General features: G+C 36.4%; 4 protein-coding genes, 1 non-coding gene and 1 pseudogene across 22 annotated transcripts in view; 2 read left to right on the top strand and 4 right to left on the bottom strand.

Annotated features, from left to right (window-relative positions):
* Sh3rf1 (SH3 domain containing ring finger 1) overlaps positions 1-32,407 on the bottom strand; it is a 165,768-nt gene extending 133,361 nt beyond the window's left edge. The window contains exons 1-2 of the mRNA XM_046447866.2: positions 32,259-32,407; positions 30,218-30,705 (exon numbers count right to left, since the gene is read on the bottom strand). Of these exons, the coding sequence (XP_046303822.1) occupies positions 30,218-30,610 (393 nt within the window). The 5' untranslated portion in view covers positions 30,611-30,705; positions 32,259-32,407. The remainder of the gene's footprint in view (positions 1-30,217; positions 30,706-32,258) is intronic.
* An 81,582-nt stretch (positions 32,408-113,989) lies between these two features.
* On the bottom strand, positions 113,990-289,581 carry Nek1 (NIMA related kinase 1). Of its 12 annotated transcripts, none has more exons than XM_046447807.1 (36): positions 289,531-289,581; positions 288,999-289,119; positions 281,339-281,487; positions 280,626-280,722; positions 274,984-275,081; positions 270,566-270,649; positions 267,558-267,625; positions 267,337-267,423; positions 266,336-266,390; positions 263,741-263,941; positions 260,032-260,092; positions 256,593-256,744; positions 245,434-245,493; positions 245,131-245,190; positions 244,993-245,040; positions 244,671-244,745; positions 238,538-238,689; positions 238,326-238,457; positions 225,420-225,522; positions 205,426-205,509; positions 204,913-204,996; positions 204,159-204,236; positions 203,512-203,607; positions 186,213-186,344; positions 183,734-183,799; positions 183,243-183,474; positions 167,481-167,633; positions 152,076-152,252; positions 148,775-148,892; positions 147,571-147,659; positions 146,417-146,664; positions 132,061-132,212; positions 121,407-121,612; positions 120,308-120,438; positions 119,704-119,836; positions 113,990-115,187 (listed from the first exon to the last, which is right to left on the bottom strand). In XM_046447807.1, exons 3-36 carry the CDS (start codon positions 281,453-281,455, stop codon positions 115,174-115,176), a joined length of 3,843 nt encoding a protein of 1,280 aa, XP_046303763.1. In that variant the 5' UTR covers positions 281,456-281,487; positions 288,999-289,119; positions 289,531-289,581; the 3' UTR covers positions 113,990-115,173. The 12 variants fall into 12 exon arrangements, 11 of the variants coding, with proteins under 11 accessions (XP_046303763.1, XP_046303764.1, XP_046303762.1 ...); XM_046447808.1 differs by lacking the exon at positions 289,531-289,581 and adding an exon at positions 289,302-289,524; XM_046447806.1 differs by lacking the exon at positions 289,531-289,581 and adding an exon at positions 289,313-289,524.
* Positions 289,582-296,265: 6,684 nt separating this feature from the next.
* On the top strand, positions 296,266-297,340 carry LOC124094775 (glycoprotein endo-alpha-1,2-mannosidase-like protein; annotated as a pseudogene).
* Positions 297,341-301,178: 3,838 nt separating this feature from the next.
* Positions 301,179-382,430, top strand: Clcn3 (chloride voltage-gated channel 3). 6 transcript variants are annotated; one of them, XM_046447735.2, is made up of 14 exons: positions 301,179-301,722; positions 314,169-314,344; positions 345,517-345,674; positions 351,867-351,966; positions 353,268-353,455; positions 354,624-354,746; positions 356,518-356,724; positions 361,199-361,279; positions 362,554-363,099; positions 366,100-366,286; positions 370,174-370,572; positions 372,950-373,166; positions 377,671-377,746; positions 379,446-382,430. In XM_046447735.2, the coding sequence occupies exons 2-14, from the start codon at positions 314,185-314,187 to the stop codon at positions 379,602-379,604; spliced, it is 2,601 nt and encodes an 866-aa protein (XP_046303691.1). In that variant the 5' UTR covers positions 301,179-301,722; positions 314,169-314,184; the 3' UTR covers positions 379,605-382,430. The 6 variants fall into 6 exon arrangements, with proteins under 6 accessions (XP_046303691.1, XP_046303693.1, XP_046303692.1 ...); XM_046447737.2 differs by lacking the exon at positions 377,671-377,746 and having other exon boundaries at positions 301,180-301,722; XM_046447736.2 differs by lacking the exons at positions 301,179-301,722; positions 314,169-314,344 and adding an exon at positions 330,705-331,060.
* Positions 367,872-368,001, bottom strand: LOC124094893 (small nucleolar RNA SNORA18). The gene has a single exon (XR_006852370.1). It is a non-coding gene; the product is annotated as a small nucleolar RNA SNORA18 (small nucleolar RNA).
* A 3,852-nt stretch (positions 382,431-386,282) lies between the features above and the next one.
* Positions 386,283-407,375, bottom strand: LOC124094842 (histone PARylation factor 1). Of its 2 annotated transcripts, none has more exons than XM_046447845.2 (8): positions 407,259-407,375; positions 402,683-402,842; positions 401,561-401,750; positions 400,264-400,362; positions 398,540-398,690; positions 392,896-392,983; positions 388,591-388,763; positions 386,283-386,506 (listed from the first exon to the last, which is right to left on the bottom strand). In XM_046447845.2, exons 1-8 carry the CDS (start codon positions 407,352-407,354, stop codon positions 386,375-386,377), a joined length of 1,089 nt encoding a protein of 362 aa, XP_046303801.1. In that variant the 5' UTR covers positions 407,355-407,375; the 3' UTR covers positions 386,283-386,374. The 2 variants fall into 2 exon arrangements, with proteins under 2 accessions (XP_046303801.1, XP_046303802.1); XM_046447846.2 differs by lacking the exon at positions 407,259-407,375 and adding an exon at positions 406,621-406,833.
* Positions 407,376-576,716: the final 169,341 nt, after the last annotated feature.

The following is a 576,716-nucleotide window of genomic DNA, read 5'->3' as shown; positions in this document are numbered from 1 at the left end:
TCTAAGTAAAATACAAAAGATGGCTGGGGATGTGGCTCAGTGGTTAAGTGCCCCTGAGTTCAATTCTTGGTAACCAAATAAATAAATAAACTCTTCAGGGAGCTGGTATAGAAAAATATGTATGTGAGGGGGGTTTTTTTTGTTTGTTTGTTTGTTTTGTTTTGTTTTTTGTTTTTTTTTGTGGTACTAGGGATTGAACCCAGGGGTGCTCTACCACTGAGCTGCACCCCTAGTCCTTTATATATTTTATTTTGAGATGGCCTCTCACTGTTGCTTAGGGCCTCACTAAGCTGTTGAGTCTGGCCTCAAAAAAAGCAATTCTTTTTTTAAAAAATTTTAAAAATTAAAAAAAAAAAAGCCATCCTTCTGCCTCAGCCTCCTTACAGGCGTGCACCACCATGCCCAGCTATGTGTGAGATTTTGTGTAGTTTTAAATATACATTTATTTAGAAGACTCTGAATGTGGCTACTGTAAAGGAATGACATCTCCAGCTGGGTCACATGTAGAGTAATGAAACTGAAAAGAGTTAAAGAGAATTTTAAAAACATTTTAAGGAGGTGCCCTGAGACCCAAAGAGTCAGCAAGAAGCTACAAGATATTAAAGACGTCCACATATTACTAATAAGGAATTAATAATAAAACTGCAGAAAGTACACCCTATACTACTGCGTTAAACTGGAAACAAAAAAATGAGCTTTCTCAAGACCTACAGGCCTGGTTTTAGCAAGATTTGGGCTTAGTCAGTTTGGAGAGAGTCCCCCAGCCTTGGTATCTCTTCTGACCCCCTTTCTCTGGTCTTTGGCTATTAATATCCTGTGGTCTTTGGTATCTTCAGAGTTGAGACCAATCTTTCTTCCGTACTGCAAAAGTCTTCAATTAAATCTTCCTTACCATTTTAACAAGGATCAGATAATTTTTCCTTTAATATCTTCAAGCATGATCTGAATTAGGATGATAGCCAAACCCAGCCTGCACTGGTAAAGCTCAGCTCAGCAAGGAGGAAGAGAGCGACCAGGTGCCATGGGCTTGGAAGGGTGAGTGGAACCCTTACAGTGGCCAAGTGAGGAGGCTGGGGTTGTTGCTCAGAGGTAGAGCGCTCACCTAGCATGCGTGAGGCACTGGGTTCGATCCTCAGGACCACATAAAAATAAAATAAAGATATTTTGTCCACCTAAATAATAAATATTAAAAAAAAAGAAGCCACTACAGACTTGAGTGCTCGTAATGTTCATGTCCACCATGAAAACACTTTTCCTATGAAACACTTCTCATCATTAGCATCTTCCTCTATTTCCTCCACCTATTGGCCCTGCCTCCCATCACTTTAAAAGCAGCATCAGCAGCATCTTTATCCTTTGTCTTTCTCATTGATTTTAAGTGGATCTATTTTAACGATTTCAGGCATAAAATCTGACAGGTAAATAACTTCAAAGCCAATTTTGTTCCTACTTTGCCCTTTCCCAGTCTCAAGGTACCATGTCACTCCTCCGTGCACTCAAAAAAAAAGATGGCTTAATTGCTTGGCACACTGTCCTTGGTGGATTCTTAAATACACTGGAATATACTAGATACGTATGGCTCCTTGAAGTAGTACTTCGTCCATCTTTTTTTCTTATTTACCTCCCTCTTCAACTTGGAATTTTTGCCATTTCGCAACCATATGTGGGTGGATGTTTCTGCCAAAACTGTGCCAACAAGACTGGTTATAAATCTACCTCCTTTGTATAAGGGAATATTATTGTTACCAGTGCATATCTCTGTTAAAACATGAAGGATATGCTGAAGGCCGAATGTCCAAGTGACATGCAGAAAAAAGATGATAATGAGAAGCTAATGAAGTGAATTCTGAATCCTAACTGCTGTTCAGAAAACAAAAAGACAGCTGTGATCTAGTTACCACAATTCAGCCCACGTGTATATGTGTTGCTATTAAAATAACTGTTCAAAGTTAACTTTTATCCAAGATTTCTCGGAAAAAAAAAATTAAAAATAGTCTACGGTTTCAAATGCTTAACCATTTCCCCTTCAACAATATCTGGCTCATTTTCAAACATCTCTAACTTAATGAAAATGAGTACACTCGTAATAACTGCAATTAAGTGTGAAGTATAACCAAGATATTTCAAATAGAAACTGTTCTAAAGGCTACTTCTTAGGACAATCAACTTTCTAAAAGTCAGTTAAAACTGCCCAAAGCATTTTACAAAACTCAGTTTTACTGAAATTTACAATAAATTTCAGTTTAATCACTGAAGAAAATGGCTTCACTTTTTTTGCGCATGCAAGGCAAGCACTCTACCAACTGAGCTATATCACCAGCCCCTATGAAAGTGGCTTGAAAAACTGTGTTCAACTCAGAATACTAATGATTCTATGTGGTTTCTTGGTTTTTGTGATTGGCATATTTATTTATGGTGTATAATCTGTTTTTATGTATGGATACATCATAGAATGATCAAGTGAGTTGCTATCTCTATCACCTCACAGTCACGTGCCACATAATGCCATTTCAATCGATGACAAACCGTATATACAATGGTGGTTCCATAAATTATGTTATCTACTAATGCCGAATTCATCCTAGTTTTTACAAGTACACTTTCATGATATTCACACAACAAAACTGCCCATGAACACACCTGTCCTAACATATCCCTGTCATTAGGTAACCCATGACTACACGTTTTGTGGGGAGGGGGGGGACGAGAACATTAAATTCCAAGCATACATCTTTATTAACCAACCATGCTGTGTTAATCAGTTTCATTCATCATGGAGTTAACACTACTTGTACAGAAGACCCTCTCAGCACAGTACTCCCAAGTATCACCAGGTCTAACTGAACACCACCCAGTACCCCCCTTACGGCTAGGATGTCTTTCTAAATAGCATGACTATTTAACATTAACTTCCTTTTTAGTTAAGGCTGAAATTTTTTAAACCTACTCTGTGTCCAAATCCGTGTGAAATGGACACAAGTTTAAATATTCAACTTAATAGCTTTTCTTCAATAAATTGACCCTTCACAGAAAGGCAGTAAACTTCACCCCTAATTCTGTATAGGATGGTTTGGTTTGATTTTGTGGGGGCAGTGTTTGGTTCTAAATTATTATGTACTGAAGTAAAGACTCTAGGGATTGAGAAAGGTCAGAAGCATCAGAGCAAATGGGATGTGCCTGGGCACAGGCTCACGACTAACATCTAGGCTCCTGAATGCCACCCAAGGATACACTGAGAAAACCCATTCGTCCTAGGTTAGGGCCTGAGATGCATCACCCCAGAAATCCTCCTACACCAAAAAGAGAATGGGACCATGGGGCTGACCTGAGAAATCAAAAGCACAGGCTGAGATCTTCCTGGATTGCCATTTGGAAACCCTGGCCTCTAGGTGTGGCTACTGAGGTATATACTAGGCTTTTTGGGAAATGGAAGTTGGTTTCCTCCTGTGGAGCCCTCTAATGCTTGGCAAAGTCAACCTGGGTTTACCCACCTCTCTGGCCCTATGGCAGAGACCTAAGTCTGTTGCCAGGTAGTTAAAAACCAGAAAGCACAGCATCAAGTCATTTGAGTTTCATTTATATTTTAAATAAAATCTTAAGATTATACAAACAGAGGTTGGGGTTGTAGCTCAATGGTAGAGCACTTGCCTAACATACACAGGAAATGGGTTCGATCCTCAGCACCACATAATAAAAATAAATAAAATAAAGGTATTGTGTCCAACTATACTTTTGAAAAATATATATTAAAAAAAAAAGATTATATGGGGGTTGGGATTGTGGCTCAGTGGTAGAGCGCTTGCCTAGCATGTGTGAGGCGCTGGGTTCGATTCCCAGCACCACATATAAATAAATAAAAAATAAGGGTCTATTGACACAACCAAAATAAATAAATAAATAAAATTTTACAAAAAAGATTATATAAACAATGATTATATGTCAATGGATATTATAAATAGAATCCTTTGGTGGGAAAGAAAGAATCCACAAATTCTTAATCAAATCTTTTTCTATTTCAACTTAAAATACAAAAGTCAGGCTGGGCTGGTAGCTCAGTGGTAGAATGCTGGCACTACCTTGCACACAAGAGGCACTGGGTTCGATCCTCAGCACCACATAAAAATAAATTAATTAATTAAAGTTTTTTTTTTTAAAAATGTTAAAAAAAAACAAAATGAAATACAAAAGTCAAAATTATAATGCTAAATGATTATCTTTCACTCTTCCTCAAAGGAGAAATAATCTGTTTAAACTCATTGCAATCATTAATCTGATGTATAATTGAATCACAAATTTAAAACTACTTTCACATGAAAAATGTTTCCCCCACACAAATTATCAAGCTACATTTTTAGGATGAAATATCTCCAAAATTATAGCCAAAGGAAAAAGATTTTAAACATTAAGTTTATAAGGTCCTAATAGCCAAGATTTGCCCTTATATTTTGGAAGTGTTTTTCTTTAAGCATTAGTGTACACAACAGTCTCCAGGGAAACTAGCTCAAAATGAAGATTCCTGGATCCTAGCCCCGGGAAACAGGATAGAGCAGGTGGGACATGACCAGCTGTGTGCATTGTGTCACACCTAGGGTTTCTGATGCAGATGGTCCTAAGAACAGACTGAGAAACAGCACTGCTTGGAAGAGAACTCATTTCCAAGATAGCCACCCCTCTCCCATTCCGGGCTGCTTTTTTTTATTGTCTAATTTGACAGCTTGTAAACAATCCTTACTGTATTTCAAAGAAAACCTGTGAAATGTTATTCTCACAATACTACCAAAAGGCAAGGCATTCGTAGCTGAATAAGAGAAAACTGAAAAGCTCGGTAGCTCTAAGGAATCGTTTAAAATTAGACCTGGATGGGATCTTGATCATTCTAGGCTAATTCTCTCATTACAATCTTTAAATAATATTTTGAGCACTCCCCTGACTATTAATTTTGTTATCTACATTCTCCAGTTACCTCATTCACGCTAGGAAGTGAGATGATGCCTGAAATTTAAATCTGTTCTCAACAGCCTCTTGCACTGGGTTTTCAAATAGCCTTGCTTTCAGTTTCTGTGTTTCCTATTTAAACTTTTTCAGAATCAGAATTCTTTATCAGCTCTATTTATTTCATTATTTTTCTAAAAGATGACTTAAAACCTTTTGGAAATTCCCACCTAACCACAAATGTAATTTGTTGCACTGACTACAGTAAACTTGTATTTTTAAGTCACAAATTCAGCTTTCCTAAATAACTGCAGACATGGCAGGCTACCCTGGAGTTGCCAAAGTCAATATGTTAAGTCTGTCTCTAGGGCAACAGACTAAAGAGTAGTAAATGAGGTTTGGAGCTGCATTCCTGTTCATTTCTGATTTAGCAACAGGCTTCTACATGCTCCCATTATGCTCTGGCCATCCCTTTGTCTGATCTCAAAATTACACAGAGTGATTTTTGTTGTTGTTGTTCTGCTGTTTTTCTAAGACACTCTATTTCAATTTTTCTTACTGTTCTCATACATACCTTCTAATTTTCATGACCCCAGTCACTGTATTTGCCTGTCCTCCACAAACATACAAATGTGCATGCACCCTACACCATTTAAAATCTTTTCCATGTGAATTGAGGACTGTAAGTATTCAGCAGCTTAATTAAAAATCTGCAAACCCCTCCACACAATGGACCAGTGCTGATTCAGTAAGTACTTCCTGCTGCTTTTGTAAAAGCTCTTCCCAGTTTTTTATTTTTCTAAAGCCACTACACAGATGATCTCTTTCTACCCAACCTTAGAGTTCCACAATACATCTTTTCTGTGGACTCAAGAACACATTACAGCTCCAATGCCAGAATGTCAATCAATCTAAATTCTCCTACACCATAAATTAATAATTTAAATTCATCTAACTATAACTAGCATTACTTGAAAGGAAAGGACACAAACCCAGTGTCTGATTAACCAAATGTGGATGGAGACATTTAAGATATGCTGATATCTAATAAAATAATACTCTTTTTTTTTCTTTATAAGTCCCTTTGTAATCTTCATTCCATTGTAAGTTCCTCTGACATTTTTATTTTATTTTATTTTTTTTATTAATTTTTTATTGTTGGCTGTTCAAAACATTACATAGTTCTTGATATATCATATTTCACACTTTGATTCAAGTGGGTTATGAACTCCCATTTTTACCCCATATACAGATTGCAGAATCACATCAGTTACACATCCATTGATTTACATATTGTCATACTAGTGTCTGTTGTATTCTGCTGCCTTTCCTATCCTCTACTGTCCCCCCTCCCCTCCCCTCCCCTCCCCTCTTCTCTCTCTGCCCCCTCTACTGACATTCATTTGTCCCCCTTGTATTATTTTTCCCTTTCCCCTCACTTCCTCTTGTATGTAATTTTGTATAACTCTGAGGGTCTCCTTCCATTTCCATGCAATTTCCCTTCTCTCTCCCTTTCCCTCCCACCTCTCATCCCTGTTTAATGTTAATCTTCTTCTCATGCTCTTCAACCCTACTCTGTTCTTAGTTACTCTCCTTATATCAAAGAAGACATTTGGCATTTGTTTTTTAGGGCTTGGCTAGCTTCACTTAGCATAATCTGCTCTAATGCCATCCATTTCCCTGTAAATTCTATGATTTTGTCATTTTTTAATGCAGAGTAATACTCCATTGTGTATAAATGCCACATTACACTCTTATAGAACAAAATAATGATTTTTTTAAGTTGCACATGTATAACCAAGATACAAGGACAACATCAAAGTGCTGAATTTTTCTAAACTTTATCAGTGTGTTTTTGAGGTGTTGTAATCCAATAAATACCTTTTATACTTCAAATTGTACTATCACCATTTTATTAATGAGAAACAAAAAGAGTGGTATCTAAGGTTCTGTGTGAAAGTGAAAAGAAGTAAAAAGTTTTTCTCATTTTTATTAGTACATTGTAATCATATATAATGGTAGGATTCATTATTACATATTTGTACATGTACACAAAATAGGTAAAATATAACAAACCAAAAATATAAGACACCCAGTTTTCAAAGCTACGTATTTATACCAACCCCTTGATGTAAACACACTACACTAAACCAACTCACATTATGTAAGCAGATATGTCATCATAACAATAGCGTGATTAGCATTAAACATCTGCTAAAATAATACATCTTGGTACCTTACAAACCCAAATCCTAAAGCGGTCTAGATTTTAAAAGCATTTGCTTATGTTTACCATAAGACTAATTCATTTCAGACAATAAATAATCAACTTTAACTATCAACTGCAAGACAACCTCAAAGAAGGAAATAAAATGAACTACTTCCTCTGAACAAATTTACTTAGATTGATGCCTGTGTCTATGGATGAAATGTGAACACAAGATCCCAATGACTGTGCATACTAGTCACACCATAAGCCAATGATTGTCTCAAGCCTCCATTCAAGTTTGTCTGTACTCCACCTAAATCCACTGTATTTTGATAGGACACAGATGAAGTAAGCTTATGTTCTTATACCAGATTAGCAAAAATAGTACGTTAACTAAAACTATCTTCTCTCTACCTGTCTATCCATCTCTACCTGTCTATCCTCAAGACCCCACTCTTGCCTACCAGGAGTAAACCACAAAAATCCAACTACAAATGTATCAATGAGAGTAAACCTCAGTTTCTGCTACGAGTAACGTGGCCAGAAATATAGCGAATGCAGCTGAAAGAAAAGCAACATCGATGTGGTAGGTCAGTAATAAAGACTAGTCTTATAACGGCAGGATATCCTATAAAATGAAAATGTAATTTGTAAATCATTTTTAATGCTACAGGAAACCAAAGGAAGGGCAATAGGGGCATATTTGCACAAGACCACCTTCAAAAGCTTCTTTCAATAACACCCAATCTACTGAAGAGAAAAAGAGGTCACATTCGTTTTTAATGAAAGGCAAGCAGAACAATCATAAACACCTGTCCCCATTCACTTGTGCAAATATGAGTTGCTTAAGTCTAAAAGAAAAACAGTTTGTCAAGAGTGCCACATCCATTTTAAGTTGCAGCAACTGAAGGCTCCATGGTTATGAAACTACTACAGAAACCCCAGGACGCTTCACCTGGCCGCTCTGCATGGGGTACCTGAAGCAGCCTCGACTTCCTGAGAATGAGATGATATCACTAAGACTCCCTTTGAAATTTATAACATTCAAAATAGGATTCAGCTATAAGTCATTTCAAATTGAAGCATGAGATATTTTGGAAAGAGCTTAGATTTTTTTTAAAAAAAGAAAAATCCTCCAAAATAAAACATAGGTTGGCTAGAGAGTATCAGTTTGCCCCAGCATTTCTTAAAGTTTTCATCTAGGTGTGTTGCACTGACACTATCACTGACATATCAAACTCCAGCTAGGAGCACAGGCAGCCCTCCTTGCCTGCATTCTGTCACTTTCTTCTACTCCACAGACACTGAAGAGGTCATGCTTAATGGCCAAAAAAAATTCACTGCATGCCTAAAGGAGAAAGTAGAAAAGGATAGGCAGGCCTGAGGGTGTGATTATCTATTTAAGCATGCAACTGTATTTTTAACATAATTAGACTAATTGCCTCCCCATCGTAGCAGATGCATCTGCACATGCAATTAATTAGAACTGATTTTTAAAGCCCTGTTTGGAATCCTTTGTTTCTCACTTCCTACAAATCAAATTACCAAGGAACAAATTTAATTTTTCAACTTTTATTTTAAGAGAGACACAAACTTACATTAACTGGGTCTGATCCACTAATGTAAGTCATGTAACTGGCAATTATTTTATTCTGAAACTAAAAGCTCGTTGAAATTTTTTCATCTATAAAATAATTTCCTGGTAAATATGACAACCTTACAAGACTGCTGTAGGGAATAACTTTAGTCATCTCATAGCTGCTCGTCTACAAAAAGGAAGCAGGAAAGAAAGCTCCCTTTTCCAGGAAAATTAGGGAAGTTCATTATTTTGGAAAGCAGTATGGAGATTTCTTGGAAAGCTGGGAATGGAACCACCATTTGACCCAGCTATTCCCCTTCTCGGTCTATTCCCTAAAGACCTAAAAAGAGCATGCTACAGGGACACTGCGACATCGATGTTCATAGCAGCACAATTCACAATAGCAAGACTGTGGAACCAACCTAGATGCCCTTCAATAGACGAATGGATAAAAAAAATGTGGCATTTATACACAATGGAGTATTACTCTGCATTAAAAAATGACAAAATCATAGAATTTGCAGGGAAATGGATGGCATTAGAGCACATTATGCTAAGTGAAGCTAGCCAATCCTTAAAAAACAAATGCCAAATGTCTTCTTTGATATAAGGAGAGTAACTAAGAACAGAGTAGGGACGAAGAGCATGAGAAGAAGATTAACATTAAACAGGGATGAGAGGTGGGAGGGAAAGGGAGAGAGAAGGGAAATTGCATGGAAATGGAAGGAGACCCTCAGGGTTATACAAAATTACATACAAGAGGAAGTGAAGGGAAAGGGAAAAATAATACAAGGGGGACAAATGAATGACAGTAGAGGAGGCAGAGAGAGAAGAGGGGAGGGGAGGGGAGGGGAGGGGGGACAGTAGAGGATAGGAAAGGCAGCAGAACACAACAGACACTAGTATGGCAATATGTAAATCAATGGATGTGTAACTGATGTGATTCTGCAATCTGTATACGGGGTAAAAATGGGAGCTCATAACCCACTTGAATCAAAGTGTGAAATATGATATACCAAGAACTATGTAATGTTTTGAACAGCCAACAATAAAAATTAAAAAAAAAAAAAGCTGCCTCTCCCCTGTTGCTTTATTATCCATCCACTGGCTGTTCTACCCTAAACAAAAGGTAGCTAGAGAATTATAAAAGGTGTTATTTTATCATACTTTAGCAGAGTAAGAAGAATTGCTGATTGGGAAAAGGGTGACGACTGAAAAGGAAGGTTCAGACAATGAGACTGGAGAAGCAGGTGGGACAGGAGGGAAGGACGCAGGCGGCAAACCAAGAGGGACCGGGGAACAAGTGTGATGGGCTTAGAGACTGTGGTGGCAAAGAGCAGGGTGGACTCGCCAGCTGAGGGATCTTCTCCCAAATAAATATTTACAGAGTGAAAGAACTGTGCACAGCATCCTCAGCAACACCTGAGGGGTGGACCAGGTCCCAAGGGAGATGACTAACAGGTGATCAGTAAGGGACACCCCAGAGCTGCATGCAGGCCTGGAAATGCCAGGCAAAGTCTGAGGGTATGAGGGGGAGCGTGGAGAGAAGGAAGACAGATGTGCAGGCTGGAGACGGCCATATCCTGTGCCTGAGTGCAGGAGGAAAGCTGGAATCTGGAGAGGTAAACAAGGTGGGGTTGCTTGACTAATAATGGTGACACATCTGGGGAGGAGCACAACCTTGTGCTAGGGACTAAAGGGAAGAGTATTCCTGTTCTGAAGACAATAAAGGAATTTGGGGCCTTGTGATCCCAGCCTGAGGAGGTTATCGCGACATTCCTGAAGATGCTGGAAACTCTGAGCTGACCACAGGAACAGAAATAGGAAAGGGGAACCGCCCACATGGACAGACCACTCTGTTTCCCCATGCAGGACTTGCGGCGCTACCTGGAAGGTGTCTGCAGTCACCTGTGGCAGGCAGCAGACCTCCTCCAGCTGCAGCTGCCATGCTCATTTCCAGTGCCCTCAGAACTGCTCAACATGATTGGCAACTTCCAATGGTTTGAATGGTCTGAATGGGTACCTTCCAAATTTCAGGTGTTGCCAATGCGATAATGGTATGAGGAGGCGGGGCCTTTGAGAGGTTATTACATGGCAGGGGAATCTTCCCTCATGGAGGGGTTAAGGTCCTTATGAGAGACTTCCTGTGGCAGCAGGTCAGCTTGCCCTTTGGCCTTCTATATTCCTTTCTGAGCAACCACCTTAGAAGCACAGGGCAACCCTCACCCAGGGACCAAAACTGCCAGAACTGCTGGCGTCTTGGTCTTGGACTTCCCAGCCTCCCGAACTGTAAGAAATAAATTTCTGTTCCTTATTAATTACCCCATCTCAGGTATTGTGTTGGGATAGCAGAAATGGACTAAGACATCCTGTTGGAGGATAAGAGGGCACCCTCGATTTCTACATGGGAAGTAGCCCATGTACCAGTGCACATCTAAGCCTCGGTTCCTTATGTGCGTTTAGCAAGCTGTAGCTCCCTAAGGCAATAAGTTGAAGGAAGCATGTGCAGACTTAAGTGTATGCTAATCGGTCAAACATGCAGTCATGTTCATGAGTGCCTCCACAGGCATATTCAAGGTTATATTATTATATATACATAAATTCTCTCTCCTCTCTCTCTCTCTCTCTCTCTGCTCATATTAGAAAAAGGAAATTCATTTCTGACAGTCATCAGGCTCCACTCAACAGAACCAACCCACAATGCAGTTGTGATATGTTGCCAAAGGGGGAGAAGCATGGATATGGGAAGGCTAATTTGAATCCACACTACATCATATGAGGAAAGATGCTCAAGTCACGACACAGCCGAGATTAATAGGTGTTACCACCCACTCCTCCAACAGTTTTAGGTACAAAAAACAATGTCACTTCTCTTCCCAAGAATACGTTAAGCACAGAAGTTTGCAGAAATACATGAAAAAGTGTTCCTCCCTGTGTTCTCATTATCAAGTGTTCTGGGTTGCTTTAAAAGTAAGTACTGAAGTACACCAACGCTATCAGTTATAAAGGAATTGTATTCACTTCCAAGAGCTAAAAACAGAGATGTTGCTGTAGTTTGCAATTGTGTTGCTCATCTCCTGGGTTTAAAATTTAAAATAATAATAATAAAAAAAAAAGGCTCATAGCAAGATTATTTGTTTAAATCATTCCACAATTACCTTCATAAAAACAACACAAAGTGAAATGCCAAATAAGCATACATGACACTTTAATTCACTCCTCTATGAAAACGTTCAATCTAACTTAAACATCTGAATGACTAACAATCATTTTCCTACTTGCTACATTTTTTCAACATGAGGTTTGCAGAATAATTAACACCAACACACAGCAAGTAAAACTCATTCACTGATTTTATTTGTTATCTTAGCAAATTCTTACTGAGAGCAGACTATGTACCAGGCAGTGTGCCTGCTGCTAGGGATACAGACAAGAACAAATTTAGTCCAAGCTCTGGCCCTCAAAGAGCCTACTCTCTGTTGGGGTAGGGCTGTAAACAAATAAACGTATAACATAATTTATTACATAAGTACCACAAAGAAAAATAAACCAGAGTAAGGCTAGAAGATGGTTGAGAGTTGTCAGGGGCTTGTTTGGAATTGGTGGTCAAAAATGACCTTTGTAAGGAAATGACAGAAGAGAAGTGAAAAAAACTGAAGGAGCAAGCCATCCTCCCAGGCAGGGCAGGGAGCAGGTACAAAGGCTCCACCTTCAAGCTTTTGTGAACAGCAAGAAAACTCTGAGGCTGAAGCAGAGTGTATAAGCTGAGGAGATAAGGTAGAGGAAAAGATAGGACTTGGTTGTACTGCTGAAGTCTAATGACCCATTTTATAACATAGCTTTGTGTAAGAGAGACGCGTGTCACACTAATGGAGGTACAAGGAGCTACTCTAAAAGACACAGGTGAAGCTGGGCTTGTGGTGAGCACCTGCAGTCCCAGCTATTAAGAAGGCAGGGGCCCGAGGATCACTGGAGACCAGGATTCTGAGGCCAACCTGGGCAACAATCTTGGCAACACCTCAAAACATAAAACAAAAGACTCAAGGGGAACAATAAGTCTAGTTAGGAGACCCGTTTCAACACATAGACCCTAATCTGGTATTCCTTAAATGTTTTCACTGTTTAGATTTTTATGAGGGGATAGAAAGAGGGGAGTTACTTCTTAAATTGCATTCTATCCAAAGAAATAAATATAGAAATATTTATACACTCCATAACCCACATTCCTGTGGGTGACTTTATTATTCTGAATAATTGAAAACTATTGTTTCAAATAATCTCAGTCAAGCAGCCTTAAAAGTCATGCACAAAACAAGATGACCATCCTCCTGCCTTTTATTATAACTACATGAAAGTCATGTAGGAGTGAATAGTTCTTTTGTCCTTAAACAGGCTATTTGAAAAACAGAAGCATACTGTCTTTTATTGTCAATTCATGGTTCACAAAGCCTGTGAGGTTGGCTTTTGTCCTTCAAAAGCTTTTAATGGACAGGTACATTTAAGCCTTATTTTACAGACTGTGAGAAATGGAATGCACTGGGAGCGGTCCACATCTCCCTTTTATGAAAGGAGAGAGATATCAGCAATGCAGGGTGACCTCACCTATAAGGAATGCATCAGTGATATGGAACAAAGGTGGCTTCCTTCTTAAGGAAACACAATCTGTTTCAGAAAACTGCTTCATTACTTTTGAATGATTTAGGGCTGCCCAGCCTACCAGAAACCATCCCATTCTTTAACCTCTATTTATTTTATTAACAAAAACTGTTTTGTGGTATCATTCTTTGTCCAAACGTTAAAGGGAAAAAAAAGCCTTGTGCAATCATTAATCAAAACAATGTATTGTTCAGATCACCTTTGATCATATGTGTTTGTGCCAAATAAGTGTATTTATCAGTTAGAGACTGTAAAGGGCAGATTGGATGCCTACAAGGGTAAGGCCCTGGTATGCTGTCCACATGAGATGTGATAGGGAAAAGCAATTAAATCCACATTGCAGGCCACAGTGCAGAGGGACTACATTTTCATATTTTAGAACATGTTACATTTTCCAGTTTATGAAATTTATCACCACTTCCTTTTTCAAACAGTGATATCAATGCAAAAAAAGTTCTTTGAGAACAAGTGAATTCATTCATGACTAATGTAGATGCCATGAAACCAATAGAACACAGAGTTGCTAAAATATTACTATATTCTTTCAAGATTACAAACATTTAGTTACATTTTTCTCCCCAAGATACTGTGTTAAGATACTGTGTTAAGAACTTTCTGGGGGCTGGGATTGTGGCTCAGCGGTAGAGCGCTTGCCTAGCACGGGCGGGACCTGGGTTCGATCCTCAGCACCACATAAAAAATAAAGGCATTGTGTTGTGTCCATCTACATCTAAAAAATAAATATTAAAAAAAATTAAAAAAAAAAAAAAAAAGAATTCACTTTTCTACAGTGATACACACCTATAATCCCAACCACTCAGGAGCCTGAGGCCAGAGGATCACCAGTTCAAGGACAAGTTCAGAAAATTAGCGAAGCCCTAAACAACTTAGTGAGACCCTGTCTCAAAAGAAAAAAATAAAAGGAGCTGGGAAGGTAGCTCAGTGGTAAAGTGCCCCTGGGTTCAATCCCAAATACCAAAAAGAAATGACTCTCTGGACTCAGATATACAGAGTTCTATAAAATCAGCTTTTAAATGTTTTTATGATCATTAAAGTGATTCTGCTATCAAACTATACAATAGCTACATCTTCAACCAAAAGCTACTGATAGATAGTTGCAGTCTAATTACTCCCAAATGAGCAGATTGTATTATCTGGTACATGGTTGCTAATAATTAGCAACTCAGTACAACTGTCAAGTAACACTTAAATGACTAGGAAAATTGATTTTAAGTACCTAATTACAAATCAATTTTTGCCTCAATTTATCTTTGACCGACCTATTCTGTTCTTTGGCTTACTATCCCAGTACGCCTGGTAATACTGCCAAGGAATGGTGACCTTTCAGTCCAAGCACAGAAAATAAATGTGTTGAGGGACTGATGCATTTATGAGCAAAACATAAACTCTTTTTCCATATACTCTCAATTTCAATATATATCACTGAACATAGGCAGGTTAAATTCTAAGCTGGCAACCACCCACAGTTATAGACAGTTACAGATGGGTAGATTATATCATGATAGAATTCCCACTCCTTCCACACAAAGCTCTTCATTCGCAGCGTACCTAGAAACCACAGCACGACATGTTTCTTAAATTCTCCTAGAAATCTGCCATTCTCTTTAATCTATAATGCAAATGATACGTAGATCTAGTGCTCCTGATTTGTAGGTATCAGATAGCTTCTTCTCCCAGGAGAAGTAATAACTCAAGGTATTTCTATGCATATAGTTAAACAGTTGATACATTAACAATCACAGAGAATCAGCCTTGCAGGTATCTGCACCAGAGAGCCATGGGCCCCTGTCATGTTTCATATCACAGCTGGCTGGCTTATGATGTGAGAATTGGAAAGGATCCCCAGGGACTAATTTATTCTTCTAACTGCCCTTTTCTTCCCTCTTTCCGCTTCATTCTCAAGAATTTTAATTTAATTTTGAATGTGCATGTTGCTTCTCGTGGGATTTAAAATGAGGAGGTGCTATTGCTAACCACAGCATTGCTTGTGCTTCTGACCATCCACAGGATTACTTAGCACAGGAATTAGTGTATAGATTATCTGCATCAAAACAGAGGCCTTTATTAAATTTAACATTCTCATTCCAAAAATAGATTTGCAAGCAAAGAAATCACAAGGTGTTTGGTAAAAATCAACATGACTGTTGGACAGTTAATTCCCTTTAGTCTATTTCATCTTCCTAAATGTCAGGATGATGTGCCTGGGAACAGGAGATAACAGATCACATATTTTACCTTTTATAAGGCTTTTGAATCAACTCAACAGAACATTTTTTTCTAATAAACTAGGAAAACATGATTTCTAGACCACCAAGGTGGGTGCAACACAAATGTTTCAAGAGCCATTCTCAGGAGAATTGTTATTCAGGATCCAATTATAGTCAAGTTTCATGATGGTTTATGAAGTCTTTGGGTAATACTTTCATTGCTGACTTAAATAACAGAAAAATGATTGGGATTAAGCTCACTAAAAATGTACGTGTGGTTAGGCACTCTCACTTATGACGATATGAATGTGTCCTAATGAATCATGATATTCTGGAAGATGAGCAATCATTCACCAATTCCATCAAGGAACAGTTAATGAAGCCAGGTATGATGGTACATGCCTATAATCCCAGCAGCTCAGGAGGCTGAGGCAGAAAGATCACAAGTTCAAAGCTAGCCTCAGCAATTTGGTGAGACCCTGTCCCAAAATACAAAATTAAAAAGGGCTAGGGATGTGGTTCAGTGGTTAAGTGCCCTATGAGTTAAATCCCTGGTATATACATACATACATACATACATACATACATAACAGTTACCTAACCCAATACTTAATACTTTTACCACAGTAAAGAACAGAAAGAGCTGGGTGGTATAGCTCAGTGGTAGAGCACATGCTTAGCATGGGTGAAACTCTGGGTTCAATCCCCAGCACAAACGTATGTACAAACACACACGCGTGCCAAAAAGAAGGTATAAAAAGATTTGCTCCTATTCTTAAGTTCCTTATACTTTGGTACGGAAGACAAAACTAAAACACAATTAGAGAACAATTAAATACCACGTGTGGGCAGAGAACACTCAAAATCAATGTAATAGACAAGCTGTAGGGCTGGGGTTGTGGCTCAGTGGTAGAGCGCTTGCCCAGCATGTGTGAGGCGCTGGGTTTGATCCTCAGCACCACATTAAAAAATAAAAATAAAAATAAAGGCATTGTGTCCATCTACAACTAAAATATATATATATAGATAGATAGATAGATATAGATATAGATATATACAGATATATATATACATATTTAAGTCTAAATATGTATATTTATATTTTAAAAAAATAGACAAGCTATATATGTGTTTAAGATCAAACATCCATATCATTACAAACATTTGTTAAAGAAATAACATTTGGATTGACATTTTCTGATTTCCTGTTAATAGTTGCAAATTACTGCCACTACCTTAAGGATTACAGAAACAGCAGGAGGCAGTTTAATTGGGAAGGAGGTAAAAACTATAAGCACTCAAATAAAAGACACAAGAAAATTAAAGAGAAAATCCGAAGTTGAACTAAAGTATGAATCAGCAGTGTAGTGGGTTACTTTTAAAGGAAGGCAAAACCAGAGGTAAAAACAAGCAGCATGCTCGGGAGGGTCACGTGTTGGCCCTTGCACAACACGAAGCCCTATTCAGAACTTTATTACCACGCTAAGAGCTCTTCAGGACCTGAACCCCAGCAAGATGAGCAAGAGCTGGAGAGCGTCCAAAGGAGAGTGACTGAAATGATTAAAATGTTCGGAAATGAGTCCTAAGAGGACATGGAAAGCAAACACAGTTATTTAGCTCAGATAAAAGATGGCTAGGGAGGAGGTCAGGGCTGCACAATAGCCTGCAAGGTCAGGAAGAAGAGCGGACTAGGGAGCACTTCTTTTTCCATTAACATGGGACGAGACGTGGAAGGAGATTAAATTGCAAGGACAGGGATTTATACTTGATACAAAATGAAAACTTCCTGGCTAAAAAGACCAAAAGGCATTCAATAAGTTGCCAAAAGCTTTGAAATATCCTTCTTAAGACACTTTTTTAAAATACAGTAAATGACGGTTTTCATAAAGTGTTCACCCAGTGTCCTTTCTTACCCTATAAAATCAGTATGTGATTTAACATAAATTAGAAGCTCATTTAAAAAAATAAATAAAACTATTGAAAGCTGAAGCATAGCAAGGTTCCTTCCTGACTGTTGCTGCATTTCTGAAATTCATCAAAGAGTTGTCAGTTAAATAAATGCATCTGTTTATACACACGACTAAAATCAGAAATGGTTTTAGTCAATTAAAAAACACAACCAGTTGTTTCAGATCAAAAGAGACATAAAAAGAGTCACAACATGAACAAACTGACCAATAACATTTACACAACATAACCTTAATACTACGAAAGTAGCAGGAAAGATGGGGAAGGATGGAAAAGGTAAACAAATGACTAAAACACAACATACACAGAGGCATACATCCTTTCTCTCCCTCCCTCATTCGTATACATGTGTATGTATATGCATAAACATATGCATTCTTATGAGTGGCATTCCAACACCATATGAAGGCATGAGAATCCTTCCTAATATTAATTTTTAAAAATTAGAACTGCACTGCAACACACATCTAATTTCCCTTACAGAAAGTCTTAGGTACTGCTGTAGATTGGATCCTTAATGTTCTCCAAAGGCCCTGTGTTAAAGGCTTGGCCTCCAGACTGGGGAGCCTACTGGAAGTCAGGTCCCTGAGGACATGTCCTTGCCTCCCTTCTCCCCTCCTCTCCCCTCCCTTCTCCTCTTCTCTCTTCTCTTCTCTTCTCTTCTCTTCTCTTCTTTTCTCTCTCTCTCTCTCTCTCTCTCTCTCTCTCTCTCTCTCTCTCTCTCTCTCTCTCTCTCTCTCTCTCTCTCTCTCTCTCTCTCTCTCTCTCTCTCTCTCTCTCTCTCACCATGACATGAACAGACTCCTCAACCACACCATGTGGTGGCAGGAGCATGAGGTACTGTGCCACAACAGAGCCAAAGCAACAAGGCCAAGCAACTATGGACTGAAACCTCTGAAACCATGAAATAAACTTTTCCTCTTTTAAACTAGTTATCTCAGGCATTTTGTCACAGTAAGTGGGAGATGACTAACAGAGAACCAAGTCTTTTCAATACTAAAGAAAGAACTAAGTAAAAAAAAATATTATATTAAACTCTTTGAACTGTTATTTTCCTACATAGGGAGGGAGGAAGAGAGGATAAAAACAGTCACAGATGGTACACGATGAATTCCACTGGCCAGATATCACAGAATAAGAGAGGAAGATGAGGTACTAGAGATAGTATTGCTTACCATTGTCCGTTACAGATTAAGTGCACAAAAGCTGATTTAACCAGTATCACACTATAATCAGTGGTAGAACCAATACTAAACTACATATCTAATATAATTTGTAGTTTCCAACTTATAAACTGCCTAGTTACCTAACACTTAAGTTGGCTGTTTAAATAGTATGAAATGTCCTATAGCATTAACACTGTAGGTGTTGGTTAATTAAATTACCAGGACCCACCCACCTCCAACACACACATGCCATTTATTTAACATAGCTGTGATGTGATACTAAAAGTTATAATTTCTAGAAAGTGAAAACTGAAAGTACCAATGTTCATTAAGCAACTAATAGGTACTGAACACTGAGGGTTCCTTATGGACTTGGAAAACAATCACCATCATTTTATAAGTGAAGAAATTAAGGAAGGAAGTACCTTGCCCAAAGCCACATATAAAACAAGAAATAGAGAAACTCTTCCTGATGCTAAGCCCCCACCTTTTCTCTGTATCACATTTTCTGTGCAGTAGGAACCACCAAGTACACAAAAAGAAGTATTCAGGAAGAAGTCGAATGCTCTGCATTTCCCCTGAAATTTTTTTGAAAAGACTTTGTATTCTTTGGCATCTTCCCTATGCTTGATGAAACCTTTCTCTGTATTCTGGGCTTACCCATGCTATCCGTAGTGAGGGTGACCATATGGCCCTGTCTGCCTGACAGTCCTGGCTTACTTCTGTTGACTCTGCAAGATTACCAACAGCATCCCTGTCCACTCTCCACCATGTCCCAGTGTGGAGGAAAAATTTCAGGGTTACTCCCACTAGAATTGCCTCCTCCAGAGTTGCTGGCCCCAGAGAAACTTAGTTGCCTGCTGCTAGGGTTGAATGTGTCCCCCAGTCTCATATGTTGGGAGATTAGGCTCCAGTGCAACAGCTTATTAAGACAGGATCTGACTGCTGGGATTTCAGAGTGTGACAATTTTACATGAGGATAATATTCAAGCAGAACGGAGGTAGATCACGGTGGGCAGATGAAGCCTATTGAGCAAACCAACCCTACTTGTGCCTGAGCTTAAATCAGGCCTCTAAACTGTCCTCACTCCTCTGCCTTGCTCACTTCAAAACTCCACGGAGCTGGGCACAGTGGCACACGCCTGTCATTTCAGCAGCTCAGGAGGCTGAGGCAGGAGGATCGCGATTTCAAAGCCAGTCTCGGCAATTTAGTGAGGCACTAAGCAACTCAGCAAAACCCTTTTGCTAAATAAAATATATATTTTTAAAAAAACACAGATTTTCTCCCAATTCATCTGAAGGTTCCATGGCAGACATGGTGTGGGTTTAAGGGCCAGCAGAGACAGACTACTGCTGCCCAAGGGTGACTGGCGAGACTCATGTCTCATCCTACCAAGATGATATCGAGATACCAAACTCAGTTTATTCTAAGTGTCTGTTAGTTGACCTTTGCTAGGGTAACTATGCATAAAATTTCTGGGCTGCAAAGAACTCGGACATCAGGTAAGCCTCATTTGATAAATGAAGAAACCAACTCAGGCCTACGGAAGAGAAAGCACTGGCCTAAAAGCACAAAGCCAGGTCTGGAAACAAGGTCTCCTCACTCTTTCCACCGTCTAGGAGATCTTCGATTCTGCACATGATACATTCTCATGCCTCACACATTAAGACCCAATGTTTTTCTGATGACAGATTTGGACTTTCTTCAAATAGGTGATATATAAACATTTCAAGCTGTCACATGACGGTGCCTTTCAACCGACACTTCAGTGCCAGCAACATCACAGCCTTGGTGAAACAGTGTTAAACAGCCTCAATATCTTCTAATATTCTACACTTCATAAAACTGAGAAAAGGAAAAAAAAAAAAGTGTCACTACTAGTACAATCAAGACAGGAATGAAAATAATTAGGCCTCTCAAAAACGGCAAAAATATTTAGCCTCATAGATGTAAGCTCTTCGATTGTGTTCAACTGTGGGAAGAGATGGAGATCAAAAGCTGTGCTTAAAACCTAAGTTTTATGGGGCTGGGGCTCAGCAGTAGAGTAAGTACTTGCCTCCCACGTGTGAGGCACTGGGTTCGAGCCTATGCACCACATAAAAATAAATCAATAAAATAAATATATTATTTATTACTTAAAAATTCTTAAAAAAAACACGTTTTATAATGGAGCGAAAAAAATGAAAGATTTGCTAACTAAATGTTACCTTGAGTAGTCTGAGCAGATAATGAAAATTTAACGTTTGAAATTTAATTTTATTACATTTATTAATGTTTAATCTAGGTGTTCAATTGGTTTTGGTTTTGGTTTTGGTTTTTTTGCCTGTTTGTTGTGTGTTTTTTGCAGTGATGGCGTTCAAACCCAAGGCCTCGCGTATGCTGGGCTAATATGTGTTCACTGTTTTGCTCCTTATAGATTTAAACACCAGGCAGATATATACTTTAAAAATGGAGGAATACCTTTAGCAGTACAGGAAATAAAATCTCCTTGTTACATACCTAACATTCAACTTTAAAATACTAGGGCTCATACCAACTTCCAGGGATCTTACACAAATGCCAGGGCTGTTTGGATCCTACATTGATATTCTTACTCTATTGCTATGGTATTACTTTGGGGGAACCTTACCTAAATTATAACTGGACACGGAATATCCTACAGCAAACCCTATTTTCATTTCTGTATAATTCTTCATTGCTTAGGACCACTCACTACATTTTAAAATAATGAAAATTCACTTCTGTTCATCGTTTCAAAAGAAATTTTTCCTTACCCAAAAAAAAAACCCGTTAAAGAATTTACTTCCTGAGGCTAACAGAAAAATGCTCAAACTTGACAGCCATGTCTTTCTGCACTATATTTAATGCAACTTAAAAATTCATTTGCACATCCTCCTACTGCTCACTTTTTCCATGTTTCACAACACAAATAATCTACTACTTCCCTGCTACTGTCAGCCATCTGAAATGGCACCTCCATTCCCTTCCCAGCTACCCTGAAAGAGCCCACTCACACATCTATCTTTAAAATGGCTGTGTTTACAGCTACCCATATGTCGCCATTCATGAAACAACTGCTACCAACCACCCTCTTGACTAGGCATTGGCAGGCACATAGGCTGGAAAGGAACCCACGTGAAGGGTAGCCAGGGCTCAGCATATTTTTTTAAGGTTGCTACTCTCAGAAGTCCCTGAAACAAAAAAAAGCAAGTGGGGGCGTGGGGAGGAGATATGCATATCCTTCCTGCTAAATCTTGGGGAAGGAGAGGGCTTCTAAGTTCCCAAGTGAGGGAGTCTTAGTGGCAAACCTCTGATCACTCAATTTCTACCCTAAGTACACCTCACTACACTCTGCTTCCATGCAAACGAGGCTTGCCTGCTGTCTGTGTTCCTCCCTCTGTCGCCATGTGTAGTATTTCTACCTTGAGGACACATCACTACGTGGACTAGATTGCCACACTCATGGATCCTTGTTAACAACCCTGCTACAGAGAGAACTGCAAAAATCATTTGAGTTCTGGCCTCAAGATCAAAAAGATCTTCACATATTATTGTCTTGGGTTTTCTTGAACCATGTTAAGCCCAAGACTGGAGAGGGTAAGGATTAATAAATGGAGCAAGCGTCTGTGGGGCAAAGCAGGCATTCTCCCTGTGAGAGCTGAGAGAGTTAAAGGATGGCATTGTGCCAAGGGGAGCCAGGGGACCTTGGGAGGCTGAGGAAGAGATAATGGACAAGAGAAGAAGAGAGGCAGGCATTGAGGACTGCCCCTATTCCATGCACCTATTGGACCTCTGCTTTGATTCCTCCCCTCCACTGAGACAATTAACTAATTAGGAGGCAAAAAGAGCAATTTGAGAAAGCAACTGAGGGAAGGAAAAGGACCCTTCTCCTCCGCGCTCCCCTTTCAACCACTTGGCATACAGACCACAGCTGCAAGGAAGTACAGACGGCTGGGAGACAGGAAAGAGAACAAACTGTGAAGTTCAGCACCTGATGATGCAGAAGCCAGGTGAGGAGCTGCAGCTAAAGGCAGGGGGCAGAGGTGGAAACTTGTCCCCTAATTTTCCCTTTCCCTGCCCAGCTGGCAACAACTGAATAATCTTTTCTCTTCTTTCTCTCCTTCAGTCACCCAAAGGAGATTTTTTTTTTTTTTAAAGAGGGCTGGAGCAACAGTGATACTCAGTGACGTGCAATTGTTTCAGTCAAGGTCGGACTGCATATACAACTGGAGTCCCATAAGATGATAATGGAGCTGAAAACTTCCCATCATGTAGTGACATCCAAACTGTCATAATGTCACACTGCAAGCATCATTCACATGTAGTTGGTAATGGTGTAAACAAACCTACCACACTGCCAGTCATATAAAAGAGGAACACAAGCCAGGTGCGGTGGTGCACACCTGTAATCCCGGCGCCTCTGGAGTCTGAGGTAGGAGGATTGCAAGATCAAACCCAGCCTCAGCAATTTAGCAAGACCCCTAGCAACTTAGTGAGACCATGTCTCTAAATAAAACATAAAAAGGGCTGGGGGACTGTGGCTTAGTGGTTAAGGATCCCTGGAATCAATCCCCGGTACCAAAAAAAAAAAAAGAACTAATCTCACATTCCCATTCTGGGTAGCTCTACATCAAAACACTGTATCCAATTTATTATCATTTCTTATCAATTACTTGTGTTCTCACCACCCAAAAATTATACTCTTTTGTGAGGAAGACAATAACTACTTTTTTAAAAATTTTTTTTAGTTGTTGAGGAACATTTATTTTATTTATTTATTCATATGTGGTGCTGAGAATCAAACCCAGTGCCTCACTCATGCTAGGCAAGAGCTCTACCACTGAGCCACAACCTCACCCCAATAACTACTTTTATAATAATTATTCTTATACATCGATTTACATAGTCTTTACAATCTTCCAAGTATGTGTACATCAATTCTCGCATTTATCCATAAGAATCTATTAATAGGCTAAGTGTTATCCCTATTTTACAGATTGTGAGGAAACAGCACAAAAAAGAGGTTAAAATATTGAGAGAATGTGTGGCTTAGGGTCCCTAGAAGTGAGCAGTGGTTCACTCATTCACTTAGCAAGCCTCTTGTGAGTGTATACTACGCATCAGACACTACAAAGGGTTCTGAAAAGTCAAAGATGAACCTAACTCAGCCCACCATCCCCCACTTGTCTACCTCCAAGCTCTCTGCAATCAAGCTCAGGTTACAGATAAATAAATGAACTGGCAAGTCACCAACTAAGCCTCGATGAAGTTCTATTTATATAAAAGAAATCCAAAATACTATATGCATACCCGTATAACTATATATGAAAAGATACAGAAGTTATATACATTCTTAATAACATACACATCTATAATGTTGAATGTTTACAACCAAAATGCTTTTATGTACTCCTTTTGAAATTTACATTCTTTCCCTTTTTTTAAATACTACTCTCCTCCAAGAGGAGTTGGGAGATATATATCATTGTGGTTACATAAAAAGTGTGATATCAAAAAAAAAAAGTTATAAAACATTTCTCTTTTTAAATTACCATGGAGTGTGAACCTCAGTCTCCCTTTCCCATTCCTGCCTTCTACCCCACTCAAGATGACAAAGCCTAGGGCTGGAGCAGGAGCACGGACCTGGATTCAACCCAGTATCACAAAAAGGGGCGGCAGGGGGCAAAAGGAAAAATAGATAGATAGATAGATAGATAGATAGATAGATAGATAGATAGATTGATCGATCGATCAGAGCCTGACATCAGAGATGTCACCACTAAGTCTGACTTAAGAATACTATAAAGCTCAGGGGTAAAACAGACATGAGCCCTGGAGCAGGGGTCCAGGATAAAAGGAATAAAGTACAAGGTCAAGAATATCTGCAACAAATGTTATTTGTCCAAAAAGACTCAACTTTCCTATTTCAATTCAGTCATTCTGAAACATCAAAACAGCTCCCTCAACCAAACTACCACATTAAATGTCATGCCTAGGTCCAGTATGAGTTAGTATACACCCTCATTCCCATCTACACAGACATCCTTTCTTTGACAGTGTTGGTACCAACCCTTCCACAGATGAGGGAGGCTTGTTCTGACCACTCTACTCCACCCTGAACTGTACATTTCATCCCAGGAGCACTCAGCACAAACTTCATTATGTGGACTCATTCTCTACCTTACTCCACCAGTTGGAGCTACACAATATGCTGCCTTATTTGCATTTCTTATGCATTCTGCCTCCCCAGAATGCAAACTTTCTGAACAAAAACACACACTGATGCCACCTGTCCTGGCATTGTATAGATCATGGCATAGAACTGAGCCTGAGAGATCTTCACCAGTAACAGTACGTCCCGCAAAGCACTTCGTCAGACTCCAATTAAGGATGAATCCAGTTGGTTCAAGACGGGAGATTAGCAAGAGTTCTCTACTCTTTTGTCCCTTTCCTCCAAAACTTTTGTCATATAAGCCTCATTTTCTTCCAGCATTCCTTTCTACTTTATGAAATTGTTAACAGGCAATTGGGCAGTGGCGGTGGGTAGGAGGGTCTGAACTGCTTCCCAAGGGTATTCCACCTCAGAAGAAAAGATGCAGATGGGTTAGGCCACCACAGTCCTCTGGGGAAAACAAGGACTGAAGGGACTGGCAGTGGACCAAGAGGCCACTCAAGGGGGTGATCTTTAGAAGCATGCACAGTCAGCCGTGGCTGCCGTCACAAAGAACCACAGACTGTGTGGCTTCTACAACACAGAAATCTGTTTTCTCACAATTCTAGAGCCTGGAAGTCTGAAATCAAAATGTTGGCAGGGCTCTTTTCTTCTGATGTCTCTCTCCTCGGCTTACAGATGGCCATCTTCTCCACCTGTCTTTCCATGGTCTTCCCTCTCTTGTCTGATCTTCTATTCATATAAGGACTAGTCATCTTGGATTAGGGTCCATGCCTATGACCTCATTTTACCTTAACCACCTTTTTAAAGACCACTTCTCCAACAGAGCCACATTCTGAGGTATCAAGGATTAGTATTTCAATAAGAAGGATTTTGAAGGATACATTTCAGCCCATAAGAGTAAGAAATTGGAAAAAGGAAAGGAGGTGAGGTTGTGGCTATGAAGAAATGAAAGCACACGTGGTGCTTGCAGGGAAAAGGGAATTTCACCCATGTTCCTTCATATTTAGATTTCTCTACCCTTCCTCTGTCCCAATCCTTTGACTCCAAGCTCCAAGCCCAGGTCAGTTCTAAATCTCTGCTCATCATCCCAATCCCAATGATCCACCTTTCCAATCCCAAGTGAAGAGTCCTTACTTCTCTGGCACCCATTTAGCCCTTAACCACCCCTTGTGGTGGTTCTTAATGCCTTGTAGGTTAACAGACTTGAGGCTTGTCTTTAATTATTCCTGCAGCTTACAGCTTGCTCAGTTCACGGCTCACCTTCTGTCAGTTCTTCCTAGGAGTCAAGCCCCTCCTGCTATAGGTCAAGGTCTTTGAATGCTCTTCCCTTCTGCCCCTTCTCCAGTCCAGCCCCACTCATAAAATTAACATTATTTCACTGTTAAGCTCTTACTTAATACCTCTTCCTCACTGAAAATTTTGAGACCCCCACACATACACTTTTCTGGGGGAAGGGTGGGGGTCAGCAGGCATTAAATCCAGGGGTGCTTAACCACTGAGTTACATACCCAGCCCTTTTATATATTTTTTAATTAGAGATAGGGTCTTGCGAAGTTGCTGAAGCTGGCTTTGAACTGGTGATCCTCCTGCCTCAGCCTCCCAAACTGCTGGGATTACAGGCATGCACCACCACAAAGGGCTACACATTTATTTTCACATGAAACACAGATCCTTCTCCTATGGGCTCCTCTTGCTCTCTGTCATAGGACTTAACACCTTTAGTTACATATCTGAATTGCTATGTTATTAATATCTCTCCTGAGAGACTGACCACGCACTCAAAAGTTCATGTGCAGGGCTGGGGTTGTGGGTCAGTGGTAGAGTACTCGCTTAGCATGTGTGGGGCACTGGGTTTGATCCTCAGCACCACATACATACATACATACATAAAAGTTCATGTGCAATAGGATGGGGATATATGTAGCTCAGCTGTAGAACACCTGCCTAACATGAGTAAAACCCTGGGTTTGATCCCCAGCATTGCAAAAAAGAAAAGAAAGTTCATCAGCAGAATCTACCTCTGGTCTGTCCATCATTACCTATCCAGCTGGTGTAGAATTTGGCACCTAATAAGTGCTTAATAAAACTTGTTAAATAAAATAAAGAACAAATGAAAAGTAAATTAGTGTGAATTAGTGGTCATGTGATCTATTTTTGTTGAATAAATTCACATTGAGGTGGAGACAGTATAAAATCATTAGGTAATGATATCTAGGTGGACAAACACATGTACTGTGTTATTAGTAGATCTCAAGTCAATGGAATTACACATTGAAAGCAGAAATTTATTCTATTAGGTCACAATTCTATAGGAATTACTTAAAAACTACTTAAATATGTTCTTCATCATTCACACATACACACACAATATATATAAAGAGGATTAGATAGACAACAATGTTCTACAGGCACCCGGTTTAGTGCATTAAAACAGTATGTATCTGCCATCTCCTTCTCCCTATGGCTCATTCTGCTGCTTGACTCTAGCCAACAACCAACCAATAGGAACTCTTTATTCCAGGTAAAGAACTGTCAGATCCCATGGTGACTCCAATCTAACACTTACTCTTTCTTTTCTCCTTCATATTAGACAGGAAACACTAAAATTCTGGGAACAAGATGTGTGTCACACATTGGAAATGTTCAGATCTGCTGATAACATTCAATCTACCCTGGCTAAATGCATGAGGAAGCCACATGGTCACAATCTAATGTAACACAGAACATAACTAGTAAACTCAAGCAACATTCCACATGTTATCACTTTCAGCTTTGCACAACATGTGGAAACAGGCACACGGCACCATTTGGTTGTGTCAGAACATCTGAGGGAGGAGGATGCACGTTTGGGATTTATTACCCTGGCTCACCTCAGGGAAGTGTCCCAAAGAGTGTATTACACTGCCACGTGGCTGTATGTTACAGAATTCTTTCTTTTAAAAGGAGTATGTTCTAGAGATATTATTTACTTTCAGGTGCTTGGAGCATATGGGTAGCCTTGGTTATTCTGAATACTTGCAAAAGCAAAAGATACCAGTAAATGCTAAAGAGTAACTAGAGGGGAAAAAAAAAAAGTTGTTCTTTTGATAAGTATTCTATCATTTGCTTCAACCCAACCACCAGTAGTAGTAGTAACAGACACATCTGTTTGAGTCACTTCAACTGTTTCACATGAATTATAAGGCTCAGGTTCAGTTCAGCTTCTTGGCAAGTAATTTGTCTCATGCCAAAGAAAAAAATGGAAGCAAATTAGGAAAATCACACATGCCAGAAAAATAACAACAACATGATCAAAATCTCCAAACAACTTACCTAAGAAAAGTGAAGTTCAATCTTAGGAATACAGCAGTTCAGCTCTTTCACTTAAATAGCATTAAATGGTCAATTTTTATGTTAGAAAGAAAACTTAAAATTTAATGGACATTAAGTGGAATGTTTGAGCCTCTCCTTTTTAGCAGTGAAATTCCTTTTTATCAGTGATCAAACACTCAACACATTCCGCACAACAGGTATGGTGTGTCAACAACCAAGACACTCCTCCTCACAGCCGGAAGCCATGTTTTCTCTCCTCTAATTAAGAGGGAAACAAAACCTCTCCTAAGATGCAAATCTACCCCTTCATTAACGAAGGTAAGCAGACCAGGATCCGGAGTCTTAGAAATTATCACTTGATCACTAGTTCTGAGGTGAAAATATTCATGAATCCATATACACTAATCAAGATAGTCAAAAAATAAAGGTAAAAAGGAAAGCAGGTCAATTTCACAATATGTGGGCTCCAGATAAGGAAAGCTTCCCTAACCTAGAGTTTTCTCTGTGTGTGTGTGTGTTGTTGTTGTTGTTGTTGTTTTGTTTTGTTTTTGTTTTTTAAACTGGTGACTGAATCCAGGGTCTCCTTCATTCAAGAGAAGCACTCTACCATTAAGCTATATCCTCAGCCCTTTTTTTTCTTATTTTTTGTTTTGAGACAAGGTTTCACCAACTTGCCTGGACTGGCTTCTAACAATCCTCCTGCCTCAGCCTCCCCAGTCCCTGGAATTATGGGCGTGCCTGGCCATATCACCTCGTCTGGTTCTTTAAAAAAGGAAATTAAATATGAATCAAAAGAAACCTGATAGTCAAACGAGGAAACTGTACTCTAAGGAACCAAACAATGGTTTACATACTTCACATCCAGTGATGTAAATGCATTATATCATTTGCTAAAGATGAGCCTGAGAAAGCGGTAAGGGGACTACCACTCAGTTGCAGTTGTCTGATAGTCACATCCGTAAATTCATATTATAATGCTATCCTAACAGGAAGTTCTATATTAAATGAAAAAAGTCAATTTTGAATTTTGACTATCAGCATTTCAAAAAAAAAATTCTCATCCAGCTTAATTACTTTCTAAAAGTAGATTTTTACGAGTTTGGCCAATTACCAAAATTGCTTCTTCCAACAAAAATGGAACCATTTTCATTATCTGATGTCCATGACTATTTTTCATTTTTGCAAAAACTGACAAAAGCCCATCTTATCAGGAAGCCAGCGTATGCAACACAATTTATATTTATGTGGAATACTCCACCTTCTAGAAATTTAAATTGTAACAACTGTGCAAATATTTAACTTCACCTAAAATTACTTCAGCCCAACCCCAAGAAAAATCATTTTGATGGAAATATTTCATTTCACTACCTGTAAAGCCCAATATAAAGCTAGATGGTTCAGCATAGTCCTAAGTGATATTCTGTTGCTATGGCAACGAAACTCTACTACCTGTGGCCATGATTTGTTAAGAATTCCTCCAACCAGTAAATTCTGTGCTGTGCATTCATAAAATCAGGAGAATGACTCTAAGCAACACAAAAAAATAAGGATTGATTTCCTACTTATGCTCTATCCACATGCATATTTACAACATAAATATGCATATGTACACACTCCCACAATTATGACTCCCAACTCCACAAAAAGGGGAAAACCATATCAAATTTCATTTTAAAATAGGGACGAAAAACTGCTGTTTTAGATTTCATTGAATAAATGCCGTTTCCCAAAATATACCTTAAAAAACAATAGAGACTAGCTGGAAAAAATTTTAAAAACAAGAAAATTATATTATTTACATCCTACCTCATTCCAAGATGGAAAAAGAAAAAAATAAAGATCGTGAGGTATAGAGGTATAATGTCCAATCTGTTCCAGTAAGTGTTGCTTCTTAAGCAGTGAGCTGATTTAGAAAACATAAAGCTAAAGAATACAGAAAAATATGGTCACCACAACATTTATTTACCAAATTGCCTCTGCAGGCTACTCACCCTCACTGGGGGGCTCCAGGCTTGCACCCGAGGCTGCTGTCCACACTGGGAGCTCTGCAGATCTTTTGCGCTACAATTAGCCACAGTGCTGCCCTGAGCCCTTAATGCGTTTGTGCAGTTGGTCCCACTGCCCCCACTAGGGCTAGGTTTCCAAGGCCTCTGCTTGATGCCATCCAGAAGTCTGACCAGCAGGATGTTACTGGGAAGCTCCTCAACACCAGAGCCAACAAGAGTCCTGCACTCGGGACATCTGAGTTCATTCCGGGAACCTACTATCCCCAGCAAACACCGTTTGCAAAACGTGTGCTGGCAAGGCAAGACTTTTGCAGAAGCATCCAGGCGTTCTAGACACACAGGACACTCCAAAAGATCCAACAAGGCAGATTCATCCATCTTGATCTACTTTACTGAGAAAAGGGTTTCAGAAATGTTCATAGTTGTATGCAGCTCTTAAAATGATTCATGTAACATCCATTTCAGACTTTGCTCTAGAGTCATGAGGAAAGGAGGAGGAAAGAGAAAATTAGTGTTATCTGGAGAAAAGTTCAGAGGAGCCAAGAACCAAAAAGTATACAAAAGTGCTTCCTCTGCATGGCGCAGCTTTGCTTTGGAATGTGGTTCTAAACTCCAAAGTCAACAATTAAAAAACAAACAGGGTTTTTAAACAACTCAGAATTAATTGCTAATACTATCTAGGAGTCTGCTGTGCAGAAATGGCTATCAATTATTTTACAGGACTCCTGAAATAAACAGGGTATATGAAATGCAGTAAAGAACATTTTTTCAGCTCTGAAAGTTGCCTCAGTACAGTCTTCAACTCAGAGGAGAAGCTGAACAGAAGCAATTGAGTTTCCTCTACCTGAAATTACTTTTAAACCTAACGAAGTTCCCGATTTTTAAGCCACTTCAGCGTTTAAGAAACCAAATCTCACGTGACCCTGGTGGCAAGATTCCAATAATAAATACATATGTTGCTTCTCTGTCTTAAAAACAACTGTTTAATCTTGTCCAACCCAAGACCTTAAGGTTGAAAATTCTTAAGGATATAAGATGGGCTTGAAAATAGCTAAGACATCACAGCACCCTTGGTGGTAGTGGTTGACAAACTCCGAATAACAGATTTCTGAACGGCGGGTCCTAATCCCATTCAGAAAATCTAGCAAAATTACCACCAAAAGAATTCGACAATGGAATGCTGAGCTGAAAACTGTGAGCGTAATATGAAAATGGGGCCCATTCAGGAAGACGCATTTATAAACCAGTTACTGTTCCACGCAACCCCCCCACCACCACCGCCACCACTAAAATAAATGTAAATGTGAATGCCTAGGAGCAAAGGGGTGAAAAGTGAAAAGACTGGGATGGCAGCACCGACAGCTGTTCTGGACCGCTCCAGGGCTGCGCCCCCTTACGCGCGGCCGAGCACAGGTAGTCCCCGACCCCGCAGGAGGCGCGGCGCCGCCCGCCGCAGACACACCCCGGAGCCAGGTGTCCGCGGCGCAGGCAGAGGACGGTCCAGGGCTGGGGCTGCGGCTCGGGCTGGGGCTGGGGCTCGGCCGCGGCCGGATGGGTCCGGGAACGGGGATCTCACCCAACAGCCTCATCTCCGTCTCCCATCAGGTCAGGCTGAGGACAGAAAATTCCCCCCACGACTGCTGGAAGTTTTCAAGGACTTAAAAATAAACGTGCAGCCTTAAGTTGCGAAACTCAGCCCCACAAAGTGCCCCGGGAAGCAGATCTGTCGCCCCGCAGAGATGAGGCGACTCCCGGGAGAGCCAGCAAGCCATCCGGGAAGCTGAGGCGCTGGGCTGCGCCCGGGGAAACCGCGGCACGGAGCCTGGGCAGCTTCCTGCCCGGAGAAGGCAGAGAGGCCGCGGGCTCGGTTCCCGCAGGTCCCGGGGGCCGGCCCAAGGAGACGCGCGGGTGAGGGGGCAGAGACTGACCAGTGCGGGGGTGGGGGGACACAGCGACCTCCGCCGCCTCCGCGGCGAGGGTCTGCCGACACCGGGTCCCCCGGCCCCGCGCCCGCCGCGCGCCCTACCTCGCGCCTCGGCTCCTCCTCTTTGTTCGCGGCCCCGCAGAGGCCGCCGCGGCCGGTGCAGATGCGGCCCCGCCGCGCCCGCCGCTCGCTGAGTCTCTGACGCCGCGGTGGCACCGGGAGACTCCTCTCTGCTGCCCCCCTCACGCGCGCACACACAGCACGCCGCCGCCGCCGCCGCGGCCGCCTCCCACTTTCCCAGCCAAGGAGGGCGGAGGAAGAGGAGGAGAAGGAGGCTGAGCCGCAGCCGTCGCCCGGGGCGCGAGGGGGCGGCCCCGCGCTACAGCGCCTCCCCCCGGAGCGGCAGCCGCACCTCTGGGAGGCGCCCGGCGCCGCGGCTCTCTCGGCGCTGAGCTACCTGCGCGCCCGACCCCTTCGGACCCAGGGGCAGGATGGGGGCGGCGGCCGGAGGAGACGCTGCAGGAGCCCGGGGCCCGGGAAACCAGATCCCTGGGGAGCAGCGAGGAGGGAGGTTTGGGGACTGACGCCTTCTCTCGGAGGAAAACACGCCTGGAAAATGGAGCTCCCAGGGAGATGGCGCTGGAAGTGGAGGCTGAGTGCAGAAGGAAGGAGCCCGGGGCAAGGGCTGACCGGAGGAGGCTGTCCTCCTCCTGCCCCGCGGTGCCCGGCGGCCCGAGACCGTCGGCTCGGAACACGAGGGGCTGGGTCGTAGGAAGGGCGGGAGCAGCCCTGGCGGGAACCGATCCGCTCTGCTTTGCGCCTGTTCGCCCAGTCCTGGACACTGTCCGTAGGGCCTGAGCGAAGTGTTTGTGCCCCTGAGGTCCGGAGTGGCGTGCTGAATCGGTGGGGGACAGTCCTGGGGCCGCGGTCCAGCTGCGGGATTCCGCCTGGCGTTTCTTCCCTAAGCATCACCCTCCCACACAACCCCGAGCTAGTCTGGACCATTGCAGACCCCAAAACTCACAATCGGGATGGAGGAAGACTAGGACAACAGTGGGCTGAGCTTAAAACCCAAACTCAACACCTGCCCTAAACGGGGAGAATTCAAAGTCTGACCTCAGGTGGGCTGGCGCCGAGAAGCTCGCTGGGAGGCACCTCTTTTATCTGAGCCTGGGAGGCAGCCATCTTCACCACTGTAATCTTTGTTTTGGTTGCCCCAGGCACACACACCTGTAAACTCTGAAGCTTAGTTTTGAAAAACGCCCTTGTCCACAGGCTTGGAGGTTTGGGAAACCGAGTTAAAATTTTGTCATTGATCTCAAAGTTGTTATTATTTGCACTTAATTTACATATATAAATTTTTTTTCTTCAAACGTTGGCAGAAACTAGGCATAAATAAGGAGAAAGGGTTACAGAGATTTGGCAAGAAATCCCTGCCAGGCCTCCAATCAGACTGACAATTTGAAGAAGAGTCAGATTATCCTCTGGTCTCCAGCCAGGGCCATAGCTAAACCATTCAAGACAAATGAGGATCACTTAAGTAAGCAAAAATTATAACAAGTAACAATTATCATTCACTGCAAGCCAGACACTGTGCTAAACACTTTACATGCATTAATTCAACCTTTTATGTCATCCTTCCTCAGCTTTGTTCTAAATAGATTAATGTGCTGAGAGTGATATTGTCTGAGCTCCACTTCCTTCTCCATTAGAAGGGAGAAAGTGCACATGCATTTGAGTTGAGAAAGACAAGAGAAGGAATAGATGGGTTGGAGAATGTTTTAATCTATCTGCAAACAAACCATTCTGAAAATGAGTGTTTACTCCATTGTAGTTCTGCATCTGGAACTGTGCAGATGAAGATGAGGCTGACTGGAAAGTTAGTCAACAAACAGGAAAGGATTGTTACATTGACTTTATAGTTACTAAAACTGAAGCTCAAGTGGGTATCTTCCTTCCCCTGTCATGCAATAAGTAATGTTGAACCAAGACTCAACCCAGCTTTTCTAATTCCAAGTCCAGTTTTCTTTCCATCATTCCAAGCCTCTCTCTCTTTTACATATTATTGTCATACCCTTTACCCGAAGCAACACTAAGGACAGCTCATCTATTCCCAAGGGAAAGAAGAAACAGTTGGTCATGTATTTACAGTGGGGAGCAAAAGACAAGTTTTTGTTTTATTCTTATTTCCACTTGCTGCTCTTCTTGTTGTTGTTAGAGCAACATACAAGGTCAACTCTAGGAAATTAACACCCATTTTCAAAGAACTGAAGATACTATGTCCCAAGACTGCAATGATAGAAGAAACCAGCACATACATCCCCATGAATATTATCTGAGACTTGGGTGAAGTTCTCTGAATGTCTCTGGTGCATGTCCTATTTTTAGGACACAACTTTTTTTCTGGGGCAGAGGCAGGCATGCTGGGGATTAACCCAAGGTCATTGCTACCACTGAGACACATCCCCAGTTCTATTTATTTATTTACTTATTTACTTATTTTGGTACCAGGGATTGAACTCAGGGGCACTCAGCCACTGAGCCACATCCCCAGTCCCGTTTTTGTATTTTACTTAGAGACAGGGTCTCATGGAGTTGCTTAGTGCCTCGCCATTGCTAAGGCTGGCTTTAAACTCGAGATCCTCCTGCCTCGGCCTCCCAAGCCCAGCCCCTCCCCCAGTTCTTTTTAAATTTTTTATTCAGACATGGGTCTCACTATGTTGCTGAGGCTGGCCTCAATTTGCAATCCTCCTGCCTCAGCCTCCAGAGTCACTGAGATCACAAATGTGCCACCATGCCTAGATTGAGACACAACTCTTTTACTAGTTCTATTCACTCTGGCTGTTAAATGAAGCCTTAGGCAAGTTCTTTAATCTCTTGAGCCATTTTCTGTCAAACAGTTAAAAAAAAATTCTTAGAATGGTATTAGACATGTAGATGAGATAATGTCCTGCTTCTTTTCAATCTGCACATCTATATTAAAGTAAGATATCATCATCATTATCAGCCAAGAATCACCCATCCAGAGTTATACTAGTTATTCTCTCTTTCCAGAGCCTTAAAATACTTGCAATTGAAAATCCTGTCAAGAGACTACCATAAGGAAGGGACAGTGGGGAAGGAGAAGCATATTAATTTTCTCATTTCTGAGAACTGAACATGAAGGGAAAGAATGTGTGTTATGCTTATGACCCCTGTGACTTTGAGCAGATACATGAAAAATATAAACACATTCTGTGACATAATAATGATAGCTTGGGTGTATACAGTTTTTATCTTCCCAAGACTTCAAAGTCCTTTCATATATATTATCTCATTTATCTTCTCAGCTTCCCTGTGGAGCAGTAAAGACAGATATAATTATCCCCAAGTTGCAGATGGGGTGGGGGATGGGGGACAAGAAATAACAGAAGTTATTGCTCGTAGTGGTAACACAAATCAGACTGTAAAAGTCCCAGCCCGATGTACTCTTCAATAGCTCTGGTACCATGCTTATACATGCGCACAGGTATGTGTCTGATTATGATTTTCCTTCAGAATTTTTTCCTCCTACAGTAGCTATGATATTGGTAAATGACACATTATTTATCCAATTGCTCAAACTAGAAACCTAGGTGTCATCTTTGACTTCTCCCTTTTTCTCTTCATCCTGTTCCATCAACAGGTCCACTTGCTTCTCTCAAAATATTTTTCAGTCTCTACCCACTCCCTTTACCTCCTGCTATGGTTTGAACCCTCCAAAATTCTCCCTGAATTTAACAGTGGTGGGAGATGGTGGAGCCTTGAAGAGATGTTAGGGTCATGAGAATGCCACCTTAATGAAGGGATTAATGCCTCTCTGGTGAGACTGAGTTAATTCTAGAAGTGAGTTCGTTCTCCTGCGTGACTGTATTACTGAGAAAAGATTGTTATGAAATGAGATCATTCCTCAAGCTGTCTCTTCTTCATGTGCCCACTTGCCTTCCACTTTTCCACCATGTTATGATGTAGCACAAGACCTTAACCAGGAGCCAGAAAATACCAGTGCCATGCTCTTGAACTTCCCACCCTCCAGAGCTGTGAACCCTTCTTCTTTATAAATCAAATGCACCCTTCTTCTTTATAAATCATCTAGTCTCCAGTATTCTGTTAGAGAAACGGCAAATAACTAAGCCACCATCCATTGCCTCTGGTCCTCCTAAGTAGCCTCTTTGCTTCTACTCTTATTCCCATAGTCTTGTCTGGAAAGTAGTGGCATTCAGCATAAGTTGCAAAAAAAAAAAGTTGGGGGAGCCGGGTGTTTTAACATGTGATGTTACTTCCTTGCTTAAAATTCATTACTTATACCTGAAATGAAAATTGAACATCTTCCATATCTTACAAGATCCTCTGTCACCTGGACCCTGCACCATCATGTTCTGCCAAAGCATTTATTTACCTCTTTTATAGTACTTTTTGCTAATTTTTCCATTATTTATTGCCTTCGTCCTTTACCTGATTATAAGCCAGGGACTGGGTCCATTGAGAGTTCTGTTAAGAGTTTTTGTTATAATCTATCTATCCGTCAATAAGTTTTATGTTGAAGATGAGAACACACGATTCTTCCTCATGCATTTCACTGTGAAGCTGGAGAAACAGCTAAATAAATGCCAGCTCTTAAACACAGAATGTAAATGCAGTGCCAGTTTATCTGCATTCTAGGTCTTAGTTACGGTGTCACCATCTACTTAGTTCCCCAAGCATGCAAGAAAATTCACAATTATCTTCACCTCTCCCTTGTCTCCCCATCTCTCCCATTCTCACCTTCTCCATATAGATAACACAGAAATCATCAGAAGTGTCTGGTGAATCTCTCCCCATACTTTCAGGCCTGGTTATCACCCACCTGGACAATAACTATTTGCCCTGCCCCCAATCTCTCCAGTACTTGATTCTTAGAGGTCAGAGGCTGTGCCATCTCTTAACTTGACCTTGGGAAAGTTCATCTTCTCTGCCTGTAATTTCCCTTGTACAATGGGCATAATAATAATAATAATAATAATAATAATAATAATAATAATACCTCAGGGTTTTGAAGTAATTCTTACCTAATAAAAACAAAATGGCTAGACTATGTCCAACACATTGTAAATGTTTAATGTATGATTTATTGTTTTTATTAGAAACAGATTCAATCCTGGATCTACTACCTGTTAGCTGAATGACTTTGCAAATTTCTTTAATTTCCCGAATTTCAACGTCCTTATCTATACAAATGAATATAATATTATCTACTTTGAAAGCTTGTTGAAAAACCTAGCACAGCACTTCTGGAGAATGTACTCAGAACTCAATAAAATGGTTTGCTTCCTGCCTTTTTTCCCCATGTATCTGACTGCACCCATTTTCTTTCTTTCTTTCTTTTAATTTTTTATACCTTTATTTTATTTATTTATTTTTATGTGGTGCTGAGGACGGAACCCAGGGCCTTGCACGTGCTAGGCGAGCGCTCTACTGCTGAGCCACAACCCCAGCCCCACCCATTTTCATATAATTAGAGAGTGGCTTGGGTTATGTCTAAGGTTCTTTCCAGCATTTATTTCCAACCTAATTGCATTGAGGACATCCAAGGGCAGTGGAAATCCCCTTGTACAAAGCCAAATGGTCATGAGGCACCAGAGCTGTCATGAAGCAGAGCTCCTAGAGTCAGGCAAGCCCAGAACGACTATTTTGGTCTACAGTAGTGGGAAGGTGGTGTCTGGCAAAAACTCTGAGCAGATGGAGTATTTATAGGCACTTCCCGAGGATTTCAGTTCAGTCAGAGAGGATGCTAGGGAGAAAGTTAGATGGTGAGTGGGAAGCAACTGAGCCGCATCTTCTGCCAGCCCTCTTGAATCGTGTCTGAACATTTGAGAAGCTGTGTTTGACAGCGGAATACCTGGGAGAACTGCAGCTCTCTAAAACTGACTAATTCTAGCCCCATCTTCAGGGAGTGTTCACCTGCTAAGCTCCTTACAGGTGTGGCTGCTCTCCATCAGTCCAAGGACCAGCCTAGGTTCAAGAATGAGGAGAGCCTAACGTAGGTCATACTAGCACCATTATTCAAGAATGGCGAACCTAGACTCACCCAGAGGCATATTAAAAATGAAGTAACCAGATGCTGATCAGAAAGCTGATCCAGAAGGGGCACCCTAGGGCTTGGCTTTGTTGAGAAGAATAAAGAATCTTGGACCCAGAGCTCCTTTGCTAAGGATAATATGAGAGCAATGACATTGATATTTGTGTTCATTCCACTCCACCCCCCACTTCCCTGTCCACCCCACCATACACTGCTCAGCCTTTCCATTTAATAAATGTTGGACAGGTAAAAGAAAATCTGTTTTGAAAAGGAGCCAGAATATTAGCCTGCCCAGAGAAACATACATGACTGACCCAAAACTCAGCCCAAGTCCCCACAAGTGGACAAGAGTCAGCCACATCACCCACATTGCCAAGGACTATTCAATTTCAATGAAAACATAACTGAAGATTATTTGTCCCTAATATATTTCCTACCCAAGTTCACTCAAAGATAAATTTAGGCTATTTGGGGGAGTTGGAGGGACAGGATTATTTCCTTTCTACTTAAAATATTTTATCTTGTCAAGTTCCATTATCATTTTAAAAGCTTAAACCTGGAAGTAGTCTTTTTGGCTTCTAAGCAAACTTTACCTAATCCAAACTTTCAAAGAGGAAGTAGATAAATGTCCATCACTTTATCTAATCATCTTTAGGAAATGAAATTTCATAATCTTTCTTAGAAACCCATCTTTGTATATTAAAGATTACTTATCAATTTTCAGACTTCTTTCTTTCTGATCGAGTTTAAAGATACAGGGAGACTTTTCTAATGCAGTTACATAAAACAGGTTAAAAATACACACAGGAGGAAGAGATATATAAATTCCTTAGAGACTTAAGAATTACCCTTATTTACAAGTACACACAAGTCAAAGCCTATGTTTGGTGAGCCTATAAGTAGAAATGATCCCATCATAAGATTTTCTTTTGTCTCTAGCTAACTCTTCACCTTTTTCTTGCTCCTTAATAAAATGTATGTTTATTCATGTTCATAAATGCATAATAATCATCACACCAGGCCCTGATAAGGCCCTACTCATACCTTGTTTTCCTAAAACTTGCGTAATTCACTGTTATTTTCCTTCCTTCACTGAAATCAGTTTTCTTATTATTTTTCTGTCTCAGAAACAAACATCACTGGGCTGGGGCTGGGGCTCAGTGGTGGAGCGCTTGCCTAGCATGTGTGAAGCACTGGGTATGATTCTCAGCACTGCATGTAAATACATTTAAAAATAAAGTTCTTTGACAACGAAAACATATTTTAAAAAAAAAACCTGCATCACAAAATTTTCACCTGATATCCACATGATTCCTTAGGATTTCTGTCCTTATACCTTTTTTTTTTTTCGTTTTCTGAACTCTCACACAAATTGGTCTCAGGCAGGCATATCAATGTTAGAAGGGTAATTTGAAAAATAATTTTTTAAGTAATAAACATAATTTTAAATTAAGTCTTCCTCATCTTTTTATGCCATATAAATTGATCTTATGGAGGATCTAATACATTTATTATAAGCCATTTCCTATGTAAATTATATAGTATGTAATAAAAGTACTCATTCATCAAAAAATATAGTAATGGTTGATATTACTGAATTAAACCTACATATAACACAGAAAATAATACTTTTAATGACTCAATGAAAATAATCTCTTTCCTCTGTAATCCAATGAGTGGCTATGGAGTGTTTTTTTATTTTTTGTAAATTGGAACCCAAGATTGTATCAGTCCAGTTGATATTCTTTCTCTTTGACAAGATTGTACAAGACTAAAGATTAAGATAATTTCATTGTTTTCCATGATGCTTTTATGCAAAAATGATGATTTGCATAATTCCTTTTCAGTCTCAATTGAATTTCTGAAGCTATTTTTCAAGCAAACTTCCACATGTCTCCAGTGTACACCATCTGTCTCATCTCTCTTTCTCTCTTTTTTCAAGTATCACAATTATCTTGTAACAGGAGCTGTCAAATCTTTATTCCCAAAGGATTCTTTTCTTTTGATAAATGAAAAGGAACTGTATATATTGTTACGTGTGGTTGTACAAACGTGACGGGGGGTTAAGGAAAGGTTATATGTTCAAGGCAGTTATGGCAGAGTTGACAGATTGGGGGAAATGTGATCAGGTAAGATGGTTAGTCTTAAAATCAGATTCATTACTTTTGGAAAATAAAAGAATGTTTAGTGCAAAGTTTAGGAAGAGGATGGGCTCTTATAGCAGAGAATTTGCAAACAGCTTTAGTAAGGGTTCTGTGGTTCATACTATGAAATATTAGAGGAAATATGAAAGTAAAGAGAGATGGTCTTCACTGGCTGAAAATTACTTATAAAGCCTATTGGCATTTGCAAGCCGTTGTTGCTTTAACTAGGGGAATCAAGTTTTATGTTTACATAGTAAGTGTATACTCAGCAGGAACTTCCAGGAAATCACATGGATTGCCAAGAAAAAGTCCATATTGAAGTATTATTTAGAAAAAAATTCCTGCCAAAAACACTAAAGAGTCTTTTCTAAATTGAAGTTCACGAGGAAGTGCAATAGATAGAATTTACGCAGTTCTCAGAATTTACAACCAATATATTTTATAGCATTGCATAAACATTTTAGTTGCCATTCAAATTAATTTGTAGCACTCCAATTACTGAAACAGATTAAGAAGCTTCAAGATACAATTAAAGCTTCATTTATCCAAAGTCATTCAAGAATGGGTTACTCTGAAAAAAAGTTTTGTTTTGTTTTGTTTTCCCACAGTCCTGGGGATTGAGCCCAGAGGTGCTGTATCACTGAGCTGCATCCCAGCCCTTTTGTCTTGTTTGGAGACAAAGGATCTTGCTACATTGTAGAGGATGTCCTAGAAATTGCAGTCCTCCTGACTCAGCCTCCAGAGTTGCTGAGATTACAGGCATGCACCATGGAGCTCTGCCAAAACCAACTTTTATTTAGATAAAAACATTTGAAATAGAGTATATTTCTCTGACTTGTGAAATAGAAGACACTGAATTAATTAACATTTATCTTCCAGGCCATCATTATAAATAAGTTATTGTGCAACCATTGAGCTATATTCCCTGTGCTTTTTATCTTTTATTTTGAGGCAGCAACTTGCTAAATTGGCCCGGTTGGCCCAGAACTTATGATCCTCCTGCCTCAGCCTCCCAAGTCATGAAGTGCATATTTTTAATGAGTGCTGCCTGATTTTACACTACAAAAATGGAACACTTTAAATATTTATCATCAAAGTATGAAAATACTTATTCCACATACCCAAACTATCATTGCTGGCCATCACTCTGTCAAGATTGTATCATTTTGGTTGATGCCTATGACACCTAATCAATATTTTTAATTGCATCTTCCTGTCTGCTATTGAAGTAATATCTTTTTTTATTAAGGTAATGTCTTTAATATCTTGTTTATCATTGGGATTTTTTTCTATTTTAGCTTGTTAGTATTTATCTTTAGTTTAATGCAAGCACCAGATTGTATTAACCCTCATGTGATACTGACAATGTTAATATTTTTTCCAATTTGTATTTAGTCTTTTCAATTTCTCTATAACATTTTTTAAAAAAAACTGAAACAGTATCAAACTTACAGAAAAGTCATGATTACACTACAAAGAACTTTCATTTCTCTGAAGCATCTGGGAGTAATTTGCCAACACAATACCCCATCAACTCAAAAATCGTCCTATATAAGCAAAATATCAGCCTTAAAATTGGGACATCAGCATTCATATCACCACCAGTAAATTCTGTCAATGATATTAATAGTGAAGTCCACTAATATCCTGTAGAGAGAAACACCATCCCGTTCAGAAATCTGCAGGGCATTTGGGTATCAGAAGTGTCTTCAATCTCTAATCAACTTGGAAATCATTTCTCTTTCTTGAATCTTTGTTGTATTCATAAGTCAGATATTTTTCAGAATTTGGGTTTGAACATATTTCACATAAGATTCAACTTATCTACCTTTGGGAAATGAAATCACAGCTGACCTACATTCCTCTCCTGGCTTCCTACCAGGAGGCACATGACTTAGATCTGGTGTTCTCCAGTTTGATAACTTGTTTAAGATGATGTCTTCCAGTCTTCTCTCCTGTGAAGTTGTTTTCTCTCTGTTGTTTTTTCTTGGGAAGGACTTTGAGACTAAGGATACTCCCTTATCGTACTTTGCATTTCTCTCTATCTGTAGATACTAGAGGTTTGCAATTTCATTCAAAGGATTAAGAGTGTTCCTCTCATTAGTTAGTCTGGTGCTTGATTTCTCCCCATCCAATGAAGGAAGATCCCAATGAACACAGCATGCAGCAGCCTTCTTGAACTGGCCAGGCTCAATCCGGGGGCCTGCTGGTCTCAGCTTTGTTTCTCGAAACTTGCCTCACACATTTTCTTTCTTTTTTTTTTTAATTTTTTATTGTTTTTTTTTTTTTAATTTATTTTCTAGTTCTCGGCAGACACAACATCTTTGTTTGTATGTGGTGCTGAGGATCGAACCCGGGTCACACGCATGCCAGGCGAGCGCCCTACCGCTTGAGCCACATCCCCAGCCCTCACACATTTTCTATCAGAAACTTCCCCTTGCTCTTGGTCACGTTTCCAGTAGGTTCCACGGCTTTCAGCCACTTTTCTGATTATAAGAACAGTCCCATATTTAGATATTATGTAGTTTGATCCAATCTAAATTAAAACTTCAGTATCTCATCCAGTTCAAACCTTCTCCTCTCTGCTCCCTAAACCAGCGTTGAGGACCCACCTCATCTACTCCCCCAGAATCCCCCCAGAGCTGGGGTGGGGAGCATGTAGAAAGGACTGCTGCAGCCCACATTGTTCATATTCTGGTTCTTTCTTTGTGTTCAGCAGTTGAGCCTTTGGAGATTTCCCTGGGATTTTATCTGTGCAGGTGAGTCTTTCAAAAGATTAGCTTTTAAATATATTTATCCTTTTGACTTCACTTATTTTCTGTGTATTACCTTCCATCTTTATTCTCTCTTCCAATTTTTTGTTGGTGCATTTTATGTTTATATTCTAATTTTTCTCTTTTTTGTTTGTTTTGGTGGTATTGGTGATTGAATCCAAGGGTGCTCTGCCACTGAGTGAGTTACAACCCCAGCCCTTATTTTATTCTATTCTATTTTATTTTATTCTGAAATAAGTCTCACTAAGTTTCCCAGGCTGGCCTCAAACTTGCAGTCCTCCTGCCTCAGACTCCCAAGTTCAGGATTGCAGTTATATACCACGAGGCCCAGTGTCCTTCTACTATCTCAAGTTGAACTTAATTTTATGCTTCTCTATGTCTTTAATAGTAACATATTTAAGGCTATGAATTTCCAAAAGGAATAATTTGAAGTGTGTGTGTCATGTATGTTTCTTTTTGTTTTTGTTCTTTTTTAGATATCCATGATGTCATGTATGTTTTAGTATAATCCTTTCTACATCGTTGCTTTTTATCTGGTTGATGATTTCAGGTTTATTTACATTTTATGAAGGATTATTTAAAATATTGTTTTAATTTTCCAGGTAATTGAAAAATGGAGGTGTACCTTCCCTTTTCATTATTTATTCCTTTTTTTCCCCTTGATTATATCGGATAATATTGCCTATACAATTTCTACTTTTGTAAATCGGCTTAGGTATCCTTTAGGACCAAAGATAGGATTAACTTGTATAAATATTCCATTAAAATACAAAAGAAAGATAGTGATGACATGTCACATTGCATACATCTTTCAGGTCAAATTTGATGGGTTTTTTTGTTCATTTGGTTTTCTTTTTATTGTATTTTATTGTTGTTTTTGTTGTTTTCCTTCTGTACAAGAGATCAAACCTTGGCCCTTCAGCATTTGAAGCAAGGGTTCGACCACCAACTTACACCCAGCCCAAAATCTCCTGTTATATTTTTTACTACATTCTCTGACTAGATTTTGCTTTAGATATTTAGTTTCTTGACTGGTAAACATGGTTTGTGGTTGTTATACCTATAAATTACCTTTATCATTACATAATATTGATATTTGCCCTATTTGGTCTGCTATCAATACTGCCAGACTTGTCTTCTATAAGATTGTATTTGGTTCTATCTCTTCACACAGCCTCTAAATTTTAACCTTTCTTTATCACTTTGTTTAGCGTGGGTTTCTTTTTTCCTTCTTTTCTTTTTGGCACTGGGGATTGAATCCAGGGGATCTCCACCACTGAGCTACATTCCTCAGCCCCACCCCAACCTTTTTGTTTTCATTTTGAAACAGGGTCTCACCACATTCTGAGGCTGGCTTCAAACCTGTGCTTCTCCTGCCTCAGCCTCTCAAGTAGTTGGCATTACAGGCTGTGCCACAGTGCTCAGCTAAAATGGGTTTCTTGAGTAACATGTTTGGGTTTTTTTAAATTTTTAAACCATACTGACAGTTGTCAGTAGATTATCCTGTTTTCTGAATTCAGAGTTGCAGATAGCATCTAAAGCAATCTGACTCTTTTTCTGCCCAAATAACTGGTTCTTCCTGTCTAGAAGAGTGTGGAGCTTGGTCAGTATCTTAGGAATTAGAACATTGTACTGCAATCTCTACTGTGTTCCTTTTTGGGTCCCTATTTCCTTGGAACTCAAAGAATGCTTTCTATTGGAAAATAAAATCTTTCTTGGCTCTGTAACATTTTTCTTCACCTATTTGTTTAAGTATTGTCTCTCCTCTTATTGCTTTTTTTCATGAAATTCCTATTTATTTATATATTACAACTTATGGATCTATCTTTCTGGTCCTCTTATATTTACTCTTATCATTTCTGTCTGTAAATTTTTGCTGTTTTGTGAGTTTTTTTTTTCACTTGTTCTTCCTGACCTCTGTTCACTTCTCAATATTGTCATATTTCCCCCCTTAATCTGCTGTATTTTTTAACTTAAAAAACACGTTCTTGAGTTCCAGCTGTAGCAGTTTGATGCTCTAACTGGAGCCCCCTGATTGCACTAATTACTTTTCTGTTCAGGTTGCCACGTACACCTCTAGCAGTTCTATTTTGCCAGCAGCTTCCTGTTCTGGGTACTGTGTTCTTTCTTCTACTTTCTGGCTGTTATTTTGCCTACCTGCAGTATTATTCTCCCTGAAGCCAGGTCTTGACCACAGCCATCCTATAAAACTAGGAGGCTCCGTGGTCTCCCACCCTGTGGACCAACAAGTTATCAGGTGGAAACTTCCTGGCTCCCCAGTTCCCTTAGTTTTGAAGGTTAACTTTTTCCCATTCTTAAAGATATGGAAACTTGCTGGGCTCAGTGGCACACACCTGTAATCCCAGCTGCTCGGAAGGATGAGGCAGGAGGATCTCAAGTTTGAGACCCACCTGGGGAACTTGGTGATATCCTGTCACAAAATAAAATAGTAAAGGGCCGGAGGTGTATGCAGTTCAAGGTTAGGGTGCTTTCCTGGCATGATGAGGTCCTGTGTTCAATCCCTGATACTGGGAGGTGGGGGAATATAAATAGTTTATATGTATGTAAACTTTAGGTCACCTGTAAACTCACCCATCACTCCTAGAGGGCCAGAGAGACTAGATGGTCCTTCCTTGGAGAGTTGAGATATCTATAGGATTATCAAATAAAATAAATTCCAAAGGATATACTTATGTGAAAAGAATTTTTCATCACTGTTTTGAAATTCAAGTTTAACTGGATGTCCTGTATTCCTTGTGGTTAAATCCAGCTTTCTTAGCTACACTATTCTTTCTCATCTTTCTTCTTACCTCTGGATCTCATGGGTCAAACTTTCACAGTAAATAGAGATCTCTGATCCTTGCCTCAAGGCACCCCTCTTACGCCCCAGCCTAAGTAAAGATTAAATAAAAATGTTTACCAGTATAACTCTACATCATGTATAACCACAAAAATAGAAAGTTATACTCCATGTGCATATGATATGTGCAAGTATATTCTACTGTCATGTGTAACTAAAAAGAACAAATACATAGAATTTTAAAGAGACTGAAAAATAAATAAATAAAAATGTTTATTTTTCTTGATATATGAGATGATAATTTGTTCAAAATAATAATAGCATTTTTATTGTATTTATGTTTACTTATGGATACATGAAGTGAATGACAATAATTATATGAGGGACAAAAAAGAGAAATTAGAATTATTTTGTTATAATGTACTTGCACTATCCATGAATCAATTTAGTGTTATTTGAAAGTGCACTGGGATTAGTTTTAGCTTTAAATGTATATTGTAAACCCCAGGATCACCAAGCAAATAAGTAGGATTTTTAAAAAACTATAAAATATGCTAAGGAAGAAAATAAAATGAAGTAATGTAAAAGGCTCAATTAAAATCACAAAAGGCAGAAAAAGAATGGAAGACAAGAATAGGAAGAATGAAAAAGAGCATAAAGAGAAAACAGTAATAAATATGGTAGATCAATAAGACTTTGAACATCAGTGTTCTAAATAAACTAGTTAAGAGACAGAGTTTGTCAGAATGGATCAAAAAACAAGGTCCAAATATCTGTTGTTTATGAGAAACCCAGTTTATATACAAAGACATATATGCTTAAAAGTAAATGGGTAGAGAAAGATACACCATGTTAACACTAATTGAAAGAAAGAAGGAATAGCTACATTAATTTCAGATAGGACAAACTTCAGAGCAAGGAAGTTATCAGGGATAGAGGGGATTACGTATGATAAAAGAGTCCATACTTCAAGAAGACATAACTCTCCTTAATGTGTGGGCCCCTAACAAGAGTATCTAAATGTGTGAAGTAAAAACTGATAGAACCACAAGGAGAAATAGAAAAATGTAATATTATAATCAGAGATTTCAACACTTCTCTATCAGAAATGGATAGAACCAACAGGCAGAAATTCAGGACATAGTGGAGCTTAACAACCACATCCATCAACTGGAAATAATTGACATCTACAGATAACTTCTTCCAACAACAACAAAATGCACATTCTTTTCAGTCTCATGTGGGACATTAACCAAGAGAGACCTCATTCTGGGCCATAAAACACATCCCTGCAAGTTTTAAGACTGGAGATCCTACAAGGCTGCTCTCAGAACACATGAAATTAAACTGGAAAGTAGTAACAGAAAGATAAATATCACAGCACTTAGGGAACGAACAATAAATATACTTCTAAATAACACAGGGGTCAAAAAAAAAAAAAGAAATCTCAAGAGAAATGTAAAAAAAATTTTTTCCCCCAGTACTGAACCCAATTACCATTGAACTATATCCCCCAGTCCTTTTTTTCTTTTTTGAGACAGGACCTAATTTGTATTATCCTGCCTCAGTTCTTGAGTAGCTGGGATTATAGGTGTGCACCACCATGCCCTGCTTAAAATTATGTGTGTGTGTGTGTATGTGTGTGTGTATTTCTTTTTTTGTGCTGGAGATTTAACCCAGGAGCGCTTTATCACTGGGCTACATACCCAACCCCTTTTGTTGTATTTATTTTTTGTTTTGTTTTGTTTTGTGAAAGGGTCTCACTAAGTTGCTTAGGGCTTCCCTAAATTACTGAGGCTGGCCTTAAACTTGCAATCTTCCTGTTTTAGCCTCCCAAGCTGTTGGGAATACAGGTATGCGCCACTGCACCCAACTTAAAAAATATTTTCATAAATGAAAATACACAACAAAAATTGTAAGAAGCAGCGAAAGTCGTGCTTAGAGAGAAGTTTACAGAACTGAATACTGATATTAGAACAGAAGATCTAAAATCAATCATTGACACTTCCACCTTAGACACTAAAAAATGAACAGTAAATAAAATCCAAAGGAAATAGAAGAAAAGAAATAATAAAAATTGGAGCAGAAATCAATGATAGGGAAAATAGAGCTGGGGATGTTGCTCAATGATGGAACATTTGTTCAACATGCAAGAGCCCCAGTGTTGGAGGGATTAAAAAAACAGGAACTGAGACAGAAATGGAGAAAAGAATACAAGAAAATAATAGAGAAAACCAATGGCATAAAAAACAAAAAATGGTTCTATAAATGAAATCAATAAGCCTCTAGCCAGGCTAAGTAAGAAAAAAGAGAGAGAATACAAATTACTAATAACTGAAATGAAACAAGGGACATTATTACAGATGGCAGGACATTAAAAGCACATAATCAAGGACTATCATGAATAACACTGTCTCATCTAACCTAGATGAAATGGAACAATTTCTTGAAAAAACCACAAGCAGAAATGGCCAATCTTAATATGTCTATATTGTTAAGGAAATTAAATTGATTAGTTAATAACCATCCCAAACAGAAATCACCTTGCCAAGATTGGTTTACTGGTGAATTCCATCAAATACTAAGGAAGAAATGATGCCAATTGTCTATGGTCTCTTTCAAAGATAGAAGCAGAGATTACTTCTAAACTCATTCTGTGGGGCTTGCATTATCTTGATACCAAAACCGAAGGCATTGTAAGAAAAGGAAATTATGGAACAATATTTCTCAAGAACACAAATGCAAAAATCATTACTAAAATGTTAGCAAATCAAATCCAACAGTATGTAAAAAGAGGTATTGATCATAACCAGTGGGATTTATCCCAGCTATGCAGGCCTGGTTCAACATTTGAAAATCAATTAATGTAATCCATTGTATCAACAGCCTGAAGAAGAAAAATCTCAGTACATGCAGAAAGAGCATTTGAAAAAATCCAACCCATTCATGACTTAAAACAAACAAACTAAAAATCTCCCATTAAACTAGGAATAAAAGGGAACTTTCTTGCCAGGCATGGTGGTACACAGGCCTGTAATCCCAGCGGCTTAGGAGGCTGAGGTAGAAGGATCATGAGTTCAAAGCCAGCATCAGCAAAAAGTGAGGTACTAAGCAACTCAGTGAGACCCTGTCTCTAAATAAAATACAAAATAGGGCTGGGGATGTGGCTCAGTGGTCGAATGCCCCTGAGTTCAATCCCTGGTACCCACCCCCACAAAAAAAAGGGGAAATTTCTCAGCATGATAACAAATATCTACAAAAGATTTACACCTGGTATGATACTTCATGGTGAGAAATGTGAATTTTTTTCCACTAAGGTCAAAAAACACAGCAAAAGTGTCCCCTCTCACTATTGCTTCTCACTACTGCTTGTCACCATCATAATAGAAGTTCTAGCAAATCCAATAAAAAAATAATTTAAACATGTACAGATTGGGAAGACAGAATTAGAATTGTCTTTGTTCACAAATGACATGATTGTCTATGTAGAACATTCAAGATCATTGAGTTTTTAAATTTCTGGAACTAATAAGCAATTATAACAAGGTTTCAGGATTCAAGATTAAAATATAAACACCAATCATCCTCCTGTAAGCCAGCTATGAAAAAGTAATATTTGAAATTTTAAAAACACACAATACCATTAGCATTCTCTAAAATGAAATAACTAGGTATGAAACTAACAATACATTCAAGATCTATTTAAAATACAACAAAACTCGGATGAAAAATAATCCATGGCATACTTAATAAATATTGAGAGACTCCAAGTTCATGTTCAGAGTAGACCACAGGCTGTTCTTTCTAATTTGATCTGTAGATTCAACACAATCAAAATCAAAATTGAAGCAAGTTGTTCCATGAATATAGATAACGTGATTTTAAAGTTTATTGGTAAAGGCAAAAGCCCCAGAGTAACCAACACAAAATTGAAGATCAAGAACAAAGTTGGAGGACTGACACTATCTGGGTTCAAGACATACTGTTAAAATACAGGAATCAAGACAGGATGGTATTGGTGAAAGAACAGGTTGGTAAAATAGAATAGAGTCCAAAAATAGATCCACATAACTATAGTCAAATTATCTTTAGCAAAGGTAATAGAGTGGTGACTATTTGTCTCTTTAAAAAACCCAACTCACAGTAGATCAAGGACCTAGGAATTACACCAGAGACCCTGCTTCTAATAGAGGAAAAGTAGGCCCAAATTTTCATCACGTCAGATTAGGGCCCAACTTCCTTAACAAGACTCCTAAAGCACAAGAAATAAAGTCAAGAATTAATAAATGAGATGGATTCAAACTAAAAAGCTTCTTCTCAGCAAAAGAAACAATCAATGAGGTGAAGAGAGAGCCTGAATTTTGGGAGAAAATTTTTGCCACACGCATGTCAGATAGAACACTAATCTCCAGAATATATAAAGAACTCAATAAACTTAACACCAACAAAACAAAACAAAACAAAACAAAAAACAAATAACCCAGTCAATAAATGGGCTAAGGAGCTGAACAGACACTTCTCAGAAGATATATAATCGATCAACAAATATAGGAAAAATGTTCAACATCTCTAGCAATTAGAGAAATGTAAATCACAACTATTCCAAGATTTCATCACACGCCAGTCAGAATGACAGCTATTAAGAATATAAACAACAATAAGTGTTGGGGAGGATGTGAGGGAAAAGGCATACTCATATATTGCTCGTGGGACTGAAAATTGGTGCAACCACTCTGGAAAGCAGTATGGAGATTCCTTAGAAAACTTGGAATGGAGGCATCATTTGACCCAGCTATCCCACTCCTCGGTCTACATCCGAAGGACTTAAAATCAGCATACTATAGTAATAACAGCCACATCAATATTTATAGCATCTCAATTCACAATAGGCAAATTATGGAACCAACCAAGATGCCCTTCAATAGATGAATGGATAAAGAAAATGTGGTATATATACACAATGGAATATTACTCAGCATTAAAAGAGAATAAAATTATAACATTTGCAGGTAAATGGATGGAGTTGGAGAATAGTATGCTAAGTGAAGTAAGTCAATCCCAAAAAAACGAAGGCCGAATATTCTCTCTGATAAGTGGATGCTGATCCATAATGGGGTGGGGCAGAGGGGGGAATGGAGAAACTTTAATTGGGCAAGAAGAAGGAAGGGGAGGGAGTATGGGGGCAGGAAATATGGTAGAATGTGATGGACATTATTACCCTAGGTACATGTATGACTGCATATATGGTATGACGCTATATCGTGTACAATCAGAGAAATGAAAAGTTGTGCTGCAGTTGTGTACAATGAATCAAAATGCATTTTGCTGTCATATATACCTAATTAAAATAAATAAATTTTTTAAAAGAGTAAAAAAAATGGAACAACTGGACATTCATGTGCGAGAGAGAGAGAGAGAGAGAGAGAGAGAAAGAGAGAGAGAGAATTTAGACACAAGTCTTATGGCCTTCACAAAAACTAATTTGAAATGTATCACAGGCCTAAATGTAATATACAAAACTGTAAAATACCTAGAAGGTAACACAGCAATAACAATAGAAGATCCTGGGTTTGTCAATGACTTTTAGACACAGAACCAATGGCAAATTCATGAAAGAAAGATTTGATTAGCTGAATTTTTTATTCTTTTCTTCTTCTTCTTCTTCTTCCTCCTCCTCCTCCTCCTCTTTCTTCTTGTGTGTGGTTTTGTTTTTACTGGGGACTGAACCCATGGTGCTCTACCATTGAGGTACATTTCTAGCCCTTTTGTCTTTTACTTTGAGACAGGGTCTTCCTCAGTTGCTTAGGGTCTTGCTAAGTTGCTGACACTGGCCTTGAACTTGCCATCCTCCTGCCTCCGCCTCCCAAGTTGCTGGTATTCACCACCATGCCCGGCTCACAAAGAACTCTTAAAACTCAACTTTAAGGAAAAAAAATATTCTAAAAATAGGCCATAGACCTTAAAAGACAGTTCACTAAAGAAGATAAACAGATGGGAAAAACATCTGAAAATATGTTCTATATCATACATCATTAGGGAATGCAAATTGAAGTGAGATATACACCTATTTAGTGGGCAAAAGAGAGAACTCTTAATGCTGAGATACATTAGTAAGTGTTTTGCAAAGAAACAGAACCTGAAAAGATTAAAAGAGATACATCTAGGCACAATGTCATGCACCTATAATTCCATTGATTCAGGAGGCTGAGACTGGAGAATCACAAGGTTGAGGTCAGTCTTCTAAAACTTAGTAAGATCCTCTCTTAAAATTAAAAAAATAATTAAAATGATTGGGTATATAGTGCAGTGATAAAATGCTCCTGAGTTCAATCCCCATTTCTACTACAAAAGAGGGAGGGTAGAGGGAAGATTATGAGATTTATTAAAGAAAATGGGCTCACATGATTATGGAGGCTGAGGAGTTCTACATCTCTGTGGTCTGCCAGCTGAAGACCCAGGAAAGCTGGTGGTATAATTTACTTCACATCTGAAGGCCTGAGAACAAGGAGGACCAATGATGTAAACCCCAGTCTGAGGCAGGAGATGATTTGAGATGTCCTGGCTCTAGCAGTGAGCCCTCAACTGATTTGATGATACCCAACACTTCGTGGAGGGGAATCTGCTTTACTGAGTCCACTGATAACCTGCTAATGTAACCTAGCAGCACCCCTTATAGAAATACACAGAAACAATGTTTAATCTTGGTCCCTTTAAATTGACACATAAAATTAACCATCAAGTATCCCTCTGTCAACTTGGCACCCATATACATCTCCTTAATCCATACTTAATCTCCAAATAAAGACAAAAATAAGGCCATATTTCTGCCTAACAAAATGCAACTATTCCACATACAAATAAAAACATACTTCTGGGGCTGGGGTAATAGCTCAGTTGGTAGAGTGCTTGCCCTGCATGTGTAAGGCTGTGGGTTCAATACCCAGCATCATACACACACATACACACACACACACACACACCAAAACAAAACAAAACAAAACATGCTTCTGGTGAAGGTGGTGGGTTAGAGGAAGGGTGCCATTCTCAGAAGTTTCTCAGTTCAAGATTTAAATAGTGGGAAGACTTCTCGGTGGGGTGGGTGACTAAGGGAATTCATTGACATTCAACATTGGCCAGCAAAATAATCAGAGAGACCCAGAAAGCTGGAAACTTCGTACATAATATAAGAAAAAATACATTAGAGACACACCAGCCTGGCTGGCGCTGCTGTCCCCAGCTCACTGCAGAGGGGAGGGACAGCACAGGCAGAGGGAGAGGAAAACCAGGTGAAACAAAATTGACTTGGAGGAACCTGTGGGCCAGAGAGGGAGGCTGATTTGAACTAACCCAGAGACAGTGGGGAAGAGGGTGAGTGAAAAGCAATTCAAAGCATTTGACCACTCAGCAGAGTCCAACCAGAATCAGTCTTTGCAGTGGCAGGAACCATTTTTTGAATGTCTGTGCAGCAGCAATCAAGGCTGGCGATTGGGAATGCATAAAGGAAGTTGCCAGTCTGACACAGCAGTTACCTCTTAGGGGATCCAGAGTGTGCCTGGACCAGTATGTTTGAAATAGGGACAGAGAGAACTGTGCCTATACAGGCCGAGGACACTGAAGAGAAGAAGTCCTGTTTGTGCTGGCGTCCCATAGGAGCATCTAGGAAGATGCCAGAGACTGATCAGACAGGTGTGTGTGTGTCTGTACTCCAGGTCTGAGTCTGACCCTGGTAATTCATAACCACGGAGATGGAATATGTGAAGCCTACAAGGTTTAGACTCCTCACCCTAATAGTGGAGGCTTTTTTTTTTTTTTTTTTTGGAGATCCCTGAGATCCAGATATCTAGCAGAGATTGGCATGTCCCCAGGAACAAGAGGGTGAGGAACAAATCTTAAATATCTACCGACGGAGTTCCAAAAGCCAGACAAGACTACACCCCCCCCCCAGCTACTGGAACTTCCAATTTAGAACTCCATGTGAGCTCCACTACAGGATCACACTACAAAGACTCCCCAATTATCCCATCCTATACTGGGAGATGGAAAGCTGAGAGCTACTAAATTGGCTTTGGCTCCTGGTCACGATGGTGGGCAGCCTGGTAAGAAACAGAGATGTGGGACTTAGCAACCCTCAACCCTTGACCCAAGCATTACAGAACCACACAAAAAAATACAAAGCATAAGCAATGAACATCTACCCTTGCCAACAGTTTCGATCACCTCGGTGGAAACAAGCTGGGGATCAGAAAAAAGGGGGTTCGGAAACAAGGGGGGATCAGAAAAAAGCTTCATGATAACAAATAAAGATTTTTCCTATTTTTAAAAATTTTTAATTTTATTTTTACTTTTTATTATACTTTTTTTATTAGTTATAGCTGGGCACAATATCTTTATTTTATTTATTTTTTTATGTGGTGCTGAGGATCGAACCCAGCGTCTCGCATGTGCTAGGCAAGGACTCTACCACTGATCCACAACCCCAGCTCCTTATTTTACTTTTTTAAAACCCCTTTTTCATTCTATATGATTGCATAAGTGTGTGTGTTCTCATGGTGAGGACAGGTTCAAAAATATACATGCATTCACCAAATTTTTCTTTCATTTTAATTTTTCTCTTTTTACCCATTTATCTAGACGTCATTTGACTTTGTTGGAAAAAATTTGACAGGGTTCTGATTTGTTTTGATGTTTTATTTGTTTGCTTGTTCTTATGTTGGTTTCTGTTCCTCTTATTAACCATTCTTCACTCTACTCCTACACTAAAAGTCAATTTTTTCTGTTCCCTTTTCCCCTTCCTTATTTTATTACTTTTACTTTTTAACTCCTCCATCTTTATAGTTATTGTGTTTTACCTATCTCCTCCCTCTCCTCTGTTCACTTCTTAAATATTTCAAACTTACTCTTGCCTTTCTACCATATTTTCTCTTCACTTAAGGGAACTGTAATTCCACTATCTGATGGAATTATGTAGTAAATGTAATTCTTACCCCATTAATTTTGTTGTATTAATATAGTGGATGACATAATAAAACCCTGCTGTTTAATATCTGATCTATTTCATGGTTATTTATTGTTGGTGCTGATGTTAGACGCTGACCCACCATTCCTATATAGGTGATGATTAGTGTTATGGATGTAAAAGTAGACACTGGACATTTATTTTAAGTTTATGCATCATTTACTAACATTATTACTATTCCTTGTTCCTCCTTTCTATAAGAGGGGCTGGGAAGTAATTGGGACACAGAGTTCACAGAGTAGAGAGACTCCTACCAAGAAACATTCACAACTCAGTCAAGTGACAACAAATCTCACTCCACACACAAAGTAGCCCTACTCGAACCTCAACAATACTTTATCACATAGAATAGGAGAGAGGAAACCCCCAAACCAACAACCAGGCCCCAAGTAGAAGCAACTAGAGGGGGAAAGTCAGAGCTCACTGGACATCTACTCATATATCAAAAACACAGAGAAGTCCCTAGAGCAAAAAAAGATAAGTACACACCAAAGGACACACATATAAAAGTAGAAGAGGAACCCATCTCAACAGATGCATATGCCAGACCTCTGAAAACATAAGTAAGCAAGCAAACAAAATCCTCCCCCCAAATTCACAATCCCTCAACAAAAGAACCCACAGATATGGAAGAGGGTGAAATTCCAGAGAAAGACTATGAAAACATATTATTAAGATGAATGATGAACTAAAAGATCATCTAAAATCAAGAAGGGCTTGGAATGAGATATTCCAAGCTTAAAAAAATTTAAAAAAAATTAAAATTGCCAGCCAGTGGGCTGGGGTTGTGGCTCAGTGGCAGAGCGTGTGCCTAGCATGTGTGAGGCACAGGGTTCAATCCCCCAAACCACAATAAAATAAATAAACAAATAAATAAAGGTATTGTATCCATCTAAAACTAAAAAAAATTTTGAAAAAAATTGTCAGCCAAGATTATTATAGCCAGCAAATCTCTCTTTCAGAACCAACAAAGAAATAAAACTTGCCATGAAAAGAATGAACTAAAAGAATTCATGTCCACTAAGCCAGTTCTACAGAAAAATGCTTAAAGATATGCTGCACACAAACTCAAAAACAAACCCCAAAGTCCTCAAATATATGAAACTCATTAAAAGAAAAACTAAATGAAAATCAAGACAGAGTTAACCAGCAACCAAACCCAAAGGGCAAGAAATAACAAATATCTATCCATAATAATACTAAATGTAAAGTATCTCAACCTGTAATTAAAATATATGGGCTGGAAGAATGGATTTAAAAAGAAAATCCAACTATATGCTGTTTGCAAGAGACTTATCTAAAAGGCCAAGACATTTACAGACTAAAAGCAAAAGGATGGAAAAAGTATTCCATGCAAATAGAGTCTGAAACCAAGCATGAGTAGCTATTCTTATAAAACTGAAGAGCATATTTCAAGCAAAAAATTAATCAGAAAAGACAAATAAAACCACTACATACTGGTAAAGGGAACAATTCAACAAGAAGATATAATAATAGTAAATACTTATGCCCCAAACATCAATACACCTAATTATATAAAAAAATGTTTCTTGACATTAAATCCCAGTTAGACTCCAATATAATAATGCTGGACTATTTTAATACATCTCTATCACCAATAGAAGTTGGGCATAGTGGAACACTGTGCCTATAATCCCAGTGGCTTGGAGGCTGAGGCAGGTAGATTGCAAGTTCAAAGTTCAGCAACTTAGCATAGCCCTAAGAAACTTAGCAAGACCCTGTCTCAAAAATTTAAAAAAAAAAAAAAAAAAAAAAAAAAAAAAAATATATATATATATATATATATATATATATATATATATAAAGGGGATGTTTTTCAGTGGTTGAGCACCCCTGGGTTCAATCTTGGCTACAAACAATAAAAATTAAAAAATGGATAAGTCATCTAAACAAAACCAATATGGTTATTTCAAACCTAAATAATATTATAAGTCAAATGGACCCAACAGACATCTACAGAACATTTAAAAATAAAAGTTAAAAAAAACAACCCAGAAATAGATTAATTCACTTTCTTGTCAGCAGTTCTTAGAAACTTTTCTGAAATAGACCACATTCTAGGTCACAATGTAAATTTTAGAAAACACCAAACAATTGATAAAATTATATGCATCCTTTCATAATGGAATGAAATTAATAATTGACAGCAAGAAAAATTATAGAAGCCACATAAACACATGGAAATTGAACAATACTCTTTCAAATGAGAAATGGATCATAGAAGAAATGAGAAATGAAATGAAGAAATTCTTAGAAACAAATGAGAACAGAAATAGAACAAAGCAAAATCTCTGAGGCAGTATGAAGGCAGTTCTAAGAGGAAAGCTTATACCATTAAGTGCCTATGTTAAAAAAAATAGAAAGATCCCAAGTAAATAATTTAATGCCACATCTCAAAGCCTTAGAAAAGGAAGAAAAAACGAATGCCAAAATTAGTAAAAGACAGGAAATAATTAAAATTAGATTTTAATTTTATTAAAAATAATGAAATTGAGAATTAGAAAAATACACAAGATCAATGCAACAAAGAATTGATTCTTTGAAATGACTGATAAACTCTTAGTCAAACTAACCAAAAGAGAGAGAAGATCCAAGTCAACAAAATAAGAAGTGAAAAAGGAAATACCACCACAGAGACTTCTGAAATCCAGAGGATTATATAAATTTTGAAAATTTGTACTTCAATAAACTGGCACATCTAGAAGACATCAACAAATTTCTAGATATATACAATCTGTCCAAATTGAACTACAATGATATAGAAAACCTAAAAAGACCAATATCATGCAATGAAATTAAAACAGCAATTAAAAACCTTCCAACAAAGGAAAGTCCTAGACCAAATGAATTCTCAGCCTAGTCTACCAGATCTTTCAAGAACTAACACCTGTATATTCCTCAAATTATTCCATGAAATTGAAACAGAGGGACTCCCAAATATATGCTAAGAAGTCAGTGTAACCCTGATATCAAAACCAGACAAAGACACATCAAAGAAAGAAAACTACAGACTAATATTCCTGATGAACAAAGTTGCAAAATCTTTGATAAAATATTATCCAACTGCATTCAATAATACATCAAGAATATAGTACACCACTGAGATGAAACTAGATTCTTCACTTCTTTGGGCAAGTGGTGTCTGTGGAAGCTACATGTATCTGCAACTGAGAAGGCCCATTTTAGTGTTAGCAGCTAATCAAGGCAGCTCCAAAGGTCAAAGTCAGCAAGGCCAGATTCTTCACTACCATTGAGGGACATGTTGCATCTATTAATGGTGAGCTATGCCCTCCAGTGTGGACACCAGCAGCTCACTGCCCATTTCTTCTGCTGGGTTCTTGTCTCATGAATTCTAAGAATGAAATCCACAAATGAGAAAGAGTGAGTGTAAAGGAGTAGGATTTATTGAAGTGAGAAGGAAAGAGACAGAACTCTCACAGTGGGGACCTGATAGGGGTTGCTGCTTGGGCATACTAGTCTAGGAGTTTATATAGTTCTTGGGTCAATGCTAGAGGTCCAAATTTATGCTAATAAGATTTGGGGTTGAATGCAGTGGCACAGGCTGTAATCCCAGAAGCTTGGGAGGCTGAGATAGGAGGGTTGCAAGTTCAAAGCCAGCCTCAGCCACTTACTTAGTAATACCCTAAGCAACTTAGCAAGCCCTATCTTTAAATTAAGAAAAGAAAAGAAGAAGAAAAAAAAAAGAAGAGCTGGGGATGTGGCTCAGTGGTTAAGCACCCTGGGTTCAATCCATGGTACCAAAAAAAAGATTTTGGAGAGTATCAACATTATTAGTTAGCTCTTGAGTATCTTTCCTGCAATCTCCATTCCAGTTTTCCCCCACTTCCATTCTTCTTCCACTCACTGGGAAGTGGGAGATTGAGGTCAGTAGATGGTGGATGCTTGGAGGTGCAGGGCTGTGGTGCTCCGTGGAGTGGGCATCCATAGTGGGCATTGGCTGATCTGCTGTATTGCGACAGGTTGGCACACTCCAGCTTGCCTTGGCCTAAGCTCGCTCTGCCTCCGGCCTGCACCAGCATGACGGGCTCCATACAGCCTCAGCCTGTGCTCACTGCCCATGTTCCAGTCTGCCTGAGCTACTGCTCCACTGCTACTTCTACTTGGACAAGGACTTGAATTCATTATGATTAAGTGGTTTTCATTCCATGGATTCATTTGGTTCAAAATACACAAATCAAAATAAATAAATAAATAAATCACTACACAAATGGAATTAAGAGTAAGAATGATATGATCATCTCAATGGATGCGGAAAAGGTCTTTAATAAAATCCAGCACCCATTTATGTTAAAAACACTGGAGAAACCAGGAATAGAAGGAACTTACTTTGAAGTACCAGAGACTGAAGGCTCAAGCACTGACACATATCCTCAGCCCTTTTTAAAATATTTTATTTATAGACAGGGCCTCACTAAGTTGCTTAGGGCCTTGCTAAGTTGCTGAGCCTGGCTTTGGACTCATGATCCTCCTGCCTCAGCCTCCCAAGCCACCATGATTACAAGGCGTGTGCCACTGCACCAGGCTAGTTCTTGAAACTCTAGCCAGAACAATCAAGAAAGAGAAGGAAATTAAAGGAATATAAATAGAAAAAGAAGAAGTCCTATTTATCTGTTTGCTGAAGACATGATCCTATATCTAGAAGACCCCAAAATTCTACCAGAAACCTTCTAGAGCTGATAAATAAATTCAGCAAAGTAGCAGGATACAAGATCAACATCCATAAATCCATAGCTTAGGTGCTTCTCAACAGATGATTGGATAATGAAATGTGGTATATAAACACAAATGAGTTTTACTTGGCCAAAAAGAAAAAGAAAATCATAGCATTTGCCAGCAAGTAGATGGATGTGGAAAACATCACGTGAAATGAGATAAGCCAGACTCAGAGATTCAAGTGCTGAATGTTTGCTTTCGTATGTAGAAGTTAGAACAAGTAAGAGAATAAAAACGGGGGGTGGGGGGGTGGGAGGGGGAGAACATATCATAAAGATCATAAAGGTAGAGGGGATAGCAGTGGAGTAGAAGAAGGAGATTTAGGGAAACGGAGGAGGGGCAGGAAAAGGGAAGAAATACAGGATAAATTTGACAAAATTACACTATGTGTATGTATAAATATACCACAGTGAAATATATATGTATGTATGTATATATGTATGTGTGTATGTGTGTATATATATATGTGTGTGTGTGTGTGTGTCTGTGTGTATGTGTAAGGTAGACCAGTAGAGGAAAGGGAATAGGGGGAAGAGAAGGGGAGGGAAAGTGGATAATCTGGGACTAAAATGGAGTAAATTAAATTCCATGCATGTATGATTATATCAAAATGAACCCATCTATTATGTACAACTATAATATAGTAATAAAGTCAACAAAAAAAACAACCAAAAATTTACTTCTTCCCCAGAACAGAAGGTAAAGTCCTTCAATGATATTCTTCTTGATATCTCAAAACTCAACCACTATGACATAAAGTACTTAAATTCTACAATATAAAACCAATACATAGGCGTAGCTAGGATTTGTAACCACCTTCTTCTACTACTTGTTCCGTATTCCCTCTGCCTTCAGTAAGTACCTCAGCTAGGCATGTTTCTTTCCTCGTGTGCTGACCCAAATCTTCTTTCCTGAAGGGTCTGGGTTATTAGTAATTCTGCCTGGATTGAGCTGCTACAGTTTTCCATTGACCTTAATCACAGAGCATAGTAATACTGAGAGATGCCCTGAGGGATTTCCTGTATTCCAGACTTACATTTCCTTGCCTCCACTGCAGAAGAGTAATACAATTTCCCTTTGGTAGTCAGGAGCAATTACACCAGCCAATGTCATTACTCACTTCCAAGAGGAGACACACAATGATTCCACTGAGCTGTTAGGATCCCTGCAACAGAAACTCTTTTTTTTTTTTTTTTGCTGCTGGAAATGCAGAATGGTATAGCCACTTTGGCGGGTAGTCTGGCAGTTTCTTACAAAGCTAAACATGCTCTTAATATACAACCCGGCAATTGTGCTCCTTGATATTTACTCAAAGGACTCGTATTTTATTTCCACATAAAAACCTGTACACACATGTTCATTGCAGATGTACTCATAATTGTCCAAACTTGGAAGCAGCCAAGATATCCTCCAGCAGTTGAATGGATAAAGGAACTGTGGCGAATCCAGACAATGGAATATTGTTTAGCAGTGAGAAGAAATGAGCTGTCATGCCATGAAAAGACCTGAAGAAGTCTTAAGTGTATAACATTAATGCATATTATTAAGCCAATAGAAAAAGGGCTATACATATGTTTGATATGGAAATATAGGACATTTTGGAAAAGGCTAAAATGTGGAGATGGGTAAAAGATCAGTGGTTATCGAGGCTTGTGGGGAGGGAAGAATGATTAGGTGGAGTGCAGAGAATTATTAGGGCAATAAAAACACTACATACAATACTTTGATCATAGATATATGTTGTCATAAATTGTCTAAAACCCATAGAATGTACAACAGAGAGTGAACCCTAATGTAAACTGTGGACATTGGATAATGACGTGTCAATGTAGGTTGGTCATTTGTAACTAATAAATCACTCTGATGGGGTGTGCTGGTAATAGTGAGGTGGTGTATGAGTAGAGACACAAGGTCCATGAGAAATCTCTGTATACTTCACTCAATTTTGGTACAAACCTAAAACTGGCCTAAAAAAATAAAGTCTATTAAAAACGACTTTGGGCTAGTGATGAAAAACCCCATGTGTACATTGTAGGATGCATCCACATCTCTTGGTATAAAAGCCAAAATTTTCAAAATCTTCACTCGCCTTAGTTTCTTCATCTGTTAAGTGGGGTCAATAATGGTGAGTGCCTTAACGGACCATGGGGAGGAGTAAATGAATTAAGGATAGAAAATAGTGCCTGGGACATGGTAAGAGCAATTTCAGTGCTAGCAATTGTAATTAGTGAAGGTCAGCAATGCTTTGTCTATTGGAAAAGTAAGCTCAAGTACAGACCGGTAATAGGAACATTATAAACTTCTAATTGTCATAAAAAGTTATACTACTATACAGATAGAATGCAAAAAAAAAAAAAAAAATTTAAAAACTCCCTTAGCTATTGTAACTTGGTAGTAGTTGCAACACCAGTATGTGCTCTATTGACATCTACTTGAAAATTGTGTACATCTAAAGAGTAAAATGATAGATTTGGGGCCATTTTGTTCAAAATAGGGCAGTACTTTCCAATAAAGCACTATATTATACTGTGAAAAGAAAAACTAATATCAAGCCAAATATAGACTCATACAAAACACAAACTAAGAGAAATTTTGTGCTGATACAACATGCTACCACCTGCTTCTGGGGCAACACTCACAAGGCCCTGAAATCCTATGCGCACAAGGTTTGCTTGGGTAGTGAAACTGTCCCTGTGACCTCATCTTGATTCAGAGCCTCTTGTTTATTTCTGGTTTTAGTCATGCCCTCAGCATAATTCAAATGCTCAAGAATATTTATCATACTTGTTCACGTTTCCAAAGAGAAAGGATTTGCTGTTCCCTGTTGTGGGAGGGGAACACAGAGTGAGGACACCTGCTGTCTTTCCTGTGCCAGAGGGAGCACCTGGCATTTCCCAGGCTATGCTTTTCTAAAACACAAGATGACGGGTCTCAGGTCCCAGGTGGCGCAGCCCACAGCTCTGTTGGGCCTGCTGGCCATCAGGCAGCCTGGGACTTCCCTTGCATATCCAGTGTCCTTTATGTCGTCTTCCTCTTCTCCTTCTTCTCCCTTCTGGCAACCAGGAGGATGAGGCCAGCTTGAAGTTCTGTGTAGCTGCTGCGTAAGTGCATCTAATGGCCACCCTCCAGGTCTAGATTTCATGAGGAAGTGGACACCCCCACAGGCTTCTGTTCTAAGCCTCATTCTCCAAGAGTTTCTTAGAAATCCTGCTCATTCATTAAGAAAAATGGTGCTCTGCTCCACATTGAACCAGTGAGTCTTAGATTTAGCTTTTTTTTGGGGGGGGTATCAGGGATTGAACCCAGGGGCACCTTACCACTGAGCCACATCCTCAGCCCTTTTTTATTTTTATTTTTTTATTTTAAGGCAGGGTCTCACTAAATTGCTTAAGCCCTCCCTGAGTTGCTAAGGCTAGACTTGAACATGTGATCCTCCTGCCTCAGCCTCCTGAGTGTCGGGGATTACAGGTATGCACCACCAAGCCCTGCTTAGTCTTCCCATTTCTGAAAGCTCTAGAGAAAAACTCCTAGTAGAATGCAGGTAGTCACTAGTAGTTATATGCCTACTATCTCATGAACATAAAATTTTTACATAAAACATTTGGAAGGGGAGGGAAGGATAAGTAGTTAATGTTTACCAGGCATGGAATTTTGGTTTAAGAAGATGAAAAACATCCTAGAGAATGGACGGTGGTATTAGTTGCCAACAATGTGAATGCACTTATGTTAACTAGATTGTATATTTTAAAATGGTTAAAATGGTGAATTTTATGTTATATATACTTTGCCACAACAATAACCAAAAAACTCAGAACAACAACAACATTGTAAAGCATGCATCTATACATATAAATTTAAAAATGTATTTTTTCATCTGTTAGGTTCTTATTAGAATGATCAGGACGACAATAAATTTTCTCATAACATTCCCAGCAGGTTGGTGTGATGCTGTTGAGTTGGACAGTCCAGATCTGAATTCTAACTGTGCTACCCATCAGGTATATAACCTCAGGCAGGTTACCAATCTTCTTGAATTATAGTTTCCTGATATTTCAAAGGTATAGACTTTTATATATGTCCTCAATTTTCAATGAACTAACATGTAAAGGACTTTGAGGCAAATCTGGAAAAGAAAGGGCATTCAAGTGTTCCATCCATGGGCATGTAGGGTGCCCTGCATGTGGCTTCTACAACCAATCCCCCTGCCTCTGTAGATTTTTGTGCCATATTCAGCTAGCTCCAGAAGTTCTGTCCGGTCTGTGGTAAACCCAATCCAATTTGCTGTCTCTAAGCTTACCAAAGGCCAATCTAAAGACATTGTGGGCTATTTTGTAGGAAGATTGGAGCTACACCTTATTCACAAAGTGTTTGAGATAATAGATGACCTCTTAGAAAAATGTTTCTAGCTTTAGAACCACCAGACACCATCCCAACAAGAACTACTCCTATTGGGAGGGTCTGGCTTCATGCCCAGACAGACTCTACCTTAACTAGTCAGGAGCCTTATCGTCAAGATGGCAGTATGACTGCAAAGCAGGTACCAGAAAAATCTAAACCCTTGGGTTGGTGCAGCAGGTTGACTTCAGAGGCAGCCAATCTCTATGTACATCCCCAGCTTGGTAGGAGCATGAAAACCAACTAAACCAGAATCTCCTCAAATTAAATAATAAAGTAAACCTCTTCTATGAGTCAGGTTATGATTAACAACTACTCTTTATTGTCAGGATAAGATAAAATGTGAAAATTTGTATTTATAAGAATGCACGAAAGTTACAGAATTGTTCTATGATGGTTTGAAGAATCTTCAAGCCTTACATTCTGTCCACCTAGGCCGCTCTGCTGTCTTGGAATTCCATTCATAGGTGATTAGGTTTAAGGGAACTAGCCCATCTCCTCTGTTGTCAAGTGAGGTCACTCTAATTTGTCAACACTGAAGAGGGAGGACCTTAACACAAGGGCTGCTGAGGTTCAGGTGTCAGGGAGTGTGTGGATGTGAGGACAAAACCCAGCGTGCAATGAAAGTCAGCTGGAGACAGATTAGAGTCAGACATCTAACGCATGTTGGAACCAACTCGTTCTCCTGGCCGCATCAGATATGTCACACTACTCACCACCACCATGGTAGGTGATCAGTTGCATCAGTTTTGAAAATCTTTTCCACATCAAAACTATTTCTGCCCTTGCTTTGTGGTTTTAGGGACTCAACCTCAGAGTAACATTTATTTACGCAGGTGGTCCAGAGCTGTTCCTGAAAAAAAAAATCTATATTTGTGTGACCACTTTATGCCAATGTAGGATATCTTCCCACTCTGTCAAAAATAAAGGCTAAGATCCACCACTTTCATATTTGAATAGTATCTGTGTATGAGTTCCTGCTTTGTTTTCCTAAAAAAGAAAAAATATATATATCCCCACATAGAACAATATTTAGGGAATGTCACAGGGACCAAGTATCTAGAATTCAGCAATTCTAGGCTCTTTAAATTTGACCTTAATTCAAGTTAGTTCAGTAAACACTGAATTTTAGACCCCATTAACTCAGTGCTTAGTGCTAGGATCATCTTGACAAGTTTATACGTCAATGTTCAGCATTCAGATTTTATTGAAGAGAGCTGTAAGTACCACTCCTCTGAAATCTGTTTTTGTATTTGTTGCAAAAAAAAAAAAGAAAAAAGTAAAAATCCTACAGAGGACACCATTTATTCCAATGGCATCTCATTACACAAGCATTTTACTTCTAGAAGCAGCCATTCGTACTTGGACAGTGGGTAGGGAGTGGGAAGTAATTTCAATGATGTAACTTAAAATAATATAAAAGTTATATTTCACATATGTTCTATTTATTACATACTGCATAGTTCCATATATGTTATATTTATGTATGCTTCACTTTATGGACACCATAAGGAGTTTTGCAAGAGTCATTTTGATTAAATGCAATTTTTCCTTATACCCATTTAATCTGGAACTTATGTGGAGATCCAGTCATCATTATCTGGACCTGTTGCCAGATGTCACTAGTTAAGGCGCAGTCTCTGGCCTGGTGAGGCCCCTAATTCCATGAGCAAGGACCCACATGAGAAGCTGCCCCTACTGAGAGCGGTGGTTTCCTGCCTCCGCACAAGTGTTCTGGCATCTTCCACTCCCTTTAAGGCAACTCCCGAGTTCAGCCCACTTCCTAGACCCAAACTCCACCCACCTGTTAATGCTGCTGCTTGCTCAGCTCTTTCTCTTGGGCCAGCTCCTGCATCACTTGACCATTAACTGCTTTGGAACAGGACCGATCTAACTCTATGTCTCAACAATCTTTAGCACAGTATCTGGCACCTAGGAAATGGCAAATAAATATGTGGAACAGAACCTGCAAGGGCTTTATCGTTGCTCCTGTTGCTGCATCCCTGAGAAAGGAGCTACCAGCAACAACCTCCCATCCAGCAAGCATGTCTTTCTGTACCAGCCTTGAAAGCAGCCCTAAGAGTAACCTAGGCATCTTGTCGGTAAAATCCCTGTGCAAGAAATACTTAGCATCTAGGGCTAGGAAACTCCCACCCCAGGGACTAGTATATTTACCCTCTTCTAATAATGAGAGTCATGAAAATTATTCATATATTCTTTCTCTCTCTCTCTCTTTCTCCCCCCTCCCTCTCCTTCTCCCTCTCTCTCCCAGGTAAGAGTTGCTAAGACCCTCAAAATAACCTGAAACTCAGTCAGAACCACTGTATCAATCCTATTGGTTACTATTTGGGGGTACTTTCTTCTCTTTGATCCTGATTTTCAGTTTTGGGGGATTCTATTGCAGTTTTTCTCCAAATTCCCCCTGGAACCACCTGCAACAGAATCCCTATCATGTTCATTTGAAATGCTTATTCCTCAGCCCCTCAACAGACTTTTTCATCAGAATCGCTAGAGGTGGGACTCAGGAATTTGCATACTACAAAAACATCCCAGGTATTTTCATGCTCAGTGAAGTTTGAAAATCCCTGACTCATTTTTATGTATTATTTGTTATAAACACCCATATTCTTAGAAGAAAAGGGAATGTAGACAAGTGGTGTCATCTAAGAAAAAATATCCTATACAATATGATGATGATGGTGGCCTTCAGGTAAGTTAATAGCATTACTTAATATAGTTACAGATATATCATCTTCATTTTCACTTTGTACAATGAGTGTGAAATGGTTCTCCACCAAGATTTATGTTCACAATGTTCTACAAATGCATTACAATGGTATTGAGTGGGCATATTAAGTAAAACAAGAAATTGGTTCCTAAGTGCTAGAAATAAATGATGATCTATACAATCAATAAAATATGTATTGAGGGATGCTATACGTCAGGAACTGCCCTCAGTCAGGAAGCCACTACAATGAACAGCACACAGTCCTACCCTCAGGCTGATTATGGTCTAGTGGGAAATGTAGACATGTAAGCAGAAGAAACCACTCCCTTGTGCAGGAACAGGCCAGGGACAGAAAGAAAATCATTTTACTCTCAGCCACACTGTGTCCAAAAAAAGGATACAAAATCAATTCCTTACTCTCCCAGAAGAAGGAATGTTGCAGTCCATATAGGAGCAACTGGAACACCCCCACCCCCCACCCCCACCCAAGATCATGGTTACCCTGAGCCTCCTCTCTTGTGCCCACTCTATCCTTAGTTCTGGCTTCTTGTAAAAGACTGGTCCTAGTCAGGTCTGGTGGTCCACACCTGTAATCCCAGTGACTCTCCAGATTGAAGCAGAAGGATTGCAAATTCAAGGACAGCTTCCACAACTTAGTGAGACCCACCCTCAAAATAAAAACTAAAAAGGGCTGGGGGTGTAGCTTAGTGGTAAGCCACCTCTGGGTTCAATCCCCACTACAAAAGAGAGAGAGACACAGGTCTAACAGACTGCTCCTTAAAGCTGTTTGTGGAGAGGATGCCTGTCTCTTTGATTCTTCCCACTGGAACATCTAAAAGATATTTTTAGATGGAAACTGTTTTTTTTTCCCCCCAGGATCTGCTGGCTCACACAAAGTCTGTTTTCTTCAGCAAGGTCCCACTCCATACTAGTCCTGGGATGTGTGGGAAGACTGGAGATGGAGGAAAGTTCATCCCATCCTAAGTGCCACTCAGGCAATTTCAGCACCTTGGGCAAGCACTGGGGCACTGGGAGTAGCAGATCTAGCAAGAGCACAGGAAGGACAGGCCCGAGTCCTGTGACCCATCACAGAAGCCAGAGGTGGCTCAGGGAACAAAGGCAAGGAGATTCGTGGCAGAAGGACTGCATGTGTAACAGCCTGGAGATCAAAGAGGACACAGGAATTCAGGGAATTTCTAGTCATTCTAAATCCCCAGAAAAGGTTTTTCCTTCAGTGGGGAGCTTGTAATAGAGATTTAACCCAGGGCACTTTACCACTGAGCTACATCCCCAGGCCCTTTTAGTTTTAATTTTGAGATATGGTCTTGCTAAGTTGCTTAGAGTCTTGTTTGGTTGCTGAGGCTAGCCTTAAACTTGAGAACCTCCTGTCTCACCCTCCTAAGTCACTGGGATTACCTTTGTGCACATCACATCCAGTCAGGATAATAAATTTAACTCCTACTCATATTTCAAGATTCCACTTCAATAACACCTTATCTTTGAATTTCTCTATACTTAACTGCTCTCGTCCATTTCCTTCCTAAGCATCTACAATATCTATCATTGTATTGATGACTTGACATTACATTGTATATTCACTATTGTTGAATTATCTGACACTTGTTCATTTATATGACATGAACATTCCAGTTCTTTCAACTAGACTATAAAACCACATGAAGGCAGGGACCATACTTTATGGTTTTGTTCTTTAGTAATAATATTATTGAGCTGTAATTCATATGTCACACAATTCCACCATTTAAAGTGTACAGTTCAATGGTTTTAACATATTTAGAAAGTTGGGCAACAATTCTCACAATTTTAGAAGATTTTTATCATCCCCCAAAGAAACTTGTACCCATTAGCAATTGCTCCCCATTTGTTCAAACTGTGGGCTTCTGAATTGTGACCCCAAAAACAGTATGTATCCTAATCCCTAGAATTTGGAAACGTGACCCAGTTTTGAAATAGGTTCTTTGCAGATGTAATCAAGTTAAGATGCAGTCATCCTGGATGAGGATGAGTACTAAGACTGATGTGACCAGTGTCCATATCAAAAGAGGGAAATTTGTATTAAGGAACACAGACATATGGGGGAGCTGTCCATATGAAGATGGAGACAGAGATTGGAATGACACACCGTTAAACCAAAGAATGCTGAGAATTGTGGGCAATTACCAGAAGTTCAACAGAAAAGGTTTTCAAGGTTCATCCATATTGTATGTAGCATGTATCAGTACTTTAATCATTTTACTGCTAAATAATATTCCCTTATATTGGTATACCACATTTTGTTAATCCACTCATCAGTTGATAGATATCTGGATTATTTTCACTTGTTGAATTGTGTGAATAATGCTGCTATGAAGACTCATGTAGAAGTTTTTGTGTGGATTTCTCATTTCCCTTAGGCATCTACTTAGGAGTGCAATTGCTGGGTCATATGGTAACTTTATATTTAAGAGTTAAGTTTGAGGAAATCTCACTCTTTTTCTGAAGTAGCTATATCATGTTACATGCTCACACTTCTTGTGTATAGGAAGATATGAACTTATTGCAAACACTTGTTATGATCTGTTTTTTTACTTTTTATTTTTTTGCTATGCTGGGGATTGAACCCAAGACCTTGTGCATGCTAGGTAAGCAATTTCCTACTGAACTACACCCCCAGCCCCTATTTTTAAAATTTTAGCTCTCCTAGTGGATATGAAATGATACTTCATTGTGATTTTGATTTGCATTTCCCTGATGACCAGGGCTGTTAAGCATATTTTCACATGCTTCTGGGCATCTTCCTTGGAGAAATGTCTATTCAGACCTTTTGCGTGTCTTTTAATTGGGTTATTGTTTTCTTCTTGTTGATCTGTAGGAGTTCCTTGAATATTCTGAATAATTTGCTTATCTTTATTATTGTGTTATTTTTATGTCTTAGAGTTTTAAAACATTTACCCATGTCCCTATATAGTACTGAACAAATGATGGGGGTTGTTCATGCTATTGGACATTTTTGGTGTCTAAAAGATAATTTGGTTTTTATTTCATGTTCAGTGAATGGGCTGGAATAACATCATCCAGAATTGTTGGGTCAAAGTTGTATAGAGAGAGGAACCTAGTATTTATGGACAGCCCACTAGGTAGTATGTTACCATGGGATCTTCACCATAACCAAGGAGATACTATGTTATTATCCCCAGTGAGCAGACACCCACAAAGACATTCAATAACTTACCAGACACCATACAGGTGAAGGCAACAGTGCTGCTTTTGTCTCTATTTTTTAAACATCCTGCACTTTTTAAACATCCTGTCCCTCTAACCCCCTTCATGATATAGCAAAACAGACAAATTAAAGCCAGACTCCCCTGGCAGGTTTCTGATACATGTAAAGTATCCCAAGTTCATGTCTCATCCAAGGACTAGGAAGTAGTTTATTTGGTTTTCAGTTCATAAATTAATAAAATCCATTCAAATACTTCCCAGAAGTGAAGTATAAGAATAGAGGGAAAAAAAATGTGAGAATAAGATTAATTGGCCATGTCAATAGTTTGACTTATTTTCAGTGGGTTGTCCAAACAGTGATTTTAAAAAAGGAATTATTTTGTCATGAGACACCCTAAATCATCCCTGGGAAAGAGAACTCACGGGAACATTTTAGTTTCTTCTTTCATTCTCCCCAATTCTTTCTTTAAAAAACTGAAGTACAGGGGACTGGGACTGTAGCTCAGTGGCAGAGCGCTTACCTAGCAAGTGTGAGGTACTGGGTTCGATCCTCAGCACCACATAAAAAAATAAATAAAGATATTGTGTCCATTTACAACTAAAATTTATTTAAAAAAAAAAAAAAACCTGAAGCACTGAAATGGGAATATGTCTACAGTTAACAAAAAGGGAAAGAAAGAACGTGTGATTCTGGAGTTTAGGTGGGGAGTGTATGAACTCTACAGAAGGATGGACTTACTTCAGAACCTTCCAGCACTTTCTAGGCTATACAGAGTGCAAATGGTTTCTGCAGCTCATAGACCTGGCTCCACGCCAGCAACTTGCTCACTTGAATTGCAGCCAAGTACCCTGGACTCATCGCCTGAACATGTGAGTGGCAGGCACGTGTTCCTGCAGCATCCTGTCCTCTCCTGGAGAGACGCTGACATCTAATTCTCAAGAATCTCATTTCATTTTTTATAGACAAGTGTCTTCACCCTTCTAACTCTAAAAATAGAGGTGAGAGGAAGACATAGTTTGGAGGGCCTTCGAAGTTCTGTATAAAGTCCTCCAAACATTAAGATTCTTCTCTGGGAAATACCACATCAGACTATTTGAATATACAGCTTATACTGGAATATACAGCTACTTGGAAACCATTCCTGTTTGTAAATATGGTATTTTCCTAAAAGTCCAAGGAAGACAGCTGAAAGTGTAAAAAGAAATAGAAAGTGAACAAATTTCTTGAAATTAGCCAAATGGATTATGAGTAAGACAACCTTTAGTGCTCAGAAAAAAATACACAAGATTGTGATTAATTGGCCCTCTCAAAACTTTTGACTTGTTTTCACAAGGCTGTTCAATCAGAGACAAAGCAAGGAATTATTGCCACAAGATAAGGCTTAATCACCCCTGGGAAAAGGAATTCGCAGGAACATATTTGCTTTTACAAGAAGGGCTGTGTCCACACTGGAGGCCTCTTTGAGGTTTTCCTCACATTGTTTGTGCCTCTGTAGTTCTGGACCTACTTCTGGGTTGGGTGCTCCCCCAAAGTAGGCTACACCTCCATCTGCAGCAAACTATTTCTTCAAGAATTCCTAGGCAAATTGGACAATGGGATTTTACTCCTTGATCTTGGAAAAGTGCAAAAAATTTTTTTTCTCTTTTCCCCAAGGGCCGCTTGAGAAATGTTCTGTTGCCCCAGAAGTCCAGCCTTTGACCTTCCTCACTGCTGAGAGTCCATCAGCACCTGCAGGTCCTTGCCCTTTCTTGATGACAGATGGGTGTAGTTTTGAGATGTCCCTGGGCCTTATCTCACTCAGCTCTTTGAAGCCCCTGACAGCTGCTGCTACTGCCACTTTCTTATCCTGAGAGAGGAAGTCGCTTCTGAAGGCTCTGGGGTCCAGTTCACAGTTGGGGTGTTGGCAGGGTGAAAGGTAATTTTAATGTGACTTTTCAATTTATGCAATGCTCAGCTTTTTAATTCGATATTTCCAGGAGGAACATAGTAATTGAAATTGTTGTCATCTAAGGCAAGAAGGGATGAAGACTGATGGGAGATTTTCCTCTGATTGTTAGCTTTCTACCTTTTCTTTCCCCCACTGAAGTGTCACGAAGTTCTGTCTGTCACATCTGAAAACCTAGTCTGAACTTTAAAATGGATCGAGAGGAGCAATTGAAGAAAGGATGCCGTTTTCTCTAAGAAAATGTATTCAGTGAGTGCTAAAAATTTGAAGGTCTTATTTTGATTGAATTGTTTGTTGGTGGTCAGTGAGGTTAAATAGATTAGTTCTTGTAAGAATATACAGACTGCACACAGAAAATCATGTATAACATAACAATATATAAAGTAATTATTTTAAATATAAATATGTATTCCTGCTTCATAATAAAAGATCATGTTGATGAAATAATGCATTTTTGTTTGTTTGTTTTAGGAAAGTACAAACTCACCACATACAATCACAATAGCACCTCTGGGATAATGATACTGATTTATTGTGCACTTACTATGATGTTTTCAGATGTGACAGACAGAACTTCGTGACACTTCAGTGGGGGAAAGAAAAGGTAGAAAGCTCACAATCAGAGGAAAATCTCCCATCAGTCTTCATCCCTTCTTGCCTTAGATGACAACAATTTCTAGTCATTTACTGATTATTCTTTTTAAGCATCATATGGTAAATATTATGCCCATTTTTGCTAAAGTTTAGAGTGAGATAATTTGCCTAAGAACTGAGCCCCATAGGATTGAAAATAAAGTCCACTGGACTTCATCAGAACAAGTAAATTGGAAGTTCCTAACATGAACACAGTAGAGGACACAGTTATTTAGAATGAATACAAAGTGCATGATTTGTGAGGACACAGGAAAACCAGTCATCTGACCACTTAAATTATGAGGTATCATCCTGAAAATATGAGCACCACTGCAGTACCCCTGTCTTTGCAAATAGTCAAAGGTATGAGGGGTTGAGAAAGTGAGATACAGTTACAGAGAGTATGTAACTGAACATTGAAGTACAAGAAGATGGATTTGGAAAATTCATTTTGGGTAAGATTTGAAGGTGGTGAATTCTAGGAAAGGACTTTACCCTATGGGTGATGCCACACAGCTGCTAACATCTGAGTAGTGGTAGATAAATGCCTCCATTTATGTGATTGCACTTGACCCTGAGAGTGTGAGAGTTAGTGTTTACAGAGAGGTTAGGTGACCCTCCCAACACTGCTAAAATGGAATTACCTGTTTCTAGAAAGCTACCAGTGGAGGTACCTGTTTCTAGAAAGCTTGTATTTTTTTCTATTTTTTCATATTATTTACTAGCTTCTAAAATATGTAATCCTTTGGGATTATAAATTGCCATCAAAAACCATCAATAAAAAGCAAAGTATTTTGCTGGTCATGGAGGTGCACACCTGAAATTCCACCAGCTCAGGAGGCTCAGGCAGGAAGATCTCAAGTTCAAAGCCAGCCTTAGGAATTTAGCGAGCCCTAAGCAACTGAGTGAGACTTTTAAAATGGGCTGGGATATAGCTCAGTGGTTAAGCATCCCTAGGTTCAATTCCTGGTGCTCCCTACCCCCACTAAAAAAAAAAAAAAAGAGAGAAGAAAGAAAGAAAGAAGTATTGAGGGGATAGCACATGGCCAAATCATTATTCTGTTAGCATGGATTATAACAGTTTTCCTAAAAGAGAGCTAAGTCCAAAGGAATAGAAGCTAGGAACAAGAAAATAGTTACTTATGAACTTTTTCTTATTAATTAAAGTACTAAATATTTTATTAAAAATTTTAAAAATAAAAAAGAAGAAATCAAAACTCATATAATTGTACAACCAGTAGATAATTTTAACATTTTTTGGTGCATTTCCTTCCCATCTTTGGTATACTCTACAATCTGAATTGCATCCAACCCATCCTAGTCCTGTGACCTATCTTCTGAATATATCCCTGACTCACCAGAGTCCCCGGGGCCTCTACCCTTATGTAGGCAGCCACCATCTCTGCCTGGATTACACCCCTCTCCTCCTAACCCTCTCCTTACCTCCATCTGCTCCACTTTCATTCCTTAGCCTGAAGCCCGAGCAGTTTTTCTAAAATGCAAACTGCTTCACTGTCTTGGATGCTCAGACTACACTGGCTCTCAAGGCGCTTGGCCTCGTGGGGCCCACCTGGTCTCTGTCCACTCAGGCCTTCATGCTCCCACCACCAGGTTTACAGAAAGCTTCTAAACCAGGCTCTGCCTCTCACACCCCTGGCACTCACTAAGCCTTAGCGCTCTGCCCCAGACTCCTCGCCTACCTGCTTTTCAGCTTTCAGACTCCACTTTTTATTTCAATTCCTTAGGGAAGATTTATTTGACCCCCTGCCTCTCTGTGTACAGGATTAGAGACCCCTGCTTGTCACCAGCTGGCGGGGCTGGCGAGGTGAGCTGGGTTCAAAGGAGCCGGCTGCAGAAATAAACTGAGAAAACAGCGAAGAAACCACAAACACAAACATGAGTTTCGAGGGTAGGACTGCCCAGTGACCTCAGGTGTCAGCTCCACGCTGGATAGCACTGGAAGGAGCAAGAGAGAGAGAGCACACCCAGAACCCCCCTATTTATTGGGGAAAAGACATTCAATAGAATATTCCACCCAAATAAGGCAGGGATAGGGTTTTGATGGTGGAGTCTTGCCTTATGATGTCTTGTGGTCAGCAGACTGATTGGTATCTTGGCAAGTCACACCCATCTCAGGTGCTGTGTTGATTGGTATCTTGGCAAGTCACACCCATCTCAGGTGCTGTGTGGGATCACAGGCAGAGGGAGAGGAAAGGCACATTTGCATGGCACGGCCCAATCAGCGTGCGACACCATACCAGTCCCCTCGTATGCTCAAATGTGCGTAGCTCACACACACAGCCCACGGATGGCTCATCATACCTGCTACCCTCTCAAGTCCCCCCTCCCCATAACAACACTTATCTCAGTGTATTCTCACTTTGGTATTCAGCTGCTTACCTCCTCCACTAGGTAGTAAACTTTTTTTTTTCTATTTTCTAAAACAGTGTGTACATAATGGAGATGACCTGTTCCAAAATGTTGGGCAGAACTCATTTTTTAAACACTATCTGGACCTCATGCATCTATATCTGTATCTATATCTTTCCGTTAACTATGTCTGTCCATTAACCAAAGCTTGTCAATTATTTTACTCAAATCATCTGTATCCTGATGACTTTGTCTTTTTAGGACTCTTAAATTTGTCTTTTAAATTTCAAATTCCATTTTCTACAGTTAATTTTCCTCTGTAGTGCCTTCATAAGTATTTTGGTTGTTGTGTCTTACTATTGTTTCATCCATTTCATACAATTTTATTTTTATCTCAACCCGCATTGTTTTGTCTTTAAATGTATCTTCCATGTCATGGGCTCAAAAGCTTTGTTTTGGGCTCATGGGTTCATAGTTGGCCAGCTTTACTGCTCTGGGCCTGAAGTAAAGCAGAACATGGCAGAAGAGGAGCTGCTCAACTCATGGCAACTGGCATGTGGGGAGTGGGAACAGGAAAGGCAGGAAGGGAGGAGGGTGGAATAAGATGAAGAAGCAGCAGCTGAAAGTTAATATTGTCTTGTAACTGAGACCACAAAGAAGTTATTTTCCAAGTCAGCTTCCATTTCTTATACTGTAAAATCTTTCAAGGTATACATTTGTTTTGCATCTTTAAGGATGTGCTTATTTATTTATTATTTATTTATTTTTTGAGCTTTTAGGTTCCTGTAATGTTGTTCAGTTTATTCATTTTTAAATAAGAAAATATGGTTGGTTGTAAGGGTCTGTAAACAAGTCAAGATGGCGCCTGGCATTTTGCCAGAAGGAGTGGTTTGTGAAGTAACGCCAGTGAGCCATTAAGTGTGGAGATTCCTTATTGGTTGACTGCTGTATCTAGTTTATGTTAATTAGATAAGCTGTGTGGAATGTATAAATACCCCTCCTGTCCTACAATAAATGGCTCCCACTCCTGCTGTATCAATCTACACAAGTTGCTCGTCACTCCCCAGTTATTTTGCTGCAGCCGGACTGTGGCAGTTGTTCGTGGTGATACATGCCTGTAATCCTAACTACTGGGAAGGCTGAGGCAGGAGAATTTCAAGTTTGAGGCCAGCCTTGGTAACTTAGTGAGACCCTGTCTCAAAATAAAATTTAAAAAGGGCTGGGACTTGAGCTCAATGCTTGCCTATCATGTGCAAGGTCTGAGTTCAATCCCTAGTACTGAAGAAAAAAAAAAAAAGAAAGAAAGAAAAGAAAAAGAATAAAGCTGTTGGCAAACAACTGGATATCTACTATATATCTGTTACTGTCAAGGTTATAGAGGTTATAAAAAAATACCAGAAAGGTTACTTGTTTGTGTTAGTCAGCTTTCTGTACTGTAACAAAATACCTGAAATAATCAACTTATAAGTAGGAAAGGTTTATTCTGGCTTATGATTTCAGTCCATGGTTGCTAGGCCCTGTTGATTTGGGTTTGTGGTAAAGCAGAAGATCATAGCAAGGAGCATATGGTGGAGCAAAGCTACTCACCTCATGTTGGCTGGGAAGCAAGAGAGACAGAGAGAGAAACAGAGTCTGGCCTTTCACCATCTCCTTCAAGGGCATGCCCCCATTGACCTAAGACTTCCCATTAGACTCCATTTCTTAAAGGTTTCTCTCACTTTCTGATAGTGTCAAGCTAAGGACCAAGCCTTTAACAGTTGGCTGAGAGTGGCTGCCTGAAGCTTGTTGAAAGGATCCTGATGCCCTTTCTAGCTCGGAGGGAAGGAGTGCTTTGATTAGTTACCTGGGCTAAGGGCCTGGGAGCGGGGCATGGCTGAATGAAGACCACAGATTTGCTGCCCCTATCCTAATGACAGTTAATGGCGGTGACATAAAATAGCAATGTTTAAAGGACCCGGGCCTCCTTAAAGCTTATAAGGGACTCATATCCACTTGACCCAGTGGATTTGGCTTGTGAACCATCAGTGATCTGAAATTGGCCCCAAATCCAGAGACTGGCTGACTAAATCCAGGCCAGCGAACTGCGTGAGCATCGATGTGTCTAGATGTGAACTCATCTAACTTCACAGCCATATCTGGGCTGTGTCTACAGAAATGGCCTCTGTTGTCAGAATTGCTAGAATCTCCACCCCCCATGCTTCTATCCATTTATCATCCTTAGGGGAACTTGTCTTCCCCATGCCACGTAGAAGTGGGAGGCCATCAGTGCAGAGGATTAGGCACACGACCCCGTCCTGCCCAGTTATTGTTTCAGAAAGTGGTCCCCAAATGGGCATGCAGCCTAAGCTTGCACCAAAAGTTCTTCTCTTAGATTTTACGTCTGAACACTTGAAGGAAACCACTTTGTCTCAACTAGAGTAGCAAGCTAGGATGATAGAAGCCTGGAGCTCTCTGATGCCCACCATAGGAAACACACCCCTGTGCAGTGAGGGAGAAGGAAACTAAGCAGAAAAGCAGAGGCAGAGACACAGAAAGGAGAGGGGACACCTGCTGACATCATCAGAGTTTCTTGAGCCCTTGATTTGTATTATACCCCTGACTTTGATTTTTTTTTTTTTTTTTTTAGTACCAGGGATTGAACCCAGGGGCACTTAACCACCAAGCCATATCCTCAGCTTTTTAAATATTTTATTAGAGACAGGGTCCTGCTTAGTTGCTTAGGGTCTCACTAAGTTGCTGAGGCTAGGTTTGAACTCGCGATCCTCCTGCCTCAGCCTCCCGAGTTGCTGGCATTACAGGCATGCACCACTGTGCCCAGCTTGGACTTTGGTTATGGAGTCAGTAAATTTACTTTTAATTGAACTATTTTGATTTGCGTTTATGCCCCTTATCACTTAGTCTCAATAAATACAGTACTTACTCCTTTCATTAACTGTCCATGTAGGTTGGGGCTGGTTAGTTTGTCTCTTTACTTTAGGAGGGATTAATGAGCAAAGGCTCTGTCACTTGTATTGCCACCACTGTCCTTAAGGCTTTCCAGATGCCCCAGGCATCCACCCTCTCCACCCTCAGCCATATGGCCTGCGGGGAATGGGTAAATGTGTTAGGAGGAGTTCTGCAGGCAGGTGGCACAATTTTTGTGCCTGAGAGTTCCCTATAGTATTGAGTGGCCATCTGGCCTCTGGTTACACCCTCTCTATGCCAGGTGGGGGAACATTGTGGTAAGACCTTTAGCCTTTTCCTGCTTCTAAATTGCCCTATCTCTTTCATCCAATGCAAAACCCAGAGTGTACATGACATAGACATTTCTCAATACAGTCCATCAAAGATATAGCTTCCCAGAATTTAGCATATGGCTGTCCATCTAAAAGGTTGCTAGTAGATCTTCTGGCCCTCTCCAGGAGCTATTTCATTAGAAAGCAAGAATGGAGGTGAATGGAGGATTGTGGGTTTGTGGCAGTGACAATTTGGAAATTCCCAGACAGGTATGTTTCAATAGTATTATGGGGATTCAGAAAGGACCAGAATTGGACACAGGAGGTGAACACCTTGGGCAGCTAGGAAGTAGCCTGGAGATCCTGGTGGAAGGTGTTAACACAAGAAACAGAGCTAGCGGTGCTGGAGACATACAGCTTTATGACATGGGCTCTAGCCTCCCCTGACTGGCTGAGGCTTGTTCACTAAAACACGCTTCCTATCTCTTCTCCTGCCTCGTTTGGAATGATGACAGCATTGTTAATGCGATGCATTCACCACATTGAACCACAAATGGCACCAACCAGTTATTTCATGAAGTTCAACTTGCACCAGTACAATGTCTTCTCTTCGTTATCTGGGGTTGGTAGGGGCCAACTAGAGGGACGGGAGTGGAATTTGTGTCTCTAGCCTAAAGTAAAGTTGTCAACGAGTCAGCGCTTCATCCAGTTTGAGGTGACAGGTAGGAATGATATATTCTGACAAAAGAACTCTTGACTCCATATAACTTTGTAGAGATAATAAAAGATGTTCCTGTTCGTATGCTCATCAATGTCTCTACTCCTGGACTTGTCTGTTTTTCAGATGCAAAATTTTTCTTCTTTATTTTCCCTTCCCTCCCCCTGAAACATGAGATATCTGTGGGAAAATTTCTCCCAACAATATACAACATAAAGTTAATCTTGCGTGGTTCTGGAGGTGAGGGGTCTGTTGGCTTAGCCATGCTCCCTCCAAAATCTCTAAGGGAGCACCCTTCCTTGCCTCTTGCAGCTCCTGGTGCTCCAGGGTGGTGGCTGCATTTCTCCAATCTCACCTCCATCTTCTCTTGCCTTCTCCTCTTCTCCCCTGTGCCTCCCCTCTGTATACCTCTGATCAGGACACTTTTCATTGGATTTAGGGCCTACCCAAATAGTTCAGAAGGATCTCATCTTGAGATCCTTAATTTAATTAACCTACAAGGATACTTTTCCTGAAAAGCACATTCACAGGTTCTGGAGGTTAAGATATTTATTCGAGGGTACATTTCTCCAAAGGCCACCATTCAACCAAACTCTCTCAGCTTCTGTTAAATTTTCCCATGAACACACCACTCCATAATCCATGGTGATTCATCTGAGAGACTAAGACCAAATTCACTCAATTTGCTTCAAGCAGATCTTAATTAAAGCAACCATGAAGAGCACTCTAAGGATGAGTTCAGGTTACAGTGTTGACCTCTCCCATACCTCTCCAGAGTCCCGGGATTGTGTGGAAACCAATTTTAGAAACCCTCAGGGTCCACCTTGGAAATCCAAGTGTCTTGCTCTCTTTGTTTTGACCTTTGGCTGGAGGTATTACATTCTATCATCAGTAATAATCCTGGCCAGTGAACTAAAGTTATCTGATTGCCTTCCAAGGCTGAGGTTTTCCTTTCTTAAACTCCAGGAACTCTTTTATGACTATGCCTAATTTGCATACCACTATGTTTCCAGAAGGAAAATTGGCTTCCACATAAGAATTATAGTTTTTGAGATGCAAAGATACCTCAGCAGGGAGAGGGGATTTTTTTTCCAATTGTCGGTACCCCATAAGTGGGACCTACATGGGGACGACAGACCTAAGGTGCTTCAAACAGGTTTTCCTGAGTGGCTAGTATGAGTAGGGTTCCCAGTGCAGGACAGTAATTGAATCTAATGCTTGGTTTTGAGACATTGCCTAATACCACTCTGTACAAAATGTCCTTTTTGTCTGTATCACCAGCTGAGTACCACTTACTTGCTCCATGGGGTCTGACTGATGCCTACAATATTGGGAAGGAGAAAGACATCCAGAGGTATTGGCAACCATGTTGCATGGGTTAACAAGAACTAGGGATATTCCTGTAGCTTCCATTAGATTTTTTTTGATAATGTTAAGGGGAATAGAGATCAAATCATGGTTAGAGTTATCTGGTGGGAAATGGCAGGCCCAGCAACCAGAGGCAAGGTATTCAGTGAAAAAGTCCATTTTCTTTTGTGGGGAAAATTTCAGGGGTGATTCTGAAAGACAACAATTTTCAATGCCCTTCATGCTTTCCGGGGTCTCAGTTATGCCAGGTCTCACTACCACAAACTAAGTATGTCCATTTCAGTAGTTAAAATTTGTTTCTAATTATCTCTTCCTTGTACCCTGACCTTTTGTCTAGATAGGTTAGGTGCAAGAGGGACAAAGGCAATTTTATAAAACTTACAGAGACCCATTATATCCTTCATTTTGACCCATGTGAGCCAGTATAGGGAGACTCAGTGGTTATTATCATGGTCATCTAAGGCACATCAATGCAAGAAAAGAATCCACAATTCCCAAAGCCCCATTTTAAAAGGTTGTCACACCTACACATTCAGCAATAGAATTCACAACATAGTATATTAAATTGTTCCAAAGGGCCCTGGCACAAGACTACTTTAGCTTCCCCTTGCCTCTGCAAACCTTGCCTAAACTCTATCATTTGAATTTGGGAGCCCCTTACTGTCATAGGATCAGTTAGGATAGTGAGTTTGGTACCCACATTCAATGGAATCATACAAAGTTAACTCCTCCTTACTCCCTCTACCCAAACTCCAGCATATTTGGGAAGGTGAGCATCACCCATAACTCCCCTTGTAGACAGGGAAACTTCAGCTTCATGTTTGTTTTTCTCCTTGAAGTGCTTAGAATCAAGGTGGAGGAAGAGGGCATGAAGAATTAGAGCATAAAGAGAGAGAGCAGAATGTCCTCATGGCTGGTACCGTTGATTACAAAAGGAGGAAGAGCCTTCTATATATCCAGGACAAATCTTGGTACTACTTGTTGCAATGAGGTGGACATGAGGCTACCACCAGATTGGCAAAGAAGTCCTCCATCTGGAGAATGGCCAGCAACAATGAGGGCCCTGTTTGGGTAGCTGTCTTTGAACCCACCTCTAATATTCAACTGCAACTACCTTTCCAATTTCCCCTGATCGACCAATAATCGTGTGGAAGACCACTTGTTGATCTAGTGACCATAAAATTTAGTCAACATGCTTCCTGCTCTCTCCTGTGGACTTCCCCCTCAAATCACATTAGCTGGCTTAAAAGGCCCTCATCCATTTTATTCCAGAAAGGCACATCTCTGTCAGCATCCCAACCTTTTCACCAAGATTGTCAAGAACTTGGAAAGGTGAGTGAATACATTAGCCTGGTACAGTTTCATACATGGTGTTAGAAGACATGAGATTCCTGGAATAGAGGCAAAAGACAACTTATTACTCACAGCAATAGAAGAAGCCTGAATATTGCTATTTTGCCTGAATATTGCTGGTTCCCTGAGTCACAGTTCCTATAGAGATATAAAGTCCAGAAGATACCTGCATATGCTGTGGGTTGTGTTATGTGAGAGAAAACCTGAGCTTAGGGAACCTACATATTTTCAAATGGACAAGCATGCCTATGCTTTGCTGTGAAGGGAGATACTCTAGGCTCCCTAAAGAGTAAGTCCTGAACAAAGGGCAGTTAGTGCCTTGCTTTCAAGATGTACAGCCATGTAAGAAGTCCATGAGGAATTACCTAACCAAAATGCCTGTTCTCATTTGAATACTGTGCCAAATGTTCATAATTATTTTGAAATGTATTTCTGTGGCATAAAATATCACAGACAATGCAACGAAAATTTTTGCCATCAACACCATTAGGAGAGAATGTTAAATATTTGCCTCCAGAATGATTCTGACATGGATAATGATAAAGCCTCCCTCTCTGCCAGTAATGCATCCAAGAAATGGCAGGGTTTTAAAAAAAAAAAATCGAACATTTTAGGGCTGGGGATGTATCTCAGTGATAGATTGCCTGCCTGGCATCTGTGAGGCCCTGAATTCAATCCCCAGCACTGAAAAAAAAAATTAATTTTGAGATAAATGTAGATTCACTTGTAGCCATAAGGAACAATACGGAGAGATCCTACTTACCCTTTACTCAAACTTCCCCAGTGGTAACATCTTGCAAAATCATAGAACAACACCATAATTAGGATATTGACATTGGCATAGTCACGATGCAGAAAATTTTCATTACTGCCAGGATGCTGCATGTGTCTTCGTAGAGTCAGCGAGAGTGTTTAAACCTTCCCATTTCTCTCTAAATATTATTTTCTTGGATAATCCAAACCTTCATTTAATCTGCGAAGATATGGAGTCTTACGCAACCCATCTGTCTGGTTTTAAGGTAAATCAGTACTTTAGCTAATTAGACTGATGGCCACAGACCAAAAGGATAGAATGTTTTAGACTATGATGGAAAATAATTTCATGCATTCTTTTTGAAAATATAAAGAAAGTAGTTCATCACAGAACATTTAGAATGCATGGAAACAAAAAGAAGTAGGAAAAAAAATAGCTACCACCTCTATTTACCAATTATCTTTTTTCTGTGCTGAGAGAGAACTACATTTATGTATCTGTATATCTATCTAGGCACAAATATATTTTGCTACTGCTATGCTTTGACTGTCCCCACCAAAACTCACACTGAAATTTAATCCCAATTGTGAGACATCAAGAAGGTACAAATTTAGCCAGGCGCAGTGATCCATGCCTGTAATCCCAGCGACTCAGGAGGCTAAGGCAGGAGGACTGCAAGTTTGAGGTCAGTCTCAGTAATTTAACAAGGCCTTAAGTAACTTAGCAAGATCTTGTCTCAAAATTTAAAAAAAAATAAATAAAGTGGACTGGGGATGTGGTTCAGTGGTTAAGCACCCTTGGTTTCAATCCCTAATATTAAAAAAAAAAAAAAAGTGGATGCTTAATGACTATGATATTTGGAGATGGGACTTTTGGGAGATGATTAAGGTAAAATTAGAAGCCATAAGGGTGGAACCCTAATCCAAAGGGACAGTGACTTTCTAAAAAGAGGAGGAGAGACCTGAGCTAGGACATTCTTTTATTTATTTATTTATTTTTGGTACAAGGGATTGAATCCAGGAGCACTCTACCACTGAGCTACATCCCCCACTTTTAAAAATTTGAAGTAGAGTCTTGTTAAGCTACTCAGACTGGCCTCAAACTTGTAATCCTCCTGCCTCCACTTCCTGAGTAGTTGGAATTTCAGGCGTGTACCACTATGTCTTGCCATGTGATGGTCCACACAGTTTTGGATTCTGTGAAGTCTTCACTAGCAAGAAAGATCTCTCCAGGTACAGCCGTCAGACCTTGAACTTCTCAGCCTTCAGACCCAGGAGCCAAATAAACCTCTATTCTTTATAAATGACATAGTCTCTGGTATTTCTTTTTAGCAACAGAAAACGTACAGAAACAGTTTTGTTCTTGAAATCAGTAACATCAATGAAGGGGACAGAAGATTCTTATACCCTTTTCCTCTCATATTTACTGTAGAGAAAGTGGATGGGGCAGCAGGTTCTGTGGCAGTACTTCAGACCGCCCTGACTGCAAGGAATTCCACTTACTCTACAGAGACTACCTGTCAGCAGGCAGATGGCCAGCAGCTTCTGATAAGCTGAACAAAGAGCAAGCCCACTGGCTTCTGGGTTTGGCCAGTGATAAAAGGGAAACTGGACAGATGAGGAAGTGGTTGCCCTCCAGAGAGGCACATTTTTTTCAATCATCATTAAGTTTATGATAAAAAAAAAAAAAAAGATGGTAGAAACAATAGTGTGAAAGGCGTAACTCTCCTTGAAGGTCAAAGCATGAGTCACCGTGAATTAGGCAGTCAAGGCTCTTTTTAAAAGCACTCAACCCAGTCTCTGACTACCCCTCCCCCTTCAATGCCAGCCCCTAACCACAGATCTGGTGGTGCTGGGGGAATTCTGCCAACAGTGTTCCAAATGCCAGGGGGCTGATTGGTCAGTGCTTACTCAAATGAGCCTTCCCAGTGAAACCATAATTACCTCCCACTCCCAGAATAGGATTTACAAATGCAGTTATTTATGTATGATCCTTTTACACATGATCTCATGCATTTTACTCCTGCTAATGAATATTTCCCATGAGATTTTATGTTTCTTAGGAGACTTTACTCTCAGAAAAATCCTCTTATATGAATGCCATTATAAATAACTTATTGGCATAAAAAAGAACCTTGTTAACCACAGATTGCCACGAGGGTAAAAGTGTTTATCCCTTCGTGCAATCATACATTTCTCTTATTTTAAGAATGCTTTCTTTCATTTGAGTCATGAATGAGGCTGGGAATCAATTAAGTTTCAAGTGCTGAGATACCGGATATAATTTCTAAAAATAAAACAAAATAAATTTGGATGTACTTTAGAAGTAAATCTAATAGGACTTTATTCAAAAGCTTCCAAATATAACTATGTGAACTTCTAAAAATCTATCTGAACATCCATTTCATCATCTATAAAATGGAGGTAATTTATGCCAATGTCACAGGATGCTTAGATTCATTAGCGAGGCTTGTCTTGTGTGGTGGTTCCAGAAGTCCCGGCGACAGATGCTTTGCAGTGTTCTGATTTAGCCTATAGAAGCCCTGCTTGTGAAAGTCTCAAGTTCACATACTGGCCTTGGTCCTTATCAGGAAAAAGGAGCTAAATTGATGCTTTGAACTTAATGTCATTAACCAGCTGGTGCTTGTGAGCAAGGCACAAACTCTCTGGGTCTCACTCCATCCACAAAATGAATGTGGTAGGGGCTGGAGGGCAGCTAAAGTGGATCAGAGGTATTTAATCTTGACAGCACATTAGAGTCATCTGGGGATATTTTAAAAACGCTAACGCTCAGACCACACCTGAGAGCAATTAAATTAGAATCTGTGAGGTTAAATCACATCAATGATTTTTAAAACTCCCCAGGTAATTGCACAATACTGCCAAGACTGAGAACTACTAGACACCATTCAACTAAAAAATTCAATGATTCTAAACATTTAGCACTCGGAAAAGTAAAACATTATTAATGTTATTATTGCTCCATAAAATTCCAATTCAAGAATCCCCGTATTTTCCTGGGTTAAGGATGTTAGAGGTAGACATAGTGGTTATAAGAGATCATGATTTTTCAGAGGGGGATTGGGCCTCACACATCCTCAAACCTGCTTCAACCATTATGGTCTTAGTTAGCCTTTTGTTGCTGTGACCAAAATACCTGACAAGAACAACTTAGAGGAAGAAAAGCTTATTTGGGCTCACAGTTTCAGATGGTCGGTCCATGGCTGGCTGACTTCATTGCTCTGGGCCCAAGAGGAAGCAGAACATAGGCAGAAGGGTGTGGCCAAGGAGCATTGCTCCACTCATGGCAGCCAGGGAGCAGGTACAAAAGAAGGGGCCACAGGGAGATGAACCTTTGCAGGGCTCACCCCCAGGGATCCACCTCCCTCAGCCGAGTCCCACCTGCCTACAGTTACCACTTAGTCCATATAAACAAGGACGGACTGATTAGGTTACAGCTCTCATATCCAATTATTTCACCTCTGACTATTCCTGCATTAACACAGGAGCTTTGGGGATAATGCTTCATATCCAGACTGTAACAGATCATGATTTTGAGAGGAGTCTATCATAAGATTTTTAAGTACTGTGGTTGCTGATGCCACAGCCTGGCCTTGGGCAATCAGTGGCATCTTATTGACACTTGCCCTCCTCTGTAATTGGGAGCAGTGTTGGACTAGATTTTATATATATGTATGTGTGTGTGTGTGTGTGTGTGTATATATATATATATATATTTTTTTTTTCCCCTCCAGCTTTAACTTTTTAGGGGTTTTAATGCAGTATTTTTTCTTACTTCTTTTCATTTTTTATTTAGATACAGGGTCTTCCTAAGTTGTTTAGGGCCTTGCTAAAGGCTGGCTTTGAACTTTCAATCCTCCTGCCTCAGCCTCCCAAGACGCTGGGATTACAGGTGTGAGCCACCATGCCCAGATGTTTTTTCTTATAGTAGAACATTTAATGTTGGTGCCAAAATACTTTTCCAGGGGGAAGGTATGGAAATGTGGCTGGTAATTCCACTACTATATAAGGAAACAAAAGCCTATTGCATTAAATTATGGAGAGAATTTTCAAGAGGCAATTTTACTTTTCAACCTTAAAGAGGGATGTTTGCTGTTTTCAAAGTAGTCAAATAACTTAGAGATAGATATCATACATGTGGCTTTTATATTTCAAAAAATTATTATGTATGCAAATTAACCGTAGTTTTATGCTGCATTTTGAACACATATGATGCTGGAAACTCTGCTTATTATAATTTTATATGCAAAACATAGGCAATACTGTATAATTAAATCACCTATAAGAATAATGAGGTCATAAATTCCAATAAAACATAACATTCTATCAAGAGCAAGCTACAGCTCAGACTCATAAAATGATAGCCATATTTGCATTATTACGAGAATGTAACCCAGGAGACAACGTTTTGAAGTCTATTTTTATATATGCACAAACTAATGGAACACAAAGTTTCTATATTGATTAAAATTTCTCTATCTTGATGGATTTTTTTTCTGTAGAATATGTAGGATTGATAGTACTCACTTCTATATATGTGTGTGTGTATATATGTATATATACATAGATATTATGTATATATATACACATATATATAAGTTAAATTTTATCACAGATACATAACATAAAATATATATTTATTTATAAAAATAAATAAAATACAGGTATTATGTTCATATATACACACATATATAATCTCTATATATGTATATTTAGAGAGGTATTGTCTCCAACTAATATAATATATATATAATTTATTTATTTTTATGTGGTTCTGAGGATCAAACCCAGCGTCTCGCATGTACTAGGCAAGTGCTCTGCCACTGAGCCACAACCCCAGCCCAGTACTTACTTCTTTTTAATTGCATGTTATACATTTCATCTAAGTTCAGAGCTTCTCTGTTGTCTACATCACTGCATATAAGGTGTGGTTTTGTTGGGGAAACATGAATAGGTCACAGATCATCCGTCAAGTTTGATCTAAACTGGAGGGGGAGAAAAGCTGTCTGTAGTGATTCATTAAACTCTTGAGTTGTATCCCAGTAGGGAGAGGTGAAATGTATTTCTTTCCTGTGTGTTTTGGTTATATTTTCACCCTTTTAAAAAAATACAGGTACGTAAAAAAAAAAAAAAAAAAAGGTGTATGGATTTTGTCTATTCAGGATTTGACTGAAACTTCTTCCTATATTTGGGAAATTCTCCCCTGGATGAGTGTGGAAAGGAGCAAAACCTTTTTTCACTATAAAAAGTTGAAAATATTAGATGAAGAAAAAGATTAGACAACATCAGTATGGCACCCATTTTCCAACAAGGAGGGATCATATGACCTGAGTAGAGCCACTGAGAGGATTCTATCCACAATTTTGAATTATATGCTGTGAAACAAGGAAAGGAGGCCACAGGGAATCTACCTGTTGGCAGCAGGGGCAGCCGTCCTGTGCTGCTGGGGACAGGATGCTCACAGAGGTGTCCACAGTTCAGAGTGGCAGCAGCCTCCCTTCTAGCTCCGGCTTTTCACAGTGATAATACTGTCACTTCAGCCGCTGGGCTATGTCTGAAGTTCTCCAAGTAGTCCTGGTGATTTTGTAACCTACTGGGTATCCTTTAAGTAAATTCCTTCTCTACTTGTAATCAAAAGCCCAGAATAGCAAGGCTATATAAACAACTTTGATGAGTATACTTGGGGTGGAAAAATAACACAGAGAACAAGGAAATCCTTCATCCTTAGGTTTTTGTCAAAGGAAATGGACAAGATGCTTTGGTCTTTTGTTTTTGTTTTAACTTTCTTGTCCAACTGATACATAAAAAAATAAATGAACTTTCTTTACCAAATGGTGCATGTGTGTGTATATTTTATATACATATATATCCTTTTCCATAAGGCTTAAGGAACCTTGTAGAAATTTTGTAAAAATATATCAAGATCACATTAAATGTAGATGAAAATGTTCCAAAGGGGAAAAATTGATGAGACATAAAGTAGAACCCAGAATGAAATTCATGCCCAAAGATATATAATGAAGTCCTATGTACTTGCTAAACATTAAGCAACAAATTTGATTCTAAGTTTTCTACCAGCCAAAAGGACGAAAGAAAAGCAATCAATCACAATTTGTAGTTGCTTGTGAGAAATGTCTCTATTTTTAGTACAGCAGTCCCCTCTCACCATGGCTTTGCTTTCCTCCGTTTGAGTTGCCCGTAATCAGCTGCAGTCTAAACATATTAAATGAGAAATTCCAGAAATAAACAGTTTTAAATTGCATGCTGTTCAGAGTTGTCTGATGAAATCTCACACTGTCCTGCTCTGCCCTGTCTGGGACACTCTTGTCCCTTTGTCCATGCTCTACAGGCTACCCACCTGTCAGCCACTTGGTAGCCACTTAGTTATCACATCCACATAGAGGTGCAGTGCTTGTCAACTACCTCGGCTTTCTAGCCTAATGCCATGTCACAAGGCCTGCGTCATTCACCTCACTTTGTCTCACTGCACACACACTTTATAATCTCATATTATCACAAAAAGCTGGGTGGGGACAGCACAGTAAGATATTGTAAGTAAGAGAGACATAGTCTCATAGCTTTTATTACAGTATAATTGTCCTATTTTATTCTTAGTTGTTAATGTCTTACAGTGCCTACTTTATAAATTAAATTTTACCACAGATACATAAGTATAGGAAAAGACCGAGGATATATAGGGTTCAGTACTGTTTAGTTTGAGCATCCACTGGGGGGGGGCGGGTCTTATGCCCATTGGGTGAGGGTGAGTACAGTACTCTATTAAGATTGGGTCATGGGAGGGCTGGGATTGTGGCTCAGTGGTCGAGTGCTTGCCTAGCGTGTGTGAAGCCCTGGGTTTGATCCTCAACACCACATAAAAATAAATAAAATACAGGTATTGTGTTCATTTACAACTAAAAAAAAAATTAAATAAAAAAAAGACTGGATCATAATTTCTCCCAAGGGTCTTAACTAGCAGGATAGAGTGTAATAAAATGAGCACAAATCTCAACAAAGAAGAATTGTAGGAAATTTTGAGTGCAGTAAGTAGCTATGTTTTGAGTGACCAAGTTAGGGAATCTCTTTCATTCTTTTTAATTTTGCTAATGTATTTGCAACCATGTCATTTGTGCACCAGGACTATTTGAGATGAAATTTGGGGGGAAGAAAAAGGAAAAACATCTATTGATTTCTCACTGTGGGCCAGAAACTGTGTATGTTACCTTAAAACCCCTCATCTATACTCAAAGGCAGTCCCATTTTATAGATATGCAGACTGACAAGTAACTTGGGTTAGGACACCAGGTTAGAATTCACTTTTCTCTGAAGCAAATTTCATCAGTCTAAAGGATTTCCTTAGGATGCATTTTTGGTTTTATGTAAAAGTTGGTGACCCAAGAGTCCTCTTATTTGTATCAACTACCTCAAGAATATTAATAAAACTTCAACAAGTTTATGAAGCTTCATGCTGAAAACTTGAGGAAAACAAAAGGGAACTATCGATGGTCTTTCTGATATTTTGAATAGGTAGGTATGTATTTCAAATAAACATGAGAAGTCTGTTACAAATTTCTGTGCCCACAATTCTTTATTCTGTGTTACCTTACTTCTTTTAAAAACTATTTTGTCTTGTCATGGTTATTGGCTAAAATGATGAATTAGTTGACTCTTTAACTTTTAAATCTCCAAAGGAGCAAAAAGGCTCTGAATTGGAAATTGATTCCCACAAAAAGGACTAGGGAAGGACATAAGACCTAAATCACTTATGCTGTGATTCAGGGGCCCTTCTAGACTAACCCTCCCCCACTATAGTGTCTGCTATAGTACAGGAAATCTAGAGTTCCTTCCTTAAGCAGCTTTAAGACAACTTCAGAAAGATGGACCACTAACCCAATTTGCATAGATATGAGATTCCAAACTTCCTGGACATCATTTTGAGAAAGAGAAGCATGATTTTCATAAGTAGAAAAACAAGATGAAAGGCTGGGAGAGTACTCAGTGAGACCCTGGGTAATGTCCCTAGCACAAAAAAAAAAAAATTTAAAAATTAAAGAAAGTCCCCCGCCACCAAAAAAAAAAAAAAAAAAAAAAAAAGCACATGCAGGACTACTTGAAGGCGGGAGTAGGGCCTGAGCAGGTGAGGGCCAGTCTGAGTGGAAGAGATGTGAGTAGCAGAGCCTAGAAGACAGACTCTACTTTTGTGAGAAAAGGAAGAGTAGGTAAAATGTGGGGAACAACAGATGGCATTGCTGGGACATCAGAGTTGGACAAGGAGAAGCTAAAACCTAAGCAGAAACATTTTCCATGTCTAATCTGACGAAAAGCCAAAAGTATGTATCCCATCTAAGCAAGTTCTTCCCTGCTTTCCTCAATATCTGTAAGTCACCTTTAATCAGGTACATTCCATGATAACAATCCTAAGTCTCAGTGTTCTAAGAAGCATTTTTGTGCCATCAAGAAAGAGGAAACAATTGGTTTTTAAGTCATTGTGATTCCTTCAGACAAGACTGGGCGCTTGGAAGTAATCATGGCGACTGGCTTATGCAGCTAATTAGCTGATGACCTCTTTGGAGTGACGTCAAGGAAGGGCATAACCGGAGCCAGGGATCCTGCATTTGGCAAGGCAGAGAGGCATGACTGCCAAAAGGTGTTGTTTGTTGAAGCGTGAAACGAAACCAGGGCAAGATAAAAGGAGCTTAGTCCTTATAAAAATAGTATTGTTTTCCTTTAATGAGCTCTTTTTAATCAAGCAGTCTTAATCAAGAAAGCTTTTTCTCAACTGAAGTTTTAAATTTTCATTTTCAGGTGAGATCCCTTCAGCGACAAATGTAAAAGTTATCTGATGAGGCACAATAACTTTTAATGGCATGCGAGAGGGAGTTTATCATTTAATTGCTTTTGTCTAATTAATAAAAGATACAAACTTCATACTGTAGTCAAATTATTCTTTCCCAGAATTTCCACAGGCTATAAAAAAGTCTTCATTCATCTAGTCAATAAACATTTATTGAATACTTATCGTCAACCACACATTTTTAGAAAATACTATTTTAGTTGTAGATGGACACAATAACTTTATTGTATCTATTTATTTTTATGTGGTGCTGAGGGTCGAACCCAGTGCCTCACACATGCCAGGCAAACACTCCACCACTGAGCCACAACCCAGTCCCTTAACCACACAATTTGCCATACTCTAGAAACCCAGAGGTGAGTGACAGTCCTCAGGCAAAGAAGTTCACGAATCAAAAAAATTGAGGTGGTGTAAGAAGTGCAAAAAAAAAAAAAAATTTGCAGTGTGGATAAATTGTGGAGGGATTCACTGAGAAATGGAGAATGAGCATCATTTTAGGTTACTAGGAGGGCACAGAAAATGTCAAAGAAGACCAAAGTGACAGCACCAAACGACATGTTAAAATGAAAACAAAAGTGCAACCAGTGTGAACCAAACCTCACTCATCTTTGTATGAATTAAATAGTTTGTATCTTATCTACATATCACTTATACCACTATTCATTTGACACTGTTCTTTAAAATGGCTCACTAATTACATTTTTCTAACAATATTTGCACCAGGCAAAATTCTCCTTTCTGACTTTTTTAAAGTATCACTTTTCCACATTTTTTTTGCCACTCTTGCTAGGCTTCGGTGCTGCTTTTTCTTCTAGCAGTCAATATGTGAAACTTTGCTTTCACCAAATGCCCTCTTGCTACTGGAGCTACTTTGCCTCACATGCAGTTAGCACATAAAAATGCTTAAATATTTGTTGAGTAAATTGTGAGGAGTTATACTAGTCAGAATGGCAATTATTAAGGATATAAGTAATCTTAAGTGTTGGCAAGGATGTGGGGGAAAAGGTACACTCATATATTGCTGGTGGGACAGAAAATAGGTGCGAACACTCTGGAAAGCAGTATGGAGATTCCTTAGAAAGCCTGGAATGGAACCATCATTTGACTCAGTTATCCCCCTTCTCAGTATACACCAACAGAACTTAAAATTGGCATATTACAGTGATTCAGCAACATCAATATTTATAGCAGCTCAATTCACAAAAGATAGGTACCTTTCAACAGATGAATGAATAAAGAAAATGTGGTATAACACACAATGGAATATCACTCAGCCATAATGAAGAATAAAATTACAGCATTTGCTGGTAAATGGATGGATCTGGAGACTGTCATGCTAAGTGAAATAAGCCAATCCCTCAAACCAAAGCCTGAGTGTTCTCTCTGATATATGGATGCTAACACACAATAAAATTGCATACAACTTTCCTGTATTCATATATTAATACATGACCAGTGAAACTCTATGTCATGTACAACCACAAGAATGGGATCATAATTAGAATAAGCTATACTCCATGTAGGTATAATATGCCAAAATACATTTTACTGTCATGTATATCTAAAAAGAACAAATAGAAAAAATTTTTTTTAAATTGTGTGGAGTTTTAAAAAACATAATTCCAAATTTAATTTTCTATTAGAATTCTTCCTCTGATTACTGAATATATTACTATATATGTCTATAAATCTAGTATAGGTAGACTTATGAGTATTTCTTTTTTAATTTTTTATTATAATTTGTTATATATGACAGCAGAATGCATTACAATTCATATTACACATATAAAGCACAATTTTTCATATCTCTGGTTGTATACAAAGTATATTCACACCAATTCATGTCTTCACACATGTACTTGGGATAATAATGACCACTACATTACACCATCATTTCTACACCCATGCCCCTTCCCTTCCTCTCCCACCCTTCTGCCCTATCTAGAGTTCATCTTTCCTCCCATGCTCCCCCTCCCAACCCCACTATGAATCAGCCTCCTTATATCAGAGAAAACATTCAACATTTTGTTTATGACTATTTCATTAGATAAAAAAATAGGATTGGTATACGATGGAGCATTCCCTATCTATCTTGGTCATTTTTGAGGATCTAAAATCTTTGAAAATCAACTTTTATACCTGTTGAAGGCATTCCACCTCCCACTGTCTTGACAAGGTCACAGTGACGAGGGCAAGTGTTTGGCAAGGCCACACTTGTGGGAAACCAAAACCATGAGAACCTTTTTTATGTAATTGGGACTTTTTATTTTATACTCAGCCTGACAGAAGGCATGAGTAGACCTTAAATTCTAGATGGCCAAGAATATAATAGGTGGGTTCACGACTGTTTTACTATCTCTCAGGACATTGAGGACAAAACAGAAAAATATCAACAATCATTCTAAGAACTGCTGCAGGAACTCTAGGTTCCACAATTGATTACATCAACTAAGAATCCAAATTCAGATCTTCACTCTCTCAAAAAGCCTAAGCAGATAGTTATCATGCCTATTGCACAAAGCCCACCATATGTAGCCTACTTGATTAAGGATAGGTTATGGTATTCATCCAGGGGAGAAAAGGTTAGTAAAAATATATTTTCCTCCTAGTAGAGCCTCCTTTACTTTACACAGGGATTTATGATAAGCATAGTTAATGTTAGCGGCAGGGGTATTGACATGCAGAGCCTGCCCTTTAGTTAAAGATTAGTAAAGAACTGGTGTACTTTGACTAAGGAAAAAGGAAACTCTGAGAAAGCAGCTCAACCAGTTTTATGAGAATAAATGTAGGCATTTTTGGATGCTTTAAAAATATATTATAAGATTGTTATAAGAGGACTTTTAGATGGGATCTTAAGTACAGGTGTGCTTTACACTTAAAGGTTAATGGCAGGGTAGGAGACATAGAGTCTGGTTACACAGTTTGGCATCTGTTAAATAAAGAAATGTCAAATCCTGGGAAAATTTGGAAAATGTAAATTGATGACGCATTTTATTAATGATTCTGTACCCATTTTGATGAGAAAAAAGTAGAATAAAAAGAGACAGAGAGAAAGCAGTTTTAGAGCTCTTTCTCTGGAGATTGCTCAAAAGGAACTCCTTGTCTCATCCCTTGCACAGATGCCACTCATCCTTCAAGACCCCTGGGCCCTGCTGGGGCAGGACCCCGGCATATACCCCAAATATAACAGGCTCAAGGTTGTCGCACTACTAGCACAACTGATTGTCCTTTAGCCGCATATGAATAATAGAAGAGGAAATGGAAAGTCCATAGGACACCCTCTGAGAAGATTTATGTTTGAGCCTAAATTTCCCTCAGTCTTGTGCATATCACAGATACTCTTGAGTATTAATTTCTCATTTTATAAAATAAAAATAGTAATATGCTCCCTCTCTCTCATAGGATTGTTACAAAGATTAAACTTGCTAATTTACATAAAAGCTGGCACAAATTGTTAGTATGATACAACTACTAATAATTATACTTTTTTATTATAATTTTTTCTTGGAGTCTTATACACAAACTGTCTTTAGTTCATATATATCTTTCAAGTTACATATATTTGAAACAGAAGTAAAAACTGTATTAGTAAAGAGAATGATACTTGAAATTAAAAACGAATTTCAAGCAAGTAGTGACAGGAATGTAGAGCTACTGAAACACTTATTCAACATTGTAGGGAGAGTGAATTTGGTACAGCCACTTCTGAAAACTGTTCACAAAATGAACATATGCCCATCTTTTTTTTTCTTAGCTGTTGATGGACCTTTATTCTTATTTATTTTTATGTGGTGCTGAGGATTGAACCTAGTGCCTCACACATGCTAGGCAAGTGCTCTACCACTGTACTACAACCCCAGCCCATGTATGCATATCTTAAGACAAAAATTTCATCTCTAGTTTGTGTGTGGTGGTACACATCTGTAATTGCAGAAACTTGGGAAGCTGAGACAAAAGGATTGCAAGTTTGAGGCCAGCCTCAGAAACTTAGAGAGACCCTGTCTCAAAATTAAACAAACTAACAACAACAACAACAAAAGGATGTGGTGAAAGGTTAATAATCTTGAGAACTGTTTGCTAATCTTGTTCCCAGAATGTGCTGTCCCCAACTGCCAAACTGCAGAATGTACTCCCTCACCCGGCTGCACGCAAACCGCCCACTCGCCCTGACCCATCAATAAACTTCCCTCCCTGCCCTCTCCAAGGAAAGTATATAAGCTCTGCTTAAGCTGTTCTCAGGGCTCTTTGCTCTATTCAAGTGAGCTCTGAGCCCCAGCATGCTGGACCCTCAAAAAACCCTTTGCTGTTGCATGAGACAGTCTCTTGGTGGTCTCTTCCTCCGACGCTCGCCTGACCTTTACATATGGAGGTTCCACCGAGATCCGGCAGCGGTGGACGAAAGACCCCCAACGGTGCCTCTTTCTGGTTTCTGGTTTCAGGTTTCGGGTTTCAGGTTAGGGCTTGGCAAAATGGCTGTCGGTGAAGAGCGTGAGCTCTCTCCGACGGTGGCTGACAGACATGTCACAGAGCCACAGGCCACGTCCCTGGGGGATGCCCCAGAGGACTCGGGAAATCGAGGAACAATAGTCTCCTCGACTCAGTGATATTTTGTTTCTGATTCAGTATTGCCAGCCCATCGGGTTTTGCCGGCTACTCAGTCCTGGTCTCAGTGTTGGACGTCCATTGCCTGTCTTTATTGTCTTGTCTTGTCTGTGTCGTGTGTCATTGCTTTCACTGTTTGTGTATCTTTCATTATGGGACAGAGCACTTCAACGCCTCTGTCTCTGACCCTTGATCACTGGACCAAAGTTCGCTTAAGGGCTCAGAATCTTTCTTTTTCAGTAAAACGCCGGACCTGACAGACTCTCTGTGCCTCAGAATGGCCCACCTTTGGAGTTGGATGGCCCCCAGAAGGATCTTTCTACTTCCCACTAATTCAAAAAGTCAGAGATATTGTCTTTGTCTTTCAGCCGGGGCCACATAGCCATCCAGATCAACAGCCGTATATCTTAACTTGGCAGGACCTCTGCAAATCTCCTCCTCCATGGGTGAAGCCTTTCCTTGTCCCTGTCCCCGCTCCTACTCCTTCCCCCACGATTCTGTCTCTCAAACCCTCTGCTCCTCCTCCTCCTCCACCCTCTGTTCTCCCTGAGTCTCAAGATTTGACTCTACTGGACTCTCCTCCCCCTCCTTATCCCCTGCCCTCGTCCCCCAACCCCCAACACCCTCTAAGTGATTCCCCTGCTGCTGACTCAGCCTCTCCACCACTGGAGGAAACTAAGTTGGCCCAGCGCCCTCCAGATGACTCCCCCGCAGCACACACAGCCCCTCCTCCCCTGGAGAAAGCTGGTCCGGCTAAAAGAACTCAAAGAACTCGCCGGCGTTTTCACACCAGCCTACTTGGGATGACTGCCAACAACTCCTAGGGACTCTCTTCATGACAGAGGAACAAAAGAGAGTCCTCCTGGAAGCTAAAAAAAAAAAAATATCCTTGGACCAGATGGGCAACCGACACAACTTCCCAACATAATTAAAGCCGGCTTCCCCTTGAACCGACCCAACTGGGACCCCAACACCTTTGAAGGTAGGGAGCATCTGTCCACTTATCGCCGGGCTCTAATAGTAGGTCTCCGAGCGGCCGCTAGGTGACCAACTAATTTGGCCAAGGTAAGAGAGATTATTCAAGGGCCTGATGAACCTCCCTCTATGTTTCTAGAGAGAATTATGGAGGCATATAGGAGATATACTCCTTTCGATCCTCAGGCAGAGGATCAAAAGGCGTCTGTCATAATGGCCTTTATTGGGCAAGCTGCCCTGGATATTAAAAGAAAGTTACAACACTTAGATGGATTACAAGATATGACTTTGAGAGATTTAGTCAGAGAAGCCGAGAAGGTATACTATAAGAGAGAAACTGAGGAAGAGAAGGGAGCAAAGGGAGGATGAGAGAAGCAAAAGACAGACTAAGGCATTGACTAAGGTCCTGGTCACGACAGCAAATAGGCCAGAAATTAAGAAACAGGGAGACAGGAAGGAATACCTGGGCCCACGCCAGAGGCCACCCCTGGCCTCAGATCAATATGCCTACTGTAAAAAAAAAAAAAAAAAATGAAGCCAAAGAGTGTCCTAAAAAGAGACAGCCATGCCAGCCAGCCATTCTGACTCTGGAGGATGACTAAAAAAGTCGGGGCTCAGATCCCCTCCCCGAGCTCAGGGTAACTTTTGAAGTAAAAAAAAAACCCCAGTAAACTTTGAAGTAAATACAGGGGCAGTATACTCAGCCCTTAAGGCCCCATTGGGCCCTCTATCAAATAAAAGGTCTCTAATTCAAGGGGCTAACAGCAGTAAATATAGGGCTTGGACAACTAAGAAGACCATGGACCTGGGGAAAAGAAAAAATCCATCACTCCTTACTAGTAATCCCAGAATGCCCAGCCCCATTGATGGGCAGAGATCTGCTCACCAAGCTCCGGGCCAAAATAACTTTTAACCCTGAAGGCCCCCAAATGAAATTTCTAAATCCTTCAGTAAAAACTCCTATAGTCATGGCTTTAACTATGTCAGTAGAAGATGAACATCAACTCTTCACACCCCCCAAGACGATTCAAACAGGCAAGCTACCCCAGAAATGGATAACAGATTACCCAGATGCCTGGGCAGAAACTGCTGGGTTAGGCCTAGCCATGAAACAACCTCCAATAACAGTGGAGTTAAAAACCTCAGCCTCCCCAATCAATTTCAAACAATATCCTCTGAACAAAAAAAAAAAACTAAAGATGGGATAAGGCCCCATATTCAGAAATATCTGGCCTTAGGGGTCCTAAGGCCCTGTCAATCGGCCTGGAATACTCCCCTGCTGCCAGTAAAAAAAGCCAGGAACCGGGGACTATCGCCCCATTCAAGACCTAAAAGAGATCAACAACAGAGTGCAGGACATTCACCCCACGGTACCTAATCCGTACAATCTGCTTAACACTCTAAACACTGAGCGAAAATGGTATACTGTTCTGGACTTAAAAGATGCTTTCTTTTGCTTGCCTCTGCATATAGATAGTCAGTTGCTGTTTGCTTTCGAGTGGGTAAACCCAGAAACCAGAACGTCTGATCAACTAACTTGGACCAGACTCCCACAGGGGTTAAAAAACTCCCCCACTCTCTTTGATGAAGCCCTCCACAGAGATCTCAACAACTTCAGAACTACGCACCCCGAAGTCACCCTGCTTCAATATGTGGATGACCTGCTACTGGCAGCAGACACCAAGGAAAACTGAGTCTGGGACCCAAGCACTATTATCCGAGCTTGCTCAACTCGGGTATAGAGCTTCTGCCAAAAAGGCCCAAATTTGCCAGCAAGAAGTAATCTTCCTGGGCTATTCCCTTAGGGGCAGTAAACGATGGCTCACTGAGCCCAGAAAACAAACCGTTGTGCATATACCACCCCCATCTAACAGGAGGGCGGATGAAGAGGCTAAATTGGCAGCCCTAAACGGAGTAACCATGTTAACACTTTCCACACCGGGGGGAACATAAGTCAGGAGATTTAAGTACGTCGGAGCACCCCGACAACTTAACATCTAAGGACACTGACACTGAACTCCTCGACTTCACTGAGCCCAGCCTGCAATTTCAGAAAGCACCTACGAGGAACCAGACCAGGACAATTCTGGGAAATGGACTTTACTGAAATTAAGCCAGCAAGGTATGGACTTAAATATCTCCTAGTCTTTGTAGATACATTTTCAGGATGGATTAAAGCCTTCCCCACAAAAAAAGAAACGACGCAAATGGTGGTCTCTTCCTCCGACGCTCGCCCGACCTTTACAGTGGCTCAGTGGTAAAGTGTCCCTGGGTTCAATCTTGAGTACAAAAAAAAAAAAAAGTTCATTTCTAAGCATACACTCAACAGAAATTCATGTATATGTTTACTAAAAAATATTTTGAACACCTATCACAGCTGTATTAAAAATATCCAAAAACTGGAAATAGCCTGTCAACAGTATAGTGAATACATAACTAATGTTCATTCTAATGTGAATGAACCAAGTAAACAACCTACACTAAGTACAACATGGATAAATCTCAGAAAACACAATTTCAGGCAAAATGGAATCAAACAAAAAAGTTCATACCATATAATTCTGTGTATACATATTTCAAAACAAAACCATGGCATTGAAGAAAAGAGTAGTTTTACTTGAAGGGTGGGGTAGAATGGGATTTCTTCACCCTTGTGTGGGCTACATGAGTATTTTAGTCAGCTTTTTTTCACCACTATGACCAGAAGACCTGAAAAAAACAATTTTAGTGGAGGGAAAATTTATTTTGGGGATCACAGTTGCAAAGGTCTTAATTCATAGACATCCAGCTCCATTGCTCTGGGACTGAAGTGGGGCAGAACATCATAGTGGAGGAAAGCAGCTCAGTACAGGACAGCCAGGAGGCAGAGAAGGACAAGATGTATACCACAAAGGCATGTGCCCAACGGTCCACCTTCTCCATACCCTACCTGCCTACAGTTACCCCTCAGTTAGTTAGAGGATTAGGTTAAACCTCTCATAACCCAATCCTTTCAGCTCTAAACTTTCTTGCATTGGCTCACACATGAGCTTTTGGGGGACATCTCATACCTAGACCTTAACAATGAGTATAATCTTTTTGAAAAGCAACTGAACCGAATAATTATGATTGGTCACTTTTCTGTATTTTTTTATATTTCAATAACAAATTTACTTAAAGGATAAATAATTAAATGGAAAGTTCAAGAGTAAATCAGACTGAGTAAATTGGTTTTCAGAAAGGAAAAAAAAAAGCCCTGATTTGTAACATTGGCCAAAATTTTTAATGTAATTTCTCTTACAATGTTTAGCTTTATCTCATTAAAGTCCTGAATACTTAACAATCAGATCTCACTGGAATAAACCAATCCTAACACACCAAGTAGACAAACTGATGAGAGAATTAACTCTAGGAATGCCTTGTCCCTTATAGTTAATTAATGGTCTTTGATTCTAAATACGCTCAATAGTCCTCAAAAGAAAATTATTATATTATCACAAAAGGTTCAGTTTATAAGAATGTTATACACCTAACATACCTAACAGTGCATTAAAATATATAAAGTAAAATGGACAAAACTACGAGAAAAATGCATACAAATCCATGATCATAATGAGACACTTTAATATTTTAGTATTTTATAGAAAATCAATAAAATTAATAGATAATAACAATTGAATAACACTAAATTTAAATGTTATTAATGACTGTGTAGACCCTGAATCCCACTTTTGCATAATGTACATCATTTTAGGAAAGAACACACCTCAACAAATTTCACTGGTATCATGTAGAGCAGGGGGAAAAAAGGTCAGCACACTATGTTTTCTTGGGCCAAAGTCAGCCCACTATTTGCTTTTGTAAGTAAAATTTTATTGAAACATGTTGAGAGCCACAGCCGAAGGGGCCCCAGCAAACTTCCAGCTGCCGGCTGATGATTGGCTCACAGCGGCCCCAGCAACATCTAGCTGATTGGCTCCTCTGAGGTGATGCTCATTGGGCTGTTTCCCTGCCCTTTCAGACCACGGAGCTGCTCACTGGGGGACTTTTTTGGCTCCGCCCACATGACCCAGCCAATCGGCCTCAAGAGCAGGAGGATTGTGGGAGGTGGAGAGAAGCTTGTGTGGGAGAGAGAGGCTTGTGGAAAGCCGGTGGTGGCAGTTGAGGCTCTGAGGGTTTTTCCTGAGAGGCTGTTTTGTTTGGCTTGTGTGGTTCTAAAAATAAAGTTAGTTTCTTTTGACAAGTGGCTCCTGATTGTGCCCAGCCAGACTGCGGCAGAAACAGGTCATGCTCATTTGTTCACTTACTGTGTATGTTTTTTTTGTACTAAGATTAAAAGGATGGAAAATAATACATAGTAACACTAACTGAAGGCAAATAGGAGTGGCTCTATTAATATGAGACAAAGTAGACATCAGAACAAAAAATATTAGGGATAATAAGGATCATTTTGTAATGGAAAATGGATTGATCAATTTATCAAAAGGATATAACAATCCTCTGGGCTGGGGATGTGGCTCAAGCGGTAGCGCACTCACCTTGCATGCGTGCGGCCCGGGTTCGATTCTCAGCACCACATACAAACAAAAGATGTTGTGTCCACCAATAACTAAGAAATAAATATTAAAAATTCTAAAAAAAAAGGATATAACAATCCTCAAATGTTTACGTACCTAATAATAGAACCTTAAAAACATAAAAGGAAAAATGAATATAACTGCAAGGAGAAATAAATATAATAGTGTATTCTTTTTCTATTGTTACATAACAAATCACTACAAACGTAGCACCTTAAAAGATGATCTATTTATTATCTCATAGTTCTATAGATGAGAAGTCTGGCATTGTATGGCTGAGTTCTCTGCTTAGGTTTTTTGGGGGGTGGGGGGCGGTAGGGAGATTGAACTCAGGGGCACTCAGCCACATCCTCAGCCTTATTTTGTATTTTACTTAGAGACAAGGTCTCCCTGAGACCCTATTGCTTAGCACCTCGCTTCTGCTGAGGCTGGCTTTGAACTTGTCCTGTCTCAGCCTCCTGAGCCACTGGGATTACAGGCGTGTGCCATCGTGCCTGGCTCTGCTTAGGATTTTTCCAGGCTGAAATCAGTTTTGGCCTACGTGGACTGCTATCTGGAGGCTCTGGAATGAATGAATTCCCAAGTTCATCCAGGTTGTTGGCACAGATGAGCAATTTGTAGTCATAGGACTGATGTTCCCGTCCCATTGGCTGTCAGCCAGGGGCCCCTCTCAGTTCCCCAAAGGCCACTCAAATTCTTCATCACCCAGCTCTCACCAGATTCAAGCATGCTGAATTCCTCTCACATCTTGAATCTGATTTCCTCTTCTGTCACCAGAGAAAATTCTCTCTTTTTAAAAGGCTTGTGTGGTTAGATTCCTCTTGGATAATCTCCATTTTTTTATGGAATGTAAAATAATTGTAGAATGCCATTTCTTCATATCTATAGGTTCCACCCACACTCAAGGGATGAAGGGATTATACAAAGATGAGGGTAATGGGAATCATTCTTGGAAGTCTGCCTATGATAGTCTTTTCTCTGATTTCCAGTGACTCACAACCATCCCACATTAAAACACACTTACCTCAAGGTCCTCAAAAGTCTCATCCCATTATAACATCTATCCCTAAATCCAGATTCTCACTGTTAAAATCATCTAAGTCAGATGTGGATGAGGTTGTGAGTATAAGCTATTAAGTACAATTCTTATGACACAATTTATCTTTATCTGCTGTAGGTTCAAGAATTAAAGAGGAAAATGGTCCACTCCAGTACTTTCAATATACAATGGCATGACAACCAACTAGTCGCAGCGGTGCCCACCTGTTATCCTAGCTACTCAGGAGACTGAGACAGAAGTTGAAGGTCAAGGCAATACAGCAAGATACTGTCTTAAAAATGAATTATATATATATTCCATAATTGTCAGATAATTCATAATTTTGTAAACAAAATGAATTATATATATTCTATAATTGTCAGATAATTCATATTTGTAAACATAGATTGATATAAACACTTGTGTTTTCTTTTCTATGAATTTATCTAGTATTTGTGGCTTAGACCAGAACACAGAGACAATTTCAAACGGATTAAACATGCAGAACTACACATTCCACCATTGTGACCTGTGAATATAGAACCATCCGTTGTTCTTAGCTCATGTCAAACAAGAGACAACCTGTTTCCTAAAGATACATGTGTACCCTTTTGAAGATGTTTATTCTCTTGAACTTTGACAGTCTGAATTATCCACAATAATTTTACAGAGTATTTTACCAAGAAAGAAGAAGGAAAAAAATGGAAAGAGTAAAAATAAGAAGGCAATCACAGGAAAAGTAATGATAGATAGTTTTAGATAGATCAAAACAGAAAATTAAGTGAAGAGTTGATCAGAAGAAATGTATATCCCCAGGAATCCCAGAAAACATATGCTGAGTTTTCCATAGCACTTGGAATAAGGATCCAAACTATTTTATTTAAGTATTGAGAGAAGGTATTTATTGAGTACCTATTATATATATAGGCCCAATACCCAGTGTCAATAACGAGTCTTATTTCTCAATGCCATTCTTTTAATACCTTTTGTATTTTCAACATTCTTTTGCTAATCCTTATAAATTTAAACATCCCTATTAATTTGGTTGATTTTGCTTTAGCAAGAATAGGAGACAAGAATAGGAGAAAATTAACCTTTTGGAATTCTATCCCATCTCAATAGCTAAACATACCATGTGCACACAAAGGAATGAACACGTTCTAAATGTATAGTTTAATAAATTTTAGCAAATGTAAACACTTGTGTAACTAAATAAGTTCCATTTTTTCCCTTCTCAGTTATTCAACACCTCTCCCACTTATTCCTAGGCAACCACTAGTCTATTTTCTGTTACTATAGATTAATTTTTTTCTAGTGTCAAATGAAAGATTTGGTTCAATTCTACAGTTGTTTCTACTTTCACACAGAACATTTTTGTACTAAAACATACAGTATCAATTGATGATTCTTATTTGTTGTTGAGTAGTATTCCATTTTATGGATATACCACAATTTATTGATTTGCCAGTTGAGAATATCTGGGCTACTTCCAGTTATTGGATTATTATGAATAAATTTGATATGAACATTTATGTGTAAGTCTTCATGTAAACATGTTTTCATTCTTATCAAGTAAATGCCTAGGAAAGAAATGAGAGGGATGTATGTATGCCTAGTGTACATTTAATAAATGAAACTGCCAAACTGTTTTTCCAGAGTGGTTATATCAGTTTTCATTCTCACCAGCAGAGTATGAGAGCTTCTGCTATATCACATTCTCAGTAGCCTTTCATTTTAGTCACTTTACAGGTATATAGTATCTAATGTAGGTTGCATTTCCTAATAAGTATGATAGTTTCCACTTGTTCATGATTTCGTAGTCCACAGCTTCAGTTACCCATGATGATGTCTGAAAATATTAAATGGAAAATTCCCAAAATAAAACAATTCACAAGTTTTCAAAATGCAAAAGGCACTTTATGGCTTCTCTTTACCATATCCAAGTTGTCAGCATAACTACTCCGGTGACTTGGAATCATTATAAGTAAAATAAAACTTACTTGAACACACACATACACTGGTTACAGCAAGAGTCAATTAAGTGACTATTAAGTGACTAATGATTCTATCTGTGAAATTGTGAAGAAGAAAAAGAAATTCATGATACTTTTGCTATTGCACCTTCAATATTATAAACAATGCATAGTTAAGAAGGAAAAGGCATTAAATATTGTGGGCGGAAGAGAACAGAATATGCATCTTGATTGAAAGCAATAGTTTGTGCCAGAAAGCATTGAGATTACATGAAGACTTCAGCAAAGAATCCCATGACATGAGTGACAGCAAGCCATTTGCTAATGCAAGTAAAGATGGTTTCACAGATTCAGTCATAGGTCTGGTCTCAAAAATATAAAAATTATTGGAGAACTTATCAGAGGGTGGGAATGGGAATGGGAAGAAGTAGATGGAGTGAGAATGGTTAACAGGCACAAAATTTCAGTTAGATAGGAGAAATAAGTTCTAGTGTTCTATAACACAGTAAGATAACTATAATACTAATTTACTGAGTGTTTCAAAATAGCTATAAGAGAGGATTTTGAATGTTCTCACTACAGTACCTCATAAATATGTGCAATTATGTTGATTAAAAGTAAGAATTTTAAAAAATGTCCTCTATCCTTGGATGAAGAATAGAAAATCATTTTTTTTTTTTTTTTTTTTTTTTTTTTTTTACCCTGCAAAACCTGGAGAGGCTGCATCTGCTGATGAAGAAGCTGCTGCCATATTTCTGGCCTAGTGGAAGAAGTTGATTAAGCGGGAAGGATATCATCCCAAAGAAGTCTTCAGCTGTGATTAAACTAGGCTGTTCTGGAAGAAGATGCCCAATAGAACCTACTTCATAAAGTGAAAAGAGGGAACCAGGGCAGAAATCATGGAAAGGCAGATTAACTCTTGTGCCATGTGGCAATGATGTAGGGTCCAAGATAAAGGCAGGCATAGTTTATAAAGCGAAGAATGCATGTGCTCCAAAACAAAACCAGAAATTACCTCCTTGTGTTCTGGCAGCATAACCAGAAAGCATGGTGACAACCATCTTGTTTATGGAATGGTTTCACCAATGCTTCATTCCAGAATGAAATAATACTTATACAAGGAGGAGTTGGAGTTTAAAGTCCTATTAGTAACAGAGAATATGCCTGGCCATCCTGAATTTGTTTGACATGAAAATTCAAATGTTGAGGTTGTAATGTTACCTCCAAATACAATCTCAATGCTTCAGCCCCTTGACCATGGCACTATTGTTTGTCAAGGCCACATACATTCACTTGGTACTTGATCGCATAATGTTAGCAATTGGTACAGAACCTACACTGGACATAATGCAGTGCTGGAAATGATTCACTATTGCTGATGCAACAACATTCATCAAAGCTGCAATGAATGGACTAAAACCAGAAATTGTAAATGTCTGCTGGAAGGACACATGAAGCAAATCAAAGGCTTATGGGGAATGATGGGAAAAAAATCATTCGTGCCACAAGATGAGTTGGTGAAGGATTTGCACACATGGTTGATGAAGAAGTGGAAAAACGTGTTGAAGGCCATCAAGAAGTTATTAACAGGGTCTGGGTCTGGGGCTCAGGGGTAGAGTGCTTGCCTAGCATGTGTGAAGTACTGGGTTCGATCTTCAGCACCACATAAAAATAAATAAATAAAATAAAGGTATTGTGCCCATCTACACTAAAAAATAATTTTAAAAGAAGTTATTAACACATGAAGAATTAGAAGAGCTTTATGAGTCACTGACAAAGGAAGAAGATGATGAGAAAGGATCTGAAGCAGAATTGGTGATGTGGATATTATTGTATTTTGCCCGAGTATTTTTAAAATTTGTTCTTTTTAGATATACACGAGAGTAAAGTGCATTTTGACGTATTATACATAAATGGAGTATAATTTATTCTAATTAGAATCCTATTCTTGTGGTTGTACATGATGTGGAACTTCACTGCTGGTATATTTATATATGAACATAGGAGAGTTATGTCTGATTCATTCCAATGTCTCTCCTATCTCCCCTCCCCTCCCATCATTCCCCTTTGTCTAATCCACTGAACATCTGTTCTTCCCCTCCCTACCCTTTTGTTGTGTGTTAGCATCCACATATCAGAGAGAACATATGACCTTTCATTTTGGGGATTGGCTTATCAGTTAGCATGATAGATCCAGATCTTTCATTTACCAGCAAAAGTCACAAAGTCATTCTTTTTTATGATTGAGTGATATTCCATTGTGTCTATATATCACATTTTCATTATCCATTCATATATTGAACGGCAGCTAGGTTGGTTCCATAGTTTAGCTATTGTGAGTTGAGCTGCTATGAACATTGATTATGGCTGATCACTGTGGTATGCTGAGTTTAACTACTTTGGATATATGCAGGGAAGTGGGTTAAGTGGGTCAAATGGTGGTTCCATTCCAAGTTTTTTGAGGAATCTCTATATTGCTTTCTAGAGTGTTTGGACCAAATTGCAGTCCCACCAGTATGAGTGAACCCTTTTCTCACATTCTATTTATTGTTGCTTGTGTTCTTATAAGTACCACGCGCTAACCGATTGTGCCACTGGAGCTCCATTGCTTGTATTCTTTAAAAAATTTTTTTTAGTTGTTTTTTCTGGTAAAAAAGCTTCAAATACAGAGGATCCTCAGCCATCATTTGCTACTGATATCCAATGATATTATGCTACTAATATCAATGAGCCAGGATCACCAGAACCAGATGATCCTTCTGATATATTGTCAAAAAGTCAACAGTAGGGTTTGGGGCTATAGCTCAGTGGTAGAGCGCTTGCCTTGCAAGTATGAGGCACTGGGATTGAACCTGAGTACCACATAAAATAAAAATATATAAATATATTGTGTCTATCTACAACAAATATATATATATATTTAAAAAGCCAATAGTAGCCTAATGCTATGTCACAATGAATATTTTGGTTTACCTCATTACATAACCACATAACCATTGTATTATTTCATATCATCACAAGAATAGGTATGAGAGACCAAGTGTGTAGTGGCCGCCAATCTACCAACACATGGCTGTCCTGGCTGCTTCCATTTAGAGACAATAGCCACATTTAGAGACAATAGCCAGGACCAGAGAGACCATCACCAAGGTCTCTGTAGGCCTCAGAGGTGAGGTATTGGTAACCTGAAGGGACACTACAAGATTATAGGATAGAAGCCACTTCAATGTTTATAGCTGTACAATTCACAACAGCTAAACTGTGGAACCAACCTAGATGCCCTTCAGTAGATGAACGGATAAACAAAACATGATATATATACACAATGAAATATTACTCAGCAATAAAAGAGAATAAAATCATGGCATTTGCAAGTAAATGGATGGAGTTGGAGAATATAATGCCAATCCCAAAAAATCAAAGGCCAAATGTTCACTTTGATAAGTGGATGCTGATCCATAATGGGGTGTGTATGTGTGGGGAGAATGGAGGAAGTGTGACTGGGCCAAGGGAAGGGAGGGAAGTGGAGGGGGTATGGGTGTAGGAAAGATGGTGGAATGACATGCACATCATTAGCCTAGGTACACATATGACTGCACATGTGGTGTGACTCTACATCATGTCCAACCAGAGAAATGAAAAGTTGTGCTGCAATTGTGTACAATGAATCAAAATGCATTCTGCTGTCATATATACCTAATTAGAATAAATAAATTAATTAATTAAAAAAAGAATCCATTGATAGTATAGTAGATGAAACATCAGAGGAGTTCAGAATGTACATAATCAAAATGATCTGTGAAGCACAGAATAATATAAGAGAGCAACTACAGGCAACAATTGATCACTCCAACAAAGAGAAAAGAGAGCAAATATAGGTAGCAAAAATTTACTTCAAGAAAGAGATGGAGGGCTGGAGCAGTAGCTCAGTGGCAGAGTGCCTGCTTAGCATGTGTGAAGCACTGGGTTCAATCCTCAGCACTGCATACAAATAAAATAAAGGCATTCTGTCCATACACAATTACAAAAAAAAATAAAAATAAAAAAAGAGAGATAGAGACTCTGAAATTCTTAAAATGAATGAAACAATAATCCAAATAAAATTCTATAGAAAGCATCACCAACAGACTAGATCACTTGGAAAACAGAACCTCAGGCAATGAAGACAAAAATATATAATCTTGAAAATAAAGTTGACCACACAATGAAGATGGTAAGAAACCATGAACAGAACATTCAAGAATTGTGGGATAACATGAAAAGACCAAATCTAAGAATTATTGGGAGAGAGGAAGCCACAGAGATACAAACCAAAGGAATGCACATTCTCCTCAATGAAATAATATCAAAAAATTTCCCAAATATGAAGAATGAATTGGAAATTTAAATACAAGAGGCTCACAGGACACCAAATGTACAAAACTACAACAGTTATTATATGTGTCTATACTGTTGAGTTATACGTGTTGTTTATGTATTATATGTGAGATCTTTGTCATATTTTACAAATATCACCTAGTCTGATTTATTTTTTGAATAGAATCGTTTGTAATTTTGATGAAGTCATTTTTTTCTTTTGTAGTTTGTAATTTTTACCTGTTTCAGAAACTTTTGCCAAACCTAAGATAACCAAGATTTTTCCTATTTTCTTGCAAACAACATTGAATCTTTTGATTCACAAACAGGATATATATGGCCATGTAGGTTTTCTTTAAATTTTTCTCACCAATGTCTTATAATCTTGGTACTCAAGTCTTACACAAATTTTATTAAGTGTATACCTGTTTTATATTTTTGATGCTATTATAAATAATATCTTCGAATTTTCAGTTTCTGATTCTCGTATACAGAAATAAATGCTTAGCCTTGACCTTGTATCCTGTCATCATTTTTAACTTTTTTATTCTTACAGCATTTGTGTAGATTTCTTAGCATTTTCTACATGTTATGACTACCAAATCCTTTAAGTTTTATTTCTTTCTTTTCAATCTGTTTGCCCTAATGTGTTTTTTTATTTTCTTTCATTACTGCAAAAGCTAAAATCTCTGGTTCAAAGTGGAAAGCAAGTGGTGCAAGCAGAAATCCTTGTTCTTTTTCAGTTTCGGGAGAAAACTTTGTTTTCATCATTAAGCATGCCAGATGTAGGTTTGTTTGCTTTTTAGATGACCTTTATCAGACTGACGAATTTCCTTTCTATTCCCAGTCTGTGGAGTTTTTATGGGAAATAGACTTGGATTAAAGATTTTTGTTTTCCTGCACCAATTGAGATGATCAGGGGCTTTTCCTTTTTTAATCTAACATAATGAATTCCATTGATTTTTTTTAAAATGTTAAACTAATCTTGCATTCCTGGCATATATTTCACTTGGTTATCATGCATTGTTCTTTTTATGTACTTTTGGGTTCAACTTGCTAAAATTTTGTTAGGATTTTTTTCATCAATGATCATGAGGTGGATGAGTCTATAGTTCTCTTTAATTAGAATACTCCCTTTTTTTCTGGCTTTAGGAACAGGTAATATTAGGCTCGTAGAGTGGAGGGAAAATTTTACCTATAGTCCTGTATTTTGGAACAGTTTGTATAAAATTGGTACTATTTTTTTTCCAAAATACTTTGTGTAATTCATCATTGAAGCCATCTGGGCCCAAAGATTTCTTTGTGGTAAGGCTTTAAAATAGAATTCTATTTTATGATTTTATAGGGCTATTCAGATTTTCTGTCTTTTGGGTGTGCTCCCTCCAAATTCATGTTGAAGCTTTCATCCCCCAGTTTGGCACTATGAGGAGATGTGGCTTCTAAGGAAGTAATTAAAGTTAAATGACAGCCTAAGAGTGGGGTCCTGATCCTATAGGCTTATTGTCCATATAAGAGACACCAGAGAGTGTATGTCTTCCTCCCATGCACCACAGTGAGAAGGTGGCCATCTAGAAGCCAGGAAGAGAACCCTTGTTAGAAATCAAATCAGCTAGAAATTTAATTTTAGATTCCTAGCCCCTAGAATAATGAGAAAATATATTCTTGTGGTTTAAGCCACTCACTTTATGATATTTTATGGTAATCTATTATAGGTAGTTTTTGGTGTGGGAATAATACAGTTTAACTAAACTTTCAAATATATTGGCATAAATTGTTCACATTTCCTTGTTATCTATTTACTGTCTCTTAGTACTACTCTTTCTCATTCCACGTTTCCAATTATGTCTTATGTCCATCCTCCCTATTCTCCCTGTGGTACTGGGGATTGTAAACTTGCACATGCTAGGCAAGCACTCTACTACTAAGCTACATCCTAGTCCTATTAAAATCTTATTTTGAGGTAGGGTCTTGCTAACTTGCTACATTTTTCTTGAACTTGTGATCCTCCTGCCTCAGTCTCCCATGTAGCTGGGATTATAGGTGTGTACCACAGCACCCAGTCTGTCTTGAATATTTTTTAGTCATGTTGGAAATTTATGTTTTATTGATGATCTTAAAGAACTAGGTCTTGGCTTGTCTAATTTACGTTTTATTGGTTCTTGTGACTTGAAAACATCATTTCCCTTTTTTAAAAAAAATCTATTTTGAATGAGTTTTCTTCCACATTTTAAGATAGAAGCTTAAGTTTTTGGAATTTTTTTATAGTATTGTTTTTTTTAAATATTTATTTTTTAGTTTTAGGTGGACACAGTATCTTTATTTTACATTTACGTGGTTCTGAGGATCGAACCCAGTGCCTTGTGCAAGCTAGGCGAGTACTCTTACCACTGAGCCACCACCTCAGCCCCGTATTAAGTGTTTAATGTGAGAAATTTCACTAATCCCTGCTTTAGGTGCATCCCACAAATTTAAGTGTCATATTTTAATTTTTATTCAATTCAAAATATTTTCTAATTTTGGTATATTCATCTGAGCCACAAATCCTTTAGAAATACATTTGATTTTCAAATATTTGGGATTTTTAAACTTCATTGTGGTCAGAAAACATACTTTGCATGACTTATTTAAAACTTCTTGGCATATTTTTTAGGTTCAAAATATGGCCTATTTTGGGAAATGTACTCTACCTCTGAATTCTGGCTGATTTAAACTCTAACTTTTGTATCCCTATTTTGGGAAATCCCTGGCTTTTTATGCTCCATCTCCATTGACACTACCCCATGCTATTTCTGTGCAGAAAACCTGAGAAATCATGGTGCCCATTTCATTTCCCCTTCTTCTGTGGCACTGACCTTTGTTGACTGTTGCTTGCTATTTGTATTTAGCCTGGTGTTGTTGCCAAATGTTCCAGGTAAACATGCTTGCTTTTGCTTCATCATGGTTAGTGGTTAGTCAAAATTCAATTTTTTTTTTCACTCTTAAAACATTTTTGTTAAATTTTGGATATGGTTTCAGAATCTCCAAAGGTTCCTATGTTGGAAGTTTGTTTCCATGGTAGTGGTGTCAAGTGATGGTCTGGATGGGGCCTGGTTTTAGTCTTAGTTCTTCTGTATTGTAAGGATATAACCCTTTGGGGTCCCTCCTTAATAGAAGAATTTCCTAACAGAATTCTCCAATATGAAGGCCCTAGGCTTGCCTTCTACTTGCTTTGCCTCTTGAGTCTGACAGACCAAAGTATAAGGTGATATACTCTCTTTCCAGTGGATTTATTTTCTCCATTATTCCACTTTCTCTCTGGCTTGAGGTTTTCTTCAAAGCTGTGGCCTAGCAATATATTATCTTTTTACCTTCTGTTTTCCAGGTTTATAACAAACACACAATCTTGAAAGATCCATCATCAATAAGGTGATGAGGATTAGAATATGTGTTAATTTATGGGGGGGGGGAACCTAACTTTATCACTTAAAAATATTCTCAGCAGGGAAGTGTAATATTTTAAAATTCTTAAGGCATTAATGCCAAGTGTACTTTTCCTTATCATTCTTTAGAGGAGCTTGTTTCCTTATTTATTTGTCTATAGTGTTACAGACTTAACCCAGGGCACTCTACCACTTAGCTACAATACCAGCCCTTTATTTTTATTTTTATTATTTTTTTTTTTGGGGGGGGTCTTGCTAAGTTGCTGAGGCTGGCCTTGAACTTGTGATCCTCCTGCATCAGCCTCCAGAGTCCCTGAGATTATAGGCATATGCTACCCCACTTAATTAGAGAAGATAAATTTTAAGCGAATGTACAACTCAATAGCAAAGCTATAGAACCAACCTAGGTGCCCTTCAACAGATGAATGGATAAAGAAAATGTGTCATACATACACAATGGAATATTACTCAGCCATAAAGAAAAATAAGCCAATCCCCCCAAATCAAAGCCAAATGTTCTCTCTGAAATGTGTATGCTAACCCACAATAAGTGGGAGAGGGGAAGAACAGAAGTTCATTGGATTAGACAAAAGGGAATGAAGGGAAAGGAGTGGGGATGGGAAAAGGAGAGCAAGTAGAATGAATTGGACATAACTTTCCTGTGTTTATATATGAATATACAACCAGTATAATTCTACATCATGTACAACAAGAAGAAAGGGAATTTATAATCCATATATGTATAATATGTCAAAATACATTCTAATGTCATGTATAATTAAAAAAGAACAAACAAAAAATTTAAAAAGGAGAGAATGTGCAACTAATAGCATATCAGGGAAATTGGCCTATCCCTGGCGCTTAATGTGAGTGTCTTAATTTCATGTTATTATTTTATTTTATTTTTTAAAGAGAGAGAGAGAGAGAGAGAGAGAGAGAGAGAGAGAGAGAGAGAGAGAATTTTTTTAATATTTATTTTTTTTAGTTTTCGGTGGACACAACATCGTTGTTTGTATATGGTGCTGAGGATCGAACCCGGGCCGCACACATGCCAGGCAAGCGCACTACCGCTTGAGCCACATCCCCAGCCCCTCATGTTATTACTCAACGTCCTTACCTGTTAATGGAGATAATACTAAATGATCCTAATAACCCCTTAGCTCTAATATTCTATGAATCTAGATGCTTCCATAGTTTACCAACAATACCTATAATAGACTTTTCTCAACAATAATAGTCTAGCCTGCTGACACAAACTTTCCATAATAACACTCCAGTCATTCACTACCAGCTGACTACAGATGAAACAAATCCTATTTATCATCCCTATTCATGTAAATATGACATATTTTGAAATATGGTTACAATAGCCTTTTCTATTGTTATACCATTATTTGCTTTTCTAGTAGTTGGAATAGTTTATGAATTAACAAATAATACCAACCCCAATCATTTCTACCTTTCAGGATTATAGAGAATTAAAGTGAAGAATTAAAATATTATTTTTTAAAAAAAATTTTCGTAGTTGTACAGAATGCCTTTATTTTATTTGTTTATTTTTATGTGGTGCTACGGTTTGAACTCAGGGCCTTGCATGTGCAAGGCAAGTGCTCTGCCACTGAGCTATAGACCCAGCCCTAAAATATTCTTGCATTTAAAAAAATTGTGTGTGGTGGGGAACTAATTGGGTACAAAACCAAGCAATTATTCTCAGCCTTGTGTAAAAGCATCTTATTGAGAATAGTACTGATAAAAGACAATCAACAGTATACTTCAGGTAGATAATAAAAATTTAATAGTAATATAAAATAAACATATAAAATCAACTGTTTATTTTTGGATGTTAGAAATAATATACATAATAAATCTGACATAATATGATAGTGCTGCAAGATAAGATTTTATGTTTTGAATTATAGATTATGCCAATCAGGCTGATTTGTACTCAGTGGTTCAAAAATTCTGCTTTTATTACTAAAAACATCTGGACTGTATCCATCACTAATACAATGATGTAATACTTGGCATATTATTCTTGAAGCTATGTGACCTTAATCTTAATGACCTAACTCCTCTTGTGATGGAAATAATGGCAAAAAGTTCCCCATACTAGTTACCAAAACTGTCACAATGTCAAAAAAAGAAAAGAAAGATTCCTTTCTCCTTTTTCATCTCATATTGCTATTGAAGCATATGCATGGAAGAAGTTAAAAACCAAAGGGCAACTTATGATATATGCTAGGTCAATTTTAAAAATTCACAACCTTGTTTTTAGATAAAATATTCTTCGTTCTAGTCCTTAAAGAGAAACAAAAGTAATTAATCAGCTTTTTAAATATCAGGAAATATAATTTTACTTTTTTCATAATCAAGTCTTTCAATGATTTCTAGGACTATTTCCACTAAGCTAGTTCAGGAGACACAATGGTTGATAAATGGCTTAAGAATATCAACTTCAAGGTTAAAAATACCACTTCAAAATTTAAATAGAGCCCTTGACAAGGTTACTTAATGAAGAATTGCTGGTCAGGATGAACAAGCATTAGACCAAAAGAAAGGTCATGCTTAAATACTTAAACAAAAAACCTCAGGTAAGTCTTTAGTGACATAGGTAATTTTTCAACTCAAAGAAATTTTCTGAAAATCAAAATTCCTTATTGCATGGTAATTTTCAAAACCACCAACTCCAGTTCTAGGTCAGTCCTTTGGTTGGATGATTTAATCAAGTATATATTCTATAGACTTCAACTACAGAATTCAAAAAACAAAAGATATAGTGTTAAAATCTTAACTGAAAAATTGCATGTTTCTCCATCTTTTTCATGCAAAAACCATGCCCATCTTAAATATGGTATTTCTTATAAATAATCTTTGTATTTCCCACTGAAGCTTGTTATTCTGATGAGTCAAATTCAAATGCTTTCATACACATGAAGATTAGAGAATGTCCTGAGGATTATTCATCATTATCTGTAGAAAAAAGAAAAACAATTAATCCACTTCATTTAAAATCAAGCTGTGTCTGCTCAGTAAAACAATAACGACAAATCCCCACATCCATTCTTTTTCACACTAAAGGAAGAAATTTAATGAAGGTTGTTATTTTTTATTTTTGCAGTACTGGGGATTGAACTCAGGGCCTTGTACACACTAGGCAAGTTCTGTGTCACATCTCCAGCCCTTAATGCATTTTAAATGTAGTTTTTATTGTAATTGCACATACTAATTGTAAAATATTGAAACACTGTATTGGAGAACAAAGTAGGAAGCAAAAATCATCAGAGAAAAGATAATCCATGTTAAGAATTATACATAAATCTTCCAAGACTGCTTTCCTAGGTATTGCTTTACACAAATATCTCTTTAAAAATCACACCAAAATGCAGTTTTGAGACATGAGTTTTTCCACTTAAAATAATAATGAGTGGAAAGATAGGTAAATGAGTGCTAGCAAGATGCTAAAGATTATAAAGTGTTAATGGCAGAATCTACACAGTGAGCATACAGATGATCATTATAAAGTTCTTTTAAATTTTCTACATGATAAAAATTTGAATAAAATGTTGTGAAAAAATAAGCCATGAGCCATGCACAGTGGCACATGACTATAATCCTAGCTACTCAGGAGGCTGAGGCAGGAGGATAGAAAGTTTAAGGCCAGCCTTGGTGACTTAGTGAGACCCTGTCTTGAAAAATAAAAATAAAAAAAGGGCTGGGGATATAGCTCAGGGGTAAAGTGCTGGATCTAGTACCAGGGGAAAAAAAAAGAATAAATTATGGATATATTCCACATCAATTTTGATGTCTGCATAGTATGGCATAATGACCATTCATATTCATATGTTTTGGTTATCCCCAATTTTTCTTTATTCTATAAAATATAAGGTTGAATGAATTAAACAGGTTTCTTAATGTAATCTTTCAAAACAAACATTATCTTCCACATTCTGGAAAAATGATTATTCATTAAAGTCCAAGTGTCATGTTAAATCACTGTGCAGCTTAAAACCCTTCACTAGCTCCCTATTGCCTCAGGATAGAATGAATACATACTTCTTAAGGAGGGCTGAGAAGCTTTTTATCATTCTAGCCTTATCAACTTTCAGTTTCTACCTTCCCCAACTGCCCTCATAATTTATGCTTTAGTAACACTGAATTGTTTATAGATCCCCTACTATAACATTTTACATCCCTGTATGTATTAGTACTCATACTGATTCAGGTAAAATTTACATTCTTCTTTGAAAATCCAATTCTGATATCTTCTCCCTGAGGAAGACCTATCCTGTTATCATTATATTTCTTTCAATGGCTGGATCATTGCTTTATACAACTTAGATACATTTAAAATTTTTAGAATGTTATTCTTATCACTCTGTACTATAATTTACTATTTTTATAAGTATAAATGTTTAGAATAATCAGAAAATTAATGAACACACATGTACCTGATACCCAGAATTAATAAAAGTTAACTTTGACTCTCCTAGTTTAGGCTATTACGAAGAAACAGAGAGGTCCATTTTTAACCTTATTGCCTTCACCTCTTCTCCTGATATTACTGTATATTCTTCCTTCCCATGGCTTTTCACTCTCATGCACGAGTAAATAAAATTGTTTTTAAAACATTACATAAATGGTATCACATGTTACTTATTCAACTCATTGTGTTAATGGGTATATTCATATTGATAGTTGGAAATTTGACTTATTCATTTTAACTGTTGTATAGAATTTCATTACTTAAACACAGCATAGTGGTTCTATCCAAAATGGATGTGGAGGAAAGGTATGTGTATCCTTTTAAGAATCTATAAGCTTGCACCAGAATTGGTGGTGCATGTCTAATCCCAGCAGCTGGATATGGGGTCTTAACATTTCCAATAAGAAAAGCTCCAAAATAGATATCTAAAATAGATATGTAGTCAATATAACATTTAACTTTCTAATAATTAACCATGGAAAAGAACAAGGTAACTTATTCAGATAATGCATTATAGATTTTATACTAATTTACTTAGTGGCTGGCTACATTAGTAAGTTATAACATTTTATGGGTTATTATTTTAAAAGGTTGCTAGGGTGTGTTTGTGTTTAAAGGTAGCCATTTGGTTTTTGTAATTTTACTTCCCCCATCCCCAGGCTAGAGAAATTGCCACCAGGTTCTAAGATACAATACACTGGGGTCCTGGTTTCCTTTGCATTTGTGTGCTACAAAAGATATGATATTGCTGCTGCTTCTTTTATCTTTACTTTAAACCATTGGTTTTTAAAATTTGTTCTTTTTAGTTATACATGACAGTAGAGTATATTTTTGACATATTTATACAAGCATGGAGTACACCTTATTCTAGTTAGGATCGCTGTCTTGTGGTCTGATATTGCTTATTTATTTATTTATTTATTTATATATATATTTTAGTTGTCAATGAATATTTATTTATTTATTTATTTATTTATTTATTTATTTATTTATTTATATGTGGCGTTGGGGACTGAACAGTGCTTCACACATGCTAGGCAAGCACTCTACCACTGAGTCACAAGCCCAGTCCCTGATATTGCTTCTTGAGGAATATATTAGCTTAGTCTGATTCTTGGCCTCTGCAGGGCAGATGGCCTATGTAGGCAAGCATCCTTTTGCAGACACTCAGCTGTCAAAAGAGAATGTCAATTTTACCTCATGGCTCAGTTAATTGTTATAGCTGTCCACTTGAGGGGGGAAAGCAAAATAAAAGCTCTTGCAGGCTGAAATATTTGCAGGCTGAAATGAAGCCAAGCACATGGTTGTTGATTACTGTGAAAAGCTCTATTAAAATAATACTTATGATGAACCGTCTGAAGGATGGACAGACTATATATGAATAGAACTGGTTTGATACTCAATGCAGATTTACTTCAATGACATCATTCTCTGGCCTCATGGCATTAAATTATACCATGAACATACTATGAGAAATCTCATGAAATCCAAATATTATACAAATTACTGAGAATATTTTTCATTTAAATATGAGTCCAAGACCTCAGTAAAATCAGGAATCTGTAAGTTCCCAATAATCTTTAAATTTTAGATTATTATTTTGATGATAAAATAATTTTTTTAATTTTGGAAAAATAAAACACCTGTTTTACAGTTCTACTGACAGACATTTTCAAAGACTAACAGTTGAGTACACACTGTGGACTATGGACCTTTGGATTCCTGTGCCTGGAAAATCCTTTTCTCCTTAAAGGCAGCCATGTGTTACTCTACTTTGAAGAACATCATATGACAGTTCTCCCTTTTTAAGAATCATGGGATTTTTTTTCCTCTGGTCAATACCAAAAATAGCTGCCCTCTGAGCAATGAATATACATATCCCAATGAATATGCCTGGACTCATTCAATTAAGTTTCCTGCTTTGCCAGAAAGATCTACACCAAACTTGTGTCCTATTTTCAGAAAATGTAGAGATCTTTTGAAAATAAATGTTGTATTATTTTTCATTTCTGGTTTCATATGCTATATTCATTTCCTCAATATGCTGACTTACTCAAATACTTTTAAAATTTAATTTTATCTTGTACCTGCATGTTTTTAAGTGTAATCTGAAACTTTTTTTTGTAATAAGGTGGAAAATAAATTTTATGAAAATTTGATTGCTAAAACTAAGCATCAACATTTAAAATCCTCTAATTTGGTCTATAAATTAAACCTTTAAAGAAATAGAATTAATTTTTTGTGACATTCTAGAAATGAATTCTTGTTCAAATTTTTACCTATTTCTTTATGTGTGTAAAAGTTAAACATTATCTCTTTGGTAAGAATTTTTCTAATTTCTTGAAATGCCCAATTAAGAAGCATTAAAAAAAATCTCATACAAATGTTACTTATACATTAAATAAAAAGATACTGACTTAAAGAATCTAAGACAATAAAAGTATATGACAGGGGCTGGGGTTGTGGCTCAGTAGTATTGTGCTCTCCTAACACACACGAGGCATGGAGTTCAATCCTCAGCACCACATAAAAATAAATAAATAAAATAAAGGTATTGTGTGTCTAACTATAACTAAGAATAAAAATTAAAAAAGAAAAGTATATGACAGTGTTAATTTTATAACTACTTAAAAGTAATAGATATAGTTCTAATACAGATTTCATCAAATGCTTGTGATATAATTTTATCAATTTACATTTTTCATCTCATTTAAACATCTGCATTTTTTTCTTTTTTTAAAATATTTTTTAGTTGCTGATGGATCTTTATTTTATTTATTTATATGTGGTGCTGGAATAGAACCCAGAGCCTCACACATGTTAGGTAAGCACTCTTCCACTGAGATATAACTACAGCCCCATAACACCTGCATTCTTTTTTTTTTTTTTGGTGCTGGGGATCAAACCCAGTGTCCTGATGCATGCTGAGCATATGCTTTACCACTGAGCTATATTCCCAGCCCTCACATTTTTTAAAAATATAAAGATGTGAGAAAATCTTACCTTCTTGATAGGCTCCATCTGCCATGACTAAATGAAGAATCTTGGCATAAAGATGCTGATGTTCATTTCCCAAAATATTCTGAACTATTGTTGAACAAATTTCAATATTTTCATCTTCATCTTCATGAATAACCTATACCAAATTTCCAAATATTAATTAAAGTTTGAATAACTTTTTATAATCGGAGGCTCCATTTATTATATGTTTATGATAAATCTAACGACCAATAAAGATAATCAGGGCTGGGGCTGTGGCTCAGCAGTAGTGCACTTGCTTGGCATGTTGTGAGGCACTGGGTTCGATTCTCAGCACCACATGTAAATTAAAAAAATAAATAAATAAAGGTCTATCGACAACTAAAAAAATATTAAACAAAAAAGATAATCAATATTTCTCTAGTAATCCAACAGAGCACATGTCAAAAGTAAATTTTTTAAAATTATTTTTTAGTTGTAGACAGATACAATACTTTTATTTTATTTATTTGTTTTTATGTGGTGCTGAGGATTCAACCCAGTGCCTCACACATGCAAGGTAAATGCTCTACCAACTGAGCTACAACCCCAGCCCCAAAGTAAATATTTTAAATGACATTGTGCTTACCTTTATTTTCTCATAAACCTCAAAGAACTTCTCAAAACCCATTTCTTGCTCCAGGTGAAGTCTCAGTTCCTCTAAATGGTTAAAGACACTATCATATTCACATTCACTAGTAGTCTCACCATCACTGTTATCTAAAAAGCATAAATAAAAAGATACATTATGATTAAAAAATACTTAATAATTCTTATCTCAATCAAATAAAATTCTATGACAAGTGAATAATGTCACTGAGTTACACTACTTCTATTTTCAACACAAACAACTGCCACTATACTATTTGTCAATTACATAGATAATCAAAGTATATATAAATCTGTCTCAATGAGAATGTTACTTTGTGAAATTTTTTTATAGAATTAATCTTTTTTTTTAAATAGAACTTTCTTTTGTAATACTTTTTCTTTTAGAGTGAATTTGGGCTAGAAAAAAATTCCTAGAAATGTAATTTAATTTAGTGAAAAATGGAAAAAGCACACCTCTATATTTTTCACTGAAACAACCAATCCTGATTTCTATGTTTTAAAAGTTGATGTAAACTTGGGCCACATATGCAAAAGACAGATGACCTATGACACACATCATAACATTTTAGGAAAGTTTCTAGAAAGTTATAAGTACCTGATATTTTTGTCACATACATGCTAGAGATATTTGAGAAAAAATTATTTAAAAACATTTTTTTTCACATTAATTCTTCCCAAATAAATATAGCAGGTAAAATATACAAACTTTCCATGCATCTTAGGTGTAATGCTATGAAAAAAGAATAATTTCAAAAAGAAAAGAAAGAAAAAGAGGGCTAAGAAAACTAAGTTATTATCTTTACTATTGAAAAATAAGAAATACCAAACAAATAATTGAATAAAACGTGTCAAAAAAAATCACTGCCATAAATTAATGGGAAAGAAATGGAATAACTGTGGATGCACAGTTGGGTTTAAAGAAAAATAATGAAATAAGGGCAAACACACAACATGATCAATTTTATTTAAAGATGAAAATGGTTCATAAAGAAAAATACACACTATTTGAAGTGTTTATATACACTGAAAAAGAAAAAGGCCCATCTTGATAAGTTTGGTCTGCCATGGTCATGCACCTGAGTGCCATTCCTCGTTCAGTGCACTTTCACTGCTGGGATTTTCGTCATCAGCCAGATCTGTCCCATTTGCAGTTTGCTCCACGTCACTGTTTTTTAAGATGGACTCTTCCTCCTCACTGTATTCTTCACCAGGTTGTTCCCTCAGTAACTGCTCCATGGAGGCCTGAAGTTCTTGTAAATCTGTGTCAGTTTCTTCAAACACACTGAAATTAAAAAAAAAAAAATCAAATTAAACATCATTGAAACTTTATTTTTACGTGTTACGTCAACTCAATATGTATGTGCCCCCTTCTACTTAAAAGTATTAATCATAGATAAAAAGAAATTTTAAATTCCTGTATAGTTTTTAACCAAAGAATGAATACAATTGGTAAATTTAGCACATTCCACATATTCTGGAAAATATAAGCCAGAAGACAATTTGTTTAAAATGATATTGATTTGCCAAAAAAATCACATAACTCAATATTATTAATTGCTTAAATTTGGAGCAATGTTTTGATATTTTAAGAGGACAGACTAATGATGTTATTCATCTGCTTTCAAAAATAAATATTTAATACTCAAAAATTTAAAATGTAATTTTGAAAGTTCATCAAAATCTTTATGTGGCTGTATAATAGTTGTAAAACTATATGAAAAGCTTCCCAAGTAAATGCCTACTGGGCATTTGAACTTTTAGAAATGGAAATACATAAGGAATTATATATTTAGGTTAACAGAATAATCACTGAATAAAATTTTTACCAGAAACATTATTACGTATGTTTTCTTGAAAGCATTTCTAAAATACATAATAAGTAGACTTTCCTGTGTAATTAGAACATATAAACTTATCACAATCTTCACTGGAGAGTCCTGTTTTCAAGGCATTAGGGTATTAATTCTATTTTCATGGAATTATAAATGCTGGGATAGACTAATTTATACATATAGTACCTTATATTTATGTAGTATTTTAGCCTCTTAAGCAGTTTTGTCCTATCATTTAAATTTTATCTACACCAAAACTCATGTTAGAGACATGGAAACTGCAATCTAAGAATTTAAATGACTTGCTCAAGGCCACGTGATAAGTGACAAATAGGATTGAAATCTAAGTCTCTAAGCACTTCTACAATACTCAAGAAGCATAGTTAAAAGCTTTTTGTGTCTTATGACTTCTTTTTCCTAAAGTGACATACATGGAAACACTGTATGTTAAGAGAGTTAAATGAGTTTTTTAGATGTATGAAGATATTTCAGAGAGATTATGAACACAAGTTGAGGATTTTATCTACTAGAAAAATAATGCTAAACAAGACATAAGGGTTGTCAATAACCTTCTAAAAGTTTAGACTCAAACCAATGTTTATGGAAGAATTAAAATATAAACAGTATTTTACACAAGATTTTGAATACAACTTACATTAATAAAAAAGAAAATAGTCTTTTCTTATGTATAAATATCTTTATTTTGTACTTACACATTCAGGCAATTGACTTTATAGAAGCTATAGAAAAGCAAAATTCTAATCAGAAGGAGAAGGAGTGTCTAATCTTTTAGATCATGCCACTAGTATCATTTAATTTGACAGTTAATTATAAGAGCTGCTTACCATGTACACCTGCTATATCCTATTGCTACGATGACGAAATACTGACCTATCCATAACATCTTTTACTGGCTAGCCTAGAGGAGTTGGTGCCCAATGCAGTTGGGAGTCAAGTAAGTGAGGCTGCCAAGGCTGCCACTACAAGAAAAGTATGAGGTGATTACAATTTTATAAAACGAGTGCTCAAAATTCTGTTCAAGGTACTTTAAAATTTGGTCCTGAATTTGGCTTAGTTTACTTCCTTATTATAAAAAAATTTAAGTGGGAACCAAAAAAATTTCCGAAGACAAATATCAAGTGAAATTTTCCTATAGGGATACATTTTAAATCACATTAAAAATTACAGTTTTTGGATTTTTCAATTAATACTGAAGGCACCTCTCTACCTACTTACATATCTGTGGTAATGGTGATTAAACCCAGGGCATTTTTCAAGGGCTATACCACCAGTCCTTTTTATTTTTTTATTTCAGACACAGGGTTTTGCTAAATTGCTCTGACTGGCCTTGGACTCGAGATCCTCCTGTCTCAGCCTCCTGAGTCTCTGTGATTACAGGTATGCACCATCACAATACAGAAGGCTTCTAACTTATATTTTAAAATCAATTCTGTCATCATCTGGTAAAGAAACACAAACCATAAATATGCTATAGTTCACTCAGATAAAAACTGATGATTTTATTAAAATTTTTGGGAGGAAAAAACCCTGTTATTCAGCACTTTGTTAATCATAAAGGTGCTGGATGTTGTGTTCACCAACAGTTACTAAAAACACAAAATCAAAGTGCTTAATGACCATGATCAAATAGAACAATCAAAGATAAAAAGGTAACTTTCCTTACAAATTGGGGGTCTAGTAAAAATATGTAGTACTCTATGAAAATTGAAAAAATAACTACAAAAACTTTACTCTTTTAAAATTCAAGTTTTATTAGAAGTTTAAAAAGCAAAGGACAGGCCTGACACTGTGGTGCACAACTGCAATCCCATCAGCTTGAGAGGCTTAGGTAGGAGGATTGTAAGTTCAAAGCCAGCCTCAGCAATTTAGTGAGAACCTGTCTCAAAATAAAATATAGAAAGAGTGTCTCAGTGGTTAAGCACCCCAGGGTTCAATCCCTGGTATCAAAAAAGAAAAAGCAAAGAACAGGCTTAAGAAAAACAAAACAAAACAAAAAAAAAAACAAAATAAAATGTGTCATATGCAATGATCCTGGCTCATATATAATACTAGGAAAAATTAGGAGATCCAGCATGGCGGCGGGCGCGGAGAGATCAAGTCTCTGACCTCTTCAGCTGCGCGGCCATAGGGAGTCTTAAACCGTCTAAATGCTGTTTGCTCAGGATCACTAGGCAATGCTGAGCTGACGTGGATCTGGGGCGAACTGTCTGGGCCTCTCATAACACACACCGAGCCCGGATCAGCTGAATTCAAGCTCCCATTCGCCTGTGTCTCGCACACAAACAGCTGTGACTCAGCACTAAACGATCCCGATGAAACAACTGGTCGGCCTTTCTGAACCTGCGGAGGTTAATACCAACCGAGCCTTCATAGGCAGTGGCCACAGGATTGAGATGGGGCTTGGGAGAGCCGGTCAGGACCCACCCGTTGCATCGGTCACCCGGCAAAGGGAACAAACTGTCGCCATTTGCATGGGATACCACCATGGCAGAGAACTGACGTCACCAGAATGCGGTGGATGAGATAACTTCATTAAAACCGGCGGCGACAAGTGTGTGACCCCCTAGCCTTCCCTCTCCACACAGCAGGAAACCTCAAGGGCCCCTCCCAGCTCTCCCATGAGCGCGATAGTCAGACCGAGGGAATCAGGAGTGGTGCGGGACCCGCGGTGCGGAACCCCCGGCTACCTCTCCCACCAGTGCTGACAACTGAGGTCTCTTGCACCAGCTACTTGGGGCGTGGCTACTAGAGGGCAAGCAAAATACTCTGAGGGTTCTCAGCCCCAAGCTCCACAAACTTAGGGTCTGAGGGAATGGCAAACAGTGAGAGTGTGCCCAGTCGTTCAAGAAAATAGGGCTCCCAGGAGCAGCAGACCTGGCGTGTAGCCAGTATTGTGGTGAGCCTCACCGGTGAGTGGGGCCTGGCTTGAGGAAAAGTGGAGAAGTGACTAGACACAAGAAAAGGCCCTAGGCACTCAGGATTGGAAACCCGCCCAGTCTGGGAGGAGGAGCTGCTGCATAGTGATTGGTTCCCGCGTATTGAGAGAAGCTTGGCCCGGTGGGCACAGCTCCACCTACTGGAATAGAAGTTAATCAAACTCTAAGACTGCATTTATTAATTTTTTTTAATTTGGGTTTTTTTTTCATTTTCATTTTTTAAATTTTTTTTTTAATTTTTAAATATTTTTTATTTATTATTTTTTTTTCTGATTTTTTTTTAAATTTTTTTTCTTTTCTATTTTTTTCTTTTGTCTTTTCAATTTCCTTATTCCCCCTTCCTTGAATTCTACCTGCTTACTCTCATTCTCTTTAGTGACTTCTTCCCTTCCCTTCTAATACCTTTCCTCCCAAGCATCAAATAAATTTATAGGAGTAAATAGTAACTCAGCAGTCAAACAGAACAAGAAGTAACATGAGCAGCATGAAAAAGCAAGGAAGAAAAGGAGTACAAACAATGCAGGACAGCCTAAATTCTAAGGAGGACCTAGAGGCGTCAGAAAAATGGTCAAATAAAGAACTCAAGGAATACCTTAGACAGATGGAATGGAATCTTAAAGAGGATATGAGACAGCAAATTCAAACAATGAAAGAACACATTGAAAATGAATTACATAAATAGATAAAAGAAGCAAATAAGCATCTTTATCAGGAGATAGAGATTATAAAAAAAATCAAACAATAATTCCAGAAATGAAGGAAACCATAAACTAAATTAAAAACTCAAATGAGAGTATCACTAACAGAGTGGAGCAAGTAGAAGCCAGAACATCAGATAATGAAGACAAAATATATCATCTTGAAAAGAGTCTAGCCAACTCAGAAAGGCTGGTAAAAAAATCACGAGAAAAACATCCAAGAGATATGGGATAACATAAAAAAACCAAACTTAAGAGTCATCGGGATAGAGGAAGGTATAGAGCTTCAAACCAAGGGAATGAGTAACCTGCTGAATGAAATAATTACAGAAAACTTTCCAGAAATAAAAAAGGAAACGGATATACAAATTGTAGATGCATACAGGACACCGAGCATACAAAATCACAGTAGACCAACGCCAAGACACATTGTTATGAAGATATCCAATATACAGAACAAAGAGAAAATATTAAAAGCTACAAGAGAAAGGAGGAAGATTACATTCAGGGGTAAACCAATAAGGTTAACAACAGATTTTTCATCACAGACGCTGAAAGCGAGAAGATCCTGGAACAACGTATTTCAAACACTGAAAGACAATGGATGCCAACCAAGAATTCTGTATCCAGCCAAATTAAGCTTCAGGTACAACAACGAAATAAAAATCTTTCATGATAAACAAAAGCTAAAAGAATTTGCAGCCAGAAAACCAGCATTGCAAAGTGTCTTGAGCAAAACAATACATGAGGAAGAAATGAAAAACAATAACCAAAACCATCAGTGGGAAGTGCCTCTATAAAGACAGAGGGCGGGGGGAAAGCTAATCATGGAGAAACAAACTAAATTAAAAAAAAAAAAAGATAAATAATCAAACATGGCTGGAAGTACAAACCATATATCAATAGTAACTCTAAACGTTAATGGCTTAAACACTCCAATAAAGCGACATAGACTGGTAACATGGATTAAAAAAACAAATCCAACAATATGCTGCCTCCAGGAGACACATCTGATTGGAAAAGACATACACAGGCTGAAGGTGAAAGGTTGGGAAAAAATATACCACGCACACGGTCCTCGTAAGCAAGCAGGGGTGGCCATCCTCATATCGAATAAAATCGACTTCAAGACTAAGTTAATCAAAAGGGATAAGGAAGGACATTATATACTGTTAAAAGGAACCATCCACAAACAAGACATAACAATTATCAATATTTATGCACCAAATAATGGTGCTGCGACGTTCATAAAACAAATTCTCCTCAAGTTCAAGAATCAAATAGACCACAACACAATAATTATGGGTGACTTCAATACACCTCTCTCACCATTGGACAGATCTTCCAAACAGAAGTTGAATAAAGAAACTATAGAACTCAATATCACAATCAATAACCTAGACTTAACTGACATATATAGAATATATCAACCATCATCAAGTGGATATACTTTTTTCTCAGCAGCACATGGATCCTTCTCAAAAATAGACCATATATTATGCCATAGGGCAACCCTCAGTAAATATAAAGGGGTGGAGATAATACCATGCATTTTATCTGATCATAATGGAATGAAACTGGAAATCAATGATAAAAGAAGGAAGGAAAAATCCTACATCACATGGAAAATGAACAATATGTTACTGAATGATCAATGGGTTACAGAAGACATAAAGGAGGAAATCAAAAAATTCTTAGAGATAAATGAAAATACAGACACAACATATTGGAATCTATGGGACACAATGAAAGCAGTTTTAAGAGGAAATTCATCGCCTGGAGGTCATTCCTCAAAAAAAGGAAAAACCAACAAATAAATGAGCTCACACTTCACCTCAAAGCCCTAGAAAAGGAAGAGCGAAACAACAGCAAATGTAGCAGAAGGCAAGAAATAATTAAAATCAGAGCGGAAATCAACGAAATTGAAACAAAAGAAACTATTGAAAAAATTGACAAAACTAAAAGTTGGTTCTTCGAAAAAATAAATAAGATCGACAGACCCTTAGCCATGCTAAGGAAGAGGAGAGAGAACTCAAATTACTATCATATGGGATGAAAAAGGCAATATCACAACAGATGCTACAGAAATACAGAAGACAATTAGAAATTATTTTGAAAACCTATATTCCAATAAAATAGAAGATAGTGAAGACACCAATAAATTTCTTAAGTCATATGATTTGCCCAGACTGAGTCAGGAGGATTCACACAATTTGAACAGACCAATATCAATGGATGAAATAGAAGAAGCAATCAAAAGACTACCAACCAAGAAAAGCCCATGACCGGATGGGTATACAGCGGAGTTTTACAAAACCTTTAAAGAAGAATTAATACCAATACTTTTCAAGTTATTTCAGGAAATAGAAAAAGAGGGAGCTCTTCCAAATTCATTCTATGAGGCCAACATCACCCTGATTGTGAAACCAGACAAAGACACCTCAAAGAAAGAAAACTACAGACCAATATCTCTAATGAACCTAGATGCAAAAATCCTCAATAAAATTCTGGCGAATCGGATACAAAAACACATCAAAAAAATTGTGCACCATGATCAAGTAGGATTCATCCCTGGGATGCAAGGCTGGTTCAATATACGGAAATCAATAAATGTTATTCACCACATCAATAGACTTAAAGATAAGAACAATATGATCATCTCGATAGACGCAGAAAAAGCATTCGACAAAGTACAGCATCCCTTTATGTTCAAAAAAACTAGGGATAACAGGATCTTACCTCAACATGGTAAAAGCTATCTATGCTAAGCCTCAGGCTAGCATCATTCTGAATGGACAAAAATTGAAGGCATTCTCTCTAAAATCTGGAACAAGACAGGGATGCCCTCTATCACCACTTCTATTCAATATAGTTCTCGAAACACTGGCCAGAGCAATTAGACAGACGAAAGAAATTAAAGGCATAAAAATAGGAAAAGAAGAACTTAAATTATCACTATTTGTGGACGACATGGTTCTATACCTAGAAGACCCAAAAGGGTCTACAAAAAAACTACTAGAACTAATAAATGAATTCAGCAAAGTGGCAGGATATAAAATCAACACGCATAAATCAAAGGCATTTCTGTATATCAGTGACAAAACTTCTGAAACGGAAATGAGGAAAAACACCCCATTCACAATATCCTCAAAAAAAATAAAATACTTGGGAATCAACCTAACAAAAGAGGTGAAAGATTTATACAATGAAAACTACAGAACCCTAAAGAGAGAAATAGAAGAAGATCTTAGAAGATGGAAAAATATACCCTGTTCATGGATAGGCAGAACTAACATCATCAAAATGGCGATATTACCAAAAGTTCTCTATAGTTTTAATGCAATGCCAATCAAAATCCCAATGGCATTTCTTGTAGAAATAGATAAAGCAATCATGAAATTCATATGGAAACATAAAAGATCCAGAATAGCAAAAGCAACTCTAAGCAGGAAGTGTGAATCAGGCGGCATAGCGATACCAGATTTCAAACTATACTACAGAGCAATAGTAACAAAAACAGCATGGTACTGGTACCAAAACAGGCGGGTGGACCAATGGTACAGAATAGAGGACACAGAGACTAATCCACAAAGTTACAACTATCTTATATTTGATAAAGGGGCTAAAAGCATGCAATGGAGGAAGGATAGCATCTTCAACAAATGGTGCTGGGAAAACTGGAAATCCATATGCAACAAAATGAAACTGAATCCCCTTCTCTCGCCATGCACAAACGTTAACTCAAAATGGATCAAGGAGCTTGATATCAAATCAGAGACACGCTGTCTGATAGAAGAAAAAGTTGGCTCTGATCTACATATTGTGGGGTCGGGTTCCAAATTCCTTAATAGGACACCCATAGCACAAGAGTTAATAACAAGAATCAACAAATGGGACTTAAACTAAAAAGGTTTTTCTCAGTAAGAGAAACAATAAGAGAGGTAAATAGGGAGCATACATCCTGGGAACAAATTTTTACTCCTCACACTTCAGATAGAGCCCTAATATCCAGAATATACAAAGAACTCAAAAAATTAAACAATAAGAAAACAAATAACCCAATCAACAAATGGGCCAAGGACCTGAACAGACACTTCTCAGAGGAGGACATACAATCAATCAACAAGTACATGAAAAAATGCTCACCATCTCTAGCAGTCAGAGAAATGCAAATCAAAACCACCCTAAGATACAATCTTACTCCAGTAAGATTGGCAGCCATTATGAAGTCAAACAACAATAAGTGCTGGCAAGAATGTGGGGAAAAGGGTACACTTGTACACTGCTGGTGGGACTGCAAATTGGTGAGGCCAATTTGGAAAGCAGTATGGAGATTCCTGGGAAAGCTGGGAATGGATCCACCATTTGATCCAGCTATCGCCCTTCTCGGACTATTCCCTGAGGATCTTAGAAGAGCGTACTATAGGGATACTGCCACATCAATGATCATAGCAGCACAATTCACAATAGCTAGACTGTGGAACCAACTTAGATGCCCTTCAATAGATGAATGGATAAAAAAAATGTGGCTTTTATACACAATGGAGTATTACGCAGCACTAAAAAATGACAAAATCATGGAATTTGCAGGGAAATAGATGGCATTAGAGCAGATTATGCTAAGCGAAGCTAGCCAATCCTTAAAAAACAAATGCCAAATGTCTTCCTTGATATAAAGAGAGCAACTAAGAACAGAACAGGGAGGAAGAGCATGAGGAAAAGATTAACATTAAACAGAGACGAGTGGGGGGAGAGAAAGGGAGAGAGAAGGGAAATTGCATGGTACTGGAAGGAGACCCTCATTGTTATACAAAATTACATATAAGAGGAAGTGAGGGCAAAGGGGAAAAAAACAAGAGAGAGAAATGAATTACAGTAGATGGGGTAGAGAGAGAAGATGGGAGGAGAGGGGAGGGGAGGGGAGGGGGGATAGTAGAGGATAGGAAGGGTAGCAGAATACAACAGACACTAGTATGGCAGTATGTAAAAAAGTGGATGTGGAACCGATGTGAATCTGCAATATGCATACGGGGTAAAAATGGGAGTTCATAATCTGCTTGAATCAAATGTATGAAATATGATATGTCAAGAGCTTTGTAATGTTTTGAACAACTAATAATAAAAAAAAGAATCAAAAAAAAAGAAAAATTATAACACTGATAAAATGCTTTTAATCAGATAAATATTCTAGGGTCTTTCCATTTAAAGGCAGAGGTGAGAAGCTAAAATTTAAGTTTAAAAACATCAAAATAAATCATATAATTCTAATATTTAATAATTTATTCTTGGAGTAATTTGAATATACTATATGTTTTCAAACACTTTATTCCAGAATATTCTGGTTTTATTTCCCCCCAAAGTTTACAACATTTGTCTGAGGGATTGATATTGAAGAAAGTATAAGAGGATTTTTATCGAAGGAGTCACCACTCTCTATAGCTCTCAGAAGTGTTATCCATTAAATTCCTTCTTGAAATCTAAATTCCCCTTCGATCACAAAGAAAATAATTTTGTGAAGGCAATCGAATCACATGAAGACTACATCCCACCCCAAATCACCTCCACATATCTGTGCAGGTACATTCCTCCCCTGCCAATTCCCCATTGACATGGCCCTAAAATCAAACATGGTAAGATACATGTGCAGCTTTCTGGTAGTTTTCCTGGGAGGAGAAGTGCAGTGTATTAATTACTTCAAAATTTCCCATTGCAATCCTTGTATCACTATTAAACAGTCATTATCCTGTTTACATTTATTCATTTAACCAAATATTAAGCTTATATCCAAGGTAGTATGCTGGATACTCAATGATGAAGAAAACAATGAACAAAATTGAAACCACTTTCTTATAAAGTTACTATATTATTTAGAGGCAGATATACATTCTCAAAATTTCATGATTATATTTTAAATAAGTTATAAAAAGTTACAAGTAATAAAACATCAGCTATAGATCATTTAAAAAACTGTCTAGGGGCTGAGGTTGTAGCTTAGTGGTTGAGTGCTTGCCTCACATGCATGAGGCACTGGGTTGGATCCGCAGCACCACACAAAATAAATAAATAAAACAAAGATACTGTGTTTACCTACAACTAAAAAAAATAAAAATGAAAAAATGAAAAAGAAATGTTAAAAGGACTTTAAAACATTAAAAATAAACTATCTAGTTAACCTCTCTGAACTTTTAAAAAATCATCAATTCAGAAATTAGTGCTAGTATTTATTAGTGGCATTATGCTTACATGTCTTCGGAATCAGAAGGCCCTTCTTTAACGTGCTCATCTTCAATTTCATCTATCTCAAGATTGTCTTGATGAACATCTCCTACAGTGGGAACATCCATTAGGGTGCTGAACAGCTTTGAGAGATCTGGCAGTGAACATGTCCTCAGCATCTAAAAGAAGATGACAGATTACTTATTTAGAGTAAAAGAATTAAAGTTGAGAAAGAAAATTAAAACTAATAGTAATTTTATATATAATCATATATTTAGAACTAAAGGATTCAATGGTAACTTTCCCAAGGTTAGAACCTAGTTCACTGAAATTCAGCTCAGTATTTTTTCACAGAGAAAACAAGTTATGATTGAATTCTAATACAGAGAAATTCATTTAAATCACCTTTAAAAGGTAGGAAGAGGTGTTTAGTTATATAAGTGAACTGGAAGTGGAAATCTATCAGGAGTCAGGGAGTTCTAGAAATTGCCCATTCTCTCTTTATCACTCATGGCTTATGCTGTCCCTCTTTCATGGTATTTCTAGGTGGTCTTCTCACCTTCCTATGGTCATCTCTCCTCATACTGTCTTGCTCAAATTCTGGAGCAAATTCTCTCAGGAGTGGATACGCACAATTACACATAACTGTATCACTTAATCATAGGAGTTGCTGGCTAGCTAACGTAGGTTAAACCTGGGGCCTCAAATCAGTGTCAAGAGAATCCTAGTAACACTTGCCTGGACATGGGCTCTGAATAGAGCCTGCCCACTCAAATGGAAGGCTGGAAGAACAAGCACTTTGATGTCAGTGCTGAGAGTCACTTATAACAGCAGAGAGAAGGCACTCAGCCAACTATGTTGAGAAAAACACAGTTCACAGTTGAGGTGTTGAAAATTTAAATTTGTGATGGATAAGACGAGGGATAACAGGCATAGCCTCTGTTCACCAACCTTTCAACAATGAGAATGTGACAAATAGACAGGGATATGAAACAAATAACCACATACTTAAGTCTCTGGACTGGGTTAACACTAAAGGAATTCATGAGGTTTGAAACTTGACTACTAAGGCCCTGATAAGAACTCTACACCAGATGGAAGACTTTGAAGAAAACACAATGTTTAGCATATTAATGAAAATTTATATACTTGGCTAATTTTATTAGTACAATCTGTTTTTGAGAATGATGAAGGATAGATTTCCATTATTTGAACATAATTTACATATTATAGCACTCAAGGGAAAAATGGTTTTGAACTACAAATTGGCAAAGTTGGTAAAGATGATATACTGCTTTTTAAAGCATTTAATAATAGTACTGAAGGTATTTCTTTTGCTGATTTTCTACTGCCAGCAGAATTTACACTTGACTTGTTTATTACTTTATGGTTTTAACCATGTATATTATGAGCCAGAGACATGCAAAATAGGCACCCAGTAACAATTTCCTTAGCTAATTACTAATCAACAGAAACAAATAGAATATATGCATCGTATACCTAAATTTGAGGGAATTATATGAAAGGATATGATAAACTGAGAAAAATTTGAGCTAGCCCTGGTAAAGTAATCTCCTTTTACTAATTAAAATAATCTTCATAACCTATCATAAAATAATACAGTCAGAACAAAATTTAAGTGGTCATGTAATTTGACAACCTATCTCTTGATCAGGCTTATATTAAGCCACTAATCCAAGAACTATCAGCAGGAAAAACCCTTTATGTCTACATAAAAGTATGATACACTTTATTTTCTTATTTTTATTTATTTTTTTTAGAATTTAACCTTTATTTTATTTAATCGAACCCAGGGCCTCACCCGTGTTAGTCAAGTACTTTACCACTGAGCTACAACCCTAGCTTGATACACTTTAAGTATGATCTTCATCTTTATCACAAAAATTTTATGTAAGGACCCCTTCTTGCCTCTTTCCCTCCGGCCCTGCAAAGTACAACTTCACTACTGAGGTATACCCAGCCTCCTTTCAGTTCTATAATTTGGATTTTCCTAATTTTTTTCATGTTTAAACAATAATATTTCATAGTTTTAACATCCACAGAAAGAAATCCTCTTGAAAATGTTAGCTCATTCCTAACATGTTGCCTGAGATCTCCATTTATAATTTTTTCCTGTAGATTCTCTGTACCACGATAATTTGTAAAGCTAGCATTTAGTACCACTGTAAAATCCAACAGGAAAGCAATGCTTTAGCAAATCTTTAAACTCTTTTTTTTAAATGTATGTTTTCTTTAGTTTTAGTTGGTTAGTTTTATTTTTCTTAAAAATAGAAAACCACAAACAAGATAGTAAATGAATTAAATACCAGCTTATTCACAGAATTTCACATCAAATTCCACTTAAAAGAATTCTGTTAACTCACTTTTTCAACTATACAGGTTTTCATATAATATTATGACTTAATACTGTTGTAGTTATATCATGAATCAAACAATGGGCAAATTTGTTTAATACTTTGTTCAGTGCAATTAAACTGTAACACTGTTCTCTCAAAATAACTTCTACAAATATTTCCTTACTTCAACCCATAAACCCCAACCTACAAATAAATGTAAAACAATTAAAAAGTATTAACCTTTACCAAAGGCAAAAATTAAAGATATTGTCTAAGGATAGATATTTGAGCAAACCCAAAGAATCAACATTTGGGCTGGGGCTGTAGCTCAGTGGCAGAGCACTTGCCTAGCACATGTAAGGCCATGGGTTTGATCCTTAGCATCACATAAAAATATACAAATAAAATAAAGGCATGCTGTGCATCTACAACTACAACTACTACAACAACCAAAAAGAATCAACATTTAAGGCACGTGTACTACTTATGAATTATATATTAATCGTTTTTCCCCATTTTGCATTTACTATAATAAAAATTCTCACGTTTTTATAGTGATGTTTCCCACTTCACTTTCCAGAAGGTAAAAGTTTTCGGCATAACACATCTGTTTTCTTTCTATTCCTTATTCACTATCCTCCACTAAAGTGAGAATGAACTGACTCAAGGCAAATGAGAGAAGGCACTGCTAAAAAAAGTGCACACCCTTCCTACTCATTCTTAGATCTGCCTGCCTTGAAGGGTATGTTTCTTGCTTCCCTTATGATGCTTTATGGTAAGTACACCAGGTTAGGACCACCTGCCTTCTGCAGGTAAAATGGGTCCAACCTTCAGTTTCCCTGAAGCTGGAGCTTACTGGGTTTAAAAGCTCACTAGGGGTTAAGGAAGTCTGTTTTGTAGACTCCTAGGTTGTTTCAAGGACTTTCAATCACTACTTGACTACCACATGAGAGGCCCTGGGTTCCATTCTCAGCACCACATAAAAATAAACAAATAAATAAATAAAATAAAGATATTGTGTCCAACTATAATTAAAAAATAAAATATTAAAAAATACTGAGGAGCACATTTTGGATAAAATCTAAGCCAAATTTTCTGTCTAGCGTTATCAAAAATAAAATCTATCTGTGATCTTCATCTGACTCCTATGTGGGTCTTTCTTGGCAGCAAATTTGAAAGGTAGCTAACAGGTCATTATCTACCTCAACCTCCCTCAGTTTTCATGGGATTACAACTTAATAGAATCCTGAGACTGTTTCTATTTTTAAAAAACTGATGGGATGAAATATGTTGATAATTTCCTTTTATAAAGTCATAACAAATTCAAAGTTCTGGTTTAAATATTTACGAAAGTAAACTGACCTTGGCTACATTATGAAAGCATGCATCCCAGCCAGGAGCAACCTCAGAGGAAGAATCTCAAACCTAACCTGACATGCTGAAGGAGAAAGGGTGCTGTTCATACAAACAAATGCCTTTCATTAGCCTTGCTTCAGTTTTTTCAAAATTATTTACCAACATCTAATATGCAATATATTTTATCATCTACATTCCTCAATTATAATATAAACTTCTCGAGCATCAGATTTTTGTCTGTTTTATTCACTACTATAACCGCAGCATTTAGAACGGTGCTTGGCATAGAGTAGATCTTTATTAAATATTTGTTGACTAAACAAATATGCTTAGAATATTCTGTCACAGAATTAGAAAGGGAGGGTAGGGGGACTCCACAAATTTATTCTTTATCTACTTGTAAGAACAATCTAACATCCTTAAACAGTTTATATTTTCATTAAAAAAAATACTTTTGGTGCCAGGGATTAAACCAGGAGCACTTAACCACTTAGCCACACCCCAAGCCCTTTTAAAAAAAAACAAACATTTTATTTAGAGACAGGGTCTCAACATTTCCTTAGGGCCTCACTAAATTGCTTGAAGCTGGCTTTGAACTCTCAATTCTTCTGCCTCAGCCTCCTGAGCCATTGGGGATTATAGGTATGCGCCACTAAGCCTGACTTATATTTTTAAATAAACAACTATTCTTTAGAGAAGAATAAAACTCACTGGCTTTAAACTGTGAATCAACTTTTTACTAATTTTATTTCTTCTGAAGGTGTGATGGAGTTTCCCCAAACTGATTTTAAATTTAAAAGACTCCCCATAGTGGAACTGGGGATGTAGCTTAGTGGTAGAGCACTTGCCTAGCATGTTCAAGGCCCTGGGTTCAATCCCTGGCACAAGTTTAATCAAAACTCACCACTAATGAATTTCCTCTAATGAAACAGAAAAAAAGAAAGCTGTCTGGTAGACAATAAACGTTTAACAATGCTTTGCCATTAACTTTTATGGCTGAACTCCTTTGCTTAAAAGAAAAGTTGTATTTGGTAAGGCATAAAGCAATAATGTGTAAAAAAAACAGTCTCTAACTGATGAATATATTCTATCCACAGATTATTCAGCAAAAATTTATTCAGCATTACCATGTGTTAGACACTGAACATATATTGGTGGTGGAAAATAGATCTAGATATTGCCTTATGATATTTTCAGTGTAGAAAAATATCGTGACTGAGAATTGTGAACCTAGAGAAGCTGTCCCCATGAGATCAGAGAACAGCTGTGTCTGCATAAAGGATTAAAAGCATTATCTAAATATCACAAGCCATAGTTCTCTCCTAGAATAACACTGATAGGTGAGAGGAGTGGAGGAGGAGGAGAAGAGCAAGCAAGCCAGAGAAATGGAGCTCACTGAATGAACAAACAGAAACACCTAAACTTTTCCAAGACTGTTCTGGTTTATGGGCTAAAAACTTTGCCAGTCTGTTCTGTTAACCTTAATTAATTAATTAATTAATTAATACCACAGGTATATTAGTTTACTCCATATTAAAAAAAAAGACAAACCCCTCTAATCCTTCAAATTATATCTATTAATTTTTTTAATATTACACCCCAATTTTATAGCACTTTCCTCTGAAATAAATTTCAAGCTTTCCCAGGCAAGTTTTTCACATAAAGCAGTAATGGCAAGAACTATTTCACCATTGACCAATGTTATTTTTATGGCAAAATATGTGATAAGCAGTTAAAAAATACATTTTTTTAGTGATGTTTAACCATCTTTGTCTCTGTGTAAAGAGATTGGATCAATTTAACACTGACTTTGTGTTATTAATACGTCCCTCAAAATCTATACTGACCTATGTATGATGTGATCTTTCATCATCCTTATTTTCTCATGTTTAAAGTGGAATAACAGCACTTATCTCACAGGGTAGTTGTAAGAATTAAATTGTTATATTTAAAGTAAGGTAGAACAGTAGCCAGAATACCACAGATGCTTGATAAAGTTGGTTATTATTACATTAATAATGAGTGTTACATATTTATTAGGTACTTTTGTAAAGTCCAAGTAGGTGACAATCATTTCCCAAGAGATAAAATAATTATAAATAGTGAAAAGCTGTTTTCTGATCTCAAGTCTATGTATTTTGCTGGAATTTTAGTGAATTAGAATTATATACCCCTTTTAGGAACAACAGAAAGTTAAGTAAACTCTGTATTACTGTGATAATATGGTCTTCACAAACTAGTAATGGACATGATTACAATTTGGTAGTTGTGTTGCTGTCAGACAGTGAAGTAAAAATCACATTAGCGCCCCTTTCCACAATTTAAGTGGCTGCTATCCAATAACTTAACACAGAAAATTAACTTGTTTAATGATGTATTTGATAAGATGTTCATCATGGCAATCCATCAAAAAGGCACTCAAAACTGGTCATTACTTGGGAGCATTATTGGTATTTTTAATAGCTAAGCAGGGAGACACCACGCTTTAAACACTTCAGGCCCTAATTAGGTCCACTTCGCTCTATGGCAATGTTTCCACAGTGCAGAGGTGGACCACTAGATCCAGAATCACCATCAGTGCGTGGCAACAATATATATTCCTAACTCTGCTCCAGATACATTAAAAGAGACACCCTTGAGTTTATAGGGCAGAACATCTGAAACAAACATGCCAGACAATGCCCATGTTAGAGTTTAAGATTAATACTCACTCTATGGTTCAAAACAAATTGGTCATTAATCACTGCTGAATGGACCAGAAAGAAAGCTTTGTTTCTTGAAGAAGCTGTAGTTCTGATTGGTAAATCTTGAATAAAAGTGGCTTGCCACCTATGCAGACTAGCATCTAGGTTAAATTATAGTCATTTTCTACTATAGCTACCAACCTTATCATTTCCTTATTTGATTCTAAGTTACAAAGACCTTTTATCAACCAGAAATATACATGCCTTTGCAGCGCCATACACTGAGTAATCATTGTTAAAAGTAAGCTTACTGCAAAATGTGATTATTTAAAAACAAAAAAGCAGCTTATTCATTTGGCAACACAGATTCTGTCTTTATGTGAGCAAGATCACAAGGAAAACCATGACTTTAAATTTATTTTTATTTTGACCTTTTGCTAACTTCCTTTCAGGGATTTTCATTTAATCAAGTCACTACTACAACTACCTTAAGAAATATGCTATTGTATTTACAGTAGAAATGGTACTGAAATTATCATGGATCAAGTAATTATATAAAAGCCCCAAAGAGAAATCTTTTATACAGGGAAGATCCAATCAAAGCTTTCCTCATGAATGACTTTTATTTTCTCTTCTTTGAGAAATATGGCAGAGTTTATAACACTTTTTACTTTGATTACTACATAAATCTTATACTGAACATTAACAACTATGTATAATAGTTGCTAGTGGCTTGCTGATTTGTAATGTATGTTCATTCTTACAATTTATATATTTGGATATAATCTTTAATTGTTTTTGTTTGAGGCAGAGCATAAATAATGTAAAAGGAAGAGCAGTCTTTGTTCCAGGCCATCATTTATATATAGACCCTCTGATGGATGGTGGCAATCAAAGTATTATTCTTATTGCCAGTCTTACAGTGATTAACTAAACCACTAATTACTATCTTTATCAGTGCTTAGACATATAATTTGGTTTACTATCATTACATTTTGGTTTCTGCAAAAAGAACCATTTAAAGTACATTAAAAGAATGCCTTAGTATCATGATCCAAAGCACATTTCCATAACCCTAGAATTCTATAGATTTGTTTAAGGAGCCACTTATGAGGTATAGAATGGGGTAGAGGCTAGAGTGCAGGGAGGACCTGAGCAACAAGAATAGTTCCTCCTTTCTCTTCCAAACATTGAGTTGCTGTATTCTGGGACAAAAAGACTTCTGAAGAGCAGGAAAGGATCCCACAAATTTGAAAACTACCCCTTAAGAACAAGAATGACTGGAATCTCACTCCTTTCACACTTTAGTAACAAAGAACTTGTTGTAATACCTCAAATACACTATGCTGTTCCATGTTTCATGCCAGTTTCTTTTGCTTTAATGTTCTCTATGCCTACATCATGCACGCTTCTACTTGAGAAACCTACCTTTCTTTGTTCTAAGGTAGAAATAATAATTACCTCTTTAGTGTTCTCCCCATTCCATGATTCATCTCTCCATTACAGTAATTACTAAAAGTGTTTTTACTTCTTTGTTTTCTCTTATAGCAATGAACACCTTATCACAAATGCAAACTCAGCACCTATCATAAAGCAGCACTTGATAAATATTGGTTGAATTAATGATAATGATTTACTTATACCCTGAAACACTTGAAAGAGATAAAGTGTGGTAGATTTAAAAAAAAATTTCCTAAAGAACTTCTTATATTACCTATAAAAGCAAACTGAGGGCAGAAAGGCATAACAACATATATCTTATTTAAGACAAATCTTTTGTGTACTAAGTAACAATCCTCACTTTAAATGTCATAGATAAATACATTTCTAGAGGTAAAACCTTTTAGCCCAAATATTATTTTTCAAAATAATGCCTTTTAGAAATTTTTCATCTATATCAAATAAACAAAGATATTTAAGAATATACTCTTACTTTTGGTTTTTTGTAACCACAGTTTTATTTTTAACATATTTATTAATTTTTGTTCTTTTTAGTTATACATGACAATACAGCATAACTTGACATCTTCATACAAACATGGAGAACATCTTATTCCAATTAGGATCCCAGTCTTCTAGTTGTACATGATGTAGAGATTCACTGTGGGATATTCATATATGTACATAGGAAAGTTATGTCTGAATCATTCCACTGTCTTTCCTATTCCTATCCCCCCAAAATTTATTTTTAAATTGATACATAAAAACACAAAATTTTACATATTAATGAGGTACCATGTAATGTTTTAATACAAGTATACACGGTGTAGTATTTAAATCAGGCTAAACATCTCTCTTCAAACATTTATCATTTTTTGTAAGAGAGAGTTACTGGGTATAGGGGCACTTTACCTCTGAGCTATATCCCAAGCCTTTTTTCTTTTTTGAGATATGGTTTCACTAAGTTGCTATGGCTAGCCTCAACTTGTGATCCTGCTGCCGCAGCCTCCCTAGTTGCTGGGATTACAGGAGTGCACCACCATAACCAGCTGTGTTTATCATTTCTTTAAAGTTAAAACATTCAATATCCTTTCTTCTAGCTTTTTTTTTTTTGGTGTGGGGAGGGACTGGGGATGGAATCCAGGTTTTTTTTTTTTTTTTTTAACCCCTGAGCTACATACCCAGTCCTTTTTATTTTTATTTTGAGAAGAGTCTCACTATGTGCCTTAGGGCTTCACTAAGTTGGTTGAGGCTGGCCTCAAACTTGCAATCCTCCTGCGTTAGCCTCCGAGTTGTAGGGATTACAGGCATGTACCACCACGCCTGGCTTTCTTCTAGCTTTTTGAAATGCATAGTATATTATTATTATTTATAAGAATATAGTTTAAAGTCAATATAATAAGTGAAGCTGAAAAGCTAATAAATACTATATCAGAGTTTCTTGCATCTATTAAAATAGCATGTCCTATAACTAGGACATGATAACCTGATGACCATGATGATGACACCTAACTTTACTGAGCCCTTATATGATATAGGTGCTTTACTTATTTTATTCTTTCAATGATTCTATGAGCAAGGGATTGTTATTATGCCTACCTTACATATGCGAAACTAAGGCACTTAAATCACACAACTATAAGTCTTCAGCTAGAATATGAACTAAGCGATTTGACTTCTTACTTTTTTAACTATGTACATATTTGATGTTTATTTACTTTTTTATTTATTAAAACTATCTAGGCCATGGGGGGTAGTAAATATATGTGTAAAAATCTATATAGTTATGTATAATAAATAAGGTTCTTAACCTGAAGAGCATCACATTCTATTGAAGGACAGACAATAAACAAATAAGTAAACGAAATTACACTTTGAAATGCTGCTATAGGGGTTGTGGCTCAGTGGTGGAGCACTCGCCTAGCACATGCGAGGCCCTGGGTTCGATCCTCAGCACCACATATAAATAAATAAAATAAAGGTATTGTGTCCAACTACAGCTAAAAAATAAATATTAAAAAAAAGTTAAAAAAAAGAAATAGCTGCTATAAAATAAGTAATGGATGGAAATTACTAGGAATGGAAATGGAGTCAAGGTCCCATTGATAGACATATATTTGAGAAATGAGACTCAAAAGGCAATAATGAGCCAAAATTAAGAGAACAAAAAGAAGCTCCTTCCAGACCAAGATAATGGCAGCACAAAGTCCCTAATACGGGAAAGGATTTGATGTATCAGAGGAAAAAAAGGAAAAGAGAGTGAGAGGTTCTGAGTTGAGGAAGAGATAGTAAATGCCATATCAAACCTGTAGATGATGTAATTATAAGAGCAGTGGAAAACCTCTGAAGTCTAAACATGTCAGTGAATTAATGATTCATAATATTAAAAATCAATTCTGGTTTGTAATTTGGACAATGGATTTCAGACAGGCATGAATTGAGGGAGATTAGTTAAGAGACAACTGCTTGATTGATGGAACAGATAAATGATCTGTAAGAGAGAGGGGAAGAAATAACGTTATTAGCATTGAAACGATATTTAATGTCAGGGATTACCTAGGGAAAATAAATTACTTTGAGACTTCACGCTCTAGACACAATGAAACAAGGACCAGACCCAACCACCCACCAAACAACTAGAAAGCTGGACAAAATACCTGAAGCATAGTTCAGAGACTGAACAACAGACAGGCAAGAATGACCCCTTACTTTTCCCCTAAACTGGCCTTCTGTTTGGAGAAAAATATCTGGACTCTGTGTGTAGCCTTGCTGGATCAATGAAATAAAGTTCAGAAAGGAGAGAGTTTCATTGAAAAAAAAAAAAAAAAAGCTGGACATGGTGGCGCACACCTGTAATCCCAGATGCTTGAGAAGCTGAGGCAAGAAGAGGTCAAGGCTGGCCAATGTGGTGAGACCTTGTCTCAAAAATGAATGAATGAATGAAAAAAGAAAAGGCTGGAACACATTCCTAGCAAGTGTGAGGCCCTGAGTACTCAGGAAAATCCAAAAACCCTGCAGAAAATTCATAACAAGGTAACTGGTAGTTTTTCTGAGTTGCTGAAGAAGAATAGGTTGTATATGTATAGAGTTGCCTGAAACTTTACAGGGCCAGGCAAAAATAACTGGGGCCCTGTAGGTTGAAAGATGTTCAGAACTCATGCAGATAGAGAAAATGATTAGCTCTAACCAAGAGAAGGGAGTTTTCCTCAGTGATCACCTGGGTATATAGTGGAGGTCTCAAAGGGTCACAGGTCACAGGGTAATAGCTTTAAAGACAAGATGACTATATATCTGTCCCAGCAAAGTTGAAAAACAAAGTCTGAAAGTATAAAATAAATTCAAACGTAACTAGATGTTAAAAAAAGCCCAACATATTTTAAAGAAAGAAAATAAAACCCAGCAATATAATATTTACAAGGTTGAGCTTCAAATAAAGAATTACAAAACATGTCACAATGCAGGCAAAAAAGGCCCATAGCCAGTAGAAGATTAAATCATCTACTGATCTACAGTCAGTAGAAATGGAGATAGATCTTTTACCTTTTTCGTTGTTTCCCAAGTATTTTATTTTATTTTTTTGAGGCTATTGTAAATGGGGTAGTTTTCCTTTCTGAGGATTTGTCACTGACATACAGAAATGAATTTGATTTATGGGTGTTGATTTTATATCCTGCTACATTGCTGAATTGATTTATTAATTCTAGAAGTTTTCTGGTGGAACTTTTTGGGTCTTCTAGGTATAGAATCATATCATCAGCAAATAGTGCTAATTTGAGTTCTTCTTTTCCTATGTGTATCCCTTTCTTTCATCTAATTGTGCTGGCCAGTGTTTCAAGAATTATGTTAAATAAAAGTGGTAAAAGAGGGCATCCCTGTCTTATTCCAGTTTTTAGAGGGAGTGTCTTCAATTTTTCTCCATTTAGAATGATGTTGGCCTGGGCCTTAAGAAAGAAATCAAAGAAGACCTTAGAAGATGGAAAGATCTACCTTGCTCTTGGATAGGTAGAATTAATATTATCAAAATAACCATACTACCAAAAGCATTATACAGATTTAATGCAATTCTGATCAAAATCCCAGTGGCATTCCTCATAGAAATAGAAAAAGCAATCATGAAATTCAATCTGGAGGGGCTGGGGATGTGGCTCAAGCGGTAGCGCGCTCGCCTGGCATGCGTGCGGCCCGGGTTCGATCCTCAGCACCACATACAAACAAAGATGTTGTGTCCACCGAGAATTAAAAAATAAATATTTTTAAAAAAAGAAGAAATTCAATCTGGAAAAATAAGAGACCCAAAATAGCTAAAGCAATCCTTAGCAGGAAGAGTGAAACAGGTGGCATCACTATACCAGTCCTTAAACTATATTACAGAGTATAGTAACAAAAACAGCATGGTATTGGCACCAATTGGACTCAGACCAATGGTACAGAATAGAGGACACAGAGACTAACCACAAAATTACAATTATCTTATATTAGACAAAGGTGCCAAAAACATGTATTGGAGAAAAGATAGCATCTTCAACAAATGGTGCTGGGAAAACTGGAAATCCATATACAACAAAATAAAATTAAACCCCTATCTCTCACCATACACAAAACTCAACTCAAAATGGATCAAAGACTTAGGAATAAAATCAGAGACCCTGCGTCTAATAGAAGAAAAAGTAGGCCCTAATCTCCAACATGTGGGATTAGGACCCAACTTCCTTAATAAGACTCCTATATCGCAAGAATTAAAACCAAGAATCAATAAATGGGATAGATTCAAACTAAAAAGTTTCTTCTAGGCAAAAGAAATTATCTGTGAGGTGAATAGAGAGCCTACATCTTGGGAGCAAATTTTTACTCCTCACACATTAGTTAGAGCACTAATCTCTAGGGTATATAAAGAACTCAAAAAGAGGTTGGGGTTGTGGCTCAGGGGTAGAGTGCTCACCTAGCACGTCCAAGACACCCTGGGTTCTATCCTCAGCACCACATTAAAAAAATAAATAAATAAAATAAAGATATTGTGTCCATCTTACAACTAAAAAATAAATAATAATAAAAGAAAGGAACTCAAAAAGCTAAACACCAAAAAAACCCCCAAATAACCCAATCAATAAATGGGCCAAGGACCTGAACAGATTCTTCTCAGAAGATGATATACAATCAATCAACAAATACATAAAAAAATGTTCATCACAGCTAGCAATTAGAGAAATGCAAATCAAAACTACTCTAAGATTTCATCTCACTCCAGTCAGAATGGCAGCTATTATGAATACAAACAACAATAAGTGTTAGCGAGGATGTGGGGAAAAAGATCCACTGTTGGTGGGATTGCAAACTGGTGCAGCCAATACGGAAAGCAGTATGGAGAAAAAATGATGAGTAAACTTGAACACATATAAATGGAATCAACCCACAATGAAACACAAAGTGAAAAAAGACTTAACAACAAAATGACCACAATCTCAGAAAACTATTAAAGTACTATGCAATACTTCCTGTATGTGGATGTAACTCAGTGGTAGACTGCTTAAAAAAAAAAAAAAGGCAGCCTGACTAGCCAACAAATTTTTTATTTGATTAAAACTATGACCCATAGGGCCATGAGACCCCAAGCAGGATAAAAACACCCCTCCCCCCAAAACCCCCAAAAAACCTTACCAAAGTGTTTCAGAGTCAAATTGCTAGAAACTAATGAGAAAAAAATTTTTTAAAAGAAGCCGGAGGGAAGAAGAAACATTACATATAAAAAAGGAAGATAAAAAGACGGGCTGGGGTTGTATAGGCTCAGCAGTAGAGTGCTCGTCTAGCATGTGTGGTGCCCTGGGTTCAGTCCTCAGCACCATATAAAACAAATAAATAAAATAAAGGTATTGTGTCTATCTACAACTAAAAAATAAAATAAAATAAAAAAAGAATCACAAGCCAGGCATGGTGGCTCATGCCTGTCTGTAATCCCAGCGGTTTGGAAGGCTAAGGGAGGACTGTAGCCAATTGGTACAGCCAATATGGAAAGCAGTAAGGAGATTCCTTGGAAAATAGGGAATGGAACCACCATTTGACCTAATTATCCCTCTCCTTGATTTATACCCAAAGGACTTAAAAACAGCATACTATAGGGACAGAGCTACATCAATGTTTATAGCAGCACAATTCATAATAACTAAACTGTGGAACCAATAGATGCCCTTCAGTAAATGAATGGATTAAAAAAAAAAAAAAACATGTAGCATATAAACACAGAGTTCAGAGTTCAGAGTCAGTCTTAGCAACTTAGGGAGGCCCTAAGCAACTGAGTGAGACCCTGTCTCTAAATACAATATAAAAAAGGGCTGGTGATGTGGCTCAGTAGTTAAGTACCCCTGGGTTCAATCCCGGCACCTAAATAAATAAATAAATACAAATACAAATTTCCTGTCAGAAATAATAAAACTTAGAAGACAATTTAATTAACATATGTGTTTTTAAGAGATTAAAACTCAACATTAAGAAAAGCAGCCAATAAGAAATATTACCAAACAGATAAAAATTCCTTTTGAAAACTATACTTGCCTTTGGATTGTTTGCATCAAAAAGACCAGTTGAAAGTCCAATCAGCAAAGAATTCTTGTTTTTATTCCTTGGTGGTGAATCAGAGTGAGAACGAAGTGGAATGGATTCCTCTGGTAAACACTGAATTGACTGACCTTGAGAGACTAAATTCAATTGTTCAGAATGAACCACTTTTTGGAAAAATGGTTCTGGTTGTATAGATTTATCTATATCACAATTAGAGTGCTGAGAATCATCTATTCCAGGTTCTAGGGTACAAAGGAGAGATTATGTGATCAGTCTGAACAGTACTTAAATAAAGCTTTAAATGATTTTGACAAGGCATAGTATTTAACAAGAATTATATAAAATAAACTCACATCTATTGGGAAAACAAAAAATTTGTGAGTATGCTATCTTCTAAATAATCTTTATTATTATTATTATTATATTGGAAGTCCTAAAATATAGACATAGATCCAAGCAAACGTGAAAAACACACTTAACAGTGGATTAGGTATTCATATTTTTTTCAGTTTATCTTTGTTCTAAGAAGAAAATTACATTTCTCATATTTAAAGTAATACTATTTTTAAAAGACAAAAAATTATTTAATGTCCTTAGTATATTGGTTTAGTTTTCACAAAGAATTCTTTCCATAAATACTCAATACAATAATTTAATAATTTTTCCTGCCTATTTTGTTATAAAATCCAGGTTTATGAATGCAGATTCCAATGCTTTACACATACTACATTTTAATGCTAAGTGAAGTTAGCCAATCCCAAAAAACCAAATGCTGAATGTTTTCTTTGATACAAGGAGGCTGATTCATAGTGAGATAGGGAGGGGGAGCATGGGAGGAATAGACGGACTCTAGGGCAGAGGGGTTGGAGGGGAAGGGAATTAATGATGGTGGAATGTGAAGATCATTATTATCCAATGTACAGCTATGAAGAAACAAATTGGTGTGAATATACTGTGTATACAACCAGAGATATGAAAAATTGTGCTCTATATGTGTAATAAGAATTGTAATGCATTCCGCTGTCATATATAAATAAAAAATGACTATGATGACTGATAAGGAATGTTCTGTATGTATATATTGCCCAAATGAAACAAGTTGGTGTTAACCTTCCAGAAAGAAATCAGACTAATGCAATGATACTTACCTGTATGACTCTCACTAAAGTGGTCCACATTTCTCAGGATTCCATCCTCAGAAACTTCATTTTGCTGAATGGCTTCCCTATCTTCCAATCTGCCATAAATGAGTACATCAGTTCAAAAACATAGTTTACCAGAAATAAAAGTGCTCTAATATAAAGAAAACAGAACTCAAATTCATTAGCATCCTGTGATCTCTCTTTCAAATATTTTTCTCACTTTTATATATATTTTTTCTTATAAGCATACCATATGTTTCACTTTGTTCAAACTCTATCATTAATCATTCATATACTCTGAGAATTCAAACTGATACAACCCCTGGGGGAAAAAAAAATAACTGAATTACAAATGCAATTTGTAAAAGTGGAATTGACCCAGCAATAATATTTCTGTATTTTTATCTTACAGATACACAAAAATTTCCTTACGTAAAATATTCTTCATTGCAACATTATTTGCAATATTGCTAAATATCTATCAAGCAGAAGATCTGATGAGTTAGAGTATCCATACAGTGAAATACAAAAGAGGAGGAAGTCGTTTTTATGTACTAATATGAAAATATTTCTCATATGTATTAGTGACTAAAAATAAACAAGGTAAAAAATATTACCTTATACTCATAATTATATTTAAAAAGGAAGGGTGTATATTTATTTATTTATTTTTAAAGAGAGAGAGAGAGAGAATTTTTTAATATATATTTTTTTAGTTCTCAGCAGACACAACATCTTTGTATGTGGTGCTGAGGATCGAACCCGGGCCGCACGCATGCCAGGCAAGCGCGCTACCGCTTGAGGCACATCTTCAGCCCATATTTTTGTTTACACATACCTAAAATTATCTGAAGGAAAAAAAGAGTGGAAATTGGATAAAAATAGAGGCAGGCAAGAAATTTTATTATATTTCTTCAAATACTTTATGCACTTGTTAATTTCTGAACCATGTGAATATCTATTAAGAAATTAAATTAGGGCTGGGGTTGTGGCTCAGTGGTAAAGGGCTTGTCTAGAATGTGTGAGGCACTGAGTTTGATTTTCAGCACCACATATAAATAAATAAAGTTCACTGACAATTAAAAGAAATTAAATTATTTTATGGGGTATTGTAATATTAGGATATTAAATTACAATATTAGGTCATTACAGTATTTTTTTAAAGTATTATAAAAGGGTCTTGAAATGTAAGAAAAAAGATACAACATACTTAGTTTCCTTTGTCTCTTTTTCCTCACTAATCCACACATCAGTAACAATACAAGGCAAGCTCCCATCTTTGTTTTTCCTACTTGGTTCTTGTAGAACTTCTGTTTCCAAATCAGGTTCTGCAAAGGAAAAACAGAATAAGAAATGGATCAAAGCACAGTTTGTTGAAAGAATATGAATAAACATTTAGAAAATATTACTATTTTTAGACTAATATATTAATTATAATAGAAAAATCAAATATTTTATCTGTCAGTCTTTATCTTTGTTATTGTATTAACTCTATTTATTTCTGAAAAGACACATTAATTTTTCAGCCTTTTCACTATAATCAAAATATTCCAAATAAGTATTTTTCATTACAGAAAAATTTTCTCTTTATTAAAATTTTAGTAATATGTAAATTGGTTTAAAGAAAGTATAAAAACTAAGTGAAAGAATATGGACATTTGTGGTAATAAGTATGTAAGAATACATTATGATATCACAGAAGAAATTTAAATCTTAAAATCTTTCAACAATTGGGGCCAAGGCTGTAGCTTAGTGGTAGAGCATTTGCCTTGCATGTGTGAGGCACTGGGTTCGATCCTCAGCACCATATAAAAATAAATAAATAAAATAAAGATAGTATCCATCTACAACTAAAAAAAACATTAAAAAAAAATCTTTCAACAACCAAAACAGGGGAAAAAAAAAAGGAGTAGAACTATTACCTGGATTTTTCTAAGGATACAGAGAACGTAACTGGAGTGCACTAAATCCTCCTACACTTTCAAACAACTAATAACTAGGATGCTGCTTCTGTTGTAGGCCTCCTCTTCTGACACTAAGACCATTTTGACACTCCACCCTCATGGCCTTACTACTTCCCAAAGGCTGCACCTCCAAATACTATCACATTGGGGATTAGATATCAACATGGAATTTTTGAAGAACACACACACACACACACACATACACCATAACAAGTATTAGTAACTATGACTCTAATGAATAAAATTATTTAAGTTACTGTGGTGAATGGTCACAGAATGCAAAGGTCTTTAACATTCTTCTTATCTAGAGTGAGCTGTGTTTCTCTTACTCTTTGATTTTGGTTGGCTCTGTGATTGCCTTGACTAATTGAATACAGTGGGAGTAAAGCTGTGCGAATTTCAGGCTAAATCTTTAAGAGAACTGGCAGCTTCTGCTTGGCATCTGGAAGCCTAAGCCATCATGAAAGAAATTCAACAACTTTGGAAAAACCATATGGCAATGCTCTAAGATTAAAATGAAGAAAGGGGACCCAACTGAGCCCCACCAAGAAGATAGGCACAAGAACAATGTCTTCTTGCACCTTTCAGATAAGCCCAGCTGATGGTTGAACACCAGTGAATGATATCAGTTGATGCCACATGGAGCAGAAGAACCTTCCCAATTCCTGACTCATAAATGTATGAGATAAAATAAAATAGCTGTTTTAAGCTAAGTTTTAGGAATAATTTGTGTTATAGCAATTGAAACAATTACATATCTGAAAGTTGGTGCAGATATAAAAGCTTATAAAGTGCACTGGCTTTGGGGCTCAGCAACAGGCATAAGTTGGAAGGGCTTCATAAAGACTGCTGATGGGAGACTGACCAGTAGAAAAATGCTAGTGGAGGCTGGAGAAAAAGGGATTCTTGCTACACAGAAATAGGAAACTTGGTACCTACAATAATAAGGAGGATAGAAAAGAAACTTTATGGATTTGGTGACCTAATTAAGGAGCTAGCTATCAATGTTGAACATTGAAGGTACTAGCTAACTTCTGCTACCAGCCTTATCAGAGTAGAAGATAACAGCTTAATTGAAGAAAAAAAACTCTTTAAATTATGAACAGATTTTAGAAGAGATACAGAGGGCCCAGAATAATTCCTTTCAGGTAGCAAAAGCATTTCAAAGGAAGACATAACCTCATGACGAAGAGTTAATATAGGGCAGTAAAATGTGGCCTCATGGCAAAGAAGAAGTCAAGGGTAAGACCATAAGCTCTTCTGTTTTGGCACAGGAATATTAAGACATACCTTACAGACCCTTTTTGCTGCACAAAAGGATTTATAAAGACTAAAGAGTACTGTCTCAGAGCAACTTCATAGACAAAAAAAAGTTCTACTTGTGTATGCACACCAGCTCAGACTGAAAGGAACAACTGTTCAGAAAAGAACCCTTGAGGGGGCTGGGGATATAGCCCAGTTGGTAGAGTGCCTGCCTCCTATGAACAAGGGCCTGGGTTGTATCCCCAGCACTACCAAAAAAAAGGTCCTTGAGGGCATCAGTGTTTGGTGCCATGAAAGCGGGCTAACAGTACTTCTGGCCGGATGTCAGAATTTCCATCAACCAATGGCAACTATGTGCTTCCCATCTTCCCTGGTTTTGAAAACAAGTCTTTAGGCCTGTCTCACCATTTAATGTTGATATGTAGAAGGCAATTAAATTGACTTTTTAACTTACAGGTCTCCAGATTGAGAATACTTGAGGAATGGTACCCAAGAAAACTCAACATAGGGGCCTGACTCTTCTAGCATCACCCTTTGGCTCTGAGCTGTCATAATGAGACGAGGTGTTGAGAGGGCAGAGCATATTTTAAACATGGGAAGAATGTAAAAATTTGAAGGCAGAGGGCAGACTATGGCAGATTAAATATGGCTACAAATTCTTTAAAATTCTTTGAGAAGTGATTCCTGTTTCCCCTGTGCTGGTTTTGACCAAGGGAGCATGACAGAAGTGATATTGTGCCAATTCTCTGACTAGCTTTTCAGAGAACAAGCAGCTTTCACCTCAGCATCTGTGAGATGGCTGCAAATTCTTTAACACTCTTCCCTTGGGAAGTGGGTCCTGCTTCTCTCTCTTTGAATCTAGCTCTGGGCCCTTGAAAACAAGTCAGACTATCTTACTAAAAAGAGTCACAGAATGGCTCTGAGATTCCATGGAAAGGGAGGGAGGCCCATCTTAATTCAGCCTTCTAGCTGCACCTTACAAGACAGCAGTAAAGCCATCTTGGATCCTTTAGATGGCCTCACTGCCAGCTGAATACCATACCAAGCGATCTTTCAAATAAGGGAACATGAATTGGAAAAAATCATCTGAGCCAAGCTTTAATTCAATCTCTGACACATAAGATAATAAACCATGGCCAGTATAAAATAAAAGTATAAAAACAGCAAACTTAATTTGAGGTGAATTATCCAAACATATACACGAATCTCGATGATCTGTTTATAAAAAAGAGATTTAAGTATGAGTAAATCAAATCTAGCTTATTTTGAGGTATTAAAACATACCTTCTATATTTCCTTCTGGTTTCATTGATATCTGTGGAGATGTCTCACTAAACTTAGGACTTTTTGTATCGATGGAAGAGTCAACAGAAGCTGATGGATTTATTTCATGTGAAACACATTGTATTGTTTCTTCTCCAATAATTAAGGGTGTGTATTTTTCTCCTTCAGAAGAAATCTCTGTAGAAACAAAAAATGAATGCTCTCAAAATGATTTGAATTTTATTTGTTATAACTTTTAGAGCCAGGTTAAAAAATGCATTCTTCCAATAGGTACGTATTAGTTAAGTTCTGCTATTGACTAGAAATTAATAAATGATAAGATATATGACGGTCAAATTTTATTTCAATTGTATATGATTTCTAGGGTGGTTAACAAGGTTGACATTCTTTTTTTGTTGTTTTTTGGGTGAAGTAAATACATGTATATCAGAATAGCATTTTAAAAATTAACTAATTGTTTTTGTTCATATGTAAAACTACTAGTTACTTTTAATTGCTCGGAAGCTCTTTATACTGTCAACTCATGGCAGGAGAGAATGGATTTATCACATATTAACTTATTGCAGTTATCTACCCTCAAGGTATTCTTCTTCATTGAATGAACATTTTACTTTCTGACTCACCATCTTTCCAATACTAATGCTGTCATAACTAATTAGACAATGTCTATATTTGCAACAACAATCCTTCCAATATCTACACATAGTTCGCTGAATTTCACTGTACCTCTATCTTCACTCTAGCTTGGTCACTCCATCGGTCAAATCAAGGAGATTTTATCATAAATTACAGTTCCTGAGAATTTCCAGTTTTAAGTTCTACACTCTCCAGTCTCTAATATTCTATTTTTGTAGTTATCTCCCTCAACTACTCCAACTCTGAAAATATTTTTACCCTGCAATTGCCTACAATGCACTGATCCTGCCACATCTTCCTTCTCCATCATCCCCATTAAGATCCATTTAAAGGTCATCATTACAATTATTTTTTTTTGCATACACCCTCAACTCATTGTACTCACTTTATTGTACTCAAGTGGCAAAAAACCCATTTCCACATATATGTATTTGTGGGCCTACCATATCTGCAACACCTGGCTGAAATGCTTGGAGAACATGAGAAATCCATGCTCATTGGCCTCAGTTTCAATTTATCATTCTACATGTGGTTTAGATATTGTTTTGAAGACTCAAGTATTGAAAACCTTCAGAGGTGAGTGTTAAGGTGGTTAAAGGTTAAATGGTGGTGGGACCTATAGACGTAAAGGCTAAGGGGAGGTCACTGAGGGAAGGAATTGGTGTGGTATGCCTGATATCCATGTCAACATAGTTCTTTCTTAATTTTTTTTTAATTTGTTATTTTTAGTTATTTTAGTTATTTTTAGTTATGCATGACAGTAGAACGTATTTTGACATATTAAACATACGTGGAGTATAACTTCCCATTTTGTGGTTGTACATGATATAGAGATACACTGGTCATGTATTCATATATGAACATATTCATAATGTTAATTTTTTGTTAATTCATAATTTTCACTTCATTCTATGGTCTTTCATATTCCCATCACCCTCTCTTCCCTTCATTCCCCTATCAAAGGGGAATGAATAAAATAATCAATAAAATCTAATGAACTTCTATTCTTCCCTCACCACCACCCTTATTGTGTATTAGCATCCGCATATCAGAGAGACCATTAGACTGTTGGTTTTTTGGGATTGGTTTATTTCATTTAGCATAATATTCTCCAGCTCCATCCATTTACCAGCAAATGCCATAATTTCATTCTTCTTTATGGCTGAGTAATATTCCATATATATATATATGTGTGTGTGTGTGTGTGTGTGTGTGTGTGTGTATATATATATATATATATATATAATCTCACATTTCTTTATCCATTCATCTGTTAAAGGGCACCTATACTTTTGTGAACTGACCTGCTATAAATACTGATGTGGCTACCTCACAATAGTATCTTGATTTTTAAATTACTTGGGTACACGTTGAGGAGTGGGTTAACTGGGTCAAATGGTGGTTCCATTCCAAGTTTTATGAGGAATCTCTTTTTTTTTTATGAGAAATCTCTGCTTTCCAGAGTGGTTGTACCAATTGTCCAACCAGCAACGGATGAGTGTACTCGTTTCTGCACATCCAATTTACTGTTGACGGTATTCTTGATTACTGCCAATCTGCTAGGAATGAGAGGGAATCTCAGTGTAGTTTCAATTTGCATTTTTCTAATTGATAGATGTTGCACTTTTTTTTTCATATATTTGTATTTCTTCTGTGAAGTGTCTTTTCAGTGCCTTTTCCCATTTATTGACTAGGCTACTTGTTCTTTTGGTGTTAAGGTTTTTGAGTCCTTTATATATCCTAGAGATTAATGCTCTATCTGAGGTCCAGGTGGCAAAGATTTTCTCAGATTCTGGAGGCTCTCTTGTCTTGTTCTTGATTGTTTCATTTGCTGTGAAGCTTTTTAGTTTGATAACATCCCATTTATTGATTCTTGATTTTACTTCTTGTGCACTTCGAGACTTGTTGAGAAGTTGGTGCCTAAGCTGATATGATGGAAAGTTGGGCCTATATAATCTAGTAGGAGCAGGTTCTCTGGTCTAATGGCCAGGGCCTCAATCCACTTTTGAGTTTTGTGCAGAGTGAGAAATAGGGGTCTAATTTCATTTTGCTACATTCAGACTTCCAGTTTTCCCAGAATCATATGTTGAAGAGGCTATCTTTTCTCTAAAATATGTTTATGGCATCTTTTTTCTAGTATGAGATAACTGTATTGTGGGTATGAGTCTGTGTCTTCTATTCTGTTTCATTGGTTTTCATATCTATTTTGGTTCAAAAACCACACTGTTTGTAGCTCTGTAGTATAATTTAAGGTCTGGTATAGGGCATGGTTGCCTGCTTCCTGGTCTTGAGGCCGCACATGTGGCTGGGATGGCTTCTGGTGATCAGCCAGGAGGCGCTGCTGTGGGGGGTGATGGAGGAGGCGGACCACATCCAGGATAGGTCCAGGACTCTTCCGCCTTCTTCGACAGCTCATTCCTTCCCTTACAGACTATGGGATGGGTGTACATGTGAACTTGCTCCACCCCTCTGACCTTTATTCTGATTGGCTCCTGTGCAGTATATAAGCTGTGTGTACTTCCTCATTAAACGAAATCCTGCTTTGACTGTTCTCCCTGGCACTTCTGATTGTCCTCTGGCGAGGGAGGGCTGGGTGTGGGTGGCCAGTCGACCTTTACCTTTCTTGGCTCGTCCTGGTCGGGGCGTGCTTTCCCTGCTTCTCCTGCAGGTCAGGAGGAGATGGGGGGCTAAAAACCCCGACAGTTTGGTATTATGATGCCTCCTGTTTCACTTTTCTTGCTAAGGATTGCTTTGGCTATTCTGAGTCTCTTATTTTTCCAAATGAATTTCAAGACTGTTATTTCTATTTCTGTGAAGATTGTCATTGGGATTTTAATAGGAATTGCAATAGATCCTTATAAGGCTTTTTCTAGTATGGCCACTTTGACAATATTAATTTGGCTTATCCAAGAACTTAGATCTGTCCATCTTCTAAGATCTTAATCAATGTCTTTCTTTAGTAGACTATGATTTTCATTGTAGAGATCTTTCACCTCTTTTGATTGATTCCTATATATTTTATTTTTTTGAGACTATTATGAATGGGATAGTTTTATTAATTTCTCTTTCAGTTGATTCATCACTCATATATAGAACACAATTGATTTATGGGTGTTAATTTTATATCCTGTACTATGCTGAATGAATTTAGGAGTTCTAGAAACTTTCTGGTTATTTTTTTTGGGGGGGTCTTCTAAATATAGAATCATGTCATCAGCAAATAGGGATAGTTTGAGTTCTTCTTTTCCAATTCATAGCCCTTTAATTTCTTTCTACTTTCTAATTGCTCTGGCTAGGGTTTCAAAAACTATGTTGAAAAGAAGTGGTGAAACATGGCATCCCTGCCTTGTACCAGTTTTTAAAGGGAATGTTTTCAATTATTTTTTTCATTTAGATTGATGTTGGCCTTGGGTTTAACACATATATCTTTCACAATGTTTAGGTATATTATTACTATTCCTAGTTCTTCTAGTGTTTGGAGCAAGAATGGATGCTGAATTTTGTCAAATGATTTTTCTGCATCTATTGAGATAACCATGTGATTCTTACCTTCAAAGTCTATTGATGTGATGAATTATGTTTATTGATTTCCAGATGTTGAATCAACCTTGCTTTCCTGGAATGAACCCCACCTGATTATGGTGCACTATCTTTTTAAATGCAATTTGCCAATATTTTCTTAAAATTTTTAAAATCTATGTTCATCAGGGATATTGGTCTGAAGTTTTCTTTCCTTGATGTGTCTTTGTCTGCTTTTGGAATCAGAGTGATACCAGCATTGTAGAACAAGTTTGGAAGGGTCCCTTTTTTCCATTTCATGGAATAATTTGAGGAAGATTGGTGTTAGTTCTTTGAAGGTCTGGTAGAACATGGCTGAGAATCTGTCTGGTCCTGAGGTTTTCTTTGTTGGTAAGCTTCTGATAGTGTTTTCAATTTCACCGTTTGAAATTGATCTGTTTAAATTTTCTATATCCCCCTGATTCAATTTGGGTAGGATATAGGTCTCTCAAAATTTGTTGATTATCTTCATGATTTTCTATTTCATTTGAGTATAGATTTTCAGAGTAGTTTTTGATGAATGTCGGCATTTCAATGGTGTCTGTTGTGGTATTTACGTTTTCATCACACATTTTAGAAATTTGAGATTACACTCTCTTTCTCCTTGTTAACCTGGCTAAGGATTTGTCAATTTTATTTATTTTTTCAACCAACCAACTCTTTCTTTGGTCAGTTTTTTTAAATTGCTCTGTTTGTTTTGTTTCAAGTTCTTTTGATTTCAGCTCTGATTTTAATTATTTCCCATCTTCTACTGCTTTGGGTGTTGATTTGTTCCTCTTTTTCTAGAGCTTTGAGATGTAATGTTAGGTTACTTATGTGGTGATTTTCTACTCGTTTAATGAGTGAACTCAATGCAAGGAACTTTCCTCTTATAACTGCATTCACAGTGTCCCAGAGATTTTGATGTTTTTTGCTATTCTCATCTGCCTCTAAGTATTTTAATTTTTTGATTTCATTTCTGATTTCTTCTGGTATACATTGGTCACTCAATAGCATATTATTTAGTCTCCAGGTGTTAGAGTAGCTTCTATTTTTTATTTTATTGTTGATTTCTAGTTTCATTCCATTATGATCATATAAAATGCAAGGTATTATCTCCATTTTTTTTTATTACCTAAGAGTTGCTTTGTGGCCTAAGATATGATCTATTTTAGAGAAGAATCTGTGTGCGGCTGAGAAGAAAATGTATTCAGTCATTGATGGATGAAATATTCTATATATGTCTGTTGAGTCTAAATTATTAGTTGTGGTTTTTAGTTCTATAGCTTCTTTAGTCAGTTTTTGTTTGAAGGATCTATCCAACGATGAGAAGTATGTTAAAGTCACCCAGTATTATTGTGTTGTGGTCTATTTGGTTTTGAAATTGAGAAGAGTTTGTTTGACGTACGTAGATTCTCCATTGTTTGGGGCATAAATATTCACTATTGTTACATCTTGTTGGTGTATAGTTCCCTTCAGCAATATGAAATGGCCTTCTTTGTCCCTTCTGATTAATTTAATTTTGATTTGAAACCCACTTTATCTGATATGAAGACAGAAACCTCTGTTTGTTTACAACATCCGTGTCAGTCTGTGTATGTCTTTGTCTGTGAGGTGAGTAGTCTCTAGGAAACAGCACATTGTTGGGTCTTGTTTTTTAATTCAGTCTGCCAGTCTATGTCTTTTGATTGATGAGTTCAGGCCATTTACATTCAATGTTATTATTGAAAAATGGTTTTTATTCCCTGTCATTTTATTTCTGGTTTTTATTTGAATTAGTTTCTCCTTTGATTGGCTATTCTTCTAGTGTAGTTCCTCCCTTTGCCGGTTTTCTCTTTTATTTTTCATTTCTTCATCATGAAATATTTTGCTAAGAGTGTTCTGTAGTGAAGCCTTTCTATTTGTGAATTATTTTAACTTTTGTTTACCATGGAAGGTTTTAATTTCATTGTCAGTTCTGAGTCTTGATATTTTGGGTTATAATATTCTTGGTTGACGTTCATTTTCTTGCAGAGATAGGTATATGTTAATCCATGACCTCCTAACTGGGTTAGAAGACAGCTGAGATCAGATTGGTTTTGCCTCTAAAAGTAACCTGTCATTTTTTTTTCTGGCAACCTTTAAAGTTCTGCCCTTATTCTGTGTGCTGTGCATTTTCATAATAATGTGTCTTGGTGTGGGTCTGTTGTGATTTTGTACATTTGGTGTCCTGTAAGCCTCCTGTATTTGATTTTCCATTTCATCCTTAAGGTTTTAGAAATTTTCAGATATTACTTCATTGAAAAGATTATGCATTCCTTTGGTCTATATCTTCAGGCCTTCCATCTATCCCAATAAATCTTAAATTTGGTCTTTTCACATTATTTTGTATTTCTTAGAATTTCTGTTCATGATCTATTAACACATTTCCTTCATGGTCAACTTTATTTTCTAGAGTATATATTGTGTCTTCATTGCCTGAAACTCTGGCTCACAATTCATTTGGTGTGCTGATGATGCCTTCCAATAAATTTTCCATATGGTTTATTGATTCCTTCATTTTGAGGATTTCTGCTTGGTGTATTTTTTTTCCCCCCAGAATCTCTCTCTCTTTATTCAAGTAATCTTTTGCTTCCTATATTTTCTCCCTTACATCATCTTTTCCCTCACAGATCAGTTTAACTCTGAACATTCTAAACTGCTTCTCTTACATTTCTTCAACTCTAGGGCCCAGCAATTTTTAGTCCACGCTGGAAGTAGAAAATCTAGATAACTTTGGGTTTGCAAATGACTTATTTTAGATACAACACCTAACATATGACCTGAAAGAGGAGGAATTGTTAAGGTAGAGTTCACTAAATTGAACAATGTGTGCTACATTAGACAATGAGGAGATAAAGCCACAAGCATGGGAAAAAATATATATTTGCACTGTTGTCTTTTGCAAAGTATTCAAGGAACTACTAAAGGTCAACAACAAAACTAACAATTAAAACATGGTAAAAAATTGTAACAGATAACTTACCAAAGAAGATAAACAAATAACAAATAAGCATATGTCAAGAAGCATACAAAAAAGGTGTTCAGCATCATATATCATTACGGAATTGGATTTAAACACCAAGAAGATACCAGTACACACAAATTTAAATGCCTCAAATCCAAAATACTGACAACAGCAAATATTGGAGAGAATGTCAAATAGAGGACTTCTTATTGCTGGTAGGAAAAGTTGCATGTAATTTTGTATAACAATGAGGGTCTCCCTCCATTACCATGCAATTTCCCTTTTCTCTCCCTTTCCATCCCACCTCATGTATCTGTTTAATGTTAATCTTTTCTTCCTGCTCTTCCTCCCTGCTCTGTTCTTAGTTGCTCTCATTATATCAAAGAAGACATTTGGTATTTGTTTTTTAGGGATTGGCTAGCTTCACTAAGCATAATCTGCTCTAGTGCCATCCATTTCCCTGCAAATTCTATGATTTTGTCATTTTTTAGTGCTGCGTAATACTCCATGGTGTATAAATGCCACATTTTTTTTATCCATTCATCTATTGAAGGGCATCTGGGTTGGTTCCACAGTCTAGCAATTGTGAATTGTGCTGCTATGAACATCGATGTAGCAGTATCCCTGTAGTACGCTCTTTTAAGGTCTTCAGGGAAAAGTCCAAGAAGGGCAATAGCTGGGTCAAATGGTGGTTCCATTCCCAGCTTTCCCAGGAATCTCCATACTGCTTTCCAAATTGGCCGCACCAGTTTGCAGTCCCACCAGCAATGTACAAGAGTACCCTTTTCCCCACATCCTCTCCAGCACTTGTTGTTGTTTGACTTCATAATGGCTGCCAATCTTACTGGAGTGAGATGGTATCTTAGGGTGGTTTTGATTTGCATTTCTCTGACTGCTAAAGATGGTGAGCATTTTTTCATGTACTTGTTGATTGATTGTATGTCCTCCTCTGAGAAGTGTCTGTTCAGGTCTTTGGCCCATTTGTTGATTGGGTTATTTGTTTTCTTATTGTTTAATTTTTTGAGTTCTTTGTATACTCTGGATATTAGGGCTCTATCTGAAGTGTGAGGAGTAAAAATTTGTTCCCATGGTGTAGGCTCCCTATTTACCTCTTTTATTGTTTCTCTTGCTGAGAGAAAACTTTTCAGTTTAAGTAAGTCCCATTTGTTGATTTTTGTTATCAACTTTTGTGCTATGGGTGTCCTAATAAGGAATTTGGAGCCCGACCCTACAGTATGTAGATCGTAGCCAACTTTTTCTTCTATCAGACGCAGAGTCTCTGATTTGATATCTAGCTCCTTGATCCACTTTGAGTTAACTTTTGTGCATGGCGAGAGGAGGGGATTCAGTTTCATTTTGTTGCATATGGATTTCCAGTTTTCCCAGCACCATTTGTTGAAGATGCTATCCTCTCTCCATTGCATGCTTTTAGCTCCTTTATCAAATATAAGATAGTTGTAGCTTTGTGGATTAGTCTCTGTGTCCTCTATTTTGTACCATTTGTCCACCCTCCTGTTTTGGTACCAGTACCATGCTGTTTTTGTTACTATTGCTCTGTAATATAGTTTTAAGTCTGGTATAACTTGAAAAGTATTGGTATTAATTCTTCCCTAAAGGTTTTGTAAAACTCCGCTGTATACCCATCCGGACCTGGGCTTTTCTTGGTTGGAAGTCTTTTGATTGCTTCTTCTATTTCATCTATTGTTATTGGTCTGTTTAAGTTGTGAGTATCCTCCTGACTCAGTCTGGGCAAATCATATGACTTAAGGAATTTATCGATGTCTTCACTATCTTCTATTTTATTGGAATATAGGTTTTCAAAATAATTTCTAATTGTCTTCTGTATTTCTGTAGTGTCTGTTGTGATATTGCCTTTTTCATCCCGTATGTTAGTGATTTGAGTTCTCTCTCTTCTTCTCTTCATTAGCATGGCTAAGGGTCTGTCGATCTTATTTATTTTTTCAAAGAACCAACTTTTAATTTTGTTAATTTTTTCAATAGTTTCTTTTGTTTCAATTTCGTTGATTTCCACTCTGATTTTAATTATTTCTTGCCTTCTGCTACATTTGCTGTTGTTTTGCTCTTCCTTTTCTAGGGCTTTGACATGAAGTGTGAGCTCATTTATTTGTTGGTTTTTCCTTTTTTTGAGGAATGACCTCCAAGCGATGAATTTCCCTCTTAAAACTGCTTTCATTGTGTCCCATAGATTCCAATATGCTGTGTCTGTATTTTCATTTATCTCTAAGAATTTTTTGATTTCCTCCTTTATGTCTTCTGTAACCCATTGATCATTCAGTAACATATTGTTCATTTTCCATGTGATGTAGGATTTTTCCTTCCTTCTTTTATCATTGATTTCCAGTTTCATTCCATTATGATCAGATAAAATGCATGGTATTATCTCCACCCCTGTATATTTACTGAGGGTTGCCCTATGGCATAATATATGGTCTATTTTTGAGGAGGATCCATGTGCTGCTGAGAAAAAAGTATATCCACTTGATGATGGTTGATATATTCTATATATGTCAGTTAAGTCTAGGTTGTTGATTGTGATATTGAGTTCTATAGTTTCTGTATTCAGCTTTTGTTTGGAGGATCTGTCCAATTGTGAGAGAGGTGTGTTGAAGTCACCCATAATTATTGTGTTGTGGTCTATTTGATTCTTGAACTTGAGGAGAATTTGTTTTATGAACGTCGCAGCACCATTATTTGGTGCATAAATATTGATAATTGTTATGTCTTGTTGGTGAATGGTTCCTTTTAACAGTATATAATGTCCTTCCTTATCCCTTTTGATTAATTTAGTCTTGAAGTCAATTTTATTCGATATGAGGATGGCCACCCCTGCTTGCTTACGAGGACCGTGTGCGTGGTATATTTTTTCCCAACCTTTCACCTTCAGCCTGTGTATGTCTTTTCCAATCAGATGTGTCTCCTGGAGGCAGCATATTGTTGGATTTGTTTTTTTAATCCATGTTACCAGCCTATGTCGCTTTATTGGAGAGTTTAAGCCATTAATGGAGGGAGATCCTCATTGTTATACAAAATTACATATAAGAGGTTGTGAGGGGAATGGGAAAATAAACAAGGAGAGATATGAATTACAGTGGATGGGGTAGTGAGAGAAGATGGGAGGGGAGGGAGGGGGGATGGTAGAGGATAGGAAAGGTAGCAGAATACAACAGTTACTAATAGGGCATTATGTAAAAATGTGGATGTGTAACCGATGTGATTCTGCAATCTGTATTTGGGGTAAAATTGGGAGTTCATAACCAACTTGAATCTAATGTATGAAATATGATATGTCAAGAGCTTTATAATGTTTTGAACAACCAATAAAAAAAAAATAAATAAAATAAAAGTGGTAATACCAGAAAAAAAAAAAGAGTAAATTTGCTAAGAAAACTGGTTGTCCAGATGGAGAAGTATGACATTAGACTCTTATCTCACCCTGCACAAAAATCAACTCAAAATGTATCAAAGACCTAGAAATTAAACCAGAAACTCATTCCAGCATATAGGCACAGACAAAAACTTTGTCAATAGGACCCTAAAGCTTAGGAAATAATGCCAAGAGTTAATAAATGCAGCGGCATCAAATTAAAAACTTCTGCACAGCAAAAGAAACAATTAGGTATGTGAAGAGCAAATCTACAGAATGGGAGAAAATCCTTGTGAGCTACTTTTCTGACAGAGGATTAATATCTAGACTATATAAAGAACTCAAAAAATTTGTCACCAAAAAATCAAATAACCCAGTTAATAAATAGACAAATGAATTAAACAGACACTTCTCAAAGGAGAAACACAAATAACCCACAAATATATGAAAAAATGTTCAACATCAATAGCAGTTATGCAAATCAAAACTACACTGAGTTTTCATCTTGCACCACTCAGAATGGCAGTCATCAAGAATAAAAATAATAAGCCAGGCACAGTAATGCACACTTGTAATTCCAGCAACTCAGGAGGCCAAGGCAAGAGGATTGCAAGTTCAAGACCAGCCTCAGCAACTTAGTTAGCGAGACCCTAGGTAACTTAGAGAAAAATGAAATTATGTAACTTGCAGGAAAATGGATAAAACTTGAGAGCACTATGTTAAGTGAAATAAGACAAACTCAGAAAATTAAGTGTCATCTGTTTTCTCTCATATGCAGAAGCTAGAGAGGAAAAAGAAAAAGAAAGGTGACTGCGGATCTCATGAAAATCAAAGGAGGATTAGTAGAGAAAAGGGACCAAGGAGTGGGAGGCAGACAGGGAGGGGGCATTCTGGGGAGTGATATTGGCCAATTAAATTATCTTGTTATATTATGTGCATGTATGACTATGTAAAAACAAATCCCATTACTATGTACAAGTGTAATTCAACAACAATCAAAAAAATGTGGGGAAAAAAAAAACAAAAAAAAATGCACCAATAAAAAAAACATGGGGAAAAAAAAGAATTGCAAAGGACAGTCTTCTCTGGAAGACTCTTAGATCATCTCAAAAATGGTATAAGGTGGGAACTTAGAACATCAAGAATGAAGGAAGGGCAACACAAATGGTAAATGACAGGAAACAGTTTCATTGAAAATGTAAAGGTGTTCCCGTTTCAGCTGTTTCTTATATCAGCCCTAAGGTTCTCCAAGGGCGTGAGTTAAAACTGCAGTTCTTTGAAATGAACATCACATCATTAACCTCGGTACATATATGACTGCACATATGGTGCGATTCTACTTCGTGTACAACCAGAGAAATGAAAAGTTGTGCTCCATTTGTGTACAATGACAGCATTCTGCTGTCATGTATGACTAATAATTATAATAAATTAAAAAATTTTAAAAACTAAAAAAAAAAAAAAAGTTGCATGATTTGTTAAAAAACTGAACATGTTCTAACCATATGATCCAACAATCAAGTTCCTTCATATATTTACCCATACGAGTTGAAAACTATGTATATACAGAGACCTGCACATGAATGTTTATATCATCTTTATTTATAATATAAACATTCATGATTATTTATAACAATCTTCTTTATTTATCATTGTCCAAACTTGGAATCAACCAAGATGTCCTTCTCTAGGTAAATGGATAAGTAAACTGTAGCACATCCATACAATGTCATAAAGAAATGAACTATAAGACAAAAAGTTATGGAAGAACCTTCAGGGCATATTACTGAGAGAATCCATTCTGAAAAATGCTACATATTGCTTGATTCCAACTACATGACATTCTGGAAGAGACAAAACTATGCAGCCAGTAAAATGATCAAACAGAGGACAGAGATGGGGTATAAACAGGTAGAGCACTGAAGACTTTTAGAGCAGTATATTTTGTATGATTCTATAATGGTGGATCCATGGCACTCTTCATTTGTCAAAAAAACCATAGAAATTACAACAGGAACAGCAAATCCTAATGTAAGCTATGCATTCTGACAATAAATATGTCAATATTGGCTCATCAAATGTAATAAATGTACAGCTGTGGTGTGGGATGTTTATGGTGGGAAGGCTGAGCATATGTGGGAGAAAGGGGTATTCATCAGAAATCTCTGTACTTTCTATTCAATTTTGCTGCAAACATAAAACTGTTCTAAAAAAACGTATATTAAAATTTAAAAAGACAGCTGATATAAAAATATTGGACTTTTGAAAACTACTGGACTTTAAGAAAACAGTTGGACTTTTTCTAGGAAGAAAATAAAGATACTCTTTGAATATTTGAGAAAAAAGACTAAGTCACTTATCCAGGAAAGAAAATAATACTGTCTATGGACTTTCTGACTGAAATGCTTTATGCCAGAATATAGTGATGTCATATATTAAAGATAATAAATTTTAAAAAGTCAAGGATTTTATATTTATTCAAACTGATCTTCAAGAACAAAGCTGTAAGACAAACTTAGGGACAAAACACCAAGATCTCTGGGGTATAGTGTTCACAGTAGTCCTTCCTACATAATCAATTACAAAGAGAGCTTCAGAGACTCAAAATGACAAAAGACACTGACAAAACAATTAGAAGACTACAGAACATCACAGTCTCTCTTTTAATTCAAAAAACAATCTTTGATAATAGTGCTTCTAATCTACATAGGGAGAAACTGAATGTCTATGTTAAAGGAACTTACCCATGATTGCTTAGCAACTGACAGAGCCAGAATCAGAACCACAGCCCATACTTTTTCCACACAAAGCTGAGAAAGCTGGGGCTCTCACAAATGCATTAACCACACCTCTGTGTCTTTGCATATACTGGCACTAAATATTGTTCTTTTAAAAAAATTTCTTTGATTTAGCTCAAAATAACTTGCTTTCTCTGTGGATTTTCCTAATCCAAAAGGGCCAATATATTATTGTTAGTCCAACTGTATTAAAGTTTCCTCCTCTGTGGCCCCAGAACATGTCATATATAACATTTTAACACAGACTCTGACACATGTTATATTCACGATGCCAAGAATTCTCACTTTTTTGTCTTAAAATCCCAGTACAGAGCATATTCTTCTGAGTAAATGTAGTTGGGGAAAAAATAAAAAAAGAGAGCAGCTAACAAGCCTGACTTTTCAAGAAAAGTTACTTACTTAAACATCTGTGAAGTACCTTTGAACACTGTGCATCCTTTTTATTCTTGCCCTTTTCATGTAGTGTTATAATTTATTTGTTTTCATTTTTTCTATCCTCTTGAGCTCAAATATGAATTTTTATTTCTTTGTGAATTCACCATATCACACATAATAGTGTGGACAGCTAATAAGTGTTCAATAAATAGTTGAAGAGCTAAATTTTAAAAAGTCAGACAAATAGTAAGCTATTCCTGTAGATAGATAATGGTGAACATGGAGAATGAAAGCCCTATTTTAGGCTGCTTAAGTTTTATTGTATATCAAATTATATACATTTAAGTAATAAAAATTTATATGAGAAATCAGAATCTGATATTTTTAAAGAAATATTTCTAAAGGGCATGAACATATATAGGACTTTTAGACTATAAAAAGATTTGACATTTTTATCATTATTTAAGAAAGTCTTTATATCCTGGAGACACTTGTATGCTGGAATAAAGCCTGAGGCATTATGAAAATCGGGCTAGAATAAGGTGTATTAAATTATTAGAATTTTTGTTTTTGATAGTGTTAGCATACAACTACACATTTTCCTGAGGAGTTTAAACAAATTAATTACAAATTAATTATAGGTCTATACACTTTGTGTTTTTGCTCTTTATCCAAACAAATAATTATACTAACTCTTCTTTATTCAAAGTGTTTTCCCCTTAATATAAAAAAATTAAAATGATTAATTGCTAAGAGATGCATCCTTAATAAGAAAATAGCAACCTACTTTTGCCCCTTCAGTAACATGTGCATAGGCTCATTTCACTAATTCTCAGCATCTAACTAATGCCATTACAGAACATGTCAATAGACTTATCTCCTTGAGCTTCAGAATGAGTTTCACTATAAATTTTAGGGAGAGACAAAGATCAACAGAGAAAAACAGCACAAAAATTCACACACACACACACACACACACACACTCACACCTGGACATACTTTTCCAAAAAGGAAAACTACGTTCAACATACTTATCATGTGGACAAGCTGTTTAATTTGAAAACACTTGTTATATATATGGAAACTATTCCTTATGTAAAATTGTAATACCAAATCCCATAAGACTCATAGATCATGAAAGTTTTCCTTCTGCCTCATAACTCTCCCTCCCCACTCCTAGAATAATGTCTATCATTACTACTACTGATCTTTTCATCAAATGAATTCCTGAATCTACATCAAAACATAAACCATTCATCTTTAAAATTGCTCCTATATTTTTCTTCATGGAAAACATTGTTCTGATATTTCCAGCTTCCCCATGAAATTTTCTATTCCTTTTTTTTTTTTTTTTTTAAAGATAGGGTCTTACTATGTTACCCAGGCTTGTCTCAAATGCACAATCCTCTTGAGTAGCTGAACCAACAGGCATGCACTACTGTGTGCCCAGTTTCCTATTTCTTTTATCTTTAGATCCTGTTCAGGCCACAGGAGTCAAAACTCATGACACTACCATGTAGTATATCAACTCCCCAGAAAATTAAATCATTCTCTGTATTAGTGAAATATTATTACAACCAAAAAATGATCCATTTCAAATAATTCACTTTAAATGGAAACATCTTAAAGCATACAATTCAATTTTTAATATTACTTCTAGTATAGAAAAACAACTACTTTCTGCTTACCACTTTTAATAGTTGTATTTTCTAATAATTCTGTCTGGAGTTGTAGTTCTGCCTCTCCAAGTATCTTCAGAACTGAATCTGCAGGGCTTTTACCCCAGACTTTTCTTGGAGATCCACTAGGTTCTATTTTAACAACTTCTCCCACTGTATGCTCTATAAAAAAAAAATACAAAGAAGTAATTTTCAATGATAGAAATAATAAATCTGCACTGGCAGATTTGGTGTCTTTTATCTAAGTGATTGTTTAAGGAGAAAAAAATTATATCCAAAAGATATCAGAGAATAAATATTAAGATACATATGCTTGTGGATTAAAAGTAGAAAAAGTATTTCTAGTAAAATTTGTTATATTTTATATACCATTGGACACTTTTTGATAATAACAATTTGGCGTAAACTATTTTAATAAAATTTAGTGAAGCGGGCCAGGGTTGTGGCTCAGTGGTAGAGCACTTGCCTAGCATACTGGGTTTGATCCCTGCATCACATAAAAATAATAAAATAAAATAAAGGTATTGTGTCCATCTACAGCTAAGAAAAAATATTTTTAAAATTTAAAAAATTAGTGAAGCATTAACTAGAAAATTATCTACTAAAGTCTGAGTCATTGGAACATTTAGTAGTAAAACATAAAGCTTATAGGTACCAAGGAGTAATACACAAGATACAATATATTATGGGGCATAAGTTATACAACCTTTTAACTGTAAACTATATGGTTCATACAGTTTCTTTGGTACCAGTTCCATGAAAGTAAGTATATGAAAAATAGCAGGTAATATTCAGTTTTGTACAACCAACAAACATGACTCCAATTAGGAGTTAATTTTTTAAAGGATGATTAAACAGATAACGCAGAAACAGATCCATACCTTTAAAGTCATCTGATTTTTTTTTTCTAAAAGTATTTTTTTTTTTTAGTTGTAGTTGGACACAATACCTTTATTTTATTTATTTACTTTTATGTGGTGCTGAGGATTGAACCCAGGGCCTCGCACATGCTAGGCAAGTGCTTTACCGCTGAACCACAACCCCAGCCCCAGTCATCTGATGTTTGACAAAGATGCCAAAACAATGCAATTGAGTGGAAAGAATCTTTAAGAAACATTACAATTGAATGTATATAAGAAAAAAAAAAAAAGAATATAAAGTTCAACCCTGTAAATGCATGGAGAGAAAACTCAGGTGGACTCAGTGGTCTCTCTAAGATGAGAATACAGAGCCTAGGGAGGCCAAAGTGGCTAATGTTTGCAAGATAGTAGTGATGAAGAATAGAAAGTTACACAGAAAGAGAACTCAGGAAAATTGTAAAAAGCCATTTCAAGTTTTTAGCTGAGCACTAATAAGCACATCAGTATATCATTTGTAAGAAAATTACTGGTGTCCAGAGAAAAGACCACCCAAAAGGAGTAGAGGGAATAATACTTTGGAGTTTACACAGGGCCAGAAATAGTTCTTATTTCTAAGCAGGAAAAGAAATACTTACGATTCACAAGGCATCAGGCAAATTATTAAGAAAGGTTGTTGACTTAGCTAAGGCAAGATTAGCAATAGACTAAATACTGCTCTGTTTCACTTAACAAAGCTTAAAAGCAAGACCTAAATGGGTCAAGTTATTCACAAGTAACTAAATTGCGTCCCAAAACAAAGGTCAAGAATATTTATAGGAACCCAAAAACATATGTACCATAGATTGAAGTTTATAAGGTTTGGCCCCCCAAAATCACCCTAGCAGAATACAACCTGTGATAAAAGAAAAAAAATAAAGCTGAACAATTGAAACGAACCGTATTAATGGACAAGAACATTTATAATTGTCATTATAGCTGAATTCCGTATGTTCAACAATATAAAGAAAAGACTGGCCATGGTAATTCAAAATAAGGAAAATATTAACAAAGATAAAGGAAAAAAGAAAAAGAAAAACAAGGACAACAACAACAAAAACCCAAACCTGGAACAGCTAAATGCTCCCAAATTTTCCAAATTTGATGAAAACTATAAACTCATAAATCCAAGAAGAACAACAAAACTCAAGCAAAACAAACATGATGAAAATGACATCAAGGGCATCATATTCAAATTCACTACAAACAAGGTTACAGGGAAAATCAGAAAAGCAGGGGAAAGAAAAGACAATATATAAGAATAAGAGATAATTTCCCATCACAAGTAATACAGACAGTGGGGAACAAATATAAAGTATTTAAAAATTAGAATATTTGCAAAATAAAGGAAAAATATAAGTTTTTACAAACACATAAAAACCAGAACAATTCATCACTAGCAGGACTGCACAGTAAGAGGTCTTAAAGGGAGTATTACAGGACCATATTAATGGACAAGAACATTTATAATTGTCATTATAGCTGAATTCCATATGTTCAACAACCTAGAGAAAAGACTGGCCATGGACAGAACTTTGTCCTACACAAAAGAATAAAGAATAATGGAAATGGTGAGATTATGATAGATGAAAACAACCTTTTCTCACAAATTATTATTTAAATTGCTTCAAAGGATAGATGACTTTGAGATATTATGGGATATGTAGCATAAGTAAAAAAACCAAACAAACAAAAAACAAAAATCCAAAACAATAGCACAAAAGTTGGGAGGGAATAAATTTAAGAATATTGTTGTGATGTTCTTACATTACACTTGAAGTATACTAAATCACTTGAAATTAGATTGTGATTTCAAGGTACTACTACCTCTAAAATAAACATTGCTGGGAGCCATTAGCCAAGTAGGTATGACAATTTCCTTGCCAGCGTACCCCATGTTGCTGACATGTTGCAGTGACATTGAATGTACTTAACCTTGCTCAAGGACCAAGGCAGATTAGGGTGTTCCCGGTTTTAAGATAATCTTGTTTAGGGCGTTCCCAGTTTAGGTTCCAGGTTTAAGGTTTAAGATTATTCCTGCTGGGAATAGGGCGTATCCTGCTGCCTGAGTTCCCCTTGAGTTCTCACGGGATTCAGACAGTATATTTTGGAGATAGAAGCCCAGTGGAGGTGGATTTGGGCAGAGAACGTGGATTTCCCCAGAACATGATTGTAGACGGCTGGTGTGAGTTCGGGAATAAAGAGTTGCTGTTTGAATCTACAAGCTGTGTGGTGGCTCGTGATTGTGTGCCCAGCCAGACTGCGGCATTTGTGCCCAGCCAGACTGCGGCATTTGGTGGCCCGTATGGGGAACTTCTGAATCTTAGAGGTAAGTGAAATTTCTCACCCTTGAGGAAGAGAGAAAGAATGGGTGAACATTTCAAAAAACAACGTGTTATTGTTTTGATTTATTTTGTTTTTATTTCAAGTTGCCTGTTCCTAGAACTTTCTCAGGCAAACTGGGGAAAATGGTTGACTCAAGGTTTGAAGTTGTTCGCCTCCGAGCAAGAGAAATTGTTAGAGGAAGGAGGCACCCCAGTAAGACCAAGAACAGTTAAGGCATATGTTGATACAATACAAAAATGTAGCCCATGGCTTTTTAAAGACGAGTTATTAAGTATATCAATGGGACCACCATGGTATCCTGTAGAAGGATTTTTCTTCAAGAAAGAGATGGCTAGTTCTGTTTGCTACACTTGTCTAAGATCTTGGTTTCTACAAAGTTCTGATTAATTTACAAAGCTAAAATGTTGAAACATCAACCACTCTTTACTTATTAAGTTACATAAGGTAATATATTTAAGCATGTGTGTTTTCATAAATTGGTGAATGGAAAAAAGGTTTAATATTGCTTTGGTCTGTGTCTTTGCTAAAACAAGGTTACTAAGAGTTAAGATTCTATCATGTGTAATTTATATACAAAGAGTATAAGAAGTTTCAGTTGGGTTTCAATTATAGTATTATAGTATCATAAAAAACATGAAAGTCTTTCATCTTATTAAAGTGGAGTAATTTGTCTAAATCAGAAATTTTATAAGAGTTGTTTCAAAATGTGAATTTATAAAAAGGGTTAACGGTTAAAAAAGAGATAGAAAAAGATTCAAGATGTGGAAATATATTTTAATATAAAAGGTTAAAGGAAAAAGAAATGTTTCTAGATGAGATAATCTCTGTGTGGTAAAGTAAAAAGTTGTAAAATGCCATTTAAAAAGATTTTGAGGAAACTAGACTTACTTTAAAAGCTTGAGAAAGGAAGAAAAAAGAAAAAGGTATTTGTACATGGCAGATTGAGACAAAGCTTCTCAATGGGGTTAAAAAAAAAGCCTTTGGTTGAAGGGCAGCCATGTAAACTAACATTGAAGCGATTTAAACAAAATCTAAGCCTCATTTAAAAGAGTGAAGTTGTAGGTGTTGAAAAAGTACATTTAAAAGTACAGTATAGATGATAATTAAAAGGCTTTAAAAGGTTAAATTGAAGGTGGTTAAAATGCCTTCATGATGGAGGAAAGAAGCTTAGTTAATCTTAAAGGCATTGCTTAAAAAAATAAGAAGATAATAGGATTCAAGTAAGGTATTTCAGGTAGAAAATGCAAAAAGCTAAGATAACTATTAGATACAGACATATACTTATTAAAGCAAAAAGAGGGAATTGGAAAGGGGTATATATCCCCCAAAGATAAATTTAAAATAACCCTTTTTACTCTAAACTTTTTAAATTTGGATTCATCAGGACTTAGTGCTGCGGAAAGGCATATGTATCCAAAAAATGTACATAAGCCTAAAGTACTTTGGAAAGATATTCTAACAGGACAATGGAAAGGTCCTGACCCAGTGATTGTCTGGAGTCGGGGGTCTGTTTGTGTTTTTCCACAGGGAGAACAGCAGCCCATTTGGATTCCAGAGAGATTAACTAAAACAGTTTCTACAGATCGAAAAGAAGATGATTTGACTCAAATCCATAACAGCTGATATCCAGAGCTCCAGCTTGGCCATTCTTACATCTGCGACAGTGATTAACCAGGATGCTTTTTTCAATAGCTATTTTATTATTGCATTTTTCTACATCATAAGGTTCTATTTTTATTTTTTGAGCTCATACAAACCTAGGTTAATGTTTTTCTGATCAGTTTTATTTTTTGACTGTGGAGTTTTTAAACATTGCAATGGAGATTTCACCCAGGTAAAGCTACAAGGCCTTTACTATTTTCTTATGTGTTGTATGTTTGTGTACACTCTTGTGTTTTGTGTTGTATGTCTGTATGTGCGTATGTCCATATTTCTTATATGAGGAGCGCTCATGAAAAAATGGATCCGAATTATTATTATTTTTTTATTCACGTGATTTAAATGGTTTAATTTAAATTATGTAAACAGCTGTTAAGGATTGTTTTTAAAGGTGGTTAACAGATCTGTTTGTTTACTAGTTTAAATTAGGTAAAAGGCTGTTAAGCATTGTTTTTAAAGTAGGTTAACAGATCTGTTTGTTTACTTTCACCTTTCCTTTTCATTATATTTAATAATTCTTTTCAGGATAATGTCTCTTTAGCATCATTGCCAGAATTCCTATCTCCATCCCAGTGCCGGTGAAGAACTCAACAAGTAATGCTCAATCAAAGAGTCAACTTACTTTGGGAGCAAACGGATTTTGGGAGGAAATGGACATATTGATAGATTCCTCTGCTTTGAACTGCTTGCAGAACTTGCCTGGACTATGTAACTATCGTTTGGTGCAGCGAATTGTGGTAATGCTGGCATATCTTTGCTGATGGTGTCACTGGTTATGCAATTTTTCCTTGCCAGCGCACCCCATGTTAATTGTGGTAGTGCTGACATATCTTTGCTGATGGTGTCACCAGTGATGCAATTTTTCCCAAGGAGCCGTCAATTGGCTTGGTGTCGTGGCATTTCTGTATCCTCCTCCCTTCTGCTAGTGATGGTCTAAAATTTGGGGGCCAATGGCTTATGCTGGACCGGTAGTCAGTGACGGGTATGATCCAATTGCAGTGGTATCAACCTAAGACAGGAGGCTGACGCCTAAAGGTCAGTTTTCCGATGACGGGTAAGAACCATATGTTGAATTGGACAACCTACCAGGCACGGTCCATAAGCCACATTAACCTCACTCCCCCACTGGCACCAAGGCCAAATTTGGGGGCCAACAGAGGTGAGGCAAAGAACCTCACCCCCCCCACTGGTGCATAGACCTATCCACAAGTATGGCTGTATGCTGGACCGGTAGTCAGTGACGGGTATGATTCAATTGCAGTGGTATCAACCTAAGACAGGAGGCTGACGCCTAAAGGTCAGTTTTTCCCATGACGGGTAAGAACCATATGTTGAATTGGACAACCTACCAGGCACGGTCCTTAAGCCACATTGCTTGTTGTTTAATTAATCAGAAGGGGGGAGATGCTGGGAGCCATTAGCCAAGTAGGTATGACAATTTCCTTGCCAGCGTACCCCATGTTGCTGACATGTTGCAGTGACATTGAATGTACTTAACCTTGCTCAAGGACCAAGGCAGATTAGGGTGTTCCCGGTTTTAAGATAATCTTGTTTAGGGCGTTCCCAGTTTAGGTTCCAGGTTTAAGGTTTAAGATTATTCCTGCTGGGAATAGGGCGTATCCTGCTGCCTGAGTTCCCCTTGAGTTCTCACGGGATTCAGACAGTATATTTTGGAGATAGAAGCCCAGTGGAGGTGGATTTGGGCAGAGAACGTGGATTTCCCCAGAACATGATTGTAGACGGCTGGTGTGAGTTCGGGAATAAAGAGTTGCTGTTTGAATCTACAAGCTGTGTGGTGGCTCGTGATTGTGTGCCCAGCCAGACTGCGGCATTTGTGCCCAGCCAGACTGCGGCAAAACATTAAAATAGAACAAAGAGCTAGAGGTAATAAATCAATGATAAAATGGAATGACAAAAATATATTCAACTTGTAAAAAATTCACGAGCAAAGAAGAGGAAAAAGGAATAGGGAAGAAAAATAGAAGGTCCAAACAGAAAACAAATAGCAAAATGGTACACTTAACGTTCTATTGCTTGTAAGTAGTGTAAAAACACCATTAAAGGTTATAAGAGTATTTTTAAAAAGGCAAACCCAAAAATATTCTGAATATAAGAAATATTAAATATAAACACACAAATTAAATATAAACATTAAATATAAACACACAAATAGATTTAAAGGGAAAGGAAAGGATAAAGGTACTCCTGGGCTGCCGGGAACTGGGTGCAGCACTGTAATCCCAGCAACTCTGGAGGCGAGACAGGGGAATTGCTGAATTCCAGGCCAAGCGAGGCAACTTAGAGACCCTGTGTCAAAATTTAAAAATTAAAAGAAAGGGCTGGGATGTAGTTCAGTGATTTCGGAAAAAAGTTACCTCTGGGCAACTTCTGAATCACTACTGACTCAAAACCATATTGTCAAATGGGCAGACACACAAACAACATGAAAAAGCAACTTCACTGAAAAAAATCACTTAAAGCTGGGCGCAGTGGCACATGCTTCTAATGCCAGTGGCTTGAGAGGCTGAGGCAGGAGGATCCTGAGTTAAAAGCAACCTCTTCAAAAGCAAGGTGCTAAGCAACTCAGTAAGACCCTGTTTCTAAATAAAATACAAAATAAGGCTGTGGATGTGGCTCACTGGTTGAGTGCTCCTGAATTTAATCCCTGGTACCAGAACAAACAAATGAACAAACAAACAAGAAAAACACCTCAAACAAACTAACAGAATTCAATAAAAGAATCCATCAAAAAAATAGTGGAAGAGATGAGAGAAGGAGTTTAGAATGTTCAGAGTCAAAATGATCTGTGAGGGAAAAGATGATGTAAGGGAGAAAATATAGGAAGCAAAAGATTACTTGAATAGAGAGAGAGAGATTGGGGGTGGGGGGGGGCAACCAAGCAGAAATCCTCAAAATGAAGGAATCAATAAACTATATTAAAAATTTATGGAAAGGCATCATCAGCACACCAAATGAATTGTGAGCAAGAGTTTCAGGCAACGAAAACACAAAGTTGACCATGAAGGAAAGGTGTTAATAGACCATGAACAGAAATTCTAATAAATATGATATTTAAGATTTATTGGGATATATGAAGGCCTGAAGATATAGACCAAAGGAATGCATAATCTTTTCAATGAAATAATATCTGAAAATTTCTAAAACCTTAAGGATGAAATGGAAAATCAAACACAGGAAGCTTACAGGACACCAAATGTACAAAATCACAACAGACCCACACCAAGACACATTATTATGAAAATGCACAGCACACAGAATAAGGGCAGAACTTTAAAGGTTGCCAGAAAAAAAAATGACAGGTTACTTTTAGAGGCAAAACCAATCTGATCTCAGCTGTCTTCTAACCCAGTTAGGAGGTCATGGATTAACATATACCTATCTCTGCAAGAAAATGAACGTCAACCAAGAATATTATAACCCAAAATATCAAGACTCAGAACTGACAATGAAATTAAAACCTTCCATGGTAAACAAAAGTTAAAATAATTCACAAATAGAAAGGCTTCACTACAGAACACTCTTAGCAAAATATTTCATGATGAAGAAATGAAAAATAAAAGAGAAAACCGGCAAAGGGAGGAACTACACTAGAAGAATAGCCAATCAAAGGAGAAACTAATTCAAATAAAAACCAGAAATAAAATGACAGGGAATAAAAACCATTTTTCAATAATAACATTGAATGTAAATGGCCTGAACTCATCAATCAAAAGACATAGACTGGCAGACTGAATTAAAAAACAAGACCCAACAATGTGCTGTTTCCTAGAGACTACTCACCTCACAGACAAAGACATACACAGACTGACACGGATGTTGTAAACAAACAGAGGTTTCTGTCTTCATATCAGATAAAGTGGGTTTCAAATCAAAATTAAATTAATCAGAAGGGACAAAGAAGGCCATTTCATATTGCTGAAGGGAACTATACACCAACAAGATGTAACAATAGTGAATATTTATGCCCCAAACAATGGAGAATCTACGTACGTCAAACAAACTCTTCTCAATTTCAAAACCAAATAGACCACAACACAATAATACTGGGTGACTTTAACATACTTCTCATCGTTGGATAGATCCTTCAAACAAAAACTGACTAAAGAAGCTATAGAACTAAAAACCACAACTAATAATTTAGACTCAACAGACATATATAGAATATTTCATCCATCAATGACTGAATACATTTTCTTCTCAGCCGCACACAGATTCTTCTCTAAAATAGATCATATCTTAGGCCACAAAGCAACTCTTAGGTAATAAAAAAAAATGGAGATAATACCTTGCATTTTATATGATCATAATGGAATGAAACTAGAAATCAACAATAAAATAAAAAATAGAAGCTACTCTAACACCTGGAGACTAAATAATATGCTATTGAGTGACCAATGTATACCAGAAGAAATCAGAAATGAAATCAAAAAATTAAAATACTTAGAGGCAGATGAGAATAGCAAAAAACATCAAAATCTCTGGGACACTGTGAATGCAGTTATAAGAGGAAAGTTCCTTGCATTGAGTTCACTCATTAAACGAGTAGAAAATCACCACATAAGTAACCTAACATTACATCTCAAAGCTCTAGAAAAAGAGGAACAAATCAACACCCAAAGCAGTAGAAGATGGGAAATAATTATAATCAGAGCTGAAATCAAAAGAACTTGAAACAAAACAAACAGAGCAATTTAAAAAAACTGACCAAAGAAAGAGTTGGTTGGTTGAAAAAATAAATAAAATTGACAAATCCTTAGCCAGGTTAACAAGGAGAAAGAGAGTGTAATCTCAAATTTCTAAAATGTGTGATGAAAACGTAAATACCACAACAGACACCATTGAAATGCCGACATTCATCAAAAACTACTCTGAAAATCTATACTCAAATGAAATAGAAAATCATGAAGATAATCAACAAATTTTGAGAGACCTATATCCTACCCAAATTGAATCAGGGGGATATAGAAAATTTAAACAGATCAATTTCAAACGGTGAAATTGAAAACACTATCAGAAGCTTACCAACAAAGAAAACCTCAGGACCAGACAGATTCTCAGCCATGTTCTACCAGACCTTCAAAGAACTAACACCAATCTTCCTCAAATTATTCCATGAAATGGAAAAAGAGGCATCCTTCCAAACTTGTTCTACAATGCTGGTATCACTCTGATACCAAAACCAGACAAAGACACATCAAAGAAAGAAAAGTTAAATCACATATAAAAACATATTAAAAAGTCAGGTCACTATGGTCAAGTGGGGTTCATTCCAGGGATTCAAGGCTGGAAATTAATGAATATAATTTATCACATCAATAGACTTAATTTCCATCAACAAATGGAAATTAATGAATATAATTTATCACATCAATAGACTTAAAGAAAAGAATCATATAAGTATCTCAAAAGATGCAGAAAACTCATTTGACAAAATTCAGCACCATTCATGCTCAAAATACTAAAAAAATAAGGATAGTATAAACATACCTCAACATCATAAAAGCTATATATGTTAAACCCATGGCCACCATCATTCCAAGTTAAAAAAAATAAAAATAAAAAGCATTCCCTCTAAAAACTGGAACATGACAGGGATGCCCTGTAGCATTTCTACTCAATATAGTCCTTGAATCCCTAGCCAGAGCAATTAGACAAAGAAAGTAACTAAAGGGATACAAACAGGAAAGAAGAAGAACTCAAACTATCCCTATTTGCCCATGACATGATTCTATATTTAGAAGACTCAAAAAAATCCACCAGAAATCGACTAGAATTCATAAATGAATTCAGTGAAGTAGGAGGATATAAAATTAACAACCATAAATGAATTGCATTCCTATACACCAATGATGAATCAGCTCTAAGAGAAACCAGGCAAATGGTACCATTCATAATAGCTTCAAAAACAACAACAACAACAAAAACCTGGGTAATCAGTCTATCAAAAGAGATGAAAGATCTCTTTGATGAAGATTATAGAACAGTAAGAAAGAGACTGAAAAAGACCTTAGAAGATAGAAAGATCTCCCATGTTCTTGGATAGGCAGAAGTAATATTGTCAAGGTGGCCATACTACCAAAAGTGCAATCCAGATTTAATGCAATTCCTATTAAAATTCTAATGACATTCTTCATAGAAACAGAAAAAACAGTCATGAAATTCATCTGGAAAAATTAGAGGTCCAGAATAGACAAAGCAATTCTTATCGAGAAAAGTGAAGCAGGAGGCATCACAATACCAGACTTTTAATTATACTACAAAGCTACAGTAACAAAAACAGTGTGGTATTGACACTCAGACAGACATGAAGACCAATGGAAAAAAAAAAAGAAGACACAGAATCATACCCAGATAAATAAAGTAATCTCATACTAGTCAAAGATGCCATAAACTTATTTTGGAGAAAAGATAGCCTCTTCGACAAATGGAGCTGGGAAAACTGGAAATCCTTATATAGTAGAATAAAATTGAACCTCTATCTCACCTTACACAAAACTCAACTCAAAGTGGACTAAGGACCTAAGACCAAAGACTGTGCCTACTTGAATAAAAGGTGGGCCCAACTCTCTACCATGTCCTCTTAGGAACTGACATCCTCAATAAGACTCCTAAAGCACAAGAAGTAAAATCTATAATCAATAAATGGAACAGTATTAAACTAAAAAGCTTCTTTACTACTAAGGAAAAATCAAGAATGTAAAGAAAGAACCTACAGAATGGGAGAAAATCTTTTCCACAAGTACTTCAGATAGAGCATTAATCTCCAGGATATAAAAAGAACTCAAAAAACTTAACACCAAAACCAACCAAACAAACAAACCAATCACTAAATGGGCAAAGGAACTGAACAGGCACTTCACAGAAGAAACAATAAGAACTGTCAAAAATATATAAAAATAATGTGCAACATCTCTAGCAATTAAGAGAAATAAAAATCAAAATTATACTGAATTTCACTTCAACCCAGTTAGAATGGCAATTATCAAGAATACAAGTAATGATAAATGTTGGTAAGAATGTGGGAAAAAAGGTTCACTTATACATTGCTAGTAGGACTGCAAATTGGTACAACCATTCTGGAAAGAAGTATGGAGATTCCTCAAAAATCTTGGAATGGAACCACTATTTGACCCAGTTATCCTACTCCTTTTTTTATACCCAAAGGACTTAAAATCAGCACACTATAGTGACATGGCCACTTCAAGTTTATAGTAGCTCAATTCACAAGAGTCAAGCTAAGAAGACAACCTAGTTGCCTACAGCAGATAAACTGGATTAAGCAAATGTGGTATATATATATACACAATGGAATATTACTCATCCATAAAGAAGAATTAAATTATGGCATTTGCTGGTAAATGGATGGAATTGGAGAATATCATGCTAAGTAAAATAAGCCAATCTCCAAACACCAAAGGCAGAACATTGTCTCTGATATGTGGATGCTAACCCACAACAAGGGAGGGGAAATTAGAAGTTCACTGGATTAGCCAAAGGGGAATCAAGGGAAGGGAGGGGTGGAATAGAAAAGACAACAGAATGAATTGGACATATCTTTTTTATCCTTAAATATGAATATGCAATCAATGTAACTTCACATCATACACAACCACAATAACAGGATCCTAACTGGAACAAGTTATACTTATTCTATGTATGTATAATATGTTAAAATATACTCTACTCTCATGTATATCTATAAAGAACACATTTTAAAAACTGGACAAAAAATACAAACAATAACAATGCTGAAGAAGATGTGGATAAAAAGGACCATTTTTACGCTTTGGTGGGATTATAAATGAGAACATCCACTATGAAAATCGGTATGGAGGTTCCTCAAAAGACTAGGCATGGAACCACCATATGACCCAGACATATCACTCTTCTGTATTTATCCTAAAAAATTAAAGTCATCATACTATAGGGATCCATGTATGAACACCCATGTTTACAGCAGCACAATTCACAATAGCCTAACTATAGATAAGAAAAAAGTGGTTTACCCACACACGAGAGTTTTATTTAGCTATAAAGAAAAATGAAATCGTGTCATTTGTAGGAAAATGGATGGTACTAGAGACCACTATGTTAAGCAAAATAAGCCAAAGGTTATATGTTTTCTTTCAAATGTGAAAGCTAGAGAGGAAAAGAAAGATGGGGGGGAAGGCTGAAATTTCACGAAAATCAAAGGGAGATTAGTAGGAAAGGCAAATAGGAGGAAGGGGAGAAGAAAGTGTGCTGGGGGAAATATATTAGTCAAATTATATTTTTATATTGTGTGTATGTACAAATACTAAACAACAAATTCCATCATTATGTACAATTATAATGCACCAATAAAGAATGTAGAAAAAATTAAGGTGAAATACTTTCTCAATATACAAAAGTTTTAAAAATCTCTTTGTTTTATAAGATTTGTAAAAAAAAAAAAAAAGTCTTTCAGGCAGAAGGAAATAATATAGAAATACAAACTGAAACAAAAAAATCATGAGCACCAGAAATGATAATTAAATGGGCAAACACAAAAAGATTTTGAAAATTTAAATCTCTTAAAAGATAGAGTTCTGATTTCTACTAAGATGGAAAAGGCACACATCAACCCATAGCTCGCATTAAATATAGCTATAAAAACTAGGACAAAATGCATAAAGCAACTGAGAACTCTGAAAGGCAAAAGCAGCTGCAGTGGGGAAGACAAAAATTCAAAGTACCCTAAACCAGTGGTGAAATACTCAGTGTTTCCCAGTTAAGATTCAACACACCACAACCCCAGAAGTAGGCACCAGACTGCAAACACAGGAAGTACAGGAGCAGCTCTCTTGTTCTAGCTTGAACAAAGGGAAAGGGATATCCTAAAGCTCAGATAGAATACAAAAGTCCCCAACATTTTTCAAAATTTCTTTATTTCTTTTCCTAAATCCTATACAATCCTGTGGTAGTGGGAGAAGAGCAGCTGATAATGGGAACCCACAGGAGTCAAAACTGGGAGAGAAGAAGCTTCCTTTTTGTCCAGAGGAGATATGGTATCAAGAAGACAGGGCCAAATCCCATTTTTCTCTCTAATTTCTGGCCACTTGGCTCCAAGTATTCAAACAGCGCCAAGTAATTAAAGTCCCAGCTTTCTGACCAGATGAGGAAAGAAAGGAGTTCCAGGAAACTAGAAAATACTAGGAGATAGTGAAGACAACAAAATTCAAGAAAGTGACCCCATAAAGCAATTCTTTATTACTTCAACTCACAGTCCAATATGCACACACATGAATCTGATCCTTTCTGGCATCTCAGAAGACTTTGGAAACTAAATTAATAGATTATACTCTAGGTCCCAGAATAGTCAAGGGGTGGTGTGCATGGTCAAAGTTAAGAAGTTTAACAGATACCATAATGCCTGTAAACCCTAAAATATTTATTATCCGGTAATTTAGAGAAGATATTTGCTGATTCTTGTTTTAATAAGTCTCCCCTCTGCAGTAGGAGTTTGAGTCAACAAGAGAAACTGGAGTCTACAAAGGAAAGAAAGGGAAGAGGTGTAGGAAAAATATTTGAGGAAATAATGGCTGAAAACTTATAAATTTTACAAATATTATGGAGTCAACATGTAGGACCCCCCTCATTATCTAGCTCTGGTTATCTCTTCCAAGTCTTCTTGCTTCATTCTTTGTCGTGAATTTTGAACATTAGAAATCCATGTTGAATTACATCTATTTCCCTGAGCTTCTCCTATATTTTTACTCCTGTCCTAACTATTCCCTGCCCAAAACCCTCTGTATGGGTTTTGTTTAACTAATTACTTCTTTCCTCAACATATAACATTTTCTGGTAATCACTTTCTTAGTCTCCCAAGACTGACATATGTCCTTGCAGTTATTCTTACAGTAACCTATGATTATTCCTGATGTATTACTTATTTATCAGCTCCAGTTGCCTCTCACTTTCCATCCTTCCCACTAAACACCAGCCACCTTAAGAACAGGAACTATGTCTTAACCATTATCGTATCCCTACTGCTTAAGAGTGTGTGGCATGTATAGGTATTCAATAAAGAACTGCTGAATAGGGCTGGGGTTGTAGCTCAGTAGTAGAGCACTTGCCTAGCATGTGTGAGGCACTGGGTAAGATTCCCAGTACCATATAAAAAATAAACAAAATAAAGGTATTGTGTCCATCTTCTATTAAAAAAAAGAGGAACTGTTGAATAAAGAAACAAAAAAAATGCTATCAAGTCTTTGGGGTTTTCTCCAATGTGAGAAAGACTTTGGCAAAAATTGCCCATTAATTTTTTTCCCTTAAAATTAGGCTTGTCCATGCCCTTTTAGAATATAAGAACCACAAGTGCACCTATGTTTCTGTTTTGTGCATTGGTGTATCTCTGGTGCCCAGGACAATGTAAAAAAAGAGTGGGTACTCAGGAATTATTGCTGGATAAATGAATCATTAAATCAGACCTTTTCAATATCTCTGATAAGTTCTCAAGGGACCTTCCTGAGATTTTACCAAAGTTCACTACTCTAGAGTACTATTAATTTTTCCCAGTAATAGATTAATCTAACATGGTGTAAAGGGCTAAAGTAACATCATTAGTTCTCTTTCACACTATATACTTTTGTATAAAAATCCTTATTATTCTTTTTTTAAAATCCTTATTATTCTTAACACTGGATTGTTTTTTACATTCTTCACATTGCACTAAGAGAGGGAGATACTTCTCTAAGAGGAGAACAAACCAGAATGCTTCCAGCCTCTCTCAATCCCTCTAAGTGCTGGTTCCTTCAGATAGCCATTCTACAAAAATTTATATTTATGTGAATGATAAACCAAAATAGGTCATTAATTTGTTCATACATACTTTCAGTTGCAGAGAAAGATGTATCCAGTGTTAATTCATCCAGGGGAATCACAAGTTGACCTCCCACCTCCCACTTCTTGCGATCAGATGAAACTGGTTTTTCTTTTTCACACTCTTTGGTATCTTCATGAACAATGATCTCACAAATATCAGACTGATGCTGCTTTCCTTTTTCATCTTCTTCTTGAGCTTTAAGATTTTCATTCAACCTACGTAGTATTTCTCGTTTACTCTGAAACAATTATGTTTTTATGCAAATATTATTAAGTAAAATCTTTTAAAATTCATTTTTAAGCATTTTTTTAAGATGGACACAATACCTTTATTTTTATTTATTTATTTTTATGTAGTGCTGAGGATCAAACCCAGTGCCTCAAATACACTAGGCAGGTGCTCTAACACTGACACAGCCTCGGCCCCTTAAGTAAAATTTTAACGTGTATATTATTAAGTAAAATGATTGACAGAGAAACTCCGAAAACAGCACTTACTGAAATAGCATTGTTGTTCTCTTGCATTTCTTCTGAAGTTTCCTGGGTATCAGTTAAATTTATGTCCTTTAAACACAGACAGATATAGAATAAAAAATAATGTTATCCTAAAAGTCTGCCTTAAAAATATTATTTTTGGTTTTCATCAAATTGCTCCTTTTAACTTCTTTTTTCCTGAAAAATGTTAATACAGCATCCTTCATTATCAGCAAAGGTAAATATTTAAATATTATCAACTAATAGGCTAACTATAGAATAGAAAGGCCAATTCTCAATTATTTGTAATATCTTCAGTTTACTTCTCACATATTTATATTTTCTTCATCTTTGGCAAGTCATTTTTGGTCATTAAAGTCAATGGTAGAAATAAAAAAAATTAATTCACATATTTTAGAAATTAAAGGTAGAGAAAAATCTGATAGACAAAATAATTGAAGATAGACTTATTTTAAAATCATCTTTTTGTTACACACACACGCACACACACTTTGGTTAAAATACAGCATTAAACACAAGTGAGAACTGGCTTTCTTCCCTAAGAGGGTAATAAGAATGAGTTCTGAGTCCTTTGTATTATTAATAATATAAATATTGACTTATGATTAACATAATGAAATCATTCTAGATCACCTAGAATTTTTTTTAAAAATGTTATTTTTTATAGCTTTATTTTACTTGTTTATATTTACGTGGTGCTGAGGATCAAACTCAGTGCCTCAAGCATCCTAGGCAAGTGCTCTAAAACTGCATTAGAGCCCCAGCCCCTAGAATTTAAAAATATAAGAAAAGGAGAACTCATAGTAATTAAGTTATGAAAGCAAAGATATCTGGAAGATATCTTTCACTAAGAACAATTTTCAAAGTTTTAAACAAGCAATGTTAATCAATTTATTATCTTAAGAATAATCATTTTAGTTACATGGATCACCTCACACTTTGTAATATTCGAAAAAAATATAAAACAATGCAGTGGTCAGTTTTAAAGTAACATGTAAATGAGATAAGGAACATTTTACCCAGTAAAGTAGTCAGGAATTAGCAGTCATTACAATCAGAGAGAGCTAAACAGCTACTTGAGATATGAGACTGGGTACCAGGAAGGAAACCACACAGTGATAGCTAAAGTTGAAGTGAACAATGTAGCACATGCAAATTGTTAACAGAAAGAAGAAGAGACAAAACCTACTTGAAGAACAATAGTTTCTTATATGAAGGTCTGGAGAGTGGTCAAGAAACAGATTTTTCTACTCAGTCTTATTTTCAATACAAGCACAAAGGCTGTAAAAAAATTAGTGTACTAATCAAAAACCTTGGAAGTCTGCAAAAACTTTTGAAACTCAAAAAATAAGACATTGACATTAATTACTAGGAAAGAAGCAAATGAGGTTAACGTGTTATATGATTCAGTAATTTTTTTCCTTCCATCAAAATGTTGAAATCTAGACAGAAACTCTACATTATAAGCCTGTTTCTCTTAAGCCCAGAACAGAACCTTCTTATGTTAGATCAATACATATGCCTAAGTTCAAATTTTTACTTGTCCATATATCTTTGCTTCACTATCTGTATAGCATGTAGATTCAGAAGTAGAAGGCAACAGGAATAATTGATGAATTAAGTATAATTACACTGAATTCTCTATCATTTGTTATATAACAACATTTTAAATAAATATAAACATGTGTTGGACTTGTGAACATTTGTTAATCACGAGGGGCTGGGATATAAAAATATTTGTTGCACTGTTTTCAGTACATTCCTATATACATTTTATTTGTTCAATATTCAAAGTAGGTAAAAAGAGAATTATCCTCAGTATATGTGAGGGATGGGTTCTAAGACCTTCCTATCCATACAGATACCAAAACCCATAGATGTCAAGCACCTTATACAAAATGGTTGAGTATTTGCACATAACCTACACACATCTTCCATATACTTTAAATCATCTCTAGATTACTTATAATTCCTAATACAGAGTGAATGCTATGATTTACTTTAAATCACCTCTAGATTACTTATTATACCCAATAGAATGTAAATGCTTAATAGTTGCCATATATATATATATATATATATATGTGTGTGTGTGTGTCTATATATATATATAGACAAGAGTAAGTTTGAACATGTTCAATGTAAATATAATCATCACAGACCTAACCACACAGTACATGTCAGCAACAACATAACACTCATTTTTTAAAAAGTATTTTTGATTGGTGGTTGGATGAGTCTGTAGATGTGAAACCCTTGGAAACAGAGGGCTGACTGTATTGCTTAATTACCATGTAGTCTTAGATATAAAAGTCTATGAGCAGAAAGGTTCTAATATTCATAGTAAACCAAAAAAATCCTAAGTAATCTTTTCTCTAGAAAAAAAGGGGGAACATTGTGAAATTACTGTGATTTTGTTAGATTTAATTTCCTTTTAAATAATCTTTGGACTCTAAGGAGTATCAAATTTTAGGAAACTTACCATACCCACTTCTTTCAAAGCTGAAGTCACAGAAATAACTGATTTCATCTGATGCTTTGAGGGAGAGCCACCTGTTTCATGCTGTCCCAAAGGTGGAGAAACATCAGAACTCTTTATTCCTTTAGCCACCAACTATAAAAAAAGAATTTAATAAAATACATGAGGAATTTTATATTTGCACAAAAAATTTAAAAACTACAAGATCAATGTTTATTCACTCTCTATATACAAGTAGCTTTCTCTTTACTACATTGTTTATTTATTTATTTTTTTTTAAATTTTAATATTTATTTTTTAGTTATCGGCGGACACAACATCTTTGTATGTGGTGCTGAGGATCGAACCCGGGCCGCACGCATGCCAGGTAAGCGCGCTACCGCTTGAGCCACATCCCAGCCCCTACATTGTTTATTAAGCAAGGCAAATGACAGGTACTAGGGATAAACAGTGAGAAGAGAGAGAAACTTCTAGCCTCATACGTGAACATAGTCATGCATCCTAACTTGCTTCCACTGAATTATCAATGTTTCACAAAATGTTCTTAAAAAGTAGGCTGCTATAATACTTACTTTTAGTCCTTCACTTTAATTTTAATTCATTACAACATTTGGTGGGAAGAAAACTATTTTATTTATTAATTGTATACCTCAAAAAGAAATGCTTCTGCAACTTCTGCAAGTTTTGGTAAAAGCTCCTTAAAGATTAAACACGAATGACCCAACATAAGACCGCTTATTACAAAAAATGTCAACATAAATAAGAATGGAAGGAGTGACAGTTGCATATGGTAAGCTCTGCTTCACTGAAAATATTGTTATATTCATATATATGTTTGTTTTTCTCTTACCATTGAAACTTTGAACAATATGAAGTAAGATTCTGAACATTACTAAAGTAAGACGAAATGACATTTGCAGGTATGCTAATAGTAACATGGCAGGAAGTCTGTTCTCTATTTCTATTCTTCCTCAAATTAGTAAATAAGACTTTCTGAAAAGTATACATTTCAAACACAATATTTATTGAACATCTTCTAAGAATAAAGTAGTAATATCATTCCATTATTTAGGCTTCTAGATTTTCTTTTTTTTTTTATCTAGATTTTCTTTTTATATTCAAAATATTTTGTTTAAAAACAGAAATAGAAATGTTGCTTTAATCTCACAGCTCAACATTATTGAAAAGGTATACTGCTTTTTAAGATGTGAAAATAAAAACTTTTAAATATCTAGAGCTTACACAACCAAGTATGCTCATCTTAAAAATTATATTAAAATATTTTGAAACTTTATTTATGAAGTTTTATAGGTGGATATACACGGAAAGGTTTCAAAAGTTCTGAAGGGGAAAAAACCTCCAAAGTTGTTCTCAATGCTAGCAGCATTTTTAGAATACACTAAAAGTTATTTCTAAAATTAAAACTCATTTCTAAGAAAAACTGGGCAGATACTTACAATAGAATCATTAATTAAGAAGGCTTTAATAATATATTTGTTATAGTTTGGATATGAGGTGCCCCTCAAAAGTTCCTGTGTTAATGCAGAAATGTTCAGAGGTGACATGACTGGATTGTAAGAGCTGAAATCTGATTAATTCATACGAGTTTGAATGGACTTACAGGGTGCAACTTTATAGGCAGGTGTAATGTAGCTGGAGGATATGGCTCATTGGGGGCATGCCCTTGGAGGGGTACATGTTTACTGCAATCTGACCCATTCCCCTGCTTCTTCCTCTCTCTGCTTCCTGGTTGCCATGCCTGGAGAAGTTTCTCTATACCACACTCTTCCTCCATGAAGTCTCACCTAGGCTTAGAGCAATAAACTTGGCTAACCATGAACTAACCCTCAAGAAATGTGAGTTTTCCTTGCTCCAAGTTTTTCTGGTATGGTATTTTGATCACAGTGATGCAAAACTAACACAATACTGTTGTTCTGAACATTAGCATCATTTTAGAACCTAAATTGCATTATATCAATTCTCTTAAGGATTTGGATTTTTGGGGAGTGCGCTGGGGCACCGGGGCGGGGGGTGAACTCAGGGGCCCTCGAACATTGAGCCACATCCCCAGCCCTGTTTTGTATTTTTTATTTAGAGACATGGTCTCCTGAGTTGCTTAGTGCCTTGCTTTTGCTGAGGCTGGCTTTGAACTCTAGATCTTCCTGCCTCAGCTTCCTGAGCCTCTGGGATTACAGGCATGTACTATCTGCTTTGCTGCATTATATCAATTCTCTTAAAGAAATTATTTCTGCTATATCAATACATGAATTTGATGTGGATTTTTAGGAGAAAAATTCACAATATTTCATAAAATTAATTTACCAGTACATTAAAAGATGTGTTAAGTACTTGTAGTGCCAAAGATAATTCTAGAGAACCAATATACAAAATGAGTAAGATGCAGTGTTTTCTCTCACAGGATTATAAATCAGAAGAGAAAGAGGAATATATACATTAACCAGAGAAATAAAAGTAAGGAGATGTGTATCAAATATATGAGGTAAAAAAAAACAAAGAACTAAGCATGTTAAAGCCAAGAGCAGGGTTAATAAGAGTAGCCTTCACAGAGTTGCCAATGTTTGAACAGACATTCTTTCAAGAAGGCTATCAAGTTCTCAGAAAATGATATACAATCAATCAACAAATATATGAAAAAATGTTCATCACAGCTAGCAATTAGAGAAATGCAAATCAAAACCATTCTAAGATTTCATCTCACTCCAGTCAGAATGGCAGCTATTAGTGTTGGCGAGGATGTGGGGAAAAAGGTACACTCATATACTGCTGATGGGACTGCAAATTGGTGCAGCCAATATGGACAGCAGTATGGAGATTTCTTGGAAAATTGGGAGTGGAACCACCATTTGACCCAGCATACTACAGGGACACAGCCACATCAATGTTTATAGCAGCACAATTCACAATAGCTGAACTATGGAACCAACATAGATCCCCTTCAATAGATGAATGGATAAAAAAATGTGGCAATATACACAATGGAATATTACTCAGCATTAAGAGAATAAAGTCATGGCATTTGCAGGTAAATGGATGGAGTTAGAGAAGATAATGTTAAGTGAAGTTGGCCAATCCCAAATAACCAAATGCCGAACATTTTCTTTGATACTGAGGCTGATTCATAGTGGGATAGGGAGGGAGCATGGAAAGAATAGACGAACTCTAGATAGGGCAGAGGGGTGGAAGGGGAAGGTAAGGGGCATGAATTATAAATGATGGTAAAATGTGATGATCATTATTATCCAAAGTACATGTATGAAGACAGGAATTGGTGTGAATATACTTTGTATACAACTAGAGACATGAAAAATTGTGCTCTATATGTGTAATAAAGGATTATAATACATTCCACTGTCATATATAAATTAAAAAAAGAAGACCAACAAGCAGTTGAAGTAGTATACTTCTATACTCAAGTTCCCCAATTCTCATTTAACAGTCATGCAATTTTTCATTATTTCGTGTCTTCTTTAAGCCTCAAATTTTTTGCTCTCTAAAATGAGAATGCTATACCCACTGTCTCCTGGTTGTAAGGATTAAATAAAACAATTTTTGTAAAGCACACAGTGGTGGATCTGATAAATGGTAGTAATTACTTATTTAGTTTGTATTAAATTAGGTATTTGACTTAAACAGCAAAAGTCTGGTTTTAGTCTCTGATGAAATGAATTAACTTGCAGAAAGCAAATTTCTGATCTTTAGAACGCAGAATAAAACAAAAACTCTCCCATCTGTGAATGATCAGAATTTAAAGTGTAGGCATTGCATAAAGACATTTTAGGACACAGAAACCCAAAAGCCAAATACTTCACATTATAAACTGAAAGAAAAATAACATTTAAAATTATCAAAAAAGTAATTTAATTAAATGAATGTTTAAACAGGAAAAATAATACAGATGTAGACAAATTCACTAAAGTAGGAATAGCACCAACTTCTCTAATCAACCTACAATTTTCATTCACATTCATATAGGTTATTGTATTTTATTATTTTTTTTATTTTTTTATTGATTTTATTTTTTTAAAAATATGACAGTGGAATGTATTACAATTCTTATTACACATATAGAGCACAATTTTTCATATCTCTGTATATAAAGTATGTTCACACCAATTCATGTCTTCATACATGTACTTTGGATAATGATGTTCATCACATTCCACCATCATTGCTAACCCCCTGCCCCCTCCCTTCCCCTCCCACCCCTCTGCCCTATCTAGAGTTCATCTATTCCTCCCACGCTCCCCCTCCCTACCCCATCATGGGTCAGTCACCTTATATCAGAGAAAACATTCGGCATTTGTTTTTTTGGGATCAGCTAACTTCACTTAGCACTATTTTCTCCAACGCCATCCATTTACCTCCAAATGCCATGATTTTATTCTCTTTTATTTCTGAGTAATATTCCATTGTGTATTTATGCCACATTTTTTTAATCCATTCATCAACTGAGGGGCATCTAGGTTAGTTCCACAGTTTAGCTATTATGTACTGTGCTGCTATAAACATTGATGTGGCTATGTCCCTAATATAGGTTATTTTAAACATCATTCTAAAATTACTGGGCAAACCATCTATAAAAGAAACATTAAGAAATGCTTAAGAAAAAGAAATCACCCATACATCTACTACTCCAACTAATTATACTTCAGTTATACATATTCCTTAAATTTTTTCTTTTAGGCTAGAGATGTGGCTCAGTGGTAGAATGTTTGTTTAGCATGATAAAGACCGTGGATTTGATCTACAAAACTGCAAAAAAAAATTTTTGTTCTTATAGACACACATAATTCTTATACAACTTAAATAAGGCATTAGCACAACTCTCTGAAATTGTCGGCTTATAGCCTAAAAAGAATTTTAAAAACCTCTAGGGAATACTTAGCAGATTTTATTCTAATTTAAAGAATAGCATAAATCACATAAGGGGATTAAAAATCCTTTATCTAGACCTTATATTCTTAAGTGAGCTATAAAATATACTGAGTAGAGGTAGTTCCGCATTAATCTCAATCTTAAGAGAAACCCAACATGGCAAAGACAAAAATCTACTTCTTCTTTTTCTTTTTATTATTACTATTATTAAAAATGGTATAAATACAAACCAAAGATAATCAGATTTGGTACAAGTTGTGGTTTCTATTTAATTTTCTTCACACTATCATTGTACCCACAGAAACACACCTTGAGGCAGGGAGATCTCATATTCAAAGCCAGCCTCAGCTAAAGTGAGGTGCTAAGCATCTCAGTGAGACCCTGTCTCTAAATAAAATAAAAATAGAGCTGAGGATGTGGCTCAATTGTAGAGAACCCCTGAGTTCAATACCCGCCCCCATTTTTTTTTAAATGAAGAAAATGATCACATATTACCATTAAAATTTTACATTTTTTTTTATTAAAAGCTATCTGGTTTCCATATATATGCTAACAACTAGTATACAGTCTGTGATCCAAGGTATCTGGTCCAATGTGTAAGACCAATTTATTGGTACTTTATAATTTTGGTTGACTTCCAGCAGCTTTCAACAAATGCTTATCCTCTATTCATCAAATTTATCTGGGTCAACTCAGCTGAACAGATGAGAAGAACCTGAACTAAGGGGCACAGAAATTCAGACATGAACTCTAAACCAGAAAGCAGCAATAAACAGGTCATTCTACTACTAAAATTACTTAGTAACAAAACTTGGTCAGCTCTTGAAAATTTAAAGGTAGTTCAAGACATGGTGACCTCATCCTAAGCCAAGGTCATCCACATCACCAACTTATTAGAACTTGGGCCTTCTGTGTAAATAGCATGGATATTTCATTTATAACCACAACCTGAAGGCTGTTCAGTATCAACCAAATCTTGAGACAGAAGACACACTGTTAATTGTCAAAGAAAAAAATATTAAACATTCATTTAGAAGGTTGATCAAGCATGAAAAAATTTGAACATTATATTAACTAAACTAGCAAAACAAAACAGTTTCACACAAGATAAAAACATAACTGAAAAAAGAACTATTTTTTTTTATAAAACCAACCACACAGCTAAATCTATATGCATTTCCCTGGAAGCAGTGTTTCAAAACTCATTTTTAAATATAACAACTTGTAAAAGGAATAAAATATTGACCTGAATGTTTCACAAATCAGGTTTTACTGGGGATTCAACCAGGTGCACTTAAACACTGACTCACTTCTGAACCCTTTTAATTTTGAGACAGGGTCTCATTAAGTTCCTGAGGCTGTTCTTGAACTCATGATCCTCCTGCCTCAGCCTCCTAGGACTTACATCAGTTTTTTTCTTTTTTAATATTTATTTTTTAGTTGTAGTTGGACATAATATCTTTATTTATTTATTTTTATGTGGTGTTGAGGATCGAACCCAGGGCCTTGCATGTGCTAGGTGAGCGCTCTATGGCTGAGCCACAACCCCAGGCCTTTATCAAGTTTTTAAAAATGTTTTAGATGCTTTTTCATTTCCTACCAGTTTTACCACAGGTTCATAAATTTAAGACATTTCCACATTATTTATATCTACAAAAGGATTTTAATTATCACTGTAAAACTGTTTCTATTTCATGTGTCAGTTTTACGATGTGCTGAAAATTAACCACCAGTGCCACCAAATGGCAAAACGTAAAATTTCACCAAAATGTGGGGCCAGGTTACATGATACTACAAGTTTACTTACTCTTGAAGCACAGAACAATAAATACTATTTCATCTTTATATGCTGACTTATTTAAGTATTTAATAATGTATGTTAAAAATATTAATATGGCCTGATTTCATATTTTGAATTTATAATAATTTCACACATAGTTTTATATAGCCTAAAACTGTCATAGCCAAATTTTATCAAATTGAAATTTTATGTCTCAAACCCTCTGTGAAGATCCAATTCAGGTTGAATATTCCAAATCTGAAAATTCAAAATCCAGTTAAAAAAAAAATTCACACCTGACTTCATGGGATGGGTTGTAGTCAAATATACAACATTATTAAAAAATATTGTACTAAATTACATCAGGTATAAGGTGTATGTGAAATATAAATGAATTTTGTGTTTATACTTGAATCCCACCCTAAGATGTCTCATTATACATATGCAAATATTCTAAAATCCCCTAAAATTTGAAATCTGAAATCCTTCTTGTCTCAAGTATTTTGGATAAAGGATACTTAACCTATAGTATAAAAGTATTTTTAAGTGAACAATTTTTCTGAATTAATATTGCTATAATACTTATATAAGAATATTTAAGAACAATTCAAAGTAGACCTAAGTGGGAAAGTATGTCCACCACAAAGGAATCCTTAGAGAGAATGCAAAGCCTTAAAAATAGGACAAAAAGAACTAGAAATGAAATACTCAAGAAAGAGGTATATGCAATTAGAAACGAACTTATCATATTCAAAATAGTCTCCGACCTAAAACCAAAATAGGATTTCCCTGATTCTACTTTTCACTGAATTTTAATTTCAAAATACATTGCTGCTTGTTTGTTTTGTTTGTTTATTTTGCCAGGGATTGAACTCAGGAGCCTTGCACATGCTAGTCTACTGTTCTACCACTGCACTGCTACCCTTCAAAAAACCTGAATCTATCTTCCTTAATTGTACTACTAATAATATGAGCATACATGAAAGGCAACACTAAGCCAGGCATAGTGGCACACACCTGTAATCCCAGCAGCTCTGGAGGCTGAGGCAGGAGGATGGCAAGTTTCTTCAACTTAGCAAGGCCCTAAGCAACTCAGCAAGATCTTGTTTCAAAATTTAAAAAAAAAGTAAAGAGCTAGTGATGTGGCTCAGTGGTTTATGTGACCATGGGTTCATTCCCTGGTACTAAATAAATAAATAAATAAAATTTAAAGGCAGAGAAAAGTGTCAAATGGCATATGAGGGAATCTCTATTAGATTATTAGAAGACTTCTCAGAAGAAACTTTTTAGACTGAAGAACAAAACTGACAGTCAAAAATACTATCGGCAAAGTTAACCTACAGAAATGAAGTAAAAGTCTTTCCTAGACAAGCAAAACTTGAATGAATTCATCATTACTAGGCTTTCCTTACAAGAGTTTTAAGGAAGTTCTTCAACCAGAAACCACAAGTCAATAATTACTAACATAAAAACATATGTATAAAACTCACTGGTAGAGGTAAATTCACAGTCAAATTAAAAATACTCCATTACCAGGCTGGGGTTGTGGCTCAGAGGTAGAGTGCTTGCCTAGCATGTGTGAGGCACTGGGTTTGATCCTCAGCACCACATAAAAATAAAATAATGGTATTGAGTTCACCAATAACTAAAAAATAAATGTTTTTTAAAAAACTCCATTACAATAATGATAGTGTGTAAAATAGTTATTAAATCTATAAGATGCTTTATGTAAGCCTCTTGATAATCACAATGTAAAAAACTATAGCAGATATACAAATAAGAAAGAGAAAGGAGCCAATGCATAGTATTATAGAAAATCACCAAATTTCAAAGGTAGATAAGAATAAAGAAAGGATTTCCAAAAAAAAACACCTTAAAAATACTAGGACTAAGTTCTTATTTAGCAATAATAACCGTGAACATAAATGGATTAAACTCTATAATTCAAGGACAAGGAGTGGAAGAATGAATTAAAAAAAAAAAAAAAAAAGATCCAACTATATGCTGCCAAAAAGTAACTTACCTGAGCTTTAAGAACAATGACTGAAAGTAAAAAAATAGAAGATAGTCCATGCAAACAGTAACTAAAAGACAGGAGGGGTGGTTATACTTAGATAAATTAGACTTCAAGTCAAGATGGACATTAGACAAGGCTATTGTTTAACAATAAAAGGATCAATTCATCAAAAGGACATAACAATTGTAAAAATATATAAATGTGTATGTGTGTGTGTGTGTATCCCCAACACTAGAGCAACTATACATACAAAGCAAATATTAATGGACATAAGGGGAGATATAGATAGTAATACAATACTAGGGCACATCAATACCCCACTTTCATTCAGACAAGAAAAGATTTTACACCATTTTTCAGTGCCTAGATAACAAAAAATTTCAAGGGTTTTTCTCTTGTACTGTATAATAAGTATATAAATGTTCTTGAATGTTGGATGGGTGTAATGGGGCCAGTGCAGTCTTTAACTAGTACAGAACCTTGGCTCCAAATGGTCATTTGAGAACACTGAATTAATGCCACTGCACAGTTGCCCAATAAAAATATATATAATAAAGAATGTAAAGTGCTTTTTCAAAGCTGAATCAGTGGTTGACATAATTTGAAAAAAAGGTATATGCATTTGTTGAAATATAACTCTAAGAGTGCTTCCAGAGGTGACCCTACTCCCTCATAATCACTACTATCACCATGTGTGCAACTTACGTTCCTGTTGCTTAGGGAAAGTTCATTTTTGTGAGGAAAATCATCAGAGTACAGACTTTGAAACAGAGGCTCTAAGTTTAAGTGAAATAGTGATTCTTTCTGATGTATTTGAATCCTTTGATATTAAATAGACATATCTCTGGTAGTACATTATCACCCAGAAACAGCTGATATAGGGAGCATGGTTGCAAACTGAACTCAGGATGTTTCTCTTTAAGTGAATTAGAATGATGGCAAGACAAAGGATAAGAGTATTCTGAGGTAGCCAGGAAGGAGGAGGCTGCCCATCCTGGAAGAAGCCTTATAGGCAATAAATGGGAAGTCTGAAGAATGGTACAAAGATATAAATAGAAATAAAATAAGCAAAAAAGTTAAATAAAGAAGAAACTCACCATATTCAAAATATAGTTTCTGACCTAAAGAAGGAACAGAGTTCCACAGATATGTTGCCTGAATTGATGCTATGAAATATGCAAATTTGGCCCTATGCTATAATAACTTAGATGAAAAAGAAGGTATAGAGATATATTTATATACTTATTATACAGTATAAGATGCAGAACTACAATTTAGGGATACTGATGGAAGTGTTGAGCACAAATTAGAACAAGAAGGTAAAGAAATGAAGCAGTAAACCCAACAGATTATGAACATGGCTAAATGAACACATGTATGTTTACCCTTACACAGTGGTTATAATATTGTTGAATGAGCAGGAAAATGAGAAGTTTAACAAGGAAGCCTGTTTGGTGAGTTGCTCTTTAGAAAACTATTATACAAGACACACTTAAAACCACATTTAAATGTGTGTGGGCAATGTTTCTTCCTACCAAGAGCAGATTTTAGGAAAGAAATATAAGTTCATGCAGCATAACTTTTGAGTCATTCCAGTGAGTGCATGACTGGAGAAAAGGAAACAACTCCCTTTGACAAACTGGCCAAACCAATATGCCACAAGCCAATCACAGAATGAACTAAGACCCAGTGATTCATTCTACTTTGAGGGAGTACAGGTAACACAGTAAATCGAGTAGAGTATACAGGCCTGCTGCCAAAACAGGGCCTGGGCATGCACAATGATGAAGTAGATATGAAGTGGATGATTCAGTCTCCAAGACTACGGGGTATCACATAAGCAAAGCCATGTGGGCTATTATCTAATACTTTGATTCACACCACAATCATTATGCTAAAGAGTTCACATTTTTAAAATAAAATTGAACTGCACTGAGTATAAGCGCATCATATTTAAATGGATAAAGTGATATCTCAATCCCTTTCATGGGTTATATAGAATGCAAAAGTGCCTTATTAAAGACTAAACTAAAATCTATAAAGGGGAGTTGGGTACCATGGTGCACAATTTATAACACCAGCTATCTGTAAGCTTGAGGCAGGAGGATCGCAAGTTTGAGGCCAGCTTGGTCAACTTAGCAAGACCCTGACTCAAAAAAAAAAATTAAAAATTAAAAAAAGGACTGGGGGCGTGGCTCACTGAAAAAACACTCCTACTATCACAAAAACAACAAACGAACAAAAACTACAAGGGGCACTGGCCCTCAAAGTTTGCAATTGTGATATTGTAGCCGAATAAAAGGATGATAGCAGTAGGCTTATCATGAGGAAAAAGCTAACACACACACACACGCACACACAGAGTTTTACACTGATTGGTCTTAGTTATAGTCCTTGTCCACTTATTAACAAGGGCTGGGATGTTTCTGTTTCTTGTGCTTAACACATAATTCCAAGAGAATTAAAGCAGATTGTTTTCAACTGCTATATGTCACCAGAAGTGGATTCACAATTACCTTCTACATCAGGTTAAGTTCAAAAGGGATTTGGATATCAGGAGTAATTGCTGCTGACTGTGAAGAGAAATTATTTCTACTTTTGACAAATTTGGTTGCTATAACTTTCTCTTTGGAAAAAAGAGACAAATCATCACATTTATTATTTCATACTAATGCCCTATTCATATTATATCTGAAATAGGGGGAAGGAAAAATGAGGAGCACGACTAAAAACACTTTTCTAACAGCATGAGAATCTTTAAGTCAGGTAAAATTATGGTAAATGGGCAAGGAATAATCACTAGTAACTCTTAAGGAAAATGGGACCCTTGTTGCATTATTCAAGTATCATTCATGCCAAGTCTAAAGCTAAGGAAAGAAAAGTGGGAATAAGTTGAAAGGGAGTTCTCCACTGTTGGTTTATTAAAATCAAAGAGAAAATACAACTAGTAGAGGGTGGAGAACTCAGAACGGTCATCACCTAAAATTACTTTGAATAGGAATAAAAGAATGGATTGAAAAATTATTTGTCAACTTCTGAAACGGAAATGAGGAAAAACACTCCATTCACAATATCCTCAAAAAAAAATAAAATACTTGGGAATCAACCTAACAAAAGAGGTGAAGGACTTATACAATGAAAACTACAGAACCCTCAAGAGAGAAATAGAAGAAGATCTTAGAAGATGGAAAAACATACCCTGTTCATGGATAGGCAGAACTAACATCATCAAAATGGCGATATTACCAAAAGTTCTCTATAGGTTTAATGCAATGCCAATCAAAATCCCAACGGCATTTCTTGTAGAAATAGAGAAAGCAATCATGAAATTCATATGGAAAAATAAAAGACCCAGAATAGCAAAAACAATGCTAAGCAGGAAGTGTGAATCAGGCAGTATAGCGATTCCAGACTTCAAACTATACTACAGAGCAATAGTAACAAAAACAGCATGGTACTGGTACCAAAACAGGAGGGTGGACCAATGGTACAGAATAGAGGACACAGAGACTAATCCACAAAGCTACAGCTATCTTATATTTGATAAAGGAGCTAAAAGCATGCAATGGAGGAAGGATAGCATCTTCAACAAATGGTGTTGGGAAAACTGGAAATCTATATGCAACAAAATGAAACTGAATCCCCTCCTCTCGCCATGCACAAAAGTTAACTCAAAGTGGATCAAGGAGCTAGATATCAAATCAGAGACTCTACGTCTGATAGAAGAAAAAGTTGGCTCTGATCTACATATTGTGGGGTTGGGCTCCAAATTCCTTAATAGGACACCCATAGCACAAAAGTTAATAACAAGAATCAACAAATGGGACCTACTTAAACTGAAAAGTTTTTTCTCAGCAAGAGAAACAATAAGAGAGGTAAATAGGGAGCCTACATCATGGGAACAAATTTTTACTCCTCACACTTCAGATAGAGCCCTAATATCCAGAGTATACAAAGAACTCAAAAAATTAAACAATAAGAAAACAAATAACCCAATCAACAAATGGGCCAAGGACCTGAACAGACACTTCTCAGAGGAGGACATACAATCAATCAACAAGTACATGAAAAAATGCTCACCATCTCTAGCAGTCAGAGAAATGCAAATCAAAACCACCCTAAGATACCATCTCACTCCAGTAAGATTGGCAGCCATTATGAAGTCAAACAACAACAAGTGCTGGAGAGGATGTGGGGAAAAGGGTACTCTTGTACATTGCTGGTGGGACTGCAAACTGGTGCGGCCAATTTGGAAAGCAGTATGGAGATTCCTGGGAAAGCTGGGAATGGAACCACCATTTGACCCAGCTATTGCCCTTCTCGGACTATTCCCTGAAGACCTTAAAAGAGCGTACTACAGGGATACTGCTACATCGATGTTCATAGCAGCACAATTCACAATCGCTAGACTGTGGAACCAACCCAGATGCCCTTCAATAGATGAATGGATAAAAAAAATGTGGCATTTATACACAATGGAGTATTATACAGCACTAAAAAATGACAAAATCATGGAATTTGCAGGGAAATGGATGGCACTAGAGCAGATTATGCTTAGTGAAGCTAGCCAATCCCTAAAAAACAAATACCAAATGTCTTCTTTGATATAATGAGAGCAACTAAGAACAAAGCAGGGAGGAAGAGCAGGAAGAAAAGATTAACATTAAACAGATAAATGAGGTGGGAGGGAAAGGGAGAGAAAAGGGAAATTGCATGGTAATGGAGGGAGATCCTCATTGTTATACAAAATTACATATAAGAGGTTGTGAGGGGAATGGGAAAATAAACAAGGAGAGAAATGAATTACAGTAGATGGGGTAGAGAGAGAAGATGGGAGGGGAGGGGAGGGGAGATAGTAGAGGATAGGAAAGGTAGCAGAATACAACAGTTACTAATAGGGCATTATGTAAAAATGTAGATGTGTAACCGACGTGATTCTGCAATCTGTATTTGGGGTAAAATTGGGAGTTCAAAACCCACCTGAATCAAATGTATGAAATATGATATGTTAAGAGCTTTGTAATGTTTTGAACAACCAATAAAAAAAAATTATTTGTCTTATTTCTCACTTTTGGAGTTCTGACTCTTTCACATATATCATTTTTTATAACAGATTCTTTTTCTTTGGCAATTTTGTAAGAAAAGAATCTCCCTGTATATTACATCAATGAGTAGATTAAGAAGAAACATATTAATTTAACAGGTATTAAAAAAATCACTTGGTAGGATTACAAAACATACTCTGATTAAAAACTGTCACGATGTGACATAAACATGCTTACTATCTTACTTCACATAATGCTATTATGAACAATTCCCAATAAAGAAAGGAATAAAATATTATACCTATTACTACATAATATTATCCTGGAAATTCTGGCAAATTCAGTAAGAAGCAAAATGGTAATAAAAGACACACCTTATAAAGACCAGGGAAAATTCCATAAGAATACAGACTTTGACATTAAGCAGACCCAGGTTCAAGTCCTTCATCTGCCCTTACTGGAAATGTGACTTCATATCATCATCTTTTCTATATCTGCTTTGTAAAGTTGTAAAGATTAAACAAAGCAACATGATGATTATAATGAACCTAACATACTATAAATAATAAGTTGGAAGAACTGTTATCTGATGTCTAACATGACCATTTGCCAATGAGATAGCTGCATGCTAAATAAAGACTCAGAAAATCAACTGAAAATTGGTAGAAAAGGAAGAATCACAGCATAAAAGATAAGCAAAACCCTAAACTGTCTCCAAATATTAGTACTATTCTCTTAGGGGAGGAAAAAAAAAAACTTTAAAAACGAGGCATGGAGGGACTAGGGTTGTGGCTCAGTGCTAGAGCACTTGCCTAGCACATGTGAGACACTGGGTTTCATCTTCAGCACCTTATGAAAATAAATAAATAAAACAAAGGTATTGTGTCCATCTATAACTTAAAAAAAAGATTTTATGACATGTAATTATAAAATATTTAGAAATAATCTTTGTAAGACATACAACAGATATGTATAAAATGACCAAAATTGTGTTGATATAAAAGAAACAATGAATAAGGGTACAAATTTAATGTGTTTCTGGATAAACTATTGTAAACATACCAGTACTTATCATGTTAAAAGTAATACCAACAAAAATTCCAAAAAGGAATAAAATTTATCTTAAAATATATAAAAATTAAAACATATTCTGAGAAGACTCAGAGACAAACCCACACATCTACAGTTATCTGATCCTTGACAAAAGTACCAAAAACACAAGAGAAAACACAGCCTTTTAACAAATGGTACTGGGGCAACTGATTATCCACATGTAGAAGAATGAAACTAAACCCTATCTCTCACCCCACAAAAAGTTCAACTCAAAATGGATCAAAGATGTAGGATTTAGAACAGAAACTATGCTACTCCTAGAAGAAAACATAAAGTCAACACTGTAGCATATAGTCACCGGCAATAACTTTCTAAAAAGGACAACTAAAGCTTAGGAAATAATGTCAAGAGTTAATAAATGAGATGGGACCAAGTTAAAAAAGATTCTACACTGAAAATAAAACAATTAGGAACTTAAAGACAAAATCTACAGAATGGGAGAAAATCTTTGCTAGCTATTCTTCGGACACAAAATTAATATCTAGAATATATAGAGAACTCAAAAAACTTAACATCAAATACCCAAATAACCCAATTAATAAGTGGGCAAATGAATTAAACAGTCACTTCTCAAAAGAAGAAATAAAAATGGCCAACAAATATATGAAAAAATGCTCAATATCATTAGCAAATAGGGAAATGCAAATCAAAACTATCCTGAGATTCCATCTCATACCAGTCAGAATGGCAATCATCAAGAATAAAAATAATAATAAATACTGGAGAGGATATGGAGGACAAGGAACACTTTAACACTTCTAGTGGGATTGCAAATGAGCACAACCACTATGGAAATCAGTATGGAGGTTCTTCAAACAACTAGATATGGAACCACCACATGACCCAGCCATATCACTCCTCTGTATTTATCCTAAAAATTTAAAGTCATCATACTATAGGGATACACATATGTATATTCATGTTTCGAGTGGCATAATTCACAATGGCTAAACTGTAGATAAAGAAAAGTGGTATATACACACAAGACAATTTTATTTAGCCATAAAGAAAAATGAAATCATGTCATTTGTAGAAAAATGGATGGTACTAGAGACTGTTACAAAATAAGCCAAACTCAAAAGGTCAAGGGTTATATGTTTTCTCTCAACTATGAAAGCGAGAGAGGAAAGAGGAAAAGAAAGGGACCAGAGGGAAGAGAAAAGTGCTAGGGAGTGATACTGACCAAATTATATTGATGTATTATTGCATGAGTGTATGAATAAGTAACAATAAATCTCAACATGTACAACTATAATGTACCAATAAATATGTGGAAGAAAAAAAAGCCCACCAAAAAAGACAAGGCCAAAACACATATTCTGAGTCTCTAATACAATAAGATTCTGATAGAACAAGCAAATAGAGTAAAAAAAGTAGAAGAGAAAGCCCCCCCAAAATACCTTGCTGCACATATACTATGGGTTAATTTTCTAGTGTATATGAGAATCTAACAAATTTTAAAGTAGCATTCTAAATAAGTGGCAGAAAGAAGGTGTCATCATTACATGATGATGGGACTTTACTATTTGGAAATATGTAAATAAAAAATTAAATAAAGTTGTCACCTCAAATCAAATCCTAAAAAAACTTCCTAAAAGATTATCCTTAAATATGAAAGAGAGAAAAAAAACAGATAAGAATTAGAATTAAAAAAAATAGAAAAAAGGAATTAAAAAATTTTATAATACTGATTTCCAACACAGTAGCAAACAAAAGAACAATAAAATAAGCAGGATTAAGAATATGAGTTAAATCTTACATGCTCAGACTGTGGAACCAACCTAGATGCCCTTCAATAGACGAATGGATAAAAAAAATGTGGCAGTTATACACAATGGAGTATTACTCTGCATTAAAAAATGACAAAATCACAGAATTTGCAGGGAAACGGATGGCATTAGAACAGATTATGCTAAGTGAAGCTAGCCAATCCCTAAAAAACAAATGCCAAATGTCTTCTTTGATATAAGGAGAGTAACTAAGAACAGAGTTGGGAGGAAGAGCATGAGAAGAAGATTAACATTAAACAGGGGTGAGAGGTGGGAGGGAAAAGGAAAGGGAAGGGAAATTGCATGGAAATGGAAGGAGACCCTCATGGTTATACAAAATTACATACAAGAGGAAGTGAGGGGAAAGGGGGAAAAAAAAAACAAGGGGGAGAAATGAATTACAGTAGATGGGGTAGAGAGAGAAGATTGGAGGGGAGGGGATGGGGGATAGTAGAGGATAGGAAAGGCAGCAGAATACAACAGACACTAGTATAGCAATATGTAAAACAGTGGATGTGTAACCGATGTGATGCTGCAATCTGTATATGGGGTAAAAATGGGAGTCCATAACCCACTTGAATCAAAGTGTGAAATATGATTTGTCAAGAACTATGTAATGTTTTGAACAACCAACAATAAAAATTAAAGAAAAAAAAATCATAAATAAATATATAAATCTTACATGCTCTTCCCACACTTTCTTTTCTCTTTCATATGCTTCCTTTCTCTTTCTCTCTAGTTGTTCTTTTAGTACAGCAGCACGTGCATTTGCTTGGGCCTGAAAATAAAGACAAAATTAGTTATCAGAAAGAGGACATGTGGTTTCCTTTCCATGCAAGTCTAAAAAGATACTGACTTATTAGCCACAAAGAAATGTGCATGTAAGCTCACTCTATATCCCCAATACCTTGAATCAGGCTTGACATACAGCAGGCCTGTCATACAAGCTCACTAAATATTTACGGAATTAAAATAAATGCAAGTACATTTGAATGGAAATTAAAATGTAAAAATATTTATTATATAAAATTTCATTTATCTTCAGAGAAATGGATAACTGTGTATTTCATTTTTAAGGTTACTGTTTTTTTCTTTTTAGGATTACTTGTGTCATACTTTTACATATTTATGCCATGACTGTGATCAACTGTTATTCATAAATATGTTATACACAGAAAAACACTGTATTTCAAAAACCAATTAGTAAAAGATGAAGTGGAAAGAAAAATTAAAGCAAATGGATAATGTGTTCTAACTATGAAAAACATAGGAACATAACTTTCTATTTCAATTTTCTATAGAAAGTGCAACATTATTTCTAGTCTATACCTTAAGTGATTCAATTTTTTTGCGCCTCAAATCAGCTTCCTCACTTCCTTCTTGTCCTTTGGAATTATCTGTTTCTTTCTACAAAATAAGTAGATAAGCATACCACTTAGGACAAAACCATCAAGTTCAGTGCAGAGCTCCATGACAGATAACATGAATACTGACATTTAAAAATGGGAAATCATTCAACGCTGTTAATTTTCTCCCAAAGCTGAAAACGAATTCTCACAACTATCAACCCTGTAGACAACTGAACAAAATGTTAAAAACAGAATGATATAAAATGTACTTTAATCCTTGGAAGGATAGTGGATAATTCTGTTCTCTCAGAATTCCTCTGCAAAAAAAAAAAAAAAATGTTCTTATCAATTTAAAATCATATAAATAAGACTTTATTCCCTGAACAACTGTGTGTGTGTGTGTGTGTGTGTGTGTGTTGCTGGGGATTGAACCAAGGGCCTTGTATGTGCAAGGCAAGCATTCTACCAACAGAGCTATATCCCCAGCCCGGAACAACTTTTATGTTCACTGTATTCATCTTTTTTTTGTTGTTGTTGTTATTGGCATAGCATTTCTAATATTAAACTAATTTTAATCTAATCTAATGATTAATAATATCATTCAGTTACTTTTTATTTATTTCCTTTATGGCAGTGCTAGGATTTGAACTCAAGGCCTCAAGCATGGTAGGTAAGTGTGCTACCACTGAGTTATGTTCCCATCCTCGATTACTTTGTATAAAGTCTCAAACTACCTTTTCACCACGAAGTCTGGCTTTAATCTGCTGGCGCTCATTGAAATTCTGTAGTCTTATTTGCCTCAGTCTTGCCAGATAAACCTACAAAGAAGAAAAACACACAACATATTCATGTAAAAGAAAAACTATTAACATTTTTACTGCTAAAAAATTTATAATTCAAGGGAAAGTGTTAATCTGAATATAAGAAATAAAAGTTCTGAAATCTGGTTAACAGAAATGTAATATTAGCTTTCAAGAGTTTAATTTAGAGCAATTTATTTCTGAAAAGAAAGAAATATAATTACAAATTTTTAATTTGATCAAAAGAAAAAAATTAAGCTTACAAGACTGAATAACAGTTATGAGGCAAAATTATGACACAGCATGAAGTTAAATTATAGTAACAGGTCCCTATAAACTTACAAAATCTTTAAACAATTGTTAAGAATTTAAACCATGCAAGAAAAGGAGGCAATAAACTCAAAAAATGGCTGTGTGATGGAGGCAGCGAACATGCGGGAAGCATACCTCTTCCTCTTTGTTTCTTGGCTTCCCTCCTCTTGAAGAGCTGGACCTGCCTCCATACATAGCTGCCAGGTTTTGCAGGATTCCCTGTTTATCATTTAATGTACTAAGTTTAAAGAATGACTAAGGCTATGCCATCATCTTACCTATGATTAGCCATGTGCCACTTAATTTCCTTTGGGCAAATACTGACCATTTCTAGCTGCTAAACTCTAATAAAAATTATGGCATTTTCCTATATCAATTTAGCAAATATATTTAATGAGAAGTGAAAAAAGCAATTAAGTCTCAAATATAATTATTCAAAACAGAGACCAGTTGTTTTTATTACTCACTTAAGAGGGTTTTGGAACTGCTTTAGAGTTAGGTAAACACCAAATCGATTTTTTCCTCTAAAAAAGACCCAATTCATTTCTTTATGTCTGTGAATCAATTTCTCACACATGCACAAATATTTGAGCTTACTGTTCTTGAATTCAACAAATGTGTTGTATATTAAAAAATGAAATTCTGAATCATGATTAGTAATGAAATCTGGTAAAATGAAACTTTTTGGTCTCAGTCATGTCCTGTTACTATTCTGGAAATTATCATACCCAGGCACAAGCTTACTTACTTTTGGCTATAATTTACCACTAATGTGAAATTATCTTTTTAGAAATTACTAATATTCTTCAGTAAAACTATCAGATTGTCAAATTATTTGCTCTTTTTTTTTTTTTTAGCATGCAAGTGTGCTTCAAGATTCTCCCCCCAAATTCTTAGTCCTACTTCTCATCAGCTTGTTGTACTTTTCTATGCTTATACATCTCCCTTTTCCTGATGGCTGTTTGATTTAACCCCCTGAAATCTAGTTTCCGATCCATGATTCTGAAAAAATTTTAAGGTCACCAATCACTCAGAAGTGATTTAAATGGAGTCTGTTGAGACATTTTTGCACTTATTTCCACTGAAAAACTGTTTTGACTGAATCCATTAAATTGAGTATATAATACTTTTCTCTTATAACAATATATATTCACTGTAGAAAATTTATAAAATAAGGAATTGTGAATCATTTATAATTCTAATATCTGAGAACCTGTAATTTAAAGACATTCTAAATTTCCTTTTATTCATATGTATGAATGTATATGTATTTTAACAAAAACTAGGATTTTACTATTTTTATTAATGTTATATTCTTTTTCCATATTCAATTAATACTTCTTATAAAAATTACTCTTAAATTACTAAACACTATTCACAATATTCTACTTAATAAATATTCTGTAATTCACATGTTTTTAAGAAAAAGTCTATCTTTCAGTATTTATAACAGCAATCTCTCCTAGGTTCCTCTATCTTTGCTGATTTTCACAGGCATTTTTTTTTTTTTCTTTCTTGGCTCCTTGCTAAATGTCACTGTTTTCTTGAGTTTCATTCTCTGGTCCTTCTCTTCTCATCCCCAGATTTTAACATATGTTGCTGATTCCCAAAACTAAATCAATCTCCCACCCAGCTACTCAAGAGGCTCGGTCAGGATGAGGCCTCTGGGGAATACAGAAGGCCCTGTCTCAAAATACCACCATCAAAACAAAATTTCATAGTGCTTTTTCTTCTGAATTATAGAACTTGGAGTTTACTAAACTGTTATCTGGACATTCCACTTTTATGTAGTAAAGATACCTCAAACAATTTACAAACCTGACTTTTTAATCCACTTTTCTTTTTTTACTATATTTTTTTATTCCTAGCTTATGCTAAGCCACATGAATCAGCAAGATAGGAGTTATCTTTTCCTCTTTCGTACCAACAATATACAAATGACTGCCACATTTCCAATCCGATCTCCTAATCCTCATAATTTATACCTTTAATTTCTGTCTTAGCTCAGGTTTTCTTCTTTTGTCTCCTGAATTTATAAAAAATTTTCCTAACTTAACATCTTACTTCTAGTCTCCCGTCTCCAATCTATTCTTAAAAGATATTTGGAGTTACCTTTCTATAATTATTTTTCACACCAGGTCTCACATAAGTCTTTCAATGGTTCCCATTATTTTCAGACTTTAATCCATCTGTTGAATGGCAGATTCATTACTGTCCCTAATCAATCATAAATCCTACATTCTAGTCAAAAACCGTGTGTGTGTGTGTGTGTGTGTACACACATACATGCATACATACATATAATCTCACTGGTCATCTTAAAATGATTAACTCTACTCATCTTGCAAAACTCAAATCAAATATCCCCCTGAAAAGTTTTGCCAAAGCTTTCTGTAGTGACTCAAGTTGCCTCCCCTGACCTACATACCAATGTTTATGCAGACCTCTCACAGCAGTACTCATTAGCATAGTATACTATGACAGTTAAGAACATGGTCTACAGACTATGAAGTCTATCCCATTCATGTTTTTGCCAATGGCAACCTTACGCAAAATTACTTAAACTTGCTAAGTCTGGGCATAGTAACAGCATGTACTTCAAGGACAATAAAGAGCAAAAAAAAAAAAAAAAAATTACTGTATGAGCATGTTCTGCCTTTTTCCTCTTGAGAAAACACTTTCAACTCACCCAGTCCACCCCACATTCAAGAAGGTCCTGGAATCAGCTTAACAGTTATTTGAGCTTTGGGGATATAGGTCAGAGTTGGGGAGGCAAAGGGAAATAAAAAATAGGCAGTAGTAGGTAATGATATGAGGTGAACTAAAAAGATATGGAAGTATCTACAGCGTTCTTGGAAGTGAGCTGAGTATTACTATGGACTTTATCTTTCTCAGTATTTGAGAAATAGAAGAATCTGAGTAACTTTTAAGTTAAAAAAAAAAAAGTGCTCCTTTTTCAGTTCATGTTCTTTATATCAAGTTCAAAAACTGCCTGGTCAATGGCCCTAAAATTATCTTCTGTCCCTTTTTTTTAAGAAGTTTTATGTTTTATATTAAAACCTGATTGAGAGCTGGGGTTATGGCTCACTGATCTACATACCTATGCTTTCACTAGTACTAGATTATGTTGATTACTATAGCTAGAAATCAATCTTAACATTAGGATCATTCCTTTTTTAAAACATAATTGTTTTTGTCCATTTTAGGACTAAAATTAATTTTATATGAATTTTATGTATTTGAGGGGTACTGGTAGAGCACTTGCCTAGCATGTGTGAGGCACTGGATTCAATTCTCAGCACCATATATAATAAAATAAAGGTCCACTGACAACTAAAATGTATTAAAAAGAAACCTGATTATCAGTCTTGAGCTATTTTATAAGGTGTGAAGTTTAGCTCAAGGTTCTTCTTCTTTTAGCAATGGATGTCCAACTCCTTCAGCAATAATATTGGAAAGACTGTCCTTCTTCCACTGAAGTGCTTTTCTTTGTGAAGAGCAAATCAGGCATATTTGTGTGGATATGCGCTAAGCTGTTCCACTGATCTACATACCTATGCTTTCACTAGTACTACATTATATTGATTACTATAGCTAGAAGTCAGCCTTAACATTAGGATCATTCCTCTTTTTTCATCACAATTTTTGTCCATTTTAAGGCCAAATTAAATTAATTTTATATAAATTTTATTTATTTGAGGGGTACTGATGACTGAACCCAGGGGCACTTAACCACTGAGCGCATCCCCAACCCTTTCTTATTTTTTAAGACAGGGTCTTATCAAGTTGTACATCTCCTGCCTCACCCTCCAGAGTTGCTTTGGTTGTAGGCATGCTCCATAGTACCTGGTTATCATATGAATTTTAGAACAAGCTTGTCTATATCTATTGAGAACTTCTGGAATTTTAAGAGTAATTACATTGAAGTTCCAGAGAAATTTAAGAAAAACTACCATTTTTACTGTGTGAAGTCTTCTAACTCATAAACACAGTAGGACTTTCCAAATTTTGTGATTCTTAGCATCTGGGGTTGTGGCTCAGTGGTAGAGCGCTTGCCTAGCATGTGGGAGGCACTGGATTCAATCTTCAGCATCATATAAAAATAAATAAATGTCTATCAACAACTAGAAGAATTTTTTTTTTAATTGTGATTTTAATGTCACAAATCTTGCAGATATCTTGTTAGATTTTCTTTTTTCTTAATTTTGTCTGAAGTAGCTATAAGTAGGATTGCATTTTAAAAATCAGTTTCCACTCACTGTCAGTAAACAAATTCAATAGATTTTTTGTTTATCTTATAACTATAATTAATTCTTTTTATTTCTTGAATTTTAATAGAATTCTTGGAATTTTCTATGTAGATACTCATTACTAAATAGCATTGATTTTATTTCTTCTTTTCAAATCTATGTTTTTCTTTTCCTTGCCTTATTGCAGGAACTAGAACCTATAGTATTATGACAAATAAGAGTGGTGAGAGCATACATCATTCCCTTTTCTGTGACTGTGGAGGGAAAGCATTCATCTTCTACTTGCAAGTATGATGTTATATTTAGTTTTTTTTGTAAATGCTTATTATGAGATTGAGGATGTTTCTATTTCTAGTGTAAGAACTTTGATCATGAATAGGTGAATTTTGTCAAAAGATTTCCTTTATCAATTGATATATGATTTTTTTCTTCTTCAGCCTGTGGATACATTGGATCACACTGATTTTTCTAATACTGAAATAAACTTGTAATATCCTGACTAAATTCTACTTGGTTGTAGAGGGATTCAACTTACTAAAATTTTGTTTGGATTTTTTCATCTAAGTTCATGAGAAATAGTGATCTATATAGCTTCCATTTTCATGTTTGTTTGTTTGTTTGGGTGAGTCTGTTTGTCTTTATCTGTTTGTTTGTTTTTTGGGGTACGTCTCTTTCCACAGCTGAGAATGATTCACTACACTACTATTTTTTGAACGACAACTTATAACTACATTGATTGGTGTTGTTCTTTGAATGTTTAGTAAAACATTCCACTCCAGTGAAAACATGAAGGCCTGAGAATTTCTTTTTCAAGAGCTTTAAAATCACAAATTAAGTTTTAAAAATAGTTATAGAGTTATTATCTATTTTTTGATAGTTTATGGCCTTTGAAAAATTGGTCATATTTGTTCTTAATTTGTTCTAAATTATTGAATTTATAAAGTTGTTTTTTATTATCCTTTTAATTGCTATAAGATCTGTGGTGACATCATTTGTTTTACCTCCAATACTGGTCATTTGTTTGTTTGTTTGTTTTTCATCTTTGTTAATCTTGCTAGAAATTTATCATTTTTACTCCTATTTTTTTAAGAACCAGTTTTTTGTTTCAATAAACTTGTCAATAGTATTCACTCCACTCTTCAATTTTATTGATTTCTAAACAATTTAACTTCATTCTGCTTGCTTTGGTTTATTTGCTCTTTCTTTCTTTACTATCTTGAGGGAGGGACTTAGATTATTAATTTGAGACATTCTTCCTTTTTACTGCAAATGTTTAGTGCTATAAATTTCCCTCTCAGCAGTGCTTTAGCTATATTCCACAAAATCAGAAGTTGTATTTTTTCATGCAATTCTGTGTATATTTATTTAGAAGTGCATTAATTTTCTAGTGACTAAAGATTTTCCTGTCCTCTGTTTGATTCCATTATGTTAAAAAAATAAACTCTGTATAATATCGATTCTTCTAAATCTGTTAAGGTTAATAATTCAGCTTTCTGTCTATCTCAGGGATTTTTAAATGAGTGCTTCAAAAAATGATTATTCTGCTTTTGTTGGGAGAAATATTCTGTAAGTTTAGAGCTTGGTGGTAATTGGTAGGATTCAGCTATTTTACATCCTTGCTGATTTTCTGTTCAATAGTTCTAGAAATTGTTGATAGTAGGGTGTGAGTTTCCAACTGTAATTATGGATTTGTTTATTTCTGCTTTATATACTTTGAGCTCCGGGTATTTGGAGTATATACATTTAGGATTGCAGTAACTTTTTAGTGTACTGACTCTTTTATTATTATATAATGTCTCCTTATGTGTTCTTAATGCCTTTATTTTGATCTGTTATCAGAAAATTCTTTTAGTTTTCTTCATTTGAGAATGCCTTTATCTCCACTTTATTCGTAAGGGATATTTTAATCAGATATAGAATTTGAGATGGACAGTAGTTTTCTTTCAACACTTGACATATGTTGTCTCACTTCTTTCTGATATCCTTGGCTTCAGATGAAAAATATGCTCTCAATTTGGTGTCCTTTCTCTCTGGCTACTTTTATTTTTCACAGTACTAGGGATTGATCCCAGGGCCTAGTGCATGCTAGGCAAGTGCTCTATCTTTGAGCTACATTCCCACTACCCTTTCTGGCATTTTAAAGGTTAGTTTTCTTTGTCTCTGACTTTCACAACTTTAGTTTTTGAAAGTTATTATTATTTTTTGGTTATGGATTTCTTTGAGTTTATCTTATTGTAGGTTCACCTAGCTCTTTGAATCTGTAGATTTCTATCTTTCACCAAACATGGAAAGTTTTCAGCTATTACTTCTTCAAATACATTTTTCAGTCACACTTTTTCTTGGCTTTTCAGTTCTAGTAAAACAAACACTAAATCTTTTGTATTATCCTATAACTTCTTGAAACTATGATTTTTTTCTGTTATTTTTCCCTCTGTTGTCCAGATGAAATAAATTTAATCAATCTGTCTTCAAGTTCACTGATTCTATCTTCTATCATTTCCACTATACTACTATCTTGTGAATTTAAAATTTTGGTTATTGTACTTTTCAGTTCTATAATTCCCAGTTGGTTCTTCTTTATAACTTCTATTTCTTTGCTAAGCTTTCTTTTTTCATCAAGAGGATCTGTAATCGATTATTACAGTAGTTTTATGACAGTATCTTTAAGATCCTTGACAGAAAATTTCAACATCTGATTCATCTTGGTCCAATGAATGCTTTTCTCAAACTATTTTGCCTTATCCTTGTGTGACAAATGCTTTTTAAAAATTGTATCTTTAATATGGTTATTATGTTAGAAGACTCTACCTTATTTATATCTTCTATTTTAACAGAAAGTAGCTTGCTCTAGAGATAGCATTCAGGTTCTGGACTATTTTTTCTGGGCTTGAGTTACAGTGGTAGCTGGAGCTCTTGCTCAATCCCTGTTGATACTTTCTGATAAGGATGGAATTTGCTTTCCCAGGCCATATGCTGTTGCTGGGAGACTTCCTGAAAGTGGAGGCAAATGCCTCTGGGTCTGTTCTCCTTATCTAACTAGATGGAACATATGGAGACAGGCAGCTTTATACTCATTGCTACGAGGTAAATGGAATCGGTTGTTAGCATTATACTTGTTGAGATGGGATGGCCCAGGGCTTTGTCACTGGTTGTGGATTACGCTGGTCTTTAAGTTAAATGTCAATGCCCAGTTGTGAAGTGGAGTTGGGACCACTTGAGACTTCTACTGCTGCCTCCAGCTTGAACCACTCACCAGGGGTCTGGTGTGTAGTAGGTGATGGAGACGCCCATTTCCGTTGGAATTCTATTTTCCTAAAACTTAAGTGATGAATGATGAGTGGAAGCAGGCTTTTCTTGTTTCTTTTTCTTTGTCTTTATTTCTGTCTGTCTTTAAATCTTGGATAGACTCTACCAGTATTGGGTATAAGAAGATGAAAAAAAAAAATTCAGAGAAACTTAATGTTATTCCTCAAGTCCTCAGTCCCTAGCTAATTCACCTTCTTGACAGCATTTAGAATTAAATTATCATTTTATGCTAAATAACTGCTAAGTTATTTAATTGTATTTAAAGGGGAAGTGAATGGAAAAGTGAATCTATGCCAGCTGTTCTGGAACTGGGAAGAAAGTGCTTTTTGATAGCTAAGATTTCGATACTGCAAAATACTCTATGGTATAAACAGTACATCAAAGTTCAACAGAGTTATATGGATTGTTGTAAAGACTGAAAGAGATTTTTATGAGTTGAACTATGTCCCTCTACAAATTTATATGTTGAAATCTAATACCTGGTACTTCATATTGATCTTATTTGGAGATAAAATTTTTACCAATTTAATATTGGGGGTAACAGGATGGACTCTAATGTAATATGACTAGTGTGCTAAAGGGAAAATTTGGAGATAGACTCACACATAGAGAGAACACCATGGGAAGATGAGGTCAAAGGTCCAGAATAATGATTCTAGACACCAAGGAAAGCCAAAGACAGCCAGCAACTACCAGAAAGTAGGAAAGAGGGATAGAGCATATTCTTCCTCACAGCGTTCAAAAGTAAACAACCCAATTGACACACTGATCTTAGTCTTCTTGCCTTCAGACTGTGAGATAGTAAATTTCAATTGTTTAAGCCATTTAGTTTGTTGTATTTGGTTATAGCATCCCTAGCAGACGAATACAAAGATAATGAATATAAACTGTTTAACATTTTAAGTTTTTAATAAGGTCATTAATATAAGTAAATTTCTATTAGTGATAAATAAATACAGTATGATTTAAGATAGTTCATAAGAAAGTAACAATTTTCAAGAGAAATAATACTGCTTCATGATTTTTTGGTAAAATTCAGAGGTTCTTCTGCTAAGTTATTCCACAAAAACAAAAACACAAGCAAACAAAAAAAAACCCAGCTATCCAAGAAAAACTCTTACATACAGCAGAAGACATCTATAGGAATATTCAAAGCAGAACTATGATCAACTTCAATAAATATTGTAAGGAGAATTAATAATTGTGATGTAGTCACACAATGGAATATTATACAGCTATACTTGATTACATGTATGAATCTTAGAAAAATGCTTAATGAAAAAAAGGGCTCAATTTACATTATTTGTAATATTTATATAAATATTATATAATATAAATAATATATAATATAAATATTATAAATATTTACAATATTTATAATGCCCTAAAATAAGTAAAACTGAACAATATATTGCTTAGGCACATGTACATGTGTGAAAAAAAGTGTTTAAGAAATCCAAAGGAATGCTAAATCCAAAATTCAGAATAATGATTCAACAGAGGCAAAGGAGCAAGTTAGGAAGCAATTGGCAAACCATAGCCTATGGGCCAAAATCCAGTTCAGTTCACCACTTCTTTTTCTATAGCCCATAAAGTAAGAATGGTGGAAAAAAAAAATAAAAGAAGAATATTTTAGACACATGCAAATTATGTGAAATTTTAATTTCAGTGTACATAGATAAAGCATTATTGGAACACATACATGTTCATTCACTAATACATTGTCTTTGTTATTCTGTATTGTGCTGTAATACAAAATTCAATAGCTATAACATAGAACTTATGATCCAGCAAAACCATGAATATTTACTATCTAGCACTTTCCATAAGCACATCTGCCAATCCTTGAGGCAGAGAAGAGTATATAAAATCCAGGGCTATTTTGTTCCAACTCTAGGGAATACTATAGTGTTCCAAAGTCCTAATTTACACATATATTACATATATTCTTTTCTATGTAACAAATGTTATTTTACAAGGATTAAAAATATTTTTAAAGATTTAGAAAAATAACAGCAATGTTGAAGAATTAATTTACTATGTAAGATACTTTGTAACAAGGACTAGCAACCTATAGTCAACAGGTCAATTCTAGCCTGCTGTCTAATTTCCAAAATAAAGATTTTCTAGAACATAGCTACACCCATTTGTTAGTTTTTCACTATTATGGTAAGAGTGAGTAGTTGCATAGAGCACCATATGAACTATAAAGCCCAAGATATTTACTATGTTATATTTTAAAGAAAATATTTGCTTATCCTGCCTCTATAATGTCATCATATCTACAAGTTTTATCTAAATTAAGGAAAATATTAATATAAAAATTTAAAAGGAATAAATAACAGTAAAACAGTTTAAAGCATAATCTTAAAAGTCAGACACTGACTACTTCTTGGGCATATTATATGACCCTGGGCAAAGTACTAATGGTTCTGGGTCATCAACCTATAATGTTGGAGTAAAAATCTCCACCACAGGGACTGCAAATTGATATAACCACCATGGAAAACAATATGGAGAGTCTTAGAAAACTTGGAATGGAATCATTAATCCAGTCATCCCACTCCTAGATTTACCCAAAGGACTTAAAATCAGCACACTATAGTGATACAGCCACATCAATGTTTACAGCTACTCACGTCACAATATCTAAACTATGGAACCAATCTAGGTGTCCTTCAACAGATGAATGAATAAAGAAACAGTGGTGTGTGTGTGTGTGTGTGTGTGTGTGTAATGGAATATTACTCAGCCTTAAAGAAGAATTAAATTATAGGATTTGCTGGTAAATTAATGAAACTGGAGAATATTATGCTAAGCAAAATAAGCCAATACCAAAGAACCAAAGTCCTAATGGTTTCTCTGACATGCAGATGCTAATTCACAATAAGGGGGTGGGGTTAAGAATAGACATATTTTGGACTAAATAGAGGGGAGTGAATGCAGGGATTTAGGGGTAGGCATGATAGTAAAATGTACATTACTCTTTGTGTATATATGATTATATGATCTGTGTAACTCTACATCATATACAACCAAATGAGAAGTTATACTTCATTTATGCATGATGTGTCAAAATGCATTCTATTGTCATATACAATCAGAACACATTTAAAAATCCATTAAAAAAACTCTACCACAGATAATTGTTATCAGGATTAGACTCTCAATAATATTAATTAACATTTATTATGTCATAGCAAAATAAACAAACCCCATAAAACCACAAAAAAACCACCACCAGCACAATTACCATCAAAAACAGTTGACTTGACGTATTCTTTGTCAGAACTTCACTAATATGCATTTCAGCTGCCTGTGCAGGAAAAAGTTTGAACCCACATAAAAGCATATAAAATTATTTTTAAAAACCATGACTTCTTTAAAATGTAACCTAAAAATCCCTGTTGTTCCAAATGCTTATTCATAGGTCAGAGGCTTTATTTTCCATAGAAATTAAGTTATAATTCATTGTGGTTTCCCAAAGATATTAATAAAATGTATTGATCAAATAATTTATGGCAGTTTTCTGTTCCAGAGTTAATCCTTAAGACTCAAAAAACTTCGTCTTGGGCTGGGATTATAGCATGTGTGAGGCACTGGGTTTGATCCTCAGAACCACATAAAAATAATAAATAAAATAAAGGTATTGTGTCTATTTACAACTAAAAATATATATTAAAAAATTAGTCTTAACTGTTTAGGATTATTCATAATATGATATTAAAAGTACCAGAAAATATTAGATTTAACACCTGAATCTCTTATAATCTCTTTTAAGACTGTATCTTTTCATCAGCAGAGATTTTTATGAGTAATTATAAAAATAAACAAATACAATTTCATGCATAATTCCAAATTATTGAAACAAATTATGGATATTTATATTTATCAATGGAAAAATATTTAATCTATGTGGCCTTAAATCAATGATGTTAATATTTCTTCTTAAGGAGTTAGGCCATTATCATAAATATCCGTTTTAGTACTGCGCTAGAGATATGCAGCTACTCCATGAAGAGTTCAGCAGTTATAATGTTGAACTGAGAAGCAACAGTTACCATGGCCCAAAAACATGCATGAATGACTACTATAAACATGCCTTAGAGGATCACTATAAAATTAGTCCCTTCATATCCCTCTAATTCTCAACACCAGCTTCTATTCATACTCTTCACATCAAGATCTCTGTTGGTTAATCTTTCCCTGGGTGTTGAAGATTGTAAATATCTGATAATATAATGCATATCTAACTCAAATCCACTGATTGGGCTAGAATGTAGTTCAGTGGTAGAGTGCTTGCCTAGCATGCACTAGGCCCCTGGAATGATCCCCAGTAGTGCACAAACAAAAAATCAAAAATAAATCCGCTGATTAACAAAATTGAAAATCTTGCCAAAAATGAAGAATTTAATGAAACAATAACATTGATATTGGAAACCATTCAAATTCACCTATAAAAATGACAGAGTTACATAAAGTAATAACCAAGTAAAAGAAAATTGCAAAGAATTCTGAGGTTTGTGCTTCAGAATTGTGGGAGTATCAAGACAGTAAGAAATGATCTTTGGAAAACTGGCACTTTTATAATATAGCTCTTTTATAATATAGTAAAAATAAAGCATAAAGTAAAAAATGTACCATATTTCATTGTCCTAATACAAACTTTTTTTTTTTTTTTTTTTTTTTTTTTACATTTTAACATCTCTGAAATGGGAGTGGAATCTTTATAGTCAAAGGTATCTGACAGTCACTGTTGACCAGGCAGCACTTAAAAATATAAATGTTACTGCCTGAGTAATGTATCAGTTTTGGGGTGTGTGTGTGTGTGTGTGTGTGTGTGTGTACAAGACTGTATGCAGTCCCTTAAAGTTTCAATTGATAAATCACTTATGGGTTATTTCAAGAAGAAACACAGACCTGGTCGTTATTAAAACCTTCATTAATACCTTCAGATAAAAGCAAGAAAGTGCTAACATTAAAACTTTCAGGTTAGGGTTGACTCCTTGAGAGAAAAATCCCAGAGACAAAAAACAGGAGCACTCTATTAGAAAATATTATCATCTCTATGTGCTTGGAGAGGATAATATTATGTGAGAATACATGAACACCATGTGACCCTGATTTAAAAAAGACTGAAAAATCAAATTATGAATGTGAAGCATATTTAGGAATGAATACAATTATCAATTGACTTAATTCATAGTTTCCTTTTTATAGATGCACAATAATTATATAATAAAAAAATAAATCCAAAACAGGCATTTTATCAAGTATAAAATAAAAAAGTTGAGTAATAAAAAGCATTATATCAGCAAAATTAGAAACTTTTTCCTTTTTCAGTTATTTGTAAAATAAACAGGCATTTCATCAAGTATAAAATAAAAAGGTTGAGTGATAAAAAGCAATTTATCAGCTAGATTAGCAATTTTTTTAGTTATTTGTAAAATATAATGTGCCCTACATCTGTTTCCTCTTTAATTTTTTTTTTTAATGGTGCAGGAGATGGAACTCAGAGTCTCACACATGCTAGGCAAGTGCTCTACCACTGAGCAACATTCCTAGTTTTCATCTTTAATTTGATAAAAATAGATAGAACTTATTATATAATGGTATCAGAAAAATTGAAATCTTCTTCAGATTACTAATTTTCAGAATTAAAACAAACATAACTTAAATTCTGATAGATAAAATAATTAAACTGCATTTTCAAGGTAAAATCTCAATTAAATACCCCAACTTGTTCTATAAAATGTACAGCTATATTTTAGCTGGATTTATTGTAACTGATCTCTTTCTAGTATCAATGATCAAGGAGGATCTTGTAGATATGACAGAGAGTTGAAGAACACTATGTCACTATTCCTACAAACTTCTGAATTTGTTTTCAAAATGGATTCTGAAACTCTCCATCCTCTTCTTCCCAGCTAAGAGCCAATACACTTACTGTTGTATCCTCAAGACCTAACGCCTCAAGACCTAAAGGGTATGTCTTACTGTTGTATCCTTAAGACCTAATGTGTTGTACTAATGCCTGTACAACACAGATGGGCAAGACACCTTATTTAATAAGATCAATTCTTTTCTTATGGTAATAATATAACATCTGTATTATGAAGGTGCTATGAAGATAAGTGAAACAAAAAGACGTTTTATAAACTATAGAGCACACTATACATATTAATAATTGTTTCTACAAGAGACTGTCATTTCCTCCATTGCATTAGAAATTCAATAGTACTAATAGTAGATTTACTTTGTTGCCTCTCTGTCCCACATCTCGTGCAATAATACCCAAGCCAACAAAGCAACACAGAAGTGCCACAAACTCTAAGAAGAGCAATGGTACTTCAGGTAAGAACAAGAGAAACATGGCACTGTCAACTTCAAATAGGTACTACTCAAGTTTGAGGGATAAAAAAGGCAAGAGAGCAAAATCAAGAGAGGTAAGAGAACCAAAAGATGAAGCTTTCTGCACCTGAAAAGTTTTTAATTTATCCTTTAAGCAATAAAGAACCACTGAATAGCTTTTAAAAGATGATAAATGTGTTTGATTTCATTTTAGAAAGATCATTTTTGCAGCTTTAATAAGAGATGCATTATAAGGATCTAAGGGGATTTTATCATGGATTTTGTGTGTGTGTGTGTGTGTGTGTGTGTGTGTGTGTGTGTGTTGGGTTGAATACTGACAGAAGGTAATAAAAGGTGGGTTTAATTTCCTACTGGGACTCAAAACTATCTACACCTCAAAATAAAACCATCTTTGTTGGTGATGCTCCACAGTGAGAAAGGCAATACAAAAAAGACAGCAAGTTTGAAGACAATAAAATGAATTTAGTTTTAAAAATGTTAAAAGAGATGTGAGAAAATTCTGGTATAGGTAATGTAGAATAAGCATGTGTCAACTTTCTCTTTCACTAAGTAAAACTCTAAAACCTAGACAGAACTTTTGAGGAATCTAAAAAAGTAAAAAGTGGTTACACTAGAGAAGAGCAGAACTAAAAAGTACCACCTACCATGTAGTGAGTACCCCATTTTCTAAAATTGATGCTATCCCATAGTCTGAACTGAACTTGGCTGACAACTTGAAACTGAGTACTCTGGAGATGGCAGAGATACAAGAGAAATTCTTTAGTTCTGGCTCAAGGAGTGGGGAAGGGAATGCCTAAAACGAAGGAAGAAGGGAGGAAATCTCCATTTTTTCTCTCTTCTCCTTTCCTTTTTTCCTTTCTCTTGTGCTCCAGCACCCAGGAAACCTAACTGTTGTGAGAACTGCTGCAACAGAAGATCATAAGAACCAAAATTCTGAGGAAGAGCATCTTTGTCTTTTGTAACATGGATGCTCCCAAAAGGCAGGGCCAAAACCCATGGCTTCTCTCTCTATTCTCCTGCTGCTTGCTTCTAGAGGTGATGATATAGACTGTGGGGTTTAAAGCTAGGAGAGTGAAAGTTGAGCCCCAGGAAATGCGAAACGATCAAGGAGAGGAAAGACTGGAAGGAGCCCAGGAAAATGACCACATATCCTATACTAAAGTTCTGGGCTTACCTATAATCTGTATGTGAATGGATCTAATCCTATTGGGCATATCACAGACTTTGAGCACTGAGCTACCTAGATCTCAAAGCAATCACACTGGGTGGCACACACATGGGACAGATCTGAAGAGCAGTACTAGGCGATGAGATGAAGAAGTGTAACTGGAGACACAGCCCACAGAAAGAAAACAGAAACTTGTAGCTTGAGCCTGATAGTTTGTCTGCTAAAGTAAATACAATCAACAATATCCTTAAAATTTAAACAAAGTCCTGAGTTCTAATAATGTAATATTCTAAATGTTTAGGATAAATTCAAAATTAATCAGCATATGAATAAACACAAAAATTTTAACTTACATGGAAATAGATGATAAAAAGATTTATTAGATGACCCATATAATTATCTGACAAAAACTTCAAAGACACGAGAATACAAATGTGCAAACAATCCAATCATGACCACTCTTGAAAAAAGTTTCAATAAAGTGCTATAAGCAAAGAAGTAGAAATAAAAAGAAATGAAAATACAATAAATGAAAAAATATGATTACCAAAATGAAACATTTGCTGGATGGACATAATAAGCAGAATAAGATTAAGAGAAAACATGACTAGCTCTCTTTCTGCTTCCTGATTGCCATGTCCTGACCTGCTTTCCTCCACCATACCCCTCTGCCCATTTTGGTCCAGAGCTAATCTAAGCTAAAATAAACTCCACCCCTACATTGCTCTTGTTAGATTTTCTGGTAATGATGAGGAAAAGGCTGGCTAAAAAGAAATTGAGGGGTTCAGGTTGTGGCTCAGAGGTAGAGTGCTCGCCTACCATGCATGAGGCACCGGGTTCGATCCCTCAGCACCACATAAAAATAAGATAAAGATATTGTGTCCACCTATAACTAATAAATAATGTTTAAAAAAACTGATACTGAGATGTGGAATAGTTGCTGTGATTAACATGACCATGTGGTTCAGAAGCTTTTGGAGACTTTTAAAGTTTATGTGAAGAATTTTGAAAAAGTTTAGATATACAATCTGGAAAAGCTGTAGAATATTGTAAAAGCAGAGCTTAATAGGTGATTCTAGTGGGAGCTCAAAAGAACGAGAATGCTAATAGGACTGTGGACAATAAAGACTAAGGTTCCAGAGGAGGACTCTGTAAGAACCCGGGAGAATTTCTGTGAGGCTGAATTTAAAGGTGGTGGACTAATTAATCTGGTGGAAGAAATTTCAAGGCAGCACAGTATTTAGGGGTTATAATGTATATATCGCTGATGGCTTTTAGACAAATTTATCGTGATCATAAAGAACAGAAAGTAAAGCAGAAAGATTTGAAAAACTTGGAGTGTGGCCCCAGAATAGTGCCAAGCAAAACTGGGTCTAAGGAAGGCATGGTTGTTAAAGAGATTACAGCCACTAAAGAAATGCTAAGTACTTTACCCAGAAACGGAAAAGATGATTTAAAGGCATCTCATGAATTGGCAAGATCATATCCATCTCAGACTCAAGGGTGTAAAAGAAAAAAAATTCCTTTGTGTGGAGGCCATGGGAGCATTATGCTTGCACAGTAGGACTTAGGAAATTTTTCACCATGCTCAGCTGCCTAAGCACTCAGAGGCTGCTGCAGCCACGGTCCCAGAGACTTGGTTACTGCTTGAGATGGTTGCAGATTTTGGTATCAAACGTGGTTCTGTAGGAATACAGGATGATAAATTAGGGGGTCATGGAGGCTTTGAACTTACACTAGTAACTCTCCAGGGCACTCTCAGGATTGTGCCTCAGAGAGGGAACTGCATTATCAACCTCTCTTTTTCTGAGGCTTCTGGCTTCCTGAACAGACGCACTACCACTTTTCCTAGCTCTCAGAAGGCCATTGGGAAATTTTTAGCTTCTGTGATTATGGAAGCTAATCTAATAAATTATCTCTTACATAAATATATCATCTATTGCTTCTGTTTTTCTAGAGAACTCTAATATAATAGTGTGCATATTCTGGTGCAACATTAAACCGTAAATTAATCTAGAGATAACTTAGAGTGAGCTTTATATTAAGTTTTTATTAAGTTTTATTATCCCTAATAATCCCAAACTTTTATTGTATACAAATGGAGCACAACTCCTCATTCCTCTGGCTGTACATGGTGCAGGGTCACTCCAGTAGTGTAATCATACATGTATATAGAGAATAATGTCTGTCTCATTCTACCGTCCTTCCCATCCCCATAGCCCAATCCCTCCTTCTTCTTTTTCTTTCTTTCCTCTCTCTTTCTCACCCCCCTTTTTTGGGGGGGAGTGGTAATAGGGATGGAACCAACGGGCTCTGCCACTGAGCTATATCCCCAGCTTTTACATTTTTAAAATCTTGAGGCAGGCTCTCACTAAGTTGCCCAGTCTGGTCTCACACTTGCAATCCTCCTGGCCTCAGCCTTCCTTCTCACTGGGATTATAATCATGTGCCACAGTGCCTGGCCATTTGATAAAAAATTTAAACCCAAAGATCTGAGAAGCTCAATGAACTTTGGTACAAAATAAACATAAATAGAATTACACAAACTACATCATAATCAAATTGCTTCTAATGATAGAAAATTTCAAAAAGTAAAAAAAAGGGAATATTACACACAGAGGAAAGAAAAAAATGACAACAGACTTTTTTCCTCAGAAACGAGGTATGCCCTGTTAAGTAGGTAAGTAGAGAGATATATTTAAAGTACTTACACAAAAAAGGTTCAACCTATAAAACTAAGCCCAGAAAAAAAAAAAACTTGTCAAAAACAAAGGCAGAATATTTTTTTAGACATAAATCATGAAGAAAACTAAACCTAGGGCAGAATAGTAGGATATAAGAGACTGTTGAAAGAAATGATTAAATCTTGATAAGTCTAAACTTATTTTAAAATATTTTAAATAAAAATATGCAATCAAAATTTCAAATGTTATTAACCAGGAGATAGAAAGGAAAAAGGCAGGAGGAGATTCTCTTCTACTATCTAGAGGAAGGATACAAATACAGATTAATTCCAGATGTTAGGAAAACAAACTGAAGTATATGTGTTAAAAATAGAGGGGGTAAAGGCTGAGTTGTGGCTCAGTGGTAAAGCACTCGCCTAGCACATGCAAGGCACTGGGTTCGAGCCTCAGCACTACATAAAAATAAAACAAATAATAAAATAGAGATAAAAAAAATAGAGAGGGTAACTATTAACAATTTAACTATCTTCCTAGGATATGATTTCAAAGAAAAAATTTTAGATTGAATAACTCTACTAATAAGTTTACAAAGTTACCAAATATAAACTTATTACAATAGATATGTTAACAAGTATAATCAAAATATGTTATCAACTAATTGGCCTATTTCCTACATTAGTGTAATGATTCATGGGGTGCTGAGCTGAGAGAAATAATAATTGGGAAAAAAAGAAAACAATCATTGGTTGTTTTATTTTTTTAAAAGGTAAAAATGCACGTCTATGAGTCAAAATTATTAACAGGTACAACTACTGAAATGATTATTCAGAAACAATATTTTCTAGGACACATGACTTAATTTAGTTAATTTGCATAATCAAAGGCTTTAATATGATTTTGTTTCCAATTGCTTTTGAGCAAATACATGGTTAAACATACATTTACCCAAATATTTATTTCCCATTGTTCTTCTAACAATTCTTGGCCACTAAAAAGTATTTAAAACTAAATACATATTGGGGAGAAATCCAGCAATTTAAGAACTTATTTCTCTAATACGAATATCTGAGTTATTATACCCACTTCCACTCTTTTTAAAGAATAGAAAACAAAGTAACAATATAACGCCACTCTTCATTTAAAAGATATAGCAAAAGACAGGTTAAAATTAGAATATCAGAACTTTATACCTGCAAATTATTTTGAATATCTTTCCTATTGTTATGCATAGACTTCTCGATTATAATTTTTATTTATACTTACATTATTCTAGAACTTTACTTTGAATATTAATATGTTCAAAATTTCAAAAAATTATCATACCATCCCCGAAGGCCTGCAGCGGCGTTGACACAATGTGATTTCTGCCCAGTGCTCTGAATGCCAAAGAAATTCAATGAAGCACGGGTAAATGGGGGGAGTAACTAGGACTCTCTTAAGGTAGCCAAATGCCTCATCATCTAATTAGTGATGTGCATGAATGGATGAAGGAGATTCCCACTGCCCCTACCTCCTATCCAGTGTAACCACAGCCAAGGGAACGGGTTTGGCAGAATCAGCGGGGGAAGACGATGCTGTAGAGCTTGTCTGGCTTGGTGGAGAGACATAAGAGGTGCAGACTAAGTGGAAGACTCCCGGTGCAGCTCTGTCCCGAGAAGGGACCTGGCGACCCCGGCTCATTTTTTTCACTGACCCAGTGAAGGGGAGGTGGCGAGGATGGGTGGCAAACCGCACCCCAGGGGGTGGTTTTCACTTCTGGTGCCAAGTGTCAGGCTGTATGCTCAAGGGACAGTGCCAGGTGGGGAGTTTGACTGGGGCAGTAGGTACACCTGTCAAACCCTACTGCAGGTGTCCTCTGGAGAGCACAGGGAGGACACAAATCTCTCGTGGAGCAGAAGGAAAAAAGCTCGCTTGAACTTGATTTTCAATACAGACAGTAAAAGTGGGGCCTCAGGATCCTTCTGACCTTTTTGGGTTTTAAGCAGGAGGTGTCAGAAAAATTACCAAGCGTTCATAGCCATGTGGCTTTCTGATCCTTTGATATCGGCTCTTCCTATCATTGTGAAGCAGAATTCATCAAGGGTTGGATTGTTCACCCACTACTAGGGAACATGAGCTGGGTTTAGACCGTCGTGAGACAGGTTAGTTTTACCCTACTGATGATATGGAAAAGTTATAAAGACTTAGGCCAATGAAGTCTACCCATTAAAAAAAAATTTGCCTTATACCTTATGATCAACTGTGAAATTGTTTGTTGGCTCACAGAAAGTCTGACAATAAACAGTATCAGCTAAATATATATATATATACACATATAAATACATATAAAATTTAAAAAAATTATCGTACCATATGTCCTTCAGCTCGGGCTTTATTCTGCATAGCTTCCCGTTTTCGCTGTAGAAATTCTTCCACTTGCTTAGCTCTTTCTATATCTAGCTGCCCTTTTTGCCTAATTTGGACAAATCACAAAGTCAACAATTATGAACAATAAATATTTTGAATAATCCAAAATTTATACTTAAATACCTTTTTATTTCTTTGCAGAATATGAAAAGATTAATGTAAAATAAAAATTCTCTGTAATGAAGAAATCACTATATGTGTATTGGTAGCTATTACCTCAACTCACTCTTTACTATTATGAACAGAAGTGAAAGCTATGTTATCATTCCAAATCTTGACAAGATTTCTTTCTTCAGGTATTGGGGGTTCTACCCAAGCCCTTGTGCATGCTAGGTAAGCACTCTACCACTGAGCTACATTCCCAGCCTTACAAGAAGGTTTCTTTTACATTCAGCTATTCTACTTACACACATATATTATTTTAGGCTGTATTACAAAACACTCTTCAAGTTTCCAAGTTTATTCTAGAAATATCAAACATAGTAAGAATTTTATTTAGTCAGTATTGAAGTCAAATGAAAGTACCATAGTAGCAATTAAAAATAAAAAAGAATGAAAAGTTTATTTAAGTGTGAGTTTTCAAATATTTAGCAAAAGCTATGTATGAATTCCCTAAATATCGTAAGTATTGTGAAGCAAAATGGATAGATTAGGGAAAAAATTAATAGCATATGTATTTGTTTCAATCTTCTCTAGTTTATTCCTACATTTGTCTTCCTTAAACAATTATGAGAACATAAACATGTTAAACTTAAAAATATCTATGACAAACATTTATTAAATACCTACTACATGATACCAGTTATCAAGTGAAATATGGAAAACACAAAAATAAGTAAGACACAGCCCCAGTAATCTTAGAACTCACAGCACAGTATCAACTGTGATTAATTTTGGAGATGAGGAAGAAAGGTGAGTAAATTACTGGCTGTGCTTCTATTTGGATTCTGAAGTACAGCACATAAACTTCCTGCAGTCTCTTTTTGAGACTATAAGGTATACATGAAATCATGCTTTTTCTGCAATATTTAAACACTTGTCATTTTCATGCATCAAGTAATAATTTCTTTACCACTGTTTTCATTTCTAAATGAAACATAAAATTATTTTAAATATAATAATGAGCTGTAAAAACTTAAAATCTACTAACATAGCTATAAATGATACTGGTCTAAGGTTCATTTACTTTATGTGATACTTAAGAGATTCTCATGAAATTTATATCATAGGAATTTTCTAGGATAAATTTCTATAGCCAGTTTTAAGATCCTATTACTAAAACTCTCAGGTGTTTCTATATAGTTAATCTAATTCCACATCAATAAAATCAGAAATGTATTTCTCCAACGCCATCAACAGCTCAAGTAAGTTGAGAATAATAAGTATTTGTTCAGGCCTCTGAAATGTACATGTGCTATCCTCTAGCAGTCATATTATACACTGTATACTCTGAGATTAATAAGGCATATCTGGGCTGAATACAACATATCTCTGCATATATCCAGGCAAAACTGTATTCTGCTTTGCCACAGTCCCATTTATATAAGCCTGAGCCTTAAGAGTGCAGATAAAGTACTAGGGGTCTTGTTCAGACATGTCATCTGAAGTTGTATGATTTCCAGTAAGCCTCTTTTTGGTGGTCCTGGTAGCTTAGACCACCACAAGCAATTAAACAAAATAGCTGATATCTCTGCTATGTATCCTAACTGCAATGACTTCCTTCTTTAACCTTTAAAGTAGTAAAACATATTTGATTTCCCATTCTAAGACATTGTCTATGTACAGCTTTTGTCAGTCTAAAACTCTAACTGGCATATGTTAATATAGCAATTGCACAAAATTATTTTACCAAGAACCTGGTCATCCATGTAATGGCTTTGATTTGCAGGTTTTCACATCATTTATTTATATATGGTACTACCTGCTTTATGTATTTATACAATTTGTGTGGTTTCACTGAACAGTGATTTCCCAAGCTAGATCAAATTAGTAAGTTTATATTACTGGCTGCTTTCAAATACAAATTTAAAATATGTAATGATCCTTTTAACACTATTTCTTTTTAACTTTCATTTATTTAACAAATATTTATTAAGTGTCAACTATCTGCCATATTTTATTAGTCTTTGAAGATACAAAGACAAATAAAACAGAGTTCTGGGAAGCACGGTTGGTTCAACAAATGAAAACTAACCAGGGTTCAACCAATTCTGTGACTATTTATGCTTAAAAACTTGTAAATAAAGTGTACTTTTCATATGTATTACTGATTACCACTTTATAAACACCAAAAAGAACTCACAACTCATATTCTTGTGTATTCTCACTATTCTCTAAAGTAGTAAAACTGCTAATTGTGGGCATAAATTATGATATGTGCTAGGCTCATGAAAATAAAGAGTCAATTTACTTAGTAATAGTCATTTTCTTCATTAAAAACTATTAAGAATTCATATACAAATGCTCTTTTACAAAAATTGGACTATATCCAAAATTATAGCTTTTAATAGCAGCAAAACATTGATCTGAATTAATAAAAGAATGATAATATAAACATTATATAAAACAAGTATACAGTAAGAAATTAGGAATTTGGATAGTAAAATACAAAGACATTAAAATGGGCCATAAATGTTATAAACAGGAAAAGGTACATAAAACAATGAAGCAACTGAAGTATGGTATTATTCTGCTGAGAAATATATTCTAAGACAAACTTTTTTTTTTTTTGTCCTGAAAAGAGAAGTAAAAAAGATTTTTCTTCCTTTTCTCATTGTAAATTCATGAAGTACCAAGATCTGGGTGAAAACGTCATACCTCATATTCACTGTTCAAATTTTTACTGATAAGGGAAATGTAAAACTTTTAAAGGATAATTATAAGTGAACATTTTAAGAGGTGAAAAACAACATAAAAATAGGCAGCAGTCTAGGTAACAGATAATCTGAGAGGAAAAAGCAGTAACTATAGTTACAATAGAAAAACTGGGTGGTATTGGGTTAATAGTAAAGACAAAATGATGCAGAGGATTTATTTATTAAGCTTCCTCTTCTCTGTAAGGGACATAAATTGTCTATCAGATGGAATGTAACAGTCAGTTTTACTCAAATGAAAAAAATTTCAAGATAAGAAACAATTTCAATTCCAAGACAAGAAGACTTGGAAAAGTAAAAGTGCTATAAAAAACAAATGTTAAGAGGCCCTACTACTATAAAGTAGTCTTACATAGTTTGAGGTCTTAACGTTAAAAAGCTAATAAAAAGATCATTAAGGCATGGATAAAAACAGAGCTGCACTAGATAGAGTTACTGATAATAAAGGAAGAAGAAAATAAATAACATAAAAGAAGAAATAAATAAATATGGGGGATCCAAAATTGTGAGGGAAGAAAATTCAAAGAGTCCTAATGACTGTAGATTTGTTTGCCAATTAAGCTTGAATCAAGGAAAAGAACTGACTAGGAATGACAATGTCATAAGTATTACAATAGGAACCAATTATGACAGTGTGGAGAAATGGCCACAAAAAGAATAAGAGATGTTGGATATTGTGTCATGCACCTGTCATCACAGCTATTTGGAAGGCTGAGAAAGGAGGATTGCTTGTACTCAGGAGTTTAAAGTCAGCCGGAGCAACCTCACAAGATTGAAAAAAAAAAAAAAAAGACCAAAGAGTTAACACTCAGAATGGAGAAACCTTAGGTATTTACTAGTTGAACTTTCCATTGAATAAAGTGTTCTCATATTACCATCTAAATGTCCTGTCACTTAAATCTCTGGTTCATATTCCCAGTTCGAAGACATTAAATTCCACACAGGTCCTGAACAGCCTTCATAATGGACTAAAATCTATTTCTCTCCTTGTTTAGTCATAATTATTCTATCTTGCAGAAATACAAAGAAGTCTAATTCCTCTTCTATGTGACCAGCACCCAGTTTTTCCATTTGTGGAACTAAATAGATGACAGTTGTTTATAGTATGAAGGCTGAAACAAGAAGGCTGAGTACATTTTATTAGTTAAACCTTAATTGGGAACATGAGAATTGGGCCAAAGTTCTTGAAGTTCTGCATTGGGCCACAAATGACCATGAAAGTTCTGCAAGCACTGATTTTAGGGTTACAAAGAAATTCTAACAGTAAGCATATTCACAAACATGGAATCCAATGAATCATCAGCATTGACTATATATATATATATTTTTTACTAGAACAGGTCCTGCCATGGGAGCCTGATTAAAAAGCTGCTGCTTTTTACTATTATCATCATTCCCATCATCACTATTCAAATAGGTATACAGTTTGTCATTATCCTACTATGTAACAAGTTCAGATTGCAGAGAAAACTTCATTTTCTGTACTACTTTGCATTTAAATTTGATACTTTCAAAAAACTTCTTTAGTTTCTAAGAAGTTACTGGTACTGGTCAGAGGGCAGCTAAATGGACACTATCATAAATGATTAGATGGCATATAATAGGCACATATAACAACATTTCTTTCTAGAATCTTCAAGAACATAATTGACCTAATCCTTTAATCCAATGACTATACTTTTAAGATTCTATTACACAGAAGTAATGAAAATTGAAGAATTAAATGTGACAGAAAAATAATTTAAAAAGTGAAATATCTTCAACTTGTTGTACTAGGGAATTTGTTAGAAAATTTACAGTACATTAAGAAATTGAGATTTTACATGACATTAATACTTGAAAACAATTTTTAACAAGAGAAATAAATATGGTAACATGAATGCTAAATTTAAAAAGATATATAACATGTGATTTGACTTCCACTATAGGTGAGAAATATGTAAAAAGAATGCATGTAAACTAGACCCAAGTCCTCCAGTGGTTTTCTCTGTAGAGATCAGGAATGATGCTTCTGCTTGTTTCCTAATATCTTCCCTACACATTCCAGTATTTCTAGAACTATCCTAATCACTTTGGCAAACACATAAACAAGACAAAAAGTCACTTATGTATTTCCTTTGAGTTTTCTTTTTCCTTAGGCAAAGGGAGAGAAAAAAGTACAGGTTGAGTAGTCCTTTTCTGAAATGTCTGGTAAGAGAAATGTTTCAGATTTCGTATCTTTTCAAATTTTGGAATATTTGCATATATATTATATGAGATGTCTGGGAATAAGATCCATGTCTAAACTCAAATGCATTTGTTTCATATATCCTTTATACACACAGTCTGAAGATAACCGCATACAATATTTTTAGTGTGCCTATGACTTGTCACATGATGTCAGGTTTGGAGTTTTACACTTGTAGCATCATGTCAGCACTTTAAAAGTTTCAGATTTGGGGGCATTTCAGATTTTGGATTTTCAGATTAGGTAGGCTCAATATAAATGAACATTTGGTTAAGAATTGTAAGAATGATGAGAAAGTAGTCAGCTGCTGACATTTTAAAAACGGAAATATATGAACATTCTTGAACTTAACGAAGAAAACAATATTAAAAGGAAATTTAAGGATGAGAGGATGAAAAATAAAATAAAATGCCTCTGAATAAAACAAAATACTGGGCTGAGGCTACAGTTCAGCAGCAGAACACTTGCCTAGCATGTGTGAGGCACAGGGCTCGATCCTCAGCACCAAAAAATAAACAAACAAAATAAAGGCATTCTGTCCATCCATAACTACAAAAAATAAAAACAAAACCAAAAACCCAAAATATTAAGGGACAAGTCAATAGCTTAAGTTTGGAGTACTGAAAATTACTAATCCACGATAGTCAAAAAGGATTACACTGTACATGTAAATATGAGACAATAAATATTAGGAAGTATGAGATTAAAAGAATATCATATACATAGTAGTTAAATCATTCTTACCAATTATTGTAAAGTATGAGCAATAAGAACATTTTATAGCAAGAAAATAAGTAGTTTGAAGGATTTTCTACTTTTTCATTTACAAGTTTTCAGGAAGAAGCAAATCCTTTGATACGTTTCAGATTGTTAATGTATAAAATTATTTTTTCCTAACAACCTGCTGGAATATATATTGATAAAAGAAATGATAAAAATGGTCTGGTACAGAGCAGGCCTTTACCAAAAAAAGAAAGAAAGAAAAAAAATGATGAAAGAAAAAAGTCTGACTTCTTTCTCAATATTAAAAAGTTAAAAAAAAAAAAAAAAAGACTGTTACAGCCACCCAAATAAAACAGAATGGTTTTGCTGGCAAAGATAAAGATTTTGTTGATATCTGATCATTATTAATATATGGATTAAAAAACCATCTTCCATCTTAGATGATGATAGTGGTAATGGTGAGAGTGATGAAGGATGCCAGACAAACCCTTTGGTAATGCTATCTGAAAAAGGGCCAAGGAAGGGATGCAGAACTCATAGTTTCAAAGCCTCTTCCAACAGGTTTATTTCTATTATATACTTTGTCCTTGGCTCTCCTGTTTTCTCTTTGCTTCCTGGCTGTCATAAGCTGAGAAGCTCTGCTCCACCGTGCCCTTCTGCTATGATGGAGATGCTGACCATGAACTGAACCTCTGAAACCATGAGCCCAAAATAAACTTTCCTCCTCTATGTATTCTTGTCAGGTATTTTGGTCACAGTATTGAGCTGACCAACACAGAGGTATATTGCATGATTTTTCAAGAAGATATAACAACTCTTAATATATATATACTTAACAACAAAGCATCAAAATATGTGAGGCAAAAACTGATAAAAGTGCAAGGAGAAAAAGATGAATTCACTCTTAGAGACATTATTATCCCTCTGTCGAATGGACAGATCTAGTAAGCAGAAAAATTAGTAAGGTATAATTGAACTCAATGTACATTTATAGAGTACTTCAACAATAGAATACACATTCTTCTCAAGGCCATATGAACATGCCCAAGAGACCCCATTCTGGCCATAAAACAAAGCTTAACAAATTTAAAAGAATAGATTTTTACACATCTGCTCTTAGACTTAATGGAATTACTAGATATCAATATCAGAAACAGGAAAATCCATAATATGTGGAGATTAAACAACACACTTCTGAACAACACTGGGATCAAAGAAGAAATCCCAAAAGAAATTTAAAAAAATTTTTTAAATTGTAGGTGGACACAATACCTTTATTTTATTTATTTATGTTTTATGTGGTATTGAGGATTGAACCTAGTACCTCACACATGCTAGGTGAGTACTCTACTACTGAGCTGCAACCCCAGCCCCAAGAAATTTTTAAATAATTTGAATTATTTAATTGAAATTTTATGAAAATAAAAACACAACTAATTAAAATTTGTGGGATTCAACAAAAGCAGGACTTATTGCGAAATTTTTAGTACTCAGTGCATATTATTAGAAAAGAAGAAAGATTTATATCCTCTTCTGAGAAGTGTCTGTTCAGATCTTTGGCCCATTTGTTGATTGGGTTATTTGATTTTTTATTGTTTAACTTTTTAAGTTCTTTGTATACCCTACAGATTAGAGCTCTATCTGATGTGTGAGGGGTAAAAATTTGTTCCCAGGATGTAGGCTCCCTATTCACCTCATATATTATTTCTCTTGCTGAGAAAAAACAGCAGATTATGCTAAGTGAAGTTAGCCAATCCCTAAAAAACAAATGCCAAATGTCTTCTCTAATATAAGGGGGGTGACTCAAAATGGAGTAGGGAAGAAGAGCATGAGAAGATTACCACTAAATAGGGAAGAGAGGTGTGAGGGAAAGGGAGGAAGAAGGAGAACTGCACGGAAGAAGGAAGGAGACCCTTATCGTAATACAGAATACATATGACGATGTAAGGGGGAAAAAAAAAAAAAGAAGTGTGTCACATTAGATTGGGTAGAGAGAAGTGATGGGAGGGGAGAAGGGGGGAAGGAAGGACAGCAGAATAAAATAGACTTTATTATTGCTGTATGTATATATGTGACTGTATGACCAATGTGATTCTGCAACCTGTACACTCAGAAAAATGAGTGTATTATACTCCATCTGATTCAAATGTATGGTATGTCAAGATCATTGTACTATCATGTGTAACTATTTAAAAAAAATAATCTAGCTAGGTTAAAAAAAAAAGAAAGATTTAAAATCAATTTTCTTACCTTCCACTTTAGGAAATCAGAAAGAAAAGAGTAAATTATATCCAGAGTAAGTAGAGAAAAAGAAATAATAAAAATTAGAGCAAATCAATAAAATTGGAAACAGGAAGTCAACAGAAAAAAAAAATCAATAAAACCAAAAGTTAGTTATTTTAAAAATCAATCAAATCAATAAGTCTCTAGTAGGGCTAAGAATAAAAAAAGGACATAAATTATTAACATCTAAATGAAAAATGACATCATTACAGTTTCATACACACTAAAAGAATAATAAATATTATGAACTATGCACCCAAATTTGATTAATGTAGATGAAACAGACTAGTTCCATGAAGAACGGATTTGCAAAAAACAATCTGCTCAATAAGAAACAGACAACCTAAATAGGCCCATATCCATTAAAGAAACTGATTCAATTATTAATAATTTTCTAAAATATACCAGTCCAAATGGAACAATGCTAAATTTTATCAAATTTTTAAGAAATTATACCAATATTTTGTAACTCTTTCAGAAGACAAAAGTAGATGAAATACTTCCTAACTTATTCCATGAGGTATTAGTCTACTACCAAAACTTTTGAAGACATAAGAAAATTACATGCCAATATCTTTTATGAATATAAGTATGAAAATCCTCCATAAAATATTAACAAGTCAATTACAACAAGTATAACAACATATAGCAGCATCAAGACCAAGTGAAACTTATACCAGATGTGCAAGAATAGTTCAATACATAAAATCCATCATATTGACAAACTAAAGAAAAGTCATATGAGCATATGAGCATAGATGCAAAAAATTTTACAAAATCCCACACGCATTTAACAAAAAAAAAAAAAAATGCAATTTTTTTTCCTACAACTTCATAAAAAATCAAAATATAACATCATACTTAATGGTGAGAAACATGAAGCTTTCCTGTTAAGGTCAGGAATAAGACAAAGATGAGAGATTGGAAAGGAAGAAATAAAAATGGTTTTGTTATTGTTTTAAAATAAAATAAAACTGGTTTTGTTTACAGATGGCATAACTGTGGAAAATCCAAAAGAACTGACAAAAAATACCCCCTGAAATTAATAAGTAATTGTAGCAAGGTTCCAGGATACAATATTAATATGCAAAAGTTAACTGTTTTCCTACAAATCAGCAATGAACAAGTGGAATCTGAAATTAAAAATATATTGCCATTTACACCAGCACCCCCAAAAATTAATTTGTATTTTATAAGTCTGAAAAAAATATACACAGGAAAATGAGGAAAACTGAAACAGTTTAATGAATTCAAAGAAGAATTAAATAGAGAGATAATACAGGTACAACAGAAGAACAAAAAGACTCAATATTGTCAAAATGTAAATTCTTCCCAAATTGATCCATAGATTCAACACAACCTAAATAAAAAACACAGCAAGTTATTTTGTAGATATTGACAAACTAATCTAAAGTTTATATAGAGAGAAAAAACTAGAATAGCCAAATCAATATTGAAAGAGGAAAAAAAAGTTGGAGGATTAAAACTATCTGACTTTAAGACTTACTATAAAGCTACTTGTTATGATTTGGATATGAGGTGCCCCCCCCCAAAAGCTCCTGTGTCAATCCAGGAATATTCAGAGGTGAAATGATTAGACTAGGAGAACTGTAATCTTATCAGTCCATCCTAGTTTGGATGGAATAACTGGGTGGTAACTGTAGGCAGGTATAGCACAGCTGGAGGAGGTAGGTCCTAAAGGCATGACCTGGAAAGATTTTTTTTTCGCTACAGGCTCCTTCCTATTTCCCCTGTCAAGAAGAATGGAGTCAGCTGACCATGGACTGAACTTCTGAAACCATGAGCCAAAAATAAACTCTTTTTTCCCCAAGTTGTTCTCATTGGCTATTTTGATCACAGCAAGGAAAAGTGGACTAACACACTACTGTAATCAATACAGAGTGGTATTGGTGAAAAATTAACAACAATATATCAGGGGACAAAGAAGAGAACTCAAATAATTCCATATAAACAGAGTCAACTGATCATTGACAAGGGAGCACAGTCAATTCAAGGGAGCATAAATAGTCTCTTCAAAAAATGCTATGGACCAAATGAATGTCCACATGCAAAAAAAAAAAAAAAAAATGAATCTAGACACAGGCCTTAGATCTTTCAAAAATTAATTCAAGGGGCTGGGATTGTGGCTCAGTGGCAGAGCGCTTGCCTCGCACATATGAGGTAGTGGGTTCAAGCCTCAGCACCACATAAAAATAAATAAATAAATGAATAAGTGAATAAATAAGTAAATAAAGGTACTGTGTAAAAAAAATTCAAAATTAATTATAGACTTAAATGTAAAAGACAAAAGTATAAAAATTCCTAGAAGATAACACAGGAGAAAACCTAGATGAACTTGGCTATGGTGGTAACTTCTTAGATACAAGGCCAAAGGCATCACCCCCCCAAAATGGTAAGAGGAATTTCATTAAAATTACAAATGTCTGCTCTGTGAAAAATAATATCAAGGAATAAGAACACAAGCCACAGACTGGAAGAAAATAACTGCAAGAGACATTATCTGGGGTAGGGATGTATCTCAGTGGTAGAGTGCTTGCCTAGTATGACCAAGGCCCTGAGTTGGATCCCCAGCACTGCACAAGGAGGAGAAAGAGATCTGATAAAGAACTGTTATCCAAAACTCGCAAAGAACTCTTATAACTCAACAAGAAAATCAACAACCCAATTAAAAAATGGACAAAAGACCTTAACAGAAAACTAAAAAAGATATACGGATAGCAAGAAAAATGTGAAAAGATGTTCAACATCATATGTCATTTGGGAATTATAATTAAACAACACTGATAGCAAAATACACCAATTTAAATGGCCAAAATCCAAAACAGGGACAACACTGTTCATTGCTGGTGTGAAAGCAAAATGGGACAGCTACTTTGGAAAACACTTTGGTTGTTTCTTATAAAACTAAAGATACAGGGGCTGGGATTCTGGCTTAGTGGTAGAGCGTTCGCCTAGCACAGGCGGGACACGGGTTCGATCCTCAGCACCACATAAAAATAAATAAAGGCATTGTGTTGTGTCCATCTACACCTAAAAAATAAATGTTAAAAAAAAAAACACTAAATGTACTCTTAACATAGGATCTAATCTGATCTTTCATGATTTGAGAACTTATGTCCACACAAAAACTTTCATACAGATATTTGTAACAGATTTATTCATAATTGCAATAACTTGTAAGCAACGAAGATATTCTTCAGCAGGATAATGAATAAACTATTCATCCATACAATGTAGTATCATTCAGTGCTAGTAAGAAACGAACTATGTATCATCATGAAAAGATATGGAGGTACCTTAAATGAGTATTACTAAATGAGAGCAGCCATTTAGTAATGATTCCAACTAAATAACATTCTAGAAAAAGAAAAATTATAGGGACAGCAAAATAATTACAAGATTGCCAGAGGTTAGAAGGGAGGGAAGGAGGGAGGTAAAAATAGGTAGAGCACAGAGGATTTTGAGCATAGTGACATTTTTAAATATAATACCACAGGGTGAACACATGGAATTATACTTTTGTCAAAACCTACAGTTCAACAAACAAGAGTGAGCTCTAACAGAGACACTGAACTTTGGTGGTAATGGGTCAATGTGAGTTACTGATGGTAAGAAATGTTGTTCACTCTGGCTAGGATGCTGACAGGGAAGTTGTGCATATGTAGAGAAAGTGTGGACGGGAACTCTATATTTTCCACTCAATTTGCTGAAAACCTAAAAGTGCTCTAAAAATAAAGTTTACTAATTAAGAATGTATATGTAATAGAAAGATCAACCCTACAGGAAGATAAAAACCTCACAAAAAATTTGCTTCACCATTCAGCAAAAATAAGCACATTTGTGAGTCTGTAGCCTTCCTTTGTAATGCAAAAAATCTTTTAATCAGTTTCACAATTTAGGTTTCTGTATATAATATGTAATGTATTCATAATGTAATTTTACACTTAACTCAATTATTTATTATATTCAAATACATTGTTTTTTTTTTATTTTTTAATTACGTTTTTAAATGTGCTCAAGTACACTTTATAATAGGAGGACCATAAAGATTTTTATAGCACCGTAAGAAACAAGAAAAAGATGATGTAATTAAAATTTCATAAAACATTACCTGTTCTTTCACAACTCATCACAATGCTTTTAAATGAAATGGGACTACCTTAGAAAACACACATGCAAGTATACTTAACAAAAAAAAAACTGTGTGGATTACAGCTATGTTAGTTACCATTATTTAATTAACTCAATAGAAGGATAGGAAAAAATCTGGTGAAAAGGATCACATATCAGAGATGGATGAAGAAGAATATGCTAACATAACAAAGAGAAAGCTAACTTCTCCATGATGTGCAAAAGACAAAAAAAATATGAGTTTTGCATAAAATGTGATTACATTTAAATTTATATTCTGATTTACTTAAACCAAGTAGATGAAATTATTATAACCATATGTTGGCTGAAAGTTATAACATGTTCCTTTAATAGTATATGCAGTATAAAATATAAATAAGCCATAAAAATCAGGCTGATTTGAAGAGCTAAATGTTTGTCATAATATAATCATGGACCAATTTTACACCTAAGAAAATTACTACATCCAGGAAGCAAAAATTATTCCATGTAAACAATGGAGAACACATCTACAAGTGAGAGTACTAAGTTATATGTGACAAAAGACAAAATTACACACAAGGATGAATTCATGGATCACCACAGTCCAACCTGTTTGCATTGGCTTGTTTAGACACGGCCTTCAATCTTTTCAAAGTTTTTCTAATAGCATCAGCATCAGGGAAATGGTGATGACCTGCAGCCCCTTTAGGAAATCCTGGACGAACTCCAGGTGGAATTCCTCTGTAGACAGATATGCACAGTGACTTTCATTGCTTTCTCTGAAGTAAAGCATAAGAAATTTCTGCTGAACATAGTCATACCTTTCTGGACGACTACGTATTTCTCCTTTCCATTTCACTTCATTATCTTCTGCTCTTTGTTGCTGCATTTGATCAAAAATGGCATGGTAATGTTCATACTGTCCTCGAGAAGATGATGGAGCTACAGTCCCTCCACTACCAAAAAAGGAAGCCTAGGGATTAAACAAAGAGCTCTTACAATTTATCTTACAAGGCCCAAAAGGCCTACACCATACTCAAAATAAAAACTAAATTTCAAGGCTTAACTTTAAAAAAGCAATTACCTAAAATTTGAGCAAATTAATTAACATGACCAAAAAGCAAGATGTTTTCTTATTATGTTATAATAATTAACAACAGAAAAGTAGAATTTTCTACTGGTGTGACTCTGCACCATTTACAGCCAGAGAAAGGAGAAGTTGTGCTCTATTTGTGTCTAATGTGTCAAAATGCATTCCACTGTCATGTATAACTAATTAGAACAAATTTTTAAAATTTAAAAAAAGAAAAGTAGAATTTTTGTTAACAATGAAGCATAAATTAATGTGACAAACAAAAACATTAAAGTGTTACTACATTCTTTTAAATGTGAAAAAATCTGGTCTTAGCAAGTTTTGAAACAAATACAGAATATATACTTCATGTAATTCTGTTCTATTAAGTTTAAATATGTAAGGCCATTATATGCAAAGCAGAGCATGCTTATATAACACTTAAAATGATGTTTGACAAAAACATTTGGACATGACTTTTACTATGCTTCAAACTTATTCACCAAGTTAATGTGAAGGTATAAACATTACTGAAACATATTCTATGTATAGATAAAAGAGCCAAAACTTCATATCTATTGGTAAATAGTTTTTCAAACAAGTTGGGAAAGAAAACACAAAATGGGAAAAACATTTTAATCTTTTGGTAAATGAATGATAAATAGAGACATTCCAAAGTAGTAAATACTAAGCAAATTCATAAAATGAAAAAAAAATGATCAAAAGCAAAATCCCTATTTAAGAGAAAAAAAAAGTTTTGAAGAAAGATATTATTTAACTTGGCCTTATAATAACAGAGAGATATTAGATATGAAGCTAGGTAATATAGCAAAAATAAGCAATACATGTATATATCTGGATGCCAGAAATAGAGGGAAGAAGGAAGTATGGTGACAAACATAATCAGAAGGAAGACAAGGAACACTAAGCTTGACTACAAAAGCTTGGTTGGTAGAGACTAGGTGCTATTGGCCCTGGGTATATGCATTCATATATAAAACACAACTGGGCTGGAGCTGAGCTCAGTCGCAGAGAACTTGTCTAGCCTGTGTGGGGCACTGGGTTCAATCCTTAGCACTATGTAAAAATAAATAAAATAAAGGCATCTGTCCATCTATAACTACCAAAAAAAAGGATAATTTAAAAAGAAAAACAAAAATCATTTCCAAACTTTCTAGCAATAGTAGTATACTCTAAAACATCTTCTAAAAAGCTTGAGTCAATATTATGCATTATAAGCAGAAATAAGAAAGATACCAAAGTAGAAAAACTAAAGGGCTGTTGCACTGACACCAAGCCAAGAAGACCAGAGGTAAAAAAGAGAATCAATAAAAAAAAAAAAAAAAAAATGCTGAATGGACTTGTGGATTCTCTGCGAGAACAACAAAGGATAAAGGTAAAGATATAAGGACACAGCCACAGAGAAACAAAAATTCAAACACATGGAAACCCCATAGTCAGAAAATATAGACATTAGAAATGGTTAAGAGTTAAAAGTAAATGTATGATGCTATAGAAGTTACGGTGAAAGAATTTCATTGAAAAGAAGAAATCAATGATCTGAAATGCAGAGGTCAAAAGCACTGCAAATAAGATAGTTCTAAGGTTGAGTGATAGCCTTTTAAAAAAAAAACACTGTGTGTGGGGTGGGGGAGGAAGGGTGGGAGGAGAAGGGATGGTGAGAAAAGAAGCTAGAATACGGAGAATTGAGGAAATGCTTTTCCTGGTAATAACATTTTATTTAAGAAGTCTGAGTAAGAAACGATACAAAGAACAATATCAGAATCAAATAAAAGAAACTTTAGTGTAACCCAGTAAGAGGAAATTTGTTTTAACACCTTAGCACAGTAAGCACACAATTTTATGAGAAAACATGAATTTTTAAAAATAATTTTAAGGGATGCAGAGATAATTAATTAAAGATGTTCAAATAACAAGAAATGGAAGCTGCTAGAACCAGGAAAGATAAATGATTAGGCTGGAAACTCCATCAAGGAGGTCCTCCTCATGTACATTCTCAAAATATATATTTCAAGTCAAGAATCAGAAGAATGATTCTGTAAAAAGGTGGTCACATTTTCTGTGGAACTGACTACACTTACAGTTCTCTACTAATATTCTGGCTTTGAGTGTTCTACTTAGCAAAAGCAAAAGCAGGTAAACATCTCTCAAAGACTTTTACTCAAAATAAAACTGAAAATATTGTACTAAAATACTAAAGCAATATGATCTTTTAAAAATAAGTTTTATTAAGGCATGACTTATATACAATAAAATTCACCAAGTTTAAGCACAGATTGAAGAATTTTGATAAACAGAAACATGCATGTAACCACTGCCATAGTGACAATTATCCCAGAAAGTTCCTCAGATTCCTTTGTAGTCAATGATCTCTTACTGCCAGAAACCAATGTCCCACTTTGTGACACTATGGATTGGACTTGCCTTTTCTGTAACTTCATATAAACATAATCATACAATATATATTCTTTTGTTTGGCTTCCTTAACTCATTTTCGAGATGGATCCATGTTGTTGCATATATAAACACACTATTCTTTTTTTTAATGCTGAATAGTATAATTGTGTGTGTGTGTATTTTTTTTTTTTTTTGGCACAGGGGATTGAACTCAGGGACAGTCCAACACTGAGCCACATCCCCAGCCTCATTTTGTATTTTATTTAGAGACAGGGTCTCACTGAGTTGCTTAGCCCCTCACTTTTGCTGAGGCTGGCTTTAAAATTGCCATCCTCCTATCTCAGCCTCCCAAGCAGCTGGGATTATAGGAATGCGCCACCATCCTGGTGATATATCTTAAACCTCTTACATAAAACTCATACATACTCTGATCACCAGATAATTAAAAATATACATGTGGATTATATCACAATTTTTCTAAAAACACATTATGAAGAAAAACACTAAAAGCAGAGAGTACAAAGAAGTACTAGATATTGTAAATACCAAATAAAGTCAGTCAAATGCTTGCACTTGAATATCAATGCTTATTTAGAAGTGTGTAATAACTGGCTTATTGTAGTGGCACCTGTCTGTAATTTCAGTTACATGGGAAGCTGAGGCAAAAAGACTCCAAATTCAAGACCAGGTGAGGCAATTTAGTAGGACCCTGTCTCAAAATGAAAAATAAAAAGGTATGGCATTGTAGCTCAGTGACAGAGCACTTGCTCACATGAGTGAGGCACTGTTTTTGATCCTCAGCACTGCATAAAAATAAATAAATAAAAATATTGTGTCCAACTACAGCTAAAAAAAATATTAAAAGGTCAGGGGGTGCTGGGGATGTAGCTCAGTGGTAGAATTCCCTTGGATTCAAATCCTAGTATCCCCCTCACAACAAAAGTGTATAATAATCATATTGATCTTGAAATATTTCCCTTAATGTTTACTTTTTATTTTATCTTTATTTGAGGAATTCCTTAATTTGATTCTCATTATACTGAGCCTCTAGGTTCTGGCAATCATGTAGAAATCAAACAGCTTAACAAGATAAATATTTCAAACTAAGGAATAAGTACATAAACTAACAGAATTTGTTTAAATCATGGAAAATAAACTGCTTTATTATCAAGGACAGCATTATAGAAGTATATAAAGTGAAGCAAAAATCTATTATGCACAAAATGTCTTTTGAAAAACTAAACAAGATTGATAAATCTGAACTTTTAGGATTAAATATAGCTTTAGACATTACAGGGAAAAGAAAACAATTACAAAAGAGATATATGAGGAGGAGAAAAATTACAAACATCTCACCATTTATCATGGACTTGACACAAAGTCCTACACTGTAGTTTTCACTTCCCAATCAGGTAAGACAAAGGATGAACTGATTTTAGAATAACCCAAATTTTGTACAAATCATTTCCTATCATTCAGGAAGCAGTAAATTCTATTTAATTAGGCAACACTGAATTTACTAAAAACACTATATTAATCTACATTAAAACAGAACTGGAACAGATGACTATTACTGAAATATCGTTATGTTATATGAAAAACTGCATCTCAAGAGACTAAAAAACATGTAATTCAGCACCATATGTGTGGATAAAACAAACAAACTTTTATTTAAATCATAACTTTTGGGCTGGGGTTGTAGCTCAGTAGCAGAGTGCTTGCCTTGTATGTATAAGGCACTGGGTTCGATCCTCAGCATCACATAAAAATAAATAAATAAAATAAAAGTATTGTGCCCATCTACAACTAAAAATATTTTTTTTAAAAAAATCAGAACTTTTTGGGGAAAGAAACAAGAATGCTAGTCAATTCAACTTGACAAATATCTACTGTATACCTAAATATCAAGGTTAATGGGCATGGTTCAGGTGACTTTACAGTTTAAAGACATTTTGATTCAATGATAGAAATTAAAATAATACAGAGGAATAATAGTGCATTCACTTTCTATTGCTGTGTAACAACAAACTTACCAGCTCAAACAATATTCATTTATTATCTCACATTTTCCCTGGCACAGGAGTGCAGATACATTTAGCTGGGTAACCAGCTCAGAATCTCACCAGGCAGAAATCAAAATGTCAGCCAGAGTTACAATTTCCATTTGAGACTCAGATCTTTTCCAAGCTTACTGGTTCTTTTCAGATTCATTTCTTTGTGACCCTATGAATAAGGATATCATTTTCTACATAGTTATCAGTCAGAGACCACATACAGCATCTAGAGGCCACCTATACTTTCTTGCCATATCAATATTTGCTCTCGTCTAAGCTAACAAAAGTATCTCTCCAGACTTTTCCTTCCTGGTCTGCTGTAGGGAGTCTTACACATTAATAGAATAATGGGGTCAACTATTCCACAAACATTTCCTGCTAATCAAAGGAGCTGCTACAGATTACACTCATAATTCAAAGAGAGGGACTACAAGGTATGTACACCATGGGTTTGGCATCCTGGCAATCATCTTAGAGTTTGGACTATCACAGATACATAGATAGATGAGATGGGATGTTCTGTGAGCAAAAGAGGAAGTACAAGGCTCAGACTGACAGAACAAAGAGAGGAGGAGTAAATTATTGTCTGAGCCCTTGCTAGCCAAGCTCTGGGGGTAGGGGTAAAGGGTGGGAGATAGCTAAGAAACTAAAGCTCAGAAAAGTTAAGTAGCTTGCCCAATGTTATGCGGTCTGTATTTACCCAAAGGAAATGTTTGAACAAACCAAGTTTCTGGTTGCCTAAGTAATAAATAGGGCAGGGATGAGCTTGAGGAAGAAAGGAGGATGTCATCTAGTAAAGAGAAACACAAGCTAGGCATGGTGGTACACACTTTTAATCCTAGCAACAGACAGGTTGAAGGAGGAGGATCACAAGTTCAAGGCCAGCCTAAACAACTTAGTGAGGCCCTATCTCAAAGAGAGAAAAGCGGGGAGGGGCAGAGGGAGAAAGAAACACAAGGGCAAAGACAAAGAGATTCAGCAGGCCGCATACAAAGAAGCTTCATATAATATAGCATTAAGTGTATGGAAGGGAATACAGATGGAGATGAATTTGGAAACTGGCAGGGGCCACATTTAAGAAGAGTCTTCCAAGAACTTAACATACATGAAAAACAATGACAAACTTTCATTTTGCATCTGATTTGTATTTGTGATTCCTCTGACAGGAACAGAGTTATCACAGTCTTCAAATGAAACTTCTAAAAGCAATATTTAGTGTCACATATTAGCATCAGTTTCATATCAAATAAATGCAGGAGAGCTAAGAAATAATATTAAATGTTGGAGACCTCTAGATATAAATTAACTGTGCAGAAAAAAAGAGCAACCAATAATATATATTTTAAAGAGAAAGATGAAACTGGAGAAAATAATAACAGTAGTATAACTATGTTGGTATTAAATACCTACCTTTACTTCACTGCTTCCACCAGCACTTAGCACATTTTTCCATCCTTGTTCCCTGGCCCTATTTATTCTCTCCAACTTTTGGGGAAAAAAACAAACAAACAAACAAAACACCATTTCAAGTATTTAACATAAATACCTGAAATATATTTAGCAATAAAATGGAAATCAGTGCATTTTTCTCATATTTTTATTGGTACATTGTAATTATACATGATGGTAGGATTTGTTATTACATATATGTACATGCTCAGTGCACTTCTTTAAAAAAATATATGGGGGAGAGGAAGAAATGTACCACGAAAAAAATGAATTATCCCCTTACCCTTTCCTTTTCTTGTCTTTTCATTTGTTCAGCCTTCATTAAACTAATCTGTAACAATTTAAAGACATACTTCTTAGAACTCAAAAGTATTCTCACCTACAAGTTGGCAAAAGAAGAAAACTAAGGGAAAAAACCTACCTGATCCTTTTGCTTCTTCTCTTTTTCAATAAAGTCCAATCTTCTCTTTCTTGCTTGTTCCTTAAATTAAAATAATAATAATAATAATAATTTTTACTGATAATAATTCCTACTTTTCTATTTTCTTCAGGACAGTTAGTATGCCAACGGCAGAAATAAGCCCAAGGAAGTTAGGAAAAAATGCTTTTTTGTTTGAAAGAATAAGGAGGAAAGGTTTGGAGGTTTTATATTGTAAGATTTTGTTTCTCTTTTTAATAATTACTTTTGCAAAGCTTTAAAATAAGCAGACAGATGTCTTTATACCTCAAACATTTTCCTCCTTTCTTCTCCAGGATTCACTTTCTTCACTGGAGTTTGATGGGCCTGGACAAAAAGTAAAACTACAAATTAGATAAAGACTTTAAGACACCCATTTAAAAATTCCCAACTTATGGAAATTTAAAATAAGAAACAGGTAATGTCAATACTGATATAACTTTTTTGAAAATTATCTTTATAAAAAAGAACGACTACTGTTTGTATTTGAAATGCTTTCTGCTAGAAATGCTAGATTTAAAGAAACTATGTAAAAGTGTTCTTCCCCATTTATCAACTAGTTTTGTCCTCATGTATGGATATTAATTGTAAGTTTTCTAACGTTATGATAAAATATTATTTTAAAAGTCCAACAATGAAGAGATAAAGTTTTCTTTGAAAATTACACAGTAGTATGTTCACTAATAAAATTCAAATAAGAATAAAAATTTATAGTCCACTTCATTCCCCATTCCTGAAGTAATTGTTAATATTTTCATGAGTATCCTTTCATTTCTTATGAACTTAAATATATATGTACCTATATACATATACAGAATTTTAGCTTTTATAATTTTACATGTGTAATAAAAATGTGCTATTAGATTGGAAAAAAAATTTTTAAACAATGTGCCTTGACAGTTCTACATCATGTTAAGCAAACTAACAATGACAGTATTCTACTTGGAGCTCTAATTAATTTAACCATTCCTCTAAACAACAGCCACTGGGCTGTTTCTAAAATTTTCCCTCTTTATATGCAAAAAGGAACTACTTTATACATACAGCTACATGTTGAGTCTTTTAGAGGGCATGTTTTAAGAAATGGAAATATAGGATAAAAAACATTTCAATGTTGAAAAAAAAAAAACTGCCCTCCCAAAAAGGCTTTTCCAATTATACTTCCACCCATTTCTCCACATTCTCACAAATACTGAATTTTCAGACTATCTTGAAATTCTGTTCCTTGAAAAGGCTAAGAATATCTCTGGTTGTATACATAGTATATTCACACCAATTTGTGTCTTCATACATGTACTTTAGATAGTAATGATCATCACATTCCACCATCATTTTGTGCTCTATATGTGTAATAAGAATTGTAATGCATTCTGCTGTCATATATAAATAAAAAAATTTACAAAAAAAAAGAAAAGGCTGGGGCTGGTGTGGGAAACCATTCTCACGCGTGACTGGGTGACTCCCGGTTTGGGTCTGAGGCTTCTGGCTGTGTCGGAATTTTCCCGGCCCTCTCCTGATGAGAGAACCCGTCCGTGTGGGGGTGTGACTGACCACTGACCCCGGGGGCCCAATTACTGACCCTGACCTTGGAGTGCAGTCCCCCCTCAACCTTCATTGGATGGAATTCTCCCCTGAATTTCTTGTTCCCCAATAAAAGGCTACTCCCAGGCGTGTTCACTCTCTCTCTCTCCTGCTAGCCCTGAGTAATCCTTGCTGCCCTGCTGGGCGGTTAGAGGTTGGAGCCAGAGAGGGGAGCTGTCTCGGACCTGGCAATAGAAATAAGGTAACTGAGTCTGTGTGTTTTATTTCGATCTCTTCTAGCTAACTTTTATGCCAAGAACCTCATTAATGAAACCATTGCGCAGGCCGCATGGTGGAGGCTGGGGTTATGGCTCCGCGGTAGAGCACTCGCCTCGCACATGCAAGGTCTTGGGTTTGATCCTCAGCACTACATAAAAATAAATAAATAAAAGTTATTGTGTACAACTACAAAAAAATAAATATTAAAAAAAAGAAAAGGCTAAGAATACTTTCCAGGATATCAGATATGTTTATTTCTTCTTTTATGAATGAATTATTCACCTAATTTTGGGGTTATACAACTTTAGGAGCTCTTTCAATATTATGGAAAGAAAGATGGCCTATTATAGGTATTTTAAAATACTTTTCCCACTTCTTTACTTTAATGCCTGTCTATTCTTTTACTGCACAGAAGTTAATAACTTAAATACAGTTAAATCTACCAATCTTTCTCTTTATGGTATTCTGCCTTATTCTATCTTGGTAAGGAAAACATTTTCAATTTTAAGTTTCCTTTTTACATTTAGATCTTTATCTGAAATACATTTCTGATAATGAAATGAATAGAAATCTTTTTTTTCCTTCAAAAATCCAATAATCTCAACAACTTATTGAGAAATCTCTTTCCCCATTAGTTTGAAAGGCCTATTTTATCATATGATAAACACACACACACACACAATCACCACAAATACATATTAGTTTCTGGAATTTTCTGTTCTGTTCATTTATCCATCTTCTCTTTTTCATTCCTCTTTTTTTTTTTACACTGTGATATAAAACCACGCATAGAAAAGCAGATAAAAGACAGAGATTTAATTAATACAAAGGAAATACCCATGTAATCATCACCCAAGACAAGAAACAGAATACTGACAAAACTGAAGTCCTCCAAGTACCTTCCCAAACCCCCTACCTTTCCTACTGAGGTAGCTGCCATTATGACTTCTATTATTACCATTCTCTTGGTTTCTGTTATTATTTTAAGCCTGACTAAAAAATATATTTAGTTTTTTGTTTTATAAAAATGGATTCGTATAATACATATTATTTCAGCTTTTTCTTCTTTTGATCAATATTGTTTTTTAAGATTTGCCCTGCATTGTTTGAATCCACATTCATTTTCTTCATTGACATACAGTTTATTGACATAGATTCTTTTCTTTCACAATTATCTTGTACCTTTCTTGTAAGATCTATTCTGAACTTTGAAATGGGGGTTACTATTTCTTTCCACTTCATTTTCTAGCCAATTACTCATTTTTGAATGTTGATCTTCTACCCAACTACTTTATTGAATTCATTAATATAGTTGTCTGCTGTTTCATTAGAATATCTAGATGGCAATCATATTATCTGTAAATAATGTATGTTTTCTCTTCTTTTCCAATATTTATGTTTCCAATCTTTCCCTTTAATTTCCTTGACTAGGACCTGGCAAAACATTTAAGGATGCCAATGTTAATAAACACCCATGATTTATTCCTGACTTTAATGTTTCCAATTTTTCATCATTATATATAATGCCTTTGGTAGATAGCTGTGTGCGTGTGTTTGTAACACTGTATTAGCTTAAAAGCTTTGTCTTCTACCTTTTGAATCGAAGAATTTTTAAAAACAAAGATTAGTGTTAAATTTACTAAATTTTTAGATTGTACTGAGGTGATTTTTATAAAGTTTTCTCCTCTAATCTGCTAATGCAGTAAAATTCTAATAATCAAGTTTTCTACTGTTGATCCATTCTTGTATTTCTGAAATAAGTCCTACTTTATAATCATTATTCTCTGGATAATTTGCTTGATTTTAGTTGTCATTTTAAATTCTTTTTTAGGATTTTTTAATGTGTGCTCAGAAGTATAATAGACCTATGATTTTCTTTTCTTTTTATTCTGTTAACTACCCAATTTTGTGATCAAGGTTAAATCATTAGATTAATGCATTAGATTAGATTAATGCATAATCCATTTTTCCAAAAATTCAAAATATAATTCTCTACATACCAAATAAAATAAAAGTTATTTACAAAAAAATTTAAGTTATCATACATCCATCTTACATTTCTCAGCTATAGAATAAATAATATTTTAGAAGAATACTGTATATAATTTTTTGTCTGTGTTGGGTTTCAGTACAAAGGAAAGCAGATGATATTCATATATATTTTTATGCTATTCATATGTATATTTTTAGTTTTCAATAAATATTTATTTTTATATGTGGTGATGAGAATTGAACACAGTGCTTAAACACATGCTAGGCAAGTTCTCTACTACTGCACTTGACCCCAGCACCCAGATGCTACTTTAAAAAATTACTTTGTATAAAAAATTCTTCATGGTCATTTATATTATTATTCAAACAATTCAGCATTTGATTAAATCATGCAGTAACAACTCTGTTTCAATAGCAACTACATTTTAGCAAATGTCAATGTTATGAAAAAGTAATTTTAAATACTATTCATTGTTTGAGTTTTCTAAATTTTGTAGAATGACCAACATAGGTAGGTAGTAAAAATCTGAAAAGCAATTCAGACCCTTACAAAATAAAAATGACACCTATATATTAAAAATTAATAAGGTTGGGCTGGGGATGTAGCTCAAGCGGTAGCACGCTCGCCTGGCATGTGCGGGGCCCTAGATTCGATCCTCAGCACCACATAAAAATAAAACAAAGATGTTGTGTCCACTGAAAACTAAAAAATAAATTAAAAAATTCTCTCTCTTTAAAAAAAATTAATAAGGTTAATTTTGAAACTATAGCTGTTAAATTATATTGCTCAAAATATATAAAGAATAACTAGAGCCAGGTGTGGTGACGTATACCTGTAATCCTGGCAGCGTGGGAGGCTAAGGCAGCCTCCTGCCTTAGGATCACAAATTTGAAGCCAGCCTCAGCAACTAAGTGAGGCCCTAAGCAACTTAGCGAGACCCGGTCTCAAAATAAAAAATAAAAAGGGCTGGGGACATGACTCAGTGGTAAAGCACCCTGAGTTCAATTCCTTATACGAAAAAACTAAACAAAATCCTACAAAGGCACAAAAGTTTCCTCCTAGTGAAAAAAATTCAAAAAGATATTTAAAGTTTCTGTTCAAAAGGAAAGCATGATAGATAATGTAAATGGTACATAGTGCATCTTCTACATTTGTGGGTTCCATATCTGCACATTTATATATACAAAATATTTTTTCAATGTATTTATACTGATCATGTCCAGACTGTTTTTTCTTGTTATTATTCCCTAAACAATACAGTATACAACTATTTACATCAGCACTTGCATTGTATTAGGTATTATAAGTAATCTAGAAATAATTAAAAATACATGGAAGAATGTATAGATGTTATAAACTAACACTATGTCATTTTACATTCAAGAAGGACTTAAACATGTGTGGATTTGGGTATGTGCAGGGAGTCTTGAAACCAATCCTCAGAAGATATACCAAGGGTTGACTGTATTTCCCTTTTATGAAATGAAATTATTTGGCTTCAAATGAATATATTATTTAATGAGTCCAGTATTATTTATTTATAAGAAAATAATAAAATATATAACACCATCTAGTTGGTTCATAAACTTATAAAAAGAGAATGATTCTAATATGCTTTGGCATTTTTACTAAATGACCACCATAAACCAATCTATTTTACTGTTACAATATTTTGCCTCAAAGCTAAAATGTGATAAATAGTACCAAGTTTAAAACTTGATTCCACTCTCATGACTTCCTGACAAAATAATCCAAGCAGTGAGTCACCAGAACCATCATATCACACACACTCACTGTATTACTAGTCCCTAACTCCTAACCTCCAATTTTGACTAGTTATTTCAATTCAACTTCCATTTAAAACTAACCATGTACCTTACCACTTAAACCAGAAAAAGACACTAGAATTGATTAAACGCATGCTCAAAGATTTAAAGAATAGTGGCTTTCAAACTTTTTCTAAAAGCAACCCACAGTAAGAAATATGTTCCCACCTGAACCTAGAGAAGGAGTGTATGCACATGTATACACATAGTCCAAAGTTTCATAAAAAGTCACTATACTTTATTCACTAAAATGATTTTGTCACAATTAGTGGATAGCAACCCCCAGTTTTAAAATAGTTATGAGAGACCTCTGGAGATACTATTTTTGAAACACAAGAAATAAAAATTGTAGATAATGCTCTTCATAATATTTTAAAGACTCAGTTAACATTTTCAGGCATGTTCTATGTATAAAGAATTTAAATTAGTGGATACGGGGAGTAGGAGTATAGATCAGTGGTAGTGTGTTGGCCTAGCATATGTGAGACCCTGTGTTCAAACCCCAGCATCAAAGGTAGGAGGGTAGTAAAATGGTGACAAGTGTTACCCAGGAACTTTGTTAAACACACACACACACACACACACACACACATATATATATATATATATATATATACATATATATATATAATATATATATAAAACAATGCCATAATCAGAGCACTAAAGTTGATTTTCAATGTTAGAAATGCTATTAGGTTCCAATAATAATCATGGTTTTCAACTTCCACGGTTTTCTGATTTTCTTCCTTTGTTGATATGAATACTCAAAAACAATTTGGTTGTCTTTTAAAAACAATATATAACTGATAATCTTGATTTTGGTAAATTTCAGATTTAGGTAAACACAAATAATTATAAAGCATCACTGGCCACAACTGTGGCACTGCACACTGTACTCATTACCTTAAAACACTTAAGTGTGAGCAAATGCTTTGACCTTAAAACACTTAAGTGTCAGCAAATGCTTTGAAATATTATATTTTGTATAGGTTTATTTCTTTTCCTTTTATTTTTTATTTTAAATTTATTTACTTATTCTAATTTGTTATATATGTAGTAGGATGCATTTCAATTCATAGTACATATATAGAACACAATTTTTCAAGTCTCTTGTTGTACACAAAGTAGATACACATATTTATTCTATAAACTCCAAAAACTCTTACATAATCATCTTCTGTAGAAAGAAAATATATAGTATAAGTATTCCACGCAAATGAACATTATTATTTGGCAAAAAGAAATAAAACAGTGACACATGCTAAAACATGGATGAACCTATAAATACTATGCTGACTAAGAGAAGCCAGCATAAAAGACCACCTATTATACTATTTCATTTATATGGAAGAATCAGAATAAGCAAATATGTAGAGACAGAAAATAGATTAGTGATTGCCTAGGGTTGTGGCAGGAGTCCTTCTCCCATTAGTAACTGCTAATGGGAGGATTTCTTTGGGGAGGAGATTGGTATGTGCTAAAATTGGGAAAATGGCTACCTAAATCTGGGAATATGCCACAAATCATTTAACTGCAAACTGTTAGTGGGTGAATTATACAGTATGTGAAATATATCTCAATAAATCTCTTTTTTAAAAATACATATCTGCTGGATACACTGTAATCCAATAAATAACTTGGGAGGCTGATGAAAGAGGATTAAAAGTTCAAAGGATTAAAAGTTGCCTGGGTAACTTGGCAAGACTCTGTTATAAAACAAATAAAATAAAATGGTCTGGGGATATAGCTCAGTGGTAGAGTGCCCTTGGGTTTACATACTGGGCATGCACGTGTGCATGAGCACACACACACACACACACACACAAAAAAAAAAAAAAAAAACAAATCAACAAACAACACAATAAAAAATACATGATTTCTAAGAGTTTCTGAGTCATAATTTTTGGACTCAGAGCTCTATATTATATATTTTGACAAGTTCTAAAGGTTACTTCATGTAGCCAATTTAGCACCAGTATATTTGTGAATCACAGATACAATATTTAACCAAATAATTAAAAAGTATGAATTTGTGTTTTTTTGTTGTTTTTTTTTTTTAATTTTTTATTGTGGGTTGTTCAAAACATTACAAATTTCTTGACATATCATATTCCACACTTTGATTCAAGTGGGTTATGAACTCCCACCTTCACCCCATACACAGATTGCAGAATCACATCAGTTACACATCCATTGATTTACAAATTGCCATACTAGTGTCTGTTGTGCTCTGCTGTCTTTCCCATCCTCCACCCTCCCCCCTCCCCACCTCTCCCCTCCCCTCCCCTCCTCTCTCTCTACCCCCTCCACTGTATAACCCTGAGGGTCTCCTTCCATTACCGTGCAATTTCCCTTCTCTGTCCCTTTCCCTCCCACCTCTCATCCCTGTTAAATGTTAATCTTCTTCTCCTGCTCTTCGTCCCTACTCTGTTCTTAGTTACTCTCCTTATATCAAAGAAGACATTTGGCATTTGTTTTTTAGGGATTGGCTAGCTTCACTTAGCATAATCTGCTCTAATGCCATCCATTTCCCTGTAAATTCTATGATTTTGTCATTTTTTAATGCAGAGTAATACTCCATTGTGTATAAATGCCACATTTTTTTTATCCATTCATCTATTGAAGGGCATCTAGGTTGGTTCCACAGTCTTGCTATTGTGAACTGTGCTGCTATGAACATCGATGTAGCAGTGTCCCTGTAGCATGCTCTTTTTAGGTCTTTAGGGAATAGACCGAGAAGGGGAATAGCTGGGTCAAATGGTGGCTCCATTCCCAGCTTTCCAAGAAATCTCCATACTGCTTTCCAAATTGGCTGCACCAATCTGCAGTCCCACCAGCAATGTACAAGTGTACCCTTTTCCCCACATCCTCGCCAGCACTTGTTGTTGTTTGACTTCCTAATGGCTGCCAATCTTACTGGAGTGAGATGGTATCTTAGGGTGGTTTTGATTTGCATTTCTCTGACAGCTAGAGATGTTGAGCATTTTTTCATGTACTTGTTGATTGACTGTATGTCCTCCTCTGAGAAGTGTCTGTTCAGGTCCTTGGCCCATTTGTTGATTGGGTTGTTTGTTCTCTTATTGTCTAATTTTTTGAGTTCTTTGTATACTCTGGATATTAGGGCTCTATCTGAAGTGTGAGGAGTAAAGATTTGTTCCCAGGGTGTAGGCTCCCTATTTACCTCTCTTATTGTTTCTTTTGCTGAGAAAAAACTATGAATTTGAATAATACAGCAATTTGGTATAAATGACTAGATTTTATACTAGTATGGGACTAGAAGAAAAGGCTTACCTAAGATACCTAAGAGAATCTTGGGTAAGTTACATGAAGGTAGACATTTTCATCTTTTTTACATATAAAACATTCAAGTAATCTGAAAATAAAAATGCCACACTGTTCCTCTGAGATCATGTAGGTATTTTCAGAACACTATTTATACACTGAAGAAAAAATATAATAACATAAAACATCTACACTTAAAAATCAGAACCAAAGTACTGAAATGTGTTCATGGAGCTCCCTCTGGTGGCTTAATAACCACTCTTGTTTTAGCTGTTAATTAAAAAACAAGCTGTGATTATAGGAACTAAAGCAAAGAAAGTCTTCTGATACTCAAATATTTTGATGAAATGCTGAGTAATGCAACAAAACACATATTTTGATTAAGTGGTTATGGTTTTCCTTATAAATTTCTTATTTCCAACCTAAAAATTTAAAAATTCCAGCAAGTCTTGTAAATCTAAATTTAAAAGATATTTTGTAATTGCTGGGGGAAAAAGAAGTCTTCTAAACAAATACAAATCCTGTTAACAATCAAGAAAAAACGCCTTAAGAATCATACTTAAAATACTTTAGAAATTTGCTAACTGTTCCCCCCAATCCTGTTTAATTCTTTTAATTGTTAGGATATTTGAAATTTTCTTCATACATTTATTTGTTATGTTTTCTAGTTTTTTTTCTCTGTTTATTTTCCTTTATTTTTTTCTATTTTTTCATTGTGGTAAATATATAACCACACTTACCATTCTAACTATTTTTAAGATTCAATACTGTGGAATTAAGTACATTCACATTATTGTGCAAAGAAATTTAGTTTTAAGTGTTCTTAACATAAGCTATACAATATTCCAAGTACTAATACTATTTAGTTTTCAATGGTCAGGGTTAAGAAAATAATGCTTATCTTCCTAAAAAAGCTTGACTTCTCCTGAAGCCCAAACATTTGTAACTATCATCTGAATCACTTGTCTATTATTCAGAATATTTGATAGATAGCATCAATTATGCAGAACATTAGGAAATGGAATCTCAAAATTCCATAGCATGCTGTTCTTGTATAATAAATAAATATTAATTGAAAATGAGGGAAACAATAAGAAAAATAACATTATATGATTCTAAAAGATACATGACAAAAACAATTATATGTCTATTTTTAAGAAGGACAAAATATCTTTACTTTATTTTTTATTTATTTTTATGTGGCTGAGGATGGAACCCAGTGCCCTCACATGTGCGAGGCAAGCGCTCTACCGCTGAACTATAACCCCAGCTCCAGAAATTATATATTTGACTACAATACTGCTCAAAGGTGATGAACCTTCTATTATATCATTAGTTCATCTCACCAAGATTCTAATCTCTAAGTTCTCTCAGACTAATACACGGCCATCTAGAGATAAGATAACTCTATTTCTAGAGTCCAACAAAGTATGTATTCCTCATTGATAATGGCATCAGATAAATATACCTGCATTCTCTGGCCCTCACCAATAGTAGTTTTCTTCCCTGGGAGGGCAGATATTATACATGAGTATATTCCAAATCTTAAGATGGATTTCAATTGTAAAAACTATATATCTCAAAAATTAACCATGAAATAAATTTACTTTGAACATACATTTTACTGAACTCTATTTAGAAAAACATATTCCAAGGAATTTAGGATCCAGGACCTGAATTTTTTTAAAAGGACATTTGTAAGAATACAACCAATGTAAATTATTTCATTTCAACAATATGTAATGCAACCACAGAAAAAAGTTATCCCTTTAAAAATTACTTCCCTAAAAATAGTTAATAAATATTTTAATTTTCTCTGTTCAAATCACTGTGTAATTTTTGTCTCCTGACTCCATGCTGACTTATATAACTTATTTGAAGACTCATTTATAGTAATCATTTGGAATTATTTTGTGACAGATTTTTACCAAAGTGATGGATTATTCTGACTATGAAGTTTAACTTGTTCATAGAAATATATACAGATAGGTGTGTGTATGTATATGTAATCCCAAACAGGTCCCATATATCACAGCACACAATACTGACATGTAAAAAACATTAAATTTTCTACAACTGACACTGGGTTCTTGCGCATGTAACTTAAATGTTTTCATCTGAAATATGATAGAGTAGACTGTATGACTATATTCCTTCCACCTCTATGATTTAATTTGTGAGTAATCATTTACAACATTTCCCCAGATGTTTATCAAGTATATCACAGATATTTACTTCTATCATGTACAAACCAAATTGTTCAATTCAAGTCATTCAAAAGTGATTACATTTATAACATCACTTTATTTGTACTGCACAAACTAGTTTCTTATTATGTCTATTAAAAGTTTCTGCAAGACTTCTGGTAAGACTTCTTAGTATTAGAAGTCTAGTACAGTGGAGAACAGTAATGTTCCTTGATAATTAATAAAAACAATCCCATGAATATCAAGATAACTCAATTGAGCTACTATAAGACCAAACTGATTTGTTGCTAATCAGAGTTTGTACCATGATCATACCTGTTTATATTTTTGAAGTGGTTTCTTTTCAAGTAATTTTTTATCTCCATGTTTCTTATATGTTAAAGGTATTCCATATTTAGCAGCAGGCTTTGTGATTTTCTGAGCAGGCATAACAGAAACCAAGCTTTGTCCTGAAGTTGGCCTTTTAGCTACATAAAAAGACATAAAGAATTTTTATATTAAATTTTTAATTAAAATTCTTCAAGATGGCACTTTTTCACTTTCTCAATTACAGCATTTGAAACTTTCTATAAAATACCTTATTTATTCCTGAGCATACATCAATGACAACTATTTTACACTAAATCCATCTTTGGAAAGAAGCAAAGCGCCAAACTCCCCTAAGATGCTGAAATTCCTCATATAAAAAAAAAAAAAACACCCTAAAATTGACTGGGGGTAGGAGGGTTGTACGTATCTGTGAATACATTAAAAAAAAAAAAAAAAAAAAGAAAAGAAAGAAAGCCCAATAAATTGTAAATTCTAAATGGGTAAAGTTTATGGTATATGAATTCTACATCAATAAAACTGCTCAAAACAAATTTTAATTTTTTTTTTTTTATAAATTACTTTAAAGCCAAGCAAAGTGATATATTCCTAGAATTCCAGCTACTCAGCTACTAAGGCAGGTGAATCGAAATTCAAAACTAGCCTGGGCAATTTCATGAGATCTTGTCTCAAAATAAAAAAAGATAAAAAGAGTTAGAGATGTAGCTCAGTGGGGAGAGTATCACCTCCCAGTCCCTCAAAAAAAAAATTATATTAAAAAATCAAATCATAAAATTCAAGAGCAACTGGTAAACATTAATTCCATCACTATGAGCAAGTTTCCCCCCTCCATATATGGTCTGAATAATGTTTACACCTAGAAGAACAAACACCTTAAAACATTCATTAGCTTAAGGCACCACAAGATAGGTATCTTTATACATTGTTGGTAAAAAATAAATAAATTAGCCAAACTTTCTGGAGGACAAATCTATATCACAACCACTATTTATAAACTGATTTTAAAGAAATAATTAGAGAAACATAAAAATGTATGCAAGAGAATAAACCTTACAGCATTATATATTTAATCCTCATTGAAGCCAAGATGAGATTCCGTCTAAGAACAATAAGTTGAAGAAAAGTAAAGAAATTCAAAGGAAATTCTACTATTTATTCACATCTCTCAAGGATATTAAATGAATTCAAAGAGTATGAGCTACATCACCCTTACCCAAACCCTCTTTCCTCTTCTATTTTCCACATGTGCCAAGGTACCTCTGTGCTCAAACTCCCCCACAGCCTGAGTAGGAGCTTGCTTTCTTTCTTCCTTTTCCAGCCCACTCTCTAGCTCAGAATTTTATCATGTGCTAAATCAATTTAAATCAATCTTTTCCAACAAGTATTCTTCCTTTTTAGGAGGTGAAAGGAGAAAAAAATTTAACTGGTAGTTTACAATAAAATACTACCATTAAACTCAGATCTTCAAAGAAAATGTAATTGCAATAGAAAGTGTTCATCATAATAATGTGAATTAAAATAAACAAAACTTTGTTTATAACATAATCCTAATTCAAAGTCATTATGAATATGTCATCACAGAAAAATAAATAACAGTGTGTGTTAAAATTGGTGTATTTTTTCTCTTTAACATTTTAATAATGAATACATATCCATATAATTTAGTAAACTCTTTTAAAAACAAAAAAATGTTAGCAATTTGGTTGGCATGTTAGAGACTCAGAAATAATTTATGTTGATGATGTGTTACACAGTGTGATGGGGTAAGGTTTTCTAAATATATATTTACATACACTGACCTGGAAACTAGTAAGTGTGAGAAATTCAACCACATGATCAAATTAAGAGATTCAACCTACGAATGAATTAGAACACAGATATACAAAGTCACAATACTGTAACTTGGCTAATTATACTAAAATAACCACAAAAATGTGTGTGCCAGAAAAGTGACTGTAGGCACAAATGCATAAAAATGATGATTCCCAAGATACAGATATGAATAGTTCCCAACCCCATTCCAGAGAAGAGGGAGAAATATTTATCTGATTTTTGAGTACTTCTCAGGTTTAGTGTCAAGGTTGCCTCTAGCAAGAAACAATGTAGAGGCTGGAGTCCATAAAAATATTTATAAACCCACTAGCAATACCACCTTATTTTAGCCCCATACTATTGAACAATTCCTTCTTTCAAATGCTCTTAAAACAAATGACTTTCTCTTTCGAATTCCTACATAGATTTATCCACATGGAAAGAATGTCTTGACTGATGTTTTCAGCTTTTGACAATGAGCTTTTTGATTAAGATTTGACTTATGAAGCTTGACTGCTAGGAGAGATCATGCCAATTCTGTTATTCTTAGTCACTTGTGAAATTCTGTGTGGAGTGAGTTATTTCTTAGGGACCTACACATTATACAATGAGAGAATGAGTTTAAGGGTCATTAAAAGGAGCTAAGTGGACTTGGGGATATAGGTGAGGGGCAGGACACTTGCCTAGCATGCATGAGGCCACGTTATCTCCAGTACCACATTTAAAAAAAAAATATATATATATATATAGCTGGTCTTCCTGAGAACTGCCATGCCATTTCCATTCTATATGGACTCATGTTATGATACTTATATGTATTAATCTATCCAAACTCAAAAAAATATATTCCTCAAACCTTACATAACCTTTCAATGATTTTAGAAATCACACCTTTCAATGATTTTAGAAATCTACTCTGATTCTATGCAGGAAAAAATAGTTTCCTTCTCACACAAATGTGTGTGTGTGAGTATATGTGTGTATGTTTATGTATATCCATGCATTTATATAGGTATAGGTATAGGTATAGTTAATAACCACATAGGCAATTCTACAAATTTATTGCCAGTAGTCACACTTAAAAGAAAACCTATGCTTAATAAATTCATATAATTTAAGAAAATTTTAGAATATGAAGTATTTAAAGAAAAATAACTTACACAAAGATTTATAACTATACTGGATAGTCTATAACATTCTATAACAATGTTCTTAGCAGAGCATTTGACAAATATATAAAATTGCAAGCTAGGTTTAATTTTTAAACATTTTTTAGTTGTTGATGGTCCTTTATTTTATTTATTTGTAATGTGGTGCTGAGAATTGAACCCAGAGCCTCACACATGCTAGGCAAGTGTTCTTCCACTAAGCCACAGCCCCAGCCTTCAAGCCAGGTTTCATTTAAATAAGACAGATAAGAAACAAATTTTTAATTAATTTATCAAAAAGTATTGTACAGTGCCATATATTGTAGGCAATTTTAAGGCATATTTCTTCTAGCTTAAATTTAGCCTACAATCATCCCAATTTATTCTTTCTTTTTCATCTATATGTCTACATACATTTCTAATATAATTAGGCTTGATTGTCACAAACAGATGAAAAGCTCATTTACCTGTTATAGGCTGTGCTCCAAACTTTGAAAATGTTTTTAGACAAAATTCTTCTGCAATAAGCTTAGATTAAGAAAGGAAAAAAAAAAAAGTTAAAAAGATTTTAAATTTCCAAAACCAAAAGACCCTACCCATGCATCACAATACACTTTTTCTTTTTTCAGTCATATGCTGCCAAAAGAGCTGTTCAAATTAAAACCAAATAATCCATTCAAAAAAGTCTCAAGCTAACTCCCTCAATCTTTTTATTTTTATTTTTTTTAGTTGTAGTTGGACATAATACCTTTATTTTATTTATTTATTTTTTATGTGGTGCTGAGGATCAAACCCAGCGCTTCGTATATGCTAGGCAAGCGCTCTACTACTGAGCCACAACCCCAGCTCCAACTCCCTCAATCTTACCAACTTATTTTTATTACTTCTCCAGACGAGGTTTCTTCTCAAACTAATCTAATGTACAACCTAGACAGCCATTTACCACTTACTTGCTTCATATGCAAATACTTAAACAAAATTACCTATCTGGAATAATCTCTATGTCTATATGCATTCATATCCATCATTTACTTCAAAATGCTTCAAGAGTCATGTGTTATCTAAAGATACTCAGAATCATTTCAGCATATTCAATGAGTTCACACACAAAAATTGTGAATGTTACTGGATATACATTCTTACATAATGTTTTTCAAAATATTTTTTTTTAGTTGTAGATAGACACACTGCCTTTATTTTATTTATTTATATTTATGTGGTGCTGATTGAACCTAGTGCCTCACACATGCTAGGCAAGTACTCTACCACTGAACCACAACCCCAGCCCTACTCTTACATAATTTCATAAGTGTCTCTTTTTATCCTTACTTTAAACATTTCATTACTTGTTCCTCATCATGTGCAAACATTTTCAGAAGCAAAAATCACTTACATTTCCTGAAAGGAATTTTCTCTCCCTACTCCAAATTTTTTAAAGTGTAAAATTATGAAACCAACAAAGATTTAGCTTCATAAGCTTGCATTTTTTTGTTTGTTTGTTTGTTTAAACTGGATAAAGACAGGAAAGACAAATGAATTTTCTCTTTTTCCAAGAGAAGTAAGGCCTAGTGGAAAGAATAATCTTTAGCTACAATGGACCAGACTGCAACTGGCAGAAAACCATAACCTAAGATGGTTTTCTTTCCCATTAAAGATCACCTATAGGGGGCTGGGGTTGTGGGGTTGTGGCTCAGTGGTAGAGCGCTCACCTAGCATGTATGTGGCCTGAGTTCGATCTTCACACTACATAAAAATAAATAAAGGTATTGTGTGTCCAACTTCAACTAAAAAATAAATATTAATAAAAAAAGAAAAAAAAGATCACCTATAGGTCTCAAACCAACAGAATTAGTATTATCGGGACTATTAGTTATACAAATTCTCAAGCTTTACCTCAGAATTACTGCAACAGAGATTGTGGTGGGTGAACCTGGAAAACCCCTCCAGGGGATTATGATGTGTGCTAAACTTTGAGAAACCAGTACAGTAAAGGATAAGTGTAGGTGAAAGTGGTTCACAGGTATTATAGAGCAAGTATGTGAATGTTTTCTCTTCTGAACATCTGCATTTTTTTCCTTTATGGATGAAAATGGATGTTTCATGATCTCCACCTTGCTCCAAAATTGAATAATTTTTCTTACTGAACATGAGTCTTTTCTCTTATTTACAAGCTCATGTGAATTGAGAGATGAAATCATAGAATCCAAGAAGATTCTGGAATCCCTATGTTGTGCTAATACAATAGCCACTACATATGTCTATCTTTTGAATTAAAATTTAAAATAAGTGTAATTTAAAACTCAGCCCCTGAATCACACCAGCCACATTTCACGTGCTCAACAACCACAAGTGGTTAATGGCTATAATGTTTGAAAATACTGATATATGGAACAGCTTCATCTTCACAGAGTATTCTACTGGACAGAACTTATATCCACGATTTGTCAGGTCACATCCAGGAAGAAATGCCAGGGTGTACAAGATTGAGAACTAGGCCCTAGCAACCTTGGCTTATGGCACTGAGAAACTTTAGGTATTAAAAATTAAAACTGTACAAACCATTACAAAAATACTAGAAAAAAAGTTATAGTAAAATCACAAATTGTGTCAAAATTACAGCCTTAAAAAATTACCACATACTGGGCACAGTGGCACATGCCTATAAATTCCAGCTATTCAGGAGACTGAGGCAAGAGATCACAAGTTCAACCCTACCCTCAGCAGTTTAGCAAGACCCCGTCTCAAAATAAAAAATAAAAAGGGCTGGAGATGCAGCTCAGTAGTAGAGTACCTCTGGGTTCAATCACCAGTGTAAAAAAGAAAGAAAATGTCACAAATTTTCTCTCCTGAACATGAACAAGTAAAATGTAACAAGTAAAAAATGAACTCAAAGAACAAAAGATGTAAGTTTTCATGAAAAATGAAATCTAAGAGGTACTTAAATACCAATGAGGAGGGTCAATGTACATATTAAACATGTAACATTAAAAATTCCATTTGTGAATAATCATAATCTGCTCATTCCTCCAATGAATTTTGCATATTTCAAGCTTTAATATTTCCCCTTGTATTGCTAGCTCACTGAATTCCAGTGTTTTGGCCTTGGATTAAGTGTCCTAATTGCTTGAATGGGGCATAGAAACTTTTAACAAGATTAAATGAAGTCATTGTTCTTCTCTAGTAGCTGCCCCCAAAACAATACATCATAAAACTGTCCCTATAAATGTTACTTATAACAAAGAACTCTTATAAGACACCCACATCTCAGAGGTTGTTGCTATGTTCTATACAAGTAAACTTTAACTTTCAAATTTTAATTGGCTTTCTTTCTTACTAATGCATTCTTTTGGTATTAATAGTGAAATCCACATCTCTGTTTTCTGAGGAGCATTTGTTCACAGGAATGTTCTCTTAAGCCAGAAGGATATAAAGTTATACAACCATGATTTAACTAGAAATTTACAAAATTGCTTAAGGTTGGTTATTTTAATTAACAAACGTTACATTAAACAAGAAAAGTAAAATAATTCCAATTTCAAAGGATCACATTTTCATGAGTAACTCATGCTAACTGATTTGATATACACTGATTTATAAAACTGGTCACATTAAAATTCAGTTCAACTCAACAAATATTTATATATTTGAATACGAGAGGAAAAATCATGAGTCAATAATTTAATACACATACATAAAAATGCCCACAGAACAATCATTTCCAATCATTTTTTTGTCAAGTAAAATATAATTTTAACCATATAAAATCTGTGATAATATATTTATATAGTATAACAGATTGATACATAGATGGCATCTAATATATATTAAATATTTGGAGCACTTATGTGCTAGCCCATTGAGCATTCTATTGTACTATCTTTAATTCTCCTAACAATCTTACAATATAGATATATTTATAATCCCACTACAAAGAGAAACAAAAAAAGGTTTAATAATTTTAAAGTTAGGAACAGAGAAATGATGTACAACTGGGAAAGTAAAGAGAAAGAAATGGAGTTAAGTAAGATGGAAAAAGGAAAATGACACCAATATAGTTTGAAAAGGCATCTCATTCCCCAAGGTTCTGATATGCTTTCCATAAAAACAAAGCGCAGTTTCTTACTAAATACCATAACCCTATTGCTTAATTTTAATTATAAAATTAAAAAAACATACCTGAGGTGAGAGAAACTTTTCAATGCGCTTGGCTATAAAACCTTTCTCCAATATGGAGTTGACTGATGGTCTATCCCTAGGATTTCTTTTAAATAACTGAGAGAGCAAACTGCGGAGATCATAGGAATAATGCAAAGACACAGGTGGGAAAGATCCAGATATTATCTTCAGTACCAGGTTTTTCATATTGCCAGCTTCAAACTAAAAATCCACAAAATAAATCAACATATATGAAACATAAAGAAACTGAAACTGGGATTATCATCAAAGAGAAATAGTTTTTTCCTATTAACAGAATAGAAATACAACGCTCTTTCAAATAATTTAATCAGCATGTGTTCTTCTGCGTATCTGTAAATTTATTTCAAAACGAATATTAGTTTTCAAAAAACAAAATGTGATAATTTAAGAGTAATTTTTACTTATTCAAAATGCTAAGAAATGAGATAGAATTAATGAGAGATTTTAGACAATAATCAAGATGATTAAAAACTATGTCTTTGGGGTAGGAAAATTAGGGTCAAAGAACCAGAAAGGAGGTGAGTGGTTGTGGCTCAGTGGTAGAGTGCTTGCCTATTATGTGAGGCACTGGGTTCAATCCTCAGCACCAAATAAAAATAAATAAATAAAATAAAGGTCTAAAAAATACAATAACATTATTTAAAAAAAAAAGAACCACAGGGCTAGGGATGTGGCTCAAGCGGTAGTGCGCTCGCCTGGCATGTGTGCGGCCCAGGTTCTATCTCCAGCACCACATACAAACAAAGATGTTGTGTCCGCCGAAAACTAAAAAATAAATATTAAAAAAAAAAAAAGAACCACAAAGGAGGGGGTGGACAACAATCTTTTAGTCTTCATTTAAAATCTTTGTTCCTATGCTAATATCTAGAATAGAAATTAAATATAAAAGTATTTAGGCAAAATATAACAAATAAACCTGCTAATTACTTTCCTATTAGTCAGTGTCTATTATAAATTTTGTGTGTGATGCTCCAAGCTATAGAATCAGCAATATGGCAAACATTCCAACACAGAATACAAGCTATGTTAAGAGTAATATACAAGCCAGGTTCAGAGGCACATGCATGCAATCCCAGCAGCTCAGGAGGCTGAGACAGGAAGATGACAAGTTCAAAGCCAGCCTCAGCAAAAGCGAAGTGCTAAGCAATTCAGTGAGACCCTGCCTCTACATAAAATACAAAAAAGGGATGGGATTGTGGCTCAATGGTTGAGTGCCCCTGTATTCAATCCCCAGTACCCCCCAAACTAAATAAATATATAAAGAGTAATATATATTTTAGGATCAAATACAGTATAAATTGAAGTTTAAAGAAAACAGAGGTAGGGCAGTATAAGATCTAAAGATTTCATTTTGAAAAAACAAAAGCAAAATTATACTTTTGATAACTATGCTAAAGTAACAGAACTGTTGTATACTCCTGATATGGTAAAATACACATTGAGTTAAATGTGCCATAAATTAAACATCAGCCATTATAACAATTATAGAGAGTTCCATTAAGTGCTAAGCTCTCCCAGAACATTTTAAGTATATCATTCAGTTTATAAAAATTAAGGTCAATTTTATAGAAATATCTGTATACCTAAAAAGGAATCCTAAATGCATAAAAAATATGATCCTCCAATGAACTTTCCTTTATGTCTCAACTAACAAACTCTTCATAAATAAAGATTACTTAGCCCCAGGTGTCCACTAAAGAGTAAATAATATTAACGAAAGATTTAAACACACAAACATTTAATGTTTGTACCTAAAATGATGGTATCACAGAAAAACTAACCAATTCGTTTACACACATATCTGATAAACACTATTCCACATCACTTTGGCAGCTTCTGCTTTTTTTTTTTTCCTTAAGAAAGAAAAAATGAAATCTAAGCCTATATAGTTGAAGTATACACAGCCACTAAAAAGAATAACAAAGAAAAATAGATCCCAAATAATAAAAATAGGCTCTAAAACTGTTAAAACCCCAAGATTCTTTATATTTTTATGTATTTTCTTAAATTTTTGGTAACAAAATTTTTTTTTGTTTAATCAGTGGGAAAAAACATGTTAAAAATAATTTTGAAATGAAAAGTGATTAATATTAAATCTATTTGTGAAGAGTATTCTCCCTTTTTGGTGTATTTTTGTGCTGCTTTAAAAAAAAGATAATAATAATAATAAATACTCTGACTTAAGGAATATTTAAATTGATAAAACTCTTAGATGAATGTGTTGAATGAAGTTCTTTAACTTAAATAATTTAAGTGATTCTAAACTCAAATTATTTGGGTACTCTGAGAGAACTTGCTAAAATGAAACTAATAAAAATATTCAAGTTTAAACTTCAAATTTATAATAAATAAATTTAACATTGAGGACAAAATATATTTCTATCATCAGAAATAACAGAAAAAAATATATAACAGCAAATATATAACATTCATATATACTAAGGGTAAATCAATTTAGATTCATACTTCAGAAAATATAGCAAATTTAAAAACTGACTTAGAGAAACATTTCTAGTATATGAGGTCATCTGAAAGATAATACAATTTAAAAATACTTCAGAAACTTGTACTTACTGCATGTTTAAGTGTACACATCTCATAAAGGACACAGCCTAGAGCCCAAATGTCACTAAAGAAGACAAAAATGAGAAATTTCTTCTTAGTATGATATTTAAATTTTTTTTTTACATTTAAAGGAAACAAAAGCAGCATGGGAATGTTTTAGAAAAAGATACTACATAAAACATTTCCTTTAAAACTGAAATTTTCAACCATCACTAAATGACAAGAACAGCTGTCTCATATTAGAAAATATTGTTGTCTAAATAATCAATTTAAAGTGTCATTAAAGAATTAAAGATTTAAAAGAAAAATATCAAAACTTTCATGTCCATTCCATGTAGTTATTTTTATTTTGCAAAAGTCAAGTGACCTTATTCAATTGTTTGCAAAATGCCATGATTTTTAAAAATACTACAAAAGCAAAACATTATTTTAATTAACATAAAAAAATTAATTTACTAAAATCAAATCTAAAAGAAATCTATAAAAGCCAACTAACATTTCTTGGTTGGGATTTTTCAATTAGAAAGAGGAACAGAAAATAAAGGGTGACTAAAATTCAGTGGCAAGGCTGCTCTTTCCATCCACATATTACACAATCTGTTAAGTCATAATTCAGATCAGTGATTATGGATATAGGCACCAGATAGTTTTGATACTGGCCCCACCACTTAGTAGACTGAGTAAATTCAAAGAAGTTAGTCTATCTCTCAGAACTTGTTTTTTTTTAATACAGAAAGCATTTAAAACAATATCTGACATATAGAATGTGTTCAACAAAACTTAGCTATAATTCAATAGGAACTGACTATTGAGAACATTCTATTTCCAATTATAACTTAAGTAATAAAGTGATTCTACCTATAGTTCCTTTTTTTACAATTTCCTTCATCATATGTGTGTGTGTGTATATTTACATATGTATGTTATTGATTTTAGAATAAATCTCAAGGTTAACAAATAGAGTATAACAGAAAAATTTAAAGGAAAGATAGCATATCATTTTAAAATACCTTTTATTATTATAAGGTTTGTTTTCACAGATTTCAGGTGACAGATAGTATGGAGTTCCTATGCAAGTTCGAGCCAGCTCTACAGTACTAGAACAACAACAAAAATCATAGAAGAAACTTAAGATGTTAAAGACATAATAAATTTCCATATATACATAATCATTGATTGAAGTTTCACTGAAGATATTATATCAAAACAAAGTTGAAAATTGATCTGTTACCTATTGAGAACTCTAGCAATTCCAAAATCCCCAAGTTGTACTGTTCCATCTTTGGTTAGAAATATGTTCTGTGAAAGAAAGAAAAAAAAAAAACACCCAAATATTGTTACAGTCCAGTTCATTGTCTGAGTCAACAACGTTTTTCATAAAAATTAAGCCAGTAAAAAAAAAAAAAGCTTGAATAACTAAATTTTAACATGTAAAAGAACAAATGTAGTCCCCTACCTCATACTGTACACAAAATTAATTCCAAGTGGACTCTAGACATATAAAAACAAAAAATATAAAACTCCCAGAGAAAAATATAGGAGTAAAATTTAATTGGGATAGGCAATGGTTTCATACACAATACCAAAAGCACTAGCAAAAAAAAAGAAAAATAAATTGGATTTCATCAAAACTAAAACCTTTTGTGCATCAAAGGACACCATCAAGAAAGTGAACAGACAACCCACAGAATGGGAGAAATGAACTTGCACATTACATATCTGAAAAGAACCCTTAAAGTCAGCAACAAAACGACCAAAAAAAATCCTATTTAAAAATAGGCAAAGACAAATATTTAAATAAAATGTTCCATTTAAATAAAATGTAACATATATAAACCCATAGAGACAGAAAATAAGATTCATGATTGCCAGGATCTAGATGGAAAAGAAATGAGTTGTGACAACTAACTGGTATAGTTTCTCTTTGGAGTCATAAAAATGTTTGGGAATTAGAGACTGGTGATGGTTTCAAAACTCCATGAATATATTAAAAATCATTAAACTGTACACTTGAAATGAGTGAATTTTATGATATGTAAAATACACATACCCCTGGAAACACCCCACCCACCAAAAACCTGCCTAAAAATTCAAACTAGTCTAAATGTAACCAGTCAGCCTTAAGAGTTTCCAGTAATTTAACCAACTATTTTGCATTCATAAATACAGAATTCTAATGTTTGGTAACAGAAATTTCGTTCTTTTGGGGGGCAGGGTGTTTGACCAGGGATTGAACACAGGGTCGGACACTGAGCCACATCTATAGCCCTATTTTGTATTTTATTTAAAGACAGGATCTCACTGACTTGCTCAGTGCAATTTTGCTGAGGCTGCTTTGAAGGTGTGGTCCTCCTGCCTGAGCCTCCCAAGCTGCTGGCATTACAGGCATGTGCCACCAAGCCTGGCATTTTCCAGAGGAAACATTCTCCTATCAAAAATGTAGAGCATTGCCAGGCGTGGTGGTGCACGCCTGTAATACTAGAGACTAGGGAGGATCACTGAATTCAACCCTGTCTCTAAATAAAATGCAAAAAAGGGTTGGGGATGTGGCTCAGTGGTTTAGCATCCTGTGAGGATGGCCTTAGGCCTGAGCTTAAACAACTCCATTTTAAAAACTCCAGTTTAAAACCTGCAGTCTCACCAGGCACATCCAATAGATCCCTCCAGAATGGCCTCAAACAAGTTACTTCCCCTCACCCTGATAAACAGAGTAAAGCCTCTGGCAGGCTGTCCTTGCCTGATAAGAGGGAAAGGTGAGAAGATCAGGGTGGCGACCACCAGACCAGATGACCCCCGGGGTAAATGATGTCATGGAGAAATCAGATGGTAGCTGATAAGGATTGAAAGCGGGGGTCAAAAGCCCCCAAACTTAGTATAAATAATAGAGCTAATGAACAGGGATTCAGCCAGGCGAAACAAGGAGCACTCGAGCTGGAGGCCTGATGAGGACCTGATATCCCATCACTTGTCATCATTTCCTGATCCTCTGTGTGATCCTCACTGCTCTCAAACTCTACTGCCTTGTCTGGACCCTGGTGAGAGCTGCAACTTCTCCTACAACCCCCTCCTCAACCAGTAGTCCACTCCACTCCAGGAAAAACCTGCCTTGGTTCCGGACCTGATCACTGCAGTGTGCATCTGCTGGACGTAAAGCCTAAGGCTTAAGACTTTTGATCTGACATTTGAACTTTAGCATGCAGAGGGAATATCTATCATTAGCCTGTCATGATTAAGTGTGTTTTACAGTGCTTAGAATTAATCTAGAATTGTTTGCTGTGAATTAATTAATCCAGAATTGTTTACTGTGAGTTGAATATGTCTACTGAAGTGCCTAGCATTAAGGATTGCTGTTTTCTTGATTAAGAACCTATAGAGTGAAATTGTATTGACTACTTTGAAGGGATAAAGCACTGAAAGGGGCAGAAGCGCATGGACATTCTTTATTTCTCCCCTCGACTGCATATGTCACAATTCTACCCCCTCACGACACATTCCTGGGTTCAATTCCCAGTATCAAAAAAAAAAAAAAAATACAGCATTAATGAAAGAAAAGTGAGCCTCACCAATGTACAACACTGTGAAGTTTCATAATAGGAACAAACAGAACATCCTAAAATCTTTCAGAGAAAAGAAATAAGGATAAGAAATTATAATGGCTTTAAATTCCTGAAAGCAAAAAGCCAGAAACCAAATAAAAACCAAAATTTTATAGGAAAACAATTCCCTACCCAGATTCTTTGTTTGTTTTTTTGTTTTGGTTCTACCCAAAGCCACACTCTCAACTCTTTTTATTTTTAGAGATAGAGTCTCACTAAAATGCTGACGCTGGCCTTGAATTAGCAGTCCTCTTGGTTCAGCCTCCTGAGTTGTTGGAATTATAGGAGAGTGCCACCATCATGCCCAGTCTCTTAATTGGAAGTTTATTCCATTAATGAGAAATAGAATAAAGTAATCTTCAGACATGCAAAATCTCAAAAATTCTACCTCCCATACATTCATTTTTGATTGTGTTCCATCATGGGGAGAGAGGAAATCAAAGAGAGAAAGATATGAAAAGGAAGCAGGCGATCTAACAGAGGATTATTAACCCCAAAAGAGGATTTCTAGAAATAGATTGAAGAAGGAACAATGAAGAAAGACAGATAACACAATGCACATTGAACAGGGTTCAAAATCAAGCTCAATACATGTTCCATGTCCTTATCCATTCAGAACTTACTAGTGACAGAATAAACATACCTGTGATTTTATGTCTCGATGAAGAATTTTTCTATCATGTACATGTTTCAGAGCCAAACATATCTGTACAAACCAGTCCAAAATCTAGGAAGAAAAATCAGATCTGTTATATCTTTTAAAAGTTACATATCATGGTATCTTTCCTTGATCATTGAAAGGATTCAGGAACATATGGGGTTAAGGAAAACTAAGTTGCTAAAAAAAAAAATTGGGGGCTACAATTTCTTTTTATTTTTATTTTATAAACACTAACATTAAGTAGATATTCAAGTAAACTGACTTACAGAATGTGCAAGAACACATACCAAATCTTAAATGAAAGAGATACTATTGAAGCATCTCATAAGTCAAAGTATGGGAAAAAACTTGAGTGAAAAATGTAATTTATATTTTATAATAGTATGAAGATAGGTGACTTTTCTTCATTTTTTCTATAATGCTTTTTTCAATATAAACAAAAATCACACACAAAAAAAAATAAGGCTAGAAAATGGGAAGACATCTCTTACTTTTCCTTTCCCCTTATTCACCATGTGTATATAGCCTTTGGGGCTAGCAATTTGGAAGTTTCAAAGGGCTTAATTTCTACCTCGCTCCTAACACCAAAATAATTCCAAGATAATGGCATTTTTAAAAAATACTTGTTTTAATTGTAGTTGGACACAATACCTTTATTTTATTCATCCATTTTTACGTGGTGCTGAGGATCAAACCCAGCACCTCGAACGTGCTAGGTGAGCGCTCTACCACTGAGCTACAACTCCAGCCCCCTAAATGACATTTAAAAAATTTTTTCTTTTAGTTGTAGGTAGCCACAATACCTTTGTTTATTTATTTATTTTTATGTGGTGCTGAGGATCAAACCTAGTGTCTCACAAGCATTCTTCCACTGAGCCACAACCCCAGCGGCAAAGTCAATGGCATTTTTAAACATGAAAATCAAACTGATAAAAGAAAACATAGAAATATGATATATCAAGAAATTTGTAATGTTTTGAACAACCAACAATAAAAAATTAAAAAAAAAAAAGAAAACATAGGCTAATTTTTTATAATCTTTGAAGCAGGACTTCCAAAATATGACAGAAAACTATTAACAGCATAACATAAAGACTGATAAAGTTGACTACATAAAACTTAAAACATCTGCATGGCAAAATATATAATCAAATTCAGTAATAATTATTAAAAAATACTGCAGCATGGGCTGGGGTTGTGGCTCAGTGGTAGAGAGCTTGCCTAGCATGGGTGAGGAACTGGGTTCGATCCCCAGCACCACATAAAAATAAACATATAAGAAGCCAATTTGGAAAGCAGTATGGAGATTCCTTGGAAAGCTGGGAATGGAACCACCATTTGACCCAGCTATTCCTCTTCTTGGACTACACCCAAAAGACCTAAAAACATCATACTACAGGGACAAAGCCACATCAGTGTTTATAGCAGCACAATTTACAATAGCTAGACTGTGGAGCCACCCTAGATGCCCTTCAATGGATGAATGGATCAAAAAAAAATGTGGCATATATACACAATGGAATATTACTCAGCACTAAAAAATAATAAGATCATGGCATTTGCAGGGAAATGGATGGCATTAGAGCAGATTATGCTAAGTGAAGTTGGCCAATCACAAAAAAACAAATGCCGAATGTTTCCTCTGATATAAGGGGGGTGACTCAAAATGGGGAAGAGAGGAAGAGCATGGGAAGAAGATTACCTCTACATAGGGAAGAGGGGTGGGAGGGAAAGGGAGGGAGAAAGGGAATTGCATGGATGGTGGAAGGAGACCCAAACTGTTATACAAAATACATGTATAAAGATGTGAGAAAAAAAAAGAATAGTGTTACCCTAGATTAGGTAGAGAGAAGTGATGGGAGGGGTTGGGAGGGGCTGGGGAGATAAGAAGGATAGTAGAATGAAACAGACATTATTATTACTGTGTGTATATATGTGAATGCATGACCAATGTGATTCTGCAACCTGTATACTCAGAAAAATCATATCCCATCTGATTCAAATGTATGCTATTTCAAGGTCATTGTACTGTCATGTGTAACTAATTAAAACAAAACAAAAAAAATAAACAAATAAAATAAAGGTATTGTGTCCATCTACATCTAAAAAAAAAGGATAAAAAAAAAACTGTAGCATAATTGACAGATTGCTGATTCTCCATTACGTAAAAGTTCTTCCAAATCACTGAGAAAAATACTGACAGCCAAAATAAAAAGTGGATAAAAGACTGGAAAGGCAAACACAAAGGGAAAAAAGCTCAATAAAAACCTACATAAAATACTAAATCCCCTTCAAATTGAAAATAACAAGGTATCATTTTAACCGAACTTGAAATAATATATAATATCAGTCAGATATAGGAAAATAAGTCTTTTTATGCCCCACTTATGAGAAATTTAATTCTAATCACTTCAAATCAAATTTTAGATTCACATACCATTTTAAATGCAAGTTAAATAAATAATTGCAATTTCAAATTTATTCTACAGATATAGTGTCAGAAATACCAAAATACATGCATAAGAATGTTTGTTATAGCACTATTAGATCCAAAAATATTTTAAATAACAGGCCACAAAGGAGTGTGAAATACATTGTGATACATATACTAGAAATATTCTGCATCCATTGAAAAGAATGAAGCAACCAGACGAGGTGGCACATGCCTGGAATTGCAGTGGTTTTGGAGGCTGAGGCAGGAGGATTGTGAGTTCAAAGCCAGTCTTAGCAAAAGTGAGACACTAAGCAACTCAGCAAAACCCTGTCTCTAAATAAAATACAAAAAATAGGGCTGAGGATTGTGGCTCAGTGGTTAAGTGCCCCTAGTTCAATCCCTGGTACCCACCCTCCACAAAAAAAAAGAATGAAGTACATTTATGTATACTGTTTATATAGTGTTAACTAAAAAGAGTTGCAGAATATATAGTATACAAGATGCATAGTATACTCCTATATTTATAGCACATACTTGAGCTCTATGTGATTATAATTTTGTGTGTGTGTGTGTGTGTGTGTAGGAAGGAAAGAAGGAATAAAGATAGGAAACAGAAGGACAGCTACCAACCAGAAAACAGGGTTTACCTCAGGAAAGTGGATTTGCAGAGAATTAAATAAAATGTAACAAGCTTTACTTGTTCAAATTTATAGACATGCAAGTAAAATCTGGTGGAAGATATTATGTTTTGTTTCCTAGCCTTGGAACAAATAATAAATAGTTTTTAAAAACCCAATCCAAGATTCCTTATGAAAATTTCTAGACAAAAATAAATTCTGTGGCCTTAATAGCTATTTGATACGATAAGACTCTAAGTTTTCAGAGCAAATTCAATTAAAATTAAGAAGGGGTGATAATGAGAGATGAATGGAAGGAATTTAGAGAAGGAAAAGACCACAGAAAATAAAGAATATTTAAAGAAGTTGGGACTTGAACTGAACTGGAAAAAAATAAAGGCAGCTTATTAATAACAAAGAGTTAGGGGAAAAAACATTACCAAAATAAAATAAGTAATCAGAACAACTATAAAGACAATGAGATAGATATATAAACATACAGCTTAGTGGCTAACACAAAGTACCTGCTCAATAAATACCTCCTAAATTAAACAAAAGAGGTGGAGATTTAGGGAATAATAGAAAAAAAAAATAAAGCTACTTAGATAGGGTAGGGCTATTGATCTTGGAAATCAAAACAGAGATTAGATTTAACAGTTGCCAATGCAAGCCTTACAGAGCTAGAGTTATGTAGCAAAGCTACCTGTTAGGGAAGATTTGATCTGGCAGCAGTAAACCATATTGTTGGGACCCTGAAGAATTAAACACTTAAAATGAATAATTAAGTTATATACATATAGTCAGGTGTGGTAGCAGGTACTTTTAATCCCAGCTACTCGGGAAACTGAATCAAGAGGATCACAAGTTTTAGGCTGGCCTGAACAACTCAGCAAGACGATGTCTCAAAATAAAAAATAAACAGGACTGGGGATGTATTAAGGGGTAGAGTGCTCACCTGGCATGTGCGAGGCCCTGGGTTCAATGCTCAGTTAACACAAAGAAGAAAAAAAATATACAAATATATATACACACATAGGATACACGTAAATATACATAATACACATAGGATATAACACATTAACATATAAAAATATATTGTTACAGAACTAGAAAAGAGATAGAGAACTATACAAAAGTGGGAGTTAAATAGTCAGAAATGTGCCAAAGGTATTGAATATACCAGACTGCCCTAGTTATTACAATTAGCATTTGTAGTTAGAAATAGATACACACATAAATAACCAAACAGCTCATTTTTGAGCTATTTCTCAAAAATAGGGTCAGATATAGGAAAATAAGTCTTTTTATGCCCCATTTATGAGAAATTAAGCTCCTACATACTCACTTACCTGATCTTCTTGAAACAAAATGCCTTTCTGAGCATTTATCCGCTTAAACAGATCTCCTCCTTCACAGTAATCCATCACTATGTAGAGAGAGCCATTTTCTACAAAGTAAAACATTATTCCATTTTTTAAAATTTATATCAATTGCCTAACTAACTTAAAAGTACTTAAAAATTTACTAAAAAGCAGCCACTAAGCAAAAAGTGCAGAACCACACTCACAAGAATTAAGGTGCAAGTTTCAGGTACACTGTTATAAAGACTGTATAATGACAAGTTATGTGCACTCAATCATGTTTTGTTTTTTTCTTTTAAATCCAAGAACACACTATCCTATTGAAGAAAGGTGTTCACATTAACTTTAACATCTCTGGAATACAGATAAAATGCAGAGATACTTGATTTCATTCAATAATGAATAAAATAAGCTTCTGAAATATCATATGCAAAATCATACTTTTCTACCTATTTGTCAGATATGAGTTATCTTAGTTTCCAAATGACCATTAATTTTCAGTTTTGTGTTACCCACTTGAATCAATTACTTATAAAATAAATGTGATAATATATATTGTGATAAAATCTGAAGAGCTTTCTTATATTTCATTCTCTTTAAAAAAACAGTGTGTAACTTGTGAATGAACATGAAGAAGAGGCACTGCCTTATTTACCTTTATATCCTGATTCACAGAGAAAGAGACTTCCATGTCTCTTCCGTGGTGGAAGGGACTAGAAACACTTTTTTTTTTTTTTTTTTTGGTACCAGGGATTGAACTCAGGGACGCTTGACCACTGAGCCACATCCACAGCCCTATTTTGTATTTTATTTAGAGACAGGATCTCATTGAGTTGTTTAGCATCTCGCTCTTACTGAGGCTGGCTTTGTACCATCTCAGCCTCCCAAGCTGCTGGGATTACAGGCCTGTGCAATCATACCCAGCTTAGAGAAACATTTTTAATCTTTCTTTGCGCTCCTATGTGGCCAATATCATTTCTAACATTTATTGAACCACTACTCACTAGTGCAACTATCATAATTCAAAGTAGAGTTTCCCACTTCTCATTTCCTTACCATCTGTTATGGCTTTATTCTTAGTAATATTTATTTGTGGTGGTGTGTTCATGCTCCTATATCATATTTTGCTACACTGCTTAAAATACACTATTAGAATTGAGAACTTGTAACTGGGCATGGTGGAATATGCCTATAATCCCAGCAGTTTAGGAGGCTGAGGCAGAAGGATCGTGAGTTCAAAGCCAGCCTCAGCAACTTAGCAAGACCCTGTCTTGAAATAAAATATAAAAAAGGGCTGGGGATGTGGCTCAGTGGTTAAGTTCAATCCCTGGTACCAAAAAAAAAAAAAAAAATTGAAAACTTATTTCATTAAGCTAACTAAGAATGTAGTTCTTTATGACACAGCTCTTTATGACTGATATGGAAAGATCATACAAATATACATGTGAGAAATTACAATTCGAAAAACAAAATTGTACACTTCAGTATTTCATATACGTGCGTATATAATACGTATATGTGATATTACTATTTATAAAACATAACAAAAAGCAAAAATTACAAATAGTATGTTATCATTTATATGCTTAGATTATTTCTGGAAAGAAACATAAGGCAGTGGTAACAGTGTTAACTCCAAGAAAAGAACAAAAGTATGCCAAGGATAGCAAAAGAAGGTAAACCTACTGTTCTGTAACCCCTGAATTTTGTACCATATGTATATGATAGAAGATAAAAACAAAAAAAATATGTGTAGGGGGTGTTAATAGGACCTGAGAGAGGGATGGAGAAGCAATCCTCCCTTTAAAGGAATGGAGCTTTAATATATGAACTCAGTAATATATTCTGCCACTAGATATTATTTATTTTTTAGATTAATACTTATTTTAAATGTAAGTTTAACAGAACTGTCTTCTCTGTAAAGCAAATAATAATCTATTCTTTATTCCAACATCTTACCACCAACTATTTACCAGGCATTTTGCTAGGTATATACAAATACAAGATACTACCCTTATCACCAATAAACTTGTACAGTAATAAAGGCCCTCCCCAAAGTCAAAACAACAATTCCACCTAGAAATGGCTTAGAGTTATAGTCACAAGGCCAAAAGGCTATATAAATCAAATGATAAAACCCCAATGAATGTTAGAGAAAAATGGTAATGGGGAGTGATTTATAATCAGTAAAGCATGTACTCTTGGTTGGCTAACCCAATAGCCAATTAGAGCACTCTTTTCCCTTCACCACTCCTCAATTTAGAAGCTAAAAAAAGCCAGATGTTTTAGCTCCCGTTTCCCATCACAATTAGAGGTAGTCATATGACTCAGTTTGGGTAGTAAAATCAAAAGTAATTCTGAAAAGTGGCTTCTGAGAACGCATTTTTCTGATTAAGGAACAGACTCAAGATGTGCTGCTGTTGCTACCATTTTCTCTTCTTTTGGCCTTGGATACAGACATGTGCCTAAAATTGCAAATGCTATCTTGGGACAAGAAAGCATGAAGCTGAAAAACTTATATACTAAGGATGGCAGAGTAGAATGTCAGAGCCTGGATTATAGTAACACAGATGAGCTGCCATGCCAAAGGTCTGCTTATCTTAAGACTTGTTAACTGAGACAAAATCTTTCTCACTTAAGCCAACAGTGGTCAGATTTTTCTATTACCTGCAGCCAAAAGTAATCCAAATTTAACTCCTATTGAGAAGTCTTTTTTTCAAGTTAATTAGATATTGGCAGCAGCAATGGGGAACAAGTAAAATGCCAACCTCTATATCAATATGAGATTGGCATGCTTGCAAAAAGATATAAAAACTAGAAATGAGAACTCAAACAAGATGATAAAGACAAAAAATAAAAGCAATTAGAAGACAGTCAAAGACAACCAAAACCAGAAAATTATATATTAATAATGGAAGCAGAAAGTCAAAAAACTATACCATATATAAACATACACTCAAATATCTGGTCATACAAAGCAATCCCCCATTTTCCCCATCATAAGATCAAAATTTTTTACTTATATGCATTTATAAATGGAAGGAAATCAGATGAAACAGTCGAATGCCTATAATAATTAAAATTAAAATCTATCATACATTTATATTTTAAATTATATACACACACACAAATAGTCTTCTACCCACTCTCAAGGTTTTATCAAATAATTTCATCCAAACTATTCCAGTTTATTTTCAAATCAATGCCTTTTACTGATTCACCTATCCATTTTTCCAGTCCATATGATTTGCACTTAACTGAAAAAAAGAGAAATTTTTAATGGAATTTCTTCTCATGCACTAATTCCCAGGTGCATAATATTGGGATTTTTAAATAAATCATTCCCGGGATAGTATGGTAGCTCAATGGCAGAGTGTGTACTTAGTATACACACACAAATCAAGAAGGCTGTAGGTGTGATTGTCATAACATTCCATATTCCCTTGTAAGTAAATTTAAAAGGCTTATTTACAGGACTAGGGTGTAGCTCAGTGGTAGAGTGCCTGCCCAGTATGTGTATTGCCTCTTCATTCAATCCTCAGCACATATTCCCCACCCAAACACACATACCAAGGCTTACTTATAATGGTATCTAATATCTCTTGCCCACATCCTGCATAGGTAGCACAAATGGAGTTCCCTTGGTGGAATAGGCTGGCTGAGAAATAAAAGCTAAGAAAAATAGAACGACAAAAAAAAAAACAAAAACCACCCCAACCTAAGGGTTGGGGTGGAGGAGGCAGACCTCCATTTGTAGCCAGTCAGGCAGAAGTTCCAGAGGTCTGGACTTATGAATGGGTCAAAGAGGAGACAATCTCAAGTACTGAGCTCTCACTCTTGAATTGAATGAATCTTTTGAGGTCATAGAAGTTTTTTATATTGATTACAGAGAAAAAAATAAGGTACTTTATTTTTCCTAATACAATATATTTTGCACAGCCATAGAAAATAAAGAATAAACACTGAATTGTTAATAACGCTTATCCCTAGGGAGTAGGAATAAGGATGGAGTTACAAGAATGGAGTACTTAACTTTTAGTCATGCATGTCTATACTTTTTGAATGTTTTTCATGAGCATGTATTCCTTTAAACTTAATAATAAAATCTTAAAGAATGTCATCCCTTTTCAATTATTCAGATGTTTCTATCTGTAGTACTAATATAAATACAAAATATTTGCTGGAAATTTGTCAACACACAGTCAAAACCTTTTAACTTGATTAAAACTGTGGTGCTAAGCTGGATGCCCTGGCTCACACAGGTAATCCCAGCAACTTGGGAGGCTGAGAGTGTGGATTTCAAGTTCAAAGCTTGCCTCAGCAACTAAAAAGGCTCTAAGCAACTCCTTGAGACCTTATCCCAAATTTAAAAATAAAAAAGCCTAGGGAGGGATGGGGTTGTGGCTCAGCAGTAGAGTGCTAGCGTAGCATGTGTGAAGCCCTGAGTTCGATCCTCAGTCCCTCATAAAAGTAAATAAATAAAGGTATTGTGTCCAACTACAACTAAAAAATAAATATTTAAAAAAAAAAAAAGCCTAGGGATGTGGCTCAGTGGTTAAGCACCCTTAAGTTCAACCCCTGGTACCAATAAATAAATAAATTAATTAATTAATTCATTCATTCATTAAAATTGTAGAGCTAAAAGAAAAAAATTAAAAGATAGATGGTGGGGAAAGATAAATACAGGAAATTCAAGGTCCTGAGAAGAATGACTAACATTTTACTCTTTCACATAAGATAAAAATCTTCAATTTACTGTCATCATAAAAGTTAACAATATGATGTGTTAATTTAACAATATTTTTAAAAAGTATCTTTTCATTTAGTAGGTATTAAGTTTATCTAGGAACAAAGTAATTTTAGCTGTAACTCATACTCTGAAACTAGTATGCGATACCACCTTGAACTAGTCATTTCAATTATCTTCTACTTTTAATTTATCTTTATTTTGTAATTTATAGAGATTTATGATAATAATGGGAGTGATAGGACTTTATTGAGTAGGACTTGAATAAACTACTTTGAATTGCCTTTCAAGAAGCTTTGCCCTATCTTACTTCCTACATTATCAAATATAATAGCATATAGTTCCAAAATAGCCATGACAATTACTACATTTTAAGAACTTGAGAAAACTTTCAATATATTTCAATGTTATTATAACAGAATATACTAATACAAAGGGTACTTTCTAAAGATGAGAACATTTTCTCAGTGGTAGTGTTTGTATGTTTAAAAGCAGTTTAGTTTAAAAATATGTTAGGGATGCGGACATCACTCAGTGATAGAGTACTTGCTTAGCTTCCATCTACACCTGGATTCAATCCTTAGTACCATTTTAAAAAACAAAGTTAATTACTGTTTTTGCTTCTTCAAATTCTTGTACTTACTATACTGCTTCGTTTTAAGCAATCACTAATAAACTACCAGGGAGATGGTATGGTGTCAGTATTATCTTAGAATCAAGCTGATATTTATATGCATATGTGCTGAAGCAAAAAAAGATACTCCTTTTTTTTTTTTTTTTGTACCTGAGAATACATTCACAAAATGAATCCTTACAAGGAACATATCCAAAATTATCAATGGCTTAGGACTTATATTGAATTGTCTTGCAAAATTTTTCTGACCTTCAAATGATTCTCTATATTGGACAATATTTGGATGCTTCATGTTTGCCAAGACGGCAACTTCTCTCCTTGATTCTTCCCTTTCTTTACTGGACATCTTAAGTTGGAGAAAAAAAGGAAAATAGTAAATCAAACCATTAGTAAGAGAGCTAATAAAAAAAATATAAATGGCATTAATATAATCCAATCAACAAAACATAGCAAGGAGTTAAAAAGGATGAGCTGCCAGGCCTGGTGGTGCATGCCTGTAATACTAGTGGCTTGAGAGGCTGAGGCAGGAGGATCACGAGTTCAAAGCCAGCTTCAGCAACTTATCAAAGCCCTAAACAACTTAGCTAAATCCTGTTTCAAAATTAAAATATAAAAAGGACTGGGGATGCGGCTCAGTGGTTAAGTGTCCCTGGGTTCAATCCCTGGTACCAAAATAATAAAAATAATAATTGTTTTAAAAATAGAAAGAATGAACTGATTCTATATATAAAAACATTTTAAGATGTTTAAGCTAGATTAAGTTACAGGATAATAAGCATACTTTTCTAAACACAAAAACTCAAGGACATAAAGATCTGACTATTCTAAAATCAGTGGTACTCTTTAGGATTATGGCAGCCTTTTGCTTTAAGGTATATATTGCTATTTTTTTTTCCAAGTCCTCTAATGAGCTCCATGTAACCAAATCACTACTTGTGTAATCGAAGTAAAAATATACTTACTCCTGAGATGCTAATTTCCTTGATAACATATTGTCTGCCATCCTCGGTAGATTCAACAAGAATGGCTTTCCCAAATGAACCTTCTCCGATCTTTTGCACTCTAGCATACTTCTCCATGGTTCTTTTTCTAAGGCATTTTTATAGGTATACTAAAAAGAAGGAAAAAAACAGTTAAAAGAGCACTTATGTTTAATTCAAATTCTAATTCCTTAGGAATTTCCTAATTAAAAAAAAAAGGCTAACATCTTTACTGAAAGTTAATAACTTTTATCTCAGTTTCACTCCTGCAACATAGTTACAACCCAAAAGCCAGACAGTGACATTTCAATTTTGTAAGAATGCTTTGGAATTTCAAATATTTCCATACTTAAAATTATATGCAGAGAACAGCAAACTTTTTCCTACATAAACGACTTAGTAGTGATATTTTATTATATCTAATAAGAATGCAAGCTTAATAAGATACTATCTACCAAAGTTATTTCTTTGCTATTATAAAACAACTTCAGATAAAATTTATGTACATATATTTTAGTGTACTTACAAGGATTTCCCTAGGATAAATTATAAGTTCACAGAATATACACATTTGAAACTTTCAAACATAATGTCATACAAAAATGTCTACCAATTTATATTGTAACTTGCAGTATTTTTGTCATACAAAAATGTCTACCAATTTATATTCTATCTTACCTACCTTCATTAATACTGGCTATTAATTATTAAAATCTGTGAGAGGCAATAAAGGGTAGTAGTTAAAGAGTACTGAAGAGAGATTGTGTGTAAATCTGGCTTTATCACATACTATATGGTCTGAGACAATTGACCTATCTTTACATGTTCATCTATAAAATGTAGATAACCATAGTATGTACTTACAGAACCACTGGGAGGATTAGTTAATATAAGTCATGTACTGAGCACAATGCCTGGCATATGGCAAACACTATGTCACAATTTATTGTTACTCTTGTTTGTTGAAGGAAATGATGTTTCATTTTTATTTGAACGAAATAATGCTTAACTGGTAAACTTAAAAAATTCTTCCACATTTACTGAACATTTGTATTTCTTCTTTTTTGAACTATTCATCTATTTTCTTAATCCATTTTCTACTAAGAGTATTCTTTTTAATAATTTGCAAAAACTCCTAATGTAATCAAATCCTTAGCTATCACAAATGACTTCCTCTTATATCTTATTTATCTTTCGATTTTATTTAAATGTGAAAGCTTATTTTGATGTGAACAAATGTATTAAATTTTTCTTTATATTTCTGCTTTAGATATTATACATACACCCTTACCATACCTAAGTAGTTAAAGTCATCAGTAGCTTCAACAACAGTAATTTCAAGAGAGTGATAATTTCAGGAAAAGCCCAAGTACACTACACTAGATAGTAAAGTTTAAAAAAATAAAAAGTAGTGTGTGGGGGGAATGGGTGGTAGAGATAGGGAGTCATAGAAGCAATAATCAACATAGCCTGCTGGCAAGATTACCTTTAATGTGGACATACATGAATTCACTATATTAATCTGAAACTCCTTCTAAATATTTCAATTACCCAACTTTCTCTCTTCTATTTCCACTTACAGCAAACAAATTTCCAGTGTATGATTCCCTTCTGGGAGAAAATGAGCTTCCCAGGAAACTATTTTAAATTTCTGTGACAGTGTACTATATTTCTTTCTCATTGTAAATTAATAAATTGATGCTGTCATTTCATCCATCAATACTAAATTTGTTTAATTTTATTTTGCTTCTAAAAAAAGAAATAAAATGAAGGTATTGTGTCCACCTACAACTAAAAAAAAAAATTAAAAAAAAAAGAAGACTCAATCTCAATAAATAACAAAATTCATAGTCTAGGCCTATAAAACCAAAGGCTAGAACACAGCCTGTGGTAAAAATTGATGGGTAATTATGCTGTATGAAATTTTGTGGGAGTCTTCCTCTACCTTAGAAAACATAGCCATATTCCATTTTAAATTTCTATAGGAAACAAGAATGTTTTTAGCAACTTTAAGAGAAACAAGAAAAGAAACATTATCATAGACATTAGCATCATCAGTGGGTTAAAGAGGAAAAGTCATTCCAAACATATTAAATTCAAGTTTTATCAACTGGTGTAATATAATGTCTAATGTCTATCTGGGAACCATCCAAAATTTAAATAATTATGTCCCATTATCCCATTTATGGAATACCTAAAAAACTTACACTGAGCAAAAAATATACCACTTATGGTAACTGTGAAATGCACAGTTATGCTTTCAGAGTTCTATTCTTTTGAGAAAACAGATGAAAAACAAGTGATAATATACACTAGTATTATTTGTAATAATAAATTATATAAGCTATAGATTAAGACTTCCAACCTATTTTAACACACCTGTGACAATTTCACTGAAATAGTCATGGAATTAAAAACTTGGGGTTTCATGGGTTAATGATTTCTCCAGGACAGGAAAGTTCAATATGTCACATTACTATGCTACTTAGGAAAATAAAAAAAATCAATATACACTCATCTTAGAAAACTAAATTTCATAAAATAAATTATAATACATACTAATCACATAATAAGATTATTTCACAATCATCACTATCCAGCGACTGCCATGAAAGGAAAAACAAAATCAGTCATTTGGGCCTTTCTTAAAGTTTAGTTGCCAATTACTTTCCAGGGATCACATGAAAACATGGAAGCTCCAAGAGTCCCTAGTATTGCATTCTACTGCCAACTACATTACTGCATCTCTTAGTTATAATTAATTCAGTAAAGCAGAAGAGAATCTACTGCCCCTGGTATTGATAAAAGATAACTCTAACTGCAATCAAAATAATGGCACAAACACAAACATCTGTCCAAGTAATAAAAGACTTGTGGCAGATGAGTTCCAGAATAACTGACACCCTCTCCTTTTTTGTAGTTAACATACATAAGAGGAAATAAAAGGAAAACCATGAAAAAATAGGTTATTTTCAATGTCTTATAACATATTTAATTGAGCTACTTATTTCTTTGTGGTAAGACTTCTCAACTGAATTATAATCCTAAAAAAGATTTCCAAACAAATGAAACAAAACAAAATGCACTGTCCACATTATAACATGTAACTGACTCAACACAGAATACTGTTCTTATTTCATTATGGTAATAAACTAAATTCTAAATAAATTTTCATCTTTTCTATGCTTACATAAAATCACAACTTTCAGTTTATAAAAACCATAACTCACCACTAAATATATGAGGTTGAACATACTACTTCTTCTCCACACTAAAGGGGTCAAAAAGACAGAACAGGATCTCAAGATGGCAACAGCAAAACAATTCTGGAAACTGGCAAACAACACACACAAGGCGGCAACAACTGACTTAGGAACCAACAGAAAGCTGTATTTTAAGCCAGCAGAGGGAAATAAGAGAAATAAGAATGCAAAAATAATCAATTAAATAAGTTGATTCCCTCCATATATAGCTCAATAACCAGGTACACATGAACGTCGGCTAATACTAGGATTAAAATAGGACTGGTTGAAAGGCTAAGCAACAGCCACACATACAACATGCCTCCTTCATCTCTCCCAATCAGGGAACTACATATCTTCCATGTTGATAAAAAACTGAGATGTCTCTAGACTGGGAACCCCAGGTTCAGCTGGGAGATTAAGAGAACGTCCACAAAATAAATGTTGAGACTAGACTCTGACCATCCCACCTCCAAAAGCAATTTAAAACCTAAAAAAAAAATGTATGATAATAATTATTGAGAGGTGGCAACTATTAATATGTTCTACATTCATCCTAGCCTTTTCTTCCCCTGAAGACATCTCCCGTGTGCCACAGTGAAATAGAACTATAGTATAAAGAAGCAGTCTTCCTGGGATGAGGAGAGAAATGAATTAGTTTTCAGAGCTTCCAAAATCCTAGAAAGGAAAAAACAATATAGGAGTCTAAAAATTTGCAAGTAAATCCACTTCTGTCAGCCCATTTCTAACCTACACATGCACACAAAAAGACTGAGACAGACTAGTTCTAACAAAACCTCAGAACAACCATTGATAGGACACTTGGAAGTGTTAAATAACTGAAATAGAAAAAATAAAACCATAGTAGTAATAAAATAAAACACAAAAGAATGATTTTTTTTACAAAATCATTGAGTGGGTAGTTGAAATACTCCATAAAAGCAAAAAGTCTTAATGGATTAATAACTACTAGCATTAACTAGCATAAAGCAAATAAGAATAATAAAAAGTACACGTTTTAGCTCATACCCCCAAAGGATCATTTTTAATATAAATAAAAAGCTATGTACTCATAGGCATAAAAGAAAAATCCAACAGAAAAATGAACAAAGAAGATGAAGTTACTTAGGACGTATGTAGTTCAGCAGTTTATCTAGCACGTACAAGATCCTGATTTCAATCCTCACCACCAAAAAAGTTTACAAAGCTGGGCACAATGACACACAACTGTAATCCCAGCAACTCAGGAGGCTAAGGGAGGCAGAAGGATTGAAAGTTCAAGGATAGAGTGAACAATTTAGCAAGACTCTATCTCAAAACAAAAATATAAAAAGGGCTGGGAATTTATCTCAGTAGTAGAGTCTCCCCCCTAAATTTAATCCCTAGTACCAGCCAAAAATAAAATGATAATAATAAAAAGAATAAGTTGTAGGGGCTGAGGTTGTGGCTCAGCGGTAGAGTGCTTGCCTCGTATATGTGAGGGCCTCGTATATGGGAGGCACTGGGTTCGATCCTCAGCACTACATAAAAATAAATGAACAAAATACAGGTATAAAAAAAGAATAAATTGTATATAAATTATATTAACATGCACAAAGGTAGCCAGGCATTGTGACTCATGCATGTAATTCCTGTAGTCCAGCGACCTGGGAGGTTGAGACAGGAGAACTGAAAGTTCCAGGCCAGCATAAGCAATTTATAGCATGAACGTGTTTCAAAAAACAAAACAAAAAAAAGTACAAAGGTATCCAATCTTCTGTAAAGAGTAATCAAATTTGAAGAAGAGATAACTTTTATGTATATTTTACAATAAGAAAAAAATTCAAGAGAGAATTTTTCACCCATCAGATTGGCAAAATTCAAAAAATTTATTATTGTACTGTTTTGGAGGGAAATAGAAAGAAACAATATGGTGGTGCAATACTGTGGTAGTGTAAACTGGTCTACATGCTAAGGAAAATGATTTGATAATATCTCCCCAAACTATAAAGGTACAGACACTTTGCTACAATAATTCCACTCCTAGGAACTCATACTACAATACTTCCAAATGTACAGAAAATGATATATTTACAAAGTTATCTTCTGCAGCAGTTTCTAGTAGCAAAATTTAAATAACCATAAACAATGAAGCAGCATTTGTGTTAATATAGATTAACTTCTAAGTATTAAATTTTTAAAAAAGATCAAAATAATAAATGTGGATATAGTACTCCCGCCTTATCCACAGAGGACATGTTTCAAGACCCCCAGTGATGCCTGAAACCACAGATAGTACTAGATCTGATATTTTCCCTATACATATCTATGATAAAGTTTAATTTAGAAATCAGGGACAGTAATAGAATAACAATAAAATAAACCAATTTTAACAATATACTATAATAAAAGTTACATGGTCTCTCACTCAAAATCATATTGCACTATTACATTTTCACTTAAAGGAAATACTTTATAGCTTCTGTTTATCATATCCAAATTGACATCATCACTACTCTTGCTCTTCAGTGATCACTGAGTAAAATAAGGATAACCTGAATACAAGCACTGATAGTCAATCTGATAACCCATAAGGCTACTAAATGACAGGCAGGTAGTACATATGGTGTGTGAATATGCTGTATAAAGGGATGATTCAGGTCCTGGGCAAGATGCTTGAGATTTCCTCATGCTACTCAGAATGGCATGTAATTTAAAATTTATGAATTGTTCATTTCTGTAATTTCTCATTTAATATTTTCAGACCAGGGCTTGGATTGTGGCTCAGCGATAGAGCGCTCGCCTAGCATATGTGGGGCCCTGGGTTCGATCCTCAACACCACATAAAAAATAAATAAAATGAAGATATTGTGTCCAGTTACAACTAAAAAATAAATATTAAAAAAAAATATTTTCAGACCAGTTGATTACAGGTAAATGAAACTGGATAAGAAAGGACTAATGTGCTATTATTTATGTAATAATTATAAATATATATATATTTATACATGTGTGTATACACACACACACATGTATACACACACATATGCACATATATAATAAGTCCTCATCAGCTGTTTTACAAGTTGTCCTGAAGGGAAACATTAGTAATGGAAGAGCAACAGATTTCATGAAGTCTTTTGATACTGTCTGCAACTACAATCCATACATACTGTTTTCCTAAAACAATAAATACCAATTTGAATTGTGGGAGAGGGCCAATTTATCTTCTCAGGGAGGAAAAGTCCCTCCCTTTTTTCTCATTACTAAAGAAAGCAGAAAACAAAATGGAAATACTATTGGACTTTTTTTTCTAAATACTTGTTTTTTTTTCTAATATCTATCTATTCAGATAATACTCAAGAAGGCCTGTAGTGAAAACTATCAACATGTAAATAAAGCTTTTATATTCATGAAAAGGTATCATGTTCATGACAGATTAGAAGGCAGAAGATTAGACAAGAGTAAAATTTACTTGGAATACAATGTCAATGTATTATTAACATGACCTCAAAAGAAATCCTGTGGTCAAGTTCCATAACCTTTACAAATTTCTGATGGTAATTTTCACTGTGCAAAAACTTGTTTTTCCACAATATAGGTTCCTTACTTTTCACTTAGAACAACAGACAATTCTAAATGAACTAGATCTGTAGATCTTCTAAGACCAGACAAATAAACTAGAAACAAAGAACTACTTCTCTTCATATTTGGTTCCCCTCCATCATCTCTACAGTATTGCTGCATCATAAGAAAAGGCCACTATTAGCTTAGGTTGGATACTACTTTTAATCCTTCATAAATATTTCTGATGTAATTTACCCAGGCAATAAAAAATTATTCTTCTTGGGAAACTTACATTAGAAAATAAAATTAACACCTGCATTAAAAAAAGAGTTATGGGGGCTGGGGCTAGGGCTCGGTGGTAGAGCACTTGTCCAGTATATGCACAAGTCCCCAGCACCCCCTCCACACACACACACAAGTTGTGATTAACACTTAGAAGTAGTAGAACTTTTAATACCTTACATATGGAAACTGTCAAATCATGGAAATAAAAATATAAGATTATGGGATAACCAGGTAAGTACTATTATCTCCTTCTAATTAAAATATAGATAATTTAAGATTGGAGATATCTAATATAACCAATTTAAATGACTGTTTTTCCATATTAAAGTTTATATTATTATTTTAATTCCATTATCATTTTATCTTTTAAAAAATGTCTAAGGAACGTTTTGAAGTACAGTTAGTTCTTTCAGAGAATTACCATTTTAATGATGTGAAGGTATTATTCCCGCAAACACTTAAGGTGAGTATCCATGCAATCTCTACACAAGCAAATATAAATAGGTCTCCTCGTTTCCACTATGACTTTACTCTTTTGCACATCATTGCTTCCCCCAAGTGCAACTCACCTCAATGTCACAGGAATTTAGTAGGAATAACGGTGATGATCAAAAGCATCGGTCTAGAGGTGGTAGTTCCTAAGAGACTTAATGAGGCAGAATCACCATCCTGCATTTTGAAAATAACATCCTGAAAGAGAAACCAATCTAACTAGCAGCAGCTCACAGCCCAGACTGAAAGGGAGCACTGAGACCCCCACACACACACACAAAAATCACACCAGCCTTAGTTGACACCTCACGGTTGACCCTGTCCCTCCTCGCACAACCCGGTTGGGACCGACCCACACTACCCAAAGGAAATAAACACACTGTTTTCTGACCCCCTTGGAAACGGCGGGTGGCAGCAGGGGGAGTGCCTCCGTTACCGCCCGTCCAACTTCACAGAGGTCGTTGCTAGTGGCCAAGAAGGGGTGGGGGGCAGGCAGCACTTGGGACTGTGAGGCTCCCTGACTGCCACGTCCTCCTGCCTTGCTACAGTGGCTCTAGATTCCGGGATAAGAGGACAACAGCTTGGGACTACGTGGTAAAAGCAACGCACCCTGGAGCAAGTGCAGAAGAAGGGGGAGCGGCCGGGGCGTCACCGGCGCTGGCGTGTGACGTCAGCGCGCGGGAGCCGGCGCGACGCGGAGGTGGCTGGGAGCAGCGGACGCGTGCGGGGCGGGGCCGCTAGAGGCGGGGCTAGGTGGGGCGGGGCCTCGTGGGGGCGGCCGAGTGGGGCGGGGCCCGAGTGGGGCGGGGAGCGGGGCGGAGCGGGCAAACCCGCTAGTGTGGAGGGAGCGTGGGGGCGTGGCTGATGGTGAAAAGGAAGGTCAGGGCCGAAACGATGGGGAGAGTTCTCTAATATAAGCTAATTTGGACTAAAGCATTTTATTAATTTTTCCCGCATATAGTACACATACAGGTTTTTGTTGATGCTGTTGTTTTTAAATCTTAAGGGCTTCCGACATATGGCTGTCGCTTTTTTTTGGTACCGGGGATTGATATTTTATATTAATATTTTTATATCAATATTGATATATTTTTATATCAATATTTTATATCAATATTGATATTTATATTTTTTTTTGAGACAGGGTCAAGCTTAGTTGCTGAAGCTGGCTTTGAAATTGAGATCCCCCTGCCTCAGCATCCGCAGCGGCTGAGATTACAGGCATGTGCCACTGCACCAGGCAGAGAGGGCACATTTTATAAGTAATTTGTTTAAAAAAAAAAAAAAAAAGAGGAAGTTTTTTTCCCAAATATATTTTGGCAGATTAGAGCAAGGAAGTATTTTGAATCCTTGAAATTTAAAAAAAAAAAAGTATAAAGGTCATAATTGGTTTTCTATGCCTTTACATCATTATGTATGTTGAAGGGTTTGGCAGTGTGTTGTATTAAGTACATGTCTTTATTGCAGGACTTGAGAAAATACTTGAGAACAGATTCCTTTTAAATCAAATCTATTTTCCTGAGTAATCGAACTCAGTAATCTAGCAGCCCCTTAGGCTGCCTCACCTAGAGTAAACTGGAGATACTGGAAAATTGATAGTGGCTTGTTATGCTATCTCAGTTGCCCCAAGCACTGTATATGGCCAGAGTGGAGAGACAGCAGACTGCCAGAGACCTTGGTGGAATGTTTCAGATCTTTGTTTCAAAGAAATTCACCTCTTTCTTTCCCATCCCCTTACCCACACCATAGACCCCAGACAACTCTAGGTTCTCATGGCAGTCTTTAAATGGTGGTGCTCATAAGAAATACTTTCTTCCTAGCATGCAAATTGAGAGCTTTGGGCTTCTTTGCCAGAAGATGGCACTAATAGTCATCCAAACTGGCACACTGGAAAAATTATGCCTTGGTTTCTCTCTCCAACCTCCAGTGCAGCTATCAAAGACTTATTTTCCTTAATCTTTACTTTTCTGGGCTAATTTTTGAGCCACTCCCACTCCTAGTTAGTCGTTTGAAATTTTGGTGTCTGAATGCACAATAACTTTAGTTCTACCCACATCCCTCTGTGAGTAAAATGACTTGAAAACATTGCCAATTGCTAATCTAAGCAGATTCTTTTTTGCTACTTACAGAAGGAGTGGGTTGTCAGATAGTTTCTTAGATAATTCTTTAGGCTCCTGTCATAAACTGTAGATGAGAATATAAATTGCTAAAATCATTCTAGAATGCATGCTAGTAATACAGTTATCCTTAAACTCAGCAATTTCACTTTTAGAACCAAAATGCCAGGAAATTTTATAACCAGGAAAAATTAGAAATGTAATGTCTAATAAAGAATCGATTGAGGGCTGGGGATGTGGCTCAAGTGGTAGCACGCTCGCCTGGCATGCGTGCGGCCCGGGTTCGATTCTCAGCACCACATACAAAGATGTTGTGTCCGCTGAAAACTAAAAAATAAAAATATTAAAAAAAAAAGAATCAATTGAATAAGTTATAATATATTCAAACAATAGAGTAGTCTAAAGACATTACAAAGGATAAGAAGGATCTATTTTTATTAATATAGAAATTTATCCTTGAGGGGCTGGGATTGTGGCTCGGTGGTAGAGCGCTCGCCTAGCACGGGCAGGACCCGGGTTCGATCCTCAGCACCACATAAAAATAAAATGAATTGTGTTGTGTCCGTCTACATCAAAAAATAAATATTAAAAAAAAGAAATATATCCTTGATATTTTATTGAGTAAATAAATCAGATTGCTTTACCAGAGTTATAAAGATGATTACCTGATAATTTCCCCTTCTGATTTACAAACCTTTATGTAGTTTAATGTTTTTTTACTTTTTTGAGGGGATACTGGGGATTGAACTCAGGGCCACTGGACCACTGAGCCACACCCACAGCCCTATTTTGTATTTTGTTTAGAGACAGGGTCTCACCGAGTTGCTTAGCACTTCACTTTTTTTATGTTGAGGCTAGCATTGAACTCGTGCTCCCCCTGCCTCAGTCTCCTAAGCTGATGGGAAATGGTTTTTACTTTTTACAACAAAAATGGTTTGAGGTTTTTTTTTCCTTTTCTTTAAATATTTTATTGGATTTTTCTTCCAGACAAAAGCAGCTTTTGCTCCTAGCAACAACCCAACTGCAAAAGTATACAAAAAAATAAAACTTGCAGTCTCTGTAATGCCAGATTCGTGGGACCCCAAAAGACCTCCAGGAGCTGAATCGGATGCAATCACACAAGAGTCTTTATTGCAAGCTTCAGCCTGGACTCAAACTGTTTCCAACGTAGCGGTCCCAGGGAGTAAGTCCTTTGTCCAGTGAGATTTTATAGGTTTTGTGAGGATACTCTATGCATCACAACATCACACAGCAAATTATTCCATACAGCAGGAAAATCAAATAACTCCTCTTAACATTCATTAGCACGTTCACTGATGGGAACAAGTTGGGTAGGGGTGACTGGTTAGTACAAGAGGGGGATTCCCTTGAACTGATTGGTTTAAGCCAGGAGGGGTGTACGTGCTAAACTACATGGTTTCCCAACAAGTTATCAACCACCATAAACTACTGAGGATCATCTGGCATCCCAAGTATTTTCCCTGTCTCATGGTGATTGGTGGTTGCTAGGGGGTTGCTATGGGTCTTCACCTAGCCTAACTGAGTCAGGGACACCTGGCACCGAAGATCTTGCCTGTTATTTGCAGACAAACAACTCAGCTGGGTGGGTATGTGCCTAGAAAGGCTCTGTGGGTTTTTCCAAGGACAAGGGTCAAGCTCCCTTCCTTAGGACAGGCCTTGAAGTAGAAGCTGCTGTTATTTATTTATTTTCAAAAAAGACGTCACATCAGTTTCTCATCTCCATACACAGAGTTCACCTCTGTGCACACTGCTCCATGAATTCAATATTAACAGTTTTATAAATATCATTTACATTTTCTCTAAGTTCATAAGAACATAAAGAAGCATGTATTTATGTGTTTTAGTCTTAATCCTTTAAAATGCATTTATACATATTATTTTGCAACTTACATTTTTAACCGTGTACCATGAACATCTCAAGAGATCACCCAATTCTTGTCAATGATATTAATATCCCATGATATGGATGTACCAAAATCTATTCAACCATACTCCACTCAGTAAAAGAGACTATTTTCAACGGTATTGTTATTTCTAAGGTAAAGATTCCTAAGAGTAGTTTAACTGTGTCAAAAAGTATGCATTTTTCCATTTCAATAAATACTCTTGTGTATTGGATATATATACTCTTGTGTAAGAAACCACTCTAAAACATAGTGGCCTAAAACAATAATTGACTATTTCTCACAATTTTGTGAGCAGGAAATCAGGGAGAGTTCTGCTGGGCAATTCTTTTGTTCCACCTGGCTTTAACTGACTTATCTCTATTCTGCCAGCAACTGTGCTGGACAGGATGGTTCAAGAAGCTTCACTCATCTGTTCCTCCACAAACCTTCCAAAAGTCTAGCTAGCTTCTTAAATAGCAGCTAGTTTCAAATTAGGAGAACATAGAGTTGCCCATCTTTTTGAAAGCTAGGCGAGGAACAAGGGTGGCATTACTTTTGACACATTCTTGGTAAGAATAAGACTCACAGGCAAAATTTAAAAGGTAAAAAAAAAAAAAAAATCAATGGCAGCCACATTTGGAAATGATCTACCATGTGGGAGACCAACCTACACGTGACTGAGTCATACTCCCAGGCTAGGTGCTGAGGCGCTCAGTCACAGAAATATGGCAGAGCTTTCCTCACCCTTCTTGGATTCGAGGGTCATTGTCTCATGCATGGTGTGTCTTGCTACAGCCCCATGGGTGGAGCTATGCTCACCTGTTCCTTTGTAATATAACCCCTTGCCCTGTTTAGGATAGGATCTTCCATGAAAGTGCCTTCTGCGTGTCCCCTTCTCTTACTGTGCCCTTGGGTATGGCCTACCCAGGTGTCAGTCCACCTGCTAATGGTGGACATCATGAAGATAGACTCAGCCCCCTGAAACTTGACCCCTTGCCTATTTGAATAGCTTCTCCTCAATAAAAGGGCTCAGCACAGACTCTCCATCTCTCTCTTTCTGCATACCCTTAAGGTCAGAGGAGCCATCACAGCGACCCCAAACAAAAAGAGACACAATCTTGTGTGGTTATTTTGTGCAGCCCAATTAGCCCAATTTAATTGGAGTGACCCCTGAGCCTTTTAGTCGAGAGAAAAGAAACCCAGCACTACCACATTCTGGGTTGGTTGTTAGTCACAAGTTTCATAAACTTGCACACACAATAACTTTATTTATAAAAATGCCTATTTCCACAAGCACTGGTTGCTTCTCTCTTAATCCCCCTGCCCCCTTTCAATTTTGTGGTACTGAGGATTGAACCAAGGCATGTTTTACATTGAGCTATACCCCCAACCCCTTTTTAAAAATTTGAGACAGGGTCTCACAAAGTTGTCCAGGTTGGCCTTGAACTTGTGACTCTCCCACCTCATCCTCCTGTGCTTCTGGGATCATAGGAATGTGTCACCATGCCTGGATTAATTTTGTAAAAATTTTGAACTTTCCCTATGATTGAATTTCAAATCCTTATTCCTTTTCTATTAGGTCTTCTTTTTCATCAATTTATAGGAGCTATTTGTAAAATATGGAAACTATTTGTCATATTGTGGAACAAACGTTTTCTGCCAGTCTCTAATGTTTTAATTTGTTTTATGGTATTGTTGGACATACAGAAATTTGTAAATTTTTTATGTGATCAATCTTGTCATCCATGTTTCCCATTTTGCCAATAAGATACTTCTTTGCCCATATGGTTATCCAAATACACTAAAATTCTTTTTACTTTAATATCCTTGATACATTTGAAATTTATTTATTTTTCTATAATTAACATAGGAAAACCAGCTTTGTGTCCTTTAGGGGGAAAGCTAGTTAAATATCATTTCCTTTTCCACTGATTTGTAATGTAACCTTTATCTTATATTCAATATAATATTTATATTTGTATATATTTCTATATTTCTCTTCCATATACTTATTGGACTCTGCCTTAGTACTTTTCTATTGCTTTAACAGAACATCTGATACTGGTTAATTTATAAAGGAAAGAAGTTTATTTAACTCATGGTTCTGAAGGCTGGAAGTCCAAGACCAGGCAGAAGCATCTCGTGAGGGCCTTGTGTGGTATCATAAACATGGCAGAAAAGCAGAAATGTTAGTGGGAATGTGCAGAAGAGCAAAACATGGGGAGTGGCCTTGCTTTTAAACAACCTGCCCTGGAAGTGGTTAATCTAGTCTCTCATGACCCAAACACCTCTTAAAGGTTCTACCACCTCTCAACACTGTTATATTGGGGAACAAATTCCAACATGAACTTTTTTTGGGAACAAATCACAGTCAAACTAGAGCAATCTCCTACTTTTTGTCATTTGAAAAAAAAATGATGTTTGTTTTAATCAAGCAATGCTGTAATAATATTTTAATTTAAGGAAATGCCAACATAAACTAACTTTTTAAAAATCATGATAATTATAATGGACTCCAAATACTAAAGGTAATCTTAAGTTATGTGCCTCTTTTCTGGTAGAAAAAATTAAATTTCATTAATCTTTATTAATAGTGGTAGTATAATATATCAAGGGGAAAGGGACTAGTGGTACCTAAAGAGTTTTCTACTAGAAATAAATTCTATCCTGCATTCATCATGAATTGACTCCTATGCTAGATTATGGGGACACTCAGGAAAGGGTATTGTTATTTATTCTTTCCAGAAAGAAACAAGTTAGATAATAACAAATTACAGCAAAATGTTGGCAGTAGAACTACACTGAATGTTTTCCCTTTGTGAAGTCACTATGTAAATAATAATTTTATTTAAAAAGCACGAATTTATGTAGGTAGATGTGCTTGAGTAAACTGTCCTGACAAAAAAGCAATCACTTGTGATTGGAGGCAAGAAGGACCTAAAACTTTATCATGAAGAAAAGCATTCTCTAAAATTCAGATCTCTTACAGACATGCAATATTCAAGTACAAAAAAAAAAAAAAAAAAAAAAAAAAAAGAAAGAAAGAAAAAAGAAAAGAAAATCGGTGTCTGTTCGTTTACTGCTCCATCTTCTTCCAGAAGAGTTTTTTTGGCTTTAAGCTAGATTCCTGAACGTCTACTCTAACCTTATGTAGTTTAAACTAACAATTAACTATGTACTTGGGACTTAAACTGTAGCCACCTGATGAATTTCTGGATCTTAATCAACTAGGCCGAGCTCAATATGCAAAGAGAAAATATTAGTTAGGCCCTGGGATCCGGGCCCAGGCCCAGAGTAGGAGCCCTTTGAGCAGCCTCGGGATGAGCCCCCCACCCAGCGCCCTGGGCCTGCAGTCCAGCGCCTGGGACCCTAGCAGATCGAAAAGGTAGGTCCCCGAGGAGGCAGGCCTAGCGCCCCCGAACCAGGTCTACTGGGACCTGCTCGACTTCTACAGGAGCCCGCAGTGTGAAGGCCACCACACTAACTAGCACCACATCTTGGTGCCACACTGCGACCCCGAGGTCCGGATCAGCTACTCCCCTTCTCCCCGCCAGCCCTGCCCCCACCCCAACGGCTGGGGTTCCCGTTTCTATCCAAAGCTGGGGCCCTACAGCTTCTGAATCCCCAACCAACGTGCTGCTGGAGCGCATGACCCAACTCAAGGCAAGCCACTGTTGGTGTCTTGGTTCTCTTCTGCTACCCACCTGGCATGGCTGATGATATCTTAGAACCCTCAGATGACCTTGTACCTGCTCTTCTGGACCCGTCCCATGGTATAACATCCAAATATGGCTCTCGTAGTGCATTTTACAGATATAAGAACATGGGCAAGAGCCTCCCACTTTTTCATATCTGTGACTCACACCTGAAGGCCCTGGAGGCCTGGACACTTCTCCTCACACCAACCGGAAACACTCCCTAGATACTCTTCCCTCTCTGCTGGTGGAGAATGGCCACACCCAACGCCTCCAGGCTGCAGGATTCAAGGGTAGGTGCATTTGCTTTGCCTCCAGCCCTTCCCTTTCTCCTTTGGCTCCTCCCATCAGACTGTAAGCTGTGAAGAACTTTTGTGAAGACAACAACCACATTGTCCATTCCTAGTGTGGCACCTGGCTACATTGACACTGGCCCTACATTCCATCAGGGTCCTGGAACACACAGTACTTGGAACAGACTAAATGGTAAGTATTATGAGACAGCCCTGAGGGAGCCCTGACTGTGGGGCCCTAGATCATCCTCACCTCTTTCAATGCATGGCAACTTAATGGGGGCCATTCCCAAGAAAAGGCCAGCCAGCTTTGTCTGCACCTGGATTATCTGCCTCATCAGCCCAGACTGTACCTAGAGATGACCCAAGACTGGGCAGAAAACTTCTTTAAGAAGGAGACTGGTTGATGTGAGGGACCTATGAAGAAGAGCATGAGGTGCGAGTGTCCAAACCTGGCTTGAAGGTGTAAACCATATGGCTCAGCTGAGGTTATAGACACTCATTGGTGTCCAAGTCAGCAGTGGGGTGCTTCTGGGTGGGCCATTAAGCAAAGACGCCTTTCCTCAGGCAAGTAGTGTTAAGGTGCTCAGTTGTGATGGGAAGCAAAGTAGTATTTCAGAGGACAGAGTAGAAGCTGGCAGGTGACTGCACTTAGCCTTGGCAGCTCTATGTTCTAAGTGTACACTCTCATATAACCTCTGGCTTTGAACTCTGCTGCATGTGGTGGTTGTATAGTGGACTTACCCAGTCACTGCTCTTGAAAGTATTTCTGTCCTCAAGACCTCACAGTTTCTGATCTTAGATTCTGTGAAAAACTGACACATGGGCTGGGCTGGCAATAGGTTTAGCACAGTGAAGAGTGGGTTTTCTTAAGAACTTACTAGTATACCTAAGGTTTCTAGAGGGACTAGTTAACTGGTGCTTATTTACAAATAAAATAATATGCTAATTGTATTAAAGCAGTACCCAGGAACATGAAAACAAAACATAAAACAACAAAAACAACAAAAAAAGTTGGTTCTTGAGTTTCTTGCTTTCTGGGTCACCTGCAAGGGCTCACAGTGAGGAGAGTTGGCTAGCTGGAGAGGGTGATCATACTATATTTCTAGTAAGAATAAAATGAAATGCTGAATCTTTACCTGTGCAGAACATGAGAAAGGAATCACTTTGTGAGAATGTTTTGAATATGTGAATCTCCACCTGAGGCTCAGGAAGGATTTTATAGAAAAGAATCACATGGAACTGGAAAACTATTTGCCATGTCAAAGGCCTCCAATATAAACAGGAATGCAAAGCTATTCAACATACCTTGATATTATCTTTGTGAAAAAGACAAAGGACAAGAAAAGAAAAGGTCATTATTCAACTATTTCCCTGGGGCTGGTAGAATCTGGAGACAAATCTAGATTAGAACTTCACTACTATTTCATTGATAGTCTTTTTTGTTTGTTTTTATTTTAACTGGGTCTATGTTGCCCAACTAGCCCCAAACTCCTAGGCTTAAGTGAAAAAGAAGCCAAAAACTTTCAATTTGCCTCCGGGATTACAGGCACATGCCACCTCATTTGACTCTTAAGAGTCTCTTTATCCTTTTTATTCCCTTTTCCAAGTGTATGACACATAAGCAGTAAAAGTTCTTGTTTTGAAACAATTCACAAATATATGAGGCAGATTTATGCCCTGCTTGTTTCTCTCCTTTTCTGTTGAAATTTAAAAAAATATTGTTATTAAAGGAAATAATCCCATCTCGTTTTTTCACTTGAAGAAAAGTTCAGAGAAGTTTGACTGGGTCCTATAAGTAAGAATCTAGGAGACACTGAGATATGATTTCCAGTGCTCTTTTGGACTTTTTTTTTTTTTTTTTTTTGCCTGTTCTAAGAAATCCAACCCACATTCCCAGAACAAAATTACTGACAAGAGGGTAAGGTTTAACCCACTTTCCCTCGCTGCTCATGTCCACCATTCATTTCTCTCTTTATCTGCTAGGTTACCAGCAACACAACTAAACAAGCTATCCTAGATCTGATTAAAATTGCTAAACTCTTACTACTGTGAGTTAAATCTTTGTCTTCTTTTTCTCTTCCTTGAGGTCTTAAGGATTTGGTTGGTTGGGGGGTTGCACATGGGGAGTAATCAGGGAGAAGTAAAGCTAATTTGAATATTGGTTGAGTTTTTCTTATTATTGCTTAAGGTCAGTCCTAACAACAACAACAACAAAGCCCCTGTGACTTAAAGTAGAAGAAACTGGATAATTTATTTTGCTATGTCTTCAAATACTTCCTGTATACTGAGGGCTTATAAAAATATATATTAAAGTTGGGCACTGTGGTGCACACCTATAATTCCAGCAACTCAGGAGGCTAGGGCAGGAGAATCGTTAAGTTCAAGGCCAGTGGCAGCAATTTAGTGAGACTCTGTCTCAAAATAAAAAATAAAAATGGCAAAGGGCTGGAGATATAGCTCAGTGCTAGAATTTCCTGGGTTCAATTCCCTAATACCCAAGCCAAATAAAACAGAATTTTTGGGAAGGGGGCCTAAGCAAAGATTTTTTTTTGAAACTCCCTAAAGGGTTCTGATGCAAAGTGAAGATTGGAACTTCTAGTGTGATGATTCTGTACACCAGAAAGTATGAATTTTAAAACAAGTTCTTAGAGGTGAATAAAGTGTGCATACTATAATTAGTTTTACAGCAAACCAAATATACAAGTAGACTTGTTTTTTTCCACATAAAAGTTACCTTGGGATAATCCACCAGTAGGAACTAACACTACTGTAAAAGAATTATTTTTCATCTTTATAGAAAGCAGATGACTGACTGACTGACTACTGTCTATTGTAATCAAAATCTAGGTGATTCTTTCCAAAATTAGGCTACATATCTACAATGAGAAAAGAAAACATAAAACATCTGCAACTCTCTTGTGAAAAATTTCACTGTTTAGAAAAATTTTTGCTTGATTTCCCACATTTTCTAAAAAGAAGCTAAGAAATTTACCTAACAATGTTTAAAATGAAAGAAAATTATGCTTCTCTAGTATGATGGTTTCACAATTCTACCTTAATATAAGTCATAAAAGCAATCATAAGCAGCTTGACTGCATTGTGAACACACCCACTGCCACCTTGGGCACTATGCTAGCTTTGAAGCCCCAGACATGTTTGAAAATATACAACATCCCCCAATTCCCCACCCCGGCAAAAAGGATGGAAAAAACTCATTTGTTAAAACAGACAAGTTGCTAACCTATGATAAAAATTTGATAGAGAATATGTATGTGAATATAGAAAATTTGTAAAGACTAAGACATACATAATATTAACAAGGTACTACTACAAAAAGCCGTTGGTATTAAGTATTATATATATTCATAACATATTAATTATAGATAAGCCACTCAACATTCACAGGTCTTAATTCTGCCACCCAGCGGTGGTACGCATACTGCTCAAGAAGTGCAAAGTCTGCACCTGCTCACCAAACTAAGTGGCAAGCTACAGTTGTAGCCTAAGCATTCTTCCCCCTGCAGTTTTTCGCCCTGCATGGGAATATAGCTCCTTGAGCAAGGGGAGCAGGCATACTGAATTCTGTGACAGGATATAATTGTAAACAGAAATAATTCAGATTATATATTTCCCCAGAATACTTTTCAAGCGTTAATTTTGAAAGTGCGTATTGCTAAATTTAGGTTATCAGTTTTCCTCCCGTGTGCGTTGGGTGCATAATCAGCGCCATTACTCTGTCCGAGACCTAGAGGCACAGATATTTAGTACAGGTCTAAATTCCAAGGCCCACGTCTCTGGATCTGTTTGAGAACCAGAGCTCGTTGACGGCTGCTTTGGCTTTTCACTGCTGCGCCCAGGGCTCTCTGGTGTCCCACGCGCTGCTCCCGGGCACTCTGGTCTCTCGCCTGAGTGGAATGCGAGTTTGCAATGACACCAGAGTGAGCGCGCCGGCAGCCTTTTGAAAATGCCTCCCGCTGGAGACCTCCTCCGGTCCTTTACCGAGGTCACCGCAGGGGCAAGCAAGAATGCGTGAGTGACGTGAGGTGATCGCTGAGCCAGGGCTTCGCAGCCAGCTCGCCCTCTCCTCCTCCTCCTCCTCCCCGCCACCCAGCCCCAGCCCGCCCACTGTTCCCACGCCGCCCAATAGGCGCCGACGAGGCTCCGCGAGTGGCCTGAGGAGGATGTGTAGGGGCGGCTGGACGCTGAACGGCCGTTCACGTCAACGCGGTGACGTCACGCGTCGACGCCGGGGACGTACCTGTCGGGCTCCGGACTCTTGCTGCTTCTCTTCCCCTTCCGTGGGTCAGGGCCGGTCCGGTCCGGAACCTGCAGCTCCTTTCTCACAGTCCTAGTTCGTCCGCGGCCTGGAATCGGGCTGGGTGATGAGGAAGGAGGGTGTGGTGGCTTGAAAGCTATTCTATTTTACCCCTGAATTGGAGCATGGATTCAATTTTAGTCTTTTAAGAGGGGAGTGTGGTTGGAGGTTTTAATTTTAATCTTGGACAGAAGCAGGTTGACTCTAGGGCCTTGCAAAGCAAGAGGATTTAACTTAATGCTGCTCCCGTGTTTGAAGGAGGACAAAAAAAAGTCCCACCTGGCAAAATTTACGTAATCTCTTCAGTACAAAACACCAGGTACCTTTTAAATCGCGATAGCGATTTCGTTGTGTCAGGGTTTCTGCAGGTGAAGCTCCCTGGGTAGCTAGGTTTTAGGTTTGAAACAGATGCAGAATCCAAAGGCAGCCCAAAACACAGCCACCGATTTTGCTATGCCTCTGAGCTGCGAGGTGAGTTGAACTGTACCAGCGAAGATTCGTTAGCTGTCATGTTCACGGATTTGGGGTCAACTGTGAGGCTAGGACTCTCATGATGGTTTATTTTGCAACAGATATACCTGAGTGATGTTAAACTCATCCTGGTTACGGATGTACCCTCATTCATTACTTGAAATTTCACCCTTTTTCTTCAGGACGTCGAAGAACTTGAATAGAATGGAAGTATGACCCAAGAAAAGATTAATTTTGAACTTAGTGGATTTTACTTTCGCTAAATTTGCCCAAATTTAGACATTATATTTCAGTTTTTCTATTTTAGATTTATTTGTGTATATATAAACTTGTGTGTGTGTGTGTGTGTGTGTGTGTGTGTGTGTTTTGATGTTAAAACTTGTTGAACCACAGAAGCCAATGCCATGTGGTTCTGTGGTATTCTTTATTTGTATGCCATTTTAAAACTGTGGAGCACATAGAAAATAATTACATATACATGATGCGTATCAAAGGCTGACATTTGTTTTCCTTTGAAAAGAAATTCCTGTTTATAACTGAAGCAGTAGTGACCATGTATATACACATATATGAGATTCAGAAGTTCACTTCTACAAGCAAACTTTTTGAGCCATGCAGCTCAGTTCCTGCAGCATCATTGTGGCTTATATAATTGTTTGTTGACTCGAATGCTTTTCCTTTTATGCATAAAGAATTAATTTAGAAGTTTAGTTTCTTGATGAAGTCAGTATGGAAATAATTTAACTGTCAGTTCTACATGCCTTTTTAAGTCACTACAATATAATAGTATTTGTTTAGTTCAAGAGTACGTAAGGGGGTTTAAATGCTTGTGTGTGTCCTGTTGACTTTCATCTTAAAAGGTGCTACTGCTGTTACTATTATAGGAGTATGGCTTAAAAACCATGTGTGTGACCTATAGATAGGTATTTTCTCAAATTGAATATACTTATACGACCTTTAGTTATTAGACACAGTTACTGTTGGCAGAATCTATTAAAGATTGCATTCCTCTTCCACCTCTTCCTCCCTATTTCCTACCTAAAAGCCTGATTGTTTACTTGAACTATGGGTCAAATTATTTGAAGAGGTCACTATGAATCTATTGTATTTATCTTTACTTGAAAATTGTGCTTTAATGTGTGTTGTCAATCATATATAACTCATTAGGAATATAAATATTTAACTCATTTTGGATACATACAGTCCAAGGGAACAGATTTGTTGAGGTTTTGGGTTTATGTTAGAAAATTGGCAATTGTCCAGGTCATGTTGGTGATAGGCTTTCCATTTCCTGTTGTGACATGTTGGGAATAATTTTCAGACCACTCAGGAAGCCAGATTTGATCTCTGTGGTGGGTCATATATCAAAGCAGTATCCTGTGGGGTTTGGCAACTATCACTGCTTTGTAGAACCTCCAGCTTAGTTTGTAGTCAGACTCGTCAGCAGGCATCTCAAATATATAATATAATACAATATAATAAGTATTAATAATTGAGCACATTCTATGGGTCAGGCTCTTTTCTAAGTGTTTTTGTGGGTTATCTCAATTTTTACACCAAAGCCAAGAATGATGTAGGTGCGTTTCACTATCCCCATTTTACAGATGTTGGAAACAGGCACCAAGGATTTAATTAACTTGCCCAAGGCCCCACAGTAATAAATGTCAGGATTGAGACTGAAGGTCAGCAGTATGATTTCAGAACTCACTGTACTCTACAGCAGGAACGACTGCGTTGTACTGCAGTTTCTGCTGGTCAAAATTTCAGAGAAGAAGAATGAGAGACATGACAGAATAAGGCCATTTATTTTTATTTATTAAGGAAAAGACACTGTAGAAAATAGTGGTTTTAAAAGAAAAACACTCTGCTTTCCTTTTGAGTTTGACCTACTACTTTAATAAACTCTTGTGAGCTGGGTATGGTGGTGCATGTCTATAATCCTAGCTATTCAGGAAACTGAAACAGGATGGTCTTAAGTTCCAGGTCAGCCTGGGCAACTTTTATTAAGTTTTATTAAGCCTGTCTCAAAAATTAAAAAGGTCTGAAGATGTAGCTCAGTGGTAGAATGTTCCTAGGTTCAGCTCCCAGTACTACAAAAAAGAAAAAAAAATGACCTCCCCCCTGTTTTTTGTATTTTTTAATGTGCACATTCACATCTATACATAAACATTATACCTATGATTATTTTGATTCTTAAAAAATATTCTATTAAATGTGAATGTAGCATGACCATCACTGCTTCACTTGCATTGATGAAATATGGAGAGATTTGATCAGCAACTTTGCATGGAACCAAGTTAAGTAAATATATTTCTCATCATCCTCATAGTTGAACAGTTTCTTCTTTTAAAGTCATGAAAACTAGTTTTCAAAGTCTCAGTCTTCCCCAGCATCTTTTTATTGGATTATTGTTTTACCTTTCTTCCTTTTTCTAATCTGACCTTTATATTCGTGTTTCCTTTGCCCTTTTAAAATTATCAAGCATTTAACTGCCCCTCCTTGAATTTGTTTCTTTTTATGTATTTTTAATTGACAAATCATTATATGTATGTATTTATGGAATATAATGTGATGTTTTGATAAGTCTATACAGTTGTAGAAAGATCAAGCTAACATCGCCTCACTTGCTTGTCATTTATGTGTGTGGGTGTGGCCCTGAGAACACTTAAAATAGCAATTTTGAGATACATAGATAACCAAAACTTATCCTCTTGTCTAACTGAAACTTTGTATCCTTTGAACAACCTCTCCCCCTTTCCTTATCTACACTTCTTCAGCTTCTGGTAACCACCTTTCTACAGTACTTTTGAGTTTGACTCTTAGAGTCCACATGTGAGATCAGGCAGTATTTGTTTTTCTGTGTCTGTTTTATTCATCTGTTGCTAGACACTTAGGTTGTTTCCATATCTTGGCTGTTGTGAATAATAGCATTTAATTTAAAAGATATATATATTTTTTTGGTACTGGGGCTTGAACTCAGGGACACTTTGTCAAACATTCTCAGCCTTTTTTATTTTTATTTTGAAACAGGGTCTTGCTAAGTTGCTTAGGGTTTTGCTAAATTGCTGATACTGACCTTGAATTTGCAATTCTCCTGTCTCAGCTTCCCAGGTTGCTGGGATTACAGGCATGTGCCACCATGTCTGGTCGATTTAAAAGGTTTTATAAGTCTTAAGAGACTTTCTCTAGATAGCTAATTCATTTAACAAGTTGTTCATTTATGTTTGAAGAAAATATATAAGATACAATTTGACATATACCTAACTAAAGGAACACAAAGGATAAAATATCAAGTAATATTTTTTGGGGAAAATCAGTTTGATTATTTTATATCTTAACATTTTATCAGAATGTATTTTTTGTTTTAATACCCTATGAATTTAATTAACAAACATTTCTACTCTTTCCTCTATATCTTATTCTTTTATATCCCACCTTTTTTTTTTTAAATGTCTTATTTTGTGTCTTTTATTGTGTTGCTTTACATGGTTCATGTATGTAGATGAATTTGATAATTTGCTTAAACATATTTCTACAAAGAATGCAGTTTTTCTATTTTTTGTTTTATTTTTCTAAAATGAGAGAATATTCATGGCTTAATCATGTTTCTGATAGAAATTAGTGACACTAGTATATAATGAATCCTTTCAAGTATCTCTGTTGTCTACATAAATGCAGTGGAAGATCTATTATATCTCAAGAAAAAAATTATAAAAACAATTATCAGATCAGTGTAGCAAGGATTAGCTATGTTTTAAATTGAGTCTGGTCAATGATCACACTTAAATTCTGTGATATAGTAGTTGCCCTTATGACCTGTCTTTTCTGATGTTTTTAGATCTGAATTTTCTTCAAAAAATTGTATTATTAGACCATCACTGAGATATTTGAACTATTGCATTAAATTTCTTTAGATCTATATACATACATAAAAAATGGTTTCTTTTACTATATAAATACTATCCTTAATGTCTCATCAGTCTTATACATCTCAAATTAATTATCTGGGATGTTCAAAATATGTGTATTTTATAATTAATTTTCATTTTACAGTGATTTTAAAATAAAGGTATGATTGTTCTGTGTATAATTAATTTGTATTAGTTAATAACTATTTCTGCATGATTTTAATATACTCCTTTCTTTGTTTTGAAATTACTTGGTTAGGTAAAGGAGAAAAGAAAAGATCTCTTCCTCAGTATGAAATCAGATGGGAAAAAGAATATGGCACAAACTCCCAGTGGGAATTCAATGGATTCACCTGCCCACTAAATAGATATTTCTATCCAGATATCTTGATCATCAAATATGCAGTGTGTTCCCCAACTTTTCTCTCTGTTTTCTTCTCCAATTACTTTATACTTTTCACTTTTCAATTTCTAGAAAGACATAAGTCTTTTCATTAAAAATAGAGGAGCTGGTCATGGTGGAGCAGGCCTGTAATCCCAGCGGCTCTGGAGGCTTAGTCAGAAGGATCTGGAGTTCAAAGCCAGCCTCAGCTATGGTGAGATGCTTAGCAACTCAATGAGACCCTGTCTTTAAATAAAATACAAACCAGGGCTAGATATGTGGCTCAGTGGTTGAGTGCCCTGAGTTTAATCCCCAGTACTTAAAAAAAAAAAAAAAAAAAAAGAGGAAGAAACATAAATTTGTGAGTCATTCTGCCTGCCTTTCCCTAGTTCCCATTTGAGTCCAGATTTTCTGATTTTTTTTTTTTTTGTGACACCTGAATATAAGTTCTTTTCTGTTTTCATTGTGGCTTTAGATTCTTGATGATGATGATTTTTTGTGGTTCTAGAGATCAAACCCAGGGGCTCCTGTATGTTGGGAAGGTGTTCTACCTCTGAGTTCACTCCCAGTTCATTTATTATTTTTTTATCAGAATGGTTCTGAAACATCTTAAGTGTATCCCTGTCTTCAGTCTCTACTTGCTGTTACATTACTTACACAAATGCCATTTAATTCTTCAGAGAAACCAGTTATGGATCATTCCTTTGTATAGCTCTTGTCCCTCCATTTAATCTGGCATTCTAGTTCTATTATACTTAAGCTTTGATTTCTTTTTCTAGCATTTCCCCTTTTTCCATCCCTACATGAACTTTAGTACCTTGTGTATAAGACCACCATTCCATTCCCAAAGTACATATATTGTGAGGAATACCTTTTGTGGTGTGACTTTGAACCTGCAATATTTCTGCCACAGCCTCTTGGGTAGCTGGGATTACAGGAGTGTGGTGGTACCTGGCTTTAAGAACTTTTCTTATGCTTTTAGCCATTACAATTTTAGATGGGAGTAAGGAAACCTTTTATAGGACTAGTACTCTGTGAACATACTCACTTATTTACAAGTGCTTTTGTTTCTTTCTCCGTAACTTGACTCATGCCACTCATTTTGCTTCAGATAATTTCTCCCATCTCTGCACCATAAAATTCCTGCTTACTTTTAAAGGTCTGATTCAGGTGTGTCTCTTTCAATAAAGGTTTCTTATTATTAATCACAGTGAAATTTGGTTTTCTGGGTTTGATAACAATTCTGTGTCTTCCGTGACATCTACCATGTACTGCTTTTGATTATTGGAATGTGTACTAATGTATAGGAAAATATAGCAACATCCCTCTCAAGGATAGTATATAGTGTAATTTACACTGAAGTGTGCTGAAAGCTGTAAGGCCAATACAAAATACAGTTATTAAGAAGATAAAAATTGTGTTTTAGTTTGTTGTAATTTCTGCTACTTTGATAACTCTTCTATAAACATTAGCCAACGAGTAAATGATTATTTTGAAATTCATAATAGTTGTCACACTTTAATGTGTGACCAGTGCCTCACACAGACTTTTTAAAAATTTAAAATGAGAATATTTCTTATATACAAATGGCTTGATTAAGGTTTTTATAAAACCTTCCTGCCCCATCGCTGATCTTGAGACTTTTGTTCCATCTTTCTAGTTGCTGACATTGAGGATTTTCACTAATTCTTTCACCCAGATTGTGACCTACTTTTCTGTTTAGCTTACTGTTCGGACTGTTGACAGACATACCTTTGGTACTTAGCCATGATCCTCAGCTCTGCCCATTCTACTTTATGGGAGAGACAGAACTTTGTGGGGAGCTACAAAACTATGATTATCTCAGGTTTTAGGGCCCTTAAGACACCTGTTTCTAGGATCTTCCTATCGCTGCTTCCCCCACCACCCAAATTCAGGTGGTATGCTACTTAGTATTTGCCGTTTGGGAGCTAGATTGTTGTACTGAAGGTAACCATACTTCATTTAATCTGACCTTAAGCAGAAAATAAAGCTTGGATTGTATAATACTAAAGTTGGTTAGAACTCTGTAGTCTTGAGTCCTGTGATTTAGAGAAGGCTGAAATTTATTTATGTCACCTGGTTTAAAATTAGTTACTCTAGTCAGAAACTTAGTCAATATCTTAGATTTCTTCTTCTTTACCATTCCATGCACTGTATTATTTAACAACTCCTCTTAAAACTTTTTCTGCTTCTCTGTATTGCTGGCTTAGTTCAGTTATGCCCTATCTCATGTTTAGAGCTATTTGAAGGTCTGTTCTCATCTGATTCCTGTCTGTAGGCCATCAATCTTTTGCCCTTCTAATTTGTCTTCCACACTGCTGCTAGTATTGACTTGATAAAATTTATATCTGATCATGTGGTTTTTTCCTTTTTTTAAAAAAAAAGAGAGATAATTTTTTAAAATTTATTTTTGAGTTTTCGGTGGACACAATATCTTTTTTTTTTTTTTTATTTGTATGTGGTGCTGAGGATCGAACCCAGCGCCCTGCGCATGCCAGGCGAGCACACTGCCTCTTGAGCCTCATCCCCAGCCCAGTGGTTTTTCTTTTTAAAACTTGTAATGGTTTCCCATGTGTGTAGATTAGTATGAAGGTTTCTTAGCATAAATTACGAGCCCCTCCCTTCATGGTCTGGCATCTCTCTATCTCTCTAGTTACTCTCCAGTCTCTTACCTCTTAATTTAACCCAAACTGGCTTCATTATTATACTTCTGTGTTGTTGTACATACTTTTTTTGACCTGTGTTGAGTTTTCACCTTATAGTTAATCTATCCTAGTCTTTCAATACTCTGCATAAAACATTTTCCTAGTTAAAGTATTCACAGACTCTTTCCCAGCTAGCATGCTTACTTCTCAGTGTTATAAGATACCTTTTCCATGATGCTTGTTATACCATAGGGTAGTTATCTGACTTCCCAGTGACTTGGGAATAGGAACTGTACCTTATTGATTACCTCAGCACCTGATTTCGTTCCTGGATGTATTAGGTGCTCAGTAACTTGTTGGGAAAAATTAATAAATAATTCTGTAAGCTGGATTTAGCTACTAAATAAATGTTATCCTGCAAACTAAGAGAGGGAAAGTAGGAGGACAAGCAAGTTTAGGGCAAATATTTATTCAGTTTAGGTCTTGTTGATTTTGAGTTATTGTACAACCATCAGAGATGTATTATTTATTATGTACTTGTTCATTAATGCTATATATATATATATATTAATTGAGCCAATGAAATTTTTTTGTTTGATATATACAAGACTATTCTAAAATTTACATGGAAAGGCAAAAAAGTTAGAAATCAATTACCCAATTTTAGGATTTATATAGCTTCAGTTATTAAGACTGTGTGTTATGGGTATACCTATAGACACATTGATCAGTGAGATAGTAGAGAACTCTGAAACTCACACAAATATGCTTAGCTATTTAATATATATATATATATATATATATATATATATATATATATATATATATATATATATTTATTATTTGTATACCTTTATTTTTTTGTTTATTTATTTTTATGTGGTGCTGAACCCAGGGCCTTGTATGTGCTAGGCAAGCACTCTATTGCTGAGCCACAACTCCAGCCCTTAGCTAATTAAAAAAATTTTTTTTTTTTTAGTTGTAGATGGACAACAATACCTTTATTTTGTTTATTTTTATATGGTACTAAGGATCGAACCCAGCCTCACATGTGCTAGGCAAGCATTCTACTACTAAGGCACAACCCTAGGGATTGAACCCAGGGCCTCACATTGCTAATAAGTGCTCTGCCACTGAGCTGCATTCTCAGCCCAAACCAACTAATTTTTGACAAAGGCAGAAAACAGTTCAGTGGAGGGGAGATACCTTTTTCAACAGATGGTGATGAAGCAATTGGATATCCTATGCAAACAACAACAAAAACCCCAAACCTTCGAACTATGTCTCACACCTTATACAAAAATTAAAATGGATACAATGCATTGCAGACTGAAGTATAAAAAAAATCCAGATATTTGTTATTTGTCAGACGTTGTTTGCAAATATTTCCTCCTATTCTGTACACCATCTTTCAATCCTTGAAAGAGCTCTAACACAGAACAAAGTATTTAACTCAATTTATCATTTTTCCCCTCTGTAGACTTTGCTTTAGTTGCAAGTCAAATAAATCTTTGCCTATTCCTACCTCCAAAGACTGCCTTCTATATTTTGTTCTAAAGTCTTATGGTTTTCCATTTTTTACTTCCTCCACTGAAGATTATTCCATTATATAAGAATAATACCAAATATGTTCCAGATACTGTGCTAACCATTGAATATGCAATGTTGAGCAAAAATTGACAGTGTGTCAGATCTCATGACACATGGGAAGGGAAAACAGACATATTAATAAGATAATCACATTAACAAGTAAAATAATACAACCATAGTTAAGTGCTATAAAGGAGAGCTCTAAGAACTAATTATGAGAAAATTTGTCATGGTCAGGGAAGATCCAGGTAGTAAGTAGGTCAGAGAGGCTCTTTTGTACTAGCTTCATGACTTTGTACAAGTGTTAAACTTTTTGTGTCTCTATTTCTTCATTGCTTATGTGGGGATAATAATAGCACCTAAGCTTTAGAGTTGTGATTATATTCAATATAAAGATTAAATGTAAATATTTAAATGTTTAATATAAATATTGAATGATTTATAAGGTGCACAGGACAGTGCTGCATAGTAAGCTTGATTTATTAAATAAAGGGATACTTGATCTGAGATCTGAAGAATGAGTAGGAGAGTTAATTAGATGAAGAGGAGAGGGTATCAAAGTCAGGTAAAGGGGGTATCAAAGGCAGTTGGGCAGGTGGCAGGAAAGATCCTGGTAGGATGGAGATGGAAAGATCAATGAATCTAGAGTACTGCAAGAAATATACTCTGCAAAATGAAGCTGGGAGTGGTGGTGCCAGTTTGTAATCTCAGCGGCTGAAGAGGCTGAGGCAGGTCAATAGCATGTTTGAGGCCAGCCTGGGCAACTAAAAAAATAAAAAGACTTGAGAAATAGTGCAGAAATAGTGTAGCACTGGCGTAGCATGTGTGAGGCCCTGGATTCCATCCCCAGTACCAAACAAACAAACAAAAAAACTGGGGAACTGGGCAACTGGGCATTGGCCAGGCAGCTAGGACTTTGCTGTTAAGGACTCGATTTCCTAAGAGTGCTGGGAAATGATGAAAAGATTTGAATCCATGGAGTAGGGACAGAATACTGATCAGACTTACTGTTTGAAAAAAACTGCTGGCTTCAGTATGGAAATTAAATTAGACAGGGGCAATGTATTGTATATAGATGATTAAGGAATTATTATAGTAAATTTAGCTTAATCCCTGGGGATTTTTCACAGGTTATCACTAATCTTCATATAATCAAAGAATATGTTTGCAAGTTACTGTGTATTTAATACAATGTTGTCAAATTTATTTTAAATATATTTTTTACAAAAGAGAAAGTGACTTTGCATTATTTTTCATTTTTTAATACACAAAAATTCAACTGGTTATCATTTATATAGCTTTTTGTGATTATATCTGGAAACTGAGTTAGAACCTAAAAAGATTTAATGCTGGTGTCCAGGCTTTCTTCTATTTCCTTTATGCTGTCATATAAATTTAAATATTTTATAGAAGTATCCTTCAGTAAAAATATTTGTGCTGCTAGCGTGAACCACATGTGTAATTTAAAATTTTTTGATAGCCATTTAAAAAGGTAGAAAGTTAATAATATTAAGTTTAATGTGTTTTATTAACCCAGTATAACCTAAGACATTATTTTAATCTGTAATCAAATATAAAATTAGTAATAAGATACATGGCTTTTTTCATATTGTCTTTGAAACTTGGTAGGCATTTTATAGAGTTGATCTCTGTTTGAACTAGCCATGTTTCAAGGGCTCACTAGTCAGGTGTGGCTTATGCTTGCTGCAACGGACAATACAGTTCTTGGGTTAATAAGAGGAATGTTATTTTTTTTTTTAAGTTATCAAGTTTATAGAAATAGGTTTCTACTCAGGCCTGAGTTTAACTGGTTTATTTGGAATTGAATTGAATTCTCTTTTTATAAAGAAAAGTTTGGAGTCTTGAATGCCTCAAAGGTGTTATGAAAATATATTTTTTTAAGTTTAAAAGAGTAAAGTTTCCAATTATTACTTAGTAGTTTTTAAGGGACTTTTAGGGATGATATAGGAGGAGTATGTTGGAACTTTCTGATTGAAGCCCTGCTACAAAGAAAAGTTTGTTTAATTTAAAAGATTTCCTGATGTTGTGGAGCCTCTAGTATTCACTGAAGTATGTTATTACAAAAGCCCCTTTCTTCTGTCACGTAAAGAAGTGAAGAATAGAATTTCTGTATTATTTGCAAAATCTTAGCATATTTGCTTTGATACATCAAAATTAAAATGATTCTTGAAATATTAATGTTTTTTTTAAAGCCTTTTGGTTATTTATGCAGAAGCCATAATGTTTAATTTGGTTGTCTTGAAGGAACTACAAAATTCTTAGCATGAACAGTTATTTTCCTATTTTAATATTTAACTATAAAACTTGCCTTAATTAACACAATCTAACAATCTCAGTATAACAGGCCATCTTTGGTAGAAGAAGCTAAAGACATTTCATAAAGCTGCAAAGCAGCAAATATTTAAGTTTTTCTTTTAATTTATGTGCTAATTTTTGGTTACTCCTCCAAGACCAGTTTAATACAGTTGCAGATATTTGTTTATTGAAAACTGAATACATTTCTCTTTTGGACTTCATTGACTGAGTGAATAAACAGTTTGACATTTATTGCCCATATATTGTGCCAGTCATTAGTTTATTTGGATCTAAGTGGGATGCTCCTGTTACAAAGAGGGGTCTAGAGTCTTTATGACTCAAAGGTGTTAGGAAATTCATTTTTTAATGCTGTGACTAGAGTCATACTCTAAAGATCTCAAGGAGCTCTCAATATGTTACTTTCTTTAAAGAGATCTATAAGGTAGGGGATTTATATATCAAATCTCATTAAAAGATAGATATTGGGGCCGGGGTTTTGGCTCAGTGGTAGAGCACTTGCCTAGCATGTGGAGGCACTGGGTTTGATTCCTGGCACCACATAAAAATTAAAAAGAAAGAAAGAAAGAAAGAAAGGTATTGTGTCCATCTATAATTAATATATATATATATTTTTGGTTTTATATATATGACTTTGGCTTAAAAAAAAGGGATGTTATTAGAGATATTTTCCTAAAGAGAGCTAGCTATATTTTGAAATATAAATGCTTTATTATTAAAACTCTTTGAGGTTAATTATTTTTCCATGAACAGAAGGAAAACTTACTGAAAATGAGATTGCCTTAAAAAAAAACTTGTCTTTTTTTTTTTTTTTTAAGAGAGAGAGAGAATTTTTTAATATTTATTTTTTAGTTTTCGGTGGACACAACATCTTTATTTTACTTTTATGTGATGCTGAGGATCGAACCCAGCGCCCCGCACATGGCAGGTGAGCGCGCTACCCCTTGAGCCACATCCCCAGCCCACTTGTCTGTTTTTTTAAAAAAATATTTTTAGTTGTAGGTGGACATAATATCTTTATTTTGTTTATTTAGTTTTTTTAAGTGGTGTTGGAGATTGAACCCATGCTAGGCAAGTTCTTTACCACTGAGCCACAACCCCAGACCAAACTTGGGTCTTTAGGATTAGAATTCAGTACTAGAATTTAGTGCTAGAATTGGAGTATATTTACTTTCATTTGTTATCTTTCATCTTTTGTACGCTTACTATGACCTTATCTAACCAGTCATGTTTTACAAACCTTACTGGTTTGACTGCTTTTATGATTGTCTTTTGAATGCCACATATGTACTTTTCAAGTTTATTACTAATGTCAGTACAATTGTGTTGAAATCTTATTATGATGTTGAGCAAGAATACAAATATGTTTTAAAAATTAAATTATGTATCAGCAATGTTATTTCTGGAACATAACAATAAAAACATTGTTATAGTGAATAAACTTAATATTTTTAATACAAGTATAATTTTTTTTTTGTGTGTGTGTGTGTGTGATGTTAAACTAGGTATTTGTATTATATGTTGGGAAAATGGAAAAACTATTTCATCCCCCCTTTTTTTTCCTAGATAATCAGACAGCTAAATGGAGTCTGAGCAGCTGTTCCATAGAGGCTATTATAGAAACAGCTACAACAGTATAACAAGTGCAAGTAGTGATGAGGAGCTCTTAGATGGAGCAGGTGTTATTATGGACTTTCAAACTTCTGAAGATGACAATTTGTTAGATGGTGACACAGCAGTTGGTAAGTTCAGCATTAATACTCAGTATTTATGTTCATGAGTATCTACCAATAAATATATTCATTGTTTTATTGAGACTGACTTTTTGGATAACTTTTGAAAATTGAGGTGAATACAAGTAACGTAAACAACCATTTCAAAGTATACATTTCAGTGGCATTCAGTACATTTACTGTGTTGTACAACTACCAATACTATCTAGTCCCAAACTATTTTTCTTTACCCTAAAACAAAACCCCATGTTTGGGTAAATTTTTAAATTTAAATATAATGTAAATGCAAAGAAAGGTATACATCATTAAGTCATAGGTATATCTGTAAAGTGAATACAATTCATGTAACTATCTCTCAATCAAGAAAAAAAAATATTATCGATACTCCCAGGATCCTCTTTTGGTCCCTTTTAAATTTCTAAGGTAACTATTATTTTGATTTCTGTTTAGATTAGCTTTGTAGGTATTTAAATTTGACATAAATAAGGGGTTAAGAAGTGTAGCTCAGGGGTAGAGCACTGGCCAATCATGCATAAGGCACTGGGTTCAATCCCACTGAAAAGAAACAAAGAGTTGTTGGTGAGGTTGCAGAGTCCCTGACCCCAAGGGTCTCTTATAAGTCACCTTATCCATTTGTTCAATATATATTGTATGCTTGGTATAGCTAGGTGTTATATATAGTGCAGAAAACAAAAGGGATAATATTCAACTTTGTATAAACAGAATTATATGTATTCTTTTGTGTCTGATTTCTTTTACTTGTGTTTTGAGATCATCTATGTTGTTTGCATATAGTGGTAATTTATTTTCTTTGCCATGTGATATCCCATTGTGTAAATATACTGCAGATTTTTCATATTTTGTGATAGTTGTATATACATATGAAATGTTTTGGGCATGGGATCAAAGTTGACACATGAAATTAATTTATATACATAGCTGTGAGGTGGTATACACTATTTTTAGTGTGTCTGGCACATGAAGCTAGGTATAGAATTTTCCACTTCTGGTGTCATGTCAGTGCTGAAAAAGTTTCACATTTGGGAATATCTTAGATTTTGGATTTTTAGATTAGTGCTGCTCAAGCTGTGTAATACTTCCTGAGCTTCAGAACTCAGAAACCACAGAGTATAAAGACTCAGAGGTAGATTGTTCTGCCTAAGGTCTTGTGACTCTACCATTTATGCTAAAACTTATTTTCTGAGCTTCTAGCATTTGCATTCAAATAACTATTATTAGATTTAGTTTTATCAAAATGTTTATGATTTTATTTAAATCATATCCCTTCTGGGTGGGATATTCATAAATACTGTCTCTGGGAGAAGTATTTCAAAAGAAAAGACCTGGCAAAGTTGATAGAGAGTGACTATTCCAAAAGCTGGCTAGTCTTAACAAGACACCTCTTAGGATGAAAACACATCACAGTCTGGGATCAGGCCTTTGGTCCTACAGACACGGAACCATGGTACCATTATCATGAAACTTGAGTTCTAAGAAGTGAATTTGTATTAACTTCTTAATATAAATTTAGATCTCTATGGTTTAAACCACAAGGTAAAGTTATAGTGATAAATATACTAATATTCTATTTTATTTTAAAAAAGGATATAAACCAGTTTATAAAGATTTTACAAAATTCCATTTTTAGTGTATTTGACAATGATGGAGTAAAGGGAAAACAACTTGAGATGACATAAAATGTAGAGATGAGACTGATTTAAAAATGTTATTAAGCCAGGCATGGTGGCAATGTCTATAATACCAGTGACTTGGGAGGGTGATTCAGAAAGATCACAAGTTCAAGGTTAACCTCAGCAATTTAATGAGACTCTTACTCAAAATAAAAAATACAAAGGGCTGGGGATGTAGCTTAACAGTGGAATTCACTTGGGTTCAAATCCCCATTATCACAAAAAATAAAAATAAAAAAATGATACCAATATACTTTCTAAGAAGAGACTACAAATTTGTCTCTTAAGTTTTATAGCAACAAATGAATAGGAGAAGCTGTTTGGTTCAATGATTCATAATGTTTATAAGAAAAAATACTAACCAGTAGCTCAGCAGACACCCTATTTCTGAGCGACCTTCTTTCTCTTTTTCTGGTGACATTTTAAAGTGGTTACTGCCTAATGCATTAAACAGTGATTTTTTTTTTTTTTTTTTTTTTTTTTTTTTTTTTTTAAGGAATATGCTTGGAGTAAATAGTAGTGATTTTCACTGGGCTTTTGTTATAATATCCATCGATATCTCCTAATTCTATCACAGGATCTAATTGTACAAGGGCACCAGTTGAGCATCCCTCATCCAAAAATCTGAAATCCAAATGCTCCAAAATCTGAAACTCTTGTGAGGTCAGAAATGATGCCACAAGTAAAAAATTCCACACAATAAAACTATTTCATCCACAAAATTATTTCAAATGTTGATTAAAATTACTTCCAGGCTTTGTATAAGGTATGTTTAAAACATACTTGAATTTTTTTGTTTAGAATTGAGTCTCACCTCCAAGATTTTTCATTATGATTTTGAAAATATTCCAAAATCTGAAATAATCAGAAATTTAAAGCACTCTGGTCCCAACTATTTTGGATAATGGATATTTAGCCTGTATAGCATTGATTAGTTGTGATGGTATGGCAGAATTCATAAATATATTTTAGAGTATCTTGTAATAGATGGACTATATAGAATTTTAGGAGGTTATCAATATATATTTTGGTTTTTTGCTGAGATTTGAAAGGGGTTTTAGAATGATATCAGAAGTATTTATCCTGCTAGATTTCCTTATGAAAGAGAATAGGCCAGGCACAGTGTAGTGTATGCTTCTAATCCCAGCTATTTAGGAGATTGAGATAGGAGGATTGCAAGTTCTAGGCTAACTTGTGCAACTTAGTGAGGCACTATCTCAAAATAAAATAAAGGACTGGGGATATAGCTCAGTGGTAGAGTACTTGTTTAACATGTGGAAAGCCCTGGGTTCCATTTTATTTTTGTTTGTATTCTTGATCATTACCATTCTGCCTGGAGTGAGATGAAATCTTATTATAATTTTGATTTGCATTTCCCTGATTGCTAAAGATGTTGGACATTTTTTCATATATTTGTTGGCCATTTGTATTTCTTCTTTTGAGAAGTATCTGTTTAATTCATTTGCACACTTATTAATTGGTTTTCTTTTTTTTAGTGTTGAGATCTTTACATATTGTGGATATTAATCCCCTATTAGAGGAGAAGCAGGCAAAGTTTTTCTCCCATTCTGTAGGCTCTCCTCTCATTCTTTTTTTTGTTTTTAATCTTTATTTTGTTTATTTATTTTTACATGGTGCTGAGGATCGAACCCAGTGCCTCATATGTGCGTGGTAAGCGCTGTGCCACTGAGCCACGACCCCAGCCCTCTCCTCTCACTCTTAATCATTTCGTTTGCTGTACAGAGCTTTTTAATTTGATGGCATCCCATTTATTGATTCTTGGTTTTATTTCTTGAGTTTTAGGAGTCTTGTTGAGGAAGTTAGTGCCAACACCAAATGATGGAGTGTTGATCCTATGATTTCTTCTAGCATTTGTAAGATTTCTGGTCTAATTCCTAAATCTTTGATCCATTTTGATTTTTTTTTTATTTTGGCTGTAGATGGACACAGTACCTTTATTATTATTATTATTTTTTTTTTTTTTGTGGTACTGAGGATTGAATCCAGTGCCTCATATGTGCTAGGTAAGCAATCTACCAGTGACTACAACCCCAGGCCTCTATTTTGAGTTTTATATGGAGGGAGAGATAGGGATCTAATTTCATTCTTTTACATATGGATGTTCAATTTTCCTAGCATCATTTGTTACAAAGGCTGTCTTTTCTCCCACATATATTTTTGGCACCTTTGTTGTTAGCCTGTATTACAAACATTTAAAAAAGTAAAACAAAGCTAAGTATTCTCCAGTGTTATTCACAAAATAAGAGGCTTTGAGGAACATTTCTTCTTTTAGGCAGCAGTTCCCTAGCTTTTTATTTCCAAACTCCCTTTTTACTATTGAGGCCCCCTAAGAGCTTTTTAAAAGTGTAGGTTATAATGATCAGTGTTTACCATATTAGAAACTAAATCAGAAGAATTTAAAAACATTTAATTCAATTAAAAATAACAGTAGGGGGCTGGGGATATGGCTTAGTAGTAGACTGCTTGCTTAGCACGTGTGAGGCCCTGGGTTTGAATCTCAGCACCACATAAAAATAAAATAAAGATATTTAAAAAAAATAATAACAGTAGGGCTGGGGATATAACTCAGTGAAAGTTCTTGCCTAGCCTGCATGGGGCCCCAGGAAGCCCTTCAATAAACAAACACAACAAGCAAATCCCCTAACATTAATAAGGTTTAAATAAAAAACATATTTTCCAAAATAAAAATAAACTTATGGAAAGAATGGCATTGTTTTACCTCTTGCAAAGTGTGCCCAGGACTGGGGAGGACTGGGGAGCAGCTCTGTGGTTGAGTGCCTGTCTAGCCTATGTGAGGCCCTGGGTTCCATCACTAGTACCTGGTACTTGTGGGGTTAATCTCTAATGCCTGGTTTAATAGAAGATAGCTAGATATGTTCTTTAATCTCTTATAATGTTTTGGTTGAAATTACAAAAAAGGATAATAAAACCCAACCTTTTGTAAATATAAAGTTGGAAGAAATAATTTAATAGCTTTCCAGACTGTTGTGAATATTCTTCTTTGAAATGATACCAGAACTTGACAAGTGAAAATTTCTTAAAGGTTAATTGCAATGTGGAAACCCCATTAATGAACATTTTGTGTTCTGTTAAATTAAAATCCATTGGCTCATCTTTCACTTTTAAAGGATCCTATTACCCATTCATGACTTTATAATATGCATTAGTCATTTGGAAAAGTGATTCTTTGATATATTAGTTTCTCTAAGGCTTATATAACAAAGAACCACAGGCTGAGTAGCTTTAAACTGCATATTTATTTTCTTTCATTTAAATCACATATTTACTTTCTCTTCTGGAGTTGTCAGGGGTTGGTTTCTTCTGAGGCCTTTCCTTAGTTTATAGATAACCATCTACTCTCTATGTCTTCACATGGTTTTTCATACGTGTGTATCTGTATCCTAATCTTTTTTTCTAAAGAGGCTAATCATATTGGATTTGTACCCACCATAATGATCTTATTTACCTTAATTATCTCTTTGAAGAGTTCATTTGGACCTTATCCCCAAGTACAGTCACTTCCTGAGACATGGGGGCTAGGACTTTAAGATACGAATTTTGGGGGAACACAAGTCAACCTGCGATGACTGATCTATGCAGATCTTGCTAGTGTTCACTATTTCATTTCACAAAATCAAGAAGTCACTTTCTTTTTTTTTTATTATTATCATCACCAATCCCATCAGAAAAGTCTGTAACTACTGGGAAGATGTTTGACTTACAGTGGTAAATGTAAGTTTCTAAAATTAAATTTTTGCTTGAAAGCTTGAATTTTGTTATCGACAACAAATACTGTCAGATATTTTACTTGAAGAGACAGGCTCATTTTATATATGCTGAGAAAATGTCTGCCAGGTCTCTAGGTCTAAACAGCTATAGTTAGCTACTCCTAGCAGCATTTCTCTTAGTTTTCATTTCTTTCAATAAAAATGGTAAACTGTGACACAAACCTATAATTCCAGCTGTTTGGGAGGCTAAGGCAGGAGGATTTCAATTCTGAGGCCAGCCTGGTCAACAGAGGAAGACACTGTCTCAAACAAAACAAAACAAGACACAGAACAAACAATAACTGGTGTTCCCTGAAAAAAGTTTGCTCACAACTCAAACATTCATACAAGTGCTTTTAGTTAACATGGAATCATTATACAACAGTATGAACAAAAGTGCTATATGTATTCTTTCTATTTTGTCACATAGACTGTTAAAAAGGTAGTATCCTTAAGAGTTATGACTTAATAAAATGAATATTATTTACAATTTTACCCAGGTCATTTGGAAGAGAAACTGACTTTTGCTTTTTTTTTTTGGCAAGTACATCATGGTGAAAAATATGACTTCTAGACATTCTGATGCCTCTGCTTTGAGTTGTGCTAGATGACAGCTGTTTTAGCCACTATTGTTTTTGTACCATAATTGCAAAGGTCATGAAAAAGACAAAGAATGTTGTGGTTGGCTGAATAATGACTCCTTCCACACTCTAATTCCTGGCACCTCTAAATATGTTACTGTACGAGATAAAAAAGCACTTCCTTGTGATTAAATCAAAGTTTTGAGATGGGGAGATTACATGGATTGTATGGGTAGAACTAATGTAATCACATAGGCCTTCAAAGAGAGAGGCAGGAGGATCAGTGTTAGTGGTAGACATGGTGAAGGAAATGAGTGATTAAAGTTATACCAGGCAAATACAGTGAGTCAAACCTCTGGTAGCTGGAAAAAGCAAGGAAACCATTTTTTTCTTGAGGCTTCCAGAAAGAATGCAGCCTGTAAAACATCAAAGACCAAGGAGTTTAGAAAGACATGATATCATGCTAAGTACATTGTGGCAACCTGGATTTGAGCCTGGAAGACAAGGAACATTAAGAGAAATGCTGCTAAGGGTAGGAAAGACGGTGGAATGCAGTGGTCATCGTTACCCTAAGTACATGTATGAAGACACGAAGGATGTGACTCTACTTTGTGTACAACCAGAGATATGAAAAATTGTGTTCTATATGTATAATATGAATTGTAATGTATTCTGCTGTTATATATAACAAAATTTAAAAAAAGAGAAAAGCTGCTGAAATCCAGGTAAAGTCTAGGGTTTACATAATAATTATATTCCACCATTAGTATTTTGACAATGTGCCATGGAAATATAAGATGTTAATAATTGGGGAAAATCAGTAGATATTCAGGATCTTTCTGTACTACCTGTGCAACTTTTTGAAATCTAAAGTTCATTTTGAAATCTAAAGTTCATTTTAAAAATGGAGTTCACTTTTATATAATAAGAGCAAAATGTGCTTATTATAGAAAATATTGGTGATAAAGAAAAATATAAGGTAGAAGACAATCCTGCCATGCAGGGGTAACCAGTTTTTTTTTAAACTTTATGCATATTCCAGTCAACAGTAATTATTAGGTTACTTTATGGGCCAGACAACAGGATAAGTGCTTGGGAGAGAGCAGTGAAGAAGAATGATATGGGTCTTTGTGTTAGGGAGCTTACACTGTAATGAGAGAAAACCATTAAAATATATAAATAATCCCCCCGCTCCCCAAAATTATAATATTACAATTATTGTGATATAGTAAGATATTTAATGTGAGAACAAGTAAGTGGGGGAACCTAAGATATGATTATTTAAGGTGAGGACTGAAAAATGAGTACAATTCACACAGGTGAATGAGGGAGGCAGTGAATGGAGGCGCTGGGACCTGGGTCTATAGAGTGCAGTTTGCAGGCACAGGGAACAGCTTGAGAGAAGGCACTCAGGTACGAACAAGTTTGAAACTTGAGAGAAAGGTGGCTGGAGTGCAGAGAATGGGAATTAGAAAGGAAAGGATTGAGGCTGAAGAGGGAATTAAACAAGGTCCAAATCATGTAAATTAAAGTTTTGGACTTTTTTTCTGAGAGTAATGAGGAATCGCTGAGACTATGGAGGTAAAAGTAATAATTCTGAAGAGAGACAGTGATGTTCAGTGTTTTGAAAATTGATGGTAGAATTATTGCTAAAGATAAAAGTTCAAATGTTCCTAAGACTACTGGAGTTGATTGCTTTCTATGAATAAGGAAGCTCTTTGATATCATTTCAGTTTAAAGTGCTAATAAAATAATCCAAGAGTAGCTTTTTAGTAAACATAATATTCTTGTATGTGGATTTATAAGCAAAAAAAAAAAAAATCTGATAGTGTAAAGTTATGGTATCCAAGAAAGGGATTCTGAGTTAGAGTAATTTGATTTTGCCTCCAGTGTTTTAAAGATTATGTTTTGTCTTCAGTAGATGACAAGATGATTTTAGTTGTATTGTTTTATTTGGCATCTATGGATAACATTGGTTGTATGTTCTAATGAATGAGATATTTGGCTACATGTCAGATTTTAAACTCGAATTTGACAACAAACTCTTTTAGAAAGTATGAAATCAATACACTGTGAATCTTTAGTAAAGGGTGTTTTAGAAATTCATAAAATGAAGTTAACAAACACCACTGCTACCATTTAATGGCTGGCTGTTGGGAAAAGGTCAAAACTATTTCACATGGTTTACCCAGGGTTATTTTTAGAAATAATTCCAAAGTTCATCTGATACTTGTTCTAAGCAAGGCTGTGTTCTTCATACATTTGATACCCTTCACATTCTATTGCCAACTACCTTATAAACATTTCCTGCACCTGCATCTCCATACTGCTTCAGCGAGCAGCCTACTTAACCTGCTTAATATATGTAGAAGTAGGGGACTGCCCAAAGTTGTGTGCTTATATGAGTAAGGTAATGCATTTAGGGAAAATTAACCCATACTAAGCTTATGAAATGTTGTGATTCAGGATGTTTCAAAAGCACTAGGAAAAAGATAATGAGACTTAATATTGATAAACTGGTGCTTTCATAAAATCAGCCAAAGATTGCAGTGGTAAGCTAATCAACTACTGTGGAGTATCATTTGAAGTCATTGGAAAGAAGTGAGCTTAATTTTTATTAAGACTATGCAGAACCTGATGATTTGTACCTCAAATATTATCTGCAGTTATTCCCATTACTCTGGAAAAAAAATTAAAAAGGTCCAAAGAAAGCTAACTAAAATTAAGTAAATGAAGATAGTGTGTGTGTGTGTGTGTGTGTGTGTGTCTGTGTGTTTTGTACACTCTGCCTGTCTCCCTTGAATGTAATGATGTAATGAATTAACTTCTTTTTTTGGTGCGTGTATGCTATTACATAAGACAGTACCTAAGAACTGTCCTTGAAAAAGTTACCACTTAGAGGAAATTTCTTAGAAGAAGTGTTTAGAAGAAATTTAAAGTCAGCGTAGATACTCGATGAATCTTGTTACCTGCAACTGATTGAGACTTAGATTACATATACTGTTTAAGAATAAGATTATTACTGGCTCCAAAATAAAAGATTAAGCTAAAGGAAAAATAAAAAGAGGAGAGGGAGAAGTTTCTAACTCTTAAGACTTGAATTGTGACATAACACACATCAGAAAATCCATAGAACACAATTTTACAGTTTCATAAAACAAGCATCTCTGCAGCCCTCCCAGGTAATAAAGCATAGCCATATTCCAAAAGTTTCCTGCGTGTGCCTCCTTGATCATGATACCTTCCTTTTCTTCTAGAGGTAGTTTTCTCTTTGTAAATCACTTTATTGCTTTACTTTATGATTTGATCATCTGTGCATCTTAAAAGAATGTAATTTAATATTACCAGGTTTTGAAGCTTAAATAGATGGAATCATTTGATGTATATGCCTTTGTTTCTTGCTTTTATGCAATGTAGTTTTTAAGAATCATATGCAAGTATTGCCATCTATGATTTTGTTCTAAATTGTATCATTTTTAAATGAATATGCTACAGTTTGCTCATTCATTTTATTTTTGATATATCTTCAAGTTCTTAACAGTTTTTGGTAGTTACAAGCAACGCTACTTTGTAAATTATGCATGTATCCTGGAGTATAAGTGCAAAAATTAAAAAGGTCCAAAGAAAGCTAACTAAAATTAAGTAAATGGAGTGTGTGTGTATGTGTGTTAGGGTGTCATTTGTCCTAGGTGAGACCTAATTGGGTCATAGATTGTTTTCCATTGTCGTATTCTAGTATTCACTTAGACTAAGAATGTATGAAAGTGTTTATTGCTCTATATTCACCAACTACTCAATATTGTCAGATGCCTAATTTATCATGGATTCTAATTGTGGTTTTAATTTGCATGTTCTTGGTAGCCAAAGAAGTTGAATATCTTTGCTTACTAGCTATTTAGAAATCCTATCTAAGAGGACATTTGCCCATTTTCTGTTGAAATGTGTATCTTTAAAGATTTGTACTTCTTTGTTTTATAGACCCAGACTTTTTATTGAGTAATGGTGCTGTAAATGATCTTCTGTGTTGTGGATTGCACTTTACCCTGATAATGGACGTATTATGAACAGATGTTCTTAATTGTAATGTGGTCTTATGTATTAATCACTTGCTTTGTTGTTATTGTTTTTGTTGTTGGTTTTTGGTACCTGGGGTTGAACACAGGAATGCTTTATTGCTGAGCTACCTCCCAATTCCTTTTTATTATTTTTTTTCATTTTGATATGGGGTCTTGCTGAGGCTGTCCTTGAACTTGTGATCCTTCTGCCTCAGCCTCCCAAATCAAGGGGATTACAGGCATGTGACCTTCTGCCTACCACTTTTGTTTTAATTAAGAAAAAGATATTCATATCCTAAAGTCATGAAGATGTTTTCCTATATTATTTTGTAAGAGCTTTATTTGCATTGTATGTTTAGGTCAATAATCATCTTAATGTATTTGTGTGTGGGGTGTGTGTGTGTGAGGGTGTATTTAATTTTTTTTGGTATATATATGGACAGTTATCCTTTTATCAATTACTGAGAAAATATTTTTTTTCCAGTCTTGTACAGTGTTACCTCTGATCTATATGAAGGACCCGAATATAAGATGATCTATTTCTATACTCCCTATTCTATACTATTAGTTTATTTTTTTGTCCCAATAATTTTTATTTATGTCTTCTTGTACTGCTGATTCTAATTCCTCCCTTCTCCCTCCACCACCCCTCCTTTCCCTTTTCCCTCTTCCTTTGCCTTCCCATCTCTCTACTCTCTTCCTTCCCTCATTCATCTGCACTGTAGATTTTTCATTAGTCTTTTCAATAAATCAGTTTGCCTTTATTTTTCTATTATATACCTGTTTGGTTCATTAATTTCTAATCTTATTTTGTTCTACTTTCTTTGGGTTTATTTTGATGATTTTTTTTTCTAATTTCTTGGTTAGCTTCTAAGTTTTAAGCATTCTTTTCTGGTAAATTTATTAAAGCTATAAGTTGCCCTCTAGATACTGTTTTATTTTTTATGGCATAAACCTTTATTATCATTATCACTAATTTAAAAACATTTCAAATTTGTATAACAATATATATTTTGACCTATCGATGACTTACAAGTGCAGTTAATAATTTCCAAACTGATGAAGAGTTTCTGGTTATTTGTATAGATTGAAACCAGGGCCTTGAGCATGCTAGGCAATCACCACCAACCTATATCCCCAGCTCTTTTAAAAATTTTATTTTATTTTTAATACATGGTTTCACTAAGTTACCCAGGCTGTCCTTGAACTTGAAATCTTTCTTCCTTGACCTCCCACGTAGCTGGAATTGACAAGGAGTGGGCCACTGCAGCTGGCTGGTTAAGTTTTTAATTGATTTATAATATTATTATGCTGTGGTGAGAGAATATACATTGTATAATTTCAATAAATTGAAATTTTTTTTCAGCTTGCATGGTGGCTCAGGAAAAAGGCCAATTTTTATAAATGTTTCCTATCTGCTATGAGAAAGAGAATGAATGTGTATGGTTTTTTTTTTTTTTTTTTTTGGTTATGGTGTTTTCTAATACCCATTGGGTAAAGTTTGTTACAGTCTTATGAAATCATCTGTTTTTCCTTTCTGATTTTTCTCCTTGTTTCAAAATTTAGTATTTGCTAGTGAGGTGTTGAGACTTTTCACTGTATTTATAGATTTGCCTACTGATACTTGTCATTTTGTCTGTTTTTGCTTTATATACTTTGAGCTCATGATAGTAAGTTATATCTTCTTTGTGAATGGAATGATTTTTATTTTTTAAATGATTTTTAAAATTTCCACTTACACTTTCCCCCTTAATGTTTACTTTGATATTACTCCCTGATTTTCTTTGAATTAATGTTTGCATGTTATACTTTTTTAGAAATCCTTCTACTTTTTGCTTACATGTTTTAGTTGAGACATAATCACATAGTTGGATTTTAAAATTCCGGGTTAAATGTATTTATCATTTAATTGGAGCATTTATTTCATTTACACTTAATGTAAATATTGGTATGTGGGTTGAAATATTTCTAAAAATTAGAATTCTTCGTTCTTCTTTTGCTTAGTCCTTGAACCAGCTTGAGTTTATGTGTGAGTATATTTGACAAATTCCTTGAAAATGAATTGTTTAGGTATAAAAAATAACTATTTTTTTGGTTCTAATTTTGAAAAAGTGATTTTTATGTGATGTTTATGAAAGAAAACTTTGTTTTTAATCCTCTGATACCAGACAGCCATGTTAAGAATTAAAATCAGGGCTGGGGATGTGGCTCAAGCGGTAGCGCGCTCGCCTGGCATGCGTGCGGCCCGGGTTCGATCCTCAGCACCACATACAAACAAAGATGTTGTGTCCACCGAAAACTACAAAATAAATATTAAAAAAAAAAAAGAATTAAAATCATTTATGTGTATGAGGTATGAATATTGCAAAACTTTTTTCTTTTTGATGCTGGAATTTAACCTCGGTCCTTGTGCATATGCTTTACCACCGAGCTATATCTCCAGTTCCTAAAACTATGTTTTATTTTAAAATTTATTTTTTGGTTTGTCTATTTTCAGGATTCTTAACTGTTCTTTCTTTCATGCTATAATAACTTTGTAGCTACATGTGTAGTTTGCATTGATTTTCTTCCTTGAAGGTTTTGCTTTGTCTCTCCCCCCAACCACCAACTTTTTAAGTTTTCAGATCTTTTTCTTAGGAAAGAGGACTTGACAACGCAGGTTAAAGTATAATGCCACATTATGTGTGCAGATATAAATCTGCAGCACCCACTTACCATTGTGATCTGTGGGATTTCACCTGCTGCTTCCAGTGAAGATTTTAGTTTTAGAAGTGAAAGATATAATTTTTTAAATTAACATTTATCTCATATAAGTGCTTTTAATTTATAAAACCATTTAAATATTTTCACTATAGAAAATCTTAAAGTATAGAGATGAGTAGTGTTGTACCTTCTTATCTTCATTACTTAGCTTAAATAATAATTCATGCCAATTTTGTTTCATCTCTATTCTTATTTTAAAATAAATCTGAAGTATTTCATATAAGTGGATATATGCACATATATATTTCATTATGTGCTTGTAAAAGATCAAGGTTCTTTTAAAAACTATTATCTAAAATAGAAATGGTTCCTTAAAATCAAATGTTTCACAATTCTCCAATTGTTGCACTAAAAATTATACATTAAAATAGATATATCTTTCAGTCTTTTTGTTTGTTTGTTTTATTTCTAAACTTTATAAGTTCCCTACCCTTTTCTCTCACTACTTATTTGTTCCTACGTTCAATTTTCCTTATTGCATTTTTTGGGCTGTCATTTAATATGTTTCTCTGTCCCTGTATTTTCTGCAAATTGATAGTTAGATCTAAAAGGAAAGAGAAGGGCTAGGGTTGTGGCTCCGTGGTAGAGCACTTGCCTAGCATGTGTGAGGCATTGGGTTCAATTGTCAGCACCGCATATAAATAAATGAATAAAATAAAGGTTCATCAACATCTAAAAAAAATTTAAAAAATAAAAGGAAAACATATTTTTAAATATAAATATCTCTTAAAACTAAGTGGTATATTTCTTGAATCTTTAGAATTATAAGGAGCTTAAAGCATTATGATGCTCTTGTCATCTATCCTTACCCCCCTGGTTTTGAGATAATGGTAACACATCCTGGAGAGGTTGTGGTTTATGAAGAATCCCATGTCTAGTTGAGGTTAGAATCTAGAGTCTTTTGAAGATAGAAATATCCTTTCTTAAAATCTTTTTAAATATTTTGTTTTAGTTGTACTTGGACACAATACCTTTATTTTATTTTTCTGGGGTGCTGAGGATGGAACCCAGTGACCGGCACGCACTAGGTGAGCGCTGTACCACTGAGCCACAACCTCAGTCCCTTCTTCTGAATTTTTAAGTCCTACATGTGCTACCATTTCAGTGTTTTGGATTTTTCAGTATTAATCCTGAGCATTTCCCCCAAGCTAGCACAAAACTTCATGAATTTGTCATCTGCTCTCCTGCTTTAACCTCACTTTATTGTAATTCTGTTATCCTGGGTCATATCTACTCTGTATCAAAGTCCTGTTTGCCACACCTTCCAGTGTACCTTGTACTTTTCTAAAGTGTGACTGGAACACATTTTAATCTAAGTCATGATTCTTTTACTCTGAGAGAAAGTGATATTATGGACCCCATAAGCATGGGAAATTTGCTAACTCATGGAATTTTTAAAAATTTCACACTTACTGTTACAAAGTAATATATTTTGTTTTACAAAATTAAAGTGATGTGGAATTATTTAAACACTGAATGCAACCCCACCTGCCTACTTCTTCCTCATTCCTCATGATAACAATTATGAGGTTTGCTTGCCTCATTAAAAAATTAACTCTGGGGGCTGGGGTTGTGGCTCAGGGCTAGATTACTTGCCTAGCACGTGTAAGGTGCTGGATTTGATCCTCAGCACCACATAATAAATACATAAAATAAAGGTATTGTGTCCAACTACAACTAAAAAATTTTTTTAAAAATTAACTATACAAATACAAGTACAATTATCTATATCACACGTACACATGATTTTTTATCTTTAAAAATAAATATATTTGCAAAACTTGTACTTATATGTCATTGTCAATAGTTTTTACAGGAAGAATATTCTCTTTTTAGTTAGTACTAGCTGTCATTTTCATTCTTTATGACCAAGTTGTAGATCAGGAAAAACAAGTTTGGATAGTACCTACCAATACCAGGAAAACTTGTAGGTAGGTTTTCCATTTTATGTAAAGTCATGTAAGAATGTAAATAATGTCATAAAAAAAAAAAGAAATCATTTACAGATGTCCATAGAATATCTTTTTAGAAATTTTTATGGTAAAAAAACACACACCAAAGAACCACAAATGACCAAATTTATATTGTGGTAATTTAGTAAAATTAACTCTGTCAAAGATTTCCTGGTCCAAACAAAACAAAAAACTGTTTCCAAGAAAATTTGAAAAACATAGGGGATTCTATCACTTTATTTCCTGTCATAAATGTGAATAGTTAGCATCAGGATTAAATGGAATGTTCCTGTGGCAATAATTCTAGTCTATATTCCTTTCCTGGAACCATGTCTCCCAATCTCTAGTGGGATTTTTCAAGAAGTTCTATTTATCTGAAGGTTCATATTTTTTGGAATTTAGAAGCCTGTTTCATTTATAAAATTGAAAGAAAAATTTTAAAAAGACCCCAAATAACTAAAATGTACTATAAAGGTCAGATAGAACTTTCCTCTTTTACTGCTTTCTAAAGTCTGTCTTTCCTTCTCTTACCTGCAATTTTCATATATTCATGTTGAGTTGGAATGGTTGTCTCATTCAATACTAAAGAAAACAAAATTTTTTAGAAATTTCCTGAGTTCTGTGAAATTCTTTCTATGGACAATCCTTTTAATTTACTGGCACTATATAAATATAGGCATTTCAGAAGGAGAATACTCCATTTTAAAGAAATCATCTTAGAGGTAGCTATAAATTTTTGAACTGTGATTGAAAATGAGCATCAGTTTTGTTTGGATTAGTTTTAAATAAAACTTTATTTCTTATTTTGTGATGTTATAAAATTTTCTAGCAGAGAGGCAATTGGAGTACTTTGAAACATTTTCTACTACAAGCCTTTTAAGAAGCACAAAGTCTTTGTGAGATAGGAACAAAATGGGTAGGTAGGAGAGAGAGGAAAATCTCCTGCTTAGTAAATCCTTTTTTTTTTTTTGCATACTTTCCACACACAATAGTTAAGTTACTTAGTATGTTGATAAGAAGTTTCTCCTTTCTCCTCCAAAGATAGAATGTCTACTGGTTAGTTCCTTGAAGGAAACCAGAAGCTGCTGGAGAGGATTAGTAAATGAGATAAATCCCTCAATTTACAGTTATTCAGTCTTTTAAATCTTAAGTTGAAGACTGTGGTACATTTTAGCCAATCAAGAATACACTTAAAACCAAGTTTTAAGTGAGAAACCTTTGGTATGTTTTAGTTTTTTTCATTGTTATGACTCTTACGACATTACTGAATAAAATTAGTACATTTATATTATAAAAGTGTACAATATTATTGCAGTGTCGCTTTCATCTGCATTAGAAATGAAAAGGGTCATTGTCTTCATCTATAATCTCCTTTTTATGTCTATTAAATATTTTGTTCTCCTTATGTTTATTTTAAAAAGAAAGAATGTTTATATTGTCTTACTCCAGTTGCAACCGAAGCTATTGAAGTTATATTGTGAGTACTTTCAAATTCTTGGACCAGTTTTGTCTGTTATAGTTGGCGCTTAGTCATCATCACACGTAGCAGGACCTGATTAAGAAGGCTGTTCCGCCTCTAAGCCTTGCTAGATTGTAGCCACTAGCAACCAGGCTGCAATAATTTCCCTTTGATGACATCATCCGCTGTGGAAGAACCCAGTTGCTTCAGCCAGTCGGAACTACAGTTCTAAACCCTCATCAAATATGGCATCTCCCTTCCCTGCTGCAGCAGGGGTGGGAAAAATGCCACTGTCTTTTTAAGCTAGCAGCGTTCTTTTTCTTTTTCCTTTTTTTTTTCTTTTTAAAAATTCTAATCATGGATGCTTCTTCTGATCCCTATTTGCCTTATGACGGGGGAGGAGACAATATTCCCCTGAGGGAATTACATAAAAGAGGTAATACCATCCCCTTGCTATGAATCCTCTGTTGGTATGTTTTGCATGCTGCTGGGCGGTTCTGTAGCTTAAACAGGTTCTCTCGTTTGTCCTTTAAATGCTGCAGTATGTTGTTTAGTTGCCCAGGGTTGTTGGGGGGAAATGCAGTCTCCCGAACGGTTCTGTTGTCGTCCCGATTGTTTTCTCTGTGCAGATTAGTACTGCTTCAGATCACATTGGGCTCCGACTCCATCTTCTGAGTGAAAATCCTCTTTCTGTTTAACTATGAAAATGAATTAAGCTGCTTTTACAGCTAAAGTCGTATTGGTTGCCACCTAAAAGTAATGTTTTTCTTCCTTCAGAAAACTTGTGTTTCCTTTAATTTACTCAGAGAAATAAAGTGTCTGTGTACTACTAAATTTCAGCTTCTGCCAATTGCCATGTAGATTTACTGCAAAGTAAAATTATAGTAAAAGCTCTTAGTTACATTTTAGAACATTTAGAAATGGCAATAAAGATGAACAAATTTTTATATTAACATTGTTCATTTAATATGGATTTAGGTAACTTGCATGTACTACATTGTTTTCCACAGGTATCTTATAAAATTTGGTATGAATAAAACACATTTAGGGTGATTTTTGCACATCTGAAAAAAACACATCTGGGAGTTACTAAAGAGGTCCATGTTTACTTTACTGCTATCCTTTGCAATTTTAACAGCATTTGTATAAAATAGAAAAGCACCCCGTGCTTGTGTAAATCTTTTGGCAGGCACTGCCGCTGTCTCCTTAAAATTAATTGCATGCTAATTAAATTCCTCTTTTATTCATTTTTTTTAAATTGATACTTTAAAAAATTGATTGACATTTGTTGTTCTAGAAGAAAAATCTCTTACCTAGATAACTTTGTTTATGAGACCTATTAGTTTGAATTACTGCATGACATTATAAACTTACTTCATGGTTTTACCCAAACTTTTATTTATGAAGAAATAAGGAAGTCATGATTTTCTTGTGTATATTAGCCTGCTTTATTTAAAATAACTTTGTATCTTTATAACAGTTTTAAATCCTACTAGAATTTATGATATTTTCTACAAATATTTATTGGTTGCATTGTGTGTACTAGACATTATTTTAGGCTCCGAACAGTTGCAGCATTATTTATCCTGAGGAATTCTGTAGTTAATAAGAGATTGCTATTTTATATTTTGAGAAAAATTCTGTAGTGATCACTTTACATGTATTGTGCTTTCTCCGAGTTGCCTTTATAAAATTTCAATATATATGTAAATATGTTAATACACTTGAGGAAATACCTTCAGGTATAAAGAAGAAAATAATTTCTGCTAATCTCACCACCCAGGGATATTTTTTTCTGTTATAATTCATAATGAGGTGATGATATATTTTTCTTTACCCTATATTTCCATGCTCTATTCCCACTTGTGTTAAGAATTTCTTTGAACAGGAAGCAAGGTGAATGAATAATGATTGTTTAAATGTCACATTATTTGCTAATTCAACTGTAAAAGCAGACAGGCAAGTTTTCTCTGTGCTGTTACAACATCCGCTTATTAATGTTGATAAACTAGAAGGCTTGAGCTTGAGAAATTTAAATTCCACGTGTGAACCCTGATGGGCATTAATAGAACTTACTAATAAACTCTGTAAAATATATAATTAACGAAAAACAAGTCAAAACATTTGTGAGAGAAAGCATGGTCATCGCCATAATAAAAGGTTTTTATTTCTATTATATTTTCATAAATAACTCTTTTAAGAATCATGCTTAGGGACTAAATTGACCCCACTCTACCCACTCTAGGCAGCTCACATAGAGGAACCTATCAATATAAAGTAATTTTTCTTCTTTTTTTTTGGGAAAGCAACATGTACTTGTGGATCAGTCAGTTATGAGTTTTGTTTGACTGTACTGTATTACCTAGAGCATACTATCGTGTCCTAGTTTCTATGGGTAAGAGGTGGTAGTCTATAATATATGATTCATTGAAGCCATGGGTCAACACAAAGGAACTGGTAATGTGTAGTTTGGCAACTAACATGAATCAAGAAAATGAATCAAGGACTGGGGTTGTGGCTCAGTAGTAGAGCGCTTGCCTAGCATGTGTGAGGTACTGGGTTCAATCCCTAGCAACACACACACACACACACCAAACAAAACAAAACAAAATAAAAAACCTAAAGAAACAAAATAAAGCTATTATGTCAATCTACAACTAAAAATATTTGAAAAAAATGAATCAACTTCCCTATGAGGACAAAACTGCAATGATTAAAAACAGATCTTCAGGCTGATAAAGAGTGAAGAGACAGATAATCAAAGTATAAATTTGCAAAGATTATCAATAAATTAAACATGGATTTGTTTTCTAAAAACCTGCATGCTAAAGCTGAGGCTTATCTTTATTGGGTAAACTAGTACTGTACCAGTTTTTTCTTTCCTTGTCTTTTTTCTTTTCTTGTCATCCCTGGGAATTGAGCTAGGATGCTTTGCCACTGAGCAAACTCTTTTTATTTTTTATTTTGAGACAGGGTCCCACTAAATTGCTTAGGGCCTCACCAAGTTGCTGAGGCTGGCCTTGAACTTGTGATCTTCCTGCCTCAGCCTCCCAAGTCACGGAGATTACAGGTTTGTGCCACTGTGCCCAGCCTATACCAGTTTTCAAGGTGAGATGGTAAATAATGAAACTTCTATCCAAGTGAATTATATATATATATAAGCTAGATGTATAAGTAGTTTCAAACTATGATTGCTATTGATAGATTAGAAATTAACATTACATTTTAGAAATAGCCATCTTTGGGGGTAGTAGATTTCCTATACAGAACCAATCAAGCTACCTCATACACTTTCTCTTCCTTTTTTGTCAGGGGACTAACCAAACCAAAAAAAAAAATTGATTTGTTTGGACTGTTGTTAGTTTTATTTAGTACTCTTGACTTTCTTCTTTTGTTCATTAAGTTTAAAGTAGTTTTGGGGATTGAATTCCTTTCTTTTACCAAATCCTTATAATGGATCTTTGGGCCTTGAGCCTCCATATTTACTCCATGAAGAGATATTTTTTTTGGTGGTCTTAAGAATTGAACTTGGCCTAACACATGCTAGACAATATTATAATACTGAGATAAACCCCCAGGCCCATACAAATCCTTTAAAACTTATTTGAATCGTTTTTTTTTTTAAACTTTTTTTCTTATTTATTTATATAAATAGTTTTATAAATGAATGCCAGATTTGTTACTACACATTTGGTTGAAAAGACATTTTCTCATTGACTTGCCTTTGCCTTTTTGTTGAAAATTTATTGACTACATATATGTGGACCTTTTTTTTTTTTTATTGGTATCGGGGATTGTACTCAGGGACACTCAACCACTGAGCCACATCCCCAGTCCTATTTTGCATTTAAAAAAATTTTTTTATTGATTTTATTATTATTTTTAAATACACAACAACAGTAGAATGCATTACAATCCTTATTACACATATAGAGCACAATTTTTCATATCTGTATATAAAGCATGTTCACATCAATTTATGCCTTGAATATTTTTTATTCATAGTATTTATTAAACTCTTGTGTATATATAAAGCTTAACCAGTTGCTGTGGAGAATGATGGTGGTAATACTAGCAATATTAATGATAGCTAATGCTTATGGAATTACTGCTTGCCATATGCTGTTCTATGTGCTTCACATTTATCAAATAATTTTAATCCTTATCACAACTTTGTGAAGTAGGTATTATTATAGTCTCTATTTTCCAGGTGATAAACTGAGGTAAAGAAATGTCAGGATTTGATGCAGATATTTGGCTCATCCTCTAATCCTAAGGATATATGCTGCTCACTGTATATATCTGTAATGACCTGCCTGGGAAGGCTGGTTAGGGGCATAAGAAGGCTTCCTAAGTTGAAAACAAAGAAACAAATTAACTAAGGAAGTTAATAACATTTCTAGTGAATAGTAGAGACAGCATTTTCTGTGGGACTTAGTGGGGGAAGAGATAAGTCTCCTTTTAACAAGTGTTATTTAAGTAGACGTCTTCCAAGTATGAAGGAAATTTGATAGGATATGTCTTGGCAGAAAAAACAGAATAAGTAAATGCTATGACAAGAGTGAATGCTTCGTATGTTGGTACCTGATTGGTTTGTTGTATCAAAACTAATATACTTGCTTTTTTGTTGAGTCAGTAGAAGCAGTAATAAAGAAAGGTTTGCCACTGAGCAAACTCTTTTAGCCTTTTTTTTCCTGTTACAATAGATGATTTTGTTCTTTTTTTCCCCTCCTGAAAGTATTAGTAGTTAGCATTTTTTGCACATCATTTTTAAATCCCAAAAAGATATGCTTATTGCCAAAGGGACATTGTTTAGGCTCCTTGTAAATGATTTTAGGATTCAAGTGCTTGTTGCCTTTTTATTACCCCTAAGTTTTTATTCAACCAGCAAATTAAACTTCTTAAAAATTAATTCATCTGCATGTCTGTAAGTTGTTCTAAAAAACAACAAATAAAGAGTCTCTATTTTGGTGTTCAAAACTCTTTGTTTTATACTATTGTTTTAGAATAGTCTTAAATTTTATTGTGTCTATAGTATTTGAATTTTAAATCTTCAATAAAATCTTGACTATTTTACTACCTATTTTACTGCTCTATTTTCTAAAAATAACTGACACTTTACTGTGATTAATTTTATATCATCCTATGGCTTGTCATACATCAGAAATATTTTTTTTTGTTAAGCTTTCAAAATGTTGCTGAACATGGTGACTGGGGAAGCTAAGGCTGGAGGATTGAAAGTTTCAAGCCAGTCTTAGTAACTTATCAAGACTCTGTCTCAAAAATAAAGACTGGGGATGTAGTTCATTGGTCAAGTGCCCCTGGGTTCAATCCCCAGTACTAAAAACAAACAAAAAAATGTAAGCAGATTTTTTTTACATTTTTGTTCTTTATAACATTTAATTTGTAGTTTTTGTAGTCCTTTACCACTTAAATTAGGTCAAAAATAAATCTACTTTCGTTTCTTTTGTAAATTCATAAAATTTTTATCATGTAATATCCAGGTCACCCTAATATGTAGAGATATTTCATAAACATTGAATTTGCTTCCAAATGTACATATGTCCCAATATCCACTCTACCTAAGGATATTGCTTTTTATTTTGAGCTGGTGGCAAAACAGAGAAGAAAGTAGTGAATTGAATTGGGTAATGAGCTCAACTTTGCTACTGACTGGTTGTATATATTTGGTCAGCTTTATTGATGTTGGCTATAGTCTTTGCAGTTTAGTTATATATGACTGTGGATGACTGTACAGATTCTAAAGAGCATTCTCTGTATTTATACTGTTCATTTATCCATCCAACATTTAATTGACCACCTACTAAGTGCAGGACACTACGCTTTACTATTACATTTTAGTCCTTGATTTGAGAGTCTATTATTCTATTACCAGTAACTTTCTAAAGCTTCTATTATCAACTTAAAACACTACTTTTCCCTCCCTTACCAGGGTGCCCATTTCTTATCAGTAAACTAACAGAGGGAGAGGAAAAAAGCACATTTCATGTATATTGAGAGGCAGGGTCGGTAGGGAGAGGAGACTAGACTTTCTGCTAAAACAGAAGTAATTCCGTTGTCAGGGAATATATGGAATGTTGGATTTCTGCTTCCTTTCTTCAATATTTTTTAAAGTGTATGTTTTCTTATACAATAATAATCTACATTATGAGTTTAAATGGCAAGTCTTATTATTCTTACATCTTTGGAGATGGACCTCAGAGGTAGTCTAAGATATTCCAAGTAACTTGGAACTCCCTTTTCAAGGAAGCCTGTTTGAGTGTTCCTCTTTAGGAAGAATCTTAGGCTGCTGTTGATGTAACTGTGAACTTTACTATTGAACTCAGTATAAGATGCAGCAGCTTGTGTGTGTGTGTGTGTGTGTGTGTGAGAGAGAGAGAGAGAGAGAGAGAGAGAGAGAGAGCGCAAGGGCAGATAATTTCAATTAATGCTTGTTTTTCTCTAGTTTAGCATTCATTATAGTACAGGTTAACGTGTTGGGCACAAAATTGATTGGATTGTACCTGGTATTTAAAAAAAGAATGAAAATAGAAAATGAAATATCACTATATGTAAGAGTAAACATTCATTACTAACCTTTGGTTTTACTTGAGTACATATCTGTTAAAGTTGGAGAATTAATTTCTAAGTATTTACTTGGAAGGATAGTTACCTCTGCCAGGAGTAAAGCCTTCTTGTGGCGTAAGATGAATCTGGAACAACCTGATGATAAAAAGGGGGTGCCTTAGTGTCAAAGATTTCTGCTGAAGCATGGGAATATGAATACTGGGAACAAAGTACCCTCATGGCTATTATTGCAACATTTGAAGTGCTATAGGAAAAAGTGGGTTGGAACCTGGAACCAAAGGCCAAGGAGGAATAGTGATGGTAAAAGGTAGGGTTATATCACTCATCCAGAGGCTAAGTGCATTGGCACGTGTGTTTGGGGAGAGGGCAGTAGCTAACAGTTCTTAACCTACTGCAAGGGAAGAGAGTATACACATATCTTAAAATATACAAGTGAACCACTCTGAAATTATTTTCTTAGGCACCATTGGATAGTGCTAATGACTTAGGAAACAAACTGAGTTTGAATCCCTGTTCACTACTTATTAGTAGTATGACCTTGAGCTTATTTTCTAATATTATCTGTCTTGTTTTTCAAATAGAAAAATAGAGATAATAATACCTACCTTGCATGTTGTAGTAAATGAACTATTATATGTAATTACTAGTACTCAATGAATGCTAGTTGTTTTTATTGTTATTTTAAGACACAAGCTAGTTAACAATGTCAACCTCTGCATGGGAGAACTTATTTTAATTCTGATTTACTCTCTTTTATCTGTCTTTTCCTTCATCATTTGTGGGGTTTATTGTTGTTGTTTGTTTTAGTGGTATGGAGAATTTCACTCAGGACCAAAAAATTAATTGTTTTGTTTTTGGTATTGGGGGGTGAACTCAGGGCCTTATGTATGCTAGGCAGGCACTGAGTTATACCCCCAGCCCTTTTCAAAATTTGAGACAGGATCTAAGTTAGCCAGGCTGGTTTCAAATTTACAATCCTCCCACCTTGCTTGTTGAGTAGCTGGGATTACAGGTATTCAACATTATGTCTGGCTGTCATTTGTACTTTGGTGATATGTCTGAGGCCATTACCTAACCAAAATCATAAAAATTTGTTCTTGCATTTTCTTTTAAGGGTTTATAGTTTTGGCTCTTATTTTTAGATCTAGCATCCATTTTGAATTATTGTTTATGTATTTGTGTAAGGAAGGGTTCTACTTTCATTCTTCAGCATGTGTACAGTCTATTGTCCCAGCATCATTTGTTTTTTCCACATTAACAAATTATTGTTACAAAGAATAATGAATATTTTTTTAATATTTATTTTTCAGTTTTAGGTGTACACAACATCTTTATTTTATTTTTATGTGGTGCTGAGGATCGAACCCAGTGCCCCACGCATGCCAATAATGAATAATTTTAAACTTTTTAAAAATAATTTACATTCTTTTGTTTAGATTACAAATGGTAGTATATAATGGATTCTGTTATAGGTATTCTTGAATTTTATCAAGTTCTGTGTGGAAAAGTAAGTCTAAAAGTCTTCTTGGTACAATTTTTTTTTTTTTTTTGCAGGTAAATTGCAAGCCTATTATAGTTCATTCATTGGATAATTTTTCCTATTGCTAAAATATTTCGGTCTTTTTAATATTTAAACTATGAAAACGTCTACTATTAATGGAAAACTTGATCATTGATCATGCATTTTAAGAAATTATTTCTGTGTTCATATGACAAAAATTAAATTATCAGAAATTATGGAACATAAAGAATTAAATTATCAGAAATTATGGAACTTTTGCTTAATGTAAAGCTGAAGAACTTATAGTCCAAATTCATGAGAATGTTTTCTGTCATATTGTCAAATTTTCAGTTAAGATTAATATCATGAGTAATATAATGCAGCCTAGTGAAATTTTAAACATCGAAGTATTTGAGCAGAAATAATAGCTTGTGTTAATTGATCTCCTATTTTCTGTCAAATGTGATGTTAAATATTTTACCATATAGATCCATATACTAAAGATTTGTTTAGTAAATTATAGTGTGTCAAAACAGTTGAATATGTTATATGTGTGTGTATACACACATACACACACATATATGGATCTAGTCTGCACACTACAGAAATGGATGACAAAGTGAAAGTATGTCAAAGAAGTTAATAAGTAATTGGTACTGGTTTACAGAGATGGAATTTGACTCTTGATCTTTCCAACCTCAAAGTGCATTAAAGTCATGGAGTTTCTCTACTAGGCCACTCAGAAGGAAAAGTGATCTTTTTTTTATAGCCTTTTTTTGTCATATTTTTCAGCCAGTAGGAAGTAAAATTAGATAGTAAATTAGATAGTATGATGGCAGTTACTGGCATCTGGAAGTCAGCTCTTGAGGAAATTTTTTGATTATTATATTTTTAATTTTTTTCTTAAGTTTGGAAGTGAATTTGCCCAAGATCAGACTTTCTTATAGTCTAAGATATTGGGATCTAGGTAACTTGAACTATCCTATATCCATTTTTTTCCCCCTCATGGAGTAATGATAGCTTTAGTCTTGATCAGTTTTATTTTTGGACCTCTTTAGGAAGAAGTCAATGCTTAGAACAAAGTTATAAATCCTAGAAGAGACTTAGGCATCAGGTAAGAGGATGGGGACATAAATGGAAAGAGTGAGCAATATATATTTTGGTAGATGGTCCTTTCTAATAGGGCACTTAACTATTAGGACCTATATATTTTGGTTCTAGGTTTATTCTAGGAAAAAGCAAAATTACATTGATCCCAGAGGCAAGATAAACAGCAGGATCATGTCTAATAACAGGAACTAACAAATGCCCAAGTTTTTGAGTGTGTATGAATCTAAAAGATGGTATTAGTATTAGCCCTATTTAACAGACTAGAAAATTGAGGCTCAGTTAACCAAGATTAAGTAACTTGACCAAAGTCACACACAAATAATGAGTTATAGAAAATAAACATAGAATAACTGCTTGTATCCTTTTGAAGGTTAAATTGTTAAAATTAATTGGCTCTAAATGCCTTATGTCACTCTATCTTAGGATTTATATATTCAGGAAGTAGAGTTTTAATTGGTCTAACTTGAGTCATGTGCATTTTCCTTAGTTGTCTAGGGTATCTTGATTGATGCCTTCACCAAAACTGCATGTAGTGAGGGGTAGAAATTTCTTTGAAATAATTGAGTTCTGTTATATAAAGAAGGGGTAGAGAAATCAGGTAGGCAAGAAAATAAGGGCCTATTAGACAAATAATAACTCTATGTGAAGATGATTACTTATTGGATACTGTGCTTATTTGGAGATATACCTAATTATTAATATTGAATATCTGATAGTGGGGTTGGTAAAAACTATTAAGAACAACTGCAAAAAGACTTAATATGTTCAACATGAATTGGAAAAGAGGATGACTAGGGGCTGGAGTTGTGGCTCAGCAGTAGAGCGCTCGCTTAGCATGTGTGAGGCGCTAGATTTGATCCTCAGCACCACATATAAATAAATAAATAAAGGTATACCAAAAAAATTGTAGATGGCAAATGCATAAACATTTTTTAAAAAGAGGATGACTAAGCAGATACAAACATTTCAGGTATTGTTTGTAATGACATACTAATCCTAAAGATTTGTTTAGTAAATTATAGTGTGTCAAAACAATTGAATATAGTAATTTGAAATCACAAAAAATGATGTGCATGTGCATTTAATGAAGCATGGCATAGTGGCGCACACCTGTAATCCCAGGGACTCAGGAGGATGAAGGGGGAGGATAACAAGTTCAAGGCTAGCCTCAGTGAGTTAAGGAGATCATCAACAACTTAAAATAGATAAAGGGATGTAGTTCAGTGGTAAAGCACCCTTCTGTTCAATCCCCAGTACCAAAAAAAAAAAAAAAATGAGTGGAAAAAATAAAACAATTTATAAACAACTGCAGCTAATAATATATTGTGGTCTCATGTATTTTACTTATGGAAAATGTAGAAGACTGAAGCCAATTTCCCAGTTAAATGATTGTATCTCTCTTGTTTACTCGATTTTCTCTCTTTCCCTCCCCAGCAGACCTTATGTAGTTGCATAAAATTGTTTCTTCATCTGATTTATTTTAGAAACTTTAAGCCTTTTACTTAAAGCCTTTTGAAAACCAGAAACCCATCTCCTACAACTCAAAAGTATATTTGCTTTGACGATTTTTGTCTTTTGTATGGGTTTCAGAGGCCTTAATTTGAAATGTGGAAATGATAATATTAAATCTTGTTCTCTATAGCCTGCATTGAACTTTACCTATGATAGTGGGTGTCTTGGACTGAATTGGTTGGGGGATGTGGACAGAATCAGGAAATACTGTGGGCTAAGGAACCTTTAATCTTTATTTCCAAAAGGTATTCTACTACATCCTCCATTAATGTCGTCACAGGTAAGTAAGTTCGAGCTATATATGTATCAAAAAATGGGCAATCCCCTGCAAATCCTGTCATTTATGTTAATAAAATTCAACTGTAAGAAGAGCTTTTACTGAGGACAAAGAAAGCCATCATCAGGGAAGCAGTGATCTCAAAACCTGTGTATTCTCTTGAAGACCTCTTGCCAAAGCTCCCTTCCATGTATCAGTTTTAGTAAAGCCATATCATTTCCTAATTAACCAAATCTTGGAATATTGTTTTAGGAAAGAAGGAAAGGTGCATGTTACATGAGAGAGAATTTCAATTTGTGCATATGGACTACCTAAAAGATATGCTTCATGCATATTGAAGTTGAGAAGTTAAGTTGGGTAATTTGTATCTTAAACTGTTACTTATTTTCAGCACCTTGGGAGGCTGAGGCAGGAGGGTTTGAGTTTAAAGCCAGCCTCAGCAAAAGTAAGGTGCTAAGTAACTCAGTGAGACCCTGTCTTTAAGTAAAATACAAAATAGGTCAGGGGATATGGCGCAGTGGTTGAGTGCCCCTGAGTTCAATCCCTGGTACCACCCCCTTCCCAAAAACTTTGCTTATTTTAACATTTGTGTATAATTTGGCCATGTATTGTGGCTATGTATTGAGGAGTATAGAAGTTTTTAGTTTTTGCATGGAAAACTAAAAAGATCAGAAGTTTGAGAAATGTTGAAATTTGCAGAACATTTCGTGAGAGTCCTTTTAAGAAAGTAATTTCAGGGTTGGGAATATAGTTCAATAGTAGAGCATTTGTTAAGCATGGACAATCCTCAACATTGAAAAAATAAAGGCATTTTCAGACTTACAAGGACTGAAAAATAATAGTGTTTTCAGGTGTCCTTCACCCTGATTCCAAAATGTTAACATTTTACCACATTTGTTTATTCTCTTTTGTTCTTTCTTTCAGTATTATATGCTACCATATATAACATATAGCATTTTATATAGATAATAGTGCATCTACAGCTATGTATTTTTTCACTACATTATTTTTTCAGAATAATGTAAAGAGTAAAATAAAAAGATAATACACGTTTACCTTAAAATATTTAAGTGTATATTTCCTCAAGGAAGAAAAATCTCTTGTAGATAGCCATCAAACAGTTTTCAAAGTCAGAAAATTGAGTGTATTTGATCTATAGAATTTTTCCAATATTTCTGTTGTACCACCATGTCCTTTCGTTTGAAAGGAAAGACATGTCTTTTTCCAGGATCTAATTCTGGAACACTGTTACAGTTACTTGTCATGTCTCTTTTAGTCTTTAATCTAGAACTGTTCCTCAGTTATTCTTTATCTTTCTTAACTTTGACCAATTTTTGAAGACTACCAGCCACTTATTTTGTAGAATTTTCTTCAGTTTGGGCATACCCGTTTTTTTCCTTATAAGATTGAGTTTATGCATATTTTGACCAGAATACTGCAGAAATACTTTATATCCTAACAGAAAACTATAAAAGGCTCTTGACTCTTTCTTCCAAAAATATTTTTAAGTTCCATATTATCATATGGAAAACAGATATTTGTTGGTATATTACGAGTCTTCCTATTATATTTATTTTCCAATTGCTTTTGCTTAAGAAAATTTATAGCCTTTAAAATGGCTTTTACAAAGTAAAAATTATTGAATGAAATCAGGATGGGATAGAGGTGGGGAAGAGTTTTAAGCTTTAAGTATAGGTTTGAATGTATGTTTTATGTAACGAACATGGGCATTGCAGTGCAGGGATTGGGCCTTTAAACCTTTAGCCAAGATTGGTAAATTATTTATTCCTGGAGTACTTCTGCCAGAACACTGAAATCAATATACTCTTTTCCTTTTAGAAGTCTTACACCTTCCCAAGGCAAACATTCAAATGTGTTAAATAGGGAGATAAGAGAGAACACTGTTAGATAAAAGCAAATACACATTTAAGTTTACTAGTACAGTATTCACTTTCAGTGAAATGTTAAGTCTTTGTGCACTTGTTTAATCAATTCCTAGAAGTAGGAATCTTGTGTTTTGATAAGCACTTTCTAATTGCCTCTACAAATGATCATATCCATCTTTTTTTTACAGTCAAATCCAATAATTTTCACTCTTGAATTATAATATTTCTTACCCTGTTTTTATCTTCAAATTCTTTTTCTAACAGTAATATTTAACTATCTCTTATAGACCATATTCACATCATTTGTTTCTTCTTTTCAGAAATAGGAATAAAAGTATCTAACTTAAAATGTATATTTATAATTCTCATAGTGAAACCAAAGCCTAATAACTTCATATTACCATTTAAAATTCATATTCTTTAGGACATTTTCTTAAATTAATCCCACTTAGTTTGAGATACTATAGTATCCCCTATTTTTAATAACAAAATAAATATAAGTAATAAGATTAAAATTTGTTTTATAATGCTTCAATATTGGAACTTTATAAATTGGATTATGCCTTAAAATAAGGACTTTTGCCCAGTATCTTTGTATCTGTCAAGCTAAGTAGAAGAGTGCCGTTTATATAAATAATTAATAAATGTCTTCAGTTGAGTTTGGTTTGTGCTGTATAAATTTTAGATCAGGGGTTGACAAACTATAGCCCATATGTCCCATCTTACCCTTCAAAAACATTTTATTGGAACACATTCATACATACTCATTGACATATTTCTGATATCTTTTGTGTTTCCATTGTAGAGTTGAGTAGTTGCAACTATGTGGACTTTAGAACCTAACATATTTATTCCCAGAGTCCTGGCTGACCTCTGTATCAGATTATAAGCAATTTAACATTAATGTATTTTTTCCATTTATAGTGCATAGTACAATATTCTACCCATACCATGCATAATTTATGGATTTATTTAAGAATTTTGTGAGTATAACTGTGGGAAAATTTTATAGGAGTGAGTTTGCTATCTGTGTATATTAAATTTGGGTAGCTTTTCCCTTCTCAAAGGGTTTCTAACAGTTTATACTTAAATTACCAATTTTGTGACTAGTTATGTTTAAATTACTAAAGGCCTCTTCATAACTTTGCTGATTCCATGCATTCATACACTTTCTTTTTATTTTTTACCAGTCTCATGGTTAAAAAATGATATAGTGTATTTGATTTTCTTTTTATGTGTTAGATTGAACTTATTTTCATATTTAAAAGCCATCTGTTCCCCCCCAATCCCTCTCTCCCATTTGTTAATTTATTTATTTATTGCAGTGCTGTGGATCCATCCCATGATCCTAACACTGAATTACATCTCAACCTATATTTCTTTTTGTTGGAGTACCTTTTAATGTCTGTCCTAGAACCTTCCTTACATTCATCATACTCATATAAAATATATAGGGAACACATGTTCACTATAGTTTTATTTGCCTCTAGTAAAGGAACTAGCATTATAACAAAGCTGATTCAAAGGAGGGTGTGTGAAACTAAAAATGGTAGTCAGTGAATGAAAGAAATTTCTTACAAGGCATGCACACACACACACACACAAAAAAAAAAAAACCCCAAAAAACACTACAACTCCAAGGAGTTTTTTTCCCCTATTGGACAGAATCCATTTGCATTTTACCAGATGAAAATCATCACTTTCAATTCATTAGTCTTTTACAAGGCATTTTCTAACTATAGTCTATCCCTTAAGACATCTAAAATTCTCTTCTCCAGAACACCAGATGACAATTAGGCAGGCTGCTGATTGATAATTACGATATGGCTGTGAAAGGACATGAATCTTTTTGCCTTATTTCTAAGTTTTGGGTAATTTTTCTGAACATTTCCTCTTTTATTGAAATTATTTCAAGTGATATTATTTCTATATGATTTATCTATGAACTGATAAGAAAGTTACAAAACTCCCTGTTATCTTTTATAAAACATATTCATTTTTTCTTTCCTGCTCTGTAGGAACTCATTATACAATGACAAATGGAGGCAGCATTAATAGTTCTACACATTTACTGGATCTTCTGGATGAACCAATTCCGGGTGTTGGTACATATGATGATTTCCATACTATTGATTGGGTGCGAGAGAAATGTAAAGACAGAGAAAGGCACAGACGGGTAAGTTTAAAAAATATATTGCATAATTAATCATTTAATAATGCATTGCTGCCAGTGATCTTCAGCCACCAAATCTATGTTATACTTTAAAATAAATTTAAGTGTATATCTGATAAATGCTGTTTTCTGTTTCTGTGTGTATTTGCTTTTTTTCAGTTTGTTTATGTTTCATATCTTTCCAGACAGGATTTGAGGTAGCTCAAAAACAAAGAAATAGAATTGGAAGACAAAATAGGAAGGAAAGGGAAAAGCACAGCACAGGAGTTGGGGGGTAGATCAAGCCACACTTAAGATTAGGAAGTCAGCATGATTTTTGGCCTTAAGCAACTCAGCAAGCTGAAGAGTTGTGAAACTCTTACTATGAAAAAAAGAAGATATGGGAAGTCATTTTATGGGGTTTTGCAGTTTTCTTTTGTTCCTTTTGCCAGTACTGAATATTTCTCAAATTGGATCCTAATTAAGGCTTTTTGTGTGTCATAACAAATTACTAATCAAAACCAATTTGACTTTATGGAACTGGGGTTATAGCTCAGCGGTAGAGTGCTTTCCTCGCACACGTGAGGCACTGGGTGTGTGAGGCACTGGGTTCGATCCTCAGCACCACATAAAAATAAATAAATATATTTTTAAAAAATTTGACTTTAAAGTATAGTACAATATATAGATCCTTTTTATTTGCAGTTGTGGCTTATTGGTATATTGTTTATATTTAAAAATATAAAATATATTTTTTAAAAAAGAGAAGACAATCTCTTTTGAAAAATATTCCAAATCTCCAAAGCCTCTTTCTAATTTTGGTATCTGAAATTTACTTGTAAATGAAAATAACTTTATACCAATTAGTTATAAGCTTTCATATAAAGGTATACATGTGTACGAAATGTGAAATTGTTTTATATTATGTTGTTTATAAAAAGTATAGCTTCTGAGATTCATTAGACAATATTTACCTTCAGGACATATGTGAGGAAATATATATTACATCAATATTCTAAGCCAGTGATTCTTAAATGTTTTGGTCTCAGATTTCTTTTAAACTTTAACAAGTGTTGAGAACCCTCAAAGAACTTTTAAAATATGTTATATTAATAGATATAAAACTGAGAAATTTTTAAAATATTCACTAATTCATTAAAAAATAATAGTAACAAGACCCGTTGCTTGTAAACATAAATGGAATTTCATAAAAATAACTATATTTTCCAAAATAAGAGATATTTACTGAGTTCTTATACTACATTTTTATAACTCCCAGTATTGACTGGCTTAATAAAAGACTGCCTGATTGTTATATCTGCTTTTGCATTCAAATTTTATTATATCATTATCATCATCATAATCTGCCGCAGTCTGGCTGGGCACAATTCAGGAGCCACTTGTCAAAAGAAACTTTATTTTTAGAACACACAGGCCAAACCACACAGCTCTTCAGGAAAACCTTCAGAGCCCAACTGCCACCACTGGCTTCCCACAAGCCTCTCCACCTCCCCCACTCCTCCTGCTTTTGAGGCCGATTGGCTGGGTCGGGTGGGCGGAGCCAAAAAAAGGCCCCCAATGAGCAGCTCTGTGGTCTGAAAGGGCAGGGAAACAACCCAATGAGCATCACCGCAGAGGAGCTAATCAGTTGGCAGCTAGAAGTTTGCTGGGGCCACTGTGAGCCAATCATCAGCTGACAGCTGGAAGTTTGCTAGGGCCCCTTTGGCTGTAGCTCTCAACAATAATCATCATCTTTACTTGTAGTACTGGGTGTTGAACCTAGGAGCACTTTACCACTGAACTACGATCCCAGTCCTTTTTTTTTTTTTTTTTTGAATGGGGTCTTGCTAAATTGCCAAGGCTGGCCTTGAACTTGAGAACCTCATGCTTTAGCCTCCCAAGTAACTGGGGTTACAAATGTGTACCACTACACCTGGCTGCATTCAGACATTGTGGTATGTTCTTTTGATTGAAGTATATAAAGAAATTCAACCTCACACAGATAATGTAGTTGAAAAAGCTACAAGTATTTTTTTTTTTTTTTTAAAGATAGAGTGAGAGAGGGAGGGAGAGAGAGAGAGAATTTTTTAATATTTATTTTTCAGTTTTTGGCGGACACAACATCTTTGTATATGGTGCTGAGGATCGAACCCGGGCCGCACGCATGCCAGGCGAGCGCACTACCGCTTGAGCCACATCCCCAGCCCCAGCTACAAGTATTTTAATAGGCTTTAAAAGATTATTGTGGGTATTCTTTGATACTATACAAAGTGACAAGTACTAGTTTCTAAAAGGTTAGTTGTAATGTGTACTCCGAAATTGTACTAGTGAACTTTGTCCTACATTGATTTACTTTAAACTTTGAATTTTGAATATACAGTTTTGTAACATATAGTGACCATTGGAAAACAATGATACATTAACTTATGCAGCTCTTTCAAATGTTGACACTTAAACAATGAAAATACTGTATCAAAAAGTCACTGATTTTAATATTAAATTTATAATATCACCATGGTTCTCTTAAGAAAAAAGTCTTTAATATTGGTACTGCTCACAGTACTAATTTTCACAATACTAATTTTTTAAATTCTAATGTTTGTGTGCACATTTTATCACTGGAAATGAAATGACAGGACTACTTGATTTTTGTTGTTTTTGTTGTTGTTACCTAGAATTGAACACTCAGGGGCTCTTAACACTAAACCACATCACCAGTCCTTTTTATTTTTTATTTTGAAACAGGGTCTTGCTAATTTGTTAGGGCCTTTCACTGAGTTGCTGAGGCTGGCTTGAACTTGTAATCTTCCTGCCTCAGCCTCCCCAGTTGTTGGTATTACAGGTATACACCACCATGCCTATCCTACTTTGTTCTTTATTGAAAAAATACTGTAGATTCAGAAATCTGAAAAACCATATTTTGATGTCAGTGTTTCTTTTGAGTAAAAATGACATTTCATATAAGACCTAACTTATTTTGCAGCTCACATTACACAAGAGCTTCTCCTTGAAATGTAGCTTCATATTCAGTATGTGGCAGACATGCTTTATGCAGCTATTTGATCACACAAGATATAATACATAACACATAGTAACTTCTTAATATTTTTAAAGCAAAATTGGCATTTATTTATTTTTTACTGGGATGCTTGAAAATTGAAAGTGACAGGTGACACTTCCTGATTCATGCTAAGGAACCAGCAATTGTTTTTTACATTATCAATAAAAATGTCAGCATGTAAAAAAAATCAAAAAGGCACCTAAAATTTTGCTATTATTATAAAAATAGTTTTGATCTTGGAGACCCCTTTAAAGAGGTCTCAGGGACTCTTAAGATTGTTAGTGGATCACATTTTGAGAACCTCTGTTTTAATCCTTTGTGCCTAAGTCAGACACACTATAAATCCTGACATATGTAATTACGGGGTAAGTACAATTGTACTGAGAGTATACATTCAGAGTCAGTATTCAGGTTGGGGTTTAAATGTGTTCTAAAGTGTGGCACTCTGACAGTGTCATATATAAGCCACTATGTTCTTAAACTTTTAGGGAAAATGGATACTAAAAGAAACCAAAACAAACTCTTTTCCTCTGATGTTTGAATAGTCTATAGTTCTTGAAAACATTTCAAATAACATAGCAATATATAAAGGAGCTAATATGTGTCCTAGCTAATCATCTTTTCCTAGTCAAATATTTTGCAATTTTTAAAACTGAGAAATTCAGGACATTTATGTTCTTACAGTTATTCTTAAAACATTAAATTTTTAAAAATCTTAAAAATTTTTAAAAATACATGTCTCAGTGTATACATGCACTTGATTCTTTGTCATTGACCTTTTTATTTTACTCAAAGCCCTCTTATTCCAGATTATTTTGAAGCTATTGACATTATCTGATCAGATATTACTGTTTAAATATTTTACAAAAAGGTGGTAATCAAATTGTCTTTTAAAAAAATTTATTAGTTTAAATACTTCTATAAAGAGAACCTTCCCCTCATCAACTATTCAGATTCTCTGATGAACAGATCGTACAGCAAAGAGAGAGTTTGAAAAATGTAGTTCCTTAGTATCTTGAAAATTGACCAGTGAGATTTTTGTTTGCTTGTTGGCTTTTGTTTCTGTATCTTCATGAACTCATGAATTTAAACATTTTATGTGTCATAATTATCACAGTTACTCTTTTCGTTGAGGTCCCTGTTCCACTTTAAAAAAAAAAAAATCCTTTTTTTGTTTATTTTTGGTTCTGGGGATTGAACCCTGAGTTGCTTAATCACGGAACCACATTCTCAGGCCTTTTTTAATTTTTTATTTTGAAACAAGGTCTCAATAAGTTGCTCAGTGTCTCACTAAGTTGCTGAGGTTGGCCCTGAACTTGTAATACTCCTGCCTCAGCCTGCCTAGTTGCTGGAATTACCAGTCTATGACACCATGCTCAGCCATGTTGTTCTACTTTTGACTAGTGGGAGTGAATTGATATTGGTTGGTGTCTGTGTTCTCTGACTTGAGTTCAGGTGTGATGTATTCTGGGAAAACATTATTTTATATTAGTTTATCTTACACATTTCAGCAGAAAACCTAAAGTCAGCCATTTCTCCAAGGAGTTCAGTCCCATTGAAGGAGAATGATACATAGAGACAGTCTGGGCAAAAGTGGGTACTGTTTGCTTGTGGGTTGGTCATTATTTCTCCTAAGTTTATACTACTGTTCTAATTTAAAATCATTACTATAGGGCTTAATATCTAGTTCTTAAATCTGTGCCTCATTTAAAGCATGCCAAAAATCTCAACATCACAAACAGAATCATTTAATTTACCACACTACACACACCCACACACACCAGTTATGTAGAATATTCTCATGATTCCAAGCTAAATGTATAAAACACATTATAGTCAAAGAAGTCTAGTTTCTTTCTGTTCTAACTTAATTGTCTTCTTCCCCTTATAAATAATGTTTTACATTTTTAATTTTATGGTTTATCCTTTCATTTAAAAAATACCAGCATTTGTGCCTATATTATCTTTCTTAGACAAATAGCATAATTCTAGCCACCTTGTCTTTGTCCTTCATCTCACTGCTTCTATCTCCTTTTTAATTGCTGAAGTACTTTTCATTACATAGATATTTTACAGTTTATTCAACTGTATTACATATTACTAAACATTAAATGTTTTTGTTAGAAGTGGTGATGAGGGTACATTCTTGCACATACAGTATCTTTTTGTGTTTGGTATACGCTGTCAAGCAAATGTTTGTTAAGTGACTATAGTAGTATGCAAGCAGTGGTACAAGAAGAATGTCTGACTCAGCCTGAAAATAATATTTTATTAGACATTATAGTTATTTCATTGAGGAAAATCAACATAAAATTTAGTGATTATTTAAAAAATGACCTGCCTCCAAGTAGACCATAGGCTTGAAATAAATCAGGTCATTGAAGCCCTCCAATGGGATGGTTGAGCACTATGTAATCCTAGGTGGAGAATATAAAACAACAACTCTAGTTGGACAGAAGAGTTTAGTACTCTTTAGAGATAGCTTTAAATATGCATTCTTACAGGGAGAGATAAGACTTGCCTTCTTGTGTTTCAGTAGAATGAGATCAGAAAAATCTCTTACCTTCTTATTAATCTCCTACCTGCCTATACTATATTCAATGAAGGACACTTTTGCCTTAACATTGTGATGAAAGAGCCCCTGAGCCTTACCAGTGAGATTGGAGCTTGCCACATCTTTGTATATAGGTCTCTAAGTTTCAGGAGTCTATTTATCCATGTGCCTTTTCTACGTTTTATTTATGGGCATTTACTATCACATACTTATCTTTTAGACAGTTATAATTCAGTTAACTTCTAGCACCAGGGAATGATAGACATTTCCAGTCACTTCCACTAATATAAAGTTTATACCAAATATAGATCCAAAATTGAATTTGATTCATTTAAAAACAGTCTGTGTCAGATTTTTATGTGGCTTATGGTCCCATTGCACTTAAATCTGAGGTTCTTATAAAATGCTGGATAAATACTTATCATCTGGCTTACAGGTATAATGACTCTCTGATACTGATTTTTCCCCAAACTCACCTTTCCCCTTATTTAGTTTAGAAGGTTCTGTTCTGATTATGGTAACTGAGAAAAATTGCTAGATATTAGAATTCTATCTTCTATTCAGAGTTTGAAAAATGAAGCATAAACATTTCTAATTTCAGATCAACAGCAAAAAGAAAGAATCAGCATGGGAAATGACAAAAAGTTTATATGATGCGTGGTCAGGATGGCTAGTAGTAACACTAACAGGATTGGCATCAGGTAAAGAAAATTTTTAAAGTAGTCCTTTTTAAAAAAAATAACAGAACTATAAATAGTTCTCCCCTCTTTCCCTCAAAAATTTTTTTTCAGGTACTATTAGATTTTTAAAAGCATGTGTTTTTCTCCCTCAAAAATTTCTCATATTAAAAGAGTAGGAGGCAAGAGACTTTAGTCTTTTCTTGGTTCTGTCACTTAAAGGGTCTATCCAACATGATTGATCTTTCTGGGTTCAGTTTCCATCTCTGTAACATAAGTGGTATGAACTAGATGATCAATAAGATATCTTTTATTTTACCATCATAATTAATAATTATTTTTTTGAGTGCTATATATGTCATGCAGTGTTCTAAAAATGGCATAATTACTGTGATTATAACTATGGTACAGATCAAGAAACTGAAGCACAAGAGAAATTAAGGAGTGTGGCTGAGATCATATGGTCAAAAAGTGGCTCAGCCATTGTATGAATTCCAGCAGTTTAGCTCAAGAGACTGACCCTTTAATTACCATGCTGTATGCATGGCCACAAAGTCCTAGGTGAGAAATGTTAGGAAATAACAGTTAAGTAAAAAAAATTAAGAACTTTTAATTATTTTCAGTTTCCATCATGGAAGATTGTGTCCAGAAAACATGAAAAATTAAAGTTTTTGTGGAAAACAGAGAGAAGTATTAACAATACTAATTGGCATGCACAAAAATTTTGTGACTTCTGTGTGTATGACCCAATTGATCTTTTTATATGATAAGAATGACCCAGATTTGACCATGAATTTGTGTATTTTTATATTCTGTCAGTAAAATAATCTCGATACATATAGTTTTCTATTATTTAAGAAAAAATTGTTAATCTGTCACAGTAATTCATGAATGAATTTCACTAATTATTTCTAATGGACATTAAGTTTTAATGAGATTGACATTATTTGTTAATGAAGTTTTGGATTGAAACTGGATAGTTAAAACATTTGCTTCAATAGCCAGATATATGAATCTCCTGCCAAGCAGCTTTCTTTTAAAGGTATTTGAATATTAGAACTTTTTTGTAATTATAATTAATTTGAATGATGCAATTGAGTTTTATTCAAAGAGTAACAATTTTATTTTAAAGAATAGTATTATAGTTTTTTAAAATAATAGATGTGCATTTATATATAAAATTTGAAAATCTTAAAATCATGTTCCTTAGTGAAACTATTATTTATAGGAAATCTCCTATTTTCTATTAATCTCTGAACTAGATAGATCTTAGCTCCCCAAAATATGGATATGTTTTTTTGACCATCTCCAACATGTTTTTACAGGGGCATTGGCTGGATTGATAGACATTGCTGCTGATTGGATGACTGATCTAAAAGAGGGCATTTGCCTTAGTGCATTGTGGTATAACCATGAACAGTGTTGTTGGGGATCTAATGAAACAACATTTGAAGAGAGGGATAAATGTCCACAGTGGAAAACATGGGCAGAATTAATCATAGGTCAAGCAGAGGTAAGTTTTGCTTTGCTCAAGATGAGTTAATCATTGATACAGTGAAATTATAGAATTAATCACATATTGGATGATTGTAACCTGCATTCATCCAAAAGAAAAATTATGTAATAGAGTAGAATGGAAAATACAAGAATATATTACAGCAGGAAAAAACTAAGGATTGCTCTAAGCAGCTTTTGTATCATTTAACAAACTACCTGGAGTATGGTACAGATTTATTTATTGTGAGTTGTAGTAGAAGGGATAAATCATTGCAATACAATCTGTGGAAAGTTAATATGGAGTTATTAAAAATGATTTGACACATTACATCACTAAGATTGGGAATTGGGAATTATGAAAGTGTAAATTATTTTTAAAAATCAGTAAGATAAGCCAAGTAGAAATTCAGAGATTGAAGAAATTCAGAGATTTTGTGTGTGTGTGTGTGTGTGTGTGTGTGTGTGTGTGTGAGAGTGAGAGACATTACAGTATTAAATTTTTATTTTACTACTTTTATGTTTTGTAATGAAGAACATTCTGGAACTTAGCGTATCATATATTAAATATATTCACATACAGATGGAATTTAAAATTTTTGTTACAGTTGCACTTCAGAGCTAAAAAGAATATATTTGCTGGTAAGATATAAATTGAATGCTGATTTTTGCCTGACTTGATTGAATTCAATTTAATAATGTTTTAAGAAAATTGGAACAGAATGTAACCTTGAGTGACAATTCAGTTTTGTCTCTACCAGCTATTTCCAAATATTTGTTTATGGGTAGGTAGAAGTTAAAGTATAACTTAGATGTCTTGGTAACAATACCTAGGGATCAAGAAAAAGATTAATGGGATTAAGGCTACTTAATATATATAAGAACTATTTTTTAGATTATGCCTAAATATTTTTTAATATAAAGTTTTGTATTACTGTGAAAATAAACCAGGAGATTTCTAAAAGATTTACCCATTTTCGCACAGTAGCACGTGCCTGCAGTCCCAGATGCTTAGGAAACTGAGGCATTAGAATCATTGAGCTCAGAAGTTCAAGGCCAGCCTGGGTAACATAGTGTCTCAAAAATTAAAAAAAATAAAAATGTTTTACTCGGGTTCCTTATGTCGCAAGCATTAGAGGTTGCAGTGAAAGTTAATTTCATACTCTTGCACTATTTTTGCTTTTTAGGGTCCTGGTTCTTACATCATGAATTACATAATGTACATCTTCTGGGCCTTGAGTTTTGCCTTTCTTGCAGTTTCCCTGGTAAAGGTATTTGCTCCATATGCCTGTGGCTCTGGAATTCCAGAGGTAAGCCATGTAATACTATCATTAGGCAGTAATTGTCATGATTCTTTTGCACTTAATGAAAGCAGTTTGGGGGTGGGATTTTGTTATTGTTGTATTAGTATGAAGAAATGTTTGAAAAGTGTAAGTTAATTGTAGACATCATTCAAGAACTACTTCCCCATAATCATTTCCTCATTTACTGTAGAGGTTGATGGTTTTTCCTTCCTCTCACCACTAATTTAGCACATGATTAAGCAGATTATCAAGAAACTTGGTCAAACATCGAGAAACTGCAAAAATATTTTGTGGTCTAAGGTTCTTTGATAGATGATACTTTTCTGTTATGACCTTGACTTGAATACATTAATTTACTTTTTTAAAACTATCTGTTCATTAAATAAGTTAGGGACTGGGGTTCATTAAATTAAATAAGTTAGGGCTCAGTGGAAGAGTGGATGCCTGGCATGTGTAAGGTACTGGGTTCAATCCTCAGCACCTCATATAAATAAAATAAAGATATTGTATCCATCTATAACTACAAACAACAATAATAACAACAAAAACCCATGTTTGAAGCTTTAAAAAAAAAAATAAGTTAACGATTCTTCAATCTGGCTTTATTTATTTATTTATTTTTTAGTACCAGGGATTGAACTCAGGGGCACTTGACCATTGAGCCAAATATCCCAGCCCTATTTTGTATTTTATTTAGGATCAGGGTCTCAGAATGTTAAACAGGTTGTTTAGCACCTTGCTTTTGCTGAGGCTGGCTTTGAACTCATGATCCTCCTGTCTCAGCACCTGAGCTGCTGGGACTACAGGCGTGCGCCACTGCGCGTGGCAAAGTTTGGCTATTTTATGCTTTGAGAAAACATTTGATTAAAATAGGTCAATAGTAGAAATTCGGGGGTTTTGTTTTATTTTTTTGCATTATTGGATATTGAAGCCAGGGCCTGTACATGTAGACAAGGGCTCTCTCTACCATTGAGTTACAAAGTTACAGGGTTTAACTTTCATCAACAGTAATTTATTTATTTTAATCATCTTTTTTAAAAAATGTGTTTTTAGTTGTTGATAGACCTTTATTTTATTTATTCATATATGGTGCTGAGAAACGAACCCAGTGCCTCACACATGCCAGGCAAGTGCGCTACCGCTAAACCCCAGCCCCAGCCAACAGTAATTTAAAGGCGAATTAGATTTAGGCTTGAACTCATTTCTTTCCCTTTTTAATTTTTCCACATCCGCTTTTTCTAGTGTATTTTTTAAAGACTAAATTATGGTGATTTTAAAAGGATAATTAATTAAGAATGTATTTAATAAGGAACTGCATCATGTGGTAGTTAGAAGTGTTCATTGCTCCTTCTTGTATATAATGAAATACATTTCACATAATTGAAGTACTCTGAAAAGGCATAATAACTTTATTTTTGGTGGAAAGTCCTAAGTATCTAAATATGTTGTTTATTTCTACAACAGAAATATTCAAATTTGCTATTTTTTGTTTTTTTCATTATACCTTTGTACTTAAGATCTGTATTTTCTTTAACATGGCTTATAATTTTTATTTTTTTCATGGGGTAGGGTTATCTTTTAACTTTATTTGAGTAGAGAATAAGAATACAAGGTAGATTTATCATACACATAATATACTTTTTGAAAAATTAATTGTGTATTGTTCCATAATTGTTCAAATTTTCCTAGGTTTTGTGAGTAAAATGAGAATATTTTTGATTAGTTATATTCTCCTGTTTCTTAAAGGAAATTAAACTGCTTTTACTTTTCTTTGTAGATTAAAACGATTTTGAGTGGATTCATCATTAGAGGTTACTTGGGAAAATGGACTTTAATGATTAAAACCATCACTTTAGTACTGGCTGTGGCATCAGGTTTGAGTTTAGGAAAAGAAGGTCCTCTGGTACATGTGGCCTGTTGCTGCGGAAATATCTTTTCCTACCTCTTTCCAAAGTATAGCACAAATGAAGCTAAAAAACGGGAGGTAAATGTTTTCTGTAATTATTTGACAAAAAAATATCTATTTTGTAGACTTGATATCAGTTGGGAATTTCCTAATGTGAAGATCATATTTTACTGTGTTGGGATCAATTTTTTTTAGATTAAAATTTTTGAGATTAGTTTGTGCTTATTTTCCTTTTTCTGACTATCTAACATCTTTTTAGAATCCACTCTACTGCTACTTAGTCACTCCTGTGTTTTAGAATGCTTTATAGACCAGCTAGTATTCACTGGGTTTTGGTTAAATTACACAGAGATCTTTCTTAGTTGTTTTCACTGTGCCTTACGCCCAACCTCTTTGGAAGTTTTTCCAAACATAACATTGCTTTAACTCTTATTTCTCAACATTTCTTAACATCTCTAGGGTTGGGCAAACTCAATTGCTTTGTTTTCTTTTGGGGTCAGTCAGTGTCTAATGTCATTGGAAGTGGTGTGTTATATGTAGAAAACTTTCTAACCCAGTGGGGAAATTCTGAAGACCTTGAGGACTTCCCAAAGTTTAAATCAGAAATTCATTTTATTTTTTTATTTGTGTGTATGGGGGCTCAGATCATTTTTGTGAGGGGATTGGAGGTAAGGATTAAATACTGAAGAACCACTGAAAAGGACAATGAAACTGGATGTCCTTTGCAGGGTCAGATCTTACCCTTGCCAAAATCCCCTCCACTTAAAGGGGATGTGAGAAATTTTCTTTATTCAGCTGTTTTCAGGCAATTTCCTTTACCATTTCTTTGGAACAGCATAAGGTCTTCCAGCAGGCCTTCAAACTATAGACTTTCCCTCATGTCTCTTTTTTCTGGGTATTTTCTGGAAGAAAAGTGGGCTCCTGAGACTTTGGTTAGTGGCTTTAAAACCTAGTCCTCCCAAATGCAAATCTGTAGCTCTAGGTGGGACAGAGATTTTTTTTTTTTTTTTAATTTTATCTTTCAGAATCATCCTTTTTTATTGTGTACAGAGTTTGATTACTTTTAGTATTCCATTTTCCCCATTTCTTTAGATATTAAAATTAAATTCACCTGAGGCCAGTTATTCTAATGATTTCTTGTATACTCGTTTAGAAGTTATTATAAAGTGTTCTATAAGACCTGAGTGAGCCACTTGCATTGCTTCACCTTTCATCGTTCTAGTATTGAGTTAAATATGGGAGCCCAGCAGCTATACAGGTAGCTAGCTCTAGAGCCCACTACTATACTGCAGCTCCTCCATGATTGGTGAACATTAACCATTGGTGTAAGGGATCATGGGACAGAGATCTTAAGAGTTGTTTTGTTGTTGTTGTTCTTTCCTTAGCTTTTTTTTATTAGCACATATTAATGTACAGATTCGTGGATTTCACTATGATGTTTCCATGCATGTGTATATTGTGCATTGATCATGTCTACCCTCCTCCCTTACATCCTTTCCTGCCTCCCTCCCAGTCCCCTGTAATAATCCAATTAAAGTTCTTTTTTTAAAATTAATTAATTTTTATTTATATATATAAGCGGGATGCATTACAATTCTTATTACATATATAGAGCTCAATTTTTCAAATCTCTGGTTGTATACGTAGTATACTCACATCAATTCGTGTCTTCATACATGTACTTTGGATAATAATGATCATCACATTCAACCATCATTAATTACCCTATGCCCCCTCCCTTCCCCTCCCACCCCTCTGCCCTATCTAGAGTTCGTCTATTCCTCCCATGCTCCCTCTCCCTATCCCACTATGAATCAGCTTCCTTATATCAAAGAAAACATTCAGCATTTGGTTTTTTGGGATTGGCTAACTTCAGTTAGTATTATATTCTCCAACTGCATACATTGACCTGCAAATGCCATGATTTTATTCTCTTTTATTGCTGAGTAATAATCCATTGTGTATATATGGCACATATTTTTTATCCATTTATCTATTGAAAGGCATCTAGGTTGGTTCCACAATTTAGCTATTGGGAATTGTGCTGCCATAAACATTGATGTGACTGTTTTCCTGTAGTTTGCTGTTTTTAAGTCCTTTGGTTATAGACCAAAGAGAGGGATAGCTGGGTCAAATGGTGGTTCCATTCCCAATTTTCTAATTTCTTAAGGCATGATTTTTTTTTTTTTAAAACATGTCATCAAATACTGAAAACTCGGGTGCCTCTGGCTTTAGCACAGACCTTTTCATCCTGCTGGGTGTTTTTTTTTTTTTTTTTTTTTTTTAATATTTTTTGGTGATGCTAGAGATTCTCAAACCCAGGGCATTATGCATACAAGGGAAGAACTCTGCTACTGAATTATAGCACCAGCCTCATTCTGGTGTTTTTTGTAGTGTAACAAAAATAGTAGAATACTTTATCAGGCTATTTAGTTCTTTAATTGAAATAATTATAGTACTTTCTAATATCAGCACTAAAATATCATTCTTGCATTAATAGTGGATATTCCAAAAATGGAACACTTATAAAAGCATAATATTCCATCTCTAAATAATGATTGTGAATTATTAAATAATATATAGTAAAATATATAGTTTACTATATAACAAAAATTGCTAGCATTATTGATTACTTATTGTATATATGATGCTGTAGCAAATAATTTACTTGCATTTTAAAATTTAATTTCACACTAATTCTAGTAACATAGCACTGTTTTCCTTTTCTATAAATTAGGAAATGAAGGCCTAAAATAGCCAACTGACTTATTCATGACCACATAGTTAGTGGTAGAATGTGGATTAAATTAATTTTTATCTGATTCTGAAGACTATGCTTTTAACTACTATGCTACCACTATAATTGTGTGGGTATATATTTTTAAAACAAAACAAAACCCAACTATATTACAGTGTATCAACTTAGGGGCTAAGATGCAGCTGTAGCATTTGCCTCCCCAATTTTATTCCTTTACTTTCTGTTATATGTTGACAGAACACATTTTTTGGTAAGATTTTTAGTCATTATAAGTTATACAAATATGTATTTATTGGAATATATTGTTTGAATTGAATTAATTCACCTATATTTTAATGTCAACACTGTGGTAATTAGGTATATATGATGTCTTATACATAGTAAAAATTCTCTTATTAGTTGCAAGTATTAAGACTCTATATTTTGGCTTTCTTCCTATACCTACTTCCCTGACATTTTTCAATTAAATGCTCTTTGACACCTCCTACAGATTAAAACGTAAGTTATAGATACATTGGGTATTAGCTTAATTGTAAAATTCTTAAATGTAGAATCAGAATAATTAATGTGTTGCCTATAGTCCTATTAAGTAGAAAAAAACATGGAAGCTAAATTTGCTCTCTTTCTTCTCCTAAATAAGTAGATTCTACATTCTAAAGCCAGATACCCTTTAATTGAAGCAAATATTTGCTCATTTATAATTTATCAAAATTTTATTAAGTACTTACAAGGTGCTACATACTATTCTACATACCTTACTCACTTAATCCTTATGAGTTATGTAATGTTATTGTATCCTCATTTTAGAGAAAAGAAAACTGAGGCTCATGGAGGTTAAGTTACTTACCCATCGTTATGTAGTCAGTATTTGCAACAAAAGAATGTTTAGCCTAGCAGCTTGACTGTGCAGTTTGTGCTCTTGACCATTTACAACTTAATTTTCTAATTTCCCTTCCAAAAATGAAACAATTAATTATTTGAGGAAATGTTTTAGGTTGCTTTTCTTTCCTGTATTACAGTGGTGAAATAAATAAAGACTTCCTAGAAGAATAATTACAAATAAATGCCCTCCCAAAAATATATTTGCAATTGTTTCTTTACTTGATCAGTTGATGGACCAGGGAATAATCAACTGATGGACCAGTAAGTCAGTTGGACAGGGCTTCCAGAAGAATGTGTGTGGATTGTTCTCTTCCTTTAACTTTATTCTTTGGGTTCTGGCTAGAGAGACTCTTGACTAAGCTGTTTGTGCTTTCAGAATGAGACTCTACATTGAGGATAGCAGGATGTTCAGGGGACTTAGGGTAGTAAAAATATAGGGAAACTATTTAATCGGTTTTAAGTTCCCTTGATATCTTGCCAGGATTTAGAATAGAGTAGTTACTAATGGTGAAGCATCTAACTCTCAAATCTGGAGAAATTATATCCTATTTAAAAGTAAAGAAAGAATTGCCCCCCCCCCATTCCATTTACTGCTCTTTCCTCTTATCCACACAGCCATATATATTAAAAGTTGTCTGTGTTCATTGCCTTCTCTTTCTTACAACATACTCACATTGGTATTTCTGGTCCAAATGTTTTTAACTGAGTAGTGAATATATGAATGAACTTTCAATTAAAGCAGAAGAGAAAAAAATCTTTTTAGAAGAAATGAATACTTGCCCTTTGCTTGGGGAGGAGGACATGTGAGTTAAATGCAGAAGCAGCATTTGGGAAATTCAGGTAATAGGAATTTTTATTTGGCAATATTTGAATTTATAAGGGAATAAGCAATAAGCCACATCCTCTTTCTAGGTGCTATCAGCTGCCTCAGCTGCAGGTGTTTCTGTAGCTTTTGGTGCACCAATTGGAGGAGTTCTTTTTAGCCTGGAAGAGGTAGGTACAAAAGTGTAAGCATAAAAATTATATGTTATTACCATTACAAATATATCTTATCACACACTTCAAATCAAAACAATTTCTTATTGGTAAATTTTAATTGTATGTAATAGTGTGATTTATTGTTTATCTAGTAATTCCCTTTCACTCCTATCCTCCCTCCCCCTGGTCCCCACATTTCAGTTTTATACCTGACATAATAGATAAAGAGTTTCTTTTTTAAGTTTTCAGATTTATTTTTAGAAAGTTTTCACTAGTTCTTGCTAGGTGCAGAGGCACACACCTATAATCCCAGCAGCTTGGGAAGATGAGACAGGAAGATCACAAATTCAAAACCAGCCTCAGCAAAAGCGAGGTGCCAAGCAACTCAGTGAGACCCTGTCTCTAAAATACAAAATAGGGCTGGGGATATGGCTCAGTGGTCAAGTGCCTCTGAGTTTTATTCTGGACCACAATCCTCCACACCCTCTGCAAAAAAATTGAATGTTTTTACTAATTCTTGCATTAAAAGTAATATACTACATCACTTTTAGGCAAGTTCCATGTCTAGAGAAAAGCATCTTAAACCTATTCATTTATAAATATTAGTCATTTTTTAAAGTTGAACTTTACTTTGTTGAAATAGTTAAAATTAAGAAAATGTGAATTTGACTTAATAGAAGACATTTAGAACAACCTATTCTTAGCTAAAGTGTAATCCATATTCTTATTTTATAATTTAAAATCAGTTCCTAAATTAGCTTTTCAAGTTTTTCTTGTGATTATTTCTTAAACAGTTATTAATGTTTAAGGAAATAATTTCTGTTGCTTCAGTGGAATTACATATATGTATTATTATTAATTTTAAAACTTTCCTTTTACAAAATGTGGCCAGCAGCCAGGGGTGTTTTTGAATTTCATTTTTTCTTCTAGTTTTTATTCTTTTTTTTTTAATGTAGAAGAGGCAAATCAAATATATGTTTATGAGCTATTGATGTTACATATAATTTTAACTACCATGATAAAATTGAATGTGACATTCAATTTAAAAATAAAACAATGCTAGGTATATGAAATAATTATTAGACATTTATCATCAGTTCTTATAAATGATGTAATAAGGTAGCTAAAGATAAAACATTTTTTATTGGTGTAAAACATGTAAACTGTAGCTGCAACAAAGTTTAGAGTTAGCTGCATTAAAACTTACAGAGATACTTCCCATTCAAGTTATAAAATATCAGAAGCATCTTTTAAGATGATAATATTAATTTTTCTTTCTTTTTTTTTAGGTTAGCTATTATTTTCCTCTCAAAACTTTATGGAGATCATTTTTTGCTGCTTTAGTGGCTGCATTTGTTTTGAGATCCATCAATCCATTTGGTAACAGCCGTCTGGTCCTTTTTTATGTGGAATATCATACACCATGGTACCTTTTTGAACTGTTTCCTTTTATTCTGCTAGGGGTATTTGGAGGGCTTTGGGGAGCTTTTTTTATTAGGGCAAATATTGCCTGGTGTCGTCGACGCAAATCCACCAAGTTTGGAAAGTACCCTGTTCTAGAAGTCATTATTGTTGCAGCCATTACTGCTGTGATAGCCTTCCCCAATCCATACACAAGGCTCAACACCAGTGAGCTGATTAAGGAGCTTTTTACAGACTGTGGTCCCTTGGAATCCTCTTCTCTCTGTGACTACAGAAATGACATGAATGCCAGTAAAATTGTTGATGATATTCCTGATCGTCCAGCAGGCGTCGGAGTCTATTCAGCTATATGGCAGTTATGCTTAGCACTCATATTTAAAATCATAATGACAGTATTCACTTTTGGTATAAAGGTAAGTGCTAATATGAGGTGATCTAATCTTGGCATGTTCAAAACTTATATGTGGAATAAGAAATTAAATTTTTATATGAAGGTTATTGTTTCATAAATGAAGGCTGAAAAAGCACATCTTTGAGGTTTAGTTTTAAATAGGGAAAAAAGTAATTCCTTAAGCAGATTATTAAGTTTATTATTTGTTACTGTTTAGCAAATTACCCCAAACTTTGGCATCTTAAGATAACTACCTGGTTTGTTCTTGATTTGGGAAGAGCTCATCTGGGCATTTTTTGCTTATGTTTTGTACAATTGTTATCAGACATATCATCTCAGACTTTATTCATATGTCTAGCCCCTGGGCTGAGAAGATTCAGACAACTGGTACTAGAACTTCTAGGCTCCCGGAATATACATGTCTTGCTTTCTCTCTGTGTTTTTTCCAGCATGGTAGCCTCAGGATAGTTGGATTTCATATATGGTAGCTCAGTATTCCAAAAGCAAGTGTCCCAGGAAAGCTAAAGAAGTCACACAGTATGACTTCTGTTTTTTTTTTTTTTTTTTTTCTATTCACTGAGGCAGTGACAGAAAGCCATTCAGGTTCAGGGGGAAAGACATGTACTTAGTAGAGGAAGTGTCATTACTCCTGGTCATGTTTTAAAACCAGTTGTATTAGTTTTTTATGGTTGCTCTAATAAATTTTCATAAGCATGGTTTAAAACTACACTAATTTATTATTTTACATTTGTGAGGTCAGATGACTTAAAGGGTTTCACTGGGGTAAAATCAAGGTGTTCACAGGGCATTCTAGAGGCTGTAGGAGTGAGTCTGGGATTTGCCTCTTCCAGCTTCTAGAGGCTGTGAACATTCCTTGGCTCATGTCCCCTTCTTTCATCTTCAAAGTAGAAACAACTGGTCAAGACTTTCTCTAGTCCCATTATTCTGACATTAACCTCTAAATCTCTCTTCCACATTTAACAAAACCCTAGTGATTACTTTTGATCCAGCCAGACAATCCAGGATAATCTTCTGTTTTGGTATCAGCTGATTAGCAACCTTAATTGTCTGTAACATTAATGTCTCCTTGCCATGTAACAGTATTCACAGGTTCTGGGAATTAGGATATGGACATCTTCAGGGAATCATTATTCTGCCTGCCATAGCACTATAGGGTATTATTTTGAAAAGATACTACAGAATTGAATTACTGGGTCTGTGAGTACTATGCCTTTTTATATCAAGGATTTAAGGCAGTTAAGCCTAAGTTTGTGGAATGTTGTTTCTCTTGTACTTAACAAAAGTGAGAATAACATTCATTGATTAGTGATCTGCCAGTAAATATAGTTTGAACCCAAGAGCACTTATCACTGAGCCATATCCCTTTTTTAAAAAAATATTTTTTGTGGTAGCTGGACACAATACCTTTATTTTTTTTTAATTTTTTTTTATGTGGTGCTGAAGATCGAACCCAGGACCTCACACATGCCAGCCGAGCGTTCTACCTCTGAGCCACAACCCTAGACCCCCTTTTTTATTTCTTGAGACAAAGTTTCACTAAGTTGTGAGACCGGCCTTAAATTTGGGATCTTCATCCTCACCCTCCCAAGTCACTGGAATTTCCGGCACGTGTCACTGTCTTTTGATTGTTAGTGATGTATATGGGGAAGCAGATGTTGGCTTGTCCTTTATCTTTAAATAACATTCATTGATTATCGATCTGCCAGTAAATATAGTTCAAACCCAAGAGCACTTATCACTGAGCCATATCCCTTTTTTGTGATAGTTTACATAATAGTTAATATTTGCCAGTGATAGTGTCCTTTCACATTTGTGAATTATGTGGAATAGCAGCTTTATTTCTAAAAATTGTAGTTGCAGTAATTTTTGAAGTAAGATCTATATTTCCATTTTCCTTGTTTAGTCCATTGACTATAAAGAGTTATATAACAAAAGCTTTGAGGTTTTACTTTTTTTCTTAGCAAATCAAGTTAAAGGAGCTGTTAAAGCTCCTTTTACTATAATAATCTATTTTCTATAAATCCCAACTTTATCAGTTACTAGAGTTAACTGTCATGGACAGTTATATAAGGAAGCTGGAAATAGTTGGCAGTTAAGTTCCAGTTTATGTTTGTTCCAGGTGAAGGAGTGTAACTGTTAGGAGATCTTAAAAGGCACTTTGATCTGTTCTATTGTATATCATTTTAATGACCCTTGGGCTCTCTATCTTTTCATCATTTTGTGCTCAGCTCGTTTCATGACCAGAACAGGTTAGAGCAATTAACCTGTCAGTGGTCTTTAAATCATTTTGCTTAAGAGATTTACTATTTCTATTATCGTCTTTAAATTTAGTCAGTAAGGGCTGGGGTTGTGGCTCAGCGATAGAGCGCTCGCTTAACATGTGGGAGACCCTGGATTCGATCCTCAGCACCACATACAAAAATAAATAAGTGAAATAAAGGTGTTGTGTCCAATTACAACTAAAAAATAAATATTTTTTTAAAAAATTTAGTCAATAAATATTTTTGACTTTTGAGTCAAAGTATTGGGGGACTCTAATAAGATTGTTCACTTTGCATTATACCTCTTAAGAGGAATAGCATCTATTTCTGTCATTTGTACATATGTAGGAAGGACATAATCTTGGAGTAAAGTATAGTGCTTCAAACTGAATTTTATGAAAAATACTCATTGTCCTTTTTTTTTTTTTTTTTTTTTTTCCATTTCACATGAACTAATGAAATTTTGTTAGGGGATAGCATTAGGAAATCCCTGAGATAAAAGTATTTAATCCTTGAGTTATTTTCTCGTTAGCCTAGAGAATGTGGTTTGTTACTTTGTAACTAAATTCATGGAATTGTTAAAGTACTGTTAAACAAGATTTTGCTATATTTGTACTAATATTTTGCTTTATCAGTAAAATGTGAAAAGAATCAAAAGTGTTAAAACCACAGAATGTAGGTATGAGCATGTAATTTAATTAGAGGATCTCTGCCTCCCAAGAGTTTTGTTTTTGTTTTAGGTTCCCTCAGGCTTGTTCATCCCCAGCATGGCCATTGGAGCAATAGCCGGAAGGATTGTGGGGATTGCAGTGGAACAGCTTGCCTACTATCACCACGACTGGTTCATCTTCAAGGAGTGGTGCGAGGTTGGGGCTGATTGCATTACGCCTGGTCTTTATGCCATGGTTGGTGCTGCTGCATGCTTAGGTAATATGTCTTTGTCTTGCCTCTGTTTGGATGTTTGCAAGTCTAAGAAAATGGCCAATGGTGTAGTACACTCACACTTAATTGGTAGGCGAGTTGGCGGGAGACAGAGGTTGTAGTATTGAGTGAGAGATTATTTTAACAAAGGAAACAGTAGTGCTTTTATGGTATCATACAGTACTGGTTTTCATTTTACCTGTGTGAGAACATTTGTAATTGCAAAAAAATGGAATAGTAGTTAGCATATTTGTAATACACATAATTCTTTATGACAGAAATCATCTCAGTACAACATTGGCTTAATTCAAATCCTGTCCAAGGAGATTTTTGTTTCCATTACTAAGGATCTTAGCTTATCTCTAAAAATTATAGCATTGTTAAAATTAGCATTATAACAAAACTTCAGAATAGTTTGGGTTTAAGCTTTATAAATAATTTATTGTTAGCCTTAGTAAAACATTTCTTTATCAGCCCCCCACCACTTAAGGTGCATTTATAGTAAAAGGAGAAAACATAACAACTAATTTTAACAAAAATAAAAGCAAACTATCTGTATTAAATACTCAAGAGACTATTATCTTCTTTGGCATGAAAAACAGGTCATTTCTTTTTATATTTAAAATATAGTTAAACTTTGGTTATAATATTTAATGTTTTTTAAAAATTTTGTTTAGCGAGTCAAAATTATGTAATTATTGATCTTCAAAAATGTAATATCAAATGGAAATGAAGGACAGAATATTTTCATTAAAGTAGCAAGTAATTATTAAGCTTCCATTTTCTTTTTTGATACAAAAAGTATAAAACATGGGCCCAGCCTCAACTACAATCACGCTGGGGAAGAGAAGACTAACACTGAGAAAACAAGAATGAGCAATGACAGTTATTATATACAGTGCTGAAAGAGTCTAAATATTGTAGGAATCTAGAGGAACAAAGAGCTAAAGTAGTTTAGGAAGGATAGAACTTGAGCTTTATTTTATTATTTTAAAAATCAATACATTTTTTAAACAATGCAATTTATGCTTTTTATTAATATCATGTACTTTTTAAAATTAATTCTTTATGTATTTATGACAGCAGAATGCATTATAATTCTTATTATACATATAGAGCACAATTTTTCATATCTCTGGTTATATACAAAGTATTTTCACACCCATTCGTGTCTAAGTCCATCCATTTTTATTTAAGGAATTTCATGTGTTGTGATTCCTTCCATTACCCATCTAGATCACTTTCATTCTTCTTGAGTCAAGATTTATCTCCAAAATAGCCCTTAAAAATAAACAAACAAAAACCCCCAAGCACTGATGCTCTATCCACAGTTGTAATATCAGGCCATGATCCTTTATATGGGCTGCTTTTCTCTCCACTTTGAATTATTGACACACTGATAACAACTTCAAAATTCCCTTCCTGGAATCTTTGGGATTTAATTTCTTTTACTTTAGGGTCATTTTTAGAGTAGCCAGACCTGCCTGGTTTTCAATTACTGATACCATCTGTAAGCATGAATGAAGTCAAATCATATTTGGTACAGATCTGTGGGATATACTAATACCTAAGGTAAAAAGTTTATTATTGTAACTATCCTTTAGTTCTTTCTCATAGATCTAACAAATAGTTCTGTGAGTAAAGTAAAACCATAATTACTCTATCAGGTATTTACAGCAATGTGTGGCTATAGGAAAGGCCCTATCAGGATGGACCTCCACCTGAGCTTTATTTTAAAAGATTAGTAAAAATTTAAAAATAATTCTTTTGAAGATAGTAATGTAAAGACAAAAAAATTGGGATGGGAATAATTTTAGTGTATTCTTGGGGCTTTGAAGAAACTTATGATATTTGAGTATATTTTTGATACTTCTGGGAAACAAAGTGGGATTGGTGAGAAGGAACAGATTATAAAAAAACAAGGGCCCAAGACTTGGATTATAGCTCAGTGGCAGAGCGCTTGCCTTGCACATGTGAGGCACTAGGTTCAATCCTCAGCACCACATTAAAAAAATAATAATAAATAAAATAAAGGTATTGTGTCTATCTACAACTAAAAAAAAAAAAAAAAAAAAGACAAGGGCCCAGATTTCTGTCATGATGAATTTGTATCTGGAATAGAATTTGTGACAGAACCCTGGCTTTGCCATTTTTAACTTGATAACTTTCAGTAACTTTCTTTTCTTCTTCGATTTTTAATGTTCTCACCTATAAAATGGAAAGAATAGCTGTTTATCTCATATGGTTGTTTTGAGGATTATATGAGATTAAATGCATGTAAATGTGAGGCCCTGGATTTAATCCTCTGCACCAAAACAAAGAAAAACATGTAAAGCTATTAGAATGGTGCCTGATAAGTTAAATGCTTAGTTTTTTTTTTTTTTTTAAAGGCTTTGTAGGAGCTGGGATTGTGGCTCAGTGGTAGAGCACTCGCCTAGCACAGGTGGGACCCGGGTTAGATCCTCAGCACCACATAAAAATAAAGGCATTGTGTTGTGTCTGTCTACACCTAAAAAATAAATATTTTAAAAAAAAGCCTTTGTAAACTGAGTAGGACATGTCAGATATAGAGCAGATATATGATATATATCTCCCTTCTATTTGAAGGATAAAATAAGAGGAGGAGTTTAAGTTCAGTACAGTGTGAATTGACTAGCCCCATGTAGGTTTTTGAACAAAGAAACAACATGGTATAAAGAAGTACTTAGGAAAGGCTCTCCTGGGAACATGGCTAAAACGTGTATTGAAGGAAATGGGGCCTGGAGTCAAGGCAGTAACATAAAGTGGTATTAAAATTAAGGAGCAAAGTCTTGAGTGTCTAGACTAGACTGGTAACAGTGACCATACTGAAGAAGAAACCCATATTTGGATACTTTGTCGAGGAAATTAGGACTACATGGCAGTCTAGATATTGGAATAAAGGGATAAACCAAGAATGATCACTTAGGTTGCTAAGAAGAATGTGGTGCCAGGAATTGGGGTTAGGGAAGTTTAAATGAGGACATATGAGGAAGAAAAGGAGTTTGGTATTATGTTTTCTGTGATGTTGGGTCTTCCAGAGTCTTCACAGTTGAAACAGTTAAGATATCGGGTGCAGAATTTGAAGTATGTGGAACAAAGGCAGTAGTAAATAAAAGGATGTGGATTGGAGGCATCCCCATCTAGATAATAGTGGAGAATGATGATTTGAGTGAAGGAATAGGTGATTTCTTACAGGGGGCATATTACTTATATTGTGAATATAGATCCCAAGGCATCAAAATATTTTACTCATTTTCAAAAGATTTAGAGGATAGAAATTTATTAAAGATTGATATTCTACCCATAAAGGAGCTTAATCTGTGATTGGTAGCAAACAAGACAACAGTGGTGTGCTTCACCAATTCTTTAAGAATTAATAATAACTGTTTGTAAGTGTGAACTTGGGTTTTTGCTACAGCAGTAGACCAAAGTGGCAATATTGTTTTAGTTGGTCATCTGTGATTTTTTTTTAATACATATTAGGTGAACAGATTTTGAAATGTAATTCGAATAGGCTTCTGTGTTATAAACAAAGATTGTTTTTTTTTCTCTACATTTTATTAAAAGTAGTAATTATAGCTGGAGTTGTAGCCAGTGGTAGAGCGCTTGCCTAATGCATGTGAGGCACTGTGTTTGAACCTCAGAACTACATTAAAAAATAAATAAATAAAATAAAGATATTGTGTCCATCTACAACTAAAATTTTTTTATAAAAGGTAGTGATTATTGTCCTAAGAGGAGTAGTTTTTGATGATGATGCTTTTCATTAAGTTGTAGCTACAATTTTGTGTCTATTGTTTAGTACAAAATTCTAGTCACATGTGATGGTGAGGATCCTGTCTTTTCTGAACAGTGGTACTTATTTTTTTCAGGTGGTGTGACAAGGATGACAGTCTCCCTGGTGGTTATTGTTTTTGAGCTTACTGGAGGCTTGGAATATATTGTTCCCCTGATGGCTGCAGTAATGACAAGTAAATGGGTTGGAGATGCCTTTGGCAGAGAAGGCATTTATGAAGCTCACATCCGATTAAATGGATACCCTTTTCTGGATGCAAAAGAAGAATTCACTCATACCACCCTGGCTGCCGATGTCATGAGACCTCGAAGGAATGATCCTCCTCTAGCTGTCCTGACACAGGACAATATGACAGTGGATGATATAGAAAATATGATTAATGAAACTAGTTACAATGGTTTTCCTGTCATAATGTCAAAAGAATCTCAGAGATTAGTGGGATTTGCCCTCAGAAGAGACTTAACAATTGCAATAGGTACCCTTTTATAAAATACATGTGTCTGTCTGTCTGTCTATACATGTAATAGATTTGAAGAAAGGAAAGCAATAAAGTTTAATTAGGGGCTAGGGTTGTGACTCAGTGGTTGCCTAACACACATGAGGCCTCCCTGGGTTGTATTCTTAGCATGTAATATAAATAAATAAAATAAAGGTCTAGTTACACTAAAAAAATCTTAATTTGTTGGGTTTGCAAGGGGTAAGGAGCACAAATTTGTATTCCTTTAAGTCTCATGTTCTACAGGAAAGGAATTTATGCCTTAATGAATTGTATTTCTGCTAAATATAGTTTTATCTTTCAATTTAAATGAAAGGAAGTAGTTTTGCAGTATTGATAAGAAGGCCAGGTAAGAATTTTAATCTTCTCAACACAATCTAAGCCTTATTCCCCCTGACACCCAAAGGCGATAAAGGCTAGAAACATTACACTATTGCTTTGTTATGCCCCAGTTTCTTATATAGGACCCTGACCTGGTAATATTGTGCATTTGGTCTTATCCCAGAAGATATCTCTGTGAGGTGCATGTTACCTTCTGTCCAGTTTACCTCTGTGGCCCCTACAAAAGGACTATAAAATAATTCTTGTGCCATTTGAAAGGGAAGACTGGGAAGTATAGATGGGGGGATTGTTTCTCAAATCAAACTGGAAATTCAATTTGCAGAGCTATTGAAGAGAGGAGGGAGGAAAGAAAAAAAAAAAAACTACAGAGAACACACAGTTTAGGAAAAGCCTACATATTTGAAAGAATTTTTCAAAGATTTGCAGTCCCATAATTCCAAGTTTTGCTTTTGCTTGAGTAATAGAATAGTTATTGCCAGGGATGACAAAGTATGCTGTCAGACTTGACTATAGTCAAATGTTTTAGTTTCAAACCTTTACGTGGCAACTTTGTTGTTAGATACCCATTCTCTGGATTTTACTGTTAGCCAGCCAAAGAAAAGGAAAAGATGAGAATTAATATAGATATTCAAAGGAAAAAATCCTAAAAGAAGTGCTAAAATTAAGAATAATTGATATTCCTACTGACTGTGTAGAAATTTTTTTAAGTCTTCTCACTATCTTGAGAGAAAAAATATTGGGATGGGAAAAATGTTGGTTTTAGGGAGTAGGGGTACTTTAGAAGTACAAGATATCAATCATTACATGCCCTCAGAAATGTTAGGCGCATGAGGACTTTTAGAACACACCTTCAATATTTACCAGTATTATTTTTGGGAAGTTTTAAATATTTTGTTGGGAAAACAGATCCATACACTACATTTTGTATATATGTCATTTTCTTTCCCATACCATAATGATGCTTTTAAGGTGGCCTCCTAAGTACTGGCTGTTAGAACCTCCTCACTTAGTGCCTTGTTACTTGGACATGTTACGGCACTGTTAAATAAAGGCCTTTAGTCATCAAAAGGAGTAAAAAGTATTTCAGTGTTTGTGAATGGTAATATCAGCTTCTCAGTCTATAACTGATGGTATTTTGGCTTAAATATTTTTGCAGCAAAATTTATGTTCAAAATGTTTTCACTAAAACAAATACCATATTTATACACATATGGTTTTGAATACCTTAAAATAGAAACATGAAGCTGAATGAGTATTTTATTTGCGTATTCTGTACATTTCGGGTTTCCTTCTCCTTTCTGTAGTCTCTATAGTTTTCTCCATCTTTGCTACTTCTTGTATGGCACCTTCAAAGGTGGAAATGGAACTAACCAGCAGGACAGAAGAACTGGAAGCAGAGCCCGCTAGATAGGTAGAGAAATCGACATAACTTTTACAAATAAGACCTCCCAAAAAGTCAGTCTGTACCCATTGCAAGCATAATTGTAGTTTCTTCCCATCTGTAATGCTTATGATTCATCTGGAAAATTACACTTTAACATCAGAAAAAAAGAGAGAGCCAGTTGGTTAGAAAGAGAAGTTAGTACAGCAGAGTCAAAGGAAGGAAGAAACTTGTTGGTCTTATCTCCAATACAGAATAAGAGGTAGACTTGATTCAATGATGGGTTCCTATAAGGAACAGCTCTCAGAATGTGTACATGTTTTAAAATTCCATATTCCAAACATGTATCCTTTTTTCCTAAGGTTAGAAAACAGCTTTGGCTTCAGTAAAGAAAAATTGTATCATGATATAATTATGCCAAAAATATTTTAGTTACATGAAGATTATTGGTCATTAATAGATTCTGATTAAAAAAGAAATTACTAGATCACTTTTCAATTGGTTCCTTTCTTGGTTAAGGAGAAGACACAAAAAAGTTATAGAATACATTTATTATTTACCTCCAAATAAACAAGTTGCCTATAAAAAACCCAAAACTCATCAATTTAAAATTTTTGGTCTCTCTCTTTTTAGAAAGTGCCAGAAAAAAACAAGAAGGTATCGTTGGCAGTTCTCGGGTGTGTTTTGCGCAACACACCCCATCTCTTCCAGCAGAAAGTCCTCGGCCATTGAAACTTCGAAGTATCCTTGACATGAGCCCTTTTACAGTGACAGACCACACCCCAATGGAAATTGTGGTGGATATCTTCCGAAAGTTGGGTCTGAGGCAGTGCCTTGTAACTCACAATGGGTAAGTCTGACACTACAGACGTCAGTTCACTTAACCAGAATTTATGATCTGTATGAGTGGGATCCTCTTAGGGGAGAGTGTAAGGCAGCTCCCAAAGGGAAAGTCTGTGACTTAGTATACTGTTATAAAAACAGGATCAGTCACCTCAGTTTCATAAGTACCAAAAAGTAAGACTTGCAACTGCCTACAATTTGCCAAAACATAAAGTAGGATTTGTCGAGAATTCTGTACTTCATAATTGGAAAGAGATGCTGAAACATCTCTAACATGGTTGTAGAACATTTCCTTTCTTGGAGGAATAGTGTGCCTAATCTGTATGGAGTACTGCAGAGACCTATTTCCTTTTTGTGAGTATTTCATTTTTAGTGTATAGATTTTTCATACAATTATAACTTTCTAGATATTTACTACTTACTTTTTCAGCCAGAATTTGATTTGTCATGTAATGAAAGAAAGAACATAAATGAAAATTATAAATTAGCTAAAAATGTCCTTTAACAAATGCTCTGTTGCTTTTTGTCCACCTTTTCCATCCATAAATCTTGTGTATAAACAGCTTATGACACACACACCACACACACTCTCAGGTATTTAAAATGTATACATTGGTGATTTATTTTTCTGCCTTCTATGTATAAGCTGCCAGTGTTTGTCCATGACAGATCTCAAAGGGCTGTGGGGCCTCAGCAAACTCTCCTGCTTCATCATCCTGCTCTCTTTTCCTGGGCCTGGGACCTGTGTCTCTACCTGTTCTTTCTTTATGCCTCTGTATTTCCTTTATTTCTAATCCTTATTAGAAGTCTTAAAAACATTGTTTTATATGAAAGCAGGAAATAGAAAGACTAGAAAGGGGAAACAGAGTATTCCAGGGCTGGGGTTGCAGCTCAGTGGTAGAGCTCTTGCCTTGCATTTATGAAGCACTGGGTTCAATTCTCAGCACCACATACAAATAAATAAAAGTATTGTGTCTATGTATAATTAAAAAAATTTTTTTTAAAAAGGGTATTCTAGGATTATGTATGAACTGGATGACTAACCCTGGCTGAGCTGGCTGAAACTGTGCTAGACACTTAGAAAATCACAGCAAGTTTGTATTTTAACATTTTGTACAAAGCATGTGTACAACATCTGACCTCTATCTAGAGAAAGGAGGGAAGAAGAACAATTCAGGAAGTGAATTATTTACTGAACACCTTCAAGTTTTTGCATTTAACTTTGCAAAGTAGATCGTGGTATCCTGCTTTACAGATGTAGTAATTAGAGTTCAGAGAGTTTTAACATAAAACCCAAGCTCTTGCTACTATTTTACACTATAATTTTTACTAATGGAATTTACCCTCTTTCTCTGTGATTTCTTAAACTACTAAAACATTGTCTTGGCCAATACACTAGACCATATTGGGTTAGAAATAGAAATATTATATTTATATAAATAGAAAGCTGGAAAGTTAGATCTATATTTAGTGTTTTTCATGTTTTAATTAAAATAACTTCAATATGAAATAAATCATTAAAGGAATAAAGCTCTTAATTAAGGGCAGGAAGCTTAGAAAAATTAAATATTGATACTGACAATAGAAGAGATGTGTGTAATAAAATATTACTCTTAACTATTTTTGTTTAAATTATTTAATTAAAAAATAATGGAACCAAACTTCATTATTTAAAACCTTAATAAATATATTTAAATGTGTAACTTTTGATATAGCTTTGCTGGTCTTTGGGCCCTTTTTAATTATTAAATGGCTCAACTGGAATCTAAGCTGATTTGTTATAAGCAATTTTTTTTTTTAGCTATTCTCTGTACTTGACATAGTTTGTCAATTAAATATAAATGTTATTCTCTGAGTTGATCAACTATGAGCAGAAAGCTGCTGCATGGGCTAATTTTTTATATTTCACCTTGTTGATTAATTCTGATTTTGGCAGCATAGAGTTAGAAAGAAAAAAAAATTAAAGGAAAGCGTAAAACAGTAAAGTCAGTAGAGGTAGATAATTTAACATATATCTGATGCTGCTTATTTATATGAAAAATGGGGGAGCTTTTTTCTAAGGGAACATATTCAGTAAAATAGATTTATATACATGGAAAGAAAAGAGATAATTTGGGGAGGTAGCTCTTGGGACTTTTTTTTTTTTTTTAACTCTATAAGAATGTAGGGTGTTTTTTTTCCTCAATTTTAAATGATTTAAACCTAGAAAAGAAATCCTGTCTTCTGGTTTTTAGAAGAGAGCATGGAGTTTGGTTGTTATTGATGTTTGAAAGTTGATACTATAGAACCTTAGAAATGGAAAATAGTTATTTGGGGGAAGAGACACAACAAATCTGGGACCTTTGATGCAAGGAGGAAAGGAATACAAAAACCAGGGGAAATGTGTCTGTAAATTGTAAACATACCAGTGACATATTTATGACCCACATTTTATATTTTAATTTAGCAGAATTTTTCAAAATTTTTTAGTCTTGATGTAGCTAGCAGGATGTTAATAGGAGTTACTAACAACAACAAAAAGTTTTGTGACCATAGGAGTCTAAAAAGTTAAGGTTTCTTTTTTGTGAAACTCCTCAGAAGTTTAAAAATATTTGATAGTTTTTTTATCCTCAGAGGATAATAGGAAACATAGTTTTCCAAATGTATTTGAAAATGCAGTCATTATTTGATGGGGCAAAGTGAGTAGAAGAACATACTTTAAATGCTGGAAATGCTGGTTTATGCCACTAACTCTTACATCATTACTTGTTAGCACAAAAAAGAAACAGCATTTTGCATTGACTTTCCTTCTCTTTCTTAAAATTAATAAAGCAGCACAGAAACTGGCCTTACTAGCCTCAAATCAATCTTTGTTAACTAAAGAGAGAAACTATGTGAATTTCTCCCTTTTTAGGGATATATTCCTTTGTAAATATAGGGATTATTTTCTAAGTAGTTTGTCACTTGGTCTTTATAAATTCGTAATTTTCTTTATTGTGTGTCTTGTGGTTATTGAGAATTTACTAATGTAAATGATATTAACTGAAATTAACCAATTAACTACTTAATTGGGTAGAAAAGCATAAATGAGAATTAAACTGGTATTATTCTATTTAAATACCCAAGATTGTCACATTTTCACATTTCTTTACTTCAACAATAAAATCAAGTGAATTGATGACTTTTTTTTTCTTTTTTAAACCTCAAATAAATAAAGGTATTGTGTCTATGTATAACTAAAAAATAAATTTTTAAAGGGTATTCTAGAATTATGTATGAACTGGATGACTAACTCTGATCAATATAATTTTTTTAGTCAAAGAATATCTACTTATTGACTGAATGCTTATTTTATAGAGTGCAGTTTCTGGGCTTTGAGGAGCGGAAGTTGTTTGTATCCTCTGAGAATTTTTAAGGATCAGTACATAAGTTTTTAAAACAACGAGAAAACATGAGCAGAAAACCTATTTCTGCCCTTCAAATTCTCTACTCCCCCTGCTTCCCCAACACCAGCCATTATTTTAAGTTACTATTTTATAAGTGACATAAGATCAGATTGCTTTGAAGGCCCCTGGTGATGTTCTTCAAGAAGTCAGAATAAAATGTACAAAGATAGTTTAAGAGAACAGTTGATTTACCCAGATCACCAAGGAAATGTCTAATCACCCTGATGGGCATTTTGGATAGGCTTCCAGAATTTCGAGTCTTTTTCATTTTTTTTTTTAACTTTTGCTATTTGTGTTGCCACATATTACAGTTGACTTTTATTATTTTCCATTATAAAACCAGTACCAGACTTTTGTTTTAATAACTGAAAGCAGTCTAACTAGTTTTTTCAGGTATCCTCGTTTTGAGAATTCATATCTATTACTTTGATGTGATAATAATGACAGGTTAACTGGGAATCTATTTTTAGAAAAAAATTGCATAAAATAAATGTCATTTTGATCCCTACTTGTAAATGTGTTTTATTGGGTTAAGAAGTGGCATTCAGTTCCTGTAAATTAAGAAGACTTTTTGTTGGTCAGCATTAATTTTTTAGTAAACATTGCTTTAGTTTTAGCTCCTCCTCAAATCTCCTCAGAGGCATTAAAACTAAGTCTTCCTTCACTGCTGAGGTAGTTCCAAAGATGGCGGCCATGAATCTTAGAAGTTAGAAAAATATGTTTCTTTAAGGAGAGAACACTGAAAATAAATCTCGAAAGAATTTATAGATATGTATCATTGTTTCTTTAGCATTTTTCTTTTGTTGTCATCTTCATGCTAAGCTTTCATAATTTTGATTTTAATTTGGAAAGGAGAATAAGCCACCAATATTTTAAAACAGTATTGTGTCACTTTTGAAAGACAGTAGAATATATGCAAAAGAAACCTGGGATTTTAAATCATTTTCATTTTTATTTTTCTAAAGTTCATGAGAAGCATTCTTATGGTTCATGTTTTTATTTTCTTCTCTCATTCTTTATCATTATGATTGGAACCTCTTTTAATTTAATTTCTCACACAGTTATTAGCATAATAATCTGTTTCAGGATTGTCTTGGGAATCATCACAAAGAAGAACATTTTAGAGCATCTCGAGCAACTAAAGCAGCACGTGGACCCCTTGGTGATTAGATGTGTCAGATCTCCTCACTAGACACCTTAGAAGTCAGGAGGCATGAAACTTGTGAACTGTTCAGTTCTCTCCCAGATACCTGCCGAACAAAAAAATCCTACCATGCTGCCAGTTACTTTTGTTATCTATCAGATGTCTGTAAGATAAATTAGATATGTGTAAAATTCCATTCATAGAAAGTAAGCAAAAGTTAGTATTGTTCATCAAAATCATTAGTTACAATTTAAAGACTGCAAACAGTTTGATAGTTGAATGAGGAATATATCGGACATGCTTAAAGTAAACGTGACAAATCTGTCAATTGTAGGGGATTCACCGGTCTTAGAAGACTCCTGACTGGTTAAAGATGTCTGCCCTATCACCCCCAAACCCTTTTTCTTTTTTATGTTTCCTAGTCTGTGGTAGTCTTGTGGTAAATCTAAGCTCCTAAGTGATTTTAAGTGAGCTTAGCAATTAGAATTGCTGATGGTTAAATGGATTTTTAAAATGGGCACACTAACTATAGCACAATGTGTATAAATTTGCACTCATAATGTCAGTTCTTTTTCTGCTGTACCCTTCATACCAGAGTGTGTGTCCTGCCATTTCATTAGGGAATTGTATGTAGATATGTATGTGCCCCTTTTGTATGATGTCTCTAGAATGCTGTAAGCAGCTTTTGGGGGTCAAAAGTGTTTGTTTTAACAGGCTTTATGTCCTAGTGGTTTCATGACTACAGATAAACTTTGAATTATCTTACCATATAACAAAAACTGTCTGGCTTTAGCAATTAATGCCTGAAATTATTTTGCCCTGCAATTGTCATATGTATATGAAACCTGTCCCCGTTTGCTTTAGTACACAACTGATTATGTATTTCTGTTGTATGCTAATATTTCACAAGTGTTTCATGCATCCTTTTTTAAAAAAATCTACTAACCAAAATAATATAGTAGCTACTCATTCTGCTTTCTGCTTCACCTGTAATAATCTGTTAGGACTGCTTCTTGATTTCTCACCTTTTTTTTAATGTAAGCATTAACACCCAAGACTTTCATAAAAGCACTGTATCTTATTTATTGGGGCCAAAATTAAAAAAGGAAAACATTAATCAGTATACTAGAAACATGGGTTGCATTATAGATTTGTTCTTGGGGTTCTGAAGTTTGGGAGTGGAGTTTTGTGTTGATTATTTTATATGTATTTTATCTCAATTGTATGTGCTTTCATGAAGCTTCTGCATACAACTGGGCAATCCTTGAATTATTTCTTTAAAATTGGTTCATTTTAGTTAAACAAAATTATGGAAGTATTGAGGGGATTTGGGCTTTTTTTATTGCTTTCTTGATGTGATGGGAATGAATTTTCCTTCTCAGATGGGATCAGTATCATTTCCCTTTCCTCCACCTATTTTTTTATTACTTTTTTGTTGGCATATATTAATCAGAATAGCTGTGCTTCAAAGAGGCATCCAGTCCTCAGAGTCTCAGTGGGAAGGACCTCACTATGAGTGGCCATAATACTTTTTATATCAAAGGATGGTTGCTGGATAATTTTATCATCTTTATCAGTAAAATACTTTTGAAAACACAAAATCAGGCTGCTTGCATTGCTTTATTCCTGTCAACAAAAAGGATTTAAGTATAGACTTAGCTTCTGATTTTCTTTTTCCCTTTTATTTTAATAGCACTTTTCTGTTTATTCCTTTTAGGCGCCTCCTTGGCATTATAACAAAAAAAGATATCCTCCGTCATATGGCCCAGACGGCAAACCAAGACCCCGCTTCAATAATGTTCAACTGAATCCCATAGATGAGGAGAGAGAGGAAACAGAAGAGGAAGTTCATTTGTTGAATAGCACAACTCTTTAACCTGAGGGAGTCGTCCACTTTTTTTTCTCCTTTAAAAAAAGGAAATATTAAAGCCGGCTTGTGCAACATGGTTTGCAAATAATGCTGGTAGAAAGGAGGAATTGTCAGGGGGAGGGAGAGGAGAGAGAGAAGGAAAGGAGTGAGGTTCCACTGTCTACCTGGAGGGCAGCATCCAACTCCTGTTGTTCTGCACTGGATGCATTCAGCTGAGGATGTGCTGTGATAGTGCAGGCTGGAGCCTCAAGGAGACACCACCAGAGCCCTGGAGCACCTGGCCTATTACTCCAGCGTTACAAAGACATGCTATTGGTCCCTGTTCCTCGAGGGATTACTTTGAATTGAGCCATCTGTAAGACTGCGAGGTCTTGCCCTTTTTTTATCAGAACTGTTCTGTTTCATTCATGAGTCACATAGCTAAGCATTACCTTTCTACATTCCAGAAGACCTTTTATTTCTTCTTTCTCTCTCTCTCCCGAGCTGTAACAAAGCCTCTTTAAATTGGTGTACCTTTTGAAGCAGTCCTTTCTCATATTGAGATGTACTGTGATTTTACTGAGGTTTCATCACAAGAAGGGAGTGTTTCTTGTGCCATTACCATGTAGTTTGTACCATCACTAAAGGCTTGGAGCAGTGCCCACACACCACACCAAAGGCTGCCAGACAGGTAAATCTCAGATGAAGCATGAACGAAATCTCCTGGCTTGTGTGCTGTGTGGTTCAGAATCAAAAAGAATGAAACTTGACTTTAAAGTATAAACAGTTTTGTTTTATTTTTTTTCCTCTCAGACTTTATGGATAATGTGACCTGGTCTTATGCAAATTTTCTATTTCTAAAACTACTTCTATAATATACAAGTGCTGTTCAGCATAATTAAACAAAATGCTGCTGCTTTGACAGTAAAGAGGAGGAAGTATTCTGTTTAGCTGTAACTGGAATTAATTGCATGTTAAAACACTGGAATTTTTTTTTCTTGAAATTAGATCAGTGATTCTTTTCTTTCCTTGAGATATTTCACTGCTGACACTGAAGATGAAATGTAATTCATAACTTGCACTAAATGTATATTTCTTTTCCTAAAAATTTACCATTCTTATTTATATTTTTATGGATTAAAATTTATAAAATACAGATCAGTTAATATCGCACTTAAATAATTTTACCTTTTTAATGTGATTTTTATAGACTAATTCAGACTTACAAATATGGATATATGAACAAAGTTTACAATGGGAGCAAGGGTTAAAAAGAGGTGTGGTTACTTATCTGTGATCCAGTGCGTACATAAACCTTTTTCTGATCTTCCACTGCCATCTCTTGAATTATGTCTTCTGACCTGTCCATTTTGACCCCAAAACTAGAAAGTTAAAAACACTACAAATTACTTAGTAGATTATAACAAAAAGTGTTAATTAGCCTTTTTTAGATAATCAAACCCCAAGATGAAAACAATAAAATTTCAAAGGTAGCAGTGAAAATTTGAATCTGAGCATAACCTTTGAATCTTTGGGTTGGTCACATCCATATTTGAAGTATTCAATGATGGTTGGAATAGTCACAGTGCACAATTTTGCAGGCTGAGTTAAAATGTACTGGAGTATGCTTGGAATTTTTGGTTTTGGAAATGTCTGTTTTAATTATGGTCTTAATTTACTATTGGCAAAGGCAGTTTACTCAGAGGACTAGCCTAAATATCACATGATTATGCATTTTTGATAGGCAAGTGAATTTTTGCAGACAGACATTTTCTGAAACAACCGGCAATGAGCCATTTTACATTTTGAAAGTGATTCTTCACTTCCTAGTTCTTAGTAATAATATACCTGTAGGATCTGTAAGATCACTAAAATCTGTACGATCTTGAACACTTAAAAGATCATGAAGCCATATTAGAATGATGATTGAAAGTTGAGCAAAATTTTAGGAATTCCATGAAACACTGTTAGCTGTGCTATCTGCCAAAAATTAGTATTTTGTCTTCATTATTTCCTTCCTTTGGCAGACTTACAAATTTTATTCATAGCCCCTTCAGAGTTCTTTTAGCTCTCCAGAGTGAAGTCATTTCTGAATGATAGTTCTGTATGTCTTCAACTGGTCTCAAGTGTATTTGCAGTGTGGGCGGCACTGCTAGAGTATGGACTCCTCTGCATGGCTAATGGATGACTTAATTGCTTGTCATGAGTTACAAGCCTTCAAAGGAGAAACGTTTTTTTGTTTTTGTTTTTTAGATAGTCGTTGTACATTAAACTGCATATGGATTTTATTTTCCACATTTCCCTTTTTGATTTCAGGTCCTGCTTTCATTGCCCATCTTGCTTCAGAGACTGACATTTCAGGGTGCACATTGAAGCATAAATTTTCTTAGGTATATTTCTTTCTCTGGTGTGTGTTCCTGCTGAAATATAGGAAAAGTGCTGTGCTTTTAATGCATTCAGTGGTTTTCTTTGATATTATCTGTCCCACTTTTATTTTTGATTTATTGAGGTTTGTCTGCTTTTCAACCAAACGATGAAATAGTGGAGACCATGAAATACATGTGCCTAGCTAATTGGCAAATTAATTGACCAATATGAGCGTAGCGCCTTATTTGAGTACCCTTTTTGAGAAGGTATGATGAGAATGGGCAAGGGTGTCAGCATCTCTTCTTAATTAATAATTGTTTTCAGTTTTGGTTCATGAAGAATGCTTAGTTTGTTAATCTGTGATGTTGCCTAGAGCTGTATTTATCTGTTTTTATTTATACTAGTGTAGTAAAGCTGCATATCATTACAGTAGAAATGATTACTGTGATGAGTTAATCAGAAAATCTATTAAAATCTCTATGACAATGTGTGGTTTCGCCTTTGATTACACCTGTGACAGCCCTCCCTCTGTACTGCCTCCCCATGCCATGTAGGCCAGTATGACTGGCACAGGGAGCCTCAGCACTTCTCTGAGGTTGCAAAGCCATTTCTTGTGCGTTGTAAGCGAGGGGCTGGATAAGGGCAGATGCTGGCCTGAAGAGCAGGAGCACATGCTACTAGCAATAGGCTTGCAGCCCCAATTGTGAGCGAAAGTTGAAGTTCTGCAGAAAGGTTTCATTTCAGTTCACTTTGAAAAATGTCATTAAGAAAAATTATGCTACATGCATGAAGAGAAAGCAAGTAAGTACATGCTTTTAAAAAGTTACCTTGGAAATTTGCTAATAGGTTTTAAAAGGGAGTGGTAAGAAACAATTGAGTGAAATGTCAGTAGTCTTCTAATATATTAAATTTTTTAGTACAAAAGAAAACACCAAGAGTCCAGGATTGATCTTTTATTATTCACTTATGTGTTCATTCTTTGTTTATTGAATTTAATGTATTCCAGGCAGAATTATGTATTCTTGAAATTTACATTCCAGTAGGAAAAGAAATATATAGTATGTTAGATGGTGATGAATACTATTAGTTCATCAACCTAAAACAAAATGATTCCTACATGTCAGACATTATTATAGGTGAACAAATTAGGCAAAAATTCCCATCCTAACAGTTTTTCTAATGGAGAAAAGGTATGTGCATGTTTGAATGCAGGTAACCTGCTTTTATAGAGGGTGATCAGGCAAGGGCCTCAAGGATAAGGTGACATTTGAACATTAAACCTAAAAGAAAGCAAGGGGATGGCATCTGAGAAAAGTGTTCCAAGAAGAGAAATATTACATACCAACATTGTGAGGCAAATATGCCTGCCAGTTTCCAGAAACATCAACTTTTGGTAACTGTGGTTGGGGTAAGGAAAAAAGGGAAAGGGGTGATAAGGAGAGGTAGGGGGCACAAGAACTTGACTTTCAATCTAAATAAAATGAGAAGCCATTGAGGCAGAAGTGATGTAATTTGACAAAATTCTCTGTTCTTGGGAGTAGTCTATAAAAAGGAAGGGATGGAAGCAGGAAAACTAATTAGAAGGCTCCTGGAATAATCCAGGTGAAATATGAAATGCCTTTTAGACTTCCACTTGGGGGGGTCAATGAAGGCACTAGTATATAGAAGATGAAATTCAGGAAAAAGTTCCAGTCTGAAAGCTAGACAGAGGACTCATCTTCCATAGATAGTAAGAGATTATAAGGATTTAAGTGTGGATAGAGAAGAGGTCCCAGGACTGAACACTGACGTGTTCCTGTGTAGATATGGTGAAGTGAGGGCCAGCCAAGAGAGGAACCAGTGAGGGAGGGTGGGGAGTGGTGCCATGAAGGAATGGTAATCTAAACCAAGTGAACTGTCATTCCAAGGAGTCATCAACCCTCAGGAGTTACAGACATAAGAAAATAAGGGCGGAAAGTTGATCACTGTGAATATACCTCATAATTTGGACCACAGCAGAGACCATGGGATGATGGCAAGCAATGTCCTCTCTGGATTGGGTTTGACAGAGTTTAAAAGAAGAATCAAAGACCGCTGTGAGGTTTTCAGAAAAGGTATATGTTATAAAGGGTTTTGTTATAACTTTTTGTTGCAGCTGCTGATGGAAATAGAGAGAAAATTTACAACCTGAGAGAAATCAGATTTTAAGATGCAGGATAATTTAGTTTCTTTTGTTGTTAATTATGGGAATATTTGAGAGGAAAAACTAATGATCTGCAAGAGAGGTCCTTGAGCAAATGAAAGGCTAGGCTCTTGGACACATAGTAGGACATGAAGCAAGATTCACAGAAATGTAGGAAGGCAGCATAGAATGGGTCTTGAGATTTTATTGAAGTTTTCCTGATGGCTCCTAGTTTCTCATTGAAATTAACTGAAGTATTGGAAGCCCAAGCAAAGTTGAGAAAGTAGCAGGATCAACGAGCATCCAGCATGGCCACCTTTGGTTAAAATAGGATCAGCTGGCATGTTGTTTTTTTTTTTCCCCCTCTAGCCCCTTGATATTGAGCAGATTCAGGTAAGGAGTGGGCAGTTCAGTTCCTCATTTGGGTTAGGCGTCTAACAGATACACACAGACACATGTATAACTCAAATGGAGTTGAGGCTGTAGGTGTGAATGATAGGATGACAGGGAATTGACCCTAAATGCTGTGTGAAGAAGGAAGCAGAATGGACTGGGTACAATGAAAAGATAGATAAGTAAATCTTGGGGTATGGTCAGGTTGAAAAATTGCTGTAGTAGTAGTAAAAAGATGGGAAATGATGTTTAGATAGTAGAATGCTTGGAATTGATATTAGGGAGGTTTTCATTATTGGTACTGACAAGGTATTTGTCAAACCCTAGTCTACTACGTCATTGAAAGAGTAAGTCAAGGAATGGAGTGGTCAGTGTATTAAAGGAGTCATCTGGATCAGTACTAATTATGATAGTAGTAATCTGGACGGAATCCCACTTAAGCCAGTAGGTAAATGTTTGAACTTGGTCTTGTGTCATTGCCAAGTAATATATATATTATCTCCCAGATCATTTTACAAATTTCATTTTTCCTTGGTTGTATTATTCCACATACATGTTTGAAAGTATACGTAGAAACTCCACTGTTGAACTCCTAAGAGTTCACATTAAGTAAACTTGAGTCCGGTAGTGATTTTTTAATTAAATCCAGATTGGATCAGTGTTTCATGAAAGCTTAGACAAAGAGTGAACAGAGAAGAGAGGTAGGGAAGTGCCCTTTATAAGCAACTAATAATAGCAGAGGAAGGGAAAGAGGGGTCTTTTTTACTCCAACAGGCCCCAACGTTCAGAAATTTTGTAAGAAATCCTGGCCTTCAGGTTCCACTAGGGTGTTGCCGTAGTCAGGAGCCTTTCAACTCTCAGAGGGAAAGACCTGGCCATCAAAAATAAGAGACTCAGTTTCTTATCCCTAGGTGCCTAGGGTGTCTGGATTTTAACAGAAAACTTGCAGTCTCACATTGGGATACCTGGATCACTGGTTGGGAGAACAGGAGTCATGGAGATATTGTTAAAATGTAGTTTTAATAAGCCCAAGGCCAGGAGGAGAGCTACCATGTCCTAAGTTGCCTGGTCAGTTTACTTGTGACACTCCTGACCCACAAAAACCCAATCCTTGAAGCTGTAGCTTTTGATTAACTCAAGGCTCAGAAGAAACAAATTCTTAGTTGCCCATGCAATAAATGCAGGTTGAGTATCTCTTCTATAAAATAATTAAAACCAGAAGTGTTTCAGGTTTCAAAGTCTCTCAGATTTTATAATGTTTGCATAAAACTTTTTTTTTTTTTTTTTGTACTGGGAATTGAAACCAGAGGTGCTCAGCCACATCCCCATTCCTGTTTTATATTTTATTTTGAGACAGGGTCTTGCTGAGCTGCTTAGGGCCTCACTAAATTGCTGAGGCTGGCTTTGAACTTGCTATCCTCCTGCCTCAGCCTCCCAAGCAGCTGGAATTACAGGCATGCACCACCACACCCAGAAAACTTTCACTCAAGCATCCTAACCCAAAACCAAAATGTTCCAAAATACAAAACCTTTTCAGCATCATGTTAGCATTCAAGAACTTTCAGATTTCAGAGTTTTGGATGAGGGATGGTCAACCTGTATTGAAACAATCCCATAAGAGGAGGAGAGTCTAGGCATCCAGAGACATTAGACAGTGACTTCCTGTGACCTTCAGATGACTTTAGTTGTCTTCCAAAATAGAATTAAGGTGTCACTAGATGGTCAGTCTGACTGCCATTTATTTGCATGTGAAAAAAAAATAGGTCAGAAGAGCCTTATAAAAATTTAATTTTTTCCATCAATTTATTTCCGTATTCCTTAAAAACAAAGTTTGATACTGTTTTAAAATACTGTACACCAAACAAAGCAAACAGATTCATCCTGCAAGTTGGTCTATGTTCTCTTTACTTCTGTTTGCCAGATGATCTTCAATAATTTCTGCAAACAGATTCCTCTTCAACAGATTATATGCAAGAGGTAAAAGCTGGCCAGCTACTTTATGAAAATACTGAAAAATAAAATATGACATTAAGCAGAGTAGCAGACAATACAATAAAAAAAGCACTGTTTAACAAAGCTTACTTCCAAAAATGAACAACTAGCTGCTCAATTAGTGAACAGTGAATTTTGGGGCAGGCAACTGGTATTTTGCCCCACAAAGCAATTGTGTAATAGCACGTCTTGAAGGAAATTCAGAAGAAAAACAAGTTAAAATTTAAGCTTCCCTAGTCACTTAGGTTTTATCAAAGTTTTTCATCCCCAGTTATGCCCTAAATCCTCTTTCATTCTCTTCAGGGTATTCCCACCAGTCAAGATAGATATTAAGCTTTATTTTCTTTTGTAGCTTCTATAAGAATAGGTATGCCAAATACAGGGTTACAAATCACTCTCCCCTTTATCCTCAAACTTCTCTCCCACCCCTACCAATTAACCACTTCATCCCTATTAAGAGTTATAGTCAGGTTTACTGAATTATTTTATAGTACTGCTTTTACATATATACTAATAGAAAAACTAGCAATAGTATATTCTTTTGTTGATAAGTTGTAAACATTTAGTACTTCACAAGAAGTACTGTGCTAAACCTTTTCATTACTTGTATATTACTCTTACAAGTGTGCTGTTTAGCTGAGTCACATCTTATAGCTGCTCTACTTATTTATGACTAGGTCCTTTCTGGCAGATTAAGTACTGTCCTGGTCAATGCCTGTATCATTCTGGTAGTTAAACATTTTCATGACTTTTCCTGAAAACCACCATATATGAGGTAGGCGGGAAAAGGCAGTATTATATGGTTTTATCAGGGTGCCCAGGATACACGCTTTCTGACCAGTGACATCAACTTCACCTGGTAACTTGTAAAATGCAAATTCTTGAGACCCACCCAAGAGCTCAGTCAAACTTGGGGAAGGATGGAGAGCACCAATCCGTGAACAGTCCTCCAGATGATTCTGATGTATGCTAAAGTTAGTCACTGGTTTAGTCTTACTCTTCAAATGTGGTCTGTAAAGCAGGAGCATTACCATCACCTATCAGAAATGTGTAGTCTCAGTCTCATCCCAGATTTACTGAATCAGTTTGCATTTTAACAGTATCTCCAGGTGCTTCATAAGAACTTTACATTACAGTTCAGGAATTATGGCCTTAGACGCTGATTTTGAAATCAGACTGCTTATGCGAACACAGGCAAGATGCTTTACCCCTCTGACTAGTTACAAAGTAGGTTAAATGAGAACTAAATGGCCTAAGTGTAGTGTATATGCACATGTTATATATAACTAGATACAAAGATGTTGGGAAAAAACTGCCCAATATTACACATCCTAGGAAGATATGATTTAAATCCAGTTTAGCCCCAGAAGCATGTAAGAGCTACTACACCTTACTGTCTTTTTAAAACCTTGACACAAATAACTGAGTAAGCACTGATTTAGCTGTGAAGTATTTTTTTATTAGCAAATATCTAATAATTAATGATACCCCCTATATCAACCTAAAAAGTATGTTAAAATCATATTTGTTGTTCAGCACAGTAGCAACATGATGCATGCCTATAATCCCAGAAACTCTGGAGGCTGAGGCATGAGGATTGCAATTATGAGGCCAATCTGGGAAACTCAGGAAGACCCTGTCTCAAAATACAAAGGGTTGGGGATGTAGCTCAGTGGTGGAGTACCCCTATGTTCAATCCCCAGTACCACCAAAAAAAAAAAAAAAAAAAAAAACACTTAAGAATTCAAGTATGATAGCAGATACCCCACCACAACAGAAATGAAATGGAACCAAAGGAAAGATGTGTGTGTATATATATGCTCTCATATGCACACTAACACACCAAAATAAATGGTGTACCCCTGAAATATGTCTAATAGGTAATGTTAACCTGAAAGAAATCATCCTGGTTATTTGCCTTCACCAGAATACAAAATAGACTTTCAAAAAATTACTTTCAGAATGTATGCTTAATAATCACTTCAAAAAGTTCACTTTGAAATACACGCGGAATCCATACCCTATTTCTGCTGGAACTTGGGGATATAAATGTGCACAGAGGAATGTGTGGTACTGGGTGGGAGGTGGAGTTTTACTCACGTGTGAACCATAGCAAAAGAGGTCCATTCCCAGCTCTAGCCCCATGCCATAATCACACTCGTCATTGGCAAACTGCACAAAAGTCATCATTTCCTGAATGGGAGCGAATGCTTTCAGTCTCTCCTCATCACTTGCAGCCTCAACAATTGTCTTGCAAATTCTCTTGAGGTCAGCTAAAAAAAAAAAAAAAAAAATCAATGATATAAAGAAATCATCTATACAATTATAAGATCATAAACATTTTCATCTGTAAAAACGATGCCTTGCTTCAGTTTAGAATGGAAATTTTATAGTTTTTCTACTTGGGGTTCAAGCATAAAAATGGATTAGCAGAAAAGACTTCTTGTCTTGGCAAGGTGCGACTTTCACAAGGAGTTAATTTTAATCCTAATTTTATATAAGCTTTAGATGAGTTTTCAGGAGGGTAGTCTAGGAATCTACAAGCTTTGAACAACTCTGGCTCATCTTTATTTTTTGGCAGCACTAAGGGATTCTATATCACTGAGCTACATCCCCAGCTTTTATTTTTTATTTTGAGGGGCGATCCTCCTACCTCAGCCTCCCAGGTCTCTGAGATTATAGGCATGCACCAATATGCCCAGCTTCATCTCAGTTGTAATTGTCCTCAAACTAGGCAGTTAGTTTAAATTTGCCTTTTTAAGTAGTTGGAAAATAAAACAAAAAAACAAAACAGGAATATGAAGCAGAGACTGTAGCCCACAAAATGCAAAATATTTGCTGTGGAGCCCTAGACAGAAAGATTACCAAGCTCCAGACCAGGCCATGCACTGTGTTAGGAGTTGGGTTAAAAACAGAAAATACAAATAAAGTTAATCTTTTTTTTCTGCCCTGTCCTATTAAAAAAAAAAAAAGTTATTTTTGAATAAAAAACAACAAAGTGACAGCTATATAGAAGACAAAAAATCGTTGCAGAATTACATCTTTACTAAAGCCTTTACCAAAATGGGAAAAGTGTAGCCATGGTGAAAGTGTAATTTGAGATAACAAAAGAAAAATTTTAATAAGGAAAAACAGTGACCTCACATTTCTAATTTGGCTTTCAACATTTTCTTAATTTTCTGAATGCCAATCTATCTCAGATCTCAGGATGTAAATGAGACTGAATATCCTAAATATCTAATTAGACTTCCTTTTGTCAAACAGGAGTACTTTTGACAAATTAAACTTCTTAACAGATTACTAAAAAACCATTTGTAAACAAGGTGATACAAGAAATGGTTCAAATATTACTAAATGCACTTGAGAATGACATATAAAGTTATATGTATAAGTCACAATATTCTGATAATACTAGTTAAAAAATATGGTGATTATCAAAAGCAGTAAAGACACACCAGGATTTTTAACCTGGTGTATATTATTTGATTGATTCAGTTGTGATGGCCATGCAGAATACATGCTGTTATATGAGGTGACATAATGTGTTTTGTTCCCTTTCCCACCTTTGATAGCCAGTATCACACTGGATAAATAACCTTTATCACCTATATTCCTCACTATGTGGCTAAAAATTATAGTGATATTTATTGGTTTCAAATCTTTTTAAAGTTAAATAAGTTTCATGATCTTTTTTCCCCCCTTTGGAAAAATCAGTGCCAATCATTTCAAGGAAAAGCATGAGCTTCCTTCAAAACCCTCCTTAAGAATGAAAAATAAGTGGTTCCTTCCTGTAATCATAAAATATAGCTAACTGATCAGGACCCTTAGAATCTATCTCACCACAGTGCTCCAGGCCATCAATCAGGGTTGCTATGGAAGTAAAGATCTGTTTGTTTTAGGAAACACTTTAAGGTTTATCACTTTCTGGTACCATATTTTCAGGTTTTGTCCCTGGCAAATCACATGGGCTAGAAAAGAGTAAGCAACTTACAAGAATTATTGAGCTAGAAAACTACTGAAGAACAGAGATGAAGACAGCTCACATGTATCAACATAAGGATAAAACATTCTACAGAAATTCATTTAACAGAAGCCCTATTGTAATTCTCTGTGAATACTTGACTCAAAAATGAAAGTTTAAATGTTACTACTCAAAATACTTGATTTAACAATTCTGGAGGTCTAATACTTAATTCCTATTGTAGCCTGTCACTAACACCAACTGGAATACTTAAGCTAGGCCATAGTAGTTTTGTCTAAGATTCAGGTAACTGTATAAGCAACTATTTTCACTTTGTATAAACTCCACAGTCAGAAAGACCAAGTATGAGATCTAGTTCCCTCATTTACTACTACTAATAAACACTGTGAACCTATTTCCCTTTTGAAAATGGGAATAAAATCATGAGTTATATGAAGATCACATAATATTATGTATATAGCATTTTATATAGTGAATCATGACATTTGAGATTGTGCCATAAACTGGGCGTGGTGGTCCACACTAGTAATCCCAGAGACTTGCAAGACTGAGGCAGGGGGATCAAAAGTTCAAGGTCAGCCTTGGCAATTTAGGGAGACACTGTCTCAAAATTTTAAAAATGTAGTTCTGTGGTAGAGTACCCCTGAATTGAATCCCCAGTGCTGAAAAAATTGTTTATTAAACGGTATCTTATTTGCCAGGTTAAAATAATAATGTAGGAAGCTTCAAAGAAGATTTTGAATCATTAATAACTAGCAAAAAGTTTAACTGTGACTTGCTAATCCCTGTCACATATTAAACTGCCAATCGATTAGATTCTTAATTTTACATCTTTCTACTACTTTTCATTCAAAAATAAGCTACAAAAGAACTTAAAACCTATAATAGTAGGCTTAATATTGAACATAAAACTTCAAGACCACAACTATGGTAAGATAATAGCCTTTATTCCAGGATGCCATGATTCAAAATCCACTACCCCAAAGTTTTAGACTGCTTTCGCTATAACACTCTCAACTTTGCCTAAATGAGATAGTAATGATGCTTTTAAAAGCTGTGGGTGGACTAGTAAGCAGGAAGGCAGAAGAGAAGGTCACTTAGGGTACAAGAAAGAGACTGTACGACAGGAACTAAGTACTATACTCCTTCCCCAACAGAGATCGATTAAGAGATACGGGACAGATCATCTTGTCTAATGAAATATAAAACGGACTAATTATATAACTGATATTTTTCTAGTATACACATTAAAGAAAAATGTGAAATTAAGATATTTAACCTAGTATTTCTAAAATAGTATTTCAACATACATTCAATATAAAAACTAATAATGCTGATTCAACTTATAAATTTACATTAAAATTAAAATAAATTACAAATTCTTCTCTCAGTCATACCAGCCACATTTGACGTGCTGGTGGCCACAGGTGGCTAGTGGCCACTGTACTGGACAGCTTAGCCACCTTTATTTCCCCCATGAATTCCTCTAATGTGGTAGGAATACAGGAAAAAAATAGTTATAAATGAATAGTTGTCTTATAAGACATCTCAATCTCAAAGTCTGAGAACAGGTCCTCCAGAGAACTGGTTAAAATGCAGACTCCCAGGTCCAACACTAGAAACTGGAATGACCAATATTAATTAGTTTTGTTCTGAAAAGAGGATGGTCAAATGTGTGTGCTGGGCAAGAATACTTGTTCCCACCTTGAGGAGGTGCTAATTTTTACTTCCTATTAAGTTGTATGTTCTCTTCAACAGGATGATAAATAAAAGAACACCAACAGGGATGCTCACAATAAGAAGTGAGTAGAGGGGAAGAAAAAAGCTGAGAAGTGATTTCAATTCTTTTTTTCAACAGCAATAATTAGATCTTGTGTAGTAGTTCATTTTCAAAGTCTTTCTCTCTCTCTCTCTCTCTCTCTCTCTCTATATATATATATATATATATATATGAGTATTTCAGGATCTTGGGTTTATAAAAATGAAATAGTTTTACATGAAGATTATAATGTTTACAAACAACTATAAAAATACTATTTCAAAAATCACTATTTAGTAAGTTGACTTAATGTCAAAGGTTATGAAAGAGCTCAGAAAAAGTAATTTATGTGACAGGTTAAAATTCTTTAAATTCTTAAACATAATTAGCATACTTAGCACTATGAGGCAAGCACTGTATGCTAACACTTTATATAATCTTTTACTTCTCAAATACCTCTATAAACTGAGTGCCATTAATCTCACTTTGCACATAAAAAAGACAAGGTTTAGTGAGGCTACATAATTTGCTATGAACCCAGTTTTAATTCAGGCATGACTAAAACCTAAGTTTGCTCTTTATTACTACCTATTTCTAAATATAAGGAAAACCTTCTTCCATATATATTAACATATTTGCACATTTTACATATAAAATATATTACCATCTGTTTCAGGGAGCTCTCTGTACCCAACATCATTTTTATCTACTGGAACAACCAAGCCTGCACTGTGAAAGGTCTTTGTCACGACCTAAATTAAAGAAAAAGATAAACATGAAATTAAATCATGGCAAACAGACCAAATCAAACAAAAAGGAATAAGAGAAAAACCTAAAATAAGCACACAAACTCTGAATATTTCTGTTTAAACATAACATTCCATGATACTTTATTTCAGAAAATTTGGACTCTGGTGAAAATTCGATACTCTCTCCTTTAAAATTAGCTAGAAGTCAAATACTTGTTTTTATAATTGTAAGTAATTATAAAAGAATGACATAAATGGCTTTTATTAATTGTGCTTGTCATTTCAAGTCTGTATTTGATCCATTAGGAAGGAATCTGAGTACTTCCTATTACAGGAGGCAGGTCAGAACATGGGTTTTTCCCCGAGGTCAATGTATCTTCCAGGTACAAAGCCTAAGAACCAGGGCTTAAAAAGAAGACAGAGGAACAGGGTTCTTTTAGTGAGAAGTAGAGGACAGCATTTCTCTCATTTATCCTGCCAAAATGACTCCCTATTTCTACCTGGAAAATTCAGGCCTGTTGACAAACTTCCCCAAAGTAGGGCAGTTTTTAATTATGTGGTGCCCTTTGCAGGCAAATCATATAATCTTTGCTTTTATTAAGTGATAATTATCATAGATAAAAAAGGCCCAACTAGGACTACCACCATCATAATTCTTCCAATCAACATTCTTCCTCTTATTCACACCAGTGGAGTTATTTTTAGGTTGTTCTTTTAATAAAACATCTGCTTCAATAGTCTACTTCTTTGTGCAGTCCAGTGAGACCTACCAAGACAGAAGAAGGGCACATTTCAAAAGTAAACTTTTTTGGGGCGGTGGGGGGGGGGAAGGCCAGTACTGGGATCAAACTCAGGGCCTTGTGCATGCTAGGAAGCACTCTACCATGAACCTATATTCCACATTCCTTTTTGCTTTGTTTTATTTTGAGACAGTCTTGGTGAGTTGTCCAGGCTAGCCTTGAACTGGCCATTATCTTGCCTCAGTTTCCTGAGTAGCTGGGATTACAAGTGTATACCATGATACCAGCAAACAAACTCTCATTTTAAAATTCTCACTTATGTCTCTGTACATTACATTATTTCATTCACATATGTCCATTCTTGCTTCTTTATCTTTTATTGCTGGGCACAGCCTATAATCCAGCCACTCAGGAATCTGAGGCAAGAGGATTCCAAGTCCCAGGCCAGCCTGCACAACTTAGTAAGATCTTGTCTCAAAACAACAACAACAAAAAAAAATCAACAATCAAAAACAATAACAAACCAAGGATTATGGAATGTAGCTCAGTGATAAAGCACCCCTGAGTTCAATCCCCAATAGCCCCCCAGAACCCACACACACACAAAAAAAACCATCCTAAAACACAATGTCCTCATTATCTTTTATTAAGCCACAAAAAGGATAGATTTTTGCAAAGGAAGTTTACAGACAACTGCTCAATATTTGGGATAAAACAAAGTTATAGCCTTGTATCTTTATACCCCCAAAAAATTACAGATGGATTTTAGGATTAATATAAAAACAAACCTATAAGTAAACTACTGGAAGGCAAATTTTTTTTCTAATTCTGTGTTGGAGAAGGAAAAGAGCTAACAATATTTAAACAAATCAAGTAGGAAAAAAAAATCAAGAAAACAATTTAGACAAATTAACTGATGGAAAATAACTGCAAAACATATAATGGTAAAATTAATAGTTGGGCACAGTGATGCATGCCTATAATCCCAGTGACTCAGGAGGCTGGAGGCAGGAGGATCCCGAGTTCAAAGCCAGCCAAAGCCAGCCTCAGCCAGCCTCAGCAACTTAGCAAGGTTCTAAGCAACTTAGTTGAGACCCTGTCTCAAAACAAAATATAAAAAGGATGTGGTTCAATCCCCAATACCAAGAAAAAATAAATAAAATTACTGTCTCTAAAACTATAAGAAAGCCTTAAAGAAAAAGACTAACACTCAAAACACAAGAATAAGTCTAACCTTGATAGAAAAATGGGCCAAGTTAGGCAGAGTCACAAAATAAAGGCAATTGCTTGACAGAAGTGAAAAGTACCATCCTTTATAATTTAAAAAATGCTAATTAAAACAATGAAGTATCATAACTATCAGCATGGAAAAAAAACTAAACCAATGAAAAAAAAGAAAAAACCCATAAAACTTGAAACAAGCCAAGAAAAAACAGGCACACAACTACCTTAAACTACTAGTTTGGACTTGGCAATACTATGTGCAGGCTGTTCTAAGGAAATAATCAGGTAAATGTGCAAAGAAAGATATAAAAGGATAACTACTGAGGGTTTGTAATCATGAAAAATTTTAAGCAACCTAAACACCATACTCTGCAGCCATTCAAAATTATGAGGCAGATCTTACAGTTAGCAATAGGAGTGATATTCATAATATATTTGTAAGTGTAAAAAGCAGGTCACAGAACAGTGACAAAGAAAAAGATAATGGTGGTACTCACTGACTTTTCTTTTCCACTCAGACTGAATGACATACAACTAAAACTATTGTGTATACATAGTTTCACAAATGATTAACTAATCTAATTGTCCCTAAAGAAGTATCAACCATTGGCAAATATCAGAATCCTAACATTATGAGAAATAATCTTGTATAGATACCCTGTATAGGGCAGGTGATATCCCTAGGCAAAAGATCAGGAGTGGATGAAATGAGATGCCTTCATTTTACAGCATTATTTAACAAATATTCACTTTTTAAAATGAAGGAATCTAGGCATAAAAAAGGCAAAGTGGCATACAGTTACTCATTAAGAAGATAAAATGAAAATAATACAAAACATGGAAAGTGTAAACTTAGGACTATACCTATCACTCAGTATTTTGGATAAAGCATAAGCCTCTATGTTGTAGAGGTCAAATGAGGTAACTCATATCAAGACTTTGCATTCCAAAATACCATAAGGTACTGTCAGTGTAAAAGATTTATACAGTGCTCTATTATACTAAAATGGTTCTCTTATTACTCTAATACTTAAGGACAAAGTCATTAACATATATGAGTGGAACTGAATTTTTCAGGAATGGAAAAATATGAATGAAAAAACTCATAATATTTAAAAAACAAACGTACATATAATTTAAGAAAGAAGGTCTGGGGTTGTGGCTCAGTAGTAGAGTGCTTGCCTAGTAAATGCAAGGCCCTGGGTTCGATCCTCAGCACCCACATAAAAATAAAAGTACTGTGTCCAACTACAACTAAAACATAAATATTAAAAAAAAGGATACATTTACCAATAGGGGAAGATAAAATCATGGTTTTATTGTAAGTTCTTTTTTTAATTGATATTTTTACTATCCATGTTTGTATAAAAAACAAATACTAAAAAAAAAATCTCATGCGCGAGGCGGGCAGTACAAACATGAAATTTAGATCCCAATCATGTCTTATAGTTACAGGGAAGAATTAAGGAAACCTGCTATGAAAAAAATTATAGTTGATGGCAGAAAAATAAAACAAGGCTCTAAGTAATCTAATATATACCACTCCTCACTATTTATCCTAAACAAATAAAGTTAGCATGCATACCCATGTTTATAGCAGCACAATTCACAATAGCCAAACTATGCAAATGTCCATCAGTGGATGAATGGATAAAGAAAATGTGGCATTTAAACACAAGAGAGTTTTATGTAGAATAAAATGATGGAAAAACGCACAAGAAAATGCACGAACTTGAGTACATTAATTTAAGCAAAATAAGCCAAACTCAGAAAAATCAAGGGTTTTATGTTTTCTCTCATATTCAAAAGCTAGAGAGGAAAAAGGCAAAGAAAGCTGGGTGGAGGGCATCTCATGAAAATCTAAGGGAGATCAGTAGTGTAGAGGATAGGGGACGAAGAAAGGAAGGGCATGGGGAAAAACTGGGAAGTGATACAGCCAAATCTTATATATTTGTATATGCACACAATATAATAACAATGAATCCTACCTTTATGTGCAATTATAATGCACCAATAAAAATATGGAAAAATGAATTCCCTAACAACTATTTAATCCATACTGTCTTCAGTTCAGACAAAATAGGAACACAAAATAACAAGGCCAGAATTGCTACCCTTCTTATAAGGTGGAAGAAGCAGGGCAATGTGATACATGCCTATAATCCCAGCTATTTGGGAAGCTGAGGCAGGTGGATCGAAAGTTCAAGGCCAGCCTGGGCAACTTACTGAGACTGTCTCAGAATAAAAATGAAAAGGACTAGGATGTAGCTCAGTGGTAGAGCACCACTGGGTTCAATCCTCAGTACAAAAAATAAGTAAATAAATAAAAATAGGGATGAAAGAAACTTCCTACAATAACCAGAAAGGTGGAAGAGCAAAAGTAATTAAAAATACCATTGTAAACCGATGTGATTCTGCAATCTGTATTTGGGGTAAAATTGGGAGTTCATAACCAACTTGAATCTAATGTATGAAATATGATATGTGAAGAGCTTTATAATGTTTTGAACAACCAATAAAAAAAAATTAAAAAAAAAAAAAAAAAAAAAAAATACCATTGTAATGAGTTTCATTAAAATGCAAATTTTTACAAACTATTTTTGGTCTTTAGGACCAAAGATAGAATTGCTACTGCAATTTATTGTCTACAACTTAGAATATCACTAACCCTGCAAATGAATCAAGTTTAAAGAAGAAAGTGAAGTATATTTCCAATAACTAAGTATACACTTGTCACCAGTACTAGTTTATTTACCAATAACAAGTATTTCATTTGGCTTAGAATAGAACGTTCAAGTTAGCAAGCGCCAGTAGACAACAATGAGAAGCTGAAAGAGAATGAGAAGCTCTCATTCCAGTGACAAATATCTTTCCTCCTCAGAGGTTGTAAGAAGAAACTCCTACAGAATCTTCTTACAGCAAAGCAAAATTCTGTTAGCTTATCTGTAAACTTACCCTGAAATTTACGATTAAAAAACCAAAAGGATCCACAACTCAGAAGTGCTTGCTTCTTTACAAATACTTTACTCAACACTGCAGGCATTAGGTGATGCAAAAAGAAATGTTGATGGGAAAGAGGAAGGACTTTAATAATACATGTTTAATACATGTTAACTGGAGAGAATGAACAAACCCCCCTCTACATACTGTCTTTCAAAACAGAACTATCTTCGAGGTCCTTAACCAAGTCACTCTAAAGCCTATCTTTGCAAAACTAGCCCCTTCCAAAAATAAAACAAAACCTGGCACTAAGCAACACATCTTGGCCATTAAAAAAAGAAATTTAAATAAATAGTAATACAGACAAAGCTGCTTTCACTTAACTTTAAGAAAGGATCAACTGATATAACAAGATTAAAAGAGTAGTAAAGTTAACTGGCACAAGTTAAGTGACTTAGCCTGTGTAGCAACCTACAGGAGTCATGTGACTGCTGCCCCACTACCTCCACACTCCTGGAGGTATCTGGAGGCCACCCAGGGAGTCCCTGAAAAATGGCATCCAACATTTTTAGGATAGGGCTAGAGAAGAGAAAGTGCAGGTAGGGAAATATCTGCTAAACAACATAGCAGTCAGATCAACAGATTGAAATCATACTTTCTTATCTCTCTGTTTCATCTTCAGAGTTCTCTGTTCAAGTGAGTACCCCAGTTTTCTGGCTGCTTCTGTGAGTTTTTCATCTACGTTTTTCAACAGACTAGCTTTCTTTTTATCTGTTACTTCTTTAAGTTTTTTCATCAAAAATAATCTGGAAAAGAAGTAAAAGCCCACATTATATTGCTGATCACTGTACTAAGTACAAAGAAGCTAAGATAAAAACACCAAATTCCATGCAAGAAAGTCTTCAGAATCATTACCAATGGTTCTCTCAAAATTCCTAATAGTTTTCCTCAAACAAGGGAAAAGTAATATTAATAAAAAGTTGCCAGTCACAGAAATAGCAAATATGATTCAAGTTTGTAGTATTTCTTAATTATAGAGAAGTAAGAGCTATTTAAAAAGCTGAGATTAAGTCAAGTTTTAAGCATTGCTTGAATATTAAGACACAGCATGCTGCTTTGGAGAAGTCTGGTATAAGAAGCCAAAGTAGTACGTAAATACCAAAAAGGATTTTTTATTTTTAAAGAGCCAGAGGACACTGTTATAATACTTAGGGTAAGCAGATTTTTTTAAATGTTCACTTCAAATCTGTTAAGACAAATTTAGAAAATATGGAAGGAAAGCTTATACAAAAGCATAGTCCAAAGCAGTTTTTTTAAAAGACTGTTAATGCCCAAAATAATTTTATATTTATCATAAGCAGGTTAAGATTTTTATCAGCAGTATAGAAGATCAAGAGTAAAAGGAAGAGCTGGAGTGGCAGCTGAACACACATGTTGATACCCTTCCTTTGTAGCCAGTGCCAGGCCCCAGGAAGAAACGCTTCTATTTGCTACCTACTTTTAAGAGTTTATAATGTCCACTGTAACACTGCCATGAGTTGAGTATTATAAACGTCTTAGAAAATTTATAGTGGGTGCTATTCTTCACTCCTTTTTACATATCAGGAAACTGAAACATAAAGTATAATCAACTTACCCCAATTTGGAGAGCTATTAATGGTGTTGATTAAAGTGCCATAGAAACTCAAAACAGCCAAACCAGTGCCTCCTGATTGCAACACACATAGTTACACTAAACCTTACCTTCAATAATCATCAGCTGTATACCTAGAGAATATATTTATATTAACTATAAGTTAGTCAATCTTCAGTCCTTCCCAAGCTCTCTGGCATGGCATATAGAGCCTTCAAGTTCTCTGGGCCACATATTTCCCACATTCATATGGAAGTACTGCTCCTTTGCCAAAAACACTTTCCTTTCTAATCTTTCTAGTAAGTTCTTATGCAGCCATCAAGGCTCTTTACCACATTATTATAAGTATCTTTATACTTATTAGTTAAACATTGTCTCAGCTTCAAATGTACTTTCCAACAGTCTGCTTCATTATCTATATGGTTGATATTGTTATTTATTTTTTTTTTTTGGTCAGTGTGGTGCTGGGGATTGAACCCAGGATCTTGATCATGTTAGGCAAATGTTCTAACACTGAGCTATACCCTCAGCCAAAGATTAAGCAATATTTTCATTAAATAAAATAACTAGATATATGAGACACATGTTTTGTTGAGATAACCCAAGATTATCTTCAAAAGTCATGAAAATGCTCTCTAGAAATCTACAACTTTTGGATTACCATAATTCCCCTTTGCAATACACTGTAAATGTGCTAACAGATATTTAATTGCAAATAGAAGAACTGAAATAGAACATTTTCTTACTTGACTGCAGCAAACACATTATCTCCATTTTGAACAATTGTACAATTTTTCTTTGCTTCATTTATACCAACATATACAGGCAGTTCATCAGGAGAATCCCTATTTTAAGAAAAGATCAAAAATTTAGCTGCCCATAATGTATATTATCAGTCAACTAGAATTTTAGATACATAAGTAACAATTTATGCCTGTAAAACTGAAACAAATTTGCTAGGTTTTAACTCTAAATTTCTTAGGAATATCTATGATGAACCTTATTTATACAACAGAATCTAAAATTAAGATTTTTAGTACCTACTTTTATACCCAAACACAAAGAAAGGGGGAATAAGGCCTGCCAAAAGAAATAGGAAAAATTATACACAAAATATACATAATCATTGATTTTAAAAGCTGTTGAAAAATGGTGGAAAACTGAAAAACAGGATAGAAGATTATAAGACAATAGAGATGACATGATCTTATTCAAGTATGTAATCAAATTGTTTTATTTTAAAATTGAGGAAACCAACACAGAGAGGTTAGGTTACTTGTACTAGGTCCTAGCAAATTAATGTCAAAGTCAGAAACAGAATCTAAACAACCCAATTTCTAGCCCCATGAGCATTCTTCTGTACAATACTTCTTCCTGGGTTCATTTTATCTTTTCCTCTATCATATTATACTTAATCTCTAAAGAATCTCTACTGGTACAGGTGAACAAGGTATTTTCCACCTCAAACTAATTTTATTTCTTAACATTCTAAGTATCTGCATATATTCATTTAATCCTCCTAATATTCCTATCAAGTACATACAATTATTATTGCCATTATTTCCTCAGGGAGGAAACTGAGTCACAGAAAAACCATAGTCACTAATGACTCACATAGAAGGACCAGCCTTTTCAACTCTAGAGCCCACTCTAAACTACCAACTGCTACTGTGTCCCTTGGAAGCACCTGGCTTACTTAAAGCAACTGTTCTAAAATATCTATCTTTAGCTAAAGGAACCTTTCTGAATCCCCAAGGGAAAACAGGTTTATACCTACAAAGGAAAAATCAGTTTCAGTCTTAAGAGTCACTATCCTATAGTAGGTTAAAACATCAAGAATAACAGATGGTTCATGTCATCACCAACAAGGGGAAAATAGGTCTTTCACATTGGTAATGCTAGTGAATGTCTATTTACACTCACTGAACTATACCCTCAGCCCAAGATTAAGCAATACTTTCATTAAATAAAATAAATTATATGAGAGGCACAGAAGAACATTAGTAGCCATGTTTTAGAGGAGAAAAAGAAAAGATCCTTTACCTGAAATACCCCATGTGGTACTGAGTTTTATTATCGCCAATAATAATGGTCTGGAACTCAGGAGGATCATAGTAAAACCTCCAGTGAAGATTAAAGTTCAAACCTATTGATTTTTTCTTCATTTTATGTTTTCCAGCCAGAATGTCATAGGGACCCACTAATCGAAGTCCAAGACTTGTGGAAAGTGAATCTACAGAGAAAATAAATTTATTTAGGCAAACAGGAAATACTGCCCTTTTATTAACAAACTACTTCTAAGTAATTACTACTTTAAAGAGCTTCTAAAAATAAAATACAAACAAACAAAAAACTTCATATGTGAAGATGTTACTTGTAAAAATTCCCATGGAAAAGAAATCAGGTGTTAACACTTAGGATTTTAAGATTTCCTCTTAAATTCACTAACAATCAGATTGATACTTCAAGCATTCTTATTTCAACCAAAGTAAGACTTTTGAACTGCTGTAGGCAAAATAGAGCCAGAAACACTCACCTTACTCCTTACTACACTGCTGTCAACTTTAAATACATCGATTAAGGGAGAGACAACAGATAGCAAAAAAAGTGTGGATTAAGAATGATAAAACAGAGGCTGGGGCTGCAGTTCAGTAGTGGAATGCTTGCCTCATGTGTCTGAGGCCCTGGGTTTGATACTCAGCACCACACAAAATGAACAAATAAAATAAAGGTATTATGTCCACATACAACTAATTTTTTTTAATGACAATACTTTTTTTTCCTCTTTATTTCAGTTAATTATCACTTCAGATTCCCTTAACTCTCTGATAGTCTATTTGGCCAATCCTAATCCTCCATGATTCCATTCTTTCTCCATTCACAGACCACTGAGGTACAGTGCTAAATAAAACCACAGTCATGAAATCTATGCAAAGATGCAACTTTTAACTCAGATGGGCCCTTGCTACTTCTCTAAGAGGAGGTAAGCACTCCTCCAGGTAGGATCCAGTTACAGAAGGACACAGGGATGCAAAAGAGGTAACAAAGTGACTAAAAGCCGGGAAACATTGAAGATTTTTTTTTCTATGAACTACTTGTATCTTTGGTCCAAGTTCCTATTATCTTTTTCATTTGTAGAAGCAGAATGTTTCTGGAGCAACTCACCAGCTGGCTTTTCAGGATCAAGTTCTTCACAAAACTTCCAGAAGTGATAGAAGTCTTCAGGTAGCGAAAGCTTATAATGATTTTCTACTTCTTTGCGAAGGTCACTGGAGACATCAGCTTCACAGGATTTACTCTTCTTCACATCAACTGCCTTTTCACACTGAAAATTGGCATATACAACTTTGTTCTCCAAAAGAAATTTCAGCAATTTTCCTTGCATAACACCATTGCTTATTCTTATTCACCCATCTCTGTATTTGTGCTTTTAAACACTTTTTTTTTTTTTTTTTTTTGGTACTGGGATTGAACCCAGGGATGCTCTACATAACTGAGCTACATTTTTTTTTTTTTTGGTTTATTTGACACAGAATCTTGCAAAGTTGCTCCGGCTAGCATTAAACTTATGATCCTCCTGCCTTAGCCTCCTGAATCACAGGTGTGTACCTCTACTCATAGCTAAACACTCTTTTAAGTGTTATTTCTGAGTAAAGGCCTGGGAATTCTTTTGGACCAAGAAAAATGAAATGTTTATATGGTGGTCAAGAGGAATCCACATAGAGAAATGTACTTAAAGACTTGCTAAGATAATGGAAACAGAAAACAAAAAAGTAAAAAAAAAATTTAAAAAGAATAAAAAGCAGAAAAAAAGGAAATAAAGGCAAGGCAGGTTTTGCCTTTATTTGGTTATCAAGATATGATCATGCATTTTGTTTAAAAAACCACTGATCACTGCTGGGCACGGTGGCACATGCCTGTAATCCCAGTGACTCAGGAGCTAAGCCAGGAGGACTGCAAGTTCAAGACTAGCCTCAACAACTTAGTGACACCCTAGGCAACTTTGCATGACCCTATCTCAAAAAATAAATAAGAAGAGCTGAAGATGTGGCTCAGTGGTTAAATATCCCAGTCCCTGGTTTCATTCTCTGGTACCAGAAAAAAAAATCATCATATCAAAAGCAAAGTATCATAGATAACTGTAAATAACTGAATATAGGAAATTCATCAGTTAAAAAGCTGTTTCTTTAGCAAAGTGCAACCAGAGTTTCTTCAGGGTTATTTACTACAAGCATTACTGAGCCTTCCATTTTAGAATGATTTTTCTCCCTCTGACATTCCAAATAAAGAGGTTAGAAACAAGGTTAAGCATCAATAGTCTCTAACAAAATTAGAAGAATAGCGCTAAACTCTGGGCCCCAAATCCAATTACTTCAGAAAAGGCCTTTTAATGTCAGAAGTAGGTTATAAAACCTCTCTCTAGTGCCTCTGAAATGTGAATAGGCTAGATTTTACAAAGCCAGTTGGATATCTGGTAAGTTTCTGCAGACAGTATAATCAGTTGAAAGATATCTCTCTAGTTTTCTAAGTAGCAACTGTTTTTCTTTATAGGAACCTAGACCCTTTCTTTTTTAATTAAGTTCTTCCTGTTTTATTCTTTTTTTCTACCTAATTAGTGGTTTCCAAATAGGAACCATCCTCCTCCTGACCCCACACCCTCCCAAAGGGCATTTAACAACGTCTGGCAAAGTTTTGGTTGCCATAAAATAGGGGGCAGGGTTCTAGTGGCATCTAATGAGATAAGAGGCCATAGATGACGCTCAAATTCTACAAAGCACAGGATAGATCCCCTCAACAAATATTTTATCTGGCCACAAATGTAAATAGTGCTACAATTGAGAATTCTGACCTAGATGTTTCACATATTTATATTCTTTTACTTTCCCATAGACTCAAGTTTACTGATGTTATTTTATGTGTCAGTCTATAACATGTTTATAAATTAAACGATACAATGCTCAGTATGGCACTGCTCTACCAAGAAACCAGAACAAATGAAATGCCTATTGACAGAATGGGTGGTTAATATTTTTCAAACAATGCAATGTTATGCTTAGTGAAAAGGAAATACAGTTAAATGGCAATATAGACCTATCTTAACATAGAATTTAATGAAGAAAAAGTCATCCAGATTATATGCAGTTTGACATTGGTATGTGGTACATGTCTATAATCCTAGCTACTGGAGACTGAGGCAGGAGGACTGCAAGTTTAGGGTCACCTTGGCAACTTAGTGGGACACTGTCTCAAAATAAAAAATAAAAAGGACTGGGTCATTGCTCAGTGGTATGGCATTTGTTTAGCATTTTTAAGTCCCTAGGTTCAAACCCAGTACCAAAAATTTTATATGCAGCATGACAGCCTTTTTATGATGTTCATAAACTAAAAAAACATTGTTTATATATATGTTCACAGGTGATAAACTGTAGAACAAAGGCAAGGGCAAACAAAGTTCAGAATGCTACCTACTCTGATTAGGGACTATAAGAAGTTAGGCAGGAAGGCTAGGGGAGGAACACATGTAGATGTGGAGCTACTGTCTGTTTCAGTTCTTGGGGTGGGCAGTGGGTTTACAGTTGTTGTATTAAATAGACAAGGTAAAAGAGGATCAGAAATCGACCAATATGTTTATTATAGCCAGACTTATAATGCATCCATCCAAGGTCATTAAAATATTAAATTGAACAAAAGTATTGAAATAGGAATCAAACAATAAGTCAACAATAAGAACCATTTATAGTAAGAATTATAAAAACAAGGAATATTTATTGTGTACTTGTGTCTTACCACCATTCTAAGCACTTTCTACGGATTATCTCATTTAATCTTCACTACTAGCTTATGAGCTAATACTAGCATCCATACTTTGCAGACAAGGACATTGAGGTTATGTAACTTTCCCTATATCCCTAACTAGAAGGTTGAAGAGCAGAGATTTAACCCCAGGTTTAAACCTGGCTCCGAACAGATTCTTAACTACCTCATCATATTGCTTCTCCAACTACAAATAAAAAATAGTAGAGGGCTGGAGATGTGGCTCAAGCAATAGCGCCCTCGCCTGGCATGCTTGGGGCCCTGGGTTCGATCTTCAGCATCACATAAAAATTAAAAAATAAAGATGTTGTGTCCACTGAAAACTAAAAAATATTTTAAAATTCTCTTAAAAACAACAACAACAACAACAAAAACAGAAATATATGAAGTCCTGACTGGTCATCTCTTGTTTTTGTAACTGTCTTTGGCTCAAACTTAAGATGTTAGAAAAGCCTTAATGTGCATTGCAGAAAGGCAATTTTGCATAATGGTTTGTCTGGGTTGACTTGACTCCACTGGTTTCCAGCTGTCACCCTGGGCAAGTTACTTCTCAGTGCCTTGTTCTCTCATCTATAATAAAGGACTATAAAGTACCTGTATCACAGGATTGTTATGAGGAATAAATTATATTTAAAAATAAGCAGAACAATCTTACTAGCTATTATTGTTAGCTATTGATAGTCTCTACAGGATCATCTTCACCTTTGGCAGTTTATTTATTTTTTAAATGCATTTTTTAATATTTATTTTTTAGTAGTAGTTGGACACAATAACTTCATTTTATTTTTATGTGGTGCTGAAGATCGAACCTAGGGCCTGGCCCATGGTAAGCGAGTGCTCTACCCTACAACCCCAGCCCCTGGCATTTTTTTTGATTAAACCAAACCAGCTTTTCACTGCAGTTTCAAAGAGGGTTTTTCAGCTTTACCTTAACTCACACACTAGTTCAGCATCTCCAAATCCTTAACGACTAAAAATTTGAGACAGCTGTCCTCTTCAGACTTCACTCTCACCCAGGTGTTCCTAGAACGCATGCCTCAACGAGAAGAATGCCTGTAACCATAGCCCTCTCAACAATTAAGCTTTCAAACAATGCCACACCCTATCCAATTTAAAATACAGCCAGAGAAATTTTTGTAAAACTTTCAATATCACAATGACACTTCTTTCCTAATTTCCTTATTACCACTGCAGTGCTTATGCGACTCCTGGAACTGTGTAAAAGTGTAAGAGAATGAGTACACTTTCTGTCCGACCGCAATAGTGCCTTTATGATCAGTCCTCCTTACTTTCCCCATCTCCCAGGATCCTGCCAGGTAGAATGCTCCTTTGGGCCCCCCAATCCCCTACACTTTTACGTCAAAGGAACTCTTTGCTCTTCTTCTCTGCCTTGAAGAACCTTTTTCAAACACCAGTTGTCTTAAGTCTTCTTGAGCAATCCCCTGGAACTCGTTAAATCCTCCTCCAGTGTTTCCAGAGCACTTTCTACTCTCCAGCATTATCATCTCAAACAAAAAAAGGTTACCGTAAAACGTTTATTCACTTGTGCCCGGTCTTCCCAGGCTGGGGGGGTCTCTACATGGGGCAGGGGTCGCCGGGCTCATCCTGAACCCGCGGCGTCCTGCACAGGGTATGGGACGGCGTCGGTTTCCAATCAATGTGGCTGCGTGAATGAATGAGCAGCGCAGCTGGGTGGTTCAATCTGCTTCCCAAGGAACTGAGCCGAGAAAAGTCGGGCAGCAGACGTAAAGGTTACTTCTCAGTCCAATCCCCCGCAGGGCGGGAAACAGCGGCCCTGGACAAACCGCTGTTCCCGGGCACACAGCTGGCGCTCAATGGTTACCCGATGAATGCAACGTGCTGCCCCCAGGTGTCCCGACTACACCTAAAGCTCCCCGCAGAGCCCGCTTAGCCTTTCAGGAAGTACCTGCTGCCCCTCCCTGGCGGGCCTGCGCTTGCCGCCGCCGACCATTCTGCCTCTGCCGCGCCCGCGGCCTCGAGTTCCGGCTGCTACCGAAGGCATCCGACTGCTTCCGGGTTCAAAAGTCACCAATCCGAATCCCCACGCTACCCCGGGCGCGCCAATTTAGAGCAAAGGCTCCGCCTATGCCCCGCCCCCTGAGAGTCAGAGCGGGCCGCGGCCCCGCCCACTCCCCCGCCCTCCGCCCCCTTCCCTGCGGGGCAATTGGTGCTTGATCTCTCCTCCGGTTCACTGTGCCCTCGGAATTACCTTCCAGGGATGCTCCAGGATTCTGCACAGCTACCTAGTTTTGTTCTCCTTAAGGTGGACTTGAACCCAGGTGCGGTGGCCCAGGCCTATAAACCCAGCCCCTTGGGAGGATTGCAAGTTCAAGGCCAGCCTTGGCAATTTGTCAAGACCCTGTCTCAAAGTAAAAATAAGAAAATAAATGTTAGGGGTGGGAGGAGAAAGGAGGGGGTAGAAAAGGCATGGAGTAGAAAAGAAGGTGGAATGAGATGGACATCATTATCCTAAGTACATGTGTGAAGAACGGTGTGAATATACCTTGTATACAACCAAATATGAAAAATTGTGCTCTATACGTGTAATATGAATTGTAATGCATTCTGCTGTCATATATAACTTGGGAGGATTGCAAGTTCAAGGACAGCCCTGGATAGAATTAAAAAAAAAAAAACAAAAACAGAAAACAATGTAAAGGTGGACCAGAGGTGTTTACTGTTGACAAGGTTGAATGTATGACCTTGTCCTCACTTCAGCTCCTTCATTGTTTTTTTTCTGCATTTCTATTTATTTAAAAGATTAACCTGTTGCTCTCCTTTATCCTCTCCCTCCTGCACTATGCTATAATTGCCTGCTAATAATTAATCCCCAATTATCTTCCAGAAGTAACTCAATCTGTCCTCTATTCTCTTCCCCCTTCTCCCTCCAGGTGTTTTTAGTACAGTGTTGTTTTCTTAATCCCATCTCCCTCCAGGTGTTTTTAGTACAGTTTTCTTAATCCCGGCTACCCAAAGTGATATTTGAGAGTTCTTTTTAGTCTATTCTATTTATATCATCACATGTTTTTGTCATGGATGTGGCTCCTTTTATGTACCAAGACATAAATTGCAGGGTTTTAAAAAATGCTTTCTACATAACTGCATTGGCTTTGATTCTTTTGAGTTTCTTTTGGTTGGCAGTTTGTTTATATTTGGTCTCTGTCCTTAATGCTAAAGGCTTTCTTCAACTTTTGTGATGAATCTGCTGTAAATTTACATGTAGAAGTATTGTTCTAAAACAGTGCTTTGTGGATTTAGGAAAGGCTTGTCAACTGCTAGGCAAGATGGATGAGGGGGGAAAGGGCCTGATTGTTTTCTTCCAGAGACTACTCTTCTAATTACTTGCTTTGAGAATATACGGCTTCCTTGAAGCTCCATGGGAAAGGAAGCTGGGAATCTTAATAATTTTAGTGTATACACAGTATTAAGTTTCCCCAGAGAAACAGAACCAGGCTATTTATCTATCATAAGTTCATATGACTGGTGTGGGACAGGAGGAGCTGAAAAGTCCTACAAAATCTCAAAAACTTGTTTGCAGGCTGAAGATCCAGGAGGGCACATGCTGTGATTTGAAGCTCTGAGAGCCAGGTTACTGGTGGGTAGCTGACAATGGTGTAGATTCTAGTCCCAGTCAGGAGGACTGTGAGCTAGGGTTGAAGCAGGACAGAAGGCATAAGAAACAGATAGAAAGGAGACATAAAGGAAGCATGAGGAGAAAAGATTTTAATTCAGTTCCACATACTTTTCCAGGCCTGTCTCTCCTCAAGCCAGTCTTTCTCCCAGGTCTGTTACTCCTAAATTCCTAATGAATCTGTAAATCTCACTATGTACTATTAAAACCCCCTGTTTGATTATGAGGCGTCCCCCAAAAGCTCATGTGTTAACATAGGAATATTCAAAGGTGAAATGATTGCATTGTGAGAGCTGTAATCTAAATCAGTCCACCCTAGTTTGAATGGACTGAGTGGGGGTAGGCTGGTGCTGGTGGGATTTGGCTGGAGGAGGTGGGTCACTAGGGGTGGGCCTTGGAAGTGTAGATCTTCCCTGTGGCCCCTTCCCCATTCCCCTTTTCTTCCTGGCTGCCATGCCCTTTGCCATGATATTCTGCATTACCTTGGGCCTGTAGCTATGAAGTTGGTTATGAATTGAACCTCAGAAATTGTGTGGCAAAGTAAACTTTCCCTTCTCTTAAATTATTCTTAGCTGGTATTTTGGTTACAGTCGTGAAAAGCCATATCCCCAGCCTTTTAAAAAATATTTTATTTATAGCAATAGGGTTTCAGTAAGTTGCTTAGGCCCTTGCTAAATTGCTGGCTTAGAACTAGTGATTCTCTTGCTTCAGCCTCCTGAGCTGCTGGGATTGCAGGTATGAACTTTCATGTCCAGTTGAAATACAATATCTTGAGTCCATATGAGGAGTCCATAATTTGGGGACTTTCCATCACTATCTATTGTTCAGATAATGAAGATCACATCAATGTGAGGATCCTGAGATTGACCAGACCACCAGAAACTGTCTTGCATCACTGGACTGATATTGTTCCTACATGCACTCCAATAACCATTCTTCACCAAATTTCCTTTAAAAGAAGAGCCAGGAATCCCCAAATTGTTATCTCTCACTCTAGATATTGAAAGGAAAGTGACCACAATACTTGGAGCGACCAAGAGATCTTTATTGCAGCAGTGCAAAAGAGGAGAAAAAGAGAGAGAAGAAAGAGAGAGAGCAAGGGAGAGCGAAAGCAAGAGAGGGAAACAGAGAGAGCAAGAGAGAGGGGCCTGGCAGGAGGGAGTTTTTATAGCCAAATTCTAATGGGGTCTCTGGGTCTGCAAGCTGCCTTGCTGGTGTACAATGATTAGATCACACAGTAGTTCCTAAAGGTGTTGTCTTCTGCCTTCAGGCAGATGGGGCAGAGGTCAGATGTGGGTTTCTGTTGCACCAGACCGGTGAGGTGGGGGTCGAGTGTTCAGCCTTGAGTGGGGTTGAGTGTTCAGACTTGACGCAAACAGGTGATAAAGGACCAGACAGAGGGGGGTTTGAGTGCCTGGGTTATCCTGCAGTTAACATTCGTTCAGCTTGCCCTGCAGACTTAGTTCAGCCTGCCCTGCACATAACAGATATGACTTGCATTCTTGCTTCAATATGTATCTATTTTCCTTAATAAATCTCTGTCTATGCCTCTAACTGGTGTGTGGTGAGATTCTTTTCCATTAAGTAAATTAAGAACCCTACTATTCCTGAGTAGATTCCCCCTTCTCTCTTAAAACTTGTGGAACCCTTCTTTGGAGTCTTCTCTTCTCCTGGGGACAGAATCACTAAGGGCAGGAAACGATGATCCAGCTGAAGGAATCTGGCAGAGAAAAATGAATCATCCCTTCCTCCTTATTTTTGTTTTATTTGGATCTTGAATGGATTGATGACCCCACCTACCTGGATGCCAACAGCCTACTTTATTTGGCAACTTCACAGACATGCTCAGAAATAATATTTACCCAGCTATGGATATCTTGTGATCCAGTCAAGTTGACACATAAAATTAACCCTCACGTAGATTTTCACTTAGACCATTCTTCAATTATAGCATCTGTGCCTTCAGTTGTGTCTGCTGTCTCTGAATCCATGTCTTCCTGATTCAATATTTCCAAAAAGAAATATTTTTGCAGGTTGCAGGATGGGAATAGAGGGTAGAAAATGTTTTTCTGACTTTGCCACTAGGGGAAATCTAGGAGTCAAACTGACTAAATGACATTTTTTTTTCACTTCATACTTTTGTGAAGGTACGGTGCTAGAAATTCCTGAGTCTTTGTGATGTTTTGCTATGTTAATCTGCTTGCTTTCAGAGCTCTGAAAAAACTTGGATTTCAGTTTACTTTGGCCTGCTGTACTGGTTTCCTCCTTTAAGATGATTATCTCAGGTATTTTGTCACTAACACAACAAAGATATGGCACTTTTTCATTGAATTCAGGGACAGTATGTCAGTATTGGTATTGCTATGGCTTGGATAACAGCTCCTGCTTATGTAGGAAAATTCCAAGGTAAATGATTAGAGTATGAGAGCTGTAACCTAAACAGTCCATCCTAGTTTGAATGGACTGACTGGGTGGTAACTGTAGGCTGGTGGGATGTGACTGGAGCAGGTGGGTCACTGGAGGCATGTGCATCTTCCCTGTAGCATTTTCAATGTTCTCTCTCTCTCTCCTTCCCTCCCTCCCTGCCTCCTCTCTCTTCTTCCTAATCCTGGTGAGCTGAGTGGCTTTCCTCTGTTGGGCCCTTCCCCCATGGTGTGCTGCTTCATCTTGGGCCCAGAGCAATGGAGTAGGCTGTTTATGGACTGGGACCTCTGACCATGAGCCTCAAATAAACCTTCCTCCTCTAAATTGTTCTTGTCAGGTATTTTGGTTATAGCAACCCAAAAGCTAACTAAAAGGTATATTGATAATATACTACTTAATAAGTAATAGTATTATATTTTAAAATGACAAATAATTTCATATACTTACGGGGTGCAGTCAGATGTTTTTTGATATGTAGCCATTCCTCGGTATTCGCAGGGATTGGTTCCAGTATCCCCCATATCAAAATCCTCAGATAGTCAAGTCCATTGAATAAAATGCTTTCATATCTGCATACAACCTATCTATATCTTTTAGTATAGTTTCAGTTTTCTGAGATTACTTATGATACCTAATACAACATAAGTGCAACATAAATAGTTGTTTGTACTGTATTATTTAGGGGATAATGATGAGAAAAAAGTCTAGACATGTTCAATACAGATGCACTGCTTCCCTGAAAGTTTTTTTTTTTGGTATCAGGGATTGAAGCTTAACCACTAAGCGACATCCCCAGCCATTTTTAAAATATTTTAATTAGAAACAGGGTCTCGCTAAATTGCTGAGGATGGCTTTGAACTCATAATCCTCCTGCCTCAGCCTCCCCAGCCACTGGGATTACAGGTGTGTGCCAGTGTGCCTGGCTCCCTGAGGGTTTTTAATCTACAAACTGTTGACTTTGCAGATGTGGATCCTGTGAATACGGAGGGCTGACTGTATCATACATTGTGAAATGATTAGATCAAGTCAATGAACATCCATTACTTCATATACTTATTTTGTTGTTGGTGTTGCTTTGAGAACATCTCAGATCTACTGTTAGCAATTCTGAAATATAAAAATACATCATTCTTAACTATGGTCACAATTTTGTGCAACAGATCTTGAAAGAATTTTCCTTCAGTTTAACTGAAATTTTGTACCTTTTGATCAGTGTCTCCCGCATTCCTACCCTCAAACCCCAGACTTTGGTGACCCCTACTCTACTCTTCTATAAATTCAACTCTTTGAGATTCCATGTAAAAATGAGTTGATGCATTATGTGTCTCTCTGTGCCTGGGCTTTTTACTTAACATATTTTTTTCCAATTCTATTAATGTTCTCACAAATAACAGACTTTCCTTCTTTTTAACAGTTGAATCTGAAAATATACCATATTTTTTGATCCATTTTTTGCTGATGGATACTTAGATTGACTGCATATTTTAGTTATTGTGAATTATACTGCAGTGAGTATGGGAATGCAGATATATATTTCATATACTGACATAAATTCCTTTGGATATATACCCAGAAGTGTCATTGTTAGAGCATATGGTAGTTCTATTTTTAATTTTTTGAGGGTCCCCCATACTATATTCCATATTGGCTGTACTAATTAACATTCTTATCAACAGCGTACTGGGGTTTCTTTTTCTCCTCATCTTTGCCAAACTTGTTATCTTTTCTGTCTGAGAATGACCATTCAAACAGGTGTGAGATGACACCTCATTATGGTTTTAATTTGTATTTCCCTCATGATTAATGATGTTGAACATTTTTCATAAACCACAATAGTATTATTCTACTGCTTTACATATATTAGCTCATTTAATCCTCATAATGAGTCTGTGAGGTAATTCCTATTTTTATCCCATTTTTGTAGTTGGGGCAGCTAAAACTCAGAGGTTAAATGAATTTTCCAAGGTCACACAGTAAGTACTGGGAGTAGGAATCAAGCCTGATAATCTGACAGTCCAGAGTACTCCCAAAACTATGGAATACTGTCAGGAAAGGAGAGTTCACAGAGCTATATTATTACACTAAATAAGGTCTGTATTTTACAGAATGATTTTTAAATCCTATTTTAATTAAGAAAATAATTTCTAAGAGATACATCTCTTCTACCACATCCTCCAAACCTCCTTTTAACCAAGAGAGTAGACAAAATGTTGGGTCCATCATTTTCAAGATGATCAGTTAATGAGTAAAAGGGGATATGCAATAATTATTTCCTGCTGTGCCCTTTAAGTTCATCTTGAATGTCTTTGTAATTACTTTGGGGAAAATAACTTATTTTTTTGTTTACTAGGGCTAATTGGTACTTTTCTCATGTCTGTATGATTGCTAATTCTCAAACAAAATTCAGAAGAAACCATTTGAAGTTAAAAAATTTTAACTTCTCAATTCTGTTTTCCCCTAGTGAGTTGGTCGTAAGTGATATTCCCTTTCAATATGAAAGACCTTTTTTTAATGTTTTCAGTGATACAGATTAAAATTTTCCTAGAATTAAGCTACGGTATACCCATAGCTTTGTATAAGACTGTGGACTTTGGTAGGTAAAAAAAATAATATTTTGGGATTCTTTTTCTTTTTTTTTTAAAGCGGGGGGGGGGGGAGAGAGAGAGAGAGAGAGAGAGAGAGAGAATTTTTTAGTATTTATTTTTCAGTTTTTGGTGGATACAACATTTTTATTTTTATGTGGTGCTGAGGATCAAACCCAGCGCCCCGCGTATGCCAGGCGAGCACGTTACCTCTTGAGCCACACCCCCAGCCCCAGGATTATTTTTCTTTTTGGCCAAATATGGGGTGACACAATTATCACCAACGTACTTTAAAATAGATGGCTTCTTAGGGATAATGCTGATGAATAATTTTCTGTATGAAAACAGGAGAATTCATTGTTGATTGCTAGGACTTCTGATTTTCCCTTAAAAAATTATAACATGACATTTATTGAAATGTATATCAAAGAAGATACACAGAACATGATTCTGTAGAATTCTAGTAAGAATCCTGCCGTTGGCTACCAAAACAAAGTAGTGACAAGAATAAGAAATCTTAAGATGACATGGTTCAAGGTTCTCAAACCAAATACAATGCTAGCAAAGAAAAGGATCCTAACCACAGTACAAATTTACAAAACACAGCAACAATGGAAGCTTTGAAATGTATCTCTTTTAGATATAAAAGCTACTGGATTTACTACGCAGGTGGCAAGATGTTAATGAAACATGGATTAATAAAAGACAGATAATGGAAGCAAGACTCCTACATATCTTTAGAAGAATGATTGATTCTAGTATTTGTTTAGCTTTAAGTTTTGATCAGAGATTTTTTTTTAAAAGGAATACTTCTTTCCAATCTTTTGTATCCTTTCAAGACCATATATGTCACATGGAGTCTCTTAAACAAACACTTCTTTCTGCATTTGTTAGGAGAGCTATTGAAAAAAGCTAGACAGTATGCCACTTAGGATTTCAGATCTTGGAATGCAGCCAGACTCTCAGCATTGAAGTGTATTCAAGGCAAGATGGCCACATGCAGTGACACATGTGTAAGGAATTATAGGCTCAGACAATTCAATTCATAAGGCTCTTGATAGTAGAAAGCATTCATCCAGCAATTAGGCATGAGATGAGTCCCTGTTACTGAGGCCATGGACCCTCCCTGGAGGATAACTTCAGCTTCTGGAAGACCCAGAAATCCTCAGGACATTCAGATAACTAACCTATCCTGTAAAATAGGACTCCCTTTATAGGCTATTGAGAAAGGGAGATCTAATTTGGGAAATACAAGTGTTAGGTCGGGAAGAAAGGGAGATTGTGAAGGGTAAACTTTTGTCAAAAGTTTTGCCATATTAAAAGTCAAAAGAGCTTCAAGCATAACTAATCCTGGTGGTTACTACACTGAGGGGCTGTAAATGAGCTGCAGCATTAAACTTTGACACCATACTTTGAATTTATCCATGACTGCTCAATTCTGAAAAATTATTCAACTAAACAGTAACCAAACTGTTTCACCCAAGCATATGTAATTTGGATTAATGACCCTAGGATCATGTAACCTTTAGTTAGCACTATCTAGGTGATCTAAACACATCTTTATTTTTTTAATTTATTATTAAACTTTTTAATTTTTAAATTTATTTTAATTAGTTATACATGACAGTAGAATGCATTTATGCACTTTGATATATCATACATAGATATGATATAATTTCTCATTTTTCTGAGTGTACATATTGTAGAATCACATTGGTCATTCAGTCACATATATACATAAAGTAATAATGTCTGTTTAAAAGGCTCCAAATGTTTCCCAGTCTTCAGATTTACACTGGGTAGAAAGTATAGCTGATTTGCCAATTCATTTTTTTTCTATCACAATTTCTTGTAATCTAGCTCTAAGCACAAACCTACCCACTCTTCTATCCATTCAGTTATTTATTTAAAACATTCATTATGTGCCAATTATGTATCAGAACTGTTAGGCACCAGAAAGACCCAGAGGATACTGTTGCTATATTCCAAGAAATTACAGTGAACCAAAGGGACCTATAAATGTAGTGCAGTCTTTATTCCTGTTACTCACATAAAAGATGAATAAGAATTATGTGTCTTTATGATACTCCAATCTTTTAGACATGTTGCTCCAGATCAGTCTTCCTAAAAGAACTGCTCTAATCATGTTACTCCTTGTCCATCACTGAGTTGTCCAGACCTAGAATTCTGAGCAAATAACATTAATATCAGTAAATAAAAAGTGACACAACAGCAAAGGGTGAGGTGGTGCAGAGCAAGCTGGGCTAATAGAAGGGCTTTACTAGTTGATGATAGAGGGAGTATTAAAAGCAGCAGCCAACTTCAAGAACTGGGAAAAGAGCCAAGGAAATAGAAGATGGGCTCACAGGGAGCAGTTTTTACTAGAAGGATCCAATAAGATACTGCTGCTGAGTAATAATAGCTGTGTTGTCAAGGTTGCCCACCTTCTCCAAGTTTTTTTTATTCTTATGAATATTATGTTATAATATACATTGAATTTAGAATATTTAAATAGTATGGAAAAATAAAAATAAGGAAATTAATTACCATCTCCCATCACCTAGAAGCAACCCCAGCTATTATTTGGTATAATCAGCATTTTTCTACATGTTTCTTACATATTGCTTACATACTTGAGATAATACTACAAATAAAATTTTGTAGTTGGCTTTAAAAAAATCAAGCTTTCATTTGATATGGTGGCACATGCCTGTAATCCCAGCAAGCTCAGGAGGCTGAGGCAGGAGGATTGCAAGTTCAAAGCCTTGGCAAAAATGAGGTGCTAAGCAATTCAGTGAGACCCTGTCTCCAAATAAACTACAAAATAGAGCTGGGGATGTAACTCAGTGGTCGAATGCCCCTGAGTTCAATCCCTGGTACCCCCTCCCCCCAAATTAAGCTTTCCAACAAATAAACATTGTTGAAATGCTTCATCAATATTTCAGCAGCTCCAAAAATCCAATACGATTGGATAGGAGTTTTAATATGTAATTAACTGTTCTTTTAGTGATAAGTTTTCATTTTTCTCTAATGGTTAATTGCTATCAATAACTGTGATCAATATCTTTAAATATAAAGATTTCTAAAAAATATTTTGGAATATTATCTTAGCTTGGATTCTCAGAAAAATTACTGGATCCAAAAATAGGAAAAACAAAATACAACAACTTAGTGTCCTGATATGTATTGCCAAATTGCTTTGTAAATAAGGCAGTTGGAAGTTGGAATAAAATGATATACAGCAATGTGACTGTATTAACAATACTGGGTAGTACACTTAAAATTTGCTAAGAGAGAAGATCTTAATTTTTCTTACCACACATACATAAAAGGTAACTGTGAGGCAACGATTATGGTGACTTTTTAACAAGGTATATGTACATGAAAACATCAAGTAGAACACCTAAATATATACAATTTTATTTTTTCAATAAAGCTGGTAAAAATAAGAGTAAAATAAGGACATTAAGATCAGTAAATAAATAAAAAAAGAACACATTATTTTCATACTATCATGAGATAATATCACTACTACCTAGAAATAACCTATTGTCAAACAGTGAAATCACCACAAATTTAATTAAAAGATTTAGTTTTATTTTTTAAGCACCTCACTCTATAAAATAGAGTGTTCCAATGAGCTGAACAGAGGACAATGACTTTATATATAGGACAGAAAAGGGCCCAAGCAGATATAGGAACCAAAAAGCAGATTGGTTCTTTCAAAGTTACATCTTCATAGGATCAAAAGAGAGGGGACTTCCTTAGTATTCAGACAAAGATGGTCTGAATTTTCTTTGGAAAACTGGCCCACTTCAAAGTACAGTTTGATTATATGTGTGACTCCATTCTGGATAGAGGCCTGGAGCAAGAGGCTAGTCCCAGACACTGTTCTCACATTAACACTCCAAATGGTGGGATAATAAATTAGGGGCTCTTCTGGCTTTTTCCATTCTGTTTGTCTTCACTCCCTTCAGAGTATAACTGAAAGATCATGTTTTTAAAAATGTATTGGATAAGGGTTTGGCAAACCTCGGTTCTGTGCCTCGCATCTGTGCCACGTTTCTTCTTAGAAATCTCGATAAATCAGTCATTTTTTTTTTGAAAAATGTGGTTCCCTAAACTATAAAATAAAGATGTTATTGGTGGTGGGGAGAGGCAATAAATTAGAACAAAGATGTTTTATCAATTAAACTTTTCAAAACAACTTTGGAGATTTTCATTAAACATCTTTGCTAATTGCTTTGTTTTGTGTTTCGTTTGAGGTTGAACTTGCAAAAAAATAGCTATTTACCAAAGACTTGTGTTTACCTTTCCTTAGCATTGCCTTATGTTAGGCAAGAGCAGTTGACCAGCTAGAACTTCCTTTCCAGCCCAACTTGCTCCTGGTTTGGCTATGTGATGAACTTTTGCTGAGGGAAAACAAGTATGTCACAATAACCAGTAATGACTTAATGTATTGTTTAAAAAGTAAGAGTTAAATATGTGTTTAAAACCAGTCAGCACATTTCAGCCAACCATCTACTCATCCAGCCACCACTTAATGTATGTTTGTTGGGGGTCACTTACATGCATGTCCCTGAGGATAGGTCACTGTGAGTTCCAAGTGGCCCCCAAACGTAGCCACTGTGTAGCACCCTACCTAGAATCAGTGGCAGTCCATCCAAGACAATTTATCAGGAGTTCTTTCTCTAGAGAGGAGGTGAAAATTCAAGATTATTCAGTTCATGTGCTTTTATACAGGTTATATCAGGGTAGGAGAGAGGGTGGCCATTGCACCTGAGGGGAGTGTATGGGAAGGGAGGCCCACAGGCAGGAAAGAACTGGGACATTATCAGGGTGGTCCATGGAAATTTTGAGATAGTGGAGATAAGAAAACGTCATTAGGAAGTGGGCCAAGGTTGAGAGATGTGTGAAAAATTAGAAGAGAAGGGGTCACTGTTATTCCATTACAGATGTACGTATAGAGCCTCAAATCCTCACCAGGTGAGATTAAGAAACCTTCACTGGATCTTAACAAGGAGCAACCATCCATTTATTTTTAATAATTTTTTTCTGTTCTTACTTTCTTGGTTTTGATCTATCTGTTGGGTGAAGTGAGACCTACCAGATAAATTATTTCTAGATAAATGGCAGGTTCATTTTTCATTTAACATTTTGGGAAATTAGAGTCATGGATAAGCCAGTTTTTCCATTTTTTTTTTTTTTTTCCAGATCTAGTTTCTCATTGATGACATAGCTCTGGGCCATTCCCTTTGGTAAACTATCACTGTGAAATTGATAAAAATGGCTTTAGATGCTATCTGTAAAATAAAGAGGCAAACTGTTCCTTCCATGCTTAAGCATTATTTATCTTTCTAAGGAAATATATATTTTTCATAGGACTGTTTATTCCCAGGACTCTTGGACACAAAGCACATTGTCATTGCTACAGCTGCAGTAAAACTGCTTCTTTATGTTTTTCTGCTTAGATCAGGGAAAATTTGCTGGATTAAATCATCCACAGGAGGGCTCCATTGCAGTGTCTGGGGAAAAAATAATTCTGCAGATGTACTTTCCTAGCACACATTTCATCTTTGCAGTTTTCAATGGCCCATAGCTATTTATAACAGTCAGATAGATAGCCAGAACATGTACCTCAGGTACATTTAGAAGAGCCATTCAAAAATTCCAGAGAATTTCCTGAAAACTTTAAGTATATTTCTATGGGAAATAGCATGAAAATGAGACTTGAGCCCTGTGTTATGGCATATGCCTGTAATCCCAGCTACTTAGAAGGCTGAGGCAGGAGGATCACAAATTCAAGGGCAGCCTCAGCAACCTAATGAGAATGTCCTGCAATAACAAATTAAAAGGGTTGGAGATGTAGCTCAGTAGAAGAGCACTTCTGGATTCAATCCCTCATACTTAAAGAGGAGAGACTGAAATGATAAACTCCGATTCATTCATTTTATTTTTATCTCAAACATTTAAAAGCAACAGCTTATATTCAGGATATGAAACTTATAGGTGTCTAGTATACTTATAGTTTTGTATTATCCATTATTTTTCTTCCAGTCAACCAGAAAGACTTTTATTACAATCAAGTCTGACAGTCCAGATATTACAAGTCTTTCTTTTCATTTATACCAGTGCTTCCCAATGTGTCTACAGGATGATAATAACTACTGCAGGAAGAAAAGTATGGAGCTTCCAGATGAAACAAAATTAATACAAGTTTTTACTGCAGAACTTCCGGTTCTTGAAGCTTTGTTTTTGAGATTTCCTAATAAAGTGATAGGACAAACATTCAAATAGGAAGGAAATCCCCACTAATGAGGCTTTTAAAGAAAAGTTAACTGATATTTCTTATTCTATACAATAGAAATTTGATTGTAATATTCAAATAGGGTCTATTTGAATCATTCATAAATACATAGCAATGATTACAGGGTCCTTTTACCTAGGGACTTTATGAAAATTACAAATGTACTTGCTTGCAAGCTATTGAACACACTCTCTAAATAAGATATACATTCATATAGCGAGTTTATGTGTTTGAGTTACAAATACATAAACATAACTAACACTGCACAACAGGATTCTGATAACAGGTCCCAAATGCACTAAGGAATTGATAAGCATCTTCAATTCCCAGTGAGACCCAAACTGCATGCATCCCAGAGACCCTGCACATCTCCCTTCTACTGCACACTGTTATGATACCTCATAATTAAGCATCTCCTGATGGCACCAGCTCATATATATTACTTGTTAATCACTTCACAACCATTCCACATGGACACCATGAAGTTGTCATCACACAGAATTAGACTCCATCAATTACCTGCTGGGGTTTCAGGAATCAATGACAAGGGATGGGAACTCCCAAACTATTCACACAATGTGAGCAACTGTGAGAACTATAGAGACTGTTTACAGGCTCAGAAACTGCGATGATTAAATTAACTGTTGTTAAATTATGTGTAGTTAATTGAGGTGTATTGATAGGTAGCTGATTAAAATGAGAAGCATATTTTTCAGTAATCAGATTAAACGTAGACACTGTCAAATAGTGATGAGATAGACAGATTACCTTTTATTCCTCAGAAGTGTCTTTGGATTCAGTTAATGTCTTATCAAGTGCTAATAAAATCTTTCTTTGAATAAGGAAAAAAAAAAAGAACTTATCAGCAATTCACTGTGATCTCCTAGAATGGCATTTCATTATTTCTTCTTCTCCTCCTCCTCCTTTTTTGTACTGGGAATTGAAACCAGGGACATTTAACCAGTGAGCCACATCCCCAGCCCCCTTCCCCCACCCCCTTTTTAATTTGGAGACAGGGTCTTGCTAAATTTCTTAGAGCCTTGCTAAATTGCTGAGGCTGGTTTCAAACCTGCAATCCTCCTGCTTCAGCCTCCCAAGCCACTGGGATCACAGGCTTCTGCCACTGCACCTGGCTGAACTGTTGAGTTTTGAAGAAAAATCATTAATTCTCATCATTTTATAAGGACATCACTTTATAAGTTGCCAAAGATAGCCAGTAGTACACAATTTTCTTTTAAATAGAAGGGCATCCTTGTGGCTAAATGGTAGTTTAGATCACACTTCTTTGTTTTGTTTTATTTTTTTAGTTGTAGATGGACACAATATCTTTATTTTTATTTGTTTATTTTTATGTGGTGCTGGGGACCAAACCCAGGGCCTCATGCATGCGAGGCAAGTGCTCTACCACTGAGCTACAACCCCCGCCCTAGATCACACTTCTTAATAAGACTCCCAAAATGAATTTTTCTTTTGTTTTAACAAATCTATCATCCAGGTCATCTTGGTATTTTATTACCTAGTATTGACTACTATTCCTCCTCTCTCCCATGGCTCACTCCCCCTTCCCTTCCCCCACCCAGCATACCACAGGTTGAACCAAAGCAGTCCTCCCTGCTGGGGACTGTTGATTGGCACCTTTCTTTATCTGAGCTATGATAAAGAAGACCTGCCTAGGTACCAGACCACATGGCTGTGTAGATAGAGACTCTTCTCATAAGGAAGTTTTCAGGTCAAATTCTGCTGCCATAATAAAGAAATAAGGAGGTGAAATAAAGACAACTTGAGCTCATGAAAAGCACACCACTTGGTGAGCACCCAGGACAGGTGGGAGAAGACAAATGGGAGAAGGATCTATGAATGGTTGCTTTGTTTTGTTTTGTTTTTGCAGTCCTGGAGCTTGAGACTGGGAGCGCTCTACTACTACCCAATAGAAACATTTTTAAACTTTCAAATTCAAATCCCACTTCCTCAAGTGATCTCCAATCACCCCTGTGGAAAGGATAGTCTCCTTTGATGATTTCTGGCAGTGCTTACTGTTGTCATGATAATACGCTCTTAGTATACATGGTATTGTGGCCTGGTGACTTGTGTTTCTGTTTTCTCAACTGAACTAGGAGGAAAGTTTTTAGATGGTAGGGAGTTTGTCTTATTGCAGTATCTAGCATAGTGTTCTGTATGGAGGAGGTAGCCCATAAATAATTATTAAATCAAAATTGGTTGCATGGACTAATGATTTAGGTGGTCAACGACCAGTTTTTCTGACTCCATTACATGAAAAGCTTACAAATGTCTGGCATAGAAGATTAGGATACCTAAAGAAGTTTTGGGAGAATTCAGCCTCTGGGGACCCAGAGGCACTTGAGTAGCAGGTGCCAGGTATGGGTAAGGGAGGCCAGAAAGGAACAGAAAATTCCAAACTTCACTTTCCCATGGTTGGTCTTGGTTGAGAGGGAAGGCTTTGCAAAGATTTAATTCCCACCCCCACCCCCCCACCCCCCACCTGGGGACAGAACTCAGGGCCTCTCACATGTTCAGCACACCCTTTACTCCTGAAATATATACCCCACCCCCAGTTTCTGAAGATTGAGATTTTTATTATTGTACCAGACTGGACATATTCATCAGTGAACCCAAACTAATTCCTAATGATCTAACATTGCCAGAAGACATTTTGTTATTTGAGAGTGACTAAGAGCTATGTGACCCATTCTAGTTTTTATCTAAACACAAGAGGAAAACCTACACCAGATGAGTGGATTTGATAGCCAAGAGGGAAAACAAACTTGTTTTCTAATTTCACCCCAGGAGTCCCACTGCTAAGCTAATGGTTTCATGAGATAGACTTAAGTGTCCATCCTGGCCTGCTGGAGAGCAGGGAGAGAGTTTACAGCTATCAGAAGAAAGCAGGGGTCATGAGAGGCTGATGTGCACCCACAGAAAGGGGAAGGGATACTGCTGTGTGGCCAACTGAATTGTTGCCCCTGCAGCTGTTCTGATTGCTGTGCAGCTGCGGATGGCTCTGCCAGCCATCTTTACTTTCCTTCCTCCCCACCAAGTGGGAGACCCACCTCATTTCCCTCTGTAAAACTGTCACCCAGAGCCACTGCCCAGGTTTTTGCTTTTTGGGCCCCACAGCATGAGTACACACCCCTATTTACCAGGCTCTCAGGACAGTTCTGATTCTTTCAAATCTCTGTTAGATTTTTTTTTTTTTTAATGTTTCTACTGAGATACAATTGTCAGTTGCCATGGTATTCTGTGCAAACAGAAGCCCTTTTTTTTTATTCTACGGTATTCTTTCAGAGAAGTCATCACACAGTATGTATCCTGGAATGAATTGTTCTGATAACCAGTTTGTTCACAGGTTATACCTCTAGCTGGCAAGTCCTTGAGAACTTACCATTTATATTAGCTGCACCTGAGATCCACTTGAAACTGGTGCTTGTGAATCATTACATGTGAAATCATGAGCTCTCACTTTAGTATTTATTGGTATTATCTTGGTGAGAGAGAGATGCATTTTGAGGGCTGGTGAAGATAGGTAGACTTGTTTTCTGTTAATGCCCAAGAACTTGGGTAATACAGAAACAGGTTTGGTTGTTGTACCATAACAACAACTGGCCCTATGGTCAGTTTTAGAAAACATGTTGGAATGTTTGTTTTGTCATTTCTCTGCCTTCCCTCTTCTCTGTGCCTTATTATTTCCTCTGGTCCCCGCTGCCTCCCGTCAGCCCTTTTGAGCCTCTTTTGGTTTGGATCTAGAATATTCATGTGACTTGGTCCCCAGCGGTTGACCCTATTTTGAGGTGGTGGGAACTTCTGGAGATGGGGCCTGTTTGGAAGAAGTAGGTCACTGAAGGGGTGAGTCATTGAAGGGGATATTTTGTCCCCAGCCCATTTCTCTGATCTTTCTCTCTTCTTCTCCTTTCTAGCTACCTCTATTCCAGACTTCCATTATAACGTTCCCATCTAAGAGAACAGCTAGGAAATATGACATACAAATCAAGTTGTTGGCATTAATGATGAAATGCATGCCATTTGGGGCTTGAGAGAACTATTTCTAAATTACACTGGGAAAAATAAACTTTGGAAGATCTTTGTTTAGTACAGTTCCCAACTTGAGCCAGAACTCTAAGAAATTTATCCTCTTTGGGTATTGGGCTAGAAGAGAGCGGTTTCATTGTGGGGGCCTGAGGGAAAGCTAGACTGCCACGGAACAGGTTGCTGTTTGTCAAGCAGTAGTGGTTCAGCATGTAGATTCTACAACCCAAGGGTCTGGGGTCAGGCCCAGTTCTACCACTTAGTAGCTAGTCAAACTTGGAAAAGTTGCTTAATCATGTGTCTCCCAGTTTTATTTTTGAAACGAGGGTATTTGCTTTGAGTTATTTGTTTAATCTACTTAGAGTAGTTCATGGCACATGTGTTATGTCAGTACCAGTTATTAATATTATTAATAATATGATTAATATTAATATATCTGTCTCTCAGCCTTTCTCAATGGAGTCCTTTCTGAGCTGGGTGAGGAGGAGGGCTATAGGAAGGACTCTGTGAGACCAGGGATATGGGGAGCACTGTGTTTATTCCTAGTTGAAAATATATGCCCCAGACAAGGGTGTTGGGGTGGCCCAAGGTGGCTATAGTTAGGCTTTCTTTGCCAAGGCATCTGGCAGGCTATGTTAGGCTTTCTGTTTGTAACCAAAGATATGAATTGGCTATGTTATGGTCAGTGTGTAGTCAAGGTCATAAACTCCCTGATTCAGCATATATACTCAAGGTCATAAAGATTTGCCTGTGAATGTGCCCACTGACATAACCTGTTGGCAATGTGCCTTTTTTTGTCTGGCCTGGATATAAAAATGGCCTATGGAAATGGCTTGGGGGCCTATGGAACTGGCTGGGGCTGAAGATGGAGCTGGACACTAGCTAAGGGCTATTGCCACCCCCAAATAAAGCATGTCTACTATTCCAACTGCATTTTGCATCTTCTTCCACCTTCAGGGAACCCGAATGTGTTTCCTGGGCCTGACCCGCATCCCCCTCCCTCCACATGACAAATGGTCTGTCTGTCACCTTGAGGAGTGTGACATGACACTGTGTGGTGAAGGATCTTCAGGGTTTCCCTCTTTTGGAACATCAGCAGATAGTATAGATTTCATGGAGAGAGAGGGACCTGTGTCCATGCCATTGGTCTGGCAGCTAGTGTCTGGGAAGGTAACCGGATGGAACAATGAGAAGCCTATTTGTGCACACAGGACTCAGAAATACTTAAGAGGGTCTCTTCAGGGGATACAAACCCTGCATTATAAAGGCAGGAGTAGGAATGAGTTTAACCTGAGTTTTAATCCTTAGGCCCCATCATTACGCTAAAGCTGGCAAGGCCTTGGGAAACTCCAATTAAATTAATGAAAAATATCTTGAAAAATCCACTGACTCTGAGGAAGTCTCCTGGGGGCTCTCGGTTCTCCTTCTTTTCTTGCTAGTTTTTCTTTACATTCTTTCCAAACCACATGACTGTTCCCTGAAGGTCTGGGTTTTAAAAATATTATTGGGCTCCTCTAGGAGACCCAGAAACAAGACTGGGAAGCTATTACTAATTGACACTACTCAGGGTTTGGGGTTCTTTCTTGTGGATGCTGCCTCAGATCTACCTCTCTTTTCCTCCATAGTCTGTATTATTCATTAACAATAAAGTCATTGTGAATGCTGATGCAAATATTGCTAGGAAAGCTGAGATAATGCCAGAGCAATAGTTGGCACCTTTGGGCTTGTTGATGATGTAATTTACTTTAATAAGACTCATCTCATTGCTAGGTAAGCATAAGGAGACCTGGGCATGCCTCCCTCCAGGGCTTCTTTTTGAATAAACCAGCCTGCCCTTGGCCTTTGATGATGGATCTGCTCAGTCAGGAGAGACCTATGGTCAGCATCTTAGAGTTTGGTTCTTACTTTCTCTCTAAACAACTGCTGTTTATGTGTCAGTATTGTCTTTTAAGAGAGATGATCATTTCTTGGGGCAAGGGCTGTCTTGCATTTCTTTGGTATTTCTGCAATGCTTAGCAGAACCTAGAATATACTAAAAATAAATATTTTATTAGCCATGTAAAAAAATAGAGCAATGAAGTAAATGTTTTCTTCTTTCATCTCACACAGCTTCCACGTTCTTCTTGCTCCTATACTGTTTCAAATGTAAGGAGGGATAAGTTCCCATACTATCCTCACTTCTCCATGCCTCTCATAGGAATGGGATTCGTGTAGATTTTCTACATATCAGGATAAACATTGCTGCCATGTCAATACTACTGAAATTAGGAGTGAAGATTTATGGAAAGCTGATTGCAAGAAAGCGAGTGTTTTGTTTTTTAAACTTAGATATATTTTGAGTCAGCAACGATGGCAAAATATAGAGAATGGCAGTGATAATCTACTGTGTCAAAGTAACATCAGACTAATGCATCACAATGAATGTGTGGTGGACCAGAATGTGGAAATCCAAACTAAGTCCTTATAGTTAGATTCTTACTAATTTACCAAACAACTTACCTCATTTTATCCCAATTTATTGGGAGCAAACCTTTGCAAATTATGTGGATATTTTGTGTAATTGCTCTTGTGTAGTTTTACATACACTATATTTTGAGAATGCAGTTGAGAGTTGAATTTTTGTTCACAATTGCTCCCTTGTACTGCCTTGACACAGAAATTATTATGAACAGTGACTTCTCTTTGAGGATTGTGCCTTTCTTTTCCCAAGTGTTGAACTCAATGCTAAATCAAATAAGCAGGCAATGCAATTAAACACAAATCCCAGCAGCTCCGGAGGCTGAGAGGAGGATTGAGAGTTCAAAGCCAGCCTCAACAATGGCGTGATGCTATTCAGTCCTGCTAGTCCTCTCTTTCCACTCAAGTGCTTCTTCTCAGTCTTTTTCCTTCTCACTGCAGATGGTCCTGAGCAGGAGATGTAGGGCCATTAGAACCTGTCACTTTCCACCTAAGGGTGCATATTATTCTACCAGGGCTGCCAGAATAAAGCACCACAGACAGTGGCTTAAACAACAGAAATTTATCTTCCCGCAATTCTGGAGCTAGCAGTCCAAGATTAAGCTGTCAGTAGTTTAGTTTTGATGCTGAGTGTGGTCCTTATCCTCACTGCCAATCCAATAATGAGAAAAGGGAAAAATAAGTTTTATGGATTTCCTAGCAAATGAGGAAAGCAGTGCACTCAGGTCTTAGAGGTCTTGATTCTAACTGCTACCAGGAACAGAAGGCTTTTCAAAAAGGGAATACAAGGGCTGAGCTCCAGGTGTGACTCTCGGGAGACGTCAGGATGGTAGCCTTGAGAGGCAGCCTATTTTTTGGAAGGGGTACTGGGGATTGAACTTGGGGGCACTCAACCACTGAGCCACATCCCCAGTCCTATTTTGTATTTTTTATTTAGAGACAGGGATCTCACTGAGTTACTTAGCACTTTTCCTTCACTGAGGCTGGCTTTGAACTCTCTCAATCCTCCTGTCTCAGCCTCCCTAGTTGCTAGGATCACAGGTTTGTGCCACTGGGCCCCCTGGAGGCAGCAGCCATTTCTTAGATTGACAGCTACCAACTCCCAAGTCTGCATTTCTTCACTCCTGTGACCAGTAGCTGAAGGACACAATAATTCCAGCCTAGGGGACAGGAAGAATGTGAATATTGCTTCCCCCCTCAAAGAGGAGGAGAGGGAGAGGAGGAAAAAGAAACATGTGGGTTTTAAAATAAATCACCAATAGTCAAACAGCAAGGTTTATGTTTAGGGCTTGAAGTGGATCCCCCTACATGAAAGAACCCTTGTTACAGCATCTTCTGGGACCTTTCTCCTTGGCTTGAAGATAGTTGCCCTCTTGTTATGTCCTCCCATGGTCATCCTTTTGTTTGTTGTTGCTGTCTTCTAATCTCTTTATTGGATGATGACTTTCTTGTTTTATTCAGAACAAAGGTTTGTAAACGTTAAGCATATGTCTTAAAATATTAGAAGTGGATGCCACTTTCAAACGTATAGAAAATAATTTCCTTCTCTTCTCTAAAATAATTAAATTGTTGGTTTTCAACAAAGGCAGAACAGCACTCTTTGGCAAAACAGCATTTTAGAAACCTGCTGGTTTTTGTTTGTCACAATGATTGGAGTGGGCACTATTGAAGGCATAAGCTTCTGGCTATTTCTGTAGCATGCACATGTTGAAATACATCTTTCAAAATTACAACTGTGTTACATGCTGATATAATAAGAACCATATCTTTTTGGTCTTTATCCCTAGTTCCTAGCACGGAGCTCATTGAAACTCTTGTAATTTCCTGAATGATGGGAGCATCTTTTGTTATACTATTTGCCCTTAGTATCTGGTTGCTGACATAAGAGCTCCTAAGACCTTTGAATCTCAGAAATGATAAAAACCGTCCTTTGTATGCTAATGAGGTGGTTTGTATGCTAATTGGTGGTTTCATCCCCTAGGCAGCTTAAGGATGAAAACTGGGTGACAGAAAGACCCTGGCGTGATTGGAGGACTGGACAAAGGAAGAGAGAATTTCAGGAAGGAGGGCAGCATCATATGCCCTCAATTTCTTATTTTTCATAGAGATTAATTTGAGGATTGCCCTTGGTTTGTAATCCCCATGAGCTTGGTTCTGAATGTTTTTCTAAGTGGAACTGTTATCCCTGGGATGTCCAGTTGAGCGGCTCCTTTCTTATACCCTGCCTCCACCATCTTGGTTTCCCTGAACTTCTACCTCACAGAACCTCTTGTATCCCCACCCCTTCATATTCTCAAAGGAAAGAAGGATGAAAGGTGATTAGGAGTCAGAACTAAGAATCTCCTATTCCTCACCTCTATGTCTAGGAAAATAAACAAAGCAAAAACAGTTGGTAACCCCAGTGTGTCCCCTGGGAAGCAGACTGGGATGGAGGTCAACAGGCAGGAAGTTTAACTGTGAACATTCTCAGGATTTACATCTTCAGAAGAGAAGGAATGGGGAAAACATAGGGTCGAGGAAAAAAAATCAGGCTATAAGGAAGTCTTGACAAGCCTCAGCTGATCCCATGCGGAATGCCAAAACCAATGTCCCTCTGAATTTCCCCTATTGCAGGGGTGGGGCTGGACACTTATACCACACATTGGCCAGTCAATGAATGCAGGCTACCTTCCCAGAGGGTGTGACCTTGAATCATTTTTTTTTTCTTTTTTAACTGAGAATGATTTCCAGAGAGGGAGTCAAATGAGAGCTGTGAACTCTGAGCCCTCCCAGCTGCCAGGGTCGGGGGTCGGGAGCGAGGTCTGTATTCCTAAGGGGAGATTCAGGTGCTTCCCACAGTGTCAGATCTGCTTTTCTGGGATTTTGCTTTAAAGTCAGCAACTGCACAATAGAACCAAGCTTGTGATGTTAAATGTTCTAAATAAAATGGGGTCATGATTATGTTAGTCTCTCTCTGGCTCATGGGGGTCTTCTTATCTTTTCTTTGAGGATTTCGTGTCTTCCCTTTTCCTTTTGTCCTGGAGACCAATATGAAGAGAGAAATGCACCAAAACCTAAAAATAGTCAACTCAATGCTGCATCTAAAGCAGACAGATGAACATTTATTTTATGTCCTAATGAAGAGAAGTATTCCTGTTTATGGATTTGCGGTCATAAAGACTTCTGTTTCCATGTGGAACTGACAGAACAAATAAAACAATTTAAACACTGTCCTCTCATCTACCTTTAGAATGAATGAAACCACCAAAGTGTCCTCTCTACTCCTTGTTCTCTTCCTTCTATTTGTTTCCTGTTGAAATGAAAATTAGGCTTTCTCCCTCCTTCCTGTGAGATACTTCTATGGAAATTCTCCAATAATGTCCTCAGATGATCTCCCACATTCAAATATGTTTTCCTCAGCTGAAAGATTTAGGCTCCTTATTCAAACTAATTTTACCTCAGACAATTTAAAAGGCTGGTGTTTTACTGACTAGAAGATCGTTTCTGCTTTGGGGCCAGAAAAATCTATTTTGATTTCATACCACTGACTGAGAAATGTATGCTACACAGGGCATAAAATAAGCAGGAAATTCAAAGTAACATTTCTCCTGGTTTCACGTGGCATACACGATCTTTCAATGTATTTTCACAGTAAGTAGTTATATCTTTACAGAAAATACACGGATTCTGTTTTTTACTTCTTTTAATCTGTTGACTAGAATGCTCAGATTGTTACGTTGAATACATTGCTTAAAAATATATGCTTCATTTAAGTCCTGCCCAGAGCCTAAGCAGTTCCTTAAATGTTCAAGGAGCTCAACGTAACTTTCTTCATTGGCTGTTTGTCTCCTATTATACCTTAGACTTTGATTTTTTTTCCCGTGATGGTTCTGCTTGGTGTGACTGTGGAAGGTAGACTGGTACAAAACAAGCCCCAACCTGGGCACCCAGCAGCTTCAGAGAGGGGAGGCCTTGGATGCTACCAGGATTCATTTTTCTGGAGTTGACTCTCCTCTTCCCACTGGCTTTTCAGATTTAACATTATTTGTGAGATAGAGTTGAAAATTGTTCATTGTCTTTGTTGGGCTGGGAGTCATCTAAAAACCTCTTTCCTTTCATCCTTTCTTATATTTCACCATCAAATCCTACTGATGTAATCCTTAAATATATCTAAAGTCTTACTCCCTCTGCCATTTTCCTCAGGTGAGGCCTAGATCCTACCAGTGTGACTTCTTGCTAGACTGCTGCAGTTGTCTTTTGATGACTACCTCACTTCCATTCCTGTTTCCCTTCAATCTTGTCTATACATGTAGTGTAACCTTTAAAGAAAACAAACAGGTTATATCATGTCAGTCAAGTACTTGACATATGTCTTAGTCTCCAGTTGGGATATTGTCCAAAGCCCACGCATGGCCTACAAAGTCCTGCATGACCTGGCTTGTGCCTACCAGAATCTGTCTCCCTCTTGGGACACATTCTGTAGCTCCAGTATGTACCTTCAGTTGCTCAAAATGATCAAGTTCTTCCTTATTCTCAACTTCGGTATATTTTATTTTTCCTACTTGAAATAATTTCCCACCCTTCCTTAACTGGGCAAATTCCTTCTCAGTCACTTCTCAGAGAGGCCACCTCCCTGGAACAGTTGTCTCTATTGATCTCCCTGTCATTTTCATTGATGGTGATTGCCATATCCAACATCAACATCTCTACATTTGCCAACACCACAGTTCCTGTGTGTTTCATGCTTCTCTTTCCACTACACTGTGAAACTGTAGTGTCTAGTACAAACCCTGGTACCTAATGACTGCTCAAAAAATATTTCTGGAGCAAAAAATATGAAAGTAGAGTTTAAGGATTTTGTCAGAGTTTACCAGAAAGTGTAAATGAAATGTAAATAAAAGGAACTTTTATGCCTTTTGGATCTGAAAGTTTTCCACTGAAAATAGGTAGATGGGCATCAGGATTTCTTAGCACCTTGCAGATCAATCAATCCAAAGGCAGCACACATTCACTTAATGAGCTGCTCTGGCCAAAGCCCTTTCTTCAATTGTGCAGAAATAAAACCCCTGAATTAGAAGGAGCATAAACCCCACACCAGGTACATTTTATAGTTGGCTACATTCACACATAACCCATAGGCAACGATATTAATTCCAGCCCTTATTTACTGTTCTCCTTCTCCACCACCCTATCAAATGCATAACAATGTAAAAAGTAAATGAGCACCAAATAAAGTGATTAAGTTGACCAAACTCTGGATTGTTTAACGACCCTTAGGCCACAAGAGGGAGCTGTTTAAATTCTTGTTAAATAAAGAAACAATTGAAAGAGAAGATTTGGCAATCATCAGATTGGCCAGATGGACACCTATTTATATTATATTGACTGAGGAATTCCATTTATTTTTAAGCTGCAAAAATTTCAACTCTTATTATCTGCAGTGTGATTTACATTTTGAACAGTGTTATTAAAGGCAGAGAATTGGTTTTGCTCTAAAATCTGATTTTAAGTTTATTTAATTAGTATGGAATATGTAACTATACAATTAAGTGACAAAGAAATGCTAATCCCTTTCAAACGAAGTCTATTTCCTTAATATGTATTAATGAATAGATTTTAAATGTTTAAATATCTGCAATCATCATATTTTTAAAAGAATTCACAATAATGACTTGAAAACTCTTCTTAAGAATATTGAAGTTTAATTATAGGTGCATTTACATACCACAAATCCAATTATACAGTAGCCAAACCTGCCAACCTTCCTGGTCACCCTGAGTTGCAGTTAATCTGTCTAAAGGGACGTGACCCAAGGACAGTAGTGTGTTTTTCTACAGAGAGGCTAGTGATGGGGCAGGTTGTTTGGACTCAAATGACCAAACCACAGTAGTAATATCCACTGTGTATTTATATAGGCCAAGCTCTGTGCTTGAAGCACTTTACATGAATTAGCTCATTAATTCCTTCTAACCCTGTGGGGTAGCTACTATTATTGTTTTCATTTTAGAGATGAGAAAACAGAAAGGTTAAGTGACTTGCACAAGATTAAAAGCTATTAAGTGATGTAGCCAGGATTTGGATCCCCTCCAGGGGAAGGCTGCTAAATGTAATTCTCTTCAATTGGCAAATCTGACCGTGAGTCAAATCCTGGGGCCTCTAGGCCCAGTGTTTGTCTCCTTGTGATGTGCCAAACCTGTACATGGTCATTCTTATTTTGAACAAGGATATTCTGCCAAGATTCTCTTCTTCCCATAAAATGTTTTGTTCTAAGAAGGGAGAGAAAAGCTTTTGTCGTTGTATAATGGGCACCTCTTTTGAGGATGATTGTCAGTAAATAGGAAATGTGGGAAAGATGATGGTTTTCTGCTGACTCACTATGTGATGTCAAACCTTATGGGAACGCAGACAAACTTATCTGAATCATAAAGAACAGACGTCATTTAGTGTTAAAAGAGAAGCCACCAAAATGTTCTAAGACACATGACTTTTTAAAAATTCCTACATTTTACTATAGTGGTCCTGGAACTGGAGTGTGTTTTGAGTAAGTATTCAAATATGTTCTTGAGCAGGATTCTAAATATCATCTTCCTGGCTCAGAGTGATGCTGTGGCCCATATGTTATGGGGAGACAGAGGTTTCAGAATCCTTTTGCTGATGATTGTCTACAGTCTTCCTACATCTTCTCCTTAACCCTACCCTCAACCTATTCTCAATTGGGATCTTCACTTAGAAAACTTTGCTGATATTTCTTATTAAGAGTATTTATGAGAAAATGTCAATCCCAAATATAAAAATAAACAACCCAATTATCATCCTTTCATCTCTTGTAATGTCTCCTCAGGCCTCTACTGGAGTTTTTCTTGTGAACCAGGCACAGAACTTAAAAGAATTTTTAAGAAGAACTGAAAATCACAGTGCCTTGGGGTTCCTGCATTTTCCTTTTGCTGTGGTTTCAATATGATTCGTGCCCCCTCAAAGGGTCATGTGTTGGGAACTTAGTCCGGGGGTGGTATTGAGATGTGGTACAGACCTTTATAAGGTGTATCCTTAGGTCCGTTAGAGGTGTGCTTGTGGATGGGACTGTGGGACCTTGATTGCTTTTTCTGCTTCCTGCCTCATCTGTGATCTTTCCTTCTCCATTGACCCTAGGCCCTTGCCCAGAGCCAGAGTCTCTGCCATGCCATTTGGACTTTGATCCTTCAAAACTCTGAGCTAAATAAACCTCCTTTTCTTTATAAGTAGCCTGTGTTAGGCATTTCATAATAATGACTAAAAGCTGATTAAATCATGGTAGCTTGCACTTTAAAAAATATATTTTTAAAATTTTTAACTGACACATAATAACTGTATATATTTTATAGGGTATGATGTGATAATTCAATACATGTATATATGTGTCCTAATCAGATCAGGGTAATTGGCATATCCGTTACTACCAATATTGATTATTACCTTTTGTTGTTCAAAATCCTCTCTACTAGCTATTGCAAAATAAACAATTAATTGTTGTCAACCACAGTTATCCTGCTATTCAGGCTACCCTTTAAATTTCAGTGATTAACAAAGTCCAGCACCAGAACTAAAACAATAGCATAATTTTGACCTCAGAGATATGTGTTCAAATATGGCAGCAAAAGTAAGAAGGGTCTGTGAAATAGGCTTTGCTTCTGATTTCAGAGATCCCTCTCCACAGGGTTGTCAGTTTAAATATAGGCTGTTCAATTAAATTTGAATTTTGGATAAACAAGAAATATTTTTACAGTATTTTTCAAATATTACATGGTAGATATTTGCATTAAAAATTATTCACTGTTAGCTGGGCACAGTGTCTCACGCTGGTAATCCTAGTGGCTCAGGAGGCTGAGGCATTCAAGGCCAGAGTCAACAACTTAGTGAAACACTAAGCAACTTAGCAAAAGCCTGTCTCAAAAAATAAAAGGGGCTGGTGATGTAGCTCAGTGGCAAAGGGCAACAGAGTTCAATACCCAGTAGAAATGAAAAAAAAAAATTATTCACTTTATCTGAGGGTCAAATATAAGGGATTGTCTTGTGTCTGTATTTGCTAAGTCCAGCTGCTATACTTATTTCCCCCTTCACGCATCGGTTGGAACTTAACGGTTAAGAGTAGAGGCCGTAAAAACAGACCATTGGTGAGACTGGTTAGCTGTGAGAATTTCAGCATGTTTCTCTGTGTCTTAGTTTCTAATCTGTAATAGAATCTACCTTTCTCATAGGTCCATTGACAGGGTTAAATGAATGAATGCAATAAAGCACTTCGTAATTGTCTTAGTTCAGGCCACTATAACAATATATATGGACCGTGTAGTTCATAAACAATAGAAATTAATTCTCACAATTCTGGAAGCTGGGAAGTCCAAGATTCCAGTTCCAGTAGATCCAGTGTTTGGTGAGGGTCTGCCCTATCACTGGTGTCTACGGGTAGCATCCTCACATGACCCCAAAGGCAGAAGGACAAAAGGGACTGGGGTGCTCCCTTCAGCCTCTTTTATAAAAGCAACTAAGCTCATTCATGAGGGCAGAGCACTTGTGGCCTCATCACTTCCCTTAATCAGTTCTTAATATAGGTTGAATATCCCTAGTGGGAAGCGTTTGGGGCCAAAACAGTTTGAGATTTGGTTATTTTTAAAATTTTGTAATATTTGCATATACATTATGATATAGCTATGTCTAAACATGAAATTCATTTGTGTTTCACAGACACCTTATACACGTAACCAGAAGGTAATTGTATGCAGTAATTTCAGTGCACCTGCATTTGGACTGTGATTGGTTACATGAGATCAGATGTGAAATTTCCACTTGTGATATCATGTTGGTATTCAAAGTTTCAGATTTTGGAGTGTGTTGGATTTAGGATTGGGAATGTTCAACCTGTACTATCATATTGGAAATTAGGTTTCAATATTTGGATGGACACATACCTTCAAAGCATAGAAGTAATTGAGTAAATATTTAACAGTGTTAGTTATTAATAGTATTGTTACTTTTGAGATGTTCTTCGTACCTAAAATTAGGGATAATTGTAGTTTGTATGTCATCAGAACTTTGACTTTCATCAATTTTCAAATATTGTAGAGGTGAAGATATGGTACCTTGTCTTACGACTGACTACTGAAGATAGGTTTTTGAAAGGTCTTTGTGTATGGGGCAAGAGAGAGGGTTTAGCATATATATTTCTTCTCAAAACTGATTTTGAACACTTGTGATTGAGCTTATAAATTTATTCTTATACAAGATTCTAAGTCCTGAGAGAGCTTATACATTTATTTTTATGCACGAGTCTAAGTCCTGGGAGAGCAAGAGATTTGGCCAAGGGCAAGTCACTCCTTGTTATGTCAAAGACCTATTGGTAGTTGGGCTTGTGAGGCAATGAGCGGGGTGCCCTGAAGAGTCTCTCCTTGCCTGGGGCATTTGACTGGGTTATGTGTCTGTGCCCCCACCGCTCTCTAAAGTGCTGGATGCTCTCACTACTCACAGGAGATGGTGGGAAAGGAAGTGGCACTCCCTCACTGGGGTGTGAGGATGACCACTAGCTGAACAGCTCCCCAGAGGCCCCTTTCAGAGCCAATGAATCTTCCCAAGAGGCTCATTCATCCCCAGGGAAGGACTTGAGTGTAGGAGAGAGTAGTTATTCATGAGTAGCCTCAGCTATGTCAGGGGGCAGTTGAGTATAAATTCAAGGTCTAATAATTTATATTATCTATTAATGGCTGAGCTACTGAAGGCCTGTGAAAACTGAAAATCTGCAGCTACCAAGAGCTATATGCCTGCAATATTGATGAGGCTCTTATCCTATCATCAATTTTCTCACTTGAAAACCTCTAAAAACAGGATAAAAAGAAGTTGAACTTTTCTTTTCATGCTATCATTTACTCCAAAGATTGCTCTATGGGGCCATGAGGCTAGAGAACTAGAGTTCTATTTCAGCAAAGGCCAGAGAAGAGAAAAGAAAACTGCAAGCTTTGGACTTGGCTTTTGTCTACATAGAAAACCCAATGGAGATGAAGAGCAAACCTAAATAGGAGCATCCATCTACCCCTTAAGGATGTAAGAGTGCCTCAAATTTGGAACCAGAAGCTATCAGAACTGGAATGAGGCATAGATATCTAATATATCTAATGCATCCTGCCAGTTTACAGATATAAAAGCCAAAGCTCAGAACATTCTGGGGAATTCCACATGGCTACCTGTCCGGTTAGTGGTAAACTGGATTAATAACCTTGTCTTCTTAATTACCACTGGGCTTGTGAAACGATTGTTGCCGTTCTTACACAAGGGCCAAGCTGAAAAGAGCTGTCCACCGAAGGCTGTGGGAGATGAAGAGCTACAGGAAGGATGTGTCCCCACTGCAGGGATAAAGATACCTTTCAGGGAAATGGGAAATAACTGGGAAGGTTTCCAGTGCTGACCTGTCTTAAGAGTCAGGGTAACTTGGATATTCAGCTTATCCCTTCTATGAAGTGGGTATGTGGGGGTGATGGACATGTTCCCAAGAGGTTGGGACAGGGAGGGTTTCAGTGAACATGGTACAGGATGAAGGAGAAGCCTCGGATTGATTCCTGTCTAAACCAGGTGGAGAGGCAGAGCACTCCCACACAGAATCAGGAGAGGTGCTGATTTCTATTTCTTCTATTCTATTTCTCAGGTGACCCAGCTTCTGTGAGTCACTCCAACAAGAAAAACTGTTCTGTGTCTTTAAGGTGGCATGTGTTATTTCTGAGGAAACTAGGAGTCCTAAGTCTATAGGGTTCCTATTTACTAGAAGACAAAACGCCAGTCATCTTCAGACAGCTTTGCACAATTTTAGAATTTTTGTCCAGAAATTGCTACCACGTGGTTGTCGTACCAGGAATATGCTGTGAAATATTTTTTTTGGTGACACTGTAGTTATGATTGTCATTTTTTCTTTGTTGAGTCAATTTTTTATATGTCTGTTCTCCTCTCTCTCTCATCTTCCAGGGCCAGATATTTATTTGTAATGTAACCCTTTAGCGTCTTCTTAAAAATAGCTCAAGATGCTTGTTATGTGCTCTGGGCTTTACAAAGATGAGACAGGCGTCTTTTTCCCGGAGGAGCACAGAGTGCCCTGGAGATGGGAATGGAGAGAAGCGGAGAGGATGGGGGGAGGAGGGGTCACACAGGCACACAGATTCCTTTACCTCAAGGTGGATATAAAAATAGTGCTACAAGATAGGTATCCAAACATGCTATGTCTATGCCTTGGAGATTTAATCTGCTTTCAGGGCAGCCTTCCAGAAAGAAAGGGAGATATTAGAAAAAAGGACATGGAGAAGGTGGCATTTGAGTTGGTCCTTGAGGACCTAACAGGCATTGTGTTACGAAGCTGCCAAGTGTTTATTGGGAGTGAATGAATAGCCCAGTTTGGCTGGGAGGGAGGTTACTTGAGAAGCTGGTAGAGATAAGATTTAAAAACAATACTTGGGGTTGAGGAGGAGTTTGAACTGCAGTTGATAAGCAATGGGGAAGCCCTGAAAATTGTTGAACAGAGGGTGACACACAGTCCTACAACTCACTGTTTTTTCATATGGTACTTTTTTTTAATATTTATTTTTTAGTTGTAGTTGGACATAATATCTTTATTTTATTTATTTATATGTGGTGCTGAGGATCCAACCCAGGGCCTCTCATGTGCTAGGCGAGCACTCTACCACTGAGCCACAACTCCAGCCCCCATGTAATATTTTTTAAAGAAAGAGACAAATGGCAGAGAAAGTAGCTGATATGGAGATCACGTAAAGAACAACTGTGTGGTGCCACAGAACTGACTTTACCATATCTCCCATACTTTGTACATGTTTTTCACTTTATGTATAAATGTTGTTCATATCAGTGGCATGAGGAGCTGTGAACACTGTTTAAGGAAGCATCAAAAGACATCAAAAACACTGCTTAGGGATTCAACATGGATGAATCCCAAAGGCTTTGTGCCATGTGAAATAAACAGATTCAAAAGATTCAATGCTTTATGAATCTAGTCATATGGCATTCTGAAAAAGGCAAAACTATAGAGACAGGATAGACCAGGGATTGCCAGGGGTTAGGAATTGGGAAGTCTAATTGCAAAAGGAACAGAATGAAGGAATTCTTTGGGATTTTTTTAGATTTTTGTGTCCCGTTTATGATGATAGTTATAAGAATCTGTGTATATATTACAGTTTATAGAATTGAAAATAAAAAAATTTTACAATTTAAAACATCAACAAAGAAAAGGAGGTCTGAGCATAGGGTGGTGCACACCTATTCCTAGCTACCTGGGAAACTGAGGCAGGAGGATCTCAAGTTTGAGGCCAGCCTTGGCCACTTAAACCCTGGCTCAAGAAAAATCAAAAAGTTTGGAAATGTAGCTCAGTGGTACAGTACCCCTCTCTTCCCCAGTACTGATAGAAGGAAAAAGGAAAAATAGAAGAAGAATTCATTATATTTAAGTAATTTGCTGGAAATATTTTTTTTACTATTCAGTTATTCAAAAACTGGTGATTTCTTTGTATTATACATGGCAAATATGTGTGTGTACAAACAAAAATATGTACACATACAAGTATGCATGTATGTATGCAGTCATTCTTCTTCATCCTTTGGGGACTGGTTCTAGGACCCCCACACACCCCAGGTACCAAGATCCATGAACTGTCAATTCCTTTATATAAAGTGACATAGTATTTGCATATATCATATGCATATTTTTCTGCATACTTTAGCATTTTTTTTAAAAAAATTTCTTTCTTTCTTTGAGATGGATTATCACTGTTTTGCCCAGGCTGGCTTCTAACTCTGGATCCTCCTGCTTTAGCCTCCCAAATTGCAGCCATTATAAGTCCTGTATACTTTAAATCATGTCTGGATTATTTATAATACCTAATGCAATCTAAATGTCATGTAAAAAGTTTTATACTGTATTGTTTAGGGAATAATGACAAGAAAAAAATTAAGAACATGTTTAGTACAAATGCAGTTTCCCTCACCAAAAATTTCAATCTGCAGTTGAATTCTTGGATGTGGAACCTATGGATATGGAGGGCCGATTGTGTGTGTGTGTGCATGTGTGTGTATATTGTTTCATATATATATATATATATATATATATATATATATATATATATATGTATATAACCACAATAACAAAGTATATACTGTGGCAATAAGAGAAAGTGTATTTTCTGAAAAAATCCAGGGGCTTCATTGGAGACCCCATGGCTCTGGTGTATTAAATAAGGCACTTGTGAATAGTATATGAATTATTTTTATAGTGACTACTCTTTCACTATTTCATCATGATTTTTTTAACATTTATTTTCCATCTAGTTTGTGTTAGATATCAGCTTAATAAAAGTTTTTTTTTTTTTGCTATAATAACATTACATGTAAATCTGAGGTCCAATTTGATCTCACAAATAGTGAAGTTGGTTTTTGAAGTCTGGTTCTTAGAAATACTCTCCTTTCAGAAAAGCATCTCAGTGATTGTTGACAATGTTTTTAAAAAGTGTAGCTATTGCAGCACATAATCCAAGTCAAAGTTTCAAACCACATTATCAAAGCACTGAGGATGGAAAGTAAAGGGCTCTGTTGTTTATTATAGCCCAGAATAAAAATAGGGACTGACCTATTGTAGATCAGAAGTTCCAAATGATTTCATTCCATGTTTTCTTTGAAGTTTTTTTCTAGTAACTCTCTTGAGTGCTTTTGTCTAAAACGATGGTTGATGATTCTTTTAAAATAACTCATTGCCTTTTCACTTAAGCCTGTGTTTAACTCTGTAGAATAATGGTTCCCTGATCTGAGAGTTCTGTTCCTCAACGCCACTGTGATTACGGTGACTCCTCTCTAAGAAGTAGAGCTGCAGGTACTAACTATATAAAATCCTTTTGTGGTATGGGATGCAACGAACAATTTGGATGTGCATTGGTGGTTTTAGCTTCATTCTCTTGTATTTTGTCACTGATTATACAGGGTAATATATATTGTTAGAGTTATTTTTAAATTAGTGAAATTAGGTTGTTGATATTTTAAGGTCCTTAAGATGTTTCAGGACACTGTCTTCAGCAGATATAATTTGAAAATTTTCAATGGTAAACTGTATTTCTATTGCATATTTCATTATTTCTGCCCCATCACTATTGGGCAAAACCCATCCTGAATCATCACTTGTCCTGACTGTTCCCTGTCTGTCTTTCATTTACACACTTGCACAACTGACTGACAAAGCAGAGGTATTTAAAACTCTTTAGTGGATCCTCATCATTCTCAGAATAAAACCCAAAATCCTCAGCAGAACTCAAAAGGCTCAAATTATCTGGCCCTTGCTGACTCTACAAGATGCAATTCTTCTTGCTTGACTTCTTAAACTTAGTTCTTCCTTCCTGAGAGCCCTAGCACATGACCCCTCCACCTGGAGAACTCTTCTTTCTTCCCCATTTTTCAGATCTGTGTTTGAACCTCCCTTCTCAGAGCCAATACACCTAAGTCTCCAGCTTGAGTCAGTGCTCCTTGATGTTAATTTCTTTTATTTCTCCCTAGCAGCACCTGTCAAAATTGTGACTGAGTAGTCAGTCATCAAATTGTTCATTGGTTGTTTTCCCTCTTAGAATTAGCTCCATGCTTCTAGAGAATATTTCTATTTTATTCACTGGTATTTCTCCAGAACTTAGCCAAGTGCCTTGTTTATAATGATTGTGCAATGAATATTTGTTGAATAAATGAAAAACCAAGGTGAATATAACTTAAAGTATAGTTTACAAATATTTTTAGTTAATGCTATTAAATGAGTAAAGTAGTAAATCACCCAGGGAGGCTTCTAAACATATGGCTTCTCAGGTTCCAGTCTCGGAAACACTAATTTCATACCATTTGGGACAGTGGCCAGGAATCTGCATGTATAATGAGTGTTGTGGTTGATTTTGATGCAAGTGTTTGGGGGATACTCATTGAGAAATGCTGCTGTGAAATAATGATTTTCACATAAAACCTGCCTGAGATTGTATTAACAACTGCATTCATGAACACTGTTTGGTATGGTGATCAAATTCAATACAGCCACATTGAAAACAGGTTTACAATATTAAAAAGAATAAAAAATAAACTGTTACATCTGAGTTGTAATTAAGGTATCAAGGCTGGGTTTGGTGGTGCATGCCTATAAACCCAGCAGCTTGAGTGGCTGAGGCAGGAGGAACAGGAGTTCAAAGCCAGCTTCAGCAACTGAGCAAGGCCCTAAACAACTCAGTGAGAACCTGTCTCCAAATAAAATATTAAAAAGGGGGGCTGGAGATTTGCTCAGTCAATTCCTGGTACCAAAAAAAAAATAGTGTCAAAATATTTTAAAAAGTTATGAAATTTAGATTAATAAAATTAGGTTGGAATTCTTATTGACATAGTAAATAAATCCAATGAATGTTGGTAAGTATAAACTAGTTATGATACAAAAGATTAGTTTTTTTCCCAACTAATCTTTTATTGGAAACACAGTCTATCCCTACCTCCCTTAACAACATGAGCAGCAGAGATAAATATAGTTCTCCTTGGGAATTACAATTCAATGTCTCTATGATCATTTTTGGCACACATACTGGTGTGTGTTTCAGGCAGGGCCAGAGTGGTTTTATACATATTTTGAAATGATAACCTGATCTCAAAGTGGATAATGCTGATTCAGAAGGAATGTAAAAAGAAATAAGTCCAAGGGCAAAAGATTACAGTTTTCACTGTTTATTTAAGTTTTTTTCCACTTGAGCCAAAACCGGAGGCTGGTTGGATCCCCTGGGCTTTTGCTTTAATGGGATAATGCAAGAAAAAGAATGTGACTGGGGGAATGTGCTGCTTCTGACTAGTCTGTTTTTTTCATCGTAAGTTTTAAAAGACATGTTATAAATGCATTTTCTTGATTCTCAGGTCTTTTTGAGAACATTTTATATTGTAACTATCTGGGCAAATTACCACCTTATTTAAATTAAGCATCCTTAAAGAAATCAATTCACTGCCTCCAAGCTAAATTCCATGTAGTAATTATTGCTTCAGAGATTTCGTGAAAACCACCAGGTTTGTCATTCCTTAGTACTGATAATTCTATTCCAAGACTCAGCATCCAATTTTTCTAATGTAGCTGGGTCGTTGTAAGTTGTGTTACAACCTATTAAAAGAATCTAGATGACATAAAAGGCCATATTTGAATTGTCATTGTGAATATCTTTGCTCAATGATACATTTGTGTGTGAAGCCTGAGATTCTAAGATGATACTTTTGTTTATAAAACCATTGCCTCTTCTTGAGCTTCCGTATCAACGCCCTTCTAAAACTGGACTTTTTCTTTTTCTTTTGAGGGAATCATGAAAATAGCCTTTATGATTATTGAGTCAATTCAATATCATTTAGTTGGAGCCCTGATGATCCATGATTTTCCTCAAAGTATCCAGTTATCAATTTATCCATATTGGTCCTTCAGTTAGCAGCTGTTTTCAATATTTTGAATTGTGTTAAAATCCCTAGAGGCATGATCTGGCAGGGTTTGGCATTCACCTAGGAAGAATACAGTTTAGGGAGGATAAATTTCCTATGTCCATTCCCACAGGATCCTATTTTACTTCCCAGGGGCACCATCACCTAATGGCATCCTGTGACTCCTTTCCATTTGATAAATCAAAAGCTTTTAGTGGTGTGGAGTAAGCATAATTTTCTCATACAACAGAAAATAGGTCTGCCATATGCATGAAGTTCTTTTTACCAACCAAGCGAGGTCTCTGGGAGATGGGACTTATCAATTAAACCCAGGTTTCTGACAGTAAAAGACCTCAGGCTTGCTTGAATCAATTTTGCCAACAGGGAGCTATCCAGGGTACTGGACTCTTCTGTCACCACATGCTAGCTGTGGAGGTCTGACTCCATTATACTTGTTGCTCACCTTGTCCTGACACTTGCCATTTTGTTAGAAAGAGGCCCATTCTTACTACTAGAACCAAGTTCTGTCCTACTTGACATGATCTGACCTTTGCCTGGCCTGGCCTTGCCTAACCTCTATGCCTCACCTAACCTGTTGTGGTTGAAACATTGTCTACTGTGACAGTTGTCCTAGTTATCCCCTAGACTAATGATTCACAAACTGGTCCTGCTTCAGGGTCATTGGGGAAACTTTTAATGTGAATCAGAATCTCTGGACGTGGAGTCTAGGAATTTAGGGACCATTATCTTAGATGAATTTCTTGGTTCTCTTACCATGTTTCCTTCCAGAATTGGACCTAATCTTTCTTGTTTTTCTCTTTCATTTAATGGAAAGTAAATGTATAATACCTAAAGTTTTCATAATGGGTAAACAAACTATATATATATATATATATATATATTTTTTTTTTTTTCCCAATGGGATGCTGCTCAGTCATGGAAAGGAGTAAACCGTTGAACATGCTACAACGTGAATTAATGCAAAAATAATTATACTGAAAGAAGTAAAAAAAAAAGCATATGTGCCACATAGTTCAATTTATATAGCATTATAGGAAATGAAATCCATGATGATATAAAACCTAGGGATGGGGTGGCAGGCAGGGGCACCAGAGGGCTTGGTGTATCTTGGGTACTTTGTTTTTTAATTTTTTTTTAGTTATAGATGGATATAATAATTTTATTTATTTATTTATTTATGTGGTGCTGAGGTTCCTCAGATGTGGTAGGCAAGCACTCACCACTGAATCACAACCCCAGCCCTGCCCTGGGTACTTTCATTTCCTTTACTGTGGTCATTATTTTGTGGGTGTACACATGAAATTGGACTCCCTAACCATTTTCTATTTGTTGTATGTCAAGTATAATGCAATAAAACTGTTACAACTAAAAATTAAAATAAATATATTTTTTAGAGGGGTAATTGGGTAAGATTGAAGAAATTATGAAAGAAAGAGATGCAGTGAGAGACTTTGAACTTTACTTGTTTTCTTTTTTTCTTCCCAAATATTTCTTCTAAGTCTTTCATGGGTTTATTGAAGACAACAAGTTTTTTTTAAAATTTTTCTTTTAGTTGTTGATAGACCTTTATTTATTTATATGTGGTGCTGAGAATTGAATCTAGAGCCTCACACACATGCCAGGCAAGTGTGCTACTGCTGAGCCCCAGCCCCAGCCCAACAATAAGGTTTTTATCCTCTTCTACCTAAATATTTTTGATGATCCAAAATTGTCTTTATACTAGAGCAAACCTTCCTAGATCATTGTTTGAAAAAAAATTACATAACTGAAATTCATGAAAATCAAATCAAAAGAGGTCCTCAGAGACTTAGCAAAATTTCTATTACCTTATAAACTTGAGACTAGCATTAAACACGTGGGAGGTGGTTACTATGAATTGAATCCAGGAGCACTAAATTACTGAGCCACATTCTAGCCCTTTTTCAGATAGTTGATGTGATTGAAAAGTAAACATCTATTGTTTGGCCTACTCTAACAGAGATAGAAACTATAGGCAAGATGATTAGCTAGAAGTATGCTAAGAGATAGTCATTTATTTTTCCTTGAAATAGCCCACAAAGATATCAAGGAGGTAGTAAGATAAAATCCTTTTTAAATAAGTTAAAAAAATTAGAGAAAAAAATCAAGGTAGGAAGGGAAGATGGAGAAGAGATAGTATCTGGAGGATTAGGCAACTGAGGCAGAACACAGATGGAATGGAGAAGAGAGAGATGGAGTGAATTCATGGGTGTCCATAAGAAAAGGGGAGAATGGGTAATAGCTGAATATAAGAGCAAGCCAAAGATGATTCCAAGGTTCTAGATTAGAGTTGAAAGAGTAGTGGTACCAACAGTTTAAGTGGTATATATACAGTGAAATAGATGTTTATAGCATGTATGAGATTAGAACCACTTTAGCAGAGCTAATCAAGCTTACATTCTGGTTATACTGCCTCTATCTTTGTACTCTCTTGATATCACTCATCTCTGTTTTGTTTTTTTCTTCCTCCCCTTCTAAGCATCCTTCCAAGATTCTTCTTTTCCTGACTCCTATTTAACTGTGGGTGTCTTTCCAAATTTGGATTTCACTCTGCTTTTTTATTATTCTACATAAAGGATTGGCAACTTTTTTTTTTCTGTAAAGGACCAGATGGTAAACATTTTAGGCTTTGTTTTCCATATGGTCTCTGTTGGAACAACTCAACTTTATAGGTAAGGCCATGTTCCTATAAATCTTTATATCATAAGAAACAGGCAGTTGGCCAAATTTAATCCAAGGTTCCAAGTTTGATGACCCCAGACTTTCACTGTCCTCTTGGCAGGATATATACTCCTGTGACTTCATATACCATCCATGTGATGATGGCTCCCACATTTTGTTTCCTCTCACAAGAATCATCCCCTAAACTCCAAAAGCCTGAGTATTACGTCTTACTAGACAGCTGAATATGGAAACCATCACTTCCGGTTTGGAACTTATATCTGTCTCCCTCACACCCTTCAACATCCTTTTCCTAAATTCAGAATCACAGTGAATCACTCCCTCATCAGTTAGGCCCAAACAGAAACCTGTGAGTTATCTACCATTTATTCTCAATCTAATTATACAACATCCTCTTTGACCTTCCTACCACTCTCCATTCTTGCTCCCTTTCAACCTGTTTTCTGAACAGAGAGATCTTTCTAAGTTCTTCCCCTGTTTAAGGGGAAGAACCTTTGGTGAAACTTCGGAATGAAATCTAAACTCCTTAGCTTAGCAAGTAAGGCCCTTCACCATCCACACCCTGCTTATTTTTGTAGCCTCACTTCAAGTTGTCATCCTGCAGCTGGTGCTCCGTCTCAGTAGAACACCAGCAGATCTCAAATTTCCTGGGTGTTCCATGGGCCCTCATCTTCAAGCCTTTGCAAGTGCTGCCTTCTGTGCTGGGATCAGTATCCTTTATATGCCAACGATCCTCTGTTTTAGTCAGGTTTTTTTTTTTTTTTCTGCTGTGACAAAAGACCAGGAAGAAAAGTTTATTTAGGGGCTCCGGGTTTCAGAGGTCTCAATCGATAGACAGCTGGCTCCATTTCTTGGGGCTCAAGGTGAGGCTGAATTATGGCAGAAAAGTGTGGTAGAGAGAAGTGGTTCACATTATGATCAGGAAGAGAGAGACTCCACTCTCCAGATGCAAACTATATACCCCACACCCCCAATGACCCACCTTCTCCAGCCACACCGTACCCACCTCCAGTTACTGCTCAGTTAGTCCCATCAAGGGATTAATTCACTGATTGGGTTAAGGGTCTCATAACCCAATCATTTCTCCTCTCAACCTTGCATTGTCTCACACATGAGCTTTCAGGAACACCTCACTTCTAAACCTTAACATCCTCCTTAATTTGCCTCTATCCAATCCTACCCCTCCTCTCATCAGGACCCAGCCTGTCATCATATTCCTCCAGAAGATTTCCACAAGCTCTTGTTAGAAGCAGATTCAGGTTTTGGGGAGCATGAAACCTACAAAATCAGCAACCCTCATTAAGACAAATAATACAAAAATATGCTTTTTAAAATTTTATCAAATTATAACCATGTTTCCTGGTTCAGTACCTAACATTCTCCATTGAACTATAAGCTACAGATAATAAGTTCATTCTCTGTTATTCACCCGTTTATACCCATTTTCTGGAATAATGCCTGGCTCATGATTGGATTTAATCAAAACTCTCTGTTCAATAAATGAATAAATGATCTGCCCATTCTATGCATGCTCTGTGCACCAGGACATAGATCTTATGAAATGAAAGGTCTCATTATGCCATCTCTATGTAATAAGAGCAGTTTGATCAAGTGGAGAAGGCAGAAGTTTTGGAGCTAGACAGTCTTGGTTTTTGAGACATGGTTCCATAGATGTTTGACTTTGAACCTCCTGGTGTTTCTGACCTATTTTCTAATCTATAAAATGATAATGATTATACCTTCTGCTAGAGTTTGTTTATGGAGTTCAAATAAAACTGATATTAGTAGAAGCTGTATCCATGACTTTACAAATAGCATATCATCACAGCAAGGGATATATGCCTATCTTTATATCTATATGTGATATATAGAAAGATATGTACACATATACTATACATACAGAAAGATATATGTGTACATACATGTTATTGCTCAGAAGAATGATTGATTTCTTAAATTCATTAAGAGGTAGCCTTCTAGCATAAATCAGAGTTCTTAATCACCTTATTTAATTGACATTAATTGGTGTTAAGAGGGTAAATTTACAGAATCTTCAATTTAAAAAGGGTACTTCCTCTTAGAGTTGATTTTTTTCTCTCCTCCCTATGGTGCCAAATTCAGGGCCTCACTCATGTTAAGCAAGTGCTTCACTGAGCCACATCTGTAGCCCCCTCTTAGAGTTTTGAAGCTGGGAGGGAAGAACCACCATGCTTGCCGTTCAGGAAGTCCTTGAAGTGCATAGTTAACAAATAGGTCAAGGAGAAGGGTGTTGAGGGACCCCTTTGAAGTACTTTCAAATCTTTCAAATGCCAGTCAATAAATGGTATCTTCCAAATAAAGGTTGTTTCCATTAGGGGCCTATTGTATGTGACAACATCTTTCTCTTTTCTCCCAGAAGGACTAATGAAAAATATATTTCCAGCAGCTGCTTTCAGGAAATAAGTGAATACTTTCTTCATAGCTCTCCATGTTTCCCACACTACCTTACTAACTGAATGTCTCTGTTGGTGACTCATGGCTTAATTGTGCGGTAGGAACAGAAAGTGCTGAATTTCCTCAGATAATCCACAGAGCGGAAAATTGATTTTATGACAAACAAGGATTAGCAGAAAAAAAGAAATCAGAGTGTAAATGGTTATTGCCATAACCATTCTTCTAAAGAACTCAGTTGGGAAAGTGTTGTTATATCTCCATGTTCTTTACCCCCACAATCCCATTATATAGCTCCATATTATGTATAAGATGGCTCTATGCCACCATATTAATAATATTGAAACTAGTGATAGAGAGAGGTTTAATAATTCGCACAAAACTACACAGCTCACTGACAGCTAAAGTTAGGACTCAAAGCTAAATTACTTTACTATAATTAACCGGTTATGCCAAGTTAAAGGACTAAAAAGGATTTAAAATAACTTGCTGGCATGACTTCATGTTACTGATGAGAACATTGGGGCCAGAAGAGACAGACAGTGACTCATCTGAAAGCCCACTACTGGTGAGTGGCAGAGTTGGAGCCACAGAATAGCATTCTCTTGACACATGAAGCATTAATGCCTAATTTAGATATTTTGGCATTTTTTTTCTTTTCTTCTCTGCTCTTAAAATTTCCTTCTCAACTGGAAATGGTCAATAAAAACATAAAAACATGCTCAATCAATATCATTAGCTATCAGAAAAATGCAAATCAAAGCTCTAATGAGATGCCATCTCACCCCAATTAGAATAAGCTATTATCAATAAAAACAAAAAATAACAAATGCTGGCAAGGATGTTGAGAAAAAGGAAATAATATATGCTATTGGTGGGAATGAAATTAGTACAGACATTATGGGGAATGCTATAGATGTTCTTCAAGATATTAAAAATAGGTCTTTCATATGATCCATTAATCAATTCCACTGCTGGGTACATACCCAGAGGAAATCATTATACAACATACTGAAGGCATAACTCCATGCCCTTGTTTATTGTGGCACTATTCACAATGGTTAATATATGTAATCAGTTTAGGTGCTCAAATGCAAAAGAATGGATAAAGAAAATGTGATATATATATATATATATATATATATATATATATATATATATATATACATACATACACACACAACACACATATATGTATGTATATATATGTATATATATATATATATATATATATATTATTCAGTCATAAAGAAGAATGATATCATGCCATCTGCAGCGATATGGATGGAAATGGAGGACATTGTGAAACCAGACACAGAAATGCAAGTACAGTCTTTTCTTTCTCATGTGTGGAAGCTAAAAATAAAGTCAACCTGAATGTTAAATAGTGATTAATAGAGGTTGGGAAGTGTGTGGGGAGTTGGGGTAGAGTGTGGCTAAAGGGAGGTGGGATTTGATCAGTGCACAGACTATATGCATGTATGAAAATATCACAATGAATCCTATTAATGTGTACAACTAATAGACTAATAAAAATAAATTAAAATAATAAGTCAAAAATTTACTGTGTCAGATTGATCTTGAACAAAGGTAATTCTTGTCTTTTAAGTTTCATTTGAATAATCAGTATTCTAGATGTGAACCAAGATTCCAGGAACTGTAAAATTATAGTTCTCTTCAATGTATTTAGGTGACATTATGATACAGAGTATCAATTTGTTAAAATAATGCTTTCTTCCAAAAGATATTTTGATTAGGCATAGCCATTTTATTTCTGGCCCATAATAATTGGTGATGAAATCACCTTAACACGAGACAACAGTTGGTCATCAAAAGCTGTAGGTAGTAAGTTGGGTTCTTTGAACTTCCCTGTGACAAAGCTTCTACATCCTATTCTGCAGGAGTTACTTATAAAGAAAAGTCATGCTTTTAAAGTGGATCCAGAGAATGAATACAGTTAATTTGAAATACAGATGCCATATTTGCAAGCTATTTTGTCCTTCTGCCATCTAATGTCACTTGTGAAAATTATAAACTTAAACATTTCATATCACCTTAGTTAGCAAAGGAGGTTCAGCTAGCTAATAACATTTGGCTAACATTTACTCCATGTTCTCAGTGTGGTTTAACATTTAACATTATTAGCAGTTACTATTAACTAAGTTTGTCGATAGTTTACATTTCTATTGAAAGAATACTTTTTTCCCTGATATTTCCTTCTTATAAGGAGGAAGCTCATAAGAGAGGCCTTTTCTACACCTTCTCAGAAAGAGAAGTTTGAGTTTGGAAGGAGAGACTGAGCATGTGCCACGGGGTCCTTCTTCTCCCCCTCCCTCACAGGAGAAAGCTGCCTGCAGGGAACACACATTTCCCCAGCTTCTCCAAGCTCTCAGGAGAACCCTCTGGCGAAGCGGCTGTGTCTGGGACTGGCTGGGTGAGTGTCTCATTCTAGGCCTCTGTAAGGAAGTCCATTTATCTGCACAAAGACTCTACTTTCAACCTGGACCTTATCAATGCAGCATGTGATACTTCAGCTCTCCATCAGCTGCCTAAGGTCTTATTTCTTAACTGCTTCAGGACTCAGTGGGAAATACAGGCCTCAGTTGTAGGATGTCTCCCAGACCCAAACCTCTCTGAATCAATAGGCTGTGAGTCGTAGGTCATTGAGAAGAAGTGCAGTTTTCGAGAGCAAAGTATCATGGGAAGATTGAGATTTCTGACTTGGCAGGTGCCTTCAGCTTTGGCAGCTCTGTACCAGGTGCTAAACATGTTCGATTTTTACCATGGTGTGTTGCAGCTTTTGCCAGCTTTGTCCACAGGCAAGGGACTGTTCTTATAAAGGTGATCAAGTTTTTCTAGAGGTAGAGATGTGTAGGTGCCACATTGTAAGCTAAGGCCCAGGCCTCATCAGATCTGCAGAGAGAACAGACTGCTCAGGGTGTTCTTCACTCTAAGCAGACAAGGCTGAGGCAAACAATTGATTTTAGGGAAGAGTCTTGCCCCACAGCCTTTAGCTCTTGGGTGCAGGATAGCATTTCTTATGTTAAAACTGTCACAGCAACTGATTTCTGCACAGGTTAGAAAGACCCGTTACATTCCATGTTAAATCAGCAGTGCCAGATTTGAGCAGGCAGTGTAGATTGGCTGCCCAATTTCTGCTTTTTTCTTCTGGGTTTTTTTTTTTTTTTTTTTGCTATCTGCATAGCTAAGAGAAAGATGGACTAATCTTGAATACATGTGGCTTGTCCGCAGCAAAAGAAGCCAGACACAAAACATCTCAATTGTCTGATTCCATTTATATGGTGTTTTAAAACTCAGGCGTGCCAGGAGTGGTGGCTCTTGCCTGCAATCCCAGTGGCTCAGGAAGCTGAGGCAGGAGGATCACAAGTTCAAAGCCAGCCTCAACAACTTAGTGACACCCTAATCAATTTAGCAAGACCCTGTTTCTAAATAAAACAATAAAAAGGGCCAGGGATGTGACTTAGTGGTTAAGTGCCCCTGGGTTCATTTCCTGGCACCAAAAACAAACAGTAAAAACCTCAGGCATGACTAATTTATGGTGATAAGTATCAGAATATTTGGTGAGTTATTTGAAGGCTGTCAACTGAATAAAGGCTCAGAGGAACCTTCTTTGGGGTGTTGGAAATATTGTATACCTTGATCTAATTATGGGTTACTCAGGTATATACATGCACAAAGATTCGTTGAAGTGTGCACTTTTAAGTGCACTTTATTAATTCTCAATTTTAAAAGACAGTATTTCTCTGAACATAGATGCACACAGATGACTTCTTCAAGCAATTAACTTAGCAACAAGTTCCTGGTTTGAATATTTGCCCTGATAGTCCCTGATGCCCACAGGATATGCACCCTGGTAGGTGAAAGGTCCTGTCATATTCTACAAAGCACCCATGCACTACAGTTTTCAAATTCACTTTAAAATATTTATTTATTTATTTATGCTGGATACCTTTCTGGTCCTTTTTGATGCCCTGAGTGATACCCTGAGTGCTCACCAGAATAGTGTGAAAGAATTGCCAGGTTTAGAGTGATGGCTTTAATGTATTCTTGAGTATTTACCACGCAACCAGGTGAATCAAAGGTTTGTGTTCTAGGCATCTCAAACTGCAGTATGGCTCAGTTTGACATCTATTCCTATGCAAGATATAAAGTTCATGTGCCATGTTATACAACAGTCATATACAACAGTCATCTAAGCCAAGAGTTGGCAAGCTTTTTCTGTAAAAAATCAGATAATCAATATTGTGTGCTTTGGGGCCCTAAGATGTCTGGCAAATACTCAATTCTGTCTGAGAGCAGCCATAGACAATTTATAAACAAATGGAAGTGGCTATGTTCCAACAACATTTTATTTACAAAAACAGGTGGTGGCCCAGATTGAGACCATGGGCTGCAATTTGCCTGGTGTGAACCATGTAATCATCCTGAAAAGTTGACAAGGTTGAGTTTATTCCATCTTTTTTTGTTTTACTTTTGCAAATGAGGAGACAGAGGCTTGGCCAGCCGAAAGAGCTCCTCAGGTTCTCACTGGATAGTGAGCGATTTCTGACTAGAGCTCAGGTGAAGAATTATATTCATGCTGTTGGCATTTTGCAGTTGTGTTTAAAGGTCTGTGAGAGTAACAGCCCCGTCTAATAGTGCTTGGTATTCAATGGAGCACTCAAATATTTTCTCATTTGAACGATTTTGTATGACTTTGAGTCTTGAAAAATCTTCCTGTCCTGGCTTCCTTCTGAGGTTATAGTCAGACAAAAGGCAATGTGTGGATGAATGACAAATCAGAAATCAAGACTAGATTGATTCTAGCCTTTTCCAAGCTGGCTGTGTTAAACTACTTAATCCCTCTGGATGAGGCTTCACATAGGACTCCTTCTAAGGCATTTAAATTTTAAAGGACAATATATGAGGAAAGCAAGACTCTATCATCAGTGGAGCTTAAAGACACACAGATGCAGGAGATGGTTCAGAATAGCAAACATCTCAAGTCTAACCATATCAGTTTATTACTTCGTTTATTAATTGTGCGTGTCATGACAGGCACGCTACGTGACATGGAATGCTATCTCAATCATGCCTCATCCTTTGTAGCCAGTAACAAGCTAGAGAGAGTTTTTAGGCTAAAGGAATAAGTAAAATCATTGCTAAACACTGTTCTATCAAAAGATGCATTATATACATTTCCTTCCCCTGAATGCTTCTGAGCTCTACCCAAAAGTAGCAGTCATTTGACTATGTGTGTCCAGACATCATAGGGCACACCTTAGGTGTACGCAATTTTAAAAAGACTTCAGAAACACAACATTTCCTCCACGTTTTAAATAAAGGAATTGAATTGCTATCCTGTTGCCTTTACTTAGATTTTATTAATTCAGTCAGCATCCTCAGGAACTGTCTGCCACATCATGCTGCCTCCAGGGGCTGTATGCGAACAATCCATGGTTACTACTTTGTCTCTTGAGATGCTCCTTACCTTTTAGATTGCATGAACCGTAACAGAGTGACTCAGGAAAAAGCAAAAAGAAAAGAAGTTTTTTGTTGTGTAGGTTATCTACTCTTCTCTCTTTGCAAAAATACATTTGAGGGGTAAATTATTTACTACTACATTACCCTCTTGTTTAAAGGAAAGGAAAAGTAAGGCCTTTTTTTTTTTTTCCTTCTCAGCGAAGCTCGACCAGCTTGGGCCTCCCAGTGCCACCCGTAAACCTCTGTGAGCCAGTGAGGCACAGGGAGTAGGGTGGCAGGAGGTTGGGGGAACTCATTTTTGCTTTCTTCCTGCTTTCACTTGGGTCTAGTCCTGCAAGACACAAAGATTCCTTATTTATGTATTCTAAGAGCAACTTTCTGGAAACAGAAAATCAATTTCTTCTTTGTCCTCCTTCCAACCTATTCCATATCCAAGGAACCCACCTCATGTGAAAATCTGATTCTGTCAATTGACTGCTTTAAAATTCTTAAGGTGTTCCTCAGTGTCTAGAAGGAAACTATATGATCCTTAGCTTGGAATGTAGTTCTTTTATAGTCTGGCCCTCCTCCACTTTTTAAAATGCTCAATTTCCATGTGCATCCTGGACTCCAGCCACTCCAAATGGAAGCTACTCTTTGTGCCAAGCTATTTCTAGTCTCAGTACCTTTGCACATGCCAGGCCTTCTCTTTAGAATATCCTTTCTCTGGTTGGCTCCCCACATGAGCACCCAACTCGAGCTCAGAGACTACTACCTGTGGGAAACCATTTGACCTGCTCAACCCGAAATGGGCATTTGCTCACCACTGTGCCAGAGCGGCTGCGAAAGGGAAAGTTTTCCTTGAGTATTAGCCTCCCCCACCAGAATGTGCACCCTAACAAGATCTGTTCATTTTTGTTTTCCTTAGTGCCTGGCCCAGAGTAGAATTTAGTAAATCTGTATTAGCAAGATAAGAGGCTGGACTGTTCCAGGGTCTGCTAATTAAATTTGTACTGTACCTGAAAGTAGAAAGAGTGAGTGACTATTTTATAAAGGAGAAAATTTTGGATTTCTAATATTCCATTTCATAATAATCCTATTACACATAGGAGGTTTTTAGAGGTACGAGACTAAGTCTCATTCATCTTTGTATTTCTTGTGCTAACATAGTGCCCTGTAATAACATTTAATAAATGCTTAGCGAATAAATGGAGGAGTGAGTGAATAAATAGATGATGTGTGGTAATGATCCAGTGGATGCCCAGAGCTTGGCTCCATTCATCACTCTACAGACAAGAAACCCCGGTAGCTCTAGGCAATGTCAGAGTCAGAGCTCCTCTCTTTAGTCGAATGGGTCAATGAGATGACAAAGGGCCATGACCACTGTTTAGAAGATTGTAAAGTCACAGGTTAACATAGAAAAACATGCCTTTCTTTTTAGTTCACGTGTATATTTATTCAATGAACATTTTTTGAACCACAATTCCTAATCAGAAACCCTTGAGACCAGAAGCGTTTTAGAATTCAGATTATATTATTTTTTTTTCTTTCAGATTTTAGAAGGGTTATATTCCACAAGAGCATGTAAAATGGCATCTAGGGCAACATCATGTGATAAAGCTTGTTAATGTTTCTGCAGAAAACGTATTTACATTTGTGTTATGTTGTGGGATACACAAAAATTGTAAATAGGCTTAGGAGAGTTCAGCTTAGGTTTTACCTTTATATGAGTTCAGATCCATCAGGTTTTTCTGCTAATTATGTTGTGATGAATCTTTTTCCAGAGATTTTTTGGGTTTTGGAATTGTGGATCAAGATTGTCTAACTCTAAGAATGTTGGTCTGCAAGTAATTTCCTTTGGAAAAAGAAATTTAGAAATGTATCCAGCAAATAGACACTCTGTCAGTGATTCCCAGGATGGTTTTGTGAGCAAAAGTTATCTCAAAGGATATTAGTAAGATCTAAAGACAAATGAATTTAAATGTATTTTTTATTAAAAAATGAAGCTTGATATTGCATTATTACTCTTAACCAGTGCAAAGTAAATCTAATAAGCAGGATAGAGGGCTTCTAATATTAAAACAGCTGTTACGTGTAATCTTTACTACAGGGAAATTGGTAAAGGGCAGGGCAGGAGGGCAGCAATAAAAGAACCAGAGGAAGTAACTACAATTAGAGGCTGGACTGTTCCCGGGTCTGCTAATTAAATTTGTACTGTACCTGCAAATGCTCTGGAATTGTTACTTCTTCCTGTTATTTAACACTGGACATTCTTTTTATCTATGCAGAATGTATTCTTTCATAGCAAAAAAAAATATATTCACAGGAACAACTGCCCTACATAAAGGGTGGAGAATAATATTCTCTCAATGAAATTTTAAGCCTCATTGCCTCTGTCCAGATGGTGTCTGGAATTTTACCAGTAGGTGAAACCCTCGTTAAAAAGCTGTTAAGAGCTGGGTGCAGTGGCACAGGCCTGTAATCCCAGCTGTTAGGGAGCCTGAGGCAGGAGGATTGTGAGTTCAAAGCCAGCTTCAGCAACAGTGAGGCCCTAAGCAACTCAATGAGATCCTGTCTCTAAATAAGATACAAAATAGGGCTGGGGATGTGGCTCAGTGGTTAAGTGCCCCTGCATTCAATCCCTGGTACCATAAAAAAAAAAAAAAGCTGTTAAGAATCACACATGAAATATAATAAGAAGCACACATTTCCCTCAGTTGTTCTGATTCCTGAACCACTTTCAAGTGTTCCTCTCTGGCTATTCTCCTGGCTTTTGTGGATAATTAGGACTCTGCAGGTGACCTACTTTTTGAGGGGCTTCATCAGAATTTATCAGGATGTCCTGGTGAAAACTTCTCAAAGAAGAGTTTGGGATTCAGGCAAATCTGTGGACGCTTTAGAGATTGGGATTATGCAGTGATCTGAAGAGTGCAGAGCGGGCAGAGTCCCTGCGGTCTGTCCCTTCAGTTTCCCACTTGCTAGGTTTTCTTCCTCCTGGGCTGCCCCACCCTGCCGCACCTGCCCAGGCCTGCTCCTCCATTTTGGCTACAGGCTCTTTCTCCTTTTAATCTCCACCCCAGTCAATACTGGCTCACTGACACCAGAACTTTCGGTGGTGGCTTGGAGAATTGCCCCAGTCTGGCTGGGCACAAATCATGAGCCGCTCTCAGCAGAGAATATCTTGGATCTTTTACTGAGACAACATTTTCCGCTTTGCCCCACCCTTCTTGAATTTAGTCTCTCTTCTTGTTTTTGTTCTAATGAGGCTAACCATGACAGAAAAGATGAGGACAGTCTTCTAACACGCTTAGGAGGGATGACAAGGAAGAGAGATGATGCCATTACCGTAGTGGGACTGAGACTAATTTTAGGAGGAAAGGAAAACATCACCAATGCTCATTCAGGTTGCTGGGAAAGAAAGAAGGTTTTTGCAATGTAAGTCCTCTCTCCAATTAATTAGAAGATTAAGGACTCTGCCATCCTATAAAGTATGTTCAGAGGTCAAAGTAGGTGGAAGATTGACTTTCATGGGACTGGGAGATCTTTTTGTTGGCTTTTTTTTTTTTTTTTGTATCAGAGATTGAACTCGGGGGCACTCGACCACTAAGCCACATGCCCAGCCCTTTTTTGTATTTTATTTAGAGACAGGGTCTCACTGAGTTGTTTAGTACCTCACTTTTTCTGAGGCTGGTTTTGAACTCACAATCCTCCTGCCTCAGCCTCCTGAGCCATTGGTAGACATATATATATATATATATATATATATTTTATTGGTGCATTACAAGTGGATATAATGGGATTCATCGTGACTGGGAGATCTTGATGAAGTTAAAGACAGTCATCTATGTGAGGCTAGAAAGAGACTGTCTTGGAAGGCCCCAGCAGAAAGCATCATTTCATTGAAATCCAGGTCATGCTCACCGTTGAACATTTCTTAAGACCTGAGCATCACGACTCTGAGGCTTCTCACAAGCAGACTTTAGAAAAAAAGCCATTTGGGAATCATGACAGCTGCAGTCATTTCTTGAACACATACAGATGCCGCATACTGAGCTATGCACCGTCCTCACAACGACTCTATGAGATGGGGAAGATTAATGTCCTCCTTTAATGGATGGGGCCACTGAAGTTGGGAGTTCAGTTGTTTGGTCAAGGTCACATGGCTGCTATGTGGTGGCAGGCAGGCTGGCTGCAGCCTCTTGCTCAGCCCTGCTGTGTGTGTCCACATCACACGTTCAGCATGCCTCATCTGAAAAGCTTGGGCCCAAAGTGTTTCAGATTTTGAATCTTTGAACATTTTTTAATATATTCACATATTCAAAAATGTTAATATATCTAACATGACTTTTTATATAATGAGATATATAAAATAGGATATATATATAAATGAAATAATAAATATATATGCATATATATAAATAAATATAAATGAGATATATTGGGGATGGGACTCAAGTCTAAATCTAAACATGAACTTCATGTTTATTTCATATAAACACGGTCTGAAGTTTATTTTATCTCACATTCTGATGCACCTGCATTTGAACTGTGACCTGTTTTCACATGAGATCAAGTTTGGAATTTTCCACTTGTGGCGTCGTGTCTACACTCAGAAAGTTTTGGATTTTGGAGCATTTTGGGTTTAGATTTTGGATTGGTGATGCTTCACCTGTATCATGTATAAGCTGAAGTCAGACAGGAGTGGGCAGGGATGGTGGTAGCTACAGTGGTAATAAAGATTTAAAATAAGGCTAAAGGGGAACAAATCTCTAGATTCAGGATGAGCCGCATGTTTTTGAGAAAAGCCAGGGTGGGGCCGAATCTTGCCAGATATACTCTGACCTCATTTTTCTCAAGTCTGGGACTGTAGGTAGTTGAGCAAGAAAAACAAGTCAGGATACAGCAAGTGGAGGAATGGGAGCAGAAGTGAGAGTTGGGGTCCTCCCAGGAAGGAGACCTGGGGGGTCTTAGCCCTTCTTTGTGGTATAAACAATGGTGCTTTTCCCATCTCAGATGAGGTTGCTGCTTTAGCCTAAGCTCTTTTGTTTCAGGATGGAAACTCTGCCCTAGATAGGTGTTGAGGAAATTCTAGGGAAACTGAAGAGATTCTGGAATTGATCCTCTGGAGGCAGCTGATCTACCTGAGTTGGAGCGTCTTCTGTAGCCAGAGGGTAGAAGGTGGCTCTGGGGAGAGGAAATGGGGAAGATGACAAGAAAAGAAATCCGGTTGTTGTCCTGATTTTCCTAAAGCAAATATAGTACAAAAACACTAGTTCCTTGGTTTCCATTTTTTAATGCATTTTTATGCATTTCACAAATACAAACTATTTGAGCATTTCTCATATAATATTTATAATTTGAGACTAAAATCTTCTTTTGGATCCAGTATATATCTGTAGGTAGTTACCTGTTGCATATTTCTTTTCAAGAAGTCCAAATCACTCTAACAAAAACTAACTCACATTATGGTGGTTTGGGACAGAGTTGAAAGTGCGTAAACTCTGGGTCAGTTAGCCTGAGGCTTGAATCCTGCTGTCATGGTTTGATACTTCTGTGTCTTTGGTCAAATTTTCAAATCTCTCAGAGGCTTACTTTCTTAATTTACTAAATGAACATAGAATCTACCTTGTGCTACTGTGATTAAGATGAAATGAGGTAAATAGAAGTGCCAATGTGTTCAATAAATAGTAGACATTATTATATATGAATAGATCTCTGACAGAAGCAATATTTATTTATATAAGGCTTGGAAGCTCTCAATCTAGAGTTGGCAAATGAAAACAGTGGCATATATGTTATGAGAATGAATTATATTTTATGTAGAATTCATTGTCCATCATTCCTCAAGCCAATTTACCTTGCTAATGACCTGTCACTCTGGCTACTATTATTGTCTTTCCCAGCAATCCCTGATGTCCTGATTGATAAGGATGGCAGCCCTGAATCATTCTGAATAGTTCATGAATAATTGTGTTCAGGGAATTCAGCCACAGTGAGAGTGACACCCTCTCCCCTCCAAATTGATTATCTATAAAGAAGAAATCCTTTGGAAACTTTTTTTTCCTGTAAGTGTTTATTGCTCAATTTTAGTCTTTCTGTCCTCATGTGCTCTATCATCTCAGCATGACTGAAATAAGGTTTCTCCCTTGATTGCTTACAAATTGCAATGACATGAATGAGTCTCTTTAAAGTTATATAGCATATTGTATCTCTTCTATAGGCACCGGGAGATTCGTTTTTCTCAGATTTCATTTTATCTCTTCTGTAACATCCAGGAGAAAAATGAAACCATGGCAGAGTGCTCTCATTGATCAAGCATCCTTTTAATGACTTCCCTTTTGCTTCTTGGATGTATGACCTCTGATCTCTGCTATGTGACCAAATGTTTGGATCATCATTGTTGTAACCAAACTAACACCCCTCTAATGCTTTAGATATTAAAGGGTACCTTGTTTGTTTTATTTTAATTGGAAGAAATACTAGCTACATAATGCCCTTTAATCTTATTAGTCAGCAAGCACACAAATAAAACCTGGAATACTGCCTTGATAAACCATTGCTTGCTTTTTACCTTATAAAACGGAGGTCATAAACTCTATGAAACACACTAGCAACACCCTATAAAGCACAGAAATCACCATTAGACAAACTCCCCTCACCTCTGGATTGCTAAGCAGGTGCATCCCAGACTAGTTTGGTTTTAAGTTTTTACCTACCCTTGGAGCCCATGTTGAACAAGTGATTTACACAAAAGTGACAGGTTGTATCTGTCATGTCATCTTAGTAATCAAACAAATGCCTTGTGTGAAAGTGAATGGAAACAAAAACTTGTACTGGCATCCTCTGTAACCAGGGGCTTTAGCATTTCTTTTCTTTTTTTAATATTTATTTTTTAGAAGTAGTTGGACACAATACCTTTTTTTTTTTTCATGTGGTGCTAAGGATCGAACCCAGGGCCTTGCACGTGTTAGACGATCGCTCTACCACTGAGCCACTATCCCAGCCCCTGTAGCATTTCTTACACATCATCCTTAGCAGAGCTGGGTGGAAAAACTTAAGGCCTGTAATTGGCTGAGTCACTTATTTAGTGATTTTTGATATTTTGAAATTTTATAAAGATACTTAATCTATATTACATTAAACAGTTTTGTTATATGAAATAATATAAATTAACTTACAACATTATTTTAAATAAGGATGTTATTTAAAATACTAAATATTCAAGATTTATTTAGAATATTATTTAAGTATTAATAAAATTATAAAATTAATATTATTTGAGCTTAAGATGGTGAATATTGGGTTGTGAGAGGGCTTAAAAAATGCATCCCTCTTTTCAACAGAGAAATATAAAAGAATAAGGCAGATAGGAGTTCCAGATATCTACTGGTAGCAGAAAATATAGCTTATATCTGTGGACTTAGTAGTAGTTAGCTCCACTGAGGGTGTAACAGCGGTAGAGCACTTGCCTAGCACGTGTGAGGCCCTGGGCTCAATTTCAGCATCAAAAGCAAATAAGTAAATAATAGTGAATTTTAATGTTGATAATGCTCTTAAGGTGAGAATCATCATCATTCTTGCCAGCAGGTAGAGAAGAAAACTGATGAGCTCAGGTGAGAACTTGAAAAAGCCTGAGAATAAATGTCAATGGGTCCCATGGCTTGGGAAGCAGTACATTTAGCCCTAAATGTTGTCACTGGACAATCACTTAGCAACACAAATGGGACTGTGAACACACACCTACGCCTGAAAAATCTCATGGAGTATTTGACCATAATATGCTCATCCAAATGATCCAGAATATGCTTATATAAAAATTTAAGGTTTTAAATCAAATCAAAATGGAAATACAAAGTAAAAAAAATTTTTTTGTGGTACCTGGGTGTTATGGTTTAGATATGTGTCCCCCAAAAAATCATGTGTAAGATAACACAAGAAGATTTAGATGTAACATGATTGGGTTTTGAGAGGCTTAATCCAATCAGTGCATTAATTTCCTGATAACTTGGTGGTAACTGAAGGCAGGTAGAGTGTGGCTGGAGGAGGTAGGCCTATGGCAGGTGTGCCTTTGGGATGTATATTTAATCCCTGTGGAGCAGAGCTCTGTCTTTGCCTCATGGTGCCATGTTCCCAATTGCTTTCCTCTGCCACACACTTCTGCCATGGTGTTCTGCCTCATCTCAGGCCCTAAGGAATGAAGTTGGTCTTTTATGGATTGAGATCTCTGAAACTTAGAGCCCCAAATAAACTTTTCCTCCTCTAAAATCATTCTCGTTAGGTCTTTTGGTTGCAGATATAAAAAAGCTGAGTGAAACACTGGGATTGAGCCCAAGGGCACTACTACCGAGCTACATCCCCAACTCTCTCTCTCTCTTTTTCCATTTTGAGATAGGGCCTTGCTAAGTCACCCAGGCTGTCCTCAAACTTGTGATTCTTCTTCTCTTTGGTCTCCTTACCATGGGTATCACCCCCCTGAGTCCCTGGGATCACAACCTGTGCCACCACATCCGAGTCAAAGAAAAACAATTTCTTAGAGCTTTCAGAACCCTGAAAATATTAATGCAGAAACTCAGGTTGAGAAGCACAAAGGTAACACAAATAAAATTAGGAGGTGAAGCCATCAGAATATGTCTCCTTGGTCCTATGGCCCAACAGCCACTCTCAAGGCCAAAGTACAAACAAAGGTGCTCTGTTCTTCACCGAGTACCTGACCACCTGCCAAGTGCAACCTTTGTTCCGGGTTCTCCTCCCACCTTGCTTTCTCATAATTTGCCTGTCCATAATGTTTCAGCTATTCTCCTACCATCCTAGAATTGGAGATCCTGGAGAAGGAAGTTAACCATTTCCCTAGGACCTGAGGAGACTGGGAGGATTGATAAAGAGGTATGGAGACAGACTAATGCAACGATCAAAATTTGGAGTTAGGCTGGGTTTGAATTTGAGCTCTCACTTCTAATTGTGGTACTTGTATAAATTATTTAGCCTTACTGTAAGCCTTTTTCTTTTCTTAAAAATTAGAAATAAAACTTTAAAGTATCTGAAGCATAGGAGGCAACAAATTATTCAATTTAGAAAAACTTTGTTGTTCTGAAATTATAGCAATTGGAATTTTCAATGACATCCTTCAGTCATTGAATACACTCATTTGAAAAAAATTATGAATTTCATATAACTTTCAGATATTATAAAGTTGTCATTAGCACAGAAAATATAAGATATTTTAAATTCAGCATATAATGCTATCATATACATTGTGATTTTCACTCTCTTAAAGCAATATCTAGAACAAGATAGTAATGTAAAGAACCAGTATCATGCTTCATTTATATTACATTTTCATCTATATATATACAGAAAAAGTATAGAGTAGTATGAATTCTTTAACATGGCAAATATCCCTCAGACTCTGGGTAAAACTGATACATATCTCATGTTAATTCATGTAGACCTATAAACCTGTAAATGAGAACATAAAGAGAAGGAAGAAAATAGACACATGATACTTGAAGTAGATTTATGTTCATGTAAAAATAAAAATTGAAGTTCAGGGTTACAGGTCCCACTGTGCCAACACTGAGTCCCAGGTCCTGAGTGACAGAGGTGTCAAAGGCTCTTTAATACATCCTTAATACATGTTGTGGGCAGGAACTATTGTACCTCCCCATATTTTTTTGTATGTGGGTGGCACACAGGGCCTACTTCCCGAGCTCAAAGAGTGATACCACTGGGAATTTTTGTTTTCAAATACTGTTGACCTGTCAGGTGTCAAGGCCACTAAAGAAAATAATAAGCCAAACTGGAAGGTTTGACATTTGAAGGTTTATGCACTTAGTACAGAGGAAAGAGCAAGAAGCAAAAAGAAGGTGCTGGCTCCCCAGTGTTCCCCATAGAACAGCAATGGAGGGTCAGGTGGCACAACACACAGATGGTAGGGGATTGTATTAGTATGCATGGATCTGGAATAGGAAGCCTTTTGTGGGCCCAGGAGGGTCTGGAGAAGGGAGGGAGGAAGGGGTTAGGAGTGAAGAATCACTGACTCAAAATGGGGAGAAGCTCCTCAACCCAGGCTTTCTGATAGGAAGGAAGGGGGAAGCAATAAAGGGATTTCTCAAAGGAGAAACCTGGAAAGCAGGTGGGCACCCTTCATGGCTGGCCTGGTGGAGGGAGCAAGTCCTCCACTGTGACTCCTTTGGGGCAGTTGCAGAGCACACTATAAGAGTCTGGTGCGGAGAGGGTGGCTTTCCCGCAAGGGGCCTACCAGGTGGTCAAAGGTCACACACGATTTTGGCCTGGAGTGGACTCCTCACTTGCTATGTGGTTTCCATTCAGGATCTCATGTCATCCTCCCCACGATCCCACAAAGTGGATATTATTTCCGTTTTCACAGATGAGGAAATAGAGATTCTGTGTCAACAACACATCCAGTAACACGTGTCAACATCACATCCAGTAACAACCCACAACTAGTAAATAGCAAGACCAGGATTTGAATTCCAATTTCTTTCACACTTAAGCCCCTGCTCTTTCCTTAGGGACATGCTGTCTGCTGAAAAGTTCTGAAAGAGCATTAAATTAAAAACTATTGTCCCCAGCATAAAAAGAGCCGATACTCTCCTCAGTGACATAAGGCATACAAATAAGATATAAAGAAAATAGATTAAATTTAATTGTATACAGAAGTTTCAAGCAACTGGTCTGGACCATGTGCTTCATTTGGCCAGTGATTCCATGCTCCATACAACATGGCTTCTGCTGCACAGCAGAGATGTGGCAAACTGCAGCCCAGGGCCAAATCTGGATAAGCTCATTTGTTTTCAACTGTCCATGTCTGCTCTCTTTCCACAGTGGCAGAGCTGAGTTATTGTGACAGAGAGTATATGGCTCATAAAGCTGAAAATATTTACTCTCTGGCCCTTTATAGAGAAAGTCTGACAATCTCTGCTGTAGACCATAGAAAGAACAAATAGCAGAAATGGACATACGATAAATGAACATATAGCACAACAAACCATCTGCTGTAATGAATACATCTAATTTGGCTCTTTAAAATAAGAAATGAATGCCTTGGTTCTTACAGAAAAAAAATCTTATTATCTGTTATATATTATTAAATTACAAATAAACATTTATTTTAGGATTCTGACAAAAATATGAAGTTCTTTCATTTCTGGACACTTTAAGCAGTGACTTTTTTTGAGAGTTAAAATTTTTAAAAAAATTTCAAAAAGCTTTGCTCAAAATATGTGTAATTTCGTTGAATTTCTCATTCGAATGCAAGATGAAGCAGGATATTAATCCTAAGAGCTGGAGTTCCCATCGACTTATCTTACATATGGGGAAATACTCTTGGCTCTTTATAAACATCCACCTTAATTACCTGAAGGCTTTACATTCTTTGGCAGGGTGACTTGTTTTCAAATTTTGTGTAGTGAATAGCTAAAGAAGAAAAACAGGAAAAGCTTGCAGTGTGGTATGGAGGAAGTGTCTTTGGGAGCCTGGACTTCCAATCCTGGCTCAGCAGCTCACAGGGTCATCCAAACATCAAATCTCTCTCTATCCTCATTTCCTGTAACAAGTTTAGAGACACAGCTTTGTCTGTGTGGGAGTAAGGCCTTCAACCTAAATTCCTACCTTTCCTTTATCGGAACATCTATCCCACCTCCCATATCCTTTAATTTCAGCATGCGTAGTGATGGTTCTAGAAGTATTAGCGGCCTCTTCTTGGATGTAAAACGAGGTGATCTGGGTGTATATTAGTTAGCTTTCTGAAACTAGGAGAAAATACCTGAGAGACTCAACTTATTATAAAATGTTTATTTTGAATACATCTAAGTTGAATTTTGGCTCATAATTTTAGAGGTTTTAATCTCTGGTCACTTGGCCCTGTTGCTTTGGACTTGTGGCAGTGCAGTAAATCATGACAAAGGTGCAGGTCAGAGGAGGCCTGTTTACCTCAGAGCAGCTGGGAAACAAAGGAGGAGGGAAGGGCCAAGGCCCCAATATTGTTTCAAGGCCCCCCCCGCCACCCCCCCCACCCCACCCCCCGCAACCTAACTTCATTCCACTAGGTTACACTTCTTTAAGATTCTGTCACTTCCCAACAGCACTGCAGCCTGGAGATGAGGCTTTAATAGAGAACTTTTGGGAATATTTTAGATCCAAAACATAGCAAGGGCTGAACCAGGAAAGAGGGAGGCCTTAGTGTGTTAAGTAATAAAATCTCTACAATGTGAGAGCCTGTTGTTCCCTGCAAGTCTGGTTAGGGAAAAGAAATTGAAAAGGGACACTTCAGTCTGATCTGCAGAAGTTCTAAACTCTCCTTTGCCAGAAGAATCCACTCTACTCAGATGACCCACCAGTGTTCTGTTTGATTGTCCAAATTGCCCCAAATGGCTTTTCTGTTCAGACTTCTACAGGGCAGGACCAGTCAGCCTGAGGCCCATGGCCTTCGCCTGTGGATGTTCTGCTCTGTGGAGAGTCTGGAAGCTTGGTTCTCTGGAGTCTGTGGGCACGTAGCTCAAGACCTCCCTTTGTAAGTGCTGAGGTCACTGTTATTTCTTGGTAGGGTTGAGCTGGGCTCTGGACTTCTCCTTTTAGGTTGTTATCTTAAACCCTGAACAGATGTCTAGTCTGGCTTCTTCTCAGTTGTGAAGGAAATCTGACCTCATTTGATTGATCCCCGTGGAGTCCAGCAGTTTCTCAGCTCTCTTTCAGGAAATTTCTTCATAAGGTGAGAAGAGAAATTAGGCTATTCTCCCTAGGGGGTTAGTTCAGTGTTTTTCAGTTTTAGATATCATTTACTTTGCTTGGTTTATTTGTTGCTGGGAAAGGTGTGTTAAATTTCTATGAGACTATGGACCAGCCAATTCCTTTTTGCAATTTGGCCAATTTTTGTTTTAAAAAATTTGAGGGAATGTCTTAGATGCACACAGGCTTAGGACTGTTATATCTTCCTGATTAAAAAACAAATAGCATTATGTTTTTAACCTTTATTTTCCCACTAATTTTTTTTTTGTCTGAACCTAATATAGCTAGTTTTTACCTGCTTAGATTTAATTGATTTTATTTTGTTGGTAGCCACATCAGGACCCTGAATTCTCTGCATTGACCCCCTGGTCATCCCCAGATTCTTAAGATGATTAAGGATTTCCTGATCAGGAGATTGAGTCACTTCTCAGAAGTCAGCGTGAGGCAGCTATGCCTTGAAGATGGCATTCAAGGTAGCATAACCCAATGTTTTAGTCAACTTTTTCACTGCTGTATCCAAAAACACAGGAGAAGAATAACTGAGAGGAGGAAAAGTTTATTTGGGGCTCAGTTTCAGAGGTCTCAGTCTGAAGATGGCTGACTCCGTTGCTCTCGGCCTAAGATGAGGCAGCACACCATGGAGAAAAGGCCCAGTGAAGGAAAGCTGCTCAGCTCACGGTAGGATCAGGACGCAGAGAGAGTGGGAAGAAGATGACTTAGGAAAGATGGATCCTTCCAGGGCATGCTCCCAGTGACCCACCTCCTGCAGCTACTCCCCACCTGCCTACATTTACCACTCGGTCCATTCAAACGAGGATGGACTGATTAGATGACAGCTCACCCCAATCTTTTCACCTCTAAATACTCCTGTATTAACACAAGAGCTTTTATGTACAAACGGTAACAGCCAAGTTACCCAGAGTGGCAGCAATTCATACTATCCATTACTGGCAGCCCGTTTGGGAGAGGAACAGTGAAAAATATCCGTAAGGAGAAGAAGGCTCAGATGCACAAGCTCAGAGCCACGGCACCGCGGCAGACACTTTGCAGAGAGAGAGTGGGGTTGGCTTATTTATTTCCCTAAGAGTTTTGCCTCAAAGAGATAATGATGTCTTTCCTAGATGATGGCACCACGAATACTAGTTGTCACTTCCTTGGAGCATTCAATATCTTGACACTGGTTTGCTGGTCACCCTTTGTATGTCTCCGAAGGGATGCCATCTTTAGGACCTCGTTCTCAAGAAATGGACCTAGGATGAAGTCAAGGAAGGAAACAAAAGAGACCTCCTCCAGGATGACCACTATGTTCCTCCATCAGATGGCCTTTCCTCAGAATACAGACAAACAAAACCCCAAAAATTATTTTTTTTTAAATTTTTTAGTTGTAGATGGACACAATAGTTTTATTTATTTATTTTTATGTGGTGCTGAAGATTGAACCCAGTGCCTCACACATGCAAGGCAAGCACTCTGCTACTGAGCCACAATCCCAGCCCCGCAACTAACTCTTAAAAGGTGGAACTCCTTGTTGTATTTATTTTTAGGATAGAAATCAACTGGCCACAGAGCCATTGCTAAAGAATAAAACCAACAAACTGACTGCTATCGCTTGAATGTCATAAGAAGGAGGCTTTCTTTCAGAAGAACTTAGTTAAGATTTACATTTATAAACAGTGTAAATAGAGTCACATTTTTTATTTTTTATATATTTAGAAGTTTGAGAATAATCTAAAAGTGCAGGTTCACAGACAATGTCTGACACTGTAACTCATGTAATGTTTTATATTTTCCCCTGAAAATAATTAGATGGATTTTTTTTTTCTCAAGTTACGTGTATGTTTTGCGGTACTGGGAATTGAACCCAGGGGTTTCAATCACCAGCCCTTTTATAAAATTTTGAGACAGACTCTAGCTAAGTTGCCTAGGCTGGCTTGAATTTGAGATCCCCCTAATTAAGCCTCCTGAGTAGCTGGAATTACAGATGTGCACCACCACACCTGGTTTAGATGGGTATTATCAAATCTTTCTTAGGGGCAGAAAAGTGCACTTATATGCAAATATTTCAATACATTTCCAGAACACTCATGGGTTTCTTGGAGCCCACCCACTTAAAAGACTTCAAGTTAAGATCTTTTGAATTTTTTTGGCACTTGAGCTAGAGTTAAAATAAATTCATCATATGTGAGCACCCTTGCTAGGTATCTGATGCGGATCACAATGAGTAACACCTGTCCTTTCAGTCTCTCAACAATTTGATTAGTTTTTTAAAAAATCATGTAATATCTAGAAGCAATCCTGCTGATGACAAAGTAGAGGCCAGGTTGTAATACGGGTTAGTGGGAGCCAAATGGTTGTCCTAACCAAACTGCAGGATTAGCCTGACCTACCAAGCCAGATCTTGGCCATCTGGACCAGGCTGGCGTCTCTAGCTGTGAGTTCTGCTGGGATAAGTACTACTGGAGGGAAGAGATGAGGGGGAAGTCACGTTCTTGAAGGATAAGCTCCTCTGAGAGAAGGGAGGGGGTGGAATTAAGATATGGTTATAAATTTATCAATCAGTTAAATCCCTTCAGCTCCCAAGGGCAGAGGGAGTGAGTGGTAGAGAGAGGCTGGGGAAAATCCCTCCCCATGCCAATCCCGAGATCTAAGAGGTTTCCCCTCAGCAGGGCTGATCACAGATGACAGGTGCTTAAGTGGGAATAAGAGGGGCTACATTGCTTGAAAACAGGTTGTGAAAAATCCTCCACCTGAGTAATTTCTATCCAGACAGCCTTGCTGGAATTGCTGGTGCTGGCAGCGCAGCCACCTCATCACAAGAGGCATTTAGAGGCTGATGAGGAGGGCTCTTCTGATGCCACTCTGTCTCCCTGGCAACGCAACTCTACCTCTGCAGTTCCAAGAGGCAAGTCTCCCAAGCCTATTGTCCTCGCAAGGATTAACCATATGCGCGCCTATGTTGACGGGAGACTTAATGTTACCCCAGGGTTACATTTTTAGGGAGTTTGCAGTAGGGTGGAAGGGGCTGATACAAGTCACAAAAAGGTCAAATCTGTCCATTCTGACACAACCCTTTTGCTTGACACTAATTGAGGAATATCCATTGCTTCTGATAACTTAGCACTTAAAAAACTTTGCATTCTTATTCACTTTCCTGAAAGCTTAATTTTTTTTCCTTGTGATATTTGGCTCATGCTCCTGACATTAGTAACCCTTGACTATTTTGCTCTGTGTTGCATTGCTCCTGTGCCTTATCTCAGTCTTAAACTTGCCCTTTTCCCCCCTTAGATTCTTTCTCACTCTTCTGGTTTAATGACTAAATTCATTACTTTCCTAAAAGCCTGGGAAAGATAGTGTGTCTGCTAAGAATCCTTTAAGGCACGATGTTCTTACTGATGCACCTTTGTTAGTTGCTGGGGATGTGAAATCTTTGGTTCTTATTTTACATGAACTGGGATTAGCATTTCTGAGCCCCAAAGCTCAGCTACTTCTGTCAGAATTCAGTGGCATCAATCAAGGACCACAGAGCAGTTGCGAATCACCCTGTAAGGACTTCTCTCTCTTAGGATGCAATAACAAACCCTAGCTGCTAGTATTAATAAACTGTGTGGGAAATATTTTCCACCAAATGTTTCAAATCTGTTCAACTTATCTTATAAAGCCTTGTTTACTTTCAGAATCTAGGGAGGAAGCAAAACTTTTTATTTTGTAGATAGTTTATGTTTATTTGATTCCTATTACCATATTTGGGTAGATACTAAATAAAAATGTTATATATAACCACTGAATAAACTATTGGCCCATTTCATCCAAATTCTTTTAACTGAAAAAATTATAAACAACTTATCATACATTCTCAATGTAAAGAGTTCAGACAATATGAGAGTAAAATACAAAAGTCTTCTTTCCTCACCATTCCATTAGGTCTTCTACCTCTCTCAAGTTGCAACTATGGAATGCATGAAGGTCTTTATCATTCTGGCCTTTCTATACACAAACTTAGGTTTTTATATATATGTATGCCCACATACACTACATGTATTTATTTATTCATTTATTTAAGAATGCAGTGCCTTCATCTGTTTTGTGTTGCTATAACATATCTGAGGCTGGGTACTTTATAAAGAAAAGAGGTTTATTTAGTCCACAGTTCTGAAGGTCCAAGAGCATGGCAATGGCATTGGTTTTAGTAAGAGCCTCATAGTGGATAGAATCAGAGGCCATGAGGGTGTGTGTGAGAGGCGAGTGTGGAAATAACTCACACAGGCTGAGCAAGGAAGTAAGAGAGGAGAAAGGGGCCAGGATCCCTATTTTATAATAGCCTGCTCTTGTGAGAATGAATTCCTGGAAGACCTGAGCCATTCCAGAGGGAGCAGCACTGATTCCTTCACAAGGGTGGTGATCCACAGAATCATCTCCTCTTAACTCCACCTCTTAAAGATTTCACCAGCTTTCAAGAGCACCACGCCGGACTATAGCTTCCAGCACAGGAGGTTTTTGGGGACCCAAATAATATTCAAACCACACCATGCAGTTAGACTGCTTGTTTTTTTTTTTTTATTTTATTTTATTTTATTTTTTTTATTTTTTTTTATTGTTGGTTGTTCAAAACATTACATAGTTCTTGATATATCATCTTTCACACTTTGCTTCAAGTGGGTTATGAACTCCCATTTTTAGCCCATATACAGATTGCAGAATCACATCAATTACACATCCATTGATTTACATATTGCCATACTTGTGACTGTCATGTTCTGCTACCTTTCCTATCCTCTACTATCCCCCCTCCCCTCCCCTCCCCACCCCTCTTCTCTCTCTACCCCCCCTATTGACCTTCATTTCTCCCCCTTGTATTATTTTTCCCTTTCCCCTCATTTCCTCTTGTATGTTCTTTTGTATAACCCTGAGGGTCTCCTTCCATTTCCATGCAATTTCCCTTTTCTCTCCCTTTCCCTCCCACCTCTCATCTTTGTTTAATGTTAATCTTCTTCTCATGCTCTTCGTCCCTACTCTGTTCTTAGTTACTCTCCTTATATCAAAGGAGACATTTGGCATTTGCTTTTTAGGGATTGGCTAGCTTCACTTAGCATAATCTGCTCTAGTGCCATCCATTTCCCTGCAAATTCTATGATTTTGTCATTTTTTAATGCAGAGTAATACTCCATTGTGTATAAATGCCACATTTTTTTAATCCATTCGTCTATTGAAGGGCATCTGGGTTGGTTCCAAAGTCTTGCTATTGTGAATTGAGCTGCTATGAACATCGATGTAGCAGTGTCCCTGTAGCATGCTCTTTTTAGGTCTTTAGGGAATAGACCAAGAAGGGGAATAGCTGGGTCAAATGGTGGCTCCATTCCCAGCTTTCCAAGAAATCTCCATACTGCTTTCCAAATTGGCTGCACCAATTTGCAGTCCCACCAGCAATGTACAAGTGTACCCTTTTCCCCACATCCTCGCCAGCACTTGTTGTTGTTTGACTTCATAATGGCTGCCAATCTTACTGGAGTGAGATGGTATCTTAGGGTGGTTTTGATTTGCATTTCTCTGACTGCTAGAGATGGTGAGCATTTTTTCATGTACTTGTTGATTGATTGTATGTCCTCCTCTGAGAAGTGTCTGTTCAGGTCCTTGGCCCATTTGTTGATTGGGTTGTTAGTTATCTTATTGTCTAATTTTTGGAGTTCTTTGTATACTCTGGATATTAGGGCTCTGTCTGAAGTGTGAGGAGTAAAGATTTGTTCCCAGGATGTAGGCTCTCTATTTACCTCTCTTATTGTTTCTTTTGCTGAGAAAAAACTTTTTAGTTTGAGTAAGTCCCATTTGTTGATTCTAGTTATTAACTTTTGTGCTATGGGTGTCCTATTGAGGAATTTGGAGCCCGACCCCACAGTATGTAGATCGTAGCCAACTTTTTCTTCTATCAGACGGCGTGTCTCTGATTTGATATCAAGCTCCTTGATCTATTTTGAATTAACTTTTGTGCATGGCGAGAGAAAGGGATTCAGTTTCATTTTGTTGCATATGGATTTCCAGTTTTCCCAGCACCATTTGTTGAAGATGCTATCCTTCCTCCATTGCATGCTTTTAGCCCCTTTATCAAATATAAGATAGTTGTAGTTTTGTGGATTGGTTTCTGTGTCCTCTATTCTGTACCATTGGTCCACCCGCCTGTTTTGGTACCAGTACCATGCTGTTTTTGTTACTATTGCTCTGTAGTATAGTTTGAAGTCTGGTATCGCTATACCGCCTGATTCACACTTCCTGCTTAGCATTGTTTTTGCTATTCTAGGTCTTTTAGTTTTCCATATGAATTTCATGATTGCTTTCTCTATTTCTACAAGAAATGCCTTTGGGATTTTGATTGGCATTGCATTAAACCTATAGAGAACTTTTGGTAATATCGCCATTTTGATGATGTTAGTTCTGCCTATCCATGAACAGGGTATATTTTTCCATCTTCTAAGATCTTCTTCTATTTCTCTCTTTAGGGTTCTGTAGTTTTCATTGTATAAGTCTTTCACCTCTTTTGTTAGGTTGATTCCCAAGTATTTTATTTTTTTTGAAGATATTGTGAATGGAGTGGTTGTCCTCATTTCCATTTCAGAGGATTTGTCGCTGATATACAGGAATGCCTTTGATTTATGCGTGTTGATTTTATATCCTGCCACTTTGCTGAATTCATTTATTAGCTCTAATAGTTTCTTTGTAGAGCCTTTTGGGTCTGCTAGGTATAGAATCATATCATCTGCAAATAGTGATAATTTAAGTTCTTCTTTTCCTATTTTTATGCCTTTAATTTCTTTCGTCTGTCTAATTGCTGTGGCCAGTGTTTCGAGAACTATGTTGAACAGAAGTGGTGAGAGAGGGCATCCCTGTCTTGTTCCAGATTTTAGAGGGAATGCCTTCAATTTTTCTCCATTCAGAATGATGCTAGCCTGAGGCTTAGCATAGATTGCTTTTACAATATTGAGGTATGTTCCTGTTATCCCTAGTTTTTCTAGAGTTTTGAACATAAAGGGATGCTGTACTTTGTCGAATGCTTTTTCCGCATCTATCGAGATGATCATATGGTTCTTATTTTTAAGTCTATTGATGTGGTGAATAACATTTATTGATTTCCGTATATTGAACCAGCCTTGCATCCCAGGGATGAATCCTACTTGATCATGGTGCACAATTTTTTTGATATGTTTTTGTATCCGATTCGCCAGAATTTTATTGAGGATTTTTGCATCTAGGTTCATTAGAGATATTGGTCTGAAGTTTTCTTTCTTTGAAGTGTCTTTGTCTGGTTTAGGTATCAGGGTGATGTTGGCCTCGTAGAATGAATTTGGAAGTTCTCCCTCTTTTTCTATTTCCTGAAGTAGCTTGAAAAGTATTGGTATTAGTTCCTCTTTAAAGGTTTTGTAAAATTCAGCTGTATACCCATCCGGTCCTGGGCTTTTCTTAGTTGGTAGTCTTTTGATGGTTTCTTCTATTTCCTCAATTGATATTGGTCTGTTTAGGTTGTCTATATCCTCCTGACTCAATCTGGGCAGATCATATGACTTCAGAAATTTATCGATGCCTTCACTATCTTCTAATTTATTGGAGTATAAGGATTCAAAATAATTTTTGATTATCTTCTGTATTTCTGAAGTGTCTGTTGTGATATTGCCTTTTTCATCCCGTATGCTAGTAATTTGAGTTCTCTCTCTTCTTCTCTTCGCTAGCATCGCTAAGGGTCTGTCGATTTTGTTTATTTTTTCAAAGAACCAACTTTTAGTTTTGTCAATTTTTTCAATTGTTTCTTTTGTTTCGATTTCATTAATTTCAGCTCTGATTTTAATTATTTCTTGCCTTCTACTTCTTTTGCTGTTGTTTTGCTCTTCTTTTTCTAGGATTTTGAGATGAAGCATGAGATCATTTATTTGTTGGTTTTTTCTTTTTTTAAGGAATGAACTCCAAGCAATGAATTTTCCTCTTAGAACTGCTTTCAATGTGTCCCACAGATTCCGATATGTTGTGTCTGTGTTTTCATTAATCTCTAAGAATTTTTTAATTTCCTCCTTGATGTCTTCTATAACCCATTGATCATTCAGTAACCTATTGTTCATTCTCCAAGTGATGTATGCTTTTTCCTTCCTTCTTTTATCGTTGATTTTCAGTTTCATTCCATTATGGTCAGATAGGATGCATGGTATTATCTCTACTCCTTTATATTGTCTAAGAGTTGCCCTGTGACATAATATATGATCTATTTTTGAGAAGGATCCATGTGCTGCTGAGAAAAAAGTGTAACTGCTTGATGTTGGGTGGTATATTCTATATATGTCAATTAAGTCTAGGTTATTAATTGTGTTATTGAGTTCTATAGTTTCCTTATTCAACTTTTGTTTGGAAGATCTGTCCAGTGGCGAGAGAGGTGTGTTAAAGTCTCCCATGATTATTGTATGGTGGTCTATTAGACTCTTGAACTTGAGAAGAGTTTGTTTGATGAACATAGCTGCACCATTGTTTGGGGCATATATATTTATGATTGTTATGTCTTGTTGGTGTATGGTTCCCTTAAGCAGTATGTAGTGTCCCTCTTTATCCCTTTTGATTAACTTGGGCTTGAAATCTATTTTATTTGATATGAGTATGGACACTCCTGCTTTTTTCCGAAGTCCATATGAGTGATATGATTTTTCCCAACCTTTCACCTTCAGCCTATGTATGTCTTTTCCTATCAAATGCGTCTCCTGTAGGCAGCATATTGTTGGGTCTTGTTTTGAGATCCATTCTACTAGCCTGTGTCTCTTAATTGGTGAGTTTAAGCCATTAACATTTAGGGTTATTATTGAGATATGGGTTGTTGTTCCAGCCATATTTGTTTATTTATGTTACTAAACATGGTTTGTTTTCCTCTTTGATTATTCCCCCCCCTTTACTGTCCTACCTCCCACTGTTGGTTTTCATTGTTATTTTCCATTTCCTCTTCCTGTAATGTTTTGCTGAGGATGTTTTGAAGAGATGGTTTTCTAGCTGCATATTCTTTTAACTTTTGTTTGTCGTGGAAGGTTTTAATTTCATCTTCCATCCTGAAGCTTAATTTCGCTGGATACACAATTCTTGGTTGGAACCCATTTTCTTTCAGTGTTTGAAATATGTTATTCCAGGATCTTCTAGCTTTCAGAGTCTGTGTTGAAAGATCAGCTGTTATCCTGATTGGCTTGCCCCTAAATGTAATCTGCTTCCTTTCTCTTGTAGCTTTTAAAATTCTCTCCTTATTCTGTATGTTGGGCATCTTCATTATAATGTGTCTAGGTGTGGATCTCTTATAATTTTGCACATTCGGCATCCTGTAGGCTTCTAGAATTTGGGATTCTGTCTCATTCTTCAAGTCTGGGAAGTTTTCTCGTATTATTTCATTGAATAAATTGCTCATTCCTTTGGTATGGAGTTCTATACCTTCCTGTATCCCAATGACTCTTAAGTTTGGTCTCTTAATGTTATCCCATATTTCTTGGATGTTCTGCTCATGGTTTCTTAACAGTCTTGCTGAGCTGTTTATGTTCTTTTCAAGTTGAAATACTTTGTCTTCATTGTCTGATGTTCTATCTTCTAAGTGTTCTACTCTGCTGGTAGTACTCTCAATTGAGTTTTTAAGTTGGTTTATTGCTTCCTGCATTTCTAGGATTTCTGTTTGTTTGTTTTTTATAACCTCTATCTCCCTGTATAGTTGATCCTTTGCTTCCTGGATTTGTTTGTGTAATTCCTTGTCGAAGTGATCTTTCATTGTCTGATTTTGCTGTCTAATTTCTTCCTTGATACTCCAGATCATCTGAAGCATATATATCCTGAATTCTTTATCTGACATTCCATCTGCTGCAGCTGTTACCTCTTCTAAAGTTGAGCTGAGCTGCATTGCTTGTAGTCCTTTCTTTCCTTGTCTTTTCATACTGCTTGCGTTTCTTTCTTCTTGGTGAAACTGTTGTGTTTTTGAAATTTCCCCCCCCCCTATATATTTATGTTGCTCTTGTATAGTTGAAAATTCTCCCTTGCAGGTGCGGGCAGGGGCTCTGCTCTGCCCCTCCTCCAATTGGTGTGAGGTGTCTACCACGCCCGCGGACTAGACTGCTTGTTTTGAACTTGCTTTTACTCACTTAATTGTTCTCCCCCCCCCATTTTAGAGTGATAAACATAGTAATTGGATTCATCTTACAAAGTCACACATGCATGGACTTTGATTTACTTCATTCCAGTCCCTGTTCCCTCTCTACTCTTCCTCCCCCTCCCTCTCATCTCCCTTCTCTATCTACTGATCTTTCTTTCACTTGTTGATTTACTTGTTTATTTTTGATTGACACCTTCTACATATACATAAAGGTGGAATTCCCTGTGGTATATTTATAGATGCACATAGTGTGATTTTTAAAAAATTAATTCCACCCCTTTCCCATCCTGCCTCCCCTCCTCTCGATCTTCTTCTACTCCACTGATCTTCTCTATATCTTTATGATATCCCACCTATACCCCCTGTTTCCCCCCCTTATTTTGATCTAGCTTTTGCATGTGAGAGAAAACTTTCAACTCTTGATTTTCTGATTCTGGCTTCTTTCACTTAACATGATGTTCTCATTTCCATCCATTTATCAGCCAATGCCATAATTCCATTCCTTATGGCTGAGTGAAACTCCATATATAGATATAACTGCATTTTCTCGATGCATTCATTCATGTATTGACAGGCACCTAGACTGAATCCATAATTTGACTATTGTGAATTGTGCTGCTGTAAACATTGATGCCTCACTTAATAGTTCTAGAAGATGTTTACATGTCAGTTTAAACAGGTATACCTCATTTTTAAAAATTGCAACCTAGTATTCCATGTCCCTATTAATACCAACATTTCCTCAGGTGCCTTATATATTTGAAAGACATTGGTAAATATAAGGCTAAATACATTTAGCTAGGTTTCTTTATTATAGATTATCTAAGCCTTCAGAATGGTTATATGTATTGTAAATCTCTAAGATAGCTGTCCAGAATGGAGTGTTGTGTAACTGAGTTTACCACTTGCTTTGATTTGATTTTAAAGTTGCTTCAGGACAGGTGCTGCTTCTCACTGGATGATATTGCAAACCTGGGAGAGAAGACTAATCTTAGGATGCCTGATCTCAACCCAGAGAGTTCAGTTACAGGATATGATTTAAGAGGACTAAAAAGGTTGCACATTGGTTTTAAATACCTGTAGCATAATTATAGAATGAGAATTAGTTATTTTTAGAAAAAGGAAAGCCCTTAGATGAATACAATATAAGCTATTAAGCTGATTTGTCTATTTAAAAAGCTAATGAAAATTTCAGATGAGTAATTGGAATTATGGTGCTCAGATCAATGGAGATTATTGCTTCACTGTACTTCTTTTTGATCCAGCTTCAATCCTTTACTTTCTTATAGGAAAGCCCCCCTCTTAGCACCAAGAGCCAATCAAGTGCTGTACCCTTAATCTTTAGCCATTTTTAGAGGAGGGAGGAAGGGATAGGAGGGACAGTAGGAAGATGCTTTATACAGATATTTTAGAGTTTATAGAGGATTTCTTGAAGGGTCTATGTCCCATTTCAATTCAGTTCTGTAGACATGATTTCCCTCATTTTATAGAAGAAAAAAAAATGAGCCTCAGAGGCAAGATCAGAGCAAGGTCTTAAGCCTAATTCTTTTGATACAAAATCTAGGTAATTTCAGTGAGATCATAGTGTTTGTAATATATTTTTAAATATAATTTTTTAGTTTTTTTTAGGTGGACACAATATCTTTATTTTATTTTTTATGTGGTGCTGAGGATTGAACCCAGTGTCTCAGGCATGCTAGGTGAGCACTCTACTACTGAGCACTCTACTCTGACACTCTCCAGAATATTCCATCCAGAGTTAATCTGATTTTTCTTTCCCTCTTTGCCTCTCTATTCCTTCCTCCCTACCCACCATCATACTTCTTTCCTTCCTTCCCTCCCTCTTTCCTTCTTTCAGTAGGCAGTCTTTCTATGCTGCCCAAGCTGGTCTCAAACCCCTGGGTTCAAGTGATCCTCCTGCCGTAGGCCTCCCAAGTAGCTGGGACCACAGGTGCTCAACACAACTGGCTCCGTGACTCTTTTGTTTTGCCTTTTTCATTAAGTTAATGGAAAACAAAGATTTTTGGATAATAAACAAAGTTTGTGTACAAATTATAATTTGTGAAAATAAATTTTAAAAATTTTCATTGTCCTGTATCAATCATTTTTTAATATTTATTTTTTAGTTAAGGTGGACACAATATTTTTTATTTTATGTGGTGCTGAGAATTAAACCCAGTGCCTCATGCATGCTAGGCAACTGCTCTACCTCTGAGCCACAACCCCAGCCCTGTATCAATCATTTTTAAGTTAACGTTTTCAAAAACAGATATTTCAATTACATTAAAAAATACTCAACACATCACTTGAAAAAATACTATTAGTGCATTGAGCTTTTAAGTAAACTTCATGGAATTGGATTTCAAATCTCAGAAACATGTTGAAAAATTTTTGAGAGACATTAAATTACATTGGAAAAAAAAGCTTTGGAAGATAATGATATGAATATCATCTCATGAGAACAGATTGAAAACGGGCTTCTTCCTTCTTTCATGAGCTGTGGTGCTTGTGATTGACAAGGGCATTATGGATGGACCAAATCACCTTTAAAATATTTACCCAAATGTTTTATCTGCCTTGTGTAAGATCCTTCAGCCAATCAAGTAAGGTTAACCCATAACTAATTAGTAAATGTCACTCAATTCTAGGTGCTTTTGGGGGAATCAAAAAAGTTAAGGCAAAGCCCAAGAGCATGAGGAAATGCTGATCAAGTGGAAGAGAAAGCCATGCCTGACAACAGAGTAAGAAGAGCTCATTCCCTGTTTAGTGAACCAAAGAGTTTCCCCACCCTCCACTCATATGAGTAACTCATGTGGTGCAGATATTACATGAGAAGGCAAAGCAACTTCACGTAGGAGGCGAGATGGAGTGATGGGGAAGAATAGGGAAGATGTGAAGTGCAAGAGTCCAGAAATCATCAGGAGAAAGTAGGAATGGCCAGAGGAAGAGAAAAGAAAGAAAATCAGTCATGAAATATTTATAACATCCCAGATTCCATGTGTATATTGTCTCATTTATGTATTCATTTTTTCAGTACTTGGGATTGAATCCAGGTGCCTTAAAAAAAGGGAATTGATCCTTATTCCTTTTTATTTTTTGAAACAGGATCTCTCTAAGTTGCTGAGGCTGACCTTGAACTTGTAATCCTCCGGCCTCAGCCTCTGAATGCAGGTGTGTGCCCTGAGCCCAGCTGTGCATTGTCTCAGAGCACCCTGTGAAGTGAATCATACTTTGCCCATTTTTCAGAAAACAAGTGTTGTGATCCGGATTCCAAAATCTTACCTCTTTCTGGGGCATATTTCCTCTGTGACAGTGATAAGGGTGGGATAACTTTCCCTAAATTTGTTGTGGAGATTGAAAATGAACAAAATCCTCATTTGACATAGACATACAAGGAATCATATGCCTCTTAAAATCGAAATAGCCATTTGGGGCCACTATCAATTCATCCAGATGACCAAGCAACTCACCTTTCTTATATACAAAATCACATTTGTGTTTTGGAAACGTTTTTGAATTCCGTCTTTTGTTAATTTGACCTCTAAATGTGTTTGTTTCCTCATGGCCGTTATTTCCAAATTTATGAAAAAATAATCTGTTCAATGTGGGTCTGTGCCTAAGCAATATTAAAAATTTGGTCTCTGCTGGGCATGGTGGCACATGCCTGTAATCCCTGCGGCTTGGGAGGCTGAGGCAGGAGGATCTCAAGTTCAAAGCCAGCCTCAGCAAAAGTGAAGCGCTAAACAGCTCAGTGAGACCCTGTCTCTAAGATAGAAAATAGGCTGGGGATGTGGCTTAGTGGTTGAGTGCCCCTGAGTTCACCCCCTGGTACCAAAATAAGTAAATAAATAGGTAGATAGATAGATAAATAAATAAATAAATAAATAAAATGAAATAGCTAGGACCCTGTTGTATGTATCCTCGTGAACATTTTCTCAGAAGAATTAAAAAAAAAATTCGGTCTCTGGTGAAAACCCTCACTTTCCTGTGACATGGCTCCTTCTCTCTTCCTGAACAGAGGAAGAAGACCCATCTCACCTGGGTTCTTATTGGCTGTGGCATTAATGGAAATGCTGAATTATTTTAAGTAATTATCTGGGACTATAAATTTTTGTTTAGCTCCTATATGTAACTCTTAACTGACAATACTATTTAGAGATTGATGGAAACTGGGAATCTAAAGTTGCCACTGAGGTTTAAAGAATATAGACAAACTTCACAGAAAGACTGGATTCTAAGATGGATTCTTCTTTACTCTCTTCATGGGTAGCCACCTTTGTTTCACTCATTAATGACAAGTTGACTCCTGCTCTGGGAACCAAAGGCCTCTCCTGGGACATCTGTTTATGCCTACTATAAATTCCTTTCCTTTGAATGAAGTCACTCTCTGAGAACTTCAGAAATGCACCTTCTCTGATGTTACCAGAAGCAGCATTTTGCATTAATCCAGGGTTGTATTTTCTATCTGCAGAATTCATAAAGTTGGTAACTACTTGTTTAAAATTACCAGAATGCAGGCTGGGGGTGTGACTTGGTGATAGAGCACTTTTGTAGCATGTGGGGGATCCCTGGGTTTCATCCCCAATGCTGATAAAAAGAGACCAAAACTTGCCAGAATTCTATGCCTGGCCTAAAAATATTGGTTGCTGGGGCTGGGGATGTGGCTCAAGCGGTAGCGCGCTCGCCTGGCATGTGTGCGGCCCGGGTTCAATTCTCAGCACCACATACAAACAAAGATGTTATGTCCGCCGATAACTAAAAGTAAATAAATATTAAAAATTTAAAAAAAAAATATTGGTTGCTAAAGAATTCTTTGAGGTAATGAAAAAATAATAAATTTTAAATTTAATTATTAATTTAATAACAACATAAAAATTTCTTTTCACATATTATTGTTGAAAAAAAAAGTGACAAACAGAATAAACTCAAAGCCTCATAATTCTTTCTAAACTTTGGTAAATATTCTCCCTAAATACATTTTTGAAGATGACAAAATTTTGTACATAAATGAGACCTTGATGTTTTTTTTAAACTTACAGGTGTCTCTATTTTTCATGGACATATTTTTGTAGCAATACATGAAAATGTGTTTTATACACGTGAAAGCTGAATAATATTCCATCATATGTATACATAATAAGTCTATTGATGAGAAATTGGTTGCTTCTCTCTCTCTCTCTCTCTGTTTTTTTTTTTTTTTTTGATATCAGGCATTGAACTCAGGGGCGCTTAACCACTAAGCCATGTGCCCAGACGTTTTTATGTTTTATTTAGAGACAGGGTTTTGCTAAGTTGCTTAGGGCCTTGCTAAGTTGCTGAGGATGGCTTTGAACTTGTGATCCTCCTGCCTCAGCTTCCTAAACTGCTGGGATTACAGACCTGCACTACTGTGTCTGACTTATTCTTAACTTTTTATAAAACAGTCTCTCATAAATAATATTTTACATGCAGATATTTCATTCATATCATTTTACACTTATCTTTTAGATAAATTTCCATTAATTGAATTGATGGGTCAAAGGGTATATTTATTAATATTTTCATATATAGAGTTAACTTGCCTTCTGGAAATTTTATGCTAGTTTATATTATGAGGGTACCTATTTCATATTCTCTCTCTCTCGTGCTAGGAATTGAACTCAGGACCTAGTGCATGCTAGGAGAGTGATCTGTGACTGAGCTACAACCTCAGCCCTTTCCCACTCATTGTATGGCACCTGATGTTAATGCATTTTGTCAAACAAATTGGCAAAAAATGATAACTCAGTTTTGTTTTTATTGGCGTTTCTTTGATCATTGCTGCTGATGAGCGTATTTTCCTTTGTTTAAAGTCTATACTTCCATGAATCATCTTTGTATTCTTTTCCTATTGCTCTTTTTATTGTTTATTCCAAATATCTCTTTAAATATTACAGCCTTTAATCCATTTCGATATGCATTGCAAGTATATTCTCCATATTGTTGTTTGTTCACTTTGTTATTCAAATATGGTCATGTTTACATTTAATTTTTAATACATCTGGAATTTGTTTTGGTGTAATGAAGGAGTCTAACCTACTTCGCCCCCAAGTGGTTCAATTTTCTCAGCATGATTTATTGAATAATTCATGGTGTTGGATTGATTGTAGTAATGGCCAGCTGGCTTACTCCTCCTTGTATCATATCCTTTGGAAGCACCCTTCCCCCACTGCATGAGTCAATTTTCTGTTGCTAATAACACAGTCTGGGTTAAGTTAGAGACAAAAGAAACTTATTTGGTTCAGCGGTGGAGCCCTCGCCTAGAGTATGCGAGGCCCTGGGTTCGATCCTCTGCACCACATAAAAATAAATAAATAAATAAATAAATAAATAAATAAATAAGGTATTGTGTCCATTACAATTAAAAAATAAATTTAAAAAAATTAAAAAAAGAAACTTATTTTCCCTCATGGTTCTGGAGGTACAGGTTCAAGAGCCACATCTGTTGATGACCTTCTTGCTGAGAGAGTCCCAAGGCAGCCTAGAGGGGCATCACATGGCAATAATCAGGGAGTGGATATATGTAAGTGTGCCTATCTTCTCTCTGTCCCTTCTCTTATAAAAATCACCTGTTAGGGTTTAGAGATGAGGTGTCCCCCAAAAGCTCATGTGTTAGACAATGCAAGAATTTTCAGAGGTGAAATGATTTGATTATGAGAGGTATAACCTAATCAGTGAATTAATCCCCTTATATGGATTAACTGGGTGGTAACTATAGGCAGGTAGGATGTGACTGGAGGAGGCAAGTCACTAGGGTCATGCCTCTGGGGTTAATATTTTGTCTCTGCTCAGCAGAGTTCTCTCTTTTTGCTTCCTGATTGCTATGTCCTGAGCTGTTTTCTTCGGCCATGCCTTTCCGCCATGATGTTCTGCCCCACCTTGGGCCCAGAGCAGTAGACTCTACTACCTGTGGACTGAGTTCTCTGAAATCATGACCCCCAAATAAACTTTTCCTCCTCCACATTGTGCTTCTCAGATCTTTTGGTCACAGCAACAAGAAAGCTGACTAAAACACACCAGTATTCAATCACAGGGGTGTCTACCCTGATGACCTTAGGTAATCCTAATTATCTCCCAAAGACCCACTTTTAAACACCAAACACCATAGTTAGATTAAGTTTTCACCCTCATTTTTTTAAAAGATGCAGTCCTGCTCTATTGTCCAGGCTGGTCTCAAACTCCAGTGTTCAAGTGGTCCTCATGCCTTAGCCTCTTCATTGCTGGGAGTGTAAGCACATGGCCCTGTGCCCAGCTAGTATTCACCCTCTTAATATCTCACAATGAGTATTAAATTTCAACACATGAAGCCTTGGGTGACACAATTCAACCATATCCAAGCCAGAGTTACCACTGACCCTGGGTTTGGGCATATGATTTGTGTGGGCCAATGGAGTAGTTGCAAACATAGTGCAAGTAGACCCTGAAAAGTGCTTACGCTTTGGGGCTTGCCTGCTTGCTGTGCTTGGAACTTGGGTGCTATAGAAATAGTCTCAGATTGGCTTGCTGGATGATAAGAGACAGGTGGCTTCATCTTCAGTGTTTCTCCCAGAAATCTTGACACACAATGAAGATCATTCAAAATAAGTCAGCTTCAACTGACTAACTAGCTGGCTATAGACACACAGGAGCTCAGCTAAGATCAGCCAGGCCTGGCCTAGACCAGTTTACCCTAGCCCAATCACCATATCACAAAATCATGAACCAAATAAATGGCTCTTATTTCAGTCCTCTGAATTAAAATAACTGGTCCATCATATTACCTGCATTGATTTGAATGCTATATTTATCATACTCCAAATTCCTATAATTCCCATTTACATGCGTTTATGAGTTTCTTATTCTGTTTTTTTTTCTTTTTGATATATCTCTTCCTCTGCTAATGTCATACTTTGAACATTAAAATTATTGAAGTTTATGGCATGGTTTACTATCGGTGGGTCAATCCTTACCTCACCCCACTGCACCCCCATACTATGACTATTTTCTTCTTTTCAAATCCCCCTAAAAGCCTTCTTGGGTTTTCATTCTGAAATGCAGTATGCTTTGGAATATTCTGCATTTGTAGTATAGAAGTTTGACAAGTCTCTTCATCTACTCTTCAGTCTTTCAGCAGTATTTGACATTTTTTCTTATAAAAGTTTCACACAAATTCTGAAGTTTATTATCTATTTTGTCTGTCAGAATTCTACAAGAGAAGGACAGCCATTAAGAGGTAAATATTAACATCTGTGTTGCCCAAAATTATGTAACAGTTATGCAATCATAGGGGCCAGCTAGTCCAGTCTTCTTTAAGGCCACCATAAAGAATAGACTTGAACATGGTCTAAGTCTTTTGATGTATTGAATGAGGTTCATTCAAATCATTAATTCCATACTTAAGGTCAACTGATTAAGGATTTTAATCACATCTACAAGACAACTTCACAGAAACACCTGGTTAGAATTTGTTCTTTATTCTATGTTAATCATTATATTTTATTATGATTGATTTTCAGTAGAAAAACAAGTGAATTAAAAAAATAAATTTTCTAACCAGGTGTGTATCTGTAATCCCAGTGACAAGGGAAGCTGAGGCAGGAGGATCATAAGTTTGAAGCTGGCCAGGGTAACTTAGTGATACCCTGTCTCAAAGAATTTTTTCAAAAAAGAGCTGGGGGTATACTCAGTGGTAGAGTGCCTCTCAATTCTGTACCACAAAAATATTGTTTTCTCTTATGTCTTATAACTACTTATGCATTTTTATTGTGATTAATAGTTGGGGAGGGGTTTGCCTGTTTTCAAACAATAATATTTTCATATCATTTTTATATATATATATATATATATATATATATATATATATATATATATGTGTGTGTGTGTGTGTGTGTGTGTGTGTGTGTGTGTGTGTGTTGTGTTCTGGGGCACTTAACCATTGAACAACACCACCCAGTCCTTTTTGTATTTTATTTAGAGACAGGGTCTCACTGAGTTGCTTAGGGCCTTGCTAAATTGCTAAGGCTGGCTTTGAATTTGTGATCCTCCTGCCTTAGCCTCCTGAGCCGCTGAGATTACACATGTGTACCACCATGCTCAGCCCATATATATACTTCTTCTATATAATCTATATGGGAAAAATATGCCAAATCAAAACTGTATACGTATATATATATATGAAAAATCAACACAAAAGATACTCTTTTCTTATTTATTTATTTATTTATTTTTGGTCAGAACTTCCAGGAAAATGTTGTAGGGTGGAATAGGACTTTTGCTTTCAGGAATTTCAGATGAGGTCATTCAGACCTGTGGGAGGCCAACCTTACCGGTGACTGAGTTATACTCCCCAGCTGGGTGCTGAGGCACTCAGTCACAGAAATGGGTGTGTCTTGCTACAGCCCCATGGGTGAAGCTATGCTCACCTGTTCCTTTGTAATATAACCCCTTGCCCTGTTTAGGATAGAATCTTCCATGGAAGTGCCTTGTGTGTGTCCCCTCCTCTTACTGTGCCCTTGGGTGTGGCCTACCCAGGTGTCAGTCAACCTGCTGACAGTGGACATCATGAAGATAGACTCAGCCCCCTGAAACCTGACCCCTTGCCTCATTTGAATAGCTTCTCCTCAATAAAAGGGGTCAGCATGTGCTCTCTCTCTCTCTCTTTCTGCGGACCCTTAAGGTCAGAGGAGCCGTCACAGCAACCCCAAAGAAAAAGGTATTTGTGTCTCTTGTGTGGCTATTTCATGCAGCCCAGTTAGCCCAGTTTAACTGAAGTGACCCCTGAGCCTTTTAGTCTCGAGAACAGAAACCTGGCAATTGGCGCCCAACATGGGGCGAAAGGTCTTTAAGCCGCCGGGACAAAAGTGACAAATGCTGGCTCCTAAGGGGACTCCAATTTAAATATTAAAGAAAGTTAGTGAAGTTGAAAGTTCTCTCCAGAAGTTAAGCATGCTTAGGATTGCAGAGTATTGTGGGCAAAATTGTAGAAAGTAAGTGAATTAAACAAAAGGAAAATCTGTGACATTAAAATTTTTAATATTGGGTATAATTGTAGAAACTCTGAATAAATATAGTTATTAAGATGATTGATGGGCTATGTTGTTGAGTTGAGTCCTCTCCATGGAAAGCGCACTTTTGTGGATTTTTTATACTTGTTTTTATAAATCTTTATAAAAGATTTTTTGGAGGCTAAGATTGTTGCTCAGCAGTAGAGTGCTTGCCTAGCGTGGGCGGAACCTGAGTTCGATCCTCAGAATCACATTAAAAAAAAGCTTAAAAAAAAAAAGAAGAGAGATTTTTTTGGCCTTTATGTTCTAGAAGTTTGCGCTAGGAGAGTGAGAAAAAAAGAGAAAAATGTGATGTTTACCTGGAGAGAAATAAGTTTCAATTTTCTATTGTTTTTGTCAATACTCAGAAAGTATGTATAGAGCTTTTTACTACATGATTGTCCTATGAATCAGAATGGCTGTAACTCAGCCGCTGGGGACAAGAGACTTTAGCCACTACTGCTTGCTGCTCGCTATGGGGTCCTAGCCCCTGCGGCCAGCAGTGCTTTTAACCCTTGAATTACTTGACCTAAATGCCAAACACAGACTAACTTAAGATCTGATGGTAATGCTAGAGTTTGCTGCTAAAACCTTTTGGAGCACCCACGTGCCACAGAAAAAAGTGCAGGATGTACACGAGCTGCAACCACAGGTCGCAGAGACAGAACAAGCTGCTACCGCAGGAAGATCTTGGCCAGGCAGGGGAAAATGCAGACAAAATCAAACAAAATGCAATCAAAATGCAATTGGCTAGGAAAACTTTTGCCCCAAAAATGGGCAGCGGACTCCATGTTGTTTGCATCACCATGGTAACCATGGGGTGCCTGGCCGGAAGAACAGGCTTCCTGGTCCCACCTCCCACACTTTCGTGGGCTTCCGATTGGTTCTTCCACAGTCACTCAGATGGGACTTCTAGTCCCGCCTTCTAGCCACTAACCTGTACTACGGTGTTTCAGATTTCTACCGGAGCTGTTCAGAGCCTGTATTTTAAAGAATGCCTACCTGTAAATGCTAACAAAAGATATCTTTTTAAGACAAAATTTTATTCCACAGGTTTCTATGTTGCAGTCCTAAATTTAAGTTAGTTCTGAGTTAAATAACCTGACTTTTCTCTATAGTTGTGTTACTAAATAATGTTCAATTGATGAGAGATATCAAACATGCTTCTTTATATTTTACTTTTAATTTTGGAGGTTATAAGGATGCATTTGCTTGCCACAGGAACAAAGCCAGCAATGTTCCTGTGATGACCAAAAAATCCTTATTCTCATTCCTAACTATAAAAAATAAATATGTATACTCAAGTATCTTATTTCAGTTACATCAAGTGACATCACATAGAAGAGTGCACTCCTAGTTAAAAATAAATTAAAATGGATCCAAATATTTTAAGACCACGTGGTTACATAAAGTTAATACAAGTATAAGTTATGTTCTTATTCTTAATATATATTTTTTTAGATATTTAGATAACCTATATTTGTTAATCTATAAAATAATTAGCACATGCCTAATTGATTACTTAATATATATTTGCCTAATTGTTTTTCTTCAACAGAAAACCCATAATTTATGTTTTATATTTACATTTATCAGATACTCTGCCTTTTCAGTTACAGATATTTGAGATAAATGTGTTTACTATAAATTTGCTTTTAAGTGAAAATTCTATCTTCAAGTAGTTTCTAATTCTCAAAGTTACTGTTCAAACTCATAAGATGATAAATAATTATAATTATGTCTACAAAATATCTAAGGATTTTAACTATATTTTCATTGATATTTCTTATCAAAGTATAATAATTTGTTTATGGATTCTAAGGTTTTCAAAAACTGTTCCAAAGTATAACCAAAAAAAATTTTTCTAAAAGAAAAAGATGCTTCAACAAAGAAAAAACACACATGGATCCTAAAAAGAAGAAAGAAATCATCTTTGGGTAAAACAAGGTCTTTATATTCATATTTCAATGATAAAAGTATTTTCCTAAGTAAAAAAGATTTTTATATTGTTATCTAAACAGATGATGTAAAAAGTTAGAAAGATTAAAAAAGAGATTTATATATACTAAACTGACTATAATTAATTTAAGGGTATTTCAGGTTATTTCCTAATTTAACTATACTAATGTGAGCTAAGATTTTGTCCATATTTTGACATGATAAGCAACCTATTAAAATGTAAGTTTATTTCTTTAAAGTAAGATCCTTATTGCCTAATAATTCTTACTGTTTAAGATAAAGATTAGTTTTGGTAAATAAATTCACATTGTTGATTAAACATTAAGTATATTGAACTACTAACTTAAATCTCGATTTTAACAATTGTCCTTAGAGACTAAAATTGATTAATTCTAAGACACTGAGATACTAATTTTTACATACTTTGTTTGTTAGATAATTATAAAATTAAAAAAACATTTTATTAAGACTAATTTGCTCCAAATTAAAGTTATATATTAATTTTAAACAATAAAAGTTACAAACTTAAAAAAATTCATTGATATTATATAAGTTCTCTGACTAGATCTATTGTCCATAAAAAATACAGTAAGATTTATACACTGCTCCCTACACAAAAAATAACATTAATCATATTTTTTAAAGGCAATTAAGAGATAACTATTTAAAGGATAATCTCTCAAAAAGATTGAGGATTCTTTCTAAATTGTTAGGATGGATCGACTAGTCTATATTAAAAAATTTTAATAATCAATAAAAGGTAAATCTATTCTTAGTCATTTAAATACTTGTACTATTATCTATAACTTAAACTAATAACACTATGACTTATGCCAAGCCTTTACTCAATTTTATTAAATAAGGAAAAGGGGGAATACAGGATCCCAGAAAGACACTAGATTTTACAAAATACTTTAAAAGTTTTTTCTTAAATTGTAATATTGAGAGTCTTAATGTTACTGAACATGATTCAGTAAATTAAATCTGATATCAAAGGAGAGTTTAAACCAGTCATCATGATAATGACTGAGAAACCTGGCCCAGGAAGGTCAATTTCCAGCTACAGAGTTTATAGCCATGCAGCTCCACGAGCTTGTCAGGTAAATAAAAATTATGAAAAGGCTTGTATGGACCCATTTCCCAGGTCCACCTTTAATGTGTCTTGCAGTGTGGACTGGAAAGTCCACCCATGAAACTAGATTAATTGTCCTGACTGTAATGGTCAGTTATACCTATATATTGATTCTATGGCAAACAGACTGTCTGGAAGTATCTTTTGAGAAGAAGACAGTGTTGAAATAACGGATTGTTCTGCATCTGTATGGATGGCGGCTATGGACCAGATGTGAGTAACACCAATTATGGGCCAGTTCTGTATGAGGGATCTCTCTTCATCTGTCTCTCTCAGCTTTGTCACTATATTACTGTCTGTCTACGGCCTGTCTCCTTCCTTCCTGAACGCATCCCCACCAGCCAAGTGCTGTGAGCTGGGCCCTCCATGGAGAAGAATCACTAAAGACTTGCTGATCCTAGGGTAAATGCTAACGTGGAGGCCACGGGGGCATTATCTATCAAGGAGACAGAGAGCCCTCTTGGGGACAATGCCATGCACACTCCACATCACCCTGTTTGGCCCCAGAGAATGGCCGGTTAGCCAGTGACGGGTAAGATTCCTCAAGGGAGGGACAACCTAAGACAGGCACAGTCACAGAGGGGCCATCAGGAGAAAATTTGGGGGCCAACAGAGGTGAGGCAAAGAACCTCATCCCCCCCAACTGTGCAAAGGCCTAATTCTTCTCCCCTTCTGAGAGAGGTCTCCTGCCCCATGGCTGCTTTGCTCCCCACATCCAGCTCAGATCAGAACCCTAGTGACAGAGACCTAGTCAACAGTGACTGCCTGCTCACCACAGCAGGAGACAAATGCAGCTACAGGAATGGGCCATGTCTGGATGCTTTTCTCTTTCTTGGTTCTCATTTTTTTCTATGCTTTTTCTTTTCCTTTCTTTTCTCATCAGGGTTCTCCTTTGACAATAAAATTAATAGAAGAGGAGAAAATGTTAGAAAAGCCTTCAGTTGCAACTAACAGCTACGAGCATATAGAGTTTCCTCACAGTATGGTTACACTAGGCAGAAGATGATTGGCTTATGGATATTATCTTGCTTATGTAGATTGACAGGCACACCTCACTAAAACCCTATAATAGTTGTGTACATTCCAAAAAGAAATTGAGCTACTGGACATTGACTTGAGGTTTGTCACCAGCCAGTTATCACCAGCTCCCGGGACTGAGGTAGCCAAATAGCGGAGCAACAAATTGACCACACCAGTGACAGAAACTTATGCTAGACAGCAGATAAAAAACCTAAGCCAGCCAATTATGCTGGACTTTAGTGACTAAGACTACATTTACCTTTATGAACAATTGTTGGAAAGATTATTAAAATAGATTTTTCCAAGGGTATTTGTATTACTGACAGACCTAATTAACTCCTTAAATATGAGAGTAAAGAAAAAAAAATGATAAATATCCTGTAGCCTATAAAAATACAACTTATTGCCTCATTAATTATTGCCAGCTAATATTTCAGAACTATAATATGCTGAAGTTAATATTCAGGCTTTGAAACAGGTGTATGTCTATTAACCAGACCTAGACAAACTGCTGATCTCATAATCCCTAAAGTGACTACTTTAAATATTATTCCTTGCTTGTTCAATTTTGGGCTTTGTAGCTATGTCTTAAAACTTACAATGTATGGATTTTCTTAATGTTTGACTTAAATTACATCCAACTTCCTTCATGGTCAGATAAGTGCTGATGGAAGGATGAGAACTAAGTAATGATGTTCTAGAAGACAATGCAATGAATAATGTGCGTGAGCCCTTTTGCTCTGTGGTTTATGGAGAGGCCTAAATGCCATGGCAATGAAAATGTCTGTTACTATGGCCAAAAACAATGCGTCCCAATAAAATTGGGAAAAGATTAAAAATCTTCTGATGAGTGTTTGGCAAGGTAGTAATAATCCAGATTATTGTGTTGACTGTTATGAAGATAATATGTTTTCTACTAATTCTTTTTGTGTTTCAATAGCAGATTGTGATGACCTTGGACCAAGAGCCAAGTGACTGAAAGAAAATTTCCCATGTTTTTTTTTTTTTAATATTAAGAAAGGGGGAATATGTGGGAGGCTAACCTTACCGGTTACACTCCCCAGCTGGGTGCTGAGGCACTCAGTCACAGAAATGGGTGTGTCTTGCTACAGCCCCATGGGTGAAGCTATGCTCACCTGTTCCTTTTTAATATAACCCCTTGCCCTGTTTAGGATAGAATCTTCCATGGAAGTGCCTTGTGTGTGTCCCCTCCTCTTACTGTGCCCTTGGGTGTGGCCTACCCAGGTGTCAGTCAACCTGCTGACAGTGGACATCATGAAGATAGACTCAGCCCCCTGAAACCTGACCCCTTGCCTCATTTGAATAGCTTCTCCTCAATAAAAGGGGTCAGCATGTGCTCTCTCTCTCTCTCTTTCTGCGGACCCTTAAGGTCAGAGGAGCCGTCACAGCAACCCCAAAGAAAAAGGTATTTGTGTCTCTTGTGTGGCTATTTCATGCAGCCCAGTTAGCCCAGTTTAACTGGAGTGACCTCTGAGCCTTTTAGTCTCAAGAACAGAAACCTGGCACAGACCAATTCTCTTTTTGGAGACAAATAGAATAATCTGCACACAACATAGAAAACCTCAATAAAGATGGTGAGGAATTAGAGGAAGAGAACCCAGAATTTAAACCCAGAATTTGAATTTCCTTTTGCCTCAGGGTATTCTCTGATTAGGAGGAGATTGTAGTCTCATATTTCTATATCGTTATTTGTGTTTGCTTTTTTTTTTTTCTGAATGCTCATTCAAATTTTGAGAGAGGCATGTTAAAATCTCCAAATATGATGTTGGAATATCAGTCTTAATTTTGCCAGTTTTTCAATTAAATGCAGTGTCATTTGGTGAAAAAAAAGGTTTCTTTTGCTACTTTGGTGTAATTCTTATCAATAACTTTCATTTTAAAACCAAGTTTTTCCCATGAAGTGTGCTTTGATATTAATATAATCACTTCTGCTTCCTTTCTCTTTGCATCTGTTTGGTATGTATTAATATGTAACTCATTTATGTACCTCTTATAAACCTAATTGGGTTTTATTGCATCTTTTAATACTGATTCAGCTGATATGATTGGTCTTATTTCTTCCATTTTATTTTATACTTTTGGTTTTGTGTTTGATGATTTTTTTTTTGCCCACTTGGCTCTTTGTGGGATTATTACAATTTCTTTCTTTCTTGCTTGCTTGCTTTATATTAGCAGACTTTTTAGAGCAGTTCAGATTTACAGAAATGATGAACAAAGGACAGAGAACTCCTATTTATCTGCTTTCCTCCACTTTCCTTCTCTACATGAAGTTTAACCATTTTTAACATCTGGTGCTAATGTATTATGTTTATTAAAATTGATCAATGAATATTGTTACATTATTATTAACTAAAGTCTAAAATTTACCTTAGGGTTCACATAAAGGTATAGTTCTATAGGTTTTGATAAGCATATAATGTCCCATATTCTTTGCTACACTCTCTTACACTGTAGTTTCACTGCCTTAAAAATCTCCCGTGTACCACATACTCATCCATCCCTTCTCCCCACTCACAAAGACACTGGCAACCACTATTTTTTTTTTTGCCATCTCTATAGTTTTTCTTTTTCCAGAATGTCATACAGTTTGTATCATATATTATGCTTTTTAAAATTTCTTTTCTCCTTTTCTGAATGTTTGGAAATGATGCATTCTAAAATTATTCTACTAGTGCATATACACTTAAATAATAATTTTGGAACACATTTTTTGAGCAAAATAAAAATTTAAGCTCTATCTAAAACCTCCTCCAGTGTTATAAAGAGAAGAGGTTTAATTTTAATTACTTATGTCTTCCTCTGCCTGTCTCAGTGTCTGGGTTTAGTTGAAACGATCTGAATTTCTACATCCAGTTTGAAAATAAATTATTTAAGCATGGTCTCTGCTGGTTGAGAATGCTCCTGTCACAAGTCCATCATCACTCATACTGAGCAGGAGATTTCACTGGTTCCACAGCTCACTGGCTTTTCTTCTATCCTCATCTTTCTACTTCTTGAGGTCTTTATTCTGCTGCATTTGCTACTTCACCAGACACCTCCTTGAGCAATTTTGTTAATAAAGGTGTGTAGGTGAGAGGCTTTCTGAGTCCTCAGAAAAGGTCTGTGTTTTCTTTCACTGATGCAAAGCTCATTCGTGCCTCAGAGTCTTTACAGAAGCTCTTCTTTTCTCCATCCCTTCTCCCCCAAGCTGCCTCCTTCCCGTCATTAGGCCTCAATTCCAATCCATCAGATTCTCCTCTGGTCATCATATCTTAAAATATCCCCAGTTGTTGTCATTATCTGCCACATTTATTATCCTGTTTTATTTTTTGCTCAGCACTTATCATGGTCTGCTCTTATTGTACTTAATTATATGCTGATTATCTTCTCTGTCTCCCACCAGAATATAAACTCCATGAGGGCAGAGACCTTTCCTGTTTTACTGCCACATTTTTGGCTCTTATAAAATAATTCCTAGTAGAGAGGAGGGGATGAATGAATGAAGGAGAAAAATAGGAAATATAAGAAGCTGCTTTTCCACTTGCTAGAATTTTCTAAAAGATTTTCCATGTGATCAGTCCTCTTTTTCTATTTGATGGTCGACACTGCCATGGATACTTTTGGTCTACCTTAAGGCTTTTGGTGAGAAGTAAACACACAGGCTCACACTTGCAAGAGGGAATGCATACACCCAGAATGAAGTGAAAGGAACTCTACCACAGAGAAGAGCTGAATTATTCAGTTGATTTAATAAAGTTCACAAAAATCTCTGGAGTGTTTGTTAGAACTCTCTTTCTCTGTTTTCACATTATTTAAATTATCTGAAGCATTATCTCATACTTATTTCTGTTTACTGCCTACTCATACAGCCAGAAAATATTGAAAGTAGCTTCTGTTGTGTCTTGCAAATATGATTCTATAGATGATGAGATTAGAATTGTAAATGGATCTGTTTTTGTGAGAGGTTTAGCGCAATATGATTTGGTGTGCCAACATATCCAGGTTTTGGCAATGGAAGTTTCCCGTAGAAATCTGATACTAATACTAAGCCCATTTTCTTCAGCTATTGTATCTGGAACATTTGGGTAAGACTATAAACCTGAATTCTACAAACTGGGTTTTTGCTTTACTACACCATTACCTTGTTTCAAGAAACTGTTGAAATTATAAGCTGTTGTGCCAAAGTTATTGCAATTAGAAAATTTTATTCTGTTGGGACATAGTAAGTGTTCTATAAATTTATTAAGTACATGAGTTATTATGAATAACTAGTAAGGTGAGTTCAAACAAATGACTGACCATGCTTTGCTTTTTTTGTTATTAAATCTTTATTTCTGGGATGAGTAGGAATCTCACTGAAGAAACAGAATGAGAAGCAAAAGAATGGGAAGAGAAGAAAATATTTGTGGTTGGATAAAGTTAAGCAATGACTTCATGTTGAACTTCTGTAATAGTCTCATTGTTTATGATTTGTCCACTCTATAAAAATTAATTTGTAGGAAGTGTAATAGCTGCATCAAAGTCATTAGTCATTTGTTGCTGTCCACCAATATTATCAGTTCTGTGTCATTTGGACATTTGATAGAATCATAATTCCTGGTACCCTTGTGGTTGTATGGGGCTATGCAACTACTTGTGGCTAATGAATTGAAGGCAGAAACGACAAATGTCATGATCTGGATAAGTCAGAGAATCTCATTAGTGATGTCAGATCTCCCAAAATTCCCTTTTCTTTTGGTTTAGTGACTGTCAGGTGTCTCCATTGTGTCTCCTCTATAAGCCTGGGTCCTGGAGTAAGGTGGATATAGAGTTCCTAGCTGAACTCCACGAATCATGTTGTTAGTTGTGCATTGTGACTTAAAAACAAATATTTCTTTTTTAAAGACACTGAGATGTGGGCTAGATTGTCACTGCAGCATAACTTAGCTCATCCTGTCTCATACATAAACTTTAAGTAGACTATGTCAAGAAAAACTTAATTTTGATTCCTTGTTTTGAATGTTATTTCTGGGTCCTATACTCTGGCATGCAACTCTCTGTCCTGTATCTTACAACCCTCCATCAATATTTGTATTTCACTTCAGCATTCTACATTAAATCTTATTGCCTTGCACAACCAATAGACACAAATAAATCATATATTATTTTTATAACTTTAAGATTATTCTAGAAGGATAATAAAAGGATGAAAAGGTCTTGCAGAAAAATATCAGAGAAAACAGAAAAGAAGAACAATATTGTGTAAAAGTGAAGGCATGTTCTTTTTATTTCCTATTCCTTTTATTTCTTTATTTCTTCATTCAGGAAACAAAACATTGAACATTTGTTATCAGCCAGTTTTAAATGCCAGGATATAATAGCAACCCAAGAGTTATGGAAATTATATTCTAGCTGGAAAGACAAAATTAATTGCTGGGAGCCATTAGCCAAGTAGGTATGACAATTTCCTTGCCAGCGTACCCCATGTTGCTGACATGTTGCAGTGACATTGAATGTAAGTGACCTTGCTCAAGGACCAAGGCAGATTAGGGTGTTCCCGGTTTTAAGATAATCGTGTTTAGGGCGTTCCCAGTTTAGGTTCCAGGTTTAAGGTTTAAGATTATTCCTGCTGGGAATAGGGCGTATCCTGCTGCCTGAGTTCCCCTTGAGTTCTCACGGGATTCAGACAGTATATTTTGGACATAGAAGCCCAGTGGAAGTGGATTTGGGCAGAGAATGTGGATTTGGGAAGAGAACGTGGATTTCCCCAGAACGTGACTGTAGATGGCTGGTGTGAGTTCGGGAATAAAGAGTTGCTGTTTGAATCTACAAGCTGTGTGGTGGCTCGTGATTGTGTGCCCAGCCAGACTGCGGCAATTAATCAAATAATTATATAAATAAATATAAAATTAAAGTTGTGATAAGTGCTAAGAGGATATACACATTATGTCTAACATCCATTCATAGGAGAATGTTGGTATACATATGATAGTATATAGAAATTTTTTGTATCTATTATAATTTTTCTGAAGATATGAAATTACATCCAAATAAATTAAAAATACATCAAAATTACATTTTATTTATTTATTTTGAAAATCCACTTTAAATTGCACTTTGTTTTAAAACAAAAGGCAAAATACCCCCCCTTTTTTCTATTTGAAAAGAGTGATATATTATAGTAAAAAATATAAATATCTCATAATTCTTCAGTCACCATTGACATCTGGCAAATTTCCCATCACACATTTCTGTTTTTAATTTAGCAGCTATGTGTAGCAAATTAACCTGACATTTGGCTGCTTAAAACAATAAACATAGCCAGGTACAATGGTGTATTCCTATAATCCCACTAGTTGGAAGGCTGAGGTAGGAAGATCCCAAGTACAAGGCCAGCCTTGGCAACTTAGCAAGACCCTGACTCAAAACAAACAAACAAAAAAAATTTAAAAAGCTGGGGCTGTAGCTCAGTGGTAGAGCACCCCTGGTTCAATTCCCATTACTACAAAACCAACCAAACAAACAAACCAAACACTTATGCAGGATCAAGAGTCTGAGAGTGGCTTACCTGGTTCTGGATCTGTTTCTCATGAGGTTGTAGTCACATTGTTGGCTGTGGTTGAAGTCAGATGACAGCGCTGAAGAACTGGCTTCCAACTTTGTTCACATAGCTATTAGCAAAGAGGTTCAGTTCCTCCCCAGGCTTACCTCTCCTTAGAGCTGATCATATGACATGGAATCTGGCCTCCCCTAAAGTGAGGAAAGAGAGAGATATAGGGTTGAGGGAGGGTTGGAGGTGGGGAGAGGGAAAGAACAAACCAAGACAGAAGCTGCAGTTTTAGAATTTGATTTAGAAAGTGGTCATAACTATGTCACTATACATTCTACTAGTCATACTGCTGGTCATTGTGGGAGATGACACAAGGGTGTGAATACCAGGAAGCATTGGGGACTACCTTGGAGGTTGGCTATCATATAACATTCTATCATGTGTATTTTACCACACCGTAAAAAAATTCCTATAATGTTATTTTAATGATTGCATTATATTGCTGTAAGCTTTCAAACTCATCACATACGTACGAGAGTATTAAAAAATTATGAGTCTAGAGATATTGTACGAGAGTATTTTGTGTTTCTGTAGTCCTCAGACAATCATGGTCTGTGGAAGCCCTCTTATTTAATCTCATTTCCCATGGTGCCTGATGTACAGTAGGTACCTAGTACCTGTTAAATTAAGGATGTGTTGAAATTCTGGTGTCAGGAAAAAAAAAAGTCACTTAAGCTAATGAGTCTTGACTGGTAGTCCAAATCTTAAAAGCAATTATGCTGATGCTTGGTACCAAAATTTTCCTTTTTATAGTCCTATGTTGTGATGATATCATAGAATTTCTTCATTTTTCTTAAGAGTCCTCTGTCAACATCAGCTGGGCTAAAATAGAGAGCATGTTAAAAGATATGTATATTTCCCTATCCTGAAAGTCCCCAGCCAAAAAATGATCGCCACCAAAATAAAACAAACATTCCCATTCATATCAGAATTTTTCTACAACTGGATTCATATTCTAACATTTCTCAAAATTGTAATATGGTTAGTTGTGCCTTCCCTGTGCTAAAAACCATTGCAGTTATTGGTTTCTCCAAGACTTTCAGAAAGATGTATGTCTGCACCAAATGTGTAATCATAGTCTTTTCAAACTACTGCACAGGGGACAGGATGAGGCAGTGGGGAAATAAGCAAATTGCTACTGTTCCCCCAGAAAGCTAGTGTTATATTAGCAGTTCTATTTTGGAGAAGGAAAACAATCGAATTTCAAGGCTGGTGTAAGTATTATGCTCATCACTCACTCCCTTCCTTACATAAGTGGCAGAAAATTCTGTAATTTCATGCCAAGCCCTCCAAAAAAGACATGGCAAGGCTTTTTGATTTATCTTATTTCTTCCTATTGTAAAGTGATAAATTTTACTTCTGAAAAGAATTCGAGGCAGCTTCCAATGTCAAAACATTGAGATCAGACCCTTAAAAATAAAAACAGAACAAATTCTAATGAAAGGAATAGAATTCCCTATAGGAGTTCTATAATGAGAGAAGTCACTGGGTGCTCAGAAGGGTTTGAGTAGCAGGCATTTAATGAGATTCTGGTGAAACTGTGGGGAACTAGCCACTCTCTCGATATATATGAACAGTCTCTGTCAGCAGCATCTCATTTTTGGTTAGCTCTGCTTCTGTCCCTTAAAATGTAACTTCCTGTAGTCCTATTCTGTTGAAAACAGTTCTGTACTGTTGTTGGAAGATTAGAATGTGAACTCCTGAATAGTATTTTACACTTTTTCTGCATTTGCTTGCTTGAACATTCTCTCCATCCTTCTCCCCCTGCCCCACTTTTAAATATATATGTATATGAATAAATTGGAGACGTTGTGTCTTTTTTACTGTGAAATACTTCCAAGTGGATTTCCTTCCAACAAGAAAAGGACATTCTCTCACATAATCACAACACAATTACCAGTCAGGGAGATTAACAATGACACTGCACTTTTCTAATCTGTAGCTCCTATTCAGATTTGTCAATTGTCTGACTCATGTCCTATATAAAAATAAAAACAATTTCTGATCCAGCATCCAGTCTAGGAGAGCATGTTGTAGTTAGTTTTCAGTTCTGTTTAGTCTCCTTGAATGACTGTTCTTCTGTTATTCTTTCAGTCTCATGACCCTGACAATTTTGAAGAATACTTTGTAGAATGTATTTCGTTTAGGGTTTGTCTGATAGGATTTAGGTTGTGATCCTAATTTTGGTAGGAATATCATAGAAGTGGTACTGTATCCTCCTTTATGCAGTGTATCAGGAGGCATGTGATATTGGTTTGTTCCGACACTGGTGATGTTAACTTGGAGTAGGTTTTTGAAATCCTAACTTCTATTTTGTGTTGTGAAGAAACACTATACGTTTGGTGACTATTGGGGCACATAAATTGAAGGTGGTTCTGTACTGATTATTTTTCATCTGCCTGTCACCCTAGATCTAGTTTTATTCTCTCCCCTTCTTCACCCTTTTTGCTGAGAGGCAGATCCCTGGAAATTGGATCACCTGGGCTTCTGAATAGATTCAGCGAACAGGAAATACCAGCAGGAGACCAAAGTATAGGATGAGAGGCAATTTATTTCCCTGAGACCCTTCCTGTTTTGCAGGTGTTTTGTTGTGGCTGTGCTTTTTCATGGCCATACTTCTTTCTTTCAGTGTGACTTGTCTTCTCAGCCCCTGGGGTGTAGTTGCTGCCTGCTGTTGCTAGTATCTAGGTATCTCAACATGCTTTATTGGTTCCCTTAGCTCTGCTCACACATCTAAAAGTGGTCTTTTGTAAAAGATTCTTAGTTGTCTCTGCTTCCTGGTCACCGTGTCCTTCCTAAGCTGCTTCCCTCCTCCATACCCTTCCACCATGATATTTTGCTTTACCTTAGGTCCAGAGTAATGGAGTCAGTCATCTATGGACTGACACCTCTGATTACCAATGGAATGCTGGTGTTTGGGTCTTCAGGCATGGAGGGGACAAAAGAGAGACAAATAAACGGCCTGTAACTGCCTGGTAATGGCTACTGGAGGAGTCCTAGCACAGTAAAATCCCAGGGAAGTGTCACCTACCCTGCGTGGGACCCAATATCCCATCCTTTGTGTGCCAGTGGTTTGTCCCTGTGGTTTAGTGGGCTAGGGCAGGAGAGATGTTGCAGGAGGAGTCAGACATGTCTCTTAGTATTGCCCAGATAGTCCAAAATCCTCAGCTGGAACAGCAGACCAGGGCCAGTCTTCAGATACCTCAGATTAAACTTGAGTCTCTAAATAAGCTATTAAGGAATTCTTTAAAATATCAGGATGGAGAAGAAAATTCGGAATGCTGTTTATAGTGAACAGAGTGTCTATCTGATCATCCTGCTGCACCTTCAGAACATCTTAAAGGGTCTTTGGATACATGAGAAAAGCACATGTATTTACCCAAGGTAAAGCAAACATGTGTCCACAAAAAACAAATCAAAACAAAACAACAACAAAAAAAACTTGCTAAACAACATTCAGAGAAGCTTTATTCATATGAGCTCCAAGCTAGAAATAGCTCAGCTGTCTCTCAGTTGGGAGAATAAATAACAAATTGTATCCTTCACACAATGGACTACTATTCAAAAATAAATAGAAACAAACTATTGATAGACACAATGTACATGAATCCCTAAACATTATATTGGGTGGAAAAAACTTAAAGAGTATATGCTGTATTATTCCATTGATATGAGGTGCTAGAATAGGGAAGAATAATCATGGTAAAACAGGACAATTATTGCCTCTGGGAGCTTAACGGTAGAGATTTATTGAAAGAGATATGAGGGAATTTTCTGTGGGCTGTGACCATGTTCAATGTCTTGGTAATGGTTTGAATTATACATATGCACATATTTGCTAGACCTCACGGAATGATATACTTATATTTGTGCATTTTGTTTTATATAACCTTTCCCTCAAAAAAACCCCAAAATGAACCAAAAATATTAAACTCTAATTAGTGATGCATATTAAAGTATTTATGGATAATATATATAATGTTTGCAACTTATTTTGAAATGCCTGCAAAAATAAGATGGATTGTTAGGTGCAAAGAGAGGTGAATGGATGGTTAGATACATGATAAAGTAAGGATTGTACAATGTTAATAGTAGAATTAAGGTTGTGTGTATATGAATGTTCACTAAAATATTATTTTCACCTTTTATATATGTTTGGAAATTTTTATACTAAACTATAGGGGGAAAATCATAAGCAAATGAATTAACAACAAAAAGAATAGCTAGTGACACAGGAAAATTCTAGGAATAAATAAAATAAAATCTATTTTATTGGGGGAAAAAGATTCTTAGTTGACTTGAGTTAAATTCTGCTTCCTGCTCTGGCTGACTGGTCCATCTATCTCCATTTGTGGTGTTTTATGGGAACATTCATGGAGAAAGAGACAACCTTTAGAGAGTACGGACAGAAAGACCAGTGATATAACTTATTTCATTAAGAACAAAAATCAGCTGTTGAACATTTACCATGTGTAAGCTGCCAACCAAAGTCCTGAAGAACTGTAAGACATATTTCTTTTACCTCAAAGTGCTTGGAATGGAGTTGAGGAGACAGATGGTTTATGATAGAGGAACTTAGGAGGGAGAAAAAGTAAGTAGATCAATAGGCAATATTTCTTTGCCCACTACAGAGAAAACCAAGGGAATTAAAGTGTATCGACTCTTCTCTGTTCAGGTATATTACCCAGTGCTTTGCATTATTCTCTCTTAATTCTATCTCACCTCCCTTATCTCATAGTAGCAGCATTTTGTAGGTAAGGACACAAAGGCTTAGCATCTGAGCATGAAATCATAGATACAACTTTTAAACAAGCTGGCATTCAAACCCAGTTTTATCTAAAATCTAAAGCTCATGCTCTTTTAATTATCGGAGCAATAGGAGTGAAAAAGAGAGTTCCATTTAGGAGAGATGATGGAGCAATGTCAGGGAAGCAGAAATGTTTGGAGTCATTAATTTCTGGAAAACAAAGCAAAACAAAATATACAAGAAGAATCAGAATGTAGTGGAGGCTGTGTGGATTGAACAGGTCAGTTTCCTGTTAGAAATTAGGATGAGTGCTGTTGCCTAAAGTGAGAAGCCAAGGATCAACTGAGATGGAACAGATAAAAGATTATGCAGGATGAAAGTTGACCATCACCAGAATGGGATTATCCAGATATCTTATTCATCGTTAGCAAAAATACTAAATAGAATGAGTTGCCATTTTTGCAACCATCTAGTTAAAAATTTTTTTACTAATTAGGCAAGAAATAGTTACTTATTTCATCATCACATATCCTGAGTTAGTAACTATTAGATTGAAATTTAGTTGAAAGGATTATGTACTAAAATATTTCAATATGTAAATCGTAAGTGTTTGGATTTATACCCCATCTTTTCTCCAAAAATTTAAAGACTGGAAAACAAAGAGAGAGAAAATGACAAAGGCCAGTCTCAGCATTAATATAATCATTCCAATACAGATATAGCATGTCACAATTCAAGGTGCTTAGAATGTTTTCTTCCATCCCTACTTCATAACAATTTTGCAAGTGCTATAAATATTATCAACATTCTACATTCTGTAAGTTTCCGAGTTTACTTCTTTTTTCTTCCCCGTTGCCTTCCTCCACATTCCAAAACTGCCCCACAAGTCACTTTCTTCACTTTCCAACACCTTCCTCTGTGTCACACTTCCTTACTTTCATCTGACTCTTTCCCTGCTAATATTTAAGAGAATCACTGATGATAATTTAAAATATCTTTCCTAGAGAGTTCTAACAGACACACCTGGAAGGAAGAGGTCCCTAACATTCAAAGAAATGGGCTTTGACTGGTATGATAACAGGTGGTTTGGTTATCATATTCTGTAAGGAAACCCCATGTGCCCCCTACTTATAAGGAGAATTGGGACATGGCCTTCAGAGATACAGAGGATGTCATAGCAACCTTCTAAGAGGCAGAGGAGGTGGAGAGGAGGTACTTTGGGTTTGCTTCTTTCTTTTTTTCCTGAAGATCTATTTGCTTTTCTATTAAAGGACCAAGGATTTGGAGGGTGGTGTGTTGAAGCATCTGAGCTTTGCTGTGCTAATGGGCTTAGCCTTCATTCCCCACCGGAATGGTGACAGATAGCTCCAATCAGCAGCACGCTAAAAAGGAGAACCGTCACCCTACTTGCTGCTCCCAAAATGTAATATATAAATGAACATCGGAAAAGCTACCTCCAAAATTCCAATTACATCTCTCCTTCCCCTCTACAAAGAAGTCAAAAGAAAGAAGAAACCAATTGTTTGTAAAACCAGCCCTCTGTAAATGTGCAACTGTCCTCTTGATTATGGCATTGAATTTCCCCTAGGTTAGGAGCACAATGTTGATTTGTTGGTGTTTTTGTCATCTTTCTCATTGCTGTGACCAAAAGACCTGAAAAGAATAATGTAGAAGAGGAAAAGATTATTTTGGCTCACAGTTTCAGAGGTTCAATCCATAGATGTCTGACTCCATAGTTCAGGGCCTGAGGTCGGGCAGAACATCATGGCAGAAGGGCTTGGTGGAGGAAAGCAGCTCAGGACATGTTAACCAGGAAGGAGAGAGCTCTGCTCACCAGGGACAAAATATAAACCCCAAAGACATACCTCCAGTGACCTATTTCTTCCAACTGTACCCTACCTGCTTACAGTCACTGCTCAGTTAATCCATATCAGCAGATTAATATACTGATTAGGTTTACACTCTCATAATCCAATCATTTCCCCTCTAAACTTTCTTGCATTGTCTCGCACATGATGTTTTAGGGGATACCTCAGATCTACGCTAATACAGTGGGTTTAGCATAAAATTCTTGGAATGGACTAGAGGAAAAAGAATAGGTGGCTGTGTTTCCCTGCTTTGTTTGCAAGGGAATAGCACCAAAGTTCCTAGAAATAATGATATGAATTCTCCCCTCTCCCCTTTGCTGACCCAAGTAAAGGGAAGGCATTTCAGGGCTTATCTCTGTTGTCTGCTCTCAATAGTCTCAAAACACGAGACTCTCCTGAACCTTGCAGAGAACCAAAGGCATTTCTATGGAGGCAGGTTTTAACAACAGACAGCTCTAGGTTGTGTGTGGGAGTGTGGAGAGACTGCTTATCAGTAATCATAATTATCAGACAACTCCTTCCCCTTCCTAGATTGGACTCAATCTGAATATTTGAAATTTACACCCTTCTGGAAGATCTAAACCATGTAATTCCCATACTTATACAGAGATCAAACTTTTGAGAAGTAACTCCTATACTGTATTAATCCATTTTCTATTGCTGATGACAAAATACAACATACTAAATTAGTTTTAATGAAAAGAGGTTTATTTTGGCTCATGGTTCTGGAGGAACAAGGTTGGGAGGTTTTATCTGTTCCTGTGGTTGTGCAAGAGATCTCATTGCAAGAGACAGGGTGTGTGTGTGTGTGTGTGTGTGTGTGTGTGTGTGCATTCTGGTTTCTCCCTCTTGTAAAGACACCAGTATTCAGTCATGGGACCTCCAGCCTTATCTAACATGTGCCACCTCCTAAGGCCCCACCTCTAGACTCCATAGTTGAGTTTTTACCCTTCAAACCTCATCATGGGGATAAAATTTCAACCCGTAAAGCCTTGGGTTGCTGCAGTCCGGCTGCAGCAAAATAACAGGGGGGGGGGGCATCCTGACTTGTTTACAGACCCTAACATTGGGTGACCATCAAGCCACATCCAGACCATGACACTTACACAGGAGCATGAGATTCTTTCTTTGAGCCTAACAGGTTAAAGCACGAAATCACTCCCCACAGAGGTTTGCAGATGAAGTCTGTAGTTTGCTTTCTTTCCCTGTGGCTTGAGACTGAGGATAAATTCCTAAGTCAGATTTCATTTCTTCTGAGTGCTTAGTGCATGTTGCTTTGAAGCAATCTCACTCTTCAGCATGGTGAGTGAATCCTCATTTTTTTTTTTAATTTTAGTTGTAGATGGACGCAATACCTTTATTTTATTTATTTATTTTTATGTGCTGCTAAGGATTAAACCCAGTGCCTCACACATGCTAGGCAAGTATTCCACCATAGAGCTACAACCCTAGCTCCAAATGCTCATTTTTTTTTTTTTTGACATTGGTCAATCCAGTCTAAAATAGCCTGAGCCGTGTGCATTCCCAATCAGCGTTTCTTCATCTTATATTCAGTGGTGACCCAGAAATTGCTGTGTTCCAAATTCAGGCTCTACAGAATTTTAGTCCTTCCTTCTTTATGTTAAAGTAAAAATTTGAAGAACGGTAAAATGTAGAGAAAGATTAATTCAATACAAGCCTCATGCGTTGACAATGCTATTCCCAGCTTTGCCATCTGGAGTTTTGGTAAATTAGATTTAGATTATCTTTTACAAACTGTGGTTCACCTTCAAGGAGGCCACGTGCTATTTCCTGTCAGTTTTCTTAATTACCTGTGGAGCTCGATTCGTCCTCTCTCAGCCTAGAACTGATTGCAGTGAGGGAGGTGTAAGCCACAGCTGGTCTAGCCATCATTTACTAGCAAAGCAAGGTGGCTGAAATCCATGTGGTGCTGCCAACAGCTGAATTTTAGGGAGAAAAAAAAATGAAGTAAAAGCAGCTGTTCTTTGCTTCAGAAAATTGTATAGCTTTAGCAGTTCCTTATTGCCCGGGTTTTCCGGACCCTCCACCCCTAAAAATCCCTTATAAATGAACCAACTCCATCTATCTGCATGATGTGCAGACTGATGAGTCATGGAGCCCAGAAAAGCACAATAGTCCTTTAAGGGTTGAGAAGATGTAGGTGTTAGATGGGATCACAAAAGAAACTCCGCTCTTGCTTTCAGCTCAGCCTACACATCCTGGCTGTGAATTTCCGTGGTGCATTTGGGTTCTTGGAATGGCACTCATTTTAGTCTTATGAGTCAAGGTTTATGTGCATTCATTGAAATGCTCCAGGAACAGGTGGCATACAAAAACAGAAAACAAGAGCAGGTGCACAGAGCAGTCAAACATTTTTTTCCCCCTCCCAGAGAATGTGGGAGAAAGGAGAGAGAAAGAAATATGAACATCTTGGGAATTTCCTCTGGTTGTTTTGTGGACAGAGTGACATCCACAAATACAGGGCCAAATGGGAGTAATAAACCAGCGGCGCTATAAATCAATGTAGTCCCATTTGTCTTTTACTTTGAGGAGTTCCTGTGTTTTTCTATGGGAAAGTGATAGTACTGGTTTGGGGTCTCTCTCCAGTGTTAAATTACTCCACTCCCTCCCCGAGAAAACGTGAATCATTCTGCACCTCATTCCTCCATTCATCTACTCTTGAGAGAGGAGTATAAGAATAATATTTAGGAATTATGTATGTATGTACACATGATCATCAATGCATCAGGAGTCTGTTTCCTGACCTTTCCACTCACCTTGCACATGCTTGACTCTTGCCTTATTGGAAATGGGCTTCTGAGTCACCTGGTATACCAACATAAACATCCCAAATTCAGCTTGAATCCTTGCCTTCCACAAAGTCTTCTGACCCACACCTTTCAGACTCCTTTCTGTCTCTATGCATAGCTCATATGCATATGTTTTTATTTTCTATCTAGAACAAAAGCAATTCCAAGTTAGGACGATACCTTTCGTAAATGCCTTATAGTCACATGACAGCCAGCATAGAGTACACAGTGGGCTCCCCAGTAAACACTGATGTAGTGTGAGTTACAGAGAACAATTAGGGTTAAAAACATTGCTAGAGAGGAGGAGGGGAAAGCAGAAACATAGAAAAGTTGGGAAAAATTTAGCCTAAGGCTGTCCATGACCATTTGTTCATGAAACGTCTCCACCTGTTTTGGAAATGAGTGGAATGTGGATTTCTTTCTATGGCCAACAGCTGAAGGATAAAAATATCCTAGCAGAAACCTCTTTGTCAGGTGTCAGTCAAGTCTTTGACCATTTGGGCTGCCTCCTTTGGGGCTGAATTCTCTCTGGAGTAGGCTGGGGACACTTGTGCTCCTGCACTCAAGGAGCCCTGGTGGGGGAGGTGTGAAGAAGGAAGTCCAAGTTAGTATGGGACAGTTGTTCTCCATGATCATCCCTCTAAAGGCAAGTGTCAGAGGCTCCTGGACTCCTCCCAGGAATTTGGGGGATTGAGATGTCTTCCTTGACAGTGTGATGTTTCTGAAAGGAAGCAAGGGAGAAAAGTTCAGAGTCAATATCCAAGAGATATATTGTCACCCAGGAGAAACAGTTCCTGAGAAACAGTGGTCTGAACATTGCCCTTCATCCTGGAAGCTTTGGCTTTGACAGTGAATAAATTTTGCTCCATGATGAGAAAAGTCTGGGCACAAAATTGGTGGCAATTATGACCATGAGCAGTATCAGAAAACAGAGCAGTTATTGGATGTAAGAGATGTAGATGAATGTATATGTGTACATATATGTGTGTGTGTGTATAGTTGAAATATACCATATGTGTATATTATATGGTATATATCTCTTACACACATACACACACACACACAAACACATGCCTACAGGAAATTAAGTAGGAGAGTAGGAAATGAATCAGTCTATAATATTGACATCTCTCCTGGATGACCTGCATTGGCTTATGTGCCTCGAAAATAAATACAAAGGGGCAGGTGTCCAGATTGCCCTGCTCCTCACATTAGATTTTGATAGAGGCCCAATAGATCTTCATGGGCACATGTAGTGGTTCTGATCATGGAAGTTCGTCCTGCCAGCCATATTTCATGACATGTTGTCCTCCCTTGTTTTGTCATTTAAATTCCCCCTTTTCGAGTACTACAAGCCTTGATTGTCCTCCCTTGTTTTGTCATTTAAATTCGCCCTTTTTGAGTACTACAAGCCTTGATTAAAGGAAAAAAAGTAAGCATATTACTATAACCCTCCATGTTATTGTTTTTCAGGCTTTTAGAGCCTATTTTCCCCTAACATAATTCCCAGACATTATTTAATATTTCAAAATAAAGAAAATGTTGTGTAAAAACAAAACAATTATTTTACTTCAATCTCTTCATCCCCACACTGTTTTCTCATTGAGAACCACCACATATGGCAGAATAGGCCCAGCGGCCCGCCGGCGTGGTAGACAAATCACCCCAATTGGAGGAGGGGCAGAGCTGCTGCCCACGCCTGCAAGGTTGGCAGAACTGCAAACTGGAGAACAGGCCCAGTGGCCTGCCAGCATGGTAGACAGATCACCCCTATTGGAGGAGGGGCTCAGCCGTTGCCCGCAAGGTAGGCAGACCACGCAACCTGGAGAAGGGGCCCAGCGGCCTGCCGGTGTGATAGACAGATCACCCCAATTGGAGGAGGAGCACAGCCGCCGCCCGCCCCTGCAAGGGAGACTTTGCAACTATACAAGAGCAATATAAATATATAGGGGGAAAATTCAAGAACACAACAGTTTCACCAAGTAGAAAGAAACGCGAGCAGTATGAAAAGACAAGGAAAGAAAGGACCACAAGCAATGCAGGTCAACTCAACCTTAGAAGAGGTAATAGCTGCAGCAGATGGAATGTCAGATAAAGAATTCAGGATTTACATGCTTCAGATGATCTGAAGTCTCAAGGAAGACATAAGACAGCAAAATCAGACAATGAAAGATCACTTCAACAATGAATTACATAAACAAATCCAAGAAGCAAAAGATCAACTATACAGGGAGATAGAGGTTATAAAAAACAAACAAACAGAAATCCTAGAAATGCAGGAAGCAATAAACCAACTTAAAAACTCAAATGAGAATACTACCAGCAGAATAGAACACTTAGAAGATAGAACATCAGACAATGAAGACAAAGTATTTCAACTTGAAAAGAACATAGACAGCTCAGCAAGACTCTTAAGAAACCATGAGCAGAATATCCAAGAAATATGAGATAACATAAAGAGACCTGCACGCGGCCCCCATGTCAGGGCGGATAGCCTCCGAGGCGCAGCGCAGCAGGAGCGGTGCAGGGACTCTAGGAAGAGGTCTCTCGCCAAGCCTTCATGAAATAGCAAACCAGGAGCTGAAACCAACCAGAGACAGACCAGTCCCACCCCTCCCTTTGGACACTCCGGCAAGGAGCCTGGGGCCCGCCATAGCAGAGAGGTGACATCACCAGAGTTCCGCCGACAGAACTCCTTCCCAGCGGAATCCACGTTAACAGGTGTGTGACTCCCACCCCCTCCAGATACAAGCAGCCAGGAAACCTCGGGAATCTCTCCGGGGGCGTGTCTGTAGGGAAGCAGAGGGGATTCCAAATCCCCACCTCCCCTTAACACCAGCGGCGACACCCAAGATCTTAGCCGCCAGTTTCTGGGGGCGTGCCCACCAAAGGGGTCCGGAAAAATTAAACTGTTGGTTCCCAGATCACCCCACCACAGCACTGGGGCTTAGATGAATGACAGAGAGGGTGTTCATTGTTCGGGATATAGGACACGCGGTGGGGCTGCAAGTGTAATCAGATCCTTGGGGAACCGCCTCCGGTGAACAGGACCTGGCTGGCTGGCTGGGAGGAGGAACAGGGGGAGGGGCCGGATAAGTGAAAGGGCTCTGGACTAACAGGATTGAGAGACTCCCAGGAGCCACCTTACAGGGATTTCTGTCAGCACATAGAGGGCAGAAGCTCGGCTTGGAGGGCACAGCTCTGCCTATTGGAAGAGAAGAAAATGGGATTCAGCCATAGAACAGGGGATGCCAGCATGGCAGAGATCTGATGTCATTGGAGAGCGGCCGAGGAGAGAACTTCATCGGTGCCAGCGGCGACGGAAACAGTTGGTCTCCTGGTAGGGAGAGTGAGTCACAGATACCCGAGTCTCTCTTGCTTTGTCGTCGAGCCAGAGGGGAGGAGCGGGGCCGCCGCCCGCGCCCGCAAGGTAGGCAGACCTGCAACCAATCTGCAGATCAGGCCCGGCGGTCTGCGGGCATGGTAGGAGGGGCAGGGCAGAGCCGCTGCCCGCGCCGGCAAGGTAAGCAGACCTGCGACAGACCGGTGGATCAGGCCGAGCGGCCTGCCAGCGTGGTACACACTTCACCCCAACTGGAGTAGGGGCAGAGCAGAGCCTTCGCCCACGCCCAGATCAGGCCCAGCGGCCCACCTGTGTGGTGGTCAAGTGACCCCAATTGGAGTGGGGGCGGAGCGGAACTGCCACCCATGCCCGCAAGGTGGGCAGACCGGCGACCAACCTGCAGATCAGGCCTAGCGGTCCCCGGGCATGGTAGGAGGGGCAGGGCAGAGCCTTCGCCCCCACCTGCAAGGTAGGCAGACCTGCGAAAAAACGGCGGATCAGGCCCAGGGGTCTGCGGGCGTGGTAGACACCTCACACCAATTGGAGGAGGGGCAGAGCAGAGCCCTCGCCCGCACCTGCAAGGGAGACTTTTCAACTATACAAGAGCAATATAAATATATAGGGGGGGAAAAATTTCAAAAACACAACAGTTTCACCAAGAAGAAAGAAACGCAAGCAGTATGAAAAGACAAGGAAAGAAAGGACCACAAGCAATGCAGGTCAACTCAACTTTAGAAGAGGTAACAGCTGCAGCAGATGGAATGTCAGATAAAGAATTCAGGATATATATGCTTCAGGTGATCTGGAGTATCAAGGAAGACATTAGACAGCAAAATCAGACAATGAAAGATCACTTCGACAAGGAATTACACAAACAAATCCAGGAAGCAAAGGATCAACTATACAGGGAGATAGAGGTTATAAAACACAAACAAACAGAAATCCTAGAAATGCAGGAAGCAATAAACCAACTTAAAAACTCAATGGAGAATACTACCAGCAGAGTAGAACACTTAGAAGATAGAACATCAGACAATGAAGACAAAGTATTTCAACTTGAAAAGAACATAGACAGCTCAGCAAGACTGTTAAGAAACCATGAGCAGAACATCCAAGAAATATGGGATAACATTAAGAGACCAAACTTAAGAGTCATTGGGATACAGGAAGGTATAGAACTCCATACCAAAGGAATGAGCAATTTATTCAATGAAATAATATGAGAAAACTTCCCAGACTTGAAGAATGAGACAGAATCCCAAATCCTAGAAGCCTACAGGACGCCAAATGTGCAAAATTATAAGAGATCCACACCTAGACACATTATAATGAAGATGCCCAACATACAGAATAAGGAGAGAATTTTAAAAGCTACAAGAGAAAGGAAGCAGATTACATTTAGGGGTAAGCCAATCAGGATAACAGCTGATCTTTCAACACAGACTCTGAAAGCTAGAAGATCCTGGAATAACATATTTCAAACACTGAAAGAAAATGGGTTCCAACCAAGAATTGTGTATCCAGCGAAATTAAGCTTCAGGATGGAAGATGAAATTAAAACCTTCCATGACAAACAAAAGTTAAAAGAATATGCAGCTAGAAAACCATCTCTTTAAAACATCCTCGGCAAAACATTACAGGAGGAGGAAATGGAAAATAACAATGAAAACCAACAGTGGGAGGTAGGACAGTAAAGGGGGAAAAAATAATCAAAGAGGAAAACAAACCATGTTTAGTAACATAAATAAACAAATATGGCTGGAACAACCACCCATATCTCAATAATAACCCTAAATGTTAATGGCTTAAACTCACCAATTAAGAGACACAGGCTAGTAGAATGGATCACAAAACAAGACCCAACAATATGCTGCCTACAGGAGATGCATTTGATAGGAAAAGACATATATAGGCTGAAGGTGAAAGGTTGGGAAAAATCATATCACTCATATGGACTTCGGAAACAAGCAGGAGTGTCCATACTCATATCAAATAAAATAGATTTCAAGCCCAAGTTAATCAAAAGGGATAAAGAGGGACACTACATACTGCTCAAGGGAACCATACACCAACAAGACATAACAATCATAAATATATATGCCCCAAACAATGGTGCAGCTATGTTCATCAAACAAACTCTTCTCAAGTTCAAGAGTCTAATAGACCACCATACAATAATCATGGGAGACTTCAACACACCTCTCTCGCCACTGGACAGATCTTCCAAACAAAAGTTGAATAAGGAAACTATAGAACTCAATAACACAATTAATAACCTAGACTTAATTGACATATATAGAATATACCACCCAACATCAAGCAGTTACACTTTTTTCTCAGCAGCACATGGATCCTTCTCAAAAATAGATCATATATTATGTCACAGGGCAACTCTTAGACAATATAAAGGAGTAGAGATAATACCATGCATCCTATCTGATCATAATGGAATGAAACTGAAAATCAACGATAAAAGAAGGAAGGAAAAAGCATACATCACTTGGAGAATGAACAATAGGTTACTGAATGATCAATGGGTTATAGAAGACATCAAGGAGGAAATTAAAAAATTCTTAGAGATTAATGAAAACACAGACACAACATATTGGAATCTATGGGACACATTGAAAGCAGTTCTAAGAGGAAAATTCATTGCTTGGAGTTCATTCCTTAAAAAAAGAGAAAACCAACAAATAAATGATCTCATACTTCATCTCAAAATCCTAGAAAAAGAAGAGCAAAACAACATCAAAAGAAGTAGAAGGCAAGAAATATTGAAAATCAGAGCTGAAATTAATGAAATCGAAAAAAAGAAACAATTGAAAAAATTGACAAAACTAAAAGTTGGTTCTTTGAAAAAATAAACAAAATCGACAGACCCTTAGCCATGCTAGCGAAGAGAAGAAGAGAGAGAACTCAAATTACTAGCATACGGGATGAAAAAGGCAATATCACAACAGACACTTCAGAAATACAGAAGATAATCAAAAATTATTTTGAATCCTTATACTCCAATAAATTAGAAGATAGTGAAAGCATAGATAAATTTCTTAAGTCATATGATCTGCCCAGATTGAGTCAGGAGGATATAGAAAACCTAAACAGACCAATATCAATTGAGGAAATAGAAGAAACCATCAAAAGCCTACCAACTAAGAAAAGCCCAGGACCGGATGGGTATACAGCTGAATTTTACAAAACCTTTAAAGAGGAACTAATACCAATACTTTTCAAGCTACTTCAGGAAATAGAAAAAGAAGGAGAACTTCCAAATTCATTCTACGAGGCCAACATCACCCTGATACCTAAACCAGACAAAGACACTTCAAAGAAAGAAAACTACAGACCAATATCTCTAATGAACCTAGATGCAAAAATCCTCAATAAAATTCTGGCGAATCGGATACAAAAACATATCAAAAAAATTGTGCACCATGATCAAGTAGGATTCATCCCTGGGATGCAAGGCTGGTTCAATATACGGAAATCAATAAATGTTATTCACCACATCAATAGACTTAAAAATAAGAACCATATGATCATCTCGATAGATGCGGAAAAAGCATTCGACAAAGTACAGCATCCCTTTATGTTCAAAACTCTAGAAAAACTAGGGATAACAGGAACATACCTCAATATTGTAAAAGCAATCTATGCTAAGCCTCAGGCTAGCATCATTCTGAATGGAGAAAAATTGAAGGCATTCCCTCTAAAATCTGGAACAAGACAGGGATGCCCTCTTTCACCACTTCTGTTCAACATAGTTCTCGAAACGCTGGCCAGAGCAATTAGACGAAAGAAATTAAAGGCATAAAAATAGGAAAAGAAGAACTTAAATTATCACTATTTGCAGATGACATGATTCTATACCTAGCAGACCCGAAAGGCTCTACAAAGAAACTATTAGAGCTAATAAATGAATTCAGCAAAGTGGCAGGATATAAAATCAACACGCATAAATCAAAGACATTCCTGTATATCAGCGACAAATCCTCTGAAATGGAAATGAGGACAACCACTCCATTCAAAATATCTTCAAAAAAAATAAAATACTTGGGAATCAACCTAACAAAAGAGGTGAAAGATTTATACAATGAAAACTACAGAACCCTAAAGAGAGAAATAGAAGAAGATCTTAGAAGATGGAAAAATATACCCTGTTCATGGATAGGCAGAACTAACATCATCAAAATGGCGATATTACCAAAAGTTCTCTATAGGTTTAATGCAATGCCAATCAAAATCCCAATGGCATTTCTTGTAGAAATAGAGAAAGCAATCATGAAATTCATATGGAAAAATAAAAGACCCAGAATAGCAAAAACAATGCTAAGCAGGAAATGTGAATCAGGTGGTATAGCGATACCAGACTTCAAACTATACTACAGAGCAATAGTAACAAAAACAGCATGGTACTGGTACCAAAACAGGCGGGTGGACCAATGGTACAGAATAGATGACACAGAAACCAATCCACAAAACTACAACTATCTTATATTTGATAAAGGGGCTAAAAGCATGCAATGGAGGAAGGATAGCATCTTCAACAAATGGTGCTGGGAAAACTGGAAATCCATATGCAACAAAATGAAACTGAATCCCTTTCTCTTGCCATGCACAAAAGTTAATTCAAAATGGATCAAGGAGCTTGATATCAAATCAGAGACACGGCATCTGAAAGAAGAAAAAGTTGGCTACGATCTACATACTGTGGGGTCGGGCTCCAAATTCCTCAACAGAACACCCATAGCACAAAAGTTAATAACTAGAATCAACAAATGGGACTTACTCAAACTAAAAAGTTTTTTCTCAGCTAAAGAAACAATAAGAGAGGTAAATAGAGACCCTACATCCTGGGAACAAATCTTTACTCCTCACACTTCAGATAGAGCCCTAATATCCAGAGTGTACAAAGAACTCCAAAAATTAGACTATAAGAGAACAAACAACCCAATCAACAAATGGGCCAAGGACCTGAACAGACACTTCTCAGAGGAGGACATACAATCAATCAACAAGTACATGAAAAAATGCTCACCATCTCTAGCAGTCAGAGAAATGCAAATCAAAACCACCCTAAGATACCATCTCACTCCAGTAAGATTGGTAGCCATTATGAAGTCAAACAACAACAAGTGCTGGCGAGGATGTGGGGAAAAGGGTACTCTTGTACATTGCTGGTGGGACTGCAAATTGGTGCAGCCAATTTGGAAAGCAGTATGGAGATTTCTTGGAAAGCTGGGAATGGAGCCACCATTTGACCCAGCTATTCCCCTTCTTGGTCTTCTCCCTAAAGACCTAAAAAGAGCATGCTACAGGGACACTGCTACATCGATGTTCATAGCAGCTCAATTCACAATAGCAAGACTGTGGAACCAACCCAGATGCCCTTCAATAGACGAATGGATAAAAAAATGTGGCATTTATACACAATGGAGTATTACTCTGCATTAAAAAATGACAAAATCATAGAATTTGCAGGGAAATGGATGGCATTGGAGCAGATTATGCTAAGTGAAGCTAGCCAATCCCTAAAAAACAAATGCCAAATGTCTTCTTTGATATAAGGAGAGTAACTAAGAACAAAGTAGGAACGAAGAGCATGAGAAGAAGATTAACATTAAACAGAGATGAGAGGTGGGAGGGAAAGTGAGAGAAAAGGGAAATTGCATGGAAATGGAAGTAGACCCTCAGGGTTATACAAAAGAACATACAAGAGGAAATGAGGGGAAAGGGAAAAATAATACAAAGGGGAGAAATGAAGGTCAGTAGAGGGGGTAGAGAGAGAAGAGGGGAGGGGAGGGGAGGGGAGGGGGGATAGTAGAGGATAGGAAAGGCATCAGAACACGACAGTCACTAGTATGGCAATATGTAAATCAATGGATGTGTAATTGATGTGATTCTGCAATCTGTATATGGGGTAAAAATGGGAGTTCATAACCCACTTGAACAAAGTGTGAAAGATGATATATCAAGAACTATGTAATGTTTTGAACAACCAACAATAAAAAAAAAAGAAACAATAAGAGAGGGAAATAGGGATCCTACATCCTGGGAACAAATCTTTACTCCTCTCACTTCAGATAAAGCCCTAATATCCAGAGTATACAAAGAACTCCAAAAATTAGACAATAAGTTAACAAATAACCTAATCAACAAATGGTCCAAGGACCTGAACAGACACTTCTCAGAGGAGGACATACAATCAATCAACAAGTACATGAAAAAATGCTCACCATCTCTAGCAGTCAGAGAAATGCAAATCAAAACCACCCTAAGATACCATCTCACTCCAGTAAGATTGGCAGCCATTATGAAGTCAAACAGCAAGTGCTGGCGAGGATGTGGGGAAAAAGGTACACTTGTACATTGCTGGTGGGACTGCAAATTGGTGCAGCCAATTTGGAAAGCAGTATGGAGATTTCTTGGAAAGCTGGGAATGGAGCCACCATTTGACCCAGCTATTCCCCTTCTTGGTCTTTTCCCTAAAGACCTAAAAAGAGCATACTACGGGGACACTGCTGCATCGATGTTCATAGCAGCACAATTCACAATAGCAAGACTGTGGAACCAACCCAGATGCCCTTCAATAGACGAATGGATAAAAAAATGTGGCATTTATACACAATGGAGTATTACTCTGCATTAAAAAATGACAAAATCATAGAATTTGCAGGGAAATGGATGGCATTAGAGCAGATTATGCTAAGTGAAGCTAGCCAATCCCTAAAAAACAAATGCCAAATGTCTTCTTTGATATAAGGAGAGTAACTAAGAACAGAGTAGGGATGAAGAGCATGAGAAGAAGATTAACATTAAACAGGGATGAGAGGTGGGAGGGAAAGGGAGAGAAAAGGGAAATTGCATGGAAATGGAAGGAGACCCTCAGGATTATACAAAATTTCATACAAGAGGAAGTGAGGGGAAAGGGAAAAAATAACAAGGGGGAGAAATGAATTACAGTAGATGGGGTAGAGAGAGAAGAGGGGAGGGGATGGGAGGGGGGATAGTAGAGGATAGGAAAGGCAGCAGAATACAACAGACACTAGTATGGCAATATGTAAATCAATGGATGTGTAACCGATGTGATTCTGCAATCTGTATATGGGGTAAAAATGGCAGTTCATAACCCACTTGAATCAAAATATGAAATATGATATATCAAGAACTGTGTAATGTTTTGAACAACCAACAATGAAAATTAAAAAAAATACTCAATAAATTATATCTGACACTAAAAAAAAAGAGAGAGAGAACCACCACATAGATGCACATGGAATGCTCTATGTGGGGAGGGACTTTATCTTGTTTGACACTGTTTCCCCAACTTCTGGAAGTATCTGGAGCCTAGGAAGGGCTCCCTTTTGTTCTTTGTCCTGGATAACATGGCTGTGACTGTGACTCTGAATTAACATGCAGCATGATGAAAAAAATATTAAGGGACAAAATCTTTGGGGATATTTTAGATATAAAGAAGCAGAAGCAGTGGTGCAGGGCAGTGTCTTAGAAAGTCTTTTCTAGTCTTTGCCGATTGGTATTTTCCAGGTAGGGCTCAGAAAGCTGCTCTTGGCAAAGGAGGTATGAAGTCCATACGTTTGCAGAGAGCAGGAGGGAGGGAAAGAGTAATGTGCCATCAATGGCCACATAGCTGTACGACTGTGGTCAAGGAGTAGGTAAGGGGTCAAGAGTCAGTCATGGGCAAGCAAGAGGGGAAATATCTACTATGGGATGGAAGTGAATCAGAGGACATGACTTTGGGGTGAAATCCAGCATCTGCCCCCCTGCTCAAAACATCTCCAGTTGTTTCTCATCTCCTTACATTGGAATCCAAAGCTTCTTCCAGCTGGCTCTGCCTCCAGCCTCACGGTCCATTCTTCTCCCTCTGCTTGGGTTCCAGCCATGCTCTGTGCTGTTGATTAAAAACACTGAATCCCTCCCACCTTGTGGCCTTTGCTTCGGTACCTCTCTCTGCTCAGAAAGATCTTTCCCCAAACACCTGCTGGGCCTCTCATTCACTCTGGGCCTTGATCAGACAGATGTCACCTTCCCAGAAAGATCTTCCCTTGGCACCACATCTAAACTACTCCTCTTCTCCTATTACTCCTCTCAGTCTGCTATTTTTCTTTGTGCTAATTCTCACTCCCTGACTATGAACTATCTATCTATCTATCTATCTATCTATCTATCTATCTATCTATCTATCTATCTATAAATAACACACAAGCAAGCACACAGTCATACATTCCTGACAGGGATACAGCCTGAAAATTGCATCGTTAGGAGATTGAGTCATCGTGTGAACATCACAGAGTGTGCTTACCTGAGCCTGGATGCTGCAGTCCCTGGCATACATATGTGGTCCTCTCCTAGCTACAAAACTGTTCCGCAAGTGACTGTACTGAATACAGTAGGCAATTAAACTGCATGGTGAGTATGTGTGTATCTAACATAGAAAATGTGTATGTCAACATAGAAAAGGTCCAGTGAAATGCTAGATGATAGTAATTTTTCAGCCCCATTATAATCTTCTGGGACTCTTCAGGTATACTGCCTGTTGTTGACCAAAACATGTCTTTGTATGTTTGTTGTTTCTCCCCTGCTTCAATGTGAGCTCCTTGCTATATTGCCAGGTCCTAGAAAAGTGCCAGACTTATAGCAGCCTTGTGCTAAGAGCCAAGTATATGATGCATGGCATTTTTGGTCGAAAGGTGACGCCAGCTAGCCATTGAGATGATATGATTATGTTAAGATTTGCATTCATATGGATATTGGACTCCTGCTGTTCACCTAGGCCGGCTATGGGATTCCTGGAGAGTTCCCATTGGTTGGGGAAGTACAGTAGGAGGGAGTTCCGGGGGAGGAGCTCTCTCTGTGGCTCCGAGAGGAGGCCGCGTGTGTGGAAAAAATCTTCCCGGGTGCGTACCGGACATTGGCGGCAGTTTCAAAAAATAATAAAGTTTGTTCCTGCTTGAGTGGCTCGTGATTTTGTGCCCAGCCAGACTGCGGCAACTGGCGGCCCGCACGGGGAACGCCTGAAGCTTGGAGGTGAGTAAAATTGCTCGCCCCTGAGGGAAGGCAACAAAATGGGTGACCATTTCAAAAAACAATGTGTTCTCGTTTTGATTTATCTTGTTTTTGTTTCAAGCTGCCTATCCCTAGAATTTTCTCAGGCAAACTGGGAAAAATGGTTGGCTCAAGGTGTGAAGTTGTTCGGCCCTGAGAAAGAGAAAATTGATACAACTATTCTTTGTTCGGTTTTTGTTTCATTCTGTTTCGGTTTTGTTTTATGCTATCTTATTGGGTTGCGTTACCTTTATAGTAGATTAGAAACTAGTAAAAAACAAACCGAAAGACTGTTAAGTAAATTGTTAGAGGTCCAGACTATGGTAGAAAACATGTTAGGTCAAGCAAAAGAGAAGGTCTCTCAAGCTAGTCAGACAGAGGAAGATTTGAAGAAAGAAAGCTTAGAGGAAAAACAACCATCAGGTGGGGAATTACAACAGGAGGTTGCTACTAACCCCATTCTATCACCAGAGGGCGTAATTCAACCAACAGCTCCATCTACAGCTGAGTGGCCCTCACCTCCCATAGTTGATGGACAGAATCCTGAGGCAGGACCCCAAAGATTAGCATGCCCTGTACTTGAGCAGGCAGAAGGGCAACGAATTCACCGTGCTTTAGATTTCAAAACAGTGAAGCAATTAAAGGAGGCTGTAACAACCTACGGGCCACAAGCACCCTTCACTGTGAGCATGGTCGAATCCATTACTAACTTAGACATGACGCCAGCAGATTGGGCTAACATGTGTCGATCTGTGCTAAATGGAGGACAATATTTGTTATGGAAGGTTGCCAATGAGGAATTTTGCATGGAGACAGCTAGGCAAAATGCAGCAGCCGGTTACCCTCAAAGAAATCTAGATATGTTATTAGGAAAAGGACCTTATGAGGGTCAACGGCAACAAATTGAATATTATCCTGGTGTATACACACAAATTGCTGCAGACGCAGTTAGGGCATGGAAAACTTTACAGGGGCATGGAGATTTACAAGGACAATTATCTAAGGTAATACAAGGAGCTAATGAACCTTACGCTGAATTTGTAGATAGGCTTATTCAGACAGCATCTAGAGTATTTGGAGATACAGAACAGGCAATGCCATTTATAAAACAACTGGCTTATGACCAAGCAAATCATTGCTGCAGAGAGGTCATCAGACTATGGAAACATGAAGATTTAAACACATATATTAAATTATGTAGAGACATTAATGAACAAGGGCAAGTCTTAGCAGCAGTACAACAGGCTTTAGATGCCAGGCCAAAAACATGCTATAATTGTTTTTGGCCTGGCATCTAAAACAGGACATTTTAAAAGGAGTTGCCCCATAGGAGGAGGGTTTAACAAGGCTAGGTATCAAAGGAATAGAATACCGGGTATTTGCCCATGATGCCGTAAAGGGAAACATTGGGCTAATGAATGCCGTTCTCAAACCACCATAGAGGGTATTCCGTTATCAAAAAACAGACAAGGACCAAGTGTTTACCCACGAAATCATGGAGAAAGACATCAGGCTCCATTGCCAAAAAACGGACTGGAGGGCCCAATGCTCCGGGGCCCAAAACCACAAATATACGGGGCAGTGGAGGAACCCAGCAACACCATCAAGGTAGTGCCCAGGACGCATTATCCATTAAATCCCTCATCAGACAAACTAGAGGGAGCGCAGGGTTGGACATCTGCGCCTCTGCCAGAGCAGTACTAACTCCAGAGATGGGAGTTCAAATCATTCCCACAGGAGTAAAAGGACCTCTTCCCCAAGGAACAGTAGGCTTATTATTGGGACTCAGTTCTTCAACACTAAAAGGACTTATGATAAGTCCTGGGGTAATTGATCCCGATTATGAAGGTGAAATAAAAATTATAGCTAGTTCTCCAAGAGGTATATCAGTAATTTCACCAGGAGATAGAATAGCACAGTTATTAATAATACCCAGCCTACATGATAAATTTTCCAGTCGTACTGTAGAAAGAGGTTCCAGGGGATTAGGCTCCACAGGTGTAGATTGGGCTATGCTGTCTTTAAATCTAGATTCTCTCCCAATGCTAAAACTAAATATTCAAGGACATGACTTTAATGGGCTACTTGATACAGGTGCAGACCTTAGCATCATATCTCATCAAGAATGGCTGAAACATTGGCCATTACAACAAGCCACTCAAACGCTTCAAGGCCTAGGAGTGGCAACTAATCCCCATAGAAGTGCAATGGTATTAGATTGGAAGGATCCTGAAGGATGTGAAGGAACTATACAGCCCTATGTATTGGATCATCTTCCTATAAATTTATGGGGACGAGATGTCCTAGATCAATTAGGTTTGACATTAACAAATAACATCAATCCTAATGCGCCCACTACTAGGGCTAGACAAGGCTTTAGGAAAGAAGAAAGATTAAGAGAACAAGAACAAGGTATGACAGCACCAATTCAAATAGATCAAGAAACAAATAGACATGGGTTGGGTTTTCAGAAAGGGCCACTGAGACAATCAAAATTACTTGGAAATCAGAAAGACCAGTGTGGGTTCCTCAGTGGCCCCTGATTAAAGAAAAGATACAAATAGCCCATGACCTGGTCAAACAACAATTAGCGGAGGGACATATACAACCTTCCGTATCTCCCCATAATACTCCCATTTTTGTCATTAAAAAGAAATCTGGTAAATGGAGATTATTGCAAGATTTAAGAGCCATTAATAATGAGATGGTTATTATGGGACCTGCTCAATCAGGGATTCCCCAATTGTCTGCTTTACCAAAAACCTGGTATGTTTTAGCTATATATATTAAAGATTGTTTTTTTTCAATTCCAATTCATCCCGAGGATAGTCCACATTTTGCATTTACTATCCCTGCACTAAATCATGAAGGTCCTGATCAGAGATATGAATGGAAAGTACTCCCTCAAGGCATGGCTAATAGTCCAACTATGTGTCAAATTTATGTTAACAAAGCAATCCAGCCACTTAGAAATCAAAATCCTGAACTACAAATATTTCACTATATGGATGATGTGTTATTGGCACATAAAGATACAAACACATTGCTAGAATGTTATGCCACACTTACAAATTTATTAAAAAATTATAATCTAGAGATAGCAATAGATAAAGTACAATTAAATCTTCCAATTAATTATTTAGGGGTTTTATTATCCTCAACCATGGTCCGTCCACCTAAAATTCAAATACGAGTAGATCAACTCAAATCACTTAACGACTTTCAAAAGTTATTAGGAGACATAAATTGGATAAGGCCTTATCTAGGCATACCAACAGGAGAGTTGGGACCTTTATTTGATATTCTAAAAGGTCCATCAGATCCAAATTCACCCCGCATGTTGACGCCTGAAGCAAGAAAGGCATTAAAAATCATTGAAACATATATGGAAAATATGCATTTGGATAGAATTGATATAAGTTTGCCTTTATTATTTATTGTACTGCCAACAAAAAATATTCCTACAGGAGTATTCTGGCAAGAAGGTCCATTATTGTGGATGCATTTATCTTATTCTCCTAACACTATTCTTACTAGGTATCCTGAGGCTGTAGGACAATTAATACTCAAAGGAATAAAAGCAGCCAAGGGAGTGTTTGGGATTTCTCCCAATAAAATTATTACTCCATATACTATGAATCAAATTGATGAGTTAGCTAATGAGTTAAATACTGGGGCAATAATCATGTGTAAATCTAATGTTTCATTTGATAATCACTTACCGTCTAATCCTTTGTTGTCTTTTTGGTCTAAACATCCTGTAGTTTTTCCAAAGATGACAAAAAAAAAACCCCTATCATGAATGCTCCAAATATATTCACTGATGGGTCAAATAATGGTACAGCAGCAGTAGTTACCCCTGATCAAACTTTTACATTTTTAGTACCCAAACAATCAACTCAAAAGGTAGAGCTTAGTGCAGTATTACAAGCTTTTATGATGTTTAAAGATTCTGTATTTAATTTATTTTCTGATAGTCAGTATGTAGTTAATGCTATAGTATCCCTTGAAGATGCTGGTAGGATTTCTCCTTCTTCTACTGTTTTCTCTTTGTTTTCCACTATACAAAGTCTAATCTGGGACAGAAAAGATCCATTCTTTATAGGACATATCAGGGCACATACAGGATTGCCTGGAGCCCTTAGTTTGGGCAATGAGTTAGCAGATAAATCTACACATGACATACATATTTTCTCCACAATAGAAGAAGCTGTAAATTTTCATAAAAGGTTCCATGTCAATGCTAATACTTTACAAAAGCGTTTTAAAATAACTAAAGAACAAGCCCGACATATAATAAAACAATGTCAAAATTGTGTGACATTTTTACCACAAGTTAATCTTGGAGTCAATCCTAGAGGACTGATACCTAACCATATTTGGCAGATTGGACGTCACACACTTGCCAGAATTTGGAAAATTAAAATATTTACATGTTACAGTTGATACTTCTTCTGGATTTCTGATGGGCTCCCTTCATGCCGGAGAAAAAACTAAAGATGTTATAGCTCATTGCTTACAAAATTTTGCCACTGTGGGCGTTCCAAAACAGTTAAAAACCGATAATGGTCCTGGTTATGCGTCCACCTCTTTTAAACAATTTTGCTCATCATTTGGCATTACTCACATAACAGGAATTCCATACAATCCACAAGGACAAGGCATAGTTGAAAGAGCTCATCAAACTATTAAAAGGTACTTATTAAAACAAAAGGAGGGAATTGGAAAGGGGTATATATCCCCCAAAGATAAACTTAAAATAACCCTTTTTACTCTAAACTTTTTAAATTTGGATTCATCAGGGCTTAGTGCTGCAGAAAGACATTTGTATCCAAAAAATGTACATAAGCCTAAGGTACTTTGGAAAGATATTCTAACAGGACAATGGAAAGGTCCTGACCCAGTGATAGTCTGGAGTCGGGGCTCTGTTTGTGTTTTTCCACAGGAAGAACAGCAGCCGATTTGGATTCCAGAGAGACTAACTAAAACAATTTCTACAGACCAAAAGGAAGATGATTCAACTCAAATCCATAATAGCTGATATCCAGATCTCCAGCTTGGCTATTCTTACATCTGTGACAGTGATTAACCAGGATGCTTTTTTCAATATCTATTTTATTATTGCTTTTTCCCACATCATAAAGTTCTATTTTATTTTTGAGCTCATACAGACCTAGGTTAATGTTTTTTCTGATCAGTTTTATTTTTTGACTGTGGAGTTTTTGAACATTGCAATGGAGATTTCACCTAGATAAAGCTACAAGGCCTTTACTATTGTCTTATGTGTTATATGTTACCTGTGCACACTTCTGTTTTGTGTTGTATGTCTGTATGTGCGTATGTCCATATATCACATATGAGGAGTGCTCATGCACATGGATCCAAAATTTTTTTTTTTTATTATTCACGTGATTTTAATAGTTTAATTTAATTTGGGTAAACAGCTGTTGAGGATTGTTTTAATATATGAACAAATAGAAGGTTAACAGATCTGTTTGTTTACTTTCACCTTTCCTTTTCATTATATTTAATAATTCTGTTCAGGATAATGTAAATTGTTCTAAATATTGTTTTCTTAGTACCTGTTGAAATGTTACATATTTTTTTTTAGCATCATTGTCAAAATTCCTATTTTCATCCCAGTGCTGGTGAAGACAAAGATAAAACCAAACTAGAACTTCTTCGAGAGTTATCACAACAAACCATGTAAACTGATACATCAATGATTTATAACTCAACAAGTAATGCTCAATCAATGAGTCGATTTATTTTGGAAGGATATGGACATATTGATAGATTCCTCTGCTTTGAACTGCTTACAAAACTTGCCTGGACTATGTATCACTTGTATGCTTTATTTTGGGAGGATATGGACATATTGATAGATTCCTCTGCTTTGAACTGCTTACAGAACTTGCCTGGACTATGTATCACTTGTATGCTTTGTGATCTATTTGTTGATGCAGCGAATTATGGTAGTGCTAGCGTATCTTTGCTGATGTGTCACCAGTGATGCAATTTTTCCTAGGAGCCGTTAATTGACTTGGTGTCATGACATTTCTGTATCCTCCTCCCTTCTACTAGTGATGGTCTAAATTTGGGGGCCAACAGAGGTGAGGCAAAGAACCTCATCCCCCCACTGGTACATAGGCCTATCCACAAGTATGGCTATATGCTGGACCGGTAGTCAGTGATGGGTATGATCCAATTGCAGTGGTATCAACCTAAGACAGGAGGCTGACGCCTAAAAGTCAGTTTTCCGATGACGGGTAAGAACCATATGTTGAATTGGACAAACCTAACAGGCACGGTCCCTAGCCAGATTGCTTGTTACTTAAACAGAAGGGGGGAGATGCTAAGAGCCAAGTATATGATGCATGGCATTTTTGGTCGAAAGGTGACGCCAGCTAGCCATTGAGATGATATGATTATGTTAAGATTTGCATTCATATGGATATTGGACTCCTGCTGTTCACCTAGGCTGGCTAAGGGACTCCTGGAGAGTTCCCATTGGTTGGGGAAGTACAGTAGGAGGGAGTTCCGGGGGAGGAGCTCTCTCTGCGGGTCTGAGAGGAGGCCGCGTGGGTGGAAAAAATCTTCCCGGGTGCGTACCGGACATTGGCGTGGGTGGAAAAAATCTTCCCGGGTGCGTACCGGACATTGGCGGCAGTTTCAAAAAATAATAAAGTTTGTTCCTGCTTGAGTGGCTCGTGATTTTGTGCCCAGCCAGACTCCGGCAGCCTTGTATTAAATGTTTGTGGGACAAATGACCAAAGCAGATACAGTTTAGAATGCAGGCCTGGCTGTTTATGGGTTGTGTTTTCTCAGGGAGATTACTTACTCTTCCTAACCTGATATTTGTTGTCTGTAAACTGAGTTGATTTCACCTATCTCAATACGGTATACCAAGGACAGTGTACATACAAGCCACTGGAACAGTGCCTGGCACACAGGAAATGTCCAATAAATGATGGCTATGTTTTTGGCTTGCTTTAGGATATTAAAACGCCTGCTCTTTGCTTTTTATAGTTTTGAAGGGTTTTGCAGCCTGAAGCCTATTCTGTGACTTTTTCCTGAGCCAGGAGTGCAAGACATAGTGATCTCCTATTCACAAGAATGATGGAAATGCCAGTTTTGGTGAGATACTCAGAGAACAAAACAACAATAGTAAAACCAAGTCTTTGGTTTTCTTTAATAATAGCACACCATTTTTTTTTCCTAGTAAGGAGACCTTACTATCCTTATGGAAAGAACATGTGAGTGTGTATTTCATCTCTAATCATTCTCTGGAAGATCTGGCCTGTGATACACCTTGTTCTTTTTGAGAGCAAACTCTTCCCAAGGAAAATGCAATTGGACATGTATTTATTTCTGTCTTACTTGATACTTGGTTGGGTTGGAGGATAGTAACAATTGGGAAGTATGAAGGAAAAACATTTAAGAATAAAAATAACTAAATCAATCAATAGTGCATTTTTTTTCTAAAGAAACAGTGCTTGAAATTATGATTGTAAAGACCTAGTTTATGTAAACCACCATTTCTCTATTAAAAAAAAAAGGCTCATGAAGACAGTCTAATGGATAAGTAAAGCAAAATTTATGTCCCTAAATGTACCAGTATGTGCCAGAGAAGATTAGTTGTTTCTCCTGAAAAGATCATGTAGCATTGCATAGTTTGTGTTTGTTTATGTGAGAGTGTAGATCTTGGGACACTAGCACATCAGTCATGAGAGTTACTGCTTTCTTTTAGCATAAATGATAAAAAGAAAATCTTTAGTGAAGTAGTTTTGGGAAAAACAAAGACAAAATAAATAACAAGGGCAAGCTTGCTGTAGGAAACAACATTATAAATAATTGATCTACAAACCCCCTTTTTTTCCCCTTGCTTTTGTTAACCCAGAGTCTCTCTACCTTTGAGCTATATTCCCAGCCCTTTTTATTTTATTTTCAGGCAGGTTTTCAGTAAGATGCCCAGACTGACTTTGAACTTGGGATCTTTCTGCCTTGGCCCCCTAAGTTGCTGGGACTATAGGTGTGCAGCACTGTGTCAGGCTTAAAAATCTTGCAACTAGAGAAATAACTGTGCATGAGATTCATGCTTTATTTAAAAAGTGTGTACATTATTTGCTAAAAGTATTTTCACGTAAGTGGATGATGGTTTTCTGGATGATTAACCTCTTGATGATTAACCTCTTCACTTATTTCATTTTTCCTTCTCATGTTGTCCAATTTTAACATTGATTTTATTTTGTTTTTCTTCTGCTTCTTGTATCCCAAAAGGTAGGATTCATTTATCTTTTGCTTATGAAAATGATATCCGGGTCGAGTCCTGGATTGAAATTCAATTATTCACTAAGCATCTGCTAAGTGAACGAGGTGTGATGTTGGCTGGACTGGGTTGGATGTGGTGTGTGACTTTAGGTAAGCCACTGCTTCTGTAAACCACCATTTCTCTATTTTTTTTTTTTTTTTTAAAAAGGCTCCTGAAGAAAGTCATGCTTCTCCATGCTTCCATGATTTGCTTTACAGGAATAAGATTATTGCTGATGAAATTATACATTGAAAAGCATCTGTGTAGCCAAAAATGCTATGATACTAATGTAGCAAATTACAGAACAGATGATTCTTGATTTAGTATATGCCATAGAGAAAGAGGTTAAAGGAAAGAATTGCAAATTGGATTCTGTTCTACAATAAAAGGGCAGCTGTCAGGCTAATCCCTGGAGCCCTCAGAAAATGAAAAATGAGTGCCATGGACCTGGCACAGTGGAGCTTTCTCACAGAGGCCTTGTTCCTCCAAGCCTCTCACCCTACTGGCCTTCAGAGAATGTGTGTCTGATTATCAAGCAGGGCCTCTTGCCCTTTTGGTTACCTGCCCAGGTCCTGAGAGCTTTCAGTATGGAAGGTGCCCTGAGTTAAGGATAATAATTCTCAATGTTAAGTGCTAAATTTTTATTTGGGGTGATGTCATTGTGAAAAGTCAAAGCTATTCATGAAAGGTAAACTAATAGATGACACTTGCTTATGGCACAGTTGAGACTTGAATCGCAGCAACTCTAGAGCCCTACCCTCAAGCAGCACATTACACAACTTCTGCCATGTCAGCAGGGCTTATGTCCCTGTGGTGAGACCTCTTCCCCACCTACCCAGTCTGGCTGTCTGATGGACTCTGCCTGAGTTCTGGGAATGTGGAACCTGAAGCCAGGACATGACCGGAGAACTATGCTGCCTCAGTCCCCTCAAGTCACTTTGGAGGAAGCACTGGAAAAATACAGTGCAGCAGGGATCAGTCACACACCAGTGTTACTTAAGCATGGATAACTCAAATATGGAGAAATTTTCCGAGGACACTTGTGTCCATCTTATTTGATCCATCTGATTTTACATTTTTTGAGGGTAGATGGCAGGAATTTGTTTGTAGGTGTTGATTATTTCTACTATCAATCAAATTTTTTTTTGTGGAAGATAATCCCAAAATGTGCATTTGAATAGGTAAGGAAATTTTTTATTTGGGAGGGATACTGGAAGAGTTGAACCTAGACACATATACATGGAGATTTGGGGGCATCCGTTTGGTGGAAGCTGAATTAGCTGACCTCTGAGACCTTGGTAGATATTGAAGGAGTGTGTTGGGCTACTGGACTCCAAGATCAAACCTTTCTGTTAGCAATAATAAGTAAATCTGTTGATTGCATTTTTTTTCTTCCTTAATCTTTAACCTTCAGCAAAGACTTATTAAGGGTCATGGTTAGGGATGATAGCTCTTCTCAAGGACAGAGAAACTATGGCAAATGCCCCAACTGTCTTCATTTGTTCCTGCTGCTCTCCATACAGAACAATTGGATTTCCACCCAATCCAACACCTTTATTCAGGGACTTGGAGACCCTGTCATTGAGCTCCCAAGCCAGTTCTCTTTCAATTATACCTCACAATCTACAGTCAGAGCTTGTATACTAACAAAGGTTTTCTTCATAGCAATGCTTATTAACAATGAAAACTAACAACCCAAAGAGATTTTGTTTTTGAATAGTCTTTCAACATAAATAATACTTGAAAGTGCATATCTAACAAGTGATTTCAGAAAAAATATGTAGATTATCCTGCTGGCAGCCTCTTCCCAGAGGTTTTGGCAATGTAACTCTTTGGTTCTTTGAACATTTGCGCTCAACACCTGCTGATCAAGTACATATTATATGCTGGGGATGGCTTAGATGCTGGGGCTACAACAGTGAGTAAGACACTGAAATCTCTGCCTTCATAAAGGGGGAGAAGCAAAGAGTAAATAAATAAAAAGATAGTATGCTAAGAAGAAAGGCATTTTTGTATAGTTATCTAGGTTGTACACTGCACAGGGTGTCACAGGCTAAGGGAAGGCATGACATTATAAACATCAGCTTTGTGCAAGTATTCCTATAGTGTTCTTGCAGCTGTTCTCGGGAAAGGGTGTCTTTTTAAATTTGTACAAAGACACTTTATGAGTTCATGGTAGGTCTGTTAGTCATAAGTGAGCCTGTGAGGAATCTAGTGTAGTCATTCAGGTAAAAGATGATGGTGGCTTGAACTGGGAAAGTAGAAGTGGGAATGATGCAAAATCTGGTTTAATTTCTGTATATACTTTGAGAAGAGTTGGAAGAATTTGCTATGGATTGGATGCAAGATGAAAGAGAAAAAGTATAGTTACAATTGCTACCAGCTACAACTGCCTAAGCAACCAGAAGAATTGGGCTGTCCTGTACTGAGGCAGGAAAGCCTTGGCAGGAGCTGGTGTAGGAGCAGCGCGCTGGACAAGTGAAGGTCGAGATGTCAGCTGGGGATCCATGTGGAGGTGTTGCAAGGCAGATGGATAAATGGGTCTGCAGGGCAGAAAGTGGTCCATGCCAAAGATAACAAATTATATAATTTTATGAAAGCTATTTTGAGCTCTAGTTTGTCTTTTAGTGGATGACAGTGTTGGCAAATAGGTATATTTTTTCTTTGCAATGATGGGCATGGCACCCAAGATTGCTCTACCACTGAGCTACATCCCCAGCTCATATTATTTTTTTTTTATTTTGAGACAGGGTCTTGCTAAGTTTCCCACACTGGCCTTGAACTTGTTATCGTCCTGCCTCACCTGAATGGGTGGGATTATAGGCATGCATCACTGTTTCTGGCCAAATTGAACTTTTGTAAAAGAAAAAAATAATCCTATTTTCTTTTTTTTTTTTTTAATTAAATTTTATTTTGGTACTCGGATTTGAATCCAGAAGTGCTTTACTACTGAGCTACATTCCCCAATATTTTTTTTTATTTTGAGACAGGGTTTGAGTTGCTTAGGGCCTCACTCAGTTGCAGGGCCTGGCTTTGAACTTGCTATCCTCCTGCCTCAGCCTCCTGAGTCACTGGGCTTATAGACATGCACCATTATGCCTGTCTGGTTTTCATTTTTATAAATCCAAGTGTCTATATATTGATTAACATCATTATTCTCTTATTTTCAGTGACAGTTCACCTGTACCTCAAATTATAATGTGATATGTAAGTAGTCCTTAGTCAACCTTAAAAAAATAGAAAAAAAAAAAAAAGCTTTAGCTGGACATGGTGGTACAGATTTGTAATCCCAGAGACTCAGGAGGCTGAGGCAGGAGTATCTTAAGTTCAAAGTCAGTCTAGGCAATTTAGAAGACTCTGTTTTAATATAAAAATAAGAAGGGCTGGGGATATAACTCAGTGATAGAGAGCACCCGTAAGTTCAATCCCCAGTACTACAAATAAATAGTTAAAAAACAGTTTTATTGAGATATAATTCACATATCATACAATCTACCCAGTGGTTTTTAGTATATCCACAGAACATTTTAATCTCCCCCTAAAAGAAACCCTATATCCACTAGCAGTCATTCCCTAGCTTCTCTTCCCTCCATCAGCCCTAGACCACTACTAATCTATTCTCTGTTCCTAGGAATGTACCTGTACCTATTCTGGATATTTCAATAAGTAGAATCATACAACATGTGGTCTTTTGCCACTAGCTTTTTCCATTCAGTATAATGTTTTCAAGGTTCATTGGTATTGTAGCACTGCGGGCTGGGGATGTGGCTTCCTCGTGGTAGAGCACTTGCTTAATGTGTAGGAGGCCCTGGGTTCCATCTACAATCACTATAAAAACACAAACATATTTTGGCATCTATCAGTTCTTTGTCTTATATTATTGCTGAATAATATAAGACATTGCAGGGTATACCACCTTTCGTGGTATACCCTGAATTAATATAATTCCATTGCAGGGTATACCACCTTTCATTAATCCATTTATCAGTTGATGGACAATTGTGAGATTTCCTCTTACGAGTAATGCTACTACAAATATTTGTATGCACCTTTTTATGGATACATGTATTTTAATTTCTTGTGGGACTATACCTAGGAGCAGAATTTCTAGGTCATATGGTCACTAATTTTTAAAGGAATTGTTAAATTGCTTTCCAAAATACAAGTTGATTTTTTAAAAAATCTTATCTATCTTGCCAGGTGTGTTAGTACATGCCTATAGTCCTAGCTATTAAGGAGACTGAGGCAGGAGGATCACATGTTAGAGGCCAACCTGAGCAACTTAGGGAGACCCTGTTTCAAAACAAAAAGAGGCACAGAGGTGTAGCTCAGTGGTAAAGTGCTTGCCTAGCATGTGTGAGGCCTTGGATTAGATCCCCAGATCTTACTCCCCGCCAAAAGCAACCTGCAATGCTTCCATTCTCTCTTATAGTTTGTCAATAATTTATACATTTCTCACTAACATATTTTTGTTATATGCACACACATACTCTTTGCAAAATTCTCACCTTAATCATGTTTCAAAAATATTAGAATGGCAAAGTTGTCTATTTTTCCCAGTCAAAAGAATCTTTAGAGAACTATTTCTTTTTTTTTGAGATTACACAAAATTAATGTAGTTTAAAATGTTTAATTTAATTTTTATTTTATTTGCTTTTTGAATAGACAAGAGTCCTGTGGTTCAAAATTCTAGAAGTACTAAAGATACATGGTGTATTGTCTCCCTCCCACCTCTGCTAGAAGTTTCTCTGGAGGCAAACAGCATTACCTATGTCTCCCATAGAAGTTTCCATGAAAGATGTTTTAAATGCAATTTTAATTTGAAGAGAATAACTTTAAAAAACGAGAACAGCAGTTCACAAGGGCTTTGTTTGGTTAATGAAAATCAGCATAGCAAAAGCCTCAGTGATGGCTTTATTTCAAGGCTGAATGGCAATGAAGAACTTAGAGTTTAATGATTGTCTTAAGTAGCTTCGAGACATATTCGAAACAGTCTATTTCTCTTTAACTTTTATTTTCGCTTGAGGAATCAATCCTTGACCCACCACTTTCTGCTTATTTCACTTTGTCCACGTTCCAGACACACAGAATCTGCTGATTTTATCTTCTCTAACTTTTCTGCTTCAAATGTCTTACTTTATGGAAATCATCTTCAAAACTCTCAAAGGCTGGCACCTGTCCCACATCTCATCTCACACGCTGTTTTTGCTTGTGTGTGTATGTGGGGGAGCATACTGGGGATTGAACCCAGGGGCACTTACCACTGAGCCTCATCCCCAGGCTTTTAATTTTTTATTTATATTAATATGTTTTTATAGTTGTAGTTGGACACAATACCTTTATTTTATTTATTTGTTTTTATGTGGTGCTGAGGATAGAGCCCAGGGCCTCACATGTGCTAGGTGAGTGCTCTACCGTTGAGCCACAACCCAGCCCCTAATTTTTTAATTTTGAGACAAGGTCTCACTAAATTGTTGAGAGACTCACTAAGTTGCTGAGACTGGCCTCGAACTTGTGATCCTCCTGCCTCAGCCTCCTGTGCCCAGCTTCTTGTTGCTCTCTTCTCCTTCCATCGCATTAAGCAGTTTCTTCTTTCAGGACTTGCTGTAGTATGTGTGTACTTACTAGTTCATTGTCTGGAATAATTTGTTCTAGAATAGTGTACCATCTAAAAATAAGCTTGAGCAAACTAGAGCTCCAGTCTTATTTTTGAATGGCCTTGGAGCTAAGTATCACTTTATGATTTTAAAGGATTGTTTGATTTTTTTTTAAGCAAAGAAAAACAGGCTGCAGAGACTCTGTGATGTGTAAAACCTTAAATACTATTGTATGGCTCTTTACAGAAAATTTGACTGATTCCTGATTGTAATAGTCTCCAAAGCGTGGTGTGTATATCTTCCAAGTAGTGTTCAAGACAATCTGCTAGGATCTTAATTATTTATTCCTTTTCAGTTATTTATTGTGTATGTTCATAAAGTATATAAATTTCAGTACAGCAGTGTTTGTATATGATTTATAAGTTAGTATATACATACATTAGGAATGAAGCTCAGACTTTTTAAATAATGAGCTTTTTGTGATAAAAACTGTGGAAGCAACTGGGTAATATTTATTAGGGTAAGCACCATTTTCTTCTCCTATATTCCCATCACACAATACATAATAATTATAGTATTTTTTTAAAAGATGATGGCAGCAGACTTATAATATTTATTAAATGTCACCAGCTGGCTGGGCTGGCAAGATGAACTGGGTTCAAAGGAGCTGGCTGCAGCAATAACTAAGAAAACCGTGAAGAAACCATGCAACACACAGGTCAAGGATGGGACTACTCAGTGACCCCTTTACAGCTGTTCTGGTTGGGTCCTTTAGTTACAACGGCAGAAAAGCTGACTAAAACAGTAAGTTTCCTTGAAGGGTTTCTTGTGAACTCTTGGAGTCAGAATTGGTATACATGAATTTACATATCTTACTAAGCAAATCATTTCAATTCAATGAGCTCAATTTCTCATCTATAAAATGAGAAACAACAGTATCCTAGGAGGCGGTTTCCAATATGACATGCATGTAAAAATGATTCACACTCTAAGGTCTATAAAAGACTAGTCGTTCTTCTTTGGTCACATGTAACTATGTAGGGACATGCTTCTTCTGTTCTCATGGTTTTGACTATGACTTTATCATGGTTTGCTTATCATGATTTGCTTGGCTATTTAAAGGATGTACCTTCACTTTGGCATAGAAAGGAATCAAAAGCCAGATCTAAATTTGACATTCTGTTTCTAGGCTTCTATAAATCTTAATTTATTTGGTCCTCATCAAAAGTACACCTGACTGTTACCTGCAATACAGATTTAAAACAGAAAAAAAAAAAACTGTAGTATTTTTCAGTCTCTCCTGCACACATATGACTGGAATGTTGAAGAACACGTTGTATAAATTGTCATCCATCAACAGTAGAACTAGAATGGATGTTACTGTTCAGATTTTTTTTTTTTTGGTATCAGGGATTGAATCCAAGAATGCTTAACCACTGAGCCACATCTCTACCCCTTTTTGTTTTTAATTTTTTAAATTTTTTAATTTGTTCTAATTAGTTATATATGACAGCAGAATACATTTTGATTCATTGCACACAAATGGAGCACAACTTTTCATTTCTCTGGTTATATGTTTTTCATTTTGACACAGGGTCTCTCTAAGTTGCTTGGAGACTCACTAAGTTGCTGAGGCTGGCTTCTAACCTATGATCCTCCTGCCTCTGTCTCCTGAGCCGCTGAAATTACAGGCATGTGCCACTATACATGGCTACTGTTCAAGATTTCTTTTTAAAACTATAGCTCTTTAAGCTTATTTTATATTAAATTATAAAATAAAACCTAAAGCATATATCACATTTTCATTTTAAATAGTATCATTCATATAAAAATACTAGGACCTCAAACTAAATCTGAGGTCGAACGTTTTTAAAGAAAACAAATCACATCAAATCATTCTTACAGAGTCCTGAAATTTTTGCCATGGACGCTTGGTCTTCCTCCCTCCCTACAAGTGACTTCTGGCTTTTTTTCCTACTGCTTTTTGCAGGAGAAGCAAGGTCATATTTTTCTATTAATGTCTGTCTTTGTGCTACCTCCAGTTTTAGGGACTTATTTAGAAATTCCCAATGTATGGACTGCATTTACCGAAGCTTGTAAATATTTATAGATCTCCCTTTCCTCTTTGCCGATAGTCCATTTAGCAATGAATCATGCTTGCCTTGTGACAAACGTTCCCTTTTGACTTGAGCCATTATTTCAATATTTCATCGATATTTAATTTTACATGAATCTGACTTGTTTTTTTCCAGCCTCATTTTAGGGACTTTAAAGACCAGGCGACTTGCTCATTTTTGAATCCCACCACAGGGAGCAGAATTCTTGACCATAAGCAGCCTTGAGTTTTAAATCCAGCTCTGTTCTTTGCTCCTTATACGATACTGGCTAGTTTAGTTACTCTGATGAGCCTTTTTCCACATCTGCACATGAAGATGATAATATTACCTTATGTATTTTTTTAAAGTATTTTTTTTTAGTTGTCAATGAACCTTTATTTTCTTTATTTATGCGTGGTGCTGAGAACTGGCTCAAGGCTTCAAGGATCCACCCAGGTCCTAACCCTTCCAAGGAACAAGTCAACTATATTATGAAGCTATGGCATTTGTTGTCTCAGTAAATTTCCTTTAAGTAACCAGTTCTAATCTCTCTTTCTTGTAATAAAGAGATTGGGAGGTGAAGGTGAAATGGGATCCTATGTCATCCTGATTCTTTGACTCTAGGGATTCTCTTTAGCCTGAGGGTTTTGTGATTTCAGCCAGTGCTACTGAGCAGAGAGGGATATGGGCTTGCAAAGTGTTTGGGACACTTTCAGGCATTTTGGAATGGGATTGATACCCATATTCTCAATGCAGAAATAGATATAGTTTGCAACAAAAAAGTATGTAATTTGAATGGGATTAAGGAAAGAAACAGATGAATTTAAGACCTGGTGAATGAAAATCTGAAACTCCAAGTAGATTTTTAGTGAGTACTGAGCATATGACAAGAATTGTTTTTAAAACCCTAAGGATGGTCTTTGGTTGTACAAAAGGTAGGATTTTTGTAAGATTATTATTTTTTTAAGTAGGTTGCACTGGCAAAATCTGAACAGTAGCTAAACGTGATGGCAACTCAGGAGGCTGAGACAGGAGGATCACAAGTTTGAGGCAAGTTTAGCAATTTAGAGAGGCTTTAAGCAACTTAGTAAAACCCTGTGTCAAAATAAAAAATAAAAAAGGGCTGGGAATATAGCTCGGTGGTAAAGCACCACTGGGTTCAATTCTCAGTGGGGGCGGGTGGGTAGGTAAGAATGTGTATTTGAATAAATGGTCAGTGTCTCAGTAATGATGTTGGTGGAACAGACAGAGTGGATATGTGGTATTAGATCAATGTCATATCATTGCATCGTATAGGAGAAGTTATAATATTATTAGACAGTTGCTAAGAGCACATTACAGGAAAAATATTAACTGGTTAATAGAATCAAAAGAGCTGAAGGCACTTTCAGAGATGATCTGGCCCAACTATCTGTCTTCAGGCAAGGCAATGTCTAAATCATCCTGGACAGGGGTCATTTACCTTTCAAAGTACTCACAAAGGACAGAGTCCTCCACCTTTTTGGTAGCCTATCTGATTGTTTAATCATCTCAAGAGTCAAAAAGAAAAGAAAAGGAATGAGGAAAGAAATAAAGAAACTCACTGGGAAAGCCTCAGATTGAACTTTAGATTCTTATTTTCTTTTCCTTAACCAATTGGAAATTGGTGCTTGAGGTGGTGGCGTCATGTTGATGAATAACAAAGAGTGAGGACAATTTTTCCCTCTTCTTGCACGTCTTCTCTGTCTAGGAGGACCATGGGGGTCCACATTCTCTACAAATACTGAGCACCAAGCTCTGTGACAGGAGCTGAGGAAGAAGTGATGGATAAAATGAATCCCTGCCTCCTTTAGTCCATTGATAAAGTCTAGCAGGGGGAGCAGACAACTAGAGACAGAGATGGTATTTACCAGGTAGGATGGCAAGTGCAATGATGTTTAGTATAAACACGAGAGTGTGCATCACATGCTGGAATTGTGTCAAATGTTTCAGGCATGTTATCTCATTGATTCTCACAATTCCCCCCACAAGAAACTCCCCTTAATCATTAATTTCCATTATTATTTTTTAATTTTTTATTGTTGGTTGTTCAAAACATTACATAGTTCTTGATATATCATATTTCACACTAATTTTTTTTTGTACAGGGGATTGAACACAAGGGAGCTTAACACTGTGATTCATGTCCTCAGCCCTTTTAATTTATTTTATTAAAAAAATATTTTTAGTTGTAGATGGACATGATACTTTTATTTTATTTTTAAGTGGTGCTGAGGATAGAACCCAGTGCCTCATACATGCTAGGCAAGTGTTCTACCACTAAACTATAACCCCAGGCCTTATTTTTTTTATTTTGACATAGGGTCTTGCTAAATTGCTTAGGCCCTTGCCAAATTGCTGAGGGTGGCTTTGAACTTGCAATCCTCCTGCCTCAGCCTCTGAGGCTGCTGGGATTACAGGTGTGGACCACTGCACCCAGCCAAATTTTCAATCCTACACATAGTAAAATTAAATTGCCACAGGTGCATTAAAATTATTTTTTTTTAAATTGGAAATCATAATCCAGAGCTTATATTTATTTTTCAAATAAATTCAAATGCTCCTATAATTCACCTATTACTTTTCTCTAAAGAATAGAACTCTAAGAACAAGTAATTTATTTCAAAAGTTACTGTAAGTGCTGTATTTCTTGTTCAATATAAGATTTTACATGTGTCCCACATCTGGGACCATGGGACTTAATAGGTTAAGTGCAAACTTTTCTTTCTGGTTGGAACTTTCTTTGGCTGCAAAAAAACACCTTTCTTTCTGCCGATAATTTGGAGCAAATTTATGATCAGTCTTACTAGTCTTGTTTTTGAGATGTGTTAAATAAAAGGAAATCACAAAGAAAGCAACATTAAGAGAGCTTCTAAAATGGAGTTAGGATCTGGGCGTGGTGGTACACACCTGTAATCCCAGTGACTTAGGAGGCCAAGGAAAAAGGATCATACATTTGAGGCCAGTCTCAGCCATTTAGCAAGACCCTGTCTTAAAATAAAAAAATAAAGAAGAGATGGGATTTCAGCTCAGTGGTAGAGTACCCAATGGAACAATCCCAGTAGCACAAAGTCAATCAATAAATAAAAAATGAAGCTGTCTGCTCTGATTCTTCTGGAGCGTCTGAGTATCTTGTAGCTCCAGCCTCTACCTATCAAGAGTTTAGTCAAGTAACTCTTTTAGTCAAACTAAGAAAGAAAAAAGAAAGGAGGTGGTAAGGAGGTAGTTGAGAAAACAGGACTTATACATGCCTCAGGCTGCTTCCTGGAATGTGAACTTCGGTCCTGTCCACCCTTTTACTTGTAGGTGTCTGAAGCAGCCAGATGATGACATTGTGCCCAGAGACTGAAGATACAGATCAAGAGGTTTTAAGACTCTTCTGAACATCTATACTAAGTAATCCTTTTCCTTTTTTATCTTCTATCCTCAAGTAGCCCTATTTTTTCTCAATATTTAATAGTGCAAATAACCTCCCATTTTCCCTACCTTCCTCAGAACACTGATCCAGAGTTATCGGAACCTGTGTCTCCTGAATTGCAATTCCTAAGACCCCCCAAATAAAAGTTGTTTTGTTTTTCACCTTTACAATTTTGGAGTTTGAATTAATTGATAAATATTAAGGAAGTATTTAAAGCTTTAGAAATCCCTTTTTCCCCTCCCCCCGCGCTGACAAGGTAGACGGAACTGTGACCACCCACAGAACAGGCCCAACGGCCTGCTGAGGGGCAGAGCCGCCCCCCACCCCCCGCGCCTGCCAGGTAGGCGGAACTGTGACCACCAACGGAAAAGGCCCAGTGGCCCGCGGAGGGGCAGAGCTGCCAACCACACCTGCAAGGTAGGCGGGCCTGCGACCCACCGGCAGAACAGGCGCAGCGGCCTGCTGAGGGGCAGAGCCGCCCCCCACCCCCCGCGCCTGCAAGGTAGGCAGAACTGTGACCACCAACAGAACAGGCCAGACCTGCAACCGACAGACAGAACAGGCCCAGTGGCCTGCAGAAGGGTAGAGCCGCCCCCCCCCTGCGCCTGCAAGGTAGGCGGACCTGCGACCCACCGGCAGAACAGCCCCAGAGGCCTGCAGAGGGGCAGTGCCGCTGCCTGCGCCTGCAAAGTAGGCAGAACTGCGACCATCGACAGAACAAGCCTAGCGGCCCGCAGAGGGACAGGACCGCCGCCCGCGCCTGCAAGGTAGGCGGACCTGCTACCTACTGGCAGAACAGGCCCAGCAGGCCTGCCGGCGTGGTAGGCACATTGCCCCAATTGGAGGAGGGGCAGAGACGCCGCCCGCGCCTGCGAGGGAGACTTTGCAACTATACAAGACCAATATAAATATATAGGGGGAAAATTCAATAGCACAACAGTTTCACCAAGCAGAAAGAAATGCGAACAGTATGAAGAGACAAGGAAAGAAAGGACCACAAGCAATGCAGGTCAACTCAACGTTAGAAGAGGTAATAGCTGCAGGAGATGGAATGTCAGATAAAGAATTCAGGATATACATGCTTCAGATGATCTGGAGTCTCAAGGAAGACATCAGACAGCAAAATCAGACAATGAAAGATCACTTCAACAATGAATTACATAAACAAATCCAAGAAGCAAAAGATCAACTATACAGGGAGATAGAGTTTATAAAAAACAAACAAACAGAAATCCTAGAAATGCAGGAAGCAATAAACCAACTTAAAAACTCAATGGAGAATACTACCAGCAGAGTAGAACACTTAGAAGATAGAACATCAGACAATGAAGATAAAGTATTTCAACTTGAAAAGAACATAGACAGCTCAGCAAGACTGTTAAGAAACCATGAGCAGAACATCCAAGAAATATGGGATAACATTAAGAGACCAAATTTAAGAGTCATTGGGATACAGGAAGGGACAGAGTTTCAAATCAAAGGAATGAGCAATCTATTCAATGAAATAATACGAGAAAACTTCCCAGACTTGAAGAATGAGACAGAATCCCAAATCCTAGAAGCCTACAGGACGCCGAATGTGCAAAATCATAAGAGATCCACACCTAGACACATTATAATGAAGATGCCCAACATACAGAATAAGGAGAGAATTTTAAAAGCTACAAGAGAAAGGAAGCAGATTACATTTAGGGGTAAGCCAATCAGGATAACAGCTGATCTTTCAACACAGACTCTGAAAGCTAGAAGATCCTGGAATAACATATTTCAAACACTGAAAGAAAATGGGTTCCAACCAAGAATTGTGTATCCAGCGAAATTAAGCTTCAGGATGGAAGATGAAATTAAAACCTTCCACGACAAACAAAAGTTAAAAGAATTTGCAGCTAGAAAACCATCTCTTCAAAACATCCTCGGCAAAACATTACAGGAGGAGGAAATGGAAAATAACAATGAAAACCAACAGTGGGAGGTAGGACAGTAAAGGGGGAAAAATAATCAAAGAGGAAAACAAACCATGTTTAGTAACATAAATAAACAAATATGGCTGGAAGAACAACCCATATCTCAATAATAATCCTAAATGTTAATGGCTTAAACTCACCAATTAAGAGACACAGGCTAGTAGAATGGATCACAAAACAAGACCCAACAATATGCTGCCTACAGGAGACGCATTTGATAGGAAAAGACATACATAGGCTGAAGGTGAAAGGTTGGGAAAAATCATATCACTCATATGGACTTTGGAAACAAGCAGGTGTGTCCATACTCATATCAAATAAAATAGATTTCAAGCCCAAGTTAATCAAAAGGGATAAAGAGGGACACTACATACTGCTCAAGGGAACCATACACCAACAAGACATAACAATCATAAATATATATGCTCCTAACAATGGTGCAGCTATGTTCATCAAACAAACTCTTCTCAAGTTCAAGAGTCTAATAGACCACCATACAATAATCATGGGAGACTTCAACACACCTCTCTCACCAATGGACAGATCTTCCAAACAAAAGTTGAATAAGGAAACTATAGAACTCAATAACACAATTAATAACCTAGACTTAATTGACATATATAGAATATACTACCCAACATCAAGCAGTTACACTTTTTTCTCAGCAGCACATGGATCCTTCTCAAAAATAGATCACACATTATGTCACAGAGCAACTCTTAGACAATATAAAGGAGTAGAGATAATACCATGCATCTTATCTGATCATAATGGAATGAAACTGAAAATCAACGACAAAAGAAGGAAGGAAAAAGCATACATCACTTGGAGAATGAACAATAGGTTACTGAATGATCAATGGATTATAGAAGACATCAAGGAGGAAATTAAAAAATTCTTAGAGATAAACGAAAACACAGACACAACATATCGGAATCTATGGGACACATTGAAAGCAGTTCTAAGAGGAAAATTCATTGTGTGGAGTTCATTCCTTAAAAAAAGAAAAAAACCAACAAATAAATGATCTCATACTTCATCTCAAAATCCTAGAAAAAGAAGAGCAAAACAACAGCAAAAGAAGTAGAAGGCAAGAAATAATGAAAATCAGAGCTGAAATTAATGAAATCGAAACAAAAGAAACAATTGAAAAAATTGACAAAACTAAAAGTTGGTTCTTTGAAAAAATAAACAAAATCGACAGACCCTTAGCCATGCTAGCAAAGAGAAGAAGAGAGAGAACTCAAATTACTAGCATATGGGATGAAAAAGGCAATATCACAACAGACACTTCAGAAATACAGAAGATAATCAAAAATTATTTTGAATGCTTATACTCCAATAAATTAGAAGATAGTGAAGGCATAGATAAATTTCTTAAGTCATATGATCTGCCCAGATTGAGTCAGGAAGATATAGACAATCTAAACAGACCAATATCAATTGAGGAAATAGAAGAAACCATCAAAAGCCTACCAACTAAGAAAAGCCCAGGACCGGATGGGTATACAGCAGAGTTTTACAAAACCTTTAAAGAGGAACTAATACCAATACTTTTCAAGCTACTTCAGGAAATAGAAAAAGAAGGAGAACTTCCAAATTCATTCTATGAGGCCAACATCACCCTGATACCTAAACCAGATAAAGACACTTCAAAGAAAGAAAACTACAGACCAATATCTCTAATGAACCTAGATGCAAAAATCCTCAATAAAATTCTGGCAAATCGGATACAAAAACATATCAAAAAAATTGTGCACCATGATCAAGTAGGATTCATCCCTGGGATGCAAGGCTGGTTCAATATACGGAAATCAATAAATGTTATTCACCACATCAATAGACTTAAAAATAAGAACCATATGATCATCTCGATAGATGCGGAAAAAGCATTCGACAAAGTACAGCATCCCTTTATGTTCAAAACTCTAGAAAAACTAGGGATAACAGGAACATACCTCAATATTGTAAAAGCAATCTATGCTAAGCCTCAGGCTAGCATCATTCTGAATGGAGAAAAACTGAAGGCATTCCCTCTAAAATCTGGAACAAGACAGGGATGCCCTCTCTCTCCACTTCTCTTCAACATAGTTCTCGAAACACTGGCCAGAGCAATTAGACAGACGAAAGAAATTAAAGGCATAAAAATAGGAAAAGAAGAACTTAAATTATCACTATTTGCAGATGACATGATTCTATACCTAGCAGACCCGAAAGGCTCTACAAAGAAACTATTAGAGCTAATAAATGAATTCAGCAAAGTGGCAGGATATAAAATCAACACGCATAAATCAAAGGCATTCCTGTATATCAGCGACAAATCCTCTGAAATGGAAATGAGGACAACCACTCCATTCAAAATATCTTCAAAAAAAAATAAAATACTTGGGAATCAACCTAACAAAAGAGGTGAAAGACTTATACACTGAAAACTACAGAACCCTAAAGAGAGAAATAGAAGAAGATCTTAGAAGATGGAAAAATATACCCTGTTCATGGATAGGCAGAACTAACATCATCAAAATGGCGATATTACCAAAAGTTCTCTATAGGTTTAATGCAATGCCAATCAAAATCCCAATGGCATTTCTTGTAGAAATAGAGAAAGCAATCATGAAATTCATATGGAAAAATAAAAGACCCAGAATAGCAAAAACAATGCTAAGCAGGAAATGTGAATCAGGCGGTATAGCGATACCAGACTTCAAACTATATTACAGAGCAATAGTAACAAAAACAGCATGGTACTGGTACCAAAACAGGCGGGTGGACCAATGGTACAGAATAGATGACACAGAAACCAATCCACAAAACTACAACTATCTTATATTTGATAAAGGGGCTAAAAGCATGCAATGGAGGAAGGATAGCATCTTCAACAAATGGTGCTGGGAAAACTGGAAATCCATATGCAACAAAATGAAACTGAATCCCTTTCTCTTGCCATGCACAAAAGTTAATTCAAAATAGATCAAGGAGCTTGATATCAAATCAGAGACACGCCGTCTGATAGAAGAAAAAGTTGGCTACGATCTATATACTGTGGGGTCGGGCTCCAAATTCCTCAATAGGACACCCATAGCACAAAAGTTAATAACTAGAATCAACAAATGGGACTTACTCAAACTAAAAAGTTTTTTCTCAGCAAAAGAAACAATAAGAGAGGTAAATAGGGAGGCTACATCCTGGGAACAAATCTTTACTCCTCACACTTCAGATAGAGCCCTAATATCCAGAGTATACAAAGAACTCAAAAAATTAGACAATAAAATAACAAACAACCCAATCAACAAATGGGCCAAGGACCTGAACAGACACTTCTCAGAGGAGGACATACAATCAATCAACAAGTACATGAAAAAATGCTCACCATCTCTAGCAGTCAGAGAAACGCAAATCAAAACCACCCTAAGATACCATCTCACTCCAGTAAGATTGGTAGCCATTATGAAGTCAAACAACAACAAGTCCTGGCGAGGATGTGGGGAAAAGGGTACACTTGTACATTGCTGGTGGGACTGCAAATTGGTGCAGCCAATTTGGAAAGCAGTATGGAGATTTCTTGGAAAGCTGGGAATGGAGCCACCATTTGACCCAGCTATTCCCCTTCTCGGTCTATTCCCTAAAGACCCAAAAAAAGCATGCTACAGGGACACTGCTACATCGATGTTCATAGCAGCACAATTCACAATAGCAAGACTGTGGAACCAACCCAGATGCCCTTCAATAGACGAATGGATAAAAAAAATGTGGCATTTATACACAATGGAGTATTACTCTGCATTAAAAAATGATAAAATCATAGAATTTACAGGGAAATGGATGGCATTAGAGCAGATTATGCTAAGTGAAGCTAGCCAATCCCTAAAAAACAAATGCCAAATGTCTTCTTTGATATAAGGAGAGTAACTAAGAACAGAGTAGGGATGAAGAGCATGAGAAGAAGATTAACATTAAACAGGGATGAGAGGTGGGAGGGAAAGGGAGAGAGAAGGGAAATTGCATGTAAATGGAAGGAGACCCTCAGGGTTATACAAAAGTACATACAAGAGGAAGTGAGGGGAAAGGGAAAAATAATACAAGGGGGAAAAATGAATGACAGTAGAGGGCGCAGAGAGAGAAGAGGGGAGGGGAGGGGAGGGGAGGGGGATAGTAGAGGATAGGAAAGGCAGCAGAATACAACAGACACTAGTATGGCAATATGTAAATCAATGGATGTGTAACTGATGTGATTCTGCAATCTGTATATGGGGTAAAAATGGGAGCTCATAACCCAGTTGAATCAAAGTGTGAAATATGATATATCAAGAACTATGTAATGTTTTGAACAACCAACAATAAAAAATTAAAAAAAATAAAACCATGTTTCAATGTTTTATAAAATGAAAAAAAAAAGAATTGATGATAATGTTTCTTTTAAATTTTAAATTTTAAATAGCATTAACTAGTAAAGGTATCTGGTGCTGAGGAAAAAAAAAAGAAATCCCTTTTCTCTCTCAAACTTGCAGGCCTTTTAAGACCGTTAAGTTTGTGTGGGTTTCAAATTCTATTCTGAAAGTCAAAAACTTTCTTCCTCTTTCATGCTAAGTAATTTTAATTCTTTCTAAGGCAAATGGGGTCCGTGGGTTGATGAGGGGAAATGTCCTACGGAGAGTAAAGAAAAAAAAATTAGCACTGGTCTCAACATGTCATCTTTCTTTTACAAAATAAATGGATAGACATAGATACTTACATAATTATTGACTTTGGGTCAATGCACATCCTCATCCAAAGATTATATTTTACCTAGAGTATATTCTGCCCCTCCTCCTTCCTTCTCCTCCTCCTCTTTTTGTTCTTTTTTATAAATATTTATTTAAAGTTGTAGATGGACACAATACCTTAAATTTATTTATTTATCTTTATATGGTGCTGAGGATGGAACCCAGGGCCTCATTTGAGCAAGGCAAGCACTCTGCCACTGCGACACAATCCCAGCCCCTGGTTCTTCTCTTGTTCTTCCCCTTTCCCCTTCCCCTCCTCCCCCTCTTCTGGGGTTGAACTGAGGGGCACTGCAACACTGAGCTACATCCCCAGCCCTATTTATTTTTTATTTTGAGGCAGGGACTTGCTTCATTGTTGAGATTGGCCTAGAACTTGTGATTCTCCTGCCTCAGTCTCCTGAGTCACTGGGCTTCTAGGTGTCGCCACAGTGCCCAGCTAGAAATGATTTTTAAACCTGAAAAATATAGATTACTTCTAACTGTGAAATTTCAGGCATCAATGTATTGAAAAAATTTTTTTCTATCAGTTTTTCTACTCTATTGAATCTGTTGAGCTAACAATATCCCACATAAAGTTGTTACTTTCTGTGAATTATTTTTCAATACGAATTACAACTTATATACACCATTAATAGGCAATCCTTGCTTTTCTACATTTCTGCATTTGACTCCCTAAGTATCTATAGCATATATCTGTATGATTATTGTTTTCTAAAGGTAGTAGTTATGCCGATGCTAATGATCCAGAATGCTCATCTCTGATTACATTTCATAGCAAATACAAAGCCATACTTCTTTCTACTTGAGTGTATTGAATGGCAAATGGTGTGAATGGTAGGGAAGACAGCTGGGATGACAAGTGTGGGCAGTCTGTTCCCAGAGCAGAACAGAAGTCCACCACTGGGGAAAGAGATGCCTCTTCATTACCTTCACTGTGTTGCTGGTTGTCATACAGCACTCAGGCTCCTAAACTGAGAATACACCAACATACTATCAAAAGATAGTTTGTTGAGTTTGGATCCTGAAACGTCTATTTAGTGTAAATGCAAAAGTTATTGAAGGTGTGTTAGTTAGCTGGATGGCTGTCTGTTGGGACACCCTGGGCCAGGTGACCTCCCTTCCCCTCCTATCGTGGTTTTAAGTGGCACTTGCTGTGCTGGCTGCTTTAGTCCTTCCTCTCCTGAGCTTGGGCAGAGGGTGTTGAGAGGGCCAAGATGGTTGTTTGGAAGTATTCATTGCTCTCTCTCAATCTTTGATAGAATTTTTTTACTTCCTGGAGATTGGGCACCACTTGAAGTGACCCAATACAAAGTCTGAGACAGCTGTATCTTTATACCTGGAGATTTTGTTAGGGAGAGCACAGATAGGCAATAGCTTGCTTTTTCTCAAAACCCAGAATATATATTTGTATATACATATTTCTCTCTGCTTCACTGCCTCCTGTCTTATCTTTTTCTATTTATCATTCTCCCCCTCTCTATCTTTTCCCTTTCCCCCTCTCCAAAACCTGAAAACCACATTATAGGATGCAGTGAATATATTTGCATGCCAGGCAGCATGAGAAGCAGCAGATGTGCTACAGGGTGAGGAGGAGAGTTACAGTGCACACTGTGTCCTGCTGAGTAGGATTGAGAAAGTTTACTATTATCAGTTATAATGTGCTCTACCTACAAGACAGTCTGCTTCATCATCGACCTGATTGGTGACTTAATTTCAGTGGGACAGGCAGGATACTTTAGAACTGAAATAGCAAGCACTTTAATAAAAGCACCATTCTGAGACATTATTCACAGACCTGGGGGGAAAAAGCAAAACAAGAAAACACACAAACAGAAAACCCTTTAGTTTCCTCTCTGAAGTTTCCTGAATTTGTTCTGTCTTCTTTGGTGGGTGATGGGGGTGCTACATACAATTAGCTATGCCTGACTCCCAGTGGGGTTTCTAGGATCTTTTGATGATTCACTTAAGATCCTTGAGGTCCCTGGCACCTGAAGGCTCCTTGGTGTGAATTGCATTAGGAAGAGAGGGGAGATAGAGATGGAGAGGGAGATTTTTTTCTCTGTCATCTGTACCTCTATTGAGTCTAAAGATAAAGCAGCCATCCTGGGAGGGAATTTTACAAAAGGGACTGACGTCATCGTTGCTTGGAATCACAAGGTACAGCTTTACCAGTCTGTAGCGTAATTCCATTTGGGCCAGGTAATCACCATGATGACACCAGGCTACAATTTCTCTTCTAAAGCACAAAAGGAAACGAAGGCTCTAACAATATATCAAGGCTTGAGTTTTCCTGAAATGTAATTGTGACATCCAAAACCGAGAACACAGCGTGCTGCAGAACAGCACAGTCTAGGTGCTGGTGTTTCAGTTGGCAAAGCTGCCACCTCTGCTTCCGACTCTCTGTTCTTGCCACCCTGACTCCAGACAGTGACAACGACATGTTGTGCTGCATGGTCATTTGTCCACAACTGTGCAATCTTTATGGTTCACTAACTGGGACATTTAGGCAAAATTTGAATTGTTTTTTAAGATATATGCTATGGAAAAAATGACTTAGCAAAATCCAGTTTCAGAATAGTACCACTCACCATATGGGAAACAAATTCAGCTAAAGGGAAGGCAAGCCTGAAATTCACCTTCAAAGCCCAGCATATTCTAAGCCAATCTTAACCTCTTGGTCATTGGATGTTGAATAATCTCCTTTATGTCTGGTTAAATCTGAAGTGGAGTGGTCGGCAGAAAGTCTTGTTAGAGTGTTTTTCTTTCCTTGTGTATTAAATTTGTATAAATAGAGATGAGTTTCAGTGTTTCCCACAACCGGAACACTGTTTTATTTGTGTTAGCTTGGAAAATTATGTTCTCATGACGAGGAGGAAGGAGTCAATCTTCACAGTGGGTAGGGTGGGAAGAAGGAACGGGGGGGGGGGGGGGCCGAGGAATGGTGAGAAGGGTGTGGCCTTGAACTGAGCAACCCAGATTGGCCCCAGTCAGGGCCAGGCAGAGTGGGATGAAAGAACTGGCCAGACCATGGGATCTTGCAATGGTTCTGCCCAACTACTTCATTTTGCCCTAGGGAGCTATAAACCTTCAGAAGCAAATATTTATCAAGCATTTCCTATGTGCAAAACAGAGAGAGATGAAGAGAGGCAACAAGGAATAAAAATAAGGAAAATATGTACATATTTGGCAATGATCACTTACAAGGTCATATTTTTCACAGGAATGGTACAGAATAAAGTGCTTTCCAATGTTTTTGAGCAGGAGCCACATTTATTATCCTGTTGCATTTAAATTTATTAATTCAACTGTATTAAATGTATTAACATACTAATTCATAAAGTTAAACTACCCATGCATATGCACATATTTATTTAATAAGCCATTACATGGTTTTATGTGACATAATTTTTATATTACCTAACTGCAATTAATATGGGGAATGGTTCTAGAATTAGCTTAAATAACCTTTCTAAAGCCTTAGTCAGACATTGCTATGAAAATCATGTCTGCTTCATCCCTTCATGTCCTCAATTCCTTTTGTCCAGTTGGCAATATGACATTTGCTGATATGCTCTACTGGTACCTGTCACATAACATGTTGAGTGACCCCTAATATCAATACTTAGGGAGATCCTCATGTGTAATAGTTACTTGAATCATTTTTTTAACTGAGGAAATAGATATTTATATAAAGCTATTATGAAGCCAAGAATGCTTTTCGTGATCAAAACAATGACATATATTTGAAAGTAGCAGAAAATGTATGGGTAACACTTATCTGATATAGCTTGAATCTGGAATTTCCCTCAGAAGTCAACGTTTTAAAAACAGTCCACACCCAATGGCACTTTGGGAAGGGGGTGGACTGTTGGAAGAGGTGGGGCCTAGTGAAAGGAAGTTAGGCCATTGTGGGGTATGCCCCTGCAGAGGATATTGGGACACCCACCTCTTTTTGATTCCTAGCTACCATGAATGAGCAACTCTTCCACAGTGTGCTCCTACCATGTTTTTCTGCCTTGCTACAGGCAGAAAAGCAGTAGAGCCAATGGACCGTGGACAGAAACCATTAGCCAAAATAAATCTTTCCTCCTTGTAAGATTATTATCTCATATATTTTGTCACATCAATGATAAACTTACATAATATCATTTGGCTTAATGATCATGAAGGGGGGTGTGTTGATTCACAAACTACTGTAACGTCAGACTGCACAGAACAATTGCTCCTGAAAAGTTTTGAGAAGGGATTTTACATTCAGCTGGAGACTGAGGGATCTCTTCATTGGATCATGAAGAATTCCTCCATCTGGAACTCTGGAATGCTTATATTAATTTCTTCTTGAATAGAGATTTGTATCCCAAATAAGCTTTCTACTCTTTTTTTTAATAATTTTTTTTGAGAGAGAGAGAGAGAGAATTTTAATATTTATTTTTTAGTTTTCGGCTGACACAACAGCTTTGTTTGTATGTGGTGCTGAGGATCGACCCCGGGCCGCACGTATGCCAGGCGAGGACGCTACCGCTTGAGCCACATCCCCAGCCCAAGCTTTCTACTCTTAAGGTAGTACCTTACCCTGCCCCCTGCCCATTATAATTATACTTAACCTAATAAAATGGCACAGTGAAAAGAATTCAATATAAAATGTGTTTCCCAGGGCAAGGCAGAATTCTTTCCTAAGCTTAGATGATTGTTGACGCCTTGGAGTTCCTGTCCAGCTTCCAAGAAGCATCTAGCATCCATGTGACCTGACCTAGCCCAAGCTGGTTGGTACAAGTTAATGCTTGATCCAAGAGAACTTTCTTAATTTCCTAACTTGGAGTTTTAAATTTGGGCCCAAGAAGCACAGAGTGTGGGAGTGTTGGGAGCTGAATCACATTGATGGCAACTTTCAAAAGAAAAGGACCCTGGACTCATCTTGGAGTTATGTGGACTACTCCAGTATCATTCCAATAACTCTCCACTCCTCACCCCCTTTTTTCCTTAGGGTAGCCAGAAGCAAGTTCTTCACAGTCCCATGAACCTTAATTATGTAAGTTTTTGGGGGTAGGGGAGTGGACTATCCTGTTTTGGACTCTAAGTTATAACCACTGAAAATTTTAAGGATTCTTAAGATTGAGAGTTGTAGTCCACACATGTCTTTGTCTTAGGCAATTATAGAAGTTGTATTAACCCAGGGGGAATCTGAATAAGTACAGTCTCTGACCAACCTTGTTTTTGTTTTTTTTTTTTTAAGAGGTGGGTACGAAATTTTGACCACTCCTAACTTTCATTAAACTTTCCTATGTGCAGAAAATTCCTTCTCTGTCTTCATAGAAAACCCATTTAGTGACTTTGACCAAGTTTATCTAGCTAAATGCCATTTTATAGGGAAACATGCTTCTTGTTTCCTCCACTAACCATCATGCTATCATAGTTAGTCTTAGAAGGGATGAGTAAAATAAATAATAATAATTATTATAATTGCTCTGTTTAAAGCACTAATGTTGGTGAATGTTACAATGTACATAAGTGCAATTTTTCAAAACCAGTATGCAGTTGCATACATATCATAGTGATAACCATATAATAAAAATAAAACAAGTATTTATGCAAAAAGATTAAAAGGAAATGGATCAAAGTGATACAAATTATTGTGAAAGAGTAGTAGGATTGCAAATGCTCCTCTTCATAATTTCCTTCAGTTTTCAAAATTTACATAATGTGGTATCATTATGTCTATAATAATCTTTGAAAGCATAGAACTCAGGAAAAGTAAGTAAATACAGCTAATCTACTTTGAGATAAAAAAAAAGACTATAAAGAAAAAAAGCCTAGAAAAAAAATCTAACTAGGGATGTGAAAGACCTCTACATCAAAAATTATAGAACAGGAGGGGAGGGGGGATAGTAGAGGATAGGAAAGGCAGCAGAATACAGCATACACTAGGATGGCAGTATGTAAAAACGTGGATGTATAACCGATGTGATTCTGCAATCTGTAAACGGGGTAAAAATGGGAGTTCATAACCCACTTGAATCAAATGTATGAAATATGATATGTCAAGAGCTATGTAATGTTTTGAACAACTAATAAAAAAGAAAAAAAATATAGAACACTAATGAAAGAAATTGAAAAAGACACTAGGAGATGGAAAGGCATTCATTGTTTAAGAACAGAAGGTATTAACATTGTTAAAATGGCCATATTACTAAAAGAAATCTACATATTGAATGCAATCCCCATCAAAATACCAATGATGTTCTTCTCAGAACTAGAAAAAAAAATCTTAAAATTTATTTGGAATCATAAAAGGTCCAGAATAGCCAAAGAAATTCTAAGCCAAAAAAGCAATGCTGGAGGTATCACAATACCTAACTTCAAACTATACAACAGAGCTGTAGTAATAAAACTGCATAGTACGGCATACAAACAGACACATAGATCAATGGAACAGAATAGAAGACACAGAGACAAACCCTACACATATAGACATCTGATCATCGACAAAAGTGCCCAAAAAAGCCTTTTTGGACAGGACAGCATTTTAACAAATGGTGCTAGAAAAATTGAATATTATATGTGGAAGAATGAAACTAGATCCCAATCTCACACCCTACACACAAGTCTATTAAAATGGATCAAATAACTAGGAATTAGACCAGAAACTTTGCAGTAGCTAGAAGGAAATATAGAGTCAACACTCCAACATATAGGTGACAGGCATAGACGTCTTCAATAAGTCTCAGGAAATAAGGTCAAGAATGAATAAATGGGATGATATCAAATTAAAAACCTTCAGCAAAGCAAACAATTAATAGCATAAAGAGAGAAGCTGGGGTTGTGGCTCAGTGGTAGAGCATTTGCCTAGCACGTGCAAGGCCCTGGGTTCTATCCTCAGCACCACGTAAAAATAAAAATAAGTAAATAAAAGGTATTGTGTCCAACTACAATTAAAAAATAAATATTAAAAAAAGAGCATAAAGAGAGACCCAGGATGGGAGAAAATCTTTGCCAGTTACTGTTCTGCCTGAGAATTAATATCCATAATATAAAAAGAACTAAAAAAACTTAACACCAAACAACAACAAATAACCCAATCGATAAAAGGACAAATAAACTAATTTCTCAAAAGAAGTACAAATGTCCAACATATATAAGAAAGAAGACATTCAAGATCTTTAGTAATTAGGGAAATGGAAATGCAAATCAAAACTACACTGAGATTTCATGTCACTCCAATTAGATTGGCTGTCATTGAGTATACAAATGACAATAAGTGCTGGAGAGGATGTAGGGAAAAAGAAACTATTGTGTACTGTTGGTGAAATTGTAAGTTAGTACAATCTCCATAGAAATCAGTAGGGAGTTTTCTCAAGAAACTAGGAATGAAACCAGCCATACCAATCCTCAGTATTCATTCTAAAGAACTAAAGCCATTATACTATAGAGAGATACATGCATACTCATGTTTATAGCAACACAATTCAGCAATAGCCAAACTGTGGAACCAGTCTAGGTGTCTGTCAGTGGGTGAATGGATAAAGAAATTTGATATATATATATCATGCTCTCTCTCTCTCCATATATAAAGAGAGGATATATATATATATATATATATATATATATATATATATATATATATATCTCCCATAGAATTTTATTCAGCCATAAAGAAGAATAAAATTATGTCATTTTCTGGTAAATGGATGCATCTGGAGAACATAAAGCTAAGTAAGCCAATTTAGAAAGTCAAGGGTTATATGTTTCCTCTTGTAACATACACGAGGAAGCTAGAGAGTTCAAAGTGGGGAATAAAGGTGGGGGTGATCTTATGAGTATAAAGGGAAAACCAGTAGAGTAAAGGGATTGGGGAAAGAGGAGGGGAGGGAAAGAGGAAATGCCAGAGAACGAGACTGACCAGATTATGTTGTTATATCCTGTGTGCATGAATGAATACCTAACAATGAATTTCACTATTATGTATAGTTACAATAATAAAAAAGGAAAAGAAAAAGCAAAAAATAAAAAATAATAATAAAAGTAGAGAAGAGGTAAGGGGAGGGAGGGAGAGAGAAGAAAGAGAGGAAGAAAATCAGAAAAGTGAAATTAGATATTCTCAGGTATTGTCAGATTGTTAGTAAAAAATTAAACCTGATATACCTGTCTTGAAAACTTTGACTTTTTGTCTTGCAGTACTAGGAAATTTTGTGCTTATTTTCAGTTTAAGAATGACTGATGTGGAAAGGAACAGAAACTAATGTACTCTTTTTTTTTTTTCTTCAACATAACTGTTTGAAATGCCAGATACCCCCAGGGATGAAGCAGCTGCTTCTCAGAGAACTGATACAGGTTTTAGATTGCAAGGTTGTTTGGCAGATGTGTCCAGTTTACCTACTTGTCTAAACTGGAATTAGGTTCCATGAATAATAAAGATATGTAAGAGAGTGCTTGCCTAGCATGTGCAAGGCCCCAACCCCAACACACACACACACACACACACACACACAGAGAGAGAGAGAGAGAGAGAGAGAGAGAGAGAGAGAGATGCAAGAGAAAGCTTCCAGGTTCAAAAGGAAGTGAGAAAAAGTTGGTATCAATATGGATCCTCTCCCTAAACATATTAAAGGATCCTTCTTTGAGAGTTTTAATGGAAATATGTCACCCCAGGAAATGTTTTAATTGGAAGATTTAAAAGTATTCAATGAATGTAATGCACCAAGTTTTGTCCACAAAACCAATACTTTCTTTGACATGATGTATACATATATTCACATACTAGTGCTAGAGGACCTAGCTCAAAGCATATAAGAAACAATGAATGAGGTTAAACAATTCAATAGGAGTTAGAGCTGACTGGTCTTTACAAATGATGTAGCCCAGCACTGTACATCTTGAGATGAAAATACTCTCAGTAGCCACTGGCACATGTAACCACTTGAAAAGTAGGTAGTGTGATTGAGGAACAAAATTTTAATTGAATTTCAGTTAAATGGCACACATGTCCTGTTCATAATATGGTAGGGATGACAGAATTGAGGATAAGTTGTAATGTTATAGGTTTTTACATTCATGTACAATTAGCTATTTGCATGTATTATTATAAGAATATTGTTACATGAAACATCAGTTAGATATTTGGTATGGAATTTTAGGCCACTTTATATGTGTGTATATATATATATGTATATAATAGTGGAAGAGAAAATATTATCCCTACCTTATATCTGAGTTCTTAACAGACCACGCGATTAGCTCAGGCTCATGTGACTAATAATACAACTGCTGCAAAAGAAGGTTTTGACCGTTGTTTCAACCTTTTTTTGTTACACTTAGTTTTCATCTAAGTCCCTGAAAAGGGTTAAACAATGGGCAACTGCCTTATTATTTAGGGCAAATTAGAGCAGTCCCCTGTTAAAGAAACATCTTTGCTTTGGCAAAAATCTAGTGGGAGATGATACAGCCCCCAGAATCCAGGAGATACAGGCTTTCTAACAGTCTGCCAACCTTGATGGAAGTATCACTTGAGAAATTCAGTTAGTCTCTTTAAATGTCACTTCCTCATTGATAAAATGAGGACAATGGAGGTACTCATTCAATGAAATGAGTTATGTGACATGTTTTACACAGGGCATACAGTAACTACTGGGAGCATATTAGCTATAATTCTAAATATTAATATAGGAAGAAGAAAGTTGAGTTTTGATTGTTTCATGAGTCCATTTCTAGATTCAGAACTGCAAGGCGGTGGCTTTCGTTTTGATCTGCTTTCAAATGGTACTGAATCTTTTTGTATTTTTCCCCAAATTCTTCTTTTCCTCTATAATTCCCTATTTTTTCTCTCCCACTATTACACTATCAAGAAAATAAAATTGAGTTTCTATCCCTGAAAACCCTTCTATATTTGCTGTAACCTTGTGGGGTTCTAGGTTTGTGAACACTTGGAAACATTGATTGACCCTCTGATGTTCAACAGCATCTTGGGAGCAGCAGTGTAAAACTGTGAGCCCAGGTCAAAGGAATATATTTTGACAATGTTTCTAAAATTAAACTTTTTTTTTTCCACGTAAACATCCCTCCATCCACAGTCCTCTCATCCTACCACTATAAAAATTAAGTCATTATCAAAATAGATGGGAGAAATTAGCTTTATGTACAGCCAGATGTTGTTTTAGGTAACCTTCCCTTCTCCTCTAGGCATTCCATGGAATGTTCAAGATGGATCCAAGAAATCTTGTATCAAGAGTATCATTTGCATTTACAGATTTGATCTCTAAAGGTCAGAACTAGTGTGTGACAACAATATCAAAATCACATAAATCCTACATATAAAGTAGGACACAATTGAAAATCAGTATTCTAAGTTTAAATGAAATGCAAATGATAACCTGTTCTCTGTCTGGTGAGAGGAAACACACAACACTAGAAAACGAAAGTTACCATCCAGGGAGGTAAATCTGCTCCGTAATCTGGGAAAACGTGGTTTATCCCCAATTCCATCAATTACCACGGTTTTAAGAGCAGTGCAAATCAATCCATCTTCCCCTGTGGACTGTTTAAATGCACAGCGTGGCTGTAAAATACTTTGGCTAATTATGTACGGTGACAAGAGAAGAGTGTAGTACCATTAGCACCCCACTCTCAACAGAATACCACCAATACTTAATAATTATTGTAGCCAGTGAAATGCCATCTCCATTCTGATCAGAGATTATATTTTTGTTCTTGTTAAAAATTTACATCATAGCAGGAATGTATATAGATACCTATACAACTATTTTAGCAGTATTGGAAAAAAAACCATTAAAACACTGTACTAAATGTAACCCAGATCCCAGTTTTGATCTCCACGTAAACCTATTAAATAAAAAGTCTAGTTCACATTTACAGATTGAATCTCCAACTGGGAATGTCCTTTTAAATAATGTGCATCACCGGATATCGGATGACTGGGTTACAGAACGCTTATGGCTTACACTGCCCATAAAAAAAATGCTGGAAAAAAGCAGGGCAAAGACCTTGGCATTGAGTTTGAAGGACGACACATTATTAATATAGGGAGAAAGTGCCACCCTAGGCTCCAGATCTTGCTGTTCACCATCTGTATGACCTTCAATCTCTAACCCATGCTCACACCATGTGGAAAACAAAAATAATCATAACTTTTTTTATGGCAAGGTGTTGTGGGGAATAAAGAATGGAAGAGAAATCTGTCATAATGGTGAAGTAGAAGATGTTATTAATAGCATAAACACTAAGGAATGATTTATAGTTGCTCTTGTGTGTTTGTTTTGTTTTCCCCTGAGGTAGCTTTAAAAAAATTGTGGCCTGCATTTTTGTTATGGTGGCATTTAGACCTGTACTGCAAAAGTGGGGGGATATATATGTAAGTTCTTCTTCCATATGGAAATAGAAATTCCCTATGTCTCCAGAGGCACATTATCACCAACAAATACTCAGTTATGATGAATTATCATGAAACCAGGTTGATGGCCACTGAATAATCAGCTTTCCACATAAATTACGCTAAAAACAACATTTTGTAACCTCCGCTAGGCAAGGCTGGCTTTTAGAGAAGTTATTTGTAGTTGAGGGGGTGGAAAGAAGAAGAGGTGGTCGGGGCAATGCTGCTGCCTCCCAGTGATCCTTGAAACATCAACAAAAATAGAGCCAAGCAATGCCCTGCTTCCTGTTTGACACCTGTTCCTTCAAGGTGCACAGCTGAGTGGTAAATACTAAAGCTGCAAACACAGAGAAGCTCTTCATTCTTTCTTCTCTTTCCTTGAATGAGGCTTTAATCTGAAATTTTCACAAGAGCTCAGATATTTTCTCCAAAAAATGAAGTTGGGCTGGGTGCTGAGGTGCACACCTGTTATCCCAGTGGCTCCGGAGGCTGAGGCAGGAGGATTGCAAGTTCAAAGCCAGCCTCAGCAAAAGCGAGGTGCTAAGTGAGACCCTGTCTCTTAATAAAATACAAATCAGGGCTGGGGATGTGGCTCAGTGGTCGAGTGCCCCAGAGTTCCATCCCCGGTATCCACCTCTACCAAAAAATGAAGTTGGGTGCAGAAGAAAACACTTCAGGTAGCATGTCCTGTGGAAGGAGTAAATAATTCTGTGGCTCTGTATTTTAAACACTGACACTGTTGAATGAATTCCTCAACCATTTCAGTATTGAGGGGGAAATACCACATTCAGGAGAAATACAGGATATAAAACACTTGGATGAGTGGCTAAAAACAGAAGAAACATTTGGGTCAACCCAGGTAGTTTAGATTCAGCTGGGGTTGGTGATAAGCAGGTAAGCTAAACCAAGAAGACAGACAGTTTTACTCTGCTAAGGATTCCTGCCAAATCTGAATCTATTGTGCCCAGGAAAATCTCTAATTTCTTTTATTATTTATTTATTTATTTATTCTAATTAGGTATATGTGACAGAATGCATTCTGATTCATTGTACACAATTGCAGCACAACTTTTCATTTCTCTGGTTGTACACTGCGTAGCATCGCACCTTATGCACAGTCATACATATACCTAGGGTAATGATGTCCATCTCATTCCACCATCTTTCCTGTCCCATGCACCCTCCCTCCCCTTTGCCCCATCATTATACATTTAATTAACAAATATATGAATGAAAAATATACAAATGTAAAATTTTCTCCATTTTTCCCATGTCTCCCACTCCCCCTCCCCTTATGGATCAGCATCCACTTATCAGAGAGAACATTTGGCCTCTGGCTTTTTGGGATTGGCTAACTTCACTTAGCATGATATTCTCCAACTCCATCCATTTACCTGCAAATGCCATAATTTTATTCTCTTTTAATGCTGAGTAATATTCCATTGTGTATATATACCACAGTTTCTTTATCCATTCATCTATTGAAGGGCATCTAGGTTGCTTCCACAGTTCAGTTATTGTGAATTGAGCTGCTATAAACATTGATGTGGCTGCATTACTGTAGTACATTGATTTTAAGTCCTTTGGGTATAGAACAAGGAGTGGGATAGCTGGGTGAAATGGTGGTTCCATTCCAGGTTTTCTAAGGAGTCTCCATACTGTTTTCCAGATTGGTTGCAACAATTTTCAGTCTCACCAGCAATGTATGAGTGCCTTTTTCTCCAGATCCTCGCCAACATTTATTGTTGTCTGTATTCTTGATAATTGCCATTCTGATTGACATGACGTGAAACCTAAGAGTAGTTTGGGTTTGCATTTCTCTAATTACTAGAGATGTTGGAAATTTTTTCATGTATTTATTAATTGAATGTATATCTTTTTCTGAGAAGTGTCTGTTCAGCTCCTTAGCCCATTTATTGATTGGGTGGTTTTTATTTTATTTTATTTTTTTTGGTATTAACTTTTTTGAGTTCTTTATATATCCTTGAGATTATTGTTCTATCTGATGTGCATGTGGTGAAAATTTGCTCCCAAAATGTAGGCTCTCTTTTCACCTCATTTATTGTTTCTTTTGCTGAAAAGAAGCTTTTTAGTTTGAGTCCATCCATTTATTAATTCTCGATTTTATTTCTTGTGCTTTAGGAGTCTTATTAAGGAAGTCAGGGCCTAATCCAACGTGATGAAGATTTGGGCCTACTTTTTTCTGTATTAGGCGTGGGGTCTCTGGTTTAATTCCTAGGTCCTTGATCCACTTTGAGTTGAATTTTGTGCGTGGTGAGAGGTAGGGGCTTAATTTCATTCTGCTGTATATAGATTTCCAGTTCTTCTAGCACCATTTGTTGAAGAGGCTATCTTTTCTCCAATGTATGTTTTTGGCAGCTTTGTCTAGTATAATATAACTGTATTTATGTGGTTTTGGTTCTGTGTCTTCTATTTTGTACCATTGGTCTACATGTCTATTTGGTGCCAAATACTATACCATTTTTGTTACTATATCTTTGTAGTATAGTTTAAGGCCTGGTACTGTGATGCCTCCTGCTTCACTCTTCTTGCTAAGGATTGCTTTTGTGATTATGGGTCTCTTATTTTTCCAAATGAACTTCATGATTGTTTTTCTATTTCTATAAGAAGTGATGATGGGATTTTAATTGAAATTGTATTGAATCTGTATAGCACTTTGGGTAGTATGGCCATTTTGACAATATTAATTTCACCTATCCAAGAGCATGGGAAATCTTTCCATCTTCTAAAGTAGTCATCTTCAATTTCTTTCTTTAGTGTGCTGTAGTTTTCATTGTAGAAGTCTTTCACCTCTTTTGTTAAGTTGATTCCCAAGTACTTTATTTTTTTGAGACTATTGTGAATGGAGGAGTTTCTCTTTCAGAGGATTCATCACTGATGTATAGAAGTGTATTTGATTTATGAGCATTGATTTTATGTCCTGTTACTTTGCTGAATTCATTAATTAATTCTAGAAGTTTTCTGGTGGAGTTTTCTGGATCCTCTAAGTATAGAGTCATGTCATCAGCAAATAATGATAGTTTGAATTCTTCTTCTCCTGTTTGTATCCCTTTAATTTCTTTTGTCTGTCTAATTGCTCTGGCTAGAATTTCAAGGACTATATTGAATAGAAGTGGTGAAAGAGGGCATCCCTTCTTGTTCCAGGTTTTAGAGGGAATGCTTCCAATTTTTCTCCATTTAGAATGATTTTGGCCTTGGGTTTAGCATAGATAGCTTTTACAATGTTGAGTTTTTTTTTCTTAATATGCCTAGTTTTTCTAGGTTTTGAACATGAAAAGGTGCTGTATTTTGTCAAATGCTTTCTCTGCATCAATTGATATAATCATATGATTCTTACCTTTAAGTCTATTGATGTGATAAATTATATTTATTGATTTCTGTATGTTGAACCAACTTTGCATCCCTGGAATGAACCCCACTTGATCATGGTGCACTATTTTTTAAATATGTTTTTGTATGCTATTTGCCAGAATTTTATTGAGAATTTTTGCAACAATGTTCATCAGGAATATTGGTCTGAAAATTTCTTTCCTTGGTTTTGGTATCAGGATAATATCAGCTTCATAGAATGAGTTTGGAAGGGTTCCTTCCTTTTCTATTTCATGGAATAATTTGAGGAGTATTGGTATTGATTCTTCTTTGTAGGTCTTATAGAACTCAGTGGTGAATCTCTCTGGTCCCTGGCTTTTCTTGGTTTGTAGGCTTTTGATTGGTAGGTTTCTAGGTTGGTAGGTGTCTTCTATTTCCTTGCTTGAAATTGATCTCTTTAAATTGTATATATCCTCATGACCCAGTTTGGGTTGATCATATGCCTCTAGAAATTTGTCAGTGTCTTTGAGGTTTTCTATTTTACTGGAGCATAAATTTTCCAAATAATTGTCTTCTGTATTTCAATAGTGTTTGTCATGATATTTCTTTTTTCATCACAAATTTTAGTAATTTGAGTTTTCTCTCTCCTTTTCATTAGGGTGGCTAAGGGTTTGTCAGTTTTATTTATTTTTTCAAAGAACCAGCTTTTTGTTTTGTCAATTTTTAAAATTGTTTCTTTTGTTTCAATTTCATTGATTTCCACCCTGATTTTAATTATTTCCTTTCTTCTACTACTTTTGGTGTTGGTTTGTTCTTTACCTAGGACTTAGATTTAATGTCAGGTTGTTTATTTGTTGACTTTTTATTCTCTTAATGGATGAGCTTAAGGCAATGAACTTTCCTCTTAGCATTGCCTTCGTATTGTCCCAGAGAGGTTGATAATTTGTATTGAAGTTCTTATTTACCTCGAAGATTTTTTTTTATCTCCTCCCTGATGTCTTCTGCTATTCATTTGTCATTCAATAGCATATTGTTTAGTCGCCAGGTGTTGGAATAGCTTCCCTTTTAAATTTTATCATTGATTTCTAATTTCATTCCATTATGATCAGATAGAATGCAGGGTAGTATCTCTATTTTTTGGTATTTGCTAAGACTTGCTTTGTGGCATAACATATGATCTATTTTGAAGAAGGATCCATATGCTTCTGAGAGGAAAGTATTCACTTGTTGATGAATGGAATATTCTATATGTGCCTGTTAAGTCCAAATTTTTGATTGTATTATTGAGTTCTATACTTTCTTTGTTTAGTTTTTGTTTGGAAGATCAACCCAGTGGTGACAGAGGTTATTAAAGTCACTCAGTGTTATTATTATTGTGTTGTGGTTTATTTTGTTCTTATATTTGAGATGGGTTTGTTTGACACAGATAGATGCCCAATTGTTTAAGGCATAGAGACTTATGAATGATTGTTATGTCTTGTTGATGTGTGAATCCCTTAAGAAGTATGAAATGTCCTTTTTTATCCCTTTTTAACTTGACTTGGTTTCTCCTTTGATTGGCATTTCCTTTAGTGTAGTTTCTCCCTTTGCTGATTTTCATTGATGTTTTTCATTTCCTCTTACTGAAATATTTTGCTGAGGATCCTCTGTAGTGGAGGCTTTCTTACTGTAAATTCTTTCAACTTTTGTTTATCATGAAAGGTTTATTTCGTCATCAAATCTGAGGCTTAATTTTGCTGGATATGATTCTTGGTTGGCTTCCATTCTCTTTCAGAGCTTGGTGTATGTTGTTCCAGGATCTTCTGGCTTTGAGGGTCTTAGTTGAAAAATCTGCTGAGATCCAAATTGGTCTCCCCTAAATGTGATTTGATCCCTCTCTCTTGTGGCCTTTAAGATTCCATCATTATTCTGTATGCTAGGCGTTTTCATTATAATGTGCTTTAGTGTAAATCTGTTGTAGTTTTGCATATTTGGTGTTCATTCTTCATGTTTGGAAATTTTTACGATATTATCTCATTGAAGAGTTTGTTCATTCCTGTGGTTTGAAACTCTGTGCCTTTCTTTATTCCAATAAATCTTAGGTTTGGTCTTTTAATGCTTTCCCATATTTCTTGGATGTCTGTTCATGGTTTCTTACCAACTTCACTATGTGGTCGATTTTATTTTCCAGATTGTATACTTTGTCTTTATTATCTGATGTTCTGTCTTCCAAGTGATCTAGTCTGTTGGTGATGCTTTCTATTGAGTTTTTTATTTGGTTTAATGTTTCCTTCATTTCAAGTATTTCTGATATTTTTTTCAGAATCTCTCTTTTTAGTAATTTTTTGCTACCTGTATTTGTTCCCTTATCTCTTTGTTGGTGTGACCAATGTTTGATTATATTTTCTCTCTTATCTCTTTGTTGGAGTATTCCATTTTTGCTTGTATTTGCTCATTTAGGTCATTCTTTAATTCGTAGATCATTTTAATTATGTATATTCTGTACTCCTTCTCTGACATTTCATCAACTTCGTTGTCCATAGGTTCTGATATTGTTGTATCCTGTTTTGTTTGGGGCACTTTTCTCTCTTGTTTTTTCATGTTGTCTCCGTGGTTTCCTTTCTTACAGTGCAGATCTGAGGTTTTATGGTTTCTACCCTATAATCTTGTAGTCTCTGTGCAGATTGTCTGTACCTCACCTTGGTGTTGAGTTTCCAGACCCTGTCGGCATCACATGATGGATACTATTGCAAAGGTGGTAGCAGCAATAGTGGAGGTAACTGGAGGTGTCCCAAGAGGGATGCAAACTCTTTCAGAGATGGGGCTGAAAGGTTTAGGCCTTACACTGGCTTTGGGATGCCTGTTCCAAGATGCAGCTGCTTCTAGACCCTGTCTGTTGTCACAAGGTGAAGGCTACTGTACAGGGGAGGGCTATGGTGATGGCCTGGGCCTGGGCTCTGCTGGTTGGCGGGGGCGGTCTTGGGCCTAACCTGGGCCTGGGCGGAGGTGGTCAAGTTTCTTGGGATACAAGGTAGAGTGGCTGCATAAACTGCTATAATGCAAAGAAAAGAATGGGAGGAATCTTCCTGCTATTGAAATCTTTAGGAAAAACATCAATACTGATCAATTTTCATGGGGAAAGAGGAAGACCCTTGACTGCTTGTTTTGTTTTCCTGGTTAGCTGTGCTCATTAAATCTGTGATAGTTTTGATTCAAATATGGCCTTAGACCCCAGAACCTGGGGAAAGACAAAGAAATAGAATTTCAATTTATTTAGAATAAGGTTCTTTTGCTTGGAGTAACTATTTTAACGTGTTGAAACAGGTATACGTGTACATATACAAATATCTGTACCACTTAAGAATATACATGTGTAGTGTTCATGCAAATGCTCACAAATACCTAATAACCTTTTTAAATAGTTTTAGAAAAATTTATTCTTTTTAGTTATGCATGACAATAGAATACATTTTGACATCTTACACATACATGGAATACAACTTCCTATTCTTGTGGTCGTACATGATGTGGAGTTACACTTGTTGTGTATTTATATATGAACATAGGAAAGTTGTATCTGATTCATTCTACTGTCTTTACTATTCCTATCACCCCTCCCTTCCCTTCATTCCCTTTTATCTGACCCAATGAACTTCTATTCTCTCTCCCTCTCCTATATGTGTTAGCATCTGCATATCAGAGAGAACATTCTGCCTTTGATTTGGGGGGATTGGCTTATTTCACTTAGTGTGATAGTCTCCAGTTCCATCCATTTACTGGCAAATGCCGTAATTTCATTCTTCTTTATGGATGAGTAACATACCATTATGTATATATACCACATTTTCTTTATCCATTCATCTGTTGAAGGGTAACTAGATTGTGAATTGAGCTGCTATAAACATTGATGAGGCCATGTCACTATAGTATACTGATTTAGGTGTATGCCGAGGAGTGGGATAACTGGGTCAAATGGTGGTTCCATTCCAAGTTTTCTGAGGAATATCCTTATTATTTTCCAGAGTGGTTGCACCAATTTGCAATCGCACCAACAATGTATGAGTATACCTTTTCCCCCACATTCTCACCAACATTTATTACATGTATTCTTGATAATTGCCATTCTGATTAGAATGACATGAAATCTCACTGTAGTTTTAATTTGCATTTCTCTAATTGCTAGAGATGTTGAACATTTTTTCATATATTTGTTGACTGATCGTGTTTCTTCTTCTGTGAAGTGTCTGTTCAATTCCTTTGCCCATTTATTGATTGGGTTATTATTATTATTATTTTGGGTGTTAAGTTTTTTGAGTTCTTTATATATCCTGGAGATTAAGACTCTATCTGAGGTAGAGGTGGCAAAGGGAACCGCTTCCCTCCCATTCTGTAGGCTCTCTCTTCACATTCTTTGATTGTTTATTTTGCTGTGAAGAAGATTTTTAGTCTGATACTATCCCATTTATTGATTATTAATTTCACTTCTTGTGCTTTAGGAGTCTTATTGAGGAATTTAGTTTCTAAGCTGACATTATGGAGATTTTGGCCTATTTTTGCTTCCAGTAGGCATAGGATCTAATGCCTAGGTCCTTGAACCACTTTGAGTTGAGTTTTGTGCAGGGTGAGAGATAGGGGTTTAGTTTCATTTTGCTATATATGTATTTCTGGTTTTCCCAGCACTTTTTGTTGAAGAGGCTCTTTTCTCTAATGTATGTTTATTGCCCCTTTGTTTAGTGTAAAATAACTGCATTTATGTGGGTTTGACCTAATGACATTTAATAACAAAGAAATGATTGTGTGTGTTTGGTTTGAGATTTCTAACTTTTGTGGGGGAAAGTGGATAAATCCAGGGGCACTTTACCACTAAACCACAACCCAGCCTTTTTTTATTTTTTATCCTGAGACAGCATCTCTTTAAATTGCCCAGGCTGGCCTCAAACTTGTGATCCTCCTGCCTCAACCTGTTAAGTGGCTGTTATAGGCTTGTACCACTGCAACTAGATGAAATTTCTATCTTAATCTAGTGTGCTAGTAAATTAATAGTTTATGTTTTACAAAGCAGCATATCTCAAATTGATAATTATGTTTGTGTCTATTTTCTGTAACCTGAATTAATGGTGAGGTCATTTTAAAAGTCATAAAGCCATTTAAAAGTTATTTTGCAAATAGTTTCAATACAGGCCCAATTTTGGGCTTTTTTTCCCTGAGGCTTTTAGGCATGATATATGTTAATAGAAATAGTGCAACTGGGCATGGTGACACATGCCTATAATCTCAGCAAGGAGAGAGGCTGGATACAGGAGGATCATAAGTTCTAGGCTAGCCTTGGCAACTTAGTAAGACCCTGTCTCAAACTAAAAAATAGAAAAGGCTGGGAATGTATCTCAGTAGAGTGTCACTGTGTTCAACCCCCAGTACTGCAAAAAAGAAAAAAAAAGATTGTATGATTTTATACTAAAGTAATATCAGCTCTATGATGAGATAGGGTTAGGAACTAAGTATTCATAGATGGTGTTTAGCTAGATGCATCCTCGTATGAGGTTTTCAAGAGAGCTACTCAAACACAGAACAATATTCAATAAGAAATGGTATGTTTGCTTTAAAAAAAAACATTTTTGAGTCTGGTCTAAACATGGTACCTGTCCCCTGTACACATCCATATGGATAATGTCATTCAATAGAAGTTTTTTTAAAACTTTTTAAAAATTATTATTATTATTTAGCAGTGCAGTACTAAGGATTCAGGTAACTTTAGAGGTTCTTATCTATAAAACAGTTTATTACCAGAAGATCCCAAGGTCATAAGCTCAAAGAGTGAGACAATATTGAAACAAACCACAAGAGAGAGTTGTTGGATCCACAGATATTTTCCAGCTCTTCCTATGGTATACCACATACACTGCAAAAATAGAAAAAGTAAACCATTTGGTCAGTGGCTATGACAGAGGTGAAAGAATCTGGACTCTAGGATCACATTTTTTTTTGGTCCTGTTGTAATGATTTGGATGTGTGGTGTTTCCCAAAAGCTCACGTATGAGACAATACCAGGTTTAGAGAAGAAATGATTGAGTTATGCGACCTTAACCCAACCAGTGAATGAATCCCCTGTTAGGGATTAACTAAGTGATAACTGAAGTGGCAGGGTGTGGAAGGAGGTGGTGGGTCCCTGGGGCTGTGCCTCTGGGGTATATATTTTGTATCTGGAGAGTGAAGTCTCTCCCTCTGCTGCCTGATCATCATGTGAACCACTTCCCTCCACAACTCTCTTTCACCATGATGTTCTGCCTCACTCCAGCCCCAAGGAATGGAGAAGCTATCTATCAACTGAGACCTCTGAAACCACGAGCCTTCAAATAAACATTTCCTCCTCTATGATTGTTCTGGTTGGGTCTTTTGGTTATAGCAGCGAAAAAGCTGACTAAAACATGGTCCCATCAAGGTGACACTTCATTATTATCCATGCTTCTAGAATGGAGTATGTGGCTTAAGTTTAGAGGGAAATGCATGGCTTTTACTTATTCATTATCTTAGCAATTGAAACCCTGCAATCTATACCTCTGGATAGCTATATGAAACCTGAGAGATGATCGCCCAGCTTAGGTGACCATGCAAAAAAGAAAGAAATGCTTTCTGGTTCCCAAGACTGGCTAAAATAATTTCATTTGTTTGCAGATATACTTATTGTCTCTTTCTGGAAGCTCCAGAGTCAACTCACTGCTTTATCCCCAGGGCCCAACATAGTGTTTGAGTTATCCAGTAGTTTCTCAATATATAGTGCTTGAATAGAAGAGTGATTTTTAACAGTCATCTTCTCAGAGGTAATTGTGGCCCATCTAATGTTTGGCAATAGAACCAATTAATTTGGCATCTTTGCATTTTGGAAAGAAGTGACAAGGAAGGTGGACAAAGATGTGAGCAATGAATGAACTTTAGACAAAGCAGTTAATAAGAAAGTATTGAGTTCCTATAATGCATCAAGAAGAATGCATTAGGTGTGATTAAGATGTATTAAATAAGCTCTAAGAATGTATTGCCTAGTGAGGGTGGGAGGTATGACATGAATCAACCAGAGGAGAATTATATGAATTAAATGCAATAGGATTTAAAGAAGGGAATAACCAATATGAAATGCAATAGTTGTGCTAAGCTTCATGGAAGAAGAAAGGTCTGTTACACCGGGGGTCAGAGAACCTAAAAAGACGTAGAAGAGGAGAAGAGCTTTATAGACAGCTGGATGGGCATGGGTGGAGGAAAAGAGAGGGAGCAAGTACTAATTTGGGTCAGATTTTGCCCTCTGATAGCCAGAGAGAAGCTGGATTAGTTTCTGCTCAAATCATGCATATTTAGAATGTTAAAAAATGTAGAGTCCAAAAGAATTCAAGCAGTGCCTACAGAAGTTAAGTGGGAGACTTCTAAATACATTCCTTTCTTCTCTAAGGATCTGATGGGATTTTTCTTGTGAACTGGATTTTATTCATTAAACAAATATTTGTTACTGTCTAGTATGTACCAGGCACTATGCTTATTGCTGGAATTCAACAATAAACAAGATATCACAATCCCTGTCCCTAGGAGCTTGCAATCCCTCCAAGGATGTAAATAATATATGAATAAATTCATAATCATGAATTAAGCATCATCTATAAATTATATATTTCAGGAAAATTATTTTATATTAGTAACTAGGGCAGGGACAGAGAAAGAGGAAAGTTTGCAGAGGAGAGGACACTACTAATAGGTTATTTTGCAAGGCTATTTGTACCACAGTGTGTTTAAAAGAACAGTAATGTGTCCTTTTGCATCCTGTGACATAATATAAAGTTCCAGCTGTGGAAGCATAGTTAAATGGTCCAAAGAGACCTTCTCCCTCTTTCTCGTTTTCATTTCCTCTCTCTCCCTTTTTAGATGTTGTTATCAAATTTTTCACAGAGGTCTTATATATCAACCAAGAACAATGTATGACAAACACCAAGGGTTGGCAATGTGTGCTATCAGGATGCATGCTAGTATGTGAAAATGACTGTATACACATTAGAGGGCAAGTATTAGAGTGAGATAGCCTTGTGCAGTCTGAAGAGGTACAGAATGGCTAGTCTATAGCTTCCATTGTTAGATGAACGGGAACTTTAAAACGGGTGTCCACAACCTCCTTCAAGATAGTTCCAGTCACAGGCAATTACTAAAAGATCAATGATCTGGTTCTGAAAGAAGGAGCTGTCTTAGAGAACTATGGGATGTCTTAACTTATACTTTGTTCTCTTTCTTGTGGTTTGGAATTCTGTGAAGAGGTACAGATTTGGGCTGGGGATGTGGCTCAAGCGGTAGAGTGCTTGCCTGGCATGCGTGCGGCCTGGGTTCAATCCTCAGCACCACATACAAATAAAGATGTTGCGTCCGCTGAAAACTAAAAAATAAATATTAAAAAATTCTCTCTCTCTCTCTCAAAAAAAAAAAAAAAGAGGTACAGATTCAAATCTCCTTTGGTAATATAGATTGTTTTATCCTGGAACATTACCTTAAAATTTTCAGTGTAGTCCTTGAAGATATAGTTTCATAAAAATATATAGTGTATTCAAATATAACTTATTATGTATTTTTTTTTTTTTAGTCTGAGGCAGGGAACTTGCTGAGACTGGCCTTGAACTTGCCATTCTCCTACCTCAGGCTCCTGAGTTGGTAAGATTACAGGTACACCTCTAAAATATAAATTAAGTATAAAATCAACTATAAAAAAAGCCAGACACACCTCATAAATTATTGAGAAAGTATCCATTATGAGATGTCTGTTCCATAATTATATCCTTCCCAGTCTTAGCCTAATTGGGTTACCATAATGAAATATCACAGACATGGCTTAAACAACAGAAATTAATTTTCTTACAGTTTTGGATGCTATGAGTTCAAGATCAAGGTGTTGGTAGGTTTGATTTCTCTTGATATTTCTTAGATTTCAGATGATCATCTTCTAGCTATGTCCTCACATGGTCTTTCTTCTATGTACACATTCTTATCTTTGTGTTTCCAAATTTCCTTCTCTTAGATTGGATTTAGGCTCATTCTCATTTCATTTCTCCAAAAACCTTTTCTTCAAATACAGTCACATTTTGAGGTACTGAAGATTAGGGCTTCAACATAGGCATTTTGGGGAAACAGTAAATCGCCCCATCAGCACTTCCTAATCCTAATATATGGTTTTTGGTCCCAAGAGGCCATGACTAGCAGTTTTGTGTTTTCTTTCTGTTGTTTCTGGGGAATTCACACAAAGAAGGGAACTGAGCTCTAATCTTATACAGATTTAGATAAAGATGATCCACTGCCAGACTGTACTTAGTGGGTCACCAAAGTTTTGTGTGAAAGGTGACACTCCTGCTGGGCCTTGGAGACTGGGCAGCAGGTAGAAGGAATCAGAACATCAGGGGCAAGACAAACGCATGGAGTGGGAGAGGTGGCACACGTGTGTATTTTCTGGCGAGTCCATTGTACGTGAGGCATTTTATATATATCCTCTCACTGAATTTCTCTAGAGCTGCTGTGAGCTAAATCACATAGGAATTTACAGTCTTTTTTAACAATTAGGACACAAAAGCTCAGAGAGGTTGAAAAGCTCATAAGTGACAAAGAGGGTCGGAGCACACCTGTCTGACTCCAGTGTTCTTCCCACTCACAGGGACTTGGGTTATTTTCTGTTGCTGCCATTAACAAACCACCATAAACCCAGAGGCTTAAAACACGGATTTATTAGCTCACAGTTCTTTAGGTTAGAACTGGTGGGTGGGCTCCCCTGATTTTCTTCTCTGGCTCTAACAATGCTGAAATCAAGATGCTGGCTGGCCTGGGCACCAGCAGGGAGAGAAGCTGCCTTCAGCTCAGATGGATTGTTGACAGGATTCAGTTCCGTGTCTTTATAGGACTGAGGTCATCGGAAGGCCATTTCCAGCTTCCAGGAACTGCCTGCACTCTCTGTACCCATCATCTTCACAGCAAGCAATGGCAGGTCAAGGCCTTCTTATTCTTTTTTTTTTTTTTTTTATCTCTCTCACCTCCCTTTCTCTGCATTATTTCTTCTGCTTTAAGCTGGAGTGTTTTAATTTTTTATTTTTTAAGAGTTCATGTAATTAGTTTTGGCTCACCCGATAATCCATGATAATCTTCCTATTTTAAGTGCATAGCTCAAGTTACGTTTTGCAAAGTTGTATTTACCATGAAAGGCAATAGGATAGAAGAAAAAGGAGGAGGAGGAATAAAAGGAAGAGAATAATAATAATAATAATAATAATAATAATAATAGGAGGAGGAGGAGGAGGAAGAGGAAGAAAGGAGACATAAAAGAAGGCAAGGAAATATAATTTTAAGCTGAGGTTCTGCATACCTTCCCAGGGCTATCACTACCCCCAGTCTCTCCTGCAGGCCTGTCACTTCCACATTTCTGGGAAATCTGTAAATCTTGGAGTTACCATACATTCACCTACTTATGAAAATTACCACATGCACTGTTAACTAGCCTACCAATAAACCAATAAGTAAGAAGAAATAATATTTTAAGAAGCTTATAATTTAGGGGACTTTCCAATGTTGTCAACTGATCAGATAAAAGAGACAGTGTCAGCCTAAGGCTCTGGAGTATGAGGACACCAATGTCATCTCCACACACCTTCCCAAGTCCACCTCGCACAAATTTCTTTAAAAAGAAGATCTGGAATCCAGGAACTGCATCTCTCACTCTCCAGATGATCTGAAATCTTCTTTGAATGTATATTCCTTGCTTTTCTAAATAGCTTTCTGAGTCTCTACTGACGTGTGCTGAAACTTTCCTAACTGGTATGTCAAAGACCCCATTAGTCCTAAGTTGAGTCCTCTGGGAACTCCTTGGGACCCTCTTCTGGAATATTCTCTTCTTTAGTGGCAGTAAATTATTCACAGGTTCCAGGATTAGGGTGTGGGCATTGGGGGCAGGGGTGGCATTCTATCCATCATAGCACTGGTGGGAGGGACAACATCTCTGGAGACTTGAACTCCAGCCCATGCTGAGGAGTTTAGAATTTCTTACAGGAGTCATGAAATTCCATTAGTGCTGTTCAGCCACTGGATAACTATAAGCAAATGAAAACATGTTGAACTTGAGTTTTTAGGGAAGATATGAATGTATATATAAAATGTCATATAAATGGGATCATACAGTATGCAACCTTTTAGGATTTGCTTTTTTGACTCAGTACACTTCCCTTGAGATCCATCCAGACTGTTGTATGCATCTTTCCTTTTTTTCTTTTCTTTTTTTTCCCCCAGTGCTGGGAATTGAACCTAGGGCCTTGCTCTTGCAAAGCAAGCACTCTACCACTAAGTGACACCCCCAGCTCTTTTTATTTTTTATTTTGTGACAGGGTCTTATAAGTTGCCCATGCTGATCTTAAACTTGTGACCCTCCTACCTTAGCCTTCTGAATAGCTGAAATTACAGGTGTGTGCCACTGCACCTGTTCGAAATTCATCTTAAAAATATAATAAGAATTGACACAAAACCTGTACATAAAGGTTTACAGCAGCTTTATTTGTAAAAGTCCCAAACTAGAAACAAAAATGGGTGAATGGTTAAATAAATGGTGGTACATGGAATGCCACTCAACCATAAAACAGAGGGCATGCATACAACAGTCTGGATGGATCTCAGGGAAGTGTATTGAGTCAAAAAAGAAAATCCTAAAAGGTTGCACACTGTATGATCCCATTTATATAACATTCCTGAAATTGAAAAAGCAAACAAACTGGCCTTTTGTCTGCCGGCCATACTTTTGCATAACTCTCCATAAGAAAACTCAGATATTTCTGTTTCTTTAGAACTGTAATAAGGACTGACACTCTTCACTTTTGCCTGCAAATGTCCTATAGGTGGCTCAAAGCAGGATTAAAGATTTGGCATCTCTACCTCCATTTGCACCCATTTTATTTGCTCAGAGATTCCTTGGATTCCAGAAAGGAAATCGAATCCCAGAAACATCTTGTGATGAGTTGAAATTACCCCCGCCCCAAGCAACAGTAAGTTTTTAATTCTGGACTAGGACCCTCTGACCAATCCTGGGATAATGATGGACAGATCAGATCACACCTGGTCAAGGTCACCTGCTTTGGCAGCTGTGAAAAGCCTCCAGCTATGCAAACCCCCAACACTTGCCCTCATTTCCCTTTAGATAAAACCTCAGGGCCATTGTTAGTACCTCAAAAACAGGGTTAAGGATGTGGGTCCTCTTGTCTTTTCTTTCATGGGTTTCACCATTACCTTTTCTGTTTTGTTTGTGGGGCAATGGCCAGTGTCAAGCCTCTGGCCTAGTACTCTGGTAATAGAATTCATTTCCGAAAGTTCCCATTTCACTTCAAACTAATATTAAATAAATTTTGCATGATTTTTTCTTTCGTTATTTATTTATTCATTTTTTTGGTTATAGGGGTCTCAGTCATGAGCTTCACATCAGATGAAGAAAATTTCTTTGTTTCTTTCCCCAATCCCTGCTTCCTCCTTTATGCATTCCATGAAAACAGAAGAGAGTTGCCTGCCACATTCTCTCATCTGCTAGAATTCCTTCTTCCCTGGTTCCTTCTTCTTCCTGCCTTCTTTCCTAGGGACCTAAGGGCAGTATGGAGCAGGGAGAGAAACTGTCAGAATAAGGGAAGATACAGAAGGTCTGTTATGCTCAAGTTCAGGACCCCCAAAAGACCACCAGAGACCAAGATTGATGTAAGCAACAAAGAGGTGTTTATTGTGAGCTAGCTCGGTCCTCCGCACACACACAGCAACTGGTGACGCTGAGAGGCCCCAAACCCAGGGTTTGCAGCAGTTTTATTCATTCTTTGGGGAAGGCAGGGACTTCACATACATCATAGCATCTCTTAGCAAATCATCACACACCGCGGGAAAATCAAACAACAACTCTAAAACATGATTAGCACATTCACTGGCGGGAACAAGTTGGGAAGGGGTGATTGGTCAGTACAAGAGAGGGATTCGTTTGAACTGATTGGTTTAAGCCATGAGGGGACTACGTGCTGAACTACTTGGTTTCCCAACACGTTATCTACCACCATAAACTACTGGGAGGGTTATCTGGCATCCCAGGTATTTCCCTGTCTCATGCTGATTGGTGGCTGCTAGGGGGTTGCTATAGGTCCCCACCTAGCCTGACTGAGTCAGGGACACCTGGCACCACAGATCTCTCCTGTTATTTGTAGATAAACAACTCAGCTGGATGGGTATGTGCCTAGGAGTGCTCTGTGGGTCTTTCCAAGGACAAGGGTCACACCCCCTTCCTTGGACAGGCTTTGCTCTGAGGTAGAGGCTGGTTTCTCAGGTCTAGTCTTCCAGTCTCTCCCTCAGTATCTGAAGGGGATTGGTTTCAGGACTTCTGTAATGCCAGATTCATGGGACCCTAATAGACCTCCAGGAGCCGAATCTGATGCAATCACACAAGAGTCTTTATTGCAAGCTGGAGCCTGGACTCACAACCGTTTTGATGCAACAGTACTGAGGAGTGAGTCCCAGCCCTTAGTTCAGTGAGGATTTACCGTTTTTTGGGGGGGATACTCTATGCATCACAACATCATACAGTAAATCATTTCATACCGCAGGAAAAATCAAACAACAACTCTTAACATTGATTAGCACATTCACTGGCGGGAACAAGTTGAGTAAGGTTAGATCAAGAGGTGGATACATTTGAACTGATTGGTTTAGGCCTCAAGGGGTTTCAAGAGTGTATATGCTAAACTGCAGGGTTTCTTAATCATGTTATCAATCACCAAAACTGCTGGGAGGGTCACCTGGCATTTCAGATATTTCCCTGTCTCACTTTGATTGGTTGTTGCTATGGTCCGAATTAGGCCTCAAGTATTCTTTTGGTCTTTTCAGGAACTTGCATTGCTGAGTCAAGGACATCTGTTACGACAAATGACTCATAGGTTTTCCAAGAACAAGGGTCATCCCCCGCACCCCGCTTTGGACAGGCCCTGCTCTGAGGTAGAGGCTGGTTTCTCAAAAATGGAGTCACATCAGTTTCTCACTCCCACACAGGTAGCAAAATCCTCAGATGCTCAAGTGCCTTACGTGGAATGTCATAGTGTTACCAGAAGCAAGCTGTCTGCTGCTTGGTGAAAGCAGTATTCTGGAAACAAGTGTTGGCAGAAATAAATCAGTTTTATTCAATAGCTGACCATGAAGATAGAGGGGCTTTTCACTTCAAAATTCTATCTTGGGAGGCTCAGAAGCATGAAGGACATTTATGAGGAGGGAAGGAGGAACAGCAAGGCTGCAGCTGGCAGGATCTTGGTCAGCTGTTGTGGCTTCTCTAGAGTTTCCCAGTGGACTTGGACCTCCTGTGGCTAGTTACTAAGGAAGTGTGTTCCAAAGGCTGTCTGGGTTCTGGGCCTCACTCTATCCAGATAGGTGGAGTTTCTCTTTAGCTAAAGGATTGGGGAGAGGGGGGTGGCAAACGAAAGAGAGAAGCACAGGACAATTTTAAGGAGTCCCTGTTATGATAATATTTGCATTTAATCTAAGCACATCTTCATGTATGCTTTAAATCATCTCTAGATTACTTACAATACATAATGTATAAATACAAAGTTAATAGTTGTTATACCGTAGTGTTTAGGGAATAATAATAAGGGAGAAAAAAGCAGTATTCAGTACAGTTGCAAATATCCTAGGCCTAAATACATAGTACATATTAGTAACATTGAAATAAATTATTTGTGTGTGAAAAACTTTGATCCTCCCTTGGTTGAATCTGCAAATACCTAATTTGCAGATTTGGGGGCCAACTATACTAATTTTTAATATTTAAAGATTTTCAAGCTAATTAGTCTGAGAACACTTCTGCCTTAGTTTCTAGCAAATAAGCCCTTTTCAAGCTACTAATAAGAAAATGAGGTCCTTCAGAGAAAGTCAGTCAAATGTGAAAAGTGGGACAATCACCCCTTGTGAAGCAACAATTCAACACTTAATACTTCCTGGTTTTTGTCTTTGATCTTTTTGCTTGGCCTGAAAGGGAATAAATAAAGTTGTAAGTGGCTAAGAGCTCAGAACTTAGAATTGTAAATGAGGAGCTTTTCTTCTTTGCACAGTAAGCAGGAAGGCAATTTGACCTTCGCTTTATACCCAGAGCCAAAACAAACTCCAAACAATTCAAGAGTTAAATGAAGTAAAATCAAAGTGTAAAAAGCTTGAAAAAATAGTATTTAGACGTTTATCAAATATCCAGAGGGCTGAGTAAATCTATAAGTTTACTAAACAGTGGGCAGATTTGAAGGTATGAAATTAATTTTTAAATGAGTTTGTTTTATGCTAACTGGCTGTTAGTGAAATTGGTCGTAGGCAAATTGGCTTTTAAGTGAATTGCTCTGGGAGAAATTGGCTCGCTCCTCCTCTGGGGAGTGGTGGTGGGAACAGAGCCTAGAAAGGAAGAGACAGGAATAACAAATGACATTGTTGGGGGCAAACACAGGATTGGTGACTAATTAGATATAGAAGAGAGGTAGGATGGAGGTGGAAGTTTTGAGCCCAGGTAGCTGAGAGGATAGCGAAATTCCCTCAACCCAAATATGGAGCCAAGCGGGAGGAGGAGGCTTAGAGAGTTGAAATCAGGATAGGTCACCAGTTCTCCAACTGGAGCTTGTAGCAGAATGACCTGGAGGGTTTATTCAAAAAAACATTGTTGGGCCATGCCCAGAGCTACTGATTTGGGAGTTCTGGGTTGGGGCTTGAGACTTTGTATTTCTAACAAGTTCTCAGGAGATGTTGCTTACTTGGGGACCTCAATTTGAGAACTACCACCTGCTTTTGGGATGGAGGTGGTAGGAAGTATCCCAGTTGTTAGGTGGGTCTGGAGCGAGAGCAAGATCACATATTAGGATAATAATTGCTACCATTTTTGGTAAAGCTTCCTGCTGGCTGAGGGGCCTAAGTATTGATCATCCTATGGGTTGGTGGCTTGGCCAGGCCTGAGCAGCCTCTTCCTTTTACCACAAAGTGCACACATGCATTTTCCTAAAGCTAAAACCATTTTTACTGGGTTTTCTGACCCACTGGGAAAATGTTGAAAAATACTGATTTACAGAGTATTCATTCTGTCGCAGGCTGAAGTGATATCCCCATGAAAAAGACCTGTTATCCAACGTCATGAGAAGGGAAAGTGGAGGTTTAGAAAGGTCAGACCCATTGCTTACTCACACGGCTGGTAATCTGCAGATCCAGGATTAAACCCTATATGGCCCATTCCCAGACCTTCAGCTTCTAATCATTCTGCCTTTCAAGGATTTGAGCATTATCTATGTCAAAGGTGGTATTTAAAACAACAAGATTGGATGAGACTACCAAGAGGATAGAAAGAAACAGCCAACATCTACGTTGAAGGCACAGGAGGGAAGAAGAAATTGAGTCCTAGAATACGTCAGAAAAGAAAGGAGAAGGAAGCATCGAGGAAGAAAAGGGGCTTTAGTAGTGTCACATGCTGCGGAACTGTGAGGAAAGAAAAATACAAACAAGGCTACTGGATTTTGAGA

This window comes from Marmota monax, unplaced genomic scaffold (genome assembly GCF_021218885.2).
Source record: "Marmota monax isolate L192 unplaced genomic scaffold, Marmota_monax_Labrador192_F-V1.1 WCK01_AAM20220418_F8-fsc00040, whole genome shotgun sequence".
Taxonomy (NCBI): domain Eukaryota; kingdom Metazoa; phylum Chordata; class Mammalia; order Rodentia; family Sciuridae; genus Marmota; species Marmota monax.
The sequence above is the reverse complement of the archived record's forward strand: the minus strand, read 5'-3'. Positions and strand labels throughout refer to the sequence as shown.

Bases quoted from the DNA above. Each gene is read 5' to 3' on its own strand.
- LOC124094842 (XM_046447845.2), bottom strand. From the start codon at position 407,354: ATGCCTTCGGTAGCAGCCGGAACTCGAGGCCGCGGGCGCGGCAGAGGC. The intron at 401,751-402,682 runs GTGAGTTGCTCC...TTTTCTCTGTAG, and splicing joins TGATCCTGAAAAGCCAGCTG to ATTCACTTTCCACAAGTCTT. The intron at 398,691-400,263 runs GTAAGAAAATGT...CTTCTTTTCCAG, and splicing joins AATGTGTTTGCTGCAGTCAA to ATTATTTTTGATGAAAAAAC.
- Nek1 (XM_046447807.1), bottom strand. From the start codon at position 281,455: ATGGAGAAGTATGCTAGAGTGCAAAAGATCGGAGAAGGTTCATTTGGG. The intron at 205,510-225,419 runs GTACGATAATTT...AATGATAAACAG, and splicing joins CCCGAGCTGAAGGACATATG to GGAATCCTGCAAAACCTGGC. The intron at 167,634-183,242 runs GTATGTATGAAC...TTTTTTTTATAG, and splicing joins ATCTTTCTCTGCAACTGAAA to AGCATACAGTGGGAGAAGTT.
- Clcn3 (XM_046447735.2), top strand. From the start codon at position 314,185: ATGGAGTCTGAGCAGCTGTTCCATAGAGGCTATTATAGAAACAGCTAC. The intron at 345,675-351,866 runs GTAAGTTTAAAA...TTCTAATTTCAG, and splicing joins ACAGAGAAAGGCACAGACGG to ATCAACAGCAAAAAGAAAGA. The intron at 363,100-366,099 runs GTAAGTGCTAAT...TTTTTGTTTTAG, and splicing joins TATTCACTTTTGGTATAAAG to GTTCCCTCAGGCTTGTTCAT.